The following is a 467,506-nucleotide window of genomic DNA, read 5'->3' on the forward strand; positions in this document are numbered from 1 at the left end:
TCATCAACAGTGAAACCTTGTTCTAGTGTGGAAACCTCCTCAGCAAAGTCTTGAAGATATTGGTTTGGATTGTGTGGTTTGCTGTTTCCACAAAAGACACCTATAACAAATGGATCCTTTTCAAAGGGAAATTTACCTAAAATTGCCCAAAGTTGCTTCTGAGAGCTTTTAAATAATGGCAATCTGTCAGGGTTCTGCCCTGGCAGCCTTGTCTGTTTTGTTGTGGTTTCATGTTTCTGTGTTTGTCTTGTGTTTGAGCACATGGCTCTGTCTTGGTCTGTGTTTGCCATGTGCTCCTGATGTCCCGCCTCCTTGTTTCCTGTTACCGCGCCCCCTTGTTTAGTCCACGTCTTGTCCTCGTTTCGTTAATTGTGCTCACCTGATCCTCATGTGCTCTGGTCCCTTCATATTGTGCCTCTTTCCCTCATGTCTTTGCTGGTTTGTTGTGTGTTGTGAGTATGCACATTGCAGTGTTTTCTGGTTTGTGATCTTGAAATTATCCTAGTGTTTATGCTGGTTTGTTATCATTGTTACTATTTTGTTTTGCTTAAGCTTTAGCACTTGTGCTTGGTAATCTAGTTAGAGTTCTATTTTGTTTAGAATTTTTTTTTTGTTATTTTCTTTAGTTCTTTTCCCTGTCAAGTGGAAGTCTTGCTTCTCTTTAGCTACTCCAGTTTTTTGTCTTATTAGTTTTCATTGGTTTGCTTTTTATATATTTATTTATCTACTTTTTGTTTCTCTTGTCATTGATCATATCAGGTTATTTTTGCTTATCTTAATTGTTGCCTTATCTTGTCTGGAGTCTCGTCTTGAATGTTGTTCTATGTGTTTCTGTCCTGTATCCTGAGTTCCCTGGCCACTGGCTCTCAACTGCCTGGCAGCCTGACTGGTGCAGCTATCCAGTGTGTCGAGCCTCTGGTTCTGTGAGCCTCTACCCGGTGGCAAGACTGGAGCTACATCTGAGATGTACATCAAGCTGCATGTTCCTAGTGTTCCTACCTGGTCTTTCCTTCAGAGCTGCCTCTATTGCACTCAAGTCATCGCCATCTTGCTGACGGTCTCAGTGGTCATCCATCCTGCCTGTCGTTGTCGTCTGCCTTGCCCTACTGTTTTTACTGTGATTCACTCTTCACTCCCTGCTGTCTCAAGTCTTCAGTCCTGTTAATAAATACCTTGTCTGCTCATTTGCGTCTGGGTCCTAAATCTTGCAGAATCCCTAACAGAATGAACCAGCTAGCACAGGACCCATCAATGAACATCTGTATAGTTCCCCCCGCAACTGCCCAAGAGAGGCTGGCAGTCCAGCAGGGGTTGTTATCGCTTTGCCAACAGGGCCGAGATGTGTGGTCTTTTGCCCAGTTCTTCTGGACTATGGCTTAGGGCCTTGAGAACGATGATGCGGCCCTCAAGGTGGCTTTCAACCACTGCCTGGATAGTTCCCTGCAGATCCTGACACCACCAGAGCCTGACTGTAGTGACCACCTCACCCTTCCTCCAAGTCAAGCTCTTTTGAATCCAACTCAAAAACAAAGGTTGAGAAGGAAGAGGGCAGCTTGGACTGCTGCATCAGTTTCTGCAACTGACTTGGTGGAAACAGTCCTTTCATAACACTGTCACCCCAGAGCCTGCAGAGACCGTCACGGTCACCCCAGAGCCTGCAGAGACCGTCACGGTCACCCCGGAGCCTGCAGAGACCGTCACGGTCACCCCGGAGCCTGCAGAGACCGTCACGGTCACCCCGGAGCCTGCAGGGACCGTCACGGTCACCCCGGAGCCTGCAGGGACCGTCACGGTCACCCCGGAGCCTGCAGGGACCGTCACGGTCACCCCGGAGCCTGCAGGGACCGTCACGGTCACCCCGGAGCCTGCAGGGACCGTCACGGTCACCCCGGAGCCTGCAGGGACCGTCACGGTCACCCCGGAGCCTGCAGGGACCGTCACGGTCACCCCGGAGCCTGCAGGGACCGTCACGGTCACCCCGGAGCCTGCAGGGACCGTCACGGTCACCCCGGAGCCTGCAGGGACCGTCACGGTCACCCCGGAGCCTGCAGGGACCGTCACGGTCACCCCGGAGCCTGCAGGGACCGTCACGGTCACCCCGGAGCCTGCAGGGACCGTCACGGTCACCCCAGAGCCTGCAGGGACCGTCACGGTCACCCCAGAGCCTGCAGGGACCGTCACGGTCACCCCAGAGCCTGCAGGGACCGTCACGGTCACCCCAGTCCTTCCAGAGCCTGCTCCAGTCCTTCCAGAGCCTGCTCCAGTCCTTCCAGAGCCTGCTCCAGTCCTTCCAGAGCCTGCTCCAGTCCTTCCAGAGCCCGCCAGGTTAACAGCAGGCAAGTTTAAATCAGTCACGTCAGAGGCAGCTACTGCCGCTGCAGTCACTTTACAAGCGGTCGATCACGCATTGTTGTGCCCCCGTAAGCTGAAACCAAGGACGGCCCATGCCATGCAGTTTTACACTCCTTGTCAGGAGGCCCTAAACCCATTGGTTCTGTGTCAGGAGGCCCGAAGTCCAGTGATCCATGGGGACCAGGATCAAGAGGTTCTAAACTCTATGGTCTTGGAGGACCAGAGTCAGGAGGTCACAAGTCCAGTGGTCCTGGAGGACCCGACTCCAATGGTCCCATATCCAGTGGTCCCAGAAGCACGTAGTCTGGTGGAACCACATCCAAAGCTGCCCACTTCACCAGTAGTCTTTGGCCTAGTGAAGGAATCAGAGACTGTCAATGAAACTTTACCAGAACCACCTTTTATTCCTGTCACCCCAGAGGAGTTCGTTCCAGAGCAGCTCATTTCATCTGTCTTGGACAAAGATGCCAGTCCAGAGGCAGTCGAGCACAAATTGCCATGCCCTCAGAAGTGGAAGAAAAGGACGTCCCATGTTTGCAAGTCAAATGAACTTATTTTAGAGGCCCCTAGTGCTTTGGTCCGGGAGGTCTTAAATCAAGCGGCTCCAGCCCCTGAGCAAGTTCCAGTGTCGGCACCAGCCCCTGAGCAAGTTCCAGTGTCGGCACCAGCCCCTTAGCAAGTTCCAGTGTCGGCACCAGCCCCTGAGCAAGTTCCAGTGTCGGCACCAGCCCCTGAGCAAGTTCCAGTGTCGGCACCAGCCCCTGAGCAAGTTCCAGTGTCGGCACCAGCCCCTGAGCAAGTTCCAGTGTCGGCACCAGCCCCTGAGCAAGTTCCAGTGTCGGCACCAGCCCCTGAGCAAGTTCCAGTGTTGGTCACTGAAGGTGCCTCAGCAGCCCCAGAGGGCATCCCAGAGTCAAGTCCAGTGTCGGTCACTGAAGGCGCCTCAGCAGCCCCAGAGGGCATCCCAGAGTCAAGTCCAGTGTCTGTCACTGAAGGCGTCTCAGCAGCCCCTAGAGGGCGTCCCTGAATCAAGTCCAGTGTCTGTCCTTGAAGCCCTGGAGGGTGCCTCAGCAGCCCCTGAGGACACCCTAGAGTCTAGTCCAGTATATATCCTTCCAGCCATGAAGGACATTTCTGAGTCCATGTCAACGACCCTTCATGAATCTCCTGAATCCATTCCCTTGACACGCACCCTTCCTGCTAGGTCTCTAGTGGCCCCAGAGTTCACCCCCAAGACTGTTTCTGACACTAAGGCCATTTTCAAGCCCCGACCATTTGAGCAAGCTCATCTTCCCAGGAGGACCACTAAGTCTGTCCCTACCCCTCCCATCCCACCCTCTGTATTACCTGGTCATTATGTGTTTTCTAAACCGGTATCTCCCTGGTTTGCCTCAAACTATTCCCCAGGATTATTTACTTCCCTCCCAGTCCCGTTTCTTGGAAGCCCCGGAACTCCAAGTTTTGTTCCTCACTACGCCCCCTTGTTTAGTCCACGTCTTTTCCTCGTTTCGTTAATTGTGCTCACCTGATCCTCATGTGCTCTGTTCCCTTCATATTGTGCCTCTTTCCCTCATGTCTTTGCTGGTTCGTTGTGTGTTGTGAGTAGGCACATTGCAGTGTTTTCTGGTTTGTGATCTTGAAATTATCCTAGTGTTTATGCTGGTTTGTTATCATTGTTACTATTTTGTTTTGCTTAAGCTTTAGCACTTGTGCTTGGTAATCTAGTTAGAGTTCTCTTTTGTTTAGAATTTTTTTTTTGTTATTTTCTTTAGTTCTTTTCCCTGTCAAGTGGAAGTCTTGCTTCTCTTTAGCTACTCCAGTTTTTTGTCTTATTAGTTTTCATTGGTTTGCTTTTTATATATTTATTTCTCTACTTTTTGTTTCTCTTGTCATTGATCTTATCAGGTTAGTTTTGCTTACTTTAATTGTTGACTTATCTTGTCTTGAGTCTCGTGTTGTATGTTGTTCTGTTTCTGTCCTGTATCCTGAGTTCCCTGGCCACTGGCTCTCAACTGCCTGGAAGTCTGACTGGTGCAGCTATCCCCTGTGTTGAGCCTCTAGTTCTGTGAGCCTCTACCCGGTGCCAAGACTGGAGCTACATCTGAGATATACATCAAGCTACATGTTCCTGCCTGGTCTTTCCTACAGAGCTGCCTCTATTGCACTCAAGTCATCGCCATCTTGCTGACGGTCTCAGTGGTCATCCATCCTGCCTTTTGTTGTCGTCTGCCTTGCCCTACTGTTTTTACTGTGATTCACTCTTCACTCCCTGCTGTCTCAAGTCTTCAGTCCTGTTAATAAAGACCTTATCTGCTCATTTGCGTCTGGGTCCTATATCTTGCAGAATCCCTAACAGCAGTCCATCTACATTCACCTGCAATTTGATTGTCAGTTTGTGACCGCAATCCATCTCTCTTTTGGAGCAAGTGTTCCAATATTCCAAAATGGACATATTCCCCACCAACAATTGTTTTCACCTTATGTGAATATTATGTTTTAGAGTTCTTTTACATTTTGGGAGAGAGGGGATGTGTTTTTTTAAAATTAAGTAGGCTGTCAGCTGCATTTTGTGTCACGCCAGACTCTACAACCCATTGACGCAGTTCATCTGGTAAGTCATCAAAGTTGCCAGTGTCAGGTGTGTCACTGAAAAAATCTTCTTTCTCACTGAAGTTGCTATTACAGTCAGTGAATCGGTCATCATCAATGATACTGTCATTGTCAATGTTGTTGTCTGTGTTCTCACAGATCATGTCTTCATCACATGTTGGTTCATTAGGCATAAAAGATTCCGCGGGACTTGCCACTGGAGTGTCAATGTCGTTTATTTGTGGAGAATAGAGCTTGTGAAGGATTTTCTGGACATGCCACCATTTGGTAACAGAACTCACATCTCCCAATTGTGCCATGTTTCTATAAGAATTGAAGCACAATCTTTTACATAAAATGTTTGTTAACAACATTTTATGTAAATGTATATATCCTCATGGGACCCAGGAATAGAATTGACCTATGGCTAAGCCACACCCCCTCCACTCACTCAGACAAACAGTCAACATTCAGTGACAGGCGCTATGGCAGCTGTCACAGTAGGAGGCATTTCACAGGAGGCAATTTATGATTTCATTCAGGGCTTTTCAAAAGATACCAAATGTTTGGAGGTTTCACCATGACAACTCTTTGGTATTAAAAATTACTGACATTTAATTTAGTGAAATTTGGAAATATGATAATATTTTGTGCTTATAATTGTAATATTTTTTTTTCTCTTGAAGACTGACCCTAATTTGTTAAAGTTAGTTACATAAAAAGTTATTCTAAGTTATACTGCAATGCTATATTGACATACATTACTAATATAATATAAAAAATATAATATTTTCTGTTTTTTGTGCGATTGGAAGGCAACTATTTTTTATGCTCAAACTTTTTTATTAAACCAAATGATATTACAACACAATAGATTACAAATTATTGACACTTCTTTTTTACATAAAAACTAAACCAAAGAAAGTACACACACACATATATATATATATATATATATATATATATATATATATATATATATATATATATATATATATATATATATATACATATACATATACATGCGTGCGTACACACACATTTAATAATATATTAACCAGGAGGTAGGGTTTTAAGAGAATTAAAGTAAGCAATAAAGGGATGCCATTTACTGAAGAAGTTAGGCAACTATTTTTTAAACATTTTTTTTGTGTAGGCTAAATGTAATATCTTGATGATAACAAAACTTTTATCTGTCTTTTCTAGACGATACTACAATAATGCATGTCCAAAGGTTTTGTGAACTGTAGGCATTCTAATTTAGTAAATGTCTTAAGTTTGAGTTCAAAAGGGTGTAGGACATGACAGGTTAGTTGTCAACAGATCAAAATTATTGTAAAAATGTAATCTGAAAAAATATCTACTTTATGAAAAACAGTGTACAATAACAGCACTGTACACAAAGTATAGCCTGTAAAAAATAGCCCACAGTATCAGTAAAGTCAGGGCCAGTGTGAGTCAGAAGAGGCAGTTTTATTTAGTTTTTTTCTTTTTTTTATGCATAAAATTGTGCTAAAAACTAAAAATGTGTTGTACGAATCAAATACAGAATGACAGCTCCTTAGTGATACAAAGTTCCAGCAGTCTCATTGGTTAGAATTAATCACGTGATTATAATTTTTCTTTTGCAGTTTCAGAAATATAATATATCAAAAATATATGATTCATCATTGTAACGAGTCACCTCAGAGGGGAAATATTCGTTTTTCAGTCACACATAGGACCTTCATGGTCAAAAGTGACCGGACCCCTGAAATACACAAAAAAAAAATTCCAGTAAAATCAATGAAATGTATTTTTGTTCAATAATATTTGTTCTTTTTTTCTTTGGTGTTTTGAAGAGAATTCTATGATAATGATTAATATTCATGCAATAATTATGATATATTTTTTCCCATTGAATATAATAGAAAATGTATGTATGTATATATATATATATATATATATATATATATATATATATATATATATATATAATTATTATTATTATTATTTAATTAATGCTGTATTTCAGGTTAAATTAGAGACTAGGGCCGTTTCTCAAAACCAAGAATGCAAAGAACGGACTTGTGTTCTTGGGGAGAACGCTCTTGCTAGTTGTTCTTGGAAGAATAAACTTACAAGGTGACGAGCACACAGAACGCTGCTGACAGTTTGAGGCGATGTGTTCTTGCTGGTATTGCGCAATACCCCCGCACAGCTCCGTCTTCAGTACCCAAACATAACAAGAATTATTAATGATAACAGCCAGGTTTTTAGCATGACTGGCCGGTTGGCTCGCTAGCTACACCCGCGTGCGCTTATGGAGATTGTTCACTACCGAAAATGTTTGAGCATATTTTCGATTCGCCATAAATTTTCGTAAAAATGGCAATATTTGAAATCAACACAGTAGATTTCTCGCATCAAATGCTCTCAGAAGTGAATTTAGTGATGAAATAGCATACGAAATTGTAGAAAAACGACTTACTGTTGTTCTGCCTTTCTGCCCCCCGCTCCTTCCTTGAATGCCGAAATGAATGCTGGGATATTTCTGCCGTCAAGTTCACACAAGTTACCAACCGATGCATCCTCGGTAAAATGGGCGTGTCAAGAACACTTCCGGGATTTTTAACCGTTCTTGCCAAAATGCAAACTTGTGTATTGAGACAGTACTTGGGCAGCGACTGATGACGTTTCACAAGTCCACAAGAACACAAGTACAGACAAGAAGGCATATTGAGAAACGGCCAAGGCCTATAGAAAAAAATTTTGAGAGCAGATTGGTGCCATCTGGTGGAAGTATTGAGCATAATTATCATGCAATATTATATATTTTAACAACTAGATGGATTTACAGCTCTCTGTAGAAAGGCTTGTGAATTCTAGTTGTTTTTGCACATATTTGCCTATTTTTTTTCAGGTTATGGATTTTAATATAGAATAAGAGATTGTCAAAGACTATTTTTGTCAAGTTTTTTGTTTCTTTGGCTGGTTTAAAATTATTTTTTGTACAATTCAATGAACAGTAACTCTTATTCAAAATTGGCAACAGCAATTATGAACAAAAAACTAAAATAACAGCAAAAGTATAATAATTATCAAACAGTAAATGGAAAATAGGATGATATTTAAAACAATTTTTTTATTTCTCTATTTTCCATTTACTGTTTGACAAATATTATACTTTTGCTGTTATTTTAGTTTTTTGTTCATAATTGTTGTTGCCTTTTGAATAAGAGTTACTGTTCATTGAGTATGTAAATAATATGGACATAATATGTAAATATAGTTAGGATGATATTTTAAACACTTTTTTATAGACTTTTCAAATCATGTCCCCAATTTATTTGTGTTCATATAACCATAAAAGTCTCCAAGTTTCGTACCATTCCAAAGAAATTACGATCTTTAAAAAATTTTTTTAAAGATAAATTCCTGTCAGAAGTGACCCCAAAGGGTTAATAATCAATAATAACTGGTTATGATTAATTATGAATATTTAGGTCAGTTAATTGGATTAACTTGATGTGGCTAAATTAATATTACAATCAATTAATCAGTTCATCCAACAAACTCTTTTGATTATTCATTTATTCTAAGAAAAGGGTATCTTCCATGGCCATGGAAGAATAATTATTTCTTAGCATGTACAGCGCTTTGAGCATGTAACAAGATCAAAAATCGTATAAGAGACTTTTTTTGCAAGCAGTGAAGTCGAACCAAATATATATTGTGCACAAGTTTTATTAACTAAATCACAAACATAACTAAACAAACATACATCCATAAATACATAAATAGGTGAGTGATAGGATGAAATTTGACTCTGTTCCCATGGCTGGAGTGCAGACTGTGGCCTGCCAGTCCTGATCCGGGGAGGACACGCAGAGTAAAGGGTGTGAGTTGCAAAGTACTTCTTCTGCCTTGGAAGAACATGTTGTGCCAAACTCCTGAGGTTGTCCTCCATTCAGTTGTGGTTGAGAGAGTCCTCTCTCTCCTGCATGAGCACATGGCTGGTTAGGTCAAGGCCTGGGGCCCTGCTGAGGCCACTCTGGACAGCACAGCACATGGAACTACAGAGAAGGCCAAAAAGAGCGAAGGGCTTGTGTGAAAGCCTGTGAAAGGTCCAACCCCTCCTGGTTTGCTGACCAATGAGAAGGTTGGAAATTTCAGAGCGGCAGGTTGCTCTGTGGTTAATTTACGAGTCTTTGTCCTAAATGTGGATTGGTTTCTGATGAAGAAGACTAGGGAAGATTCTTGTAATACTAATATATGTTGGGTAGCTATCGGCATATCATTTACACAAAAATTTCGATCTTCAAAGTACCAATTTATAGAGGTAAATCCCTGCAAGGGGGATGGGGCCCCAAGTCCCAGACTGAGCTTTATTTGTTAGCCATAACAAATAATTGTGTCTGATTGGGCTCAGTCGTTACATCAGTAATCTATTTATTAGTATCAACAATATACAATTTTATTATAATAAATATACATCACTAATGAATACCAAAACAAATCAGTAAACCATTTGCATTGTTTTATTGTGACAAATAAGTTCATTTTATTTAATAAATACGGTAACACTTTCTATGCGGTCCATGCTTATAATGAATTATTTATACTTATTTTTGAGCAATATTACTATTCTATAAATATATTTATAAAGACTCATTAAGACCTACTGCATTACAATATATAGTTACATCTATATTATTTTTTATAATTCCTTATAAGTCACAAATTTGTTATTTTAAATGCACATGCTCATAATCCATTATATGCAGTTTTAGTTAATTATGGACTTTTGAATGAAATAACATGTGAAACATGACATTTCACGGGATCGTTAAATAGTTTGATTAAGCTTCTAATCTTAAACCTTCTAATCTTAACTCTCTGGGGTCTGAGGTGTTTTCTGGGTCCTGGAGGTGTTCTGACATGCTCTGACATTTGTGCTTTTTTCAGTTATTTATAAACATGTTAATGGCAAAGGTGTAAATTCACTCTATATAGCTCACACGGGGCTACCGTAATATGTGAGCAACATGTATGTACATGTTTGTATTTTTAAGAGAATAATGTTTATGCATGGTTTTTGAAAAAACTAAATATTAAAGTGGAAATAAGGCCACAAAAACATACTAAATATGTGTCCACAAGACTTTTGACTAATGGGTGTTGTTGCCTAGAATGTTTGCTTCAAAATGATCTGAAAATCATCCTGCCTTATCATTTACACAAAACAATATATTGATTTAAATTTTATAAGACACCTTTTGTTTGGAAAGGCAATATGCGTGGAGGCGTGTTCACACCTGAGAGGACAAAGGCCGGATAATGTGCCACATACATAATGAGCTTCATATTAATTAGCCTTTCACACAGGTGTGTCACAGGGTCCCAAAGAATGCAAGGACAAAATTATCTATATATACATATTTTACAATTAAAAATTGTAACAAATTACAAATAGGTTACAATTACAACAACAATTACAATTTCAACAATATTTCAAGTGTATTCTTTCTTTATAAAAAGTATACATTTTATCATACGTAAAAAGGTAAGGATTCATTAGTTTGAATATTGGAACAAACACTATAATAACATCTTAGTTGATAATTCAATATACCTACTTTATTTTTTGACAAAACATCCCATACTATAGTATATTTAACATATGAGCAGAAATTGGTGAACAAAAGCGTGCCTATTTAATGTGACAGTAGTCTTTTTTTACAGTCAAAACTTTATAATCTATCCAAAACTAATCACAAAATCTTGTCTAAACATTCATATGTGGTCTGTAACATATTGTGTATTATTAGCATATACATGTTAATTTGCAGTTTGTTGCTTATACAGACATTTTATTTCAACATATTTCAGTCTATTTTTACTCATCTTAGTAGGCTATAGCAATATAGTTTGGATGTGTTCATGTACATGTCTACTAATGTAGGTGCGAGAGTGAATGAACGGCACAGACACGTGCTGCATAACTGTAGTAAACAAAGCGCGCGCGCCTGTGCCATTCATTCATCATTTAGCCTACACACCGCAATTCATATTTAAACAGTCTTTTTGCGGTTTACAGACATTATTCAATATCGCGATTAGAACAAAGCACTTAAGAAGAAAATACTTACTACATCAGCTGGATCCGTTGCTCCTCGAAATGAAACTACCAGCACTTCTGGTACATTTTCCAGGGTTATTAGATAGTATTATTCCTCACAGCGTAGGTATACGCTGTGTACACAGCGGTAGTAAGATACTTACTAAAAACGATGCGTTTTATAAACCAGCTGGTGGGCATGTTTGAATGGCTTGCCTTAGATCATTTGCATTTGAATACCGCGCGCAATCCGTGGGCGTGGCACATTAACGTGCAATCAGGTATAATGAGCTGGAAAGAAAAAGACTGACATCTCTCTCTTTTCATACAGATTACATAAACTGAGAATATTTGTTTTTTTATATAAATTAATTCATTTAAAAGAAGAGATTTCAAGCTTCATTATGGAAAAACAGTCGTGCCTGTATGACAAGTATTTGCGGAATTACTTTTAATTTTCGGACACGTTTCAGAATGGACTCCACTGACGGAGAGAAGGCTGAACGCGCATCATGTTTGTTTTTCTTTATTTGGCGAAAAGCACAACACTTTGTTTTTATTGTGAGTATCCACAAAAAAATAGACACTATCAGGATCTAATGATGTACAACACTTAATATGTAAGATCAAAATCAACAGAGTATTTTGAGTTTCTTTTGCACTGATAACCTCAGAGGGTTAAAACATATGACTGTTGAACAACTTAAAACAATGTACTGTTGTGGTGGGTTGCCCACTGTAAAACCTCATGGGGGCCCAATAGTGAAAAACAGCTATGGGCCTTGCATGGGCTCACTGCCTGGGGGCCCGTGTGGGTTTTCTGTGGGCAAACCCACAGTGGGTTGCCCGCAGTAAACCCTCATGGGGGCCCCATAGTGAAAAACAGCTATGGGCCCCGCATGGGCTAACTGCCTGGGGGCCCGTGTGGGTTTTCTGTGGGCAAACCCACAGTGGGTTGCCCGCAGTAAACCCTCATGGGGGCCCCATAGTGAAAAACAGCTATGGGCCCCACATGGGCTAACCCACTAGGGGCCCTTTAGGGTTTTTTTTGTGGGCAAACCCACAGTGGGTTGCCCACAGTAAACCCTCATGGGGACCCAAATGGGCCCAACTGCTATGGGCCCCACATGGGCTAACCCACTAGGGGCCCTTGAGGGGTTTCTGTGGGCAAGCCCACTCAGAAAGCCCACATGGGGCCCCAAAGGGTTTGCCCTTGCCCACACTTGTTACAGAAAACCCACACTTACCCACAGTGGGTGGCCTGCACTGGCATGTTTGCTGGGACTCGACTCAGAGTCGTAACAGGAAGATTTAAGAACATCAAGAGCGTTGGATGAAGTGGTCGTGGATCTACAGTCTAGTGAAGTCAAATCTGCAAATGCATTATATTTTTGCCAGCGATGAAGATCTTTATTAGTTGAACATCTTCGTAAGTTATGCTGTATGTGAATGAATGATTCCACAGGACGATACATTCGATTTGTAAAAACTTGTACCCTTTATTTATGTTTTTTTTTTCTTTTTGGTGACGGAGTTTTCCTCCACGACTCATGTAACGTCGGCAAATGTAATATTTGGCAAATTCGTTAGTGAAGGTGTGTAGATTCTCTGATCCATTTTCTGTTTTTCTGATGTGTTGATGCTTGACAGGAACTCCGATTCCACAACGATTACGTATTTCCGGTTATTGTGAAAAGGGTCTATTCACCTAACTTAAGTCTAACTTACTTATCTGCACCGGCACCGCACCGGCGCCTCCGTGCCGTGATATCTAGCCTACCTGCCTAACTTCTTATTTATTAAATCCAGGCAATCGGTTGATGAAACATTGATTAAAATTAAGATACAATTAATACAAATCAAAATTCACTTTAAAGAAAGGCTTTGTGCATCTGTTTGATGTCTCTGTGAAAGTTTTAAAGTAGTCTTTTAGTGCCGCTTTAAGAGTGGTCACATCGTTTTTTCCTCATAAATGCGAACAAGAAAAATAAAATAAAATGAATATTTTATGGTCTGTGGAGAGCCAACCCTGTCACAGTGTCTCGTGTTTCCCTGGGGTTCACTAGAGGTCCGCGTTTTCACGGTGTCATTAACAATAGACTACATTTCCCAACATTCTGTTCTGCCACTCATCTGTTCATTGCACACAGCTGTTTCCCATCACCTTGTTAGTTCTGTGTGTATATATACCCTGTCTGTTTTAGTGTTTGTCACGGGGTGCGTAAACCGGCTCTCGGCGGGGAACCGGAAGGTTGACGTGTCGTGTAGGTAGGATCGTTGGTTTGAGCATTTTGTTTGGCGGATTTGCATAAACTGTACTGTGACTGTACATCATGTCAACTAGTTCAGATGGGGAAGAAATGGATTGGACGATACCCAAAACAGCGAGATTGAAAAGGGCTTTAAGAGAGAGGAATAGAGCGAAAAGTTGGTCGGAGCATAGCGAGACTGGTGAAGGGAATACGAGCAAAAAACTGAGAGCGAACATTAATCAGTATGAGAAACAGAAAACTGATAAGAGGGAGAGTGATCAAGAAAACATATGGAAAGTTATTATTGAGTTTAATCAGGATGGTGGACATTACCACCCGATTAAACTTACCAAGGCGATAGAGAAAGAAATTGGTAAAATTAAATTCGCTAGGTTTATGAGAAATAAAAGAATACTGATACATGCAAGCAGCAAACAACAGCAAGAAAAAATACTCAAAATGCCCTCACTTCAAGGGGAAAGGATGAAAGCACATATACCAGGAACAATGGCAAAAGTGAGAGGAGTAATCTCAGGAGTTCCAATGAGTATGTAAATGGAAGATGTCATAAATGAGATACAGGGAGGTAAAGTGACTGGAGCTACGCGTCTTATAAGTAAACGAGATGGATCACTAAAGGATACTCTATCCGTGGTAGTACAATTTGAGAAAACTCTCCCTGAATCAGTACAAATGGGGTACATAAAATACAGAGTGAGAGAGTACATCCCCAAACCAATTCGATGTTACAAATGTCAAAGAATGGGACATACAGCACAGCAATGCAAAGGAAAAATAAGGTGCGCTAGATGTAGTGGTCAACATGAATATGGTAAATGTGAAAAGGATGCTAAAATGAAATGCTGTAACTGTGGAGGGGAGCATAGTGCTGCATTTGGAGGATGTGAAGTTCAAAGAGAAGCCAGAGAAGCCCATAGGGTTAAGATTCTAAGTAAAGTATCCTATGCAAAAGCATTAAAAACAGTGAGAGAAACAGGATCAAATAAAAGCCCCAGTGGAATTGTTCAAAAAACAGTAATATCAGATAATCAAGAACAAAGGACGCCAGTCCAAACTGAAGTTAATGATGATACATTAGTAGTGAAGAAGGTAAACTTTGTAGCCTTCATTTGTCACACTATCAATGTTGCAGTACAGTTAAAAAAGAAAAGTGACAGAATCAAGGCTATTGTGGAGGTAGCAGAAAGATTACTTGATATAAGAGATGTTAAAGCAGATCAGATACATGAAATGCTGACAGTAACTGGAAATGGGGAACATACACAAGCTGAGGGTTAGAACGCTAGTTATGGTAATCCATATACTACAGTGGAATGCCAGAAGCCTCATAGCAAATGGTCAAGAATTGAAAAAATGTATTTATGAATTAGATGTAGTTCCAGATGTGGTATGCGTACAAGAAACATGGTTACGACCCCAACTAGATTATGTCATACCAGGGTTCAGTTCTGTAAGGTATGATAGGCCTAACAATCAAACAGGGGGAGGATGTGCTACCTTTCTAAAGGATGGGTTGGCATATAGAAAACTCCCTTGTCCTGAGGATATGGAGTGTATAATGGTAGAAATCTGTAGTCCAAAAAAGAGGAACATATTAAACTGATTAATTTTTATAACCCATGCAAAAAATTAAGTATTGACAGAATAAATGAAATGGCAGGGAATGTATACAGGAAAGAAATATGGTGTGGAGATTTTAATGCGCACAACAGCCTATGGGGTAGTAAAATTACAGATAATAATGGGGAAATAGTTGAAGAAATTATGGAAGAAAGATTATTGGTATGCCTTAATAACGGAAAAGGTACAAGAATAGATGTGAATAGGGGCAATACATCGTGCTTGGATATTACATTGGTGTCAGAAAGTTTGGTAAATAAATGTGATTGGCATGTTAAGGGTGAATCGACCATAGGAAGTGATCATTTCCCAGTTCTCACGACAGTTAATACGAACATTTGTATTCAAGAAGGGACTACAATTAACAGATGGTGTTTTGAGAAAGCAGAATGGGGAAAATTTAGGACATGTTGTGAGAAGTCAGTCAATCGAGTTACATTAGATGGAAACATAGAAGAATGCACAAAGCAAATTACAGAACACATTATAAATGCAGCAAAGTCCAATATTCCACAAAAAACAACAAAGGGAAGGAACAAAGTGGTACCTTGGTGGAACGAGGAATGTAGTAGAGCTGTAAAAGAACGAAACAAGGCATTAAGAATATTAAAGAGGAATCTGGTACATGAGAATGTTATAGATTATCAAAGGAAAAGGGCTGTGGCACGTAGGATAATTAAAAACAGCAAAAAGAGAAATTGGAGAGAATTCTGTTCCAATATAGGTAGAGGAGTAGAGTTAGGGGATATATGGTCTATGTTCAAGAGAATGAATGGAAAAAGGACGTCGGTTAAAATCCCAGTTTTGATAGATAGAGAGAAGATGGTAGTGACAGATAAAGAAAAGGCAGAAGTGTTAGGTAGGGCATTTGTGGCAGTACACAGTTGTAATCACCTGAGTGAAATCCATAAGCAGCAGAAAGAACTTGCACTTAGAGAGAATAAGGAAGTGAAGATGAAAAGGGAGGATGGGGTGTCATCGCTAGATATGGATTTTACAATGTCGGAACTCAACATAGCTTTGATAGGCAGTGGATATACAGCTCCTGGGCAAGATCAATTGTGTTATGCCATGTTCCGGCAGATACCAGTTGAATCATCCAAATTAGTATTAAGACTTTTTAATAAGATATGGAGGGAAGGAATACTGCCGCATTGTTGGAAAAGTGCAGTAATATTACCATTTAATAAGCCTGGTAAGGATCCAGCTAACCCTGATAACTATAGGCCTATAGCTTTGACATCACATTTATGTAAATGGATGGAGAGGATAATAGTTCGCAGATTATCATATATATTGGAACAGAGAGGATTGCTGACTAATATACAAAGTGGATTTCGGAAAGGACGATCTACAATAGATGCATTAGTTAGAGTAAGTAATGATGTGGAAAAGGCATTGAAAATGAAAGAACTAATGACAATAGTGTATTTTGACATAGAAAAGGCATATGATACCATGTGGAGGGAAGGACTGCTTATTAAATTAAATAGAATGGGTATTGGAGGAAGGTTATATAATTGGATTATGGACTTTTTAACAGGTAGGAAAATTAAAGTTAAGGTTGGATCAGAGATGTCAATGGAATTGGATGTAGATAATGGTATTCCCCAGGGGAGTGCAATTAGTCCAATACTATTTAACATAATGATACATGATATTTTTTCAAACTTTGATGGATGTATCAAATCTGCACTATATGCGGATGATGGTGCCATTTGGATGAGAGGAAGGAATGTGCCATATGTATTAGAAAATATAAGGAAAGCAATTAATAAAGTAGAGATGTGGTCATATAAGTGGGGGTTTAAGATGTCGACGAGCAAATCTTGTTATATGATGATCACAAAGATGCGCAAGCAATATGCTGACAAGTTAACATTATATGAACAACAAATGGTGAAAGTAAATGAATTCAAATATTTGGGTCTATGGTTTGATAATAGGTGTATATGGAAAATACACATTAAGCATTTAGAAACTAAATGCAAAAAAGTTATAAATCTTCTGAGAGCTGTGGCTGGATGTGACTGGGGTGCAGATAGACAGTCTTTAATTAACATCTATAGGGCATGCATGAGGTCAGCAATTGATTATGGTTGTGTAGTTTATGGAGCAGCGGCAAAAACAACATTGGAAAAAATTAAAAGATTACAGTACAGAGCATTACGTGTATGTATCGGTGCTGTTAAGACAACCCCCATTAATGCTATACTAATAGAAACAGGAGAGATACCATTGGAGTTAAGAAGAGAGAAACTTGCGATGACATATTGGATCAGACTTAAAGGAAGTGGGAATGACAACCCAACCAAAGATACAATTCAGGAATTTTGGGAGTATGCAAAATATCTGAGGTTTGGGTATGGATGGACAAGGGAAGAAAGAGTGAGGGAATATGAAATGGAAGCCTTAGATTTCACCACGGCCAATCCAGTAAGTAATATACCACAATGGCTTTTTCCAGAAGTAAAGATTGATATTAATATCATGGAAAAGAAAAGAGAATGGAGAATGGAGGAAGTGGGAATTAATACAAGCAATTACATGAGAAACAGTTATTTTGATTATTTAAAGATTTATACAGACGGAGCCAAGAATAAACAGGAATGTGTGGGAGTTGGTATTCATATTCCAGATTTTAAAATAAATTTATCCAAAAGACTAACTGACCGATTATCTGTATATACAGCAGAAATAGTAGCAGTCATTATTGCATTGCAGTGGGTTGAAGAGGTCAGACCAGACAGGGTGGTAATATGCACAGACTCTTTAGCTATCATAAAAAGTATTCAGTCAATGATATTGGTCAGAGAAGATCTACTAATAGAACTCTATCACAGTTTGTTAAGATTGCATTGGGGTGGTATAGATGTTCAGTTTTGTTGGGTACCAGCACATGAGGGGATAAAAGGGAATGAGATTGCAGATAAACTGGCAAAAGAGGCATTACTAAAGGTAATAACAGTTACAATTCCACTAGGAAAAGGTGAAGGAAAAGCGGTGGTTAAGAGGAAAGGACTTGAAATATGGCAGAAATGGTGGGAAGAAGATAGGAAAGGAAGGAAATATTATAAATTACAAAAATCTGTCAGTATTAAAAATTACATGGAAAAAACCAGGAGAGAGGAAATTATAATGACAAGGCTAAGGGTGGATCACACAGGGCTAAATGGCACTTTATTTTTAATGGGCAAAAGGCAAAGTGAGAAATGTGAGAACTGTGGTGTTAAAGAAGATGCTGAACACATAATATTGTACTGTACATTGAATGAGGTGGTAAGACGGGTATTTAAAGATAAGGTTCAGCAGACAGGGCGGGAGTGGAATCTGGTAGGGATCCTGGGATCAGAAGGAGAGAGAGAGGATATAAGAATTACCAGGGAGGCACTATTTAAATTTTTAAAAGACACAAGGTTGTGGAATAGAATTTAACTAATTATTAAGTGACATGATGATACACACTCCAGTACAGTAGGTGGCGGTATGCACCTAAAAGTTGTTTGCAATCCGCCAGTAAAGAAGAAGAAGAAGAAGAAGAAGAAGTGTTTGTCACGGAGTCCTTGTTATGTCACACTACCTCGGAAGTCTTGCCTGTTCTTGTTTTGTTTCTGTCTTGGATTGCTTTATGGATTTTGACCTTTGCCTGGACTGTTGTGAGTACGGATTCCCCTATATAATAAACTGAAATAAATAAAAGATGAAATAAATAAATAAACTTACCTGTTGTGCGTGTACGTAACGTGACAGAAGGACTCCGTCACTAAAAGATCCAGCAGTACGGGTACGATCTGGTCGGTATGTGGATACCGCGTAGCGAGATTTTCCCTCTAGGAGGGGATGAAGGATCCTCAATTTCTTTGTTTGCATATTTTTCAATGTGTGCTAGAAGGAATGAGGAGACCATAGCCGCCAGGCTCGTACAGCAGACGGTAACTTCCCCAGAGATGGTAAGTTCGATGCCACCGACAAGCCATCAAGGACGGAGGAGGAGACACAGCCCGTCTGCCCAGTCAGAGACTGTTCACGCTCCGTCTGCCCAGTCAGAGACTGTTCACGCTCCGTCTGCCCAGTCAGAGACTGTTCACGCTACGTCTGCCCAGTCAGAGACTGTTCACGTTCCGTCTGCCCAGTCAGAGACTGTTCACGTCCTGTCTGCCCAGTCAGAGACTATTCAGGTCACGTCTGCCCAGACAGAGATGGTTCACGCCACATCTGCCCAGTCGGAGACATATCGGGAGATGCCCATTCTCGTTGCCGGAGGGGCACTGATCAGCTATTTAGAGCGTCTAGCTCGGATCCTGGAGACGCCCTTCCGACCTTTAGTGTCAGCTGTTCCAGAGCCGGAGACGGTGTCTGCTGTTCCAGAGCCGGTGTCGGTGTCTGCTGTTCCAGAGCCGGTGTCGGTGTCTGCTGTTCCAGAGCCGGTGTCTGCTGTTCCTGAGCCGGAGCCGGTGTTTGCTGTTCCTGAGCCGGTGTCTGCTGTTCCTGAGCCGGAGCCGGTGTCTGCTGTTCCTGAGCCGGTGTGTGCTGTTCCTGAGCCGGAGCCGGTGTCTGCTGTTCCTGAGCCGGAGCCGGTGTCTGCTGTTCCTGAGCCGGAGCCGGTGTCTGCTGTTCCTGAGCCGGAGCCGGTGTCTGCTGTTCCTGAGCCGGAGCCGGTGTCTGCTGTTCCTGAGCCGGAGCCGGTGTCTGCTGTTCCTGAGCCGGAGCCAATGTCTGCTGTTCCTGAGCCGGAGCCAGTGTCTGCTGTTCCTGAGCCGGAGCCAGTGTCTGCTGTTCTTGAGCCGGAGCCAGTGTCTGTTCCTGAACCAATGTTTGTTTCTGTGTTTGTGTCTGTCCTTGTGGCTGTTCCTGAGCCGGTGTCTGTTCCTGAGCCGGTGTCTGTTCCTGAGCCGGCGTCTGTGTCTGTTCCTGAGCCGGCGTCTGTGTCTGTTCCTGAGCCGGCGTCTATTTCTGTTCCTGAGCCGGGTTCTGTTCCTGTGCCGGGTTCTGTTCCTGTGCCGTGGCCGCCCGAGGGGTCTTCACCGCCCTGGCCGCGCGAGGGGTCTTCACCGCCCTGTCCGCGCGAGGGGTCTTCACCGCCCTGTCCGCGCGAGGGGTCTTCACCGCCCTGTCCGCGCGAGGGGTCTTCACCGCCCTGTCCGCGCGAGGGGTCTTCACCGCCCTGTCCGCGCGAGGGGTCTTCACCGCCCTGTCCGCGCGAGGGGTCTTCACCGCCCTGTCCGCGCGAGGGGTCTTCACCGCCCTGGCCGCGCGAGGGGTCTTCACCGCCCTGGCCGCGCGAGGGGTCTTCACCGCCCTGGCCGCGCGAGGAGTCTTCACCGCCCTGGCCGCGCGCGAGGTCTGGTACCAGCGTCTGGTAGCCGCTCCGTAGAGGGGAGGTTCTGTCACAGTGTCTGGTTGTGTTTCCCTGGGGTTCACTAGAGGTACTCGTTTTCACAGTGTCATTAACAATAGACTACATTTCCCAGCATTCTGTTCTGCCACTCATCTGTTCATTGCACACAGCTGTTTCCCATCACCTTGTTAGTTCTGTGTGTATATACAGGTCCTTCTCCAAAAATTAGCATATTGTGATAAAGGTCATTATTTTCCATAATGTAATGATAAAAATTGAACTTTCATATATTTTAGATTCATTGTACACCAACTGAAATATTTCAGGTCTTTTATTGTTTTAATACGGATGATTTTGGCATACAGCTCATGAAAACCCAAATTTTCTATCTCAAAAAATTTGCATATTTCATCCGACCAATAAAATAAGTGTTTTTAATACAAAAAAAGTCAACCTTCAAATAATTATGTTCAGTTATGCACTCAATACTTGGTCGGGAATCCTTTTGCAGAAATGACTGCTTCATGCGGCGTGGCATGGAGACAATCAGCCTGTGGCACTGCTGAGGTGTTATGGAGGCCCAGGATGCTTCGATAGCGGCCTTAAGCTCATCCAGAGTGTTGGGTCTTGCGTCTCTCAACTTTCTCTTCACAATATCCCACAGATTCTCTATGGGGTTCAGGTCAGGAGAGTTGGCACGCCAATTGATCACAGTTATACCATGGTCAGTAAACCATTTACCAGTGGTTTTGGCACTGTGAGCAGGTGCCAGGTCGTGCTGAAAAATGAAATCTTCATCTCCATAAAGCTTTTCAGCAGATGGAAGCATGAAGTGCTCCAAAATCTCCTGATAGCTAGCTGCATTGACCCTGCCCTTGATAAAACACAGTGGACCAACACCAGCAGCTGACATGGCACCCCAGACCATCACTGACTGTGGGTAGTTGACACTGGACTTCAGGCATTTTGGCATTTCCTTCTCCCAGTCTTCCTCCAGACTCTGGCACCTTGATTTCCGAATGACATGCAAAATTTGCTTTCATCCGAAAAAAGTACTTTGGACCACTGAGCAACTGTCCAGTGCTGCTTCTCTGTAGCCCAGGTCAGGCGCTTCTGCCGCTGTTTCTGGTTCAAAAGTGGCTTGACCTGGGGAATGCGGCACCTGTAGCCCATTTCCTGCACACGCCTGTGCACGGTGGCTCTGGATGTTTCTACTCCAGACTCAGTCCACTGCTTCCCCAGGTCCCCCAAGGTCTGGTATCGGTCCTTCTCCACAATATTCCTCAGGGTCCGGTCACCTCTTCTCGTTGTGCAGCGTTTTTTGCCACACTTTTTCCTTCCCACAGACTTCCCACTGCGGTGCCTTGATACAGCACTCTGGGAACAGCCTATTTGTTCAGAAATTTCTTTCTGTGTCTTACCCTCTTGCTTGAGGGTGTCAATGATGGCCTTCTGGACAGCAGTCAGGTCGGCAGTCTTACCCATGATTGCGGTTTTGAGTAATGAAACAGACTGGGAGTTTTTAAAAGCCTCAGGAATCTTTTGCAGGTGTTTAGAGTTAATTAGTTGATTCAGATGATTAGTTTAATAGCTCGTTTAGAGTCCCTTTTAATGATATGCTAATTTTTTGAGATAGGAATTTTGGGTTTTCATGAGCTGTATGCCAAAATCATAAGTATTAAAACAATAAAAGACCTGAAATATTTCAGTTGGTGTGCAATGAATCTAAAATATATGAAAGTTTAATTTGTATCATTACATTATGGCAAATAATGAACTTTATCACAATATGCTAATTTTTTGAGAAGGACCTGTATACCCTGTCTGTTTTAGTGTTTGTCACGGAGTACTTGTTATGTCACACTAACTCCGAAGTCTTGCCTGTTCTTGTTTTGTTTCTGTCTTGGATTGCTTTATGGATTTTGACCTTTGCCTGGAATGTTGTGTGTACGGATTTATATAATAAACTGCTTTTGGATCTTACCTGTTGTGCGTGTACGTAACGTGACAAACCCTTCTTCATCCGGTGGGTATTCATTTTGGTTTTCGCAGTGTAGCCTAATTCACAGAAATAGCCTACTAAAAAATAGGCTATTTGTGCTTATAAAACTTAAACCTTTTTATTTATTTTTGAAATGACCGATCGTTTCGCAAGATAAGACCCTTATGCATTGTCTGGTGTCGTTTAAAGCCATTTGAAGCTGCACTGAAACTGTCATTTGGACCGTTTGGTACCTAATGAAGTCCATTATATGGAGAAAAATCCTAGAATGTTTTCATCAAAAACCTTAATTTCTTTTCGACTGAAGAAAGAAAGACATGGACATCTTGGATGACATCGGGGTGAGTAAATTATCAGCAACGTTTTTTTAAAAAGTGAACTACTCCTTTAACTTCCAATAATACTAATAGTAATTTAAAGATGTGGTAGCATTGGATCTGGACGGGAAGGATAACTCTGGGAGTTGGAAGGGGTGTGTCCCGATTCTGCCTTGTCACACGCGACGCAGGTTCGTGGATCTGAGTGTCGCGATTTCAGTTTCATATTGCATATCCTTACAGCCCTGTAGCTAGTAGCCTAACTGATACAACTATAAAAAAGCAAGGTGACCAGTAAAACTACAGCAGACGACTACCCTGGCTAATTAAAAAAAAAAAAAAAACAAGATGCTTCTTCAGGAGGTGGAGTCTTTGGACGCTGAAAGGAGGATGGTTGCTTGCAAGCAGAGGTTGCACTGCACAGTTATATTTATATACATTTTTTCGTTTTCATATTGGGACTTCTGGGAAATGCATGGAGTTGCCTTCATTTATTTAGAGAGTGAATACACTCATGAAACAGAGAAGTATCGTCATGTAATCCATTAATTTCAAAAATGTAACTGTATTCTAAATACCAACTATTTAAATTGTAACTGTAACGGAATACAGTTAGGCTACTCATAATTTGTATTCTGAATACGTAACGCCGGTACATGTATTCCGTTACTCCCCAACACTGGTCATATGAGACACAGACATCTTTTAATCGTATAAATATTGGGAACTATATTCTCAGAAGGCGAAGCACTGCTACTTGGGCGGAGTGATTACCGCAGCACCTGAGACGCACCGTGGTGAGGAGCAGAGAGTTCACTCACAGTTGGAGTAATCGAGTCAGCAATTACTAGATAGTAAAAACATAGTTTACAATCATGGGAGTTCGCTGTATTGTAAAGAGCTGCGACAATGATGTTTCATAGATGTCCAATCAAAAACGCTGACCTGATGAACTACTTGCTCTGGATATCGATCCAAACACACCTAAAGAGAATATCAATAAAGAGCAATAATTTGCTCAGGACATTTCACTGAGGATGACTATTTTGAGAAAATGGAATTTGCCACACGGATCATGAAACGTGTGCTGAAGGATACGGCCATCCCATCGATAGCACAGACAGGACGAAGTGGATCACTGGCTGCTGTAAGTGTTTCGTTATGTGTTTAGATGACTAGCCTACTGTAACAGTGCCATTAGCCAGCTCTAATGTAACGTTAGTGGCCCTATTATATGAATAGGGTGGTAACTACTATTGCAGTTGTTCCCGGGCTCCATGTATCCGCTGTAATGTTAGTATTGTGTTGTCACGAATGCGCTCTATCGCCCCAGTAACAAATGAGCTGAGCTAGTCACTTTGGTTTTGTTCACGGAAGAAACAGTGCGTCTCAGGTGCTGCGGTTATCACTCCGTCCAAGTAGCAGTGCTTCGCCTTCTGAGAATATAGTTCCCAGTATTTATACGATTAAAAGATGTCTGTGTCTCATATGACCTTGTTATTTGTACATTCTGTGACTATACAAATCACAACATGTTAATAGGAAAATGTTTGCTTTATTTTGTCACTTATTGGGATTAGTATGCTAGCTGTAGCCATTTACATCCAGTCTTTGTGCTAAGCTAGGCTAGCGGTGGGTGCGTCAAACAGAGTTACAGCAGGCACGGAGATGAAAAAGGTATGTATGGATTTATCTAACTCTGGGGGATATGGTGAATAAGCTAAAGTCCAAAAAAGTCGGCGTGTTCCTTTAATGTAAATAATGTATAAATGTGATATATATAATGTATAAATGTTTAGTAATTAAACGTCATGATGAGTAGGCTATGAATTTTAAAACTTAGTAAGCATGATTCATAACTTCAAAACAATAGTCTTTGGTTACACTTTCTTTAGATATTCTACTAACTAACTTTGCAAATGTAAGTCAACTAACTTATTGACAAAGAAAACTACAAGGTACTTCAACCATCACTGGACAGGAAACGAGTAAAACACATTACACATACAAAACACCAGGGTACATGTAACAGAAATGAAGCTGTATTTGTGACGTGTTAACGTGATCCACATGCCAAAAGCCACTATTGTGGTGACATGTGGAACACATGTAAAATGTATATGTTTTTTTCTGTAGGGGATCAATGAGACCGATCTGGCTCCATTGTTTTACTGGGATTTTGCCTGGTCTGTCATCAGTTTTTCAATCATTCAACTAAATGCCGCTAGGTGGCGCTCAAAGTATTCCGGTTTGGGTACAGAAATGGATGGGTGTGTTGGAGATGGACAGATGTCCAAGTTCAAGGACTTAGGGAGTAATTTTTGAATGCATGTAGGAATTTGGAGTCTACATTAAACAGACAAAGAGCAAGTATGTTAACATAAACAGTATTACAAACAGTAGAGTAAATAAATATTATATAAGTTATCAGTATGAAGTAGTATTATAGTCAAGTCCCTTATTATTTCTATAGCCTAATGCTTTTACATAGTTCTGGGTAGTAACTCATTACATGTAAGGATTATGTATTCCAAAAATTAAGTTCTTGTTAGTAGAATATATTACGTTTTGAAATACTTGCATTCGTTCTACAGTTATTTTTTTATGGATGACATGATTACATGTTATTTTCACAATGGCAGTAAATTATTCATTGATTCTTATAATTCATTGATTGTCCATACTACTATTTTATCTTTTAAATTTTCCTTTTTAAGAAAACTACTGCTAATATATGTTCATAAGGTTTTCCAGGTTAGTGGAATTTCACACACACATACCAGCCACTAGTCATGAGACGATCACTGAAAACTGAGACCCACACAGCATTTGATTACTGGATTTACAGAAATCATTTTACTTTTAAGAAGTGTTTGCTCAAGATTTCAACATTGCATAACTAATTGGCTCCTGACAAACTACTTGTGCACCTCCAAAAAATTGTAACTATGCATCGAGCCGACACAGACCACAAGGGCTGTGATTGGTCAGATGCACCGCGATGCAACTCAACCTGACGCAGAACCATAAAACGGGCACGACGCCGTAGGAGTGACGGCGTAGCTACGCCGTGGAGTTGACGCAGAAGCATAATGAGGCCTTTAACGTGCTCTGGCCGCTCATTCGCACAACAAAAATGCCTGGTGGCTCAAGAATGCAAACCTTGAAATAGGTTCTAAGGTGCAAGCCTTGAAACATTTTGAGGAAAAAAAGTTATCTCTGCGCAAACTTCAAAAACGCTGATGGCGTGCACATGCGTATTACGTGTTTAGTCTATACTGTAGGAATGCGCGTTTGAATATATTTGTGCGCAGGACTGTAGTTTTTCTTTAGAAATTGATCTCAACAAATTACTTGTCTGGCCTTAAAATAATACAGAATTATTTATCGCTTCCGCTTAGCCATGTGAACTGGAATTATTTTGACAACGTTTTATCTGTACAGAGGTAAAGGGAAGGAGAAGGGGGCCTTCACAGGGGAGAGACTAGTTGACACTTCAGGACTGCGTTGTCACCGTGTCCAGACGCAGTTCCTTTATCAGATATGGATACGGCTTGGATCCGGCGGAATGCGGTAAACCTCGGGATAAACAGAGAGACTTATATTACCATTGATGCCATTATTCTTATGATGTAACGAGTAGATCAGGAGGGAAGTTTTCCCGGTTCCGGCTGACCTAATCTATGCAGCCTAACATTGAATTATAGAAAAAAAGGTTCTCCAAGGCACTTGAAATGTGTTGAAAAATGTTAAAAAGCCTTTATTTATTCATGGCTTTAAAGGAGAACTCCGCACAATTTTTAAGTTAATCTTGATCGTTATACGTTTGTTGTACCGAATGTTGTACCTATACGGATTGGTGCTTGCAACACGGAGCTACGACGGCGAATGCCCAGAGCTCCCACTTAGCTAAAACGTCAGTTATGGGGGCATTCACATAAAGAGAGTCTTTGTGCCTCTTAACAGACACAAAATGCAATTAAAATGTCTCTCCAACACGAACAGGGCCCTAACATGCGAACAAGATGCGTTTAGCAACTTAGCCATTGTTTAAATTCACCTAAATAGTGTTTTAGACGGCAAACTGTAGTCTCGCACTGAAGTCCCGTGGGAACTCAGTTGTAGCCGGAAAAGTGTGCAGGTGGGAGGAACGTAGTGTGTGTGAAGAGTGATGATTGGAGTTGCTTACAAGTGAAAAAGAAATGGTTCGCGTTTGTGCCGTTCCGAATTGTGGCAACACAATGCGAAAATACAAGAACTTAAATTTTCATCGTCTTCCTTTCCATGACCTCGAGATTCTGCAGTTGTGGCTAGTTGTACTTCGAGTAACACTAATTGAGAGATACAACCACAATTGGATAATAAGAGCAAATCATTTGTGACTCTAATGAGAGCTGTCTCAGTACTATGGTACGGTCTAAATCGTGACTGGAAATCCTTGCAGATACCATTTCTTTCTAAAAAGGAACATAGTTGTGAGGATTCTTTCCTTTTCTAGTATCTTTGACAGAAAAGGTAGATTCGAGATTGGCTTGTAATTGACTAATTCTGTAGGATTAAGTTGCGGTTTTTAAACAAGCGCTTTGATCATAGCCAGCTTAAAGGTTTTTGGTATGTATCCTAATGACAAATATGAATTAATGATATTAAAAAGAGGATCTACGACCTCTGAAAGCATCTCTTTCAATAGCTTAGTCGGTATAGGGTCTAACATACATATGATTTGAGCGGTTTAGTCCAAAATTTCTGAAGACTCGATCGCTTTATATGTTGAACAGATTTAATTTATGCTTTTATTCACAAATAAACATTCATCAGCTCACACATCAGATATGGCGAACAGAAGCTCAAGCATGTTCGATTGACGCATTAGAACCAATGTGGTTCATTATCGTGTTACACAGCATGTTTGAGCTTCAGCAAGAACCAATGAGGTTCATTCTCAAGATACGCAGCACGTTTGAGCTTCTGCAAGAACCAATGAGGTTCATTCTCGTGTTACGCAGCATCTTTGAGCTTCATCAAGAACTAATGAGGTTCATTTTTGTGTTACGCAGCATATTTGAGCTTCTGCAAGAACCAATGAGGTTCATTCTCATGTGAGATCTATCTATCAGATCTGCTTAATCTTTATCAGTATTCAGGAACTTGCTCAAGGCGCATTTTTTTATTGACCGCTTATAAATGGTAATCTCAATGTGGTATATGTGGTGTCTGTGGTGTGAGATTTGTTAATAAGTATGTTTCATGTTTTATTCTTTTTATTTTACATGTAAAGCACTTTGGGCAACCTCGGTTGTATTTAGCTGTGCTATAAAAATAAACAAAAGAAAGAAAAGAAAGTGTTACGCAGCAGTTCGAGCTTCAGAAAGAACCAATAAGGTTCATTACGCAGCATGATTACGCAGCATGATTGGGTTTCAGCAAACTCCAATGAGGTTCATTCTCGTGTTATGCTGCACGTTTGAGCTTCTACAAGAACAATGAGGTTAATTCTCGTATTACGCAGCACGATAGAGCTTCTGCAAGAACCGATGAGGTTCATTCTCGTGTTCCGCCGCACGTTTGAGCTTCAGCGAGAACAAATGAGGTTGATTCTTGTGTTACTCAGCACGATTGAGCTTCAGCAATAACCAATGTGGTTCATTCTTGTGTTACACAGCACGTTTGAGCTTCTACAAGAACCAATAAGATTCATTCTTGTTACGCAGCACGTTTGAACTTCCGCAAGAACCACTGAGGTTCATTTTCGTGTTACTCTGCACGGTTGAGCTTCTGCAAGAACCAATGAGGTTCATTCTTATGTTACTCAGCATGTTTGAACTTTATCAAGAACCAATTAGGTTCAATCTTGTGTTACGCAACACATTTGAGCTTCATCAAGAACCAAAATGAGGTTTATTCTAGTTTTACGCAGCACGTTTGAACTTCCGCAAGAACCAATGAGGTCCATTCTCATGTTACGCAGCACGTTTGAGCTTCCACAAGATCCAATGAGATTCATTCTTGTGTTACACAGCACATTTGAGCTTCCACAAGATCCAATGAGGTTCATTCTCATGTTACGCAGCACGTTTGAGCTTCCGCGGGAACCAATGAGGTTCATTCTCGTGTTACGCAGCATGTTTGAGATTCCGCAAGAACCAAAATGAGGTTCATTCTCATGTTACGCAGCACGTTTGAACTTCTGCAAGAAATAATGAGGTTTATTCTCATGTTACGCAGCATGTTTGTGTCACGATGCACACACGGGAAACAGAGAGATCCAATTTGCAGTTATTTATTAGGGTAATCCAAAACATAAATCCAGTCCAGGCAGGGGTCAAAACCAACGTAGCAATCCAAAAATATAAACAATAAACAAACTAGCACAAAGCAGAACAGACCTCAAAAGTGACTTGATGAATAACAAGGACTCCGTAACAAACACTAAACAGGCAAGGTATATATAACACAGAACTAACAATGAAAATGGGGAACAGCTGAGTGCAATGAAGATGGGGAACTGCTGAGTGCAATGATGCAGTGATGGGTACAGACAAGGAATGGGGAAGGAATGTGGGCAGGGGTTCTTAACCTTTTTGATGTCGGGGCCCAAATTTTACAGTACAAAGTGGCCCAGGGCCCATTCAAATATTAGCACTGTATTGGTTTATTGATCTCACCATTGGTTTGATTTGTATTCAATAACTAAATGAAATCCACTTGCAGTTTAACAGGTTATTGTGTATGTAAACCTGCACATAGGCTACAATCTTGTCGTTTCAGTCATAGCATATTTTCAATAGGTTTACAAGAATCCAAACTCCGCAGATAAAGCACACACAGACACACACACAAAACTGCACACTCGGGTTTGATTTGGGTTGTGCTAGCCTATATAGCTGTCTGTGTATTTCATAAACTAAAAGAAAGTTTTCATATAATATTTTCTAGCTATTTTACTTTAGGTTTTTTTTTGTTTTTTATAATACACCATACTTTCACCCAAACTGAATTTGCCTATATTCCTTGCCTTTTTTGCCTACTCTAGTTCTTGTTAAAACTCACTAGACATGCTTATTCTGTGCATTTTGGGCACTTTTTGTGTGAAATCAAATTTATTTTGTCCATCAAAAGTGTGCTTTCACTTTAATGGAGCGTGAGCAGCACAGCAAAAATAGACTCGGCGGCGAATCCCCCGCTTCACTGCTGCTCACGCGACGCGCCTGCTTGACGCTCACGCGCTGCTCCTGCTCGCAGTGTGAATGCACTCATTGATTAACATGCAAGCCGAAAAAAATATGCGCTGCTCACGTGCCGCTGACGCTTGCGGTGTGAAGCGGCCGTAACTGTCTCATGGATAACAGTGGTCATTCTGGTGCCTCCAATTGATAACTAGTTTGGTCCCGCGACCCTCGCGGCCCACAGGTGAAAAACGTAAAGTTTTTTGCGGCCCTCCAGGTGGCGCTCTGGCCCTATGGTTAAGAATAGGTGATCTAGTGGACACCTGGGGAACACAAACCCAACACTGTGACATAACCCCCCCCTCTACGGAGCGACTACCAGACGCTCCAAGACAACAAAGACCACAAAACAAAACAAGAGTCCAGGATGGGAGGCAGAAAAGTAAAGGCTCAGGGGGAGGGATGGGGGGCCAGGTCCATGGAGGGGAACAAGAACAGGGGGTGATGGTTTAGCTGGCGGCCAGGGCAAAGCGGACAGTCCATCGGGCGGCCAGGGCGGAGAAGACAGTCCATCGGGCGGCCAGGGCGGAGAAGACAGTCCATCGGGTGGCCAGGGCTGAGAAGATAGTCCATCGGGCGGCCAGGGCGGAGAAGACAGTCCATCGGGCGGCCAGGGCGGAGAAGAGAGTCCATCGGGCGGCCAGGGCGGAGAAGACAGTCCATCGGGCGGCCAGGGCGGAGAAGACAGTCCATCGGGCTGCCAGGGTGGAGAAGACGACCCATCGGGTGGCCAGGGCAGAGGCTCAGGAACAGACACTGGCACCGGCTCAGGAACAGCAGACACTGGCTCAGGAACAGCATACACCGGCTCAGGAACACCAGACACCGGCTCAGGAACACCAGACACCGGCTCAGGAACACCAGACACCGGCTCAGGAACAGCAGACACCGGCTCAGGAACAGCAGACACCGGCTCAGGAACAGCAGACACCGGCTCAGGAACAGCAGACACCGGCTCAGGAACAGCAGACACCGGCTCAGGAACAGCAGACAACGGCTCAGGAACAGCCACAAGAACTAACAGCCACAAAAACAGACACAAACACAGAAACAAACACTGGCTCTGGTGCTGGAACAGGCACTGGCTCTGGAACAGGCATTGGCTCTGCCTCCAGCTCTGGAACAGGCATTGGCTCAGCCTCCGGCTCTGGAAAAGGCATTGGCTCTGCCTCCGGCTCTGGAAAAGGCATAGGCTCTGCCTCCGGCTCTGGAACAGGCATTGGCTCTGCCTCCGGCTCTGGAACAGGCATTGGCTCTGCCTCCGGCTCTGAAACCGGCAATGGCTCTGCCTCCGGCTCTGGAACCGGCAATGGCTCTGCCTCCGGCTCTGGAACCGGCAATGGCTCTGCCTCCGGCTCTTGAACGGCCATTGGCTCTGCCTCCGGCTCCGGCTCTGGAACAGCAAACACTGGTTCCGGCTCTGGAACAGCAGACACGGGCATGTCCAGGATCCGAGCCAGACGCTCCAGATAGTCCAGGTCCAGGAAGGTGGACGGAACGTGAACAGTCTCTGGCTGGGCAGACGTGACGTGAACAGTGTCTCGCTGGGCAGACGTGACGTGAACAGTCTCTCGCTGGGCAGACGTGACGTGAACAGTCTCTCGCTGGGCAGACGCGACGTGAACAGTCTCTCGCTGGGCAGACGCGGCGTGAACAGTCTCTCGCTGGGCAGACGCGACGTGAACAGTCTCTCGCTGGGCAGACGCGACGTGAACAGTCTCTCGCTGGGCAGGCGCGACGTGAACAGTCTCTCGCTGGGCAGGCGCGACGTGAACAGTCTCTCTCTGGGCAGGCGCGACGTGAACAGTCTCTCTCTGGGCAGGCGCGACGTGAACAGTCTCTCGCTGGGCAGACGCGACGTGAACAGTCTCTCGCTGGGCAGACGCGACGTGAACAGTCTCTCGCTGGGCAGACGCGACGTGAACAGTCTCTCGCTGGGAAGACGCGACGTGAACAGTCTCTCGCTGGGCAGACGCGACGTGAACAGTCTCTCGCTGGGCAGACGCGACGTGAACAGTCTCTGACTTGACAGACGTGACGTGAACAATCTCTGACTGGGCAGACGGGACGTGAACGGTCTCTGACTGGGCAGACGGGACGTGAACGGTCTCTGACTGGGCAGAGGGGACGTGAACGGTCTCTGACTGGGCAGACGGAATGTGAACGGTCTCTGACTGGGCAGACGGAACGTGAACGGTCTCCTACTGGGCAGACGGAACGTGAATGGTCTCTGACTGGTCAGACGGAACGTGAACGGTCTCTGACTGGGCAGACGGGATGTGAACGGTCTCTGACTGGGCAGACGGGACGTGAACGGTCTCTGACTGGGCAGACGGGACGTGAACAGTCTCTGACTGTGGAGACGGGACGTGATACATCTCCCTTTCACCTCCTCTGCGGCGACCTCCACGGGTCCCACGGAACTTTACCAACCGGGTCCCCTTAAACAACTCCCTTCTCTCCCGCTCGGTGGCTGGGGAAGAGATGTTGCAAAACATACCGCTGGATCTCTAATGACGGAGTCCTTCTGTCACGATGCACACACGGGAAACAGAGAGATGCAATTTGCAGTTATTTATTAGGGTAATCCAAAACATAAATCCAGTCCAGGCAGGGGTCAAAACCAACGTAGCAATCCAAAAACATAAAACAATAAACAAACTAGCACAAAGCAGAACAGACCTCAAAAGTGACGTGATGAATGACAAGGACTCCGTACAAACACTAAACAGGCAAGGTATATATAACACAGAACTAACAATGAAAATGGGGAACAGCTGAGTGCAATAAAGATGGGGAACAGCTGAGTGCAATGATGCAGTGATGGGTACAGACAAGGATTGTGGGGAATGCAGTTCATAAAGTGGATAACACCGTGGGGAAGGAGGACATCTAGTGGACACCTAGGGAACACAAACCCAACACTGTGACAGTTTGAGCTTTATCAAGGGGGTTCGTTCTCGTGTTACGCAGCACGTTTGAGCTTCTGCAAGAACCAATGAGGTTCATTCTCGTGTTACGCAGCACGATTGAGCTTCAGCAAGAACCAATGTGGTTCATTCTCGTGTTACGCAGCACGTTTGAGCTTCCACAAGATCCAATGAGGTTTATTCTAATGTTACACAGCACGTTTGAGCTTCTGCAAGAACCAATGAGATTCATTCTAGTTACACAGCACGCTTGAACTTCCGCAAGAAACCAATGAGGTTCATTTTTGTGTTACTCAGCACATTTTTGCTTCCACCAGAACCAATGAGCATTATCCTTATGTTAGGCAGCATGTTTAAACTTTCAAGAACCAATGAGGTTCATTCTCGTGTTACGCAGCACGGTTGAGCTTCTGCAAGAACCAATGAGGTTCATTCTCATGTTACGCAGCACATTTGAGCTTCAAGAAGCAATTAGGTTAATTCTTATGTTACGCAGCATGTTTGAACTTCCACAAGATCCAATGAGGTTTATTCTCATGTTACACATCACGTTTGAGCTTCTGCAAGAACCAATGAGATACATTCTTGTTACGCAGCACGTTTGAACTTCTGCAAGAACAAATGAGGTTCATTTTCGTGTTACTCGGCACATTTTTGCTTCCGCCAGAACCAATGAAGTTTATTCTCATGTTATGCGTGTAGCGTCTGGACCAATCACACAAACACAAATTATTCATTTTATCTAATGAATACTCCGGCAAACTCACTCTCCCAACAAAGATCAGTGTAACTTCCCCTGAAACTAACATCCCAATAAAGCTAACACCACTGGCAGAACTCGGGGTCCTGTTACATAGATAAGGATTTTTACGTCCTCAAAAAGGGAATTCCTGAGAGATGTGACTCTTAATGGAGTCTTTCGAGAAGGAGAAATGAACCCTGTTAATCCTATATATTCTATATATATAATCACTTGATAAATGTCTTCACCCTTTTAAAAATCACTGATCAAGATCAGCTCTGGCTCTCTCTTTTCTCTCTGGACTCTCTCGTCTCCCTGGAAGCTCTTGGCTTTTTGGCTCCCCAAAAACGCTCCTTGAGTCTCTTAGTCCTGACGTGAAGATGCTGCTAAACTAGAAGTTTTCTAAGGACCCCAAGCTTTTGCCAGGCTGTGGCCTTGTCTTTCCATTCACCAAAGATCCTCTGACTTCAACTGGCTCTCTCTCATCAAAACAACATCAGCAAAGATCAACTGGAGCCTCAACAAATTGCATCAGGACAGTTGGGCGAGACATGCAAATGGACGAGACATGCAAGTATCAAACTTAGTCTCATTACTTGATACAGTAAGTATCCTTAAACCTTTTAAAGGACGTGTTAGAACTAAACTGATGGTTTGCTCAAGGCTTTTGATCTGCTGAATTTCAAACAATGCTATAACTTCTTGCATTCCTGTATTCTTCTTCAGCTCTCTTTCCATTGGTATACTGTATGCATGTATGTATGTGTATGTTAGAGTAGTTTAAATGTTTAGTCTAGTTAATAAAGTCTCGTTCATATCACACTTAAAGTTGTCCGTGTCTCAAGCTCATATTCGAAGTCCCTAATCATCGAAGATCTTGACTATTTGCTCTTAGTAGTACTAAGTAAGAAAAACATTTCCCATGCCCCGGAAATGTACATTTCTATTAAATAATTAATAACCAATATTGAGGGTTCACAGAATTAACTGAGTAATTGGTTGTAATGTTAATGTAGCTACATCAAGTTAACCCGATTAACTGACACAAATATTCATAATCAATTATAACAAGTTATGATTGGTTATTAATATTTCATAGAGCTAATTTGCTACACGCGGCACGTTTGAGCTTCCGCAAGATCCAATGAGGTTTATTCTCGTGTTGCGCAGCGCGTTTGAGCTTCATCAAGAACCAATGAGGTTTATTCTTATGTTACGCAGCATGTTTGAACTTTTAAGAACCAATGAGGTTCATTCTCGTGTTACGCAGCACGGTTGAGCCTCTGCAAGAACCAATTAGGTTCATTCTTATGTTACGCAGCATGTTTGAACTTTAGCAAGAACCAATTATTTTCATTCTCTTGTTACACCGCACGTTTGAGCTTCTGCAAGAACCAATGAGATTCATTCTTGTTACGCAGCACGTTTGAACTTCCGCAAGAACCAATGAGGTTTATTCTCATGTTAGGCGGCACGTTTGAGCTTCCGCAAGATCCAATGAGGTTCGTTCTTGTGTTACGCAGCGCGTTTGAGCTTCATCAAGAACCAATGATGTTCATTCTTGTGTTACGCAGCACGGTTAAGCTTCTGCAGGAACCAATGAGGTTCATTCTCATGTTACGCAGCACATTTGAGCTTCATTAAGAACCAATTAGGTTCATTCTTATGTTACGCAGCATGTTTGAACGTTATCAAGAACCAATAATTTTCATTCACTTGTTACACAGCACGTTTGAGCTTCTCTAAGAACCAATGAGATTCATTCTTGTTACACAGCACGTTTGAACTTCCGCAAGAACCAGTGAGGTTTATTCTCATGTTACGCGGCACGTTTGAGCTTCCGCAAGATCCAATGAGGTTCATTCTCGTGTTACTTAGCGCGTTTGAGCTTCATCAAGAACCAATGAGGTTTATTCTTATGTTAAGCAGCATGTTTGAACTTTCAAGAACCAATGAGGTTCATTCTTGTGTTACGCAGCACAGTTGAGCTTCTGCAGGAACCTATGAGGTTCATTCTCATGTTACGTAGCACATTTGAGCTTCATCAAGAACCAATGAGGTTTATTATTGTTACGCAGCATGTTTGAACTTTCAAGAACCAATGAGGTTCATTCTCGTGTTACGCAGCACGGTTGAGCTTCTGCAAGAACCAATGAGGTTCATTCTAGTGTTACGCAGCACGGTTGAGCTTCTGCAAGAACCAATGAGGTTCATTCTCATGTTACGCAGCATGTTTGAGCTTCTGCAAGAACCAATGAGGTTCATTCTCATGTTACTCAGCACATTTGAGCTTCATCAAGAACCAATTAGGTTAATTCTTATGTTACACAGCATGTTTGAACTTTATCAAGAACCAATTAGGTTCAATCTCATGTTACGCAGCACGTTTGATCTTCCGCAAAAACCAATAAAGTTATGTAATAAAGTAGAATACAGTAGAATAATGTAATACAGTAGAAAAAAAAACGTGTATGACAGCAGCTCCGTGTTCATGGTCTGACCTTGGACATTGAATACTATTTGCTCCTCCAGATGAATGGACTCATTGACAGTGATATCAAGGCATTCTTCTGTCAGTCTACAATACTGTCTTTTCTTTATTCCATTACTGTGGTCACACAAATAAATTACTTACTGCTGTGCACTGTGGTCTATTCTCTCTTTTCCCCGATCCCTCACATCTGATATTAATTAGAGCATGCAGTATCTAAATTCCTGTTCAAGTTCCAAGAGAAAAACAATTCCACAAGCCATGAGAGTAAGCAAAACAATTAACATTCCATCCCTTCAGATCAACAACAAATGTGCCAAATCTGAGTCAAATTATTGTAAACAGGATCCTGCCACTTAACTATACATACTCTTTTTTTTTTTTTTTTTTTAGATCTTTTCGGAACTAGATGTATAAAAATGATGAAGGCAATAAGGTAATATTTAATGAATCCAACGGGGAATCCAAACAAACAGAGCAACATACAACACATCCACAATAGACGACACCGGATACTAAACTGAAACAGAACCGAACATACAGGTGATAATGATGGCGATTGAGTGCACAGCTGAACGGAATTAGTGTCTGTGACAACAAATTAATGATTAAGGCAGATGAGGAAACACAAGAAGTCCAAACTAACGTGATTGTGATAGTATCACATTTCAAAGAAAACAAAAGTAATTATGGAATTACATATAAATGAGTACTAAAGGCTTAAATCAAGCCTGCAACTTTAAGCCAAAAAAGCGCAACGGCTAATGCTAACGCTCGGCTGTTGTCGATATGCAGGGAAGGAGATCACAGGCTGTTTCTTTTAATGGATATCAATGGAGAAGAGACTTCACTACACAGAATAAACCGCTTGTGAGGAAATAGCTTAATTGACTGCCTGTTCATTAATCTTCAACATGTTTTACGCTAAACAATACTTTTGTCGGGAACGATATGTAGATTTTACTATGATAAAAAGGTTATTGTATAACAAAAGGCAGAGTAGGGAATGTCGAGACAGGTAAGACTCATTTATGGCATTACCATAGTATTTAATAGTAATATTGAGTGATATTGGATATTGTCTAAAGAAAGTAAAAAATACTGTGGTTTTCTTTCTTTGGCTTTTAGGTTTTACCAGTTATGATTAAGACTTGTAATGACTATTATAACTGCATGTATACATATGACGCTGATATTATGCATTTTATTGAATAAAGAGAAAATACATTTATTTGTAAATATTGTTATATTGTATGTTATTTAAAGGTGCATTGTGTAATATTTAAAGGGTTAGTTCAAATCAGTGCTGTCAACAGATCCTCTTAAAGGGTTAGTTCACCCAGAAATGAAAATGATGTCATTAATGACTCACCCTCATGTCGCTCCAAGCCGTAAGACCTCCGTTCATCTTCAGAACACAGTTTAAGATATTTTAGATTTAGTCCGAGAGCTTTCTGTCCCTCCATTGAAAATGTATGAACTGTATACTGAAGCATATTTTCTCAAAACTCCCTACTGAACTGTTATGTTTTTATTAACTTGGAATGAGCCATTTCTATCTACATACACCACGGGTCCCCTTTCATTGAAATGCGCCGACATGTTTCTAAAGTGGCCCAAAACGGACAAACGCGTTTCGTTTATATGTTGTTCTTCGTGCAAGGAAGCTAGCTAAAGTCAGCGAATAAAACACTGACACGATATAACAATAAGTAACAATAATAATCGCAATAACATATTTTTTTTACTGAATAATAAAGTAAACCTCATTGCTTAACTGGCTACTCTCTTGAATGAAACATCTCTCTTAACTGGCTGTCTCAGACTACGACATAATTTCCTTTCAGCCACCGTAACTTTTGTTGGTTGCAATTCGCAACCCCACCACTAGATACCGCTACAAATCACACACTGCATCTTTAATGAAAATAAAACATGAAGAAGTGTTCTTTCTATCCTGCCAGGCTAATCTTGTATTGTAATGATTTATGACGGCTGTGTGCCTAATGATGACGATATGATGTTTTTCAATGATTGATGGTAAAAAATAGGCTACATCTAATTTTAATGAATTAAATGCGTATTAAATTACAATTAAGTTTTTAGTGTAATCTTAAATGTACTTTTATGCGCCCTGCATTGACTCGTATCTAATTTGCATCTAATAGAGATATTCACGCTCTTTTTTTTCTGCAGTAAAGCACATTCCACAAACAGTGCAGTCCTACTGTACCTTTACTAGCGATATATCACCAAATATAGAACATTATTCACAAGACCAATGCGCTAATCTACAAGAAACTGATTAAAATAAACTGTAACCGACTGTCATAAAACTTAGAACTGTGGGCATTGACGTCACTGCCATTACACGATAGGCTGAGGTGTCTCAGGTGATCCAAGTTATTACGCTTTCTCCAATGGTAAGAGATACAGACCCCCTCATCTCCCTAAAATAAAACAATATCTGATCCAGGAAAGCTTAATGAGCTGGTTCAGGTATTTTGTTTAGGGCTGGAGCTTAACTCTACAGGACAATGCGTCCCCAGGAGCGGAGCTAAAGACCTCTGCCCAATTTTAGCTAATTTAGGTTACACTTTTTTTTTTCATTACAAATAACATTTCCGAAAACATTATATTTGGTTACCTTTTCACAAGGGATGTATTTAACCTAGCCATAATTAAATAGATAAATATTTAGAATTTGATGAAATATGTCTGCATTTTTTTTAAAATCTAAAAATAAAAAAAACACATCCAATGGCAGATTCATAAATCCATTTCCTGTTTTTTCAGGTGTGCAGAGAAGCAGAGGAAAATATCTATATATGGGACATTACTAATCTAATTCTAAGAGACAGGAAGTTCTCTTTGTGTGAACAGATGTATACTATTTGTGCGCCACACATATTGGAGGGTTAGAACTTTCAGGTACGGATGAAAAACCCTGCTGCTACTGCAGAGCCGGAACACAACCAGATTCAACAAAACGTAAGTTGTGCATTTAGCAGTTGCCCTGAGGTTAGGGTTAAGGGTAGTGTCTAGATCAGTGGTTCTCACTGCCAGGCTAGGCATTGGCACCAGCCCCAGTGAAATTAGTCAGTTACGAGAGACATACAAAATTTCCAGAGCGGTGGGTTTCAGGACCGGAATTGAGAACCACTGACTCAAAGAGAAACAAGTTTAGCTCAATAATATTTACCATTTTTATCTCCCAGCATGCTAAAATAACACAACATGAGGAGTCAGATGACTAGTCTGAGAAGTTTCAACCTTCCTAGCTGGCATGTGACTGACCTTCAAAGCTGAAATGTGGTTGAAATAATGAGTTTTTGTTTAAGCATTGAAACTAAATTTAAAGGAGTAGTTCACTTTAAAATTAAAATTAAATTAAAATGAAAAAATAAAATTAAAATGAAAAAAATTTGATTTACTCACCCTCAAGTCATGTATATATGACATTATTCTGCCATTATTAAGCTCGGAAGCATCAGGGTGGTTATTAATATAACTTTGATTGTATTCTTCTGAAAGAAGAAAGTCATACACACCTAGGATGGCTTGAGGGTGAGTAAATCATGGGGTAATTTTCATTTAAAAGTGAACTAGTCCTTTAATGCTGAATGGTTGTTAAAATCAATGTTGAAGTTTTATCAAGATCTGTATGATGAATCAACATAATGTCTTCAACAAAACATATATATAAAGAATAATCTGCCTATAAATCATTAAGTAATTAAAATTATTAAGATCATTATAATTATTACTATTTTTTTTTTTTTTTTTGCATTTATTGCAGTGGTTCTAAATTCCGGCCCTGGTGACCCACCCCTGGTGACCCTCCGAGTGACTGGAATTAAAAAAAACATTTTTTTATTATCACATGTTCCCTGTGGTGTTTAGTTTGCCTTCATTTCCTGTTTTCTGTCTTGCTAGTTTTTTCCTAAATTCCTTTCCACTGTCGCCTCTGGCTTGCTAAGTTGGGGACATGTGTTATTCATAATATTTTAGATCTGCCTGCTTTGACAACACTGTATGAGAACTGAACAGAGCCATAGGCGGATTAACCAAATGGGCAATTGGGCAAGTGCCCAGGGGCACCACGTCCAGGGGGGCACCACGCAAATATTTATAAAAGTGTGGTTGACGTCAGAACCCAACGTCAGACTTACGTCAACATATGACATCGGACAGACGTTAGATTTTGGTGGGAACTTAAAGTTGGGTAACGTCAGAACCCAACGTTATATAGATGTCAGCATCCGACATCCATAAGTGGCAGTGCCCTGGGGCACCAAAGAGTCTTAATCCGCCACTGAACAGACCTGCTGTATCGATAATTGAACTGTAAGTTCAATAAGTTTACAAAAAGTTTACAATAAGTTTATAAGTAAGGGTAAGTTTACACGACAACGATGTACTAAAAACGGAAAAGTTTTTTCCTCTGTACAGATGACAACATAATAAAAATGATTACCCATCACACGGATCCGCGAAAGAGACTAAAACGCTGTATTATGCATGCCAGACAAGTAATTCATTCTAGAACAGTCAGAGGAGATGGCGGTTCAGCATTTAGATGTCGTTCTTCACCATCTGAGGTGCCTGGGGCTGAGACTCAATGTCAAATAGAGAGTTCACTAATTCCTCAACAGAGAACTACATTTCTGGGGGTAGTATGGGACTCAGTTACGATGCGGGCACAGTTGTCTCGTATAAACACCATCTTGATTACAATCTTTTTTTGTTGTTTAGAGGATTTGATTGCGTGTAGAACTTAAACTTTTGTTAAACAAACTCGTTCAGTATTTTGAGCAATACTGAGCAGGTTCTCACTACCGGTAACTAAACACCTCTGATTGGTCATTTTTTTCAAAAGAAATGCTGTGATTGACTAAAATACTCAATGCTGCAAAATCAATTGAGAGGAATCCATGAACTAAGAATCTCTGGACGAACAACCAAAAAACACAAGAGCAGAAAACTGACCCTGTTTTGTGTACCCGATATGTTGTCATGCATCTCATCTGAATGTGTGTGTGCTGTAGGAGATGGCATTTCCTGTGGGTTAGAGAGGTTAAGAGACATCCACAGGGAGGGGGAGGGCCACAACCAAGGTCAAAGGGTACTGTGAGCTGACCATTACTTTCTCTCTGCCAATCAGGCAACATTTATTCACCTTTAGGGCAGCAACAGCAGAAGTTACAGTAAAATACTCAGGAGTCCCACTCCCTCAGTTTGGTTTCTCTAAACTAATTTTTTTTCCCTCAGCTGCATGTGATTTCCATTCAAGATCTTGTGAGGGAAAAGTGTGAGTGAGGAAGAGGGGGGCCGTGGGTGTTCGAGGGAGGAAGTCCAGCTTGGCAGGGCAGGGCGTAAACGAGAGAAGAAGAGAACAGCAGCACAAACTACATAGGCTTGAGAAAGGACAAAAAAATAGCTTGGGAAGAAATAGATGTGAGAAAGACTCTACAGCAGGGAACACAACCACACACACTGCTGGGCTTTTAGAATAGTTGCAGGGGGAATCATGGCCTCTTTGCTGTTGGGATCTATCAGCGTTCTCTACATCTTCTCAGCACTCACGCATACAGCTTCATCGCAACAGTTTAACACAATCTACAGGGTAAGTCCTCTCTTTTGAATTGACATCATGTGATAAAGGTTTCAAAATAAACATACAACTAAAATGATTCACTTTAGTTTCTTTATTACATGTTGTTTGCAGATATTGCACGTATACTTTTATCCAGACCAATTTCCTTAATAGTGTTGCATTCTTTTTAGCTCTGTATGTGCTCAAAATTATCAGATAATAAAGACAGCAATCAAAAGAGATTTAAATATGCTGTAATATTTCTAATCAAATTCAACGTTCAAATTATTTGAGCGAGGCTATGCTAGTTCTTATTGTATGTCATTGAGTACCTCATTTATGTGTTTTTATCTCTGGCGAAGAATTAAAGGGAACATATCAGAGATAAAGTTGCTGCTTTGAAACAATTTGTAGAATGAAAAGCACTAGGCTATATAAATAAATTTGACTTAAATGAAACATCAGAACTTCAAGAGCAACTTTAGAGCAATGGTATTTTTCTATGGGCTGTTCTTACTGGAGATTTTGAGAATCGTCAATAGTTGTTTTTCTGAAGGAAATGTTCGACTTGGCTGTTTGGGTGTGGACTTGTGTTAAATCTAATACTACATTAAACATTAGGTTCAGTGTTAAACATGCTATGAATACAAACCGTTAAAATAGTTTCAATGGAGAGAGGGGTTTATGCGTCTTATGCTCTGTAAGTTTGCTCCCACCCCCACCTACCCAACCAGCAGCTGTTGAGAGTCTAGAAGGTCTAATAGTCACTCCCCACCGGTAATGCAACAGAGAGCGAATGGAGGCCATCTGTTGGGGTTGGGAAATATTGCTCTAGTGGGTACCCAAGAGTGTGGGAAAACTTCCTTACTGGTACATTCCCTTTAGATCAGAACAAATTCAAGTTGTGTTCCAAAGCATAGTAAGCTAGACCATTTTAGAACTAGACCCATTATAGAAATGTCTCCGATACAAATGCTGTTTCTCAAAGTAGGCAGCTATGGATACGTTTACACGACAACAATCTGCTTAAAACGGAGAAGTTCCCTTTCGAGGGAACTCGAACTGCGTCGGTGACGACACTAGGGGAACGCCCTTCAGCGTAGCACGTCTGAATTTATGAATGAAACCGAATCCAATCCTATTGGCGTTGCGTGATGACGTAGCGTGTGACGGCATAAGCGGATGTGTACAAAAGCACGCCGGCACACAGAAAATGTCAGCTTTTTGCTATTCAGCAAGCGCTCTGTGTTGTGGTGAAATCAGTTTGTCCTATTTGGTGTTGTTTGTCTCAGTTCTGATTTATTGTGAGAATGAGTGAGCAGTTTAAAAATTGTGTGTTCCTGTGCCCTCGCTTTATCACGGCTGGGGACACACACGAGATGTGTGTGGCTTGTTTAGGAATGCAGCACGCCCAAGCAGCTCTCGAGGGGGCTGCTTGTGGCCACTGTGATTCTCTTTCTATGAGAGTGCTGCGTTCCCGTCTGGCTTTATTTTCTGAGGATGGCCAGATGCGCGCTCCCCGCGGTTCAGGTCCTGCATCTGCCGAGGCGATGCGGCGGCTTAGATCGTGGGGTTCGCAAAGGGAGCTTTCAGAGGGGATCGGGACTGCCGAGGCACTTTCCCAATCCTCATCTGAAAGCTCAGATTCCCCTATCCCCCGTTCGGGAGCCCGCTCCGCGGCTTCTCCCGTTCGGGATGCAGACCCAGTGCTGCAGCTGTCTGATTCTGAGGAATTAGATGTGCTCAGCGTCGTGGAGGGGGATCTGCATGAAGCACACACACACACACAAATTGCGCCCAGTTATAATGAGCTTTTGGAGGTGGTGACACGGGCTGTGACTAAACTGCATATTAGTTGGCCACAGGAGAGGCAGGAAGAGCGAGTCAGAAGTAAACTCGACGAGCGCTTCCTGCAGCACCGCGCACATCCTCCACGCCGGTCTCTACCGTTCTTCCCGGATTTACACAACGAGTTGTGTAAATCCTGGAACAGGCCCTTTTCAGCGCGCCTGTCTAACCCCCCGATGTTGAACTATAGTGACATTATGGGGGTTAGAGAGAACGGTTATGGGACGATGCCTCGGGTTGAGGAAGCTCTAGCCAGTTACCTTTCACCCGATCTTGCATCGTCCCTTAAGACACCGGCGCTGCCCTCCAAGCCATGTCGCACTACATCTGCATTGGTGGGCAGGGCCTATATGGCGGCAGGTCGGGCTGGTGCGAGCCTGCACACGATGGCCATTCTGCAGGCGTACCAGGCCGACCTCTTAAAAGACATGGACCAGGGCGAGGGTCCTACTATGGAGGATATTGCCGAGCTTCGTAAGGCCACAGACTTGTCTCTCCGGGTTACCAAGGAGACGGCCCGCGCCCATCGGCCGCTCCATGTCAGCTATGGTGACCACGGAGAGGCATCTGTGGCTTAATCTCTCTGGCATCAAGGAGAAGGACAGGGCTTTTCTTCTTGATGCACCCATTTGTACCTCTGGTCTGTTCGGCGAGGCGGTTAATGCTGTCGTCGACAGATTTCAGGACACTAAGAAGCAGAGTGAAGCGTTTAGGCAATATCTCCCTCGCCGGTCGAGGTCTAGGAAGTCGGCTGCTAGAGGGTCAAAACAGCCACAGCCGTCATCCAGCTCCTATCGCCAAGGCCAAAGAGGGAGTGTCGCTTCTAGAGGTCCCCCTCAAGCAGCTTGGGACCCTAGGCAGCGCTCTCACCCACAGCCTTCTGGAAGGACGGATCTGAGGACCGTCATCCAGTCCAGGAAGGCGAAGGGAAAGAGGTCCTAACTCCTGTGGGGCCGCCCCCCCCCGAGAGAGAGCGACCGAGGTACCCTCTCTCGTCGGGCCCTCAGGAAGCTGGCGTCAGTATCCCGCCGTCTCTGACGCATCGGGACGCGCCAGCTTCCAGCGAGCACACGCTGTCTTCTCTGCCCCAAAGGCTTGCAGTCAGACAGCGTTCGCGCTCGCACACTGTGGGTCGTTGTCGGTTTTCCCCTGCCGGTCTTCCGGTTCAGGGTGCCGCCAAGGGCTTACACAAAACACTGGACACCAGCCCCGAGGGTACTTCATAGTTCCAAAGAAGGATGGAGGGTTGCGTCCAATTTTAGATCTGAGGCATCTGAATCGGTCTCTAAGGAGATTCAGGTTCAAAATGCTCACTATTCCCATTATCGTGAGTCAAATCCAATCCGAGGATTGGTTTGTCACGATAGATCTAAAAGACGCCTACTTCCACATCTCCATCCTTCCATCTCACAGGAGGTTCCTAAGGTTTGCTTTCGGGGGCGAAGCTTACCAATATCGGGTTCTTCCGTTCGGCCTAGCACTCTCCCCTCGCACCTTTACCAAGTGTATGGATGCAGCTCTAGCACCCCTGAGGCTCGAGGGCATCAGGGTGCTCAATTACATCGACGACTGGTTAATACTGGCACAGTCGAGAGAGTTGGCGATTCGGCATCGAGATGTCGTCCTCGCCCACATCCAGAGCCTGGGGTTGAGACTCAACACGAAGAAGAGCGTGTTGACACCAGCCCAGAGAACCACGTTCCTGGGAGTGGTGTGGGACTCAGTCACGAGGCAGGCACAATTGTCTCCTGCTCGGATCGAGTCTATCCTGACCTCAGTGTCCAGGATAAAGCTAGGCCAGGCCGTCACTGTCAAACACTTTCAGAGAGTGTTGGGTCTAATGGCAGCAGCGTCCAGCGTGATACCTTCTGGCCTGCTGCACATGAGAGCCCTGCAGTGGTGGTTAAGAGCCAAGGGGTTTTCCCCGAAGGGAAATCCATTCCTCTTGATAAGGGTTACGCGCAGATGCTTTCGTTCCCTATCAATTTGGAAGAAGCCTTGGTTCTTGTCCGAGGGTCCCAGGCTGGGAGCGTTGTGTCACCGGATATCTATTTCGACAGACGCCTCCCTCACGGGCTGGGGCGCGGTCATGGACGGCCGTTTTACGAGAGGTCTCTGGCAGGACCAACATTCCTCTTGGCACATAAATTGCCTAGAAATGTTGGCGGTGTTCCGGGCTCTGAGGAGCTTTCTGCCAGACCTCCATGGTCGCCATGTCCTAGTAAGATCCGACAATATGTCGGTGGTATCTTACTTAAATCATCAGGGGGGTCTGAGGTCGCGCCCTCTGTGCAGACTGGCGCATCAGATCCTCCTGTGGTCCCAGCGGAGACTGTCGTCTCTCAGGGCGATGTATGTCCCGGGGGACCAGAACCAGGGAGCAGACATGCTGTTGAGGCAGGGGCTGAGGCCCGGGGATTGGAGACTCCACCCCGAGGTGGTGGAGTTAATATGCGAGAGGTTTGGCCCAGTGGAAGTGGACCTATTTGCGTCTCGAGAGACGACACACTGTCCACTGTGGTTCTCCCTCACACATCCAGCCCCGCTGGGGTTGGATGCCATTGTGCAGACGTGGCCGAGGCTGCGTCTGTACGCCTTTCCCCCAATCGCTCTGCTCCCAGCAGTTCTGGAGAGGGTCCGTCAGGACGGAGTCAGCCTACTATTAGTAGCCCCTTTTTGGCCGGCCCGAGTATGGTTCTCGGACATCATCTTGCTTCTGGCAGGCCCGCCATGGCAGATCCCTCTGAGGAGGGACCTGTTGTCTCAGGCGGGGGGCTCAGTTCTCCACCCTCGGCCCGAGCTGTGGAAACTGTGGGTCTGGCCCCTGAGGGGGCACAGTACCTAGAAGCCGGCCTGTCAGCAGAGGTGGTTGAAACTATACTCACTTCCAGAGCTCCCTCCACGAGGAAGTTATACGGCCTTAAGTGGAATGTATTTTCCATTTGGTGCAGAGAGCGTGATTTGGACCCAGTTAACTGCCCAGTGGCTTCTGTACTGGAGTTTCTCCAAGACCGCTTTTCTGCCGGGCTTACCCCGTCCACACTCAAGGTTTATGTGGCTGCCATTGCGGCTTTCCACGCTCCTCTGAGTGATGGTCCTCTGGGGAGGCATCACCTGGTCGTACGTTTCCTCCGTGGAGCCTGGAGGATGAGACCTGCGACTCGCACCAGGGTTCCCTCTTGGGACCTGGCAGTGGTGCTCGAAGGGCTGGCCGAGGCCCCTTTCGAACCATTGGAGTCGGCTGAGGCCAAGAACCTTTCATTTAAGGTGGTCTTTTTGTTGGCTATTACTTCTCTGAGGAGGGTAGGAGATCTCCAGGCGCTTTCTATTTCCAATGAGTGCTTGGAGTTTGCTCCCGGCAACATTAAGGCCATCCTTCACCCCAGGCCTGGCTATTTGCCCAAGGTGCCATCTAATGTGGCACGGCCTTTGGTTCTGCAGGCATTTCATCCTCCGCCTCATGTGACGGCGGATGAGGAGAGACTTCATCTGCTCTGCCCTGTCAGAGCACTTCAGTATTACATCCAGAAGTCCTCCTCATGGCGGAAGTCGGACCAGTTGCTGGTGTGTTTTGGGTCTCCCAAGAAGGGGCTTCCCGCCTCTAAGCAGACCATCAGAAACTGGATCGTTCAGACTATTTCCCTGGCCTATCAGGTGCGCAATTTGCCTTCACCTATGGCCGTGAGGGCTCACTCCACCAGAGACATGGCGTCCTCTAGAGCCCTCCTTTCAGGGGTTTCCATACATGACATATGTGAGGCGGCTGGCTGGGCCACTCCGCACACATTCATGAGGTTTTACAGTCTGGACCTTCCCTCTACACCCGGTGCACGAGTGCTTTTGTCCTAAGTTGTGCCTGAAGACAGCTTCACACTAGGATGAGCGGGGTTCGTTGTGGCATAGTGGGTATCTCGTTCCCCTAGTGTCGTCACCGACGCAGTTCGAGTTCCCTCGAAAGGGAACGTCTCGGGTTACGTATGTAACCCTTGTTCCCTGAGAAGGGGAACGAGACACTGCGTCGGTTCGCCACACCTCACCCTGCTTGGAGCACTTGCTTCATAGCAAAAGCTGACATTTTCTGTGTGCCGGCGACTTTTGTACACATCCGCTTATGCCGTCACACGCTACGTCATCACGCGACGCCAATAGGATTGGATTCGGTTTCATTCATAAATTCAGACGTGCTACGCTGAAGGGCGTTCCCCTAGTGTCGTCACCGACGCAGTGTCTCGTTCCCCTTCTCAGGGAACAAGGGTTACATACGTAACCCGAGACGTTTTTCATTTGAGTTTTCCGTGTACAGTCAGTCGACATCATTGTCAAAACGATCGCCTTTCACAGGTGGATCTTTCACAGGGATCCACGAAAACGATTAAAAACTTAGTTTTCTGCTGCCAGGCCATTAGATGACGATGAAACACTATAGACTGAACACGTAATACACATGTGCATGACGTCATCGTTTTCAGGGATTACACTTTTTGTTGTTTATACAGAGACCTTTTTCAAAAACTTGCACTTTGAAACCTGTTTTCAAAAGTTTGCGTTTTCAGGCACACAAAACGGCCAAAACGCATGACGAGTTTTATATTTTCAGTTGAAAACGGTGTCGTGTAAACATACCCTAAATAACCTTGATCAGACAAATTCTAAAATAGCAAATGTTCATTATAGGCCTATTTCATTTTTCATTCAATAACTAATGTTTAATTGCAATTTTAATTACAGTGATCAACTTTTTTTAATATTGGTGGGCTGTACATGTTATGCTTACTAGGTTGCTAGCTTAGTAACATGCTTGAGGTGTCTCTGAGTGAACTAGCTTGGCTGTTCGGTGGATCGCTGATCGATTGCTCCTGTCTGCCTCACTGCCTGCTGTGCTGTGAGTTTTGTCTGCTTCGAGGCTGTAAGCTCCGTCTAAGCCTCGTATTAGCTTCGTATTTCTTTCTGTTTTGGACCATCATTTACTATCATTTCTAATTGTTTATAATACTAATTACAGCTTATTTATCATTCGCTAGCTTCCGTTATTCTTAGCACGACACACTAGTAACTTGTTAGTCTGTTAACGCGCCACCCGTGCGCTCAGTTTATTTATTTATTTTTCTCTCGCACGCCCGCGCCTCTGAGTTAATAAAAGCCCAGGTGAGTAAGGCCACGTCCACACGAAGCCAGAGCTTTCCCTATCCGATCTTTTTTTCCTCGTTCTAAAAAAAAAAATCCGTAAACACGGCGCCTTCTCAAGAAATATCTGCGTACACACGAAACCACTGAAACCGACTCAAACCGATGTAGTATACATGCCAGACCAGTATGAGGCGCTGTATTTCTGACACAGATACACTAAAAACAGAGAAGAAGACTTGCGCATAAACCTTTCGCGCTGTATACAATAATATACAGAATGTAATATTAGACACAGTAGCTTCTTTTCTTTTTTACCAAGAACTTTATTGAACAATATGAAATACCATAAATGGCCTGGTACAAAATAGGGATGAGTCACGATATTCGATTAGTTAGCTAAAGCATAAAGCTTGCCACAAACGGCAAATAGCCTAATCATTATGAATGTGTCAAATATAGCAAGGAGACATTTTAATTGTTTATTAATAAACTAGTGTTTTATGTGACGATGCTGACTCGCCACCTTCGCAGTATTGTGAAGGTGCCTATAGAGAGAAATACGAACTTCATTATTAGAGTTGTCTGTTTCTTTTTGTTTTGAATTGTTTTGTTTAAAAGTAGACATTTCAAGCTTAGATATATTTCTGAGTTTCTGTTCATTTATGAGACAAGCTCCAGTTCACGTGCGATGCAAGTTATATCGCGTCGGCGCCTCCATGTCCTGATTATAGGCTATTGTCTGCTATATTTGCTTCTTATTTATTAAATCCTGTAAATTGGTTGATGAAACATTGATTAAAATTAAGATACAATTTATACAAAACGAAATTCACTTTAAAGAAAGGCTTTATACAAAACAAAACTTAATGAAGTGGTCAAAATGATGTGTCTCGATATTGCGCATCTTATGATTAGGCTACTCACGCTGTTCACTTTTCAAAAAAATAACATAATATTTAAACATAAATATGAAACTAACTTTTCTTTATTGTTTACAAAATGTAGGCCTACAGTACATATTTAATGTCGGAGCGAACGCCGTGTTACCGGTGAGCATGAGGGGGCAGAGGTGCGTTTTTTGAATAATAATACAATAATTCCCAGCGATCGTCGAATATTATTTTTGCTTGAAATGCCTATCCCTACAAAATACGAAATGTCTTAATCAGACAAAATACAAGCATCATAGCATAAGAAAGAAATATAAATAAATAAAGAAGTAAAATAAATAAATAAAATAAAAATACATTAAAGTAGGCCTAAATAATAAATAAATAAATAAAAGAGGCTCAATAGCTTCTGAAGCATGAACTCAAGCAGAAGTCGCAGTTGTTGTTACTGATTTGTCTGACTAGTCGACATGTAGGATGATGACATCATCGTTTCACAAAATATACGGATTGGCCGTACACACGAAAACACAAAAGTGTCGTTTTCAGATTTATCCACCCTGGGACCCGGTTTCAAAAAATAGCGGTTTCAGTCTCTTTTTTTTACGTATACAGCTAAACGCGTCTCCGTGTGGACAGGGCCTAAGAATCAATCAACAAACACGGTGAGTAATGTCTTGTCCTGTTATTGTCACCTGCACTTCATGCCACATGTTTAGTATAGCCTTCCCCGTCGGCAATATAGGATATATATGTGATAAATGCAAGGAAACAGTCAGGCTGTTTGCGAGACACGCATCCAAAATTTTATTGAGGATAGTAAGTGTGCAAGAGCTTTAGATACTACTTTGGATGCGCCAAGCATAGTGAACCCTTTACATGATTCGGTTCCGGCTGAATTATTGCCTGTACAGCAAGGCAAATAGGTGACAGTGAGGGATCGCTCTAGTCGCGGATCAAAAAAACACTCTTCCGTTCCAATTACCACAACATATCGATTTGCCCCACTCAGTGAACCACTGACTGAGAATTCTGTTGATTGCGCCCTGGTAATTGACTATTCTATTACACGGAACGTGAAAACAGAGACACCAGCCAGCATAGTCACATGTTTGCCGGGAGCCAGAGCGCCTGACATCAAAGCAAATTTAAAAGTGCTGGCTAATTCTAATCGTAAATTCTCTACGATTATTTTTCACGTCGGCACTAATGATGTTCGACTTCGCCAGTCGGAGATCACCAAAATTAACATTAAAGAGGTGTTTTGAACTCGCAAGCACGATGTCAGGCACTGTAATTTGCTCTGGCCTCCTTCCTGTCCGAAGGAGTGATGAGTTAGTAGATTGTGTTCACTCAATGGCTGGCTGTCTAAGTGGTGTCCTCAAAATAATATAGAATTCGTAGAAATTGGAAAAGTTTTTGGGGCAAACCTGGCCTGTTGAAAAGAGATGGTATTCATCCCTCCTTGGATGGTGCTGCTCTTTTCTCTAGTAATTTGGCTCATAGTCTTAGAGATAAAACATGACAATCTGGGGCTCAGGTCTGGAAGCAGACAGACTGGGTTGGGTGCTTGGGTTGCTGAATATTCGATCCCTTACTTCAAAAGCACTTATTGTTAATGATATGATTTCAGATTATAACCTAGATGTGCTGTCTTTGACAGAAACCTGGCTAAAACCAAACAATTACATTACTTTAAATGAGTCCACCAAGATTACTGTTATAAACATGAACCTCGTCCGAAAGGCAAAGGGGGAGGTGTTGCTGTAATCTATTTTAATATTTTCAAAACCACTAAGAAATCTAGTTTTAAATATACTTCTTTTAAAGTGTTGGTGCTTAATGTAAAAATATATAGTGTAAACGATAAATCACATTTGAGAATTCTGCTGGCTACTGTATACAGGCCACCAGGGCACCATAAAGACTTCATCAAAGAATTTGCTGACTTTCTATCAGAATTAGTATTGGCTGCAGATAAAGTACCAATTTTGTTGGTGATTTTAATATACATGTAGATAATGAAAATGATGCATTGGGATTGGCATTTAAAGACATTGTAAACTCAGTTGGAGTTAGACAACACGTGTCAGGACCTACTCATTGTCGTAATCATACTCTAGATCTAATATTATCACATGGAATAGATGTTGATGCCGTTGAAATACTGCAGCAGAGCGACGACATCTCAGATCGTTATCTAGTCTCATGTAAATTACATTTAGCCAAGGCTGCAAATATAGCTTAGAAGAACTCGATATTGCAACAGAAACTTTTAACTCTCTCTTTTCCAGCACTTTAGACGCAGTTGCTCCGCTGCGCTTAAAGAAGATTAAAGAAAATAGTCCAACGCCGTGGTACAACAAGCACACTCAGGCCCTTAAGAGAGCAGCCAGAAAAATGGAGCGCAACTGGAAGAAAACAAAACTAGAGGTATTTCGGATTGCATGGAAGGACAGCTCGATTGCTTACAGAGAGGCTTTAAAAGCTGCTAGATCTGGTTATTTTTCAACCCTATTAGAAGAAGATAAACATAATCCTAGGTATTTATTTGAAAAAGTGGCTAAACTAGCGAAAAAGAAACCTTCAAGCCCAGAAGTTTCCAAGAAACACAGCAGTAATGACTTTATGAACTTCTTCACTTGTAAGATCGATAATATCAGGGACAAAATTATAACTATGCAACCGTCTACTACAGTATCGCATCAGGGAGTGCATTGTAGTCTCCCTGAGGAAAATTTGATTCATTTGTTGGTATAGGAGAAGAAGAATTTTGCAAAATCGTTAACTCATCTAAATCGACAACTTGTATGTTAGACCCTATACCGACTAAACTATTGAAAGAGATGCTTCCAGAGGTCATAGATCCTCTTCTCAATATCATTAATTAATCTTTGTCTCTAGGATACGTACCAAAACCCTGTAAGCTGGCTATGATTAAACCGCTTGTTAAAAAAAACGCAACTTGATCCTACGGAATTAGTCAATTACAGGCCGATCTCGAAATTGCCTTTTCTGTCAAAGATATAAGAAAAGACAGTATCCTCACAACTGTGTTCCTTTCTTGAAGGAAATGCTATCTGCGAGGATTTTCAGTCCGGATTTAGACCGTACCATAGTACTGAGACTGCTCTCATTAAAGTCACAAATGATTTGCTCTTATCTTCCGATCGTGGTTGTATCTCTCTATTAGTGTTACTTGATCTTAGTGCTGCATTTTACACCATTGACCACAACATTCTATTAAATAGACTAGAAAACTATGTTGGCATTAGTGGAATTGCACTAGCATGGTTTAAATCATACTTATCTGACCATTATCTGTTTGTAGCAGTAAATGAAGAGATGTCTTATCGGTCAAAAGTTCAGTATGGCGTACCACAAGGCTCAGTACTAGGACCGCTGCATTTCACTCTGTACATGCTACTGTTAGGAGATATCATTAGGAAACATGGAATTAGTTTTCACTGTTATGCTGATGATACTCAGCTCTATATTTCCTCAAAACCTAGGCAAGGCAAGGCAAGGCAAGGCAAGGCAAGTTTATTTATATAGCACATTTCATACACAATGGTAATTAAAAGTGCTTTACATAGAAGAAATTAAAGTAATCAAAATAAATCAGAATAATTAAAACAGTTTAGAATAAAAGATAAAATACAGAAATAATCAAATGAAATCAGAATAATTAAAACATAAAATAAAATATAGTACAAACAGTCGGACGAACAGTTGCACAGTGCTCATTCAGTAAATGCACAGTTAAACAGATGTGTTTTGAGTCTGGATTTGAATGTGACTACTGTAGGAGCACATCTGATCTCTTCTGGAAGCTGGTTCCAGCTGCGGCTGGCATAGTAGCTAAAAGCGGACTCGCCATGCTTAGAGTGAACCCTTGGTATTTCTAGCCGATGTGATCCTAATGATCTGAGTGATCTGTTGGGTTTGTATTCAGTGAGCATATCTGCAATGTATTGAGGTCCTAGGCCATTGAATGATTTATATACCAGTAATAATACTTTAAAATCAATCCTAAATGTAACTGGCAGCCAGTGTAAAGACCTGAGGACTGGTGTGATGTGTTCATATTTTCTGGTTCTGCTCAGAATCCTAGCAGCAGCGTTCTGTATGAGCTGCAACTGTCTTATGGTCTTTTTGGGAAGGCCAGTGAGAAGTCCATTACAATAATCCACCTTACTGGTGATGAAAGCATGCACAAGTTTTTCTAAGTCTTGACTGGAAACAAAGCATCTAATTCTTGCAATATTTTTCAGGTGATAGTATGCTGATTTAGTTATTGCTTTGACATGACTACTGAAACTAAGGTCTGACTCCAGAGACACACCCAGATTCCTGACTTGATTTTTAGTTGTTTGACCCCTAGACTGAAGGTATGCGTTCACCTTGAGAACTTCATCTTTGTTTCCAAACGCAATGACTTCAGTTTTGTCTTTGTTTAACGGAAGAAAGTTTTGGCACATCCAATTGTTTACTTCATCGATGCTTTGGCAAAGGGAGTCAATGGGGCTGTAATCGTTAGGCGATAGGGATAAGTAGAGCTGTGTGTCGTCTGCATAGCTATGGTAAGCGATTTAGTTCTTTCTCATTATTTGGCTCATTGGGAGCATGTACAGGTTGAATAGGAGTGGCGCAAGAATTGAGCCTTGAGGGACTCCGCATGTCATGGATGTCCACTCAGACTTATGGTCTCCTATACTCACATAATAACCTCTGCCTCCTAAGTATGACCTGAACCATTTTAGGACTATCCCAGAAAGCCCGACCCAGTTTTCCAGCCTGTCAAGAAGTATTTTGTGATCGACAGTGTCAAATGCAGCACTGAGGTCGAGTAGTACCAGCACTGATAATTTGCCTGTATCAGTATTTAAGCGAATATCATTTATTATCTTTATGAGCGCGGTCTCTGTACTGTGGTGCGGTCGGAAACCAGATTGAAAATGGTCAAAGTATCCATGCGAGCTTAAGAATTTGTTCAGCTGATTGAAGACAACTTTTTCAATGATCTTGCCTATGAAAGGAAGATTTGAGATCGGTCTATAGTTGTTTAATATGGTCTTATCCAGATTGCTCTTTTTCAGGAGGGGCTTGACAACAGCAGTTTTCAGGGAGGTCTGAAAACTTCCAGAGAGAAGTGTGGCATTTACCACTTCTAGGAGATCTGCTTCTAAGCTGTGTAACACATTTTTGAAAAAAGATGTGGGAAGTGCGTCAAGGGCGCAGGTTGATGTTTTTAGGTGCTGTACGGTTTCTTCCAAAATTTTGCCATCAATTTCTTCGAAATCAGACATAGTGGCTACTTTCTCCTGCTGTTGTCTGATCTGCCTGACCCCAGCGCAACTCAAGGATGAGCTGATCACCTTTCTGATATTATTGATTTTCACAGAGAAGAAGGAAGCAAACTCACTGCACTTTCTCACTGAGAGCATTTCACTGGGAATCTGGCTTGGGGGGTTTGTCAGTCTCTCTACAGTAGCAAAAAGAGTGCGCGTGTTGTTTATATTGCTGTTTATAATATTCGAGAAGAAAGTCTGTCTAGCTTTGCTTAGTTCCTTATTGAAAGCATGGATGCTGTCTTTGTAGATGTTATAATGGACTACAAGTTTTGTCTTCCGCCACATGCGCTCTGCTTTTCTGCATTGTCTTTTCATATTTTGCACTGCTGTTGAGTTTCTCCAAGGTGCTTTTTGTCTGTCACTCTTCTTCCTGACTTTCACAGGAGCAATATCATCAATTACACTCTTAACTTTTGAGTTAAAAGAATCAAGGAGAAAATCAACAGAGTCAGCAGATATGCTTGGTGTTAAAGATATAGCCTTCATAAATAGTACACTAGTGTTCTCATTTAAGCATCTCTTCTTGACAGACACAGATCTAGCTTCAATGGCAGGAGAGATCAATATATCAAAGAAAATACAAAAATGATCAGACAGTGCTACATCCTTAATAACAATTGATAAAATGTTTAGACCCTTACTGATAAGTAAATCTAGAGTGTGTCCACGATTATGTGTGGGTCCATGTACATGCTGAGTCAGATCAAACATTTTTAAAACAGTTTTGATTTCTTTACCCATATTGTTTCCTGCATTATCTATGTGAATGTTAAAATCTCCAGCAATGGCAAAGCAGTCAAACTCTGAGGAAATTGTTGATAACAGTTCTGTTAAGTTCTCAGCAAAAGCTGGAGAGTATTTTGGAGGCCTGTAAACAATGATAAGTAAAATGCGTGGAGCACCTTTTAACACAATACCCAGATATTCGAAAGGCGGGTAATTCCCAAATGATATTTGCTTACATTGATAGACATCTTTATGAAGAGCAGCTAAACCCCAACCTCTTCTGACAGCTCTGCAGACACTCATAAAAGTAAAGTTAGGAGGGGCTGTTTCATTGAGGACTGTTGCACTGCAACTGTCTTCTAGCCAAGTTTCATTTAGCAACATAAAATCCAGGTTGTATGTGGTTATTAAGTCGTTGACTAAAAGTGATTTAATTTTAAGTGAGCGGATGTTTAAAAGTGCTAACTTAACAGTCTTACTTTTTGTCCCCACAGCAATCTTGGTATGTCGTGTAATAGGCACCAGATTAGATGGGTTTGCTGTATGGCTTTTGAAGGCCTTAGACTTTCTATCATGTAATCGAACAGCAATTGAAAAAGATACAGGCACACTGGGTTCCCGCTTGTTCTGTAAACATTTGAGAAAGTTATTGTTATCATAGCGGGGACCCGACGTATATCACTGAGAGCTGGTATCAGTTGTTTTTGGTTCACCTCGAGCCGCTGGAGGTAACCTAACGAAACTTACCAATTTACAAAATTAACGGAATGCATAGCTGATATAAAAAATTGGGTGACTAGTAATTTCCTACTACTAAATTCTGAAAAAACAGAGATTCTAATTATTGGACAAAAAACTTCCACACGCAATAACCTAGAATACTGTTTAACACTTGATGGCTGCTCTGTCAAGTCTTCGTCGTCAGTTAGGAACCTGGGTGTGCTCTTTGATACCAATCTCTCATTTGAAAGTCACGTGTCTAGTATCTGTAAAAGCGCATTTCCCTTTCAAGGGAACTCGAGCTGCGTCAAACGCTGTGGGAACGCCCCTGCGTTGTGCGTCATGAAGCAAGTATGGAATCAGCCCAATGGAGAGATGGAACGTCATAGGCGGGTGACTTCATCGACCAGGAAACTATAAAGCACCCCATAAACACAAGCGCAACAGCTTTCTGTGCCTTCAGTCGCGCTATATGTGAATCTGTCCCTGTGTGAATATTGTCTGTCTTTACATACTCTGCACCACACAAACAATTTATATATATATATATATATATATATATATTAAGAGAGATATGGCGAATGGCGAACGAACAGCAGTTTAGGAAGTGTGTCCCTCCCTGCTCGCGTTATTTTACGAGTGGGGATACACACGTTCTTTGTGTTGTTTGTTTGGGAGTGCAGCATGCCCAGTCAGCTCTCGAGGGAGCTGATTGTGAGCATTGCGAGCGTCTGCCATTAAGGACGCTCCGCTCCCGCCGGGCGCTCTTCGAGGAGAGCGGTTTCGGTGCGCGCTCCCCGCGGTTCGGGTCCCGCTCTTGCCGAGGCAGAGCGACGACGCGTATCTTGGGGATCGCATATGGATCTCTCAGCGGAGTTAGAGACGGGCTCTGACTTATCTCTTCCTTCACCTGTGAGATCCAGTGCCTCAGTCCCGTGTTCAGAAGCACGCGCTGCGGTTTCTTCCGCTCGGGCTGAGGCACCAGTTATAAATGAGGGAGATGTGGAGGATTCGCCACCTTACACTCCCGAAAGTGATGAGCTAGTGGAGGTATTAACAAGAGCAGTAGAAAAACTCAGCATTGTATAGCCAGTGACTAGACAGGAGTCTGTTTCTAAATCAAAATTAGATGAGAGATTTTTGCCGTCACAAGTGCAACCTCCACGCCGGTGCTTGCCGTTTTTTCCTGATCTCCACACTGAGGTGTCGAAATCGTGTCAAAAAACGGTGTCATATAGAGTGTTTAGTCCCCAGACTTCAACATATTCTAATATTGTGGGGGCAAAATCATATGGTTTTTCGGCTATGCCTCGCGTGGAAGAGACGCTTGCGAGTTTTCTCTCCATCGAGGCTGCGTCATCTGTTAAGGCACCGGCATTACCCACCAAGCCTCTTAGAAATATTTCGGTTTTTGTGGGTAAAGCGTATTCGGCGGTGGGTCAGGCTGCGTCATGTCTGCATACTATTTCTATTATGCAGGCATACCAGGCTGACCTGCTGAGGGACGTGAGTGAGAGTGAGGAGGTCAGTGCTGACGTGGTTCGCGAACTGTGTCAGGCTGCTGATTTATCCCTGCGCGCAACCAGAGAGTCGGCCAAGCTAGTGGGTCGATCTATGGCAGCTCTGGTGGCCGCAGAAAGACATCTGTGGTTAAATCAGACAAATATAAAAGGAAAAAGAAAAAGCTTTCCTTTTAGACACTCCTCTCTCCCCCCTGCGTTTATTTGGCGATGCTGTAAATTCTGTCATCGATAAATTCCAGGAGAAGGAAAAGCAAACAACAGCTTTTAAGAAATTTCTCCCTTTAAAAATTCATGTCCCTGGGGCTGCTGGGCGGGAGCAGCCCCGGCCGTCTGCGAGCTCATCATATAGGGCGCTGAAGTAGAGTGTCGCGTCTCGTGCTCCCCCTGCTGGACAGTGGGCTCAGCCGTGGCACTCTCAGCCGAAATCTCCCAGTAATAGAACTGATCTGAGGACAGTTATATTAGCTAAGAAGGCTTCGGCTAAGAAGAAGTCCTGGAGCCACGGCGCGCAGGACACTGAGGGTGGTCCCCACCGAGGCGGAAAGGTGTTCACCTCTTTCTACGGTGCCCATTCTTCCTCGGTGCCCTCAGGGGCCCGTTTTGCCAACCCCGCCTTCATGCCGGGGCGCAGACGGTCCCAGCGAGCGACTTCCCGAGGGACGCTCGCTCCCTCTGAGGAGGGTTTCAGAGCGGTTAGACCAGTTGTTCCCTGCCGGTGTGCCGTTATAGGACGCTGCGTTTGCTGCTCAAGTTACACCAGAGCCCAGTCTCGAGAGACTGGTACCCTTAGTAGAATTTTTGGCAGAGTGGAAAAGCCTGCCAAAAAAATCTCATTGGGTCCTGCAGACAATAGAAAGGGATTATGCTATCCAATTCAGGTGTCGTCCACCAAGATTCAGAGGGGCTCTGCCTACAGTGGTGGGCCCCGAGCAGGCTCTGGTTATGGAACAAGAGGTGAAAGCACTCCTTCAAAAGGAGGCTATAGAACGGGTTCCTCCTCCCAGTGTGGAGTCAGGCTATTACAGCCGATATTTCATCGTTCCAAAATAGGATGGGGGGTTGCGTCCAATTTTAGACCTGCGCCTATTGAATCGCTCGGTAGGGAAGCCAAAATTCAAGATGCTCACTATCAAGCAGATCGTGTCACAAATCAGATCCGAGGACTGGTCTGTCACGATAGATCTAAGGTATGCTTACTTCCACATTTCCAACCTTCCACAACACAGGAAGTTCCTGAGGTTCGCCTTCGGGGGCGAGGTGTACCAGCACAGGGTTCTTCCGTTTGGCCTAGCTTTATCTCCCCGCACTTTCACGAAATGCATAGACGCAGCACTAGTGCCCCTGAGGCTTCAGGGTGTTCGTGTCCTCAATTACATCAACGATTGGTTGATTTTAGCTCAGACAGAGCAGATGGCGGTTCGACATTGAGATGTCGTTCTCGTTCATATCAGGAAGTTGGGGTTGAGGCTGAACTCAAAGAAAAGTGTATGATCTCCTCAGAAGACCACTTTTCTGGGTGTCGTTTGGGTTTCGGTTTCGATGCAGGCGCGAATCGCTCCGACCCGCATCGTTTCGATTCTCTCAGCTGTGAAACAAGTAAAGCTAGGCCAGCTACTTACTGTAAAACAGTTTTAGAGACTGTCGGGTCTGATGGCAGCAGCGTCCGAGGTTATACCTTGCGGCCTGTTGTACATGAGATCGCTACAGTGGTGGCTCAGGACCAAGGGATTCTCCCCGAGGGGAAATCCGCTCCGCACGGTCAAAGTCACGCGGCGCTGCCTTCGTGCTCTGGTCATGTGGAAAGAAACTTGGTTCCTATTCAAAGGGCCTGTGTTGGGGGCTCTTTGTCGTCGCGTAACGCTAACGACGGATGCTTCCCTCACAGGGTGGGGGGCGGTCATGAGTGGTCGTCCAGCCCAAGGGCTGTCGCAGGACCATCATCTATCACGGCTTATAAATTGTCTAGAGATGTTGGCGGTGTTCCAGGCTCTGAAACACTTCCTAGCAGACCTGAGAGGTCATCATGTGTTAGTTCAGTCAGACAACACGTCGGTGGTCTCTTATGTAAATCTTCAGGGGGGCCTGCGGTTTCGCCGACTTTACAAGTTGGCCCGTCAGATCCTCCTGAGGTCCCAAGGGAGGTTACTATTTCTGAGAGCAATGTATCTTCCTGGGTATTTGAATGTGGTAACAGACTCCCTGTCGAGACAGGGGCCGAGGCCGGGGGATTGGAGACTCCATCCCGAGGTGGTGGAGCTCCTTTGGTTGAGTTTCGGTCGCGCCGAGGTGGACCTATTCACTTCCAAGGAGACCACGCATTGTCATCTGTGGTTTTCCATCAGCCATCCAGCCCCTCTGGGGTTGGACACTATGGTGCAGCCGTGGCCGAGTTCACGTCTGTTTGCCTTTCCCCCGATTGCTCTGCTACCTGGAGTTCTGGAGAGGGTTCGCCGGGACGGGGTCAGCCTACTATTAGTAGCCCCGTTCTGGCCGGCCTCTACTGGGTGGTAACTCTCTACTGGGTGGTTGCCCGGCACGCTTAATACAAAAACTACAGCTGGTCCAAAACGCAGCCGCTAGAGTTCTTACCAGAACCAGGAAATATGACCGTATTAGCCCGGTTCTGTAAACACTGCATTGGCTCCCTATTAAACATCGTATACATTTTAAAATATTGCTGATTACTTACAAAGCACTAAATGGTTTAGCTCCGCAGTACTTGAGCGGGCTCTTAATCCATTATAGTCCTTCACGTCTATTGCAATCTCAAAATTCTGGCGAGTTGATAATACCTAGAATATCAAAATCAACTGCTGGAGGTAGATCCTTTTCCTACTTGGCACCAAAACTTTGGAACAATCTTCCTAACATTGTCCGGGAAGCAGACACAGTCTGTCAGTTCAAATCTAGACTAAAAACACATCTCTTTGGCTTAGCATACACATAACACATTATAGATTGCTATAATTCAATGTTAGGCTGCATAGTTTAGATCAGCCGGAACCGGGAACACTTCCCATAAATCCTGATGTACTTTGTACATCATAAGAAGGATGGTGTCTACGCTAATATTAGTCTCTCTGTTTATCCCGAGGTTTACCGCAGTCCGCCGGATCCAGGCCATATCCAGATCTGATGAAGGACCATCACATGGACACAACGACAACGCATCCCTGAAGTGCCAGCCTCATCAACACTGTGAAGGCCTCATGGACACCTCAACAAACTCATCTCCATACCGGCGTGATGACTCCGACCCCTAAGCAGATGAACTGGATAAATATTGTGAAAGTTCTGATCCAATCTGACTTCTGACCTATTATGCCGCCTAAATTATAATCATACACTGTTCGTTTGTTGGCCCCCCAACTGAGCCTGGGTTCTCTCAAGGTTTTTTTCTCCTTTCTGTCACCTGATGGAGTTTTGGTTTCTTGCCACTGTCACCTTTTTTTCGCCTTCATTCGCCTTCATTCGCCATTAGCTTTTGGCTTGCTTAGTTTGGAACATTTAACATTTAATTTTGAATTTAACAATACTATTACAACTTTACTTTCCTGTTATCTCTGTAAAGCTGCTTTGAAACAATTTGTATTGTAAATGCGCTATATAAATAAAGGTGACTTGACTTGACTAACATTGCAACAAAAAAATTGTGGAAACAGGCAAACATATCAATGTAGGAACTTGTTTAGACATTTTTACCACATAAACGTTGATTTTTGAATCTAGACAATGCACTGTAGATGTGATGCTATGAAAACTATGAGGGCTTTCACACTGGCAGTTTAGTTCGAAAATGGAAAATTGGTAATCTGACAGCTATCATGGATGCCATGAAGTGCACTGTGAAGTGCAGTGTTTGGTAGCAATAGAAGTGTAAGCATTGGGTTGCAGCAGGGGTGAAATCAAAAGCTGTATTTAGTTGCAGCAATAATTTTGACTTTTTCTCAAGGCAGAATTGTCAAGTTACCTTTAATTGTATAGCGCTTTTTACAATAGAGATTGTTTCAAAGCAGCTTTATAGTGATAACAGAAAAATAATGCAACCAAGTGTGTTTCTGCTGTACAGCAGATCTAGAAGAAAATAGTGTCGGTGCTCTGGAGAAAACAGTGATATCACCGTCCAGCTCAGTTCAGTTCTCATATAATTGTGTTAATGCAGGCAGATCAATAATATTGATGAATATTAATTGTGAGATATAAAGTCAGAATTGCAAGATATAAACTCATATTTCTGAAAAAAATGCAGTATTATGAGATAAAAAAAAACAATCACAGCTTTGGTTCCATTCTATTTAGGAGGCCTACTATTCATGCATAGTCTGGAATGCCTTGAACACAGACAAGAAGAGTGAAATGTCCCATTGCCGTTATATTGTACAGTATATCAGAAGTCTTAGAACACTGCTTGGCCAATCAAATTTGAGGAACTAACAATTACACTCCTGTACTATAAATGGACCAAGTATAATTAGAATGCAGTATGCAAACAGTGCTGAAATTCAGTTGTCCTCTGGTTACTTGGTGTGTGGTTTCACGGAAGTAATGTAAAAAGTGTGAGAGAAGGAGAAAGAAAATAGTAACAGGCAAGAAGGAAATGGCTTTTGTGAGAGTCTATGGGTCTTTTGTACATTTACATCTACCCATTTATTTACATTTTAACACAAGTAACACATCAAGTTGATATTTTATGAGCCCATTCCCTAGGACTCAAACTCATGACCATGCTCTACTGTTACAGCTACTGCAATGCATAATCATGTATGTGTTGTTGTGGACAGTGGACCCCTACTATTATAGCTAGGGACTGATGACATTTTTGATTAAGTAAAACCATATCCAACATGTTTACAATTACCAATTTAGATTGTAACTTGTGCAAGAGCCAATCCTGACACTGGTAGTCAGTCATGTAACTGATATTTTTGTGTAGCCGTCGACATAAAGTCTGGTCCACTGCTGTTTATTCTGGCCAATAATTGCCAATTTAATCAGAAAGTATATCAGTCCATGATGTCCATGCATACTGTTTGCATGCAGCCCGATATTTGTGTGCAGACATCTGTGGACTCTGTTCATGGCGAAAAATATGTCATGAAGTGAAACGTGGACAGCGGAGGGAACTATACTTTTGGCTTCAGTGATTGAGTGATTTTTGCATGTGCAAGTGTTTTTAGCGCTCAAGCTGACTGGTTTACATTTATTTCATGTCTAAGTAAATTGTACTTTATACAATACAGATTTTTTTAGTCAAGTCAAGTCCCCTTTATTTATATAGCGCTTTTTACAATACAGATTGTTTCAAAGCAGCTTTACAGAGATAACAGGAAAATAATGTTGTAATAGTATTGTTAAATATAAAATTAAATGTCCCCAACTAAGCAAGCCAAAAGCCAATGGCGACAAATGCGAAAAAAGGCGACAGTGGCAAGGAACCAAAACTCCGTCAGTGACAGAATGGAGAAAAAAACCTTGGTAGAACCCAGGCTCAGTCAGAGGGCCAGTCCTCCTTTGGCCAATGAACGAACAGTGTATGATTATGATTTAGGCAGCATTATAGGTCAGAAGTCAGATGGGATCAGAACTTTCACAATATTTATCCAGTTCCATCTGGTTGAGGGTCGGAGTCATCACGCCGGTATCGAGACGAGTTTGTTGAGGTGTCCATGAGGCCTTCACAGTGTTGATGAGGCTGGCACTTCAGGGATGCGTTGTCGTTGTGTCCATGCGATGGTCCTTCATCATCAGATCTGGATATGGCCTGGATCCGGCGGACTGCGGTAAACCTCAGGATAAACAGTGACTAATATTAGCATAGACGCCATCCTTCTTATGATGTACAAAGTACTTGAGGATTGATGGGAAGTGTTCCCGGTTCCAGCTGATCTAAACTATGGAGTAGGGCTGGGATAAACGATTATTTTTTAAATGATTAATCTAGCGATTATTTTTTCGATGCATCAATTAATCTAACAATTCATTTTTCCAGTCCGATTCGATTTTGATTAGATTATCTCCCCATTAATTGACTAATAGCAATTTATACATGTTGATTTACATATCTGAATGAAAAAAAACATGAATTCCTTAACACTGCAATATATGTTTATTGCCCTTAAAATTCCAAAATGAAAGACTATACAAGTGGAAAGTAATTGCACTCTTAGTCAGAGGTAACGTAATCATTCAATAAAACCTTGAAGCCTTGAAAACACATAGGCCTAGTTTACTGAAAAAAAGTGCAATCTGTCACGACACCTTAAAGAACCACAAAATAGTAGGCCTATTTATGATTTAATTTTCTTTGACTGATCAAATTTGAAAGTTGAGACTTTATAAAATGCTACCTTCTTGGTCCTGTCTGTTAGCGCGTTGTCAGTGTCCTCTATGTATTTTCCACGACATTAATAGCTATAAGCGCATACTTGCAGCAGTCTCGCACGCGCATCGAGCTCGTGTGAATTGCACAAAATGAACAACCTCGATCCATCAGGAAACGCCACATAGGTCGCTGCATTTCACTGCGCTTCGTGACATTTTTTCCTTTTGCGCGAAGCCGTTCGCCGGAGATGTGTTAAAAGATAGCGGAGTGCATTCATGGTTATTAGGCTGCCGGCATAATAATCATCCTGGCGCCGGGTCCGAGTGAGTAATTTACTCTTTAAGATAAAATACTTTATTTTACTCATTTAAGACTGCTCTCATGAGGACACTCGACAAAACGGACAGTCTGGCATAATTTGTGTGTATTATGGTCGTTCAAGCCGAAAGAGAACTCGATACTGACGCACATTTTTATGTGTGTGTGTGTGTGTGTGTGTGCACTTTGCGTGCCACTGCCGCCTTGCACTTCTGATAGTCTGAGGAGCCACTGTGTTGCTATTTACTATCCGGCGCCGCCCTCTTTGTTTTGGGTCTGACGAATCGACACGCATATTTTGCGTCGACTTATTTTTTGCGTCGACGTCATTGTCGCAGCCCTACTATGGAGCCTACCATTGAATTATAGAAGTCTACTGTATAATGTGTTATGTGTATGCTAAGCCAAAGAGATGTGTTTTTAGTCTAGATTCAAACTAACAGACTGTGTCTGCTTCCTGGACCATGTTAGGAAGATTGTTCCAAAGTTTTGGTGCTAAATAGGAATAGGATCTACTGCCAGCAGTCGATTTAGATATTCTTGGTATTATCAACTGGCCAGCATTTTGATATCGCAATAGATGTGAAGGACTGTAATGTGTTAAGAGCTCGCTCAAGTACAGGGGAGCTAAACCATTTGGTGCTTTGGATGTAATCAGCAATATTTAAAAATTTATACGATGTTCAATAGTGAGCCAATGCAGTGATGACAGAACCGGGCTAATATGGTCATACTTCCTGGTTCTGGTAAGAACTCTAGCGGCTGCATTTTGGACCAACTGTAGTTTATGTATTAAATGTGCAGGGCAACCACCCAGTAGAGCATTACAATAATCTAGCCTTGATGTCATGAACGCATGAACCAATTGTTCTGCATTTTTCATTGAGAGCATATGACGTAATTTAGATATATTTTTAAGATGAAAAAAATTCAGTTTTACAGATATTATTCACGTGACTTTCAAATGAAAGATTGGTATCAAAGAGAACACCCAGGTTCCTAACCGACGACGAAGACTTGACAGAGCAGCCATCAAGTGTTAGACAGTAATCTAGGTTATTACGTGAGGACGTTTTTTTTCCAATAATTAGAATCTCTGTTTTTTCAGAATTAAGTAGTAGGAAATTACTAGTCATCCTGTTTTTTATATCAGCTATGCATTCCGTTAATTTTGTGGATTGTTAAGTTTCGTCAGGGCGTGAAGAAACATAGAGCTGAGTATCATCAGCATAGCAGCGAAAACTAATGCCATGCTTCCTAATGATATCTCCTAAGGGTAGCATGTACAGAGGGAACAGCAATGGTCCTAGTACTGAGCCTTGTGTTACACCATACTGAACTTTTGACCTATAAGACATCTCTTCATTTACTGCTACAAACTGATAACGATCAGATAATTATGATTTAAACCATGCTAGTGCAATTCCACTAATGCCAACATAATTTTCAAGTCTATTTAAAAGAATGTTGTGGTCGATAGTGTCAAATGCATCACTAAGATCGAGTAGTACTAATAGAGAGATACAACCACAATATCTCATTTCACTGTTATGCTGATGACATGCAGATTTATATGCCTTTGTCTAAAAAAAATAAGAGTGCTCTAGACAGTCTGACTGCATGTCTTGGGGAGGTAAAAGCGTTGCTTGCTGATAACTTCCTATTTTTGAACTCAGGCAAAACAGAAGTTATTGTTTTTAACCCCTCAGAAACTAGGCAAATGTATGATTTTGACCTTAGATCTATAGATCTATCTATTACTCCCCAGGTACGGAACTTAGTTGTGATTTTAGATAATTCCCTCACATTCGATAAGCAAATTAGTGCTGTCATAAGATCTAGTTTGTTCTATCTTCGCGCTATAGCGAAAATTTAATCTTATCTCCCTAAATGCTCGTTGAAGACTGCTATCCATGCTCTTTTTGTAATCCTCTTTCTTTTGGTGTATCAAAGTCCCAAACGACCCGCCTACAGATTGTTCAAAACGCTGCGTCGAGATTCCTAATGGGAAAAAGGAAATTTGACCATGTCACCCCCCTTTTGAGATCCCTTCATTGGCTACCGATAAATTTTAAAATTGAATATAAAATTTTAATGCTGGTGTATAAATCTTTAAATGATTTAGCACCTTCTTATCTATCTTACTGACTCCATTTCTATTCTCCCACTAGAAGTCTTAGATCTGAAACGAAACTTCTTCTTCAGATACCGAAAACCCGGCTAAAATCAAGGGGAGACCGAGCATTTGAAGTGGCTGGTCTCACACTCTGGAACAAGCTCCCACTTTATATTAGATCAACTTCCTCTCTGTCTGAGTTCAAGTCTTGTCTTAAAACCTATTTATTTTCTTACAATGACTATTCTGCTCCGAACTGTTTAACATTATTTATGTCACTAAATTCCATTAGTTTCATTTGCTATGTGTACAGCACTTTGGTCGGCCAGTGACCGTTTTTAAATGTGCTTTATAAATAAACTTAAACTGAAACTGAAGTGACAATAAGAGGAGAAGATGACATGACTCACCGTGTTTGTTTGACTGACTGATACTCACCTCAGATGTTTGATGGATTGGTAAAAGGCGCAAGCAAAATAAATGAATGAGCGCACTGATGGCACGCTAACAGGCTAGTGAATTACTAGCGTGTTGTGCTAGCAACGATTTAGATTGAAGCTAGCGATGTAAAGTTAATATGTGATATTGAATAAGTTATATTTAGCAGTATAAACAACAGGAAATGCTAGTAAATAATTATTTAAAACATACTTGGTTACATACGTAACCTCGGTTCTCTCTAGAAGAGGGAACGAGTATTGTGTAAGTTGCTTACGCTACGGGTAAAGTCACCTTTTCTCGAGATATTGAAGCCAAAAATTATCCTTAATTTTCCATTTATTGTCAAAGCAATGCAGCAGCCAGCAGACCTAGAGCAGACTATCTTGCGTGCTCATTGGCTGCACTGCGGCAACTGCTGCAGCCTACCACTGAACCTTGCGCTGACGTCACGCCCAATACGCGTTCCCTCTTCTATAGAGAACCGAGGTTACGTATGTAACCGAGTACGTTCTCTTAAGAGAGGTTCTCTCGTATTGCGTAAGTTGCTTACACTACGGGAACCCATTGTCAACGCCGTGCGTGCCAGCATCCACTGCATGAGTCCCAGGAATTCCTGGGGAACATAGATAAGTGGGAAATAAGCACATATAGGGTATACAGAGCGGCGTTGCAGGTCCATATAACTATTCACCATACAGTGCAGCTCAACCAGGAGATCTAAAGTCGCGTGAGAGTAGTCTGCGCATAATAAATCTGTGCAGGACATACACACCGCTCATACTGACAGAAGTCTAGCCTGCAAGGGGGGAACTTCCAGGTTATAAAACCTAACAAATGTGGACGGGGAGGCCCAGCCTGCCGCCTTACAAATGTCCTGAATGGAAATCCCGCTGGACCAAGCCCACGACGAGGCCACGCCTCTGGTGAAATGAGCCCTGACGCCCAACGGGCATTGCAGACCTTTAGAAACATAAGCGAATACAATAGCATCCATTATCCATCTGGACAGGCTCTTTTTCGAGGCGGCGAGACCTTTTGTGCGCCCACCAAACGAAACAAAGAGCTGCTCCGAGCGCCTGAAAGGGGCGTAGCACGTAATGTAAGCCCTCAAAGCCCTGACAGGGTAGAGGAGATTAACATCGCTCTCACTATCGGATGCTGGCAGAGCCGATAGAGAAATGACCTGCGCTCTGAAGGGAGTGCCTATCACCTCAGGGACGTAGCCATGCCTTGGTTTAAGGATGACTTTAGAGTCATTTGGTCCAAACTCAAGACACGCAGCACTAACAGACAGCGCGTGTAAATCCCCCACACGTTTAACTGATGACAGAGCTGTCAGAAAAACGGTTTTGAGCGAGAGGTACTTTAGGTCCACAGAGTCTATCGGTTGAAAGAGAAAAGCGCACAGGGCCTCTAGGACCAAGGAAAGATCCCATATGGGAACTGACGGGGGTCGCGGGGGATTCATCCTTCTGGCTCTCCTAAAGAAGCGGATGACCAGCTCGTTCCTTCCTATTGACTGGCCGTACGTTGTTTCAGCGAATGCTGCAACGGCCTTCACATGGAGGGGGACCTGCCCCTGTCCAACAGCTCTTGAAGGAACCTAAGCAACCAGGATACCCCACATGTCCGTGGGTCTAGATTTCTATCGGCACACCATTTGGAGAACACAGACCATTTAGACACGTAGAGCCACCTCGTAGACGGAGCTCTGGATTGCGTAATCGTGTTCATCACTCCCTCTGGCAAGACAACGGGTATCCGTTGATTAACCATACATGCAGAGACCAGCGCTCTGGATGGGGATGCCAGATTGAGCCGCGGGCTTGAGAGAGGAGATCTCTCCTCACCGGAATCGGCCAAGGGGCTGTGTGTGACAGCCGCATCAGCTCTGGGAACCAGAATTGGTTCTCCCATCGCGGGGCTATAAGGAGCACCGAGTGGCGCGTTTCCCTGATCCACTTGATTACCTGTGGTAACGGAGAGACCAGAGGGAAAGTATGGAGTGAGAGGCTGGGCCAGATTTGGGCCAGCGCATCCTTGTTCTTTGAAAAGAACATCGGGCAATGAGCGTTGTCTTTTGATACAAACAGATCAACTTCCGCTTTGCCGAAAAGACGCCACAGTAACTGGACCATTCCCCTGGGGGAACGCTGTTCCTGGACAGCTTGTCTGGGCCGTCGTTCAGATGGCCTGGCACATGCGCGGCTCTCAGCAGGCACAGAAGGTGCTGGGACCATATGAGGAGGCGTTCCGTCAGACTGCAGAGATTCCTGGATCTGACACCGCCCTGACGGTTCACGTATAACACCACAGACATGTTGTCCGATCAAACTAGAACGTAGTGGTCTCGTATGAGCGGGAGAAAGTGCTTCAGCGTGTTCTCAACTGCCATCATCTCTAGACAGTTTATTTGAAGGCATTTCTCTCGGTCTGACCTCAGGCCAAAGACCGGTCTGCCCTCGAAGAGAGCGCCCCAACCTAGGTCGGAGGCGTCCGTCTAGATGACTTTTCGATATGAGACGGCTCCCATCGTCACCCCTCGCTGGTACCAGTCGGCCGCTAACCAGGGCTGCATAGCTGAAACACAGCTCTGAGTTACTCTGATTCGTCTGCAGCCGAGAGCCCAAGCTCGGTGAGGCACTCGAGCATTCAACCAGCGTTGTAGCGGGCGCATGCGCAGTAGGCCCAGCTGAAGCACTGCTGAAACATTCTTGAAACGTTTTCAGAGAAGCGACACTGCCCTTCTGGAAAGACGCCACCAGGTGTCGTACACGGCGCGCGCGCTGTGTCGATAAACGGGCCGTCATAGCCACAGAGTCCAGTTCTATCCCCAGAAGGAAACTGACAAACTGGGCAGTAATGAGCTCTTGGTCCAGTTGACTGTGAGACCCAGGCTTTCCAGATGACTGAGGAGCACTATTCTGAGAGACAACAGTTCTATCTCTGACTGTGCCAGAATCAGCCAATCGTTCAAATAGTTCAGAATCTGCATGCCCGATTTCTCAGGGGAGCGAGAACCATGCACTTCCTAATGTACAGGGTGCTAAAGACGGGCCAAACGGGAGGACGGTGTATTGATATACCTGGTCGTCGAAGGCGAATCTCAAGAATGTGACGGGGTATTATCTGAATCTGAAAGTAAGCAACTTCCAGATCGAGAGATATAAACCAGTCCCTCGGGCGAATTTGCGGGAGGATTTGTCTGGTCGTGAGCATTTTTAACGGTCTTTTAATGAGAGCTTTGTTCAAATATCTCAGATCTAAGATAAGTCTTAGAGCTCCGTCCTTCTTGGGTACGAGAAAATTGAGGCTGTAAAAGCCTCGCTCAAAGAAGGAGGTACTGGTTCTATAGCCCCTTTGCACAGCAGTTTGACCATTTCTGCGCGAAGTAGAAGCGCTACTTCCGCTTTCACTTTCGTCTCGGTCCGTGCTTGAAAGCGACGGGTACGGCGAGCGAACTGTAGTGAACAGCCCTGTCTTATTGTGCTTAGCACCCACTCTGATATCCCTGGAATCACTTACCACGTTTTAACATCTATAGCTAGGGACAGAATGGCCTCCGAGTTCCGATCGCTGCACTTCGTGGGCTCGGGAAACTGAACTGGAGGTCTGGGCACCCGCCCTCTGCGCTCGAATACAGCGGCTCGCCGACAGCGGTAGCTGGCTGTTTCACATGTGACGTCCTGATTGCTTTGAATGGGGAACGTTTTATGATAGGCGAGCGGTGCCCGGGGCAAAAAGTTTGTTAGTAAGCGTGAGCGGGCACGTAACTTACATTCATATGTGACGTCCCGATTGCTTTGAATGGGGAACGTTTTGTGATCACTTTGTGATGCGCGAGCGGCGCCTGGGGCGAGGTGTTTGTTAGTAAGCGTGAGCGCTCGTGAGCGGGCACATAACTTACATTCATAACCTGACCGATATGAGGCTGCTTTGGCCGTGCAACAGAGCGGGCAGATAGTAGGCGTGGGCACATAGTTGTGGGCACGTTTCCTACATCTAACACTCTAGCGGCATTCGCCAGCTTTAGTAGAGTGGGCTCTGTGTGAGCGAGAGACACGGGTATAGTGCTTGTGTGTAGGGATGAACACTGAGATGTGGGCACCTTTTCTACACTTATGACACCATCAGCCTGAGCCGGATAACCAGACATTATACCCTTCTTTGTGATGCGCGAGCAGCGCCGGGTGTTTATTAGTAAGCGCGAGCGCTCGTAAGCAGGCACATAACTTACATTCATAGCCACGGGAAGAACAGCCTCCGGGTTCCGATCGCCACACTTCATGGGCTCGGAAAACTGAACCGGAGGTATGGGCTCGGCACGCATGCCCTCTGTGCTTGAATACGGCAGCTCGCTGACAGCTATGGCTGGCTGTTTCACATGTGACGTCCCGATTGCTTTGAACGGGCGTTTATTAGAAAGCGTGAGCGCTCGTAAGCGGGCACGTAACTTACATTCATAGCCATGGGCAGAATAGCCTCCGGGTTCCGCGAGGTATGGGCACGACGCACGCACCCTCGGTGCATGAATGTGGCGCGCGCACCCTCGGTGTATGAATGCGGCGGCTAGCTGACAGCGAAGGCTGGCTGTTCCACATGTGATCTCCCGGTTGCTTTGAACGGGGAACGTTTTGAGATAACTTTGTGATGCGCGAGCAGCGCCGGGCGTTTACTAGTAAGCTTGAGTGCTCGTAAGCGTTCACGTAACTTACATTCGGTAACCTGACCGATATGAGGCTGTTTTGGCCGTGTGACAGAGCGGGCAGAGAGTAGACGTGAGCACAGCGTTGTGGGCACATTTCCTACATCTAGCACTCGAGCGGCATTTGCCAGCTTTATGAGAGTGGGCTCTGTGAGTGTGAGAGACACGGGGGTATCGTGGTTGCGTGTTGGGGTGAACACTGAGATGTGGGCACATTTTCTACACTTAGAGTACCACGGCATGAGCCGAATAGCCAGACGTTATACTCTTGAGATTTTGCAGGCGAGCGGGTTGCATTACTGGCTCGTTGGCTGCCGCATACATCGCTGCACTAGCCATTCTAAGGGGACTGACAGGGCGAGATGTTTCAATGATGGTCCGGCCGCGGCGGGACTCAACCATCTTTTGAGAGATTTGTCTGGGTCGCCGTAGCAACGGCGGTTGTGTGAAGGTGAGCGGGTTGCATAACTCGGCTCGTTGGCTGCCGAATACACCGCTGCAGTAGCTTTTGTAGCCTTCCCGGATCGAGGAGGAGGCGGAGTGATGAGAACTCGACCACTCCTCGCTGTCCGTTGCCAGGATGGAACAGCTGTCACCTGGGTCCATTCCTTCAGCTGAGGCGGCGGCAGTGAGGGCCAAAGTCGGCAGCTGCGCGTCCGGGAGGGACGGAGAAGGAGAGAGAGAAGCTGGCGGGATGTAATCCGGCGAGCTCTTCAGTGTGACCTCAGGCTGTATCCATAGTGACGGCCTCGAGTCGAGCCCGCAGCCTACCGAATCCAGGGCGAGGGCTGCGTGTTCCGGGCCCAGGCAGAGAGCGCAGATCACATGGCGGTCTCCGGCGCTGGGCGGGGCTCTGCACGAGCCACAGTAAATGCGAGGCATTTTTAGAAAAACACCTTGCGCTCTTTTAGAAAGTGAGTGTCGCAGCGGCGAACACTCACAGAAAGCAATAGCACTAAAAGGATACTCGTCGCCGGATGGCGTAGCAGGCATGGAAGGCTGAAGGCGGCGAAGACGACCAGCTTCCTCAGGCTCTTTCCTCTGCGTGCTGGTCGCTGGTTTCAGCGGCGGCTTCTCTCAGAGTCCAGCGATGCGGAGAGCTTCGCTGAAGATGATGAAATCAGTGATGCAGTCTCCGAGCCTGACTTTTATACGCTAAGCCACCCCCATTTTTGCGGGCTGTGACGCGTAGAGGGTGCGAAGTCACGCGCGAGTCTCAGTGGTAGGCTGCAGCAGTTGCCTGCACTGTGTTGACAATAAATGGAAAATTAAGGATAATTTTAGGCTTCAATATCTCGAGAAAAGATGACTTTACCCGTAGCGTAAGCAACTTACGCAATACGAGAGAACCTCTTGTAAGAGAACAGAGAAATATACAAGGCTTACAGATGCAAAGCAGCAGCAGCTCATATAAAAGCAAATTTCATTAAAAAAATGCACTAAAACTACCAAACTTTAGAGTAGTTTCACTGTAATGAACAGGAAAGAAACGGAACAATTATGTAAAATTCTTCGATCAGGAAACAATAAATTCAGTTTAATTACAACTACAAAGCAGCTCTGCAGAAAATGATACTGTATATCATTATTCAGTTTAACTAATTCAATTCAATTATTCTTTTCTCATTCAATAGTTTCAGTGCAATTAACTGAATATTATTTGTCTTTTTACCACCCATTGATTAAGCCAAAGTGTGACAGTGGCAAGGAACAAAAATATCACAAAGTAGTGGGGGAAAAAGACCTTGAGAGAAACCAGGCTCCGTCACGGAGGATTGTAACAGGAGGCTGTTCTCCTCTGGCCAAATACAACAAATAAGCTGAATCATGACTTCATTCATCTATGTCTATGTCATAGAAGTCTATGTTTTTGTAGACCAACGTTATTATTTATTTTTTTAAAGCTGCTCCTCTTGCTTGTTAGACCGGCATGGGCAAACAGAATTGTGTGACACCATTGAGGTGGAAGTTTTAGTCTGACTGGCAGGTTGAAATCCTGGTGGTAGAGTTGCAGTATCAACAGTCAACTGGCGTATCTATGAGCTTTTGGCTGACAGTCTTACTAGTTTAAGGTCTGTGTTGCGGACCTAGCTGGTTTGGGCATGATGCATTGTGGGGTCCGTCATTTTTATTGACTCTATATCTGTAATTATAAAAGTATGAAATGTAAGAGCTGGGAGCCAGTCCATCTATTGTTCTGCAGAGCAGGAGATTGCTCATATATTTACTCCACTTTTAGACACTGTGCGTTCAGAAGTAGAACAGTCAGAGGGTGTAATGAATGAAGGTCAGCTTTGTTCTGCCTTGCAGTGGGAGCTTATTGAATTAAACACTTCTCACTACACTACTGTATAACCAGGCCACTCAGCAGCATTATATGATGCTTTCCTGGGGTTGGACATTTAGATATTTCGAGGGGACAACTAATGGTTTTGTTCTGTTTTGTTTTTTATACAATTTCTCAATTAATACATAGGCCATTTTTTCAAAACTCTCCACACAGTTCTCCTTACCAACTTCCAGCTTGGCACAGCAGCAAATTTCATATATATATATAAATCACTAAAACTACCAAAATACTTTTAATTTAAACTAATTTTTACATAACAGGTTGTCATGCAACATATGCACTTTGTCCCTCATGCTAACACAAACATATAATAACACAAACACTAACAACAGGTAGCATTATATGGTTTACTTTTGGAAAATTTCTTTACAGAATGAGAATGACATTCTCTGTATAGAATTCACAGCAGTATACTATGTTACATGGCCCAAGTTTACATTTCAGTACACAATTATTGTCCCCTTATGTAGAGATGTAAATTAGATAAAAGGACTAACACGTGTGTAAGTGATAAGTTACATCAAATGTTTTTATAGTATTCTTTTTTTTAGATTTGGAATATATATCAATATGGTATTACTGTAAAAATGTAGCAAATTACTGTTTGTGGCATGCCGGTGGCACGAGTGATAATGAGCGTCACATGTGCGCCACACTGTCTTGAGTCCCAGAGAGGAGCTCCGGGAGGGTAAGAGGAGGAATGACGACAATGAAGGACGAGAGTGGACCAGGCCTAGACTTTATGTTGGTGTTTTGTTTTAGTTTATGCGGCAGTCGTCCGTGAGGGTCTTCCACTTTACTTCCATTTTGTTATTTATGTTTATTTATTTTTTATTTAGTGAAGAAAACTTTACATTGAGGGTTCGCCGGGTCCTGCCAACTTGTTCCCTGAGCCCTTATCATAGTTACACTGTTTATTCAGTTTTGTATTATGTTTGGTTTTGAACTTTTGTTTTGGTTATGTTTTGGTTTTTAACTTTTGAGATTTGAAAAAAGAATGCAAATGTGCAAATTGGCCTGTATATGTAGAGTTTTGGCTGTGGTTGTGCCTGAGAAAAGAATTAATGTAATTGGAAAGATGTAGTCAATGCAAAAGAAATGACAAATGATCCACAGTTCATTTAGAGCTCACATAGACTGTAGGGCTGTCAAAATTGCTCAAAAATGACGTTAGAATATTCCATAAAAAAAACCCCACACACATATATATATATATATATATATATATATATATATATATATATATATATATATATATATATATATATATTCGAACTATTCGAACATCTGGTTGCGCATTTTGTCAATGATGCGCATTACGTCAATAACAGGACAAATTAATACAAAGAGACATAAGTACTTGTATATGTAGTTCATTTAAGTTTAAACATATTTGACAACGTATTACACAAAAACAAGTAATTCAACTAATGGCCAAGACCGCAGACCTTACTCTCGCTCGCACTCGCAGGCACTCTCTCTCTCTCTCTCTCTCTCTCTCTCTCTCTCTCTCTCTCTCTCTCTCTCTCTCTCTCTCTCTCTCTCTCTCGCCCTCACCCTCACGCTCTCTGCGCATAATGGTTTAAATGAACAACAATAAGCAAATTTTGAGTGCTGATCAAGGGTTTTGTGCAAGCAATGTAAGTCCTAAATATAGCAGGCTTCATTCAGGGATTGAAACAAATATTATTAACATTAATTGAGGTTTTACATATAGAACCGACATTGAACGCTCCGAGTGAGCTGTGCTGTGGTAAACTGCTGCTATAATGGCTATTTCGGGGGCGTCTGGCCACACCCCCTTTGCGGGCTTTGACGTGTAGGCTGTAATGCTAGCTCATTGGCGCACACGTTGGAGGCGCCCGCGCCATTGGATGTGCAGTTGCCGCAGCACAGCCAATGAGTGAGCCAGACACTCACTGTGCTAACTGTGCAGCTGGAAAATACGTTTTACATTTTAAGCTTCAGAATTTTGCCACTCGCAAAGCAGACATCCACGCCTCTGCTACCGCGGGCGTGTTTTTCCACATTCGAATATTAATTTTCTCCTTCGAAATTTATATTCGAATTTAGAATATTCGTTGACCGCCCTAATAGAATGTTGTTGTGCTCACTGTGTGAAGAGTTTTGAAGAAGTGACCTAAGCTTTGAGAAATTGGTCCTAGAGATTGTAAAAAAACATACTCCCTGAGAGCAGGGAACGAGTATTTTGTAGCAAATACACAGTGGGGAAACTCAATTTCCTCGAAATATTGAAGCAATAATTTAAAACACAGTGCAGCTGTACAGCAAAACACAGCAGAGCATCTAGCTTGCTCATTGGCTGTGCTGCAGCACCTGCACATCCAATGGCCGAGCGCCTCAGACGCACGAACCCATCAACTGACTTGGCGCTGAGTACGTCAGAGCGCGCCTGAATGGGCTTGGCCTAAGCCTATAAAGATATCTCATTTCGGCCAATATATCAGGATTAAATCGACTGAAGCGACACACTTGACAAATTGCAATTGCAATAGTTGCAAAAAACCCAGAGGCTCGACAGAACAAGTCAAAAATAAGTCTCCCAGCATAGTAACACTAACCAGACAGAGTCAGGTGTCATGAATAAAAACTGGGCTCATAACAGTCCTAGAACTATTTGTGCTTATGGACAGTAACATTCCAGACTGATAAAAAACCAGACACCGTCGGGTTAAATATCATACTGAGAGGAACCTGGCCTGCAGACAAGGTACCTCCAGATTATAAAATCTGACAAACGTGGACGACCAGCCGGCCGCCACACAAATGTCTTGAATTGGTACACCACTAGACCAAGCCCACGAGAAGGCCATGCCTCTCGTGGAATGGGCTTTAGCGCCTATGGGACAATTCTGGCCCACAGAGGCGTATGCCAGCGAGATGGCGTCCACTATCAATCTGGATCAGGGGTTCTCAAACTTTTTGCGACCCCTTAGAGCGGAGAAAAATTTCCAAGGACCCCCTCATAACAATAACTGTCTGTGATTAATATCCTTAAAACTATTTGTACTCTTAAATGCCATTGGAATTAATTGCATTGTAATATTTTTCACCCTAAAAACTTAAGACCTGTTTTATATAACAGAAACACGTCAGTTTAAATCATGTTAATAACATTTATATACTTGTAGACAGTGGGTGTTTTATTCAAATTGCATTTGGACTCAATAGCATTTACATTGTCATTTATCTTAAAACCTTTCATAAAATCAACAGCAAGACAGCAAGCACAGGCTTGTTCTAATAAAACCAAACATTCAAATTCCCTAAAATTAAAACATTAACATTTTACATTAAAATAATAGTTCACCCAAAATTAAAATTCTGTCATAATTTACTCACCCTCAAATTTTTCCAAGCCTGAATGAGTTTCTTTCTCCTGCTGAACACAAAAGAAGATATTTTGAAGAATGTCGGTAACCAAACAGTTGATGGACCCCATTGACTTCCATAAGTTTTTTAAAAAAAGTACCAGAAACTGTTTGGTTACCCACATTCTTCAAAATTCCTTCAAAATCTTCTTTTGTGTTCAGCAGGAGAAAGAAACTCATTCAGGTTTTGAACAACTTGAGGGTGAGCAAATGATGACACACTTTTTATTTGTTTGGCTGAACCATCCATTTAAAATAACATTTAAATTATGTAATGTTACTTTACGTGCATCAACTTTAAAATAATGAACTCATTGCACATTATATCAATGGCAGAACAATCAAAAATCATAACAGAATTAACACTGTTGCAGAAAACATCCTAGTAATTAAGTTAAACTAAACTTTTATTTTGCGGGTTGTAGTGAATAAACGTTTTGTATTGTTATTATTTATGTAGGCCCAGAGGCGGAATGTTTTTAGTAAAGCCCCGAATATTTTGCTACCTTGTCTTTCTCATAGAGCAAAACAATTAATCAGAAAAACAAATGTGAATAAAATTACAGCTGCCTTGATTACCTAATCATGAAAAGTGCATATTACAGTTTTATTATATTTTTCCCTTTGCATTAAAGGTACTTACAACGTGCTTTTGGAGCGTTGAGCATTGTAGCCAATCACAAACATGTCTGTTGCACGCATCGGCCAATCAGAGGTGTTTAAACGAGTCGCTGTGCTGAAGATGTGTTTTGCGCAAGCTCACCAAGTTCTACACTTTTCGCAAACCTGTCATTATTATTGGCAATAACCTTAAGATGCAAATAAGAGATTCACTGCAATGTATTTGATATTCTTGATGCTGCTCTGATGCACTCCATTACGCACCGCTCTGTTTGTTGGATGACTAAAAGTTCAGCGGTCTAGCTCATCAATGTCAAAATTATTAAAGAAGGAGGGGCTTACCATTCACAGAAGGATGGTAACAGTGAACGAACGCCTGGTAAAATGTAAGTAGATAAAGATTTAATAGTTGACAACTGTAATTATTTGACTAATACAATAAGCCTTTCTTTTTCTTTATTCCCTTAAATCGCTTTTATAATCAATTCATTAATTTCAATAAAAATACCCAATTTTAGTTTGGGCTAAGAACCGCCCCTATTTTTGTATCAAATTAAATGCTGAAACGTTCTCAAAGTGACTCATAGCAGCTCTGGAGATGCCTTAACACAAGAGCGTTCTTGTGTTAAGGCAAAAGGCTCATTCATTTTACTAGGCCTATGCCACCTATCAAAGAGAATGAAAGCCTGTGTCCGCCATATAAGACTATAAAAAGGTAGGCTAATTATGACTTTTTAATCTCACAATTCTGACTTTAAAGTCACAATTACCTTTTCTTTTTTGTATTCAGTGGCAGAAACGGGCTTCCATTACAAATGACATAGGCAAGCTACTAAACGTCTTAAACAATTTCAATTTAAAACATTTTAAATAAACTGACGGATAAAAAAAAAGAACTGAAAAATTTAAACCTAGCCTCTTAACTTTGATTTTACAACTAGGCTAGGCTACTGTATATGCACGGATTCACTCTTCTCTCTGTATGCGCGCATGTTTGTGGGGGGAGAGAAAGAGAGAGCAGGTGCGCTCTGCCAAGAATTTCCTCGAAGGTCTGACTGGATTCCGCGATTCCGTTCATAGGGCTCTAAAATTATTTCAGGGGGTCCGCAGACCCAACTTTGAGAACCACTGATCTAGATAGCCTCTGCTTCGTGACAGGGACCCCTTTGGTGCGGCCACTGAAGCAAACAAAAAGCTGTTCTGACTGCCTAAACGGCTCAGAATGCTCTAAGTATACACGGATACCCATACATGGAGGGCCCATAAGTCGGGGTGAGGATGCCAGATCGTCCCGTTCACCTGTGTGAGGAGGTCCTTCCTCATTGGCGCTGGCCAGGGGACAGTGTCCGTCATCTGTACCAGCTCCGGAAGCCACGCTTGGGTTTTACAGAGGGGGGCTACTAGGAGGACTGAGCATCCGCTCTCCCTGATCCGTCTGACTACCTGAGGGATCATAGGAACGCACCGGAGGGAACGCATTCAGCGGGCGTCTGGGCCATGGGCCTGTTCTTCGAAAAGAACATTGCACAGTGAGTGTTGTTCCTCGAGGCGAAGAGGTCGACCTCTGCCCTGCCGAACACACTCCATATCAGACGAACCGCCTGGGGGAGTGTTGTATCGAGACATCATGTCCGCGCCCACATTTTTGGACCCCTGGGACATGCGCAGCTCTCAGGGAGCACAGGTTGACATGCGACCAAAGGAGGAGCTTTCTGGGCATGACATACAGGCTGCCTGATCTGAGGCTGCCCTGGCAATTTATATAGGACACCATCGACATGTTGTCCGTGCGAACAAAGACGTGGTGTCCCCTGAGGTCTGGCAGAAAAATATTCAGGGCTAACCAAACTGCTCTCATCTCCAGACAGTTGATATGTAAGCTCTTCTTCGGGTTCAACCAGAAACCGGAGGAAGGCCTGCCCTCGTGCAGCGCTCCCCAACCTTGCTTGGAGGCGTCTGTGAAAATCACTTTCCTCCTGGAGGCCACACCAATAATTACACCAGAATGGTACCAATTTCTGGGCTTTCCAAGGGACCAGAGCTTCAACACAGCGCTGGTTCACCATGATGTGCATGCGGCCTGACCACCATGCATGGGCTGGCACGCGGCGATTTAGCCAGTTCTGAAGGGGGCGCATATGCAGTAACCCCAGCTGGAGTACTGACGATGCGGCGGCCATGAGACCAAGAAGCCTCTGAAACTTCCTGAGGGTCGCGCGCGCAACTACCCTGAAGGAGGACACCAGCTGTTGTATAGAGAGCACGCGCTCTGGTGTGAGCTGCGCTCTCATTGTTACAGAGTCGATAACTGTGCCCAAAAAAGATTACATTCTGGCTGGTTGACAGTTTGCTCTTGGAATTCACTTCGTGAATGTATGGGGTGCTAGGGACAGACCAAACGGCAGGACCGTGTATTGATAAGCCCACCCCTCGAAGGCGAATCTCAAGAACGGCCTGTGGCTGGGCATTATCTGAATGTGAAAGTAAGCATCTTTCAGGTCTATCGCCTGAAAACGCAGGGGGTCTGCGAGCGAATTCGAAAATTGTCTGACTGCAGTGATAGTTTGTGGTATCAGTGGTGCGTGCTTTATAATGGGCTTGGTAACTGGTTTGAACATTCCCAGCCACCCGTGAGCGGCAGGCTGTAGGGGAAACATTTATGTCTCGCTCTGTTTGACCTGCTGTGAGAACAGCTTTTGTCTGAAGCGGTGCGCTCTTTACAGCGGGCCCATTGACTGCAGCTATAGTTCACTCTGTTTGTTTGTGTTTATCGGCTCTCTGATAAAGCAGTGTTATTCTGCAGGGGGTGCGTGCTAATAACGCGCCCTTGCTGCAGTCAAGCATCAAGACACCTGAGCTAAGAGGGTACTGTGAAGGATGAGCGAGCTCTCTTTGAAGGTGTTGAATAACACTGGAGAAAATACTTTCTCTGGAGAGAGTGAGTCACGGGGGAGACGGGGCCGGCATGGGCTCACCCGTTCTGATGCTCATTGTTCGTCTGAATCATGCTGAGGACGCACAAGAAGAAGGGTGTGTGCAAAGTAGGGGCACGCGCAACAGGGCATGGTAGCTCACTGACGTACAGGAAGCTAGCCGCAAGCGCCGAGAGAATGGTGTGAACAGCCGTGGTGAGAGAGAGCAGTTTCAACGTGGTTTGATTCCGCATGAAAACGCACGTGTTGTGTCTGAGTCACGGAGAGGGCTCTGCGTGACATATAGAATGGAAGGGCGGGAAAGCTCTCTTATGACGTAAATCTGTGTGCACATCAACCGCACAGTTCTTCCGTCGCGGCTCAATGAGGGAAGGAAGCGGGGGAACACGCGAGAGAGAGCAGGTTCAGCGCACGCTTTACAGCGGGCCCTGGTAAAAAAGGTCTCTTTATATAGAATGTGAGTCACGCGGGCGGGGCGGGGCGGGGTGGGGTCAGACAGGCCAATTTAGCTCAAAAGGAATTATTAATTAATTTATGGGGAATCTTAAAAGAATCACTTAAACGGCCGAGCAATGACTCGTCTAGCGTTCATTTGAACGGGCCGTAACTATCAGCTCTAAAACGGATATAAATATCCAAACTATATGTCACAGTGTCTGGTTGTGTTCCCATGTTTGTCACTAGAGGTCCTCGTTATCACGGTGTCCTTCACTATTGACTTCATTTCCCAGCATTCTGTCTGTCACTGTCACTCATCAGTTCATTGCACTCAGCTGTTCCCTGTCATCATTGTTCCCAGCTGTTCATTGTTAGTCTTGTTAGATCTGTGTATATATTCCCTGTCTGTGTTAGTATGTGTACGGATTCGTTGTTAGATGTCACCACTTCCTTGGTCGGTTTTCTTGTTGGTTTGTGTTTTGTTTTCATGTTTATTTGGATTATTTGGATTATTTGGATTTTGACCCCTGCCTGGAAGACTACGATTTGGATTACCCTTATATTAATAAACTGCTGCAAATTGGATCTTCTGTCCCGTGTGTGTCGTGACAGAACGAATCCGTCAACTCAGATCCAGCGGTATGTTTTTTAATATCTCCTCCCCAGCCACCGAGGTGGAGAGAAGGGAGTTTTTTAAGGGGACCCGGTTGGTCAAGATTCGCGGGTCCCGTGGAGGTCACAGTGGAGGATGTAGTCGGGAGATGATCCCTGTTCCGGTGGTCCCGGTTCCAGTGGTCATGAGTTCGGTGGTCCGGAGAAGGAGAAGGAGGAGACACAGCCCGTCTGCCCAGTCAGAGACTGTTCACGTCCCGTCTGCCCAGTCAGAGACTGTTCACGTTGCGTCTGCCCAGTCAGAGACTGTTCATGTTCCGTCTGCCCAGCGAGAGACTGTTCACGTCACGTCTGCCCAGCGAGAGACTGTTCACGTCACGTCTGCCCAGCGAGAGACTGTTCACGTCAGGTCTGCCCAGCGACAGAATGTTCACGTCACGTCTGCCCAGCGAGAGACTGTTCACGTCACGTCTTCCCAACGAGAGACTGTTCACGTCCCGTCTGCCCAGTCAGAGACTGTTCATGTTCCGTCTGCCTTCATGGACCTGGACTATCTGGAGCGTCTGGCTCGGATCCTTTACATGTCTGTGTCTGCTGTTCCAGAGCCTGAGCCGGAGCCAGTGTCTGCTGTCCCAGAGCCGGAGGCAGAGCCAATGCCTGTTCCAGAGCCGGAGGCAGAGCCAATGCCTGTTCCAGAGCCGGAGGCAGAGCCAATGCCTGTTCCAGAGCCGGAGGCAGAGCCAATGCCTGTTCCAGAGCCGGAGGCAGAGCCAATGCCTGTTCCAGAGCCGGAGGCAGAGCCAATGCCTGTTCCAGAGCCGGAGGCAGAGCCAATGCCTGTTCCAGAGCCGGAGGCAGAGCCAATGCCTGTTCCAGAGCCGGAGGCAGAGCCAATGCCTGTTCCAGAGCCGGAGGCAGAGCCAATGCCTGTTCCAGAGCCGGAGGCAGAGCCAGTGCCGTCTGCCTTCCTGGACCTGGACTATCTGGAGCGTCTGGCTCGGATCCTGGACATACCCGTGTCTCCTGTTCCAGAGCCGGAGCCAGTGTCTGCTGTTCCAGAGCCGGAGGCAGAGCCAATGCCTGTTCCAGTGCCGGAGGCAGAGCCAGTGCCTGTTCCAGTGCCGGAGGCAGAGCCAGTGCCTGTTCCAGAGCCGGAGGCAGAGCCAGTGCCTGTTCCAGAGCCGGAGGCAGAGCCAGTGCCTGTTCCAGAGCCGGAGGCAGAGCCAGTGCCTGTTCCAGAGCCGGAGGCAGAGCCAGTGCCTGTTCCAGAGCCGGAGGCAGAGCCAGTGCCTGTTCCAGAGCTGGAGCCAATGTCTGTTCCAGAGCCAGTGCCTGTTCCAGCGCCAGAGCCAGTGTTTGTTTCTGTGTTTGTGTCTGTTCTTGTGGCTGTTACAGTTTTGGTGTCTGTTCCTGAGCCGGAGTCTGTTCCTGAGCTAATGCCTGTTCCTGAGCCAATGCCTGTTCCTGAGCCAGTGCCAGTGTCTGTTCCTGAGCTAATGCCTGTTCCTGAGCCAATGCCTGTTCCTGAGCCAGTGCCAGTGTCTGTTCCTGAGCCAGTGCCAGTGTCTGTTCCAGAGCTGGAGCCAGTGGCTGTTCTAGAGCCAGAGCCGGTGCCGTCTGTTCCAGAGCCAGTGTCTGCTGTTCCTGAGCCGGTGTCTGCTTTTCCTGAGCCGGAGCCAGTGCCAGTGTCTGTTCCAGAGCCTCTGCCATGGCCGCCCGAGGGGTCTTCCCCGCCCTGGCCGCCCGAGGGGTCTTCACCGCCCTGGCCGCCCGAGGGGTCTTCACCGCCCTGGCCGCCAGAAGGGTCTTCACCGCCCTGGCCGCCCGAGGGGTCTTCACCGCCCTGGACACCCGAGGGGTCTTCACCGCCCGGGCCGCCCGAGGGGTCGTCTGCTTCGCCCTGGCCGCCCGATGGGTCGTCTGCTTCGCCCTGGCCGCCCGATGGGTCGTCTGCTTCGCCCTGGCCGCCCGATGGGTCATCTGCTTCGCCCTGGCCGCCCGATGGGTCGTCTGCTTCGCCCTGGCCGCCCGATGGACTGTCTGCTTCGCCCTGGCCGCCCGATGGATTATTTGGATTTTGAACCCTGCCTGGAAGACTACGATTTGGATTACCCTTATATTAATAAACTGCTGCAAATTGTATCTTCTGTCCCGTGTGTGTCGTGACACTATAATGAAACACTATAATCAAGGTAACTTAGATCAGCAGTTTAAGACATTAAATTCGTAAGCACATAACACAAGAATTATCTTTAAAATACAAAGAAGACTTTATTGATTATTCTAACACATAAAGCTAATATCTAACACCATCAGACGCACACACACATTCATACGAGTTGCAGAAAGAAAGAGAGCGAGGAAAGAATGAGTTTTAAGAGTGAGATGATGAAATCCCAAGTTTCTATATGCACTTATAAGACATGACCTGAACGAACCATAAATCATTAATGTAACCCTTCTATCGTTTATCAGGTGGGGTTATTAAATGTTATATCAAAGTACCAGTTCAGTTAAGAGTCTGGAGGCTACTTGCTTTCTTTTCTTTTGCGTTCCTTTGGGGATTCCTTTTGGCGGCGTAAAAGGGTGTTTCCCGGGTCCGTTGATTAGCTGGCGGTCTCCTTGTGCCTGGATATGTGTCTTGGGCGGCCAACCACGTGGTGCGTTGGCGGATGTCTTTGAAGTTGGAAAGCGGGGTTTGCAGTGGAATCGATTAAACGAAACTTTGCAGCAAAACTTAACTTAGAATCGAGACTCTCAATGGAAAATAAAATAAAGCTAAGAAACAGAAAGAAAATTGAGACTAGAGTAGTTATAGATGGCTTGAATGAAGCTGTTTAACCCATGTTCTTCTGATCTTTATTTGGGTTCTTTTGTCTGCTCGTCTACATGGTTACTCATCTGTCTGGTTACCAGTCATGGCTTCCCCATGACTTCTGTAAATCTGCTCTAGCGAACAAATTCAACTCAACCAAACTCTTTCAACCCAACTAAAACTCTGGCTTTGTTCAGGTCCTAAGATTTTAAACTCAGCTGTTTGTCCAGCCTCTTGGATGAGTTCTGACCAATTAGGCACTGTCTTTATTTGGGAGGTGCGATCTCTTCACCTCTCATCGTAAATCATGCGCTATCTGTGATCTCTTTACTCTCCGGCTCTAGCAGAGTACATAAGTATACAGTTTAGACATGATTCCTATTATAAGAACACAAAACATTTTACACAGATTTCAATCAAGCCATCCTCTGAATGAAGGACATATGATTGTATTGATAGGAATCAAGACACACTTTCATTCAAACATCTAATAGTTATAACAATTACATGACTTGTATGTGATCTAAGCATAATAAACACATACAGAGGTTGTAGATCCAATATAGGATTATGTAGTTGAACAATGTTTGATTAGACGTCCGTCAATAATTGTTTTGGGATGATTTTATGTATTTTATATGTAAAGTCTCAGTCTCTGTGGTTTTCAGAGATTTCCATCCTGGGGTCGTACCAAGGTCCTTAAAAAGGAGGAGGTCTGTTTTAAATAATTTGTCATGTGTTCACACAACCTCTGCCGTTATCTTGTTGGGTTCTGAGCCGTGCCATCTCTGAACCAATCAGTCTTTTCCAAACTATCTAACATTGACGACGTTCTCCTTTAGTTGGGCACATCTCTTTGAAGCTTTAGAACTGGCTGGAGCCCACTCCATTTATGGCCCTAGATTAGACTGGTGTTTTGGGGGTCTGGAGTGTTGAGTTCTGTGTGGAATTATGTTTGAACGAATCACTTGGAAGATTCATTTGTGTTTGGTTCGCCCTCAAATATTTCGAGGAAAAGGAGTTTCCCCACTGCGTATTTGCTACGCAATACGAAGTGACCGTTCTCGAAAGGAAACAAAGACTTTTTTATTCTTATTTATTTATATATTTCTTATATATATATATATATTTGGTATGTAATATATTATTCAAGTCAGTAAAATTAAAAAGATTGTACTGTATCTTATAGTACAGTAAATATACCATAATATAATCCTAACAACATAAACATCATGAATCATGACTATCAAAATTGTACACAAACACACACTAAAAGAAAAAAAGTTTGGTTTCTCTCACTGTTCCTCCTAAGCAGTGATGATGACTCAAACAGAAAGCTGCAGCTTCCCACGATCCTTTGACCGAAAGTCCCATGAGTGGAACTGATGTACATGTAAATCAATTCATGTAAATCCAACACACTTTCCCCCCCAGTAATATGGTCTTTATAATAAATAATCCTTTCAATTTGCATTAATGTTTTTCCTTTGAAGAAGAAATATTTTTGACAAATAAATACAAATTTAAGGTTTGAACCAAACCATAAATATATTTTGAGAAAAGTCAAGTGAAGTCAAGTAACCTTTATTAATATAGCACTTTTTACAATACAGATTGTACAAAAGCAGCTTTACAGAGATAACAGGAAAATAATGCAAGAAAGTTTGTTTCTAGAGGACAATAGTGTCACAGTCCAGTTTAAGTAAGTTCAGAAATGGTTCATTTTTGTTGTAAAAAAGTTATTAATTTATTTATAGCTTTTCTGGAGAAAAAAGTGATGTCATCGTCCAGCTCAGTTCAGTTCTCTTATAATGGTGTTAATGCAGGCAGATCAATGTTATTGTTGATTATTAAATTAAATGTTACATTTTATTTCAGGTGAAAGAATGGAGAAAAAAACCTTGGGAGAAAAACTAAAATAAATTTGACTGTAACAGATTAAACTTGTACGGAGCCACTAAAGGGACACGGTGGTGGAAAAAAATCAAAGCTTTTCCGTTTTCTCGCAAATCTTGTAGTGAGTTTGGATAAACACTTTCTGTTTAATGTCCCGCTGTCAGTATTTCAGACATTTCCGTACGCTAACATTAGAGCGGTTCAAAGAGTTTTATCTTGAAATTGGGCGTATGTATAAAGAAATACAGTCAGTGCTTAGTTCAAGGAGTTCTGTAAAGTCAATTTTCTTAAAAACAAGCCTTATAATATAAATTGATCTCTATGAGCAGGCGGTTGAGAGACAAGTCCGAAGCGACCGTTTGCAAAGTGCATAACTCGAAAAGTGTTACTACAAAAATAGTCATTAACTTCAATGTTACACACAGAAAAATTTGCATAATTTCAATGATTAATTATTATGAAAAAAAAACAATAACTACACTCTTATTAGAAACTTTACTTTTATACAGTGTTATGCCATAAAATTCAGTTAGCAAATATAATGCAAAATCTATGGTTGTAACTAGTATGTTAGCTGGGTACCAGCATCATCTGTGTAAAGAATAGGTCAAGTCTACTTATTTTTTTATATGCTATGACTTGCCATACTAAGTGTTGTAGTATAACCAGCAGGAGAACAGTGATGTTCATTTTGTGAACTGAATTTGGTGACAGTACAGTGTGTTACAGTGAATTTATTGAACATTTTTCATAATAAAAAATTATGCTTGAAGCATATTTTATCAAACTAAGTGTTGTAGTACGACCAGTTGGAGACCTTTGATGTGTGAACTGAATTTGGAACATTGAAAATTGACAATTTTTGCAGTAACGCTTTTTGGGGTTTTCATTTTGCCCTTCGGACTTGTCTCTCAGCCGCCTGCTCATAGAGATCGCAAAGTTTCTCGAGGGAACACAAAAGTTTTGCAAGAGAACACAAAAGCTTTGAAAAATATTTTTTCTAACCATCCCATATTCTTTCCACCACCACGTCCATTTGGGCTTCGTAGACTTACTCCAAAGGTAAACTCGCGTTCGATCGGCTCAAAGTCCGGCATCCGAACAGCACGGAAGGTCTTTAGGTGTTACTGTCTTTTCTCGTGGCAAAGTATTTTTGATTAAATTCAATACATTTTCTCATATGTATTAACTTGTTATTTCATCTGACTCCATTAATAAAAAAGGTTTTAATGATATCCGTGTATCATTAAATGTGAGTGAATGTTTAACTATTCCTTTTTAACTCTAATGAAAATAATGTCAAAGTCAGTTAGAATAATCAAATGTAACAATTTCTTATGTCAGGTAAATGTATCATTACAATTTCATAATCAGTTCAAATATAATCAATACAAAACATCAAATGCTCTGGAATAAAGAGGAGAAATGTTAACCCGACATTAGGAAATACATGAAGTTGAGAGTCTCTGCGACTCTCAGCCTCACGGGCTGATCTGAGGTACAGAAAGGCCCCGAACCCTTTGCTGCATTTCTTTGTATACATCTTTTACCTTGACTCCCCCATTCTCCCCCCACTTCTTTTCCCTCATGCTGAAATCATCTGAAATGCCCCGAAAGGCCCCGAACCCTTTGCTGCATTTCTTTATATGGACAGAACCTTCTTTCACATGGAAACATGTGCTAACAATGGAAATTTGCATTAAGAGGTTACACCTTTTGAGAGCAGAGGACCATTTGCCTGAACCCTTCCCTTCTGTATGCAAGATATTTCTAAACTCTTAAGAACTTTATTACCTTCTGGTTTACCTCTTTGAGAATGAGACCTTTGTACCAGTCGCACTGAGACATTTCAAATGACATCAAACATGTGTGATACTGTATGATAATTATTCACATTAAATGGCACATCAAATGCCCCATGGCAGAGGGGGCCTTGGATTGGAAGCAGCAACACCCACATGGCAAAAGGCCACTCTAACCGAACGGCTGCACATGGTGGTGGAGGAGTTGCTCCACCAAGAGGAAGCAGCCAGGTGTGCCAAGGCTGTCTCCCAAGCCCAGCAAGGCCGCTGGATGAAGTGGGATGGCGTGGAGAGGAGAAAAATCACATGGAGTGAGATGTGGGGCATGGAGGCTAATAGGCTAAGTTTCATCATCAGAGCTACTTACGATGTCCTGCCCTCCCCAACCAACTTACATCTCTGGTATGGAGAGGACCCAGCCTGTCCCCTGTGTGCAGCCCCAGCAACCCTTAAACACATCCTGGTGGGTTGCAAGACCAGCCTAACTCAAGGAAGGTACACCTGGCGCCACAACCAAGTGCTGAGGTGCTTGGCTGCCGAACTTGAGAACAAGAGGGTAACCACCAACGCCACGCCTCTAAATGCCCAGACTACCATCCCATGGAGAACAACCTTCATGCGAGAAGGGGAGAAACAGGGGACTAAGCCATCACTCCCAAACTCTGGCCCACTGAACGCAGCCCGGGATTGGGAAATGCGAGTAGACCTTAACCAGAGGCTCAACTACCCACCCGAAATTGCAGCAACCAACCTGCGCCCAGACCTTGTCTTCTGGTCCAAGTCCTGCCGGCGTGTCTTCATTGTTGAAATGACAGTCCCATGGGAGGATGCCATTGATGAGGCATTCGAACGGAAGAGGCTGCGTTATGCCAACTTAGCAGCTGAAGCAGAGGGGCGGGGCTGGAACGTGAAGGTGTGGCCAGTGGAGGTGGGATGCAGGGGTTTTGTAGCCAGCTCTACCACAAGGCTCCTAAATGAAGTAGGGATCAGAGGGCAGCCCCAACGGAGGGCAATCAAAGAACTTGCCACTGCAGCGGAACGGAGCAGTCACTGGCTGTGGCTGAAACGTAGGGACGCAACATGGGCTGCCAAATGATCGCATGGTGTCACCACCGTGTGACACACACCCGGGTCTGATCAACCCGTGGTGGGCCAACCCCGGCGGAGGGTGTCTTGTGATAAGTGGCCGAAACACCCAATGAGGTCGGGCACACAACTGAGGATGTGTCACACTGGTGGCACCGTGAGTTCTGTGCCAAAGTTCACCCCACCCAAGACCACCCAACATCCCCATTCAATTGTTGTGCTGAAAGTTAGGGATCTTTAACAACCAGTCCTAGTAAGAATCAAAACTTTATAGATTCTTGGGTGAATTTCAGATGATTTCAGCATGAGGGAAAAGAAGTGGGGGGAGAATGGGGGGTCAAGGTAAAATATGTAGATTAGGATTTCTGAGGTGAGACTTGCATCTCGAATGGTGCACAAGAGAGAAATTCAAATGTTAATTTGTTTTGTTCTCTCAGAGAGTTGTGCTATCTTCTAGTTCTTCCAGTTTTTCCAGTCTTACAGCTAACTATAAATCATTAGAAAGGTCTAGGCCTACACTTCTCTACACTGGAGAAAATCTTATGGATTTGTATTTACTTTAAATTAATTTAGAGAGAAGTATTATTTATCCTATTTTTACCCAGAATAGGTTGTTTTGAGCATTAGGGAGTACACCTGTATTGCCTGTTTCATACTCGTAGCCACAGGGCACCCTCTTGCAGAAAGTCAACAAGTCATCGAAATCGTATCGCAAAATTATGAAATCTTGAGCACTAAGCACTTATAAAAACAGTAGGCTCACAGTTATTGTACCATGTAAACATTGTAACATGTTGTCACTAACGTGAATGAAATTAAGTTTTATTAGTTACCAAATGTTTTGACAATTACAATACACTTAGTGTGGTGCAAGGTTTTTGTGTTCTTTTTTTTTGGGGGGGGCTTTTTTTTTTTTTACAGCCCTGAGAAAAGTTTACAAGACTTTTTTAGATGACCTTCATATAACAAAATTAAAATATCCTAGTTAAGCTTTTTTAAAAACCAATACCTGGAATATGACGTGACTGTAGTTAGAAAAACATTCATACAGTAGATATGGCACATATCATGACTGTGTGATAGTTCATGTTCATGTTTGGCAATGACTTTATTGCAGGTATGTGCTCGAGGATTCTTCCTGAGTGAACAGGAAACCTGTCTCCCCTGTAACTGTAAAGGCCATGCTGATAGCTGTGAGGATATCACTGGGATATGCATTGTAAGTATTAGTTTCAAAACTCTTTAAAGTAAAAACATTTTAAATTATTTAATGTAAGTGCTTTAACAAAAAAACAAGTCACAAAAAAACTGAAATTCTTGTGGTAACTGTCACACTAGCAAATATGGTGTTGATTTTAACATTTCTGTAACCTTGGCAGTGTAACCAGCATTCGTGTATTTTTTCTTTTTTTCTGGAATGCAATCACCTCTTTTCTGCATCACATGTTTCAGGAATGTCAGGATCACACTGTTGGAGATTTCTGTGAGCACTGTGAAGATGGATTTTTACCTGTTTTTCTTCCTGATGGCACCTTCATGTGTAGACCATGTGCCTGCCCGATATCACTGGAGTCTAACAAGTGAGTCCAGTCTTTAGCTCAGACATTAACACCTAAATCATGCCTACACAATCCCTAACAGCAACAGCAAAAATAGATAAATAAATAAACCTTCTTGCTCTTATTTCAGGATAACTTGAGTCTTTATTTTCCACTTAAAGGTGAAATATGACATGCAGCAAAAAAGTTGTCTTCATTACTAGTATTGTTATCTGTGCATCATGTTTATATTTTTAGCATGAACAAACATCCATAGCCTGGACTTCATAATGTAAAAAGGTTATTTTCACCTTTCACACAGCCTTATTTCTCATTAACGTTGAACTGGGGCTAAAATTTGGCCCCTGAAAAATCCAGTCCATTTGGCCCACATGTTTCTCAGTAAACATCTTGAGAGCCTTTAAATGGAAAAATAAATAAAATAATGGACAGAATCAATAACAAAAGATATTACTGAATCGCAAATGCAGTTGACAATATTAATGTTGCATATTTTGTCAACAGTAAACCATTGATTGTGAGTTAGGATGCAGTTGTCACATATTCTGTGTTTGTGTTTCCCAAACTACTCCTAAGTTGAAGCTTTATTTATTTTATTTCTACAGTTCATTTTGTTTCCATTGTTTCCTTATTTTACTTCAGCTCTGTTTCAGTTCTCTGTTTTCTGATATTGTTGAGATGTTTTTGTTTTGGAATTGCTCATGACACAAATTAAGACAAATCATGAAACTTGAGTCTTATATCTTTTTAATGATGTTTGCCTGATTATTTTTGTGATTCGTTTAACATTTATGACCTAAAAAAAACTGTCAAATAGAAAATGTTTAGACCGACCGTAAACTGAAGCGCGTCAAGTCGCTCCTTTACTGTCTATGAGTCGCTCTGCTAAAATTCGCCCTGCGAACATAAAGCCCGCCTACTTTGATTTGATTGGTCATCTCAAATATTCTGAGATTGACGAGCAGTGACAGACGAATGAGGCTCAGATGAACACACACACACACACACACACATACACACACACACACACACACACACACACACACACACACACACACACACACACACACACACACACACACACATACACATACACACACACACACACACCCTGTCTTCTGTTTGTTTTGACGTACTTTGCGCCGCTGCGGAAGAACGCGCTGATAACAAGACTGAAGCGAACACGAAGGCTTATCACATATTTAAAGATTGAAATGTAGAAAACAGGACAGAGTAACACGGCGGATATCGCTCATATAATTTTTTTGACGACGTAGTTAAGAAGGCAGGCTTGTGTTGCTTAGGCGGCCGCCTTAGTTTCAAAGTGCTGCGGGAAACCCTGTCACTAACCCGGGAGGAATGTGGTGTAGTCCCTAACAGCCGTTTGTTGTAGTCCTTAAAAAGCAATTTCTTTAAAAGAAAATATCTCCCTTTGGTTTGAACTTTGAGCATCGTAACTTTGCAGATGTTGTTTATGCTCAAACAGCAACTTTACACACAAACTAAAGTTAGAAAAGTGAAATCATAATCAACCACCCCTTTAATCTGTTGTACCGTGCAGATATTTAATTGACGTATAATTTGGTACATACATTGGATTTCTATAGAATTCTTTTGAATTCAATTCTTTAAAAGTGGTTAGCGATTTTCTGAAATGGATAACTAAATACAAGGAAATAATTACAGTATAAGTGATTTATTTTACAAGATAACAACAATGTTCAAGTGTGTGTGTGGATTCCCATCTTCCAGAGTTTTGTTTTTATTTAATAAAGAACTGCTTAATAAAGATCAAGTTAATATAAAATCTATAAAAAGTTCACACCAAATTTATACAGGGCTATATTTAATTATGCAAACTTCTTTTCAGGTTTTTTTAATTGCTTTGGTGCAATTTTCACAAACTTTTAAAACTCTTTCAAAAAGTAGGGTACAACAGGGTTAATGGCTCTACAGGGTAAAAGGCTCCTTTGATTTTATTTTCCTCTAAACCACTAGATGGCACAAAAATGTAAAACTTGCCGCAGCATTTTCTAAAACGTCTAGGTTACTACTGTAACGTCTACGGTTACGTATGTAACCCTCGTTCCCTGAGTAGGGAACGGAGACGTTACGTCGGATGACGACGAATGGGGTTTCGCTTAGAACACCTATCGACTTCGAGTATTACAAAACGAGCCAATGGCAAAGAAATGCCATGGGTCTGCGGAATTTGCATAGCGTATCTCCGCCTTACCTCGTGGGTATAAAACGAGGACGCCAGCAACATGCAGATATGTTTCTTCGCTGAGGAGCCAAGACTGAGCTCAGGCGATCCCCGCGGTACAGCGGAAAGTGGCAGGCAGACGTAACGTCTCCGTTCCCTACTCAGGGAACGAGGGTTACATACGTAACCGTAGACGTTCCCTTTCGTTGTCACTCTGAGTTACATCGGATGACGACGAATGGGGTTACCAGTCCAATCACGCCACCTTCTCAGCTGTCTTCCAGTGCCCTGCGTAAATCGAGATCCCTGTCAGCCTGGACAAAGGACTCCATTTATCACAGGAATACCAAAGTACACTGGGAAGCATATCCCAAGCTTAGGGGAAGTATGCAATTAATGCCAACCCAGAGGGGGGGGGGACTTAGAGAATACACATATGACCCGAAGGAAGCATATGGAAAACACTGGGGTGTCCAGCCGCAGGTGGAATATTTCAACCCCAGGGGTGGCAAGGTGGCTTGCCAAGGGAAAGACACATGCTCAGAGAGGCTTACAGTGGAAATACACATGTGGGGGTCGCTCAGAGGAGGGACCGTGCACACGGGAGGCACCTAGCCGACGCACAGGCAATAGACACTGGCGCCGACGTCAGGAGTGCTGGAGGAGCTCAGGGCTTTCAGGAAAACTCACCTGAGGAAAATATCGCACGTATCCAGTCCGTGGAGTGGAATGGCGAGCAAGTGAAGACACCTGAGCGGGTCCGGTACTAGCTGGTTGAAGCGAGTACACGAGAGGACACAGGCTCCACTCGGAGATTATAGAATCTGGCGAATGTGTTAGGTGTCGCCCAGCCTGCAGCTCTGCAGATGTCTGTTAGCGAGGCGCCATGCGCTAGAGCCCAAGAGGACGCCACACTCCAGGGTGGAGTGGGCAGTCACACCAAGGGGGCACGGTCGACCTTGCTGCTGGTATGCCAAAGCAATGGTGTCCACTATCCAGTGAGACAACCTTTGCTTGGAGAGAGCCTTTCCCTTCAGCTTCCCACCATAACAGACAAAGAGCTGGTCAGAGGTCCTGAAACACTGCGTTCTGTCTACATAGGCGCGGAGAGCGTGTACTGGACAGAGCAGTGCCAAGGCTGGGTCTGCCTCCTCCGAGGGCAGCGCTTGCAGGTTCACCACCTGGTCCCGAAAGGGAGTGGTAGGAACCTTGGGCACGTATCCAGGCCGGGGTCTCAGGATCACGTGAGAGGAAGCCGGCCCAAATTCCAGGCACGCTTCGTCAACGGAGAATACGTGCAGGTCCCCAACCCTCTTGATGGAGGCCAGTGCAACCAGGAGCGCTGTCTTCATAGACAGGAACTTAAGCTCGACTGATTGCAGGGGCTCAAAGGGAGCATTCTTCAGGGCAGTTAGAACCACTGAGAGGTCCCAAGAGGGAACGAGAGGAGGCGAGGCGGATTTAGTCTCCTCGCTCCTCTCAGGAACCTGATGACCAGGTCGTGCTTCCCCACCAACTTACCTTCAATGAGGTCATGATGTGCGGCAATGGCGGCAACATAGACCTTCAGGGTGGAGGGAGACAGCCTTCGCTCCAACCCCTGTTGAAGGAAGGAAAGCACAACGCTGATCGAGCATCTCCGGGGGTCTTCTCGGTGAGAAGAGCACCAGTTGACGAAGAGGTTCCACTTCAACGCATAGACGTGTCTCGTGGACGACGCTCTAGCGGAAGTGATGGTAGCCACCACCGCTGGTGGTAGGGTACTCAAACCTGCCTCGTCCCATCCAGGAGCCACACGTGGAGGTTCCAAAGATCGGGACGAGGGTGCCATAGGGTGCCCCGTCCCTGAGAAAGAAGGTTCTTCCTCAGAGGGATCGGCCAGGGAGGTGCTGTCGCGAGGAGTACTAGTTCGGGGAACCAGGTCCGGTTGGGCCAGTAAGGGGCAACCAGAATGACCTGCTCCTCGTCCTCCCTGACCTTGCGCAAGGTGTGCGCAAGAAGGTTCACTGGGGGAAACGCATACTTGCGGCCCTGCGGCCAGCTGTGCGCCAGAGCATCCGTGCCGAGCGTGCCCTCGGTCAGGGAATAAAACTGGGCGCAATGGGTCGAGTCGTGAGAGGCAAACAGATCTATCTGCGCGTCCCCGAACTGGTCCCAAATCAGCTGAACCGACTGGGGATGGAGTCGCCATTCTCCAGGGAGTGGCCGAAGCCGTGAGAGCTCGTCGGCTGCACAGTTCAGGACTCCGGAATGAAAATGGCTCGAAGCGACCTCAGATGCTTCTGACTCCATAAGAGGAGGTGGCGGGCGAGTTGCGACATACGGCGCGAGCGTAGACCACCTTGATTGTTGATGTACGCTACTGTGGCGGTATTGTCTGATCGGACTAGTACGTGTTGACCCCAGAGCAACGCCCGGAAGCGGTGCAGGGCAAGGCGTACTGCCAGCAACTCGAGGCAATAGACATGCCATACTGCTCAACACTACATGCGAGAATCACTGAGCTTCAGGAGCAACCTTGCTCAACACCTGGGTGTGATAAATCTCACAGAATTTTTCAGGAGCATTTCTGCTCAACATGAGAGTGTGACAGCATGTCCATTGCGCATGGCGCCCCAGCCCGTGGAGGCATCTGTTGAGACAACAACATGCCGGGAAGCTCGTTCCAGGGGCACTCGGGCCCGTAGAAAACTGAGGTTCGACCACGGGGTGAGTACTGACGGCAGGTCGGAGAAACTGGTACTCGGAGGGTGCCGTGTTGCCATGCCCACCTCGGGACTCGGTTGCGAAGCCAAAGCTGAAGCGGTCTCATATAAAGCAATCTGAGCGACGTACCGCGGCTGCAGATGCCCCAGGAGCCTCTGAAAAAACTTCAGTGGAACCGCACTCTTGCGCTTGATAGTCTCAGGCAAGTCAGCAATGGCTGAGTGGAGAAGGCGACCAAGTCCATACCGAGAAAAGATATCCTCTGCACGGGGCAAAGTTTACTCCTTCCCCAGTTGACCCGAAGGCCCAGACGAGCTAGGTGCCGGAGCACTGGGTCCCTGTATTAGCAAACCTGGTCTCAGGAGTGAGCTTAAGACAGCCAGTCACCGAGATAGTTCAGGATGCGAACCCCGTGTTCCCATGGAGGAACAAGGGCTGCCTCAACAACCCCTGTGAAGGCGCGAGGAGACAGGGCTAGCCCGAATGGGAGAACAGCGTACTGATATGCGCATGCCCTGACAGCAAACCGTAGGTATGGTCTGAGTCGAAGGAGAACGAAGACATAAAAGTAGGCGTCCTTCAGGTCGATCGCTGCAAACCAATCCTGTGGCCGCACACATCCAGAAATCCGTTTGGCCAGGAGCATCTTGAACGGCAGCCTGTGAAGGGAGCGGTTCAGATGCGTAGGTCCAGGATTGGCCGTGACCCACCAGACTTCTCCGGGACAATGAGGTAGGGGCTGTAAACCTGGACCTCATTTCGGCTGGAGGAACAGTCTCAATCGCACCCATCGCCAGTAGGGTAGCAACCTCCGCTCTCATGATAGGGGCATAGCCACCGACCAAAGTGGAGCAGACTCCCCTGAAGCGGGGAGGAGACCGTGCGATCTGAATCGCAAGCCGAGCCGATGGTTCGCGCTACCCAGCGGAACAGAAGGGAAGCTCTAGGCAGGCTCCCAACTGTACCAGCGGCGTCTAGAACCACAGACGTCCCCCGGGTGGTGCAGCGAAGCGGAATGACCGGCCCAGACGTGGACAGCATAGCGGCCCGGTGTGGGGGCAAGGTCATAACCGCACCCTGACAGAGGAGCCCAGGGAAGGACCAGCGTTCCACGGGGGCCTGCTCTGTCAGGGGTCTGGCGACAGAGGGGGACAGGGGCGAAGCGGTCCGTGGACGGCACGCCGTGTCAACCGCCTCTGGAACAGAGGGGGACGAGGAGAGCACGGCTTGTGGGCGGCGCTCTGTGTCGTCCGAGAACTCTATATGCTCAGAGACGAGAGAGTCAGTTCTTTCTGAATAAGGATTCTTCGCCAGCCCTCCACCGGGGAAAGGAGTGGCCCTGCTACCAACTCCTGGAAGAACTGAGTCTCATCTCTGAGCAGCCCATCTCAAAAGTGCCGCTAACCCGGAGTTTAGCGGGGGGCGGGGCTGGAGAGGATTGTGGCGTCCCAGCTACGGTCTTCCAGAGCCAGGCCCGGGTGAATGGGCGGGGTTGGAACCGTAGGAGGGTGCCTTCGGCGGTGGGCAGACTGAGGGATCTGAGCGGACGGCGGGGCCGTCGGGCAGAATAACCTCAATCTGCTCATGGGCGGTTGAGAACTGTAGGGCAGAAGCACTCAACCGCACCGCCGAAGAGGCCGACTTGGGAGATGGGGGTGTCGAGCAGACGGGTCCACCCGACATCGTGCACCTCAGACCGGTCAGCCCCAGAATGGTGAACATCACCTGACTCCGAGAGCGTACGGCCACTCGGAGAGCAAGGTCAGTGGCGGCGCGCAGCTCACTGAAGAGCCTCGAGTCAGTCCCGCCCTCCTGCATGTCCATGAGCATCTGGGTCAGGTAGACCAGCAGAACGGTCATGGGATGCAGTGAGGCGGCTGCCTGTCCTGTGGCACTATAGGATTTCGCCACAGATTAGTGTAGACGAAAAGAACTACAGGCTTTGGACTTGCGCCGGGAAGCACTCTGAGGACACAGTAGCATGGCAACAGAGCGTTCAACCGGGGGGACCCCAGTGTACCCATGGGCAGCGGCCCCTGAGGGGAGGAAAGGCGGATGAGACCAACGAGCGGACCCGTGATCTCATCATGCACGTCCGGGAGGAAAGATATTGGGGTTTGCCGTGGACGCGGGTCGGCGGCCTCACCCAAAAAACAATCGTCCCGGGAAAGCATGGCCGTCATCTCCGGATCAGACTCAGGCACAACCGTATGCACACCAGAGGGTGGCAGCTGTGACGAGTCGTCATTTCCAGAAGAATCAAGCCCACCTAGTGATGCTGCTACAGACACAGCATCATCCTCTGTAGCTTCAAATGAAAACACCCGGGCCACCCCTTTTTTTTTTTTTTTGGGGGTAGACTCGTGGAATCATCAGTTCGCTAGCGGGCACCGTCATTAAAGAGGGGGGCTGGGGTCGTGGACACAGAGTCGGCGCCTTGTTCCAGACCAACACCCTCAGGTCACCCTGGCCACCAGCCGAAGATCGGGGGGTGGATGAGGGGACTCTCACTCTTGCGAGTTCACCGAGTCTCGACCTATATATGACGCGATGATCACGTTCCCAGAGAGAACATGAGTCATCCACGAGCGCTGTTCAAGCATGATCAAAGCCCAACACACTAGACAGCGCTCGTGCCCATCAGAGTCCGATACCAGTCCGCTGCAACCAGAAATGCACGGGCGAGCCGTCATTAAAAAGACGTGCCGCGTGCGAGCTCTTTTAAGAGAGGAGAAAAAAAACTACGCAATGTTGAAGCACACAGGGAGACACACACACACTGGCAGATCACTGCACAGATCAGCAGGCACTGTGAGCTCGCTGCAGATCGCCGTCACACCAACATCGGAGAGAGAAGCTCGTCTCGTAGAGCGAAGTCAGAGATGACTGTGGAGTGAAGAAATATTCTTGGCTCCGAAGCGAAAACATATCTGCATGTTGCTGGCGTCCTCCTTTTATACCCACGAGGTAAGGCGGAGATACGCTATGCAAATTCCGCAGACCCATGGCATTTCTTTGCCATTGGCTCGTTTTGTAATACTCGAAGTCGATAGGTGTTCTAAGCGAAACCCCATTCGTCGTCATCCGACGTAACTCGGAGTGACAACGAAAGGGAACCCCTGTTCCCTGAAGGCGGAAACGGAGACACTACGTTGATACTGACGTATTGGGTTTTCATCTAGGAACCTCCAAGTGGTAACAAAACAAGCCAATGAACATTGGCCACTGGCCAGTGAGATTTGCATGCCGAGTCGCACCTACCTGGTCATTCGGGTATAAATAGGACTGGCATTACTCACTACATTCATGTTTTGCTGAGGAGCCGAGACAGAATCCCGGCGACAGCTTCCGCTCCAAACCCTCTTGAAGGAAGGAAAGCACAGAGCCGACCAGGCATTTCTGGGGGTCTTCTTATCGAGAAAAACACCACTAGGCAAACAGACTCCACCTCAAAGCATAATGGAGGGGGCTCTAGCTGAAGTGATAGTGTCGACTACCGCTGAAGGTAGGCCAGGGCAAGGGCAGCTTCCGCAACCTTGGTAAAGACGCAGGGAGATAGGGACAACTTAAAGGGTAGGGGGGCGAGGAGCGCTGGGGCCCAACCTGGGAATACCAGAGTACCAGATTATGCACAGCATACCAGAGTAGAGGCGGTGAGTGTAGTGTACTTACCTGGCAGCGCGTTCTCAGAGCCCTCTGCCCGTGGCAAATGAGGGGGTGGCCGAGAGTGAGGAAGCAGTGCGTCGCTCACTGTCAACACCGGCCCAATACAGCCCAGAGGTTTTGGATATTGCTCTTTTATTGAAAAGGTGGGCACAGAACAGAAATAACAAAAACAGGATTCTTCAACCGGCGATCTTTTGGGGGAAGGAGCAGTGCCTTCACTGTCTCTTGTAACAGAGCAGTTCCCTCCATCTCTGGACCACGTCTCATGGCCACTTGGATGTTCGCATCGAGAAAGCGAACTTTGTCAGGGTCCTTCATCTCACCATCCCTTCACCACCTCCAGAGCCCCAACTTTCCTTCCCTTGTCTGCTGTTGTGCCGCGAGGTCGCACCTTTTTCAGAGAGGGCGTAATATTACACTTATGTTCAGTTAGTTTCTGTTTTCAAGGACTTTCAGTTTGTTTTCATTCATAACATATGTTCCTTTGTTTGATTTTCCCGCCACTCATCAGTAACCATGGACATTCATTCATCACAGTTGTTCATCATTTAGTCACCACCAGGGCTGCGTTCTAGTCCACTTTTAGACACGCACTTGCGAACTTCCCTAAGCACTTCCCTTCGGGGGAATCCCTGCCGCCTTTTTGAAGTGCGTTCCACTTCGTGAAGTGGACGAGGGAAGTTTATATGGACAGACCCTCATTCCCTCGATTTTGAACGAGGGAGCGAGTCTACTTCATATGTACACTTAAGGCAGCTCCATATACCACAATGCAACACGATTGTGACGTCACCGCAGATCTTGTCTAATCACTGCCACCAAAAACAACTCTATGATATACTGATTATATTTTTTTAATATAAAACAACCCAAACACACCTATATACATTTGGACGCTGCATTAAACAAATTCCTAAGGGAAAAAAATTGTAAATAGTAAATCAACTCCATAGCTAATTCCAAGGGATCAAGGGCTTAGGACGCTCGAGTGCAGCCCATTGCAGTTTCCGCCAGTAGTGGGCACTCATGCAACTTAAGCAATAACGTACATCCGAGTGAACTAGACGGAGGGAAGTTAGCGAGTGAAGGGCATGACAGTTTGGACTGGAATGCAACCCATGTATTTAGTTCCTTTTTGTTCACTCTGTTTCTATCGGTCAGTGTTCATGTACACTAGTATTTGCATGTTGTGTGTGTTTAACCTTGTTTCACACACACAGGCACTGTTACACCTTACACCTGTTCCTGTGTTTATTGTATTGTTAAAATGACTTGGTATTGGATCCTGTGTATCTTCCTCTTCATCCATCTTCATATTCTTGACACAAACACAGCAGACCAGAATCTATTTCTAGAAATATTCCAATTTATTCTTAAAAAAGTGTAGCCCATGAATTATCTTAAATTGTAGTAAACCATACTTGAATCACATAGATGTTGAATGATTTTGCCTAATTGCTGACTGGCATACATCCTCTATGACTACACTTGCCAAGTCCTCTTCTCACTGTTTCCTTAGAAAATCTAAAGATGGAGTGGCCACACTTTGAATCAGACTGTAAACTCTAGATATCAGACCTCACTCAGATGCACCCCAATCCAACAACTAACTATGAGCATTTTAACTATGAGATGGAGGAGTCAAAAGGGTATTAAAATAATTTTTGACTAGGCTTTGTACCAGCAGATATCTCCCTGTAGCCCAAGACTGGTTGTCCACTGAAGCTTAGCAGGGTTGTGTTGTGAATTTGGCCCTTTTCTTTAATTTGACCTTTTTCCCCCCATATATATATATATATATATATATATATTTTTGTACTACATATCCCACAATTCCAAGCAAACTACACTACTAAATCTAGCATACTACATTACCTATACACCCACTGGTCGAGGTCTATAGTCTATATAGACCTCACTTCTTTCCTTTGTTTCTTTTGCATTGGTGAGGTGTGGGTGTTTGAATGGACACCCAACCATGTCCTTTGAGTCCTTTCCTTACGATGTGTTAAGTAAGTTTGTTTTGCCAATTGTATTGTTGGACTTTATTATTTGAATTGTTTGGATTGAGTATATATATGTTGTTGATATGTTTATTTATGAATTATTTGAGTTTGATTTCCTTTATTGTATTGTTTGTAATGAATTAAGACCATCCTGTACATCCTGTACATCATGTTCATCCTGTTCATCCTGTTCATTCCGTCCATCCGTTAACACCGTCCTGTCCATTTACATTGTATGAATCAGCATGTGAATCTATGAACTTCATGTCATGTGAATTACCCAAGACTTAATCATCCTAAACTTAAAATAAAAAAGAGCAAAGGACTGGTATTTGTCCTTTTTTTTAATCAGCCAAACGCCATCAAGTTTCTGCAACTCCAACGAACTTTGGATATATTTAACATCTGATATCCAACAGGTTGAGCCTGGTCAGTAGGGATGCACCGAATCCAGGATTCGGCTTCGGATTCGGCCGAATAATGGGCTTTTTGACGGGGTTCAGTTTCTGCCAAACCTTAGAATTTTTTTCCACCGAACCCTAGGCTTGCACTACACACGCTACGCTGGTCGACGTCACGCCGCCGTTGATTTCGGGAGGTGAAAGTGTTAATGGAACTCATGAGCAGAAAAAGTGTTGTTTGGCAGTATTTTCAGACAAAAGAAGGCGATTCAAGTCGAGCTAAAATTTGCAATGCTGATTTGTCTCGTGGTGGCAAGGACGCTAAACAATACTCAACATTGCAGCTGTTAATACATTTGCGTATGAAACATCCGAAAGAATACGAGTTGCGTATGAAGGAATCTACAGACAGCAGACTTTGGATATTGATTGGATCTTGAGATAGTAAACATAGGCCTATGGTAATTGTCAAAATAGTTTTTCCCATTTGTCATCCTTGCCTTTTTCATTTTTTTTTTTTTTTTTTTTTACAGTTAAAAAAATACACTGCTGTGGACATTGTTTACTTCATTAATGTGTTTACTGTGTTAATGGACTGAGGATGGGAGTAGGATTTGGTATTCGGTTTTGGCGGAATCTTAACCAGTGGATTTCGGTATTCGGCCGAACCCCAAAAATCTGGATTCGGTGAATCCCTACTGGTCAGTACCTGGATGGGAGACCTCCTAGGAAAACTAAGTTGCTGCTGGAAGAGGTGTTAGTGAGGCAAGTAGGGGCTGCTCACCCTGTGGTCTATGTAGATCTTAACGCCCCAGTAAAGTGATGGGGACACTATACTGTCAAAGAGCACCGTCCTTCAGATGAGACGTTAAACCGAGGTCCTGACTCTCTGTGGTCATTAAAAATCCCAGGACGTCCTTCGGAAAAAGTGTAGGGATTTAACCCCGGCATCCTGGTCAAATTTGCCGCTGTCCATCATGCCCTCCTAATCATCCCCATATATATACTGATTGGCTCTATCACTCTGTCTCCTCTCCACCAATAAGCTGGTGTGTGGTGGGCGTTCTGGCGCAATATGGCGCATTCAGGTGGATGCTGCATATTGGTGGTGGTTGAGGAGATTCCCCCTTCCATATGTAAAAGTGCTTTGAGTGCCTAGAAAAGCGATATATAAATGTAACTTGTTATTATTATTATTATTATTATTATTATTATCTATAAAAATGTGATTTAGGAATATCAAAAAATTTAACCATATGTTCAAACGAAATAAAACTACTGCGCTGACAGAAAACTCATCCCTTTTTAAACCATATCTGAAGGGCATGGCCGATTAACAGTGGGACGGTGCTAAAAGTGCATTTGATGAAATTGGTAGTAAACAAAATGATTGTTTTGGCTTAAAATGTGACCTAAACTGAGCCCATATTTTTAATGAACTGGTCGCCAATGGATTGCTCTTCAGATACTTCCTGTTTAGTGGTAGCAGGGCACAGAGCATTGAAAACAGAGGCTGGCTTGCAAGACGCCTGTTCAATCTTCACCAAAACGGGTTCATTCTCCTGATTCAAATGCTTTGCCCAATAAATAATTGTATCAATATTACAAGATCAATGATAAAACATGATGTCCTGATTCAAATGCTTTGCCCAATAAATAATTGTATCAATATTACAAGATCAATGATAAAACATGATGTTGTGCAGTGCCAGTCCTCTTGTATCTTTCTGCCTTTCTAAAAATGCTTTCCTAATTCTTGGAATGATTTTATTCCATATAAAGTTATTTAGATAACTCCTTATAAAAATATTGTTTTTCTAACTCTTAATAGAAAGATTTGGGTAAAAACAATGATATATCGTTTATCCTTGAGATAATCTGATTGACCTGCTCCATTTTCCCCCTCATGCCCACACTATTTCACTGCTTACTAACATTATGACACTCTGTAAAGACAGTGAAGACTGACTTGGTAACCACAGGTAAAACCATGCAGACTAGTCATTACCACAGTCAAATGATATTATGGATCTATATGCTATATAAAAAGAGAAAAAAAGAAAAGAATATATATATATATATATATATATATATATATATATATATATACACACAAATAATTTATTATATTCTCCTACCCACCTGATAAATCTAATATCTATCAATATAAGTCAATATAAATGAATATATTTATGTACTATATATAACATAGGATTCCAAATCATCCACATTTCTCTGAAAAACACTTCTACAGCCAGTTATTTTACTTTGAAATTTGCGTTCCATGTTGGAATGTCTGTTTTTGTTTTGGTCTGTGTGATCTCGCCCACTGCCAATTCACCTAATAGTATTTCGACACCCCGGGATGCCAGTTGGCAGGAAACACAACGTATTGCAGCCAGCAAACAAACTGGGTCAGAGATTGCAGATTCTACCTAACCTAAAAAGCCTTGATATCCATCTGAAAATCTCTATGAACGAGAGCATATTAAAACGCGGATAAATCAACTCATCAATTTACGTAAGTCTCATCGGCTTTCATTGTCAATTGTGCCTGTTCCTGTTGCTTGTTCTCAAACTGGTAACCCGCAACAAAAAAGGAGAAAAATAATATGATCTTTCACAAAACGTACTCGGTTACTAACGTAACCTCGGTTCTCTCTAGAGAGGGAACGAGTACTGCGTAATATCTTACGCTATGGGGAAAACCTCTTTTCCACGAGATATTGAAGCAAAAATTATCCTTTAATTTTGATTAATGTGAAACGCTGTGCGGCAGCGTGCAGACATAGGCAAGACGGCTCGCGCGTCTATTGGCTGCCCTGCGGCAACAGCAGCAAGCCTATCGAGAGAGGCCCTGCGTGACGTGACATCCAATGGGGGTGCTTCGCGCCCATTTCGTCGCGTCCCGCCAGAATAGGCGTGGCCTTGGCCTATAAATACGCTCGAAAGGCTGATACAAACTGGTTTTCATCGCTGAAGCGAACCAGTGCTGTTGTATGCACGGCAAGATACGCAGTACTCGTTCCCTCTCTAGAGAGAACCGAGGTTACGTTAGTAACCGAGTACGTTCTCTTACGAGAGTATCTCTCGTACTGCGTAATATCTTACGCTATGGGGAACACAATGTAAGACGCCGTGTGTACTGGGATCCGACACCAAAGTCCCAAGGGCAGTAGCCCGGGGCTCATATAGTGCATAATCACCGTAGACTCACAGAGAGTCGGAGAAGAGAGGTTGCCAGCATCATTCCCCATGAAATAGCATCCCATAGGAGCTAGTTATGTAAACAGTATATCCCGCAGACAGGGTGAACGCGTTCAGCCTGAACTGGGCAAAAGTACGGGCTATTCAACACCAATGGAGCTGTTCCATCGATCAGTGAGCGATACTCAATCAAAACTCAGCATTCTGCGCCGGCGCAGCGGGACAGATAGTACTGAATTCTAGACCGACAGCAGCTTGGCCTGTAAGGCGGGAACCTCTAGGTTATAGAACCTTATAAATGTATACGGCGAGGCCCAGCCCGCCGCCATACAGATATCATGCAAGGAAATCCCACTAGACGACGCCCACGAAGAGGCCACGCCTCTCGTGGAGTGTGCTCTGACACCCAAAGGACACTGCAGGCCCTTAGAAGTGTAAGCCAGCGCTATGGCATCGACTATCCATCTGGATAGGCTCTGTTTTGATGCGGCCAGTCCCTTGGAGTGTCCGCCAAACAAAACAAAGAGCTGCTCGGTCCGCCTGAAGACAGACGAGCGGGACACATAAGCTCTCAGCGCCCTGACGGGGCAAAGGAGATTAGCGTCCGCCTCCTCATTGTTCACCGGGAGGGCGCACAGGGAAATAACCTGGGCCCTGAACGGTGTGTTGAGGGATTTTGGCACATACCCGTGCCTTGGTTTGAGTATGACTTTTGAGTCATTAGGACCAAACTCCATACAGGACGCGCTTACTGAAAGCGCTTGTAAGTCCCCCACGCGCTTCATTGAAGCAAGAGCCACAAGAAATACTGTTTTGAAAGACAGGTGCTTCATGTCTGACAAATGGATTGGCTCAAATGGGGCACCTCTCAGGGCTTCCAGAACCGTAGAAAGGTCCCACATAGGGACTGAGGGAGGTCTGGAAGGATTCAGCCTCCAAGCTCCACTGAGGAATCGCACGACGAGGTCGTTTTTCCCCAGTGACTGGCCAGACGTCGGTTTTGCAAACGCCGTTATGGCCGCCACGTATACTTTGAGCGTGGACGGGGTTCTACCCTTATCCAGCAGCTCCTGAAGGAAGGAGAGCACTTCCGTAACCCCGCAGTCTACGGGTGAAAAGCCCTGAGCTTGACACCAGGTAGAGAAAACTGACCATTTCGAGGAGTAGAGCCGTCTAGTGACGGGGCCCTAGCCTGCGTGATCGTGTTTAACACTCCCTCCGGGAGGTTAGCGGGTACCCGTTGATGGCCCACACATGTAGGGACCATAACTCCGGGCGAGGATGTCAAATCGAGCCCTTTGCCTGAGAGAGGAGGTCTCTCCTCACCGGTATCGGCCACGGGGCAGTGCTGGTCAGCTGCATCAGGACTGGGAACCAGGTTTGGTTCGTCCATAGCGGAGCCACGAGCAGCACTGGGCATACATTTTCCCTGATTCGTTCCAGCACTTGAGGCAGGAGCGAGACGGGGGGAAAAGCATAGAGTGGGCGTCGGGGCCGTACGTGGGCCAGCGCATCCCTGCTCTTGGAGAAAAAGTTCGGACAGTGAGCGTTTTCCTGGGACGCGAACAGGTCCACCTGCGCTCTGCCGAATGTCTCCCACAGCAGTTGGATCGCCTGCGAGTGCAGCGACCTTTCCCCTGCTGGGACATTGTTTTTGGACAGTCTGTCTGGTCCCAGATTCAGGTGACCAGGCGCATGCGCTGCTTTCAGTGAAAGCAGGTTGTGCTGAGCCCAGTCCAGGAGGCGTTTCGTCAGCCTGTAAAGGCTTCGGGACCTGACGCCGCCCTGGTGATTTATGTACGCCACCACTGACATGTTGTCCGACCGGACTAAGACGTGGCGGCCTTTTATCTGGGGACAAAAGCGCCTTAGCGCGTTGTCTACTACCAGCATTTCTAGACAGTTTATGTGTAGGAGCTTCTCCAATTCTGAGCACTGGCCAAAGAACGGTCTGCCCTCGAGCAGCGCTCCCCATCCCGAGGTGGAGGCGTCCGTGGACACCACCATCACACTCGAGGGAGTCCCCAGACTCACGCCTGACTGGTACCAGTCGGCTTTTTTCCAAGGTTTCAGAGCCGAGACGCATTACCTGTCGACCCTGAGGCGAAACAGACTAGCGGCCCAAGCCCCGGGCGGAACTCGTGCTTTCAGCCATAACTGCAGTGGGCGCATGCGAAGCAGGCCCAGCTGAAGTACTGAGGATGCTGAGGCCATGAGGCCCAGCATTTTCCGAAACCGTTTGAGCGGGACTATAGAGCCGCGGCGGAAGGATTTCACGGCGCGCTGAATGTTCAGTCCTCGCTCCGGCGACAGACATGCTGTCATAGACAGCAAGTCCATCACTGTTCCCAGAAAAGAGATTTTCTGGCTGGGAGACAGCGAACTCTTCGCCCAATTGACTGTGAGACCCAAATTCTCGAGATGCTCGAATAATGCGGTCTTGTGTTCTATGAGCTCTGATCGTGATCGAGCTAGAATCAACCAGTCGTCCAAGTAGTTCAAAATTCGCATGCCCTGAAGTCTCAGGGGTGCGAGAGCCGCGTCCATGCACTTCGTGAATATACGGGGTGCTGGGGACAGGCCGAACGGTAGGACTGTGTATTGATATGCCTGGCCCTCGAAGGCGAATCTCAAGAATCGCCTGTGACGTGACGCAATCTGTATTTGGAAATAGGCGTCTTTCAGATCTATTGACATGAACCAGTCTCCCTGACGCACGTGCGCGAGGATTTTGCTGGTTGTCAGCATTTTGAACTTGCGTTTCAGAAGCGCTTTGTTCGATTGTCGCAGATCTACAATGGGTCTGAGACCCCCGTCTTTTTTCGGTACCAGAAAATATCTGCTGTATACACCCCCTTCGCTCTGAGCCTGAGATAAAGGTTCTATGGCCCCTTTGCTCAGTAGTTTCGCTATTTCGGTTCGAAGTAGATGAGATACTTCGTTGTCCACCGTGGTTTCGACACGCGCCGTGCAACGGCGGGGACGTCGAGCAAACTGTAGCGAATAGCCTCTCTTTATAGTGTTCAACACCCATTCTGATACCCCGGGAAGCATTGCCCATGCATTCGCGTGGATAGCTAGAGGCATAATGATATCCGGGCTCTGCCCGCGGCACAGCGGCGGCTGCAGAGCTTCGGTGTGCTGAGACATGAACACTGTGTTTAAAGTGTGCTAGGCGGGGGGCGCGCCGTGATCGGCGGGCAGCCTGTTCGCACTCGCTTTCTCTATGACAAATTGTGGAGAGAGAACGAGCGGGACAAACCCCGTAGGGTTCAGCGTGTCTGTGAGTGAATGTGGGCGCGGGACAGCGGGCACAATTACTGCACTGAAAACACCGTCGGCTTGCGCTGACTGAATATGTGTTGGTTTCGTTTTTACAGAAACCGTGGGACACGCACTGTGTAGTGTTTGTGGGCACTGTGCCGTGGGCACATTCACTACGTTTGCACAATCGACATGAGTCGATTTTATTTGTGCTAGCCCTGAACTGTGGCGGGCTGTGTCTGCGTGTGGGAATGGGCACTGTGACGTGGGCATTCTTACAACACTCATAACACCATCGGCTATGGCCGGGACACCAGAAAATACACTCTTTATTGGATTTATCTGGGTCGCCGTAAAAATGCCGTTAATGTGCAGGCAAGCGGGCTGTGGTACCGGCTTGTTTACTGCGAAATACACTGGAACAGTCACATTGTTTGGAACTGAACGAGCGAGAGGTTTCGGTGGAGTCTGGCCGCGGCGAGACTTAAACACCGTGGGTCTTAGCTGACTGTATGTGTGTTGGTTTCGTTTTACAGAAAACGTGGCACATGCAGTGTGTAGTGTTTGTGGGCATTGGGTTGTGGGCACATTCACTACATTTAATGCACAATTGACATGAGTCGATTTCATATGTGCGAGCCCTGCACTGTGGCGGGCTGTGTTTCTGTGTAGAAATGAACATTGGGCTGTGGGCATTTTTATTACACTCATTACACCATGGGCTGTGGCCGGAATACCAGAAAATACATTGCTTATATGATATTTTGTGTGCAGGCAAGCGGGCCATGGTACCGGCTTGTTTACTGCAAAATACACTGGAACAGTCACATTTTCTTGGATCTGAACGAGCGAAAAGTATCAGTGCAAGTCTGGCCTCGGTGAGACTAAATTTTATCTGCTGCAAGAGCTGGGATCGAACACGGGTCTCCCGTGCGATGGCTGTAGGTTTCGCCACTGAGCCACAGGGGGAAACAACAAAAGCCTAAAATAGCTCGAGCACATAATAGAGCGTCATCACAGTTTTGTGTGTGTTGGCGTTTGTTTGCAGGCGTGCGTTTTATACAACAGGCTCATTGCTGCAATATTGACATTTTCAGCCGCTCAAACTAAGAGGAGCTGAGAAATGTTTGAGAAATGGAGATTGGTCCGGCCTCGGCGGGACTAAAAATACACTCTTTCCTCATTTCGCCGGTGACGCATGCCCACGGGGGGCGGGGGCGGGGTAGCTTTCTTATAACGTAAAGAAAGCTAGCCGCGGTTTTGATGCTGGCCCGTTTCCCTGACGACTCGCGGGCAGAAGGGGGAGATCCACAGAGCTCACCCAATCCTCACTGTCCAACGCGGGGATATGGCAGCTGGCCTCCTCTACAGATGCAGCTATCTCGTCGTCATTAATGGCGGAAGCGGCGGCGCGCGGCGGCCGTTGTCCGTCAGTGAGCGACTCGATTGAAGCTGGTGAAGCTGGCGGGCGAACCGGCGAGCTTTCACGGCTGGAGAAAGATCGGGGACCCGCTGAGTACGGCGCTTTGCGGCGCGGCACTACAGCGGGTGGGAGTGCAGACTCGGAGAAAAAATGCCAGGCAAGTCCTCAGAGTCACCATGGCAATAGTTCCACAGGAACGAAGCGTCTTCAAAAAGACGCTGCTCTTTTAGATAAAGAGAGAGAGAGAGAGAGAGTGTGAGTCGCGACGGCGAACACACACTCTAGCAGTGAAAAAGGATATTAACGCCGGAAAGCGTAGCAGGTACGGCGGCTGAAGGCGGCGAGGTGAAGGCCAGCGGCTTCAGGCTCGAAGGCTCGTCCCGCAGAAGGCTTACTATCAGACGGCGCGGCTTCTCACTCCGGATCCAGCGATGCAGTAGTGCTTCGCTGAAGAGATGAAAATCAGTTTGTATCAGCCTGTCGAGCGTATTTATAGGCCAAGGCCACGCCTATTCTGGCGGGACGCGACGAAGTGGGCGCGAAGCACCCCCATTGGATGTCACGTCACGCAGGGCCTCTCTCGATAGGCTTGCTGCTGTTGCCGCAGGGCAGCCAATAGGCGCGCGAGCCGTCTTGCCTGTGTCTACACGCTGCCGCACAGCGTTTTACATTAATCAAAATTAAACGATAATTTTTGGCTTCAATATCTCGTGGAAAAGAGGTTTTCCCCATAGCGTAAGATATTACGCAGTACGAGAGATACTCTCGTAAGAGAACACAACTTTCGTGACATGTTTGGGGCTGCCATGTTTCAGCTATCATGGTACGCAACATCGGGTTGGTGAAGCTTGCTCGCTCTCATTGGTAGTTGTGACAAACCTCAAATAAAGCCATGCCCTGACCCAACATCCCCCTCCCCCATCTTATCATTGGTTTGGGCTTAAAACGTTCAAGTGTGTGGCCAGCCTTAGGGAATTATTTATTTGAACTTTCCTTAAGACAGTCTTATAATTATATAGAAAACAACTTGATCTGGTCGAAATGCATTTTTGTTTAATTAAATATATACAGTTCAATACGGAGTTTAGCCAAACACATCTTGACATGTTGCTGTCAAAGCATGAAGCCTCCCAGGCCTAGAGGATGCAAATTGTTGTCTTATGTGTAGGCATACAGGTGTTTGGCTCAATTACTTACATCTTTAATAACAAATTACTGATCATCCAGTCTTTAATGTCTTAAATATACTGTTAACTTGGAGGAAGTTTTCTTGAACATTCTTGAACCGTTCTTGAAATTTAATTTTATACCTGCAAATAATCACATACTAATGCTGTCTGAATCATAATCATACACTGTTCGTTCGTTGGCCAGAGGAGAACTGGCCCCCTGACTGAGCCTGGGTTCTCCCAAGTTGTTTTCTCCATTCTGTCACTGATGGAGTTTTGGTTCCTTGCCACTGTCGCCTTCTTCGCACATTAGCCATTGGCTTTTGGCTTGCTTAGTTGGGGACATTTAATTTTATATTTAACAATATTATTACCACATTTTTTCCTGTTATCACTGTAAAGCTGCTTTGAAACAATCTGCATTGTAAAAAGTGCTATATAAATAAAGGTGACTTGACTTGTCTTGACATACAAACTACATCTCGGTCTGGTAAAAACACTGGAGCCTCAACTCCTTGCAGTACTGGGGTTCAGTGATTGGTGGGTAAATTACTTTGTGAAGTCCATTTTGATCCGCACTTATGGTTTTTGATCCGCACTTATGGACAGCAGAGGTGTCAATTCCAGGGGTCAGAAAGTAAAAGTCCTGCCATTTGTTTATTCCACCCATTAACTCAGCCAGCTGATTTCACTAATAAGTTCTATCTCCTGGCTGAAAAACTGTGCTAATTAGCAAATCCAGGTGATTGGAACAAAATACTGAGGAGGAATTTTACTTTCTGAACCTGGACTTGACACCTCTGTGTAACAGAGGCCAACTATTGAGAGCTGTGCATGTAAACCTCACTCCCCTGATCTCAAGAGAGTGAGTATCACTAGCGAATTATGCTAGAGACTGTGGTGTTTAGTGTCCTTGGTAGAGCGCCCACCTCCCATGCTGGCGACCTGGGTTTGAGGCCCGCACTGAGTGGGGCGAGTGCGACCTGAGGGGTTATGTATAGGTAGTAATATTATGCCTAATACATTTTTTAAACCATTAGTTTTGAAATGAAAAACAACCGTCTGTGATTTTTGTCATATTTTGTCAATATTTTCAGGCCTTGAAAACTAATAAGATCTTAAAAAGTCCTGGAATGTTCAGTAATGAATTTATGACATTGCTCTTTGTGTTTAATAAGTTGTTCAAAAGGTGTGGAAATCCTGTAATAGTGTCTTGCAGTATGTCTGATGTTTTTTTTTTTCTTCTCTCTTTTTTTTTCTCAGCTTTGCAGATCACTGTGATAAGAGGGGTAATTTTCTGAGATGTGTGTGCCAGGAAGGATATGCTGGACACTACTGCGAGAGGTTGGTTCTTCACCCACAAATGGCTTGATATATACAGTTTTTAAGGTGAATTTTTGTATTTTACTACTAATTTCGTTTTCTTCTCTCACCACCAAGATGCGCTCCAGGTTATTATGGCAATCCCATGGAGGTGGGCAATTCCTGCAAAAAGTGTGATTGTAATGGCAACTCAGATCCAAACCTTATATTCAATGAATGCAATAATATGACAGGCCAGTGCCTGAACTGCTGGGCAAACACAGCTGGTGACAACTGTGAAAGATGTGCTCCGGGTTTCTATGGTGATGCCATCAGTGCTAAGGACTGTCGGGGTAGGTGCTAGAAATGGTCAAATATATTGCTGGCAGTGTAAGAATTATCTGGTACTATCTAGACAAGAGAGCAAATACATACATCAATTTCTAAAGTTGTAAATTTTATGGCAAAGTACATTTGATTGCTCCCATGCCTCGACATATCGTGGCTTAGAGTCAAAATTACCAGCAGTTATATATTATATTATATTTTGTTTATGTGTAACTTTCACGTTTAACTGCTGAATGTTAATAAAGTGAACTTAGAACCTATAATATTAGCATTCAATTCCAGCTGGGATTGTTAGCATTAACAACTATGAGCAGCTTTGCCAGGCTGTGACTTAAAAAAAGCTTTTAGCTATAAAAAAATATATAAAAGACATGCTCTTCATGCTTAACTTCTACACTGACTGCATGTTTCAATATGTGAAAACATTGAGGAAAACGTCTACGGTTACGTATGTAACCCTCGTTCCCTGAGTAGGGAACGGAGACGTTACGTCGGATGATGACGAATGGGGTTTCGCTTAGAACACCTATCGACTTCGAGTATTACAAAACGAGCCAATGGCAAAGAAATGCCATGGGTCTGCGGAATTTGCATAGCGTATCTCCGCCTTACCTCGTGGGTATAAAAGGAGGACGCCAGCAACATGCAGATATGTTTCTTCGCTGAGGAGCCAAGACTGAGCTCAGGCGATCCCCGCGGTACAGCGGAAAGTGGCAGGCAGACGTAACGTCTCCGTTCCCTACTCAGGGAACGAGGGTTACATACATAACCGTAGACGTTCCCTTTCGTTGTCACTCCGAGTTACGTCGGATGACGACGAATGGGGTTACCAGTCTAATCACGCCACCTTCTCAGCTGTCTTCCAGTGCCCTGCGTAAATCGAGATCCCTGTCAGCCTGGACAAAGGACTCCATTTATCACAGGAATACCAAAGTACACTGGGAAGCATATCCCAAGCTTAGGGGAAGTATGCAATTAATGCCAACCCAGAGGGGGGGGGGGACTTAGAGAATACACATATGACCCGAAGGAAGCATATGGAAAACACTGGGGTGTCCAGCCGCAGGTGGAATATTTCAACCCCAGGGGTGGCAAGGTGGCTTGCCAAGGGAAAGACACATGCTCAGAGAGGCTTACAGTGGAAATACACATGTGGGGGTCGCTCAGAGGAGGGACCATGCACACGGGAGGCACCTAGCCAACGCGCAGGCAATAGACACTGGCGCCGACGTCAGGAGTGCTGGGGGAGCTCAGGGCTTTCGGGAAAGCTCACCTGAGGAAAATATCGCACGTATCCAGTCCGTGGAGTGGAATGGCGAGCAAGTGAAGACACCTGAGCGGGTCCGGTACTAGCTGGTTGAAGCGAGTACACGAGAGGACACAGGCTCCACTCGGAGATTATAGAATATGGCGAATGTGTTAGGTGTCGCCCAGCCTGCAGCTCTGCAGATGTCTGTTAGCGAGGCGCCATGCGCTAGAGCCCAAGAGGATGCCACACTCCGGGTGGAGTGGGCAGTCACACCAAGGGGGCACGGTCGACCTTGCTGCTGGTATGCCAAAGCAATGGTGTCCACTATCCAGTGAGACAACCTTTGCTTGGAGAGAGCCTTTCCCTTCAGCTTCCCACCATAACAGACAAAGAGCTGGTCTGAGGTCCTGAAACACTGCGTTCTGTCTACATAGGCGCGGAGAGCGCGTACTGGACAGAGCAGTGCCAAGGCTGGGTCTGCCTCCTCCGAGGGCAGCGCTTGCAGGTTCACCACCTGGTCCCGAAAGGGAGTGGTAGGAACCTTGGGCACGTATCCAGGCCGGGGTCTCAGGATCACGTGAGAGGAAGCCGGCCCAAATTCCAGGCACGCTTCGTCAACGGAGAATGCGTGCAGGTCCCCAACCCTCTTGATGGAGGCCAGTGCAACCAGGAGCGCTGTCTTCATAGACAGGAACTTAAGCTCGACTGATTGCAGGGGCTCAAAGGGAGCACTCTTCAGGGCAGTTAGAACCACTGAGAGGTCCCAAGAGGGAACGAGAGGAGGACGAGGAGGATTTAGTCTCCTCGCTCCTCTCAGGAACCTGATGACCAGGTCGTGCTTCCCCACCGACTTACCTTTGATGAGGTCATGATGTGCGGCAATGGCGGCAACATAGACCTTCAGGGTGGAGTGAGACAGCCTTCGCCCCAGCCCCTGTTGAAGGAAGGAAAGCACAACACTGATCGAGCATCTCCGGGGGTCTTCTCGGTGAGAAGAGCACCAGTTGACGAAGAGGTTCCACTTCAACGCATAGACGTGTCTCGTGGACGACGCTCTAGCGGAAGTGATGGTAGCCACCACCGCTGGTGGTAGGGTACTCAAACCTGCCTCGTCCCATCCAGGAGCCACACGTGGAGGTTCCAAAGATCGGGACGAGGGTGCCATAGGGTGCCCCGTCCCTGAGAAAGAAGGTTCTTCCTCAGAGGGATCGGCCAGGGAGGTGCTGTCGCGAGGAGTACTAGTTCGGGGAACCAGGTCCGGTTGGGCCAGTAAGGGGCAACCAGAATGACCTGCTCCTCGTCCTCCCTGACCTTGCGCAAGGTGTGCGCAAGAAGGCTCACTGGGGGAAACGCATACTTGCGGCCCTGCGGCCAGCTGTGCGCCAGAGCATCCGTGCCGAGCGTGCCCTCGGTCAGGGAATAAAACTGGGCGCAATGGGTCGAGTCGTGAGAGGCAAACAGATCTATCTGCGCGTCCCCGAACTGGTCCCAAATCAGCTGAACCGACTGAGGATGGAGTCGCCATTCTCCAGGGAGTGGCCGCAGCCGTGAGAGCTCGTCGGCTGCACAGTTCAGCGCCTCCGGGAATGAAGATGGCTCGAAGCGACCTCAGATGCTTCTGACTCCATAAGAGGAGGTGGCGGGCGAGTTACGACATACGGCGCGAGCGTAGACCACCTTGATGGTTGATGTACGCTACAGTGGCGGTATTGTCTGATCGGACTAGTACGTGTTGACCCCAGAGCAACGCCCGGAAGCGGTGCAGGGCAAGGCGTACTGCCAGCAACTCGAGGCAATAGACATGCCATACTGCTCAACACTACATGCGAGAATCACTGAGCTTCAGGAGCAACCTTGCTCAACACCTGGGTGTGATAAATCTCACAGAATTTTTCAGGAGCATTTCTGCTCAACATGAGAGTGTGACAGCATGTCCATTGCGCATGGCGCCCCAGCCCGTGGAGGCATCTGTTGAGACAACAACATGCCGGGAAGCTCGTTCCAGGGGCACTCGGGCCCGTAGAAACTGAGGTTCGACCACGGGGTGAGTACTGACGGCAGGTCGGAGTAACTGGTACTCGGAGGGTGCCGTGTTGCCATGCCCACCTCGGGACTCGGTCGCGAAGCCAAAGCTGAAGCGGTCTCATATAAGCAATCTGAGCAGCGTACCGCGGCTGCAGATGCCATATGCCCCAGGAGCCTCTGAAAAAACTTCAGTGGAACCGCACTCTTGCGCTTGATAGTCTCAGGCAAGTCAGCAATGGCTGAGTGGAGAAGGCGACCAAGTCCATACCGAGAAAAGAGATCCTCTGCACGGGGCAAAGTTTACTCCTTCCCCAGTTGACCCGAAGGCCCAGACGAGCTAGGTGCCGGAGCACTGGGTCCCTGTATTCGCAAACCTGGTCTCAGGAGTGAGCTTAAGACAGCCAGTCACCGAGATAGTTCAGGATGCGAACCCCGTGTTCCCATGGAGGAACAAGGTCTGCCTCAACAACCCCTGTGAAGGCGCGAGGAGACAGGGCTAGCCCGAATGGGAGAACAGCGTACTGATATGCGCGTGCCCTGACAGCAAACCGTAGGTATGGTCTGAGTCGAAGGAGAACGAAGACATAAAAGTAGGCGTCCTTCAGGTCGATCGCTGCAAACCAATCCTGTGGCCGCACACATCCAGAAATGCGTTTGGCCAGGAGCATCTTGAACGGCAGCCTGTGAAGGGAGCGGTTCAGATGCGTAGGTCCAGGATTGGCCGTGACCCACCAGACTTCTCCGGGACAATGAGGTAGGGGCTGTAAACCCGGACCTCATTTCGGCTGGAGGAACAGTCTCAATCGCACCCATCGCCAGTAGGGTAGCAACCTCCGCTCTCATGATAGGGGCATAGCCACCGACCAAAGTGGAGCAGACTCCCCTGAAGTGGGGAGGAGACCGTGCGAACTGAATCGCAAGCCGAGCCGATGGTTCGCGCGACCCAGCGGAACAGAAGGGAAGCTCTAGGCAGGCTCCCAACTGTACCAACGGCGTAAGAACCACAGACGTCCCCCCGGTGGTGCAGCGAAGCGGAATGACCGGCCCAGACGTGGACGGCATAGCGGCCCGGTGTGGGGGCAAGGTCATAACCGCACCCTGACAGAGGAGCCCAGGGAAGGACCAGCGTTCCACGGGGGCCTGCTCTGTCAGGGGTCTGGCGACAGAGGGGGACAGGGACGAAGCGGTCCGTGGACGGCACGCCGTGTCAACCGCCTCTGGAACAGAGGGGGACGAGGAGAGCACGGCTTGTGGGCGGCGCTCTGTGTCGTCCGAGAACTCTATATGCTCAGAGACGAGAGAGTCAGTTCTTTCTGAATAAGGATTCTTCGCCAGCCCTCCACCGGGGAAAGGAGTGGCCCTGCTACCAACTCCTGGAAGAACTGAGTCTCATCTCTGAGCAGCCCATCTCAAAAGTGCCGCTAACCCGGCGTTTAGCGGGGGGCGGGGCTGGAGAAGGCTGTGGCGTCCCACGTACGGTCTTCCAGAGCCAGGCCCGGGTGAATGGGCGGGGTTGGAACCGTAGGAGGGTGCCTTCGGCGGTGGGCAGACTGAGGGATCTGAGTGGACGGCGGGGCCGTCGGGCAGAATAACCTCAATCTGCTCATGGGCGGTTGAGAACTGTAGGGCATAAGCACTCAACCGCACCGCCGAAGAGGCCGACTTGGGAGATAGGGGTGTCGAGCAGACGGGTCCACCCGACATCGTGCACATCAGACCGGTCAGCCCCAGAATGGTGAACATCACCTGACTCCGAGAGCGTACGGCCACTTTCGTCGCTCGGAGAGCAAGGTCAGTGGCGGCGCGCAGCTCACTGAAGAGCCTCGGGTCAGTCCCGCCCTCCTGCATGTCCATCAGCATCTGGGTCAGGTAGACCAGCAGAACGGTCATGTGGGGGGGAAAGGCGGATGAGACCAACGAGCGGACCCGTGGTCTCATCATGCACGTCCGGGAGGAAAGATATTGGGGTTTGCCGTGGACGCGGGTCGGCGGCCTGACCCAAAAACCAATCGTCCGGGGAAAGCATGGCCGTCATCTCCGGATCAGACTCAGGCACAACCGTATGCACACCAGAGGGTGGCAGCTGTGACGAGTCGTCATTTCCAGAAGAATCAAGCCCACCTAGTGATGCTGCTACAGACACAGCATCATCCTCTGTAGCTTCAAATGAAAACACACGGGCCACCCCTTTTTTTTTTTTTTTTTTGGGGTAGACTCGTGGAATCATCAGTTCGCTAGCGGGCACCGTCATTAAAGAGGGGGGCTGGGGTCGCGGACACAGAGTCGGCGCCTTGTTCCAGACCAACACCCTCAGGTCACCCTGGCCACCAGCCGAAGATCGGGGGGTGGATGAGGGGACTCTCACTCTTGCGAGTTCACCGAGTCTCGACCTATATATGACGCGATGATCACGTTCCCAGAGAGAACATGAGTCATCCACGAGCGCTGTTCAAGCATGATCAAAGCCCAACACACTAGACAGCGCTCGTGCCCATCAGAGTCCGATACCATTCCGCTGCAACCAGAAATGCACGGGCGAGCCGTCTTTAAAAAGGCGTGCGAGCTCTTTTAAGAGAGGAGAAAAAAACTCTGCGATGTTGAAGCACACAGGGAGACACACACACACTGGCAGATCACTGCACAGATCAGCAGGCACTGTGAGCTCGCTGCAGATCGCCGTCACACCAACATCGGAGAGAGAAGCTCGTCTCGTAGAGCGAAGTCAGAGATGACTGTGGAGTGAAGAAATATTCTTGGCTCCGAAGCGAAAACATATCTGCATGTTGCTGGCGTCCTCCTTTTATACCCACGAGGTAAGGCGGAGATACGCTATGCAAATTCCGCAGACCCATGGCATTTCTTTGCCATTGGCTCGTTTTGTAATACTCGAAGTCGATAGGTGTTCTAAGCGAAACCCCATTCGTCGTCATCCGACGTAACTCGGAGTGACAACGAAAGGGAACTACTCTTATCAAGCCACTTCAAGGAGACTTTAATGTATGGGTCCAAATTAATTTCTAGCCAATCATCAAGGGAAATGGTTCAGCAGTTTGTATTCTCTATTGTTATCAAACTAAAACTTTCAAGTTTTCTTATGTACTAATGGAACTGCACCTCATCCAGCCGAAGCTCCTGGAACATCTTTCAAATGCTAGCAAATACATTTGTGTTCAAGCATTTATCAAGATTAACAAAGTACATTGTAAAATAAAATATCTTAATTTTAATGGTAAAATACTGTCAAAATGCTTTGGTAACAATTTGGTTAAATTCCCATACTCTATACAGTGAAAAATGCAATAGATCTATTGGGAAATTAAATGTAATTTTACAGTAAAATATTGTTAAATGTACAGTTATTGGAAGTTAAAAAGAACATTTATTATAAATGTAAAAAAACAGATTTTAGTAAATTGGTATCTGAATATTATTTAAGTTAATTTTTTTTATGGTAAATTTAAGTTCAATCTGTAAAACTTAATGTTGCTACCATATTTTTTTACTGTAAAGTTCTTGCAACCACAGCTGCCTTTTTCAACTGCAAATTTCACAGATGCACTGCAAGCTAATTTGCAGAAAGACCCTGTCAATTCAGGACTGTACTGTGTAGACGAGGATGTCTGGTCACCCTACAGTATATGGAGTATTGTGGAGATTGTAGTCCTAAGTGATTCTCAATCTATAGTGGCAAGACTTTAAAGATGTGTGTAAGTTATGACTCTTTAGCTGAATCAAACAGAATTGCAAAAATAATTTTCAAACAGGTTTCTCCAAACTCTCCAGCCATCGGCCATAGATAGTCACATCCAAAGTAGCATCAATGGTTTATTCAGTGTTGTCAGTTAGATTTTTCTAAATATGTTACTATATTTCATGTCTGTTTTATGGCTCAAGTGCATTACAGCATTTCTTGTTTAAAGGGTTGTTATGACGTGTCTCTCTCTCTCTCTCTCTCTCTCTCTCTCTCTCTCTCTCTCTCTCTCTCTCTCTCTCTCTCTCTCTGTTTCAGAGTGTCAGTGCGATAAGTGTGGTACTGCATCATGTGATGACCGGACAGGTGTGTGTCACTGTAAGCCCGGGGTCACAGGTCACCTATGTGACAGGTGTGAGGTATGGACATTCAAAGAATTACTACAAATTTCTACCTAACCAAAAAATTGTCACTATATACAGAATATGTATATATTCACACTTCACCTTCAAATAGTCTAGAAACTCTGAAATAAATACATGCTGCTGAATGCTGAAAACTTTGACAAGTTTTTAAATCAATTTAATATTATTCATTCATCACGTTGATGAATATTTTGGTGGGGCTTTACCTCAACTGCCCAAAAACGTCTCGGTTACGTATGTAACCCTAGTTCCCTGATAGGGAACGAGACGCTGCGTCAAACGCTGCGGGAACGCCCCTGCGTTGTGCGTCATGAAGCACGTATGGAATCAGCCCAATGGAGAGATGAAACGTCATAGGCGGGTGACGTCATCGACCAGGAAACTATAAAGCACCCCAAAAACACAAGCGCATTAGCTTCTGATAGGCTTGAAGGAAGCGCTAACGGGAGTGCCGGGAGTATGGCGGAGCGACGCAGCGTCTCGTTCCCTATCAGGGAACTAGGGTTACATACGTAACCGAGACGTTCCCTTTCAAGGGAACTTCGAGCTGCGTCAAACGCTGCGGGAACGCGAATACCCACGTCGCCATAGGACCAAATGACCGTCCTGTGAGACTAGCGCACAGAGGACGAGAGCACCTGTGCCCCAGGGGTAGAGCTTAAGTCTAGGTCATAGAACTTAATAAAAGTATGCGGTGAAGACCATCCAGCCGCATCACAAACATCACTCAGGGAAACCCCCGACAAAAGAGCTTTAGAAGCAGCCATACTCCTGGTAGAGTGAGCTCGGACAACCAAAGGTGAAGGCTGGCCAGCCGACTCATAAGCAAGTGAGATAGCCTCAACCACCCACTTGCTCATTCTCTGTTTAGACGCCGGACACCCTTTCCTGGGTGGCCCGAAACATACAAAAAGTTGTTCTGATTTCCTCCACAGGGCAGCTCTGTGGACATAAGCGTCTAATGCCCTAACAGGGCAGAGTGAATTAAGTTTCTCCTGGTCCGATGACATAAATGGAGGAGGACAGAAAGCCTGCAGAACCGTAGGTCTAACAATATTAGTAGGAACCTTAGGAACGTAACCTGGTCTAGGATGCAGAAAAGCTTTAACCATGCCAGGTGCAAATTCCAGGCACGAGGGTGAAACCGACAGAGCCTGCAAATCTCCGATTCTTTTTAGTGAAGAGATAGCAAGCAAAAAGATAGTCTTAAAAGTGAGAAACTTCTCGGGAACTTCTTCGATAGGTTCAAAAGGAGCTAGGGAAAGCCCTTCTAATACAATGGCCAGATCCCAAGTCGGCACCCTCGTACGAACTGCTGGCCTCAGCCTCAAAGTGCCACGGAGGAAACGAGTTATAAGCGGGTGTCTCCCAAGAGAAACTCCACTGAAAGGGACGTGGTAAGCAGCTAGTGCCGCCACATACACCTTTAGTGTGGAGGGGGATAACCCTGTGGAGAAGCGCTCCTGCAGGAATTCCAGCACTGCACCCACTGGGCAGTTAACTGGGTCCTGCAGGTGTTCTCCACACCAAGAAGTGAAAAGTTTCCACTTCAAGGCATAAAGCTTCCTCGTGGATGGAGCTCTGGAGTTAAGAATGGTCTCAACAACCTCGGTTGAGAGACCGGAGTCTATGAGCTGGGCCCCCTCAGAGGCCAAGCCCACAGTTTCCACAATTCTGGGCGGGGGTGAAGTATCGTGCCCCCCGCCTGGGAGAGTAGATCCCTCCTGACCGGGAGCTCCAAAGGAGAACCGTCCAGGAGAGAAATCAGGTCCGCAAACCATACTCGGGCCGGCCAGAACGGGGCTACTAGTAGTAGACTGACCCCGTCCCGGCGGACCCTCTCCAGAACTCCTGGTAACAGAGCAATCGGGGGAAAGGCGTACAGACGTGACCTCGGCCACGGCTGCACCATAGCATCCAACCCCAGGGGGGCTGGAAGAGTGATGGAGAACCACCGATGACAATGAGTGGTCTCCTTGGAAGCGAATAGGTCCACCTCGGCGCGACCGAAGCTCAACCAAAGGAGCTCCACCACCTCGGGGTGGAGTCTCCATTCCCCTGGCCTCGGCCCCTGCCTCGACAGGGAGTCTGCTACCACATTCAAATGCCCAGGGAGATACATTGCTCTCAGAGATAGTAGCTTCCCTTGGGACCACAGGAGGATCTGACGGGCCAACTTGTAAAGCCGGCGAGACCGCAGGCCCCCCTGATGATTTATATAAGAGACCACCGACGTGTTGTCTGATTGAACTAACACATGATGGCCTCTCAGGTCTGTTAGGAAGTGTTTCAGAGCCTGAAACACAGCCAACATCTCTAGACAATTTATGTGCCACGAAAGATGATGATCCTGCCACAGACCTTGGGCTGGGCGACCACTCATGACCGCCCCCCACCCTGTGAGGGAAGCATCCGTCGTTAGCGTTATGCGACGACAAAGAGCCCCCAGCACAGGACCTTTGGATAGGAACCAAGTTTCTCTCCACATGACCAGAGCACGAAGGCAGCGCCGCGTGACTTTGAACGTGCGGAGCGGATTTCCCCTCGGGGAGAATCCCTTGGTCCTGAGCCACCACTGTAGCGGTCTCATGTACAACAGGCCGCAAGGTATAACGTTGGACGCTGCTGCCATCAGACCCAACAGTCTCTGAAACTGCTTGACAGTGAGTAGCTGGCCTAGCTTCACTTGTTTCACAGCTGAGAGAATCGAAGCGATGCGGGTCGGAGAGAGTCGCGCCCGCATCGATACCGAATCCCAAACGACACCCAGAAAAGTGGTCTTCTGGGAAGGAGATAATACACTTTTCTTTGCGTTCAGCCTCAACCCCAACTTTCTGATATGAGCGAGGACGACATCTCGATGCCGAACCGCCATCTGCTCGGTCTGAGCTAAAATCAACCAATCGTCGATGTAATTGAGAATACGAATGCCCTGAAGCCTCAGAGGCACTAGTGCTGCATCCATGCATTTCGTGAAAGTGCGGGGAGATAAAGCTAGGCCAAACGGAAGAACCCTGTACTGGTACGCCTCGCCCCCGAAGGCGAACCTCAGGAACTTCCTGTGTTGTGGAAGGATGGACACATGGAAGTATGCGTCCTTCAGATCTATCGTGACAAACCAGTCCTCGGACCTGATTTGAGACACGATCTGCTTGATAGTGAGCATCTTGAATTTTAGCTTCCCTACCGAGCGATTCAATATGCGCAGGTCTAAAATTGGACGCAACCCCCCATCTTTGGAACGATGAAATATCGGCTGTAATAACCTGACTCCAAACTGGGAGGAGGAACCCGTTCTATAGCCTCTTTTTGAAGGAGCGTTTTCACCTCTTGTTCCAATACCAGAGCCTGCTCGGGGCCCACCACTGTGTGCAGAACCCCTCTGAATTTTGGTGGACGACACCTGAACTGGATAGCATAACCCTTTTCTACTGTCTGCAGGACCCAATGAGATATTTTTGGAAGGCTTTTCCACTCTGCCAGAAATTCTACTAAGGGTACCAGCCTCTCGAGACTGGCCTCTGGTGTAACTTGAGCAGCAGACGCAGCGCCCTGTAACGGCGCACCGGCAGGGAACAACTGGTCTGACCGCTCTGAGACCCTCCTCAGAGGGAGCGAGCGTCCCTCGGGAAAGCGCTCGCTGGGATCGTCTGTGCCCCGGCATAAAGGCGGGGTTGGCAGAACGAGCCCCTGAGGGCACCGAGGAGGAATGGGCACCGTAAAAAGAGGTGAACACCTTTCCGCCTCGGTGGGGACCACCCTCAGCATCCTGAACGGCTTGGCGTCAGGACTTCTTCTTAGCCGAAGCCTTCTTAGCCAATATAACTGTCCTCAGATCAGTTCTACTGGGAGAAGGCTTCGGCTGAGAGTGTCGCGGCTGAGCCCACTGTCCAGCAGGGGGAGCACGAGACGCGACACTCTGCCTCTGCTGCGCTCTATGTGATGAGCTCGAAGACGGCCGGGGCTGCTCCCGCCCAGCAGCCCCAGGGACATGAACTTTAAGGGGAAGAAACTTTTTAAAAGCTGCAGTTTGTTTCTTTTCTTCTTGGAATTTATCGATAACTGAATTCACAGCATCACCAAACAACCCCATGGGAGAAAGAGGAGCATCTAAAAGAAAAGCTTTTTCTCTCTCTTTAATATTAGTCTGATTTAACCACAAATGTCTTTCTGCGGCCACCAGAGCTGCCATAGAACGACCCATTAATTTGGCCGATTCTCTGGTGGCACGCAGGGATAAATCAGCAGCCTGACGCAGTTCGCGAACTACGTCAGTACTGACCTCCTCACTCTCACTCATGTCCCTTAGCAGATCAGCCTGGTATGCCTGCAAGATTGACATAGTATGCAGACATGACGCAGCCTGACCTGCTGCCGAATATGCTTTACCCACCAAAGCCGAAGTGTTTCTTAAAGGCTTGGTGGGTAATGCCGGTGCCTTAAAAGATGATGCTGCTTCGGGGGAGAGATGGCTCGCAAGCGTCTCTTCCACACGAGGCAAAGCACCATAACCATGAGCCTTGGCTCCCATAATATTAGCGTATGTTGAAGTCTGGGGACTAAACACTCTATATGACACCGGTTTTCTCCATGATTTCGACACCTCGGTGTGGAGATCATGGAAAAACGGCAGGCACCGGCGTGGAGGCTGCACACGTGACGGCAAAAATCTCTCATCCAACTTTGATTTAGAAACAGACTCCTGTCTAGTCACTGGCCATTCAATATTAAGTTTTTCAACAGCTCTTGTTAACACCTCCATAAGCTCATCACTCTCAGGAGTGTGGGGTGGCGAATCCTCCACATCTCCCTCAACACTAACAACATCAAGTTCCTCAGAACTGGATAGCTGCAGCATTGGTGCCTCAGCCCGAGCGGAAGAAACCGCAGCGCGTGCTTCCGAACCCGGGACTGAGGCATTTGATCTCACAGGTGAAGGGAGAGATAAGGCAGAGCCCGTCTCAAACCCCGCTGTGAGATCCATCTGCGATCCCCACGATAAGCGCCGCCGCTCTGCCTCGGCAGAAGCAGGACCCGAACCGCGGGGAGCGCGCACCAAACCGCTCTCCTCAAAGAGCGATCGGCGGGAGAGGAGCGTCCTTAACGGCAAACGCACGCAATGCTCACAGTCTGCTCCCTCGAGAGCAAACTGGGCATGCTGAACTCCCAAACAAACAACACAAAGATCATGTGTATCCCCGCTCGTTAAATAACGCGAGCAGGGAGGAACACACTTTCTAAACTGCTGTTCGTCCGCCATAATCTCTCAATATATATATATATATAGGGATAAATTGTTTGTGTGGTGCAGGGTATGTAAGACAGACAATATCACACAGGGACAGATTCACATGTAGCGCGACTGAAAGCACAGAAGCTAATGCGCTTGTGTTTTTGGGGTGCTTTATAGTTTCCTGGTCGATGACGTCACCCGCCTATGACGTTTCATCTCTCCATTGGGCTGATTCCATACGTGCTTCATGACGCACAACGCAGGGGCGTTCCCGCAGCGTTTGACGCAGCTCGAAGTTCCCTTGAAAGGGAACTACTGAGCTAGGTTTTTTTTTTAAGGGTTGATAAAACACGATTTTACTTTCTAACTTTAGCTAGTGTGTAATGTTGCTGTTTGAGCATAAACAACATCTGCAAAGTTACAACGCTCAAAGTTCAAAGCAAAGGGAGATATTTGCTTTTAAAGTAATCAATTTCTAAGGACTACAGCAAACGGCCGGTAGGGACTACACGACATTCCTCCAGGGTTGCTGACGTCAGTAACCCCAATATTCACATAAACCCTGTCATGGTTCTGCCATCATGTCCGTGTTTTTCTAGTATTGCGGCAGGATCATGACAGACCCATGTTCTGTGTGCAAGCACATGGCCTTGTGTTTTGGTCATGTGCTTGTGTTGTCTCGTCTCTTTACCCCGCCCCCTTGTTATCCTGATTTAATGATTATTGCTTTATCTGTGTCACCTGTCATGTCATGATTAGTCTCCCTATTTTATCCCCTTGTGTTTCGCTGTCTTTTGTCGGTTCATTGCCAAACGTTACTAGTGAGTATCCTGTCAAGCCTAGTCATTATTAGTAGCCTAGTCATTGTTAGTATTGTAAGACGTATTGTTTGTTTCTTGTTCAGTCTTTTTCTAGTACTACCTTGTCAGTCTTATATCCCTTGTTTCGTCTGTTTTGCCCCCTCGTGGGTTTTTGTTTTCTGTTTTTATCCTTAATAAATCCTTTGTGAGTCATCTGCTGTCTGCGCCTGGGTTCTCCTTCCATCCACATGACAAACCCCTCCTCTGTGAATACTAAATAGGGACGAGGCCATTTTTGCTTTGGAGAAGAGATGTTGTGGTATAACGTTAGTAGGCTGTTGTTGCCGCAATGCCGTCGAAACGCTGTTATTTTTATCCGGATTGCAGGTTCACTTTGTTTAGCCTTCCTAGGGTTGGGGGAGTTAGCATAATTATTACCATATGATTTATTTTTCGTCGATGTGTTTTCCTGCAATAGTTCGTATTGTTAATTGTACGTTGCAGCAAGCAAATAAACAAATGACAAGCTGTTTGGCTCTGCAAACCAGCTTGTTGAATGCTCATTCAAACCTAACGTTACAAACTTTTTTAAATCTCAACAGCGAACTTGGAATTAGTGTTAATTATTCTTTGATTAGAGCATTTATGTATTGTTTATCTACAGGCATGCTAAACATTGTTCTGTGTTTGATTTGGCTAACTTACTGTAGTAACGTCAATGCCAATGTTTAGTGTTCGTTTTGGGTTAATAGTTCTGGCGACAGATATTTGGCTACAATCGTTCTAAAAATACAAAAGTATCGGGACCATACAGTCAGTAACGATCACTATAGATCCGCAGTCTTTACTCAAAAAAAAATCCCTTTGAGGACTGTAAAGTTAGTATAATTTGTTAGAACGATTATATGAAATTCTTGTTTATGAATATGAAGCTTATTTTTTGTAATACTATAATAATTAGTACAATTTAATTGCAGCGTATCTCAAAAGAAATGAAACAGAAACATCAACAAAAAACAAACCTTTCTGAAACGTCGTTTAACAGCCATTCTTGAACAGGTTCTGCTCGATGATCTTCACTAACATTCTCTGGGTCCGATTGATGCCATTGTTTATAATACACCAAAGCACAAACTACCGGTAAAGTTAAGGGGCGTGACGTTTCCGAAAAACAAGCACTGGGCGGTTAGCGAATCACAACACACTGGGCCAGCTAACCAATCTGAGCCCATTGCGTATTTTTGAGGGACTGGCTATATAGAACCCGGAAACCATCAGACCGTTTTTACAAGGAGGGACAGAGCAGTGTAGAATAAAGGTAAAATATTGAAAAATAATGGAATTTTTTAAAAACGAAGCATGAACACATGTTACAGTGCATCCCACAAACACAATCAAGCCTTCGAAAAAATTTGTTTTACCACCCCTTTAAATTTTGGTGTGAAATGGTGTGAAACATACAGTGTAAAAAGTGAACATGTGCAGTTGTTGCTGTAAGGAGGTATTTCTACCTGATTCTACCAACAAATTGTAATTTTGTTGTTGTAACCTATACTTCAATCAGGTTTATGTAACATAAAACAAGAGAATCCTATTTTAACTTAATTGAGTTACATTAACCCAACATACAATTCCCAATAAAGCTCAGGATGGATACATTTGACACATGCGCACCTGCTCCTTGCTGATCGGCAGATTTTGCTTTAATGAGAAATTGTGATTTGGATGTGAATTGGATATTATGCACATTAAGTTGCATAAAAGTGAAAATAACAATTGACAGCGCTACTCTTCCCCACAATGGTGACCACAACATCCAATAACAGAAACTCCTCTAAATATCCAACTGAACATTACAGGTCCCCTATTATGCCCCTTTTCACAAGATGTAAAATAAGTCTATGATGTCCCCAGAGTGTGTGTGTGAAGTTCTTGCTCAAAATACCCAACAGATCATTTTTCACTGCATGTTTAAATTGTCATTTTTTGGTGCTCAGAAAAACGCGCGCAAGGAGCAAGGAGCAGGTGCGCATGTGTCGAATGTGTCCATCCTGAGCTTTATTGGGAGTTGTATGTTGGGTCAATGTAACTCAATTAAGTTAAAACAGCATTCCCTTGTTTTATGTTACATAAACCTGATTAAAGTATAGATTGCAAGAACAAAATTAGAATGTGTAGGTAGAATCAGGTAGAAATACCTCCTTAAAGCAACAACTGCACGTTCACATTTTACAGTGTAATAGATATGATTTTCGTATAGTTGTAAAGTCTTTGCTTTTAAATGTGTCAAGTGTCTGTTTTTAATTAATTTACTAACACTGGCAGTTGAAATGGTTCACACACAAAAGTAAAATGATTGTTTTTTGAAACTGCCTTAAAAAGTGGTTGATTATTTTTGTATTGGCCCAGAAACTCCATATTCAGTCTCTGTTTCTTAAAATGCATATACAGTAAACCCAAATACACACATATGCTCACTGAGCAGATTTAATATGCACTATTTCTTTAGAATCTTCACATTTTTATTGTGTAGGAGGGTTACTCTGGCTTTGGCAGCTGTATGGGATGCCGTCGGTGTGAATGTGCCTCTGCTGCCCTGCGTGGCACCTGCCACCCTCTCACACACAGCTGCCAGTGCCACTCGGGGGCTGGAGGCCGATACTGCGAGCGATGCCTGCCAGGATTCTGGGATTACAGCACATCCGGCTGTAAGAGTGAGTCTGTTTAACACCGCATACGGCTTGATTCACGGCTGGAGGAGGTTCAGCACATTTCACTGCCTATTGTCTTTTACAAAAATTGCTTCCATATATGACAGTGCATATACTAAGAGAAGTGAATCAAAGATTCTGTTTCATTACAAACATGCATCACATTATCAATACAATATTGTAGATAAAAAAAAAGCTTTTTCCCCTTTGATGTTTAACTCACGGTACCAGACACCAGTTATTTTCCTAAGAGATCTCTTTTATTTATTTTACACATTCCATGTCTCTAACTCTTCCAGGACACACACTCCTTGTCTCCCACACTCACACATATATTCAAGAACACTATGATTAACAAAATACAATGATTACAAATGATTATGAATACTAATAAAGAATAATAATATTAAATATTAAAAAAATTGTTTTCAATATGTACACGTGGAAGTAGTTATTCTCTTTAAATTACATATATAAGGCTGTGACAGCCTTTTTTTTTTAAAACCATATTTCATTGTTTAAAAAGACTCATCAAACCAAACTCAACACCTCACCAAAGTCCTCTATAATGAAAGTAGTCAACAGTTGACAATCAGCAATAAAATATTCACTTAGCAACAGTTTTAAGTACTTTAAACAGCACCGTCATGGCAGTTTTCCTGTTGACTGCGATACCCCTTCCATCTGGCCTGTGAATCTGGTGGGAGAATGCAAAAGGTCCTTGTCCTGAGCAGAACAGTTGAACAGCTGTTCTCACAACCCGTCGTTCCTGATTTCATTAAGGGATCTGCACACCCACACACACTTGGCCACCTGCACATAAGAACAGGGATTTACATTATTTCCCATGACATCATCTCCTCCATCTCAACATTCCAGCCCCAGTTGTGACCCGTGGAAGCTTTGAGTTCATGTCAGTGTGTTAAAACAGTGTATCAAATAGGAAATGAGAGAGAAATGAGGGCATCTTTGCTTAAGTTTATTTCTAGTAAATGCAGTCAATTTGTTCAGATTCTTTCAAAGATGTTTCAGTTGAACCCCTGCTGTGTATTAATGACCACTGGTGTGTCTCAAATATGTATATAATGTTTTAGTTTGTGTCTCTTTCTTAGAATTAAGAGTGTAAATCAATTTGTAATATGTTGACCCAGTTGTGTAATGTACTTTAGGGCTTTTCACTGCATTATAAACCTTGTCTCTAAACCTCACTTTTTACCTCGAGTAAAGGAATCTTTAATTTATTTTAGGGGTTAGCACCGCTTTTTACCCTGGGTTAAGGCATATCACTTCACAATATGGAAGATCTGTCGCTACTTCCGTTTCATCACAACTTTACCCGTTTCAAGTATGAAAAGGTCTTTTGTTTGTGATCAGGGTTGTGTAGTTGCTTTGGATGTGTGCTATTGTGTTTTTTAATGTATAATAGACTAAATGTGTACTGTGTGTTTGTCTTCCTCAGAATGTAATTGTCCAGAGGAGAATTGTGACATGCACACAGGAGAGTGTCTTCCTGAGGCCTCGCAAATCAGCGAGTGTAATATCAGTGAGTTCAATGACATAAGAGAAAACACTAATTCAAATAGTTCAAACAATATACAGCGAGGGATCCAAAAGTCCAAGTCCACATTTAAAATCTGGCGTTTTATTTCCATTTAAAGGGGTTGTGACATGCTTTTTTAATTTGTTAATATGTTCCTTAAGCTTCACTTATAATGTGAGTAAAAAATAAAATGAATAAAAATTAAATCATATACAGTATTTGAAAAACATGATTATTTTCCAGAGGGACCAAAGCATCATAGAGGAATAGCCTCTTGGGCAGTGAGCCCAGGGTGAAGCCCCAGAACTTATACAAACAAGCACCATTTAGATTTTTATCTTTAAAGCAAGTACAAATCTAGATCAAATTAAAAACTGAGAATTGTTCAGAAAATCTTATAAACATTAAAAAATATTATAAATCAATATGAATAATAACCCTTACCACCTCCCAGACTGCGATGCTTGTATTTGGAATCTGATTGGAGATATTCGTCAGTCCAACAAAACTCTGGACCAAGTGAGGAACAGCGTGCTGAACATTTCTACAGGAGCTGCTGCCAACGACAGATTAAAGTACTACAACTACACTGCACACAGACTACAGGTAACAACACTCAAACTGCACATCGCTTAGAGAAACATATGCCCAGAGGATGTTGTGTTTAAACAAGAGTGTATGTTATTCTCACTGTGTTATAACAGGCTCAGTTTGTAGGCTGGAGAAATAAGTATGCAGTGATGAGAGCAGATACTGGACACCTGGAGGAAGAAACTCAAAAACTGCTTACTGACATGGAACTGCTTGCAGGAGAGGTGCCACTCATTCCAGCTTTTACTGATTTCATTTATTTCAATATTGTTTAAATCTAAAGTTTTTATTTTCAGTGCCACTTGTAGTCTGAAAACAGGACCAAAAACCACAACTACAGTAGTCAACACTTGAAGTGGATCAAAAAAGTTCATCAAAGTTGTCCTAAAACAAGAACAGGTATTGTAAAAAATTAAAACATTGATGAAAGGTTTTGATCCACTTCAAATTTTTACCACTGTATATTTATAAAGTTAATAATTATAAGTCATTTTGAACAATATGATCATTATGAACACAGTAAAGCATGTTTTAAAGTGAGAGATACACAGGGAATTTACAGCATCATTGCGCTCACAGCTGATTGTGTAATTATTGGTAAAATTAGACACGCAGAGTGAGACAGGATGTCATTGCAATATTTCATAAAATAACAACAGTACTGCAAAGATCACAGAGCAACCAAACAACACATCCATGGATGAACAACACCAGACAAGTAACAGGGGAAACACAAACCCTGCATCCAGACATGCTCACTTTCAAACTATATGTATGTTATCATACAGTATGTTAGCCAAGTATGTGATGCCCAAATTCATAGTATTCATATAATAGAAGGTATGACTGAATGACCAACTACTTCCTGCGAGATTCTGTAGTGCAAATCTACTGGACGCTTTACTATCCCATGAGAGAGGAATTGTGAATGGCTGAAGTGACACAACTGATGTGGTAGGTCACATGACAGTGACAAAATGGCGTATGTATTACGTCTAATACTACACACATTCATAGTATATAGAACATACTTTTTTAATGGTCTTAAAGCAAATGTCAAACCAAATTAAGTACAAATGAAGCGGGTAAAAGTTACAGTATGTGATTTTGGATACAAAAGGGCTATAAAAGCGCATGGAATAATGAGACTAACAAGAAACAGGTGAAACGATAAGGGAACAAAACTATAAACTAAAAGTCCACATAAGACAAAGGCACAAGGATAGGCATGCATTATAGATTGGTCCAAAGTCTGTTTGTGATCTACTTATCTTGAATACAGTTTAGTCATGCAATGGTGATACTCTGGGGCAGGGGCGGAGCCAGACGATGTAAACATTCAGGGCTTAGCCCAAACCTAGGGGCGGTCCAGGCAGGGGCATACTCCCTTGGAGATTTTTTCCCCATTTACGTCAGCTAAATGCACTATTTTTCAGGCTGTTTGAGATATTAGAAAGCCTAAAAATCTATACACTACCTGGGAAAATTATGATAGTTAGGCCTACTCAGTAAAAAAAAAAAAAATCACAGAGTAGAGTCTACAACCTATTTTGTATGTAATTGTTCTCCAGCTGTAGTGAATCCAAAACACCAAAAATGTTAAGGATGACTCATTTTCACCCCTGGCAACTAAAAAGAGGCAACCATTATCTGACTATTTTTAAGTTTGCCTAAATAGGTAAAACGTCTCAGGTTACGACTGTAACCTATGTTCCCTGAGAACAGGGAACGAGACAATACGTCAACGACGTTAAGGGGAACGCCTCAGGCGTGACAGGTGTCTGAAATCACTATCAAATCACGTCAATCATATTGACCGGCGACAGCCCGTGAATCATTAGCGTGAATGATTAACGTGCGACCTGGAAGTATAAAAGGGCGCCTTGCAAACAAGACAAATCACCTTATCGTCTGAAGGGACTGTACGGTAGGCAAGCCCCGAGGCATGGCAGGGAGACGTATTGTCTCGTTCCCTGTTCTCAGGGAACATAGGTTACAGTCGTAACCTGAGACGTTCCCTTTCGAAGGGAACTCAACAATACGTCAACGACGTTATGGGGAACGATATACCAACGCCGCCATGCTAAGGGGAGTGCATGCCAAGTGGCAGTGACAACTGTCAGAACCAGCAACTTCAAATGAAGCGCTAGAACCACTCACCCTCAGGTCACACTGGGCTGTCAGTGACAGCATTCCCTACGGTCATAGCCCAAGCTACAGCCTCACAGAAAAACCTCCATAAACATGGTTAAATGAAAGGTCTACCAGGGCCGGCTCCGGGCCTGAAACCTCAGCTTCCAATTAGAAGGGGTCCCTTCTAGGGAATGTGGCTAGGGAACCCAAGGGAACCCCAGCCAGTCACTATTCAGGGGAACGTACTCACCCCGAAATGCCACCAGGACGGCCTGACCTGGCGCCAGTACATAGACACTTAGTCTGGCCAAATCCTGTCTGTCTGAAGACAGAGCCTCTGGACAAATGCCTTAAGTAAGGCAGCCAACCCGAGGGACTGCGAAGCTGGCAGAGAACCACTCGGCCCGGATCTCAGAGACGGGATATCCCGGAGAGTATGACTCAGTATAGTGCTTTTCAACCCTTGCTAGCGAGGGGAGTTCTCTACTCGATCCATGGATCAACCCAGTGTCTGTGTTTCAAAACACTGAGGAGGCCTGTGAAGGCCTAAGGGCTGATCTAACTGGGAGGCCTCACGAGAGGCCTACGACCGTCTGACCAGACTCAGGAAGCCGCATGCTCATAGAGACCCTCGGTGAGGGGAGCACAAGGTCTGCCTGGTAGGCAAACCAGGCTGTAGGCAGAAAAGGTTCCGGGAGGGAACCAATAGCAGAGAATGAACACTTTAGCGAGCCAGGGCGCAAGCTCGCCTTCAGCAGCTGCCTATTAAGGCTAGCTGAAACTGATAGCAAGTGACCACTAGCTTCATAAACCCAGCACCACTAGGGAACGTTACAGGGAGGCCCGGAGAGGCCTACTACCTGATAGCCAACGTAAGTGGGAATTCACCTTCAGGGAGGCCCGTGAGGCCTACTACCTGATAACCACAGTATGTGGGGTGCTCACCTTCAGGGAGGCCCAGAGAGGCCTACTACCTGATAACCACAGTATGTGAGATGCTCACCTTCAGAGAGGCCAAGAGAGGCCTACTACCCTATAACCACAGTACGTGGGAACTCACCTTCAGGGAGGCCCGGTGAGGCCTGCTACCTTACAACCACAGTATGTGGGGAGCTCACCTTCAGGGAGGCCTGGTGAGGCCTACTACCTGGTAACCACTATCTGTGGGAACTCACCTTCAGGGAGGCCTGGTGAGGCCTACTACCTGACCGTTCTCATTCAAGGAGGCCTGGAGGAGCCTACTACCTGATAATCACAGCATGTGGGAACTCTCCTTCAGGGAGGCCTGGTGAGGCCTACTACCTGACAGCCACAATATTTGGGAGCTCACATTCAGGGAGGCCCAGAGAGGCCTACTACCTGATAACCACAGTATGTGAGATGCTCACCTTCAGAGAGGCCAAGAGAGGCCTACTACCTGATAACCACAGTACGTGGGAACTCACCTTAAGGGAGGCCCGGTGAGGCCTGCTACCTTACAACCACAGTATGTGGGGAGCTCACCTTCAGGGAGGCCTGGTGAGGCCTACTACCTGGTAACCACTATCTGTGGGAACTCGCCTTCAGGGAGACCTGGTGAGGCCTACTACCTGACCGTTCTCATTCAAGGAGGCATGGAGGAGCCTACTACCTGATAATCACAGCATGTGGGAACTCACCTTCAGGGAGGCCTGGTGAGGCCTACTACCTGACAGCCACAATATTTGGGAGCTCACATTCAGGGAGGCCCAGAGAGGCCTACTACCTGATAGCCAACGTAAGTGGGAATTCGCCTTCAGGGTGGCCGGGTGGGGCCTACTAACTGATAACCATCTTAAGTGGGAATTCACCTTCAGGGAGGCCTGAGTGGCCTACTACCTGATAACCACTGGTAGCTTTGAGCCCTGAGTCAGGGTGATAGAATAAGGTGGCCTGCTAAGGCCAGTCAGCTGGGGACTCGCCTATCAGGGAGGCCTGGTCGGGCCTACTAGCTAATAGCAAGTCATATTCTGCCATAAAGTACACTGTTGGAAACCATACTACACAGCATAATTTACTAATTGGCTTCCAGTAGCGCTATAAGGTATGTCCCACAATGTTGGGACTCACCTCCGAGGAGGCCTGTTTAAGGCCTACTACCCATCAGTGAGTCAACTGCCCGAACCACCAAGGCCAACCACGTAAAGTGAGCTGGCCTACAGTGCCCTCTGGGGGGCTGTCCAATCAAGGAGGCCTGCTGAGGCCTACTACCTAATGGTGCAGCCTTCCGTGGCAGAAAAACTGTATACCCAGCGCCTACAGCATCCTGGTGCCTAATCACATTGCCCATGGCAGTGTACTCCGCAAGAAAGCTAGCACCCTTTAAACAAGGGGAGTACAACATACGCCACTCTGCCTCAACGGAGGCCCCAGTTAGTCAGGGGCCTACCATCTATGCATGGGCGTCAGCTCAGGGCAATGCTCTGGTTTCAGGGGAGCGTACTTCGACCAAAGAAGAAGTGAAGCTTACTTCATTCTCGACCCGAGCAATAGTGGTGCGAGGTAGGATAAAACAGAACTGGGAGTGAAGTGCTCAGACCTACCCTGTATCACAGGGGAATACTCACACCTCACCCTGAGGTTACCAGGGTGCGGGCCTGCCAGCGGCTCTAGGGGTGACAGAAATGTATCTGTGCCCAACCTAGGGGAGTGGGGCTTGAATGAAAGCCAACCACCTACAACCTAGCGCTCGAGCAGTAGCTCAGCGAGGTGAGTGAAGCCTAAACTGGCGGCCTAAATCCGTAGGCCAGTTCTGCATGGCAGGGTCGGGCAGGAAACCCAGTCTTCCTCGTGAAGCGAAAGACGGCCTAACCCTGCTCAATAAAGACATATATACCACGGAGGCCTGTTTGAGGCCTACCATGTCCTTACAAACCATCCTCTGCACCACGCTGCATTACTCTAGTCACCCCAGAATGCAGAGAAGGGGGCGGGCCTTGGCCTAACGACTCCCACGGGAGGAGGCTGTTTATACAGGGATGCTAGAAACCAACATTCACAAAGTGAAGGGTCAGAGGAAGAAATACTAAATTTTTTAGCAGAGCGCCTCTATTATCCCTGGCACAGCCTAGGCCAGCTACAGAGGTGGCCCTGGTGAGGGCCAGCCTGCAAGCATAGATCAATCTGAGGGCTCGGAGGAGCCACAGCCTTACTAAAGAATATAGTCTGTATTATTCCATACAAAGGGCTGCAGAATCGCTCAGCCTAATGAAACCCAAACAGAGCTCAAGGGGCGAAATACTCAGGAAGAAGTCAACGGACCCGTGGGGCGGACATAAGATCTATCTGAAGCTCTAGCGTCAGTCAACACTCTAAGTAAAAAATTCTAAGAGAGAGACCAACTACTCTACCCTGAGGTGGCTAACAGCCCGAAGGCTAACATAGTTATCGTTCTGGCCACCTAACGGGGAACTTCAGGGCCCTAATGATCCAGGAAACTTCTCTTACCTTATTACCTTGACATGACCCCATAGCTCTATACAGGGAACGAGGTCTGTAGAGAGATACATCTCGGAATTTTAATTCACAAAAAATTACTCTTAAAAGACCAGTCAGCTCACCTGCGGCGTGCGGAGTGAAGACTCGCCAGATAGTTCTTTATGACCCTGGGGTCCACCACTTTACATGCCTGAAAGAGGCGTTTCTACTAGCCAAGCCTAGGCGGGCCATTGGAACATCGTTATTATCATAGGCCCAGCCCCAGGCCTGATGTAATGAACGTCTGGGGAGTCAGAAGAGAGGAGAGGGCTGGATTTCTTTTTAATGAAGCCCTCCAGGGAGATTATCCATCAGCGACACTGTGTGCGCTTGTGCTGGATAACCTCCCTCAGATCCCTCTTCTTGCGGGAGTCACGCCTCTTCTGCGCCCTGTTCCTCCACGGAGGGGGCGCACGAGAGGCGACACTGGCTCTCTGGCCCTGTCTACGGTCCTCGGACCGTGAAGGGCCAGGCCCTCCCGCCTGCCTGGGTGTGGAACCGGATCTCAGCGGTATGCAGGATCCTGCAGCAGGTCGGCCTGGTATGCCTGCAGCACCGCCATAGTGTGCAGGGAAGCACCAGCCTGAACCGCTGTCGTGTATGCTCTGCCATTCAAACGTGCTGTTGACTTTAGCAGTTTGGATGGCAGGGTTGGAGCTCTCAGTGTCGACGCCTGCCCAGACACGAGATAGTTCGCAAACGACTCGTCAAATGGGCGGCATCGACACATACCCATGCTCTGCGATCCCCTCAACATCAGCGAAATTAACCCGCTGATGTCGGTGAATACGGGCAGAGTATGGGCTCTTCCATGCCCTCTCGATCTCCGTGTGAAGATCAGGAAGGAATGGAAGGCTCACCTGAGCTGGTGGTGTATGGCAGGGGAGAAACCGATCGCCAAGCCTACCGCGAGCGGTCTCTCCTCTAGCGCGTCGCCATGGCAGCTACAGCCTGTTGGCGGCGCGCTCCACAACATCCACCAGGTGTGCATACAGGGGGCAGGGTGGCTGAGAGGGTTCAGGATCTACCTGATTATAAACCTCCTCAGCCATCTCCTGCTCGTCCTGAAGAGCAGCAACTGCAGGAAACCATTGGTGCCTGCAGTTCGCCCTCGTCAGCCGTCGAATCATTTGAGAGGTTTACAGGACTCTCAAGATGATCGATGAGCTCTATCTGGAAGCCCATGATACAAGTCGCCGCTCTGCCTCGGCACGAGCGGGACCACGCGGACCAGACGTTGAACCCCCTTCACTCGAGAAGAGGGCCAGACGAGAGCGGAGCATTTTCAGAGAAAAACGCTCACAGTTCACACAGAGGATTCCCTCGTAAACCTCTCGTGCGCGCTCTTCTCCCAGGCAGGAAAAAACACACTCGTGTGCTGTACATTTCATTTTCTTACCGTTTCATTGAGTGGCGTTTTCAAACAGACAGTCCCTGAAGACGATGAGATGGTTTGTCTTGTTTGCAAGGCGCCCTTTTATACTTCCAGGTCGCACGTTAATCATTCACGCTAATGATTCACGGGCTGTCGCCGGTCAATATGATTGACGTGATTTGATAGTGATTTCAGACACCTGTCACGCCTGAGGCGTTCCCCTTAACGTCGTTGACGTATTGTTGAGTTCCCTTCGAAAGGGAACACAGTGGTATCTGGTGGCGTGTAAAACTTATATAGCAGCCCTTTTAGACTGGGGCCAAAACGCCACCATAACTCGCTGAGAATAATTTAAGTCTCATGTGTGCAATAAAAGTTCCAAAGACCTGTGTCTTATTATTAAATACGTATACTTTTTGTTCAGAATTGCTGCATTAAATATTGATGATATTGTGCAATATGTTACAGTAAATTAATGATGCGTTGCCCAAAAAGCTTACATATAAAATTGTGGACAGTGATATTCATTTAATTAGCAATACTCTGCTGCTACCATTTATTCATTATCACTGTTCACCATAACAATTCCTTTAATTATGTAAATACTAATATGTTTATTACATTATTACAGGCGCATCTCAAAAAAATTTAATATTGTGGAAAAGGTCATTGTGCTGCACCACCAGAACAAAACTGACAGATTGAATTCTCAGGAAACCTTTGCAGGTGTTTTGAGTTGATTAGCTGATTAGAGATCTTGTCAGGTCGTTTAAAAAATTCTTTGTTCTAAAATTCTAATACATTTTGAGATAGGCGTACTGGAGTTTTGATTTCCATGAGCTGTAAGCCCATCATCATGATTAAAACAATAAAAGGCTTGAAATATTTAACTTTTTATGTAATGAATCTAGAATATATTAAAGATTTACTTTTTAAATTAAAGTATGGGGGGAAAAATAACTTATTGACAATATTGATGCATCTGTACTTGGAATTGTTGTCATCACTTAACTCAAGTGTTAGGCCTACAACAGCAGATTCACATGTAACACTTGTCCGCGGTTCGTCTGACGCTGCTTCTGAATCTCTCTCCGGCCGGTGAGGTTTACTGTTAGTGTTCCGTATAAAAAAAACTTTATGATGTCCATAATAACTTCAGCCGGTTAGCCAGTAAGCTCGCTACGACGCCGGTTTAAACATACAACAGCCCGCAAGCGGCCAACCCCTGATGACAACGGCGAAGAAGATTAATTTATATTCTTCTTCGTTAGTTTTTATTGGCAGTTGGCAAACAAGCTGAGTGATGCGCAATGCATTACCGTCCGCCACCACGCACATTGTTTAATTTTTTGCCGCTCCATCAGAAATTCTGAGAGGAAATTAAACAAAGTTGAAGTTATTTTAAAAAACCTAAAAGATTCGGGGCTTTTGACAAACCATTCGGGGCTTAAGCCCAATTAGCCACCCCCCCCGCTCCGCCCCTGCTCTGGGGATGGACATCAGAAAAATCCTTTCCACCTTTGTGGTACAGAAAATCCAGGTTTGGCTAAAACCTAAGCCAAACCTAAACTTTGTGGTAAAGGCCTCTTGATTTTGATAGTGCCACAGTTTTGATAGTATCACAAAGCCAACAGTTTCTTTAAAAACTTGCTTTATACTAACTTAGTATCTATCTGTATATGAAGCTGGCATAGGAGAAAGTATTTCAACATCCAGAAAATTAGTGCTTGTCTGCCATTGGACTGAACGGTCTTGAGATTGAAGAGTAACTATGCAGGTGGCATGTACATCAAAACTCGTTTTGATTGTAAATTTTGGCTTGCAGTATTCAGGACAAGAGAACAGTGCTGATGGCAGAATGGTTCTCTTACGAGAGGTTCTCTCGTATTGCGTAAGTTTAGCTTACGCTACGGGAAAGATTCATCTTCTCGAGATACTGAAGCCAAAAAATTATCCTTAATTTTGTATACCTTGTCAACGCAGTGCAGCAGCTAGCAGACCTAGAGCAGGCCATCTCGCGTGCTCATTGGCTGCCCTGCGTGACGTCACGCCCAATGAAGGGCGCCCGCGCCTTTATAGCATCACAGCCCGCCAGATAGGCGTGGCTTAGCGTATAAAATAGGGGCTGTAGGCTGAATTCTCTGATTTTTCGACTCTTCAGCGAGCTCTTCGCATCGCTGGATTTGAGAGAAGCCACCGCCGCCGTCGAACAGCGAACAGCCAGCCTAGGACAGCGCTGAGGAAGCCGGCCGTCTTCGCCACCTTCAGCCATCCGTGCGAGCTACGCTATCCGGCGACGTATCCTTTTTTGCTTATTATTCTAAAAGAGCAGCGAGCGTCTTTTTAAAGATGCCTCGCACTTCCTGTGGCTCGTGTAAAGCCCCGCTCAGCGCCGGAGACCGCCACCTGATCTGCGCTCTCTGCCTGGGCCTGGAACACGCAGAGCTCGCCCTCGCGTCCGGGGGCTGCGAGCTCTGTGAGGAGCTTCCGCTGTCGACCCTGCGGGCTCGACTCGAAGCTTTCAACACCACAGCAGTCACTCCGCCCCCTGTGGTACTGCGCAGAAAGAAGCGCCGTACCCTGAGACAGCCGCAACCTGTGGCCACAGCGACGCGCTCGCCGGAGAACCTCCCTCGAGCCTCGCTCTCGCCTTCCCCACCTCTCCTCACCGACGCGCAGCTGCCGCTTGCGAGCCTCACTGCCGCCGCTTCGGAGGATGAGTCCGAGGGACACGTCACAAGAGACTGCTGCTCTATCCTGGCATCAGACAGCGAGGAATGATCGCTTCACTCCGCCTCCTCGTCAATCCAGGAATCCACTCGTACCCGCGCTGGAGCTGACGCGGAACTTATGCGCCTGCTGACGCAAGCTGTTGACCGTCTCGGGCTCGAGTGGTCGCTGCCTAAGGAACCCGCGCCGAACAGGCTCGACGGCTGCTTCCTTCAAAGTCGCCGCCGCGCAGTTTCAGAAACAAGGCCCGCTCCATTCCTGCCGGAACTTCATGCGGAGCTGACGAAGTCATGGAATACACCGTTTTCTACTAGACTTCAGTCACAGGCCTCCGCGTCGCTCTCCCGAGTGGACGGCGCCGCCGAGAAAGGGTACACAGCGATTCCCCCTGTGGAAGAGGCAGTCACAGCGCAACTTTGCCCGCCCTCCGCGAGATGGCGGTCACGGTCAGCCCTCCCGTCTAAAGCCTGCAGAGCCACTTCCGCCTTGGTCGGCCGCGCTTATGCCGCCTCCGGCCAGGCCGCGTTTGCTCTACACTCGATGGCTGTGCTTCAGATCCTGCAAGCCGACCTCCTCCATGAATGGGATGAGAAGGGCCGGGACCCAGCTGCAGTTACGGATTTGAGAAGCGCGACGGATCTCTCTCTCCGCGCCACCAAAGCCGCAGCCCAAGCCATCGGACGAGCCATGGCCGCGTTGACCGAGAGGCACCTCTGGTTAACGCTTGCGGATATGAGGGAAACTGAGCGAGCCACCTTTCTGAACGCGCCGCTTTCCCCCACTGGTCTCTTCGGCCCAGCGGTGAACGGGATTGTTGACCGCTTCTCTGTGGTACAAAAGACCACGCAGGCCATGAACCTCTTCCTGCCGCGACGCTCGAGTTCTGCCACAGGCCGCTCTCGCGAGAGACAAAGCCAGCCTCCTGTGCGAACCAGCACCCAGCGTCAAGCACAGCCTCAGCCTTCGCAGCGACGTCAGGGCGGCCGCCCTAGATCGCGCTCAGACAGCCGTCACAGACCGCCGCCCCCCAGAGGGCCTCGGCAAAGAATCACGCTGAAGTCCGAGCACGCGAAGTCCTCCTAACAGCGAGAGAGAAAAGACGCGCGTGTCCCGCTGCGGCCGGACCGCCGTCAAAGTTCATTTCCCTGTCAGTCCCCTTTCGAATAGGCTACTGCAGTGGTTCAACTAGCAGCCAACAAGCCGGTTTATCCACCCTCTCGCCTGCACACAAACGCCGTTTTCACGGCGACCCAGAGAAATCTCAAAAAGAGTATAATGTCTGGTCGGGCTCACGCCGTCAGTGTTTTAAGTGTAGTGAATGTGCCCACGCCCCAGTGTTCACCCCTACACATAAGCACCCCAAATCCCGTGTCACTCACAGAGCACACTCTCATAAAGCGCAGAAAAGCCGCTCGAGTGTTGAATGTAAGAAATGTGTCCACAGGTCTGTGCCCACTATCTGCCCGCTCTGTTACACGATCAAAGAAGCAGGTTATGAACTTAAGTCTCGCCCCCCGGGCCCCGCCTGCGCGTTTAAGTGTTATCACAAAACACAGGGCGTTAATAAAGCGCTCCCCATCTATTATGATCGAGGCGTCAGATACAGTTGTAAGTGTCGTGCCCGCGTGCGCGCGCTCACGCTTACAGAGAGCTCTTCCGCCCAGAGCGCTGCTCCCGCGTCAAAGTGTGGTAAAAGTATGTTCCCCATCCCTTATGATCGGGACATCTCACATAAGTCAGCCGGTTTCGGCTGTCAGCGAGCGGCCATTGCCCAGAACCGAGAGCGCGCGCGCCACGCTCTTGGCTCCGGCTCAGTTTCACAAGCCCGCAAATGGCGGCGGTCTGAACCCGGAGGCCATTCGCCCCCTAGCGACTCACATAGCTGCGTGGGAAACTATCCCAGGGATTTCAGAATGGGTGTTGAGCACAATAAAGCAGGGCTATACACTTCAATTCATTCGCCGTCCCCCGCGCTTTCAAGCCCGGACCGCGACGATAGTGAATGCGGAAGTAGCACACCTACTTCACGCAGAAATAGCAAAGCTGCTGTGCAAAGGGGCTATAGAAAAGGTACCGCCTTCTCTGAGCGAGTCAGGCTTTTACAGCCGATATTTTCTCGTACCCAAGAAGGATGGAGCCTTCAGACCTATCCTAGATCTGAGATATTTGAACAAAGTGCTTGCAAAAAGACCGTTCAAAATGCTTACGAGCAGGAAAATCCTCGCGCACATTCGCCCGAGGGACTGGTTTATTTCTCTAGATCTGAAGGATGCCTATTTTCAGATTCAGATAGTACCCCGTCACAGGCAATTTTTGAGATTCGCCTTCGACGGTCAGGCATATCAATACACCGTCCTGCCGTTCGGCCTGTCCCTGGAACCCCGTACATTTACAAAGTGCATGGACGCGGCGCTCGCCCCCCTGAGAAGTCAGGGGCTGCGCATAATGAACTATCTGGACGATTGGCTGATATTGGCACAGTCAGAGACAGAACTACTATCTCACAGAACAGTGCTTCTCAGTCATCTGGAAAGCTTGGGTCTCACGGTCAACTGGACCAAGAGCTCATTACTGCCCAGCCAGTCAATTTCCTTTTTAGGAATAGAACTGGACTCGGTGACCATGACGGCTCGTTTATCGACACAGCGCGCGCGCCGTGTTCGCCACCTAGCCGCATCTTTCCAGAAGGGCAGCTTTCTCCCTTTGAAAACATTTCAAAGGATGTTGGGCTGTATGGCATCAGCTGCAGCGGTGCTCCAGCTGGGCCTACTGCGCATGCGCCCGCTCCAACGCTGGTTGAACGCTCGCGCGCCTCGCCGAGCCTGGGTGTCTGGCGGCCAGAAAATCAGAGTGACTCAGACCTGCATAACAGCTCTGCAGCCCTGGTTAGTGGCCGACTGGTACCAGCAGGGAGTAATGATGGGAACCATCTCTTATCGGAAGGTCATCTCGACAGACGCGTCCAACTCGGGTTGGGGCGCGCTGTTCGTGGGCAGACCGGCCTTTGGCCAGTGGTCAGACCAGTAGAAGGGTTTTCACATAAACTGTCTGGAAATGATAGCGGTCGAGAACGCGCTGAAGTGCTTCCTCCCGTTCATACAGGACCAGCATGTTCTTGTCCGCTCGGACAACACATCTGTGGTATCCTATGTAAACCGTCAGGGCGGTGTCAGATCCAGAAATCTCTGCAATCTGACGAACCTCTCCTTATTTGGTCACAGATGAACCTGCGCTCGCTGAGGGCGGCGCATGTGCCTGGCCATTTGAACGACGGCCCAGACAAACTGTCCAGGGACAATGTTCCCCCAGGGGAATGGTCCCTGCACCCCCAAACGGTCCAGAAACTGTGGCGCCTATTCGGCAGAGCGGAAGTCGACCTGTTTGCGTCAAAAGACAACGCTCAATGCCCGACGTTCTTCTCGAAGGACGAGGACGCGCTGGCCCAGGTTTGGCCCAGCCTCCCGCTATATGCTTTCCCTCCGGATCAAGAGGATCAGGGAAATGTGCCACTCGGTGCTCCTCATAGCCCCGCGTTGGGAGAATCAGACTTGGTTCCCGGAACTGGCACGGCTGTCACATACAGCTCCGTGGCCGATTCCGGTGAGGGCAGATCTCCTCTCTCAGGCTCGCGGCACGATCTGGCTTCCCCATCCAGAGCGCTGGTCTCTGCATGCATGGTTGATCAACGGGTACTCGTTCACCTGCCAGAAGGAGTGATGAACACGATCACGCAGTCTAGAGCCCCTTCCACGAGAAGGCTCTACGCGTCTAAATGGTCGGTGTTCTCTGGATGGTGCACCGACAGAGGTCTGGACCCGCGGACATGCGGGGTGGCGCAGCTGCTCACCTTCCTACAAGAGCTGTTGGATAAGGGAAGATTCCCATCCACGCTCAAAGTATACGTGGCGGCCGTGGCAGCGTTCGCGGAATCGACGCACGGCCAGTCACTGGGAAGACATGAGTTGGTCATCCGCTTCCTTAGAGGAGCTAGAAGGATGAATCCGCCGCGCCCGCCGTCGGTTCCCATGTGGGATCTTTCATTGGTCCTCGAGGCCCTGAAAGCTTTTCCATTTGAACCACTAGACTCCGTGGGGTTGAAATATCTATCACTAAAAAACGTTTTTCTGACTGCATTGTCGTCAGTAAAACGTGTAGGGGATCTGCACGCGCTGTCTGTCAGCGCGTCGTGTCTTGAGTTCGGACCAAATGACTCTAAAGTCATGCTCAGACCTAGACATGGTTATGTCCCTAAAGTGATGGGCACTCCATTCAGAGCGCAAGTTATTTCGCTGTCAGCTCTCCCAGCATCTGACAGCGAAAGTGATGTGAATCTCCTCTGCCCTGTCAGAGCGCTGAGATTTTACATTATGCGCTCCGCCTCCTTCAGGCGTTCGGAACAGCTTTTCGTTTCGTTTGGTGGGCGCGCCAAGGGGCTCGCCTCCTCGAAACAGAGCCTGTCCAGATGGATAGTGGACGCTATAGCGGCAGCTTACGCGTCAAAAGGTCTGCAATGCCCTCTGGGCATCAGGGCTCATTCCACGAGAGGCGTGGCCTCGTCGGGTGCATGGTCCAGTGGAATTTCTATCCATGACATATGTGTAGCGGCGGGCTGGAGCTCCCCGTCTACCTTTGTCAGGTTTTATAACCTAGAAGTTCCTGCCTTGCAGGCTAAACTGTTGTCAGTCTGAAAAAGAGGTGTATTCTGCCCAGATCTCCTGCTCAGATCACTTTCATGACTCAGCTCTCCTGGTTGAGCTGCACTAAGTAGGGTATGTGCCATATGACTATACATACCGGCGCGCTGCTCTGTATTCCCTATGTGTGCTTATGTACAAGTGATGGCCCGCGTGGCTGGCCACCTTATTTTTTCCACTTATGGGGTTCCCCTCAAGCTCGGGGTCTCATGTGGATGCTGGCGCGCACGGTGTTGACAAAGTGTTCCTGTAGCGTAAGCTAAACTTACGCAATACGAGAGAACCTCTCATAAGAGAACGATCCTCGGTTACTAACGTAACCTCGGTTCTCTCTAGAGAGGGAACGAGTATTGCGTAACCGGCCGTGCTCGCGCCACGAGCGACTTCGCTTCAGTCGTCGAAAAACCAGAGAATTCAGCCTACAGCCCCTATTTTATACGCTAAGCCACGCCTATCTGGTGGGCTGTGACGCTATAAAGGCGCGGGCGCCCTTCATTGAGCGTGACGTCACGCCGGGCTCACTGGTAGGCTGCAGCAGTTGCCCGCAGGGCAGCCAATGAGCACGCGAGATGGCCTGCTCTAGGTCTGCTAGCTGCTGCACTGCGTTGACAAGGTATACAAAATTAAGGATAATTTTTTGGCTTCAGTATCTCGAGAAGATGAATCTTTCCCGTAGCGTAAGCTAAACTTACGCAATACTCGTTCCCTCTCTAGAGAGAACCGAGGTTACGTTAGTAACCGAGTATCGTTTTAGTGACATGGCAACTCAGGACTTATCACTTGTCAGTCTAATCCTGATTTTGCAGCACCACAATAGAAAATCAAACCATAATCATGTCAATCAGTACAGAACAGCATAATTTTTTATCAATGTACAGTACCAGTACGGCCTAGTGGGGGAAAGTTGCTAAATGAAACCCTTTACCTGCATCTTTATATTCAATCTGTCATTGTCAGTGTCAGTACATGTTTGGACTTTCATTTTGTGTTTTTATTGGTTCCTGTTTTTCTTTGTTCTTTTCCCGCCACTCCTTGGTTTCTAAGGTCACTATCATTAAGTTCATTTGTCCCAGCTGTGTATGAATAATTATCACGTTTTTGTTTGCTATTTAAGATGCACCCTTTCTATCAGTCCTTGTCCAGTCTATGTTGTGTATAGCTGCTTGATCTGCTATCATTAAACCTTCGTGTTGGTAATATGTCCTCGTCTGCCTTCCTGCAACCTCACGTGACAGTCATCTTGTGACCAAATATCTTATGAATATAATATTTCTGATTTTTTTGTGTTCACATCATGCCGTAATTACTGTAATTGCAAAATGGCAAGCTGAGCTGTTCAAGTAATTACTTCTTTCTATGGCAATGCCATTTAAAACACGACGAAGAACAACAAAATTTTTAAATAGATTTCTTCAATTCCGACAAGTTTACATCCTTTTTGTCATTCTGTCCATATCTCCCTTTCTCCTTCATGCTACACTGTTCACAATAGGGTGAACAGGTGCTTTCTCAAGTTCTTCCTGGTGAAACTGAGGTAGTATTTGTTTTATTTTGTCAGGAAGAATCAATGCAGTCACTGGGAGAGCGGGTGGATCAAGAGACACTTGACAGCTCTACGCTAGCAAATACACTTATTGCTAACCTCTCATCAATCAATGTTCTCATAGAAGGTAACATGAGACCTTGTGCAATCTGTATTTTTTGTTTATGTTGTGCTGGCCAATATCAAGCACTGTATCTCAGTGATACTTGCTTGGCTGGAGCAGATTCCCCTCTGAAAGCTGCCAACTGTCCATTATTAGACAGGACTTTACATGTTTTGACCCAAATTAAGTCACCCTGTATCCAGTATCATTCCAGTTATCAAAGTAGAATCTGGATGCAATGTGCCGCTAAATGGTCTGGTTAACCACTTCATTTATTGTCTATCATACACCAATCAACCACTGAAGTAAATTATCGCACAAAATACATTTTCTCATGCATGCACACTGACTGATGTAAAAATGTTTGAATAACATACTTTTACAGTAAAAAAAGTAGCAATTTGCACAGGTCAGTCAAAAAAAGGAAAGAAAGTATAGCTATAACCAGCAATAGAAAAAATAATCGTCCCGGGTTACGTATGTAACCCTAGTTCCCCGAAGGGACGGACGCTGCGTGAAATCGCAGTGGGAACGCCCTCAGCGTGACGCGTCTGAAGCATGAATGAAATCAGTCAATGCGAGAGAATGAGCGTACGGCGAGTGACGTCATCGACCAGGAAGCTATAAATATCCCCTGAGTACACAACACGCCAGCTTAAAAGTTACTGAAGCAGCGACCCAAGGGGATGCCGAGAGTATGGCAGGACACGCAGCGTCCGTCCCTTCGGGGAACTAGGGTTACATACGTAACCCGGGACGTTCCCCTTCAGGGACTACCGCTGCGTGAAATCGCAGTGGGAACGCAATACCCACATCCCCATACGACCAAATCCCCGTCGTGTGTCATTAGGAGACACAAACCGACGAGAGAACCTGAGCCCCGGGAGTGGAGCTAAGATCGAGGGAATAAAATCTAACGAAAGTGTGCGGTGAGGACCAGCCTGCCGCATCACAAACGTCCTGAAGAGAAGCTCCTGAAAGAAGAGCTGTAGAAGCAGCCATACTCCGGGTGGAATGAGCCCTTACAGCCAAAGTGAAGGCTGATGGGCCGAACCATAAGCAAGTGGGATGGCCTCGACCACCCACTTGCTCATCCTTTTTCTAGATGCAGGACATCCTTTCTTAGGTGACCCAAACAGACGAACATTTGTTCCGATCTCCTCCACAGGGCAGCTCTGTGGACGTAAGCATCAAAACCCAAACTGGGCACAGCAAATTAATTTTCTCCTGGTCTGACGTCAGAAAAGGCGGAGGACAGAAAACCTGCAGAACTATAGGTCTAACTGAAACAGTTGGAACCTTAGGAACATAACCTGGTCTCGGAAAGAGAAAGGCCTTAACCAACCAGGAGAAAATTCCAGGCACGAGGGAGCCACCGAAAGTGCTTGAATATCTCCAATTCTTTTTAGAGATGAGAAAGCGAGAAGAAGGATAGTCTTTAGAGTAAGAAACTTTTCCGAAACTTCCTCGATGGGCTCGAAAGGAGCAAGGGAGAGACCTTCTAAGATGACGGCCAGATCCCAAGCTGGTACCCTTGTGCGAACTGCAGGCCTCAGCCTCAAGGTGACACGAAGGAAGCGAGACATAAGCGGGTGTTTCCCGAGGGAACCTCCACTTGAAGGGTTGTGGTAAGCAGCTAAGGCCGCCACATACACCTTCAGTGTGGAGTGGGATAACCCTGTGGAGAGACGGTCCTGCAGGAAATCCAGGACTGTACCAACCGGGCAGTTAACTGGGTCCTGCTGGCGCTCTCCACACCAAGAGGTGAAAAGTTTCCACCTCGCGGCATATAACTTCCTCGTGGAGGGAGCTCTGGATCGGAGGATGGTCTCAACGACCTCAGCCGAGAGACCAGAATCTATGAGCTGGGCCCCCTCAGAGGCCAAGCCCACAGCCTCCATAGCTCTAGACGGGGGTGAAAGATCGACCCACTCGCCTGAGAGAGCAGATCTCTCCTGATCGGTATCTCTAGGGGAGAGCCGTTGAGGAGAGACACTAGGTCCGCAAACCATACCCGGGCCGACCAGAACGGGGCTATTAGCAGGAGACTGAGCCCGTCCCGGCGAACCCTCTCCAGAACTCCTGGGAGCAGAGCGATCGGGGGAAAAGCGTACAAGCGTGACCTCGGCCACGGATGTACCATCGCATCCAACCCCAGCGGGGCTGGATGGCTGAGAGAGAACCACAGCGGGCAGTGTGATGTTTCTCGAGAAGCAAATAGGTCTACCTCGGCAAGACCGAAATGTTCCATAGGAGTTCCACCACCTCGGGGTGAAGACTCCATTCCCCGGGCCTCGGCCCCTGTCTTAACAGGATACCTGCCCCCTGATTTAAATACCCCGGGAGATAAAAGCTCTCAGAGAAAGAATTTTCCCCTGGGACCATAGAAGGATCTGACGTGCCAGTTTGTAAAGCGGGCGAGAACGCAAACCCCCCTGATGGTTGATATAAGAAACCACCGATGTGTTGTCTGTCTGGACAAGAACATGGTGGCCCCTTAGGTCTGGGAGGAAGTGTTTCAGAGCCTGAAACACCGCCAACATCTCTAGGCAGTTTAAGTGCCACAGACGATGATGGTCCTCCCACAGACCCTGAGCCCACCCGTGAGAGAGGCATCTGTCATTAGCATAACGCGACGACAAGGAGCTCCTAACACAGGGCCTTGGGACAGAAACCAAGGATCTTTCCACATGATCAGGGCGTGATGACACCGTCGCAAACTCACGATCATGCGAAGCGGATTTCCCCTCGGGGAGAATCCCTTGGTCCTGAGCCACCACTGTAACAGTCTCATGTGCAAGAGGCCAAGAGGTATCACGTTGGACGCAGCTGCCATGAGACCTAGCAGTCTCTGGAACTGTTTTACAGTGGATGACTGGCCTAGCTTGACCTGATCTACTGCAGCGAGAATCAAAGCAATACGAGCAGGTGACAATCGTGCCTGCATCGTCGTTGAATCCCACACTACACCTAGAAAAGTGGTTCTCTGTAATGGAGAAAGAACACTCTTTTTGGCGTTGAGCCTCAGCCCCAGTCACTTGATATGAGCAAGAACGACATCTCGGTGCCGAACCGCCTGTTGTTCCGATTGAGCTAGAATCAAGCAATCGTCTATATAGTACAGAAAGCGGATGCCCTATAACCTCAGCGGGGCTATAGCAGCATCCGTACACTTCGTGAATGTTCGGGGTGACAGTGCTAGGCCGAACGGAAGAACCCGATATTGGTACGCTTCGCCCCCGAAAGCGAACCTCAGGAACTTCCTGTGTTGAGGGAGGATAGATACATGGAAGTAAACGTCCTTTAGATCTATCATGACAAACCAGTCCTCGGATCTGATTTGAACATCCCCAGTGACAGACACAGCGCCCTGTAACGTACTGGCAGGGAACAGCTGGTCTGGGCACTCCACAACCCTCCTCGGAGGGGGCGAGCGTCCCTCGGGAAATCGCTCGCCGAGTCTCTCTACGCCCTGTGAAGGCAGGGTTAGAAGAGCAGACCACTGAGGGCATCGGAAAAGACAGGGCACCGTGTTCTTGTGCAGTGAACTCAGGTCTTTCACGATAGGGACCACCCTCAGAAACCTGACGTTCAGCACGTCAGGATTTTTTTTTTTTTTTTCGATGAAGTAGTATCCTAACTGCCTGCTGGGTGGGGGACCCATTCCGCCAGGAACTCTACTAAGGGAACCAGCCTCTCGAGGCTGGCCTCCGGATGAACATCCCGAGTGACAGACACAGCGCCCTGTAACATACTGGCAGGAAACAGCTGGTCTGAGCACTCCACAACCCTCCTTGGAGGGGGCGAGCGTCCCTCGGGAAATCAGGGCGTCCCTCGGGAATTCAGCCCGTCAGGACTTTTTCGACGTGGCCTTTCTGGCGACAATGACTGTCCTCAGATCAGTCCTGCCCCGAGAAGGCCGCGCCGGAGAGCACCCCGCCTCGTCCCTCCAGTTTCTCTGCAGGGGGGCACGAGACGTGACACTCCGCTTCTGCTGTGCTCTTTTTGAAGACGAACTCGACGAAAGACTTTGCTCTGGTTGAACAGTCTGCGTGACAGACACAGTGCCCTGTAACGGCGCACCGGCAGGGAACGACTGGTCTGAACACACTAGAACCCTCCTTAGAGGCGGCGAGCGTCCCTCGGGAAAGCACTCGCCAGACCCTTCTACGCCCTGTTTCGGCAGGGTTAGTAGGACGGGCCCCTGAGGGCGCCGGGAGAGACAGGGCACCCTTAAGGGAGGTGAACGCAAGTCTCTCTCGGCGGGGACCCCCCTCAGATTTCCTTTGAGCAGGTTGGCCTGAAAAGCCTGCATAAAAGTCATCGTATGCAAACATGCAGCCGCCTGCCGAGCCACCGAGTAAGCCTTCCCCACCAGCACAGAGGTATATATATATTTATTTATTTATTTATTTTTTGGTGGAAGAGCCGGTGCTTTAAGTGAAGACGATGAAGCAGGAGAGAGATAGCTCGCAAGCGTCTCCTCCGCCTACAGTATCGTCACATAACCAGCAGATTTAGCACCAACAATGTTACCATAAGCATTGGACTGATTTGTGTAAATTCTGCTTGAAACCGGTCTAACCCAGGTCTTTGAAAACTCAGCATGAAGATCTGGGAAGAACGGTAAGCACCGGCTAGAAGGTTGAGGTCGTGCAGACAGAAATCTATCATCTAGATTGCTTTTAATTCTAGAAACCTGTCTATCAGCTGGCCACTCGATACTGTTATTTTATTATTATTTTTTTTTTAGCTTTTCAACAGCCCGAGATAATACATCCATCAAACCTTCTTCATTTGCAGTATAATGTGATAAACTAGTTTTCTCTGATAATAAACTTTCGACATCCAGCTCCTCAGAACTGGAAAATCTCAATTCAACATCATCATGTGACTCCACCCGGGCAGAAGTAACCGCCGCAGCGCGTGCTTCCAGAGCCGGGTGAGAGGCACTAGATCTCGTCGGAGATAGCTGAGATAGGGCGGAGCCCGTCTCAACGTCGCCAGCGAGATCCATCTGCGAGCCCCAAGACAAGCGCCGCCGCTCTGCCTCAACAGAAGCGGGACCCGAGCCTCGGGGAGCTCGCAGCAAATCACTCTCCTCGAAGAGCGATCGCCGCGAGCGCAGAGTTCTCAAGGGAAAACGCTCGCAATGCTGACAATCGACTCCCTCGAGAGCCGACTGGGCATTGCTGCACTCCCAAACAAGCCACACTTAGCTCGTGTGAATCCCCACCCGTGATGTGCCGAGTACAGGGGGGAACACACTTCTTATACTGCTCGCTCATATTGGTTTTTTTATATAAAATATATATAGTGAAAACTCCTGACAAAACAGACAAACACAATCGACAGATTCAGACACACACAGAGCTGCTGAAGTAACTAAAAGCTGGCGTGTTGTGTACTCAGGGGATATTTATAGCTTCCTGGTCGATGACGTCACTCGCCGTACGCTCATTCTCTCCATTGACTGATTTCATTCATGCTTCAGACGCGTCACGCTGAGGGCGTTCCTCCTGCGATTTCACGCAGCGGTAGTCCCTGAAGGGGAACTGTCATTGCATGCTTCCACTGAGATGCACAAGAGGGCAATGCTTACAAAAGTTGCAAACATTTCTTTGTGAATTGCTTACAAATAAAAATGTCTGGAACTGAAAAACAGAAAGCCTGATTTCTTGAAAACACAGATTGGCTGATGGCACCACAGTAACAACACAATCCCAAACCCTGACAATCCTGAGTTGTGAAGTAATAGGTAACAGTGAAGAATGAGGAAAAATGACTGAGTGCCCCTTCAAATTTCAAATTTAAGAAGCCTTTTATAATTTATTCTGAGCTCAATTGTCTTATCTGCCTTGATTACAGACAATGAGCATAATGCATTTGTATGTGCATCTGTTTCAGATATGATTAAGGATTGGGAATTATACGGCGTCCAGCAGGAGTTAGATCCTCAGGTAAAGCTGCAGAAAATAGCAGAAGCTGAACGGATCTTAGGCTGGATGAGAAATCTGGACCTCTCACCCAAAGAAACGCTTGCTACTGAAGAGTCCTCCGAGGCCCATGAATGTGAGATTGCTTGTGTTTATTTCTAACTGAATTCTGCTTATGATTGTGTCTGTGTGTGCTCTTATTCAACCTGTACCTTTATATATGCGATTGTAGTGCTCCGGCGTGTGCGCCATTTCGAGAAAACTCTGATGACTACGCATGGGCGTCTATTGCCAATGCGGGAAGTGCTGAGTCGATTCACTTCCAGAATCTTTCAAGCTCAGGATCTCCTCAACAAAGCTGAAGATACACTGCAGCAGACACTGAACAAATACAAGACCAACCAGCTCAAACTACAGAGGAGAGAGGTACCTTCTTACACAATTACAGTTTATTATGAGAATAAAAATCATTAAGCTCAAAATATACATCGGTTTTGTTGAGAATGCTTGAGTACAGAGCTCTCCAGGAGTTAGGACCAATAATGTGTCACTGTTCACCTGGTGCAAGTTGCAAGTGTCTTCCCAGCTAACAGATCTTTGTTATAAGAACGTTCTCCAAATATTCAGTGTTGGTTTTGGGAACGTCCAGTTTTCTTGACGTTAGAGGAACGCGTTTTAAAAGATGTGATGCTCCTCTGCTGAGTTCTTGAGAAATTTAATGTCTTCTTTTATCTTCAGTTGATTTCATCTAAGGCTGTGGCTGTAGAAAGTTGTAGTTTGTGTTCTTATTTATCTAAGGACACCGTTCTAACAGAAAACACTTAACCCTTTAGGCGCCAGAGGTTTTTTCCTAAAACGTCCAATTTTGACATCTTAATTTCAAAAGTCTATATATTAAAAGTGATAAAAGATAGAGACTTTCTGCGAATTAGAGAAATATTAAGGATGACCCAAAGTTTATGTAGGGATTACATTTTCCCATCTAATTTGCATATTATGACGTCATATGTAGGCGGCAATCTTGGATTATAGAATTTTCATGAAAAGTCACGTTTAAATGATAAAATGCAGCACTTCTTTGCCCCCAAAATGTCCATCACCTTCCGTATGCTATATTGCACAATACTGAATGCTCAGGTATATATTAAGTATTAAACAAACCTTAAATCATTGCTAATAAATGGTAGAAACAAACCGAATGCATGTAGTGGTTGGACTTTTGCTGTAGAGATTTTCTATTTACTAAATACAGTAGGCACTCTGATTCCATGTATGGGGCACATATATATTATTCATATGACATACAAACACAAGTAAACAAGACCTGTTTAGTTCAAACGCTCACTCGCCACGGCAAGGCACAGATCATGAGTGAGATGATACGAGCAGCGCGGCCAGATCTGCCTCGCGCGCGCGCGCCGAGTATGCACAGCTCGGACTACTGACATTGTCATTGCGACTCCTCACCCTGCCTCCACGTTGCCTCCTAACTGTCCTATGAATACTTCGACCTCGTCTAACATACCCAGTGGTATTAGACAAAGTCTCCACCACAATACTGTCGCCGCGATTGTGATGGTAAGAGGCTCTGATAACATGGCTCACTCGCACACTAGCTCCGCTTTTGATCGCACTGATTCAATGCGCTCTAACTCGAACATTTTGTATAGAAACATTACGTTTTTTTGAGTCGGGGGTGAAGAATGACATGTCTGCCATCCAGTGGAGGGGATGTCGAACGAAATTTGACACCCAATTTGAAAAAAATCGGCCGTTTTATCCAATGTGCGATCTTGTCGAGTAAACTCGACCGTGGCGCCTAGAGGGTTAATGCAATCCGCTAGCCGCTCATTTGCACAAAACAGTGCCTGGTGGCTCGAGAACGCAAACCATGAAATAGGTTCCAAGGTACAAGCCTTGAAAAATATATAATACAGAATTTTTTATCAATTCCGCATAGCCACGTGAACCGTTATTATCCCGACAACGTTTTATCTGTACAGAGGTAAAGGGAAGGGAAGGAGGCCTTCATAGGGGAGAGACTAGTTGACACTTCAGGACTGCGTTGTCATCATGTCCAGGCGCATGTCCTTCATCAGATCCGGATATGGCCTGGATCCGGTGGACTGCGGTAAACCTCGGGATAAACAGAGAGTCTAATAGCAGCGTAGAAGCCATCCTTCTTATGATGTAACATCAAGTACATCAGGATTTATGGGAAGTGTTCCCGGTTCCGGCTGACCTAATCTCTGCAGCCTTACATTAAGTTATACAGTGAAGTCTATAATGTGTTGTGCATGCTAGGTCAAAGAGATGTGTTTTTAGTCTAGATTTGAACTGACAGAGTGTGTCTGCTTCCCGGACAATGTTATGAAGACTGTTCCAAAGTTTTGATGCTAAATAGGAAAAGGATTTACCGCCAGCAGTCGATTTTGATATTCTGGGTATTATCAACTGGCCGGAATTTTGAGATCGCAATAGACGTGAATAGGGCTGGATACCGAGTTCTATACTTTTTAGGTACCGACCGAATTGCCTCGATACTATCGAGTATCGAAAAATGACATGTTGTTCGGTTCCAGATTTCGATACCTAAGGAGTTAACTCGTCAACGTCAGTGCTGAAACAAATACATATGAAATGCACAGACACGCAAACTCTACACACAAAAGACGCGCGGCGCACATACTCATATGAGACGCGCGCGTGCACGCACAAACTCTCCATGCGCATACCTTTATGAGACGCGAGAGCACACACACAAGCGAGAGCACACACACAAACGCGCGCACATAATCAATGAGACGCGAGCACACACACACAAACTCTCTGCACACATATTCATATGAGACGCGAGCAGACACACATAATACCTTAAAGATGTGGAAAAGTTGATCAAAAGTGTAGGTACATTTCTCCAGACTCGATGCTAACAAGTGCGCGATGCAGTATTTGCGGTAAAATAATTGCTGCAAAGACCGGTATACCACGGTAAATATGATGAAGACCTTGACAGTACACGGAGTAAACATAAAAGTTGCTCCGTCTTCGACTGGTAAATAAAGAGATAGCTTGTTGATCACTCTGACAGTGTTTATATTGCAATAAATAATAACCTACTGAATGTACACTGCCGTTCAAAAATGTGTTGGTTAATAGTCAGATTTTTTTTCAGTTAGGAATAGGATGCATTAAAGTTATCAAAGGTGACATTAAAACATGTGTAATGTTACTAAATATTTCGTTTTTAAATAAATGCTGTTCTTTTGAATTTTTTATTCATCAAAGAATCATGAAAAAATGTATCAAAGTTTCCAAAATATTAAGCAGCAAACCTTTTTCATATTTCTGAAGGGTCATGTGACACTGAAGTAATGATTTTGAAAATTCAGCATTGAATTCAATTCATTTCAATAAATTACATTTTTGAAATATATTAAAATAAGATTTTAAATTGTAATACTATTTTACAATATTACAAGTTTTACTGTATTTTTTATTTTAAAAAATTCAGCTTTGGTGAGCATGAGCTCTTCATAAAACATTTTTTGTTCCTTTGTGCTTTTTTTGTTCCTTTTTTCACTGGCTTTTATTTATATATGAGTCAAACTGAAAAAATAAAACCAAAGTTTTTCTGAGGTAATGTGTTATGTAATCTTGTTCAAATGGATTTCATAAAATTGGTATCGAAAAAAGTATCGTTAGGAACCGGTATCGAAACTGAGGTATCAAAATTGGCACTGGATCGGAAGATTTTGAACAATACCTAGCCCTAGACGTGAAGGACTATAATGCGTTAAGAACTCGCTCAAGTACTGGGGAGCTAAACCATTTAGTGCTTTGTAAGTAATCAGCAATAATTTCAAATTTATAGGATGTTTAATAGGGAGCCAGTGTTGACAGAACGGGGCTAATTTGGTCTTACTTCCTAGTTCTGGTAAAAACTCTAGCGGCTGCATTTTGGACCAGCTGTAGTTTGTTTATTAAGCATGTAGGGTAACCACCCATAATAGCATTACAATAATCTAGCCTTGATGTAATAAAAACGCATGAACTAACTGTTCCACATTTGTCATTGAGTGTAACGGTAAAGACCACGGAAGCAAAGATGCAAGTGAAGAGTGTTTATTCTCAGTTCACGGTCAGATGACACACAAGAAACAATACTCAGTCCACGGTCGGATGACACACAAGAAACAATACTCAGTCCACGATCAGATGACACACAACAATGTACTGGTCACGCAGGGACGAGATGGTCAGGAGTCCGGTGAATAGTGAAGAAGTGAAGTGAAGATCCAGGTGAGGTGATGTAATCCACGGCCGGTGATAATCCAAGTGAACATGAACAAGACAAGAGCTGAAACGCCGACAGGAGGGACCAACACACACGAGGGACTTCATACAACGATCTGACAATGAGAGGAGAAAACGGTGAGCAATATATATGGGTCTGAATGAGTTGCAGCTGGTGAGTAGATGATGATCAGCTGGATCGCTGATCAGTGAATGAAGTGGTAACGCCCACTCATACACACCCACACAGATAACAACAGAAACACGAGACAAGAAGGAGTCAATGAATATATAAACCGTGACAGTACCCCCTCTCCTAAGAACGCCTCCTGGCGTTCTCAGACTCCCTTACCTGTCGATTGTAATCATCAATAAGGGAATGATCCAGGATGTCTCTAGCAGGTACCCAACTTCTCTCCTCCGGACCGTAACCTTCCCAGTCCACCAAGTACTGGAATCCGCGTCCCCTCCGCCTTGAGTCCAGAATGCGGTTTACCGAATAGGTAGGTTCCCCTTCTACGAGTCGCGGCGGGGGGGGAACCGGGACTGGCGGATTAATACGAGAATAAAACACGGGCTTGATCTTGGATACATGGAAGGCGGAATGAATCCTCCTGTACACTGGAGGCAATTTGAGGCGGACTGCCACCGGACTAATGATCTTGGTGACAACAAACGGGCCAATGAATTTGGGAGCAAGTTTATTAGAAACGGGGCGGAGAGGAATGTTCTTAGTAGAAAGCCACACTTTTTGACCAACGACGTATACGGGAGGCTTTGACCGGTGGCGATCGGCCTTGGCCTTGGTGCGTTCCCCCACCTGGAGTAGAGTCTCACGAGCTCTAGTCCAAGTGCGGTGACACCTTTGGATGAAGGCGTGAGCGGAGGGAACCGCGACCTCGGATTCCAGACTAGGAAAAATTGGTGGCTGGTATCCTATACTACACTCAAACGGCGATAGACCCGTGGCTGATACTGGTAACGTATTGTGGGCGTACTCCACCATGGACAGTTGCTGGCTCCAAGAGGAAGGATTCTTGGAAACCAAACATCGTAACACCCTTTCCAGATCTTGGTTGGCTCTCTCGGTTTGACCATTGCTCTGGGGATGAAACCCTGAGGACAGACTAACAGTCGCTCCCAGTAATCTACAAAACTCTTGCCAAAATTTGGACACAAACTGGGGTCCTCTGTCGGAAACCACGTCTGTCGGGAGGCCATGAATACGAAAGACGTGATCTACAACTATCAACGCTGTCTCCTTAGCTGAGGGTAATTTGGGTAAGGGGATAAAGTGAGTCGCCTTCGAGAATCGGTCCAGCACGGTTAAAACCACCGTGTTACCCTGAGAGGGTGGGAGGGCGGTGATAAAATCTAGAGCGATATGGGACCAGGGTCTCGATGGGACAGGCAGCGGTTGAAGTAACCCATCTGGGGGTCGATTGGAAGTCTTACCCGTGGCACAAACCGAGCAAGCCAAAACAAAACTGTAAATGTCACGAGCCATACGTGGCCACCAGAATCGTTGCTTGACTAAAAAGCTAGTACGGTTGACTCCTGGATGACAAGCCACGTTGGAACAATGCCCCCACTGAATAACGTCAGACCTTAATTCCTCTGGCACAAACAAGCGATTCGGTGGGCAGCCGGGCGGAGGCATTACCCCTTCTAAGGCCGCCTTGACCTTCGATTTGACCTCCCATACGAGTGTGGAGATAAATAGATTCTCCGGTAAAATGCACTCGGGAGTAGACGGGCGTTCGGATCGATCAAAAATCCGTGACAAAGAATCGGGTTTGATGTTCTTGGAACCCGGGCGGTACGAGAGAGTAAAGTCAAAACGTCCGAAAAAAAGTGCCCTCCGAGCCTGCCTAGAGTTCAATCTTTTAGCCGTTCTGATATATTCCAAATTCTTATGGTCGGTCCAGACGATAAAAGGTACCCCCGACCCCTCCAACCAGTGACGCCATTCCTCCAACGCTAACTTGACAGCCAACAACTCCCTGTTACCAATGTCATAATTGCGTTCGGCAGGGGATAAACGGTGAGAATAAAAACGCGCATGGATGCACTCTGTCGTCTGTGGGAGAATGCTGAGAAATCACCGCTCCTACCCCCACCTCTGACGCGTCGACCTCCACCACGAACTGACGTGATGGATCAGGGGTAATAAGGATAGGGACCGAAACAAAGCGGTCTTTCAGTTTGGCAAACGCTGTCTCAGCAGCGTCTGACCACCTGAACGTAGTTCTGGGGGAGGTCAAGGCGGTCAGGGGCGAGGCTAGTTGGCTGAAATTGCGAATAAAACGTCGGTAAAAATTGGCGAATCCCAGAAACCTCTGTAGGGCCTTACGGGAATCTGGGCTTGGCCAATCTACCACAGCCTTAACCTTCTCTGGATCCATGCGAATACCCTCAGACGACACAATGTATCCTAGAAATGGAACAGACTGTGCATGAAAAACGCATTTCTCCGCCTTGACAGAAAGCCCATTCTCTAGCAACCTCTGAAGCACTCGTCGGACGCGCTGCACGTGTTCCTGAAGAGAAGAGGAAAATATCAATATGTCATCCAGGTAGACATAAATGAACTGATCGACCATATCTCGCAGCACGTCATTGACGAGAGCCTGGAAGACTGCTGGGGAGTTGGACAGCCCGAAAGGCATGACCAAGTATTCAAAGTGCCCCCTGGGGGTGTTAAAAGCAGTCTTCCATTCATCCCCCTTTCTAATGCGGACCAAATGATAAGCATTACGTAGATCCAATTTCGTGAAGATAGACGCTCCCTGTAACCTCTCGAAAGCTGAAGAGATCAACGGCAAAGGATACGTATTCTTTACCGTGATGCTGTTCAGCCCTCGGTAATCAATGCAAGGTCGCAAGGATCCGTCTTTCTTACATTTACATTTACATTACATTTATTCATTTAGCTGACGCTTTTATCCAAAGCGACTTACAATTGCTATATATGTCAGGGGTCGCACGCCTCTGGAACAACTAGGGGTTAAGTGTCTTGCTCAGGGACACATTGGTGTATCACTGTGGATTCGAACCCGGGTCTCTCACACCAAAGGCATGTGTCTTATCAACTGCGCCATCACCACCCCACAAAAAAGAACCCCGCCCCCGCTGGAGAAGAAGAATGGCGGATGAACCCGGATGCTAGAGAATCAGATATATATTTCTCCATAGCCTCCCTCTCTGGGACAGAAAGTGAATATAACTTGCCTTTAGGTGGAGACTTACCTGACATTAAGTTTATAGCACAGTCATAGGGACGATGCGGAGGTAGAGAAGCAGCACGAGACTTACTGAACACTTCCTTCAGGTCCGAGTACTCCGCGGGCACGTTAGATAAATCCACTGCCTCCTCCTGAAACACAGAGACAGCGACAGACGAACAGGCAGACACAAGACAAGACTCATGACATTTACCACTCCATTCTAACACTGATTTCAGTTGCCAGTCAATTCTGGGGTTGTGTTCAATTAGCCAGGGGTGTCCTAGAACAACGGGTGCGAGTGGTGAGTCCATGATGTAGAAAGAACATGTCTCAGCGTGGTTGCCAGATGTGATGAGGGTGATGGGTCCGGTGATGAGTGAGATGGCAGGCAGATTTTGACCGTTGAGTGCTTGCACTGCTATATTACTGGTGAGGGATAGAAGGGGAATGTGAAATCTTTGAGCAAAACCATGGTCCATGAAGTTACCTTCTGCCCCAGAATCCACCAGTGCCTGACAGTCGTGAGTGTGGCCTGACCATCTTAGTCTTACCGGGAGGAGGGTCGATGTATATGAGGTCTTCTCAGCGGAGATCCCACCCGACAGTAGCCTCAATCTTACTGTCGGGCTTGGCCTTTTACTGGACAGCCGTATGCGAAGTGTCCAGCGGTCCCGCAGTAAAGGCATAGTCCTTGGGATCTCCGCCTCTCCTTCTCCTCCCGGGAAAGCCGAGCTCACCTGACCTGCATGGGCTCGTGATCGTAGACGGGGCTGACCGCGTCCCCGCCGCTGGATCGTAGACTCTCAACTCCTCCCCTGGCCCAATTCGGTGGTGTTCTGCGTTCCACTCTCGCTAGTCGTGCGTCTACACGAAGGGCCAGATCTATGAGTCCGTTCAGAGATGTGGGAAGATCCAGGGCGTAGATCTCCCTTTGAACGCGGTCAGCCAACCCATGCAGGAACATGTCCCACTGCGCCTCCTCGTTCCAGTGACACTCTGCTGCCAGGGTTCTAAATTCGATGGAGTAGTCCGATACTGATCTTTCTTCTTGTCTTAACTCCGCAAGCATCCGGGCCGCCTCTCTCCCGGCAACCCCTCTGTCGAACAACCTCTTGATCTCGTCGGAGACTGCCTGGAACGAGGCGCAGCATGGATCCTGGTTCTCCCACACCGCCGTTCCCCAGAGTGCCACTCTCCCAGTCAGTAACGTGAGCACGAATGCTACCTTGGATCTCTCGTGCAGGAAGGTGCGAGGCTGTAGGGCAAAGTGCATCGAACATCGTGTTAAGAAGGCACGACAAAAACTAGGCTCACCATCGTAGGCCTGTGGAATGGGTAGGCGGGGTTCTGACTGAGAGGCTTCCGCAGGTGGTATGAGAGGAACGGCCGGTGTGGGTGGCGCAATGGGAACACATAGCTGTTGTATCTGCTGGGTGAGCTCGGACACCCAGCACTTGAACGGCGCGTCCCGTCTCATTAATGTTCCTCTCCTGAGCGTCCATGCGCTGGATGCTGGAGTTTACAAACTCCTCCAATGGATTCGTGTCACTCGCTGCTTCCATAATGGGTCAGATCTTTCTGTAACGGTAAAGACCACAGAAGCAAAGATGCAAGTGAAGAGTGTTTATTCTCAGTTCACGGTCAGATGTCACACAAGAAACAATACTCAGTCCACGGTCGGATGACACACAAGAAACAATACTCAGTCCACGGTCAGATGACACACAACAATGTAATGGTGACGCAGGGACGAGATGGTCAGGAGTCCGGTGAATAGTGAAGAAGTGAAGTGAAGATCCAGGTGAGGTGATGTAATCCACGGCCGGTGATAATCCAAGTGAACATGAACAGGACAAGAGCTGAAACGCCGACAGGAGGGACCAACACACACGAGGGACTTCATACAACGATCTGACAATGAGAGGAGAAAACGGTGAGCAATATATATGGGTCTGAATGAGCTGCAGCTGGTGAGTAGATGATGATCAGCTGGATCGCTGATCAGTGAATGAAGTGGTAACGCCCACTCATACACACCCACACAGATAACAACAGAAACACGAGACAAGAGACAGGAGTCAATGAATATATAAACCGTGACATTGAGAGCATACGACATAATTTAGATATATTTTTAAGATGAAAAAATGCAGTTTTACAGATAGACACGTGACTTTCAAATGAAAGATTGGTATCAAAGAGCACACCCAGGTTCCTAACTGATGACAAAGAGTTGACAGAGCAGCCATCAACTGTTAAACAGTATGCTATGCATTCCGTAAATTCAGTGAATTGGTAAGTTTTGTCAGGGCGTGAAGAAATATAGAGCCGAGTATCATCAGCATAACAGTGGAAACTAATGCCATGCTTCCTAACCCATTCTAAAGGGTAGAATGTACAGAGTGAAGAGCAACGGTTCTAGTACTGAGCCTTTGTTGCATAGTTATAATTTTCTCACTGATATTATCAATCTTGTAAGTAAAGAAGTTCATAAAGTCATTACTGCTGTGCTACTTGGAAACATCTGGGGTTGAAGCTTTATTTTTCATTAATTTAGCCACTGTTTCAAATAAATACCTAGGGTTTTTCTTCTTTTTTTCTAATAGGGTTGAAAAATAAGCAGATCTAGCAGCTTTTAAGACCTCTCTCCACGCAATCGTGCTTTCTTTTTTGTTTTCTTCCAGTTGCGCTCCATTTTTCTGGTTGCTCTCTTAAGAGCCTTAGTGTGCTCGTTGTACCACGGCGTTGGACTATTCTCTTTAATTTTCTTTAAGCACAAACAGGGCCGGCCCGAGGCATAAGCGAGCTAAGCGGCTGCGAGTTAAAAAAAAAGATGACTTAAACAAGTGACAAATGAATGAATATGAATGAATAAATGAATAATTCAAGACAAGAAAATTCTGATTTCATGATCAATATACCTGCCAACAACTGCTGCTGTGTCTGCCAGCGTTTAAAGGTGCAGTGTGTGATTTTTAGCGACATCTAGCGGTTTGGCTGCAAGTTGCACTGAGGGCTCAGCCCACTGCTCACCCCTCCCTTTCGAAGAAGCTACGGTGTCTAACATGGGACAAACATATCGTCGTCTGAGACAGCAGAGAATATCCAGAGTAAGCCAAGAGTGTGTAACATTGTCACTCTTTCTGTACCACAGTCCATTATAAACCAAATCATGGATAAAGTTTACAAAGCCATAGTCAGGTGAGGATCAAGGGTCTTAATATATAATATAATAATAGTAATCAGCTGATTGTCTCACAAACCTAACCAGCACATTTCCCCCCATATAGCAAACCCATAATACAGCGAGGGAGAAGAATCACATGAAACTATGCAACTATATATTTTTTCTAACAGGGTAGTAAAAGTTTAGCTGGCTAAATATGAGCTGTTACTGTGGCTAAGCTGGTTAAAGCGTAAAGCCTTGTTTAAACTCGACGCGTCCGCATGAGCCCAAAGTGCGTGCGGCAAAAATGGCATGATTGTAACAGCGCGCACGCCTCCGCATCCCCTAGACATCATTTACTACACACAATAGGCTTTTTTTCTCTGATTTTGAAAACTCTTCGCGATCGACTTAAAATGCTTCCAATATCGACTTGTCGACCGCGATTGATGGGTTGGTGATTCCTGTAACGTTACTGTTTTATGGTCAATGACAAGAGTCCTAATCAGCTGTCTCACGAACGTAACCAGCACATTTAGCCCCACATAGCAAAGCCATAACACAGCGAGGGAGGAGAACGTCCTGGTTGCGTATGCAACCCACCGTTCCCTGAAGGAGGGAACGGAGGACGTAGTCGACGGTCGACTGAATTGGGATCTCGCTAGAGAGCCTGTCTTCTTCGAGTACTATTGAACGAGCCAATGTAATTGGCGTGCGTGATTCGCATCACACACTCCGCCCCCGCGGCGCGGGCATAATTACGGAAGTGGATGCACGCACTAGTTACTTTTCGCTGAGGAGCCGAGAGTAACCCGGGGTCAGCGGTGGTCCAGCGGTAGTGGCAAGGGGACTACGTCCTCCGTTCCCTCCTTCAGGGAACGGTGGGTTGCATACGCAACCAGGACGTTCCCTTTCAGTCGAGAACGTCAGACGTAGTCGACGGTCGACTGAATTGGGATCACCCATTGAACACGCCACTAACGCTGCCACCTTCCAGTGCCTAAACCAAAGCCTCCTGATGCCCCCGCAAACTTCAAAACTTCAAACAAGTCACTGCTGTTCCTACAGGACCACTGGGAAAGCGTTCCCCGTACGTTGGAAGGAAGGGACGCTGCGGAAGCCACATCCAACCCAGAGGGAGGTAATGTGGAGAATACACATATGAACTGGGCGGAAACCGGGCAGTCTAACATATGGAATGTCACTGGGGTGGCTCCAGCCTAAGACGGGGGGAGACACACCGGACAGTGACGGCAGAGAGACTCTGCCGAGGGAAGACACGGGCTCACCGCAGGGAGCCGTATCGTGGAAGAACACACATATGGGGTCACCGAAGGGACCGCAACATATGGACCCAGCCTAACACAGGTTCCACACTGCTTACGAGTGGTAGGCCTAACACCAGACGTTCCGCACGTCCGACGTCGGAGGGGTGTGGAGGAACTCAACAGGGTTCAATTTTAAGGGAACTCAACTGGAGTAGAAAGGTGCACGTATCCAGTCCATAGGAGGGGAATGGCGCAGCAAGCCGACACTTGAACCGGGCTCACGGTGAAACTGGCTTCATGAGAAGGGAGCCCACGTGAGGCAGCGGTTCAACTAGGTGTCGTCCAGCCCCCAACTCTAGAATCTGTTTTAGCAAAGCATATCGTCAACGCCCAGGCGGAGCACTTTACACTCATCATAGAGCAGCTCAACACCTAAGTGGACATGTTGCATCTCGGACCTTTGCCGAAATGAAGGCAAGCACTAAGTGCAACTTTGCATGGAAACAGCCTTCCCTCTCTGCTGAATTCCAACAGATATTTGAAGAGCTGGTCTGAGGTCTATGACTTGGATTCTGTACACGTCCAAGCGAACGGACAGAGAAGCCAGGGCTGGATCTGCCTCCTCCAGGGCAGCGCTTGCAGGCTCACCACCTGCTCCTATTACGGGAGAGGTAGGAACCTTGGGCACAATCCGAGCCGGGGTCTCAGCTTGTGAGAGTTAGCCGGCCCAGACTCCAGGCACAATACGTTGACCGAAAGCGAGCAAGTCCCTACCCTCTAGTAGAGACCACGCGAGCAGGAGAACTGATATAACAGAATTTTTAACTCACTGCCTGCAGTGGCTCAGGGGCGGTCTCTGCAGTGCAGTCGCACCAGGGACAAGGCCCAAGAGGATAAAGAGGGACACAAGGATTTACAAGACCTTGCTCCTCAGGAACCTGACGATCAGAACGTGCTTCTGCATACTTCTGCAACACGATGAGCGTCGTTTAAACACCGAGGCAACATCATTTTGAGGGTGAAGGAAAACAGCCTACTGCAACCCATTTTGCAGGAAAGAGAGCACTGAAGTGATCGAAAGCTTTCAGGATCTCCTCTGGAGAGAAGACGCACTCAACGACTAGGTTCCACTTCTAAAGGCGTAAACACGCTACCCAATTCTAGGGGGTGCTCCCAGAAGTGATGGTAACTATCACATGTTCTTGTGATAGCCACCTGAACCTCCGCGTTCAGATGTAAGACCGCCCGGAATCTCCGGGGGAAGAACTCGTGTGCCATCGTGCCCCGTCCCCGAAAGAGTTTTCAGGGGAAGTCAGGAAGGCTGTTGAAGGGAACCAGGTCTAGTTGGGCCAATAAGGGGCAACTATGAAGACCTGTTCCTCTCCTGACTTGGCACGTAGGTGCAAGCGACGGGCGCAAAAGACAGGAGCATTGCTCAACACAACATGTGAAGATCACTGGGCTTCAGGAGCATTTTCTGCTCAGCACTTGGGTGTGACAAGTTCACTGAGCTTCAGGAGCATTCCTGCTCAACACCTGAGTGTGATAAACTCACCGAGCTTCAGGAGCATTTCTGCTCAACACTTGAGTGCGAAGAACTTCACTGAGCGACAGGAGCATTTCTGCTCAGCACTTGAGTGTGACAAGTTCACTGAGCTTCAGGAGCATTACTGCTCAACACCTGAGTGTGATAAACTCACTGAGCTGCAGGAGTATTTCTGCTCAACACTTGAGTGCGAAGAACTTCACTGAGCACCAGGAGCATTTCTGCTCAGCACTGCGTGTGACGAATTCACTGAGCTACCTGTGATGAACTCACAGAGCTACAGGAGCATTGCTGCTCAACACCTGAGTGCGATGAACTTCACTGAGTTTCAGGAGCAATTCTGCTCAACATGAAGAGTGATGATTTCACTGACTTGAGCAGGCGCAAGGCGACCATGAGTCGTAGTCACTTTTAGAAGGCTCACTGGGGTTAAACGCATTTCTGCGGGCCCCTGGGGCAGCTGAGACCCAGTGTTTGTCCAAGGGTAGTCCGCTCGGTTTACCCAAACACTGGCGGAAAAATAAAACCGGGGGGGCAACTGAGCGGCCCCGGAATGGTCATGACCCAGCCGGACCCAGGGGATGGAGTCTCCACTGCCCTGGCTATAACTGTCGTGAGGCTCGATGGCGGCACGATTGAGTAAGCGGGAGGAGTGGAACAAGGCGCCCTCAGAAGCGTCTGACTCCAAGGAGGAGGTGACGGGTGAGTTTGTGACATGCAGGGGAAGCTTGCGCAACGGTCGCAATGTCTAACAACTCGAGGCACGAATGCCCGTGTAGTCGGGGGTCGCCCAGGCCCCCGTTAAAACACGCCCTTTGTACATGGCCCCTCTGTTGAAGAGGGTTTGGCAGCAGACCGGGATGAACTATAGTCACACAGGGTGAGCTGCTCTGCCACGGTCACCTCGGGACTCGATCGTGAAGCTAGCGCTGAAGCGGTCACATATGGAGGAAGCCAAAGGCTGCGACTACCATATACCCCAGGAGCCTCTGAAAGTTCTTTCAGTGGGACCCTTTCTCACTTCAACACCAGCTGAACACATTCTCATTGGAGAGACATGTTGGACCGAGTACCTCTCCAAAACTAAGAAAGAGATACTCAGCCCGTGGGCGAGACTACTCTCTTCCAGTTGACCTGACGACCCAACGGGCTCTGGAGCACTCGAGGGGAAGGACACTGTACTGATACTCTACCCTTAGACGCAACACACAGGATGGCCTGCGGTGCGGGAGGTAGAGATCTGAAGCACATGTCTTTCAGGTCAAAGCTGCAGACCAATCTTGGGCCAAGATGGTCACGACCCACCCCCTAGTAGCACGAAGAACGAGTTTACAACTGGCCTTCGTACCGGCTGGAGGAGCGGCTATATCAAATCCTTCGCCAGCAGGATAAGATAAGCACGCACAAGTCAGGAGCACTGCTCAACACTCGGTGTGATGAATATCACTGAATTTTCAGGAGCACGTCTGCTCAACACCTAATGTGATGACTATCACTGACTTGAGCGGGGTAGCCGAGCCTGAGGTGGGGCAGCAAAGTAGAGAGAGTGGTGTTAGTGTGCTGTGCAACACTTACCTGTCTCCACAAGCGGCAGGGGGCGCGTGAGAAGGCGGATGACCGGGTCCTCGAACGCACCAAGCTGCCTGCTGGCGACCAAGGGGGAGCTGAGGGGTGTAAGGCTATACAGGGTCACACCCGCCAGACTGGCCCTCTTGGGACCCAGGAACAGATGAAATTGCTCTCTCTTTGAAGTGTGGGTACCGCTTGCTCCGCTTTTTGTTTTTTTTTTTTTTAGGGAGCCAGCGGCGGAACAGACACACACACAAACAAAGGCTCCACCCGGCCCTCACCCGGGGGGAGGGAGTGATCGTGCCACTCCAAGAGCATCTCATCCATTCCTGGGCGGCCCGCTCCGGAATGCTTTCGCTGTCGCTTGCCACCTGGCTTGGCAGCGCCTGGAGCGGGCTGGGCGTCTCTACTGCGGCCGGCTCCATGCTGAGGCCTGGGTGGAGGCTGCTGCGGAGGGCCAGCAGGAGCGGCGGAGCACCCACGGCGACGAGCAGGCGGAGGAGCTGCCACCGGCGGTGGGTGGAGGCAGCAGCTGGCCACCGGGGCAGGATGTGCCGGATGACCTCCGTCTGCGCTTGAGCGGCAGAGAACTGTTTGATGCAGTTCTCCACCGCGTCGCTGACCAGCCCAACCTGGGAAATTGGGGTGACCAGGAACCGAACCTTGTCCGCATCCGCCATACCAACCAGGCTGAGCCAACGAAGGCGCTACTGGACCACCAAGGTGGACATCGCCAGACCGATCACGCACGCTACGACACCCGTACCCCGGAGGGTGAGGTCGGATGCAGTGCGGTGCTCACCTATGAGCGCACGGTCTGGATTACCCTCGTGCATGCCATGGGTGCCCTAGCCTGCAGCAACGCCATGGCACGCAAGAGGAAGGGGCTTGCCCACAGGCTTTGTAAGCTCTGCCCGTCGGAACAGACGAAACTCACAGGCCTTAGGGGGGAGACGAGGATCCCCCCAAAAGGCAGCGGCCGCCGGACACAGGTGCACCTGTGTCGACAGACCGCTCCAATGGAGGGACACCTCGCAACCCTTCACCGTTCCTCCATCAAGGGTAATGAGGGGGAAAAGCTATTCAGGCAGTTTCTGGCAGAGAAAGATGCTGTTCACCACCTGATAAGCTCTCCATGCATTTCGGGAAAGAAAGGCACTGGGGCGGCGAGCTGAAAACCAGCGCGGCCCGCCCCAAGATACCAAACTCCAGATTCCAACCGAGACTGAACGGGACACGGTGGAGGTTCCACTCGAGCCCGGCAGCCTCGACGGCCCGTTTCAGCATAGCTGATAATTCTGGATCCGGCTCGGGCAACATTGAACTCCCGGAGGGAGACAATGCAGCCGAGTCATCATCTCTAGAAGTCAGCTCACCCTCCGATGCTGCAATCGGCGTCCTGTCCTCCAGGGGAGCCCCGAGTGAAACCGCTGGCCCACCCATTACAGATGGACCAGCAGACAACACAGGAGGCTCCAGTGGTTGCAGTGGAAGGGAGGAGTGAGGAGCCCACAGGGAATGGTTACCGGGCGGGACATCCAACACTATCCTCCGGTCACCCATCCCACACAGCACCCGAGGGTGGGGCATGGTAATGGGGACTCGCTCTCCGCGAACGAAGGCGAGTCTCGCCCTCAACACTGCGACAGTCATGTTCCCACAGTGAAAACATGAGCTGTCCACAAAAGCTGTCTCAGCGTGCTGTAAGCCAAACACGTGACACAACAGTTGTGACCATCAGAGAGAGACAGGGAACGACCGCACCCAGAAACGCACGGGCGGAATGACATCTTGAAAAAGATACAAACGCACCCGTGTTGCTCTTTCAGAAAATAGGACCGTCACCAGTGCCGGAGCACACAGGGGAATGACCGCGGCAACACTGAACAGAGAACTGAAACAGTGAAGCACTCACTTTTCCGCCCTCTAACTAGCCATCAACACACACAAACATTTAGAAATTTGTTGCTGTTAAAACAGCAGTTGAGAGCTCAAAGCTCGCGATCACCGCTGCACTCGCGCTGTAGAACACCAGCACTGGGAGAGTCTTCCTGAAGAACACCGACACACTCGCTCGTTGTAGACAACAGCACTCTCAGAGACATCAAACGATCGGCTCCGAAGCGAAAGGCAACTAGTGCGTGCATCCACTTCCGTATTTATACCCGCGCCGCGGGGGCGGAGTGTGTGATGCGAATCACGCACGCCAATTACATTGGCTCGTTCAATAGTACTCGAAGAAGACAGGCTCTCTAGCGAGATCCCAATTCAGTCGACCGTCGACTACGTCTGACATTCTCGACTGAAAGGGAACTAAGTTACATGAAACAATCCAACTACATATTTTACACCACTGACAAGGGAAAAGTCACTACTCACGGTGTTTATGGCTAGCTTCTAGCTTTCTGCTGCTTCTCTTTCAAGGTAGTGACGGAATGCGCTCTGTAGCGCTGTTTGTTCGCGTTCGGCTAAGGTAGAAACATGACGTCACAATATGTCGACCTTCATAGAAGGGGGTGCCCGCGGTTATGTAGATATAAATGTCTCATTCTAAGGTAATAAAAACATTACGGTTTATTAAGTAAGTTCTTTATACACCACTGAAAACATAGTTATGGATGTCATATTGCATTTCTGTTAATAGATACTCAAAATTTTTACACATTGCACCTTTAAGTCATGCGCATAATCTAGACACCTTGCGGAGTGCATAGACATTCGTGCGCAACTGCGCATAGTCACGGTATCGGTTTAAGTTGGAGAAAATAACAGCAGGGGAACTTAACCTTCTAGGTGTAAGGGTAGCAGTTTGAATAAATAATAAACATAGGAGTTTGAACTCTTCTCAAATTTATTATACCACACATCAGATCACTAACTCCAAAATCCAGCGACACTCCAGTACCAAGTGCGCACGACCCATTCCTATCTACGGCAAGCCCAGAGGGGAAAAATAGATTCCATACACACATACAACGAGCGCCAGTACATCATTACCGGTATCATAGTAACAGACTTTGTTGGATTCTGTCATGTACAATCCAACAAAGTCTGTTACAATAATAATAATAAAAAAGATTTTGAGGAGAGTTACACTGTATAGAGACAGTTGAGAAATAATAATATTTTTACAGTTTTCAACAATAATTGTCATTGTTGAACCCTTGCTCTTGTTTCTGATGTTTCTGATTTCTCAGTTTTGTCATTATTTTAGCAAATATTTTTTTTTAATATGTTTTGAGACAGTTTGTTTTAAGAAGTTTCAAAGAATTAGTAAAAGAGTAAAGTAAAAGTTCAAACTTTTTTATTTAAGTAGGCATCTATTTTTTTATTAAGTATTTATTTTGTATTAATACATAACCTCACTGTATTCATTTATAATGTATCATTATTGTGTGACATTTGTGTCAATAATCGTCAAGCACAGGTGACTTCGCGTAGTGGGAGGGGGCCCCCAAATCAAATTTTGCTTAGGGCCCCCAAAAGGCTCGGATCGGCTCTGAGCACAAAGGAGCAACTGTGTCTAAAGTGCTGGAACGGGGTCAAAATATTCTGTCCCTATATCTAGTTCTTCTAAGCTAGAGAAGATGAAACTGATCACGAATATTATTAATAAAGCAACCTTTTATGGCAGAAGTGATAGGTCTAACATATTTGTAACACGGAGTCGACTTTGCAGCCTTGGCTGAGATCTGAGATGTCTGAGATGTCATCGCTCTGCTTTAGAATTTCAACGGCATCAACATTGATTCCATGCGATAATATTAGATCTAGAGTATGATTACAACAATGAATAGGTCCTGACACGTGTTGTCTCCAATAGAGTTCAGAATGTCTTTAAATGCCAATCCCAAAGCATGTTTTTCATTATCTACATGTATATTAAAATCACCAAAAATTAGGACTTTATTTGCAGCCAGTACTAACTCTGATAAAAAATTAGCAAATTCTTTGATAAAGTCTGTATGGTACCCTGGTGGCCTGTATACAGTAGCCAGCACAAATCTCAAACGTGATTTATCATTTACACTAGATAGTGTTACATTAAGCACCAACACTTCAAAATAATTATATTTAAAACTAGACTTCTCAGTAATTCTGAAGATATTACTATAAATTACAGCAACACCTCCCCCTTTGCCTTTCAGATGAGGCTCATGTTTATAACAGTAATGTTGCGGGGTGGACTCCTTTAAAGTAATGTAACACAGCACATCTATGTTATAACCTGTAATCATATCATTAACAATAAGTGCTTTTGAAGTAAGGGATCGAATATTCAGCAACCTGAGCTTTATCATTTGTTCATCCGTATTATATCTGCTTTTTATTTGTTGAACATCAGCAGGCCTGATAGCGCTCCGGCGCCACACCGGATTTCCGGCGTACAGACGTGTCTGCGAAAAAAAAAAAAAAAAGCAACAGCAAAAGAAGCGGAGTTCGACCAATCATAGCGCTGGGTTCATTCCCCAAATAGCAAGCGGGTGTGATTAAAAGATGCGTATCATTAAAAAGAGACTGAAAATCGACAGCAATAAAGAATCCCGCTCGATCCCGCTTCCACTCCCGCGGCCGCCTTTGACTGAGTTCATGAGCGAGGACAGTAGGCTACAGTAGTCACGGTACTTCTGACTCCTGAAGGTAAACGGGCTGGGGTGGATGTGGAAAGTTGAAGTATTGTATTGAGTTAACTTAATCTGGATTCTATTATCACACGGAGTGATCGCAATCGCATGGGTTATCTTAAAATACTCCGTCATTCATGTCACTCAGATAAGATGAAGACATCATACAGCCATGCAAATTATAAAAAGCTTAAGTATTGATGAACAATAAATCTAAATAAAATTAAAATCGCTATGGCTTACTGATTATGAAAGTGCTGTGATTTGTGGATTAATTTACTGATAAGCGCGAGTCAGCAAACAGGCGTTTATTTATTCATTCTCAGTGCTGAGAAACGTGCATGTGTTACGTTATTGTGTTATAATAACTAAAGTACCTAATTATGTTACATAATAATTTTGTATGAAAACTAGCGCGTTACTTGTGGATAAGAAACCGTTGTATCAGTGCTGTGCTCTCTCTCTCTCTCACAAACACAGACCGCGCGCACAGAGAGAGATGATAATTGTAAAATGAAAATTGACGAACTGTTTTGTTCTTGGTTGTGGTTTTTTTTCCTGTCAAAATGCCAGAAAGCATTTTTTATTATCCATCCCGTGTTTTTAAAATTCGTTAAATGACGGACGTTTTACTATTAACACAGCCCTATGTCAGATTATTCTAACATATAGGCTACTTGATATTCTTTTTAGAATAAGTGATTCGTTTTGCTATTATTGGTCCTGTGACAGAACTCCTGTCTATTCATTGTCAACTATTTTCTAGTATGTATGTATTGGCTAACGTTTATTGAGCTAATGCGTGTCCTGTTTAAAATGTGCAATGTTCAAATGCAAAGACAGCACGGCACAAATAAAAGATATCTTTTCTTTTTATCAAGTAGGCTATCATATTTGGATATTGGAATAAAAAATTAAGTAGAACTATCTTAAATGTACAAATGTTTTTTACTGTTTTCTAGGGGTTTCTTAATTTTAGACTAGTTGACTAGATTTCGCAGCATCTAGGACTGCTCGAGAAGTCGCTGACCTGCTCATACTTAATGGTCATTGGCAAGAGTGAGAGTGAAAGTTACGTGAAGGCCAAGTATGGTAACCCATACTTTGAATTTTTCCTCTGCATTTAACCCATCAAAGTTAGTGCACACACATTAGGACTGTCGACTGTGAGTAGTAACACGGAGCAAATAGTGGCCACATACACCCGGAGCAGTGAGCAGCCATTTTTGCTATGGTGCCCGGGGACTGGGGGTTCGGTGCCTTCAGAAAAAAACAGAACCAGAACAGAAGAAATTCCATTCACTAGCCTCTAGGATATCTACAGTATTATTGGATATACACGTACCATAACATCTTTTTGCCATGATGTTGAGAAGCCTTATCGTAGCAGTGATTTGATTGGCTATTTGGGCTGTAAGTCAATTTTCAGTGGTAAATGAATTGTTAAATTAATAGGATTAGTCTGAATCTGTGCTGCCATATACAAACTAGCATGTGTTGAGGGCGAATTCCAAACAACGTTTTTGCACCCTGGAGGGCACTTCGGTATGGGGAAGCCAATTGTAGTCATGTTCAAAACGATGTGAACAACTGAATCCCTTCATGGAGGGCCCTTCCACAATTCCCTTAGTGAAGGGAACATGAAATGTCTCTTCAAGGAAGTAATTTAATAATTTATGCTCATGTTCTGCCATTCCGAATGAGTATCCTACTCAGAGTAGGGCATAGGGATGTTCCCTTCCGATTGGAATTTGTCATCGGAGTGCTTAAACAGCTGCTGAGAGGCATTGCAAATTCGACCGCAGAGTAAACTGACTTTTCTTGAAAGGGATTTTGTCCAGACTAAGCAACGCCAAACATGCTGTCCAGTACAGTAGGCCCACAGTAAAAGCACATTTTGTAACAAATAAGTAAAACTTGAGTGAATTGTCTGAAATTGTAAAATATTTTTTGTCATGTAATGTTTATATTGTGAATTGATGTCAGAAATATTTCATGTACTTTAACTCAGGCACAGCAGCAACGACTAAAAGACATCTATGATATTGTCAATCAAACTATTGTTACGGCTGGTGTAATCGTCTCTGAGGCAAACCTGACTGTCCTTAAGGTGGAAGATATGATCACGGTAAATCTGCTTTTATCAACTTCATTTCTGCATGTAGTCTTGCAACAGAAATATTATCCAAGAGGCCATATCTTTTTCAACTCTACGCTTATATTTTATACTTATAAAGTCCATTAACCATTTTCCATTAAATGGGACAAAATGGCTCACTTGACATATTTAGCTTGATTTCTTTTTTCTTTTTCACTGCCGCTTTATGGTAGGCTACCTCCTTGTTAATTAGACTACGTCAAAATATTGTTTTTGTTTTTAGAATTTTTTTACAAATGTTTTATGAAAGATTTCTGTGTTTTAAGATCTATGCACAAGTACGAAAGCTCAAACCAAAGAAATGGTGTGGCGTACCCAAATGGAATTTTAAGAGCCTAAAACGAACATAACAAACAGTTCACTGTCAATAACCCCTGTAAGCCTCAATGAACATATATAGTAATTGTTATTTTATTGAATCTGTGTGTATAGAATGTGAGAGAACAGCATGCAGAAATCGACGGGGCTCGTGTGTCACTGGAGAGAAAGACAGAGAAAATGTCTCAGTCAGACAGAGAACTTGTTCTGAGAGCCGAGGATCACGCTGACGATCTGACGAGACATGCTGAAGAACTTCAGTAGTGAGTTTCAAACCAGAAATGACCAATGTTATTTCTCTGTATGATATTTCAAATGTACTCTCATTCATGACTGTCATGAAATGGTGAAAGCTCATAGGAGCATCACTAACATGGCAATCGCTGCTCTTTTCTCTCCTTTAGTAATCTGAAAGGAAGCAATGCAAATGGACGCGTGCAAAAAGCCCTGAACGCCTTGAATGTGTATGAGAATATCGTCAAAAACGTAGATAACGCTAACATCACTGGCCTGACTGCTCTCAACATCTCCAGCACGACACATGCCGTAAGTCAAGTCATCTTTATTTTAGATAGCGATTTATACAATAGAAAGCAGCTTCACGATATTAAACAGGAACGTAACAAAATGAATGATGCTAAATTCAAGTTCAGATTCTGCTGTAAAGTGGCTGTAGCAAGACAATAGTGTCATTTTTCAGCCAAGTTCAGTACAATAACTTAACTAAAGTTAATTTATTATGAAATAAGTTTGAATCCACTATATGCAGCCCTACTGAAGACTATACTTCGATTCCTATTACTAATTCATTGCAGAATATAGAAAACGTCTCGGGTTACGTATGTAACCCTTGTTCCCTGAGAAAGGGAACGAGACACTGCGTCGGTTACGACACTAGGGGAACGCCCTTCAGCGTAGCGCGTCTGAATCCATGAATGAAATCGAATCTAATCCTGTTGGCTTTGCGAGATGACGTAGCGAGTGACGGCATACACGGATGTGTACAAGAGCACACCAGCACAAGCAAGGTAAGCTCTTTGCTATGAAGCAAGTGCTCCAGGCGGGGTGAGGTGTGGCGAACCGACGCAGTGTCTCGTTCCCTTTCTCAGGGAACAAAGGTTACATACGTAACCCGAGACGTTCCCTTTCGAGGGAACTCGAACTGCGTCGGTTACGACACTAGGGGAACGAGATACCCACTATACCACAACGAACCCCGCTCATCCCAGTGTGAAGCTGTCTTCAGGCACAAACTAGGACGAAAGCACTCGTGCACCGGGTGTAGAGGGAAGGTCCAGACTGTAAAACCTCATGAATGTGTGCGGAGTGGCCCAGCCAGCCGCCTCACATATGTCATGGATAGAAACCCCTGAAAGGAGGGCTCTAGAGGATGCAATGCCTCTGGTGGAGTGAGCCTTCACGGCCATAGGTGAAGGCAAATTGCGCACCTAATAGGCCAGGGAAATAGTCTGAACGATCCAGTTGCTGGTGGTCTGCTTAGAGGCGGGAAGCCCCTTCTTGGGCGACCCGAAACACACCAGCAACTGGTCCGACTTCCGCCATGAGGAGGACCTCTGGATATAACACTGCAGTGCCCTGACAGGGCATAGCAGATGAAGTCTCTCATCTGCCGTCACATGAGGTGGAGGATGAAATGCCTGCAGAACCAAAGGCCGTGCCATATTAGATGGCACCTTGGGCAAATAGCCGGGCCGGGGGTGCAAGATGACCTTAATGTTGCCTGGAGCAAACTCCAAGCACCCATAGGAAATAGAGAGCGCCTGGAGATCTCCTACCCTCCTCAGAGAAGTAATTGCCAACAAAAAGACCACCTTAAACGAAAGGTTCTTGGCCTCAGCCGACTCCAATGGTTCGAAGGGGGCCTCGGCCAGCCCTTCGAGAACCACTGCCAGGTCCCAAGAGGGAACCCTGGTGCGAGTCGCAGGTCTCATCCTCCAGGCTCCACGGAGGAAACGTACGACCAGGTGATGCCTCCCCAGAGGACCATCACTCAGAGGAGCGTGGAATGCCGCAATGGCAGCCACATAAACCTTGAGTGTGGACGGGGTAAGCCCGGCAGAAAAGCGGTCTTGGAGAAACTCCAGCACTGAAGCCACTGGGCAGTGAACTGGGACCCTGGGACAGGAACCAAGGCTTCTTCCAAATTGATAGGGAACGAAGGCATCTGCGCGTAACCCTTATCAAGCGGAATGGATTTCCCCTCGGGGAAAACCCCTTGGCTCTTAACCACCACTGTAGAGCTCTCATGTATAGCAGGCCAGAAGGTATCACGCTGGACGCCGCTGCCATTAGACCCAACACTCTCTGAAAGTGTCTGACAGTGATGGCTTGGCCTAGCTTTATCCTGGACACTGTGGTCAGGATGGACACGATCCGAGCAGGAGACAAATGTGCCTGCATCGTGACTGAATCCCACACCACTCCCAGGAACAAGGTTCTCTGGGCTGGTGCCAACACACTTTTCTTTGTGTTGAGTCTCAACCCCAGGCTTTGGATGTGGGCGAGGACGACATCTCGATGCCGAATCGCCAGCTCTCGTGACTGAGCCAGTATCAGCCAGTCGTCGATATAATTGAGCACTCTGATGCCCTCGAGCCTCAGAGGTGCTAGAGCTGCATCCATACATTTGGTAAAGGTGCGAGGGGAGAGAGCTAGGCCGAACGGAAGAACCCGATATTGGTAGGCTTCGCCCCCGAAAGCGAACCTCAGGAACTTCCTGTGAGACGGAAGGATGGAGATGTGAAAGTAAGCGTCTTTTAGATCTATCGTGACAAACCAATCCTCGGACTGGATTTGACTTACGATGATGGGAATAGTAAGCATCTTGAAGCTGAATCTCCTCAGAGATTGGTTCAGATGCCTCAGATCTAAAATGGGACGCAACCCCCCATCCTTCTTTGGAACTATGAAGTACCGGCTGTAGAACCCGGACTCCCTGACTGGTAGGGGAACATGCTCTCTGGCTCCTTTTTCCAGCAGCGAGTGAACCTCCTGTTCCAACACCAGACCCTGCTCTGGGTGAACTGAAGTCCGGACCACCCCGTTGAATCTTGGTGGGCGGACCCGGAACTGCAGTCTGTACCCAGTTTCTACAGTACGCAGGACCCATGGAGAAATATTCCTCGGGGCTGGTGTCCAGTGTTCTGTGCAGGATGTTGACGGTGCCCTGAAGCGGAGGACCGGCAGGGGAGAACCGACAACGTCCTACATTGTGCGAACCTGAACACTGGCTGCTTGCAAGCCTTTGGGGCAGGCAGACCAGCGTGAGCTCGCTGGGAGCTAGCGTGTCCCGAAGCGTCAGAGACGGCGGGATACTGACGCCAACTCCCTGAGGGCCCGACGAGAGAGGGGACCTCAGTCGTCCTCTCTCGGGGAGGGCGGCCCTCTGAGGCCTTACAGAAGTTAGGACCTCTTTCCCTTAGCCTTCCTAGACTGAATAACGGTCCTCAGCTCCGTCTTCTCAGGAGGCTGAGGGTGTGAGCGTCGACCAGAGTCCCAAGCTCTATGAGGGGGAGCTCTGGCAGCGACACTCGCCTTCTGTGCCTGGCGGTAGGAGGAAGAGGAGGCCTGCTGTGGTTGTTCCCTAGCAGCCGCCCTCCTAGACTTTGAACGGCGAGGGAGATACCGCTTGAAAGCTTCGCCCTGCTTTTTTGCATCCTCAAACCTGTCCACTACAGCATTAACAGCCTCACCAAATAGACCTGAGGCTGAAACGGGTGCATCAAGAAGGAAGGTCCTGTCCTTCTCCTTAATGCCCGACAGGTTGAGCCACAGATGTCTCTCCGTGGTTACCAGGGCTGACATGGAGCGACCGATGGCACGGGCCATCTCCTTGGTAACCCGGAGCGACAAGTCTGTGGCTCTGCGAAGCTCAGCGATATCGTCTGGAGATGGACCCTCGCCTTGGTCTATATCTCTTAAAAGGTTGGCTTGGTACGCCTGCAAGATGGCCATTGTGTGCAGGCTCGCACCAGCTCGACCCGCCGCCATATAAGCCCTGCCCACCAAAGCGGATGTGGTGCGGCAAGGTTTGGAAGGCAACGCCGGTGACTTCAGGGATGATGCAAGGTCAGGTGAAAGGTAGCTGGCTAAAGCTTCCTCAACCCGAGGCATCATCCCATATTCCTTATCTCTAACCCCCACTACATCACTGTAATTCAACATAGGGGGGTTAGACAGGCGAGATGAAAATGGCCTGTTCCAGGATTTACACAACTCATTGTGTAAATCCGGGAAGAAAGGGAGAGACCGGCGTGGAGTTTGCTGGCGGTGCTGCAGGAAGCGCTCATTAAGTTTGCTTTCCGTACGCGCTTCCTGCCGCTCTTGTGGCCAAGAAATATCAAGCTTGGCCACAGCCCGCGTCAAAACCTCCACTAATTCACTATAGTTGGGTGCTGGCTGAACAGGATGGTGTGTGGTAATATGATCCTCATCCCCAATACTCAGCACGTCTAATTCCTCGGAATTAGACAGCTGTAAAACAGGCATGTCATCCCGATCGAGAGAAGCCGCGGAGTGGGCTCCCGAACTGGGAATGGGGGAATCGGACTCATCAGAAGAGGAACGAGAATATGCCTCGGCAGTCTCGCCCTCAACCAGATCTCTTTGCGATCCCCATGATGAAAGCCGCCGCATTGCCTCGGCAGATGCGGGACCCGAACCGCGGGGGGAACGCATTTGGCCATCTTCAGTAAATAAAGCCAGTCGAGAACGCAGCACTCTCACAGAAAGAGACTCACAATGAGCGCAAGCAGCCCCCTCGAGAGCTGCTTGAGCGTGCTGCCTTCCCAAACATGACACACACATTTCATGTGTGTCCCCAGCCGTCAGAAAACGCGGGCATGGGAACACACACTTCTTAAATTGTTCAGACATACTGTTAGCTTCAAAGCAGACAAACAACACCAAATAAGACTCACAGATACACAGAGCGCTTGCTGAATAGCAAAAGCTTACCTTGCTTGTGCCGGTGTGCTCTTGTACACATCCGTGTATGCCGTCACTCGCTACATCATCTCGCAAAGCCAATAGGATTGGATTCGATTTCATTCATGGATTCAGACGCGCTACGCTGAAGGGCGTTCCCCTAGTGTCGTAACCGACGCAGTTCGAGTTCCCTCGAAAGGGAACCAAGATGCTCACAGTTTTCTTTAAAAAAAAATACTACAAAAAGTTGGGAAAGTGATATTAAACAGATAGTAATATATATGTATGTACGTATGTATGTATGCTAATGTATCTCTGTGTACGGTGGTTAATGTGTTTACTTGATGTGTCCCCTGATGTTTCTCTCAGGATATTGATGGATTAAACGCTCAACTGCGCCTCATGATCTCTCAGAGTGACAGTGTGTTTACAGAGGCCTCAACCCTGTTCTTTCAGCAGAGAGGTAAAGCAGAGAGAGTGCGTTTTCTCACTTTTCCTACTTTGTGGATAATACTAAGTCCACTTTATTTTATTTTTGCAGACATTGTATCCACAGTCCTCGACAATAAGAAATACATCGAAGAGACCAATGAGATGATGGATAGCTCCTCTAAAAAAATAGCTAAGATCATCAGTGACATCAATGCAATTCATAAAGGCAAGAATAAATTTACTTTTTTTAGTTGTATCTCTGCCTGTACTATTTGGTGTTTAGAGCTCTGCCAAGTTTGATTTAGATTTTTTTCATGCTTATAATATCTTCTTTTCACTTGATATTGCTTCTCTTCTTAGAAACAAATAAGTTAGAGTCACAACATTTGTGAGGATAACATTAAAGGGGACAATATGAATGCATAATTCACTTTATAAGGTGTTTGAACACTGATGTGTGTCCACAGTGTGTGTAAACAAGCCTAAAATTGTAAAGATCCACCCACTCCTTTTTTAAATTATTCCCATAAATCATAAACAGTGGGTTCCAGATCCTCCCCTACTCTTACGTGATGCACAAATGATTTTACGCCGGACTGCTTCACAAACGGGGGTCAGTTCAATGCTGGATTTGCACAAAAGTTGTTTCTAAAGACTTTTTAGATTCGATGAATTAAATCAATTTAACTCCAAAACAACTATGTAAAGGTATCCACTAACCATTCAGAAAAGCCACGTTGCAGTCTAAAACTTCTTCCTGAGTCTCTCCATCAGTGTCCGACTGGAACATGTAAGGCTGAACACCACTAAAATGTCTGACGTTTTTGTCTGTGACATTCTCCAGTTTTGTTGTTGACGGAGTATCCGAATAAAGTATACCATACTTTATTAACATATATATTTTTAGATACAAGCAAAAATGTTACTTAATTTTGACCAAAAAGGATAAACAATGCAGCTTTATTTTCAAAGCCATTTTTGAACATATTTACCAAGGGAACCAATTCTGACCAGGACTGTATTTGACGATAAAACGAAAAACATTTTGTTAGTCAATGATTAACTTAGCTTGCTTACTATAAATAAAGACAACTCCAAAATACCTTAATGTTTATTATGATGTCTTTTTGGAATATGCTTAATCTTTTCTGTTATTGTTCTAACTTGATTAATTATTTAGTACATAACAGAAAAGATGATGCATATTTAAAAAAATACATCAAAATAAACATTGAGGTCTTTTAATTAATTAATAAATAATAATAATATAAATAATTTCTGCAGTTAGTAAAGCTAGTCAGTGTCTGTTTTGCACATCAATACTCTGGTGTCTAGTGAAAATACTATTTTCTAATTTTTCTTTTCCTTTTTTTTATGGGAGTGTTATTTGCTTTTAGCCACACTGAAAAAAAAACGTGTTTAACGTGGAAACCATAATTTTAAATTAGACCATAAATTTCACTTAGAGTTCTAGTCAAGTTTGAGACTGCTCTTGGAGTTTTATATTCCATTTGTCCACAGGGTTGTATTTCTACACTTGTATTGCATTTACAGTATATGTGTTTGTGCATGTTTGATTGTTTATGTTATAATACACGTTTGCGAATGAGTGTGTTTTTTTTGTGTTTCTAGACCGGACTCCGAGACGTCTGCAGTTCACTCAGGAAGTGGCTGAGGGGACTCTGAACCGCTCTGCTGAAGTGCTGCAGAGAGTGACACCCATCTTGAAGAGAGTGGAGGAGTGGGACGGCAACATGAAAAAGGAGGTGTATTCTGCCGCAGCGTTTGACCGCACTGTTCTGTCTGCCGGCGAGGCGGGTATGGTCAACACAGAAAAGTTCTATATATAGAAACTATACATCCATTTAAAATGTCAGGGCTCGGACCTGAAAAGTTATAGTTGAAGATTGATGCTTGCTTTATGTAAATAACATGCAGCTTTGTTGGTTAATTAATCCAATGTTGCATAATTTAATGACAATGTGTGAGCATATACTGTGCGAGATTTTCATAAAATCGTGTTATGTTATGCCGTGTTATGTTATACCAACTGAATGTATTCAGCACATAACCCCATAACTTACAAGTAAATTTTCTCATAAAAGCAAAAACAGAATACAAAAAGTCAAAAATGGATGGAAATGTTGTTAAAAATAAAATAGAAATGATTAAAAAATTGCTTTAAAATAGTTACAAGTAGTTACAAGTCAAGTCACCTTCATTTATATAGTGCTTATAACAATATAGATGGTTTCAAAGCAGCTTTAAAGTGATCATGGGAAATTAAAGTAACAGAGGTTGTTTTGGCTTTACATCAGCTTATTATTGTCCAGCTAAAGTTAGTTTTGATCGATTCACTGTTGCAACAATCCTTAGTTATTAACTTACATAATATTAACTTTCATTTTTTTATCTCTATGCAAGTTTTAAAAACGCAAGCCTGTGAAAACGCTGACGGTGTGCATATGCGTATTACGTGTTTAGTCTATAGGTATGCAAGTTTGAATATATAAGTGCGCAGGCATGTAGTCTATTTTTACAAATTGACCTCAACAAATTACTTGTTATGCAGCCTAACATTGAATTCTAGAAGTCTATAATGTGTTATGTGTATGCTAAGCCAAAGAGATGTGTTTTAAGTCTAGATTTAAACTGACAAGACTGTGTCTGCTTCCTGGACAATGTTAGGAAAACCAGAAAATTGTTCCAAAGTTTTGGTGCTAAATAGGAAAAGGATATACCGCCAGCAGTCGATTTTGATATTCTAGGTATTATCAACTGGCCGGAATTTTGAGATCACAATAGACGTGAAGGACTATAATGCGTTAAGAGCTCACTCAAGTAATGGGGAGCTAAACCATTTAGTGCTTTGTAAGTAATCAGCAATATTTTAAAATGTATATGATGTCCAATAGGGAGCCAATGCAGTTTTGACAGAACCGGCTAATATGGTCATACTTCCTGGTTCTGGTAAGAACTCTAGCTGCTGTGTTTTGGACCAGCTGTAGCTTGTTTATTAAGCATGGAGGGCAACCACCCATATTAGCATTACAACAATCTAGCCTTGATGTCTTGAAAGCATGAACTAATTGTTCTGCATTTGTCATTGGGAGCATATGACGTAATTTAGATATATTTTAAGATGGATGGAAGAATGTTTTTTTCCAGATACTAGAATTGTGACTTTCAAATAAAAGATTGGTATCAAAGAGCACACTCAGGCTCCTAACTGACGACAAAGACTTGACAGAGCAGCCATCAAGTGTTTGACAGTATTCTAGGTTAGTACGTGAGGAATTTTTTCATCCAATAATTAGAAAAACTGGATGACTAGTAATTTCCTACTACTTAACTCTGAAAAAACAGATATTTATATCAGCTATGCATTCCGTTAATTTTGTGAATTAGTAAGTATCATCAGCATAACAGTGAAAACTAATGCCATGCTTCCTAATGCTATCTCCTAAGGGTAGCATGTACAGAGTGAACAGCAACAACGGTCCTAGTACTGAGCCTTGTGCTACACCATAATGAACTTTTGACTAAGACGTCTCTTCATTTACTGCTACAAACTGATAACGATCAGATAAATATTATTTAAACCATGCTAATGCAATTCCACTAATGCCAACATAATTATCAAATCTATTTAAAAGAATGTTGTGGTGTCAATAGTAAATGCACCACTAAGTTTGAGCAACACTAATACAACCACGATCGGATGATAAGAGCAAATAATTTGTGACTCTAATGAGAGCTGTCTCAGTACTATGGTATGGTCTAAATCCTGACTGGAAATCCTCGTATATACCATTTCTTAAAAAAAAAAAGGAAAATAGTTGTGAAAATACTGCCTTTTCTAGTATCTTTGACAGAAAAGGTGGATTTGAGATCAGACTGTAATTGACTAATTCTGTAGGATCAAGTTGAGTTTTTTAATCAAGCGGTTTAATCATAGCCAGCTTAAAAGTTTTCGGTACGTATTCTAATGACAAAGATCAATTAATGATTTTAATAAGAGGATTTATGACCTCTAGAAGCATCTCTTTCAATAGCTTAGTTGGTATAGGGTCTAGCATACATGTTGTTGATTTAAATAATTTAACAAGTTTAGAAAACTCTTCCTCTCCTATAGCAATGAATTAATCGAATTTTTTCCTCAGGGATGTGATACTGTAGTAGACAGTTGCATAGTTATAATTTTCTCCCTGATATTATCAATCTTGTTAGTAAAGAAGTTCATAAAGTCATTACTGCTGTGCTGCTTGGAAACACCTGGGGTTGAAGCTTTATTTTTCGTTAATGTAGCCACTGTTTCAAATAAATACCTAGGGTTTTGTTTATTTTAACTTGCACATTCACAGGAAATAGTTTACTTCTACTTTGAAAAATAAGATGGATTGAGCATTCCAGATTAATTACTTGTATTTCCATGACCAGAAGGCAACTGTCAACATTGCCACAGCAGTTCTTTGGAACAGAGATACATGAGATTGTGCATGTTGGCTTTTTTTTAAATGAATTTGTGCAGGATTATGAAGATTGTTGCTAATGCTTTCTTACTCACTCTTTCTCTCTCTGTGCGTGTGTGTGTGTGTGTATTTGTATGTGTTTAGTTGAAGACCTGTCAGAGATCGTGCCAGAGCTACTCGACAAGCTGCGTGTGGTTGAAGAGAAAAAACCTGTGAATAATGTCTCCACAAACATCATAAAAATCAGAGAACTCATCGCACAGGCCCGCAGTGTCGCGAAGAAGGTACACCAGGCATTAAACATACACCTAATTTTGACTGACTCACTTTGACTGACCCGCTGACCCGTACAATACATTTAATCACATTTAGAATTTTTCAATTATAAGCCTTTAAACACATACCTACCAAAAGTTGATATTGGATTCTCTGTAATGAACTTTACAAAATTCTCTGTGAAGTACTACCTACAATCCAGACATGAGATGCACCGATCAAAGAAGTTGCTCTGACCATAGAAACAGGAACTGAGGCAAGGGATGTTATGTTAAAAGAGCTAAATTTGGTTTTTATTTCACCTTTCAGTGCTTTAAATATGAGCCACAAATACAAGCCTAAAGAAGCTTATACTAAGTGGAAAAAGCAACACTGCAGGAGAACATTCTATGAAGCAACTTTGCAGCATAAACAAAGCACAGCACCTATTTTAACGGTGGTTTAAATGTATCTTTGGTTGCTAATATTTCTTTAATCAAAAGTATACACCTATTTTGATGTTTAAACTAACATACTAAAGCACATAAAGTGCTTGGTTGTAGTTTTAAAGTCTCACTTTAGTCAATAATTGTATCCCTTAACTCATCTTTGATCACCAAAATTACATATTTTAATAAAAATTCCTTGAAAAAAATGTCTTCATGCCTTAAAGGGATAGTTCACCCAAAAATGAAAATTCTGTCAGTATTTACTCACCCTCATGTTGTTCCAACCCCGTAAGACCTTCGTTCATCTTCTCTCATTAAATCTGAGAGCTGGATCACTCCTCCATAGGCTTCTAAGGGATTGACACTTGCCAGCCCCGAAAAGTTATTAAAGACATCGTTAAAATAGTCCAAGTGAACACAGTGGCTCAATCTTATGTTTATCAAGCGACGAGAGTACTTGTTGTCCTTTATTTCAACTATTCATTTCCTTCTCTGTGGACCTCTAGTCAGTTAACGTAGTGTGATTGCGTAGAGCTACGTCATACATAGGCTCACTATTGGCCGACGCTGGTCATGTGTGTGATGCTTGTGACTTACAACCTATGCGTACAACACATAAGCACTTATGCTATTAGACTAGTGAACTGACTCGAGGCCCACAGAGAAGGAAATGAATAGTTGAAATGAAGTCGTTATTTTTGTTTTTTTTAGCACAAAAAGTATTCTCGTCATTTGATAAATTTAGGATTGAGTCACTGTAGTCACTTGGACAATTTTAACGATAACTTTAATAACTTTTCGGGGCTGGCAAGATTCAATCCCTTAAGAAGCAATGGAGGAGTGATCCAGCTCTCAGATTTAATCAAAAAATATCTTAATTCGTGTTCCGAAGATGAACGAAGGTCTTACGGGCTTGGAACAACATGAGGGTGAGTAATTACTGACAGAATTTTAATTTTTGGGTGAACTATCCCTTTAAAATAGCTTGAATGTAACTCAACTCCCTTGTTTCATTTATTATACACGGAAACATGAATACGCAAAGGATGAGGCCCGCCTCCACTCACAGCAGCTTAGAATAACTGATCCACTCGTTGACGATCACACGTTGAGCTGATTGGTTACAAGGTAGTTTGTGATATCAGAAACAGCGATTTCAAACCGTGTTTTTGAGACTGTCTTTGGTTCACTGCAGTTTTAGGGAGAAAATATGCAGCATTGGTGTTGACATGAATTTGCACATGGTTTGTCTTAAAGCACATTAAAAACACCACATAGACATATAAACAACATTAAAAGCTGGATTTTCACCACAGGGGGACTTTAACTGTAGTGGGATATTTGATATTAATTCATATTTCAAATGTACTAAATTGCACTTTCATCTTTACAAATATGTGTATTTACAAAAAATGTAAGTGCCTGGCATACAAGTTTAATTGGAAATGGCATTAAATTATTATTATACTGCAACAAATTAAATGCCGGGCCATTCTCAGGCTGCTCAACCGCAGCTTGCAAATTCCCCACTGTTTACTGGTTTTACTGTTTACTGCATTATTTGGACTAATATTGTTGAGTTTGCTGTTCCCTTTGACTAAAAATATTGTTGTATTAAATCAAGCTTAAACCGCAATGTTATTGCTAGTTAAATTTTTTGCCTCTAAGTGCAAAAGTTAACTTTTCTTTCCTATAATTGCAGGTGCAAGTGTCCATGAAGTTTAACGGCCAGTCTGCCGTAGAGGTTCATCCCTACTCCAACCTAGACGAGCTGAAGGCGGTCACGTCCATCAGTTTCTACATCAGAGTGGACCCAGACAAAGACCCAATAGAAGATCGCTTTCTACTGTACCTCGGAGACAAACAAGTGAGCACTAGCTAGAAAACTGGGCCCGAAAGGGGGTAGGGGATATATCATTCATTCAAACACTGGTTCATTCAGGAATTAAACACAATAACTGTGTTGTTGTTGGAGACATGAAACAGTTGATCCCATTGCTATTGGAATAGTGAAAAAAGGGAAAAAAGTAACTTGCAATACTGTCTAAAATGTAAGGTACTTAATTTCTTGTTTTTGTTGTTGTATAAAAGAAATATGAGTTAAAGGATTAATTCACTTCAGAATTAAAATTTCCTGATAATTTACTCCCACATCATCCAAGATATTCATGTCTTTCTTTCTTCAGTCGAAAATAAATTAAGGTTTTTGAGGAAAACATTCCAGGATTTTTCTCCATATAGTGGACTTCAATGGGGTCCAACAGGCTCTACGATCTGCATTGAAATTGCAGTTTGGACCTTTAACCTGTTGTACCCCATTGAAGTCCACTATATGGAGAAAAATCCTGGAATGTTTTCCTCAAAAACCTTAATTTATTTTTGCCTGAAGAAAGAAAGACATGAATATCTTGGATGACGTGGGAGTAAATTATCAGGAAATTTTAATTCTGAAGTGAACTAATCATTTAATGCAGGTGCCTGCATTCCAGTGGTGACGTGATTCTGTAGTTTGCCAAATTGTTGTAGTCTTCTGTATTTCCTCAACCTAGCACTCAGAACTGATTGCAAAATGGGAAGTTTTCGCTTTTATACTTTATTTCCCTTTAATGATTCAGATGCTAAAACAACGGACACACCATGTATAAAGCAACACTTGCTGCCAGTGGCGTCCCTGCCTGTATGCAAAGAATGCACACTTCATAAACGGACATCACTAGCATGTTAATACTAATTCTGTAACACCATTTCTAAATCATGTCAGTAATAACATATGCCAATAATGGTTCATATGACATTTCCCTTGCCACAGTTGTGTTTGTGTCTTGTGGAGAATGTAACAAAGTCTCTCGGGACAGTCAATGATGCCATCCGTCTTCTGTGGGCTCTGCGCTGGCTGTACTAGTTTTAGCGTTTATAGTTCATTTGCAATGGAATGCAAATACAAAATGCAATAATGCCGTATCGCCTGCTGTTGACCAGTCCTGTCAGTCTGTTCTCAGGTTTCAACAAACAATCATTGATTTAAAGAGCTGATGAGGTAATAATAAAACTGTTCAGCGAAATTGAGAATTCATTCTATACTTTATACCTTTGGCCAGTTTACAGCGGGTCAATGTTTTAATTAAGATGGCTAATTATAACCTTGCATCAGGCACACCGCACACATGATAAATTCCTTCCTGAATCAGGCTGATTTTACACTTCTTTCGGTTGTTGGCTCAAGCCCAAGTTCTTTTCCATCTCCCTCTCCCTTTGCAATGTTTGGTTCCAAACCACAGGACATCTGCATCATAAATGTAATGGCTCAATAAAAAGAGCTATAAAATACTTAAAAACAATTTTTCTCGCAATGGAATGTCTTGTTAAATGTCGATTCTACTTGTGTGTGTGTGTGTGTGTGTGTGTGTGTGTGTGTGTGTGTGTGTGTGTGTGTGTGTGTGTGTGTGTGTGTGTGTGTGTCTGTGTGTGTGTGTGTGTGTGTGTGTGCAGGGGCGTAAGGACTACATGGGACTGGCCATAAAGAACGATAATCTGGTTTATGTGTACAATCTTGGAGGAGAGGACGTGGAGATTCCACTCAGTTCAAAGCCGGTCAGCTCCTGGCCTCCTGTCTTCAATCTTGTTAAAGTGGAGAGGTAGAATAACTGCTTTCATCATCTGATCTTGAATAATGATTTTCTTTAGGAAACCTAAGAGGACACCTAGGAAAACCACACACGCACACACACACACACGCACGCACACACGCACGCACGCACGCACACACACACACACACACACACACACACACACACACACACACACACACACACACACACACACACACACACACACACACACACACCAAAGCACACTAAAATAAAAAATAAATAAAAAAATTTAAAGCCACTGTCGGTTATTCAAGATTTCACTAATTAACTTGTTGGAACTGTTTATTAATGTTGTGTAAGTTTTAATAAGCCAGAATGACCTGACCACATACTTAATCAATCTATTTTCTCTTAGATATAAGCCTAAATGTTACTTAAAGTAGGTCAAGATCTTTTTTTTACCTCGCTTTTTGTAATTTAATTTAACCATAAACAAAAGCTAAATTAGCTATAATATGAAATATGAATTTTCACTAACAATAAAGCTAAGAACGTTTTATTTGTCAATGTTTAATTTAGTTATTTATTATAAATATTGTGATTTCTTTCTAAAAAAAAACTAGAGAAAAATTATTTTTACCTACATTTAACCTTAATCTAACCTATTTTTATTTGATGTTGAGATGTATGTTGTTCAGGGAAGGAGGAGGCGTGAACCTGTGAACTTTTCACAGACTTTAGCAATCATAAAATAAACAAACACCAAAATGAAAGTAAAAGCGGCAGCCCCTCATGGACCCCTAAAACTGGTTTAACTGGTGGAAACCATGATTTTTTTATTAAACCAATATAAAAATGTACTTTAAATAAATCACACAGTCATTTAACTTTTTTCATTGTGGTTATGGGGGATATTGGTCACTATTGCGAGAATAGAAAAGGGCTTGACTTAAGTTATGTGTTTATACAAAATGTATTCGAGCAGCTACTGTAAGCTGAACAGGACGATCCGAGAGTCGTGCCTCAATCCCAAAACTCTCTGTGTATGTAATGTATAGCCCAAGGAAAGTGAATTTGTGTTGCTTTTCATGCTAGGTTTTATCAAATGCATGTTTAATGTTTAGCCAATGGAAGACGATGCCGATATTTGTATATAGAACTTAGTTTTAGTTTTGCTATGAATAATATATCTATAATCAGTCTTACCCTTCTAACTGATAGGTTGGGTCGCCATGGTAAAGTGTTCCTGACGGTCCCGAGTCAAGACACCACAGCAGAGCAGAAGTTCATCCAGAAAGGAGAGGGGGCTGGGACAGACTCCATGTTTGACCTTGACCCTAAAGACAATATATTCATTGTAGGAGGAGTTCCTCCTGATGTGAAGGTGCAACAATCTATTTTCTGTTATGATAATGTCTCGGTTAGGTCATAAAAATAGGGGAATGGAAAATATGTTTTAAGAATTTTTTCACTGTAACACATTCTTATGCAGAAATGTTCTTTCAGATTCCTCCAGCTTTAAGCTTGGCTCCTTTTGTTGGTTGCATCGAGTTAGAGACTTTGAATAGTGATATCATCAGTCTGTACAACTTTAAGCAACTTCACAAAATGGATGTTGCCGCATCAATGCCTTGTCCCAGGTAAACCTTCCTTACATCCATTCACTTTATGCATTTTGGTTTGACATTTACTATTATCCCGCCACCCCATCCCACAGTTCTCTTAAGGATTGCATTCAAATATTAGCGAAATGTAGTTCTCACTTTATTTCACCAGCCCGTTTGAAATATATATTTACAAATATAATATGTGTGAAATGTTTGTTAGTTTTATTGACATATTTTAATGTTTTTATATTTAAATACATCACAGCACGATTGTGATATATATGGTATTTTACCTACTTCATTTGCAAGCAGAGAATTACAGGAATACAATTTCATGTATCATTAACCTAATAAATATGAAAAGTAGTATGTTAGGTATGATAAGATGTGCTTTATAGCTAAATTACTGTATATTGTTATCGTTTTGTTGCTTTGTGCATTTCTTCCCTTTAAATGTCAGATATTTCTCAGATCTTTCTCTCCAAAGCTCGAATGAGATCAAAGATGGCACTCTGTACTGTACATGGTCTGTTTAAATATTGCAATCTCTCTGTTTTTTCCAGGCATAAGTTGGCTTTCTCTCAGAGTCGTGTGACAAGTTATTTGTTTGATGGCAGTGGCTTTGCTTTAGTCAACAACATTGAGAGAAGAGGCAAAATTGGCATTGTTACTCGGTTTGATATCGAAGTTCGTACTGTTGCCAACAACGGCATTCTATTCCTCATGGTTAATGAGGTAAATATAGTTTCACTATAAATGTTGTTTTTCAATTAGTTTGGATTGATTCTTGGAAAACCAAAAAAGTAAAGTATATGTATGAAGAAATTATTGTGGATGAGCATGTTCAGAGGTATTCAGAGTAAAGTCCCGTTCACACCAAGGATAACAATAAAGATATAGTTTTAAAAATCGTTCTAAATATAAGAGATTAACAGAGTACACAGCACAGCTATAAAGATAACGGCACATAGAAACAACATTGTTTGAATGACTTTCAGAAAAAAAAAAATTCTAGCTGATGAATAATAAAAACATTGACAGCCAATCAGAAACAATTCTGAAACAATTTTCAATTTCAGTTTAATAATGTTAACAAATGGAACCTTATTGCAAAGTGTTACATAAATGATTAGTTCAGTCATGAAATGTTACAGCATGTGCAATCTGATAGCAATTACATTGTTTAGATTGAGTGTAGATTGATGTGACAAAAATTAAGCATTTTTAGCATAAGACAAAATAAAAACAAATACAATACAATCAAAATGCAAAAAGGGTCTGAATTCTTTATACTTTCACATATATGTACATAGAAACAGGGAGACCTGGATAAGGTTGCTTTGACATGCTATGTGAAGAATTTGAAAGCTTCAAAAATTAATCCCTTTTTTCATGTGCATCTTTGAGTCACAGGCTGCTGTATGATATGTGTGATCATATTATAGATTTGTGCATAATTTTCTAGAATTATGAGGCATTTGAACTTACTCACTGACACCTTACCTTACCACCCTACAGCTATGTAAAATAAAATAAAAATTCTGTGCATATATTGATGCATTTATGATGGGTTTCCACAGACAAATTTTTTCGTGCTGGAGCTGAAAAATGGATTTCTCCGTCTGATGTACGACTTTGGTTTCACTAATGGTCCTGTCATCATGGAGAGTAACTTGGCCAAACTCCAGATCAACGATGCTCGATATCATGAGGTAATGCTTTCTTGATACCAATTCCAGGGCATTTATCAAGTCATATCTTTAAACACAATGTATATCTTTTAACACCCTATTGTAAATTTTGTCTCAGGTGTCTGTGATCTATCATCACTCTAAGAAAATCATTCTGCTAGTGGACAGAAGCCATGTAAAGTCCATGGAAAGTGAAAGGAAACCCTTACCGTTCTCTGATATCTATATTGGAGGAGCTCCTTCTAGCATTCTGCTCTCGAGGTGAGAAACTTTGCTACATATTAATGCACAGATCAGGTAGAGAGGCTGATTCAATGACTTAGCAGTACTCATTTCCAACATTGAACCCGGCCATGTGGATGTTCCACAGGCCAGAACTGTCATCCCTGGTGGGATTGAAGGGTTGTGTAAAGGGCTTCCAGTTCCAGAAAAAGGACTTCAATCTCTTGGAGGAGTCAGGAACCATTGGTATCAGCAGTGGCTGTCCTGAGGAATCATTTGTATGTAACACGACCTTTTAAATTCATATGCTGCGTCCCAATTCGCCTACTTATACTACGCCCTAAAAGTATGTACTCTTTTTGTGAAGAAAAAGTATATACTTTTGAGTGTGTAGCAAAATAGGAGGCAAGCTTTGGGACATACTACGTCGTCATCTTTAACAGACAGCTCTATCGCGTGCATCCTGTCACCGTAAACTGCCCTGTCAATCATCTCGTCACAGTTAAAATCCTCCATTGAATCTAATATAATTTCTTACCGTTTCGGAGAGAAATGTTGTTGCACGTTCACCTGCCAGTCGTGGGTCTTTCATGCCTCTCACTCTCCTCATGTGTTTGCAATTTGAATGTAATGATGCATTTAAAAGTTAATGGCTAAACGTATCTTTACAAAAGTCCACAATGCTGCTGCAGATGCAATAAAATGTAGACAACATTGAATAAATACATTTTCGTCAGGTACTGACAATTAATCACTCAAACCCCTTTACTAAACCTCTACATAACCGCCAGACTCGCGCGTCCTCCATGTCTGTAGTTTTTTTTTTAACACTTTTCACTCGTGTTTGTAGTTCTAACCGAATCCTCGTCCAACGCGCGATGGGTTGTGGGCAATATCAGCCGTTAGAGTGTGCATCGATCTGCACTTCGGATTCTGACCGGATATAGTAGACCATCCGGGTCTCTTTGGAACACTCATTTCAACATACTACCATTTGGGACGTACTAATTCTATTTTCGAATACTATTTAGGACGGATAGTATGCGAATTGGGACGCAGCAATAGAGTTGGCAAATTATTTTTGATGGCACAGAAATTATATATATATTTTTTAGCTTTTTGTTGTTTACTTGCAATTTTTATTTGCTTAATATAAATGCTGTAACGTGTGCGATGCAGTTATTCAAAAATGTGTGACGCAGAATGAAATCCAATATAAAGTTTTCAATCAAACAAGGCATTCTCAGACGCAGGAGTAAACATGCACACACTACACACGTCACGTCTACACACGTCTGTTAAAGACGACACCGAACCCTCAACAGAAAGAACTGAGGGCTTAAATACATACAGTGATGATTAACTGAACAAGAACTAGGTGTGCAACTTAATTAGAAACCATGAAAACAAACTAGAAACAAGCACTTATGAAATAAGTACAGTGAAAACCATGAAAACAAAACTAAACAGAACAGAACTGTGACAAGTGCCACCACATAAAACATGGATAAAACAATAAATTAGTCTTTAAAAAAAAAAATATGATAGGAGACTGCTTGCCAGGCTCACATATGTGCATATGTGCTGTATTCACTTTTTCAGCATTTACCGTTATGAAATACCATTACGTCTTTGCACTGTTTAACTATGTATTAAAACATATTATTTTTTAATTAATGTATTAATTTGTTTTGAAAGAACTTGCTCAAATCGGGTTGTCTTTTACCTGCAGATGTCCCGTACGGCCTATTTCACGGGAGAAGGATATCTGGGCTCTACAGCTAAAATCTCACCATTCGAGTCTTTTGAGGGAGGACTAAACTTCAGAACACTACAGTCCAATGGACTCCTATTCTACCACAGAGATGGGGTATATTCTTTTTAGTTACTGTGTTTTACCCAGTCAAGTCTTGTTCTGTCTCTAACGTATAACTGTCGGAGAAGCTAATCCTAAACTAAGAAACAAAAGAAAAAAGAGATCCCAGGCTTTATTGCAAGGCTTTTCCTTCATATCAGACTTGCTATGGGAAGGAGGGAATTGGGTGGATGTGTGTTACATTTTTTCATGATGTCACAGATCAACCCAGTCTTTCTCTCTGTTGTAGTTGGATGAGTTTTCTCTCTCATTGGAGAATGGTGCAGTGGTGCTCCAGTCCAAAGGAACCAGAGTCAGATCACATAAGAAAAATTACAATGATGGACGGACTCATTTCTTAGTTGCCTCAGTGACCGATCAGAAGTAAGTTGGTTACTCAGTGTTAATTATATTACAAATAAAAATATCATAAAATATATGTAGAATATTTTACCATTTTATATTAATTAACTTTAGCTACATTTTAATCCCTTTTACTTACATGCTATATAATTTTAGTTGAAAAAAAAGACAGTTTGTGATAATGTGCAGAATACAGTATCTTTTGAAAACTTTTCAAAACCCTTAATTTTTCCCAATTTTGTTATGCTGCAACCTTTTGCTAAAAGACTTTAAATAGTTTTTTACACATTACTTTACACTCCATACCCCATAATGATAAAGCAAAAACAGATTTGTGACAACTTTGCAAATATATAAAAAATCTGAAACATCACACTGTATTGTATTACATTTTTTTGTTATGACACTTGAAACATATGTTTCTAAAGTAAAAACATGAACTTCTGCAATAATATCATATATTGAATATTCTGAAATTACAAAGAATACAAGGAATAATAAGAAGCACAAGACCTTTGTATTGGGTTATCAGGTCTCTCTACATTTTTAATTTTTCTTCTTAAAAAATGTTTTTAGTGCATCATATCTTATAGGTGTTATTTCTCATCATATGTTAGCAAACAGTAGTTTTAATTAAAATAATTTATTTTCATTATGCATCTTTTTGTCTCATCTTATTGTTGATGAAAAACATTCTGCATTTTGTTGATCTCAAATGAAGTTCTGAAGCTAACAAGGTGTCCTTGTGTATAAACTTGTTACATCAACTATTTATCCATGTTCTCTTGGCAGGTATGAACTTATAATTGATGACAAAGACAAGCAGGAGAAGAAGAAGCAGTCTTCCACGTCTCAGTCAGATAACGCCCCAAAGACCTTCTACTATGGAGGCTCTTCTATGAGTTCCACACAGAATTTCACTGGGTGCATCAGTTATGCTTATATTAGCAGGTAACATATACAGCCGGTTTCAAACTAGACTAAAATAAACATGCTTTTCTCACACAACCACTACTCAGCAGATTACTTGTGTTTTAAATGTACTGTACAGAGATGCTCTGAGGAATCTGATCTGGTGGTTCCCAACCCTATTCCCCAAGCCCTCCAACACTTTTTAAATGTCTCCTTTTTCTGACACACTGACTAAGGCTCTACTGATCTACTAATGCACCTATGACCTGAATCATGTGTGTTTGATTCACGAGAAATATAAAATATGAATGTATAAGGAGCAACAGAAACACAGTTGAGAATCACTAACTGATCTAAGCCCTTCTAGATAGCATTGTCTGTGATTGTGTGATATTATTTTATTCCATAAAGCTCTTCCTCATTTTTTTTTACCGTCACTGAATATTATAGCTACATTTCTTTTTGAACTGTCTGATCCACCATGATGGATTCAGATCTTTCCCCCCCCAAGTTTGTTGTTTAAGTATTGCTGCCTTATATTTGTAAATATGTACAAATATCAGTCATCATCCAAAGTAAAAAGAAATAAATGAATTAAATTTAAATAACTTAAATAAATGAGAGTCTGCTTTATTAGCTATGCTTTAGACCATCACCTTAATAAATTCCACTCTTACTTATACATGTTAAAAACATTTTAATCATGACAACTCTCGGTTTCACTTTATTTTAATGGTCCCTTTAACACATTCTGTTGAGTATAAGTAACATTGTACCTACATGTCCACTACTCTCATTAGTGTGTTAGTGGAGTAATAGTAGACTGGGTGGGTTAGGGTTAGAATAAGTTGACATGTACGGTAGTTGCAAATTTACTTATAGTCAGTATAATGTCTGTTGAGGAAAATCACAATAAAGAGTTAGCAGATATTAAGCAGACAGTCTATTAATACTCTAATGAGAGTTACTTGATACATAGGTGTAATGTTAATTATAGTCAACAGAATGCTCAAAAGGGACCATCAAAATAAAGTGTTACCCAACTCTCTGAATAGTTTTAATAAGTTAATGTATTTGGCCATGTTGGACTACATCGTCTATGCACGCTGCTTGAAAGGATGGATTTGCAACTGCCTATAGATACACAGACAGGCTACTGTGAGATATGTTGCTACTGCTGCATGAATAGACATACACGGTAGCAGATCTAGGCAGGTGGAGCTGGGGAGGTGGAGGGGTTCAGAGGAACTCTGATAGCGCTGCAGGACTAGCCTCAAGTGAACACTGAACCAGACTATTTAAATATTGAGCAAGCAATCTCACTGGCTGTAGGATCAGTAGAGGCCAATCAGCTCGTGCCATGTAGTAAATTACGTGAATTTTAGCAGACTGCAGGTAAAGGATCTATCAGCCTGCACTGATCTGTAAGTCTTGTATTTTCAATGTCTAATATTTTCAAAAATTCACACTCCAATCACAGTAATAACTACAGAAATCCCAATCTCACCCAAATCAGTGCACAAATCCTTCAATATTTGCCATGTCATTTTCATGTACAGTTACTTTTAGTCAATTTTACTCTGCAAAAACACAGGTGGACCTCAAACATAATTTCAGATTCAATACACATTTACATTTTTCTTTATTTCCATAGCAACATAATTGCTTTTAATTTTTCATCATGAGCTCATATCAGTAATAACATACAATTTAAAATGAATCCTTTCCTGATAGTGCTCACGTTTCACCGCACACATAATGACTTTGTTCCCAAACCTACATGGTATTATACAATCAGGACTTAATGACTGGCTTTCTGTTCAGTGTTATCAGAAATGAGTGAGTATTGATGGTACAAAGTGGAATTGCGTTCAGCAGGACTCGACTTAAGACTGTGGTTATTTATGTAAGTGTGATGTGTGTGTGTGATGCAGGCAGGATAGAGATATAGAGCCAGAAGACTTCCAACGTTACAGTGAGAATGTGCAGGCGTCGCTACAGGACTGCCCGGTGGAAAGACCCCCCGCTGCTCTGCTCAACAAAGACAGCAGAGACTCCTCTAGACGAAGTCCAGGACACTCCCGCAAGGTGCAACACACCAGCACACACAGATGCATGGATACCGTGTAATATTACACAGTTATGCACCTAAATATATTGTTGTCTCAGGTGGGCAGGGATGAGTCCAGCCTGCTACACGGCTTGAAGAGCAATCCTTTGGATGTTCCAGAGACAGAAGCTGCTCCCTGTTACCTGTCCTCCCACCCACGAGTGACCCGTCACGTCTATCGCTATGGCGGATCAGCCCACAGCCGACATGAGTACACCGGTGTAGCCAGTGTAATCAGAAATGAGTGAGTATTGATGGTACAAAGTGGAATTAACTCGACTTATTATTTCCAAACATTTATGTTACTTGTGGTATTTTCAACCCAGGCTCATTAAAAAAAAAAAAAAATCCCTGTGGCGACATGTTTTATGACACTTTGAAATTGAAATGTCCAGTGAGGGACACTAAAAACATGTGCAGTTTTATCTGAAACAGATAAACATGAATCTGACCATTGTTTTACATATCGTGGCACTTCAGAAATGAAAGATGAGATATTTTGTTGTGTTTCACTGGGTTTGTACCCTAGTGCAATGCTGTACTAGGTTTAGCTACGAAGCGAATTTACTGTGTAGTAAAAGCCATACATATGGAGCTGGTTATGTGATGCAGATGTCCAAATGTATTAGATTACAAATCATGCACTATGGTAAAAGTGTTTTAAGGTCATAACATGGTATTGTGCATGGAAATGCATGAAAATTAGTCTATTAATCTATAATCTGTCCATGTAATCTTAAATTGTGTTAAAAGGAATTACATTTGTGGGTGTTATACTGTCTCTAGTGTTATTTTTCTTATTCACTCACCACCCACCATCCTGCCAAATCAGTGGATATTGCACAGGGTTGTGCTTACATCTGTTCTGTACTGAATGTACCACTATAGTGTACAACAATCTGAGATGTGTTTTTGGCAACAACAAAAAACCGACTACAAAAAACATTTTATTGTTGGATATCCATAATATTACCTTATTTCTCCACTACAGTCAGCTTTGATAGTGATAGTGTTCTCTGGTGGTGTTTGGAAGAGTATACTAAAACAATACTAATATTTCTACCGTATCTATCTATATATTGCAGAAACAGTAAGAGTAATATGGTAGTATGCCATTCTTAACATAGCTACTGAGTCTGCATGCTGACAATTATCTTCTTACATTAAAGTGGAAGATGATACCACGGCTCCTAGCAGCAGCCATAGCAAACAGTCAGTTAATAACAAGAATATATATGTATCAACTATAGTTACATTATATGGTGATGTGAAATAAAGAATTTGGGGATATAGCCCAAATTCAAAGTCAAGAGCTCCTTACTATACAAATTCATCATATTATAAAATGTGCCTTATTCACAAAACTAAGCACTGTTTGAGTGTACTTTCAGCATTCAGAACCGTAAAGAGCAGTGGTGGAGCAATAACATAAAAGCATGCAAATGACGCAATCATTCTTAGCAAATTTCCCCATCTTTCATAAATGCAGTTTGATCCTGCACAGGAATTGCATTGGTGAATGCAGTGATACATAACAGTGCTTTCTGTTCTTCCATCTCTTTTTTTAGATCTCACTTTTCTCTATCTCTGAAAACTCATTCAGCGTTCGGTCTCATCTTCTACCTGGCTGACAAATCTGAGGAGAACTTCATGGCTCTGTTCCTCACTCATGGAAGGCTGGTATTCACATTTAGTTCAGGGAAAGACCAAGTCAGAGTCCGATCCAAAGAGAAGTACAGTGATGGACAGTGGCATGATGTAAGGATGACTAAAGTCCACTTATAACACATTCTATTTCTGCGGCATTAGCTACACTAAGTGTAATTGCACAGATAATGATCACCTTCCAATGCTGAAATGTTCACTTCAGTTGTTTGATTTGTCAGTCTTGAAAGTAAAATAAGTTGTAATTATTTAATAGTTTGGCTATTATAAGAGTGTCTCTAATACACCTTTTATGTGATTCTGTCTCTCTTTCTGTAGATTATCTTCATCAGAAGTGGAAATATGGGCAGACTGATGATTGACGATCTTGCGGTAGTAGAGGACAGAGCTCCGGGCAGAAACATCTCAATGCTTGTCCAGGATCCTCTCTATGTCGGTGGTGTGCCGTCTGATCAGGCGAAGAAAAACATTCAGGTATTGTGATCCCTCATTAGGGGCTTTTGCACCAGAGGAACCTCTTCATAGTTCCTGGAACTATTGGCGGAAGTACCCCGGATTTTGCCGTGTTCGCACCGCAGGAACTATGAACGATTTCAGTTCTAGGAACTCCTTTTGGAGGAACTAATTTAGCTCCTACTTCAGAATTCCAGCACTATAGGAACTACCAGTGACGTTAGTGTACGCTGATTGGCTGAGAACAACTAAAAAGCACAGGGTTAAATACACAGAGAAATCAATGAAATTAAAGACAGGTGTGACTAGGGATGTGATGGTGAGGATATTTTCCCAGCGTTTAATCGACATGTGACAACACCGGTAATACCGGTATCACCCACGGGGGCTTTTAAATCGCTAATTTAAAAGCGAAAGTAAAATACGCACTTCTGCACAGGCATTCATTATGGTGAGGATTAGAGCGAGCATTTTCAATTAATTCCAATGGAAGTAGGAATAAACTGAAAAACATACACTCTGTTCGGCTTGCTCCTCGCCGCGGACGCTCACCGTTATGAATGCCCTTGCAGCCGTGCGCATTTTAGTTTCACTTTCAAAATAGCGCCAGTTCGGGGGCGGATTGCTTAAATTGTTCAATAGCCTCCTCACTTTCGTGATCAATGAAATCTGACTGCTTCTGCTGATCTGTGCTGTGACTAGGGTGACCACCATCAAACAAACCAAATGTGGGAAAATTATAAATTTGTGTGGGACAATGTGGGACATGTTACCAACACTAAAACATTATGCATTTGCAAAATGCATTTCAGCTGATAAAAATTATTTGTTCTTTAGTCCCTTCCAGAAAACACCATTACATCACAATGTAACATTACATGTCTTTATTTTACATGACGTTTAAATTCAACATCACTGAGCCCAAAGGCAACAGGCATCATGCAGATAACTATTTTTGAAACAGTTTTGACCAATTCCAACTAAAATCCAACAAAATAAATAATGAACAAATAGAATATAAACCAACATGAATTTAATATATTAAATATGAATATATTAAAACAAAAATGTTCATATTTTTTTTAGAAAGGATGTGAATTAAAACAACCAAAGCAGGCAACAAGTTGATAAATTCTGTTAAATTTAAAATTTAATTTACCGAATTATCCATTTGTTTTCTGACAGCAACACATGAACCAATCACCGCTCCACATTTTGATTGACAGCCGTCACAACCTACTAGTGACCGTGTTTACTCCTTTGGTTTCAATCATTGGATATGATTTTAAAAACGGCTGTTTTATTTGTACTTCTGATGAAGCGCTGTTAAATAAAGGTGAAAAACTACGCCGCAAAAAGAATAAATAAAATGCTTAAAAAGGCAAACGAACACATGCACGTTTTCTTAATGATAATTAAAAACCAATAGACTGATGAAAATGCGGGACATTTTCTCAATATGCGACGTGCGGGGCAAGGGGTGAAAATGCTGTGCGGTACAACACAAAGCGGGACGGGTGGTCACCCTAGCTGCGACTCTTGTTCAGCTCATGATTTATTAAGCAGACACGGTCAGTTTTTAATTGTAGTGTCAGTTCTTTAACTGTAACTGAACTAAATGATTTTATAAAAAATAAAAAAAATAATCAAATTGACGGTTGGGGGCGGTGGGCAAGTGATGTAACCGATGTTGCTTCCGACCACCGTTAACACTGACTATCGTTTCAAGCCTAGGTGTAACTAATTCCGGTAACTATAACAACTAATACGATAACAAGGAGAACACGGAAACAATGAGCACAGAGAATACACTTCAACATAAAAGTCCATACAAAACAAAAGACAGAACCGGGATCATTACAGAAACACTGCTGTGTGTTCTGCTGAGGCTTTCGTTGGAACTTTTATATTATTGCAAAATAGAGCAAACAATACTGACAATACTAAGTCTCCCTGTAGTTCATAATTTTATCCCTTAGAACTCATCTTTGATCACCAAAATGACATATTTAAACATTTCTCTTGAGACTCCCCTGCTAGTTCGCTGTTAATGATATTCTAAAGCCCGCCGGTACGTTGACCTGATTGGTTACAAGGTAGTTTGTGACGTCAGAAACACCAGCGATTTCAAACTGTGTTTTTGAGACTGTCTCACTGTTCACTGCAGTTTTAAGGAGAAAATACTCAGCAATAGTGTTGACTTATGAATTTACACATGGTTTGTTTCAAAGAAAATTAAAAACATCACACAGACATATAAATGACATTAAAAACTTGATATTCACCACAGGGGAACTTTAAAATATACGTCACATAATATTACCCTTTTGTTTGTTGAACTGTTGTATAAAATCAATGTCACATTTGCAATCGTGTGGATATTCAGAAAAAATCCATTCTTTCTCGAATATATCATCAACATAAAAAAAAAACTCAGGGTGTGTTTTTGTATCAAAGAAAGTTTGAGTTTAAATCAATCTCTATGTGCCAGTGGCGAGGCTACATAATGGCTTGGGTGGAACTGGCCCACTCATTTTTATTTTTTTTGTGGGAAAGGAGAAAATCATGCATAGGCCTACAGTACATGACAATAATAATCGTTCAAATTCATGAATTTAGCGGATGCCACTCCCAAAACTTTGCAGCTTGTAAGTGGCTGCTGGTCAAGCAAAACATTTATTCAAATTCTAAACTGATACATCACCTAGAAAGCGCAGAAAAGAGCAGCTCTTTAGTGCGCAAACGCAGATATACTGTATCGTTTACCAAATCGCCAATACTCTATTATTATTCTATTATAAAACTGATCCTGGACCAGCAGTTATTAGCAGCTCTCCCAGGAATCAGAAGCAGCAGCAAGCAGTGGTTTGAGTGAGAAAATTTCAAAATGAGATCTTAGAATGATAGTTGACAATAAATACTTTTGAGAGGTTGTCACGTCCTAAATCTTAAACAGAATTTTGCCTAAAAAAAAAACTCAAATCAACATTTCATATCTTTTTATTGATCTATTTGGTTATTATTAGTTGGGTCCTGATCAGCCTCTTTGGCACTAGTTTGTGGTAATGATGACTGTTAAAAAACCTTTTATAAAAGTATAAGGCTCTGAAGTTTTCATTCTTCTCATACTTTTGTAGAAGACTTCTGTGTCTAGCTTCTCTGGCTGTGTGCGGAGACTCCAGCTGAATGGCCGCTGGCTCACCTCGGCCTCCAGCAGTTTTGGGGTCACACCCTGCTATGAGGGCCCCTCTGAACCAGGGACATACTTCACTGAGGAGGGAGGATATGTGCTGCTTGGTAACATACTATGCATCTTTATTACTCTCCCTCAAATTTTCTTTTCTCTTGAAGTATCTTATGACCTTTAGAATTGTTTGATCTGACAATATGTGACATATGCTTGGTTAATTAGTTGGAATTAGTTTTGTAGACACGTATACACAAATCAAATGGAGAAACAGACATGAGATGTCCAGTATACTTACAGTACTATATTAACTTCTTCAGTAGTGTTTTAAAAGCATCCCAGAATGCACCTAATGAAGTTGGTTGACATCATACCCAGAATGTGTAGAGCTGTGTAGGAAAATGGTTGCTGTTTTAAATGATTATTTCACTTCAGATAATTTACTGATAATTTACTCACCCCCATGTCATCCAAGATATTAATGTCTTACTTTCTTCAGTCAAAAAGAAAGTAAGCTAAACAAGTAAGTAAAACATTCCAGGATTTTTCTCTATATAGTGGACTCTATATAAGGTCCAAATAGCAGTTTCAGTGCAGCTTCAAAGACTTTACACGATCTCGAATAAGAGTCTTATCTAGCCAAACCATCTGTCATTTTCTAAAAAAAACACAAACAAACATTTATATACTTTGACCTGAATGATCAGGGGTGATGTAGGCGGAAGTACAGACCTAGTGTTTACAAAGAAAACATGCAAAGACTAAGGCCCTGACCCAAATGGCGCACTTCATGTGGACTTTCTGTCTCGTGGACTTAAATTGCGCGTGCTCGCTGAGTCTACGAGTCCGTAGGCCGTTCCATTCATAATTGTAACGCTCTGAAGTGTGCTCAGCGGCGCCCCCTTAAAGCGGTCTTCCGCGAAGCCCGCATGGATGCAGGCTCCACACACTTTAACTACCCAGAAATCCTTGCGGAAGGCTAATCAGACAACGGATGGGAGGAGATTTCGCTCACTGACAATTTGTTAACATGGCTGAGAAGAAAATATTTAAGTGTAAGTATCATTACGGTTTTTATGACCTAGGTCATACAAGTTTATAGTCAAGTCATCCTCATTTATATAGCGCTTTTAACAATGTAGATTGTTTCAAAGCAGCTTTACAGAGATAAAGATATAATTTAATGTAACAGATATTGGTTTGGTTTTATAGTGGCTCTTGAAAAATGTTTTTTCCAGCTAAAGTTAGTTTTGATTGATTCACTTCCGTCTAAATGATCATTTGTTATTAAATTAGGGGCCGCTAAGACGACACCGTTCTCTCTAAACAGACTTTAAACGTGAACCTGTGATAGACGCTAATGGCGTTCACATGCGCATTAAGAATTGAGTCTATAGTTATTGGCGTTTGAATATATGTGCGCAGGTTTGTAATTCCTTACAAACCATACCTAAACAATTTATTTTATCTTATCACTTTGGGTAGGTACGCAAACCGAAAAATTCCACAACGCTTTATCTGTAGAGTGGTATAGGGATCCTCCATAGGGAGAGGCTAGTTGGCACTTCAGCACTGCATTGTCATCGGGTCCAGGCCAAAGTCCTTCGTCAGATCTGGAAACGGCCTGGATCCAGCAGGCTGCGGGAAAACCTCGGGATAAACAAAGACACTAAAATTAGCGTAGATGCCATTCTTCTTATGATGTAACGAGTCCATCAGGATTGGAGGGAAATGTTCCCAGTTCCGGCTGACCTAATCTAAGCAGCCTAATATTGAATTATAGAAGTCTATAGAGTGTTATGTGAATGCTAGGTCAAAGAGATGTGTTTTTAGTCTAGCTTTGAACTGACAGACTGTGTCTGCTTCCCGGACAATGTTAGGACGATTGTTCCAAAGTTTTGGTGCTAAATAGGAAAAGGATCTACCACTAGCAGTCGATTTATATATTCTAGGTATTATCAACTGGCCGGAGTTTTGAGATCGCAATACACGTGAAGGACTATAATGCGTTAAGAGCTCGCTCAAGTACTGGGGAGCTAAACCATTTAGTGCTTTGTAAGTAATCAGCAATATTTTAAAATGTATACGATGTTTAATAGGGAGCCAATGCAGTGTTGACAGAACCCGGCTAATATGGTCGTACTTCCTGGTTCTGGTAAGAACTCTAGCGGCTGCGTTTTGAACTAGCTGTAGTTTGTTTATTAAGCGTGCAGGGCAACCACCCAGTAGAGCATTACAATAATCTAGCCTTGATGTCATGAACGCATCAACTAGTTGTTCCGCATTTGTCAATGAGAGCATATGACGTAATTTAGATATATTTTTAAGATGGAAAAATGCGGTTTTACAGACACTAGACACGTGACTTTCAAATGAAAGATTGGTATCAAAGAGCACACCCATGTTCCTAACTGACGACGAAGACTTAACAGAGCAGCCATCAAGTGTTAGACGGTATTCTAGGTTATACAGACATTATGGTCATCTACCAGTGGTTGATGTCTCAAACATAGGCTAATAAATGCACTCTGAATAATACGGGCGCATTGATTCATTAATTAAATAGAACTGAATGTCAGGGCTTTACTGAGTCATAAGTAACAACAACAACAAATGGCAGCATATTTCAGCGTGATTATGTAATGCGTGAAGTCGTGGAAGTGCAAAGGTTTTGCAAACGCCGTTATGGCCGCCACGTATACTTTGAGCGTGGACGGGGTTCTACCCTTATCCAGCAGCTCCTGAAGGAAGGAGAGCACTTCCGTAACCCCGCAGTCTACGGGTGAAAAGCCCTGAGCTTGACACCAGGTAGAGAACACTGACCATTTCGAGGAGTAGAGCCGTCTAGAAGAAGACGGGGCCCTAGCCTGCGTGATCGTGTTTAACACTCCCTCCGGGAGGTTAGCGGGTACCCGTTGATGGCCCACACATGTAGGGACCATAACTCCGGGCGAGGATGCCAAATCGAGCCCTTTGCCTGAGAGAGGAGGTCTCTCCTCACCGGTATCGGCCGTGGGGCAGTGCTGGTCAGCTGCATCAGGACTGGGAACCAGGTTTGGTTCGTCCATAGCGGAGCCACGAGCAGCACTGGGCATCCATTTTCCCTGATCCGTTCCAGCACTTGAGGCAGGAGCGAGATGGGGGGAAAAGCATAGAGTGGGCGTCGAGGCCATACGTGGGCCAGCGCATCCCTGCTCTTGGAGAAAAAGTTCGGACAGTGAGCGTTTTCCTGGGACGCGAACAGGTCCACCTGCGCTCTGCCGAATGTCTCCCACAGCAGTTGGATCGCCTGCGGGTGCGACCATTCCCCTGCTGGGACATTGTTTCTGGACAGTCTGTCTGGTCCCAGATTCAGGTGACCAGGCACATGCGCTGCTTTCAGTGAAAGCAGGTTGTGCTGAGCCCAGTCCAGGAGGCGTTTCGTCAGCCTGTAAAGGCTTTGGGACCTGACGCCGCCCTGGTGATTTATGTACGCCACCACTGACATGTTGTCCAACCGGACTAAGACGTGGCGGCCTTTTATCTGGGGACAAAAGCGCCTTAGCGCGTTGTCTACTGCCAGCATTTCTAGACAGTTTATGTGTAGGAGCTTCTCCCATTCTGACCACTGGCCAAATAACGGTCTGCCCTCGAGCAGCGCTCCCCATCCCGAGGTGGAGGCGTCCGTGGACACCACCATCACACTCGAGGGAGTCCCCAGACTCACGCCTGACTGGTACCAGTCGGCTTTTTTCAAGGTTTCAGAGCCGAGACGCATTTCCTGTCGACCCTGAGGAGAAACAGACCAGCGGCCCAAGCCCCGGGCGGAACTCGTGCTTTCAGCCATAACTGCAGTGGGCGCATGCGAAGCAGGCCCAGCTGAAGTACTGAGGATGCTGAGGCCATGAGGCCCAGCATTTTCTGAAACCGTTTGAGCGGGACTATAGAGCCGCAGCGGAAGGATTTCACGGCGCGCTGAATGTTCAGTCCTCGCTCCGCTGACAGACGTGCTGTCATAGACAGCAAGTCCATCACTGTTCCCAGAAAAGAGATTTTCTGGCTGGGAGACAGGGAACTCTTCGCCCAATTGACTGTGAGACCCAAATTCTCGAGATGCTCGAGTAATGCGGTCTTGTGTTCTATGAGCTCTGATCGTGATCGAGCTAGAATCAACCAGTCGTCTAAGTAGTTCAAAATTCGCATGCCCTGAAGTCTCAGGGGTGTGAGAGCCGCGTCCATGCACTTCGTGAATATACGGGGTGCTGGGGACTGGCCGAACGGTAGGACTGTGTATTGATATGCCTGGCCCACGAAGGCGAATCTCAAGAATCGCCTGTGACGTGACGCAATCTGTATTTGGAAATAGGCGTCTTTCAGATCTATTGACATGAACCAGTCTCCCTGGCGCACGTGCACGATGATTTTGCTGGTTGTCAGCATTTTGAACTTGCGTTTCAGAAGCGCTTTGTTCAATTGTCGCAGATCTAGAGTGGGTCTTTTTTCGGTACCAGAAAATATCTGCTGTATACACCCCCTTCGCTCTGAGCCTGAGATAAAGGTTCTTTGGCCCCTTTGCTCAGTAGTTTCGCTATTTCGGTTCGAAGTAGATGAGATACTTCGTTGTCCACCGTGGTTTCGACACGGGCCGTGCAACGGCGGGGACGTCGAGCGAACTGTAGCGAATAGCCTCTCTTTATAGTGTTCAACACCCATTCTGATACCCCGGGAAGCATTGCCCATGCATTCGCGTGGATAGCTAGAGGCAGAATGATATCCGGGCTCTGGCCGCGGCACAGCGGCGGCTGCAGAGCTTCGGTGTGCTGAGACATGAACACTGTGTTTAAAGTGTGCGAGGCGGGGGGCGCGCCGATCACGGCGGGCAGCCTGTTCGCATTCGCTTTCTCTATGACAAATTGTGGAGAGAGAACGAGCGGGACAAACCCCATAGGGTTCAGCGTGTCTGTGGGTGAATGTGGGCGCGGGACAGCGGGCACATTTACTGCACTGAAAATACCGTCGGCTTGCGCTGACTGAATATGTGTTGGTTTCGTTTTTACAGAAACCGTGGGACACGCACTGTGTAGTGTTTGTGGGCACTGTGTCGTGGGCACATTCACTACGTTTGCACAATCGACATGAGTCGATTTTATTTGTGCTAGCCCTGAACTGTGGCGGGCTGTGTCTGCGTGTGGGAATGGGGACTGTGACGTGGGCATTCTTACAACACTCATAACACCATCGGCTATGGCCGGGACACCAGAAAATACACTCTTTATTGGATTTATCTGGGTCGCCGTAAAAATGGCGTTAATGTGCAGGCAAGCGGGCTGTGGTACCGGCTTGTTTACTGCGAAATACACTGAAACAGTCACATTGTTTGGAACTGAACGAGCGAGAGGTTTCGGTGGAGTCTGGCCGCGGCGAGACTTAAACACCGTGGGTCTTAGCTGACTGTATGTGTGTTGGTTTCGTTTTACAGAAAACGTGGCACATGCAGTGTGTAGTGTTTGTGGGCATTGGGTTGTGGGCACATTCACTACATTTAATGCACAATTGACATGAGTCGATTACATATGTGCGAGCCCTGCACTGTGGCGGGCTGTGTTTGTGTGTAGAAATGAACACTGGGCTGTGGGCATTTTTATTACACTCATAACACCATCGGCTGTGGCCGGAATACCAGAAAATACATTGCTTATATGATTTTTCTGGGTCGCCGTGGAAACGGCATTTGTGTGCAGGCAAGCGGGCCATGGTACCGGCTTGTTTACTGCAAAATACACTGGAACAGTCACATTTTCTTGGAACTGAACGAGCGAAAAGTATCAGTGCAAGTCTGGCCGCGGCGAGACTAAATTTTATCTGCTGCGAGAGCTGGGATCGAACACGGGTCTCCCGTGCGATGGCTGTAGGTTTCGCCACTGAGCCACAGGGGGAAACGACAAAAGCTTAAAATAGCTCGATCACATAATAGAGCGTCATCACAGTTTTGTGTGTGCCGGCGTTTGTTTGCAGGCGTGCGTGTTATACAACAGGCTCAATGCTGCAATATTGACATTTTCAGCCGCTCAAACTAAGAGGAGCTGAGAAATGTTTGAGAAATGGAGGTTGGTCCGGCCTCGGCGGGACTAAAAATACACTCTTTCCCCATTTCGCCGGTGACGCATGCCCACGGGGGGCGGGGGCGGGGTAGCTTTCTTATAACGTAAAGAAAGCTAGCCGCGGTTTTGATGCTGGCTCGTTTCCCTGACGTCTCGCGGGCAGAAGGGCGAACCGGCGAGCTTTCACGGCTGGAGAAGGATCGGGGACCCGCTGAGTACGGCGCTTTGTGGCGCGGCACTACAGCGGGCGGGAGTCTCACTCACCATGGCAATAGCTGGCCTCCTCTACCGATGCAGCTATCTTGTCGTCACTAATGGCGGAAGCGGCGGCGCGCGGCGGCCGCTGTCCGTCAGTGAGCGACTCGATTGAAGCTCGTGAAGCTGGCGGGCGAACCGGCGAGATTTCACGGGCTGGAGAAGGCTCGAGGACCTGCTGAATACGGCGCTTTGCGGTGCGGCACTACAGCGGGCGGGAGTGCAGACTCGGAGAAAAAATGCCAGGCAAGTCCTCAGAGTCACCATGGCAATAGTTCCACAGGAACGAAGCGTCTTCAAAAAGACGCTGCTCTTTTAGATAAAGAGAGAGAGAGAGAGTGTGAGTCGTGACGGCGAACACACACTCTAGCAGTGAAAAAGGATATTAACGCCGGAAAGCGTAGCAGGTACAGCGGCTGAAGGCGGCAAGGTGAAGGCCAGCGGCTTCAGGCTCGAATGCTCGTCCCGCAGAAGGCTTACTATCAGACGGCGCGGCTTCTCACTCCGGATCCAGCGATGCAGTAGTGCATCGCTGAAGAGATGAAAATCAGTTTGTATCAGCCTGTCGAGCGTATTTATAGGCTAAGGCCACGCCTATTCTGGAGGGATGCGACGAAATGGGCGCGAAGCACCCCCATTGGATGTCACGTCACGCAGGGCCTCTCTCGATAGGCTTGCTGCTGTTGCCGCAGGGCAGCCAATAGGCGCGCGAGCCGTCTTGCCTATGTCTGCACGCTGCCGCACAGCGTTTTACATTAATCAAAATTAAAGGATAATTTTTGGCTTCAATATCTCGTGGAAAAGAGGTTTTCCCCATAGCGTAAGATATTACGCAGTACGAGAGATACTCTCGTAAGAGAACCCTTATTCCTTGGCTGGGATCATGTAGAGTCTTTGAAGCTGCACTGAAACCTTCAAACCATTGAAGTCCACTATATGGAGAAAAATCCTGGAATGTTTTCCTCAAAAACCTTAATTTATTTTCGACTTAAGAAAGAAGTACATGAACATCTTGGATGACGTGGGAGTGAGTAAATTATCAGGATATTTTAATTCTAAGGTGAACTAATCTATTAAGCTCAAGTATAAGTTAAGTATATACAGATATGGTCAAAGTTTACATACACCTTGTAGAATCGGCTTTTGTAATAGTAGTGTAGGGGTTCTTTATGATCCTAATCAAACAGTCACTGTTTGATAGGGCTCAAATTACAAAAAAAAAAAACTGAAAAAGCAAAGAATATGCAGGAACTGGAAAATTATTTACTCAAGAATCATCAACAGTTTAACTGCTCAGGACAAGCAAGGGACTCATGAACAACTATTACAAAATTAAATGTTATTTCACAGTTTTGTTGATATTGTTACTATTTTAAAATGTGGAAAATACTACTGATAGAGGGGTTAAGTGTGTGCAAACATTTGGCTCATGTTGAAAAGATCTGCTACAATGGCCTTAACTGGTCATCAAGCTATGTCAGAATGACTTAGTGTGTTTTGCTGTTGGTAAGCAACATTAGGGTGAGAACCAAACATCTGAACCAGCTTGGACATTTATGCTGATCATGAACTAGAATACCAAAAAAAAACAAAAAAGAGCCACAGACAGACAGAGGGTCCTGCTAGAGAAGTGGAATGTGAAGTGCCCCTTATTGCCACGCTGCGGCAATCTGATTGGTTGTTGCCGAGGTTGGGGAAGATTTAAGCAGACCTCAAGGTCTTGGGAAACAGTTTCAGCTGTTGAATGTGCGTAGAGAAATTTCACGCCCTGGTGTGGTGTTCAGTGGGTTACAGATGCACATAACTCTGCTAAGCTCAAGAGGATGATTCCAGCATGCAGAGCTAAACAGCTGAATACGGGAATCAGATGTCTCCTTGTCTGAATGTATTAGCCATCTTGCGGTTAGAATTGAATCCAAGGATAATATGCTGACATAAAGTATGTTCTTCTCCTGACATGCAGATGACTCCTTTGATTTTGGCTCAAGATTTAAGCTCGTGATGGAGGTGCGTCCTCGTGTGGCGTCAGGAGTGCTACTGCATGTCTTCACTGGAGAGAAGGAATATCTCACCCTGTACATCTATCAAAGTCAGGTCTGGAGATCCTATCAGAGATTCATTACAAAACATCCTATGCTGTGTGATCACATTTCTGTCCTCGAAATATCATTAACTTATCACTGAGTCAAGCCTTAAAATGATTACTGACTAATCAAGAATAGGATAGGTTGCTGTCAGACAAGTTCGAGAAAAGCAGTATACTTTAGCATTTAATAAGAGTGCTTATTACAGAAATAATACACTTTAAAAGAATGTAATTAACTTTGAAATGTATGTAATGTTTTTGGACACTTCATTGCATGGTTTTTACAATTACATGAAAATGTACTATAGTTTTAAATTAATATTAAATGCAGTTAGTTGAACTTAAGGGTACTTGTTTGACCCACTTAAGTAGGACTTAAGTACATATTAAAAATTTCATTCTACTTGTCTTTGAAATATGGTTAAAGTGTACTGATGAATGTACTTACACGCATTTATGGTCAACTAAAATTTACTTTAGTTTAATTTATATTGAAATTTGTATGTCATTTATTAAATTTTCTAAAGATGAAGTTGCAATCTAGCACATTTCAAATATATTAACTTTAAATGTAATATCAAATAACACTATAATTAAAATCAATGTTAGTCAATCCATCAAAATAAGTGTACTACTTTAAAAACAATTGAAAATGTACATACTTTTTTTTTGACATTATTACAAAGTGCACTTTTTAAAAGTGTTAAGTGCTCTTAAGTGGGCTTTTATTATATTATATTATATTTTATTTTATTATATTATTTAATATTATATTATATTCCAAGTAAAGTTTTTTTTTCTTTTTAAAATATGCTTTTAGGATTAGAAGTACACAGTAAGTGCACATTTAATACAATAAAGTGGACTTATTCTTTACAAGGGTGTCTATAGAAGGGCTGTCCATTTGGATAGCTTTAAAAGAATGATAAAGAAATTATCCAAAAATATGTTAAAACGTTGCCCGCTCTTGGGAGGGTACACATAAATGCTCCAAATCTTTTCCAAAACCTTTTCCAACTCTCAACATGATCAGAAAGGACACCTACATTTGCTCCAATGTTCATTAATTAATAAAAAGTTACTTATTAACATTAACTTGTTATAAAAATGTACTTAGAATAATAAAAAAATAGAATAATTTCATGATGAGCACATTTTACTGAATGTCACACTGCTCACAGAAATCTCAGATTGATTTCTATGGGAAATGTTGTAATACTGTTTGAGCGAAGAACAGTAACTAAAGAAACTGAGATTAGAGGATGATTATATATGCATTACAAGAGATATTTAATAGGAAGTCATGTGATTGATTTGATGGGGTTTTGTAGGTGGTGGTTGTGCTGAATAACGGTATCCGTGAGTTCTCCACCTATGTGTCTCCTCGACAAGAAATCTGTGATGGAAACTGGCACAAGGTCACAGGTACAGACTTAAAGGGATAGTTCACCCAAAAATTAAAATTCTGTCAGTATTTACTCACCCTCATGTTGCTCCAACCCCTTAAGACCTTCGTTCATCTTCAGAAAACGAATTAAGATATTTTTGATTAAATCTGAGAGCTGGATCACTCCACCATAGGCTTCTAAGGGATTGAAACTTGCCAGCCCCGAAAAGTTATTAAAGACATCGTTAAAATAGACCAAGTGACTACAGTGGCTCAATCTTAAGTTTATCAAGCGACAAGAATACTTTTTGTGTGCAAAAACAAACAAAAATAACGACTTTATTTCAACTATTCATTTCCTTCTCTGTGGGCCTCGAGTCAGTTCACGTATTGTAATAATGTAGTGCTACGTCACACTTAGGCTCACTATTGGCCGATGCTGGTCATGTGTGTAATGCGTGTGACGTACAACACATAAGCACTTACGCTATTACACTAGTGAACTGACTCGAGGCCCACAGAGAAGGAAATGAATAGTTGAAATAAAGTCGTTATTTTTGTTTTTTTTGCGCACAAAAAGTATTCTCTTTAACAATGTCTTTAATAACTTTTCGGGGAACAAGTTTCAATCCCTTAGAAGCCTATGGAGGAGTGATCCAGCTCTCAGATTTAATCAAAAATATCTTAATTTGTCTTACGGGGTTGAAAGAACATGAGGGTGAGTAATTACTGACAGAATTTTCCTTTTTGGGTGAACTATCCCTTTAAAATACATTAACTTTATATGGTTAAAATGAATAATTTTTAAAAGTCTCGTACTTTGTGCTTTACTTAAATTCAATACTTTTTAATTAAATACATATTTTTTTTCTTTTCAGCTAAGACTCAATTTCTATAGAGAAATAACCACCCATTAAAGATTTGCTCAGTAGTGTATAAGGCTCAGTTAAATGTGCTGTAGATAACTGTGATGTTATGGTGCCTCAGATTCCTGGCAGGGCAGTGAGGCAGCAGGTGCTTTATTAAGCATGCTAATGTTGTTCTTTCCAGTGATCAGAGAAGGTCCATCGGTGCAGCTGGACGTGGATTCAGAGGTCAGTCACGTTGTGGCGTCTGTCATTGAACCAGCGCAGAGCTCCAGCGCTCCAGTGTTTATTGGAGGAGCTCCAGGTCAGTCCCCACTAATGTTTAGAGACAATGGCCATACAAAATATACATTTCATTGGGGTAGATATAGGATGACTAGATTTGTCATGGTGGAATACGGGACGGGATGGACAGCAACTGGGGGCCCCCTTTTTCACAATTTCATGAGACATTTTATTTCATGATAATGAGAAATAAATATTTTTGTATATATACCTGAAAAACTATATATACTATATATATATATATATTTCTATATATAGAAAGCTACATTAGGTTTATTTAACCTGTATACATTTATTTAACATCTTTTGCTGTTTGATTAACATCAATGACACAGATAGGTATTTTAGGCTGCTGTCACTTTAAGACTGGATACTAGGATCTAATATACTGACCATAATTGTTTGTTTATCATTTGAAACATCAGAAAGTTTTTTGTTTTAAACATTTAGCTTGGAAGTGTGTTTGTGCTATCTTTAAAATGCAATACTTTTTTAATGGAAACACACACAATTTTAAGTGTTCGAGTACTTCAGGTGCCACTTTTTGCAAACCAGCTTAGAACAGTTTCAAAAGTGTTGGTCCCATTTTATATTAGGTGTCTTTAAAGCCAAAGCACAACCAAAACAATGTGCTTCCGCAAAATGCATGCAGTTTTTTTTTTACCCGCTAGTGGGGCAAAAGTTACATACCCCTGGTTTCACAGATAGGGTTTAAGCAAGTCCCAGACTAAAATTTATGTTTGGGCTGTTTGAACTGAAAGAAACTTGCACTGGTATATCTTAAAATATGTTTATACAAGCTACTTCAATGCCCTATTTGAACTACGAGAACTAAGACTTCACCTGGCTTCGTCTAAGCCTTGTCTGTGAAACCAAGCCAAAGTAGTTAAAGACACTTAATATAAAGTGGGTCCAATTTGGCCCATCCAATCAGATTTCAGAGCTTGAACTGTAAAATAAAAACTGTGCTTCTGTAACTCCTGAAAATAATGTTAGCTTAGGCTGTTTCTTTCAAATGCTACTGTAAGAGTGTTCATTCCCACTGCAATGTCAATACTTATCGAGTTTATTCAAATGGTCTTGGCCTTTTTGTCTTGTCCAGCCTCCATGCTGTCTCCCAGTCTCCTCAGCAGGAGAGGCTACACAGGCTGCATGAGGAGCGTGTCTGTGAACGAGTCTCCTGTGAGCTTCAGTAAAGCGCCGCTGGTCAGTGGAGCGGTCGGTGTGGGCTCCTGTCCTGCCGCTTGAGCCACCACAGAAATAAACATGCCTCTTCAGCATCATTTATATTTCATTAAAGACTAATGAGTTGTAAAACAGAGCACTGTAACCTTTGTTAACTTCATATGTAATATCTATAAAAACCTTGTACTTTTTTGCACAGAATATTAACAAAGCCATACAGTAAGAGAGAGAGACTATATAGTTATGTTACTAAATAAAGTCCTTCACTCACTGCTTTATCTGAATACTTTTCTTTAATAAAGCTGGTGTTTTCTGCGTTTGTTTTGTATCTGTATCTGGGTTAGACAATGGGTGTGATGATGATGTTGAACTCCTGTGAAATGTTAGGCAAAAATAGAACATTAGAACAAAAGCACTTTATATGTGATCAGCGACCATAAACATGAATTCATATTCATTTCATATCAGTATAAAAATTGACTTAAATGTCAATATTAAAAGAATATATTAACAACTTATATATCACTTTTGTAGAAGAAGAAGGAGAAATTAATAGTTAATTGTACATAATTGACTGACTTTCTTTTACAATATGAAAGTGAGTTTTTTAGTTCAGAGACATAAAATTTATATTTCTGATTGGGATGTGTCTTAATGTTACAACAAGATTGAGATCAAAAGGCCAGTAAAATCCGATCTAAATGGCCCTACCGGTTCCCATTATAGCTACATATAAAAATGAGAAGTGTAAAATATTATGCTAATAAATGATAAAACAACATTAAAAATATATGCACAGGCTCCAAAGAACAAAAAAATAACCGTCTAAACACAAACACAGCCATGAAAATAAACACAACATTGTTATTAACAATATATATCTATATATCTATATCTATATCTATATATCTATATATATCTATATCTATATATATATATCTATATATATATATATATATATATATATATATATATATATATATATATATATATCAATTAAACACAACAAAATCCCAGCTTTTTAATTCTTATTTAAATTATTCTTGGAAAGTACAAACAGGGGGAGGCCTGAAAAAATGATTAAAGGAAAATGATATGAGGGAAAAACTAGACACCATATAGAGACAATGGGTGCTTCTCAATATCCCTCCTCGTCTCCTCGCTCCTCTGTCCTCCATCCTATGACCAGGAAACCAATCAAGCACAGCCATCTTGAAGGACATCTCAATTCTCTAATTGCACCGTGAGGAGTCAAGGATCGAGGAGTGAGGAGGCTTTTAGAGGAGTCATGAGCGAGGCAGTGACGTGCGGTGATGTCTTAAAGAGGCTAGGCACTGAGTTATGAAAGCCAGATTACCTGATTTATTGTTTAGGCTAATAATAATAATAACAGTATATAACTGTAATAACAGTAAACGTTACGCACAAACGCAGCATAACAAGAAATGTACAAATCAGAATGTATACCGTGTACTCTCTCTCTCTCTCTCTCTCTCTCTCTCTCTCTCTCTCGCACACACACACACACATGCAAGCGTGGCACAGGCACACACCGGTAGTTAAAGGTTGTATCAGTGATTTCAGGCCCAAAAATAAATGTCTAATCTTTCCTAACCATCCGCTAGCTGCCCGCCCCATAAGCATGCCGTCCAAAAACCGCGTCTCTGTAGGTAGCCTAGGCTCTGAGATCTGCACACAAAAACAAATGGGTACAACCACCACTCAAAACCAAAATAAAGTGTTCCAACCAATCACTGACAGGGGCGGGTGTTGTGAGGTTTTGCGCTCGTGCACTGCTGGACGCGAAATCGGAGCAACACCCGCCCCTGTCAGTGATTGGTTGGAACACTTTATTTTGGTTTTGAGTGGTGGTTGTACCCATTTGTTTTTGTGTGCAGATCTCAGAGCCTACGCTGCCAGAGACGCGTTTTTTGGACGGCATGCTTATGGGGTGGGCAGCTAGCGGATCGTTAGGAAAGATTAGACCTTTATTTTTGGGCCAGAAATCACTGATACAACCTTTAATGTCCACTCCAGCATCAATACAACCATTCTTAATCCTTAATTTTTGCACAGCGGCCAATTATGTCTGTCAGCAAAAGTAAAATCACACACTGCTCAATTGAATATGAAGGCAAATGGCTTGCATTAATTCAACCACATTTATCAATTCAATATTAAGCCCAAAATAGTTTTTGACTCACCAATCGGTAGATTATTTGTAGCCTACATAAAATCCATCCGCCGCTCTTTCCTCGTAAAGACGTCGATCACAACTTTGTAAAACTCGTCTTTACGGCCTTCAGTTGCTGCACTAGTCTATCTAAGGCTGGCGTAGACCTCCCTGTTGCTATTAACTCAGATTTTAAATTAAAATCGAGCTTGAAAAAATTTCTTAACTCTGTGATCACGGCAGGTGTTCTGACGATTCATGCTACCCATCGAGATGTGCTACTTACTGGTTATGCGCATGTGCAGACTCATTTTTCTTCTGCTTACCACGCCCATAAATCTATGCATCCTTGCTGTGGAGACTTGTAGGAAACTTTGACAGGTCAAAGATGAATATTTGATGATAATTTTTACTTTTAAAAATAAAAACAGTACAGTATACTGTACTCTTAACTTCGAATTTTATTGTAATTGTATTTCATATAATAATGTCATTTTTACTTGTTATATCAAATGTGATAATTGCTAGTTCATTTAAAATATCAAAATATGCTCCCCATACACTTACCCTGATTTAAATTAAATAACGATGCTATAATATTGTGAGATTTACACAATTATGGAAACAATAGAGAATGAATCATCATTCTCTGTGATCGATTCGCGCTTGGGTAGCATATTTTTGCAAAGGCAGCACAAATCGACAGACTCTGCTATCGATTCGCGCTACGGTAGCATTTTTCGACAAGGCAGCACAAATTGTCAGAACACCGGTGCTGTCATTTTGACTTTGAATTTGATTAGGCATAGGCTAGCTGTGGTGTAATGACGTTAGCTACGCAAATGTGTCCAGTAATATCTCGATTTTAATTGGTCCATGTCTGATATGTAACGTAGATGGGTACGGGCATAGCATATTTACGTCCAAAGGCACAGCAGAGTTGTGCTTTTTGCCGTACATGTTAAAGAATACAGGATCGAAGTGCGCATGCGCAACATGGGTTTTTCGCTTGTCGTCTGCAATGAATGGACCGTAAAAGCACTGCTTATTCTACCATTTTGTTATTTGATTATGCGTAACTGCTACATTTGTCATCGTAACGTCTAGACAATTTGAATAACACCCATATTGCATATATAAATCACAAGAATAAACAGTAAAAATACTAATACAAGTTTATTATTTAATAAACATTTTTATTTTTGAATTTTGGCAGGGTAGGAAGTGCCTAGTTTGCCTACCCAGACCGCACGTCACTGGAGCGAGGATACACAGCTGTATCCTATGCAGAAGTGTTTTATTGACTAAACGTGACGCACGTATACAATCTCCTCCCCCTTCACATCGGTGACAATAATTTGAATTTGTACTTTACCCTTGCTGTTTTTATAAACCACACATCTCACATATTTCAACATGGTATCTTGCTTTATTATTATTCATTATGAATTTCTTAAACAAACACACTTCAACAACATAAGGGCAGATCCTTTTAGCGCTGCTGATGACGCTATGAAGTGACGCTCGAGTGATCAAGTATTCCAATGTATAAAAAAGCTTTCATTCGATTCCTCCGTCCTCATTTTTTTCCTTGCAGCCTTCCCTCGCATCCTACAAGGGGGAGGAGCTGAGGCGCTAGGAAAGGAAGCGAGGATGCACAAATAAGAAATGAGAAGCACCCTATACATCTCTATTGGAAAAACTACAAACAGAACAGAACTTTCTGTCGCGCTGTGAAACGTCATCAACCGACGACGCTTTTGACTCCTGCGCGCAAACAACAACGGCCAAGAACAAGGATTAATTTTTACAGATGGACGTCGTCTACACATCGATACTGTAACAAGTTTCTATTTAGTTTAATGAAATAGCATGAACTAAAAAGATGACACAGTCCATAGTAGTCCAAGGTAAGATAGTTTGTCGTTAATGGTCACACTGCTGCGTGTCAAATGCTTGTTCTGTGAAAACAAACCGCTGATTTGATACAAAATCGAGTTTTTGCGGGTTTGTGGTCTTTTAGAAAATATTAATTTGTCAACTCAAGACCACTGATATGGAGGACTTGGTGTGCCACTTTCCATTTAGTTATCAATGTATTATTAAACAAATAAAAATGTACTTGGATACATAAATCCCTTTTAAAATAGACAAATAAATACAGTTTAAAAGTGTTTCTTGGATTCATGTTTATAAGTATGTAAGGATCCCCTTCCATCTAAAACTAGAAGTGCACCACCAGACCATCATCAATCATGTCTCACCTGGAGAAAAAGATCAAGCTGTCATTGGTGCTCAAAAATGTCTTGATGCCCCTGGGTAAGAATGTGTGTCTTCTAGTTACCTCTTTTTTTCTCCTCCAGTTGGTCAGTGTGGGAATCAGGTGGGTTGCCGCTTCTGGGACCTCGTACTCAGAGAACATGCACATGTCAATCAAGTAAGAAATCATTTTTGACAGTATAAGTAGCTTATATAAACGTTCCTTGTGTGCTTCTTGAGATAAAACAATGGCACTGACACATTTTAAGATATGTCAGTGCAATTTGCTTTCATTTCAAACAGCTTAAACATGCATTTTAGTCTGGGACTTGCGTAAGCCTTGTCTGAAACTGGAGTTGAGTGTCTTGAGATTGGCATTATTTAAAAGCACACTAAAATAATTTTGACATGCAGAGTTTTTTTAGTGATTAGTGGTCGAGCAGCGAATGGTGGAGAGAAAGAAATGATCAACTAGAAGTCTTTAGACTTCTAGTTCCTGTAAATGTAATCATTGAAATGCAAGAGTAATTTGATTTGTAACATTATTCTCTCAACAGACATTTACATTGATGGTCTGGCGTTATAATTATTTGCTTTTGGTGTACTGTGGAGTGGGTAAAACTGTTTTTAATGGCAGGCTAGCAGATAGCGTTGACTCGTGCTAGCCTAGCACCGGCGAACTATGCAACTGGAAGGATTGGATGAAATTTTTTGAAAACTGTCTCCACTGATAAATAACATCCAGGCTAACTTGGAAATGAGGTCCGATGTCAAAAATCCTGAACCACCCCTTTAAGTTACAAAATACATTTTGAGTGTTTAATCTACAAGGGGGAAGAGGGGGACAAAATGTTCATAAATGACCCTGGTTGCATGTGTTAAATCTAGTAGTTTTAGATAATCTTAGTATTGTTTATTTATTTTTATAAAAATCAAAAGTTTTTTTTAGTATTTCAGCTTCTGTTTTTTAGATTCAGATTCTATTTTACAGTAAGATTTACATTTAATGTGTAAATCTCTCTAAAGGCCCATTCACACCAAGGACGATAACTATAGTGATAACGAATATATAACAGATTAGCAGAGTTCACACCACATCTATAACGATAACGGCACAGAGGATATCATTGGAATCACTTCAGAATGATTTGCTGATGTATGCTCATATTTTTCAACTCTTTTTGGCTGAAGGCTGATAGCTGATATATTTATTTTGTTTTTGTTTGGAAACCTCTCCATATCTCTCAGGTCTTCCATCAGCCTGAAGGAGTTTATTCTGTGATAACAACCGGCTGGATGTACATTATCCCGCTTATTACACGGCTACTTGCCACATAAGTAAATAATTAGACATAAAATATTGATCTGAGTCGAAATACTTTATTAGCTCTTTTAACGCAAACCTTCCGCGGATAGAGCAGTTTCAGCGGCAAATTCAAACTAAGACAGACATTAAGGCATACGGTATACAGTCATACCACTTATTACACAGTATTTCACTGCATAAATAATTATCAACCCAAAGCGGACACTATTTAAGCTGGCGCAAAAAAATCCTGAGCCACTTCAAAATGTGGTTTTAAATCATCAAATACACATCAGATATGTGGACATCTAACCTTCATCTAAACAATACAGTTCTGCTCATGTTTACATACCCCCTGTACAATATACATGATATCAAAGATTAGAAAACATCATTAACTGAGTCTTGATTTTGTCTCTGCAGACAGGAGTTTATGATGAGGCGCTGAGCAGCTTCTTTAGAAATGTTGACCAAAGGTAGGCTCTCTCTCTTCTCTTGATCTCTCTTCTACTCTGTTCACGACCCTCTGTTTGTCCACATGTCATCCTCTCTGCTGATCCTCTTCAATTATTATGGGATCTCGTGTGTGTGTGTGTGGTGTTTCAGTAGGAGAGCGGGTGGAGCAGACGCTACAGGGGGCAGGATTACTGCTCTAAAGGCCAGGGTGAGCACCATGTTAGGTGATGTATTGGGATTGGAGCATGGAGACAGGAATGTAGTGTGTGTGTGTGTGTGTGTGTGTGTGTGTGTGTGTGTGTGTGTGTGTGTGTGTGTGCTTCAGATCTGTGCGGTTTGGCTTACAGTGCCTACTGCCTACAGAATGTCACGCTTATGGAGAAAGACAATAAAAAAACAAGACTAGTTATACAGCAGCCAAAGATGTCAGTCTTAAAGGATTAGTTCACTTCAGAATTAAAATTTCCTGATAATTTACTCACCCCCCCGTCATCCAAGATATTCATGATTTTGCTTCTTCAGTCGAAAATAAATTAAGGTTTTTGAGGAAAACATTCCAGGACTTTTCTCCATATAGTGGACTTCCAACGGTTTGAAGGTCCAAATTCAATGCAGCTTCAAAGTGCTCTACACGCTCTCAGCCGAGGAGTAAGAGTCGTATCTAGTGAAACAATCGGTCATATATATATATATATATATATATATATATATATATATATATATATATATATATATATTACTTTTTAACCACAAATGCTTGTCTTGCACGTCCACGACTTTACGTAATCACGTTGGAAAGGTCAAGTTTGACATAGGCGGAAAATGTAGGACGTTGTGTAATGTAAATGTAAATCTCATTTTCTCCTTTGATCTGAATGAGTGTGTCTGTCTGTCTGTCTGTCTGTCTGTCTGTCTGTCTGTCTGTCTGCCTGCAGGCCGTATTAGTGGACATGGAGGAGGGAGTCCTAGGAGAGATTCTGCAAGGACCGTTGCGTTCTCTCTTCAATAGCACACAACTCATAAGTGATGTCTCTGGTTCAGGGAACAACTGGTGAGGGTCTGTCTCAGCAGGGACTCTGTCACACTGTCTACATGCTTCTAAAACGGACACAGTTCTAACTCGGGCTGGATGGTATGGTGTTATATACTCTGCAACGAGAGAAATGTGTCAACTTATTCTGCTATAAGTAAATTAGGAGCACAGTAACCTGTCAAAACCTGCTGGAAATTATTGTCAGCCCGTCAATGACCGCTTACTTTCCGTCCCAAGTTCCTGTAATTCAGACACATGCTACCTGTACTATGGCATACACATGATTCTGTATGGCATTACCTCCTCTCTAACCCCATGGCTAAACCCAAAAGTAATATTTAGTTTTTTGCGCTAATGCTAGGGTATGTACACTTTACACGTCCAGCCTGATTTCTCCAACTAGCTTGCACAAGGTGGCAGCACTAGCCCAGGCCATTATTTCACAGTCAAAAAAGAAATGTAAGACAGAAAAACAACAAGTGATGGAGTTTGTACGTATGTAATCCTAGTTTCCTGAGTAGGGAACGAGACACTGGGTTAGTAGCTGGCGCTATGTACCACCCTCCAGGTACAGTTAGACATATTTTTTTTTTTTCTTTAAGACTATTCATAGCTTTTTTAAATGTTACATATAAACATAGATTAGCCTAATTTGATTTGTACTGAACTGTAGTGTATGCTTGTGTTACTAGTGGTTACTAGTAACTGCTAGTGGGTCATACTTGAATTTAAGACACTGTCTTAACGTAATGGCTATGTTTGTGCAACCGGCGCCAGGTGTGACGATTTTCCGTATAGATTCACACCAATTCATTGGCTGATGGTGCAAGAGCTGGACATACTACTCAGATTTTCCTAAGAAGTATTTGTAACAGTAATGGAGTATGACCAGTGTCTCGTTCCATACTCTTGGAACCAGGGTTACATATTATGTAACCGGGACGTTCCCTTCCATAGGTTCATTTGATGCTACATCAGTAGCTAATGCTGTGGGAACACTATACCGCACATAATTCCTGGAATTTACAAAGTTGGAAACTTTCCATGGGATTAATGGAAATTAACGGGAAATTGCAGCACCAAGGAATACTGCATGAAGCCAGTACAGGAAGCAGCTTACATGGTGGACCCAAAGTATGAGAAAAGCATTCTCTCTGGTGAAGAGATCAACAGAGCTTACACTTTTATTACTGCCATGTCTCTGGGTCTTATGAAGGCAAAGTGCTCGGCAGTGAATTATTATTATTTTTTTTATCTCATTGGTTTTTTTTTACGCCGCCGCTGCTCAAGCTTTCATATTCGCCTCTCGCGGTGTGAACACTGATGATTCTTTTGCATCATTTGAAATGTGTTATTTTAACTGGTTTTGATCAGTTGCCGATCTGTTGAAGTTAGAAAAATACAATACACACTGTTGCATTCTCAATATTTAGTGAGTTAGCCTGATACAGGATATGTTCATTTGCTTTTACATGCAGGTATTGTTTATTACCGTGGCAACCGCTTGCACGTCCACTTTCAACGTATTTCTTGTGTGTAAAAAGTACAAAACAACTTGACGTTTGCCAGTAATTATACTTTTATTTATGGCTAATTTCATTTATATTAATTAATACATTGATATAGGACCTGTTGTTGTGAAGTAAGCATCATTTGTCCCCTGTTGCGAGCATGTGTGCTCTCTAAACTGTCTTGTGCTGCACTGTACTTTTTTCCGTCAACATCACGTTATTAACAGATGATTAGAATATACATTTTTGAAATTTATGAATAGATTCAAATCGTTAGAAGATAGAATTTATATTTTAGTTGATTTTTTTCGCCCACCCCTTATATACGCATCTACACTGTAAAAAGTGGTAGTGTAAAAAGTAGACTTAACTTAAAAAAATTGAGGAAACCCATTGCCTTAAAATTAAGTCATAAACCTAATGAATAATAATTAATGAAATAATTAAGTTATGTGAACTTAATTTAAACAAATTTAGCGTAATTTTACCAGCGTGGCCCAGCACGGCTATACCGCATCATGTTACAGCACATTAGGGCTATAGCAAAGAGAAACAAGTCTACTACTACATAGAAGTTTCATGTCGGCACATTATTTGAATGGACTTTGCTTTTCTGATGAGCATGAGTGGAGCGTTCGCATGGGCCGTGAGCAGCTGAGCTCCGCACACCAATTTTCCACCCCTTTGCAACCCTACTTGCAGCAAAGTTATTTTTTGTTCTTGTGTGAGCTTGCGGGTTGACCTTTAATCGGCTTGTCACAGATCACTGGAGATGGACTTTATAACCAGGTATAAAATAGGCCTATGTTACTAATCTTTATGTGTCGACACACCCATGCGCTTTTATACTTCAGAAGCTCCTGACAGCCTCAAGGCATGTTACTGAACAGTCACACTTTATGGGATTTGAATGTTTAAGGGGTTTTTCATGTTCCAGTACTCAAGGTCGATTGCTCGTCATCCTCTTAGACAGGTATTTAGAAACCTTTGATTTTGATTGAAATGACACCAGTTGAAATGACACCAGTTGTAACCTAAGGCCAAAGATGAGTCAAACCGTGTCAGACCTTGTCATGTTGCCTCACATTTGTAGTGTTAAAACATTTCAGTTCACAAACATCACAAAAAAGTTATTGATGCAAAAGCTGTTCTGAAATTTAAGTGGCATGTTTTTCTACCAGATACCTTGTTATACCAGATATTTATATCTAGTCAGAGACGAAGTGCTAGCATATTCGTCCAAAATAATTATGTATTTTCAGCTTCAGAATCATGAATATTTTTATTCTGGTGTCACCATTGTCCTGTGCTTTGGATCCAAGCCCTTTTCATTTACACCCACAATGTAATATCAAATATAACAATTTAATCAACAGTTAATTTTTTTGTTAACCTTTTACCATATTTCTTGGAGTATCGCAATAATATCGAGGCGTCAGTTCAGTATCTTGATATGTATCAAATCATGCTATGAGGGTATCATTACACCCCTAGTATTTATTTATGCATTGTTGTTTTGACTGTTGGATCGGTGATTGACCGTGTGATTGGTCTATGACCCTTAGGGCAGTCGGGCACCACACATACGGCTTGACCTACAGAGAGCAGATAGTGGATCAGGTCCGTAAGGCTGCAGAACACTGTGACTGTCTTCAGTGCTTCTTCCTCATTCATTCCATGGGAGGAGGTGAGCTTATGATGTCTGTCATGTTACCAGTGTTCAGATTTGGTGGTTGTGAAACATGGGGTTACATAAGCATACATTTGTGTGTTTAGGCACTGGTTCGGGGTTAGGCACATTTGTGTTGAAGCTTCTAGAAGAGGAATTCCCAGAGGTGTGCCGGATAGTGACCTCGGTTTACCCGATGGCAGAAGATGATGTCATCACCTCTCCCTACAACAGCGTCCTAGCCATGAAAGAGCTCACAGAACATGCAGACTGTGTCTTGCCGGTCGATAACCAGGTAGGACTTCGTAAAAATGTAAAGGGTATTAGAACTGAAAATTCTGTCATCCGTTACCTACTCCCATGTTTTTCCCATTTGTTTTTCTTTGTTTTGTGGAGCAGATGTTAGGCAGAATGTTCACACTGCACTTTTAAATACAATGAAATGGGCACAGATCTTTGCAAGCGCCATAAAAATAAACACCATAAAGAACCTCAGAAGTTTCTATCTTAACCACATTATAATTTGTAATTACGTCCTTCCCTCTTCCAGCTCTCAACATTTGACAATAATGTTTAATAACACTAGCCACTAGGGGTGTAATGATACCCTCATGTCACGATTCGATATATATCACTATACTGAACTCACGATACGTTATTATTGTGATACTCCAAGACATATGGTAAAAGGTTAACACAAAATGTTCTGTTGATTAAGGGCCCTTTCTACCTTGTTTGGTCCGGGTCTTCGGACTTTTCAGTTTGATCCGAATCAAAATGACAGGAGTGAAAACACCCCCGGCCACAGTCCGGAACAAACAGACGAAAATTGGTCAGATGAAAAGAGGTAGTCTCGGTCCGCATCAAACTGAACAAAGGTTTGGTTCGTTTCTAGTGTGAAAGCATTTCCTGTATGATTCGGACTTTCAGACCATTTACAGGAAGTTCCGGTGGTTCTCGCAGGATTGCTTGCAGTCTTCTCCTCCTTTCCTGCCGGCGACGATAAGACGTTCGCATAACCAGGACGTTCATCTGGAGAATTTGAACTAGCCTCGAGTATAGTTGGTGCTGCAGGTAGTAATGCCGTAATAATAACAGTATAATGACATAGTGCTGGGCGGTAAACCGGTTCAAACCGAAAACCGGTTTATATTTTCGTCACGATTTTGATTTTGAATAAACCGCCATACCGGTGTATTTAATTACACAACGTTCGGAACGATCGTTACGCTGCGCGACACTGTTTCAGACGGTTTCAACTCTACAATGTTGCACTTCTAAACAGCGACGAGTGAGGGTAAACAAACAGCAGTCCTCTGTTACGTTACATGGACGATGGATGCGGAGGGCATTATTGTAGCGCGAAAGTACATTAATATAATGCGCGAGCGCGAATCTCTCTGCTCGCGCGCGGAATATAATGTGCCGCGCTCTCAGATACACGCTGCTCTTGTTAAAATAGGTCTATTTTCTCTGGGCTCGCTCAGAGAATCCTGCGCTTAAAACGTGTTCAGTGCAATCGCGAATCTCTCCTCTTCCCCAGCTAAAAATGTTTTAGGTTATAAGAATGTTTTCATAACGTTCCCATTAAGTTATAAAAACGTTAGTTATTTCTGAATGTTCTAGGAACATTCAAAATGTCCAGTTTTTTAGACGTTGTATTAACGTTATTTCTTGGTTATAAGAACTCCATTCAAACGTCATTAGAACGTACAATTCTCCCGTTATATAAACGTTGTATTAACGTTACTTCCTGGTTATAAGAACGTTATTAGAACGTTAAGAAATAACAATTTTAGGTTATACTGGGCGCTATTCTATTCTACAATATTCACTAATGACAGTAAAATAGACCATCCTAAGTCAATTTACTGCAGTAATTCCTCTCTCAACCAGTAGAAAATGCTTTGAACACCTGATTATGCATGAAAAAAAACCCCGTCATAAACCGGAAAACCGGCATAATTTTGAAAAAAAACGTGATATAAATTTTTGGTCAAACCGCCCAGCACTATAATGGCAACGATATGCATCTGTTAATTCATTCTTGTCAAAGTTACCCGCCGAATTGACAACACGCTGACATCAGACACAGGTCCGTTTACAAACCGATCAATGTCAAGATGCAGCCCACATAGATGATGACGATAGGACGCAAGTATGACATGTAAAGTTCTTTACTGCACTCGCATAATTGCAATGTGAAACCAAACCAACACTTACCGAATGTATACAATGTATCAAAATATGAACTTTGGTTCGGACCTTGGTGCAGTCTCTCAGGTGTGAAAACGCACTAAAATGCTAAATTTATTATTACATTGGGTGTTAAAGAACAGGCTTGGACTTGGTGCTGGTAAACCATACCATACCAACTTTATTTGTTAAGCACTTTACAACAACCAAAGTTGACCAAAGTGCTGTACAGAAAAATAAACATATGTACAGTTAATAACCATACAATAAAAATATACAAAGTAACAAATAAAATCAAGTAAATGAAGTCGACATCTTACTAGGTGTCAAAAGCCAAAGAGAAAAGATAGGTTTTAAGAGGGGTTTTAAAAACAGATAAAGAAGAGGCCTGCTTAACATGCAAAGGCAGATCATTCCATAGTTTAGGGGCAGACACAGCAAAGGCATGGTCCCCTATGAGCTTACACTTAGTTTTAGGCACAGTCAGGAGCAACTGATCATCTGACCTGAGAGCGCGGACGGGTTTATAAGAGTCTAGAAGCTCAGAGAGGTATGGCGGGGCAAGACCATTTAATGATTTAAAAGCAAATAACAGAATTTTTAAATGGATCCTAAATTGAAAAGGCAGCCAGTGTAATGAAGCTAAAATAGGGGAAATGTGCTCATGTTTACGTGTGCCCGTTAGAAGACGTGCTGCTGCATTTTGTATCATCTGGAGACGGGCGATGGAGTGCTGGTAACCCAAATCACAGGACAATGGTGACACCAGAATAAAAATATTCATGATTATGAAGCTGAAAATACAGAATTATTTTAGACTAAATGTTTCCACTCTGTCACTGACTAGATATATTTAAAATAATACTTTTTACTGGTAACATAAGACATTTGGCATTATCACGACTTACAAATATCCCCCCGTTGCATTATTATATATATTATATTCAACATTATATATTATTTTAATGATACTAAAACTCTGTAAACTATTTTTTTTCCACACAGTAATATTTATTTTGGGTGAACAATACAAAATACAGATTGTAACAATCCACAATACATATTGTTGCATTTTTGTATTGCAATATATTGTGAAACTATATATTGTTACACCCCTACTGGCCACATGTCTCAACCATTTGTTACACACAATTTGAATATGCTGATGTGCCAATGACACTGAATGGAAAGTTTTTCAGTGAATAATGGCTTAAAATATCGGCTTATTCCTCACACAAAGCTATTGTATCGTGTCATCAGGAAACTTGGAATAGACCTTACAAGTCACATGTACTAGTATTATTGTGCTTTATTGTCCTGTTTGAGACAAAAAAGCACAGGCCTAATAACTGCAGCTTTTGCTGTGTTGAAAAGAGCTGTATTGATGTTCTTCACAATTGTTCCTTTTGTGTAAAAACACATGGGGAACTCGTACAGTTTTTGAATGTCATGAGTGTGAACAGATCATACCAATTTTAATTATTATTCTCTACTATTATTCTAGTCTCTGGTGGACATAGTTGGTAAGATACAGCACATGTCCAACACTGGCAAACCAAGCTGTACTATCAAGAAGGACTGTACCATCATCTCTGGACAAGGAGGGTTGATGAAGGTCGAAAAACCTTTTGATGCCATGAACAACATTGTGGCCAATCTACTTCTTAATATTACCAGGTACTAAATCACGTGCTAAAAATGAGAAATGCTTGTGCTTTATGCAGTAGTGAAAGTGTAGTGAAACCTTCATTAGGAATTAAAAGAGAAGTACATTAGTACATAAATAAGAGGAATTCTTTTCACAAAAAAACAACCTTTTAAAGAGGAATCACAGGAATTATTTTGTGCATAATAATTGAGATTAATAGAAATTGGATGCATTTCACAACTGACTTTATTGATTCAATATTTTAATCTTGATTAATCACACACTTATCTTGAAATTAAGCATACACCATTTATCTTGTTTAACACATTAATTTAGTCATTATTTGCTATATCCAGCAAAGTTAATCAAGGTAAATTGTGGTGTATTTCCAAAAAGGCCACTTGGAGACTCCAAAAGGAGACCAAATAACCAAATTATATAAGAAGTCTATATAATTTATAAATTTGTGCACACCAAAGCACCCATGAAACAAAAACATTACAGATTTTCTTACATGTTTTGTTTGTGCATCAATAAAACAGACTTGTGTGCTCACTGCACGACTCCTGTACATCACCTCAATCGTCTTTAATTGCAATCTTGCAATCTTCATCAATCTAAACTTTACTAGCTAGAAGCTGATTTTTATATAAATTTAAAAGTAGTTATAAAAATAAAGTTTATTGAAGGTAATGGAACTGGTAATATGTTATCTTTGATTCTTTTTTTAATCTTTCTGTCTAGAGATTTGATCACCCGTTTAATTTGATTCGATTTCTTCTCTTGCAGTTCAGCACGTTTTGAGGGCTCTCTCAACATGGATCTGAATGAGATAGCCATGAACCTGGTACCGTTCCCGCGTTTACACTACCTCGTGCCCAGTCTAACTCCTCTCTACACACTTGCAGATGTCAACGTACCACCACGCAGGTTTATCATTATACATTTGCTGTCATTTTTACCCAGTTTCACCGAATCTGCTCTTACACCTGCCTTTTTCACCATCAATTCGGTACTTGCGCACTATGATCTGTGTGCTCTTTCGTATCTCCATGCATTTGAATGGACTAGAGATGCGATGATTATAGTCTGAGGAATAATCACAGTTTCACAATTATCACAATTATTATGCATTTGTTATTTTCACTTTGTACACAAATGTAACAAACGATGTATAAAATCACATGAACACTCTTTAGATTTTAAAGTATTATTTATTGTTGTCTTTTGAAACAGAAATCACACAGTTACCAAATAATACAGCACAAAATAATAATAATAATAATAATAAGGAAAAAACATTAATATCCCCTGGATCAGATGGATAATGCGGATCAAACACCTGTGTTGGGGGTGGAGGGTCGTCTTATATTTAGAACAATACGATAATGCATTGAATACATTTTTTTACATTTAGCATGCTTAAACGTGAATACGTCTATGAAAGTCTATATAACTGTAGAATATACAAAGAGAATCACAATGCTGAAAACCCATTTTCATTAACAACTTTTGGATTTTAAATAAAAATAATGAATAAATGTTGTGTTTGTGGTAAACAGTCCCAGATCAGTTGCGCATTGCAAACACATCATATGCTCCTGCACTGCAAACGGAGTATGTGTGGACCTGGCGTAAGTCATTAAAGGTGCAATAGGTGATTCTCTACAGAGATATTTTTTGTTATGTTGGTTGAAAATCTCCTCCTATCCTGATAGCAATCACTATGTTAAGCGTCTATGTGTGTGTGTTTTTATTTATATAAATATATATCGACTGTGGAAGACGTAAGACCATAAAGTAGGGGTGTAACGATATTCAAACCGAACCGAAAAACCGCAATACAGAACCCATGATACGATTTGCGATTCTCTCATGGCGTACCGAACACGCCCCGCTCCGCCCCCCCCTGCTACCCTGGCCCAGCGGAACTTATGTTTTATGTGTACAAAAAGAATTAATTTTTTTAGCCTATTAACACCATATAATAGCTAGCTTCGTGTTTTGTTACTTTCGATGATAAGCACGGTGTAATCTTTCAATTTCTGTCTATTTGATCACGAAATTCAAACAATGAATGCCGTTTTGGCGCTCTTTGATGTGGCGTGACAGATCACTGTACTAGCTCCTCATTTCAAGCGGCAGCGTGGAGCGCAAGTAAACGCGATCATCTCTTCCTCAGTTACAGAATAAACATGAATGGACACATGAATGGACACCTGAAGGTATGTTGAAAGATACAGTATAATTACTGAAAGGCATCACAACTCGTGTAATCGCTCAATCAGTCTTTCAGCAGCGGAAAGACGTCAATAAAACAGCTTAGTTTGTCATAGCATTATATTTACCTCAGCAGGCAAGTCATCCAAATGAACTCTTGCAATAAATAAATGCACTATATTAGCCTACTTTTACTTAACATGTTAATGATATATTGATTATTTAATAATGTATATTTAAAATATCTTTCATGAAAATGACAGCAACTGTGTAAATTATTATATTTCAATAACGAATCAGAGTAAAAACACAAGTTAATGCAAAAACTGCCTTATGTTCAGTTTACATGTTTTCATACAATATGTTGGGTGTTGATTATTATATCTAAAAAATAAATAGCATCTGAATTTAGGCCAAAAGTCTAGGCTCTGTTGTTAACCTTTAACGTTATAGTAATGTGCGGGCTCCTTATATAGTTTACAGCATTAGCAGATCTTTTTTTTTTAATCCTTGCGAAACGTTTCATTGTAATTGAATTAATTTAAAGACAAAGACACAATTTTTTCATTAAACCACTTTAAAAAAAAAAACAATTTTAGCTTTCTAAACCACCCCACCGAACCGAGACGTCAAAACCGCGGGAAGAACCGAACCGTCAGTTTTGTGTATCGTTACACCCCTAACATAAAGTGTTCGTTCCATCATTGAATTTGTTCCGAAGGAAATAATAACGTGTTCCCTGTCAGTCAATGTGTGTGTTCAAACCACTGCGCAGTATACGTCATCATTGACTACGTTTACATGCAGCTAATAACCCGTTCAAAACTGGGATATTAGCAATAACCCGGTCATGCACGGCCATGTAAACACCGGCAAAACCCCGAATATGCTCATATCCAGGATTTTAAAAACCGGGATATGATACCTGGGGTACCCCTTTTCTAACCGAATTTTTGGTCATGTAAACGCGTATCGGAATATCCCCATAATGATTTGTGTTCTGCGCATGTTCTATTCGCAAGGAATCTTGGTCTTCTGAGTAGAGGAACTTCTCAGCGCATACAAAAACCCGCGTGCAGTATACCGGAAGTAAAGGCGATCGCCTATCTGCCCCGAACTATTCATTATCCGTGTGCTGCTGCTGTTGTTGTTGTTGTCTTTGGATACAGGAAGAAGAATCGGAAATGACGCATATTGCGTCTTAAGGTTGTCCGTACGTCCAGACCTGGTCCAGACGCTAACCGTGCGTCGCCGTTTACATCGGGATATTGCAATTCCATGTATACAGGAGTAACTCTCTCTGCTCACGCATGTAAACGGGTTATTCCTAATGTTTCAGAAACCCGAATAGTGACCTTAACCCGACCATAACCCAAATATTGTTACTGTAAATATTATTATTGTCCAAATACGTGTGTTTCACGTACACTGTGTGGACAGAGCGAGAATGGCAGTCAAAAGTTATTGTAGTATTGTTACTCACTGCACTGTAAAGTTTTCTCATCGGTGAATGACACATGATGTAATCCAATAACGTTGTCTCTCTTCTGGTCTGTGTGTGTTCATGTGTAAGGGCGGGATCGTATGCTTTCAATGCTGGGAGGCTAAAGTTAGCATTTCCCAGATCACCTATTGCACCTTTAATGTTATTCAAACAACAAAACTCAGCTTTAACAAACATTAATCTATATTTAATTTAGACAGTGAACACTATAGTGTTATTTTACATTTAGGCCTAATTATGTCCGTATCTGAATACACTACTTTATTCATAACTTTGTTATATACACTCACCTAAAGGATTATTAGGAACACCATACTAATACTGTGTTTGACCCCCTTTCTCCCGTCAGAACTGCTTAATTCTACGTGGCATTGATTCAACAAGGTGCTGAAAGCATTTTTTAGAAATGTTGGCCCATATTGATAGGATGGCATCTAGGGCTGGAGCGGTATGGGTTTTTTCTAACCGCGGTTGAAAAGCAAGATTTTCCCGCGGTATGGCGGTAAACCGCTTTAAATACCACCCCCCCACCCCGACAGACTTTCGCGTACGCACCAGAAAGCGTTTTTCCTAGACAGACTTTGTTAAATATTGTCACCAACATTCGAAAAAAAAAAGGAGCACAATTTGAAATAGTCACATTTTCATCAAGCAGTAATTTGGCATGAACCAATCACTGAATAGATTTCCTTATTTAAGAATATTCTCAGATACATTCGCATTGAATTCATCATTTTCAGTAGAATACATTATGATGTTCACATTGGAAATGAAAGAACACCTATTGCAACATGTCTTAATTACAAATATTATACTCCATATTTATGTTTACATAATATAATGTTATTTTTTATTTAATCTATGTCGATTATATGAAAAGTGAACAGCATGAGTAAGATAGGATCATAATATGGGTCAGACACGATTTTGACCACTTTATTAAGTTTTGTTTTGTAGAAAGCCTTTCTTTAAATTAAATTCCGTTTTGTATAAATTGTACCTTAATTTTAATCACTGTTACATTAACTAATTGCCTGGAATTAATAAATAAGAAGCAAATATAGCAGACATATAATCAGGAGGACCTGGAAGAGCTGGTGCGATCTCTTGCGCGTGAACTGGATGTCCTCTCAAATGAACCGAAACTCGGTGTAGGCTAGGCCTAAATGTCTACTTTTAAACAAAATTCAAAACGAAATGATAAAATTTGAGTCTACAGTAGCCTAATCAGGTAAGGTCAGGTTTGCCGATGTGCGATATAGGCTATTTACTTATTTATATTTATCCCTGTGCGCCGATCGGAGACGGAGCTCACTGCTGATATTCTGGGGATACAACATAGCCAATATACTAGGGACTTTAAATATCTTTGGTGCATTGGATCAGTGTTCTTTCTAGAACAGCCAAGAGCTTTCTAGGCTCGCGGCAGCAGCGCCTCGCATTGCTCATAGACCTGAAAACAGTCAGTGCCACGGATGCGGTTTCTAAAATTTATCAAAAAACGTTGGTGCGGGTGGATGGCGGACAGATGAGTTTTGTGTTGCGGTTGCGGATGAAATAATAATAGCCCAGCCGCGCATCTCTAATACGAATGGAATGTTATTATGTGTCATGGAACATTGCGCTCCTCAACTCGCAAAAGATCGGATTAGCTCCATCTTTTGATGATAAGTTTTCTTTAGAAAACCTTGAATCCATGTAAGCCACTATATCATTATACATAATCCATGTCATGAGACACAACGTGCACACATGTGCAGGCCAATTTTTTTTATGTATTTTTTTGCGGTGATGGCGGTGACGAGCTCAGACCCGCGGTTGGAGTCACGTGACCGCGGTAATGCGGTAACCGACCCAGCCCTAATAGCATCTTGCAGTTGATGGAGATTTGTGGGATGCACATCCAGGGCACGAAGCTCCCGTTCCACCACATCCCAAAGATGCTCTATTGGGTTGAGATCTGGTAACTGTGGGGGCCATTTTAGTACAGTGCACTCATTGTCATGTTCAAGAAACCAATTTGAAATGATTCGAGCTTTGTGACATGGTGGATTATCCTGCTGGAAGTAGCCATCAGAGGATGGGTACATGGTGGCCATAAAGGGATGGACATGGTCAGAAACAATGCCTCAGGTAGGCCGTGGCATTTAAACGATGCCCAATTGGCACTAAGGGGCCAAAATTGTCCCAAGAAAACATCCCCCACACCATTACACCACCACCAGCCTGCACAGTGTTAACAAAGCATGATGGATCCATGTTCTCATTCTGTTTACGCCAAATTCTGACTCTACCATCTGAATGTCTAAACAGAAATCGAGACTCATCAGACCAGGCAACATTTTTCCAGTCTTCAACTGTCCAATTTTGGTGAGCTCTTGCAAATTGTAGACTCTTTTTCCTATTTGTAGTGGAGATGAGTGGTACCCGGTGGGGCCTTCTGCTGTTGTAGCCCATCCGCCTCAAGGTTGTGTGTGTTGTGGCTTCACAAATGCTTTGCTGCATACCTCGGTTGTAACGAGTTGTTATTTCAGTCAAAGTTGTTCTTCTATCAGCTTGAATCAGTCGGCCCATTCTCCTCTGACCTCTAGCATCAACAAGGCATTTTCGCCCACATGACTGCCGCATACTGGATGTTTTTCCCTTTTCACACCATTTTACTCAGACCGGCCCGTCTGGCACCAACAACCATGCCACGCTCAAAATTGCTTAAATCACCTTTCTTTCCCATTCTGACATTCAGTTTGGAGTTCAGGAGATTGTCTTGACCAGGACCACACCCCTAAATGCATTGAAGCAACTGCCATTTGATTGGTTGATTAGATAATTGCATTAATGAGTAATTGAACAGGTGTTCCTAATAATCCTTTAGGTGAGTGTAGTACTTATCTATAATTAAGTGAAAAATTCACATGAGCTTGCGTCTCCTGTTATCCGCATTAGCATGATTGGAAGTCAGTGGAACGAATAGTGTATTGTGACCGCCGCTTTAGAGCTGAACTCTGCAGGACTGAAGTTGAAAAATCCTGCCACAGAAGCTTTAGTGTCTTATGCACTGATCTATATAGAATGACTGGATAGCTCATGACGTCATAAACAGTGAAGCCACCGCGCCGCCATATTGGTATTCCCTAGTGAGCTCACGCGTTCTATTGAATCAATAGGAAATTTTATGATTTGACTGAAAAAACATTGCCTAACGAGACACAGTTTTTAAATCTAAAGTATTCTGTACATTCTCACAACTCAAACATCCTAAGCATTTAAATGGGTATTTGTTTAAAGTCGTAAATTTTTCCAGCTTATTAAAAAATGGCAATTTCTTTGCAAAAGTAATAAAAAGCTGTATGAGAACATTAGTTGGCCTTCACTGAAGAGCCATCTTCACAGGTAAGAAAAACAGTTTGATACTATTAATTATATAGTGAATGCTAAAGACCTATATTTTTCTGAATTGGTGAATATTCAGGTGAATATTGTTTAGTGGCCACAAATAATACCTCAGCACGTTATACTAATTTGTTCCCTCGTTTTACTATATTGTGGCCACGTTGTAATTCATTAGATCAAAACGAGGGAGGGTATTAGTTCAACGTGTCCACGATTTATTAAAACGAGGGAACAAAGTCGTCGTAACAACGAATTATTTAGATCAGTGGACAGGGCGCATAAGAACAAGCAGAGAAAGAGAGCCCCGGCCGCGCGTGCACACTCTCTCACCGCCTTCAACGAGGTCGGAAGACCGATTGTGTTTTATAGATTAGTAGTTTGTTCATATAAAGTGTTTGCTTAGCAAGTACGTGTTCAGGAAATGCATAATACAAATTGTATGGGTTAATGTAACGGTAAACTGACTCTACACAAAGCTCTTTTGAAGCTGTTAAATGGTGTCGCTATTGGACACTTAATTGTGATTATTGCTGCTCTGATGTTTCTTATAAGCTACTGTTGACTGTTTTATCGTTGCTTGTTAAAGAAGCAGCAGCATTACCATTACTCTTGCCTCGGAGAAAACTACACGGGCATAGCGACAATTTTGCATATAAATAACTACTTATAGGGCTTGAATTACAACCTTTGGCAGTTTTTCTACGTCCTTTTGTGAACGTCGTTTTACACTTGAATGCTGCTCAGCGGTTGGTTCATCTTTAAAGTGCCGTCGGGCCTACCAATCTCTGTATAACGTGCTTTTGAGCCCTCTGCTGGTAGGGAATCGTAAGATGCCCGCTCGAACACTTCCGGTGGCTTCACTGCCTGATGGCAGTTTAGAACGTCATGAGCTATCCAGTCATTATATAGATCAGTGGTTTTATGTCATCTTCAAGTGAATGAGTGAATGCTGTGCTGTGTTTTGTAGGCTGGATCAGATGTTCTCAGATGCATTCAGTAAGGATCATCAGCTGATCAGAGCCGACCCCAAACACAGCCTGTATCTCTCCTGTGCTCTTATGCTGCGTGGAAACGTTCAGATGTCAGATCTGCGCCGGAATATTGAGCGGTTTGTCTCTCATAATTCCATTTGTTTAGCCTTTTTCGGTCTATTTTTTTCTATTGGATTTCATCTATATTGTCAATTCAAAACCTAATAATCTGCCTCTCTGTTTCCTGTCCACATGCAGCTGGTTTCTAAGCCAGCATCCTAACCTCTTCATAGGCACTCGCACATGTTCCTCATGTAAACTGATTCCAATACAACCTGTTTACACCTTACACAGAGAGAGAATAGCATAATAAAAAGGACGTCTTCGATGTCAGTTGGGTTACCAAAATGAAGCGAACAAATAGTTAGCAAGAAACACATTATTGCATTTTATAGGGTTAGTTCACACAAACATGAAATAAACCAATGAAATCAATAAATCCTCATGTTGTTCCGAATCCATAAGACTTGTTCATCTACGAAACACAAATTAAGTTTTATTTTTATTTTTTATTTTTATATATACTGAGAGCTATCTGTCCATCTATTCACCTTAAACTTTTAACCTTCAAAGACATTGTAAAAGTAATCATGATGAATCAAGCAGTTTAATCCAAGTCTTTTGAAGAGACGTAACTTTATATAATGAACAGATCTAATATAGGCTTTTATTCACATATAAACATTGTTTAATGAATATAAAACATAAGCTGATGGAACGGAAGCTGAAACGTGCTCGCTTGACACACGAGAACAAATGAGGTACATGCATTAAACAAGTACGGTTGAGCTGTCATTGACCATATTTGATGTGCTTTATGTATGCGAGTTGAAAAATATATTCACTTGTGTTTTGAAGATGAATAAAAGTCTTATGGGTTTGGAATAACATGAGGGTGAGTAAATGATGACAGAATTTTCAGTTTTGGGTGAACTATCCCTTTAATACCAGGTGTAAATGGTAATGCGACTCTCAACTGACCACTTGTGATCGGATCAATGAAAACGCATCTTAATCCCATAGGAGGGCTTGGCAACTCGAGAGCCACTTTCCTGCAGAGTTTAGCTCCAACCCTGATCAAACTCACATGCCTGTAGTTTTATAGTGATTCTAAAGACCTTCTTTAGCATGTTCAGGAGTGTTTGATTAGGGCTAAACTCTGCAGGAAAATAGATCTCGAGGGCCAGAGTTGGCCAGCCCTATAACAAAGTCTTTCTTAAGCCTGTCGACACAATGCTCCTAATAAGCATAAAAATACAAGATGTAAAATTTTGAGTGAAGTAATCATCATTAAAACTATATAGATATTTTTTGTACTTAAAGCTGTTGTATGTTGTATGTACTTTTTTTGTTAAATAAACAAAGAGTTATTGATCAAGCAGATCAGAAATCTACGGTGGCCAAGAAGTCCAAAACAAACCACAATTCCGAAAACAAAACAACATATTTATAAACGCAATGGAAAGACTAAAAACAAAATAACAAATCGGAAATCACAACAAATCTGAAAACAAAATAACAAATCAGAAAACACAACGACAAATCTGGAAACAAATTAACAATTCAGAAAACAAAACAATAAGTCAGACAAAACGGAAAAGGTAGGTATATGTGACGAATGGACAGCTGGCAGCTGATTGGACGAGACATCTGTCAATCAAGACAGAAAATACAGCAGACTGAGGCAGGAGAAAGTCGATTCGCATGTGTAAATATTAGAGCTGTCTTTTTAACCGGCTAATTTAGTGCGATTATTATGGAGAAAAAAAAACACTTTTCATATTAAAATCTTCCTGCCACTATCTGGTTTGGTCAGACAAAAAAGTGGGAGAGTGGCATGTAGCTAGAACAGCAGATTTAGCTTAGTTCGAGTCTCCCTCGAGTGACAAATTGTAATTCACAATATTAACTTCTAGTTTGATTTGATCTGTATAAAATTAATATCACATGTGGAAAAAACGGCACTCTTGATTGTGCACTTAACTATAGGCTACCATATTATATAAGACAAAAGCTCATGTTCATGCATTGCCCCTATATCTGGAATTTTAGGGGCATTATAACTGCATTCTAATAGTGCTTATGTTTGTTTTTTGCAAAGTGAGTGACATACTCGATAATGTCAGCTCGCAGCCTTTGCACGTAATTAAAAAAAAAATTATCATAGACGATACTGCTAATATTTACACATGCACATTTGAATCGACTTTCTCCTTCCACAGTCGGCTGTACTTTCTTCATGTCTTGATTGACAGATATCTCGTCCAATCAGCAGTCAGTATTCCATTGCCGCATATACCTAGCTTTTCCATTTTGTCTGACTTGTGTTTTCTGACTTTTTAATTGTTTTCAGATTTGTCCTTGTGTTTTCTGATTTATTTTGTTTTCAAAATTGTTATTGTGTTTTCTAAATTGTTCATTTATTTTTAGTCTTTCCATTGCGTTTATAAATTTGTTGTTTTGTTTTTAGAATTGTGGTTTGATTTCTACGGTGGCCGAGAAGTGCAAAACAGTGTTCAAAACTGTCTCCCTACCTTACCATGATTCGCAACGATAAGCTTATAAAAATGATTCATAATTTGAGCCACCGGGTCCGATTTCACAGAAAATGTTAGTTTCACTCCATTTGTCTTTGCGTGGTTACGTGGTTTGCGTGGTAAAGACTTGGTTACTCTATGGTGTGTGCTGAGAATGCAGTGCTTATAATTTAAGGGTGCAGTAAGCGATTTCAGAGAATCATTGTTGAACACTGTTGATGTTTAGGGTGTTTTTTTACGCCTAGTTCGTTTGAACCCTCCAAACGCTGTCGGAGCGGTTCAGCGTGTATATGTGAACAAACCAAGTGATCTCAGACCCCACTAAAGGGACTGTTGTAAACTTCTTCCTTCTTCAGTGTAGAAAAACTCAGAAGCGAAAACCAGGAGACTTATTTAAGCAGGATTCTTTATTTGCTGTAGTCTGCTTCGTAGTCGTCAAGTCAAGTCTAACTAAGGGAACTTTACATTGTAGTTTATATACATTTCAAGGGGGAGGGATTACATTGTGATGAACAAAGCATGTAAATGAGCTGAGACATGAGAACAGAACGGTGCAGGACTTCTCGCACTGAGACGAGAACTCCCAAGACAAACGGTCTCAGTAATAAAATAGCAGGTGTTCAAACTTGCTCAGCATGACTCTTCACCCGGTAAACAATGAGAACAGGAAAAGCCTAGCCTTCTCGTACTGAGATGGGACAGTCAGGAATATCCTGCTGGGAACCCCTACCGTTTGCAGAGATTTCCTGGTCTCATCATTTATAAACTTTCTCAATATAAAATACTATTGTATTGGAAATCTAAATTAAACATTTAAATAAAATTAGTAATCCTACATTTCCCCCTTTGAGAGTTCTAAATAACTCTCACAAAATACGAATTTAGACACTTAAAAGTTAATTCTTGTAACTTGTGATCGTTACAGGCACATGCTTCTGTGTTGCTGTTTCTGCAATTGCATGCTGACACAGAAACAAACATGCAATTTTAGGGTCCGTGAAGTTCTTAAGGGTAATAGTCTTTTCTGTTTGGAACTGTCATTTCTTTGTGAGGGGCGTGAGTCATTTGTTGAATGAAACACTTGATACTGTGGACTCATAGATAGTACGCTAGTAGAAGAAACAACAGCAGAATTGCTATTTCCTTTATTCATATCCACAGTTTACCTAACAAATTTCCGAACCATGAAGTATTATCTTCAGTCATCTGGAGTAATTTTGCTGAAAGATCAAGAATGTCTTGTTGGATTTTGTTCAAGTTCTCTGTTGGATCCATTAACCCGGTGCAGCACTCAGGTCCGATGATGGTGCAGGCTCCTCCTTGCGTTGAATCCAAGGCCACTCTGTTCTGTAAGATCATTATCTTGTGCGAAGCGAGAGTGTCTGTGATGTTACTGGTACGACAATCTTGATCATGTTGATGGATGACTGAAGGTTTCGTATGTGTGTCTCTGCGTTGTGTATTTTTTTCTCTTTCGTAATAGTTGGTTCGGCAGTGGGTCTAGTCATTTTCTTGAGGTTTTCTTGTGGCTTCATTCGCAGATGACGAGGTCGGTGCGTATGAGTCCCGGACAGTCATCAAGTGGTTTCTGCACTGAATAAGAAAGAAAACAAAAGACAGGAGAGTAGGGGTGGGCGATATAGCCTAAAAATTATATCATGATATTTCAAGAATATTTGCGATAATGATATTTATGACGATATAGAAAAAAATATATGAAACAACGTTTTATTGGTGATTGCAGCTGGCTGGCAGCAGCATTAGTGCAAAAAAAGTAGAACATAACTCCTTAACATTTTAGTTTAACAATAACTAAAGTAATAACTTAACAATATTAACAATAACTTCAGGAGCCTGCACAATATTGTCACCTAATAAAATTGACCTAAACTTATTTAGGTCAGTGCTAAAATTATTGCATTGCCTTTAATTCTGTGTGTAAACAAAAAATGGATATACAATGAAATGAGTCAAGTAAACTCTTTAGCCATCCATCCAACGTGGCAGACACATCACATTCAGAGATTATTTGTCAAGAACACCAGCATATTCACTGACGTTGGCTTAAGAGCTGATCTTTGACAAGTTACTACATTCCCGCCAGTGCTGAACAGCCTCTCGGAGGCAGCACTGTTGGCAGGGATGCATAGGTATTTCTTGGCTAAACGGCTGATCCGAGGAAAGTTCACCTCATGCATTTTCCACCACATTAGGGGATCACACTCGCTGTCTGCTGGTGGACAGTTCAAGTAGCTGTGTAATTCAGCTGTGATTGTCTCTCTCTCAGACACGGCTGTCTTCTCTGTTGCTGCGCCCTTGAAAAAGCTTCCAAGGGTCTTCTTTGGTCTCTTGGAGGCACCTTGAGTCAGTTGGGTGTCTTCGGCTGTTTCATGAGGGGGTTCAGCTGTATGCTCTGATAGAAGGGATTCCACCTCACGAGCTGCTCTGGCTTGGATAGCTTTGCTCTCACTTTCACTCATGTGTTCAGTGCGGAAACGGGGGTCAAGCAGAGTTGCTAAATTGATCAGTTCCTCGGTCACAGTGTCTCCGTACTTGCTGTTCATGTAGTCCAGTACAGACTTCTTGATTGTCTTTGTGAGGTCTGTGTCATTCTCCTTTGCCTGTAGGATGTTATTAGTGAATAACTTAAGAACAGGCTTTACGCATGAGATGGTGACGTAGTCTTCAGCAGAGAATGCATCAGTAAATTCAAGGAGAGGACCTAGAGCCTTGCTCACAGAATCAAGGACCTCTACATCTTGCCACGTTAGCACCAGGTGTCTGGTGGACCTGTCAGCAGCTAAAACCTGTGTGATGGCCTTTTCTTGTTCCAACAGCCGCTGGATCATCTTTTGTCTTGATCCCCATCGTGTGGGAGATTCTGTGACCAGTTTGTGCTGAGGTAAGCCCATTTCCACTTGAGCATCACGGAGTGCCCGCTGCCGCTTCCAGCTGTGAGCAAATGCAGCCACAATCTTTTTTCCAACTCCCACTGCTCTGTCAATTCTGGAATCTTTCATACTCCTCTCTGAAGATAAAGAAAGACAGTTAGTCTCTCTCTCTCTCTCTCTCTCTCTCTCTCACACTCTCTCACACACACGCAGGCTTACTTGAATATGTGGTTTATGTGGACTCTCCATAGACCGTAAACATATTGCGTATTGTGCACGCTCAAGTTCATTATTTCAAATGTAGGCACGCAGCAAGCGCGCTCATAATAGAAGTGACACGCTCGTTTTTGCCAGGCACAGCGAGATTTTTTTCTTTTCTTTTCTCCGTAAATAAATATTGTAGCAGAGCTACAGCAAGCGTTTTTCGGCAGTGGAAATTGCATTACTGAAACTTCCTCGTCGTTGAGGAGAGCGCAGTTCATGGTTGCATAGCAACGACAGATGCCATGGGAGAGCAAGCGCTTTAGAAAGACGTGATATGTGAACGGACAGCTATAGTGTGTTTTAAGCCATTTGATTTACGAGGGCACAGGCAATGTCCCTCATAAACCATGTTTATGGTGTAATACCCATGTCATCATTATACACATTTGTGCCCTCATAAACCATATATTCAAGGTAAGCAGGCCAAGCACACGCACACTTTTTGTTTGGTAAATGAAACTTACAAATAGCAATGTGCAGACGATGCCCAAAGCATGACAGTCTCGTCCAGTTATTGAGAGCGATGGCTTTAACAACATTGGCCCCGCTGTCTGTTGTCACACACACTTGTTTGTCCTCTTCTAGATGCCATGAGTTAAGAAATTCCCTTAAACCACTCTCAATATTTACACCTGTGTGATCCTCGGGGAAGTAACTTGTCTCAAGGCAGGAGTTGTGTAGCTTCCAGTCGTTGTCGATGTAGTGCACGGTCAGGCTGATAAATGGTTCTGCTGTTCGGCTCGACCACATGTCAGTAGTTGAGGCAAAAAACTCCACCGACGATAGCATAGCTGCTAGTTTGTCGCGGCATGTTTCATACATCGCAGGCAGGGATGTCTGTGAAAAACATTTTCTACCTGGGATGCTGTATCTTGGGTCGAGCTTTTTAACCAGTTGCTTAAATCCCTCCTTATCCACTGTTTGGATTGGCATCATATCCTTGGCCAAACAATATGTAACCGCATCAGTAATTTCCATCCACCGTTTACTCTTCTTGTCATATGGAGTGCAACTAGCGATTGCTCCAGCGATGCTTGGTTGAGTCATTTGTTTACTTTTTGGCCGCACATCACTACCTGCTAGTGTCTCGTCGCGTATCTTCATAGCCTGGTTATACTCGACGGTGTGTTTTTGCTTTAAGTGGTGAAACAAGTTTGTTGTGTTTCCACCTTTAGCATTAACATTTTTCATGCATATTTTACAAAAAATTGTGTTTTGTTGGAGATCTGACCTCTTGTACCCAAACCACTTCCATACTATTGAAGTAGCTCCCTTTTTAGGAACTAAATCTTGATCGGATTCGGAGGCTGACATGCTGCTGTGCTATTACTATCAGAGGTTTTGTTGTTGTGCGCGCGCTAGGTAACGTAAATACGCCATACGTCATCACACCACTATATCATCAATATCGCGTCCTCGCGCCGCTATATCATCAATATCGCGATATGACACTTTTTTATCATGTAAAATTTTATACCGGTATTATCGTGGACGGTATGATATGGCACAGCCCTACAGGAGAGCAGTATTTGTTCACACACTAGGGTTGTAAACTTTTTCAGAGTCTGCTAGACAGTAGAGCAGTATTTGTTCAAACACTAGGGTTGTAAACTTTTCTGAGTCTGCTATTGTTGTTCCCTCTTTTCCCTATTTCTTGAACCCTTTGACACCTAAGGAACAGTGAGGTAAGGATGGACTAGGATAGGGCCTATGAGGGAGTCTTCACCGCAGAGTTTGACCCCCGAAGCCTGTTGCATTCGGTTCTTCTCTGGGCTCCTCACTGGTTCCGTGTCCCAACCTATCCCTGTAGGTGGGGGAACAACTCTACAGTGTGCATTAGTCCAGGTTTCTCCTTCCCTGACACAATACTGCAGCTGCTGCAATCAACATCACCTAATGTGGTCCATGCCACATAGGAATTACTTTCAATTACTTGAGATGAACCATCAACAAACAACTCAAATTCTGAATTCTCTATGGGAGTTTCTTTTACTTCCCTCGAAGGTGTGTATGTAAGCGTAACACAATCAAAAGTCATTTCACCTTCATCCCCTAACACAAATTCAGTCATTGCAGACATCATACATGAGGATGGGTTTGTGACAGGTGCACGTTGTCATTCATCAGTGTGGACACTGCATGAAGGCATTTTACATTTACAGTCTGACCTAACACCATTACTGATGAAGGGCATGTGCTGTAGCATAACATTTAAGGCTGTGAGTCTACTTAACTAGTGTCCCCCAAAGGAAGGGTGAGACCGTCACTTTCCTTTTGTTCTATTAAACAAAAATAAGTATTTTATCTCTGTTGTAAGTTACTGGGGAAATTAAGCACTCACAGCCCAAATGGTTAACACATCAACAAGCTGCCCCATGAGTTTAATGACGAGGGGACGGGCTGCTTCAGAGTAGCAAGCAGACTGAGTAGGAGCTGAGTAACATTGTTAACTTGTTTAAAGTTCTTTTTGTTTTTCCTACACTCTTTTCCCCAATTTCCATGTTTACCACAGTAATAACAACTGCTGCCCTCTCTCTTAGGACATTTGCGTTTCTGTTGATTCTCTGCTTTGACCTTAAAGGATGCTGCTGCAATTTTTACTCTTGCCTTGACATCAGAGTCTCTTTCCCAAGTAGCTAACCTGTCCAAGTTGTTTTGCAGGGTTCTAGCGGACCATGTGACTTCTAAGAAAGGCAATGCTTTTCTATGCTCTGACAACAGACCATCAAACCAAGTGCGAACTAGGGGACCATTATCTTCTAGCACCTTCTCTGAAGTGTCAGCTATACAACTGTATGCTGCTGCTGACTGACAAAATCTTTGAGTGTACTCACTAACATTCTCATCTTTCTTCTGTACACAACTAGTGATCTTTGACCAGTCCATGTTTGGTCCAACAATGTTCTTTAATGCTTTCAGAACTCCCTCTCTCAATTCATCTTTTCTGGCATGTTGTAGTTCAGAAGTAACAGCAGACTCAAAACTGTTGAATTCAGATTCAGTTAGAATTTGTGACATCAGCTGTGTGACTTCTGCCAACGACATGTCGTAAAGACGCATTTTACTGATCAATGCCCTTCTGAATTCAGAAAAATATGTGCGTACTGAAGGTAAGCTTTGGGATAGTCTTTCTATTTCTCTAGGTCCGAGTGCTTTGGCAACAGTTTGGTTTTGGACAACAGAAGAGTTGGGAGAAACACTTTCAGTTCCCTCAATTCCCTGAGATCTTCTTGCGACACATACCTTTACTGAATCTACAGGCTTGTCAGTTTCTGATGGGATGTCTACATCTGTTTCAAAGAATGCTTGTAAGTCAGGATAAGTTTCATCTGACTGTTGGTCTTCTGAGTCACATTTGGTTGAGGCCTCGTTATGGCCCACCTTAGTGTGCAATTGTTTGTTCTGTTCTTTTAATTTAGCTATACACCTAGATTGTTCTTGTGCAATGGATAAGCTAAATTCCATGTGACAGAAAATAATGCCTTTTATGTTTCTCTTCCTGATACATGCACCCAACACCTTCTTGCATTCTTCAATAGACCATACTTTTTCGGGGTGAAAACCAAATTTCTTTCTCAAATCCAATCTGCCGACTCAGTCACTATGGAGTCCATCTGCTCCCCTAACAATGACCTGAACTCACTGTCTGTCCATAAAGGAGTAGCGAGACCACATTTTTCTGTTGTGGGGATTAGTCTAGCATTCCTTCTAAACATTGTTGTGAGTTTTCTTTGTTGCCAACACAAACAGACACTAAAACTTATCTGATCCAAAGAGGGTACACTCGTTAACACAGATTACTGTTGTTAATGCTAACCTTCTCTGCCTAAAGCAAAGGATACACAAATTACTAGCAATTTATGCTAAAATCTTCCCTGCCTGAAAAAAACTTTTGCCAGTTCCCTGGCAAAGCGGAGGATAAAACAAAATTAACATGTACGTTAATCTTCCCTGCCTGAAAACAGACGGTACAATATATTAGCACTTGATGCTAATCTTCCCTAACTTTATAGAGGATAAAACACTTCCCTGGCAAAGCAGAGGGTAAACAGTATTAACATGTACGTTAATCTTCCCTGCCTGAAAACAGACGGTACAATATATTTGCACTTGATGCTAATCTTCCCTAACTTTATAGAAGATAAAACACTTCCCTGGCAAAGCAGAGGGTAAACAGTATTAACATGTATGTTAATCTTCCCTGCCTGGAAAACAGAGGATACATTTCATCTCTAAAAGCAACTTTAGAGGATAACTTTAGTTAACCAAACTCTACAGCTGTTTGTTAACTCTTCTTCTGACGGCGCAGAGGAATAACAGATTTGTACTGGTCTTCAGCGGTTCTTTGAATAGAGTGAAACTCACCAAATCGCTCGTTGCTCGGAAAATTTCCGTCTGGAAAACTCAGTCAGAGATCTTTGTTGAGCTTGGTTCTGGAACTCAGTCAGCTTTGTTGAGATCTTTGTTGAGATTCAGTTCTGGAACTCAGTCAGCTTTGTTGAGATCTTTGTTGAGATTCAGTTCTGGAACTCAGTTAGCTTTGTTGAGATCTTTGTTGAGATTCAGTTCTGGAACTCAGTTAGCTTTGTTGAGATCTTTGTTGAGATTCAGTTCTGGAACTCAGTCAACTTTGTTGAGATCTTTGTTGAGATTCAGTTCTCCATCCGGGTCACAGGGCACCATCTGTTGTAAACTTCTTCCTTCTTCAGTGTAGAAAACTCAGAAGCGAAAACCAGGAGACTTATTTAAGCAGGATTCTTTATTTGCTGTAGTCTGCTTCGTACCCAAGTCAAGTCTAACAAAGGGAACTTTACATTGTAGTTTATATACATTTCAAGGGGGAGGGATTACATTGTGATGAACAAAGCATGTAAATGAGCTGAGACATGAGAACAGAACGGTGCAGGACTTCTCGCACTGAGACGAGAACTCCAAGACAAACGGTCTCAGTAATAAAATAGCAGGTGTTCAAACTTGCTCAGCATGACTCTTCACCCGGTAAAACAATGAGAACAGGAAAAGCCTAGCCTTCTCGTACTGAGATGGGACAGTCAGGAATATCCTGCTGGGAACCCCTACCGTTTGCAGAGATTTCCTGGTCTCATCATTTATAAACTTTCTCAATATAAAATACTATTGTATTGGAAATCTAAATTAAACATTTAAATAAAATTTGTAATCCTACAGGACCAAAAAGCGATCCGTACTCAGACCACACCCTGAGGTTCGTTTGTGGTTCGATTTCTTTGTGAAATGTGAAAGCGATGAAGCCCCGGACAATTTTGCGTTTCGTACTGCCTTTGAAGAAATATCATACTATCGTGCTGCAGTGTATTCTATGCAGTTCTGGTGCCTCCGTCCCAACATACTGTACAGCACGAAATACACTCACTTCACATGTTAACGCAGCGGTAGAGTTACGCTCACGTGACACTGGAGTTCTCTTACGAGAGGTTCTCTCGTTCTTCGTAATATCTTACGCTATGGGGAAAACCTCTTTTCCATGAAATATTGAAACCAAAAAATTTTCCTTAATTTTGAATTAATGTAAAACGCGTTGCAGCAGCATGCAGACATGGGCAGGACGGCTTGCGTGCCTATTGGCTGACCTGCGGCAACAACAGCAGCCTATCGAGAGAGGCCCTGTGTGACGCCATATGCAATGGGGGTGCTTTGCGCCCACTACGTCATGTCCTGCCGAAATAGGTGTGGCCTTGACCTATAAATATAGCTCGACAGGCTGATACAAACTGATTTTTCATCTCTTCAGTGAAGCTCACGCATCGCTGAATCCGGAGTGAAGAAGCCGCGCCGTCTGAGAAAAAGCCTTCTGTGGGACGAGCCTTTGCATCTGAAGCCAGTGGCCTTCATCTCGCGCCTTCATTCGCCGTACCTGCTACGCTTTCCGGCGTATATATCCTTTTACTCTGCCGAGTGTGTGTTTGCCACCAGGACTCACCCTCTCTCTCTCTTATCTAAAAGAGCAAGCGTCTTTTTAAAGATGCCTCATTCCTGTGGCTCGTGCCGAGCTGCACTCAGCGACGGGGACCACCATGTCATCTGCGTTTCCTGCCTGGGTGAGGATCATGCAGCTCTCGCGCTCGCTGACGGCGGCTGCCATCATTGCGAGCTATTGCCATGGTGTCTCTGAGGACTCGCCTGGCATTCTTTCTCCGAGTGTGCACTTCCACCCGCTATAGTGCCACGCCATTTAAAGCGCCGTACTCAACGGGTCCCCGAGCCTTCTCCAGCCTGCGAAAGATCGCTGGTTCGCCCGCCAGCTTTGCCAGCTTTACTCGAGTCGCTCACCGACGGACAGCGGCCAACGTCCGCCGCCGCTTGGTGACGGCGAGATAGCTGCTTCTGTGGAGGAGGACAGCTGCTTTATCCTGGCGTCGGACAGTGAGGATTGGGCGAGCTCTGTGGACCTCCCCCCCTCTGCCTGCGAGTCGTCAGGGAAGCGGGCCAGCATCGAATCCGAGCTGATACATCTGCTCTCGCAGGCCTTGGCGAGCCTTGCCCTTGAGTGGAAGGCCCCCGCGCACAACCGGCTGGACGGGTGTTTCCTGCAAAGGGACCGCGTTCCACTCTCGCGCGCTCTCGCCCTGCCTTGTGAGCCCCGGCCGAAGATTAAGACAAAGCCCGAGGCCTCAAAGTCTTCCTTGCCCTCCTAGGTAAGCAACAGTGTTTAAGTCTCGCCGCGGCCAGACTCGCACCGAAAAGTTTGCTGTCTCCCAGTCAGAAAATTTATTTTCTTGGCACAGAACTGGACTCGCTGTCTATGACAGCGCGTCTGTTGCCGGAGCGCGGACTGAACATTCAGTGCGCCGCGAAATCCTTCTGCCACTATTGTCAAAAGGTTTAAAAAAATGTTGGGCCTCATTGCCTCAGCATCTTCGGTACTCCAGCTGGTTCTGTTCCGCATGCGTCTACTGCAGTTATGGCTGAAAGCACGAGTTCCACCTCGGGCGTGGGCCTCCGGTCTGTTTTGCCTCAAAGTCGATCTGAAATGCGTCTCAGCTCTGGAACCTTGAAAAAAGACGGACTGTTATCAGTCAGGTGTGAGCCTGGGGACTTTCTCGAGTGTGAAGGTGGTGTCCACGGACGCCTCTACCTCTCAATGGGGAGCGCTGCTTGACGGCTGACCATTCTTTGGCCAGTGGTCAGAACGGGAAAAGCTTCTACACATAAACTGTCTGGAAATTATGGCAGTCGACAACGCGCTGAGCCGCTTTTGTCCCCAGATAAAAGGTCACCACGTCTTGGTCCGGTCGGACAACATGTCAGTGGTGGCATATATAAATCACCAGGGTGGCATCGGATCCCCAAACCTTAGAATTAAGGCAGTTCTGAAGGCGAAAGGGGGTCAAACACAATATTAGTATGGTGTTCCTAATAATTCTTTAGGTGAGTGTATACACCTACTGTGGCTGAAAAAATAAAGCACTGTTTAATTCATTTGTATAGTATGTTTTGTATTTGTAATGTGCAGCTTTGTTCTTATATTTAATAACAAATATAAAATAATGAAATAGATTTTTATCTTCGCCCACTATACAAGACTACATGGTCCGTCTTACATTTTTCTGTTATATTTTGTTACCTTGCAAGGCTTAGTTTTTAAATAGGGACATAACTGTGGCTGTACTGCTCAGTCACTTGCAAAATATTAAAAACAACATTGTGATAAAATCATGAATCGTGATTTTCCTGAAAAAGTCGTGATACATGTTTTGCCAAATCGGCCACCCGTAAAAGAGGGTATAACAGAAGAACAGCGTTACAATACCACGTAAAAGTAAAAAAAAAAAAAAAAAAAAATTTACAGAAGTACATGAGCACCTGTACTAAAATGCATTAAAGAAGGGAGTCCGCTGAAATTAAGGATTCCTGTCCCTTCTACAACAACCTCGATGAAATTTTGGGTGCAAGCGCTTGTGCTTGTCTGACAGATGTTGTCGAAGGTGGAAGTGTGCACATGCAAAATGCACAGAAAGCTGGGATCTAAGTTCTTTTGAGGTTGTGGTGTGAACAAGATAGGGTCTGAGATCACTTCAATGCAGAAGAGGATCAAAAAAGAAACTGGGTTCTCTTTTGAGTCCACTATATTATGAACACCAAAAGGACTGAGGTCCATTTCGGCTGGTTCGCTTTCTGGTTCACTTAAAGTGAACTGGGTTTGGTTCTTTTAAAACGAACTATATGTGAAAACACCCTTAAAGTCAACCCAAACAAACACACCCCTCCCTTCATTGCTCCGCCCCCAATAATCCACCAAGAGCGGATGTCTCTATCATAGATGATGCCAAGCATAATAATGCTTAAAAACAATGAAGACTTTACATAGAATAATTTAAGAATAATAATTTACATAAAATACACGAGTAAATCCAAGCAAGAGTTCGATGTTAGTCGCCAGCAGCACACACTCAAAACCAATAGTACTCGTGTTTGGAGCAAAAACAGCCTCCAGCGCTGTAAAGATTTTCCACTATTAACACGGTTTCTAAAGCTCTTGCCCGATCATAACCCTTTTCTTTTTCTCTATTTTTAATGTGTCTCAGCCATCTCTCTTTCTACAGTCAATCTCCCTCTTGCTCACTCTCTCTTCTCCCCCATCATGAGTGGACACGCCCCCTACTGCTGATTGACTCACTCTCTCTCCACCCTCATCATGGGTGGACAGGTCCCCTACTGCTGATTGGCTTACTCTCTCCTCCCCATCATAGGTGGACATGCCCACTGCTGCTGATTGACTCACTCTCCTCCCCCATCATGAGTGGACATACCCCCTACTCCTGATTGATTCACTCTCTCTCCTCCCCCATCTTGAGTGGACACGCGCCCTACTGCTGATTGACTCACTCTCTCTCCTTCCCCATCATGAGTGAACACGCCCCTACTGCTGGGGTGTAGCCTTGCATGACTCATGACATGACAAAGCCTTGACAAAGACATGACAAAGCCTTGCATGACTCACTCTCTCCTCCCCATCATGTGTGGACACGCCCCCTATTGCTGATTGACTCACTCTCCTCCTCCATCATGATTAGAACCACCCCTACTGCTGATTGACTCACTCTCTCCTCCCTATCATGAGTGGACACGCCCTATACTGCTGATTGACTCACTCTCTCCTCCCCATCATGTGTGGACACGCCCCGTACTGCTGATAAATTCACTCTCTCTCCTCCCCCATCATGAGTAGACACGCCCCTACTGCTGATTGACTCACTCTCCTCCTCCATCATGAGTGAACACGCCCCCTACTGCTGACTGGCTCACTCTTTCTCCCCCCCCCATCTTAAGTGGATGCGCCCCCTACTGGTTTGTTGTGGTGCTCAGTCCGATCCACTTTAAACAGTGTTTTTCAGAAATTGCTTACTGCACTTTTAAGCTTTTCATCTAGATGGCTGCTTGTAAAATGTGCTTTTAATTTTAATGTGCATTGTCGATGTCTGGAGAATCCTGAACAGTAAAGGCCTTTCGGTGGATCAATAGCTAGCTAGTTAATTTGCAATGTGTGATCTGATCTGACTGAGCAGTCGTTAGATTTGAACATCAGTCATGTGATTTAATGTAATACATTTATGTTTTCATTTGTTCAGAACAATACCGGCAGATGTGTTACTTGTTCAGATTACATATTTTCGGATACATGCCTAGTACAGGGTTGTCAAACTCAGTTTAGCTCCAACTCTAATTGAACACACCTGAACCAGCTTATCAAGGTCTTCAGGATTACTAAAAACTTCCAGGCAGGTGTTTTGGAGATAAACCTCTGCAGGACAGTGGCCCTCCAGGAGCAGAGTTTAAAACATGTGGCCTAATAGGACATACAATTTATTGTGATGTCGATGTACAATGTTAGATCCATTCTGATTTGTGATCACAGACTCATCCACGCAGAGGAGCAGTGCTGAAGCACTAATAAATAATAACTACTCAATATACTCACAAAAATTACAAAAAATAACAAAAAATAAAAAAAATAAAGTAACTTGCAATTTTATGTTTCAAACAAAGATGGCGATAGAGAGGCAAAAGTTGCATACCGCAACTTTAAAGGTGCCTTGTGTAATATCCGCAAAAAAAAAATGGTATACTCCACATTCAATATCAGATAGGGGCAGTCTACCTCCAGAAAGTGAATTGATCTACTCTAGAGTAACAAACGAGAAACGGCATAGTCTCTATGCTCCGCCCCTACCTTCACAACAACCCTAGAGCCATAGCTGAAGCCGAGCCAACTCCTAATAGAGGACATTTTGAGTCCAGAGGAACGTTGGTTGATGTCAAGTGATTTTTAAATTTACATCTTCAAGCTACTCCCCTTGACCAGTGAATGTTCATATTCGTTTTGTTCAAATTACATTTTTATTGTTAGTTTGAATTACATTAATTTGACAGACAGAATTCGCTGCTGTTGACCAAGCTAGCGCCATTCAGAGCTGCCAACTCTCACGAATTGTCACCGATTCTGTCAATGTTATTACGCAATTCAAACAAAAAATACCGTTTTGGCGCTTGTAAATGTTAACGTAACACGACAGATTCCTAGCGCACGTGAACCGATCATCTCTACTAGCTAATAGTAAAAACACACGAACACTGTTGAAAGATACAGTATGCTACAACTTACAAAAATGTATTCTTCATACATAATTCCGACCAATCATTTTTTTAATCCGCGTGCAGAGGTCAACATAGCTGGAGAACAAATATGTCAGATTTACCTCAGGAAAGCAATTTAGTAAACATAATATAGCTCACGTAGTTCTCATTACACCTTTCAATGTAGCCATCGCTAACTTTAAAACTTATATCGAACAGCCTTCCATACATTTCTATGTTATAACTTCCCGAAAAAACTAAACAAACATATAAAACAAACTTCTAGCGAAATACTAACAGCATCTTTCTTACCAATCTAAAAGAAATGTTGCAAGTTCGGAGTCAAACCTCATTTCTTTCATTTCCATTAGTTTTCTCCAACGATGGAAAGTAGTGCCAATGTTAACTCTGGTTCTGCTCCTTTTTTTATCCGATTTTATTTGTGATTCCAAGCGCGTTTTTTTCCCCTGCAGCGGGTGGTTGTGGTAAGGGTCTCTTGACAAGGGCTTCAGCCATTCTTCTGCTCTCTTCCCTGAACTGAACTGTAGTAGTGGGGTGTACTTTCCACACGAAGGCATGATTGACATAAGGTTCAAATGCGCCAACAAGCCGTGCGACTTGTTTGTGTATTACAGTTTGGCTGGTGTTGCCCACATACCGCCTCCCATGGCCGAAACTGGTATTATACATCTGTCGGGCCGGGGCTAGTAATTTAGCATGCTAATTCAGGTTGATATCTCTGCAACACTATAACTTTTCATTTTTTTTAATGACATCATCACCCTTATTTCTTCTCATTCTTTCGATCCGTGTAACTAATTTTTTGTATATTTTTAACTCAATTCTGACACATGGCACCTTTAATGAAATATGACTATTTATATATTTTTTTAGATTCATCCACTGTATTATCCTTGAAAGTTGCTGTCCTACATTTTGGCCAACTCGCAGCATCTTTTTTGTGGTTGTTGTTGTCTACTATTTGAAAGACTTTGCATTAGAAGCACTCCTGTGATGCTTTAAAATGCTGTCTAAGTAGGAATAGAGCTATTGTATATCTCTCTCTTAATGAAGTGTTCTGTATATAATCCACGATCATTTACATGCATCTCTCTATTTCGAAGTAAAGAATAATCTGTGTTCTTCTTTTCTCTTCTTTTTTAGGCTGAAGCCAACCCTGCCATTTGTCCCATGGAATCAGGAGGGATGGAAGACTAGCCTGTGTTCAGTCCCTCCTGTGTGTCACTCACATTCTCTTTTGGCCTTAGCCAACAACACATGTGTGAAATCTACCTTTTTTGAACTAAGGGAACGTTTTGTGAAACTCTACCGTAGGAAGGTGTGTCCCAAAGCACCACTGTATAGCATATCACACATGTTACATGGATACATTGCCTTCTGTTTTTTTTTTATTTTTTTATTGCACTGCCACTAGTTTTCTCAATGATGACCGTTTAAGGGGAAGTAAATGGTTTCATGTCATGCGTTGGGCTTTAAGACGTAAAGTAAAGGAGAATTGTATTTTTAAGAATGTTTCTTGTTTTGATAGCGCCACATGACTTAAACTTTTCATGGAAATCAAATGGCTTAAAGGGCACCTATTATGCAAAATTCACTTTTACATGGTGTTTGAACATAAATGTATGTTGGCAGTGTGTGAGCAAAACCACCCTAGAATGATAAAAATCCACCCAGTGTTTTTTTTACAATCTCAATAAATCAAAAGCACTGTCTCAGAACGAGCTGTTCTAAGATTCGGCTCAATGTGATGTAGAATTGAGCAAGCCCCACCGACGTGGTTTGATTGACACTGTGGTTTTGGCATAGACCCCGCCCTCTGTGATCTGTACGCCATCCTGCATTGTTTCAACGACAGCCGGTGTTCAGAAATATAAGTGTTCTGTTTTGGGATGTAATAATGTACATAGTAGTTTTCACTTACTTCCGACATCAGAGCCACTGAAAACGCAGTGGATGGATTTTATTTACGAAGGAAAGGCGCCACTTAAACTTCCAAAATACGTTTATGTTTGCGCGAATCATTTTCTGACTGACTGTTTTGTGAACGAGGGTCAATTCAAAGCAGGTCTTGCTTCAAAGTTAATCCTCAAGTGTGGATCGTTGCCTACTGTTCGCGATCCAACGTCACCTCCAGTAGAAGTAAGTGTATTTTATGATTTCTTGAGCAAATAACATTAGTCTTTTGTCAATGTCAGTCGATGTCAGCCAATTCAACAACAAATGCGTCTAAAGTTGTTGTCGTCGTCGTAGGATGTCTGTGTATATAATTCAAACCTTGTTTGTATAGTGTAACCACACGTTTATAAATATATGTTTTAAAGGTATTGTATTAAAAACTGTGCATGTTTTCTGTAAAGGCAAGACATCAAAATTGCTAGGTTTATACAAAGGCCAGCACATCCACACGAAGCTGTAACGTTACAACGAGGGATATTGGCGTGCAGACAGAAACATCACATAAATGTAATTTCGTTTGTACGTAGCAAACGTTATCACAGTATTTGTGCTTGTAGTTTCAAAAAATTGTGCCAACGTTATCACAGTTTGTGTGTGTCTGTGTGCGTGTTGCACATCCATAATTGCAAAGGGGACGCGATTACAACTCTATAAGTACATAAATGTATCAAATAACCATTCCGAGACGTCCTGGTCCATTCTCATTTGTGTTTCTTCTGCCGGAGTCTCTTCATCATCTGGGTCTGATTCCGGTTCAAACATGTACGGCTGAATGCCATACAAAACAGCGCGTCTCTCACTCTCAGCCATTCTGCTTCTACCGACTGTTTATTGCCATAGCAAATGTATGCAAGTAACGCCCTCATCCAAAGGCTGGGCGGGGATATGCAGCTCATTTACATTTAAGGTGGTACACACCAAAACGGCTCTTTTCAAAACAGGCCCCAAAAATGACACTTTCAAATGGTTATAATAAATTAACTGTGGGGTATTTTGTGCTGAAACTTCACAAATACATTCTGGGGACACCCGAGACCAATATTACATAAAAAGGGGCATAATAGGTGCCCTTTAAGTTGTCTGGAAAGTATTTTGACTTAAACAGTTACACATTTCACCTTTGAAAATAGTTGTGTTGTCTCTCAAACTTGTGACCATTTAAAATTGTCATTTAAAATAAAAGCTATATGGTTTGATATTTTGCTTCACATTCCTATATTCTAGTGTCCATATGTACAGTATGTATTAATGGTGTTTTGTTTGTTCTGCCCTCAGGCTCACTTGCACCATTATCTAGCAGTGGATGGCATGGAGTTGGCTGGATTTAATGAGGCACTATCATCTATCTCAGATCTTATTGAAGACTACACACACCTGGAACACCCTCTCATGCCCAACGCGCCCAGACTCACCATTGCCACCTGAACGCTGTGTATACTAGCAAAGATACTTTCAAAGCGAGTCATTTCAGTCGGCTGCCATCTTTGAAACTCCTCTCGGGCAGTTATTTCAGTCCTACAAGTACAGCTTCTATCTCTTTGAATGGGGAAACATCAAATTCTACAAAGCTGTTCACAAAGTTTACGATAATATTTCGTATTTGAAATCACAAATGAAATCTTACAACAACTGTCATAAATATTTTTTCTTATGCTCAAAATGCATTAACAACAGCTGCAGTGACGCGAAGACTTTACTAATCAGCGATTTGCTCTTTTAGTTAGAAGACGGGACTTATTCCGCCATATTGCACTCTACACTTTCTCCCATTCATAGTAATATACCGTCTTTAGCCCTATTCAGACGATTATTGTTTCTCATGTGGACGTCTGTAAAAATAAATTTGCATGGCATCTCAGTGATAAAACTTTATTTATTCACAGTGGAGGAGCGAGTTTTGTGATCATATGAACCCATGAACACGCTGCCCACGTGGTCATTCGCATGATTGTCTGCTGTAAATAAAATGTCATATGCTTGGAATTGGAATAAATGTATATTTTATTTAAAAATAGGAAAACAATATCCCATTTATTATGTGATTATTTATATATCCTGTTTAAAAATAGGAAGGTAGACGGCTAGACATGCTATAGTTAAAATAGTTTTCTGTCCTGTATTTTATCTCAAAATGGTGGATGTCATTTTAAAAATGTGGAAATGAGCAGAAATAAGTTAATACAGCCTCTTTTTGACATGAGGTAAACAAAAAGCGGCTTGGTTTATAATTTTAAATGTATATAGTTGTTTCCATTTCAAATGCTTGCTTGCTTTTCTTCTCTTTCTCCTTTGAGCGGTGATGAGGAGGTGATGATGATATTGTTTTTGTAAATACTTTCCAGCATTTCAGTAATAAAAGTGTAAGTAGGCTAAATCTTTCAAATGTATCCAAATTACAGCAAAGCACAATTGTTATCCTATGGTTCTCGGCAGTGGACAAAAAGGATTTAAGCAGTACATTTTTAATTGATCTCTTCTTCTAAACTTAGTGATGTGGAGCAATTCAAATACCACATGCCCTCGGTGTTTATCAAAATAAGAGTAGGGGAGAGCGGGGCACAACCTAACACATTTTGGTTTTGGCTCAATTATTAAAAAAATAATGAAGTTAGATTCATCTTTCTTTTTACACAAGCAACATGCACATCTCTGCTACAAATGAACACTTAAAGTTTTTTTCTAGGACCTACCATTTTTGTAAAGTTGCACTGAAAGTGACAGAAGTCTAAATGTTACAACTTACCCCATATGCGGGGTTAATTGTAACAGACAGAGGGTTTAGTTGTAACACTTGTGTGAAACACACATCTTTCAGTACTATTGTATCTGTATAGTTTGATATTGTTTGTGCATCTGTATAGATAGATATCCATACATCCATCCCTAATCCAATCATCATTCTGTTATGGATCAATATCATGAGATATAGGAAAGGGCTGCAGTTTTGCAATAAATAAATAAATAAATAAAATCATCAAATATTGTAATTGTAATTGAATTACATTTATGTGTGGCAGCTGCATGTAAAATTATTATTATTTATAATAATAACAGTAAAAATAATAAAAACGAGCTTAAAATAAAAATTTTAATGGTTTATTGCATTAAAAACAGGCTAAACAAGTGATCAATGCATAGTAGACAAAAAAAAATTCCAACATTGTTTGTGAAAGTCCAACAAAGTTAAATATATAAATAAATACTCAAAGCTGAAACGTTGTGTGGTTCCCGTTTACATTTGATTATCATTGTACACTTGGCGGCTTAGTTGTAACACTGTGCAACAACTAACTCCGCTGTGTAAAAAATATTTTAAGCCTAGCTAACAGTTGCTAGGAGTTGCTGACATGTTTCAAAACGGTGCTACGTTTTAGCCAACAAGACAGTGATTTGTGTCAGATAAAGTTAGATTTGGTGACGTAGGCTACACACCACACTCAGAAACCGAAAAAAACCTATGATGAAAAAAATTACTTGCATGGTGTCAAAACACTCTTTGTCCAGTATCTTCACGAAATCTTATTAAAACTTTCCACAAATTCGCGGCAGATCGTCTTCTGGTAGCAGGAAAAAAAGAGCGGAAACACACCCCGCTTGATCCTGACTAATTACGTAAAAGGTCCGCGTTACATTTAACCCCGCGTTAGGTTGTGCCCCGCGCTCCCCTAGGTAATTCGGCCGAGGATTTTTGAGCTTGTGGTGGGAGAAAAACACTGACATTCTGGATTCGAACAGCAATAAAATAACCGGCCAGCCCCTAAAAAGGTTGAGAATACCTTACGGCCCCATGAGAAACAATTACCGCCAGAACAGGCCTTTTGTGTGTATAAAGTCTTTGATACTAGACAAAAATATAAGTAAATAATACTTTCAATACAATGGCAATACAATACAAATTTTTGGACCAATATTTTCTTTATGCAAAATGTCTCTGTTGTAGACATTGGTTCAACCACTGGTGTGAATTTGGAGTGGATCTGTGGATCTATAACAGACAAAGACAGTTTTGTATGGGGTTGGGATTGTTGCATTATTCCAAATAAATAGCTGAGATTCACAAACAAATGTAAAGAGATTCACAAAAAGTTATCAAATTCACAAATAAATAGATTAAGATTCGCAAATAAATGTAAAGAGTTTAACAAAAAAATATAAAACTCACAAATAAATAAAATGAGATTTGCAAATAAAAAAAAATATGTACAAATGTGTTTTATGGCAGAAACACAACTCTATGGCATTTATTTGTGAACCGCTTTCTGTGCGCTTCATTCAAATTGAGCTGTTTGTGCGGTTAAAACACCCCGTTTCCAAAAGATTGTTGGAGGTTATTTATATGTCCATCAGGATAAACTCAGAATTACACAAATTATGATCATCACAGATCCCGAGCATCATATAACAGCCTCTCTACACCGGACTCAAGCGGCGCGTCAAAAACAAATAGCCCATTATCTTCGCTGCTGCCATAGCAGTTTCAATTAATGTAAAACTAACATGTTTGCAATGTTAACACATTTTGCCCATGACATCTGTTTTCTTACCTGCAGAAATATGACACGTCTATAAACTTCTTTATTGACTATGCTGGCTACATGAAAATTCATAATAGTGTCTACACTGGACGCAGCGCGAGACGATGATTCTTGATAGTAAACGGATGCCCGTTCTTCTTCTGAAGTAGCAGCTACCACACGCAACTACACGGAGGACACAACATTTGCACATTTATTTTGTCCAATGTAGACAACCTCGCACGGGGTAGACACAATGTGAGAAATGACAAAACGGATGATTTTGTCTTTTAAAGCACAATCGTAGTGACAAATAGCTAGCTATAGGACATAAATATTATGTAGACTACCAAATATTAGCCCAATTGACCATCATTGAAGCTGTAACAATGTGTAGGCTACTGGGGTTTTGAGTCAAGTCAAGTCATCCTCATTTATATAGCGCTTTTAACAATCTAGATTGTTTCAAAGTAGCTTTACAGAGATAAACATATAATTTAAGGCAACAGAGATTGGTTTAGTTTTATAGTGGTTCTTGAAAAATGTTTTTTCCAGCTAAAGTTAGTTCTGATTGATTCACTTCCGTCTAAATGATAGTTTGTTATTAAATTAGGGGCCGCTAAGACGACACCGTTCTCTCTAAACAGACTTTAAAACGCGAACCTGTGATAGACGCTGATGGCGTTTACCTGCGCATTAAGAATTGATTCTATATAGAATTATTCACAGTCACATATGCTCAAACCTCCTGTGTGGCCACGCCTTAAATGTCAGCATACATTTCTTACTTTGTGATTTGAAAAAAGAAAAGTATTTGTGCACCTCCAATGAAGAATTTGAAAAGCTGTAACAGCAGTGTTTTTTGTGAAAGAGAAAAAAGTTTGAAACTTCTATAAAAAATAAAAAAAACTTTCTCTCTGTGACTTTAAATGTACTGATGTCTGACTACTTTACACCTACAGATTCCACTGACACAGGTGCTCAGTTTTGCTATAATAAAACCTATACAGAACATGGTAGTAATCAGCCATCCATGCATCCATGACATCTGTCCAAGCCAACATCTCACACCTTGATGCCTTCCGCTGTGGATCCCAGAAAACCTGTAATACAAACATAGTACAGTTCAAAATCTATCATACATACATACATCTCATCTGGTATCACAAATTATATTTCCAGGTTCAATTTAAAATTAGGGTTAGGTTAAATGCTCAATATTAGGGCTGCACAATATTGAAAACCTTAAATAAAATATTTTGTTTATCTGCTGCTATATATATTGCGATATAAAAAAAATTTCAAGAGATTATTTATTTAGAGGAGTGAATCTGCATTGAAAATTATAAACAAATTACAAGCATGGATAAATTCAATAGAAGAAAAATACAATTGAAATAAGCAGTGCATGATGTTTTTTTTAGGAAAATCTAACTTATCAGGTACGGAAATTGAATTATCGAATGTAAAAAGTCTTCACTGAGGAACAGCCTCTCCCTACTCTTACAAAATTACAAACAACCAGCCTGAAAAACAACACCCCTCCAAATCCTCACAGAATTTGCAAGACAATGTCTATAATAAATAGTGTGTGTAATTTCTTCAGTACCGGCAGCAGAACCGATAACATCTGAGCTTATCGATACTGCGGTCTTCCTTAATTTGGCCCCAGGGCCCGTTTAATGTTTAATACGGGGTTTCGGTACCCATCCCTACATATGTGTGAGTTCATATGGATGAAGGCCTGTTGTGTTCTGTCTCTTGATTTGTGATAGTGGCAGCTATTGTGAAACTCACCTTCTTCATTTACTGAGTGTGGATGGCATCAAGATCTTGTCCTGAAGAATCACAGGGTCAAATGATATCTCATCTGGTAACAAGAGCATAGCCATAACTTTAAAAACTCTAATGATATCTTTACCCCCTGATATTGTATTGCGGATATACATTCAAACATTTTAAAAGGCTAAGAGTATGAGCCATGAGTAAACTGGACAGATATCTGTGAAAAATAACTTGCATGCCTAAAGTTGTCGACCCCCTGAATTCAGCATTTGAAAGTAAAAAGAATTTCAGCATTTATCAGTAAAAAATACATATAAAATACCTTTGAGTTGGACAGTATGGTGTCTGTCTCATTGGCCAACATAATTAAAAACACACCTAGAGAAAAAAAATAATATATATATATATACCAATGACCATGATATCCTGTTATCATAATAGTTAAATGAATTATTATAACTATGACCATTATAACATTATATTTGCTGCCTATTATTTAGCTGATTATTTAGCCTACAGGCTTCTCAAGGACAATGTCAGTGAAAAAAACTGGGGTTAATGAATTTAAAGTGTGAGACTTCATTCAAAATTATAAATCCTACAGACCCACAACTATTGAACAGTATGTTTGAGGTTTTGCTTACTAGTCGAGTTCATAGCCGTGGAGGTTGTCTTGGACAGGGGGTGCAGCAGGCCATCAGCATGATGATCTTCTAGAAAATAACATGCAATGTGTCACAGAGCCAACAATGTTACATAGAATTTACAATAGAACAAAGGGTTTATTACAAGGAAGCAAGCTAGAGCAGAGATGAAATGCAGAAAAGATAAAGAATATATATAAAAAATCTTAAGGTAATATATTGTGCAATAAATGCATATGAAATTATTATCATGATTAAACAATAATTCCCCCTTTTTTGTGGAGGTTTTTTTTCTGTCCCTCCTGAAATCACTTATTATCAATCTTTGTTAGTGATGTCATTAACAGTAAGTTACGTTACAGTGAATTATTTCAGGTTAAATAAATTAGCGTACTTCCAATCACCCATTGACAAATTACCAGCAAAACAAAACAATCAAAAACTGTTATCAACACAAAAATGTGGTTAAAAACCCAAATTTATTTAAAACAAGAGCTCAATTGTAACGTAAACTTAACTTAGCTCTTCTGAAAACGGTTGAGATGCTAACGGACTTTTTCGAAGACACAAAACCATTTCTATAAACTAAATATTCAACAGAAGTGTACAATTACACGTAAGAAAGATGTCAGGAACGTTTGTATGTATTATTTGTGTGATTTTGGTAACTAAACTTACCTGAAAGCAGTGGAAAACAACAGTGAGAGACGCTAGTTTTGCTGTTTGTCAGTTGATGAGGTTTCCTCGTTTCCATGGTTCCATCTGCTCGCGCGCGCTCGTCTTTCAATCAGATAGCTTTGAATGGGACTCAATGTTTACGCGCACGTACGCATAGAACACGTCAAAAGGCACGCAGCATTAAAATAAACATCTAGAATTATAACATTTAACAATTTAAAATATCATTAATTTTAAATAATGAATTTAAAACTCATTGTGTAGTACTATGACCCATTCACTTGACAATTATGCTTTATTTTTTTATACCATTTTGCTTTTATTTTTATTGTAAAGCAATTTCAAGACATCTGTATTATATATAAGTAGTTATACGATTCACCTTATGTCAAAATGATTTATGACCCTATGATTGACAGGTGGGCGGGGCTAACCTTTGACCTTCCGGAGGGTGTTCCGGAGGTCCTTTGATGTAGGGATTAACCTTTGACCTTCCGGAGGGGGTTGTTCCGGAGGTCGCTTAATGTAGGGATTAACCTTTGACCTATCGATCGATCAAGTTGACAGTACATTCCGGAGGATGTTCCGGAGGTCCTTTAATGTAGGGATTAACCTTTGACCTATCGATCGATCAAGTTGACAGTTGTCTTTACCCTATTGACCTTTGTATGATATATGAAGTTGCCAGTTGTCTTTGCCAGTTGTCTTTGCCCCATTGATTTTGACCTATTGACCCCGGGGGAAATAACTTCTTGGTGTGGGAAATCCCCTCCGTGTCGGGGTGAGAAAATAATTTTTCTAATGTCACATATAGATTAGAATAGATTAGAATTACAAAAGTAAAATCATTTTACCGTTTCACTATGGTGAAGAATTGGATTAAAGTTGACAGTCTCCGCACTGTGTGTGTGTGTGCGTCTGTCTGTGAGTGTGTGCGTGTCATCCGATATCCTGGCATTCCTGAGCACGCTATATAAATGGGGATAGTGAGAAAATATCTCCCAGTAACTAAAGTTGAAACACATTCTGTTCTTTAAAAGTATATAAATGAAATGTACATTTAGTCATTTACAAATACCTTACACTAAAGTAGATTTGAAAAACATTCATTCCTTTAAAATAAATATCTTACTGATCCAAGTATTTAAAAAATAAAATCATCTCACCGTTTCACTATGGTGAAAAAAGCCCCCATGTGCGTTTCTCTCACACCCCTTGCATTTTGACAGTCTTTGAGCTAAATGTGTGTCTGTGTGACACATGATATCCTGGCATTCCTGGGTATGCTATATAAATGGGTATAGTGAGAAAAATATATTTTTTCTAATAATGCCAAATACCTTACACTAAAGTTGAAAAACATGTAGCCTACATTTAGAAATATAATATTTTTCATACTAACTAAAGTTGAAAAATCATACTGTTCTTTAAAAGTATATAAATGAAATGTACATTTAGTCATTCACAAATATCTTACACTAAAGTTGAAACACATTCTATTCTTTAAAAGTATAGAAAATATTTTTTTTTCAAAATAAAAATCATCCACCATGTTTTAGAGATACATACAGGTTATGAATGGGTTTACAAAAATAAAATCATCTTACTGTTTCAGAGAATTGGGTTAAAGTTGAAAAGTTGAAAAGTTCCCCGAGTGATTCCCTCTCACACCCCTTGCATTTTGACAGTCTTTGAGTTAAATGTGTGTCTGTGTGACACCGGATATCCTGGCATTCCTGAGCACGCTATATAAATGGGTATAGTGAGAAAAAGTTTTTTCTAATAATTTCACATATTTTACACTAGAGTTGAAAAACATTGATCTTTAAAATGGTTATAAATTTTTGTCATTTACAAATATCTTACACTAAAGTTGAACACATTCTGTTCTTTAAAAAGTATATAAATGATTATAAAAAATCTTTTAAAAACAAAAATAAAATCATCTTACATTTTAGAGAGTTGAAGAAGTAAATCCCAACACATCATTGTCCATATAACGTATGAATGTATTTACAAAAATATCCTCGAGTGTTTTTCTCCCACACCGGTCATTTTGACACTCTGTGATTCAGAGTGGAGGAGGAATGTGTGTGTGTGTGTGTGTGTGTGTGTGTGTGTGTGTGTGTGTGTGTGTGTGTGTGTGTGTGTGTGTGTGTGTGTGTGTGCGTGCGTGTGCGTGTGCGTGCGTGTGCGTGTGCGTGTGTGTGTGTGTGTGTGTGTGCGTGTGTGTGTGTGTGTGTGTCAGGCCAGCAGCAGTATGAGACGTTGAGGATGTTTTGTTAGTATTAATCTTAAAAGTTAATCTTAAAAGTTTAAAAATAAAAGATAATTTAAATTCAATTCAATTAATTATTTAAAGTCTTAATAAAAACGTTTTAATACAGTCGAATCTTCTATTTATCTTTTAGAAGATTACTGTAATGATTTTGTTTAACGGAGACCTAAAGTATAATGTTTATTAATTTAGTCATAGCCATAATGATTTTTGTACTGTAACAGCATATTCTATCCCGTACACCTAAACACGACCATCACAGAAAAAGGCATTTTTACATTTTCCAAAAAAAATAAATAAAATAAATAAATAATTTAATATAATTTCTAAGCTGTTTTGCACTCATACTAACTCAGTTCCATAAATTAACTAATCTCTATATTTAAATTAAATGATTATAAATAAAGTATATAACTCAATGAATATTAACAAGTATGTTACTAAAATGAATTCAAACTATTTAAACATAGTTTTAGCTAAATTAATTTATATATAAATACAAAAGTATATAAATATAAAAATACCTTACATTTCCACAGTGCTGAAGATGTAGTTCTTTATGCAATGATAAAAACAGTCCAAAGTCATAAACAAAATTTTATTCCTTTTTTATTCCTTCAGTGATAAACTACAGGGTGAAATGAATGCATGACCCCCTCACAGAGACGAGAGGAGTTACAGGACAGATGAGCCTCTGGGATGTGCCAATGTCATAGCATATGTAAAGTTAGTCTGCTTTCCAGAGTTTTATTCATACTAAATTCATTTGAAATATTAAAAGTTTAAATTAGATCTTTTAAAATTAAAAGACTGTTTAAATCAAAGCTTTAACGTTTTTTTAAAGTCGTATCTTCTATTTATTTTCTTAGAAGACTTATGTATGATATAAATGATTTTACATAAATTTAACCTAAGCTATTATTTTTACTAAAGCGTCTGTTCAAAAAATAAAGCAAAAACCGTACTTTGGTATCTTAGACAAAAATATTTCAAACAGTATTTTTTGTCCATGCCGCATGAAACATGTTGTCACAATGTTTTTGTTGTTTTAAAAGAAATCCCAGGACTCTACATTGCTCTTATTTAGATTAAATTGTATCATTTAGAAAATCACCGCACATGTTCAGAGACGCGATGTGCCTCTGTGGTCCATGAGTAATAAGTAAAGTTTGTCTTGAGCGAATATATAATTTTACTCGTCTTAATTCAAAGCATGATCTTACTTTTTCTACGGTAGCTATGATCTATTGTACGTATAAGATCATTTTTACTTTTCTTGTATCTCCCAAACTATCCTTATTCATTGTGGAAACACACAGGGTGAACCCCTTTACTGAGAGTATACTATCGGTTATCTACTCAAAATATATGTAGAATTTTAAAATGTTAGCCTTTGTTGATGCGACAGGCCACATGAACAGACTTTGGAGAGAGCTGATGATACTATAGCGGGAAGCATGCCCCTTTGACCTCCTCCATTTTTGTAGGCTTTTTGTTAAATACCCTATAGCTTAGTCCTTAATGGTACGCTGTGTAGAAATTTCCCCATCTAGCGGTGATATTGTATTTTGCATTCAAACGCATAGTGCTCTCTAGCGCTTCGCTTTTTCAAATGCGTATTGCAACTACGGTAACCGCTATGTGCCAAGAAGCTACGCCCTGTCGTCCAATTGCACTTCATCGAGTTTAACTATACACGTTTTACCGTTATGTTGCCTATGTAATGAATTACACAACCACGGAATGAAAAAGCTTGTAATTTAGACCATAACACTGACTTAACTGTCGAGGAGAAAGCAGGACTTCGGTGTCCCTTTCAAAGTCTTTTCTCCTTCATTAGCTCTATCCACCTGGGAAAAGCCACCCCCATATTTACCCTCGTTTTAAATTTGCCGGTCGCGTTTCCTTTTAGATTACATTTTTAAGCTTTATCATGGCTACGAGGATTGCATTATGAAGTGCCGTGCAATCTTTCAAGCGCCTCTCACTGACCGCTTCAGTGGTTTCAGTCAGCCGGCTCTGAACGAAAAGGTTGGCTAGTTGAGCTAGGCTAGTGCTTTTTGTCCCTCTCTGCTATTATAGTTTTTCAAGATGGCGGAACGACATGGAGGCCTCCATGGACTTACCCGTACCATGTAAATAAAGATAAGAAATTCTTTGCTTACGAGGATAAGTCAGTTCGTTGGCAAAGGTAATTTTACACCAACGAGAAAATATTTATGAATAAAGACATTGATTTTAGCTAATACAATACTTTATAAAAAAACTACCATAAGTTTAATTTCAGATGTGTAAATTACGAAACTCAATTTTTTAACCGAGTGAATCTACGCATGAGAGATCTTCATAAGTCATAACTTCAAACCAAAAGATTAAAAACCAAAGATTAAGCTAAATGACACTAGGTTCCAGCGTACCTAAAAAGTTAAAAAGTTAAAATCATGCATACGTGTTGTGTTCTGACACAAGGCCATTAGCTGATTCTTTTTGTTTTATAAATTTACTTTACTGATTTCTACAAATATCAGCCTGATAATATGTACTTAATACACGATGAAACAAGATAATCATGCTACCAATTACGTCTGACACAATGTTTTTAAGAAAAGTAGAGTTTTAAAATGCAACTAAACCAGATGATTTTTCTTTTGACAAACCTACAGAAATGCATGTCGATTACTAAGTTTCAGGCATAGTGCAAACATGCAATGTTCGAGAAAGTGTAATCTTTGCGAGGTCTCACCCACAAACGCAAAACTTTGTGTTGGGAAAATATTATGGAAGTAATTTTCAAACCGTAATTATATCACATTTATATTTTATTACTATTATGGTTTCATGTTGATTTAAAGTATTTGTTATTAATTAATACCTTTATTTTTATCTAACAATTCAATATCCAGCTCAAAATTTTGTTCAAAAATTGATCTCTGATCCCAAATAATTAGATAATGCAATGCTCACAAGCCACAGATATTCTCCTGCATAGTATGTGTGTAAATAGTAGTGCTTAAATCTTTGGCTGTATTTTGTCACCCTCATGCTGATCCATGCATAGCTTTTTACTAAAAGAAAATGGAAGTCATTATCAAACTTGAATTAAACCATATTTTATTTATTAATATTAGGCTTTCGTGCTGATTTAAAGTTTTTTATTTGTTATTAACTAATACCTTTTTTTTTTTTTTTTTTACATCCACCACAATTTTTTTTTCAAAAATTGTTCTCTGACCCCAAATAAACAGATAATGGAATCTTCACAAGCTACAGTTAGATATTATTCTGCTTAGTATGTGTGTAAATAGTTGTGCTTAAATGTTTCGATGTATTTTTACACGCCAACACATTCTGTCACACCGTAGTGATGTAAAGTTCCACACTCTTGTAAAGACTATGGTCTAACTTTAAAACATAATCTTTTACATTAATTCAAAAGACCAAATCACTAAGAAAAGTACCGTTTAAAATAATAAATACACAAAAGTTCACAAATGATGGTTTTATTACTATTACTATTCAGATAGCAGACGACACTGGTTCACATTTTGAATGTGTGTCTGTTTTAGGTGAAGACTTTTCTTTGAGAGCCGTCGACATTCATTGTTTATAGGAATAAATGACCATTGATAATTTAAGTGATTGTACTCTGAAGTATTTCTGTTTGAGAATGTTTGACTAAATTGCAACTTTCCCTCTATCTACGATGTGGAATCACACAAATTATTAACGCAAAAAGTATGTGCATGCTGTTTTACACGTTACAACAGAATCACATATGACTCTTGCACTGAGAGAGGCGTATTCATTAAGACTGTTAAACAAATCGGTTTAAACCTGCAGATAACATTGCACAAAGTAAATTCTAGTGATCAACTTTCTAAAAAGCAAATACAACATGAGCCATACAGAAAAGCCACTTGTGATCAGTTTTGTATGTTTGTAATTGACATCATGTTTCTTTTTGTACAGTTTGCAAAAACTATAGTCTCCGAGCGTGGTCAAACATATAGGAATTTATGAAAAACATGAACAGATATTTCTACATGAGATATTTATTTTAGAACGTCTTTCAGCTATGTCTACGAAACATCGACATGAAAGATGAGTATTGCTGTTTTTCTGTCACCTATAAAACTATTATACTTCAAACTCGTCTAGCTATTGCCCATTTCACAGCACAGTCGGTTATTTTTTCTACGTGGCTAAACAACGGTTAAGCTAATGAATTACCGTTGAAAGGCGGGATGATTCATTTTTTATTCCGTCTACACCGATACTTTGACACAAGAGTTTTAGTCAGGGGGTCTTTTAGGCCTGATCCAGAAAACAGACATTGTGTTTTATGTCTTAATAATCGTTCTTCTTTTTATGAAAAGTAAGCAGTTTTTGGCCTCATCATCAAAAATGTTTAAACATATTGTAAATATCAATTGTTATATAAATTATATGTGAAACACGCTCAGTCGCATTAGAGTCGGATTCTTGTTTATATTGAAGTTTGTTATTGAACCGCTAGTGTTCTTAAATTGTTTACCACGGTTTCATTTTTAACAACACAATCGTAACACTTTTCGTATTTTGTACGATGTTTTCTTTACACTCTCACCCCATGGATATCGGTTTCCTACAGTTAGCTGTAATGTTGGTGAACTCTAGGCCTTCTCTTTTTCATGTACGACAGTATTTGCATGAATTGGCTTGATTTAATAAAATGATGGTTTAAACCACATTATATTATTATACCATTTTTAAATTGCGCTTAAATGTATATTTTATATTTTAACCCTTTATGCAAATATAGAATAGGCCTACCGCACAAGGATCTCTGAAATATTTTTTTCGTGTAAAACATCTATGTAGATCTATGTTTTTAAAAATACAATATAATAATATAATGTGGTTTAAACCATCATTTTATTAAATCAAGCCAATTCATGCAAATACTGTCGTATATGAAAAAGAGAAGGCCTAGAGTTCACCAACATTACAGCTAACTGTAGGAAACCGATATCCATGGGGTGAGAGTGTAAAGAAAACATCGTACAAAATACGAAAAGTGTTACGATTGTGTTGTTAAAAATGAAACCGTGGTAAACAATTTAAGAACACTAGCGGTTCAATAACAAACTTCAATATAAACAAGAATCCGACTCTAATGCGACTGAGCGTGTTTCACATATAATTTATATAACAATTGATATTTACAATATGTTTAAACATTTTTGATGATGAGGCCAAAAACTGCTTACTTTTCATAAAAAGAAGAACGATTATTAAGACATAAAACACAATGTCTGTTTTCTGGATCAGGCCTAAAAGACCCCCTGACTAAAACTCTTGTGTCAAAGTATCGGTGTAGACGGAATAAAAAATGAATCATCCCGCCTTTCAACGGTAATTCATTAGCTTAACCGTTGTTTAGCCACGTAGAAAAAATAACCGACTGTGCTGTGAAATGGGCAATAGCTAGACGAGTTTGAAGTATAATAGTTTTATAGGTGACAGAAAAACAGCAATACTCATCTTTCATGTCGATGTTTCGTAGACATAGCTGAAAGACGTTCTAAAATAAATATCTCATGTAGAAATATCTGTTCATGTTTTTCATAAATTCCTATATGTTTGACCACGCTCGGAGACTATAGTTTTTGCAAACTGTACAAAAAGAAACATGATGTCAATTACAAACATACAAAACTGATCACAAGTGGCTTTTCTGTATGGCTCATGTTGTATTTGCTTTTTAGAAAGTTGATCACTAGAATTTACTTTGTGCAATGTTATCTGCAGGTTTAAACCGATTTGTTTAACAGTCTTAATGAATACGCCTCTCTCAGTGCAAGAGTCATATGTGATTCTGTTGTAACGTGTAAAACAGCATGCACATACTTTTTGCGTTAATAATTTGTGTGATTCCACATCGTAGATAGAGGGAAAGTTGCAATTTAGTCAAACATTCTCAAACAGAAATACTTCAGAGTACAATCACTTAAATTATCAATGGTCATTTATTCCTATAAACAATGAATGTCGACGGCTCTCAAAGAAAAGTCTTCACCTAAAACAGACACACATTCAAAATGTGAACCAGTGTCGTCTGCTATCTGAATAGTAATAGTAATAAAACCATCATTTGTGAACTTTTGTGTATTTATTATTTTAAACGGTACTTTTCTTAGTGATTTGGTCTTTTGAATTAATGTAAAAGATTATGTTTTAAAGTTAGACCATAGTCTTTACAAGAGTGTGGAACTTTACATCACTACGGTGTGACAGAATGTGTTGGCGTGTAAAAATACATCGAAACATTTAAGCACAACTATTTACACACATACTAAGCAGAATAATATCTAACTGTAGCTTGTGAAGATTCCATTATCTGTTTATTTGGGGTCAGAGAACAATTTTTGAAAAAAAAATTGTGGTGGATGTAAAAAAAAAAAAAAAAAAGGTATTAGTTAATAACAAATAAAAAACTTTAAATCAGCACGAAAGCCTAATATTAATAAATAAAATATGGTTTAATTCAAGTTTGATAATGACTTCCATTTTCTTTTAGTAAAAAGCTATGCATGGATCAGCATGAGGGTGACAAAATACAGCCAAAGATTTAAGCACTACTATTTACACACATACTATGCAGGAGAATATCTGTGGCTTGTGAGCATTGCATTATCTAATTATTTGGGATCAGAGATCAATTTTTGAACAAAATTTTGAGCTGGATATTGAATTGTTAGATAAAAATAAAGGTATTAATTAATAACAAATACTTTAAATCAACATGAAACCATAATAGTAATAAAATATAAATGTGATATAATTACGGTTTGAAAATTACTTCCATAATATTTTCCCAACACAAAGTTTTGCGTTTGTGGGTGAGACCTCGCAAAGATTACACTTTCTCGAACATTGCATGTTTGCACTATGCCTGAAACTTAGTAATCGACATGCATTTCTGTAGGTTTGTCAAAAGAAAAATCATCTGGTTTAGTTGCATTTTAAAACTCTACTTTTCTTAAAAACATTGTGTCAGACGTAATTGGTAGCATGATTATCTTGTTTCATCGTGTATTAAGTACATATTATCAGGCTGATATTTGTAGAAATCAGTAAAGTAAATTTATAAAACAAAAAGAATCAGCTAATGGCCTTGTGTCAGAACACAACACGTATGCATGATTTTAACTTTTTAACTTTTTAGGTACGCTGGAACCTAGTGTCATTTAGCTTAATCTTTGGTTTTTAATCTTTTGGTTTGAAGTTATGACTTATGAAGATCTCTCATGCGTAGATTCACTCGGTTAAAAAATTGAGTTTCGTAATTTACACATCTGAAATTAAACTTATGGTAGTTTTTTTATAAAGTATTGTATTAGCTAAAATCAATGTCTTTATTCATAAATATTTTCTCGTTGGTGTAAAATTACCTTTGCCAACGAACTGACTTATCCTCGTAAGCAAAGAATTTCTTATCTTTATTTACATGGTACGGGTAAGTCCATGGAGGCCTCCATGTCGTTCCGCCATCTTGAAAAACTATAATAGCAGAGAGGGACAAAAAGCACTAGCCTAGCTCAACTAGCCAACCTTTTCGTTCAGAGCCGGCTGACTGAAACCACTGAAGCGGTCAGTGAGAGGCGCTTGAAAGATTGCACGGCACTTCATAATGCAATCCTCGTAGCCATGATAAAGCTTAAAAATGTAATCTAAAAGGAAACGCGACCGGCAAATTTAAAACGAGGGTAAATATGGGGGTGGCTTTTCCCAGGTGGATAGAGCTAATGAAGGAGAAAAGACTTTGAAAGGGACACCGAAGTCCTGCTTTCTCCTCGACAGTTAAGTCAGTGTTATGGTCTAAATTACAAGCTTTTTCATTCCGTGGTTGTGTAATTCATTACATAGGCAACATAACGGTAAAACGTGTATAGTTAAACTCGATGAAGTGCAATTGGACGACAGGGCGTAGCTTCTTGGCACATAGCGGTTACCGTAGTTGCAATACGCATTTGAAAAAGCGAAGCGCTAGAGAGCACTATGCGTTTGAATGCAAAATACAATATCATCGCTAGATGGGGAAATTTCTACACAGCGTACCATTAAGGACTAAGCTATAGGGTATTTAACAAAAAGCCTACAAAAATGGAGGAGGTCAAAGGGGCATGCTTCCCGCTATAGTATCATCAGCTCTCTCCAAAGTCTGTTCATGTGGCCTGTCGCATCAACAAAGGCTAACATTTTAAAATTCTACATATATTTTGAGTAGATAACCGATAGTATACTCTCAGTAAAGGGGTTCACCCTGTGTGTTTCCACAATGAATAAGGATAGTTTGGGAGATACAAGAAAAGTAAAAATGATCTTATACGTACAATAGATCATAGCTACCGTAGAAAAAGTAAGATCATGCTTTGAATTAAGACGAGTAAAATTATATATTCGCTCAAGACAAACTTTACTTATTACTCATGGACCACAGAGGCACATCGCGTCTCTGAACATGTGCGGTGATTTTCTAAATGATACAATTTAATCTAAATAAGAGCAATGTAGAGTCCTGGGATTTCTTTTAAAACAACAAAAACATTGTGACAACATGTTTCATGCGGCATGGACAAAAAATACTGTTTGAAATATTTTTGTCTAAGATACCAAAGTACGGTTTTTGCTTTATTTTTTGAACAGACGCTTTAGTAAAAATAATAGCTTAGGTTAAATTTATGTAAAATCATTTATATCATACATAAGTCATAAGTCTTCTAAGAAAATAAATAGAAGATACGACTTTAAAAAAACGTTAAAGCTTTGATTTAAACAGTCTTTTAATTTTAAAAGATCTAATTTAAACTTTTAATATTTCAGATGAATTTAGTATGAATAAAACTCTGGAAAGCAGACTAACTTTACATATGCTATGACATTGGCACATCCCAGAGGCTCATCTGTCCTGTAACTCCTCTCGTCTCTGTGAGGGGGTCATGCATTCATTTCACCCTGTAGTTTATCACTGAAGGAATAAAAAAGGAATAAAATTTTGTTTATGACTTTGGACTGTTTTTATCATTGCATAAAGAACTACATCTTCAGCACTGTGGAAATGTAAGGTATTTTTATATTTATATACTTTTGTATTTATATATAAATTAATTTAGCTAAAACTATGTTTAAATAGTTTGAATTCATTTTAGTAACATACTTGTTAATATTCATTGAGTTATATACTTTATTTATAATCATTTAATTTAAATATAGAGATTAGTTAATTTATGGAACTGAGTTAGTATGAGTGCAAAACAGCTTAGAAATTATATTAAATTATTTATTTATTTTATTTATTTTTTTTGGAAAATGTAAAAATGCCTTTTTCTGTGATGGTCGTGTTTAGGTGTACGGGATAGAATATGCTGTTACAGTACAAAAATCATTATGGCTATGACTAAATTAATAAACATTATACTTTAGGTCTCCGTTAAACAAAATCATTACAGTAATCTTCTAAAAGATAAATAGAAGATTCGACTGTATTAAAACGTTTTTATTAAGACTTTAAATAATTAATTGAATTGAATTTAAATTATCTTTTATTTTTAAACTTTTAAGATTAACTTTTAAGATTAATACTAACAAAACATCCTCAACGTCTCATACTGCTGCTGGCCTGACACACACACACACACACGCACACACACACACACACACACACGCACACGCACACGCACGCACACACACACACACACACACACACACACACACACACACACACACACACACACACACACACACACACACACACACACACACACACACACACACACACACACACATTCCTCCTCCACTCTGAATCACAGAGTGTCAAAATGACCGGTGTGGGAGAAAAACACTCGAGGATATTTTTGTAAATACATTCATACGTTATATGGACAATGATGTGTTGGGATTTACTTCTTCAACTCTCTAAAATGTAAGATGATTTTATTTTTGTTTTTAAAAGATTTTTTATAATCATTTATATACTTTTTAAAGAACAGAATGTGTTCAACTTTAGTGTAAGATATTTGTAAATGACAAAAATTTATAACCATTTTAAAGATCAATGTTTTTCAACTCTAGTGTAAAATATGTGAAATTATTAGAAAAAACTTTTTCTCACTATACCCATTTATATAGCGTGCTCAGGAATGCCAGGATATCCGGTGTCACACAGACACACATTTAACTCAAAGACTGTCAAAATGCAAGGGGTGTGAGAGGGAATCACTCGGGGAACTTTTCAACTTTTCAACTTTAACCCAATTCTCTGAAACAGTAAGATGATTTTATTTTTGTAAACCCATTCATAACCTGTATGTATCTCTAAAACATGGTGGATGATTTTTATTTTGAAAAAAAAATATTTTCTATACTTTTAAAGAATAGAATGTGTTTCAACTTTAGTGTAAGATATTTGTGAATGACTAAATGTACATTTCATTTATATACTTTTAAAGAACAGTATGATTTTTCAACTTTAGTTAGTATGAAAAATATTATATTTCTAAATGTAGGCTACATGTTTTTCAACTTTAGTGTAAGGTATTTGGCATTATTAGAAAAAATATATTTTTCTCACTATACCCATTTATATAGCATACCCAGGAATGCCAGGATATCATGTGTCACACAGACACACATTTAGCTCAAAGACTGTCAAAATGCAAGGGGTGTGAGAGAAACGCACATGGGGGCTTTTTTCACCATAGTGAAACGGTGAGATGATTTTATTTTTTAAATACTTGGATCAGTAAGATATTTATTTTAAAGGAATGAATGTTTTTCAAATCTACTTTAGTGTAAGGTATTTGTAAATGACTAAATGTACATTTCATTTATATACTTTTAAAGAACAGAATGTGTTTCAACTTTAGTTACTGGGAGATATTTTCTCACTATCCCCATTTATATAGCGTGCTCAGGAATGCCAGGATATCGGATGACACGCACACACTCACAGACAGACGCACACACACACACAGTGCGGAGACTGTCAACTTTAATCCAATTCTTCACCATAGTGAAACGGTAAGATGATTTTACTTTTGTAATTCTAATCTATTCTAATCTATATGCGACATTAGAAAAATTATTTTCTCACCCCGACACGGAGGGGATTTCCCACACCAAGAAGTTATTTCCCCCGGGGTCAATAGGTCAAAATCAATGGGGCAAAGACAACTGGCAAAGACAACTGGCAACTTCATATATCATACAAAGGTCAATAGGGTAAAGACAACTGTCAACTTGATCGATCGATAGGTCAAAGGTTAATCCCTACATTAAAGGACCTCCGGAACATCCTCCGGAATGTACTGTCAACTTGATCGATCGATAGGTCAAAGGTTAATCCCTACATTAAGCGACCTCCGGAACAACCCCCTCCGGAAGGTCAAAGGTTAATCCCTACATCAAAGGACCTCCGGAACACCCTCCGGAAGGTCAAAGGTTAGCCCCGCCCACCTGTCAATCATAGGGTCATAAATCATTTTGACATAAGGTGAATCGTATAACTACTTATATATATATATATATATATATATATATATATATATATATATATATATTACATTAAAAGAGAATATGAATTAAGCACTATCTTTATATAAAGATTGTAATGGGGGCCCGTGACGTTGCAGTTTCGTTGCCAGTAAGTCATACAATTACCAAGTTATTACGATTAGAGTACGTATCGATAAACGACAACGTTGTTGGGTATTTTATAACCTTAGGAGGACGTACTGACGACGTTGTGGTTTGGTCATATGATGGTAATGAAATTACGGGCATGCAACGTTGTAGTTACGTTGCCAGTAAGTCATAAAATTACCAAGTAATTACGATTAGAGTACGTATCTGCAACGTTGTTGGTTATCTTATAACCTTAGGAGGACGTACTGTCGACGTTGTGGGTTGGTAATATGATGGTAATGAAATTACGAGCATGCGACGTTGTAGTTACGTTGTCAATTGGTAAAGTCATGACGTGACCAATAAGTACGAATACATTACGTAACTGTTACGTCGTGTGTTAGCTGGGATAGTTATGTGCGTTTGAATGTGCGCAGGTTTGTAATTCCTTACAAACCATCCCTAAACAAACTACTTGTCTATAAATTTTGATGCAGAATTTTATTTTATCTTATCACTTCGGGTAGGTACGCGAACCAAAAAATGCATTGTCATCGGGTCCAGGCGAAAGTCCTTGTCAGATCTGGAAACGGCCTGGATCCGGCAGGCTGCGGGAAAACCTCGGGATAAACAAAGACACTAAAATTAGCGTAGATGCCATTCTTCTTATGATGTAACGAGTACATCAGGATTTAAGGGAAGTGTTCCCAGTTCCGGCTGACCTAATCTAAGCAGCCTAATATTGAATTATAGAAGTCTATAGTGTTATGTGAATGATAGGTCAAAGAGATGTGTTTTTAGTCTAGCTTTGAACTGACCGGCTGTGTCTGCTTCCCGGACAATGTTCGGAAGATTGTTCCAAAGTTTTGGTGCTGAATAGGAAAAGGATCTACCGCCAGCAGTCGATTTAGATATACTAGGTATTATCAACTGGCCAGAACTTTGAGATCGCAATAGACGTGATGGACTATAATGCGTTAAGAGCTCGCTCAAGTACTGGGGAGCTAAACCATTTAGTGCTTTGTAAGTAATCAGCAATATTGATGTCATGAACGCATGAAATAGTTGTTCCGCATTTGTCAATGAGAGCATATGACGTAATTTAGATATATTTTTAAGATGGAAAAATGCGGTTTTACAGACACTAGACACGTGACTTTCAAATGAAAGATTGGTATCAAAGAGCACACCCAGGTTCCTAACTGACGACGAAGACTTACCAGAGCAGCCATCAAGTGTTAAACAGTATTCAAGGTTATTACGTGTGGAAGTTTTTTGTCCAGTAATTAGAATCTTTGTTTTTTCAGAATTTAGTAGTAGGAAATTACAAGTCATCCAATTTTTTACATCAACTATGCATTCCGATAATTTTGTGAATTGGTGAGTTTCGTTAGGTTTGGAAGAAATATAGAGCTGAGTATCATCAGCATAACAGTGAAAGCTAATTCCATGTTTCCTAATGATATCTCCTAAAGGTAATATGTACAGAGTGAAAAGCAGCGGTCCAAGAACTGAGCCTTGTGGTACGCCATACTGAACTTGTTATCGATAAGACATCTCTTCATTTACTGCTACAAACTGATAGCGGTCAGATAAATATGATTTAAACCAAGCTAATGCAATTCCACTAATGTCAACATAGTTTTTTAGTCTATTTAAGAGAATGTTGTGGTCAATGGTGTCAAATGCAGCACTAAGATCAAGTAACACTAATAGAGAGATACAACCACGATCGGATGATAAGAGCAAATCATTTGTGACTCTAATGAGAGCTGTCTCAGTGCTATGGTGCGGTCTAAATCCTGACTGGAAATCCTCGCAGATATCATTTCCTTCAAGAAAGGAACACAGTTGTGAGGATACTGCTTTTTCTAATATCTTTGATTGAAAAGGTAGATTTGAGATCGGCCTGTAATTGACTAATTCTGTAGGATCAAGTTGCGTTTTTTTATCAAGTGGTTTAATCATAGCCAGCTTAAAGGTTTTTGGTACGTATCCTAGAGACAAAGACGAATTAATGATGTTAAGAAGAGGATCTATGACTTCTGGAAGCATCTCTTTCAATAGTTTAGTTGGTATAGGGTCTAACATACATGTTGTCGATTTAGATGAATTAACGAGTTTGCAAAATTCTTCCTCTCCTATGGCAATGAATGAATCAAATTTTACCTCAGGTAGACTATAATGCACTCCCTGATGCGATGCTGTAGTAGACGGTTGCATAGTTATAATTTTGTCCCTAATATTATCAATCTTACAAGTGAAGAAGTTCATAAAGTCATTACTGCTGTGTTTCTTGGAAACTTCTGGGCTTGAAGCTTTCTTTTTCGTTAGTGTAGCCACTTTTTCAAATAAATACCTAGGATTATGTTTATTGTCTTCTAATAGGGTTGAAAAATAAGCAGATCTAGCATGTTTTAAAGCCTCTCTGTAAGCAATCGAGCTCTCCTTCCATGAAATCCGAAATAACTCTAGTTTTGTTTTCTTCCAGTTGCGCTCCATTTTTCTGGCTGCTCTCTTAAGGGCCCGGGTGTGCTCGTTGTACCACGGCGTTGGATTATTTTCTTTAATCTTCTTTAAGCGCAATGGAGCAACTGTGTCTAAAGTGCTGGAAAGGAGAGAGTTAAAAGTTTCTGCTGCAATATCAAGTTCTTCTAAGCTATCTGGGATGCTGAAATGATGAAACTGATTAGGAAGATTATTGATAAAGCAATCTTTAGTGGCAGAAGTGATAGGTCTAACATACTTGTAAAACGGATTTGGCTTTGCAGCCTTGGCTAAATGTAATTTACATGAGACTAGATAATGATCTGAGATGTCGTCGCTCTGCTGCAGAATTTCAACAGCATCAACATTGATTCCATGTGATAATATTAGATCTAGAGTATGATTACGACAATGAGTAGGTCCTGACACGTGTTGTCTAACTCCAATAGAGTTAAGAATGTATTTAAATGCCAACCCATTGCATCTTTTTCATTATCTACATGTATATTAAAATCACCAACAATTAGGACTTTATCTACAGTCAATACTAATTCTAATAGAAAGTCAGCAAATTCTTTGATAAAATCTTTATGGTGGCCTGTATACAGTTGCCAGCAGAATTCTCAAACTTGATTTATCGTTTACATTATATATTTTTACATTAAGCACCAACACTTCAAAATAAGTATATTTAAAACTAGATTTTTAAGTGGTTTTGAAAATATTACTATAAATTACAGCAACACCTCCCCCTTTGCCTTTCAGACGAGGTTCATGTTTATAACAGTAATCATGGGGGGTGGACTCATTTAAAGTAATGTACTCGTTTGGTTTTAGCCAGGTTTCTGTCATACACAGCACATCTAGGTTATAATCTGAAATCATATCATTAACTATGAGCGCTTTTGAAGTAAGGGAATTGTATATTCAGCAACCCAAGCTTTATCGTTTGTTCATCTATATTATATCTATTTTTTATTTGTTGAATATGAATTACATTTTTAACCTAAGATCGGTTTGGAAGTTTTTTGGATTTCCAAATTCGGGGAAAAGACACAGTCTCTATATGATGATATCTAGGTGAAAGAGGCTCTATGTGATGGGATTTATCTGACCTTGGTGACGCGAGGCCGCTAGCAGACGGTCGGTTTAGCCAGTCTGTCTGCTTCCTGACCTGAGCCCCAGATTGTCATGTTTTGTCTCATTAATTGCCAAATTACTAGAGAGAAGAGCAGCACCAGCCCAGGAGGGATGAATACCATCTCTTTTCAACAGGTCAGGTTTGCCCCAAAAACTTTTCCAATTGTCTATGAATTCTATATTATTTTGCGGACACCACTTAGACAGCCAGCCATTGAGTGATGACAATCTGCTAACTATCTCATCACTCCTTCGAACAGGAAGGGGGCCAGAGCAAATTACAGTGCCTGACATCGTACTTGCGAGTTCAAACACCTCTTTAATATTAATTTTGGTGATCTCCGACTGGCGGAGTCGAACATCATTAGTGCCGACGTGAATAACAATCTTAGAGAATTTACGATTAGCATTAGCCAGCACTTTTAAATTTGCTTTGATGTCAGGCGTTCTGGCTCCCGGCAAACATGTGACTATGTCGGCTGGTGTCCCTATTTTCACGTTCCGTGTGATCGCATCACCAATTACCAGGGCACAATCAAGAGAATTCTCAGTGGGTGTTTCACTGAGTGGGACAAATCGATTTGTTATGGTAATCAAAACGGAAGAGTGGTTTTTTGATCCGCGACTAGAGCGATCCCTCACCGTCACCCATTTGCCTTGCTGCACAGGCAATAATTCAGCCAGACCGAATCATGTAAAGAGTTGACTATGCAAGGCGCATCCAAAATAGTATCTAAAGCACTAGCACACTTACTATCCTCAATTAAAGTTTGGATGCGTGTTTCTAATTCTGAAATCTTCTCCGTCAGCCTGACTGTCTCCTTGCATGTATCACATATAAACCCTATATTGCCGACGGGGAAGGCTATGCTAAACATGTAACATGAAGTGCAGGTGACAATAACAGGACAAGACATTACTCACCGTGTTTGGATAATGCAATGTTTAAAAAATACATAGGCTATGGAAGTAAAATAATGGCAAATGTTTTTGAAACAAAAAATAGGCATTGCATTAACCCTGCTTGCATTTTAATGTTTTGTATTTGTATGGCTTGCATTTTGATGTTCTGAAATTCAACATGGTTGAATAATTAAGCTGTGAAAATTTCAATTCAAAACATTTTAAACACATTTTCATTATTACAAATTAAATAATCCCTATTCACCTTTCACATTTCACTTCCAAAATATTCAAACTGTTTAAAAATACAACCTATAATGTTCAACAGGCAGTTTTCGGTCCATTTTATTTCGCTTTGCAAATTCGCTTCCACAAATTCAGTGGTTCAAATTCGACAGTAAATTCAAAATTGACATCCAGTAACTGCAGGAAAAGCAGTAGATTACCGAGCATAATCTCCATCTGCTGTTAGTCGACCTCACCAGCGGGGGGTGCAAGCGTGTGTTGTTGACGAGCAACTGTTAGAGCAAGCCATTTATTCATAAAAACTCATTTACAGCATCTGAGCATGCATTACGTTTTGTGATGATTTTCTGGGTCAGTATCAGCTTATAAGCATTCTCTACAATGAACGGGATTATAATTGGTTTCCCTAAATTCCTCATCATACTCAAGGATTCCCCTTCCGTCGGGACAAAACGTTTAACGTAGCTTAATGGACTAATACAGTGATATAAAAGACCAAACTCGCACCTTATTGGGAAGTATGCCTACATACATGTACTGCATTAGATTAAACTGGGAAGGGTCATAGCACTTGCATATTGCTGTCCTATATTGTTAGTTTAATCAGTGCAAAAGAGACTCAAAATACTCTGTTGATTTTGATATTACATATAAGTGTTATACATAATTCAAAACTGTTAAATGTCTTCTTTTATTTGTATACACTCATAATAAAAACGAAATGTTGTGTTTTTCGTAAAATAAACAAAATAAACATGATATACGCGTTCTGCCGTTTCTCTCAATGTGAAGTTCATTCTGAAACGCAACAGAAAATGATCTGTAACTCAGCTTATGTTTGTCAGACAGACTTGAAATGTATGTCTTTACAAAGCTTAGAATCTCTATTTTTAAATGATGAAAATTATATCAAAAGCAAATATTCTCTGTTTAAGTAATCAGTATGAAAGCAACCACATGTACAGTTTCTCAAACGGGTCCTAATTAACTCTAATGTGACCACACCCACGCGCGCAAGAGCGATTGACATGCAAATGATCCACGTGAAGGAGCAGACCGGAAAACGCCCTTGCACCTCAAAACAAAGAATCAGCGACTACAGTAGCCTACTCCTCTGCTTTGAGTTTGGTAGATTGTTTGTGCTGTGTTGTGCTGAGCACCTTGGATTTACATCAGCTAGAGGAACGCGGTTTGAAGATGAGAAAGAGTTTTAAGGTAAGACATCCACTCATAATGTTATTGTTATATAAACTTTACATTGCGCAACTAGTCAAACTGGTGCCAGACTAAAATGTACGTTATGAAATGAGATTGGAGTAAAAACATGAAGCCTTATTCTAAATTTATATACATGTACGCCCTGATAGCACACGTACATCACAGAGACGTCTATTTGTGTTTACATCTGGAAGACGTATTTTTTAGAGTGTTGCTCATCTGCAATACGTCTATAGGACATTTCCTGTCAGATGTCAAATAGACGTTTAGAAGATGTCTTTAAGATGTAATGATTTAGAATGTATGTTAAACTGACATCTTAAAGATGCCTATCAGATGTTAGTAAATAGCAGATGCTTTCCAGATGAAGTGATATTTAACAGACATCTTGCAGACGTACGTGTACACGACAGGAGGATAATAAAACACAGCATGATATACAAGTATCTTATGAGTATTTACTCTAATATGGTGAATATTATAATGTTTAGAAAAGTGTTTACTGTTAAATACTGTGTTTGTGGGTATCTGCTCAAACGTAGATATGTATATGTGGTAACAATAATGTTTCATAGTTTGGAGCGGCTCGATCGCTTCAGTAAATGTTCTCTACACGTGCTGTGAGTTTCAGTCAGTCGCGCTGTACGTTTCAAAACCAAAACACGCAAAACAATAGGCTTCATGTATTTACTCCAATCTCATTTCATAACGTCATAACGAAAAACATTTGAGGTAACATATGATCCATATATTTTTCTCTAGTGTAGTGTTTCTGAAGTGTTCATTTTTAACGATTTATAGGCTGCTTGCTATAGGCTATTATTGTTATTTTATGCAGCCCTACACATAAAATGAAAACCAGTTTGGTTGTGACTTATAGGCATATTTATGTTAAGCCTACATGTATGCTACAAGGCACAACCAACCTGGTGTTCGTTATATATATATTAGTGCTGGGCGGTTTGACCAAAAATTATATCACGTTTTTTTTTTTTTTTCAAAATTATGCCGGTTTTCCGGTTTTTGATGTTTTTTTTTTTTTTCATGCATAATCAGGTGTTCAAAGCATTTTCTACTGGTTGAGAGAGGAATTACTGCAGTAAATTGACTTAGTATGGTCTATTTTACTGTCATAAGTGAATACAGCGTGTATCTGAGAGCGTGGCACATTATATTCCGCGCGCGAGCAGAGATTCGCGCTCGCGCATTATGTACTTTCGCGCTACACTACAGTAATACGCTCTCGACATTTGACAGGAAAATAACGCCATAGTTCTGCAGCATCCATCTTCCCTGTAACGTAACACCAGAGCACTGCTGTTTACCACAGGTTTACCATCGCCTCGCAGGCCCTGTCCCAAATGACACACTCCGGACTTGTGGTCTTCCTCAGAGTCCACACTTCGGTGACGCCATGTAGTGCAGACCTATAGGGCCCTTAGCGCGAGTCCGTGAGGGCGCATTGAGAGGTATTTTTGGGAAGACTCGATCGTCACGCCGGAAACAGGAGGAAGGTCTCAGCTCAGGTCGAAGCTGAATAAACTTAAAGGTCATCTCATCAGTCCCTTTATTAGAAAAAATATCACAAATATCATTTGTCAATATTAGAAATTACAGTCTTTAGCATCGAGAACAGGATTTATTTTATTTTCCCAAATCTTATGTCCATGTGAACTACACAGCCTGCTTTTACAGTTCTATAATTGTATATGCCACCTGGGCATTAGAATAGATGTCATGGTTATGTAAATGATCAATACAGTTGTACATAATAATACATAATGTTCAATTTTAACACAAAATTAAAATGTAAATGAGTTTAAGAAAAATTTATAGGTTTCAATATTCATACTACGTTTATATGACTCGGTAAAGCCATGACATACGGTTCTATTTATGTAATGAATCATAATGCGATCATATTATTTAACACGCTATTATTATGTTTGAGATATCAACCACTGGTCGATAATGTTTGTATAAACTAAGTAACAACTGGTAAAATGTATGCCTATATCATAAAGCCATGTTAACAGTCTGTGAGCGAAATCTCCTCCCATCCGTTTTCTGATTGGCATTTCGCAAGGATTCCTGGGTAGTTAAAGTGCGTGGAGCCTGCATCTATGCGGGCTTCGCGGAAGACCGCTTCAACGGTACAAAGGGGGCGCTGCTGAGCACACTTCAGAGCGTTAAAATGCTAAATGGGACGGCCTACGGACTCGTAGACTCGGCGAGCACGCGCAATTTAAGTCCACGAGACCGAAAGTCCACATGAAGTGCGCCATTTGGGACAGGGCCACAGTCGCTGCTTAGAAGTGCAACATTGTAAAGGGTCCGTATGAAACAGTGTCGCACGGCGCAGCGTAACGTTCGTTCCGAACGTTGTGTAATTAAATAAATCGGTATGGCGGTATATTCAAAATTAATATCATAACAAAAATATACACCTGTTTTCGGTATGAACCGGTATACCGCCCAGCACTAATATATATATATATATATATTCACAATTTTAACCAGAAAAAAACTAAAATGTATTCCCAAAATCATGCAGCCTATAGTTTATCTTGATATCAGCATGTTCACAGTTGTTTCTTTTTTTTTTTTTTACAGGGACCAGATGCCACTGATGAGTCCTGCTGACCTCAACATTCACATGAGTCTCTGTACAAGAACATGGTAAAGTCAACAATCAAACACCTTGGAGATGACAGGTATGTATAGCCTACTATGTTTTAGGAATGGCACAAAGGTGTGTGACTGTCCAAGTCTCTGTCTTTAGATCAGTGTGTTTACTAATGTGGTTTTTTTTTGTCATTTGTTGTGTATCTTTGGATTATGTTGTGTTGTAAATAAATCCAAACAATCTAAAAGCCATTCTTTTTTAAATCTCCTCATTCTTTGTGCAAGGCTCCTCATAATGATTGGGCCTGATAGCACCTTATAGGGCCATTAGGGGAGGGTCTTTGTCTTTCTCAGGTGTGAAAAACTATATATTAATGGGTGGTTTACGCCTCCTCGCATAAAGCTTTCTTACAAATTTTAAATCAATACATTGATTTACATCTGAATGAGTAGTCAGGATGATACAATTTTCAAAAGTCTTGTGAAGAAATAATCAGTATGGGTTTCATGACCTTATTTCAGTGACATTTTTTTTTTTCACAAACCACGCATAAACGTCATTATCTCAAAACTAAAAACTTTTACATACATGCTGCTGACATATTACTGTAGCAGAGTTTGTGCTTAATACAGTGTAATCAGACTTTAGCCATGAAAATGTCACAAGTAACAGAAATACGCACAAATGTCAGAGCATGTCAGAACACCTCCAGGACCCAGAAAACACCTCAGACCCCAGAGGGTTAACTGTAAGTCGCTTTGGATAAAATGATTAAATGTAAATGTAAAGTTGGCTTGACATTTGACATTTGCACATTTAGGGACCGTCTCCAAAGTTGCATACGACATTGGTATAGGCCTACATGTTTCTAACTTCAATTTATTTGAATAAATTGCGCATTATGCCTGACACCTACATGAACACTTTACAGTTGGTTTTATGGCTTTAAGTCGTTCTCTTCAAATGCTATTGAAGTTAGAAACGTGTATACCAATGTCGTATGTAACTTTAGAGACGGTCCCTAAATGTGTGATTGTCCAATGTCGAGCCAACTTTATGCCAGTATCACTGGGAAACGCTCAGCATTAAACTTTGTGTGTTAAGTTCATATTCTGAGTCTATCTGCTTACCTGCGAGTTTGTTTTTTATATCACTGTATTAGTCCATTAAGATACGTTCAGCGTTTTATATGTCCAGCAGGGGAATGCTGACTTATTGAGGGAAACCCTAGTAGCCTACTGCATGCAGCACATTGCTGCAATATAAAGTTAAGGCAACTAAACAACCAAGATAAATATATGTCAAACTCAAGTGTAACATTGGATCTGTACATCCCATCGGGGGAATAACATTATAATCTCGTTTACGGTAGAGAAAGATGCATCTAGGCTACACAGGAAAAGTAACCGTGAAGACAATCAATTTCACATAAAACAGACGTAATAATAATCACAAATACACTTACATTGTTGTAAATGAGTTTTAATGAATGAATGGCTTGCTCTAACAGTTGCTCGGTCTTCTCAACAACACGCGCTTGCACCTCCTGCTGGTGAGGTCGACTAACAGCAGATGGAGATTATGCTCGGTAATCTACTGCTTTTCCTGCAGTTACTGGATGTCAACGTTGAATTTACTTTTGAATTTGAACCACTGAATTTGTGGAAGCGAATTTGCAAAGCGAAATAAAATGGACCGAAAACTGCCTGTTGATTATTATAGGTTGTATTTTTAATCAGTTTGAATATTTTGGAAGTGAAATTTGAAAAATGAATATGGATTATTGAAATTTTACTAATGAAAATGTGTTTAAAATGTTTTAAATTGAAATATTCACAGCTTAAATACTCAACCATGCTAAATTTCAGCCCATAAAATTGCAAGCCCCAAAAATACAATGCATGAATACAGCTTGTCTGCTGGGCATTTCACTTTTAAATGCGTGATACATATTTAATCATTATATCCACAAACCTGCTGCGTATTTGAAACTTGACTGAAGAACAGTAATTTCCCTTATATTACACAAACTTGCGTATTTATCACGAGGTTGAATCCAGTCATTCATTAGTCAGCAACTTATTGAAGCTTGTTTTATCATGAATAACGTGACACTTCCGTAATGCGTTGTTCTCATAGACTGGGTAGTTCCCATAATGTAAGTGCTGTTTCTTTGGCATTTTCAAAGGCTCATAAAAATGTGTATTGGGTTGATACACACTCTAATGGTTTAACTCTAACGAAATCCAAATTTATCCTATCTAAATCCTATTTAAAATCAATCCTAACCCCATAGTTTTGTGGACATTTGTGCAATGATGGACAGTTCTGGTACTGCGGAGTTGAGCTCCATCCCTAATCTAACAAACCTATCTGTAATTATCAAGTAATTACATTGGCTTGATTTATTTATTTATTTAAAAAAATTTTTTTTTAGAGGTGTTGGATTAGGGATGGACCTCATCTCTGCAGGACAGTTGCACTCCAGGGCCGGGATTGCCCATCCACGTACTAGTGGCACTTCACCTGTAAAATGTTATTAGTTTTTTTGTTGTTGTTTTTTTTGTATGAAAAAGTTAATAAATAGTCATAATATAAACATTGCCTGAATAATGTAGTTTTAATAGAAGGAAACACAGATTCATTTTTCATTACACTTCAGTAAAACACAAGAAATGCCACTTTATCTGATACTAGATTAACATACACATGTCACGGTAGACACATTCTCTGTTCCTTCTCGTCTCGTGTTTATGTTGTGGTTTGAATGCACGTGGGTAGTGGGCGTGAATGTATGACATCACCTGATCCACTTCAGCTGATCCTCATTCACTTCACCAGCTGCAGTCAATCTCACCACTCTATTTATACTTACCGCTGTTCTATCATCCTTGTCAGATCGTTGTTTGATGTCGTTCGTGTTGGTGTTCCAGTGTCCAGTTCCTGCCTTGTGTTCCAGTTCCTGTTCTCCGTCTTCGTCTTTGGATTTCGTCTGCTGTTTCACCGTCACCGCACCATCGTCTCTTCACCACCGGATCCTGACCACCGAAGTCCCTGTGTCACCCGTTCTACATCTGCCTGTACTGCATCATCATCATCATCATCCTTATTAAATCTACTGTTTACTTGCATTTGCTTCTCGTCTATTATTACATGATGACAGAACGATCTGACCAGGAAAGAGAAGCAGCGAGTGCATCACAGAGATCGATGGAGGAATTCATTCACCATAGCATCAGGAGGATGGATTCGCAGCAGCGAGAGATCGGCGACACGGGACGCGCAGTACAGGCCTTGGTGACACAGGTGTCCGAGCTCACCCAGCAGATCCAACGCCTACAGGGTCCCACTGCGCCGCCCACACCGACCGTTCCTCCCATACCACCAGAAGGACCCTCCCAGCCAGAGCCCCGTCTTCCAGTGCCAGAGCATTATGCCGGTGAGACTACCTTTTGCAGAGCATTTTTGACCCGCTGTACTATGCATTTCGCTTTACAGCCCCGCACGTTCAACACGGAACAAGCGAAGGTGGCGTTCGTTCTCACTCTGCTGACGGGGAAGGCTGCGCTTTGGGGAACGGCGGTGTGGGAGAACCAACACCCATGCTGCGCCTCGTTCCAGACCCTCGCCGCCGAAATGAGGAAAGTTTTCGACAGGGCTGTCTCTGGGAGAGAGGCAGCCCGAAGACTGGCGGAACTACAGCAGGGAGAAAGGTCGGTTTCGGACTACTCTATTGAATTTCGGACCCTGGCGGCGGAGTGCGGCTGGAACGAGGAGGCGCAGTGGGATATGTTCCTGCATGGGTTGGCTGACCACGTCCAGAGGGAGATCTACGCCCTGGATCTACCCACCACTCTCAACGGGTTGGTCGACTTGGCTCTGCGGGTGGACGCTCGGCTGTCTAGGGTCGAGCGCCGAGCCCCGTCCACCCGTACCTTCGCAGGGACCGACCCTCCACGATCCAGCGGCAGGGACGTGGTCAGCCCCGTCTACGATCCCGAGCCCATGCAGGTGGGTCGAGCTCGGCTTTCCCGGGAGGAGAGGGAGAGGCGGAGATCCCAGGGCCTTTGCCTGTATTGTGGAGGAGCGGGACATTACGCATACAACTGTCCGGTAAAAGGCCAAGCCCGATAGTAAAACTGAGGCTACTATCGGGTGGGATCTCCGCTAGGAAGACCTCATCATCGATTACATCTACCTCCACACTCCTTCCGGTAAGACTAAGGTGGTCAGTCCAACAGCACGACTGCCATGCACTTCTGGACTCTGGGGCTGAAGGTAATTTTATGGACCACACTTTTGCACAGAAAATTCAGATTCCCCTCAGACCCCTCACTCACAGAATTGCCGTTCACGCACTCAATGGACAAGAACTCCCCACCATTTCCCTTTGCACTGAAGACATCACCCTCACCACTTCCGGCAACCATTCTGAGACTATTTCATTCTTCATCATGGACTCACCCCTTGCACCCGTCGTCCTCGGACACCCCTGGCTCATCCGTCACAACCCCCGAGTGGACTGGCACCATAGATCAGTACTGGAGTGGAGCAAGGAATGTCATAAGTCTTGTCTCGTGTCTGCCTGTTCGTCTGTGCCTGTTTCTGTGTTTCAGGAGGAAGCAGGGGATCTGTCTAACGTGCCCGCGGAGTACCTGGACCTGAAGGAGGTGTTCAGTAAGTCTCGTGCTGCTTCTCTCCCTCCGCATCGTCCCTATGACTGTGCTATAGATTTACTGCCAGGTAAGTCTCCGCCTAAAGGCAAGTTATATTCACTTTCTATTCCAGAAAGGGAGGCTATGGAGAAATATATTTCTGATTCTCTAGCAACCAAGTTCATTCGCCCTTCCTCTTCTCCAGCGGGGGCGGGGTTCTTTTTTGTGGGGAAGAAGGACGGTTCTCTGCGACCTTGTATTGATTACCGAGGGCTGAATAACATCACGGTAAAGAATACTTATCCTTTGCCGTTGATGTCTTCAGCCTTCGAGAGGTTGCAGGGAGCGTCCATCTTCACAAAACTGGATTTACGTAACGCTTATCATTTGGTTCGCATCAGGGAGGGGGATGAATGGAAAACTGCGTTTAACACCCCCAGGGGGCACTTTGAATATTTGGTCATGCCTTTCGGGCTGTCCAACTCCCCAGCAGTTTTCCAGGCACTGGTCAACGACGTGTTGCGAGATATGATCGATCAGTTCATATATGTCTACCTGGATGACATATTGATTTTTTCTTCTTCTCTCCAGGAACACGTGCAACACGTCAGACGAGTGCTTCAGAGGTTGCTAGAGAATGGGCTTTTTGTCAAGGCGGAGAAATGCGATTTCCATGCACAGTCGGTCCCGTTTTTAGGGTACATCGTCTCGTCTGAGGGAGTGCGGATGGACCCTGAGAAGATCAAGGCTGTGGTAGATTGGCCAAGCCCAGATTCCCGCAAGGCCCTGCAGAGGTTTCTGGGATTCGCCAATTTCTACCGGCGTTTTATTCGCAATTTTAGCCAACTAGTCGCACCTCTGACTGCCTTGACCTCCCCCAGAACTACGTTCAGGTGGTCAGACACAGCCGAAGCTGTGTTCTCCAAACTAAAGGGCCGCTTTGTTTCAGCCCCCATCCTTGTCGCCCCTGATTCTTCACGTCAGTTCGTGGTGGAGGTCGACGCATCAGAGGTGGGAGTAGGCGCAGTGTTGTCCCAACGCTCTTCCACAGACGACAGGATGCATCCCTGCGCGTTTTTGTCTCATCGTTTATCTCCAGCCGAACGCAATTACGACATTGGTAACAGAGAGTTGTTGGCAGTTAAGTTAGCGTTGGAGGAATGGCGCCACTGGTTAGAAGGGTCGGGGGTACCTTTTATTGTCTGGACTGATCACAAGAACCTAGAGTACATCAGAACCGCCAAAAGATTGAACTCCAGGCAGGCTCGATGGGCATTATTTTTCGGTCGCTTCGATTTTACTCTTTCATACCGCCCGGGTTCCAAGAACGTCAAACCCGATTCACTATCCCGTATATTTGATTTTTCCGAACGCCCGTCTACTCCCGAGTGTATTTTGCCCGAAACTCTATTCGTTTCCACACTCACATGGGAGGTCGAATCGAAGGTCAAGAAGGCCTTAGAAGGGGTAACGCCTCCGCCCGGTTGCCCACCGAACCGATTGTTTGTGCCGGAGGGATTACGGTCCGACGTTATTCAGTGGGGTCATAACTCCAACGTGGCTTGCCATCCAGGAGTTAATCGTACTAGCTTTTTGGTCAAGCAACGGTTCTGGTGGCCACTTATGGCTCGCGATATTCACGATTTTGTTTTGGCTTGCTCGGTTTGTGCCACTGGTAAGACTTCCAATCGACCTCCAGATGGGTTACTCCAACCGCTGTCGGTTCCTTCGAGACCCTGGTCCCACATCGCACTAGATTTTATTACCGCCCTCCCGCCCTCTCAGGGGAACACAGTCGTTTTGACTGTAGTGGACCGATTCTCGAAGGCAGCCCATTTTGTCCCCTTACCCAAATTACCCTCAGCTAAGGAGACAGCGGTTACAGTCGTAGATCACGTTTTTCGTTTACATGGCCTTCCGATTGACGTGGTGTCCGACAGGGGACCCCAGTTCGTGTCCAAATTTTGGCGAGAGTTTTGCAGATTACTGGGGGCGACGGTTAGTTTGTCCTCAGGGTTTCATCCCCAGAGCAATGGTCAAACCGAGAGAGCCAACCAGGATTTGGAGAGAGTGTTGCGATGTTTGGTTTCCAAGAATCCTTCCTCTTGGAGTCAACAACTCTCCATGGTGGAGTACGCCCACAACACGTTGCCAGTGTCGGCTACGGGCCTATCTCCGTTTGAGTGTAGTGTAGGTTACCAGCCACCAATTTTTCCCAGTCTGGAATCCGAGGTCGCGGTCCCCTCCGCTCACGCCTTTGTTCAGAGGTGTCACCGTACCTGGACTAGAGCCCGTGAGACTCTACTCCAGGTGGGGGCGCGCACTAAGGCTAAGGCCGATCGCCACAGGTCGAAGCCTCCCGTATACCTCGTTGGTCAAAAGGTGTGGCTTTCAACCAAGAACATTCCTCTTCGCTCCGTATCTAACAAACTTGCTCCCAAATTTATTGGCCCGTTTGCTGTCACCAAGATCATTAGCCCGGTGGCAGTCCGCCTCAAATTGCCTCCCGCGTACAGGAGGATCCATCCCGCCTTCCATGTATCTAAAATTAAACCCGTGTTTCATTCTCATATTAATCCGCCTGTCCCGGTTCCTCCCCCACCGCGACTCGTAGATGGGGAGACCACGTATTCGGTTAATCGTATACTGAACTCCAGGCGGAGAGGACGCGGATTCCAGTACTTGGTGGACTGGGAGGGTTACGGTCCGGAGGAGAGAAGTTGGGTGCCTGCTAGAGACATACTGGATCACTCCCTCATCGATGATTACAATCGACAGGGTAAGGAGTCTGGGAACGCCAGGAGGCGTTCTTAGGAGGAGGGGTACTGTCACGGTAGACACATTCTCTGTTCCTTCTCGTCTCGTGTTTATGTTGTGGTTTGAATGCACGTGGGTAGTGGGCGTGAATGTATGACATCACCTGATCCACTTCAGCTGATCCTCATTCACTTCACCAGCTGCAGTCAATCTCACCACTCTATTTATACTTACCGCTGTTCTATCATCCTTGTCAGATCGTTGTTTGATGTCGTTCGTGTTGGTGTTCCAGTGTCCAGTTCCTGCCTTGTGTTCCAGTTCCTGTTCTCCGTCTTCGTCTTTGGATTTCGTCTGCTGTTTCACCGTCACCGCACCATCGTCTCTTCACCACCGGATCCTGACCACCGAAGTCCCTGTGTCACCCGTTCTACATCTGCCTGTACTGCATCATCATCATCATCATCCTTATTAAATCTACTGTTTACTTGCATTTGCTTCTCGTCTATTATTACATGATGACAACACAGTCAATAATTTAGTCTTGTCATTGGCACAGTCAAACTCTCATCCTCATTTAATATGGCTCTCTCTAGATTGACCTGATGATTTGTTTGCAGATTAGCTGTATTTTTACTTTACACTTATATTCACATCACTATGATCATTCATTTAGAAGGTTTTAATTTAATTTAATCAATTGTTGCAGGTCCCTAAAGTATTATTGTCCTTCTCTAATGACCAGTGATATACTTCATTGATCATGATGTCATGTTTGAAGCTATGTCTCCCTTAAAACATTTTCATGCCTCATAGGCTTTTAATTAAATTAAATCTTAAATTCTTGCATAAAGTTAAACATACAGACAGTGATGAGTATTAACTGATTAAATGTAATATGGATTACGTAATCAGATTCCAAAAATGTAGTACTTGTAATTAGACTATATTACAGTACGTTTTAAAATGCTCATAATCAGATTACAGTTACTTTTTATGGATTATATGATTACGTATTCAGATTCACACAATGGCAGTAAAGTATTCATAATTTATTTATTCTCACTAATTCTTCTTTTTACCCTTATATTTTCTTTTCTTAAAAAATCTGATTGTGTCATACCATTTAGCTTTGCCTATATTCACAATGTAGAACTACTAAACACTTCTGATGCATAGCTGTGAAACACTCTTTATCATATCCTGTGACAAAAATATTTCAAACCCTGAAAGCCTTGAATGTGTAATGTCATTACTGTTTTCATATTTATTATTATTTGTTCATGTAATGCAGGGATTCCCAAACTTTTTTTTGTCAGACAAACCCCTTTGACCTAAAATATTTTCTTTGAGACACCTGAGATTTTAAACAAGTTCGATCAAAAGGAATCTAATAGTAGCAAAACTATTTGTATATATGTACTATACTATATATGTATATATACTATAATGTATAACGAATACATTACTTAAAATGAGTAATATAGATTACATTACTGACTACAATTTTCGTCATGTAATTTGAAATTAGTAAAAGACTACAATTTGTGATTATAATCTGCCCAGCACTGCATACAGAAACCCTATAGGTGGGTCAAATATTTGAGAGCTGTTCCACACATACAGCAATTCCTAGTTTTCAGTCCTATGACTGGCACAGAGAGCTGGAGACCAAAACACACATACAACTGCAGCACAGGCCTGTCAATTACCAATCTGTTACAAGCCATGAATATTGAGATCACCTCTCAAATATATGTGAACAGAAAAGCAAGTTCTGGACACCTGTGATCCATAAACGGCAACCGCCACAGTATTTCAATAACTCCAAACAGCAGGACATCCTAAACACTTGGCTTAAACGTGGCTTAAAGTACTATTTAAAAGATCAAATTCAGTATAGACCTTATTGATGATGCATGCTATATACAGGAAAACACAAGCCCAGAATATGAGCTTGGTGCATTAAGCCATATCAAACATGTTCTCTATAATGATTTTCTATGGAAAAACGTTTAACTTGCAATTGCGTTCAAATTGTGTTCAAGGTTTATCTGTCTTCCCATATGTATTATGCATCATCAATAAGGTTTATGTTAAATTTGGTCTTTTAACAGCACTGTCTAGGTACAAAACTGGTAAGAAATAACAACATGCATTGACTAATGGTCTGGAAGTCAGTCATAATTAATGAGAGTTGATGAATTGTTGCAAAGTTCAAGAGAGTTCAACTCTATGCAAATGCACAGCGCTGCGGCTGCTACCGCTGGGAGTGTGTACTGTGCCGGTTCATCTGACTCTTGACTTCAGTTTGCCCCTGAATATATTATTTATATTAATACTAGCTTTCCCCATATAGTGCACCACATTAATGCTCTATTTTAAATTACTTTTATCTTGTCCTCTGTTCAGACCTTCTACAGCTATGAGAAATTTATTTTTCCTTCATGAATATTTATGCAGTTGAACATGGAAATGCTAAAGGTTGGCTTTCTCTGGGTATTCCATTATAGACATTGCTTTTGGCACGATTTCTTTTTTCAGTGTTACCTCTAGTTGGTTGAGCTTCACTCCAGGATAATGCGTAGTGTAGATGTGTGTTTTTTAAAGAGGTTTAAATTATTCTGACTTGACTTATTCAGAAGCATATTTAAATGTACTTGTGAGCTGAGTTTTTGAAAGCATGTTATCCTACAAATTCACTTGATAATGCAGTGTTATCTCTACAGGTACCTGTGACTGAGAATTTGAGTCAGAGTTAAAGCAAGACGTGTTTTAACATGTTTGACATTGCTTCATTAAAGTGTTTACAAAATGCCTCCCCTTCTTCTTGACTTGCCATATTCCAAACAACAGAGTAAAACACTGATTTTGATTTGTTTACACAGTTGGGCATTTAGACCTGAAATATACTGTACTCAAATATGTGAACGTAGACACAATTTCACTGGTGCTTATGAAAGTCATTTCATAACAGAAGTACACAACTGCAGTTTCTGCGCCGACTCTAGGGACGCTATCCACCTTATTTTACATCGTGGAAAAATATATTTATGTGAATGTGCGAGACTTCTGATTCATTAGCTGCTATAGGTAAATAACTAGAAGAATAACAAAGTGCAGTAAACATTACAACTATTTGTGCTACAACCTAGTTTATAATTATGGCAATACATTAAAATAATATGGTAAGAAATCCCAGTTTGCATTATCAAGCAGCATAACAAGCTAAAAATAACTGTAAGCGGATGACACTGGAAGCCAGACACATTCAATTTACAAATGGCTGCGCTCGCTCTACATTACAAATAAGGTGGATAGTTTCATTAGTGAAAACACATTTGGTCAACTACTGTAAAAAAACAGTTTGAATTAGGTCTTTCTCTAGCATGCCATTACATGTTATAAAAGCGTATAGCTGCCTGCCCTGAACCAACACATTCAGTTCAATGGCAGACGATTGAAAGCAACTCCGAGGTACTGAGGTTTATACACAGCACAAAAGTGCATGAACACATTTACAACAGGAGCGTATTGTGAATTACTTGTGTCTTCGTTTACATACTTGCATAGTGTATTTCTGGCCAAAACTGTGCATATGCTATAGCTTTAGGTAAAACTAATAAGCATTGTGTACTTCCTTTTTTTATGTCTCTGTTTTATATTAAGTGCAGCTCTGAGAACATGTCGTCGTCACCGTTACACTTCCTCTGACACACACAAGACGTGATCCACTGCATCTTCCAGCGTACGTTAGATCCTCCTTTGCAGTGAAAGTCTATGTTCAGCATTGTGGCCTTGTTGGGAAGGCAGCAGCGCTTGTCTGTGCAGATGCCGCAGTACGTCGGCCGGTGCTTCTTAATGCTGCTACAGCCAGACAGCGTGAGCTTCTCCGCTTTACTGGCCTGGAACTTCGCTCTGCAGGTTTTCCCTCTAGGCATCTGTGCATGAAAGGATTACAAGAAAAATCCTTTCATTTCTTATGATTTGGGATTCAAAAATAGAACTTTGGAAAAGTTCTGCTTCATTAGGTAATATACTTGCATATCCTTGAGTACAAGAAGTAATTAATTTCAGCATCCCTTTATGCATTGTCTGCCAATGTTTTGAAGAATGACCTTCCTGTGTGATGGAGTCACTTTGCCCAGAGTCACATTGTCACTTGCCCTTTCAGAGCCTGTGCTTTTTCCCCTGAAAATGTTTCATTCATTGATTCTTGTAGATTCCTTTTTTGTGCCTTGCTAATGTAAATGTTTGGTTTTCATGTATGTATATTGTTTTTGCTGTTTATGTTTACATCGCTTAGAGTTGGCAGTATCCAAATTTTGATATGTCAAACCTCCTCCCTATTTTACCGCGGTATACGGTATTACCGCATGACTAATTAAAAATTATGACAAGGCTCAGAAGGCGGGATGAGTCACGATTTTCGCATATTTGATTAGTTGATTTTATTATAGAATAGGTATTATAGAATATAATATTTATTATAGAATAGAATAGGTTTATATCGAATTGGTTGTGCGATTATAGTCTATAAAAAATCCCCATGTTTCCGGTTCTGATGTGGTGACATGTTCATGTAACCAGAGGGTAGCGATGCCAATAATGCATCTGAAAGCTGTCAATCAACTCTCAGACAACAGAAGAAGATAAACATTGTCTCACACCAGAGCATGTGAGCGGAGTGGTAATATTTCCTCCAGAGCGGAGAGCGCATTTCTGACGATTACACACCGCTCCCTCAGAACGCCCGCAGTGCTGGTTAGAAAATATGTGAAAATAAGTAAAGTTTTTTTTCTTTTTTCTAGTCAACTAGTATTAGTTCATTTAAGCCTTTAGTCTAATCACATATTTATTTGATTTAATTACTTAATTATATATGGGAGAGAATTGTTAAACCATAATGAGCGTTTTCGTAATATATAGCCTATTCCGCATCTCAACGCCGATTCATCATTATTCTTTATAAAGCTTGCATGTTGACTGCAAAGATAAAGTTGACGATGCAGACTCGCCATCTTCGCAGTAGTGAACCATCTATAGAGAGAAATGCACACTTCATACGAATTAGCCTACATAAGCAGAAAGTAGCCAATTTTTGTTCGTTTTTAATTGTTTTGTTTAAAAGTAGACATTTCAAGCTTTCTATATATAAATAAAGCCTACTTCTCAGGTCTGTGAGGCAATCTTATACGCTGAGTTTCGGATGATTTATGAGACGCGCTCCAGTTCACACACCGGCGCCTTCGTGTCTATTCTGTAGCCTACTATATTTGCTTCTTATTTATTAATCCAGGCAATTTGTTGATGAAACATTGATTAAAATAAAGATACAATTTATACAAAACGAAATTCACTTAAAAGAAAGGCTTTCTACAAAACAAAACTTAATAAGTGGTCAAAATCATGTCTGACCCACTCCAAATGTTTTCCGATATAGCCTATTGGTCATCTCCTATCTTACTCATCTCATGCGGTTCCTTTTTCATATAATCAACATAGATGAAATAAAAAAAATAACATTATATTATTAAACATAAATATGAAACGTATGTTTAAGGTTTTTTTAAACTTATATTTAAGCGTCACACCGCTCCGCTGTATAGGTGTGTACTGTGTAGCCTCCTATACATGCATGTGTGCATGCATGTGGTGGAGGGGTGCGATTTTCGAATAATACCAGGCGATCTTCGAATATTATTTTTGCTCGAAATGCCCATCCCTAGTGCCTACACCATCCCTTCTCATTAGGTCGGAACCTGAAATACTGCCAAACTGCAGAAGTCGTGTTCTTCTTCGAGACCAGGTCACTCGGTGCTCAACTTGCCATCTTTCCCACTCTCTCTCTTTCTCCTCCACACCGTCACGTGATGACAACCACACATAAGCTTTTTTGTGCTTTAAATAAATTATATTTAATATTTAATCCTTGTCTCCTATATAAGTGCATTGCATTTTTTTTTTTTGTAATGACGGTATTGAAACTGATACAGACCGTTGCTATTTTAAGATCCCTCGGTATACCTTAATACCATTTTACCGCCCAACCCTAAGCTGTTATTTAGCATAGATTATAATAGACTTGTAATAGTCAAGCATTCATTTTTTAGAATGGATTGAGATTGAAACTTTGTCTGATTTCTCAGAAAGTATTGTCCAAATGTACATTTCCTTTCTATAAAGAATTAGAAATGTAATTTATACAAATATACATGTATACATAACAGATATTAAAATATAACTGATCATTGTTTTGTGGTGGGGCAACTACATACAAAACTATCCTGTCTGGCAGGCAGGGAAAAAAAACTTGTATAGTTTCTTCACAAATGAAATAGGGCCCACACTTCCCTATAGAAAATAAGTTTGTTTCAATCCTATAGCAATATTCCATGAACTGTTACATGTATCATTCAGCAATACTTCAGTTAGCATGTATCCTATCTGTAAAATGGAAATGTGGACCTGAAGTAGCTAAAACCACAAGCCTTTAAAAAAAAAACATTCCTGAAACTGGGTAGAAATTTAGAAATACACAATTGACTTATAATGAAGCAAGGGGTGCTGAAGTTAACTGGTTTTAATAATATGCTTAATATCTCTGTGTAAAACTAAAATAATGATGCTGATTACATTTTGGCCCCACTTTATGGTAAATATTGACCATTTTTATTTAATCATTCGTGTCTATCCTCCTTCCTTAAACAGTCTTAACAAAAGCACAAATTTCAGCTGAGGAAGCTGATTTGCCATGGAGTTACCCTTTGGATGTCAAAGAATTATTATGAGCTTTGTGATTGTTGCAACCCTGTTGCCACCATTTGGAAAATGTATAAATGCATCAGTTTTTCTTACAATGACTTAGTAATATGGTAGTCAACACTACAATGTGTGTATTGGTGGTAAAAAAAAAAAATCAGCTAGTTTAACTTTATAGTAGATTAGTTTATGCACTATATCTAATAGTTCCCAAATAAATAAACTAGTATTTGTGCCTCTATTGCTATTTAAGTCCAATAGTGCCCTGTTCATTAAAAGTGCATATTAAGATCAGGTTATGGTGGTTTTCTTTTCAGTTGAGACTTTTGTGTTTGTGTCAGGCACTAATACACCTGTTCTTGACCGTTTGTTTAAATTAAAACTCACTGCAAGATCCTCATGGATGTAATTTTCCCTTAAGCTCTTTAGTAATGATATCATAGTACTGTGAGTCATCTGACATCAGTACTGACACCTGACACTAAAGGTCATTAACTTTTTTTTTTTTTTTTACTTTCTTGCAAATCCACCTCTATATAAAGCTGACGAGATCATATAGCCCTAAAAGCTTGTCTTATTCAACTACCAACGTAACTGTCGTTTTCAGTACACAGATAAAAGAATAAGTTACATTTCCTTTATTAAAACACTTAATTCACACTTAGAATGTCATTCCATTAGATAATAAAATACAGCAAGTAACACTTGTGGCCGGTTGTATAAACTGCTTAGACTCGTCTTAGTTAGTCATCTAATTTTTTTTGCAGACTGGTCCTAACTTTTTAAAGTCATTTACAGGAAAGTTAGATTTGTCGATAACACTTTATTTTACAGTGTTCTTGTTACATATGTTACATGTAATTACCATAGTAATAACAGTAAATGATGCATTATTACATCCAACTATCCCTCAACCAAATCCTAATCCTACTCTAACCCTATAGTAAGTACATGTAGTTGCTTAATGTTACTCAGTACTTAATTATAGAATTACACTGTAACAATGACACCTTAAAATAAAGTGTAACCGATTTGTCCAATTTGAATCAGAAAAGTAAGACTAACTGCTGGTTGGTCAAACTAGGTCTTAAATGTAGGGTAAGACATTTTTTCATAAACATTTTTTGTTATTCTGGTTGAAACTCTTAACATCCTGATAAGCAATCAGTAATAGAAGTGCTCTAAATAATAAAACATGTACATATATTTTCTGCCTCTTCGGTCTGAATGCAATGATTCGATGTCCTACCTCTCTAAAACCAACTGAAGAAAATTACCACCTGGCTTAATATTTTGGTATACTGTACAGGTGAAACTCGAAAAATTAGAATATCGTGCAAAAGTCATAATTTTGATGATTATGGCTTACAGTTTATGAAAACGTCCTGGTTGCGTATGCAACCCACCGTTCCCTGAAGGAGGGAACGGAGGACGTAGTAGACGTCGACTGAAATGGGATCACGCTAGGGAGCCTATCATCTTCGATTACTATTGAAGGAGCCAATGGAATTTGGCGTGCGTGATTTGCATCACACACTCCGCCCCCGCGGAGTCAACGCTGCCACCTTCCAGTGCCTATACCAAAGCCTCCTGATGCCCCCGCAAACTTAAGGCGGGGAAGGACAGGGCTTAGGCCAGCGAAGTCACTGCTGTTCCTACAGGACCACTGGGAAAGCGTTCCCCATACATTGGAAGGAAGGGACGCTGCGGAAGCCACATCCAACCCAGAGGGAGGTAACGTGGAGAATACACATATGAACTGGGCGGAAAACCGGGGAGTCTAACAAATGGAATGTCACTGGGGTGGCTCCAGCCTAAGACGGGGGAGACACACCGGACAGTGACGGCAGAGAGACTCTGCCGAGGGAAGACCCGGGCTCACCGCAGGGAGCCGTATCGTGGAAGAATACACATATGGGGTCGCCGTAGGGACCGCAACATATGGACCCAGCCTAACACAGGTTCCACACTGCTTACGAGTGGTAGGCCTAACACCAGACGTTCCGCACGTCCGACGTCGGAGGGGTGTGGAGGAACTCAACAGGGTTCAATTTTAAGGGAACTCAACTGGAGTAGAAAGGCGCACGTATCCAGTCCATAGGAAGGAAATGGCGCAGCAAGCCGACACTTGAACCGGGCTCACGGTTAAACTGGCTTCATGAGAAGGGAGCCCACGGGAAGCAGCGGTTCAACTAGGTGTCGTCCAGCCCCCAACTCTAGAATCTGTTTAGCAAAGCATATCGTCAACGCCCAGGCGGAGCACCTTACACTCATCATAGAGGAGCTCAACACCTAAGTGGACATGTTGCAATTCGGATTTTTACCGAAATGAAGGCAAGCACTAAGTGCAATTTTGCATGGAAACAGCCTTCCCTCTCTGCTGAACAGATATTTGTAGAGCTGGTCTGAGGTCTATGGCTTGCGTTCTGTACACGTCCAAGCGAACGGACAGAGAAGCCAGGGCTGGATCTGCCTCCTCCAGGGCAGCGCTTGCAGGCTAACCACCTGCTCCTATTACGGGAGAGGTAGGAACCTTGGGCACAATCCGAGCCGGGGTCTCAGCTTGTGAGAGTTAGCCAGCCCAGACTCCAGGCACAATACGTTGACCGAAAGCGAGCAAGTCCCTACCCTCTAGTAGAGACCACGTGAGCAGGAGAACTGATATAACAGAATTTTTAACTCACTGCCTGCAGTGGCTCAGGGGCGGTCTCTGCAGTGCAGTCGCACCAGGGACAAGCCCCAAAAGAGGATAAAGAGGGACACAAGGATTTACAAGACCTTGCTCCTCAGGAACCTGACGATCAGAACGTGCTTCTGCACACTTCTGCAACACGATGAGCGTCGTTTAAACACCGAGGCAACATCATTTTGAGGGTGAAGGAAAACAGCCTACTGCAACCCATTTTGCAGGAAAGAGAGCACTGAAGTGATCGAAAGCTTTCAGGATCTCCTCTGGAGAGAAGACGCACTCAACGACTAGGTTCCACTTCTAAAGGCGTAAGCACGCTACCCATTTCTAGGGGGTGCTCGCAGAAGTGATGGTAACTATCACATGCCCTGTGATAGCCACCCGGAATCTCCGGGGGAAGAACGCGGGTGCCCTCGTGCCCCGTCCCTGAAAGAGTTTTCAGGGGAAGTCAGGAAGGATGTCGATGGGAACCATGTCTAGTTGGGCCAATAAGGGGCAACTATGAAGACCTGTTCCTCTCCTGACTTAGCACGTAGGTGCAAGCGACAGGCGCAAAAAGACAGGAGCGTTGCTCAACACAACATGTGAAGATCACTGGGCTTCAGGAGCATCTTCTGCTCAGCACTTGAGTGTGACAAGTTCACTGAGCTTCAGGAGCATTCCTGCTCAACACCTGAGTGTGATAAACTCACTGAGCTTCAGGAGCATTTCTGCTCAACACTTGAGTGCGAAGAACTTCACTGAGCACCAGGAGCATTTCTGCTCAGCACTTGAGTGTGACAAGTTCACTGAGCTTCAGGAGCATTCCTGCTCAACACCTGAGTGTGATAAACTCACTGAGCTTCAGGAGCATTTCTGCTCAACACTAAAGTGTGAAGAACTTCACTAAGCACCAGGAGCATTTCTGCTCAGCACTGCGTGTGACGAATTCACTGAGCTACAGGAGCATTTCTGCTCAACACCTGAGTGTGATGAACTCACTGAGCTACAGGAGCATTGCTGCTCAACACCTGAGTGCGATGAACTTCACTGAGTTTCAGGAGCAGTTCTGCTCAACATGAAGTGTGATGATTTCACTGACTTGAGCAGGCTCAAGGCGACCATGAGTCGCAGTCACTTTTAGAAGGCTCACTGGGGTTAAACGCATTTCTGCGGGCCCCTGGGGCAGCTGAGACCCAGTGTTTGTCCAAGGGTAGTCCGCTCGGTTTACACAAACACTGGCGGAAAGATGAAACCGGGGGGGCAACCGATGGCGGCACGATTGAGTAAAGCGGGAGGAGTGGAACAAAGCGTCCTCAGAAGCTTCTGACTCCAAGGAGGAGGTGACGGGTGAGTTGTGACATGCAGGGGAAGCTTCTCTTGCGCAACAGTCGCAATGTCTAACAACTCGAGGCACGAATGCCCGTGTAGTCGGGGGTCGCCCAGGCCCCCGTTAAAACACGCCCTTTGTACATGGCCCCTCTGTTGAAGAGGGTTTGGCAGCAGACCGGGATGAACTATAGTCACACAGGGTGAGCTGCTCTGCCACGGTCACCTCGGGACTCGATCATGAAGCTAGCGCTGAAGCGGTCACATATGGAGGAAGCCAAAGGCTGCGACTACCATATACCCCAGGAGCCTCTGAAAGTTCTTTCAGTGGGACCCTTTCTCACTTCAACACCAGCTGAACACATTCTCATTGGAGAGACGTGTTAGACCGAGTCCCTCTCCAAAACTGAAAAAGAGATACTCAGCCCGTGGGCGAGATTACTCTCTTCCAGTTGACCTGAAGACCCAACGGGCTCTGGAGCACTCGAGGGGAAGGACACTGTACTGATACTCCACCCTTTTTTTCTTACACGACACACACAGGATGGCCTGCGGTGCGGAAGGTAGAGATCTAAAGCACATGTCTTTCAGGTCGGAGCTGCAGACCAATCTTGGGCCAAGATGGTCACGACCCACACCTAGTAGCACGAAGAACAAGTTCACAACCGGCCTTCGTACCGGCTGGAGGAGCGGCTATATCAAATCCTTCGCCAGCAGGATAAGATAAGCACGCACAAGTCAGGAGCACTGCTCCACACTCGGTGCGATGAATATCACTGAATTTTCAGGAGCACTTCTGCTCAACACCTAATGTGATGATTATCACTGACTTGAGCGGGGTAGCCGAGCCTGGGGTGGGGCAGCAAAGTAGAGATAGTGGTGTTAGTGTGCAGTGCAACACTTACCTGTCTCCACTAGCGGCAGGGGGACGTGAGAAGGCGGATGACCGGGTCCTCGAACGCCCTGAGCTGCCTGTTGGCGACCAAGGGAAGCTGGGGGATGTAAGTCTATTACAGGGTCACTCCGCCAGACTGGTCCACTTGGGACTCAGGAACAGAAAATTTGCTCTTTTTCTGAATATGTGGGTACCGCTGACCCCATTTTTATAGGGGCCAGCGGCGGAACAGACACACACATAACAAAAAACTCCAGCCGGCCCTCCAACCAGCCAGAGGGAGTGGATCGGCGACCACTCCACGAGCAACTCCTCCATCCCTGAGAGCCCGTCCAGGTTCAGCGTTTCCTTTTGCGCTGATGCTTACCACCTGGCTTGGCAGCGCCTGGAGCAGGCTGGGCACCCCTTCCGCCGAATAACCCAACCTGGGAAATGGGAGAGTCCAGGAACCGAACCTTGTCCGCTTCTCTCATATCGGCCAGGTTGAGCCAGAGATGGCGCTCCTGGACCACAAGTGTGGACATCGCCAACCGACCGTGCGAGCTGCAACCTTCGCCGCCCGGAGGGCGAGGTCAGTTGCAGTGCGGAGCTCACCCATGAGCTCACGGTCCGAACTACCCTCGTGCATGTTCATGAGTGCCTGGTGGACCTGGAGCAACGCCATGGCATGCAAGGAGGAAGCGGCTTGCCCACAAGCTTTGTAAGCCTTGCCCGTAAAAGCAGACGAGAACTTACAGGCTTTAGAGGGGTGACGAGGATCACCTCTCCAGGAAGCGGCCGCCGTTGGGCATAACTGCATCGCAACGGCCCGCTCCACCGGAGGGATAGCCTCGTAACCCTTCACCGCTCCCCCATCAAGGGTAGTGAGGGGGGAGGAGCTACTCAGGCGGTTTCTGGCAGAGAAAGGTGCCATCCATGCCCTCGTAAGCTCCTCATGCACTTCAGGAAAGAAAGGAACCGGGGCGGCGGACTGAGAACCAGTACGGCCCGCCCCGATATACCAATCATCCAACTGAGACGGCTCGGGACACGGTGGAGGGTTCCACACGAGCCCTACCGCCTCGGCGGCCTTTTTCAGCATAGCTGACATTTCTGGATCTGGCTCGGGCAACACTGGTCTCCCGGAGGGAGGCAGTGCAGCCGAGTCGTCATCTCCAGAGTTCAGCTCCCCCTCCGATGCTGCGATTGACATCGTATCCCCTGGAGGGGTCCCAAATGACACGGCTGGCCTGTCCATTACAGAGGGACCAGCGGGATCAATGGGGAGCTCCACCGATTGCGGTGTGAACTAGGAGTGAGGGACCCACGGGGCCTGGCCGGGCGGATTACCCCTCACTGTGATCCTCAAATCACCCAGCTTGGACGGCACCCCAGTCTTTCTCTGGGAAGGTAACCCAGAGGAAGAACAAGGGCGGGGCCCAGAGGTGGGGACTGCACCAACGCTTTTGACGAAGGCGAGTCTAGATCTCAACACCGAGATGGTCATGTTCCCGCAGTGAGAACATGACTCATCCACGAAAGCTGCCTCGGCATGCTGTAAGCCCAAACATGCGACACAGCTTTCGTGACCGTCAGAGGGGGATAGTGCCAGACCGCACCCAGAAACGCACGGATGGAATGGCATCTTGAAAAAGACGCACTCACACCCGTGTTGCTCTTTTAGGAAATGGGACCGTCACCAGTGCCGGAGCACACAGGGAATGACCGCGGCAAACACTGAATAGTCTTTCAACCAACAGTGAAGCACTCACTTCTCGCCCTCTAACCAACCGTCAACACACAAACAAACAATGGAAATTTGATGCTGTTAAAACAGCAGTTGAGAGCTGAGAAGCTCGCGATCACCGCTGCACCACGCTGTAGAACACCAACACTGGAGAGGTCTTCCCGTAAGAACACCGACACACTCGCTCGTTGAATACAACAGCACTCTTAAGAGACATCAAAGACGAACAGCTCCGAAGCGAAAGGCAACTAGTGCGTGCATCCACTTCCGTATTTATACCCGCGCCGCGGGGGCGGAGTGTGTGATGCAAATCACGCACGCCAAATTCCATTGGCTCGTTCAATAGTAATCGAAGATGATAGGCTCCCTAGCGTGATCCCATTTCAGTCGACGTCGACTACGTCTGACGTTATCGACTGAAAGGGAACCCCAAATTCTAAATCTCAGAAAATTAGAATATTACATGAAATCAATTTAAAAAAAGGATTTTAAATACAGAAATTTCGTCCCTCTGAAAAGTATAATCATGCATATGTATATACTAAATATATTAATTTCACCTTTTAATTTGAATTACTGAAATACATGACCTGTTGGACGATATTCTCATTTTTTGAGTTTCACCTGTACAATGTAAAGACATTTAAAGTATCGCCCAAGTGTCTTAATCCATGTTGATTTTATTTTCTAGTTTAACCTTGCTCAGCATGTGATGTTAGGATAGATCTCTTACCTTTAGTCCCTTTAGAGCATTTTTATCACATGGTCGAAGCAGACAGAGTCGGCGCTCTTTTCTCATTTCACACTTGCCGTTGTTGTTGTTGACTCGTACAGAGATGCCGATGCCGCAGGTGCGTGAACAGGGTGACCAGGGTGTGGTTTGGACCAAACAGTTCTTCCTCCAGGCTAAGGGAGGATCCCTGTAAGCTTTCAGTGTTACAGTCACAAAGCACTATGTCATCCCACAGCACACATTCAAACATCTGACCTAACCCCAGGCTTCACATTCAATCTATGACTACTGTATAGTTATTCTTCAGGCTTCACATTCTAACAGGACAACCCAAAAGCTATTAAAAAAGCTATTTTTATTTTCTCAGGAATTTCAGGAGGATTGATTGGTGGTTCTCTAGGTATGAATAAGGTCAATACAAATGCAATGTCACGCTACATATTACTTTGGCAAGTCTATGTAAATTTGAGTTTATGTGCTTGCCGCATTATATTTACTTCCAATAAGAGAACAACAATTAGTCCTCATGTGGCAACTTACATTTTTAAAGCACACAACAGCTTTAAAATTCAGGTTTGAAGTATGTGTAAGTAAGTAATGAAAGTCTCCTAAAGAAATGTTAACTGCAAATCTAAAAATCCCTAAGAAATTCTGGAGCGAGCCCATGACATTCAATTCTTTAATGGCAGTGCAATATAAATTATCTTCAATGGCAGTAACAAGAACAAATTGAATTATTTATATTATACTGAAATATTATATATATAAACGAATGAAGATTTTAACATTCCAGAGATTTTGGTCTGTAATTATGAAAACTGAAGAAGCACATTTAAAAGATCATTCATAATGTTAGATTATCATTATATAATATTTATAATAGTATACGATTTAGAACACCATTCGGTTTCAGGACTAGACTGACACAGGAGTCACCAAGCTTATCAAGCCAAACCTGTCTGAAAGGGCAATTATCTCACGCGATAATCTCAGCGCTGGAGGTGACAGGCAGAACCACAGAGGACTGAACTAAACTGCTGCCAGATTGGACTCACAGTCTGAGGGTGCCTCCAATCTCTGGACCTTAGTCTGTGCATCTAGAGAAAATTCTCTCCAAGAATATGAAATTAAATTCCTATATAAATATAAAGAATATAATTCCTGGAATATGCACCGTTCTCATGGAACAGAAACTTGTCCTGAACCCAAAGGGTAATGAGTCATGCTAACCTCCACATGTGGCACAAACAAACTCCTTGGGGATTAATGTACGATACTAGTCATATTGTCTGTCCTGACAATGCAGTTTTATTGCACATAAATTGCCTTGAGATGTTGGCAGTGTGTGGCTTTTTCTTCTTTGAAACTGCAATGTTATTGTCCTGAGAACGGTGCATATTTCGGGAATTCTTTGAGAGAATTTTCTCTAGATGCACAGACTAAGGTCCAGAGACCTTAGGAGGAGGCACCCTCAGACTGTGAGTCCAATCTGGCAGCAGTTTACTTCAGTCCTCTGTGGTTCTCCCTGTCGCCTCCAGCGCCTCTTTGACTCCATGCTCAGGCTCACATGTGACTGAGGACATGCATATATGCCTCACTGCCAGTCAAACTGATTCCTGCCCTGGCAAGAGTTTGAGATGATTGAACTCATCAACTGTAAGTGGCACAGCGATGGCCGTCCCGAGTTTAGTTTTTGGATCTAGTATCTCTCCTGGAGGAACCTATTCGGGAGATTCCAATCAGAGCCTGTTGTCTGTTGTCTCAGGTTTGGGCGTAATATGGTATCCTCGACAGAGTATGTGGAAACTCTGGGCATGGCTAGTGAACAAGGCTCTTTAATGAATCTTGTTTTTTCATCTGCAGTCAAAGTGACCATTTTAAATGTGAAGGCTTCCTCTACCAGAAGGTTAAATGATCTCAAGTAGAAACTTTTGTGGATACCTGGTCTAGGGAACTCAATTTGAACCCTGTTACTAGAGCTTTTTTAATTTTATTTCAGGCAAGGCCCCTTCCATGCTTAAGGTGTGAGTAGCGGCGATTTCTGCCGAACACATGGGCGTCGGAACCATTGTATATGGGTGGGACAAAACCCACCCACTTTTAAAGACCAATGATAGTGGACCCACTCACGTTTACCGTCTCTAATTCAGCGCATATATCTGTTTGCTTTTCAGAGCGCTGTCAGTCAAATCTATTCCACTTGAGGAATGCCCTAATAAATTAAACTCCATTTTTGCTGAATCATTATATTTTATATAATGATGGCCGTTGTACTCTTCCAGTCAAATTTTGCGTTGCAAACATCTATAACAGCTTTAAGTTGTCAATGTTGGCAAATGACCATGGTATCAGCAGCAGGATAATCCATGAATAGCTGGCCATTTAAACCGTTGAAGTCCATTATATGGAGAAAAGTCCTGGAATGTTCTCCTCAAAAACGTCTCAGGTTACGACTGTAACCATAGTTCCCTGAGAAAGGGAACGAGACGATGCGTCAACGACGCTTTGGGAACGCTCCCAGCGTGAATGCGTCTGAAGCATCTATGTCAACTAGTCCAATGGAAGGAATGAATGTCACGGGCGGGTGACGTCATGACCAGGAAGTGATAAAAGAGCAGCCGGTGCAAACCGGCATTAGCTTCAAAAATTGCCGAAGCAAGCCGATCACAGGGATGCAGGAAGTATGGCAGGGTGACGCATCGTCTCGTTCCCTTTCTCAGGGAACTATGGTTACAGTCGTAACCTGAGACGTTCCCTTTCGAGGGAACTCGCGATGCGTCAACGACGCTTTGGGAACGAGAATACCCAAAACGCCAGACTTTCAAATGCCTGAGTGTCAGCCTGTTGTCACACTGCACCAAGCACCTGGGATCCTGGGGCAGCATCCAGGTCCAAGCTGTAAAACCTCATGAATGTGAGCGGTGAGGACCAGCCCGCCGCATCACAAACGTCTTGGAGAGAACTCCAGATAATACGCTTAGAAGCCATACTCCTAGTGGAATGAGCCCTGACCACCAAATGGTTGGCCAGAAGACTCACAAGCAAGAAGAATAGTCTCGACTATCTATATGCTCAATAGGTTGGATTTTCTCGACAGAGAAGTCCGATGAACATAAGTGTCCAGTGCTCGCACTGGCACAAGAGGTTCAGCTTTTCCTGGTCCGAAAAATGGGGGAGGACAGAAACCTGCAGCACAATAGGCCTCGGAATAATGGTAGGCACCTTTGGAACATATCCATGTTTCGGGTAAGATTGCCTTGGCCATCCCGGTGCACTCAAGGCAGGTGGGGACCGAAAGGGCCTGAAGGTCTGACTCTTATAGGGACGAAATAGCTAGCAGAAAATAGTCTTAAAAGAAAGGAACTTCTCTGAGACCAAATCTAAGGGCTCGAAGGGAGCCCCAGATAGGCCTTCTAGAACTATTGCAAGGTCCCAAGCCAGCACCTTAGTGCAAGTTGCATGCCTCAGCCTCAAAGTGCCACGAAGGAAACGAGTGATCAGGGGGTCTCGACCCAAAAATGTACTACCCACCAGGGCGTGGAAAGCCGCAATGGCCGCCACACATATTATACCTTAAGCGTGGAAGGACATAGACCTGATACAAAGCGTTCTTGCAGAAACTCGAATACTGTGTTTACTGAACAGTTAACCGGATCCCACTGACGCTGGTAACACCAAGAAGTGAAAAACTCTCGAAATAGTGAATATAGTTTCCTCGTAGCGGGAGCTCTGGAGCTTAGAATGGTCTAAACAACCTCGGTTGAGAGACCACTCTCTATGAGTTGGGCCCCCTCAGAGGCCAAACCCACAGTTCCCAAATCCCCTGCCGGGGGTGCAATATTGCATCCCCTGCCTGAGACAGAAGGTCTCTCCTGATCGGGACCTCCAAGGGAGGTCCGTCGAGGAGAAAAATTAGGTCCGCAAACCAAATTCAGCTCGGCCAGGGTGGTGCTACTAAATAGGCTTATTCCATCCTGGCGGATTCACTCCAGAACTCCTGGGAGCAGAGCAACGGAGGGAAATGCGTACAGACGTAGCCTCGGCCACGTCTGCACCATAGCATCCAGCCCCGAGGGGACTGGTTGAGTGAGGGATAACCAGAGTGGACAGTGCGTCGTATGCTGAGACGAGAACAAATCCACTTCTGCCTGGCCGTAAAACTCCCATATTTGCTCCACCGCCTCGGGGTGGAGTCCCCTGGCCTCAGCCCCTGCCTCGACAGGGTGTCTGCTCCAATATTCTGGCCCCCCCCGGAATATACACTGCCCTCAGACAGCGTAATTTCTTGAGGGACCAAAATAAGAGGCCACCAACGTGTTGTCTGTGGGTCAAGAACCAGAGTTTCCTCCATATAACCAAGGCGCGGGGATACTGCCGCGTGATCTTGATCGTAAGGAGTGGGTTTCCCCTCAGGGAGAACCCTCTGGTCCTGAGCCACCTCTGTAAAGGTCTCACGTACAGCAGGTCAAAGAGTATCACATTGGACGCTGCTGCCCTGAGGCCTAACAGTCACTGTTCCAGAACAACACATGATGGCCCCTCAGGTCTGGGAGGAGATGTCTCAACGCATTGAAGACGACCATCATCTCTAGGCAATTCATGTGCCAAGAGAGATGATGACTCCTCCACAAGCCCTGAGCTGAGCGGCCTTCCAATACCGCTCCCCAGCCGGTGAGGGAAGCATCTGTCGAGATCACAACTCGATGGCAAAGAGCTCCCAACACCGGACCCTGGGTTAAGAACCAGTGTTTCCTCCATATAACCAAGGTGCGGAGACACCGCCGCGTGATCTTGATCATACGAAGTGGGTTTCCCCTCGGGGAGAACCCTCTGGTCCTGAGCCACCACTGTAAAGGTCTCATGTACAGCAGGCCAAAAGTTATCCCGTTGGACGCTGCTGTCACAAGACCCAACAGTCTCTCTAACTGTTTTACAGTGCGTGACTGGCCTAGCCTCAGCTCTTTTGTGGCTGTTAGGATAGCAGCTACACGAACGGGCGACAGAGTGGCCCGCATCGTCACTGAATCCCATACCACACCAAGGAAAGTGGTTCTCTGTACTGGAGAAAGCACACTCTTCTTGGCATTGAGCCTCAACCCCAACATCTGCATAGGAGCGAGAACGACACCTCGGTGCCGAACCGCTAACTGTTCTGATTCCGCTAGAATCAGCCAGTCATCTATGCAATTCAGAATGCATATGCACTGCAGCCTGGCGGGGCCAGAGCTGCGTCTACACGCTTCGTGAATGTGCGGGGTGATAGAGCTAGACCGAAAGGAAGTGCCTGATACTGGTGTTCTTTGCCCCAAAGAAAACCTCAGGAACCTCCTGTGCTGAGGGAGGATGGAGATATGGAAGTATGCGTCTTTTAGATCTATCGTGACAAACCAGTCCTCGGATCTGATTTGAGTCACGATCTGCTTGAGTGTCAGCATTTTGGACTTGAGTTCCAGCACCAAACACTCCAACAGACGAAGATCTAGTATGTGACGCAGCTCTCCATCCTTTTTTGGAACAATGAGATAACGACTGTAAAGACCCGACGCAATGTCGGGTGAGTACACCTGCTCTATAGCTTTCTTTGCTAACAGGGCCTTTACCTCTTGCTCCATTACCAGAGCCTGCTCGGAATGCACTAACGTGAGCAGCACCCCGTTGTAGCCTGGAGGACGAGAACCAAATCTGCCTCTTACTACTAACTGCAGGACCCATAGAGATATATTTGGCAGTAGCTTCCGCGCTGCCAGAAAATCTACCAAGGGAACCAGCCCCTCGAGGCTGGCCTCTGGTGTAATAAAGACAGCCAGTTCGGGGACCTGAAGCATACTGGCAGGAACCACCCGAACTGACTGTTTTCGAACCCCCCTCAGAGGGCGCATTCCGACGCAATGTCGAGTTGACGCTGCGCCAGAAGCTCGCTGGAGACCGCTGCGCCCCGAAGCACCAAGGGTGGCGGGGTTGGCAGAACGGTCCCCTGAGGGCACCGAGATGGAAAGGGCACCGTATAATGAGGTGTACACCATTCCACCCCGGTTGGGGCTGCCCTCACCGGTCTGACGCCGGTGGCGCCAGACCTTTTCTTTTGAGCCGCAGCCTTCTCAGCGTGAAGAACGGTCCTCGGATCCGGCTTCTGCTTTGAAGGCTTTGGCTGCTGTGTTGTGTATGAGAAACTAGACGGCTGGAGCTGCTCACGCCCAGCAGCCCCAGGGGGTTGGACATAGCGAGGGAGAGATTATCTTGTATCTTTCTCTATGATTCCCATCAAATTGAGCCAGAGGTGTCTCTCAGTGACCACAAGGGCTGCCATCCCTGAGAGATAAATCTGTGGCCCGACGGAGTTCTCAAACCCCATCGGGCCAAACTCCCTCACTTCTGTCCAAATACCGCAGCAGGTCAGCCTGATATGCTTGTAGCACTGCTATGGTGTGCAAGCAGGCCCATGCTAGACCCACTGCCATATATGCTTTTCCCACTAGATTAAAAAATAGTTTTCTTTAATGGTTTAGTGAGAGAAGCCGACGCCTTCAGGTACAATACTGAACCGGGAGACAGATAGCTCGCAAGCGTCTGTTCTACCCGGGGTATTGCCCCATAGCCATACCCTCTTACCCCCCAAATATCTGAATATACATGAATGTGGGGGCTAAAAGACAAGAGGAGTAAGGCTTTTTCCATGATCTAGACAGCTCGCTGTGCAGATCGGGAAAAATGGAAGGCCCCGTGATGGAGGTGGAAAAATAGAGGGAAGGAAACTCGTTTAATTTATTTTATTTTTAGGACGAGTGCCCCCTTATTTCTGCTGGTCATAAATATTTAATTTATCTACAGCCTTAGTAAACACTTCCACCAGCTTATTATTTTTTATATATATTTTTTATATATATTCACTTTATTTTATATATAATATATAAACTATCATATATATATATATATACGCTATATATATTTCTCATACGCTGGGGAAAGAGATGGCAAATTCACTTCCCCCATGATTGTGTCACTTTCAATGCCCAGCACATCTACCTCCTCGGAGGTAGAGCACTGAAGCATTGATTTCTCTCTCTCCCCGGGCGGAAGAGACCGCAGCGCGGGCTTCCGAGACCGGCGAGAGAGCACTGGATCCCTCGTGGAAAGGGAGGAGATAAGATCCGCGGACCCGTCTCCAACCCCGTAAAGAGATCCTATTCGCGATCCACAGGAATGCATTCTCCGCGCTGCCTCGGCAGACGCGGGACCTGTCACCCTGAGAATTGCGAGCCCGGCCACTTTCCTCGAAAAGTGACAGGCGGGAGCGGAGCATGCGAAGCGAAAGCTTCTCACAATGTTGGCAATCAGCCCCCTCGGAGGCTGATACCGCATGCTCTACTCCCAAACACATCACACAAAGCTCGTGTGTGTCCCTACTCGTTAAATAGCGCGAGCAGGGAGAACACAGAGTTTGTGCAATTGTTTAGTTTCCATAAATATATATATCAGACAGACAACAGTAAATATAACAGACAGTTTGACACAGATCACTTGCTGAGGCAACAGAAGCTAATGCCGGTTTGCACCGGATGCTCTTTTATCACTTCCTGGTCATGACGTCACCCGCCCGTGACATTCATTCCTTCCATTGGACTAGTTGACATAGATGCTTCAGACGCATTCACGCTGGGAGCGTTCCCAAAGCGTCGTTGACGCATCGCGAGTTCCCTCGAAAGGGAACCTTCATTTCTTTTTGACTGAAGAAAGAAATACATGATCATCTTGGATGATGTGAGGGCGAGTAAATTATAAGGAAATTTTAATTCTGAACTGAACTAATCCTTTATTTGTACCTAGAACATTCCTTGTAAGTCAACATAAAATCAAAATGGAACCTACATTATTTACTTACTAAGATATGTCTTAATATGTCTTAATATCCCGGGTCTTGATGTTGTCATAACCTTTCATCCAAATGTAATAACCCTCTTCACCCCTGTAAAAACTTTTTTTCTGCTCATGTAATATAACTGGGTGGTGAATAATAATATTAACAAATACATTTATTTTCTCAGAATATTCCCTGAGAAGTATGTCAAATTGCATAATGTGTGTCTTGTTGGATTTACTTTATATCTCCACACACAGGGTCACATTTACCTGACATGGTCCTGTAGGTGGTGTCCTGTTGGTGTTTGGGGCTTTGATTACTCTTGAGCCCTGCTGGCAAGTTGCCTTGGAGCACTGCAGGACTCAACATTCCTGCCGGCTTTTGGATGAAGGCAGGGGTACAGCCAATGGCTCCAGCAATGCAAGTGCATTTGTAGAGAGGGTTGGGCTGGAAAGCCTGTCCGTTATCATAGTGAGCCCCATTCAGGTCACAACCAACCCCCATCATGTCTGCAAAAATATACAGGATAGACTATGGAGTACAAAAGGTAAATTTAGGTCTAGTAAAATTAATTATTCTAAATTTAATTCCTTGTTTTAGTGTGTTCCCTCATTTTATTTAAATTGTGGCCAGGATAAATGGGTATGAATTAAAGGATTAGTACACTTTAGAATAAAAACTTCTGGATAATTTATTTACCCCCATGTCATCCAAGATGTTCCTGTCTTTCTTTCTTCAGTCAAAAAGAAATTAAGGTTTTTGAGGAAAACATTCCAGGATTTTTCTCCATATAATAGACTTCAATGGGGTACATAAGTTTGAAGGTCCAAATAGCAGTTTCAGTGCAGCTTCAAAGCTCTACACGATCCCAGCTGAGGATTAGGGTCTAATCTAGCCAAACCATCGGTCAATTTCTACAAAATTAATATATATATACATATTTTTTAACTACAAATGCTCGTCTTCCATGTCTACGACTTCACACATTACATAATCACGTTGGAAAGGTCACGTGTGACATAGGTGGAAAATGTAGGGACGAAAAACTCCATCTCATTTTCTCCTCCAACTTCAAAATCATCCAACATAATTTTTTACCTTTTATTTATTTATTTATTTATTTATTTATTTTGTAAATGGCATTTGACTTTGTCTTTGCATGTTCGCTTTGTAAACATTAGGTCTGTACTTCCGCCTATTTCACGCGTGACCTTTCAACGAGATTACGTAATGTGTGGCACATCACAGCTAGTGCAAGAAGATCATTTGTGGTTAAAAAGTATATATATATATATTTTTTTAGAAAATGACAGATGGTTTGGCTAAATAAGACCCTTATTCCTCGGCTGGGATCGTGTAGAGCAGGGGTGCCCAATCCTGCTCCTGCCGATCGACTGTCCTGCACAGTTCATCTCAAACCCTAATCAAACACACCTGGAGCATCCAATTAAGGTCTTCAGGATCACTTGAAATTAAAGGCAGATGTGTTTGATTAGGGTTGGAGATGAACTGTGCAGGACAGTCGATCGGCAGGAGCAGGATTGGGCACCCATAGTGTAGAGTCTTTGAAGCTACACTGAAACTGCAATTTGGACCTTCAAACCGTTGGTTCCTGTTGGAAGTCCAATTATATGGAGAAAAAGAAAACATTCCTATATCCTGGAATGTTTTCCTCAAAAACCTTAATTTATATTCGACTGAAGAAAGAAAGGCAAAACATCTTGGATGACGTGGGGGTGAGTAAATTATCAGTAAATTTTAATTATGAAGCTAACTAATCCTTTGAGGCAAAGTCGCCACGATTTACAAATCAACGGAATGTGGTTACTCAGTCAGGGTAATTAATTTCTTGATTCAAGGCCACAGTATTTTTTTCCCCGAATATCATGTGCAAAGCTCTGCATCACGCAGCTTTATTCTCTGAAAACAATTCCGCTTCTCAAGTAAATTTATCTTATTTTAAAGATGCTGTAATGTTGTAATAACCACACAGGGTTTTCCATAAAACGTTCACTCACAAGCACAGATGCCAACCTCATAACGCGGCTGGTCTTTGGAAAAGTCACAGTACATGCTCTTGTGAGGGTCACAGACGTCCCTCTCGTTGCATGGTTCCCAAATCTGCCGTGCACAGGTTTTGCAACAGCCGCAGCCGTCCAAGATGGAGCTGACACCAGGGGCGCATGGCTGCCGAACACCACACTTACACGGCCAGCTACAGAACTGCCTCCTCTCCGCCGGGACCATCCCTTCTCGCTGCTTCTGCCTGCTAGCAGAGACCTGCAAGCAAAAAGAAAAGAAAACCATTGAAATAGAAACAAAATGTCCCCATCAGTCGCTCACGTTCGACGTGCTTTACTAGGCAGCTTAGAAGGTCGGGCTTGCGTGGAACCCTCCACCACATACCAAACCTTCCTGGTTGAACGATAGGTTTCCGGTTCCATTCTTTCCGGAAGTGCATGAGGAGCTCACTAGGACGTGGACGGCGCCGTATAGTGCCAGAAGCCGTCCTAGTGGCTCCTCCCTCCTCACCACCCTCGATGGCGGAGCGGCTAAGGGGTATGTGGATGTGCCGCCGGTGGAGCGTGCCGTTGCGATGCAACTGTGTCAAGTGCCGATTCCTCCTGGCGGGGCAATCCACACCTCCGGTCCAAGGCATGTAAGTTTTCGTCCGGTCTTATGGCGAAGGCTTACAGAGCCTGTGGACAGGCTGCTTCCGCCCTCCATGCCATGGCGCTCCTGCAGGTCCACCAGGCCCAGGCGCTCATGAACATGAACAAGGGTGGTTCTGACCCAGAGCTCCTCCGGGAGCTCCGTGTGGCAACTGATGAAAGAAACCGCAAGTTCCATTGGTCAGGCGATGTCCAGCTTGGTGGTCCAGGAGAATCACCTTTGGCTAAACCTGGCCGATATGAGGGACACCGATAAATATTGGTTCCTGGATGCCCCTCTGTCCCAGGTTGGGTAGTTCGGCGACGCGGTCGAGAGCTTTGCCCAGCAGTTCTTGGCCACACAGAAGCAGATGGAAGCGATCCAACACATCCTACCCCGGCGGACTGCTGCTGTTCCCACAGGCCACAGACCCTCCGTCGCCGAGGTCGGCCTCCCGCTAAGCCTCAGCAGCAGCCACCATCCAGGCCTCAGCGTGGCAAGTGGAGGTGCAAACGACCCTGAGACGGGTGACACGGAGGTGGATCAAGTTGCTCTTCAGGAGATGGTGGTCCCACAGGCCAGTGGCACCCACAATTTTTATAAAAGAGCAATTTCTGAAACCTCTGGGTTCCAAGAGGGCGCGATTGGCGGTCGACGACGCTATGCCAGCGAGCCAGCAGTGGCTGTGTCCTGGACGCATTGACATCTCCGCACACTCACCCTGCCCCTCGACGAAAGTGTTGCACCAAATATTCAGACCCCACTTCGGCCCGCTATGCTGTCCGAGTCAGGTCCCTGCATACCGCCACGCTGCACCACCGCGGGAACGTCTGTGGTGCCGTTGGTCCCGCTTGCTCTGTGTCTGGGAGCTTGGCTTACGCTTCCCAGCCCGTCTCGCTGACTCGGCTATGCGATTCAGTCGGCCCGGCGCCCCGGAGTCTTCAGAGGCATTCAGTTCACCCGTGTTCAGGTGGACAATGCCCCTGTGCTCAGGGCAGAGATCGCAGTCCTACTGTCGAAGGACCCGAACGAGCCGGTCCCACCAGCCAATGTGAAGACTGGCTTCTACCGTCATTGCTCCCATGTGCGAGCGTGGTGTTCACATTCTTAACCCCTTGTGCATCCTTATGGACATTTTTGGCTTTTTCTGTGGGTTTTTTTATCACTTTGCCTGTGTTAATGCTAACCTCATAAAATTTGGCATATATTGGAATTCTACTATTTCACCGCTATTTCCTTTAAAAGATCTATTTTGCACTAGGTACTCAAAATACTCCCTCGCAGCACATTTTAACTATAAAATTACTCAATCTTTGTTAAGAGGCTTTCATTCTTTTGGCAAGACTTCATAATTAAAATTTTTACTATTTTTTACCAGATGGTGCCATTTTTCCAGGTTTGGCCTATACTATAAAGCAAATACTCGCTTTATTCCTGTTTTCTGCTTCGGCAAATTATAGAGCCAATTGTATAAATTGTGGTATAGATGTCTGAGTGTGGTTTGTATGTGTGTAATAAAAACAAACATGTGTGTGTGTGTGTTTTTGTGTGCTTGTAATATTTGAGAGAGAAAAACTCAACTGCAAATCTAAAATCCAATTACTGTGTGCACCAGTGGAGTTTTGCTGGCACCCAATGTGGAAAATCTGTTACTGCGCCCAAACAAAATCTTACCAAAAGCTCATTTTTTGAGATATCAACCTCAAATTTGGAACACAACTTATTTAGATTTATGGCTTTGATATTCTAGCCATTTTAGAGTTCAACTTGTTTCATAAAATGTATATTTTATATAAAATAAAGTTCATAAATAATTTTAATAAACTTAAACCTATATAACTTTTTTTGGATTTACTTATTAATTTATTTTTACTTCATTAATAATCTGCCAAGGGTCTTCTTTAAAATTATAACAAACTTAAAGGACATGTTCAGTAATTTTACACTTAAAGCCCTGTTTTAAGATCGTTTCTGATGAAATAGAACGGTTAAGATTGAAATTTGGACAAATGCTGCTGTCCCGAGAATTTTCGATTTCTGACCGTGAAAAAGACGTGGAACTCACCGAGTGGTCTGGGGTGTTCACTGATATGCTCACACAAAAATCGCTGCAAAAGATGCTTTCCAACAGGTTTTATCGTATTTTTTTGTCATGACTTAAGTCAATGGAGTTGGCCAAAAACTATGATAAAACCTGTTGGAAAGCATCTTTTGCAGCGATTTTGGTATTGATATTTTGTATCATAAAGAAACTCAGTTGCACTTTATTTGCAGGTGTCATTATTACAGTGTAATTATTCATTTAAGTACTGAGTAATATTAATTAATATTCACTTATCTACTGTATAGGGTTATTGTAGTATTAGGATTTTGTTGAGGCTTATTTGCATGTAATTATGCATAATTTACTGTTATTACTATGGTAATAACATGAAACATATGTAACAATGACACTGTAAAATAAATTGTTACCAGAAACTCTTATGATTCTGTCACTATTGTAAGCTAATTTGTAGTTATTTGTGAGAGAATCCTGACACCACTCTCCTTGTCTCTTGGTTGTATTATACTCTTATCTCTTTGGTTTTGTTTTCCTTGCCAATCACTCTTGTTTTAGTCTATTGTTTTGTGTTTAGAGCATAGTTTCTTTATTTTGCCATTTCTGTCTATTCCGGATTATTTTCCTCACTTGTTCTGCCCTGTTTAATTTACTTGTGTGATTTCTCTTGTGCCAGTATGTTGTGGAGTGTTCTTTAGCTCATACAGTAGAGCGTGGCGTTAACTATCCCAAGGTCATCATCGATTCCAAGGGAATGTGTTAACCGATAAAATTTAGGCCCATACTGTACCTTGAAATCAGTGTAAGTTGCTTTGGATAAAAGTTTCTATCAAATGCATAAATTAGACCCTGGATCACAAAACCTGTTACAAGTCGCATGGGTATATTTGTGGCAATAGCCATAAAGCAATACCTTGTATGGGTCAAAGTTATTGAATTTTCTTTTAGGCCAAAAATCATTAGGATATTAAGTAAAGATCATGTTCAATGAAGATATTTTGTAAATTTCCAACCATCTATATATTAAAGCAACACCAAGTGACTTTTCCTCTGCGGTCGCCCTACAGGTTGGAAGCGGAATTGTCCATTACCGCTGTCATAAATAATTTAGCCTACCACAGCCTACTGTCGAACGCGCACGCACACGGCAATCTGACATAGCGTGGATATATCAGATAAAGGACCCCAAAGCTGTGGCATAAGTGCATTTCACCATGTCACGACTTGATGAACCACTGAAACAATTTTGGAAACATTATTTTTAGGCAAAAAATCTTACTTCGTGTTGCTTTAAACATTTATTTTTGTGAGTGAATGCAGCATAATCGCAAACATAAATGGACAACTTTAAAGGCGATTTTCTCAATGACTTCTATGCTTCTATAATTTTATTATTATTTATAAGTATGGGTTTTTTGAATTAACAATATCAATGAGGTTGACAACATCAAACTTAAAAATACATTTATACTATATATATATATATATATATATATATATATATATATATATATATATATATATTAGTATAAATGTATGTTTATATGTATGTTTATATGTATTTAAATTATATATAAACTAGATAATTACTCCATTATTTATATAACTGAGTTGAAGACGATAGGCCAACAGAAACTGGTTGATTTAGGATGAAACTAGAAAGGAATCAGACTTTTTGTAAGAGAAAAAATGTTTATAAGAGAGAAAGAAACATTTAGGACGAACTGATTCACTGAAATGAATCAAAGTTTCCAAACGTATGAGAGAAGGAAGACTGAATTAATCTGACTTTCCAGTGCCAGCATACATACGAGACAGAGCTGTCACTTGTTAACCTCCACTCGCAAAGTAACACCAATGTGACATTAAAAACAGTGATCTTTGCGCTACACCACTAATCATTGGAAACAGTAGCTTGTTACCAGAAAAGTTATTTTGAAAGCATCGGAGCTCCTCTTCAAGCTGGTTAAAGGGTCACCGTTGCAGTGCTTTCTTTGTGTTGAATACCACATGCTGAATCTTGCAGAAACTCTTTACCCACAGTTCTTAAGAATAGCTGATCAACAGCTGCCACATGCTGCATAATAACAGTCATGCTACTAATCATAGACCTACTACTTTCAGTGCAGGTTCTACATTTGATAAAGTTCTGCTGATAAAGTATGTTTCATATTGTATGTAAAATGAATATAATCTGGGCATACAACATTGTGTAACCTCTGACATCAGCCGTGCTACTTTTCCCCACCAATTATGTGTCCATTCTCATGGTATCATTGGATTGTAAAGTATCCATTATACTGTTTTCTATTGAAAGGAACGTGCTCCTAATTAGTTAAAAGAAGAATCTAGAGTTAAGGTGTGTACATGGAGAAATACACAACCTCTCTAGACACGATCATAAAGGCACATGGCTTCTATTAACACTGCTATGCCAATGATATTCAGTTCTGTCTGTCGTTTAAACCTGATTACTGCAGCTTTCGTTTCTCTGCCTGCCTTTCAGACATCGCAGCTTGGATGAAGGAGCTCAAAGTGAAGACGGAGCTCCTGTAATCCCTGCAAAACTTCAACAAGCGTCCCTTTTACACAGATCTAGTGCAGATCTACTGACTGCACTAGTGTTATAGCTGCCTATGGAAGAAAAACATCACCGAACCAGCTGGATTTACAGTGTTGACACACTCTGCAGGCAGCAAGTAAACAGCCTATGTATGCAGCCCATGGCATTTTTGCTTTTAAATACCACATAAGCATATCAGTTTACAATCTTTCTTTACATTTATTTAGGTACATTACATCCAAGAGCCCTGCTAGAGAGAAGTAACAGTAGATAGGTAGTATATTCTGTACTGAATATTACAAACAAGGAGCAGAAGAGGAACAAAACCAAATCCAAAAAATCCATGGGGGAGAGGAGGGTGGGATGAGCCAGGGGGAATTCTGGAGCAGGAGAAGCCAGATGGGTACCCATACCACAGTCAGCGTACCATACAGTAGGGAGGAGCCATGGTGGAGATTTGGATGATGTATCCTGGGGAACGATCTTCTGTGATGAAGCCGGCAATGATAGAGACCCACACGGAGCCTGGATGACACTAATGGTCCGGAGGGGCAAGGCGTAGCAGATGGCTCATGGGACCGAAGTGGAGATGGGGATCCGGAAGACCGTTGTTGAGCCAGTGTGACCGAGGACAATGGTGGAGCCGAAGGGAAGGCGTAGCCCGGTTGAGCCGAAGGGATGGAAGGCAGAGGTGCAACCAGCATCGAGTAATCCAGAGGTAGAACCAGGGTGACCAAGGCGACGCCGGAGGGACGAGGGAGCCTGGTGAAGCTGGTGGGATGAGGGAGCCTGCTGGAGGTGGTGGGATGACGGGCCACGGTGGAGTTGAGGGAGCAAGGTAGAGCCAATGGGTCAAAGGACCGAGGTAGTCCAGGACTCTGTGGCTGTATGCGGAGCCAGGAGGTCCTTACGACAAGGTGATGCTGGGAACTGAAAGACCCGAGGCAAATTAGCAGCACTGCAGGGAAACAGCTGTGGAAGAGACAAGGGGAAGACAGGCTGCGTGGTCAATCTGAAGCTACAGGGGGCGCTGTAGATACAGGGACATTGGAACTGGGCAATGTCAATGAAATTGGGAAATTCTCAGGTATAGCCTCCATAAATCAGTCTATTAAGTCCTCGTCAAAGGTGACTAATAACTCAGGGTCCATGTTTCCCTTACACGGAGTGGTGAGAGTGTGGGCGCGGGGCTTCCATCCATGCCCTCAAACACCACCAGTACACCCTAGAGAACGCCCGTTGTTGCCCACTTGCGCACCTGGTCAGACATTATATTGGTCTCAGGCTCCGGGGCGGAACACGGCTCAGCAGGGCTCGCTGGCTTTTTCTCCACGGCAGGCACAGGCTCCGTGTCTGCGGGGGAATGTCTAGCTGGGTGTAGGCTGACTGGGTGCTGGGTTAGTTGTAGGGGTGCTGGTAGGCTAACCGAGGTTCAATGGTGAATGCCGAGTGGTTGTTTACCAGCATCCACTCCACACGTGCTGCGAAATTATTCTTGGGACCGCTCCCTGGCAAACCGCTCGATAAGGCTCGAGATGTAAAACACACGTGGTACCCGTGTAATGCGTCAGATTCCCCAACTGTTTAAAATCCTTGGTGTGAATTTCCAGAGAGCGGTCCTTCTGCTCCAGGCACAATAACTGGACTGAGGGAAGGTCTATTGTGATGGGGGGGGGGAACAAACAAAAGAAAATACAGCAAAAAATAAACACCGTTTCGGTCCTCTCATTAATCCAATAACTCAGGGCCAGTGGCGTAGCGTCTGGGCATGCAAGGTATGCACGTGCAAATGGGCCCGGCTCGACTGGGGAACTTTTAATTAAAACGAGGGAATTCATTTTTAACTTGTGGCAACAATAAATATATTTTTCTATGCATGTCATGTGTAGTAATTTCTTGTTTCTCCGTAATGTCTAATTTCTCCGTCATTTCTTGTGTGCGTTTATTATTTTTTGCACCCCGTGGCTGCCGTAGAACTACGCCGTCATTTTTTATATGACGCTGCATCGCAGCGCCAAATTAAAATAAGAAAACACAGTGTGAGAGAGGTTACTAGTGGCTAGCTAATTGAACATTAAAGGATGGACAAATACAAACATAAAAGTGGGGCTTAAAGAGAAAAGAGAGGGTGGAGAAGTTAGTCGAGATACAAAAACTACCCAAAATAGACAGTTTTTTGTGCCAACCTAGTGCGAATGACAACGATGTCGAGAGAAGTTGCACGTCTTTGGATGAGAACAACAATGGAGCTGACAGCTTGATAAGGGTGCCAAGATTCGGGGACCAAAGCAGCAGTCGCAGACGAGCCAAAAGCTGGATATTCGGCGGGAAATATGTCAGTGGGTTACCCAACAGATAAAGGAAACTATCCAGACACACTAATAGATGGGCAAGTAAAGCATTTTATTGTGTCGCAAGGTTCATGCGGCCCATTTCCTCGAGATCCAATGCAAGGAGACAGGTGCTTTTTGACAAGTTTTTACTCCACCACAACAAAAGCTGGTATTCTGCTACCGAGATCTTGGCTGTGTTACTCGCTTAAGCTTGATGCTGCATATTGTGAACCATGCTGGTTATTTGCAGACCGCAGTCACAAAAGCAAATCCGTCAAGAAAGTTAATTTTTGAGGCAGGTTCTAGACCGGATCATTAATGTTACCTTAACTCTGGCATGAAACAACCATGCATTTCGGTGACACTTTGAAGACACTGAAATTGACAACAAAGGTCATTTTCTCTCCATCATTCACCTATTGGCAAAGTATGCCAAATATGTACACTGTGCTGCCCATAACTTAAATCTGGTCCTCAATGATTCAGTTAAGTCAATAACAGAGCTGACAAAGTTTTACAACACCATGGAAAAATTTTACGTGTTTATTTGCGCACAGTATAAAGAGATGGAATGTATTGGTTGAGATTACTGAAAAAGTGGCACGATGAAAAAACTGTGTGCTACTAGGTGGTCATCGCTCAATGATTCCATGTCTGCAATCAGATACAGATATGTTGACGTGTTGAAGGCCCTGACCAAAATTCAGTTTCAGTCCTATACTCCCGATGTTAATATGCCTAACTTTACAGCAGAACTTCTTTTTTTTTACAGCCTGGTACAAAAAGTGGTTTTGGTCTATATAGATAATTTTGTCCTTCATGACAGCTTTGAGTGGGGTATTTTTTTTTTATAACCAGTCAATTTAAATTATATTAAGCCTTTAAATTCTGCATTAAGGGCGTGGTCACTTGAGTGACAGGTGGATTGCCGCTGATGTCACTACTAGCTGTTTGTCTGCTGTCTGTAAGCCTTCAAGTCACCTCAGCTAATCCCGCCTCTTTGCACATTTGCGGTTATCTGGGATTGACACACGGCTGCCAAGATGGCAACGGCCGACTCTGCCCACTTTGGGCTTCAAAAGTGCTTTTCAGAGACCTACGGGTGACATCACGGACACTACGTCCATATTTTTTCACAGTCTATGGCCATGATCCTTTTATCCTTTTACCTTCATGCTGTGGAAACACAAACCGAAAGACAATGAGCGCAGCGCTGAAAAGGGGCGGGACTACACAAGGTCTAAAGGCTATATTGCAGCAATCACCTTCACTAAACATGCTTTTTTAACACGGTGTCACAATCTGTGTGTTTGATTTCGTTTTCATGGACTTTTAGTTTTTTTTTTTCTTCAGTCACATGTTTCCCTTTGTTCTATTTTCCCGCTACAATTTGTTGCCATGGGCATTCATTAATGATCACACCTGTTTGCATTCTATTCATCATTAACTGTGCATTTAGGTTCCTCTTGAGTTCTCGTTCATTGTCTGGTATTGTTTATGTGTGCGTGTTACACATGCTATTACAGTGCCTATGCTATCTTGTTTAATTTGTTATTAAAACTGAACTTTAATTATTATTATCTACCTTCATCATCCTTAAAATACAAAAATCCCCAGACCACTATTTAGTGCAATTAGTGTGCCTCCTGAATTTTAAAATCCATGAGCCGTCCCTGTAACACTACAGATAATATTTACTCAAAATTATGTATATTATATTTATATTAATTCTTATTTTTTAAATGTATTAATACTATAAATTAAAAATTTAAATTATAAATATAATAATCATGTAAATTATTTAATTTTAGTAATTTTAGTTCATTTTAGTCTGGAGTTTGTCAGTTCAAATCTAGCCTAAAAACACATATTTTTGGCTTAGCATACACATAACACACTATATACTTCTATAATTCAATGTTAGGCTGCATAGTTTAGATCAGCCGGAACCGGGAACACTTCCCATAAATCCTGATGTACATTGTACATCATTAGAAGGATGGCGTCTACGCTAATATTTGTCTCTCTGTTTATCCCAAGGTTTACCGCAGTCCGCCGGATCCAGGCCGTATCCGGATCTGATGAAGGACCTGCGCCTGGACACAACAACAACGCAGTCCTGAAGTGTCAACTAGTCTCTCCCTTGTGAAGGCCTCCTTCCCTTTATCTCTGTAATGATAAAACATTGTCAGGATAATTCCGATTCACGTGGCTACACGGATGAGATTAAAAGATACTAGAAATGGCAATATCTTCACAACTATGTTCCTTTTTTAGAAAGAAATGGTATCTGCGAGAATTTTCAATCAGGATTTAGACCGTATCATAGTACTGAGACAGCTCTCATTAGAGTCACAAATGATTTGCTCTTATCATCCGATCGTGGTTGTCAAATGCAGCACTAAGAGAGCTATTAGTGTTACTCTACCTTAGTGCTGCATTTGACACTATCGACCACAACATTCTTTTAAATAGATTCGAAAATTATGTTAGAATTACACTAGCATGGTTTAAATCATACTCATCTGACGGTTATCAGTTTTTGGCAGTAAATGAAGAGATGTCTTATCGGTCAAAAGTTCAGTATGGTGTACCACAAGGCTCAGTACTAGGACCATTGCTGTCCACTCTGTACATGCTACTCTTAGGAGATATCATTAGGAAGCATGGCATTAGTTTTTACTGTTATGCTGATGATACTCCGCTCTATATTTCTTCACGCTCTGACGAAACTTACCAATCCACAAAATTAACGGAATGCATAGCTGATATAAAAAACTGGATGACAAGTAATTTCCTACTACTTAATTCTGAAAAAACAGAGATTCGAATTATTGGACAAAAAATTTCCTCACATAATAACTTAGAATACCGTCTAACACTTGATTGCTGATCTGTCAAGCCTTCGCAGTCGTTTAGGAACCTGGGTGTGCTCTTTGATACCAATCTTTCATTTAAAGTCACGTGTCTAGTATCTGTAAAACCAAATTTTTCCATCTAAATTACATCAGCTCTCTATGACAAATGCAGAACAATTAGTTCATGTGTTCAAGGCTAGATTATTCTAATGCTCTACTGGGTGGTTGGCCTACACGTTTAATAAATAATCTACAGCTGGTCCAAAATGCCAAAATTCTGGCCAGTTGACAATACCTAGAATATCAAAATCGACTGCTGGCGGTAGATCCTTTTCCTATTTAGCACCAAAACTTTGGAACAATCTTCCTAACATTTTCCGGGAAGCAGACACAGTCTGTCAGTTCAAATCTAGACTAAGAACGCATCTCTTTGGCTTACCATACACATAACACAAATTATAGACTTCTATAATTCAATGTTAGGCTCAACAAACTCATCTCCATACCGGCGTTATGACTCCGACCCCCAACCAGATGGAACTGGATAAATATTGTGAAGTTCTGATCCAATCTGACTTCTGACCTATAATGCTGCCTGAATCATAATCATACACTGGCCAGTGTTCGTTCATTGGCCAGAGGAGAACTGGCCCCCTGACTGAGCCTGGGTTCTCCTATGGTTTTTTTTCTCCATTCTGTCACTGATGGAGTTTTGGTTCCTTGCCACTGTCGCCTTTTTCGCCTTTCTTTGCCTTTGTCACTTTTGGATTGCTTAGTTGGGGACATTTAATTTTTTTTATATTATTATAACATTATTTTCCTGTTATCTCTGTACAGCTGCTTTGAAACAATCTGTATTGTAAAAAGCGCTACATAAATAAAGGTGACTTGACTTAAGTAAAATAATATAGTATCACTTGATTTGAACAAAGGTATGACAACTGAAATCCACATGAGCCCTTAAAATTCCTTAAAAAGAGTTTCTAAATTTAGTTCATTAGTTATATGAGAGGTGTGTTTTATCATTAGAGAAAGTCAGTCATGTTTCTGTACTGTAGGGTTCACTGCAGTCCCTTCCACTGATCTATATAATATATATATATATATATATATATATATATATATATATATATATATATATATATATATATATATATATATATATATATATATAACATAGTTCAGTGGTTCTCTTTCACATACGTGCTTCCAGGGTCACCAGAGGTCAAAAAAAAAATATCTGAAGTCTATCCGTCAAGTTTACAGGATGAGCTCATTCCGTGAGAGCAGAATAACAATAGGAACCTACATGCCAGAGCAAACTCATAAATATCTCATAAACCATCTCTTGGGAAGTTCCACTTTGAGGAGATGCTGTAATAAGTGCCATTTCACAAGCCACACAGAATCTCATGAAGAGAAACAAGTTTTAAATAGAAGCTGACTAGCATTCCATCTCTCTGAACCTGACCTGTCATAAGCCCTTTGACAACTTCTTCATCTTTTAAAACCTTTAGGGCTACACCAGCACAGACCATAAAGACACGGACACCAGCACACACATGAACTTTAAGTAGTTTTACCGGGTCGTTAAGTGCTAATGTTACAAATGCATGGCATCCATGTACTGTACAGTTAACATCCCAAACATTACAGAATCTCAAAGACAAATTCTAAGTTACAGTAGTATATATTTAAGTAATTTATAGCATTACGGGTCATGGACAGACAGTTGGTTAGTCACGTTATGATTGTGAAGAGAGAATGGAATTGGTGGCTCTTACCTGACTCAGACAAAGCAGCAGAACCCAGAACAGTAGTGATAGCATCATCTACGGCTTGCAAACGAGCTCTGCGCACCCAGAATGAAAGAAGGAAGGCTGTGTGTGTGTGAGAGAGAGAGAGAGAGAGAGAGAGAGAGAGCTGATCTGTCAGAGAGAGGTACACAAAGCTCCCCTCTGTCTGTTCTCCAAACACACCTTTCCCCTACAGAACTCACACAGAACTCCATCTGAAATATTTCACCCTCCCTCCATTCTCTCTCTTTCTCGCCCTTGCCTTCTGCTGTTCCTTTCTTTTCTTGCACCCTGTGGCATCTATTTTGCAAAAAAAAAAATCTTTATCAGTATCTATTATTAGATATGCTTAAAACAAGACTTTTTGTTTTTTTGTATTCAGATAATATATATTGAAGTTTATTTTTCATACCCCGTTGGCAAATTTTTATAAATTATTTTAGCATAAACACAAGGACGTTTATAACAATTACATTAATCTCAATGGGATTTGAAATCTGCCTCCTTGGCTTATGGTGGCTCATAGACTCTCATGTGACCAATGTCTGATACTGAAGTCACAGTAAACTTCCATCATGAAAACGCTGTTTGTATATGGTACCAAACACAAGAGATGTCGACTTCACTGAGCAGACTTATTATTGTCAGACTTAAAGCAGGGAATATCGTAAGAAACCCTGTCAGACTTGAGACGGCGCCAATGCCACGGAACTGTGACATATGTCATTGAAGTACCACAAAATCAGTTATGAGATTTTGCAGGCACAGACAATAATTGATACATTGTGCTGCTCTGCTGCACTTCATTACGCAAGTCAAGTAAATTTTATTTGAAAGCGCTTTTCATTATAGACATCTTTTCAAAGGAGAAAGTCATACTGTTATGTCTAAACTGATTTACCATACAGCAAGTTTTAGGGCTGGCCAATATGAAAATATATAATGTTGATACAAGTGATCTTCCAGATTTAGATCTATCTATATTGTATTTATAGTGTTACTTAGTACATATCAGTGCCGCAGTGATTTGGGCACACATCTGATCATTCAAGGCAATTAATATCGGTCAGTATTTTTCCAAGACATTCAAATATTAGTCGGTTTTGTTCTAAGCAAGCATATAACTTTCAAAGAGTATTAATGAAAATATGATCAGTTGTTGCAGGTGGCAATTTTGAAAAAGTCTGATACTCGTGTACACGTCTGAGTGTTCAAAAATAATACACACTGCTCTCTGTGTTAGTAGAATGACAAAATGTTACATTTTTAGGGGTGGTCTGCCTGCATCATTTTCAGGATTCGTGTAATCTAAATTCGTATTTGAATTTGATAAGTTTTCAGCAAATTAGGCATACAATTAAAAGTGATGGTGTGCATATTTGTAAATAATACATTATAATAAAATACATTATTTGCAATGTATTCTAATAGAAAAATAAAACACAGTGTTCTCTTTGGCACAATAAGCAAACTAACATGCAGTACAATCCATATCTGTCATTCCATGTAAATATATATTCACATTTTATTCTATACATTTTAGCGTGTCAACAATCAGCACCATTTTTGAAAAGTGCGAAAGTGCATAAATGCATAAGGAAACCCTGGAGTATGATGGAAGAAAAAATCCATGATGAATCAAACATGGTGTTAACATAGCTAAAAAAAGTAATGGCTTTATGTTGTACGTGTAAATTAACTATAATAATCTGACATTATATGTGCAGAAGTTATTAATTACTCACCTTCATGTCGTTACAAACCTGTAAGACATTCGTTCATCCTCTGAACACAACTTAAGATATTTTTAATGAAATGTGAGAGCTTTCTGTCTCTTGCAAATGCCAGATCTATTGTTCTGCAGGCCTTCTGTTCTCCTCCATTCCAGGATTCCAAACAGAAAATAAATAATCTGCTTTGTCCAGTTAGGGCATTGGATGCCTACATCCACAGAGCTGCACTGTGGCATAGATCAGAACAGTTGTTTGTGTGTTTTGGACCTCCCAAAAAAGGGTCCACAGCATCTAAGCAGAGAATGAGCAAATGAATAGTCGAGGCTATAGCTGCATCCCAGTTCAAGGGCTGCATCCTTTGAAGGTCGCGTCCTTCGAAGTGCGCTGCCGACACGGTCTTCAAAGGACGCACCGAGACTCGTTTAAAGGGGGAAAGTATAGCCGATTGCATCACCGTGGTCCGACAAATGCTGTCCCATTTCGAAGGTCCTTCGAAGGCTCCTTCAAAATGCGGCCTGTAACTGCGTCCTTCCTTTCCCGTGAATGCAGGATACATCAGAAGGATCCATAAAAATTAAAGAAAAATATATAATAAAGGTTAAAATTTTGACTTATTGCCAGCATGTGATTTTTATATAGGCTGGTTTTATACTCTTTGGACTTTATTATGAAGCCTACATAAATTGACCATGGTGAACATTTTAAGTTTTTGTTTTTAGGCAGTTAAAATTTAAAGAAGTCCAGTACAAATGTTACTGCCGCTCATCACAACCACTGTCACCAGTTGCTAGGTGACAAAAACCAGACCATCCCATTGGACAACTCCCGGGACACAGCTAGCAACAATTTGTTAATGTGACAATACATTTTGTTAGTGTCATTTTCCAAATAACCAGTGGTGGAATGTAACGAAATACATTTACTCTGTATTTTAGTTTAAATTTGAAGTAGCCTACTTTAGATTGTTTTCCAACTCCACTTCATCTCAGAGGCTGTACTTTTTGTACAAGTACTGTACAAGTACTTTTTGTACTAGTACTGTACAAGTACTTTTTGTACAAGTATTGTACTTTTTCTTAAAAACTTTTTACACTTGTATATTAGATTTTGATATAAGAATTTATATATGTATATATATATATATATATATATATATATATATATATATATCAATATATATTTTTTTTTTCTGCAAATAAAAAAAAAACCTACAATAACAGAGAGCAGAAGAGAGAAGGAAAAAAAATAATTACACTAACAATAAGAGAGGGGTTACAGACATCAAAATAGAATGCATTAGGTTATACAAAACAATACAATATTACAATTTGTGAAAAATAACATATTAAAGGTTCTTTACAACAGACTCAGGGATATTATTTGTTCTAGAAACCTTAGAGTTTAAAGGTTTTGAAAGACTCTTAAAGGAAGAAAAAAGGGACTTTATATCAGATGAGAAAATTCTAAAATCAGGATTACAATGAATGGTTCTGGCTTTGTGAAGATGAAACTTGCCCAGAAGACAAAGCAAAAATACCGTATAATTCAGGTTAACATCGTTAGAATGAAAATCTGATAAAAAAAATAATACGTTCTGAAATTTTTACCAATTTGTTGCAACAGTAAAAAATTAACAAGGTAACATCTGACCAGAAAGATTTAGAAAATGGGCATTGATAAAATAAATGTAGAATAGATTCTTCTTCAATATTGCAAAAGGAGCATAAAGAAGTTACATTCTCAGAAAACCTGCTCAAAAATAAATTACAAGGGTAATATCTATGAACAATTTTGAAATGGAGTTATTTTATTTTATTAGGAATAAACAGTTTGTAAGAAAAAGCCCATAAGTAATTCAAATCGGAGTTTGGATAACAGATACTCCATTTAGAACGAGTTTTAGGAAGAGATCTTGTAGTTGAAGAAAGAGCATTCCTAATAAACAAGTTGTTGCATTTTTTATCTAATACATTAACACCATTGAATGCAAGTGTAGGAATAAAGTTGTTTAAAAGGTTGTAACTTAAATGCGCATTAAACAAGGTTCTTACACTTACAGGAATACTTTTAGTCACCTTATTAAAATCTCTTACAGAAATCACAACACTTTTCAGGGACATAAAATCATGAAAAGAAAGAAGGTCTCCTTGAGCACTAAACAAATCAGAAACAAAAAGAATATTTTGATCCACCCATTCTTTGAAAAAAAGAGATTTGTTACCACACAGTACATTTTCATTATTCCAAATAATACACGTGTGTGGGGAGAAATTATGTTTGAAAGCAATCTTCCAGGATTCAAGAGCTTGTTTATGAAAATTTGAGAGTTTAATAGGTAATTTGCTGCACTTAAAATTACAAGATAATAAGAATTTAAGGTCACCACAGTGTTTAAAGATTAAATTAGGGATCCAAAACCAGGGTAAACTATTGTTAGAAATACAATACTTAATACAATTAATTTTGAATGTCTGATTAATAGTTTGAAAATCTAAATCATTAAGACCACCCTCCTTGTAACTTCTTATCAAAGATTTCCTTTGAACACATTCTGTTTTATTTTTCCAAATCAGAGGTGGGAGTAAGTCACACATGTGCAAGTCACAAGCAAGTCTCAAGTCTTAACCTTCGAGTCTCAAGCAAGTCCAAGTAAATTTTTTATAAAGGCAAGTCAAGTCAAGTCAAGTCAAGTCAAGTCACTGCCTTATGTCAAGCAAGTCAAGTCAAGTCGTAGCTTGGGTCACAAGTCACTGGCAAGTCATACAAAATTTGACGATTTCACTGAATTTATATATTAAAATAAGTTAAAACTACAGAAGTTGTGGACTATGGTTTTATTTGCAACATTTTTTTTTATATATGCATTTCCACATATAGCTGAGTGGTTACTACAATAAAAATCTAAATGTAACTGAAATTAGGCCAACATTAAAGCATGAAAAAATAAATATGCCTCAAACATTGCAGAAGACCATTAAAAGGTATTAAACAATTCACAATTCAAGTATAATTCCTATGCGACCAAAGGCATTCTTCAAACTGGCATCCCCTTAATACAAGTTATATATTTTTAATTATGAAGTTAAAACCACCAATAGGTGGCGCCAAATTACCGTATTAATGTACGAGTCATAGAAGCATTCATTTAACTTATGTTCAAAACGGCAGATTCGTTCTGGAACTAAGCAACTAGGTCACTGAATCACAAATACGCATAACTCTTTCTGTGGCTTGTTTGGAACTATTGTCATTGGAGAAATCCAGCAAAAACAGAAAATATTTGGAATTAGGCTATGTCTAAATGTCACATGACAATATTCACTCTTACTGAACTGTTTTATAAAATTATCACATTTGCAATCGCGTCAATATTCTGGAAATATTTTGTTTAATATCATATGTTATAATTATGAAAATAACTCATACTAGGGCGTTTTTTCCACTACATTTTGAATTTTGGGTGCAATATTAATTCTGCTGGCATTTTGATAACATCTAATAGATGTAACCCCTGATAACATCTAACCCTGCTTTAAGAGAAACGTCAAACACGACAAAACATTAACAGTTTTCTATGTTGTTTTTTGTAATTGGAAAGAATGACATATTTGGCTTTAAAGCATGATTTAAAAAGAAATGTGGCAAATGTTATACAAAACATATGACATCATTAATTATCATTTGAATATTGACAACATTAAGCTACATTTGAAAACATAATTGTGTATAAAGAGGCATGCTGTTTTGACCAATATTCTCGATTTAAAGATAGTCAAATTAACTATAACAAACAGGTTAAACAAGCCATAGCTTACTTTTAGACGTGGTGAATGAAGTTCGACTGTTCGAGGTTGTGATAGTCGTCCAATATCCCTTGCCAGTTATTATGCGTACAGCAAATCTTCTTGTATGAATATAGTCAATTTCTAGTGTTTATATCCAAAAAGAAACGATGCTGGGAGATTTTTTTGTATTTAGCCCGCTCACCGCGCTGTATGTTTTTTTTGGGCTTGTGCAGTGTCACGCAATCGCGCAGAATCTGATGACTGGCGTCACTGGTCAATACGAGTATTGCGTAACCGGCCGTGCTCAAGCCACGAGCGACTTCGCTTCAGTCGATGAAAAACCAGGGAAGTCAGCCTACAGGCCTTACTTTTATACGATAAGCCACGCCCATTCTGGCAGGCTGTGACGCTATGAAGGCGCGGGCGCGAACATATAAATATATTTATATGTTCAGCACGTTGAGGCAGCTTTTGTGGACGGCTCATTTTCTCATTGCAAGAATATGACTGTCGCGGTGTTGAGATCGAGACTCGTCCGCGAAGCGCGAGTCCCCATTACCATGCCCCACCCCCGGGTGCCGTGTGGGATGAGTGATCGGAGGATAGTGATGGATGTCTCGCCCGGTATCCATTCCCTGTGGTCTCCTCATTCCTCATCACACCGCAGCCTCTGTAATGGACAGATCAGCCGTTTCAATTGGGGTTCCCTCAGAGGATAAGATGTCGATAGGAGCATCTGAGGGTGAGCTGGCCTCTGGAGATGACGACTCGGCTGTGTTATCTCTCTCTGGGAGTGTAACATTGCCCGAGCCAGATCCAGAAATGTCAGCCATGCTGAAACGGGCCGCCGAGGCTGCTGGGGTCGAGTGGAACTCCACCGTATCCCGTTCAGTCTCGGTTGGTGCATTGGTATCTCTGGGCGGGCCGCGCTGGTTCTCAGCTCGCCGCCCCAGTGCTTTTCTTTCTCAAAGTGCATGGAGAGCTTATCAGGTTGTTGACAGCACCTTCCTCTGCCAGAAACTGCCTGAATAGATTTTCCCCTTCACTACCCTCGATGGAGGAGCGGTGAAGGTTTGCGAGGCTACCCCTCCAGTGGAGCGGTCTGTCACGACACTGGTGCACCTGTGTCTGGCGGCCGCTCCTTTTTGGAGTGATCTTCATCCCCCCCAAGGCCTGTGAGTTCTCGTTCATTCTGATGGGCAGAGCTTACAAAGCCTATGGGCAAGCCGCCTCCTCTTGCGTGCCATGGCGCTGCTACAGGTCTGTAAGCCACAGCACCCATGGACATGCACAAGGGTAGCCCAGACCGTGCGCTCATAGGTGAGCACCACACTGCTCCGACCTCACCCTCCGGGGCACGAGTGTCGTGGCGTGCACGATCGGTCTGGCGATGTCCACCTTCGTGGTCCAGGAGCACCATCATTGCCTCAGCCAGGTGGATATGGCGGATGCGGACAAGGTTCGGTTCCTGGTCTCCCCAATTTTCCAGGTTGGGCTGGTCGCCAACACGATGAAGAACTGCGTCCAACAGTTCTCTGCCACCCGAGCGCAGACAGAGGCCATCTGGCACATCCTGCCCCGGTGGCCCGCTGCTGCCTCCACCCCCCCGCCACTGGCAGTTCCTCCACCAAATTCATCTGTTCCTGGGTCCCAAGAGGACCAGTCTGGCGGTGTGTTTAGCCTTACGCCCCTCAGCCCCCCTTGGTCGCCAGCAGTCAGCTTGGTGCGTTTGAAGACCCAGTCATCCGCCTTCTCACGCGGCCACTGCCACTAGTGGAGGCAGGTAAGTCTTGCACTGCACACTAACACCACAGTCTCCACTTTGCTGCCCCACATCAGGCTTGGCTATCCCGCTCAAGTCAGTGATATTCATCACACCTAGTGTTGAGCAGTGCTCCTGACTTGTGCGCGCATATCTTGTCCTGCTGGCGAAGGACTTGATATAGCCACTCCCTCCAGCGGGTATGAAGGCCAGTTGTTGTAAACTTGATCTTCATGCTACTAGGTGGTTGGTTGTGGCTAGCTTCATGATCGAGTCCTGAGGTGACCGTGGCAGAGCAGCATACCCTGTGTGAAAAGAGTTCACCCAGGCCTGCTGCCAAACCCTCACCGACTGAGGAGCCATGTACAAAGGGCATATGTGCCTTGAGTTGTGACAGTTCTCCTCGCTTTGAGCCACCGCAGCTCAGCGAGCTGGTACTGGTTCTGAAAAGGCAAACATTGTGACCGTTGCGTAAGCTTCCCTCGTATGTCGCAACTCACCCGTCACCTCCTCCTTGGAGTCAGAAGCTTCTGAGGACGCTTCATTCCACTATTTTCCCGGCCTACACAATCGCGCCGCCGACGAGCCTCACGACAGTTATGGCCAGGGAGAGTGGAGACTCCATCCCCTGGCGGTCCAGATGGGTCGGGACCACTCCGGGGCCGCACAGTTACTCTGTTGCCTCTCCGGATTCGTCCCCCTGCCAGTTGCGTATATTATATCCGAGCGGACAACCCTTGGACAGACACTGGCTCTCAGCTGCCCCCGGGGGCCCGCAGAAATGCATTCCCCAGTGAGCCTTCTAAAAAAGCGGCTATGCGATTAATTGTCGCTTGGCGCCTGCTCAAGTTTAGTGATTTCATCACACTCACGTGTTGAGCAGAAATGCTCCTGAAGCTCAGTGAATTTCATCACACTCAGGTGTTGAGCAGAAATGCTCTTGAAGCTCAGTGAATTTTATCAAACTCAGGTGTTGAGCAGAAATGCTCCTGAAGCTCAGTGAATTTTATCACACTCAAGTGTTGAGCAGAAAAGCTCCTGAAGCTCAGTGATCTTCACATGTAGTGTTGAGCAGAGCTCCTGTCTTTTGTGCGCCTGTTAGTTGCACCTACTGTGCCAAGTCAGGAGCAGAGCAGGTCTTGATAGTTGCCCGTTATTGGTCCAAACAGACCTAGCTCCCCTCGACAGCCTTCATGCCTCCCCTTGAACACATTTTCAGGGACGGGGCACAATGGCACCCGCGTTCTGACCCTGGAGATTCTGGGCCGGTCCTACACTGGACGCGGAGGTTCAGGTGGCTATCGCAGGAATATGTGGTAGTTATGTTGGTGAGCTAGTCTTAAATGAGTGTGTGCTCCCGCCTAGGCGTTGACAGTGCTTCGCTAACAGATATTCTAGAGTTGGGGGCTCGGTGACACCTATATTGAACCGCTGCTTTTCCCGTGGGCTCCCTTGTCATGAAGCCAGTTTCACCGTGAGCCCGTTTTAAAGTGTCGGCTTGCTGCGCAAGATCAATTGAACTGGCAACTATCAAGATCAACTGGATATGTGCGCCATTTCTACTCCAGTTGAGTTCCCCTTAACTGAACCCTGTTGAGTCCTCCGCACCCCTCCAACGTCGGACGTGGTGGAACGTCCGGTGTTAGGCCTACCACTCGTAAGCAGTGTGGAACCTGTGTTTGGCTGGGTCCATATGTTGAGATCCCTATGGTGATCCCATATACCTGTATGTGTTCTCCCGAAGGCGATACCGTGTCTTCCCTCAGCAGAGTCTCTCTGCCGTCACTGTCAGCTAAGTCTCCTCCCTTCTTAGGCTGGAGCCACCCCAGTGACATTCCATATGTTGTACTGACCGGTCTTTCGCCCAGTTCATTTGTGTATTCTCCATTTTCCCCCCTTCGGTTAGGTTTGGCTTCCGCAGCGTCCCTTCCTTCCATGTACAGGGAACGCTTTCCCATTGGTCCTGTGGGAACAGCAGTGACTTCTCTGGCCTAAGCCCTGTGCTTCCCCGGCTTAAGTGCGGCGGCATCAGGAGGCTTTGCCTAGGCACTGGAAGGTGGCCCTGAAGGAGGGAATAGAGGACATAGTCCCCTTGCCACTACTGCTGGACCACCGCTGACTCGCTGACTCCGGGTTACGCTCGGCTGCTCAGCGAAAAAGCAACTAGTGAATGCATCCACTTCCGTATTTATACCCGCCCCGCAGGAGCGGAGTGTGTGATGTGAATCACGCACGCCAATTTCATTGGCTCGTTCAATAGTACTGAAAGATGACTGGCTCCCTGGCGTGATCCCTTTCAGTCGACGTAGACTACGGGAACGGTGGGTTGCATACGCAACCAGGACGATCTCCTCTCCTCTATCTCTCTCTGAAACTTCATGTCCTCCTCCCTAAATATCTCGATCAGCTCATTCTCTGTCTCGTTTTCTCTTGGCTGCTTCTGTTCCTCGATCAATCCTTTGCAACCCGGGGAAACAAGTATGGTAGTCAGGGTTGCCAGGTCTGTGCAACAAAAGTAGCCCAAAAAGCCCATTGGCTTTCTCCATCGGGCGCTGAATTCTCCAGAGGATTTGTGAGTATGAGGGATGTTTTGGGGATGTTGGAGCGCCAAAATCGTACTTACGGGGATGGAAATCAACCCGCGGAAAAAAAGTTTACCCGCTGCAACAACTTAAAAGTACTTCAATTTCGCGGGAATACCTCGGACTTGGCAGTACTAACGGAAGGCTGCATTCGAAGGATCTTTCGAATTGGGAAAGCTTTCGTCACGCCGCTGTGACGCAATCAGCCTTCAAATGCGGCCTTCGGAGGATGCAGCCCCTGAATTGGCACACATCTAATCTCTCTTGCCTATAAATTGGCCGGACTGCCTACCCCTTTGGCAGTATGAGCCCATTCAACTAGGAGTATAGCTGCCTCTAAGGCCTTATTGTCAGGAGTTTCACTTCAGGATGTTTGTTTGTGATGTTCGTGAGGTTTTACGACCTAGACTTGGGCTCCACACCTGGGGCTCAGGTGCTCTCGTCCTAGTGCTTACTCGATTCACACCAGACAGACTCAGCTGGACTACATGGGGGTAGAGTCTCACACTCTCCCATGGGTGTGAGCTGTCGTGAGAGTGCATCGGCTGCATGATTAAGCTCGCCCGGATTGTGAATGTCACAAAGTGACCTGAGTCGCTACTCCGACTCCAGAGGAGGAGATGGCGGGCGAGTTGCGACATGTGACAGGAGTATAGACCACCTTGATGGTTGATGTATGCAATGGTCGCAGTGTTGTCCGTCCAGACCAGTATATGCTTGCCCTGCAGCAACGACACAGAGCAAGTCTCTTGATAATTGATCTTGCGGGTGGGCCAGTATGATCCAGTTGTCGAGATAGTTGGGGAATGCGTTGAGGGAGAATCGAGACATGAAAGTACACGTCATTCAACTAGATCGCTGCGAACCAATCTTAGGGGTGAGCACATTTGAAAAGGCGTTTCTGTGTTAGCATTTTGAACGGAAGCTTGTGAAGGGTCCGGTTCAAAACACGCAGATCCTAGATCGGTCATAACCCACCGCCTTTCTTGGGTACAATGAAGTAGAAGTGGTAAAACCCTGACCCCATGTTGGCTGGAGGGACTGGCTCTATTGCGTCCTGTGCCAGTAGGACTGCGATTTCTGCACGCAGGACAAGAGCATCCTTGTCCGCCACTGGGATGAACCAGATGCTGCTGAATCTGGGGGGATGAAGGGTGAACTGAATCACATAGCCGAGTCTGATCATCCGTATAAGCCAGTGTGGCGGGCTGGGAATCGCTAACCAGGCTCCAAGATAGAGCGAGCGGGACCAGTGGGACCACAGACGTACCCACGGTAGGGCAGCAAGGTGGAGGACCAGGACCCATACTTAACTGCAATACTTTACTGGCTCCACGGTTCCCGTGAGGGAATGGCAAGATACATGTGAGAAAGCGTTGTGTCCTCGAAGTGCACTCCTGCCTACTGGGGATAAGAGAGGAGGTTGAGAGTGGCAAATCATAGTGTCGCTCACTCTCAACTGGGCCCTCTTGGGACCCAGAGATTGCTCTTTTATTGAAAATGTGGGTACCACTGGTCGCTTGCTGGGCAAATTTGTGACCGGTCACGGAAACTAGGAACACAAGTCGGTTCTGGGGCATTTTGAGTTATTCATAGATTCTGAAAGTGTAATCTCCAAGCTTTCCAACGATGTGAAACATGTGAAAATCTGATAATATTTGGAGAAGTTGTGGCCATTTGAAGCTAGACACTTAAAAAAAGCTCAAAGATGAGAAAACGACCTCTAAAGATTGTGCAGTTCTCACCTGTCTCTGCTGCTGGGGGTGACAATAGGGCTCATTTACATCTCATTTAGATAAGCCATACCCCCTGTAAAGCTCCCCCTGTGCTTTACAGCTTTTTTTGCACTTCGAATGAGTGCACTTCTGCCGCACTAGGCGAAAAACAATTTTGCTGCCCCTCTATTTGCAACGTACCAGCAACATCACACAAAGACCAATATGCCATATAGCCTACATGTAACGCAAAACCAGCAACAACACACAAAGACCAATATGCCATATACATATAACGCAAAACCAGCAACAACACACAAAGACCAATATGCCATATACATATAACACAAAACCAGCAACAACACACAAAGACCAATAAGCCATAGGCATATAACGCAAATAGTGCACAACGCTCGTGTGCCCAAAATGTCAACAATTTTAAAGTTTATGCAGGAGGCAAATGCCTGCTGGCATTTTTCTTTAAGCAGTCATGACAGGAATTTTCCAAATAATCACATTTCACCTCCTCAAATTACTGTTGCAAATCTCTTTACACCACTTTCTTATGTGCGTATACACACACAAATGAAATGTCCGCAAGCATTTATATCATCAGCAGCTTCAGCATCTTAAATAACGACTAAAGAGCAAATGAAGCTTAACTTACATTTCAGAAACGCGCACGGCGGGCCTTCATCGCAGCAAAGGTCTTAACTGCATCCTCTATTTCGATTCTCTGTGCCAGTTCATGTTCTATGGAGATTGTTGCCAGTCCATTAACTCTGTTCCCTGTTCAAAAAATGTTCCCCATTCAAAGCAATCGGGATGTCACATATGAAACAGCCAGCCACCGCTGTCAGCGAGCCGAGCGCCATATTCAAGCACTGAGGGCGTGCGCGCCGCACCCATACATCCGGTTCAGTTTCCCGAGCCCACGAAGTGCGGCGAAAACATTTTCGGTGTAACTGCCACGGTTAATTTCGTCTGCGACAATCTTTGCAGCATCCATCTTCATTGAATTTTGATATCAGATAGAGCCGGCCAGAGCACAGCATAATAAGTAGCCATGCGGTTCACTTGGAGGGCGGGGGCAAAAGCGCCGGGTTATTCAGTATGGATATACACACAGACAATGACACGCCACGCCCCTACTGCATGCTAGAATCTCCGAAAACAAGCCGATTTCAACCTCAAAATTTAAGCTTTTAAATATAGCAATACTGCTATCTCAAACATGGAGAGGCTTCTTCGTGATTTCAATTAAGAGATTCTGCAAAAAATTGAAATTCACCAATTTTGAAAAAAAACCTCTTCTTTCTCATTTTGCTCGAAAGTTGTGCTGCCGACAACATTTTTTGGATCAAAGTGATCCAAATCCTACAAAAAAGTTCTGAAAAACCCAAACCAAAGGTTTGATCCGGATCAAAACCAAGATTGGATTACGTGATCTAATCCGATTATGTAATCCGTTCTTTCTTTTGAAAAACCCATTTTAAAGATTTGATCCAATCCGTTATCCAAAATCCTAGTGGATTACTTTTGAAAAACCGGGCCCTGGGGCCAGTTGCTCAAAGTTTAATCTGGATTTGGAAATTCCATGTTCTGCTATCCAGGATCAGATAATCCATCTTTCTTTTGTGCTAGTTTTTCAATGCAAAATTAGATTGGATCACCCTGTGTCACATGTGCCCTGTGTCTGTCAGTGGACTTTTATGTTGAAGTGGTTGCTTTGTTATTTTTTTAATCAGTTTGTAGTCTTTCTTGTTGATTATTTTCCACAAGGTGTTTCCTATTAGCCACTCCCTCTCATTAACTTGTTAAACTTGTTTTGTCATCTGTATAAATAACCCTTGTGTTTTGTCAGTTGTTGTATCATGCTGTAACTCTCTCCTGCCTTGTGTTTCTTGATTTACCCTAGTTTCCCTGTGTTTTGTTGCTCTTGTGGATTTTAACAATAAATCAACCTGCATGTGGATCCTCTTCCCAGCCTGCTCCTTTTCCTGCCTGACTGTCCCTTTGTTAGACCCTGATCCAGATAAACACTTTTTTAGATTACCAAGCCTAGATTACTAGTGCTCTACAGAGCCCCTAAAGGGACATAGTGATAGAAAAAATATGAGACAATCCCATACAAAAATAGGATTTTTCTCTGCTTTTTCCTTAAAGATACAATATGTATTTTTTTTCACCGCTAGGGTTTGCTAACCTCTTACAATAACAAAGGTGTAGGTTTATGATACAGTGATAAGCTGAATGATGAGACTTGCTGTCAAGCTGATGGATCTAATGTTTATGGATAAGTGAAAACATGCATGTTTTTTAACATTACAGTGGTATGAAGCAGGTCACGATTGCTAATAAGAGACGATATCACTTGCGAGTCCTGCGGATATAAAGGAATAAGGGCATTTAATTCTACTGAACTACCCGCAAGTGCTGGATTACTACTCACACTGGTCAGTTTATTAGACTACTTGGTAACGCAGCGCTGTTTCACTTGGTCTAATGTTACACTATCACACTAAACAGCATTTAAATGTGTGTTGAAAGTTATAATGTTATTATTATGTGTTAGTTCATTTGCTATATGAAACGTCCTGGTTCCGTATGCAACCCACCGTTACCTGAAGGAGGGTACCGAGGACGTAGTCGACTTCAACTGAATGGGGATCGTGTCAGAGAGCCTATCGTCTTCGAGTACTATTGAACGAGCCAATGTAATTGGCGTGCGTGATTCGCATCACACAATCCGTCCCCACAGCACGGGTATAAATACAGAAGTGTATGCACGCACTAGTTGCTTTTTCGCTGAGGAGACGAACGTAACCAGGTGTCAGTGGTGGAACAGCAGTAGTGGCAAGGGGACTACGTCCTCCGTTCCCTCCTTCAGGGAACGGTGGGTTGCATACGCAACCAGGACGATCCCTTTCAGTCGATAACGTCGGACGTAGTTGACTTCGACTGAATGGGGATAACCATTGAAAACGCCACTAAAGCTGCCACCTTCCAGTGCCTAGACAAAAGCTTCCTGATGCCCCAGCGGGGAAGGACAGGGCTTAGGCCAGCGAAGTCACTGCTGTTCCTACAGGACCAGGCAAACGGAGGGAAGTTCTCTGCCGAGTTCATAGCATCTGTCTCGAGTTATACAGAGTTAAATGCTAGCTACCAGCCAATCAGAAATTAGAATTAGTTGTTTCCGGGTAAATTATGTGTTCCCGCTGCAAGCTCGTTCGTTACTAGACACGCGCACACACGGAGTGGAAGTTGAAAGAGCAAGATCTGATGAATGCGGTTTGCGGACATCTTCATTTTTTTTTTTTTTTTTTTTTTTGCATTTTGATTTTACGACTCCTGGACGATAACTCTTGCCTGTGATCAAAGACAGTGAGAGCTGATGTTGAGGAGTATAGCCAAATTCGTGCTAAATTATTTTTGATGCATTCAAAAACTCTCCAACTGCTTTTAAAGGGGTCATCGGATGCAAAATACACTTTTATATGGATTTTGCACATAAATGTGTCTTTCCAGTGTGTGGACACAATCACCATGCAATGAAAAAAATCCATTCACGTTTTTTTTATCCTCAAAAAGCCAAAAAGTTGTTGCTCATTATCATTTAAAGAGACATGCACCGAAACGGGTCACTGTGAACAGAGCTGTTTTATAAGAGGTAAAAAGGGTGTTGTTTTACACAACCATTGAGAAATTTTAACCAAAGTATGTTACAAACTTTACATGAAGACCCAAAAGAATCATACCAACTTGTGGAAAATGGGCATCTGATGACCCCTGTAAAGGTGACCGGTTTGGGTCTTGACATACATGCTCAGGGCAAGTTGTTATGACACAATGTTATGTACATTGAGCACTGATGTTCAGCTGGCTTGTTTGGGGTCAAATTTATTTTTATTTTTCAATACATTTGTATTTTTTAAATATAACTATTTATTTTATTTGGATGAATTTGTCTTTTTATCAGATTTAACAATTGTTATAATTTCCATTTGTGCTGGTCAATTATGAACAATAGGCAAAATTGAACTGCTAGCAAACATTGAAGCGAATTTGGTTGGGTCGAGGGACCGCTGCTGCAAATATTTGGGTGGCTCCTCCCCTAAATCTCACTCTAATCTTTTGGTAAAACTTGAGAGCCCTGTGTTTTTCAGTGGATATAAGGCTGGATATGGTTATTACATCACTTTAAAGCTGCTGTATGTAACCTTTATTTGGTTAGAAAAATTCAGTTATTGACCAAATACATAAAAAAATGAGTGTTCAGAACTGTCTCCCTATCTCACCCAGAGTACCTCATCTTACCTTCGCAACGAGAGTAAATATCGGCATGGCTTTTGAGAAGTGGTGACAATTATGGCTTTTTTCTGCTTACCAGTAAAGGCATTTCAGGGGCTCAATAGCTACTAGCAGAAGATACGTAACTTGTTCAAAGTACATTTTTGTTGGGATATATGCATAATAGGATATACTTCTTATTATCATGTCGATGTATAATGACAGATATGCTCTGAAGTGGTGATCACAGGTTCATCAAAATTTTTTTTAAAAAACTCAGCAAGTAATTTGCAATTTTATGTTTTAAAAAGAGATAGAAAGGCAAAAGTTCCATACTGCAGCTTTAACTTTTATTATTGGTGTTAATTAGGGAAACCATTATTATTGCCTATATGGTTAGCGATTTAAACAAACCTCTGGCTCTAAGAAATAAACTTCTGTACCGAAGTCTTTATGAATGGTACCTCAATTGTGTGAATTCTTGAGGAGAGTGCTCTTACTTTTCTAAACAATTTGGCAAAAAAATAAAAAAAGATGGAGAAAAAAATCCTATATATCTAGAGAGAAATTGCTGTTGGCTCTTTTGACTTGTTCGAGTGAACAACCATCTGGAAACCATCCAGCAATTTCCACGCAACCAGTTTCTTAGATTTTACAATTTGTTTTATTGTATTGTGTTGTTCACATACTGTTATTTTATTTCAATCATCTTATATCACTCCTTGTTGTCAAATGTTATGCTGTTTATTTTGCTTATTATAATGGGTATACTTCATGCTACAGTATATTGAAATATTGAACTGGCAGCAGTGACATGTAATGGTTTTTAAAGAAGGCCCTTCATCTGGGATCTCGTATTTCACATTGCGTGACACAAGATGAAAGGCCCACAGGAAGCCAGTGGCTAAATGAGAAATGGGTCCAAGCAAATGCCTTTTGAGTGACGCTCACGAACATGTGAGCAAAATACGAACATTACACAAACACTTATGCACATACATAATGCTCACTCACGTGCATGTGATGCTGTTACACAAGCAGCAGGTTTGTGTGTAGGACCTTGAGGGACCGAAACGAAACTGTAGGAGAATAACATAATCCCTTTCATCACCTGATCTTTTAACATAAACTCGAACCTACAAATAAATACAAAGCCAAGGTTCCCTCTCAACATTCATTCAGTTGGGCCCACTTTACATTAGGTATCTTAACTATTAAGTGTACTTACCATATATTTTTGCATGTGATTACATATGTAATTACAGTTTACTGTTGGTTGATTGATTGATTAATTGTGTCAGGGGTTTTCACACATGTCCTGGAGGACCCCCAGCACTGCACATTTTGTATGTCTCCCTAATCTGACACACAGATTTCAGTTGAATCAGGTGTGTTAGACATACAAAACGTGCAGTGCTGGGAATGCTCCAGGACCGGTTTGAAAATTCCTGGATTAGGTACAGTATAGTTTACCCAAAAAATGAAAATTCTTTTACTCATTATTTACTTAAGTTGTTCCAAACCTATGCTGTTATATTTTCGTGAGACATAAAATATAAAATTTTGAAGAATCTTCATATAGCTCTTCCATATCTTCCAGTTACATATAATTCACTTATATGTATATAAGTAATATAATACTTGGACTATGGACTACCCTAACAGTGCTTTGTAGGACTAAAAAAAGAAGAAAAAAACACCCTTTCTACTTCACAGAAAGAAAGAAAAAACAGCATGAGGCATGGAAGGCATGAGGGTTTCATTATATAATGCTAAATAATGACAACATTTTAATTTTGGGTTGAATTATTGCTTTAAGTGTCAACAGAAAACCTGATTTGTGTCATTAGGAATGTCTGCTTTCCTTTCTATGGCCAGCCCACATTATTCCGTCTTGAAATATGATCATGTGTATACTGCTTACATACTCATTACTGCTGTTTTGTAACTCTTGCATAAAGATGAATCTTGCCACATGGGGGCAGCTTGAATCTCATTGTGTAATGCAAGGGCTTCCATCAAATGAGAGTATAATATTATTGTTGTATCATTTAGTAATAATATAATATCTGTAGTGTCTGACAACTCAATCAATGTTAAGTCCGTTGAGATGAGCTATGGAACTTGTGACAAATTTCTTATTGGTTTTACTTGTGAACTGTTTTCCATGGAGGTTTTATCCATTCTGACTATAAATGCTGGTGTTTTAAGCATTCTATTAATTGCATGGATTGATATTCCCTTTTTGAGTATTTAATAAGCACAACAACCAATTTGTAACAATATAGATGAAACTGATAGAGATCTATGGGCTCAAGTGCAGTTTATTCTTCAAACAAAATACCAAGCAGGTAAGTATTCAGGCAATATGCTTCAAGTGATTTATCATAGGAATAACCAATCAGAATCATTACAGGCATTAAAGGAATAGTTCACTTAAAAATGAAAATTCTGTTATCATTAACTCACGCTTCAGTTGTTTCAAACCTGTATGATTTTATTTATTCTGCTGAACACCAAAGAAGATATTTTAAAGAATGTCGGAAGCCAGACAGTTGATGGACCCCGTTGACTTCCATGGCAGGAAAAAAAATACTATGGAAGTCAATGGGGTACATCAACTGTCTAGTTCCTGACATTCTTCAAAATATCTTATTTGAAGCAGAAAAAAAGAAATTCATACAGGTTTGAAACAACTTGAGGGTCAGTAAATTATGACAGAAACTATTCCTTTAAGCATATAAAGTGCAGAAACACTATTGAATCCAGTAATAGGCAAATTCTGAGGTATAAATCGGTGAACTGAAACACGGCTTCTGAGAAGCTCAAAAAGAAACATAATGTACTTAAGATATAGGTTTCTTGAGGAAACAGGTAAGTATACAGGTAAGTCTATACAGGTATTCAGTGAACCTGTTGTTATGACCCTGATAACAACAGATAAACAGGCAAAGAATCCAGTAGGTCGCTGAATGAACAGTCCAAGTTAGTAATCGCAAGGAAAACAGGTCTATGATCCTTTACAGAGGCCAGACAAAGACAAACTTTTAAAGAGCTGTTTATATAGAGAGTCTGGAGTGCCTCTGGAACTGACAATCAGGTACTCAGAATATTTTAAACGGGTGAGAGAGTGAGTGAAGGAGTGCATTGGTGAGAGAGGACCCGGTGCACTCTTGACACAATTCTTTCCCAACGTTAGCTGTTTACAGGTACCAGGCAATATAGCAACTTCACAAAATCTGCTTTATAGAGTATCCTATAACACAACCAATCCTTTTATCTATGACTGATGATGAATATTATTATATTAATGCTGCAGGTAAGTGTCATAATATCTGATAACCAGTGTTTGGGGTAACATATTAAAAGTAACGTAAGTTACGTAATCAGATTACTTTTTTCAAGTAACTAGTAAAGTAACGCATTACTTTTAAATTTACATCACTATATCTGAGTTACTTTTTCAAATAAGTAGATGCCTCTCCTGTCCCCATGTTGAGAGAAATCAGGAGTACAGTAAGTGCAAAGGCGTTGTGTGTGCTGTGTGAACATTATGCTATTGTAGTTCTAGACTAAATGTGAGCAGGCATTTACTCATCTCAATTGCAAAAAAAGAGATTCATAATTCTGCTAAATGAATAAAAACAGTGAAAAGCAAACTCAGAATTTTTGCAAACCTGCAATTATTAAATATGTTAGATAGCACAAATATACTTTATGCATTTAATCTCACTTTATTAACGAATGTCTCTGCTGCTGACCTTGGATGATCCAATTCAACCATACTGAAGCAAAAATGAATTTAGCCATTCTTCAGCAATAGAAAAAACAAAAAACAAAAACAAAACAAGCATGGTCAGCCCCCATGGAAAAAGTAATGCAAAAGTGAGGTAATACATTATTTTCCATAAAAAGTAACTAAGCAACGCAATTAGTCACTTTTTAGGAAGTAACACAATATTGTAACATTACTTTTAAAAGTAACTTTCCCCAACACTTCTGATAACTGATTATTGAATTAATTGTTTTATATTATGTCTTTAACAAGTTACATTATAAAATGAAACATTTGACACAATGTTCTTATTTTGTATACCTGTTGCTCTGCAAAACACTTTCCAGATTCACATTTTCTGCTATTGAGGTTTGGATACAAGTTGGTATAAAGGTCAATTGGGCTAATCACATGCATGTACTTTAAATTTAAGTACAATAAAGCAAAATGTATATACTGTAAGTGTATTGTACCGGTATTTTTGATTAAGTACTGGTTACTCGAGTTGGTAAAGGCACATAAAATAATTATTAACTGAATATTGAAAATTGTTTCTACTATGCGGCACCTTTATATTTATGTTCTTGTGTCATCTACACATCTACAGTGTTGTCACAATGTAATTTATCTGTTGCAAAAGAGTGTAATTTTATGGAAAAAATACAAATTGTGTAATGCTCCAGAAATGTTTAAGAAGGCAAGAAAACTTTTTCTCAAGAACATTTTCATGTATCAGGCCCCAGGCCTGAGTCTCCATCAACACAGGTGGCAGAATTACAGTCACTTACTATAATTAATGAAAAAAAAAAACTAATATAAATGGAAATGCTAATACATAGATTCTCCTGCTATTATACAAATTGTTTGAGCGTCCCTTAGTGATCATTGACTTCAGCTTTGAGAAAGTGAACCCTATGGAGAGGTGCCAAATATTATGATGTATATTGCATATTGTGACTTCTCTGATTCTAGTGATGTCCATGAACTTATTCTTTTGAACTGATTATTTTCAGTGAACCTGTTGAACCAGTTCACCAACTTGAACAGGATTGTTTACAATAGTTTGTGTCTGTGAAAATGAGTACAAGATTTGACTGAGGAGGAAACCTGTAATGTTCTAATGTATGCAGTACAACAGCAGATATTAAAACAAGTAAAACATGTTGGAAAAATGTACAGTATGGTATACATACCTAATGGTATGACTGTTATGATGATATGAAAGGTGCGTTTTAAGCCGAAATAAGCAAATAGCCTATGTAAAGGATGCATGTTTAAAGACTGTGCTATGGCTGTGACCTAACATACATACAAAAAAGTATAAAAAAAACAACAAGCGTTTTATTTGTGATGTCTGTTTTTGCAGTGCTAATTTTGAAATTAACTTCTCTGACCAGTTCACAAACGGACTGAATGATTCGATCATGGCAGTTCTCGAGTCAACAGTACTCTGAAAAACTGTTGTAACAGTTCTAACCTGATCGCACGAGAAACCGTAACTGTTCTACAAGGTGGGGTTTCATAATGAAGTCATATGATTTGAACGAAAAAATAAGATTTTTTTAGAAGAAAAAAACAAGAATAATTTTTTTATAGCAGCATATGTAACAAATACAACAATCTGGAAATGTTAGTACTCTGGGTTCGGGCCGAACTCCGAGCTCGAAGCCCTCCCCCCGGACAGCACGCCAAACATGCAATAAACTTAATCCCTCTAATTGTATGTAAGTGTGAACTAGTGAAATATATTTTAGAGAGCTGCATTACATGTTCATGTTATTATAACTCAAAAAGCAAATCAGTTGGAAACACTGACACTGAAAATCTTAATTCTTCTGTCTGTTTGGCGTTCCGTCAAAGAGATTTTACCTGTTAAGAAACACCTCTAAGCTGACATTGTCTAAGCTGCCACTGTGTTACAACTACAAGTCTTAACAACCTCTTGTTCAGTTTAGTAACAGAGGAGGCTTCAAACGTGTCAGTCAAAATTTTAATTAGATAAGCTTTTGCATTTTGGCCTCGGGGGGATTCCTGAACTATACCACCATCCTTTACCTTTAAGCAAGTGCAATAATTTGCAGAAGTTCAAAGCAGAATAAACATCACAAAAATAATAAAGAAATAATAAATTATACTAACCAAATAATAAATGGTCGAAAAGCTTGTCATTTGAGAACTATTTTAAAGTTCTTTAGTAGAAATTAACAGCTATACTACTACAAGAAACCAACAGAATGACCTGTAAAAACCTGTAATATAATACCATTTTTTAAAAACTCTATTTCTTTAACTATTTTGTCAAGGAATGAATCTGAATCTGACATACTACAAGGAACCATTGAAGATTTCTTTTCAAATCATTTCCCCTTCGCGCTCTAAGCTTTCAATAATCACTCCGCTCCAGCTCCGCTCCAGTTTTACCATTTCCCACTCCTCGCTCACTGATACCAGAAACACCGCTCCATCCTCGGTCTCTGGATTTGCGGCTAAAAGTATTCTTTGAAATCTTGAAAAATTTCTTTTCATAATATATAAGCCTATTAAATGAAAAAACAACAACAAGGAGAATAGTTTCAAAGTGGTTTATTGGAACACTAGTGTGAAAATGTATGCAAAAGTTAATTGTCATTGCGGTTTTGTTTTGTTTGGAAAGATGAAAACAACAGTAGTTCCCTTTCGTTGTCACTCCGAGTTACGTCGGATGACGACGAATGGGGTTTCGCTTAAGACACCTATCGACTTCGAGTATTACAAAACGAGCCAATGGCAAGGAAATGCCATGGGTCTGCGGAATTTGCATGGCGTAACTCCGCCCAACCTCGTGGGTATAAAGGAGGACGCCGGCAACAGGCAGATATGTTTTCGCTTCGGAGCCAAGAGCATTTCTTCACTCCACAGTCATCTCTGACTTCGCTCTACGAGACGAGCTTCTCTCTCCGGTGTTGGTGTGACGGCGATCTGCAGCGAGCTCACAGTGCCTGCTGATCTGTGCAGTAATCTGCCAGTGTGTGTGTGTCTCCCTGTGCGCTTCAACATCGCTGAGTTTTTTCTCTCCTCTCATAAAAGAGCTCGCACGCGGCACGTCTTTTTAAAGACGGCTCGCCCGTGCATTTCTGGTTGCAGCGGACTGGTATCGGACTCTGATGGGCACGAGCGCTGTCTAGTGTGTTTGATCATGCTTGAACAGCGCTCGTGGGTGACTCATGTTCTCGAAAGGGAACGTGATCATCGCGTCATAAATAGGTCGAGACTCGGTGAACTCGCAAGAGTGAGAGTCCCCTCATCCACCCCCCGATCTTCGGCGGGTGGCCAGGGTGACCTGAGGGTTACGGTCTGGAACAAGGCGCCGACTATGTGTCCGTGACCCCAGCCCCCCTCTTCAATGACGGTGCTAGTGAACTGCTGATTCCCGCGAGTCTACCCTCTGGTGGCCCGCGTGTTTCAGTTGAAGCTACAGAGGAAGATGCCATGTCTGTTGCAGCATCACTAGGTGGGCTTGAGTCTTCTGGAAGTGAGGGCTCGTCACAGCTGCCACCTTCCGGTGTGCATACGGCTGTGCCTGAGTCTGATCTGGAGATGACGGCCATGCTTTCCTGGGACGATTGGTTTTGGGTAAGGCCGCCGACCCTCGTCCGTGGCAAACCCCAATACCTCTCTTCCCGGACGTGCATGATGAGATCTCGAAGTCCTAGAAGACCCCCTTGTCTTCTCAGGACCGCTCGCTGATCTCATCCGCCTTTCCTCCCCTCGATGGGGCCGCTGCCCTTGGGTACACTGGGGTTCCCCCGGCTGAACGCTCTGTTGCGATGCTATGTGTCCTCAGAGTGCTTCTTCTCGGCGCAATCCTAAGCACCCGCCCATGGCCTGTAGTTTTTCGTCTACGCTTGTGGCGAGATCCTATAGCGCCACGGGACTGGCAGCCGCCTCACTGCATGCCATGGTCATTCTGCTGGTCCACCTGACCCAGATGCTCATGGACCTGCACGAGGGCGGGACTGACCCAGGGCTCTTCACTGAGCTGCGCGCCGCCACTGACCTTGCTCTCTGAGCGACGAAAGTGTCCGTACGCTCCCTGGGTCAGGTGATGCTCACCAGCCGCTACACGCCGGGTTAAGCGGCGCTCTTGAGTTGGGCTCCTCAGAGATGGGACTCAGTTCTTTCCAGGAGTTGGTAGCAGGACCACTCCTTTCCCCGGGGAAGAATCCTTATTCTCCAAAGAGCTGATTCTCCCGTCTCTGAGCACAGAGTTCTCGGACGTCACAGAGCGCCGCCCACAAGCCGTGCTCTCCTCGTCCCCCTCTGTCCCAGAGGTGGTTGACATGGCGTGCCGTCCACGGACCGCTTCGCCCCTGTCCCCCTCTGTCGCCAGACCCCTGGCAGAGCAGGCCCCCGCGGGACGACCAGCCTGGTCCTCCCCCGGCCCCTCTGCCAGGGCGCGGTTGCTAACTGTGCCCCCACATCGGGCCGCTATGCCGTCCACGTCTGGGCCAGTTACTCCGCTTCACGCCCCTCCGGGGGGACGCCTGTGGTCGCATGATCCCGCTGGTTCAGTTCCTGGGAGCCTGGTTAGAGCTTCCCCGTCTGTCCCGCTGGGTCGCGCGGACCATCAGGCTCGGCTATGCGATTCAGTTCGCACGGTCTCCTCCCCACTTGGGGAGTCCGCTCCACTTTTGTCGGTGGCTATGCCCCCATCAGGAGAGCAGAGATTGCCACCCTGCTGGCGAAGGGCGCAATCGAGACTGTCCCTCCAGCCGAGATGAGGTCCAGCCGGCTTCTCAGCCCCTACTTCATTGTCCCCAATAAAACCGGTGGGTTACGGCCAATCCTGGACTTGCGCGTGCTGAACCGCTCCCTTCACAGGATGCCGTTCAAGATGCTCAAACGCGTTTTCGAATGCATATGGCCCAGGATTGGTTTGCAGCGATCGACCTGAAGGACGCCTACTTCATGTCTCTATTCTCCTTGACACAGACCGTTCCTTCGGTTTTCTTTCAGGGGCAGGCATCCAGTACGCGGTTTTCCCTTTTGGGCTAGCCCTGTCTCCTCGCATCTTCACGAAGGTCGTCGAGGCTGCCCTTGTTCCCCTTCGGGAACACGGGGTTCGCATCCTGAGTTATATCGACGACTGGCTGATCATAGCTCACTCTCGAGTTCAGGTTGCGAACACAGGGACCTAGTGCTTCGGCACCTAGCTCGTCTGGGCCTTCGGGTCAACTGGGAGAAGAGCAAACTTTGCCCCGTGCAGAGGATCTCTTTTCTCGGTATGGATATCGACTCGGTCGCCATGTCCGCGCAGCTTACGAGCTAGCGCGCGCGCAGTCACTGCTGACTTGCCTGAGACAGTTCGATGGCAAGAGTGCGGTTCCACTGAAACTTTTTCAGAGGCTCCTGGGCATATGGCTTCTGCAGCCGCGGCAACGCTGCTCGGATTGCTTCATATGAGACCGCTTCAGCTTTGGCTTCGCGACCGAGTCCCGAGGTGGGCCAACACGGCACCCTCCGAGTAACAGTTACTCCGACCTGCCGTCAGACCCTCACCCCGTGGTCGAACCTCAGTTTTCTACGGGCCGGAGTGCCCCTGGAACGAGCTTCGCGGCATGTTGTTGTAACGACAGATGCCTCCTCCACGGGCTGGGGTGCCATGTGCAATGGACGTGCTGCCGTGGGCTCCTGGACAGGACCCCGTCGCCTCTGGCATGTCAATTGCCTCGAGTTGCTGGCCGTACGTCTTGCTTTGCGCCGCTTCCGGGCCGTGCTCAAGAACCAACACGTACTAGTCCGCTCAGACAATACCGCCACTGTAGCGTACATCAACCATCAAGGTGGTCTACGCTCCCGCCGTTTGTCGCAACTCGCTCGCCACCTCCCCATATGGAGTCAGAAGCATCTGAGGTCGCTTCATGCCATTTATTTCCACCGGAGCCCTGAACTGTGCAGCCTACGAGCTCTCACGGCTTCAGCCACTCCCTGGAGAATGGCGACTCCATCCCCAGTCGGTCCAGCTGATTTGGGACCAGTTCGGGGACGCACAGATAGATCTGTTTGCCTCTCACGACTCGACCCATTGCGCCCAGTCTTATTCCCTGACCGATGGCACGCTCGGCACGGATGCTCTGGCGCACAGCTGGCCGCAGGGCCGCAAGTATGCGTTTCCCCCAGTGAGCCTTCTTGCGCAGGCCTTGCGCTCGGTCAGGGAGGACGAGGAGCAGGTCATTCTGGCCGCGCCGTACTGGCCCGCCCGGACCTGGTTCTCCGAACTAGTACTCCTCGCGACAGTACCTCCTTGGCCGATTCCCCTGACGAAGGACCTCCTTTCTCAGGGACGGGGCACCCTATGGCACCCTCGTCCCGATCTTTGGAACCTCCACGTGTGGCTCCTGGACGGGACGAAGCAGGTTTGAGTACCCTTCCACCTACGGTGGCGGCTACCATCACTTCCGCTAGAGCGTCGTCCACGAGACACGTCTACGCGTTGAAGTGGAACCTCTTCGTCAACTGGTGCTCTTCTCACCGAGAAGACCCCCGGAGATGTTCGTTTAGTGTCGTGCTTTCCTTCCTTCAAGATAGGCTGGAGCGAAGGCTGTCTCCCTCCACCCTGAAAGTCTATGTTGCCGCTATTGCCGCACACCATGACCCAGTCGAAGGTAAGTCTGTTGAAAGGTACGACCTGATCATCAGGTTCCTGAGAGGAGCGAGGAGACTGAATCCTCCTCGCCCTCCTCTCGTTCCCTCTTGGGACCTCTCAGTGGTTCTAACTGCCCTGCGGAGTGCTCCCTTTGAGCCTTTGCAATCAGTGGAGCTTAAGTTCCTGTCTATGAAGACAGCGCTCCTGGTTGCATTGGCCTCCATCAAGAGGGTGGGGGACTTGCATGCATTCTCCGTTGACGAAGCGTGCCTGGAATTTGGGCCGGCTTACTCTCACGTGATCCTGAGACCCCGGCCTGGATATGTGCCCAAGGTTCCTACCACTCCCTTCCGGGACCAGGTGGTGAACCTGCAAGCGCTGCCCCCGGAGGAGGCAGACCCAGCCTTGGCACTGCTCTGTCCAGTACGCGCCCTCCGCGCCTATGTAGACAGGACGCAGTGTTTCAGGACCTCAGACCAGCTCTTTGTCTGTTATGGTGGGAAGCTGAAGGGAAAGGCTCTCTCCAAGCAAAGGTTGTCTCACTGGATAGTGGACGCCATTGCCTTGGCATACCAGCAGCAAGGTCGACCGTGCCCCCTTGGTGTGACTGCCCACTCCACCCGGAGTGTGGCATCCTCTTGGGCTCTAGCCTATGGCGCCTCGCTAACAGACATCTGAAGAGCTGCAGGCTGGGCGACACCTAACACATTCGCCAGATTCTACAATCTCCGAGTGGAGCCAGTGTCCTCTCATGTACTCGCTTCAACCAGCTAGTACTGGACCCGCTCAGGTGTCTTCGCTTGCTCGCCATTCCACTCCACGGACTGGATACGTGCGATATTCTCCTCAGGTGAGCTTCCCCGAAAAGCCCTGAGTTCCTCCAGCACTCCTGACGTTGGCGCCAGTGTCTATTGCCTGTGTGTCGGCTAGGTGCCTCCCGTGTGCATGGTCCCTCCCCTGAGCGACCCCCACATGTGTATTCCACTGTAAGCCTCCCGAGCATGTGTCTTTCCCTTGGCAAGCCACCTTGCCACCCCTGGGGTTGAAATATTCCACCTGCGGCTGGACACCCCAGTGTTCTCCATGTCTCCTTCGGGTCACATGTGTATTCTCTAAGTCCCCCCCTCTGGGTTGGCAGTAATTGCATATTTCCCCTGAACTTGGGATATGCTCCCCAGTGTACCTTGGTATTCCTGTGCTAAATAGGAGTCCTTCGTCCGTGCCAGTCTCACGACAGGGATCTCAGATTTACGCAGGGCACTGGAAGACAGCTGAGAAGGTGGCGTGATTAGACTGGTAACCCCATTCGTCGTCATCCGACGTAACTCGGAGTGACAACGAAAGGGAACGTCTCGGTTACGTATGTAACCCTCGTTCCCGGAGTAGGGAACGGAGACGTTACGTCTGCCTGCCACTTCCGCTGTACCGCGGGGATCGCCTGAGCTCAGTCTTGGCTCCTCAGCGAAGAAACATATCTGCCTGTTGCCGGCGTCCTCCTTTATACCCACGAGGTGGGGCGGAGTTACGCCATGCAAATTCCGCAGACCCGTGGCATTTCCTTGCCATTGGCTCGTTTTGTAATACTCGAAGTCGATAGGTGTTCTAAGCGAAACCCCATTCGTCGTCATCCGACGTAACGTCTCCTTTCCCTACTCAGGGAACGAGGGTTACATACGTAACCGAGACGTTTTCGACAGTTATTTTATCTACGGGTCTCTACATTTCTTACAGATTACTGCTCATTTGAAATCAGATACAGACATCACTGTATTAAAGCAACACTATGTCGTTTTTGCGGTTTTTGCTCCCGGGGTCCCCCTACAGTTGGGAAACAGTATTGTCTTCTACTACTGTCGTAAAATCTGTCATGGTTACACCAGGCGATACACGTGTGCATTTGTTGACAAGCCGATACTGTCTTGATTTCTCGCGGGCAGACTGCCAGCGTTGCGTGTGAAATGTCTTCATCCCAGGTACATTGGCATATATTTCAGCATGTTATATGAATATAATTTCATGGGTTTTATTTTTTTCAAACGTCAAAAGATCGCGTAGCTCACGTTTACAAGACAGCGTCATTATAGTAACCTATTGTCTACTGTTTTACATAACGGATATGCTAATTCAATTCAATGTTTGTGTGGTAGGTAATAGCCATATATCGTCAATATTATAATATCAAGCTACCATAGATGAATCTGCAAATTTGATATAATCTGCAGCATTATAGCCAGAGGCAAGACACTTTCACCAGAAAAATAAATACACAAACATATCAGCCTGCAGACATTAGGATAGTTATCCTGAAAGATTATATATTATAACCATCGTAAACTAGCATGTTTGTGTAGCTACCAGATTGATAATTCGCTACTCTACTAGCATTACTTGATTCATGAAGATAAATGGAGGACCAGATAGATTCCGTAACATGGCCAGGCCATGTTATACAGCCTTTTACATTTCGCGCGATAGACAGCTCCCTGACTCCCTGATTTATTTATAAATGTATAAACACTTTACAGATGACTGACTGCTGCGCTTGTGACAGGGTGCATGTTACTGAAAGAACGAGCAGAGAGAGCCGGTCGCGCGCGCGCACACTCTCACCGTCTTCAAACTGTATTGCTCTCCCTCCAATAGTGATCCTCGTCCGGTCTTTTAATTTGTCACTCCCTTTTTCTTCTTTTAGTCTCCTCTGACAAAACCTTTGCCTTCTTCCTTTTAGTTGTTGCTTCGGTCATGACAACAACACACAGACGGGTATCAAACGCTAGTTGGGCTCTCACGTCAGAATCTGAGCAAGTGGGAGAAGTGGCGTATGCCGTAAAGCAGTCAAATTTTGTATTTTTTTTGTGCTCGGGTTCCTACCCGAAACCCGAAGTTACATAGTGCCAGTAAAAGCGATACAGACACTGTCAGGCTATGGCAGACGTGTCATTCAACCAATTGTAAGTCGATGTTCCATCACAAGGATCTTGGAAATATATAATGAAGGTTGAAAAACTACATAGTGTTACTTTAAGATTACATTTGTTTTTAATGCATTAGTGAGAGTGATTGCGTGTGTGAATAACTGCTGCCTGTTTAAAATGTGCTTTTAGTCTAGATGGTACAAACAAATTCCTTGAGAACTATAACCTCCCGCTCATGTCCATCCCCGTCATCCTTATAACCTTCACATTGTTTCTGATTTGAGCGATCAATTTGTAATGTGCTAGCTAAATGTGTTTAACACAAACACAAAAATGCAGTTACAGTATGGGCCGTTGGCATGAATTATACTCGTGATGGAGTGGTAGTGGAACGCTCTCTGGGCAAATGAAAACCACCACACTCCGACTTTTAAAAAATCCGCTACTCACTCCATTCAAAATTACGCTTCCACTTCACTCCGCTCAGATACTCTGGTGTTGACAGAACCAGACTAATATGGTCATACTTACTGTTTCTAGTAGGACACTTTTTTTAGTAAGTGCATTTTGGACCAGCTGGAGTTTGTTTATTAAGCATGCAGGGCAGCCACCCAGTAGAGAATAATCTAGCCTTGAGGTCATAAACGCATGAGCTCCACATTTGGCATTGAAAGCATATGTCATAATTTTAGATATATTTTTAAGATGAAAAAATGCTGTTTTACAGATGTTAGAAATGTGGCTTTCAAATGAAAGATTGGTATCAAAGAGCACACCCAAGTTCCTAACTGACGCAGACTTGAAAGAACATCCATCAAGTGTTGGACAGTATTCTAGGTTAATACGTGCAGAGGTATTTTTTCCATTTTGTTTATATCAGCTATGCATCCCATAAATTTTGTGAATTGGTAAGTTTTGTCAGGGCTTTTTGAGCCCTTATTGAGCTGGGAATCATCAGCATAACAGTGAAAACTAATGCCATGCTTCCTAATGATATCTCCTAAGGGTAGCATGTACAGGGTGAAAAGCAACGGTCCTATTACTGAGCCTTGTGGTAGTCCATATTGAACTTGTGATCGGTATGACATCTCTTCATTTACTGCTAAAACTGATATTGGTCAGATAAATATGATTTTAACCTTGCTAATGCAATTCCACTATTGCCAGCATAATATTCGAGTCTATTCAAAAGAATGCCGTGGTCAATGGTATCAAATGCAGCAATAAGATCCAGTAACATTAAAAGAGAGATACAACCATGATCTGATGATAGGAACAAATAATTTGTAAATCTAATAAAAGCAGTCTCTGTACTATGGTATGGTCTAAATCCTGACTGGAAATCGTTGCAGATACCATTTCTTTATGACCTACGACCACTGGAACCATCTCTTAGGGTCTTAGCTTAGGGTCTAACATACATGTTGTTGATTTAGATGATTTAACGAGTTTAGACAATTCTTCCTCTCCTATTGCAACAAATTAATTAAAATTTTCCTCAGGGAAACTACAATACACTGACTGATGTGATACTGTAGTAGACAGTAGCATAATAATAATTTTCTCTCTAATGTTATTAATCTTGCAAGTAGAGAAATTCATAAAGTCATTACTGCTGTGTTGTTTGAAAACGTCAGAGTTTAAGATACTGTAAAACTTCAAATAATAGCCCGGGCTTTTATTTTCCCAAATCGTCGAACTGCACCGGCTTGTATTTGAGACAGGCATCTATATGAGACAGGCCTTTTAATTTAGTGTTGACATTTTGTTCATTGAGATGTTGTTCCTAGAGTCTCTTATCTCTAGAAATCTCCAAATGCTCCACGTGAAACTGTGGTCTTCCGACCCTTTACTATCGTGTCAATTGATTTTGATTAATATGCGCGAGGGAGAGAGGGCAAGACAGCGCTCGTGTTGTTTGAATACGTGAGAGTGCGCACGTGCGGTCAGAGCACTCTCTCTGCTCAGCAGTCATTCTATTTCTACATCACTCACCGATCAAAAAAGGCTTTGGCGGGACACAAATTTGCTTTGGCGGCCGCCAAAAAGCGGACGATCTGACGGGTTTTAGAAGATTAAATTCAACTCGAAACTAAAAAGCAGACCCGGCCTCTATTTGAGACCGGCCTTACCCAAACCTGTCGCCACACCAGGCATGTAAAAGAGACAGGCGTCTATTTGGGACTCGGCTATTATTTGACGTTTTACGGTATATTTCTTTTTAATTAAGCCACTCCCTTAATTAAGGGTTGTGTTTGTTTTTTTCTAAGAGATTCGAAAAATAAGCAGATCTAGCAGTTTTTAAGGCCTTTCTGTACGCAATCGTGTTCTTTTTCCATGATATGTGAAAACCCTCTAGTTTTGTTTGTTTGTCCAATCCCAAAGATATTTTCGTGACTATGCTCACTTTCAGTTGGTTCAGTCAGATAAGAAATTAACTCAGTTTGTTAATTCACATCGTCAGTTTAGCTTTCACAGAGCTCATTCTGTATTCTGTACTTACCTGATCAAGCAGATAGCTTCTATTTAACAACATCATGGTTAAATTAAAAAGATATTTGAGAATGAAATCTTTTTTTTTTGTGCTTTCAAATTGATTAATCACAATTAATTGCATTTAACATAAACGTTTTTGTTTACATATTATGTGTATACACACACACACACACACACACACACACACACACACACACACACACACACACACACACACACACACACACACACACACACGCGTGTGTGTGTGTGTGTGTGTGTGTGTGTAGGTGTATATGTATAAATATGCACACACACATTGACATTTATATAATATACATAAATATATTAATCAACATACACATATATTATGTAAACATAAACTTTTATGTTGAATGCAATTAATCACAATAATCGATTTGACAGCACTAGTTATTTTTAAATATACCCTTGCTCGTTAATAACTGCACGCTATTTATCATTAGTTAAGCATTAGTTAACAGTTAATTCATAATTTATAAAGCATTAATAGACATTAATAAAGCAGTTTATAAATACAGCTATCAGTGCTTTATTCTTGATTTAAAATAATATCTATAATGTGTTTAATATTTGTATTTTCATACTTTATTAATGATCAATTTATCATTTCTAAATGAAGTATTGCATTATTTATAAACCAGTTATTTAAGAGTTGTCAGTGGTTCTTAAGATTACTTAGAAAGTGTAAGATGAATAAACTATTTAAATGTACTATTTAAACTATTTAAATGTTTATAAATACAGCTATCAGTGCTTTATTCTTGATTTAAAATAATATCTATAATGTGTTTAATATTTGTATTTTCATACTTTATTAATGATCAATTTATCATTTCTAAATGAAGTATTGCATTATTTATAAACCAGTTATTTAAGAGTTGTCAGTGGTTCTTAAGATTACTTAGAAAGTGTAAGATGAATAAACTATTTAAATGTACTATTTAAACTATTTAAATGTTTATAAATACAGCTATCAGTGCTTTATTCTTGATTTAAAATAATATCTATAATGTGTTTAATATTTGTATTTTCATACTTTATTAATGATCAATTTATCATTTCTAAATGAAGTATTGCATTATTTATAAACCAGTTATTTAAGAGTTGTCAGTGGTTCTTAAGATTACTTAGAAAGTAAATGATTAATAAACTATTTAAATGTACATTCATACATAATAATCTTTTATTTAATTTTATTTAATTTTATTTTATATAGTGCCTTTAAAAGTTGCATCTCAAAGCACTTTACATAAAAACAATGAGGTTAAAAGACACACACAACAGTCCAGGCAGTAAACACTAAGCAAGCAATAATTTTAAAAAAAAAAAGCCAATATAATAACAAACAAAATAATCACATGGATCACATAAAAGCTACCCTAAAAAAGTAAGCTTTAAGGGACGATTTAAAAGCACCAAGGGATTCTGCATTCCTAATCTCAGAGGGCAGGGAATTCCACAATTTAGGAGCCAAAGAAGAAAAAGCCCGATCACCCATAGTTTTTAGGCGTGTTGTTTGGACAGTTAAAAGGCCAGCTTCAGAAGAGCGTAGAGCACGTGTAGGGGTGTAAGGGATTAAAAGTTCACACAAATATTGAGGGGCCAAATTATGCAAGGCCTTATAAGTGAGCATGAGAATTTTAAAATCAATATGGAAACTAACAGGAAGCCAGTGCAATTTTTCCAGGATAGGTGTGATGTGCTGCCTTGCACTGGTCCTAGTCAGAACTCTAGCAGGTGAATTTTGTACCAACTGTAATTTACGTAGGGAAGCTTTAGAAACTCCAGCCAGCAAAGCATTACAAATATCAATACGTGAAAAAACAAAAGTATTGATTAACTTTCCAGCCACAGAGAAAGTCAACATAGAACGCAATTTGGCAATGTTTCTGAGATGAAAAAATGATGCTTTGACTGTGTTACGGACATGATGGTCAAGGGCTAAATTGGCGTCAAATATCACCGCCAGATTTTTTAGTTTAGTTTGGAATTGCAACGCAGAGCCATCCACACTTGATGAGGTGAACCAATAAGCATCACTTCAGTCTTGTCACTGTTTAGACAGAGAAAATTTTCAGACAACCATTTCTTAATCTCAGTAAAACATTGAGAAAGAAAAGACACAGGCATATTGACATCAGGTTTTGAATGTATATAGATCTGAGTGTCATCTGCATAAAAGTGAAAATTAAGACCAAGTGTTCCCTTTCAGTCAATAACGTCAGACGTAGTCGACGTCGACTGAATTGGGATCACGCTAGGGAGCCTATCATCTTCGATTACTATTGAACGAGCCAATGGAATTTGGCGTGCGTGATTTGCATCACACACCCCCGCGGCGCGGGTATAAATACGGAAGTGGATGCACGCACTAGTTGCCTTTCGCTTCGGATCCGTTCGTCTTTGATGTCTCTGAAGAGTGCTGTTGTATTCAACGAGCGAGTGTGTCGGTGTTCTTACGGGAAGACCTCTCCAGTGTTGGTGTTCTACAGCGTGGTGCAGCGGTGATCGCGAGCTTCTCAGCTCTCAACTGCTGTTTTAACAGCATCAAATTTCTATTGTTTGTTTGTGTGTTGACGGTTGGTTAGAGGGCGAGAGGTGAGTGCTTCACTGTTGGTTGAAAGACTATTCAGTGTTTGCCGCGGTCATTCCCTGTGTGCTCCGGCACTGGTGACGGTCCCATTTCCTAAAAGAGCAACACGGGTGTGAGTGCGTCTTTTTCAAGATTCCATTCCATCCGTGCGTTTCTGGGTGCGGTCTGGCACTATCCCCCTCTGACGGTCACGAAAGTTGTGTCACATGTTTGGGCTTACAGCATGCCGAGGCAGCTTTCGTGGATGAGTCATGTTCTCACTGCGGGAACATGACCATCTCGGTGTTGAGATCTAGACTCGCCTTCGTCAAAAGCGTTGGTGCAGTCCCCACCTCTGGGCCCCGCCCTTGTTCTTCCTCTGGGTTACCTTCCCAGAGAAAGACTGGGGTGCCGTCCAAGCTGGGTGATCTGAGGATCACAGTGAGGGGTAATCCGCCCAGCCAGGCCCCGTGGGTCCCTCACTCCTCTTTCACACCGCAACCGGTGGAGCTCCCCATTGATCCCGCTGGTCCTTCTGTAATGGACAGGCCAGCCGTGTCATTTGGGGCCCCTCCAGGGGATACGATGTCAATCGCAGCATCGGAGGGGGAGCTGGACTCTGGAGATGACGACTCGGCTGCACTGCCTCCCGCCGGGAGACCAGTGTTGCCCGAGCCAGATCCAGAGATGCCAGCTATGCTGAAAAAGGCCGCCGAGGCGGTAGGGCTCGTGTGGAACCCTCCACCGTGTCCCGAGCCGTCTCGGTTCGATGATTGGTATATCGGGGCGGGCCGTACTGGTTCTCAGTCCGCCGCCCCGGTTCCTTTCTTTCCTGAAGTGCATGAGGAGCTTACGAGGGCATGGATGGCACCTTTCTCTGCCAGAAACCGCCTGAGTAGCTCCTCCCCCCTCACTACCCTTGATGGGGAGCGGTGAAGGGTTACGAGGCTATCCCTCTGGTGGAGCGGGCCGTTGCGATGCAGTTATGCCCAACGGCGGCCGCTTCCTGGAGAGGTGATCCTCGTCACCCCTCTAAAGCCTGTAAGTTCTCGTCCGCTCTTACGGGCAAGGCTTACAAAGCTTGTGGGCAAGCCGCTTCCTCCTTGCATGCCATGGCGTTGCTCCAGGTCCACCAGGCCCAGGCACTCATGAACATGCACGAGGGTAGTTCGGACCGTGAGCTCATGGGTGAGCTCCGCACTGCAACTGACCTCGCCCTCCGGGCGGCGAAGGTTGCAGCTCGCGCGGTCGGTTCGGCGATGTCCACACTTGTGGTCCAGGAGCGCCATCTCTGGCTCAACCTGGCCGATATGACAGAAGCGGACAAGGTTCGGTTCCTGGACTCTCCCATTTCCCAGGTTGGGTTATTCGGCGACGCTGTGGAGAACTTTGCCCAACAGTTCTCTACAGCTCAGAAACAGACGGAGGCCATCCGGCACATCCTGCCTCGGAGGTACGCTGCTGCCTTCACCAGCCCGCCGAGGTCAGATCCTCCGCCTGTTCGTCGCCTAGGGCGTCCGCCTGCAGCCGCCTCAGCTCCCGCCGGACCATCGCAGCAGCCTTCACCCAGGTTCCGGCGTGGAGCCGGCCGCGGAAGGGGCGCCCAGCCTGCTCCAGGTGCTGCCAAGCCAGGTGGTAAGCATCAGCGCAAAAGAAAACGCTGAACCTGGACGGGCTCTCAGGGATGGGGGAGTTGCTCGTGGAGTGGTCGCCGATCCACTCCCTCTGGCTGGTTGGAGGGCCGGCTGGAGTTTTTTGCTTTGTGTGTGTCTGTTCCGCCGCTGGCCCCTATAAAAACGGGGTCAGCGGTACCCACATATTCAGAAAAAGAGCAGATTTTCTATTCCAGAGTCCCAAGTGGACCAGTCTGGCGGGTGTGACCCTGTCATAGCCTTACATCCCCCAGCTTCCCTTGGTCACCAGCAGGCAGCTTGGGGCGTTCGAGGACCCGGTCATCCGCCTTCTCATGTCCCCCTGCCGCTAGTGGAGACAGGTAAGTGTTGCACTGCACACTAACACCACTATCTCTACTTTGCTGCCCCACCTCAGGCTCGGCTACCCCGCTCAAGTCAGTGATAATCATCACACTAGGTGTTGAGCAGACGTGCTCCTGAAAATTCAGTGATATTCATCACACCGAGTGTGGAGCAGTGCTCCTGACTTGTGAGTGCTTATCTTATCCTGCTGGCGAAGGATTTGATATAGCCGCTCCTCCAGCCGGTACGAAGGCCAGTTGCAAACTCGTTCTTCATGCTACTAGGTGGTGAGTCGTGACCATCTTGGCCCAAGATTGGTCTGCAGCTCCGACCTGAAAGACATGTGCTTCAGATCTCTACCTTCCGCACCGCAGGCCATCCTGTGTGTTGCGTCTAAGGGTGGAGTATCAGTACAGTGTCCTTCCCTCGAGTCCTCCAGAGCCCGTTGGGTCTTCAGGTCAACTGGAAGAGAGTAATCTCGCCCACGGGGTGAGTATCTCTTTTTCAGTTTGGGAGAGGGACTCGGTCTAACACGTCTCTCCAATGAGAATGTGTTCAGCTGGTGTTGAAGTGAGAAAGGGTCCCACTGAAAGAAATTTCAGAGGCTCCTGGGGTATATGGTAGTCGCAGCCTTTGGCTTCCTCCATATGTGACCGCTTCAGCGCTAGCTTCATGATCGAGTCCCGAGGTGACCGTGGCAGAGCAGCTCACCCTGTGCGACTATAGTTCATCCCGGTCTGCTGCCAAACCCTCTTCAACAGAGGGGCCATGTACAAAGGGCGTGTTTTAACGGGGGCCTGGGCGACCCCCGACTACACAGGCATTCGTGCCTTGAGTTGTTAGACATTGCGACAGTTGCGCAAGCTTCCCCTGCATGTCACAACTCACCCGTCACCTCCTCCTTGGAGTCGGAAGCTTCTGAGGACGCTTTGTTCCACTCCTCCCGCTTTACTCAATCGTGCCGCCATCGAGCCTCATGACAGTTATAGCCAGGGCAAGTGGAGACTCCATCCCCTGGGTCCAGCTGGGTCATGACCATTCCGGGGCCGCTCAGTTGCCCCCCCGGTTTCATCTTTCCGCCAGTGTTTGTGTAAACCGAGCGGACTACCCTTGGACAAACACTGGGTCTCAGCTGCCCCAGGGGCCCGCAGGAATGCGTTTAACCCCAGTGAGCCTTCTAAAAGTGACTGCGACTCATGGTCGCCTTGCGCCTGCTCAAGTCAGTGAAATCATCACACTTCATGTTGAGCAGAACTGCTCCTGAAACTCAGTGAAGTTCATCGCACTCAGGTGTTGAGCAGCAATGCTCCTGTAGCTCAGTGAGTTCATCACACTCAGGTGTTGAGCAGAAATGCTCCTGTAGCTCAGTGAATTCGTCACACGCAGTGCTGAGCAGATATGCTCCTGGTGCTCAGTGAAGTTCTTCGCACTCAAGTGTTGAGCAAAAATGCTCCTGAAGCTCAGTGAGTTTATCACACTCAGGTGTTGAGCAGGAATGCTCCTGAAGCTCAGTGAACTTGTCACACTCAAGTGCTGAGCAGAAATGCTCCTGGTGCTCAGTGAAGTTCTTCGCACTCAAGTGTTGAGCAGAAATGCTCTTGAAGCTCAGTGAGTTTATCACACTCAGGTGTTGAGCAGGAATGCTCCTGAAGCTCAGTGAACTTGTCACACTCAAGTCCTGAGCAGAAGATACTCCTGAAGCCCAGTGATCTTCACATGTTGTGTTGAGTAACGCTCCTGTCTTTTTGCGCCCGTCGCTTGCACCTACGTGCTAAGTCAGGAGAGGAACAGGTCTTCATAGTTGCCCCTTATTGGCCCAACTAGACCTGGTTCCCATCGACAGCCTTCCTGACTTCCCCTGAAAACTCTTTCAGGGACGGGGCACGAGGGCACCCGCGTTCTTCCCCCGGAGATTCCGGGCGGTCTTACATCTGAACGCGGAGGTTCAGGTGGCTATCACAGGGCATGTGATAGTTACCATCACTTCTGCGAGCACCCCCTAGAAATGGGTAGCGTTCTTACGCCTTTAGAAGTGGAACCTAGTCGTTGAGTGCGTCTTCTCTCCAGAGGAGATCCTGAAAGCTTTCGATCACTTCAGTGCTCTCTTTCCTGCAAAATGGGTTGCAGTAGGCTGTTTTCCTTCACCCTCAAAATGATGTTGCCTCGGTGTTTAAACGACGCTCATCGTGTTGCAGAAGTGTGCAGAAGCACGTTCTGATCGTCAGGTTCCTCTTTATCCTCTTGGGCCTTGTCCCTGGTGCGACTGCACTGCAGAGACCGCCCCTGAGCCACTGCAGGCAGTGAGTTAAAAATTCTGTTATATCAGTTCTCCTGCTCGCGTGGTCTCTACTAGAGGGTAGGGACTTGCTCGCTTTGGGTCAACGTATTGTGCCTGGAGTCTGGGCCGGCTAACTCTCACAAGCTGAGGCCCCGGCTCGGATTGTGCCCAAGGTTCCTACCTCTCCCGTAATAGGAGCAGGTGGTGAGCCTGCAAACGCTGCCCTGGAGGAGGCAGATCCAGCCCTGGCTTCTCTGTCCGTCCGCTTGGACGTGTACAGAATGCAAGCCATAGACCTCAGACCAGCTCTACAAATATCTGTTGGAACTCAGCAGAGAGGGAAGGCTGTTTCCATGCAAAGTTGCACTTAGTGCTTGCCTTCATTTCGGTAAAAATCCGAGATGCAACATGTCCACTTAGGTGTTGAGCTCCTCTATGATGAGTGTAAAGTGCTCCGCCTGGGCGTTGACGATATGCTTTGCTAAACAGATTTTAGAGTTGGGGGCTGGACGACACCTAGTTGAACCGCTGCTTCCCGTGGGCTCCCTTCTCATGAAGCCAGTTTCACCGTGAGCCCGGTTCAAATGTCGGCTTGCTGCGCCATTCCCCTCCTATGGACTGGATATGTGCGCCTTTCTACTCCAGTTGAGTTCCCTTCAAATTGAACCCTGTTGAGTTCCTCCACACCCCTCCGACGTCGGATGTGCGGAACGTCTGGTGTTAGGCCTACCACTCGTAAGCAGTGTGGAACCTGTGTTAGGCTGGGTCCATATGTTGCGGTCCCTACGGCGACCCCATATGTGTATTCTTCCACGATACGGCTCCCTGCGGCGAGCCCGTGTCTTCCCTCGGCAGAGTCTCTCTGCCGTCACTGTCCGGTGTGTCTCCCCCGTCTTAGGCTGGAGCCACCCCAGTGACATTCCATATGTTAGACTCATATGTGTCATATGTGTCAGTTCATATGTGTATTTTCCACGTTACCTCCCTCTGGGTTGGATGTGGCTTCCGCAGCTTCCCTTCCTTCCAATGTACGGGGAACGCTTTCCCAGTGGTCCTGTAGGAACAGCAGTGACTTCCCTGGCCTAAGCCCTGTCCTTCCCCACCTTGAATTTGCGGGGGCATCAGGAGGCTTTGGTTTAGGCACTGGATGGTGGCAGCGTTAGTGGCGTGTTCAAAGGGTGATCCCAATTCAGTCGACGTCGACTACGTCTGACGTTATAGACTGAAAGGGAACGTCCTGGTTGCGTATGCAACCCACCGTTCCCTGAAGGAGGGAACGGAGGACGTAGTCCCCTTGCCACTACCGCTGGACCACCGCTGACCCCGGGTTACTCTCGGCTCCTCAGCGAAAAGCAACTAGTGCGTGAATCCACTTCCGTATTTATACTCGCGCCGCGGGGGCGGAGTGTGTGATGCAAATCACGCACGCCAAATTTCATTGGCTCGTTCAATAGTAATCGAAGATGATAGGCTCCCTAGCGTGATCCCAATTCAGTCGACGTCGACTACATCCTCCGTTCCCTCCTTCAGGGAACAGTGGGTTGCATACGCAACCAGGACGTTCTTAAAAGTTGGCCAAATGCAAAAATGTAAATACTAAAAAGTAAAGGGCCCAAAACTGATCCCTGGGGAACACCAGAGTGTACCACACCAACCTCAGACTTGCAATCACCCATCACAACAAACTGCTTGCGATCAGAGAGGTAGGACTTAAACCATTTTAATGCAGAATCAGAAACTCCAAAGACAGTCTCTAAGCGGGTGATTAAAATAGAGTGATCTATAGTGTCAAAGGCGGCACTAAGATCAAGACGAATCAGTATAGATAGACGGCCAGAATCAAAAGCGATTAGCAAATCATTAGTAACTTTGACTAGCGCTGTTTCAGTGCTGTGGAGTTTACGAAATCCAGACTGAAATGGCTCAAAAAGATCATTAGAGGAAAGATGAGAAAGTAGTCGAGAAGCCACTGTTTGTTCTAAAATTTTGGCGAGGAATGGACGATTAGAGAAAATTATTCAGATTATCAAAGTCAGTGTTGTTAGTTTTTGGTATGGGGGTGACAGCAGCAATTTTAAGTGCTGCTGGCACAACACCAGTGCACAGAGAGTTATTGATAATTTTCAAAAAAACAGGGGAGAGGGAATCAAAACATGATTTAAAAAAGCAAGATGGTATCTGATCAACTCTTGAAGATGAGGCTTTCAGTTTTGAAACCATATTACATAGAGACTGGGAGTCATGATTTGCAAAGTTAGAGAGAGAGATACCAGAAAATGGAAGAATATTTGGGGAGGCAGCAAAAGTATGAGCGGTAACAATGTGGTTACGTATATTATCAATTTTGGTGATAAATAAAATCCAAAAACATATTACACCGGTGAGTTGAAGCAGGAACATTAGAGATGCTGTGATTTTTAAGCAGCTTGTTGATTGAGTGAAACAGTTGTTTAGGGTTTCTCTGATTACTGACAATTATCTAATAAAAATAATAAAAATTAACAGATCTAGCTGACACAATTTCAGCCCTATATTCGAGTAAGCTGTCTTTCCAGGCCTTATTCTTATTACATCCAGGCCTTAAGGTCTTACATCTTATTATTCAGACATATAGTAATAGTTACTTACAGTAGTGTGTTAATAAATGCTTTATTAACATGTATTTATACTGTAATTCAGGGTTAATTCAGGTAGTTATAAAGCATTTAGTAGTGGTCAGTTAACTATTTTTGTGAGCTAATCTAAAGTGAGGACTATTTATGCCTTGTAAAGCATTTACAAAGGGGATTTAAAGGCTGCTAAATATTTTTATGTTCTGTATCACTGTGTTGTGTTTGTTTCATTTTCCTGTTTAGAAGATAACGGAGTCTTTAAATCTCCTTTATAAATGCTTTACAAGGCATGAATAGTCCTCACTTTAGATGAGCTCACAAAAATAGTTAACTGACCACTACTAAATGCTTTATAACTACCTGAATTTACTCCATTTACTTACACTTTCTAAGTGATCTTATGAACCACTGACAACTCTTAAATAACTGGTTTGTAAATAATGCTAAAAATTATTAATTAATCACAGATATGCTTATAAATCAAGAAAAAAGCATGTATAGCTGTATTTATAAACTGCTTAATGTCTATTAATGCTTTATAAATGATGAATTAACTGTTTACTCATGCTTCACTAATGATTAATAGCATGCAGTTATTATAAAGTGTTACCAGTTCAGCTTTACAATAAGTGCAATAGCAATACTTTGTAAATACCCTGTGGCATTAGCTCAAACTGTCTTGGAGTTCCTCTTGCTCCCTAATAAAGCTTTTAACAGTTTTTTTAACAACCAAGAACATGCTAGAGCTGGATAGGGCTCTAATCAATGGGATATTAGGCATTTGACCTCTGTTCACACACACTCATTTCACAAATGAAAAAGACCAGTGCAGAGAACTAACTTTGTAATCCTGCTTATTAAGTGTTTCCCCCCAAAATACAAATTCAGAAACAAGTTGAGAAATTCTGATAAATCGTTCCCCATGAGCACTTTACACTAGCACTTTGTGTATTTTTATTCTCTGTGTAAAAATATGTGTGTTTCAAGGAATGGCAGTAAATTATAATTACTATAGCTTTTAAAACTGAATGCAGGCACTGTTAGTCTTTGCATGCTGTATTCTCATTAGAACCTGCTCTGTAGACCAACCTACGACAGAAGAGGTCTGTTTAAATACCCTGAACATAGAAGTATAGGGAAGCATTTCAACCCTGCTGAGAGGGGCTACAGTGTGGTTCCTGTTGACCAGCATTCCAGTTCTCCTATGTCATTCGAATGTAATTCACATTTTAAAGGGGCCATATAATGAAACATCTGATGTGTTTGATATATTATAAAAACAAACACTAAAATTCACAAATCAAAACTTTGAAAAAAGAATATTCTATGAAACGAACATGTAAAAACAACATGCTCTGAAATTCTTTAACGTTCTGAAGTCAAACTACAAGAATACATGGCTACCAGTATTTACACGTCTACAGTACTTGTTCTTTATTGATACTTGTGCCATCTTTCTAACCAAGTACACTTACAAAACAAAAAAACTTTGTAAGGGCCAGAATTGTTGGTTATGAGAGAAATGATGCCACAACAAGGGGACTGATATTATGTGTTAAAGTTGATAACTGATTGTGTTCCAATTTAAATTGCCATAGTTTTTAAAATGTAATAATATTTGTTTAAACTTTTCTATCTTAAGATTTAAAGTCGTGTTCTGGGACAATCCAAGCAAAAAAGGACATTTGAAATATAGGTAAAATAAATCAAGGCATGGAAAATGCCTTTTAAATGACAATGCATCTTCATATAACAACATGAATGGGTTGAAATCAGCCATGCACTAAAATTCCCTTAATTTAAGAAACACCCTTTTATTGAGTTAGTGTGGATGGGTGTGCGGCTTATCCCATATCCACGCCTCTCTGAAGAATGCTGGAAAACAGCAGCCACATTACTTCCCCTTAATTCATTTCATCTCCCCCTCCAAGCTCCTACTAGCCCTTTGGATTTTTCTCAACATTATCTGTCCAGTTGACCTGTTCCATCCTCAAACTCCTGACTCCAGCCAAAAAGACTTGATGAAAAATAGGCAAAGAAACAGATAGGGAGAGGTAGTTCAAACACAAAAGAGCAGGCTTTCTTTTCAATTTTATCAACTGTTTGCTTGGTCCTGAACTGGCCCCTATCATGCAGAATTTGCCTTTCTTCAGAATAATCTTACATACATGTATGTGCATATCCACTTAAAGGGCACATTTAGCACCAAAATACCTCACTAAAGAGGTAACGTTTGTAGCTCTTTCACAGCTCAGGAGACTTAATTATTGTGTGCAATGTAACAAAATGAAATCACTGATGTTGATTGAAAGAGATGACAAACTAACAATTAAACCTAATTTTTTTCTCTTACACTTCCACCCTTCTCTTTCACACAGACATAAAGTCTGTGAATGAAACAAAAAGAAAGAGGAAGAAACAAGTGGAGGGGGGAGTTTGGCAAGGAGACGAACGAAACAGTGCGTTTGAGTTTGTAATGCAGATAGACAGAGAGGGTGAAAGTAATCCTCCCCTTGTGGAATAGATCATCTCCACCCCTTCACACATTGGTCCCTCCCTCTCATGCTCACTGGTTCATTTCAGATATCTGGGTCACTCCCAGCCCTCCCCTCCTTATATTTCCCTCAAACAACTCAAACAGCCAGAACTCTGCTGCAGCGCTCTCCGCCTCTCTCTTTCCCTCCCTCTCTCCCTCTCTCTCTCTCTGCTACAGGTGTGAGGAGAACTAAACCAGATATTCACAGGTGCCTGTCACTCCTGGCCAAAACCAGACCTCCATCACGTAGCATTAATAATATCATAATACTGACCTGACATTATCTAGAGCATTACACACATATTCGCTTACACACCAACTTCTGTTGTGTCCTAAGACTCGTGGGCCCATTCAGCTTCACCTGAATAGATACAGTGTTAGCTTCTATGAAGTGACATTCAAGACAGGCAGGATGAATTTTGACAAGGTCCTGGACCGGATCGGAGGGTTTGGACGCTTCCAGAAGACGCTTTATGTTTGGATCTGTCTGCCACAGATCTTCTTGGCCTTCCACATGTTGGTGTCTGTCTTCACTGGGGCTGTGCCCCCTCACCTGTGCAGATCTGCCTGGTCAACGGGCAACAGTGGTGGCCCTGGGCCGGGCCTCAACTTCAGCATTGGTCCTGGGGAGTCCTGCACATCCTTTCATCTGTCCCAGCTTAATCATAGTCTACCAATTACAGAATACCCGTCTTCCTCAAACAGCTGCGCAGGATGGGAGTTCAGCAAGGAAGTCTTTCTCAGCACTATTGTCACAGAGGTGAGTACTAATCTTAAAATATTTTGGTTGTATAACAGGATGTGGAAGTTTTGTGATGTTACATTTACAACGTTTCTCGCATGAAGCTTTCTAAGTGTCTCTCTCTCTCTCTGGTGGTGTCAGAGCCAGTCATATATTGTGGTTTAAATGGTTTGGGAGCAGACTACATTGAGAGTTTATGGCCTCATGTAGTGAAGGCATCTAAATCTGCTTAATTAAAGAGGTGTAGCTCACAGGACTGCAAGATGGACCAATGGAACTGCGTTCCTTTTGGGACATGTGACCAGCAAGATGGGTTGCTCACAGCAGGGCCTCTTGGCCAGGACCTCAGAACCTGCTTTGATTTACAAACACTGGATCTGGGCCCAACCTTACAACAGGAAAGGCCTGGGGAAGGGGCACAGAGGACACCGATCTTTCTGTAGTCCAGGTGTTTATAGTGAGAAAAGAAAGCTTCTAAACCAAAGTAATTCTAAGATCCTGCCAAAGACACTGGAAGGGAGATGAGAGTTAATGCCCAAATGTGATTCTGAAATAATTATGTACACTTGGAGGAAAAAACATGCAAAAAATTGTTCCTCTAGGAGTGCAGTAGCTTGTCACTTTGGCAGTACCCTCAAATGGACATCTTTGTACCTTATTATGGTTCATATAATCCTTAAGGATACATATTACTTCTCTTAAGTGTCAGATTTACTAACAGCTTGCGCCAGCACAAACCGTCTTGTGGTGTTAAAATTTGTTTCCCTTTCAGACACAAAATTTATGGGAGGAGATTATTTAAATGATTTATGGTGATTTACTAATGTTTGCGCTAGTCATTTTACTGGTATTTGCAACATTATTTGCCGACCAAAAAAAGCATGTCTTAAACAAAACGCTAATTTGCACTTCTCTTGGTAGATTGTGTTGGTCATTATGGAAATGATCCGGCTGTGTCGGTGTTCATAATTTGCACATCCTCAGTAGATCATTCGCAGAACTTTCTACTCCCATCTGCGCTTTTTTGGAATTGTGGCCTTTAGCTAATTTGCCCTGTTTAGTAAATCTGGCCCTAAATGTCCTAATATGCAACTTTTAGGGGTTGATAATGTACAAAGTTGTGCGTCAAAGACAAGCTGTTGTACCCCTAAAGATACAAGTTTTGTACATGTTTTTTTTTCCAAGAAAGTTGACTCCTCAAATCCCTGCTGATAAAAAACTAAAAAAAAAACTAAAGTAAGTTTCCAGTAATAGCTGATTTATATGGTAATAAGCTTGTCATTAGTTAATCTAAGATGGACAATTAGTGGGTTACTGTACCAAATAGTGGACTGGGCTTTGAGCTAGAAGACCATCTTGGCCAAGTTTGTTAGGACTGATAGTGCCCTTGGACCAACAACAACCAGACACCATAATTTGTATGACCTGGTTATGAAGTTTAACACTGTTTAATTTTCTTTTTTCCTTGTCACCTTATATAACAGTGGGATCTTGTGTGTGAAAATGCCACTTTGAACAACATAGGTTCTTCTATCTATATGTTTGGGCTACTGGTTGGAGCTGTGCTGTTTGGTGCCCTTGCTGATAAGTAAGTAAAAGAACCTCAAGGTAACTTGAATGGCGTAAAAACTTTTGCGTGTCTTGACAAGAGCTTAAATACCAGGAAGGTTTGGATGTTTTACACAAACTGGTCTCTGGAAAACTCTATACACAACACACACATTCATCTCACACAGCAAATCAGCAAGCTAACAAATGTGACTGTTTGTGAGAAACACAGTTCATGCTCGGTCACACTTTTGAGACGTCTGGGCGGGCTTCTGTCCTGTATGTGGAGCTCTATTTAAGTGGTCTTGGTTTTATTTACTGATATTTATAGGGAGAAGAGGTGATTTGACCTGAAATGCCTTCTTGTGCTGTAGCTAAATCAGAAGATTTCTGAGGTATTGGAAAGGCAGTGGTTTTAGAGAGCGGCTCTAATAAGCAGCACATGTTCACATTTCAGAGTTGAAGAGACAATAGCAGCACTGTGGTGTGAAACATTAATTGCTGAATGAACTGAAGGGAGAATATATAATGTAATTCTCTAAAATAGGAGAAAGATGACAGACGTTGATAGATGAGACTGTGAACCCTCTACTGTATAACAGTGGTTGCTTCAAGACCCAGATTTTACATTGGACCCAAAATAGTACCAAAATAGCTTATTGCTCAAAATCAAACTTTGATGGTTTCATGCACTTGGCAGCCAGTAATTAAACACACAAACAATATTTTGGTCAGCATAAAATGCTTATCTCCAATGCAAGTGAAGTGCACATGTAATTAATGTAGTCTGGGTCAGATGATTTTAAGCCAAAATGTTACAAGTACTCCTTGTTACAGACTGTAGAATGATGACATAAAGGATCGAATCCACTGCATAGTGTTTTTACGACGGACTGGATGTTTCAATGCACAGTTGAAAAAAATTTCATTCGCTGTGTGCTCTTCAGTCTGTAGCAATATTTGTCTAAACGAATAGAGTCAAGTGTGCATTTTGTATTGTATTTTTTTGTGTTATTAGAGCCACATTAGAGCCACTAATACTTAAATACCTCAAAGCTGTGCAAATGCAGTCAAGAAGGTTTAAAGTTAAACAAAGTTTAGTGAAGATAACATTAAAATACTAATAATTTGTGAAGCAAAATGCAAACACTATTGTACCATTTACATATAATTCTATGAATAGTTTTAATGAATAAACATTGGTGCATGTGCACATTTAAAATATCCTATACATCTGTAGCAAGGACCCTCTCATGTCGTGTTACTAGAACCATTGTCTACTGTTTGAGCTACAGGAATGCGTGAAATATTATACACAGCCATTTTAGAATAGACTAGTCCAGTCCACCCTTGTGAAAAAGAAGTACACTTTAGCATACTTTTAAAAAGCATTCTTATTATGAAAATAATAAAATAATATAATTAAGTGTGAACGAAATGTAATGTTTTCGGATCCTTAATTGCATATTTCAATCATGTTTTTAAATATATTTGTATTTGCACATATTTAAAAGCTGCAATTTAGAACATTTAAAATATATTAACCTTAATTGTGTTGGCAAATAACACACTACAGTTTATTTAAAGCATGACAAAAGATTATCAAAACATAACGATTTAGTCATTGTGTAATTAAAGTGTACTCTAAGTACACTTAAGTGGCCTTTTATTTCCTAAATATTATATTCTCTGCGATAGGCATTACTTATTAGATCTGATGTGCACTACAAGTGTTCTGAACAATCAATACAATTAAGCATGCTTCTTTTCACAAGAGTAGACACATCAGAACCTATTTTCTAGGGAAATTAATGACAATCTGAGCTTAATTAACTACGCTTCTGTGCTGTTTCAGGTATGGCCGCAGAATTATCATATTGAGTGGTTTAGCAGTACAGGCCATCTTTGGAGTGGGGGTCGCTTTCGCCCCAAATTTCTACATTTATGTCTTGCTTCGCTTCGTGGTGGGCATGACTGTGTCTGCAGTGATTATGAATGCATTTGTGTTGGGTAAGTAAGAGATCCACTAAAGACTCCAAAATCAATCTTGTTATATTTTGCCAAGCTTTCTGGAAATAGAAAAAAAATTGACTGTTAAAAAGAAATTGTAGCTATTCTTATCATTTTAGTAGCGAGAGGATATTCTTGATAATAACAATATATTGTAACACTTTAGAATGCTGTTCCATTTATTAATGAATAACTACACAGGAAAAAACGAGTAACGCAATATTAACACTCTTGTAACTACTATTTACTAATAAGAAACTCTGATAAATTAGTATGTATCCCTCAGTATCCCTCAGTTGAATGCGTAGTTCACTATTAGCTAATTAGTAACTACTAGTAAAGTAGCTTTACAAACTTTCAACCAGTGTCTTCATCTCAATTACTTAAAATAATTTCTCAGATGAAATTCACTTTTCTGTCAATCAGATGTATTGCCTGGACGTCTGTTTAGAGAGGTTTTAGACACACTCTGCCCCAACCTCTTAGCTATAATAAATAGCTCTTTAATGAATGTTTTTTTTTTCCAGAAAGTTTTAAACATGATATTGTACAGCCCCTATTGAAAGTACACCACCTTGACCAGACCGTGCATAATAACTACCGGCCTATCTCTAAACTCCCATTCATTTCAAAGATTTTGGAAAAAGCTGCACTGTTACAGTTTACCTCATACCTGGATACTTTTAATATTCTACACCCATTTCAATCTGGTTTTAGAGTGCTGTATAGCACTGAGTCATCACTGCTGAAGGTTTCAAATGACATTCTATTGTCCAATGATTCTGGGTCTTCTGTTATTCTGATACTTTTAGATTTGAGTGTCGCATTTGACACCATTGATCATAATGTTCTTTTGAAACGGCTGGAGTATGTTGTTGGAGTCAAGGGCCTTGCTTTACAGTGGTTCGCCTCTTGCTTAAAGGGAGGACCTTCTCTCTAAATATGCGGTCATTCACTTCACCCTCTGCGCCGATCCATTGTGGTGTTCCACAGGGATCCATTATTGGCCCTCTTTTGTTTTCTCTCTACATGTTACCTTTAGGCTCAATATTCAAGAAATATAACATCAATTATCACTATTACGCTGACAACCTCCAACTATATCTCCCAATCAAACCAGGAAATGACTTTTCATTAGACAACCTCTTCACATGCCTCAAGGAAGTCAAGACCTGAATGACAAATAACTCACTGCAACCGAATGAAAATAAAACCAAAGTGCTTCTATTGGGTCCTGCTCATAACAACAACTCCATTAAAACAACTTACACAATCATGCAAAAAACCTTGGAGTCTATTTTGATCCTCTTTTCCAATTTGACAAGAATGTAAATTCAGTTGTAAAGAGTAGCTTTTTTCAACTCCGATCTATAGCAAAAGTGAAAAACTTTCTTTCTAGTAAAGACCTTGAAATTGTGATTCATGCACTAATTTCCTCTCGATTAGACTACACTGTAAAAATATTTTAGCAATTTAGTTATTTCAACTTATTTTTTTGAGTAGAGATAACTAGATTGTCCAGACAACAATAAATTTCAAGTTTTTTTGAAATTAGACTGAAAGTTGAATGAACAAGTAAAATTGTTATTTTAACTCAAAAATGTATGTTTAAACAACTGCACTAGATTTTCTGTTGAGTTAACAAGTATACTTGTTATTTTAACTTATAAATGTAAGTTGAAACAACTGCACTACATTTTCTGTAGGTTTTACTTCAATTATACTCTAATGCGTTGATAGTAAACTAAACTTAATTCATCTATCTATCTTGCTGTCTGGTAGACAATATGGTCTTAAAACCTAAACTTCAACCTTTTAAAACCGCTTCAAACATACATTTTCAACTTCAACAATGTTTTTACAATTATGAGCACAGATTTATTAAATTAGACAAAAAAAAAATTCCTTACACGTGTCTTCAGAAGAAATAGACTGATACAGAGTAAGTGTGACATTTTATATTGTGAAAGTGATTGTTGCGAGTTTTTAGTTCGTAATAAGCGTTTTATAGTCTTGTGTTAACAAATAATATAATAATAAATCATACATTAAATTCATAAGTGCAAATGAACATTAGTAAAAGCATTTTTTTTAGAATTATTCACAGCAAAAACTCCAGTGTTAAATGAAATCTCCTGGGAATTTATATAGTGATTCATTGAGTGATGATTGACCATTATTGAAGACACCTGATGTTAACAAGCAGAATCACCAAAGGATAACATCTAATTTTTTAAGCCACCATTATGGTGATTAATATTTGCTTTAGTTGGTCTTGTGACCCTTAAACTGTTAACATTATATTTTGTTTTGGCTGTTGTATTTGAGTTATAACTGCCAGATAATCAAAGATAAATGGTGATCTGACTGTGTTGGTTATGTTTTGACATTATCATCACTTGACTTGCATCACAAAGCTCATTTATAGCCTAATCTCTGAATTTAAATGTATAATGGTGATTACAACATCACAGTGAATATACAGTACAAGATCGAGAAATGTCTAAATAATCCAAAGGATTTCTTAAAAGTTGTTCTGATAAAAAAAAGAATATTCAAATAGGAAAAGGATTTTACTTCAGATCATAATTTATTCATACCGCAATGCATGATGAGAGCCATGAATGAGTTTTGATTGGTGACACCCAGAATGCACTGCAACATGCTTTATAATTGTCACCATTGGGGTCACGAGCCCAACTAAAGCAAACACTGATCACCATAACGGTGGCTTAAAAATTCGATTATCAAAACACCACTTTAGTTGGCTGAACTTATTGGATGTAGTTTAGAAAACGTCTACGGTTACGTATGTAACCCTCGTTCCCTGAGTAGGGAACGGAGACGTTACGTCGGATGACGACGAATGGGGTTTCGCTTAGAAAGCCTATCAACTTCGAGTATTACAAAACGAGCCAATGGCAAAGAAATGCCATGGGTCTGCGGAATTTGCATGGCGTAACTCCGCCCCACCTCGTGGGTATAAAAGGAGGAAGCCGGCAGCAAGCAGATATGTTTCTTCGCTGAGGAGCCAAGACTGAGCTCAGGCGATCCCCGCGGTACAGCGGAAAGTGGCAGGCAGACGTAACGTCTCCGTTCCCTACTCAGGGAACGAGGGTTACATACGTAACCGTAGACGTTCCCTTTCGTTGTCACTCCGAGTTACGTCGGATGACGACGAATGGGGTTACCAGTCTAATCACGCCACCTTCTCAGCTGTCTTCCAGTGCCCTGCGTAAATCGAGATCCCTGTCAGCCTGGACAAAGGACTCCATTTATCACAGGAATACCAAAGTACACTGGGAAGCATATCCCAAGCTTAGGGGAAGTATGCAATTAATGCCAACCCAGAGGGGGGGGGGGACTTAGAGAATACACATATGACCCGAAGGAAGCATATGGAAAACACTGGGGTGTCCAGCCGCAGGTGGAATATTTCAACCCCAGGGGTGGCAAGGTGGCTTGCCAAGGGAAAGACACACGCTCAGAGAGGCTTACAGTGGAAATACACATGTGGGGGTCGCTCAGAGGAGGGACCATGCACACGGGAGGCACCTAGCCGACGCACAGGCAATAGACACTGGCGCCGACATCAGGAGTGCTGGAGGAGCTCAGGGCTTTCGGAGAAGCTCACCTGAGAAAATATATCGCACGTATCCAGTCCGTGGAGTGGAATGGCGAGCAAGCGAAGACACCTGAGCGGGTCCGGTACTAGCTGGTTGAAGCGAGTACACGAGAGGACACAGGCTCCACTCGGAGATTATAGAATCTGGCGAATGTGTTAGGTGTCGCCCAGCCTGCAGCTCTGCAGATGTCTGTTAGCGAGGCGCCATGCGCTAGAGCCCAAGAGGACGCCACACTCCGGGTGGAGTGGGCAGTCACACCAAGGGGGCACGGTCGACCTTGCTGCTGGTAAGCCAAAGCAATGGTGTCCACTATCCAGTGAGACAACCTTTGCTTGGAGAGAGCCTTTCCCTTCAGCTTCCCACCATAACAGACAAAGAGCTGGTCTGAGGTCCTGAAACACTGCGTTCTGTCTACATAGGCGCGGAGAGCGCGTACTGGACAGAGCAGTGCCAAGGCTGGGTCTGCCTCCTCCGAGGGCAGCGCTTGCAGGTTCACCACCTGGTCCCGAAAGGGAGTGGTAGGAACCTTGGGCACATATCCAGGCCGGGGTCTCAGGATCACGTGAGAGGAAGCCGGCCCAAATTCCAGGCACGCTTCGTCAACGGAGAATGCGTGCAGGTCCCCAACCCTCTTGATGGAGGCCAGTGCAACCAGGAGCGCTGTCTTCATAGACAGGAACTTAAGCTCGACTGATTGCAGGGGCTCAAAGGGAGCACTCTTCAGGGCAGTTAGAACCACTGAGAGGTCCCAAGAGGGAACGAGAGGAGGACGAGGAGGATTTAGTCTCCTCGCTCCTCTCAGGAACCTGATGATCAGGTCGTGCTTCCCTACCGACTTACCTTCGATGAGGTCATGATGTGCGGCAATGGCGGCAACATAGACCTTCAGGGTGGAGGGAGACAGCCTTCGCTCCAGCCCCTGTTGAAGGAAGGAAAGCAAAACACTGATCGAGCATCTCCGGGGGTCTTCTCGGTGAGAAGAGCACCAGTTGACGAAGAGGTTCCACTTCAACGCATAGACGTGTCTCGTGGACGACGCTCTAGCGGAAGTGATGGTAGCCACCACCGCTGGTGGTAGGGTACTCAAACCTGCCTCGTCCCATCCAGGAGCCACACGTGGAGGTTCCAAAGATCGGGACGAGGGTGCCATAGGGTGCCCCGTCCCTGAGAAAGAAGGTTCTTCCTCAGAGGGATCGGCCAGGGAGGTGCTGTCGCGAGGAGTACTAGTTCGGGGAACCAGGTCCGGTTGGGCCAGTAAGGGGCAACCAGAATGACCTGCTCCTCGTCCTCCCTGACCTTGCGCAAAGTGTGCGCAAGAAGGCTCACTGGGGGAAACGCATACTTGCGGCCCTGCGGCCAGCTGTGCGCCAGAGCATCCGTGCCGAGCGTGCCCTCGGTCAGGGAATAGAACTGGGCGCAATGGGTCGAGTCGTGAGAGGCAAACAGATCTATCTGCGCGTCCCCGAACTGGTCCCAAATCAGCTGAACCGACTGGGGATGGAGTCGCCATTCTCCAGGGAGGGGCTGAAGCCGTGAGAGCTCGTCGGCTGCACAGTTCAGCGCTCCGGGAATGAAGATGGCTCGAAGCGACCTCAGATGCTTCTGACTCCATAGGAGGAGGTGGCGAGCGAGTTGTGACATACGGCGGGAGCGTAGACCACCTTGATGGTTGATGTACGCTACAGTGGCGGTATTGTCTGAGCGGACTAGTACGTGTTGACCCCTGAGCAACGCCCGGAAGCGGTGCAGGGCAAGGCGTACTGCCAACAACTCGAGGCAATTGACATGCCACAGCCGCTGGGGTCCTGTCCAGGAGCCCGCAGCAGCATGTCCATTGCACATGGCGCCCCAGCCCGTGGTGGAGGCATCTGTTGAGACAACAACATGCCGGGAAGCTCGTGCCAGGGGGACACCGGCCCTGAGAAAATCGAGGTTCGACCACGGGGTGAAGAACTGACGGCAGGTCGGAGTAACTGGTACTCGGAACGTGCCGTGTTGCCATGCCCACCTCGGGACTCGGTCGCGAAGCCAAAGCTGAAGCGGTCTCATATGAAGCAATCCGAGCGGCGTGACCGCGGCTGCAGATGCCATATGCCCCAGGAGCCTCTGAAAAAGTTTCAGTGGAACCGCACTCTTGCCCTCGAATTGTCTTAGGCAAGTCAGCAGTGACTGCGCGCGCTCGCTCGTAAGCTGCGCGGACATGGCGACCGAGTCGATGTCCATACCGAGAAAAGAGATCCTCTGCACGGGGCAAAGTTTGCTCTTCTCCCAGTTGACCCGAAGGCCCAGACGGGCTAGGTGCCGGAGCACTAGGTCCCTGTGTTCGCAAACCTGATCTCGAGAGTGAGCTAGGATCAGCCAGTCGTCGATATAACTCAGGATGCGAACCCCTTGCTCTCGAAGGGGAACAAGGGCCGCCTCGACGACCTTCGTGAAGATGCGAGGAGACAGGGCTAGCCCGAAAGGGAGAACCGCGTACTGGTATGCCTGCCCCTCGAAAGCAAACCGGAGGAACGGTCTGTGTCGAGGAAGAATGGAGACATGAAAGTAGGCGTCCTTCAGGTCGATCGCTGCAAACCAATCCTGGGGCCGTATGCATTCGAAAACGCGTTTGGCGGTGAGCATCTTGAACGGCATCCGGTGAAGGGAGCGGTTCAGCACGCGCAAGTCCAGGATTGGCCGTAACCCACCGGTTTTCTTGGGGACAATGAAGTAGGGGCTGTAGAAGCCGGACCTCATCTCGGCTGGAGGGACAGTCTCGATTGCACCCTTCGCCAGCAGGGTGGCAATCTCTGCTCTCATGATAGGGGCATTGCCACCGACCAAAGTGGAGCGGACTCCCCTGAAGCGGGGAGGAGACCGTGCGAACTGAATCGCATAGCCGAGCCTGACGGTACGCGCGATCCAGTGGGACAGACGGGGAAGCTCTAGCCAGGCTCCCAGGAACTGAACCAACGGGATCATGCGAGCCACAGGCGTCCCCCCGGAGGGGCAGCGAGGCGGAGTAACTGGCCCAGATGTGGACGGCATAGCGGCCCGGAGAGGGGGCACAGTTAGCAACCGCACCCTGGCAGAGGGGGCCAGGGGAGGACCAGGCTGGTCGTCCCGCGGGGGCCTGCTCTGCCAGGGGTCTGGCGACAGAGGGGGACAGGGGCGAAGCGGTCCGTGGACGGCACGCCGTGTCAACCGCCTCTGGGACAGAGGGGGGCGAGGAGAGCACGGCTTGTGGGCGGCGCTCTGTGTCGCCCGAGAACTCTGTGAGCTCAGGGAAGAGGGGATTGTTTCTGTCTTTAACCACATTAGGGTGCTGCCCACCCGTGGGTGAGCAGCGGGGAGTGGAGAACAAAAGATTCTCCCCCGGCCCTCCACCGGGGGAAGGAGTGGTCCTGCTACCACCTCCTGAGAAACAATCATCATCCCTGAGCAGCCCGTCTCAGGAGCGCCGCTTGGCCCGGCGTTTAGCGGGGGGCGGGGCAGGAGAGGGCTGTGGCGCCTTCTTACGGCTTCCTCCGCGACCGGCCCTGGGTGGAGGCTGCTGCGTGGTCCGGGCGGGAGGGGCGGGAGCCGCAGGAGGGCGCCCTCGGCGGGAAACAGGTCGAGGCGTCTGCCCGGCCGGCAAGGTGGAGGCAGCAGCGGGCCGGCGGGGCAGAATGTGTTTGATGGCCTCGGTCTGTTTCTGGGCAGTTGAAAACTGTTGGGCAAAGTCTTCAACTGCACCGCCGAAGAGGCCGGCCTGGGACAAGGGGGCGTTAAGCAGACGGGTCCGCTCAGCGTCCCGCATGTCAGCCAGGTTCAGCCACAGATGTCGCTCCTGGACCACAGCTGTGGACATCACCAAACCCAGGGAGCGCGCGGTAACCTTCGTCGCCCGGAGAGCAAGGTCGGTCGCGGCGCGCAGCTCATCAAAGAGCCCTGGGTTTGTCCTACCCTCGTGCATGTCTCTGAGCATCTGGGCCTGGTAGACCTGCAGAGTGGCCATAGCATGCAGTGAAGCCGCCTGTCCCGCCGCTCTGTAAGATTTCGCCACCAGGGTCGACGAAAATCTACAGGCTTTGGATGGGTGCTTAGGCTCGCCCCGAGAAGAAGCACTCTGAGGACATAGTTGCATGGCAACAGAGCGTTCAACCGGGGGAAGCCCAGTGTACCCACGGGCAGCTGCCTCATCGAGGGGAGGAAAGGCGGATGAGACCAGCGAGCGGTCCCGAGAAGACAGGGGGGTCTTCCAGGACTTCGAGATCTCATCATGCACATCCGGGAAGAAAGGTATTGGGGTTTGCCGAGGACGAGGGTCGGCGGCCTTACCCAAAAACCAATCGTCCAGCCGCGAGCGCTCAGGACAGGGTGGAGGCCTCCACTCAAGTCCGATGCTCGCGGCTGCCCGGGAAAGCATGGCCGTCATCTCCGGATCAGACTCGAGCACAGCCGTATGCACACCGGAAGGTGGCAGCTGTGACGAGCCCTCACTTCCAGAAGAGTCAAACCCGCCTAGTGATGCTGCAACAGACATGGCATCTTCCTCTGTAGCTTCAACTGAAGCCCGCGGGCCACCAGAGGGTAGACCCGCGGGAATCAGCAGTTCACTAGCGGGCACCGTCATTGAAGAGGGGGGCTGGGGTCGCGGACACATAGTCGGCGCCTTGTTCCAGACCGTAACCCTCAGATCACCCTGGCCACCAGCCGCAGGACGGGGGGTGGATGAGGGGACTCTCACTCTTGCGAGTTCACGGAGTCTCGACCGTAATGACGCGATGGTCATGTTCCCACAGAGAGAACATGAGTCATCCACGAGCGCTGCTCTAGCATGATCAATGCCCAAACATACTATGCAACGCTCGTGCCCATCAGAGTCCGATACCAATCTGCCGCAACCAGAAGTACACGGGCGAGACATCTTTAAAAAGACGTGCCACGTGTAAGCTCTTTTAGTGAGAGAAAACTCAAGTGTTGAAGCACCCGGGGAGAAACGCACCGACTGGCAGACCACTGCAACAGATCAGCAGGAAGCACGCTCTCGCCGTAGATCGCCGTCACACCAACACTCGAGGTACTCGTTTGTAAAGCTGACAATTCAGAGATGGCTTGTGGAGAGAAGAATACACTTGGCTCCGAAGCGAAAACATATCTGCTTGCTGCCGGCTTCCTCCTTTTATACCCACGAGGTGGGGCGGAGTTACGCCATGCAAATTCCGCAGACCCATGGCATTTCTTTGCCATTGGCTCGTTTTGTAATACTCGAAGTTGATAGGCTTTCTAAGCGAAACCCCATTCGTCGTCATCCGACGTAACTCGGAGTGACAACGAAAGGGAACTTAACTTTAGTTGACCGAACTTAGATTCAAAGTTTACTTAACTAAATTAAATCAGTTCATTGTACTTTATAATTTGTCAGGTAAACCTTTCCAAATTTGTCAGGTAGAGTACACTTTTCAAAATAAGTTAGTTAAACTAAAAAAAAAACATGCAAAAAGATAACAAAAAATAATGAGTTAAGTCAACAAACATTTTTTTACAGTGTACTGTAATTCTCTGTACGTTGGCCTACCTCAAACTACACTGTCTCGGTTGCAGATGGTACAAAATTCAGCAGCCAGCTTGTTAACAGGAACTAAGAAAAGGGACCATATCTCCCCTGAATTTGCCTCATTGCATTGGCTACCAATAAAATTTAGAGTCGACTTTAAGTTCCTTCTTTTCGCATACAAGGCTCTACATATTTCGGCCCCAGATTATATTTGTGATTTTATTAGCCCATACACAGGCTCTAGGTCACTAAAGATCTTGCGATCAGTCACTTTTATCAGTCCCTCATTCCAGGTGTAAATCAAAGGTGATCAAGCTTTCTCTGTAGTCGCTCCAAAGCTCTGGAACAATTTACCTTTAAACATCAGGACCTCTCCATCTCTGGTTGCTTTTAAATCTAGCTTAAAAACGTCCTGGTTGCGTATGCAACCCACCGTTCCCTGAAGGAGGGAACGGAGGACGTAGTCGACGGTCGACTGAATTGGGAGATCGCTAGAGAGCCTGTCTTCTTCGAGTACTATTGAACGAGCCAATGTAATTGGCGTGCGTGATTCGCATCACACACTCCGCCCCCGCGGCGCGGGTATAAATACGGAAGTGGATGCACGCACTAGTTGCTTTTCGCTGAGGAGCCGAGAGTAACCCGGGGTCAGCGGTGGTCCAGCGGTAGTGGCAAGGGGACTACGTCCTCCGTTCCCTCCTTCAGGGAACGGTGGGTTGCATACGCAACCAGGACGTTCCCTTTCAGTCGAGAACGTCAGACGTAGTCGACGGTCGACTGAATTGGGATCACCCATTGAACACGCCACTAACGCTGCCACCTTCCAGTGCCTAAACCAAAGCCTCCTGATGCCCCCGCAAACTTAAGGCGGGGAAGGACAGGGCTTAGGCCAGGGAAGTCACTGCTGTTCCTACAGGACCACTGGGAAAGCGTTCCCCGTACGTTGGAAGGAAGGGACGCTGCGGAAGCCACATCCAACCCAAGGGAGGTAATGTGGAGAATACACATATGAACTGGGCGGAAACCGGGCAGTCTAACATATGGAATGTCACTGGGGTGGCTCCAGCCTAAGACGGGGGGAGACACACCGGACAGTGACGGCAGAGAGACTCTGCCGAGGGAAGAAATGGGCTCACCGCAGGGAGCCGTATCGTGGAAGAATACACATATGGGGTCACCGAAGGGACCGCAACATATGGACCCAGCCTAACACAGGTTCCACACTGCTTACGAGTGGTAGGCCTAACACCAGACGTTCCGCACGTCCGACGTCGGAGGGGTGTGGAGGAACTCAACAGGGTTCAATTTGAAGGGAACTCAACTGGAGTAGAAAGGCGCACGTATCCAGTCCATAGGAGGGGAATGGCGCAGCAAGCCGACACTTGAACCGGGCTCATGGTGAAACTGGCTTCATGAGAAGGGAGCCCACGGGAAGCAGCGGTTCAACTAGGTGTCGTCCAGCCCCCAACTCTAGGATCTGTTTAGCAAAGTATATCGTCAACGCCCAGGCGGAGCACTTTACACTCATCATAGAGGAGCTCAACACCTAAGTGGACATGTTGCATCGCGGAACTTTGCCGAAATGAAGGCAAGCACTAAGTGCAACTTTGCATGGAAACAGCCTTCCCTCTCTGCTGAATTCCAACAGATATTTGAAGAGCCGGTCTGAGGTCTATGACTTGCATTCTGTACACGTCCAAGCGAACGGACAGAGAAGCCAGGGCTGGATCTGCCTCCTCCAGGGCAGCGCTTGCAGGCTCACCACCTGCTCCCATTACGGGAGAGGTAGGAACCTTGGGCACCATCCGAGCCGGGGTCTCAGCTTGTGAGAGTTAGCCGGCCCAGACTCCAGGCACAATACGTTGACCGAAAGCGAGCAAGTCCCTACCCTCTAGTAGAGACCACGCGAGCAGGCGAACTGATATAACAGAATTTTTAACTCACTGCCTGCAGTGGCTCAGGGGCGGTCTCTGCAGTGCAGTCGCACCAGGGACAAGGCCCAAGAGGATAAAGAGGGACACAAGGATTTACAAGACCTTGCTCCTCAGGAACCTGACGATCAGAACGTGCTTCTGCATACTTCTGCAACACGATGAGCGTCGTAAAAACACAGAGGCAACATCATTTTGAGGGTGAAGGAAAACAGCCTACTGCAACCCATTTTGCAGGAAAGAGAGCACTGAAGTGATCGAAAGCTTTCAGGATCTCCTCTGGAGAGAAGACGCACTCAACGACTAGGTTCCACTTCTAAAGGCGTAAGCACGCTACCCAATTCTAGGGGGTGCTCGCAGAAGTGATGGTAACTATCACATGTTCTTGTGATAGCCACCTGAACCTCCGCGTTCAGATGTAAGACCACCCGGAATCTCCGGGGGAAGAACGCGTGTGCCATCGTTCCCCGTCCCCGAAAGAGTTCTCAGGGGAAGTCAGGAAGGGAACCAGGTCTAGTTGGGCCAATAAGGGGCAACTATGAAGACCTGTTCCTCTCCTGACTTGGCACGTAGGTGCAAGCGACGGGCGCAAAAGACAGGAGCATTGCTCAACACAACATGTGAAGATCACTGGGCTTCAGGAGCATTTTCTGCTCAGCACTTGGGTGTGACAAGTTCACTGAGCTTCAGGAGCATTCCTGCTCAACACCTGAGTGTGATAAACTCACCGAGCTTCAGGAGCATTTCTGCTCAACACTTGAGTACGAAGAACCTCACTGAGCGACAGGAGCATTTCTGCTCAGCACTTGAGTGTGACAAGTTCACTGAACTTCAGGAGCATTCCTGCTCAACACCTGAGTGTGATAAACTCACTGAGTTTCAGGAGCATTTCTGCTCAACACTTGAGTGTGAAGAATTTCACTGAACGACAGGAGCATTTCTGCTCAGCACTTGAGTGTGACAAGTTCACTGAGCTTCAGGAGCATTACTGCTCAACACCTGAGTGTGATAAACTCACTGAGCTTCAGGAGCATTTCTGCTCAACACTTGAGTGCGAGGAACTTCACTGAGCACCAGGAGCATTTCTGCTCAGCACTGCGTGTGATGAATTCACTGAGCTACCTGTGATGGACTCACTGAGCTACAGGAGCATTGCTGCTCAACACCTGAGTGCGATGAACTTCACTGAGTTTCAGGAGCAATTCTGCTCAACATGAAGAGTGATGATTTCACTGACTTGCAGGCGCCAGGCGACCATGAGTCGCAGTCACTTTTAGAAGGCTCACTGGGGTTAAACGCATTTCTGCGGGCCCCTGGGGCAGCTGAGTCCCAGTGTTTGTCCAAGGGTAGTCCGCTCGGTTTACCCAAACACTGGCGGAAAAATAAAACCGGGGGGGCAACTGAGCGGCCCCGGAATGGTCATGACCCAGCCGGACCCAGGGGATGGAGTCTCCACTTGCCCTGGCTATAACTGTCGTGAGGCTCGATGGCGGCACGATTGAGTAAGCGGGAGGAGTGGAACAAGGCGCCCTCAGAAGCATCTGACTCCAAGGAGGAGGTGACGGGTGAGTTTGTGACATGCAGGGGAAGCTTCAACGGTCGCAATGTCTAACAACTCGAGGCACGAATGCCCGTGTAGTCGGGGGTCGCCCAGGCCCCCGTTAAAACACGCCCTTTGTACATGGCCCCTCTGTTGAAGAGGGTTTAGCAGCAGACCGGGATGAACTATAGTCACAGAGGGTGAGCTGCTCTGCCACGGTCACCTCGGGACTCGATCGTGAAGCTAGCGCTGAAGCGGTCACATATGGAGGGAGCCAAAGGCTGCGACTACCATATACCCCAGGAGCCTCTGAAAGTTCTTTCAGTGGGACCCTTTCTCACTTCAACACCAGCTGAACACATTCTCATTGGAGAGACATGTTGGACCGAGTACCTCTCCAAAGCTAGAAAAGAGATACTCAGCCCGTGGGCGAGATTACTCTCTTCCGTTGACCTGAAGACCCAACGGGCTCTGGAGCACTCGAGGGGAAGGACACTGTACTGATACTCCACCCTTAGACGCAACACACAGGATGGCCTGCGGTGCGGGAGGTAGAGATCTGAAGCACCTGTCTTTCAGGTCAAAGCTGCAGACCAATCTTGGGCCAAGATGGTCACGACCCACCCCCTAGTAGCACGAAGAACGAGTTTACAACTGGCCTTCGTACCGGCTGGAGGAGCGGCTATATCAAATCCTTCGCCAGCAGGATAAGATAAGCACGCACAAGTCAGGAGCACTGCTCAACACTCGGTGTGATGAATATCACTGAATTTTCAGGAGCACGTCTGCTCAACACCTAATGTGATGACTATCACTGACTTGAGCGGGGTAGCCGAGCCTGAGGTGGGGCAGCAAAGTAGAGAGAGTGGTGTTAGTGTGCTGTGCAACACTTACCTGTCTCCACAAGCGGCAGGGGGCGCGTGAGAAGGCGGATGACCGGGTCCTCGAACGCACCAAGCTGCCTGCTGGCGACCAAGGGGGAGCTGAGGGGTGTAAGGCTATACAGGGTCACACCCGCCAGACTGGCCCTCTTGGGACCCAGGAACAGATGAAATTGCTCTCTCTTTGAAGTGTGGGTACCGCTTGCTCCGCTTTTTTTTTTTTTTAGGGAGCCAGCGGCGGAACAGACACACACACAAACAAAGGCTCCACCCGGCCCTCACCCGGGGGGAGGGAGTGATCGTGCCACTCCAAGAGCATCTCATCCATTCCTGGGCGGCCCGCTCCGGAATGCTTTCGCTGTCGCTTGCCACCTGGCTTGGCAGCGCCTGGAGCGGGCTGGGCGTCTCTACTGCGGCCGGCTCCATGCTGAGGCCTGGGTGGAGGCTGCTGCGGAGGGCCAGCAGGAGCGGCGGCCGGAGAACGCCCACGGCGACGAGCAGGCGGAGGAGCTGCCACCGGCGGCGGGTGGAGGCAGCAGCTGGCCACCGGGGCAGGATGTGCCGGATGACCTCCGTCTGCGCTTGAGCGGCAGAGAACTGTTTGATGCAGTTCTCCACCGCGTCGCCGACCAGCCCAACCTGGGAAATTGGGGAGACCAGGAACCGAACCTTGTCCGCATCCGCCATACCAACCAGGCTGAGCCAACGAAGGCGCTACTGGACCACCAAGGTGGACATCGCCAGACCGATCACGCACGCTACGACACCCGTACCCCGGAGGGTGAGGTCGGATGCAGTGCGGTGCTCACCTATGAGCGCACGGTCTGGATTACCCTCGTGCATGCCATGGGTGCCCTAGCCTGCAGCAACGCCATGGCACGCAAGAGGAAGGGGCTTGCCCACAGGCTTTGTAAGCTCTGCCCGTCGGAACAGACGAAACTCACAGGCCTTAGGGGGTAGACGAGGATCCCCCCAAAAGGCAGCGGCCGCCGGACACAGGTGCACCTGTGTCGACAGACCGCTCCAATGGAGGGACACCTCGCAACCCTTCACCGTTCCTCCATCAAGGGTAATGAGGGGGAAAAACTAGTCAGGCAGTTTCTGGCAGAGAAAGATGCTGTTCACCACCTGACAAGCTCTCCATGCATTTCGGGAAAGAAAGGCACTGGGGCGGCGAGCTGAGAACCAGCGCGGCCCGCCCCAAGATACCTCCAGAACTCCAGATTCCAACCGAGACTGAACGGGACACGGTGGAGGTTCCACTCGAGCCCGGCAGCCTCGGCGGCCCGTTTCAGCATAGCTGATAATTCTGGATCCGGCTCGGGCAACATTGAACTCCCGGAGGGAGACAATGCAGCCGAGTCATCATCTCTAGAAGTCAGCTCACCCTGCGATGCTGCAATCGGCGTCCTGTCCTCCAGGGGAGCCCCGAGTGAAATCGCTGGCCCACCCATTACAGATGGACCAGCAGACAACACAGGAGGCTCCAGTGGTTGCAGTGGAAGGGAGGAGTGAGGAGCCCACAGGGAATGGTTACCGGGCGGGACATCCTACACTATCCTCCGGTCACCCATCCCACACAGCACCCGAGGGTGGGGCATGGTAATGGGGACTCGCTCTCCGCGAACGAAGGCGAGTCTCGCCCTCAACACTGCGACAGTCATGTTCCCACAGTGAAAACATGAGCTGTCCACAAAAGCTGTCTCAGCGTGCTGTAAGCCCAAACACGTGACACAACAGTTGTGACCATCAGAGAGAGACAGGGAACGACCGCACCCAGAAACGCACGGGCGGAATGACATCTTGAAAAAGACGCAAACGCACCCGTGTTGCTCTTTCAGAAAATAGGACCGTCACCAGTGCCGGAGCACACAGGGGAATGACCGCGGCAACACTGAACAGAGAACTGAAACAGTGAAGCACTCACTTTTCCGCCCTCTAACCAGCCATCAACACACACAAACATTTAGAAATTTGTTGCTGTTAAAACAGCAGTTGAGAGCTCAAAGCTCGCGATCACCGCTGCACTCGCGCTGTAGAACACCAGCACTGGGAGAGTCTTCCTGAAGAACACCGACACACTCGTTCGTTTTGTAGACAACAGCACTCTCAGAGACATCAAACGATCGGCTCCGAAGCGAAAGGCAACTAGTGCGTGCATCCACTTCCGTATTTATACCCACGCCGCGGGGGCGGAGTGTGTGATGCGAATCACGCACGCCAATTACATTGGCTCGTTCAATAGTACTCGAAGAAGACAGGCTCTCTAGCGATCTCCCAATTCAGTCGACCGTCGACTACGTCGGACGTTCTCGACTGAAAGGGAACCAATTTTTTCTCTCTTGCATTCGAGTAATGTTGTGGACGTATTTTAAATTAGTCAGTGTTCTACGTTATGTATGTATGTTTGTATATACACAGAATGATTTTGATACTTGATTTTTATCTCCTTTTTTCTACTACTTTTCTCTTTATTTTATTTGATTGATTTATTTTATTGTACTGTAAAGCACTTTGGATCAACTACGGTTGTGTTAAACTTGTGCACTATAAATAAAACTTGACTTGACTTGACTTGACTATTTCATACTATTAAGGGACTTCTGAGAACTACTATATACAGGTCAGGTTCATAATTCATGTGAATAAGGCATGATGTATAATTAATTCTAAAGTGAAGATCATGGTAACCCACTAGTTATGACACAAGTTTTACCAAATCCTTCAGAAGGAATTACTAATTATTTGTATCAGTATTCTAAAGTGAAAATCATGATGACTGTCTAGTAATGACTGATGTCACTGTAAGCTTTGGAGATTTGTGGAAGGTTCTAGATAGTAATGACTCAAATATTACTACATCCTTCTAAAGGAATTACTAATTATTTGGAACAGTATTCTGCAGTGAGGATCATGGTAGCCAACTAGTAATGCAGCCAAATTCGTCCGATGGAATTACAATCCTGTTTCTTGTTAGTTAATTGTAGATAATAGAATGTTAGTAATGCGTTACTCATTTGTTCCTTTGTAGTTATTTACTAATGACAGAACAGTATTCTAAAGTGTTATCCAATAAATATATCCTTTCAAACTCCTTTGTTCCAGACTCGATCAGAATCTGAGATAATGTTTAGTCTGAGACCAGGCCCAGTCAGTGTCTAACGATTTGGGAATTTTGGGGTACTGATCGTTGGTTAAATGTAGATAAAAAAATCTGTGGGAAAGCTCAACTACCACTCATTTGTTTCTGGGACTGGGACGTTCTGATTTAATGTGAGTGGAGATTATCGTATATTGTCTGCATTTCGTCTCTTAATTTTGCAGGTACTGAGTGGACGGGCCCCAAAAAACGCATGCTGGCAGGTGTCATCACAGATTATTTCTTTGGTTTTGGCTACATCCTCCTTGCAGGGGTGGCCTACCTCGTCCGAGACTGGCGTAAACTGCAGTTGGCCATATCTGCCCCTGGCTTCCTCTTCGTGTTCTACATCTGGTAAGTTGGAGAGGAGCTGAAAACTCTTCTACAGCAAACACAAATAGGCCACATAGGACACATATTGACTTTTCTAATACTGCACAGGAAGAGGGAAGGAGAGAGCGGATGAGGACAATTTGGGATGTTTATAAATGTATCTTATGTAAAGGCATGAGACTTAAGTGTCCATAATTGTCCAGGTACTTTTGAGGCCATGTGTTCTTGTTATGCATGTTTTTTTGTGTGTATTCTCAGGGTGCTTCCTAAGTCTGCCCGTTGGTTAATGGCCAATAAGAAGCATGAAGAGGCATTGGATCTAATTCGCAAGGCGGCACTTATTAATGGCAAACCTCTGGTGGACAACAACTTTGAACTCTGTCAGGTGTGGCATACTCTTAGTCTCACTAGTCAGATTTTTGACTATACTGACATGACTATTTTACGGAGCCCCTAAAGGGACGTGATGGTGGAAAAAATTTGGGATGGGAGAAAAAAATATTTGTAAAATTTTTTGCGTTCCCTCGTGTAGATATTTGGGTTCCCTTACAAAACTTTTGCATTCCCTCGCAAAGATATTTGCTTTCCCTCGCAAAAACTGTTGTGAGCTCGCCTCGGACAGACACGTCCTGTGTAATGTCCCACTTGGCAGTGTTTCAGACAGCTCCGTACGTTAATAGTGTTTGACGGCGTTTCATAGTGTTTGAACTTGGACTCGAATATAAAGAAATGCGGTAAGTGAGTGCTTAAAGAGTTCAGTAAAGTTGGCAATATATTCGCAGATTCGAACTTCCCAGATCAATATATTCGTGAGCTAAACGTTGTTAAAACACAAAAGACACCTATTTACAATCACTGAAACGTAGACAATGAGCTACAACTCAATTTTCCTCAAAACGAGCAGGCAGTTTGTTTTGCCTTCTGTGTTTGTGCACCTTGTGTTTTCTTGTTAATCAGTTTCACTTACGTGTCATCATCCTCATCAGTCATCATCACTCACCGTGTGCACCTGTTGTCAATTAGTCTCATTATTTGTCTGTGTATAGAGTCTCCCTAGTTTCAATTCTCCCAGGTTGGTTCTCGTCAACACTGAGTTGTAGTTTTGGTACATTTCTGTTTATATTAAATTCCTGTTGTAACTTCATCCTGTCGTCTGAGTCTGCTTCGACGTGCCTCACGCAGCCAAAAGCGTGACAGAAGAACCGACCCCAAAAAACCCAGCCCTGCCTCCACCATGGCCCCTCCCTTTGTCTCTGCCCTGACCGCCTGCACAGCCTGCTCCGCCTTGGACTCCCGAACTGCCGGTACCATCCTGGATCAGACCCTGCTGACCCTTCTGCCTGGAACCTCTTCTTCTCCCAGTAATCAACCGACCTTCTCCAGCCCTTCGCCCACACGTGTTGAGTTGTATTAACATGGAACCCTAACTTTTAACAAGCAGAATCACAGAAGGAAAGAGAAATGCAATAACTACAACTGACTTCAGCCACAGCTGAGATTAAATCAACTGAAGAGAAAAGAAGACATTAAATCTCTGAAGATCTCTGCAGAGGAGGATTAAACAACTCAAACAGCATTACCAGCTTCACTTATTACTAACCAGATTTACTTTATTTAATTTCCAATTGGATGAAATCAAGAGTAATGTTTGCTTTAGTTGGGCTCTTGACCCTTGACTCTTTAATATTAGATTTTCTCTGGCTGTTGTAACTGTGTGTTTATAATGCACTGTAGTTGTAGCAAAAAAGCCAAGAGAAAATGAGATCAGGAGATGTTAGCTGTTTATTGATGATGACAATGACATCATCACCCAATAATAGCCTGAATCCCTATCTTAATCAGTGTCTAATGCTTTGATTTTTTAGTTCTTGTGTTTCTAATATTGTTTTATTCATAATATAATCCATTAGATTTTACAGTATGAGATCTATCAGTGTTGTTTATCAAATAATATACTTTGTTTAAAAAAAATATTTAGTGCACAAAAACCTGATGCACACTGACATCAGGTAACAGCATATGAATCTCAACAATGACAATCAAACAAAATATCATGATAATCAGATCAAATCATAAAACAAGTTACAAAAAATCCAGCTACATAATGTATTAATACCGCAATGCATGCTGGGAGATGTGGTTGAGTTTTGATTGGTGGCACCCAGCATGCACTGCAGCATGAAGTATTTCATTTATTGTCACCATTGTCGAGAGTCATACGCTGAGTCTTGATGTCTAAGAAATAATGTAAAGAAAAAGTTTAATGCACTATTTTTTTTAAATCCTTTATATTATTTGATTAACACTGTTGGATCTTACGCTGTCAAGTCACAATGCTACTATATTTAATAAAAATAATCCGCCAAAATATTTGACACTGATTCAGATCAGGGATTCAGGTCACAATTGTTTACCATGATTACAACCTCATCAATAGATCTCATTTTCTCTTGGCTTTTTTGCTACAACTAATGTGCATTATAAACACTCAGTTACAGCAGCCAGAGAAAATCTAATATTAAAGAGTCAAGGGTCAAGAGCCCAACTAAAGCAAACACTAATCACCATCATGGTGACTTAAAATACAACTTGATTTCATTCAAACGGAAATTAAATAGAGTCAATCTGGTTAGTAATATGTGAAGCTGGGATAGCTGTTTGAGTTGTTTAATCCTCCTCTGCTGAGATCTTCAGAGATTTAATGTCTTCTTTTATCTTCAGTTGATTTAATCTCAGTGGTGGCTGAAGTCAGTTGTAGTTATTGCGTTTCTCTTTCCTTCTGTGATTCTGCTTGTTAAAAGTTAGGGTTCCATGTTAATACAACTCAACATGTTTAGTTTCAGCTTGTGTAAAAAGTTAGGGTTCCATGTTAATACAACTCAACATGTTTAGTTTCAGCTTGTGTAAAAACTAAAGTGGTATAGGGAAACGGGTTTCCACGCGATTTGCGAGAAAAGTCAACTAATTTGGGTTAAAACATCAAAGAATAAGTAATGATCACTCGTAAGTTTAATTAGAAACAAATCTGGGTTTACAGTGTAAGGGGGCTTTCCCACTGGCAGTTTAGTTCGGAACGGGGCACGGTTCGCATGAAAAATCGCTAATGTGAACGCTGTCATGTGGACCTGGGTGCGCACTGGATCCCGAACCTGAGACTACCTGGAGGAGGTGGTCTGAGTTCGGTTGCTCCCGAACTGTGCTGCGGTTCGCGTGTATGTGAAAGCAACACGGATTCGAGTGCGCACTTGTTCAGAAAGTAAACGCTTGCGTTTTAGCCGATTATTATGTATTTAGTTAAATAAAACACACGTACGGGATGAAGATTTACCTTGGATACGAGCAAGAGTGAGTCTGCAGTGTATTTGTGCGTAGTGCGTGCAATCAGGGCAACAAATTATTGGAAATCCACTGTCTCCTCAAAAGAGTTCATTTGCAAGCAACGGAAAGACAGCTTATGCGACAAACACACAGTTAGCCTGCGTTGTTTACCCAGCTATGCATAATAGCACCAAATTAATAAAAAATACAATATATTGACCTGCGTCATTTTTTCTATCATGCGCCGTGCACGTTTACAATGACATAAGATACACGCAAACGCACCAGAGTTCGAAAGAATCAAGTTGAGTGTGAAACCAGACCAACGCTGCGAGGGGCGCCGGGAACAATCGCGCCCGGGCTCGGACCGCAGCAAACAAGCCCAGTGTAAAAGCCCCCTTAGTCTCCTCATTTGTCTGTGTATATAGTCTCCCTAGTTTCAGTTCTCCCTGGTCGTTTCTCGTCAACACTGAGTTGTAGTTTTGGTAGGTTTCTGTTTATATTAAATTCCTGTTGTCACTTAATCCTGTCATCTGAGTCTGCTTCGACATGCCTCACGCAGCCAAAAGCGTGACACAGGCGGCTGAAAGACAAGTCCGAGTAAGGTACCGTCTGCAAAGTGTAAAACCCAAAACCCTTTTGCACATTTTATATTATGTAAAATATTCAATAACTTCGCTGTAACACACTGTAGTGCCACCAAATTCAGCTCAAACATCACTACTCTCCTGCTGGTTATACTACAACAGTTAGTTTGATAAAAATGCATAATTGTTGTAATTGTTGTAGTGTAATGCCATCAAATTCAGTGAGCAAATATCATACAAAAGCTATGGTTGTAACTATAATGTTAGCTGCAAACATCATTTGTGTAAAGAATAGGCCTACTTGTTTTTTTTTATGTGCTACTGCTTGCCAGACTAAGTGTTGTATAACCAGCATGAGAGCAGTTATGTGTGAACTGAATTTGGTGTCAAGTCAAGTCACCTTTAATTATATAGCGCTTTTTACAATACAAATTGTTTCAAAGCAGCTATACAGAGATAACAGGAAAGTAAAGTTGTAATAGTATTGTTAAATTCTAAATTAAATGTTAAATGTCCCCAACTAAGCAAGCCAAAAGCCAATGGCGAATAAAGGCGAAAAAAGGCGACAGTGGCAAGGAACCAAAACTCCATCAGGTGACAGGAGAAAAAAACCTTGGGAGAACCCAGGCTCAGTCAGGGCGCCAGTCCTCCTTTGGCCAACAAACGAAAAGTGGATGATTATGATTTAGGCGGCATAATAGGTCAGAAGTCAGATTGGATCAGAACTTTCACAATAATTATCCAGTTCATCTGGTTAGGGGTTGGAGTCATCACGCCGATATGGAGACGAGTTTGTTGAGGTGTCCATGAGGCCTTCACAGTGTTGATGAGGCTGGCACTTCAGGGATGCGTTGTCGTCGTGTCCATGTGATGGTCCTTCCTCAGATCTGGATATGGTCTGGATCCGGCAGTTTGCGGTAAACCTCGGGATAAACAGAGAGACTAATATTAGCGTAGACGCCATCCTTCTTATGATGTACAAAGTACATTAGGATTTATGGGAAGTGTTCCTGGTTCCGGCTGATCTAAACTATGCAGCCTAACATTGAATTATAGCAATCTATAATGTGTTATGTGTATGCTAAGCCAAAGAGATGTGTTTTTAGTCTAGATTTAAATTGACAGACTGTATCTGCTTCCCGGACCACGTTAGGAAGATTGTTCCAAAGTTTTGGTGCCAAGTAGGAAAAGAATCTACCGCCAGCAGTTGATTTAGATATTCTAGGTATTATCAACTGGCCAGAATTTTGAGATCGTAATCGACGTGAAGGACTATAATGGGTTAAGAGCTTGCTCAAGTACTGCAGAGCTAAACCATTTAGTGCTTTGTAAGTAATCAGCAATATTTTAAATTGTATACGATGTTTTAAAGGGAGCCAATGCGGTGTTGACAGAACCGGGCTAAATGGTAAGAACTGCGTTTTGAACTAGCTGTAGTTTGTTTATTAAGCGTTCAGGGCAACCACCCAGCAGAGCATTACAATAATCTAGCCTTGAGGTCATGAACGCATTAACTAATTGTTCTGCATTTGTCAATGAGAGCATATGACGTAATTTAGATATATTTTTAAGATGGAAAAATGCGCTTTTACAGATACTAGACACGTGACTTTCAAATGAGAGATTGGTATCAAAGAGCACACCCAGGTTCCTAACTGACGACGAAGACTTAACAGAGCAGCCATCAAGTATTAAACAGTATTCTAGGTTATTGCGTGTGGAAGTTTTTTGTCCAATAATTAGAATCTCTGTTTTTTCAGAATTTAGTAGTAGGAAATTACTAGTCATCCAATTTTTTATATCAGCTATTTTTTATATCAGCTATTATATCAGTGTGTTACAGTGAAGTTATTGAGTATTTTTCATAATATAAATGCAAAAGCACATTTTATCAAACTAAGTGTTGTAGTATGATCTGGAGGAGACCATTGATGTGTAAACTAAATTTGGTGACACTACAATGTGTAGCATTAAAATTAATGACTATTTAACATTTTTGGGGGGGTTTTGCACTTTGCAGACGGTCCGTTCGTACTTCTCTTTCAGCCGCCTGCTAATAGAGATCAATTTATAATATAAAGCTCGCTTTGAGGAAAATTTGGTTGTAGCTCGTTGTCTACGTTACTATGATTGTAAATCATTTGTGTTTGTCATTTGTGTTTTAACAACGTTAAGCTCACGAGTTATTGTTCCGGTAAGTTTGAATCTGTGAATATATTGCCATCCTTACTGAACTCATAAGCACTAACTGACTGCATTTCTTTATATTTGAGTCCAAGTTCAAACACCATGAACCGCTCAATTGTTAATGGACGGAGCTGTCTGAAACGCTGCCAGCCGATCATTAAATGGGAAGTGTATGTCAGAGCTCACAACAGTTTTTGTTTGGGAATGCAAATGTCTTTGCACTGGAACGCAAAGTTTCTCGAGGGAACGCAAAAGATTTGAAAAATATTTTTTTCACCCATCCCAATTTTTTTCCATCACCATGTCCCTTTAGGGGCCCCGTACTATTTGACTATTACTAACATGTAAAGTGAAAAAACTAAAGTTTCTATCAAAACTTGTTTTCAAAGAAGATTTAAAGCATCACTTAACTCCTCGGCTTCAGGCACTGCAATGATGTGCCCACTGGCACAGACAGTTGGCACAACACAACATGGGGTTAGGTTTAGCTTGGAAATCGAGCTGAAAAAAATCTTAAAGGCATAATAATTTGTCATCATTCATTTACTTATGTCACTTCTAATTCCATGGAGCAACAAATGAAAATGAAATACAATAAATGATAGCTTCAATAAACAGCACAAAAGCATCCTATAGCCAGAGTTTTCAAACCCTTCTAAGACCTTCCCCGGCATTGCTCATTTTAGATCTACCTTATTTGACAAAACTGAATTAATTCAAGAGCTGATTAGTTGGGTACTCCATGACCTGAACTGGGTATGTCCAAGGGAAACATCCCAAATGTTCGGATCTTTTCTTCCATTCTGTGACGAACATACTTCCGTGTGAAACAGATTATTAAAAAAGTTGTTGATTGGATGGAGGCAGATCTGAAGGTAAGCTTGCAGTCGATAGTAAGAAAAGGGCAGGGTTTAAGCAGAGTGATTGGAGAAGTCCGGAAGTTAGGGCAGAGATGACAAATGCCTAACCCACCACAAACCTAACCTTTGACACCACTTAGCTAATTTTTGAAGTGAACTTTTGCCTGTATGACGATTAGATTTACTGTTTTCTACTGCCACTGTGAATTTGAGAATGAGAATATTGAATGACACATCTGGTGTGCAATACCTGTGAGTTCTCGTCTGGTGTGCGATCAGCTGCAAAGGATTCCAAAAATAGTACAATGTTTAGAGGGCTTTAGGAGCTCATTGGAGGGAAAGATTACAAATTAATAACATAAATTTTGTTGTTTCTCACACAAATCATATGGCTTCAGAAGAGTTACAACATAATGAACTAAGAACTGCTTTTATGATACTTTCATAATGCATTTGTGTCCATTTGTGTTTTGTGACACAAAGTCCACATTCATTGTAATTGAATGGAAGAGTGATGAGTAGTTTTTTGTTCTGGGGCAGAATGGCATACAGGTTTTGAACAACATGACAGTGAGTAAAGAATAGAAGAATTTTCGGACCTACTCTATATTAGATGTCTTTAACTACTATGTACTAACATTTAAAGTAAACATTTTATACACTGCACTTATTGTGTACATAAAATTTACGCTGTACTTATATTACTATAATTACCTGCATGTTATTATACCTTTAATTAATTTCAGTAATTGTATCTATATTTACACTGTTAACCCTTCCCTTACACCTTAACCCAGCCTTAAACCCACCCATTCCACTAAACCTGTCCTTAACCTTACCCATATCCCTTTTGCAATAAATCAAAATTACGTACATTGTACTTATTATTTTTTATATAAGTAAATAGAAGTTAAAGACATTACACATGACATATGATACTATTTTATGTAACGTTATACGACAGTGTACTGTTGATATATAGCCAAAAAAAAACATCTGAATTTAAAACAGCAAACCAGTGGACAGCTATACATTAAACTTTATTGTATAGCAGTAAACTGAGGAAAATATTTGCTAATTTGACTCCTTCCTCAATGAAACGAATAACTAAACGCTTAATAGCGTGCAATATTTACACATAATACTGCATATTTCAATTATATGACTTTAAAGTGTCAAAATATCACTTACCTGAATGAACAGTCGTGAGGAAAGCAGAGTAAATGGCACCCGCGTGCGTCTCCGCATCGCAGTCAAATTCGCGCCGTAGTCTCACTCCACCAATAGGAGGGAAGATGCATAGCAACCTGAGGTGTGTAACGTCGGATGTCTGCCGCACTTGTTTTCAGGATTCCTGTGTTTTTCCATGTATACGCCAAATGTTTACCACAAGTCAGTGTTTCTCACTGTGTGACATAGCTCAACCACATATGGTTCTCATGTGTTTATTGTTATCTGGGCCATACCTCAAAATGAGTTGCGAACCAAGAGAGCATTTCCCACAGATTTTAAAGTTATGGCATAACAAATATGGTCACAATTTGGCCCATATCTGTTCAGCCATGCCACATCTAGGCCATATGTGCCAGATAATACCCACATGTGGCCCAAACATGCTTGCTATATGGGCTTATACAAAGTGTGACTGTTGTGAATCAATTCACTGAAGGTAAGCTGGTGAGGACCCAAACGCAAACTTTAATTATAAACACAAAACAAAGGCAGGACAAGGTGTGAAACAAAACAAGAACAACGGCAGGAACATTCAAGACTAAAAACATTCAGGACTAGAAACATTCAATCCACGACAAAGACACAGGGCAAACATGAGGGCTTAAATACACTGACTAATTACAAGACAAGGAACACCTGTGAACAATGATCAGACAATTAACAAATGACAAGACACATGGCAGGATCGCATGACAAACAGGGAATCACATGACAGACAAGAACAAGGAACAAGACACAAAACCACACCATGACAGTGACCAAATTTTCATTTTTGGATGAACTTACCTATTATGGAGCAATGGAGTTGTATTTGCATCTGGCATGTAACAGAGTTACAGTTCTCTTCAGAGATGAATATTCAAAATAGTCTCCAACTTGTAATACTGAGTTATGTAGTTTAAGAATACCTTAAGTTAAAATGGGTTTGTGTTGTTTTGCAGAGCGCAAAAAACTCAGAGAAAATGCAAGACCTGAGGAAGTACTCTGTCATCGATCTGGTCCGAACGCCCAGAATGAGGAAACAGTCCCTCATTCTCTTCTACTTGTGGTAAAAAAATTCTCTACTTGAGAATTAATTATTTAACATTTGGACTTTTAGGAACCTCCTGGTTGCGTATGCAACCCACCGTTCCCTGAAGGAGGGAACGGAGGACATAGTCAACGTCGACTGAATGGGGATTGCGTCAGAGAGCCAATGTTCTTCAAGTACTATTGAACGAGCCAATGTAATTGGCGTGCGTTATTCGCATCACACACTCCGCCCCCGCGGCGCGGATATAAATTTGGAAGTGGATGCACGCACAAGTTGCTTTTTGCTGAGGAGCCAAGCGTAACCCAGAGTCAGCGATGGTTCAGCGATAGTGGCAAGGGGACTACGTCCTCCGTTCCCTCCTTCAGGGAATGGTGGGTTGTATACGCAACCAGGACGCTCCCTTTCAGTCGATTATGTCAGACGTAGTCAACGTCGACTGAATGGGGATAACCTTTGAAAACGCCAATGAAGCTGCCACCTTCCAGTGCCTAGACAAAAGCCTCATGATGCCCCCGCAATTTTAAGGCGGGAAAGGACAGGGCTTAGGCCAGGGAAATCACTGCTGTTCCTACAGGACCACTGGGAAAGCATTCCCTATACATTCGAAGGAAGGGACGCTGTGGAAGCCACATCCTACCCGAAGAAGGTAACGTGGGGAATACACATATGAACTGGACGGATGAACGGGCAGAATGACATATGGAATGTCACTGGGGTGGCTCCAGTCTAAAACGGGGGGAGACTAACCGGACAGTGACGGCAGAGACTCTGCCGAGGGAAGACACAGGCTCGCCGTAGGGAGCCGTATCGTTGAAGAATACACATATGGGATCACCGTAGGGACCGCAACCTATGGACCCAGCCTAACACAGGTTCCACACTGCTTACGAGTGGTAGGCCTAACACCAGATGTTCCGCACGTCCAACGTCAGAGGGGTGTGGAGGAACTCAACAGGGTTCGTATTCAGGGAACTCAACTGGAGTAGAAAGGCACACGTATCCAATCCATAGGAGGGGAATGGCGCAGCAAGCCGACACTTGAACCGGGCTCACGGTAAAACTGGCTTCATGAGAATGGAGCCCACGGGAAGCAGCGGTTCAATCTAGGTGTCGCCCAGCCCCCAACTCTAAAATCTGTCAGCAAAGCACTCTGACAACACCCAGGCGGAGCAAACACTCATTATAGAGGAGCTCAACACCTAAGTGGACATGAGCATCTCGGAATTGTTCACCGAAATGAAGGCAGCCATCATTAGTGGGCCAACTTTGCTTGGAAACAGCCTTTGCCTCTCTGCTGAATTCCTAACAGATAAGAGCTGGTGTGAGGTCTAAGGCTTGCATTCTGTACACGTCTAAACGCTATGAAGCAGACGGACAGAGAAATCCAGGGCTGGGCCTGCCTCCTCCGGGGCAGTGCTTGTAGGCTCACCACCTACTCCTATTACGGGAGAGATAGGAACCTTGGGCACAATCCAGGCCGGGGTCTCAGCTTGTGAGAGTTAGCCAGCCTGAACTCCAGGCACAATTTGTTGACCGAAAGCGAGCAAGTCCCTACCCTCTAGTAGAGACCATGCAAGCAGGACAATTGATTTAACAGAATTTTGAACTCACTGCCTGCAGTGGATCAGGGGCGGCCTCTGCAGTGCAGTTGCACCAGAGATAAGGCCCAAGAGGATAAAGAGGGATGCAAGGATTAACAATACCCTGCTCCCTCAGGAACCTGACAATCAGGGCGTGCTACCCACGCTGTGACCCTGGAGCGGGCTGGGCGTCCCTACTGCAGCCGGCTCCATGCTGAGGCCTGGGTGGAGGCTGCTGCGGAGGCCCAGTGGGATTGGCGGCCGGGGAACGCCCTCGGCGACGAGCAGGCGGAGGAACTGCCACCGGCGGCGGGGTGGGCGACAGAGAACTCTTGGATGCAGTTCTCCGCCGCGTCGCCGACCAGCCCAACCTGGGAAATTGGGGAGACCAGGAACCGAACCTTGTCCGCATCCGCCATATCAACCAGGCTGAGCCAACGATGGCGCTCCTGGACCACTAAGGTGGACATCGCCAGACCGATCGCGCACGCCACGCCACTCGTGCCCCGAAGGGCTAGGTCAGATGGAGTGTGGTGCTCACCTACTGTATAAGCGCACAGACTGGGCTACCCTCGTGCATGTCCACGGGTGCCTTGGCCTGACAGACCTGAAGCAATAGCTTTGCAACCCTTCACCGCTCCTCCATCAAGGGTGGTGAGAGGGAAAAGCTATTCAGGCAGTTTCTGGCAGAGAAAGGTGCCGTCCACAACCTGGTAAGCTCTCCATGCATTTCGGGAAAGAAAGGCACTGGGGCGGCAAGCTGAGAAACAGCGCGGCCCGCTCCAAGATACCAAGCCTCCAATTGAGACTGAACGGGACACGGTGGAGGTTCGACTCGAGCCCGGCAGCCTCGGCGGCCTCGACAGCCCGTTTCAAAATAGCTGACATATCTGGATCTGGCTCGGGCAATGTTACACTCTAACACAGCCGAGTCGTCATCTCCAGAGGCCAGCTCACCCTCCGATGCTGCTTTCGACGTCTTATCCTCTGGATCACCCGATCACCCATCCCACACGGCACCCGGGGGTGGGGCATGGTAATGGGGAATCGCGCTTTGTGGACGAAGGCGAGTCTCGATCTCAACACCGCGACAGTCATATTCCCGCAATGAGAACATGAGCCGTCCACAAAAGCTGCCTCAGCGTGCTGAACATATATATATATATATATATATATATATATATATATATATATATATATATATATACATATATACATATTTATATACACATAAATATATAGCTCAAACACGTGATGCAACAATTGTGACTGTCAGAGAGGAAAAGGGAACAACCCCATCCAGAAACGCACAGGTGGAATGACATCTTGAAAAAGACGCAAACACACCCGTGTTGCTCTTTCAGGAAATAGGACCCGTCACCAGTGCCGGAGCACACAGGGAACTGATTGTGGCAACACTGAACAGTGAACTGAAACAGTGAAGCACTCACTTTGCCACCCTCTAACCAGCCGTCAACACACACAAATATTTAAATATTTGTTGCTGTTAAAACAGCAGTTGAGAGCTCAAAGCTCACGATCACCACTGCACTCGAGCTGTAGAAACCACCAGCACTGGGAGAGTCTTCCTGAAAAACACCGACACACTCGCTCGTTGTAAACAACAGCACTCTTCAGAGACATCAAACGATCGGCTCGGAAAGCGAAAGGCAACTAGTGCGTGCATCCACTTCCATATTTATACCCAAACCGCGGGGCGGAGTGTGTGATGTGAATCACGCACGCCAATTCCATTGGCTCGTTCAATAGTACTTGAAGAACATTGGCTCTCTGACGCGATCCCCATTCAGTCGACATCGACTACATCTGACGTTATCGACTGAAAGGGAACCATTGTTCCCATGTTCAAAATTCAGGTCTAGAATTCTCAGTGTAAAAATTGAACAATACAAAGTATGAATTGGAAGCTAATTTGCAGTTATTGAGTAAAGGGGGTTTGGTAATGCTCTAATTCAGTCGTATATTCCAGAATTTCCTGCTTTGGCTCTCATTTCCCTAAGTTTAGCATGTTTCTCTTTTATTGTTTCAGAAAATGATCATGATAATAATAATAATAATAATAATAATAATAATAATAATAATAATAATAATAATAATAATAATAATAATAATAATAATAATAACTTCTGCCATAGTTCTGAAGTTGGGGTTTTCCCTTATTCATTTTTAGAACTTACAGACTTACTTCATAACAGGAATCACCTACATTCCTGCTTCACAAGATGGTGACATTTGATTATGCTGATTTTGTTTGTTACAGGTTTGTGAACGTCCTGGTGTACTATGGGCTGTCACTCAATATTTCAGACTTTGGTATGAATATCTACTTGACACAGATGATCTTTGGTTTGGTGGAGATGCCAGCACGTACCATTACTCTCTTCACCCTAAACCGCTCACGCAGGATATCCCAGTTAGCATTCTTGGCAGTAGGCGGCCTGGCCTGCCTTCTAACCATATTCATTCCAGATGGTAGGTGAAAAACCAAACCTTTAACTAGAACTCTAAAATCATTTTGACTCTAAAGGTCCCCTTTTTTACTGGTTGTTATAATTGATCTCATTTTGTGCCAGTTATATTTGTTTTATATTAGTACTTCTGAAAACAGTTGGTTCCTGACATTGTCTCTTTGACATTGTGTTTCCTGGTTTGAGATCTGCAGGTTTTAGGGGCCAGTGCAGGGCCTTTTTTCAGCCCAGAACCACCTTTTCTGTTGTAGAAACAGTAACAGGTCGAGCACCAGTTCTGGCACACTGTTGGTAGGAAATAAAATGGGAGCATGGTTATTGTTTCTCTATTGGCCGTTGAGACACTGTATCTAGAAATGTATAACATTTCACATGTAAGGAAACTTTATTTTCCTACAGCTTGTGGTTTCTTGCCGATGCTCTGGAAAAATAAAGATACCCAAAAGATGTTGGCATGCAAAGCAACAGTGTGGATGAGTTACCATTGGTTTTACTTGATACATAATAATTCCCTCCAATAAACAGACCACAGTCTCCATTTGATGTAATGATGTCATAGCTCCTCAGTGATCATGCCATTGTTTACTACTGTTGAAGGAGCAAAGCCTGGAGAATTGTGGGCCACATTTAAAAACTGGGACTTACGCAAACCTTTTATTTAATTTGGAGAAAAAAAAATATACCATAATTGAAATAAGGATTTAAAATAAAGATTAGTGTGGGTAACCTTCCCCTCCAGGCAATCAGTTGTTGTGAAACAAGACCATCTCTTTATTTCATAACAAACCTCACCCATCCTTAATTTCTGTTCTCATAGATCTGTCCATTTTTCGCACTGTACTTGCCATGGTGGGCAAGTTTGGCATCACAGCATCACTGTCCATTGTGTACATTTACTCAGCAGAGGTCTTCCCAACAGTAATAAGGTGAGCAAGGGCAAGTGTTTCAAAAAGTGTAATAACTTTATATTTAAACCTGCTTGGCTTTCTTTAAATATGAAAAATATGAAAAACTTGGACAGTAATACAATTCAGTCATTAATGAAGACTGAATAATCATAAGGTTCTATAATCTGAGCTGATCCAAAAAAAAAATAGTGAGTTACCTCATTGTATACTGCTCACACTCTGCTGAACAAAAAACAAAAACAGCCTAAGGCTGTTTGTTGTTCTCCTATGCAAAGTTAGGTCTGTTCTGAAGGCATTACAAGAGTTTTGGGCGATTTTCACCTGATTAAGCTGAGAGGTAAATAAGATAAACACCAGCTTGGCCAAGATGAAATAAACCATCTAAGATCAGCAAACCCTCTTAAACTGGTTTAAGCTATTTACACTCTATATAGGCAGCATGCACTTCATAATAAAACTAACAGTGTCACGCCACACATGAGACAGACAGTAGATCCAAATGCAGTGAGATATTTATTGGGTAATCCTTGAAACGTAATCCAGTCCAGGCAAGGGTCAAATACCATACAAGCAATCCAAACAAGAACAACGAACACAAGTAACAGGCAGGAACAAACCAAGAAGTGTGAGACATTAACAACGACTCCGTACACATACTAACACAGACAGGGAATATATACACATATGTGACCGGTCACGGAAACTAGGGACACAAGTCGGTTCTGGGGCATTTTGAGTTATTCATAGATTCTGAAAGTGTAATCTCCAAGCTTTCCAACGATGTGTAACATGTGGAAATCTGATAATATTTGGAGAAGTTGTGGCCATTTGAAGCTAGGCACTTAAAAAAGCTTAAAGTTGAGAAAACGACCTCTAAAGATTGTGCAGTTCTCACCTGTCTCTGCTGCTGGGAGTGACAATAGGCCTCATTTACATCTAATTTATATAAGCCATACCCCCTGTAAAGCTCCCCCCTGTGCTTTACAGCTTTTTTTGCACTTCGAATGAGTGCACTTCTGCCGCACTAGGCGAAAAACAATTGTGCTGCCCCTCTATTTGCAACGTACCAGCAACAATACACAAAGACCAATATGCCATATAGCCTACATGTAACGCAAAACCAGCAACAACACACAAAGACCAATATGCCATATACATATAACGCAAAACCAGCAACAACACACAAAGACCAATATGCCATATACATATGACACAAAACCAGCAACAACACACAAAGACCAATAAGCCATAGGCCTACATATAACGCAAATAGTGCGCAACGCTCGTGTGCCCAAAATGTCAATAATATTAAAGTTTATGCAGGAGGCAAATGCCTGCTGGCATTTTTCTTTAAGCAGTCATGACAGGAATTTTCCAAATAATCACATTTCACCTCCTCAAATTACTGCCGCAAATCTCTTTACACCACTTTCTTATGTGCTTATACACACACAAATGAAATGTCCGCAAGCACATTATATCATCAGCAGGTTCAGCATCTTAAATAATGACTAAAGAGCAAATGAAGCTTAACTTACATTTCAGAAACGCGCACGGTGGGCCTTCATCGCAGCAAAGGTCTTAACTGCATCCTCTATTTCGATTCTCTGTGCCAGTTCATGTTCTATGGAGATTGTTGCCAGTCCATTAACTCTGTTCCCTGTTCAAAAAACGTTCCCCATTCAAAGCAATCGGGACGTCACATATGAAACAGCCAGCCACCGCTGTCAGCGAGCCGAGCTGCAGTATTCAAGCACTGAGGGCGCGTGCGCCGCGCCCATACCTCCGGTTCAGTTTCCCGAGCCCACGGAGTGCGGCGAAAACATTTTCGGTGTAACTGCCACGGTTCATTTCGTCTGCGACAATCTTTGCGGCATCCATCTTCATTGAATTTTGATATCAGATAGAGCCGGCCAGAGCACAGCATAATAAGTAGCCATGCGGTTCACTTGGAGGGCGGGGGCAAAAGCGCCGGGTTATTCAGTATGGATATACACACAGACAATGACACGCCACGCCCCTACTGCATGCTAGAATCTCCGAAAACAAGACGATTTCAACCTCAAAATGTAAGCTTTTAAATATAACAATACTGTTATCTCAAACATGGAGAGGCTTCTTCGTGATTTCAATTAACAGATTCTGCAAAAAATTGAAAATCACCAATTTTGAAAAAAAACTCTTCTTTCTCATTTTGCTCGAAACTTGTGCTGCCGACTTGTGTCCCTGGTTTCTGTGACGGGTCACATATCTAACAAGACTAACACAGAAGAGCTGGGAACAATAATTACGGGGAACAGCTGAGTGCAATGAACTGATGAGTGAAAGTGACAGACAGAATGCTGGGAATTGAAGTCAAATGTGAAGGACACCGTGAAAACGAGGACCTCTAGTGATAAACAAGGGAACACAACCAGACACTGTGACATAACCCCCCCTCTACGGAGCGGCTACCAGACACTCCAGGACAACACTAAAACATTACACAAGAGTTCAGGAGGGAGGTGGAACGGTGGAGGATCAGGGGGAGGGATGGAGGGCCAGGTCCGTGAATGGAGACAGGAACAAGGGGTGAGGGCTTAACCGGGGACCAGGGCAAAACAGAGAGTCCATCGGGCATCCAGAGCGAAACACAGAGTCCATTGGGCGGCCAGGGCGAATCACAGAGTCCATCGGGCGGCCAGGGCGAGACAGAGAGTCCATCGGGCGGCCAGGGCAAAACAGAGAATCCTTCAGGGGGCCAGGGCGGTGAAGACCCCTCAGGCGGCCAGGGCGGTGAAGACTATTCGGGCGGCCAGGGCGGTGAAAACCCCTCGGGCGGCCAGGGTGGTGAAAACCCCTCAGGCGGCCAGGGTGGTGAAGAACCTTCGGGCGGCCAGGACGGTGAAGAGCCTTCGGGCGGCCAGGGCGGTGAAGACCCCTCGGGCGGCCAGGGCAGTGAAGACCCTTCGGGCGGCCAGGGCGGTGAAGACCCTTCGGGGTGGCCAGGGCGGTGAAGACCCCTCAGGGGGCCAGCGTGATGAAGACAACTCGGACGACCATGGCAGAGGCTCTGGAACAGACACTGGCACTGGCTCCGGCTCAGGAATAGCAGACATCGGCTCTGGAACAGCAGACACCAGCTCTGGAACAGACGGCACCGGCTCCGGCTCTAGAACAGCCACTGGCTCCAGCTCTGGAACACACACTGGCACTGGCTCCGGCTCAGGAACAGCAGACACCGACTCTGGAACAGCAGTCACTGGCTCCGGCTCTGGAACAGGCATTAGCTCAGGAACAGACACCGGCTCAGGAACAGAAACCGGCTCATGAACAGACACCAAAACTGTAACAGCCACAAGAACAGACACAAACACAGAAACAAACACTGGTTCAGGAACAGGCGCTGGCTCCGGCTCAGGTACAGCAGACACAGGCTCCGGCTCTGGAACAGGCACTGGCTCTGGCTCCGGCTCTGGCACAGCAGACACTGGCTCCGGCTCTGGAACAGCAGACACTGGCTCCGGCTCTGGAACAGCAGACACTGGCTCCGGCTCTGGAACAGCAGACACTTGACTCGGGACCACTGGACTCGGGTCCACCGGCACTGGGACCACCGGAACTACAGCGGGCTGCACTGGGACGTCCTCCAAAATGACCGCATGCTGTACAGGGACGGCCTCTTAAAAAACTGCATGCTGCACAGGGACGGCCTCCAAAACGACCGCACGCTGCACAGGGACGGCCTCTGAAATGACCGCATGCTGCACAGGGACGACCACCGGGGTGTTGGGGAGATAAGAGGCCCTTCTCCTCCTCCTCCGTCCTTGATGGCGAGGTGCAGCCTCAGTACTAGACGGGACCAGCGGCGAGGACTTTGGACTGGACAGGACCAGTGGTGAGGACCTTGGGCTGGACGAAACCAGTGGCAAGGGCTTTATGATGGACGGGACCAGTGGCGAAGATCTTGTGCTGGGCGGAACCAGCGGTGAAGATCTTGTGTTGGACGGGACCAGTGTCGAGGACCTTGTGCTAGATGAGCCCCGCGATGATGACTTTGTTGCCGGGTGGAACCAGCGGCGAGGATCTTGTACTGGACCAGTCCGGCGGCTCCGGATCAGAAGAATGGCAAGGCGGAGGACGGTGTCGTGGAATTTGTCGACCACCTCCTCCCCTGCAACCTCCCCGAATTCCGGAGAACTTCGCCAGACGAGTCCCCAGAAACGACTCACCATTTCTGATGGACGAGTTCGCTGAAGCCTTAGCCGCCGCTGCTTCCTCAGTCTGCTGGGCCCATAAGGCAAAACATTGAAAAATGTTTAGTCGAGGCGCTTCCTCCCCGACCTGCGGACCTCCTCTCTGTGGTCCCCTTCCTTCCCCATACACAGGGGAAGGGTTTATGGAATCCCGAACTGCTGGATCTATTCTTCGGGACGGAGTCGTTCTGTCACGCCACACACGAGAGAGACAGTAGATCCAAGTGCAGTGAGATATTTCTTGGGTAATCCGTGAAACGTAATCCAGTCCAGGCAAGGGTCAAATACCACAACGATCAAGAACAACGAACACAAGGAACAGGCAGGAACAAACCAAGAAGTGTGAGACATTAACAACGACTCTGTACACATACTAACACAGACAGGGAATATATACACATATCTAACAAGACTAACACAGAACAGCTGGGAACAATAATTACGGGGACCAGCTGAGTGCAATGAACTGATGAGTGACAGTGACAGACAGAATGCTGGGAATTGAAGTCAAATGTGAAGGACACAGTGAAAACGAGGACCCTCTAGTGATAAACAAGGGAACACAACCAGACACTGTGACAAACAGTGCAAACAAAAAGATAAGCGCAGGAGATTAGTTGTTAGTTGAGTTAGTCCAAAGTTATTTATAGTTATAAGAATGTCTATAGTAGGCTATCAAAATAAAGTATAACCCAATTTTATAATTTATATCCAAATATCAAAATAAATACTAAATGTCATAACCTACACTGTTTTTAAACGGACACACTCTCCCACACTGAGGATATGCGAGAATGAGGAGTTGACTTGAATGAGGGGTGAAATGAAAGCTTCTCTTTCATTATCTCGTGTTCAAGATTTCAAGAAGGGCATCAGTACCTGACCTCTGACTTGTCAGACAGGAGCGAGTACCCAAGGGCATAAAGCATCTCCACGCGCTACCTTTCCTCAGTTGTCATTAGCTTTTCACGACCTCTGGAATATTTTACACTCAGATTGTGGTTTTATGGACTTCACTTTTTTCTGCAGGAGGACACATCTTTTCGAATAGCCTCTGTCGAACATGTTTGTCCTATCAGCCAGGTTAGCTGAAGTTATTACTGCAAGCCGCACATGCTCGCACTCTATATCAGGCTGCCCACTTCGAGCTCTTCTCTATTTTCCCCTGTTCTACGGCTGCCTGCCTGTCGGATTTTTCTTTTATTTCATCAATGGCTTTCTCTAAACTCACAACAGCTACCCCCAAGGCGTAGCCGTGTGTGGCACCCTCATTAGTGCTAGGGATTCCCATCCTTACTGTGTGGTGTTTATGGGCCTTAATCATGCCGAAGAGGCTATTGATTTACCAGAGAACTGTAGCCATTGCCTGGTGCTCCCCAAGAAACTCCAGTGCCACAGGCTCAAAGTCATCTGTGTCATCTCGTCATCTGTGAAGCCTCAGATGGACGCTCCCGCTGCTTTACCCCAATTGGTCCTCTTCGAGGCTTGTGAGCGACCGGCCGCTCGCCTCAATATCGAATGGCCGTGCCTTCAAAGTGCCTCTGACCAAGTCGGGACGCCTATGACAGGAAACTTCTGGGACCTCCTCCCGGCCCTAGAAAGCAGGTTTTCCTGGTCCTCCCTGCATGTGCTAAACACATGACACATTAATGGGAGACCCACTCGACCTCAAACATGGTCTCGTGGGTCCGGATGTTAAGGAGATGGCCTTTCTCAGTGTGTGACCCCCACCCATCGAGCCCACTATCGCCAGACACCTTTACCCCTCTCAATGTGGGCTGCTCACCCCATCCCAAACCTGTTCTCCTTGGCAAAATGGATCGCTTTTCCGTGTCCTCTTATAAAGCCTCTGCCTTGGCTGTAAGTCGTCTGCCTTGGCCTCAACGTCTCCTCCCTGCTTTCCGCTTACCACCCGAGCTCCTATTTGACATGGGAGAACAACTGGAGAAAGGGACACCCGGTCTCTGGAAGGAGATGATCGCTATTAATGACCATGTAATGATCATGTAATGACCATGTACAGACAATTCTCTGTAATGCCCGTCAAGCTGTCCAAGCTAGCAGGCATTCTATGGCACTAACGGTGGTAGGAAAATGTGCACTGTGGCTTAATCTATCTGGTCTCCCTGATAGTGATAAGCGGAGGGCTGGAGCGCAAGTTGAGCTTGGCCAGGATCTCTTTGGTCCTGCTGTCGTATTAATGCAACAGTACTGCGATGACAAGAATGAGGAAGAGGCTTTCAAACTTTGCCTTCCTAGTAAGCCTGCGCCACGCCAGACGCCCTCTTAGTGGCCATCTAACCTCCTGCTACTGGATGCCATTTCCATAATGTAGGCAGGGCTATAATATCCCGCGGCAAAGCCACCAGCCCAGCTGCGTATTCCCCATTCAAAAGACGGAGGCTATCTGTCAGCAAGGTCAGACCCCCCTTGGCAGTGGGTGGCCAGCTCAAGTGCGTATAGGCTTCAATGTTCCCTGTGTTGCCCAGTGTGCTATACCCATTTCAGAGGGGAAGTTAGTGAGAAGAAGTGCACAAGCAGTGTCATCACACAGCTCTCACAAATTTAATAAAAGCTTCCACCCTAGTGTTCTTCAAAACACAAAAAAAATCGGACAAATCAAATTAATTTGTTAATAAAAGAGAACATCTCTCAGCAATCCCACATGTAACACCTAAGTTGTCCACTAGATGGCCATTGTTTCACAAATGAATGATCCGGCTGAATTAGCAGCCCTAAGCAAGTATACAGTGAGTGTAGGAACCCTCACGAGTCACGTGACAGCCTGGCAGTCTGTGTTGACTCCCGAATGGGTGATTCAAACTATTATGAAGGGGTACAGATGTTTACCAGAAAACCCCTGTGTTTCAGCTGAGTAATCTCTTTTCACACAGAAGAGAGCTCTGCTCACATTCTGAAAAAGGGAGATCGAGAAGGGGGCGGTGCGAGTGGTATCATGGCATCAATGCCATCATAGTTTGTACTCTCATTATTTCCTAATTCCAAAGATGGAAGGTTTTCTTCTTCCTATTCTGGATCTCAGAGTATTTAACAAACATTTGAGGAAATACAATTTCAGAATGTTAACCCAAAGCGTTCTTTCTCGTATGATTTTACAGGTCTTCTGTTCGGGCTCTGTCTCATTCCAAGAGTGTTCTGTCTGTGTGCGGGCGACTCATGTCTCGGGGATACTGAACAGGGGCGCAGGCCTTTTGCGAGGATGAACCAACTCTATGGAGACCGGCGCCTCCATCCTCAGATAATGAGTCTCCTGTGGGAGAGATTTGGCCAGGCTACCGCCGATCACTTCGCCTCGCTTGAAAAACGTCCATTGTCCTATGTTCTTCTCTCTATGGGACGAGGATGCCCCCCCTCGGCATGGATGCACTGGACCATCAGTGGCCCAACGTGCTGCTCTACACATTTCGTCCACTTTGCCTAATTGCACCGACTCTAGCCAGGGTGAGAGATCAGAGCTTGACCCTGATTTTGACCAAAGCACCATGGCTCGCAGAGATTATTCCTCTGCGGTGTGCCCAGCCATGGCCCCTCCCAGTATGCTTGAACCTCTTGTCCCAAAAGAACAGGGAAATTGACCACCCTCATCCAGACAGGCTTGCCCTCTGGGCATTTGACCCATGAGAGTTCAAACTTAAATACACTGAGTTTGAGGATGGGTGTGAAGGGCGCCGGCTGGTATCATATAATTTCTCAGTTTCTGATATTTTTGGTTTTCTGCAAGAACTTATGGATGGTGGAAAATCTTTCTCTACTATTAGGATCTATTTAGCAGCTATTGCTGCATGTCATGTTGGGTTTGATGGCATTACGGTGGGGCAACACCACCTTATTCATAGATTTATGAAGGGTGCTCGCCGTTCTCTTCCAGTCACTAGAAGAGCAGTTCTAGAGTGGAACCTCTCCCTGGTACTGGAGGCTCTGTCTATAGAGCCCTTTTGAGCCCCTTGGAAATATTTCCCTTAAGCTTCTGTCAAGACAGCTCTATTCCTGGTCTTGGCTTTAGCCAAATGTGTCAGTGATTTGCTTTTGCTCTCTGTTTGTTCCTCATGCTCTTAATTCTCTCTCAGCAGAGATAAGGTTTTTTTCTCATGCCCAACCCGGCATTTATGCCAAAATGCTTCCCAGCATTCAAATGCGAAGTGATTGAGCTTTCCACCTTTCACCCACCTCCTTCCCCCTTTTCCGGAGGATCAGAGGTTGAACGCTTTGTGTCCTGTACGTACTTTGCGGGGTTACTTAAACGGACCAGCTCTTTCAGGAGGATAAACCAGCTTTTCATCATCCCCCCCACAAACACACACAAGGAACCCCATTTCTCAGCAATGCCTCTCTCATTGGCTTGTGTAAGCTATATCGTTGTCATACAAATTTAAGGGAGTGCAGCCTCCAGGGGGCCTCAGAGCACACTCCACTAGGGGTATGGCTGCCTCTTGGGCTCTGTTTAAGAGAGTTTCCTTGCTTGTCATATGTGCCGCTGCAAGCTGGGCCTCTCCCCATACGTTTTTAAGATACTAAGGCTCGATGTCACCAGGACCCTAGTGTAGCGGGGCATTGAGGGAGAAAGCAACCTCTAAGATATAGCTTACTACGCCACCCTGTTAATCATGGAAATATAAATACTCATGAATTTAACCACTTACAAAGGACACACAGGAGCGTGGTTTTTTAAAAGGAGGGCCTGAGATGTGGATATCAAAGGTACAAAAGCGTTATTTCAATAATCAAGCAATAATCTTAAAAAAACATTAAAAGACTGTAGTACCAGGTTAACACATACAAACATTGAAGACACAAAAAAACATGAAAAGGAGGCCGAGGCTTACCAATGGCAGGCAAACTAGTTTAATGAGCACAAGGCTCCTATACCACCCTGTGCATAGGTCTCAACAGAACACACGCACACCAATAAGTTCAACCATGAACACACAGGACTCCATGACAGAATCTCACAACCGCACAAGAGGGTCTACTAACAGCCTGCCCTGAAGTCTCAGCTCCTGTAACGAAAGACAAGATTAACGAAATGGTCTTCCAACAAAACAAATAATAACAAGAACAAGCACACTTGAAACTTAAATAAAAGTAAAAAAAAAAAAAAAAAAAAAAAGATAAACACTTAATTAATAACCCAGAGAATCATGAAACAAACTACGATGAGGTTCAGAATTGGGCACCAAACTGGATGGATACTCACCCCACGTTCCTACTAAACAGTAACATTAAGCAGAGGAAAACAAAGAGATAAAGCACCAACACGGGAACAACTTTAGCAAAACAAACCAAATACGAAACTAAGGAATAAATTTGAACAAAACAATATTTATAAACGAATGCACTGAAGAACAAGTAAAATAAATATACAGAAAGCAAGTAAAGCAAATCACAAACAAATTGAAGGACTAGGTGGAAAAAACCCAGCGATCACAGGACCAAATACGTGCTGGAGAGCAGGTGTCACACAAAACGCATGAACCGAGCGCACACGCGCTGATGAACGAGTTTGTCAGAGGAGAACCCAGGATAGACAAAGAGCATCATAAAATAGTGTTGGCCCGCAGGCTTCACTGATGTATCCGAGAACACAGACTATTCCTCCTTCAATTCATAGCCAGTCGCAAATCCAAGTCACGCACACACAGAAGGGTATCACCATGTCAACAAAGCACTGGACTGCGGGAGAGGGGCATGTGAAGGGGAAATAGCAGCCGCCAACAACCCACAGCAACGAACTATCCGCAATAGCGCTCTAGGCGGAAGGAATGAAAAAAAAAACCTGGCAGTGACGCAAAAACAGCACAGATGTTGATCACACACAAGCAGTGCATTAGAATCCCCCTTTTATACGCTCCCTTACGGTATATAATAGGATACTCGATTACCCAAGTGCATTAGGACAATTAGAAACGAAACTCTGTACATCCCACCACACTAGTATCTCATTCTGTCCTGGGTGTGGGCTCTTCTTAGTCTCGTGCTCTTAGACCCTCTACCCCTTTTTAAAATGTCATCATTTTGTGTCTTGTCAGGCTCATTCATAAATGCATGTTACCACATGTCGAACACGAGATGATGAGAGAGAATAATAGGTTTCTGTTCGTAACCCCGGTTCTCTGAAACATAGGGTGGAAATATCCACCAAGCTTGTCCTGCTTGCTGCACTAGAAGCGAATATGCTCACTGAGAAAAGGTAGCACGTGCAGGTGCTTTATGCACTTTGGTATGGGGCAATACCATACCTGGCATTGAGCACACGCTCCTGTCTGTCAAGTCCGAATTGGTGCAATTGGATGCTTCTGCAGAGGTCAGGTATGGATGCCCTTCCCCCATAGGTGGATCTCACCACCACATGTTTCAGACAACCAGTGTTACGAATAGTTTATGTAAAAAGGTGAGTTGATTAAGACTAGTTTATTCATTATATATGCTTTAGACATGTAACACATCCGTGTTTCACGTCATTATTGGGTGCTTTGATAATAGAATTGCGTGTATGTGACATCATTGTGTAATTATGTAAATGATTGAAATTAACTGTCTGAAAGTTGCCGGAGAAGAATCAGACTTTCCATCACAATAAAAAACACAGTGACTCTCAGTTCATTTGTTGCCTCTACTGTGGTTTGGTTAGTAGTGCTTATCATTAACTACTGCACCACCACTCTCAAATTTGTTTAACTGAACTAATGCTAAAAATAATTGTATAATCAAATATGTCATGATTGGCAGTTAGTGTTGCATCTCACAACATTTTCCAACTGGTGAGGACACTGTTTTGCAGTTGAGATGTGATATACAGAAACATGTCTTTCTTTTTCTCAGACAAAACGGCATAGGTATGGGTTCGATGTGTGCACGGGCAGGTGGAGTGATTGCACCCATCATCTACCTCTTGAGAAACATCAGCCATCACGCCCCCATGGTGGTATTCGGCCTGTGCCCGCTCATAGGTGCCGTCCTCACTATGTTTCTGCCTGAGACGGCCCATAATCCCCTGCCAGATACTATAGAGGATGTGGAGTGCCCCAGGGTCAGGTGAGACACTGCAGAGCTATGAGCTCTAATATATGAAATATGTTAATGTTTTCAATCATTAGATTGTAGTTCTGTGAGTTGTTACGACCACTAGGGGTCAGACACAACAGGAAAAAGGAAGAGAGTCACACTACCAGAGAGATGACATAATATGAGCTTTATTTACCATGAAGGGCTTAGCGTCAGGGGCAGACAAGGCCAAAATAACAAACAAAACAATCTTCTTTTTAGAACCTAAATGACCTCAAACAAAAGATAAAGAAAGCAAAAATACAGTTTAACTTACGTAACTCCCTTAAACATAAACAAGGGGAAAAAGAGATTATAAATAAATTGGGATCAAACCCCCTACATCCCTTAATCTGGTAAAAAAAAAAATTAAATCACAGTCTTCCACAGGTTAACAGAGGTAATGGCCATCTGAAACACAAATATGTCTAGAGAGAGAGAGAGAGAGAGAGAGAGAGAGAGAGAGAGAGAGAGAGAGAGAGAGAGAGAGAGAGAGAGAGAGAGAGAGAGAGAGAGAGAGAGAGAGAGAGAGAGAGAGAGAGAGAGAGAGAGAGAGAGAGAGAGAGTTGATATAAACACACAAAATATCTCAGGGTCCTAACAGAGTCATTTTCCAACATTCATTAAATAAGCCCCACACATGACATGACAAAAATATATATCGTATTAGTAAGTTGTGTCGTTCTCTCGTTTTAGTAAGTCGTGTCTACTATTTACTAGGGGGTGATGGTGCAGTGGATAAGACACATGCCTTTGGTGTGAGAGACCTGGGTTCGAATCCACTGTGAGACACCAATGTGTCCCTGAGCAAGACACTTAACCCCTAGTTGCTCCAGAGGCGTGCGACCTCTGACATATCTAGCAATTGTAACTCGCTTTGGATAAAAGCGTCAGCTAAGTGAATAAATGTTAATGTACTAATTTATTAGCGTGGCCTTGATTTAGTAAAACGAGTGAACACATTTTTTATATTTTGCGCATGATTTACTTAAAACGAGGGAACGGACTAGTAAAATGTGGTAATATTTTTTTTTTCCCACTTGTCATGTGCGGGGCTCCTTAGATTAAATATAAGCTGTATAAAAGCTTTGTTCATTTGAGAAATGAAGTAGACAAAGGGTGTTTATTTATTTAGTGATTGACACAATGATTAATCAAATATTTTGGCAACTTTGGCTTATTCTATTCATGTTTTTGGATGTTGTTCTTTTAAATTCAACCTCTACATTGTACTATTGAACACCAGTTCCATCTTTCAAGCATCCCACATGACAAGATTGTTTGTCACTTCACAAATCGAGTAGCCTCATGGGGTAGTAAAGTATCCTTCATATGTGTACTTTAGAATCTTCACTAAAATACATTTCAACTACAATTTTATACTGTGAATTTAAACATACTACTATGTCACATACAGTCTTACAAGTATGGCACATGTCACCTTTATTTATCTATTTATTTATTTAAATGAATACTGTGTCAGCATCATTGCATTAGGTTATGACTATTTGTGAGATGAGACATCAACAATATTTTTTATATTCCACAATAACCATCATTCACCGCACTGTCCTGTTATCAGTATAAAAATGTTTGCTGTCTTCTGCTCGTTTCCATCCAATATGGAGAAGAGAAATCTGCCAGTAAACAATTTCCATAAAGAATTTTGTATAGATCGCAAATTATGTATCTTTTACACCCCAAATGTCCCCAAAACCTTTTTATAAAGGAGAGAGTAATGAGGCAATTGAAACTGGCCAGCTTACTGATTGGTAATTTCACAACAAAGAAACAAAAATTATTGTAATAGTCTATTATTTGCTTATATACAGTGCTGGCCAAAAGTATTTGCCTCCTTGGTAAATATGATCAAAGATGGCTGTAAAAAATAAATCTGCATTATTTATACTTCTGATATTTTATTTAAAAAAATTCAAAAATCTAACCTTTTATTGAAATAAAATAATTGAAATTGGGGGGGAAATGACATTATGAAATAAACGTTTTTCTCCAAAACACGTTGGGAACAATTATTTGCCCCCTTTTATTAAATACTTTTTACAACCTCCTTTTCCAAGATAATAATCCCCTATAATGCCTGATGAGTTTGGAGAACAACTGACAAGAGATCAGAGACCATTCCTTCATACAGAATCTCTCCAGATCCTTCAGATTCACAGATCAATGTTGGCACTTCTATTCAGTTAAGCCCACTCATTTTCTATAAGGTTTTAATTTTGATGTTTGTTTTTGGATCAATGTCCTGTTGGAAGATCCAAACATGGCCCGTTATCAGATTTCTAGCACAGGCTGTCAGGTTGTGATTATTTATCTGTTGGTATTTGATCGAATGATACAATGTATCTGAACAAGATGTTCAAGACCTCTGGCAGAAAAATAGGCCCACAGCATTAAAGATACAGCAGAGTATTTCATTTTACACATGGGGTACTTTTTTATCCCTGTATGAACCAAACCCATATTAAGTGTTTGGAAATATCAGAAGACGATGCCAAGTCCAAGGATCTTGGAGACAATTGGACATCTTATTCTTTTGTAACACATGAAAAGTAAAACATTTTCCAAAACTGCATATAGCAAAAATTTTGAAAACAGCCTTTTAATAGAAGCAACACTATGGATGAGGACAAATGTTCAATTTTGTCAGGAATTTTGTCAAGTGACACCCAACTAATTATTAATTGAATCCATTTTTTCAACAAACAGTATTTCCAAACTCGTTTTTTGTGACATTTTAAGTATTGGAATACAATTTAAGTGCTAAAGTCATTTTAAGTCATAAGCATTTCCCTCAGCTATACTGTTAAACATTTTGACGTGCTAAAACTCATTGAAATGTGGTTACTGCTGATAATGTTGACTAATCGTCAGGCCTAATCCATTCTGTAGATTCTCCCCCCAAATCCACAAAGAAGTGCTGAAAACATCAGCAGAATCCATCTGGGTCTAGTTTTCATTTATCCTTGGAGATTTCACAAATGTGAATTCCTGCAGTTTTTCAAACACCTTTTCGGCGTCTGTTGATTAGTGTCTCTTTGTTTTGAGTAGTTAATATTGACACATGTTGGTTAGTTGTTGACACTTACAGTAGGGACTCTAAATGTTGCCAGACCCTTCAGCAGGGACATTTTAAAAATGTTTTTCTCTGCCTGGATTTGGAAGTGTTTTTTCCCCTCCTTTTTTTTTTTTTTTTTAAAAAAAGGAAGGCTGGATAAAACATAAACCACGAACAAAACAACAAAGCCATTTAAGCGCCTCAAGTAAACCACAATATCTTATATAGAACATATTTTATTCAGAGCAGATCACAGTTAAAGCTGATACACATGAAATGTGGTTCATCTTTACCCTCATTTGCCTTCCAGTGCTACGGCTGAGAAGTCACAACATGCTTTGTATGAAGAGTGTCCAAAACAGAACCCTGCATCATCCTCTGAACAGTGGGCCTAGATTTAACTCTCTCCAAACAACCATTTCGGAAGGAAAGACTTTTCATGTGTTCTTTTCAACTTTTCTTTCCAGGACTACTTGATCATAGTCAAGGCAAGTGCAGTGTGTGTATGAAGGCAAGTGAAATACATTACTGAGCTTGGATTTTGGAAGCATTTATATCATACAGTAATATTACAATAAAGTACAATGATGAGGGCATTTTTATGTTGTTTTTTTTTGTTTTTAATTAAATGGATAAATCTGAAGTCTTGGGTCTAATTTTGCATTTTAAGACTCATTGTAAATAATGTTAATATCATGTAGTTAGCTTTGAAAATCAAACATGGAGATGAAAAATTGCTAAATGCTAATAATTCTTTAGTTGCCTTGAAAATAATGTTCAAAAGACTACCTGTAATCATTAGATTATTTTTTTTTAGATTGCCTTTTACTGGAGTGAATTATTGGAGTTCACTTAAGTTAACTCAACTCTGAAATGCGCACAGACTCAACAACAAAAGCTTTTTTTTTTCTATTACCCATAAGTAGTTTACTAGTTTTCACTGGGTAGAATTAATTTTTAAAATATTTTAAGTGGCAAACACAGGAGCATCTAAACATTTCAAAGTTATGTCTTCCAAGATATTCATCATGATATTTTTTTCTTCATTTGTAAGTAAATTAAGGTTTTTGAGGAAAACATTCCAGGATTTTTCTCCATATAGTGGACTTCAACGGTTATCAACAGTTTGAAGGTCCAAATTGCAGTTTCAATGCAGCTTCAAAGTCTACACGATCCCAGCCGAGGAATAAGGGTCTTATCTAGCCAAACCATCAGTAATTTTCTAAAAAAAAATTAAACATTTATCTTGGATGATATGGAGTGAGTAAATTATCAGGAAATATTAGTTCTGAAGTGAACTAAACCTTTAAGTTGATGCTGCTGCTGATCGATGCTGTAACTATTCTTCCACTAATCTGGATTGTGAAGATATAGTATTCCAGTGGCTTCAGTGTAGTTGGTCACCTGGTATTTACAACTGGCTCAAAAAATGGACTTCATATAAAGAGAAATACCAACCTCAACACAGCCTGCTTTATACTACTACTTTCTTACTACTCCTGTTTCCAAACTTCTTTTCAAAGCATTTTGCTCTAACAAAAGCTCACAGTTGCCATTCATGCAGTTATGTCTTATGTACTATAAGGTCCAGTCATGAAAGCTACACTTTCCAATATTTCTAGTATCTGCACACTCGTCTTCCTTCCGACACTAAGAAGAACAGCTAGTCCATACATAAAATCAACATCAAAAAACATTGATTAATAGTTGCCTGTTGTAAAATTGAGCATAGCACGATTCTGCAGTTTGATTTGTTAAAAGAAGAGAAAGATAACATAAAAGAAAACGACTAAATTGTTCTTTGAAAGGTTTTTTCCCCCACATGGCCTTGCCATCTCTGAATACTAAAAGAGTTTACAGTGCAGTTTCTCACATTAAATGTTTAGTATGTGATTGATTTCTGCACCACTGATAGCATTGCAGAGTTGCAACAGAGTTGCAAAAATAATGAGGTAGTCCCAAACAGGTAGTCCAACCCCAACTCAGACCATTGGCTGAGCCAATGCTGTACCTATGCATAGCAATCAAACAACAGACTGCAATTCTGAAAATTATACTTCACTATCAAAAACTCCTTTTTTTTTTAGCTAACTATTACCACCTTCTGGAGAAAAGTGGTACTTGATTATTTTTTAACTAAAATGACCCCACTGGGATCTCTTTTATTTCCACAATATAGTGTTTGTGTATTTTATAGGGTATTTACTGAATACTTTCATTTTTACAGAGTTTTGTACATTTTAATAAAACTGAAAATGGATATAGATATACCAGTACCGGTAAATTTGATGTTTATTATTTTTGTCTCTGTTCTCTGCTGCCTGATATGTATTAAATATGTTTTACAAAGTTAAACATTTGGAATTATGTTATGTTGTTAAAAGAACATTGTTGGAAATTCTGATTTACAAATGTCACCAAGATGAAGAAGCTGATGAGGTTTCATGGAAATTGTGAGAATGGTTAGTCTTGGAAGCAACATTATCTGTATTGTGTTCTGTAGCCATATAATGTTTTGTGTAGAGCTTCCATTTGCAAGCACACATACATTACGCATCTGTGGTCATGAAACCCTATCCAATGACTTTGAATGGACACACTCGACACACTACAACTGGCATTTTAATTAGAGTGTGATAGCAGCTGCAGCCCTCATGTCCGTGTGACACTAAACCAATGTGTTCTGAGACTGAAAACCTTTATACAGGGCCTGCTGTCTGAAAATCACACGAGAAGGTTATTTATGACACACACACACACACAAAAAACACACACAATTGTGCTCAGTGTGCATAACACAAACACATTACAGTCAGTGCTTGAAGTGGGAAAAGAAAGGTGCCGGTACTCTCTTGCATTGGCAAATCATGACATTTGAGATTTCTACAGTGAAAAACAAAACTTATAACAAAACTTACTGTTATTTATTAACAACATAAATGTATTAAAACAAGTCATGCGTGTGTACGTGCGTACGAAAACGGAACTCCTTCAAGCCTGCAAGTCCAAAAATACATTTACATTACTACATTTTATTTAATTAAATGCATTTATGGTGAGATTATTATATTTTCATGTCAATCTGTGTTTTGACCACGAACCATGAGCTGTCACTTTAATTCGCCGCGTGCAGCACAGCAAAAATAGACTCGGAACGATCTCTGCACTGCTGTATACGCACAGCACCAGGAGTGCATTGACGGACCGCATGCGCGTGCTGTGTGAAAGCTCGAACCTGTTAACATGGGTGCGGAAAAAATACGCACTGCATACGCACTGCAAACGAAGTATATCAACGGGCGTGACACTGGCGCTTTTTCTGTCAGTGGTCGAGTACCGGCTACATGCGAGAAGTAGCAGTACGAAAGAAAAAGTGCAGGTACGCTTAAGAGTAAAATGTAGAAGTGCCGGTACTGCGTACCGGTGAGTACCGCCCCACTTCGAGCACTGATTACAGTAATAATATTACTTTTAGAAGTAACTATATCCAGCTAACAGGGAACGTTCTCAAAACTTTCGCTAAAGTTCTGGCAAGGTTCTCTCAAAGCTATGAACAGACGTTACAGTATTGTCAATGTTATCTGGTCTTTAATAATGTTCTCAAAAGGTTGTGGCGGTTCCTGTGCCCCAGTGACAACAATGGTGAAATAATTTTTACAAAACTGTTTTTTGCTATCGTTTTTTATCGTTGTTATCGTTGTATGCGTATTATTTTTTTATTATTCTATCTTTGTGGATTTGCTTGTTCACGTGACAATTCGCATCACATTCGCGGGAATCGCGGCAGAATAACGTCTGTCTCCTGCACGCAAGAGAAGAGAGAAGAAGAAAGTTGGTAAATGTCAGTTCAGTTGTAAGTTCATTCTTTATGTGCGTAGGGGTGTGCGATGTGAAGAGGTTCCATGCAGAGCTCGCCCTCGCGTCCGGGGGCTGCGAGCTCTGTGAAGCGCTTCCGCTGTCGACCCTGCGGGCCCTTGGAAGAACGCTTTGCCTATACCAGACAGGCGTTCAATTGGATCTGACCCACAGACGGAAGATTGCCATGACAGATGCCTCCATCTCAGGTTGGGGAGCTCTGTGCAAAGGCAGACCAGCATTAGGCTTCTGATCCACTCTGGACCAACGTCTGCATATCAACTGCCTCGAAATGATGCCACTGTTCCTGGCCCTAACAGCCTTCCTGCCAGCCCTAAAAGAGCACCACGTCCTTGTCCGTTTGGACAACATGATGGTGGTGGCCTTCATAAATTGCCAGGGCGGCCTCAGGTCATGGTCTCTTTACAAAATAGCGAGACACATGCTCCTATATGCACAGTGCAACCTGTTGTGCAAACCCTTCATTACTAAGCAAATTGTTATTTAATTTCCAATAGCCTCATATACTATTATTTTTAACATCGGTTCCAGAAAGTGTCAAAACAATCATTTTATGATCCGAAAGAGGTGCATGGCAGCATGTAACATCAATAACATATTGGACAGATCCTGGGATAATTAACCATAGGTTGTAAAGACCTAGAGGAGTTGCTCCAAGAATAACATTTTTCATTAAAATTCAAGAATCTCCAAATATCCACTAAAGAAAAATGGATAGATAAAGCAGTAGTAAATTTAAATTTCGAAGTAGAAAACATATGAGGTGGGAAACGATCTAAAGAATCATCCGGGGCATCATTAAAATCACCACCCATTATCAAAAGGCACCTTGATATTTTCCCATCAGTACTGATATAGAATGAATGACCTCTGTAGACATTTTTGGCTAAAATTTCCTAAAACAAATAGTTATCCAACAACTGTAAGTAACCATCTACCTTCTGTGGAGCTAACTGATTCCAATACGTCACCTTTAAATTTATTTAGAAGAGTAGCGACCCCTGCCGAATGATGAGAACCATGAAAAAGGAGGATTTGATTGCCCCACTGAGAACGGCACCATTTAACATCAGATTCGCACAAATGAGTCCTTCTAAGTCAAAATTATATTTACATTTGTACGCCCAACAAAAATGAACATAGGCTTCCTTTTAGTGCCGTCCCATAAACCCCTCACATTAAGAGAAACAATCTTCAAACAACTAAACTGACTGCTGCCACCGAGACCTGTCACTCCACCCGTCACGGCTATTGGCAGCTGTCACTCGACCTGTCACCGCTATATGCACCTGTCACTGGACCTGTCACCGCTATTGGCAGCTGTCACTCGACCTGTCACCGCTATATGCGCCTGTCACTGGACCTGTCACCGCTATTGGCAGCTGTCACTCGACCTGTCACCGCTATATGCGCCTGTTCCGCGACCTGTCACGGCTATATTTGCCTGAAACTCAACCTGTCACCGCTATATGCGCCTGTCCCGCGACCCGTCAGGTCTATACGAGCCTGTCCCGCGCCCCGTTACGTCTGTACGAGCCTGTCCCGCGCCCCGTCACGGATATATGCGCATGTTCACGAGCTGTCACGGCTATACAAGCCTGTCACGGGCACGGCTATGGTGTCTTTTTGTCATTAAATCTAACAATGTTTTGGCTAGATTTTTTTTAAAACATCAATGTTAATGATAAACAGTTAGGCTATTATATTGCATTAAAGAGGCCTTTTTTGTCTAAAATACACAGTGATGTAGTTGCTTTCCAACCGACTTATAACAGTAACCTAAAATGCTGCAAAAAATGCAATATATGTATAAAAACAAAGAATGTTTATTGGTTTTTCACTTACAATTTCTTGTAATAAAACTTCAAAAAAGTCCCCTATTGAAATTTGCATGCGTATATAAGAAATATTTTATTTACATACATTTTTATAAATATATTACTGTAAATATATATATATATATATACATGTATTTAAATTAATATTTCAATAACAATCTTTACATAAATATGGATCTTTACAAAAACATAATTTGGAAACAGGGCATGAAACAGATTTTGCAGAGGGCCTCCCCTGCTTTTGGACCAAAAGCACAGTTGCTCAGTTGTAGCCGACCTCCCTTATCACACAGGACGATTATGCCTTCAAAACCATGGCGGATTTGATTGTTTCACCGTTTAAAAGAAAAAATTGGTCAGGGGTGTACATTTTTTGTAAATGTTTTAAGGAGTAAAAAACAACAACAACAGTAAAATAAAGACGTACTCCAAAGCAAAGTTTGACTGTAAAGCCATTTCTGCCTGGAACCTGTGAAAGCCCTCAGTCTTGTGCAGAATTAACAGTGTTAGCTTTAAAAGACAAGAAGATACAGTTATGAAAGGTACATGTACAGTTCATTTAATGCTATTGTCATTGTACTGTATCAAAGTGTCTGTATATGTACCTCAGTGGTCAAAACATCAAGACAACAAGCAAAACAATTGTTAAAGTTGTACTTATTAACATTTATATGCTTTAAAAATGTATTACGATTTATAAAGTAACTTTGTAAATGTTTCTGCAGAAAATCTACATTGACAGTATACGGATGTGATGAAATGTGAGATGTTCAAATGGTCCGACATACATTTTCTTATGCATCTCTATACAGTCTTGTATTCTTGGTTCAAAATAAATAAACAAACACATGCTTATTTTTACTATATAAATTGTTAAACAATGCAACAATTTGAAATTGTACCTGTTCTTCATCAAAAAAACAAAACTTTTCACTGAGCTTCATCTTGAGCTTTGGAGAAAATGTTGGATGTTTAAATAAAAACATCCTATTGGATCGGATTGTGTCAGTCCTCAGGCCTTCGTGTAAATTCTGGAATGTTAGATAGTTACAGAAGTTAGACAAGTGTAAGACATATATATATGTGTGTGTGTGTGTGTGTGTGTGTGTGTGTGTGTGTGTGTGTGTGTGTGTGTGTGTGTGTGTGTGTGTGTGTGTGTGTGTGTGTGTGTGTGTGTGTGTGTGTGTGTTTATTAATCTAAATTTATAGTGCCCCTCAACAAGCTCTAACAGATTACATTGCTATACATTTTGTAATCTCATGAACACCATTACAAAAGTGAAATGTAAATGAGAGACCATCTCTTTGTAAATAACAATACTCAAAATGATACAGCTAGGATACAAGTAGTGAAATGGTTCGCTTAGTAATTTTTAATATTTACCAAGATCTCTTGATCCTCTATTACAATGTCAACCAACCAGCCCTGCTTCAAGAGTGCCCATGTTCTGTAAAATCAAAGTAGCATTAAAACATTTATTGTAATTTATTATGCAAAATATATAATTTAAGGTATAACATACTTCTCGAAGGTATGCACATGTTTAGCGTCACATCCACAGCTAAATGATGTTTCTGCTGTGACCACTTCAAGACTGATGCCAGCGCAGTCAGCATGCAGCCATTTTTGGCAAAGGTCACACTGAATCCAGCCCAGTGACTTGATTTGAGGGTGCATCACTCTGCAGACAGAAAAATGATAACGTCTCGGTTACATATGGTAACCCTCGTTCCCTGAGGGAGGGAATGGAGCAAGGTCATGACTGACCAATAGGAATCTCGCTAGAGAGGCCAATCTACTTCGAGTGAAACTAAAACAAGCCAATACACATTTGGCGTGCAATCATTTGCAACAGCTGTGCAGCCTCGCAGCGCGGGTATTTAACAAGCAGCTGGTGCGATTGCACACTAGTTTTTTGCTGAGGAGCCAAGCCTGAAAAAGCTGCACGCAGCAGATGTGGCAGCAGATGTGGCAACGGGACCTACGTCTCCGTCTCCGTTCCCTCCCTCAGGGAACGAGGGTTACCATATATAACCGAGACGTTCCCTATCGGTCAGTCACTACAACATAGGTCATGACTGACCAATAGGAATCCCTACCAAAGCGCCACAGCTGCTGCACCCCATCCAGCGCCCCATGCAAGCCTCTACACCTTCTTGCCTGGAAGGAGGATAGGATGAGGCTTACACAGAGTGAATCTGACACTGTTGTTCAGTGATAACCCATACAGTGAGATATTGGATAACACTGGGAAAGAGTGCCCTTTCTGTTTAGGAAGGAACGCTGCGGAAGCCACTTCTTCAAAGAGTTATGTGGAAATACATATGGACTAGCCCAAAGGCTGTACTGCATATGAAATAATGGGTGACTTAGCCCAAGGGAAAGACACGGGCTTCCGATAGGAGCAGCCGTGGAGAATATACACATATGGGATCCCCGTAGGGTCACACCTATGGAACCCAGCCCAGATCCGGTTCTCAAGGATTCAGCGGATAAGGGCCTGGCGCCGGACGCTCCGCCAAGTTCGGGCCGAGGGGTTTGGAGAACTCGACAGGTTTTACTCTGGAGCAATAAGGGTGCACAGTAGGGTGCAGCAAGCCGACAGAGCCAGACCTCTCAGTGCTTCTACCCGTCTAGGGCGAAAACACGGGAGGAGACCGGCTCTACACGTAGGCTATAGTATCTAGCGAACGCGTTAGGTGTCGCCCAGCCCGCAGCTCTACAGATATCTGTTAGCGAGGAGCCACGTGCCAGCGCCCAGGAGGATGCAACGCCTCTCGTGGAGTGTGCATGCAACCTGAGCGGGCAGGGCACGCCTTGTGCTTGGTAAGCCAAGGCGATGGCATCCACTATCCAGTGGGCCATCCTCTGCTTGGGGACAGCCTTTCCCTTCTGCTGGCCTCCGTAACAGACAAAGAGCTGGTCTGAGGTCCTGACGCTTTGAGTTCTGTCCATGTACATACGCAGAGCGCGAACGGGACAGAGCAAAGCCAGGGCTGGGTCTGCCTCCTCCAAAGGCAGCGCTTGCAGGTTCACTACCTGCTCTTTGAAGGGAGTGGTAGGAACCTTGGGTGAACTCTAGGCACGATTCGTCGACCGAAAATGCGTGCAGGTCTCCTACCCTCTTGACAGAGGCCAGTGCGACCAGCAGCAAAGTCTTCATGGAAAGAAGCTTTAAGTCTACTGACTGCAGAGGCTCAAAGGGAACATCCTGAAGTGCTCGGAGCACCAGGGAAAGATCCCAAGAGGGTATGGAGGGGGGTCGAGGAGGATTTAATCGTCTCGCCCCCGTAAGAAACCTGACGACCAGGTCGTGCTTCCCAACTGTTTTGCCATCTATGTGGTCGTGATAAGCTGAAATAGCGGCAGCATGTACTTTGAGGGTGGAGGGAGACAGTCTATGCTCCAACCCCTGCTGCAAGAAGGAAAGCACAGACCCTATCGAACATCTTCGGGGGTCTTCCCGGCGAGAAGAACACCACTCGACGAACAGGTTCCACTTCAGGGCGTAAGCACGTCTTGTGGAAGGTGCCCGTGCTGAAGTGATGGTATCAAGTACCTCTGGGGGTAAGTCACCTAGAACCTCCGCGTCCCATCCAGGGACCAGACATGGAGTTTCCAGAGGTCTGGGCACGGGTGCCCTAGGGTGCCCCGTCTCTGAGTCAGAAGATCCTTCCTCAGAGGAATGGGCCAGGCAGGGACTGTCACGAGGAGCATGAGTTCTGGGAACCAAGTCCGGGTGGGCCAATAGGGAGCCACCAGAAGGACCTGCTCCTCGTCCTCCCGGACTTTGCACAGTGTCTGCGCAAGTAGGCTCACTGGGGGAAACGCATATTTGCGAAGTGGGAGGTCTCTGAGGAGGCCATCAGGTCTACCTGAGCCTCCCCGAACTCTCTCCCGGATCATCTGAACCACCTGGGGGTGGAGTCGCCATTCTCCCGGAAGCACAGCTCATGATAGCTCGTCGGCCACACGGTTGAGCACGCCGGGGACATACATGGCTCGAAGCGACCTCAGATGCTTCTCACTACAGAGGAGGAGATGGCGGGCGAGTTGCGACATGCGACGGGAGCGTAGACCACCTTGTCGGTTGATGTATGCGACGGTCGCCGTGTTGTCCGTACGGACCAGCACGTCCCTACCCTGTAGTGGCATTTTCAAGCGGCTCAGAGCGAGATGTACTGCTAGCAACTCGAGGCAATTTATGTGCCAATGCAGTTGGGGGTCCGTCCACACCCCTGACACTGCATGCCCGTTGTACGTGGCACCCCAGCCGGTGGCAGAGGCATCTGTGAATACCACAGCATGCCTGGACACCTGTTCCAAGGGGACTCCTGCCTGCAGGAACAAGAGGTCTGACCACGGGCTGAAGGTCTGGCGGCACGCCTGTGTGATTGCCACCCGGTGAGTGCCATGATGCCACGCCCATCTCGGGACTCGGTCGTGAAGCCAGTGCTGAAGCGGTCTCATATGAAGCAGGCCGAGTGGGGTTACCTCTGCTGCTGCTGCCATATGCCCCAGGAGTCTCTGAAAGAATTTCAGTGGGATCGCCGTCCTGCCTTTGAACGTGTTCAAGCAGTTCAGCACTGACTGAGCACGCTGCTCTGTGAGGTGTGCTGTCTGAGCGACCGAATCCAACTCCATACCGAGATAAGAGATCCTCTGCACAGGGGAGAGTTTGCTCTTTTCCCAGTTGACCTGAAGACCCAACTGGCTGAGGTGCCTGAGAACTAGGTCCCTGGGATCGCATAGCTGATCCCGAGAGTGTGCTAGTATGAGCCAGTCGTCGAGATAGTTGAGGATGCGAACGCCTTGTTCTCTCATGGGTGCGGGAGGCGGCTCGGTGGCGTTCTCGGACCGTACACAGCTGCCGGCTGGCGAAAGAAGAGGCGTATGAGAGTGGTGAGGATTCCAACCCCCCACTGCTCTCCGGGTCTTCTTCGGACCCAAAGATGATAGAAACTGCTCTTTTATTGAGAATTTGGGTACCGCTGGTTTTAAGGCCAGCGGCGGAACACAAACAAAATGAAACAAAGGATTTACAGGCCCTCTTCCGGGGGAGGGAGCGATGCAGTCATCGTCTCCTGGAGAGCAGTCCCTTCCATCTCTGGGTCGCCCGTCCTAGGGCCGCTTACCCTTGGCTTTGCCGCCCCTCTTGGCGGGGGCCTGGACGGGCGGGGCGCCCTGCCTGCGACTGGCTCCACGGCGCCGTTTAGATGGAGGCTGCTGCTGCGGCACAGAAGCAGGGGCAGACGCAGGAGGACGCCCACGGCGACGAGCAGACTGAGGAGCCGCGTGCGGTGGGGTGGAGGCAGCAGCTGACCGCCGCGGCAGGATGTGACTGATGGCCTCATTCTGCTTCTGTACAGCCGAGAACTGCTGGGCAAAGTTCTCGACCGCGTCGCCGAAGAGGCCGGTCTGGGACACGGGGGAGTTAAGGAACCTGATCTTGTCGGTCTTGTCGGTCTCCCGCATGTCAGCCAGACACAGCCAGAGATGGCGTTCCTGGACCACAAGTGTGGACATCGCACGACCCACTGACCAGTGACCTTCGTCGCACGAAGCGCGAGGTCAGTTGCGGCACGAAGTTCTTGGAGAACTTGTGGATCATGACCACCCTCGTGCAGGTCCTTCAGTCCCTTGGCCTGATGAACCTGCAACAACGCCATAGCGTGCATGGCAGAGGCAGCTTCCCCACAGGCCTTGTAAGCTTTGCCGGTCAGGTCTGACGAGTACTTACAGGCCCGGGAAGGAAGACACGGTTCTCCACGCCAAGTGGAGTTAGGGCAAAGTTGCATAGCAACGGCCCGTTCCACTGGCGGGACACGCGTGTATCCCTTAGCTGCCCCGCCATCAAGGGTGGTGAGGGAGGAGGGGCCACCGAGTTTCTGGCAGTAGAAGGTGCCGTCCACGTCCCTGTGAGCTCCTCATGCACCTCCGGGAAGAAAGGCACTGGGGTGGGTTGCTGAGAACCAGCGCGCGCCACCCCGAGATACCAATCGTCCAACCTTGAGGGCTCGGGACACGGTGGAGGGTTCCACACGAGTCCGATCCTGTTGGCGGCCCGGGAAAGCATGGCCATCATCTCCGTGTCCGACTCGGGCACTGCTGGCACACCCGAAGGAGGCAGCGGCTCTGAGCCGTCGTCCGCGGAGAGGTCTGACCCACCCTCCGATGCAGTGATCGACATCTGGTCGTCGCAGGGAGCGCAGAACGAAACGACTGGTACATATCTCGAGGATGGTCCAGAACATTCCGTTGGCAGCTCAACTGGTTGCGGAGTATGAGAGGAGTGAGGGTTCCTAGGAGGTTGGTTCCCCGAAGGAAGCGCGCTCACTGTAATCCTCAGGTCACCCGTGTCACTGCCCGTAGCAACCCGCGAAGGGGGGTTGGAACGAGGTGCAGGCACGGGGACTCCGCCCCTTTGCAGGAACGAGAGTCTCGACCTCAGCTCCGAGATGGTCATCTTCCCACAATGGGTACATGACTCATCCACGAACGCTGCCTGTGCGTATTCGAGGCCAAGACACACAAGGCAGCGATCGTGACCATCCCGCGATCCCAGGTAACGACCGCATCCAGAAACACACAGATAGAATGTCATCTTGAAAAAGACGCAAACTATCTGTGTAAGCTCTTTTAGAGACTGCTCTCCTTGGTGCTGAAGCACGCAGGGGAACGGTCACGGCGAACACAGACAGGAATGTGCACCTGTCTGTGCGCGATTCTCTCTCGCTGGTCTTACCAGCCGTGAAAACGGCCTTTGAGCGCTTTAATCGCGCACCTTACCAGCCGTGAAAACGGCCGTTGAGCGCTTTAACCGCGCACCTTACCAGCCGTGAAAACAGCTTTTTTGTTTGCTCAGTTTTAAAACAACAAACAAAGAAGAGAGAGAGAGAGAAGAGAAAAAGACCGCTCGTGCTGCTGTGCCGTCACGCCCGAACCAAAGTGGAGAGATCCAGAAGAGGCTTGCTTTCAAATTCACTCTGTTCAGCATACGAAGTGCTTGGCTCCGAAGCAAAAAGCTAGTGTGCAATCGCACCAGCTGCTTGTTAAATACTGCAAGGCTGCACAGCTGTTGCAAATGATTGCACGCCGATCTGTATTGGCTTGTTTTAGTTTCACTCGAAGTAGATTGGCCTCTCTAGCGAGATTCCTATTGGTCAGTCATGACCTACGTTGTAGTGACTGACCGATAGGGAACAATGAGTAACTGCTTAATCAAAACAGTAGACTACATGGAAATGAAATAGTCATTACATACTTTGATCGATATTTTTGGTAAATGCAGACATCAGCATCCTGGGCCATACACCTGTTTTGTGTTGCACTCTGGACTGCTTTAACCTCAAGTGGAAAGTCCTAGGAAAATGTTTCATGTTAAGCTTTGCAAACCCTGTAAACTGTAAACCTTGTTTTAAATTCCCAGCAATACCTCTGGTTGCAGATTTTTCACCATGCACGAGGCATGGTAAAGACGAAGGTATCCCATCTGCTCATTGTGCAGAATTTCCTGGTACATTTTAATATTTTTAGCTTCCATCTCTGCCATCTACTCCAAAAATGATTTAACAGAATCAGTTAGTTACATAAAAAATATATATATATTATAAAACATATTTAAAAAAAATCAACATAATACGTTTATTTAAAAACAGTTAACTCACTGTGCATACGAAAACACCACAGTTCCTTCCATCACCTCTGTTCCATTGCTTTGGACTGGGCACAGTCCAATCTTCTAAGGATGCAATATTTCTAAAAGCATCTATGAAATTGTTTTAAATATTTTGTTAATTTATTATTTATAAATCATTATGTATTGGGCACAATTTGTAATTACATGAAATAGATGTAAAAAGAATTACAGTATAAATGTCTTACTTCAGAATTTCCATGTCGAGGTCGGATATTGTCAGATATTGACTTGTGTTGTCATAAAGTCTAATGTTTTTTGTAGTCATGTCGTAAACCTGTTAAGTAAAAATAACAGTAACATCTTTTACATATGAAAAAGAAGTGGCTACTGCAATATGAAATGGTGGTCCAGTTTAAAGCAGCCTGAAGCTGGAAAAATGGGGATAGAAAAGGAAAAAAACAACAACTAGTAATATTTTTATAGTATTAGTATATCATTTGTTTTTACCCAAAGAATGAAGTGGCATCCCATCTCTGGGTTATCTCCAGGTGCAACAATCCTTGGAAAAAGAATTTTCTGGACATCTGAAGCATTCTAAAATGAAGCAAACTGGAAACATTAACTTCTGAGACATGTATGACACTGTGTCTTGATGCTTATGCTGAAAAAATATGTGCATTTTGTACTGCACATTTTGTAAATACCCCAAGAACTTTCAAGTGCACGTCTGACACTGTTGCATTACTCTGCCAATCTCTGTGCCAGAGAATGAACGTGTCAGTGTTCAGGGCCACAACCTGAAAGCCAAAATCACAGGTTTTAGTCTTTATATAACAAACTATAAATGTCACAGGTAAGTCATAGGTTCTGTTTGAACAACTTACATCCTTAGTCTCTTCCGCAATTTGAGCAATGCGGCAATTGACAGCCTTTCAACAACAACAAAAACGTTTTTTTTTTTTGTTATATAAACATACAGTATGGGGTGATGCACATACCTAATAAATGTATGGATAAGACAACTTTTATAATGCTTTATAGCATTTCATACTTACATTATCAGGTAGCCACGGCATTGCTATACTGCTTGTGTCACTCAACAGATGAGGGGGGAGAACAGATTTAAGGTCTTTCAGATATAAAATGGCAAAGTCAGAAATCCTGGCAATGACATCATCTTCTTTCCTCTTTACAGCTACAGTTTGGAGATTGTCTCCTAATGATGAAAAAGTACAGCAAATTACTATTAACAGTAAATGTTGATAGTACTGTTTAATTAAGTTGGCTTGGAAAAGCCAACTTACTGATATTGTATTTAAACTTATTATTATTAAGTTGGCTTGGAAAAGCCAACTTACTGATATTGTATTTAAACTTCTTCTTCTTCTTCAAAAAAAACCCCCCAACATTTTCTGACTCTAACTCCTCCTAGAGTTTTAACTCTACAAACTCCAAACTCGGGTCAGACCTTCAGACTGTTCTGAATCGAGTTGCTATATCTTTTCAGACTGATTTGACTTTCAGTTTTCTTAAAAATTAATATTAAAAACCATAAAAATCCCATTGACTTTCATTGCAACAGTTCAAATTGAGCCAAGGCTACGGTGGCCCAGTAGTGTACAAAACAAAAAATCAAATCTAAACTCCCTGAAGCCCTAGATTCAATTAAACAACCATTCTATATGTACTGATGAACTAGATCTATCTATCTATCTATCTATCTATCTATCTATCTATCTATCTATCTATCTATCTATCTATCTATCTATCTAATAATATTTCTTTCTAACTAATCTTTTTTCTTTCTAACTAATCTATCTTTCTTTCTTTCTAACTAATCTTTCTTTCTTTTTTTCTTTCTTTCTACTTAATCTATCTTTCTACTTAATCTATCTTTCTTTCTAACTAATCTATCTATCTTTCTTTCTAACTAATCTATCTTTCTCTTTCTTTCTTTCTTTCTAACTAATCTATCTCTCTTTCTAACTAATCCATCTTTCTTTCTTTCTAACTAATCTATCCTTCTTTCTCTTTCTTTCTAACTAATCTATCTTTCTTTCTCTTTCTAACTTATCTATCTTCCTAACTAATCTATCTTTCTTTCTTTATTTCTTTCTTTCTTTCTTTCTTTCTTTCTACTTAATCAATCTTTCTTTCTAACTAATCTATCTATCTTTCTAACTAATCTATCTTTCTCTTTCTTTCTTTCTTTCTTTCTTTCTAACTAATCTATCTTTCTTTCTAACTAATCCATCTTTCTTTCTTTCTAACTAATCTATCCTTCTTTTTCTTTCTAACTAATCTATCTTTCTTTCTCTTTCTAACTTATCTATCTTCCTTTCTAACTAATCTATCTTTCTTTCTAACTAATCTATCTTTCTCTTTCTTTCTTTCTTTCTAACTAATCCATCTTTCTTTCTTTCTAACTAATCTATCATTCTTTCGCTTTCTTTCTAGCTAATCTATCTTTCTTTCTCTTTCTAACTTATCTATCTTCCTTTCTTTCTAACTAATTTATCTTTCTTTCTAACTAATCCATCTTTCTTTCTAAATAATCCATCTTTCTTTCTTTTTAACTGATCTTTCTTTTTTTCTAACAAATTCATCTTTCTTTCTAACTAATCTTTCTTTCTTTCTAACTAATCTATCTATCTTTGTTTCTAACTAATCTTTCTTTCTTTCTAACTGATCTATCTTTCTTTCTAACTAATCTATCTTTCTTTCTAACTAATCTATCTTTCTTTCTTTCTAACTAATCTATCTTTCTTTCTTTCTAACTAATCCATCTTTCTTTCTTTCTAACTAATCTATCCTTCTTTCTCTTTCTTTCTAGCTAATCTATCTTTCTTTCTCTTTCTAACTTATCTATCTTCCTTTCTTTCTAACTAATCTATCTTTCTTTCTAACTAATCCATCTTTCTTTCTAAATAATCCATCTTTCTTTCTTTCTAACTGATCTTTCTTTTTTCTAACAAATTCATCTTTCTTTCTAACTAATCTTTATTTCTGTCTAACTAATCTTTCTTTCTTTCTAACTAATCTATCTATCTTTGTTTCTAACTAATCTTTCTTTCTTTCTAACTGATCTATCTTTCTTTCTAACTAATCTATCTTTCTTTCAAACTAATCTATCTTTCTTTCTTTGTTTCTAACTAATCTATCTTTCTTTCTTTCTAACTAATCTATCTTTCTTTGTTTCTAACTAATCTATCTATCTTTCTTTGTTTCTAACTAATCTATCTATCTTTCTTTGTTTCTAACTAATCTATCTTTCTTTCTTTCTAACTAATCTATCTTTCTTTCTAACTAATCTATCTTTCTTTCTGACTAATCTATCTTTCTTTCTTTCTAACTAATCTTTCTTTCTTTCTTTCTAACTAATCCATCTTTCTTTCTAACTAATCTTTCTTTCTTTCTAACTAATCATCTTTCTTTATTTCTAACTAATCCATCTTTCTTTCTTTCTAACTAAGCTATCTATCTTTGTTTCTAACTAATCTTTCTTTCTTTCTAACTAATCTATCTTTCTTTCTAACTAATCTATCTTTCTTTCTTTCTAACTAATCTATCTTTCTTTCTTTCTAATCTATCTTTCTTTGTTTCTAACTAATCTTTCTTTCTTTCTAACTAATCTATCTTTCTTTCTTTCTAACTAATCCATCTTTCTTTCTAAATAATCCATCTTTCTTTCTTTCTAACTGATCTTTCTTTTTTTCTAACAAACTTATCTTTCTTTCTAACTAATCTTTATTTCTGTCTAACTAATCTTTCTTTCTTTCTAACTAATCTATCTATCTTTGTTTCTAACTAATCTTTCTTTCTTTCTAACTGATCTATCTTTCTTTCTAACAAATCTATCTTTCTTTCTAACTAATCTATCTTTCTTTGTTTCTAACTAATCTATCTATCTTTCTTTGTTTCTAACTAATCTATCTATCTTTCTTTGTTTCTAACTAATCTATCTATCTTTCTTTGTTTCTAACTAATCTATCTTTCTTTCTTTCTAACTAATCTATCTTTCTTTCTGACTAATCTATCTATCTTTCTTTCTTTCTAACTAATCTTTCTTTCTTTCTTTCTAACTAATCCATCTTTCTTTCTAACTAATCTTTCTTTCTTTCTAACTAATCATCTTTCTTTATTTCTAACTAATCCATCTTTCTTTCTTTCTAACTAAGCTATCTATCTTTGTTTCTAACTAATCTTTCTTTCCTTCTAACTAATCTATCTTTCTTTCTAACTAATCTATCTTTCTTTCTTTCTAACTAATCTATCTTTCTTTCTTTCTAATCTATCTTTCTTTGTTTCTAACTAATCTTTCTTTCTTTCTAACTAATCTATCTTTCTTTCTAACAAATCTATCTTTCTTTCTTTCTTTCTAACTAATCTATCTTTCTTTCTTTCTAACTAATCTATCTTTCTTTCTTTCTAACTAATCTGTCTTTCTTTCTAACTAATCCATCTTTCCTTCTAACTAATCTATCTTTCTTTCTTTCTAACTAATCTATCTATCTTTCTAACTAATCTGTCTTTCTAACTAATCTGTCTTTCTTTCTTTCTAACTAATCCATCTTTCTAACTAATCCATTTTTCTTTCTTTCTAACTAATCTATCTATCTTTCTTTCTAACTAATCTTTCTTTTTTCTAACAAATCCATCTTTCTTTCTAACTAATCTTTCTTTCTTTCTAACTAATCTATCATTATTTCTTTCTAAATAATCTTTCTTTCTTTCTAACTAATCATCTTTCTTTATTTCTAACTAATCTTTTTTTCTTTCTAACTTTTCTTTCTTTCTAACTAATCCATCTTTCTTTCTAACTAACTAATCTTTCTTTCTAACTAATCCATCTTTCTAACAAATCCATCTTTCTTTCTAACTAATCTTTCTTTCTTTCTAACGAATCTATCTTTCTTTCTTTCTAACTAATCTTTCTTTCTTTCTAATCTATGTATCTTTCTTTCTTTCTAAATAATCTTTCTTTCTTTCTAATCTATCTATCTTTCTTTCTAAATAATCTATCTATCTTTCTAACTAATCTATCAATCTTTCTTTCTAACTAATCTATCTATCTATCTTTCTTTCTAACTAATCTATCCATCTTTCTTTCTAACTAATCTATCCATCTTTCTTTCTAACTAATCTATCTATCTATCTTTCTTTCTAACTAATCTATCTTTCTTTCTTTCTAACTAATCTATCTATCTTTCTTTCTAACTAATCTATCTTTTTTCTTTCTAACTAATCTGTCTTTCTTTCATTCTAACAAATCTATCTATCTTTCTTTCTAGCTAATCTATATTTCTTTCATTCTAACAAATCTATCTTTCTTTCTTTCTAACTAATCTTTCTTGCTTTCTAACTAATCTATCTTTTTTCTTTCTAACTAATCTGTCTTTCTTTCATTCTAACAAATCTATCTATCTTTCTTTCTAGCTAATCTATATTTCTTTCTAATTAATATTTCTTTCTTTCTAACTAATCTAGCTTTCTTTTTTTCTAACTAATCTATCTTTCTAACAAATCCATATTTTTAATTCTAACTAATATTTCTTTATTTCTAACTAATCTATCTATCTTTCTTTGTTTCTAACTAATCTTTCTTTCTTTCTAACTAATCTATCTTTCTTTCTTTCTAACTAATCTATCTTTCTTTCTAACTAATCTATCTATCTTTTCTTCTTTCTAACTAATTTTTCTTTCTTTCTAACTAATTTTTTCTTTCTTTCTAACTAAGCTATCTATCTTTCTTTGTTTCTAACTAATCTTTCTTTCTTTCTAACTAATCTATCTTTCTTTCTAACTAATCTATCTTTCTTTTTTTCTAACTAATCTATCTTTCTTTCTTTCTAATCTATGTTTCTTTGTTTCTAACTAATCTTTCTTTCTTTCTAACTAATCTATCTTTCTTTCTTTCTTTCTTTCTAACTAATCTATCTTTCTTTCTTTCTAACTAATCTATCTTTCTTTCTTTCTAACTAATCTATCTGTAGCGACTGACCGAATCCTGTTTTCCTTTCACTACTGAACAAATATGAACACATATATGTTTAATTCACAAAACCTTGAATCATGTGAAATGGTGCCCCAATGTCTGCCAGCAGGTCATTGATTAACTCCATTTATGACGCATTGCGCAATCAAGAAACAGGTCCCCGTTGTTCTCGAAACCCTCACGTGGTGCACACCACGGATGGACAATATGCCCTAAGGATACACACACACACACCACACATACCCGCACACAAACGTCCTTTGTGTGCAACTTAGGATAGGAATGTCCTTATATAACACAGAATTGTATCTAACCTTCCTGTATGCATGCATATCTAATTAGTTTTGTCTTATTCTATAGATGTAATTGGAGACTGGTCTGTAACTTCAAATCTTAAGTGTATTTCTAAAGAAAGATTACCTAACAGTTTCATCTTCTGTAACTCGCCCTCTTGCTAGGTCATAAAACTTTATGACCCCCAAAAGGAATTCCAAGGGAATCACAGCTCCCACTTGAATTCTGATAAAGAAAGAGGAATAGACTCTGCAATTATATATTTTCTATAAGTATAACCACTTAAGAAATGTATAAACATGAATTTGATATTTCCTAGGTCATGGTAGCCGGTATTATGGCTTTATAGTCGTGTGAGTGAACATTAAATGTGTGTAATTCTGCATATGAATGTAACTTTATGTTTCTTCTCTTTCCGGCCATTCTTGGTACCTGTTTGACCGTCTTGTTTTGACTAAACCAGTCATACATAGGATATTACAGTAAAATGTATTGTTCTGTGTGTACAATCTTTCTGGCTAGAAATGACAAAATTTTATAGCATCATCAATTATCCTGACAAGACAAAGAAGAACTTTTCCCGCTTGAGATGCTCTAAGATGATTGGTTCACATACGCGAAGCAGGCATGAACCCCTCCTCTCTATAAGAAACTGACACAGGAGTTTCAAAAAAAAAAAGAGAGCACTTTCCCTGTGAGAGGTGTCCGGTCCCATGGCTCCTTAGGGAGCATTACACCGCGTTTCTTTTCTTTTCCTTTCTTTACTAAGTTTTATTTTCATTCTTCGCCTCTCCCTCCCGAGGGAGATGAACTCTGAACTATTTCCTTGGTAACTTCACGTTCGGTGAACCTTTAAAACTTCCCGCGAGTCTGCTCGCCCCGGAAGACACGAGAGAACAAGCCTATAGCGCCGAAGGACAAACACGCACACGACTCTGCGTTCTTCAGCAACACAAAGAGAACCATATACGCAAGTATAGGTTATTGATTTGATTTGATTTGATTGATGTGATTTCTTGTTGCCTCTCTAAGGGTTATTGTCTGTGATTTTTGCCATGCTGCGATCACCCCGGTGATCTCTCTCATCCTGACCGTTAGTTTCACTTTCTCATCCTCTCTCTCTCTCTCTCTCTCTCTCTCTCTCTATATATATATATATATATATATATATATATATTTCACTCTCTCTCTCTCTCACTCAATCTCTCTCTCTCTCACTCCCGTTGTTATTCGTTTGTCTCGTTAGTTTTACTGTTTATTGTACATACATGTATCCCGGGTTTAAATGTAGAATTCTGTATCCGTAGTTTCATTTTATTAAAACCATTATATTCTTGATTGCTAATTGTCTAAAGTTCTCATTTTTACAAAGTCAATGAAGTGTTCGACCATTTTGCTACAAAGCTTTCCAATTCGTTACTATTTCAGTAACCTAAATTTTATAATAACAAGAAGGTGATTTTTCATGGCCAGAAAATAGCTTTTTTTGGAATTATAAGAAAGAGATACTTTTGTTGAAAATTGATAAGTTAATCTTACGGCCGTTTGCTGGACAAACAGATAGTTCGATAACTAAATTAATTCCATTTAAGGTTATCTCATATAATCGATCTGTAATAAGACTATTGATATATTAATGACGAACCATAACCCATTATGGTGATCATTCATATATACAATCGATCTATTTTCAGCTTCGATAATTTAACTGTAATATGCAATATATTAATCATTCATGATTAATTATTAAATTCCCTATATATAATTTGAGCTAATTTAATGTAAGACTCATTGTCGCTACATTTTGGTGGAGATCGCGAGGCATTTCAAACTTTGTTTTATGAGCAAATTCAGTTTCAATCTATGAGTATATTGTGTATTAATATATATATTTTTTTTTTTATGCGCGCTCCAGTGAAAGTCGCGCAACGCAGTTCATATTATACCTGTCCCTGTAAAGACGAAGCAAACTCTTTGCAGCTGGTACATGTTAATATTATTTAAACGCCTGATTAAGACGAGAATCTCTTTCTCAGAGCAAGACGTAAATCTGATCGAGAGCGAGTTTCCTCTCTTCAGTGGTAAAAGGCCTTACATAATGTCGTTATTGAATTCGTGGTTAACCCAGTGATATTCAACAAAAACGGTAAACTCCTGGTCAAAATTGGTTTAGCTACTCAATTAAAGATCTGATACATTTAAATATAAATCTAATACATAAAAATGTTTATGTGAGTAACAACAGACGGAAATTTCCTGTTGTTTCACATCTGCGTGTTTTCACTGCAAAAAAATCCTGTTTCACGCTCTTGTGCAGTACAGCACCGAAAAATCCACAGAGATCTGCTTGTTTATTTATGATTTATTGCAGGAATTCAGCGCACGACGCGAGCTGAAAGCTCTTAGTTTGAATCACATTAAAGTCGGTTGTAATTCCGCTTGCTAAACACCAGAGGGCGTCCTTTAAGTGTTTTGAAGTCTCGAATTACGCCCCGCCTTCTGACTTCAGCCTGCATGAGCGCAATTACGCCATCTTGTGGCCGTTTCAGATAATGCTCTCTTTAATGCTGAATTCATTTCCCTGTGAATTAAGGGAATTCATTTCCCTGTCTAAATTCTCAATAATTATTTGCATTTAGAGCTTTGCACGTGCGAATATTATTTTGTGTTAGACAAATTTTTCTGCTTTTGACTGGTACATTTACTTTGAGTTCGGTTCAAAACAAGATTTGAATTAAAACTAAAACTAAATCCCAGCACAGCCAGAGAGAGCCCACTTAGAAGTATCCCACCTAGTGGCCACCACTTTAGAAGTCGGCTCACTCAACTCTCCTTGTCTCTCTGTCCAATTCTGTTTGAATTGCCTATTTCTACTTTTCCCTTTTTATAGTTATTGACGATACTTTACTGTTGTTGTTAATTATTATAAAATTTTATCCTGATTTCTCAATCTCCTTTCACGCTTATTTTAATTTGGTTTTAAACCAGTTTAAATTTACATCGTGTTTGCCTGTCAGTCACTGATATCCATGTGTAGGGAACAGCGCCCCCCTGTGGCCTTTCCCCCTAAGTCGGTATCACGTTTTTCCTCCTTTCACTCTGTTTTGAATTGTGCATCTATCTCATCTTCCCCTTTTTGATTATTTTATAGTTATTAATGATACTTTACGGTGTTATTAGCTATTATAGGATATCATTCTGATTTCCCTTTTAATTCTTTCCTGCTTGTTTTAAGTTTTAAATTTAAACAAGTTTTGAATTTTGAATTTGAATCAAGTGTTCTGTTTACCCAGGCAAAGCACAGAGAAGGAATACGCCCCCTCGTGGTGAAAACCCACTACTGCGGCCTGCTTCTTCTATCTACAGTGTTTCAATCCTGTCTCTTTATATTTTGATTTTAATTATTTTTCCTCTCTTTTGGGTTAGGTTATTTTGATAATCACCAACATTATCATAATTCCCCCTTTTTATTATTATTTAGTAAAACCTTCGACTCTTATTGCTACATAAATAATTACTCAATTTGGTTTAAACAAACAAGCCTTAATTCACTTTAAGCTTCCCTTGTTCATCCTTTTGTGTATCTATTGTAGTACTCCCTTGGTGATTTGAAGTCATCTCTGGTGGTGTTCTGGCCAGCAGGGTTGTCCGACCAGCGTTACCAACACCCTACTGTGCGTGAATCTCGGTTTCTTTTATCTCTGTCCGTCGTTGCGGCCCGCAGTGCTGACATCAGCAATTTGGCACTCCAAAGGTAGTCAACCAGTCCAGCCGACACAAAAAGGCAATTTCTGGGACCAGTACCTAAACCGGGGCCTAAAAAGAGGCCACTCCTCCGGGAGGGTTCTGGGGAACAGCCCAATTTTGTAGTGTTGTCTGGCGGTTGACATCTTGGCTTTGCCGAGTTGTGTTTAAAGTCACAAAGGCTGTTTGGGAGGACGCAACGCGACACAGAGTAACGGAGGGCCGAGGACACCGCGGTTGAGTGTTTGGGAAGCGCCAGGGAGGTTGACCATGCCACTGGTTCTCACCGGAGTGGATTCAATTCACCGCAGGTAAACTAAATTTAATAAAAACCCATTCCACCTACTATGAGCCACAAAATACTAGATATCTCCCGGATATTTTAAGTGTTTGGCCCATCTCTTCTCCAAGCCACACTTTCTTAGGTTGCTATCTCGACAACCCCACTCACCCGTAGGCCCTATCTTAAACCCTATCAGCGGTAGTCGGCTTAGGCCTCCTTATTCTCCCTAACACTTCCGGTGTTAGTATTTATTCCAGTTCATTTCAGACCTATTCATTTTCATTGTTTCCTTTCACTCTGATCTCTTCTATCTCTGTGTTCTGTTGTGATGTGTTTCTTTCATTTCACTTAGAGACAGTAACCTGTGAGAGCCACCAAGGAAGCTAAATAATAGAATAGAGTGACAATTACGCAGCCGGTGTCATCACGTGACCCGCTAGGCTACTGCCTGTCAAATCTCTAGTTCGGGTCCTTCGTCCACCCAAATCAATTGGCTTCGCTAACTGTTTACATCAGTTAGCCCCAAAATTCTCATGAACGGCATAGCCCGTATGAGAATAGCTTGTTAAGCTTAGAAGGGACTTGCATTGGTCTCTTTGTTTGTGTATGTTGTGTTCCTCTCGCCCACAGTGAGCCAGTATGTTCCTGTTCTACAGTCATGGTCGAGAGCCATGACGACCCCCTTCCTGCCCAAGGACGCCAGTGACCTGCAGCATCTGAGCCAAACGCAGCTGGACACCGCGCTGGACAAGCTGATAGCCCTGGATCCAACCCTGAGCTACAACTACAAAGACTGGGCCAGAATCGTCGGAGGCATCGCACACAACCTCGTCCCCCATGCAAGGCTCAGCGAACGGAGTAACATCGACCTGGAGCAACAAGCAGCAGCGCTTCTGCTTCAAGCGGAGGAGGCACGGAAGGACCAGGCCCGAACCCAGAGTCGCCTTGATCAGCTCCTCCTCGAGACCCAGAACCAGCGCGAGAAAGAGGACGACACAGATCCAGAGCTACAGAAAGAAGTAGAAAGATTTCAATATGCCCTGCAAGATCTTCGCCTCGACACAGACTACCGAGAACAGTTGGAAAGAGAAGCCAGAGTGGAACTCGAGGCAAAACTCCAACAAAATGACGCCCTCCTAGAGAGAGCAGAGACTGAACTCAAAGAAAGTGGCATTAAAGCCAGTGCCTGCGAAAAACACTTGCAAGCGGCCCGAGCTAAAATCCATGAGCTTACTCAGCAGAGACACGATCTAAAAAAACGAACTTGACATCGTTCACAGAGAACTGAAACACTCTTATAGACTGCAGAATGACCGGGAAGGGGAAACGCACACCACAAAGTTTCCCCTAACCAGCCGGTCCGTACCTTTCAGCCACAAACTCAAAACTGAAAGGGGGGGTTAAAAGCCCATTGCTCAAGATGTCACCAGCCAGCTTCCAGACAACCCCTGCCGCTAACCACGGCATGGCCCCCAAAGAACTCGACAAGCTGGCCAGAAACATCCCTACGTTCAATCCAGACCCTGCAGGAGGTGATGACATTCACTCTTATCTACAGGACATTGACTTTCACTTGCAAACTGTCGCCAACTTGACAGCTTCGGACAATTTGTATCTGTTGGGAATCACATCCAGCGGTGATGTGCGCAGCTTCCTAGACCGTCAAACAAAGACTGTCAAAACTGACTACCAGCAGCTGCGACAAGCTTTGATCCGAGCATTCTCTGATCCAGAATCAGACCAAGCCATAGCCATGGACCTCAAGCAGACAAGACTTGCAACATCACAGCCCTACTACGGCCGATTCCGACAAGCCTACTTCGGAGCACGGAACAAGCCAGGTATGGAAGAGGATTTCAACTTCAGAACTCTGTTTCTCCGAAATCTGCATCCCACAGTGAGTCATCACCTGGCCTGTTCACGGACCATGTCTGCCCAACAGCTACGAGACTTGGCCCACAAAGCTTATGTCAAGCAAAAGACTGTGTCCAACCAGACTGTAAAAAACCACACATCTATGTCTAAGCATAAGAACCGAAACCAACGCCCGGTCTGACTACCAACTGACTGAGCCAAGCACCCCGAACACTGCTCGTCAGCCAAAGACCACAGAGCTAACTGTCACATCACAAGATGACAGCATCACCCAAGCTCCACAGCTGACAGCTGCACACCCTGAATGAGACAGCACACTTCCTCATATCAGGTACCACTATCCCAAGGTACCAGAAAATGCTGTTTTGGCTATCTGCACCCGCAGACAGCCACACAAAACCGGTCCTAACCACCCATTGATCGTCACACCTGCCCCAATGACAACATTCCTGGGCAACCTGGTCGAAAAGGGGGTGGGCCGGTAACTCCTCCTGAACATCACGTTGGAAAAGGAAGTAAGCAGGGAACACACAGCATCACATCTTACGGTGATCTCATCTCACCTTTTCAAAAAGACTCCAATTTCAAGCTAAGAGACAAGATCGAACTCTTACACCTCAAACTTGTGAACTGAACGTGCAGTCCCACAGCCAGAACGACATCCGGCTCAAACAGGTAGCTCCCATCCACCTGACAATTGATTCTATGATACCCCTTTTCCACCAAAAAAGAACGGGTTCGGAACTGGTGCTGGTTCAAAGTTGGTTCGGAGTTGGTTCAACTTGCGAACCTCCTCAGAACCTGTTTGTTTTTCCACTTCTAGAGCGCCCAGCGAACGACGTCGTTACGTCACTGTGTACGTCGCTTTACGTCTCAGCTAGAAACGCTTGCAAGTACAACATTACTTTGGGATTATCTCTAACTCGTGAACCAAGAAGGCTTTAAAAACAATTGAAATATGTAAGTCTTTTAATCTTTTCCTTTGATATGTAATCTTTTCTGATTAGTTATGTACACCTGTCTTGTCTTTTTTTCTCTCCGTTTATTTGTTCTATTTTGTGACTGTTTTCTTCTTTGCTTACATAATGTTTTCAATAAAAAAAATTAAAAAAAAGCTAGAAACGCTTGCGCCAACTTCAAGCATAACAATTACAATGGCGGACTACATCGTGTTTCTGCAAATGTTTCTCCTGGCTTTGTGGTCAGAAAAGATGTTTAGGACACATCTAAACCCGCCCCCAGCCCCCGACGTAAGCATGACACGGTGGTAAAAGAACGGTTCTCTGGTTCTAGTCCAGCAAAGAGTTGGTGCCGCTTTGGAACCAGTTTTCCTGGCCGAGAACCGGTTCTTTGGCTGTCGAAACACAAAGAACTGGTTCGCGCGCAGGCACCGGCTCCGAACCGGCTCTCAAAACGCTTTGGTGGAAAAGGGGTATGAGTCTGATCCACCCAGTGCACACCTAAAAAATGAACACTTACCCACTTCTAATTGGCAAAGACGTGCTAGATCGCTTTGAACCGTTACTGGACTTGAAACAGCTCAAAGTCTGGGCTCAAGTACGAGAACTTGACCCCCTCCAGACACAGCCAGACGGTCGATCACAAAGGTCACGGGAACTCCAGCAAAACCAGACTTTCAAGTCACAGAGTTCACGGAAACTCCCACAGCCAGCCATGAAGACACAGACTCAACACCAACTGTAGGTTAGAATCCGCTACCATGCACCTTACAGCTCACCAAAGACTCTGATTCCTTCTGCCCCAAGGTCACAACTGACCTGCAGTTGAATGATGTAACCACTACTGACTTTGTACTTGCACTATGGGCAGACAACTCAGCCATCAGTGTCTCACTATTCAATGCTCTCATTAAGACACACCAGACCTTCCTTCTGCCAGCAAGCACACCCGTTTTCCTTTAAACACGTACCCATCAACCATGATGACGGCCAAAGGTGTCTTCGCTTTGAACCTGAACTGGAACCACCGGTGTCTGACCCATTACTTCCTGGTCCTTCCGGACCCGCCCCATGATTTATACATTGAGGTAGACATCCTGACTCACCTCAAGGCTCATGTGGACATCATTAATGAGGTAGTGTGGGCCCCATTGACTTTACAGCCCCCTGTTGTTCCAACCAACACTGAGAACCTCCTGTCAGGTCAGACCATTCCTGAGGTTGGCACCCTAATCAACGAACAGGACACTGTGATACCAGCTTACACCAAAGGGGTCGCCGTCCGGCTCAACATGCGTTGTGGTCAAACCCTAAAACCACACGCTGGGCTTCTTTCAACCTTCACCCGAATGTGTTGAACTTGGACTCACGCTGGAAGCCACACCCCTTACTGAAGTGTCATCGCGTGTAGTCTATATCCTTTTCAACAACTGTGTGGCGATGGACACCACCATTCCAAAAGTCTATCGGGTGGGATGGCTAGTGAGCCACGACTTCCATGACTTTGAACTCACACTACCAATCATTGGGCCCATCCCATCTTCAATGATACCCGAAGGGAGCACAAACCACACAGTGTTCACAGCACCCTTCAAACTCATCTCCATCACTTCGGTCATGCCAATGGACAAAGACCAGGTATGCAGAACAGCACTGACAGAGGACCAATACCTTGCAGTATACAAAGTCTCCAGACAGCTTGCTTGCGAGACTGACGACACTGCTGCACCTCTACCTGCCAACACGACAGACGACACACCAACAGAGGAGCCGTACCCAGGATTTGAGTCTCAAGTTCAGCAAATTCTAAAAGACGCTGACGCAATTAAAAATGATGCAGATCTACAAAGACTCAGACAAGTCCTTTACAAGTTCAAAGCATCCTTTGCCAAAGACTCTTTAGATTGTGGTCTCACTGAACCCCACACTGTGCGCATCCCAACGCACCCTAATGCTCCTCCCACTTTTGTCAGGCAGTCAGGCAAGATCCCCATCGCTTCACACGAACCGGTGCGAGAGATCATCGAATCCAGGCTTGACAAAGGTGTCATCCGTCCATGCAACAGCACCCATTCTGCCCCCATCTGGCCCGTCCTCAAACCAAACGGCAAGTGGCGACCCACCATTGACTGCAGGAAACTGAATCAACAGGTGCCACTGTCCCGATGGCCCATGACCCAGCTGGAGCAAGAAATACCCAGAATCAGAAAAGCCACAATCTTCTCAACACTTGATGTGGCCTCTGGATTCTGGACCATACCTGTGCATCCAGAATACCAGCACAAGCTAGCATTCACGTTCGGCAACAGACAATTCACTTTCACCAGGTACCCATTGGGCTATGCCAACTCACCTGCTGAGTTCAACATCTTCCTGAACAAGGCATGCCCAGATGCCAGAATGAGAGGTAACCTTATGTGCGTTGATGATGTTCTCATGAAAAGCACAACAGTGGCTGACCACCTGAAAGAGCTAGACTATGTTTTCAACCAATTATCCACTGCCGGTGCCAAGAACGCCCTCCACAAAGGACAGTGGTGTCGAACCAAAGTCAACTATGTGGCCCCACTCATCGGATCACAAGGCATCGAACCGCAGTCCAGCCGTATTCAAGCTGTTCAAAACATCAAGCCACCCACCAACATCTCAAGCTACAAGCTTTCTATGGGTGCGCAATTACTCACGGCAGTTCAGCGAAAGCTACTCAGACATTGCGAAACCTCTAACTGCCCTTCTGAAAACAGACTGCCCATTTGTATGGACAGAAGTTAAAGATAATGCCTTGAATGAGCTAAAACGACACTTATGCACAGCTCCATGTCTGGCTTACTCTGACCAACAAAAAGAGTTCTATCTAGAAGCTGGGTTCTCCAACCACTGTCTCAGTGCTGGCCTGTACCAAAGGCATGATCAAGACAAAGGAGTCGTTACATATGTCAGCAGGACACTTCTCCCACCAGAGACTAAATTCTCAGACTGTGAAAAAGCCCTGCTCTGCACTGTATGGGCCATCCAGAGATTCTCCAACTACATTGGAGCCAGTGCATCCGAGATGGCGTGGTCACCAATTCACGCATAGCCACATGGTTAATGGCCCTCCAGGGGCGCAATGTTGAGGCACTTATGCTCAAAATCACAAGTGTGCGCTAGGCCACGGCCTGGCAGCCTGCCAAAACTGCTCTGATAACACACCAGCTGCGACGGTGAATGTAGAAGAACCCCAACAACAACAACCAACCTGTCACAGGTACTTTAAAGAGAATGCGTGTCAAGGTATGCCCACACCCTACATCGATATTCCTACCACCATGAGGGCACCCGTCAATCAGGTGCGGGCATGCTGTAGGTAAATGACATACCGTGCCCACCACAATACTTCAAGTTGGGCCCGCAGTCATCACAATATGCTGAGGTAGCAGCCATCCTCATAACGCTGCACATCGCGTTGACGCATAACATCAAAGAACTCCTTATGGGCACAGACTTTAACTATGCCAGACTCAGTTTCCCATACCAACTTCCAGGCTGGAAACAAAATGGCTGTAAGACTTCAAACCACATGCCTGTCACACACCAACACCGGTTCCAGGCATGCGATGACATCACAAGAACAAACAACATGATTGTCTACTGGAAAAAGGTGAAAGGACACTCAAGGCAACCGGGCCTTGACAAAGACTTGAATGACCAAACCCATACCCTCACCAAGCCTGGCGCACTTAACGACTAGCTGTGGTCACTTCAAACCCGCCCACCCACCCTGAAGTTTGAAGTGATTACACACAGCATAAGAACTTTACAACCTAAACTGTCTACCTCACAGCAGCTTACGCTAGCTCCGCTGTTTACAAACACAAACATAACGAACATGCGGGCTTCTGACACAATAAAGACTTTGCTTCACCACCTCTCAGACCCCTCAAACCAACTCTTGACTGCCGTCTACACTCACTGACAACCAGTTACTCAGAACACGACATGACACCAAGCACATGCTGCGTGCACAGAGCTACATTCTATGTGTGCGCCGTCTGACACCACAACGCAAAGACGTGTAATGCAACGGCGCAAAGGGGGGATAAGGCCAATGTACGTCCATGACGCATCATGCGCTGCAAACCACAGCACCAGAGCCACTGACAATACACTGAAGCAAGCGACATGCCAGCAGCAAGATGTGGCAAAACATGGGCCAAGGCAAGCTAAACCTAGTTGCCACCCATGAAATAAAAAGACTGCCCAGTCCAACCAAAGACAACCCTCGCTGGTTTTTTTTTTCCTCCCCTTTCTTTCTCTCTCTCCCTGTTGTCTGTACCAGGTTGCTGCTGTGGTTTGCCATGCCGTGCTGTCAGCCATCCAGAGGACAGCTGCCACCGAGATAACGACTGAGACTCCTGATCACCGACTGCAGGACCTACACCCATCAAGCGCATGTTCGACTCATCCAGTCCCACAAGGCCTACAGAGCACACTACCCCAGCACCGTAGCCAAATACAGCTGGGCAAGTGCCCGATGGACAGAGGACTCCCTCTCTCACGCCAAGGCCAAGGTCGAACACATGTCCAACCAACTTGGGAAAGTGACTGTTACACAATCAGGACTCTAAAGCACCAACTAACACTCAAAACGGTTCCTGGGAGCGTTGCTCGGAGCCGTAGCTGCCGCCAGAACTCTGTTCGACACTGGTATGCCAAGTGTCCAGACAGCAAACAAAGCCACTGTGAAACAGCATGTGGTTGAAATCCAGACTGAACTTTCACAGCTAAAAGAGCAACTCACCACGCAGAGTGCATCTTTCCAAACCATCGGCAAGACATTGAGAAGAACATGGTCATTCTCAACATTCACAGCATCCTGCTGAATCAGACCATGAACTGCATGAAACCGCTGTTTACTGTCTTCCAGAATGACTTTGCCCAAACTCAGCTGGTTACAGCCCTGATAACAGACATTCTTGGGAGGTTAACTCCTCAAATGACAGCCCAACCACGGGTAGAATCCCACCGTACTTGAAACCCTTAAGCCTTGTGTTAACTATGCTGGTTTCCGCCATCACCAGGCCAACTGATCCTCCACAAATACACCTGGCCTACTCTCTGGGTAGCGCCATCCTACTCTACGTCGATCACGAGCAGAGGGAAGTGGATGTGCTCTTGAACCAATCCATCAGCGAGTCAAACCAAGTCTACAGACTTAAAGACATTGCCAATGTCAGGTTTTTGAAAAGCAACACCCACAACAAGGCACACATTCCAGATGTGGTGGCCTACCACGACAGCTGCACCTGGCCCCAAACCTGCACATGTGTACCTCACCAAATTCATTCACTATCTCTGCCCTAGCAAACCCTTCCTCAGAGACAACACTTAAGGAACCTGCGGGTTGCAACCCCTGGTCAGCGACACACGCTGCCCAGCCAAAGCTAAGCCTCGAGCAAAAGTCACAGAGACGCAAGCAGAGATTGTAGGTGACAGGTGGCTCGTTAACACACCTGTGCGTACAGCTACTCTCACTTACGACCAGCATGACACAACCAGCCGTGTCAACATGCTCAACCACAGTACGTGGATTCAAGCCCCGAAAGGTGCCATATTCCACCTGAATGATCTGGCATTGTACCATCTTCCGAGCAAAGAGTACCAGACAGCACTGGAACTCCCATCCTTCAAGAACTACAACTTCACCTTAGATCCAGAACACGAACTCTGTATCGAGGAAAGGGGGTCCCAATTCATTAACATTTCTCCGGTCAACACAGCCATCCAAGCACTGTCTCGACTGCCCGTTCTGAACACTTCATCTGCGGTCCTAGGCTGGACCTCAGCCGACATTGTGCTGTGCATCTCTACAGGTAATCAGCCACACTCTGACACTATGCGTGGCATTCATTCTGTACAGAAGACTCCACCAGATGCCACACAGCCGATCTCACGAAAGCCGTGCCTGAAGGTCTCAGACGGAATCCCCGGAAAGGGGGTGCCAAGTCAGAGACCACGCCAAACCTCATCGAGCTGAATCCTCAGCTTTAAGATCCACCTGCCATCCTACCATCAGGTTCCACCTATTACCCTACTACCATGGTCCACCTGCTACATGACCATCAGGATTCACCTGCCAGTCGGCCATTGTGATGATTGTCGTCGGATGATGTTCACACAGGGACTTCATCAGACGAAAAGGGGGAATATGTAGCGACTGACCGAATCCTGTTTTCCTTTCACTACTGAACAAATATGAACACATATATGTTTAATTCACAAAACCTTGAATCATGTGAAATGGTGCCCCAATGTCTGCCAGCAGGTCATTGATTAACTCCATTTATGACGCATTGCACAATCAAGAAACAGGTCCCCGTTGTTCTCGAAACCCTCACGTGGTTCACACCACGGATGGACAATATGCCCTAAGGATACACACACACACACCACACATACCCGCACACAAACGTCCTTTGTGTGCAACTTAGGATAGGAATGTCCTTAATGTATATAACATAGAATTGTATCTAACCCTCCTGTATGCATGCATATCTAATTAGTTTTGTCTTATTCTATAGATGTAATTGGAGACTGGTCTGTAACTTCAAATCTTAAGTGTATTTCTAAAGAAAGATTACCTAACAGTATCATCTTCTGTAACTCGCCCTCTTGCTAGGTCATAAAACTTTATGACCCCCAAAAGGAATTCCAAGGGAATCACAGCTCCCACTTGAATTCTGATAAAGAAAGAGGAATAGACTCTGCAATTATATATTTTCTATAAGTATAACCACTTAAGAAATGTATAAACATGAATTTGATCTTTCCTAGGTCATGGTAGCCGGTATTATGGCTTTATAGTCGTGTGAGTGAACATTAAATGTGTGTAATTCTGCATATGAATGTAACTTTATGTTTCTTCTCTTTCCGGCCATTCTTGGTACCTGTTTGACCGTCTTGTTTTGACTAAACCAGTCATACATAGGATATTACAGTAAAATGTATTGTTCTGTGTGTACAATCTTTCTGGCTAGAAATGACAAAATTTTATAGCATCATCAATTATCCTGACAAGACAAAGAAGAACTTTTCCCGCTTGAGATGCTCTAAAATGATTGGTTCACATACGCGAAGCAGGCGTGAACCCCTCCTTTCTATAAGAAACTGACACAGGAGTTTCAAAAAAAAAAAGAGAGCACTTTCCCTGTGAGAGGTGTCCGGTCCCATGGCTCCTTAGGGAGCATTACACCGCGTTTCTTTTCTTTTCCTTTCTTTACTAAGTTTTATTTTCATTCTTCGCCTCTCCCTCCCGAGGGAGATGAACTCTGAACTATTTCCTTGGTAACTTCACGTTCGGTGAACCTTTAAAACTTCCCGCGAGTCTGCTCGCCCCGGAAGACACGAGAGAACAAGCCTATAGCGCCGAAGGACAAACACGCACACGACTCTGCGTTCTTCAGCAACACAAAGAGAACCATATACGCAAGTATAGGTTATTGATTTGATTTGATTGATGTGATTTCTTGTTGCCTCTCTAAGGGTTATTGTCTGTGATTTTTGCCATGCTGCGATCACCCCGGTGATCTCTCTCATCCTGACCGTTAGTTTCACTTTCTCATCCTCTCTCTCTCTCTCTCTCTATATATATATATATTTCACTCTCTCTCTCTCACTCAATCTCTCTCTCTCTCACTCCCGTTGTTATTCGTTTGTCTCGTTAGTTTTACTGTTTATTGTACATACATGTATCCCGGGTTTAAATGTAGAATTCTGTATCCGTAGTTTCATTTTATTAAAACCATTATATTCTTGATTGCTAATTGTCTAAAGTTCTCATTTTTACAAAGTCAATGAAGTGTTCGACCATTTTGCTGCAAAGCTTTACAATTCGTTACTATTTCAGTAACCTAAATTTTATAATAACAAGAAGGTGATTTTTCATGGCCAGAAAATAGCTTTTTTTGGAATTATAAGAAAGAGATACTTTTGTTGAAAATTGATAAGTTAATCTTACGGCCGTTTGCTGGACAAACAGATTGTTCGATAACTAAATTAATTCCATTTAAGGCTATCTCATATAATCGATCTGTAATAAGACTATTGATATATTAATGACGAACCATAACCCATTATGGTGATCATTCATATATACAATCGATCTATTTTCAGCTTCGATAATTTAACTGTAATATGCAATATATTAATCATTCATGATTAATTATTAAATTCCCTATATATAATTTGAGCTAATTTAATGTAAGACTCATTGTCGCTACATATCTTTCTTTCTTTCTAACTAATCTATCTATCCTTCTTTCTTTCTAACTAATCTGTCTTTCTTTCTAACTAATCCATCTTTCCTTCTAACTAATCTATCTTTCTTTCTTTCTAACTAATCTATCTATCTTTCTTTCTTTCTAACTAATCTGTTTTTCTTTCTAACTAATCCATCTTTCTTTCTAACTAATCTATCTTTCTTTCTAACTAATCTTTCTTTCTTTCTAACTAATCCATCTTTCTTTCTAGCTAATCCATCTTTCTTTCTTTCTAACTAATCTATCTATCTTTCTTTCTAACTAATCTTTCTTTTTTTCTAACAAATCCATCTTTCTTTGTAACTAATCTTTCTTTCTTTCTAACTAATCTATCATTCTTTCTTTCTAAGTAATCTTTCTTTCTTTCTAACTAATCATCTTTCTTTATTTCTAACTAATCTTTTTTTCTTTCTAACTTTTCTTTCTTTCTAACTAATCCATCTTTCTTTCTTTCTTTCTAACTAATCCATCTTTCTTTCTAACTAACTAATCTTTCTTTCTAACTAATCCATCTTTGTAACAAATCCATCTTTCTTTCTAACTAATCTTTCTTTCTTTCTAACGAATCTATCTTTCTTTCTTTCTAACTAATCTTTCTTTCTTTCTAATCTATGTATCTTTCTTTCTTTCTAAATAATCTTTCTTTCTTTCTAATCTATCTATCTTTCTTTCTAAATAATCTATCTATCTTTCTAACTAATCTATCAATCTTTCTTTCTAACTAATCTATCTATCTATCTTTCTTTCTAACTAATCTATCCATCTTTCTTTCTAACTAATCTATTGTTCTTTCTTTCTAACTAATCTATCAATCTATCTTTCTTTCTAACTAATCTATCTTTCTTTCTTTCTTTCTAACTAATCTATCTATCTTTCTTTCTAACTAATCTTTCTTTTTTCTTTCTAACTAATCTCTTTCTTTCTTTCAACTAATCTGTCTTTCTTTCTTTCTCACTAATCTATCTTTCTTTCATTCTAACAAATCTATCTTTCTTTCTTTCTAACTAATCTTTCTTTCTTTCTAACTAATCTATCTTTTTTCTTTCTAACTAATCTGTCTTTCTTTCATTCTAACAAATCTATCTATCTTTCTTTCTAGCTAATCTATATTTCTTTCTAATTAATCTTTCTTTCTTTCTTTCTAACTAATCTATATTTTTTCTTTCTAACTAATATATATTTTTTCTTTCTAACTAATCTATCCATCTTTCTAACTAATCCATCTTTTTTCTTTCTAACTAATCTTTCTTTCTTTCTAATCTATGCATCTTTCTTTCTTTCTAAATAATCTTTCTTTCTTTCTAATCTATCTATCTTTCTTTCTAAATAATCTATCTATCTTTCTAACTAATCTATCAATCTTTCTTTCTAACTAATCTATCTATCTATCTTTCTTTCTAACTAATCTATCCATCTTTCTTTCTAACTAATCTATTGTTCTTTCTTTCTAACTAATCTATCAATCTATCTTTCTTTCTAACTAATCTATCTTTCTTTCTTTCTAACTAATCTATCTATCTTTCTTTCTAACTAATCTATCTTTTTTCTTTCTAACTAATCTCTTTCTTTCTTTCAACTAATCTGTCTTTCTTTCTTTCTCATTAATCTATCTTTCTTTCATTCTAACAAATCTATCTTTCTTTCTTTCTAACTAATCTTTCTTTCTTTCTAACTAATCTATCTTTTTTCTTTCTAACTAATCTGTCTTTCTTTCATTCTAACAAATCTATCTATCTTTCTTTCTAGCTAATCTATATTTCTTTCTAATTAATCTTTCTTTCTTTCTTTCTAACTAATCTATCTTTTTTCTTTCTAACTAATCTATATTTTTTCTTTCTAACTAATCTATCCATCTTTCTAACTAATCCATCTTTTTTCTTTCTAACTAATCTATCTATCTTTCTTTAACTAATCTATCTATCTTTCTTTCTAACTAATCTATCGTTCTTTCTTTCTAACTAATCTATCTATCTTTCTTTCTAACTAATCTATCTTTCTTTCTTTCTAACTAATCTATCTATCTTTCTTTCTAACTAATCTTTCTTTCTTTCTTTCTAACTAATCTATCTATCTTTCTTTCTAACTAATCTTTCTTTCTTTCTAACTAATCTATCTTTCTTTCTAACTAATCTATCTATCTTTCTTTCTTTCTAACTAATCTATCCATCTTTCTAACTAATCCATCTTTTTTCTTTCTAACTAATCTATCTATCTTTCTTTAACTAATCTATCTATCTTTCTTTCTAACTAATCTATCGTTCTTTCTTTCTAACTAATCTATCTATCTTTCTTTCTAACTAATCTATCTTTCTTTCTTTCTAACTAATCTATCTATCTTTCTTTCTAACTAATCTTTCTTTCTTTCTTTCTAACTAATCTATCTATCTTTCTTTCTAACTAATCTTTCTTTCTTTCTAACTAATCTATCTTTCTTTCTAACTAATCTATCTATCTTTCTTTCTTTCTAACTAATCTATCCATCTTTCTAACTAATCCATCTTTTTTCTTTCTAACTAATCTATCCATCTTTCTAACTAATCCATCTTTTTTCTTTCTAACTAATCTATCTATCTTTCTTTAACTAATCTATCTATCTTTCTTTCTAACTAATCTATCGTTCTTTCTTTCTAACTAATCTATCTATCTTTCTTTCTAACTAATCTATCTTTCTTTCTTTCTAACTAATCTATCTATCTTTCTTTCTAACTAATCTTTCTTTCTTTCTAACTAATCTATCTTTCTTTCTAACTAATCTATCTATCTTTCTTTCTTTCTAACTAATCTATCTTTCTTTCTTTCTTTCTTTCTAACTAATCTATCTTTCTTTCTTTCTAACTAATCTATCTATCTTTCTTTCTTACTAACTAATCTTTCTTTCTTTCTAACTAATCTATCTTTCTTTTTTTCTAACTAATCTATCTTTCTTTCTAACAAATCCATCTTTTTAATTCTAACTAATATTTCTTTATCTCTAACTAATCTATCTATCTTTCTTTGTTTCTAACTAATCTTTCTTTCTTTCTAACTAATCTAGCTATCTTTCTTTCTAACTAATCTATCTTTCTTTCTAACTAATCTATCTTTCTTTCTAACGAATCTATCTATCTTTCTTTCTTTCTAACTAATTTTTCTTTCTTTCTAACTAAGCTATCTATCTTTCTTTGTTTCTAACTAATCTTTCTTTGTTTCTAACTAATCTATCTTTCTTTCTAACTAATCTATCTTTCTTTCTTTCTAACTAATCTATCTTTCTTTCTTTCTTTCTAACTAATCTATCTTTCTTTCTTTCTAACTAATCTATCTATCTTTCTTTCTTACTAACTAATCTTTCTTTCTTTCTAACTAATCTATCTTTCTTTTTTTCTAACTAATCTATCTTTCTTTCTAACAAATCCATCTTTTTAATTCTAACTAATATTTCTTTATCTCTAACTAATCTATCTATCTTTCTTTGTTTCTAACTAATCTTTCTTTCTTTCTAACTAATCTAGCTATCTTTCTTTCTAACTAATCTATCTTTCTTTCTAACTAATCTATCTTTCTTTCTAACGAATCTATCTATCTTTCTTTCTTTCTAACTAATTTTTCTTTCTTTCTAACTAAGCTATCTATCTTTCTTTGTTTCTAACTAATCTTTCTTTGTTTCTAACTAATCTATCTTTCTTTCTAACTAATCTATCTTTCTTTCTTTCTAACTAATCTATCTTTCTTTCTTTCTTTCTAACTAATCTATCTTTCTTTCTAACTAATCTATCTATCTTTCTTTCTTTCTAACTAATCTGTCTTTCTTTCTAACTAATCCATTTTTCCTTCTAACTAATCTATCTTTCTTTCTTTCTAACTAATCTATCTATCTTTCTTTCTAACTAATCTGTTTTTCTTTCTAACTAATCCATCTTTCTTTCTAACTAATCTATCTTTCTTTCTTTCTAACTAATCTTTCTTTCTTTCTTTCTAACTAATCCATCTTACTTTCTAGCTAATCCATCTTTCTTTCTTTCTAACTAATCTATCTATCTTTCTTTCTAACTAATCTTTCTTTTTTTCTAACAAATCCATCTTTCTTTCTAACTAATCTTTCTTTCTTTCTAACTAATCTATCTTTCTTTCTTTCTAACTAATCTAACATTCTTTCTTTCTAACTAATCTTTCTTTCTTTCTAACTAATCATCTTTCTTTATTTCTAACTAATCCATCTTTCTTTCTAACTAATCTATCTTTCGTTCTTTCTAACTAATATATCTTTCTTTCTAACTAATCTTTTTTTCTTTCTAACTTTTCTTTCTTTCTAACTAATCCATCTTTCTTTCTTTCTTTCTAACTAATCCATCTTTCTTTCTTTCTAACTAACTAATCTTTCTTTCTAACTAATCCATCTTTCTAACAAATCCATCTTTCTTTCTAACTAATCCTTCTTTCTTTCTTTCTAACTAATCTTTCTTTCTTTCTAACGAATCTATCTTTCTTTCTTTCTAAATAATCTTTCTTTCTTTCTAATCTATCTATCTTTCTTTCTAAATAATCTATCTATCTTTCTAACTAATCTATCAATCTTTCTTTCTAACTAATCTATCTATCTATCTTTCTTTCTAACTAATCTATCCATCTTTCTTTCTAACTAATCTATCGTTCTTTCTTTCTAACTAATCTATCATTCTTTCTTTCTATCTATCGTTCTTTCTTTCTAACTAATCTATCTATCTATCTATCTTTCTTTCTAACTAATCTATCTTTCGTTCCTTCTAACTAATCTATCTATCTTTCTTTCTAACTAATCTATCTTTTTTCTTTCTAACTAATCTCTTTCTTTCTTTCAACTAATCTGTCTTTCTTTCTTTCTCACTAATCTATCTTTCTTTCATTCTAACTAATCTATCTTTCTTTCTTTCTAACTAATCTATCTTTTTTCTTTCTAACTAATCTGTCTTTCTTTCATTCTAACAAATCTATCTATCTTTCTTTCTAGCTAATCTATATTTCTTTCTAATTAATCTTTCTTTCTTTCTAACTAATCTATCTTTTTTCTTTCTAACTAATCTATATTTTTTCTTTCTAGCTAATCTATCCATCTTTCTAACTAATCCATCTTTTTTCTTTCTAACTAATCTATCTATCTTTCTTTAACTAATCTATCGTTCTTTCTTTCTAACTAATCTATCGTTCTTTCTTTCTAACTAATCTATCTATCTTTCTTTCTAACTAATCTATCTCTCTTTCTTTCTAACTAATCTATCTATCTTTCTTTCTAACTAATCTATCTTTTTTCTTTCTAACTAATCTCTTTCTTTTTAACTAATCTGTCTTTCTTTCTTTCTAACTAATCTATCTATCTATCTTTCTTTCTAACAAATCCATATTTCTACATAATCCTTTCTTTCTTTCTAATTAATCCTTTCTTTCTTTCTTTCTTTCTAACAAATCCATCTTTCTTTCTAACTAAGCCTTTCTTTCTTTCTAACTAATCCTTTCTTTCTTTCTAACTAATCTATTTTTCTTTCTATCTAACTAATCTATCTTCCTTTCTAACTAATCTGCCTTTTTTCTTTCTAACTAATTTTTTCTAACTAATCTATCTTTCTTTCTTAACTACTCTATCTATATTTCTTTCTTTCTGATCTTTCTTTCAAATCGATCTTTCTGTCTTTCTAACTAATCTTTCTTTCTATCTATCTTTCTTTCTAGCTAATCTTTCTTTTTATCTATCTTTCTAACTAATCTTTCTTTCTAACTAATCTTTCTTTCTTTCTAACGAATCTATCTTTCTTTCTTTCTAACTAATCTTTCTTTCTTTCTAATCTATGTATCTTTCTTTCTTTCTAAATAATCTTTCTTTCTTTCTAATCTATCTATCTTTCTTTCTAAATAATCTATCTATCTTTCTAACTAATCTATCAATCTTTCTTTCTAACTAATCTATCTATCTATCTTTCTTTCTAACTAATCTATCCATCTTTCTTTCTAACTAATCTATTGTTCTTTCTTTCTAACTAATCTATCAATCTATCTTTCTTTCTAACTAATCTATCTTTCTTTCTTTCTTTCTAACTAATCTATCTATCTTTCTTTCTAACTAATCTTTCTTTTTTCTTTCTAACTAATCTCTTTCTTTCTTTCAACTAATCTGTCTTTCTTTCTTTCTTTCTCACTAATCTATCTTTCTTTTATTCTAACAAATCTATCTTTCTTTCTTTCTAACTAATCTTTCTTTCTTTCTAACTAATCTATCTTTTTTCTTTCTAACTAATCTGTCTTTCTTTCATTCTAACAAATCTATCTATCTTTCTTTCTAGCTAATCTATATTTCTTTCTAATTAATCTTTCTTTCTTTCTTTCTAACTAATCTATATTTTTTCTTTCTAACTAATCTATCCATCTTTCTAACTAATCCATCTTTTTTCTTTCTAACTAATCTTTCTTTCTTTCTAATCTATGCATCTTTCTTTCTTTCTAAATAATCTTTCTTTCTTTTCTATCTATCTTTCTTTCTAAATAATCGATCTATCTTTCTAACTAATCTATCAATCTTTCTTTCTAACTAATCTATCTATCTATCTTTCTTTCTAACTAATCTATCCATCTTTCTTTCTAACTAATCTATTGTTCTTTCTTTCTAACTAATCTATCAATCTATCTTTCTTTCTAACTAATCTATCTTTCTTTCTTTCTAACTAATCTATCTATCTTTCTTTCTAACTAATCTATCTTTTTTCTTTCTAACTAATCTCTTTCTTTCTTTCAACTAATCTGTCTTTCTTTCTTTCTCATTAATCTATCTTTCTTTCATTCTAACAAATCTATCTTTCTTTCTTTCTAACTAATCTTTCTTTCTTTCTAACTAATCTATCTTTTTTCTTTCTAACTAATCTGTCTTTCTTTCATTCTAACAAATCTATCTATCTTTCTTTCTAGCTAATCTATATTTCTTTCTAATTAATCTTTCTTTCTTTCTTTCTAACTAATCTATCTTTTTTCTTTCTAACTAATCTATATTTTTTCTTTCTAACTAATCTATCCATCTTTCTAACTAATCCATCTTTTTTCTTTCTAACTAATCTATCTATCTTTCTTTAACTAATCTATCGTTCTTTCTTTCTAACTAATCTATCGTTCTTTCTTTCTAACTAATCTATCTATCTTTCTTTCTAACTAATCTATCTTTCTTTCTTTCTAACTAATCTATCTATCTTTCTTTCTAACTAATCTATCTTTTTTCTTTCTAACTAATCTCTTTCTTTTTAACTAATCTATCTTTCTTTCTTTCTTTCTAACTAATTTTTCTTTCTTTCTAACTAATCTATCTATCTATCTTTCTTTCTTTCTAACTAATCTTTCTTTCTTTCTAACTAATCTATCTTTCTTTCTAACTAATCTTTCTTTCTTTCTTTCTAACTAATCTATCTTTCTTTCTTTCTAACTAATCTATCTATCTTTCTTTCTAACTAATCTATCTTTTTTCTTTCTAACTAATCTCTTTCTTTTTAACTAATCTGTCGTTCTTTCTTTCTTTCTAACTAATCTATCTATCTTTCTTTCTAACTAATTTTTCTTTCTTTCTTTCTAACTAATCTATCTATCTTTCTTTCTTTCTAACTAATCTTTCTTTCTTTCTAACTAATCTATCTTTCTTTCTAACTAATCTATCTTTCTTTCTTTCTAACTAATCTATCTTTCTTTCTTTCTTTCTAACTAATCTATCTTTCTTTCTTTCTAACTAATCTATCTATCTTTCTTTCTTACTAACTAATCTTTCTTTCTTTCTAACTAATCTATCTTTCTTTTTTTCTAACTAATCTATCTTTCTTTCTAACAAATCCATCTTTTTAATTCTAACTAATATTTCTTTATCTCTAACTAATCTATCTATCTTTCTTTGTTTCTAACTAATCTTTCTTTCTTTCTAACTAATCTAGCTATCTTTCTTTCTAACTAATCTATCTTTCTTTCTTTCTAACTAATCTATCTTTCTTTCTAACGAATCTATCTATCTTTCTTTCTTTCTAACTAATTTTTCTTTCTTTCTAACTAAGCTATCTATCTTTCTTTGTTTCTAACTAATCTTTCTTTGTTTCTAACTAATCTATCTTTCTTTCTAACTAATCTATCTTTCTTTCTTTCTAACTAATCTATCTTTCTTTCTTTCTTTCTAACTAATCTATCTTTCTTTCTTTCTAACTAATCTGTTTTTCTTTCTAACTAATCCATCTTTCTTTCTAACTAATCTATCTTTCTTTCTTTCTAACTAATCTTTCTTTCTTTCTTTCTAACTAATCCATCTTACTTTCTAGCTAATCCATCTTTCTTTCTTTCTAACTAATCTATCTATCTTTCTTTCTAACTAATCTTTCTTTTTTTCTAACAAATCCATCTTTCTTTCTAACTAATCTTTCTTTCTTTCTAACTAATCTATCTTTCTTTCTTTCTAACTAATCTAACATTCTTTCTTTCTAACTAATCTTTCTTTCTTTCTAACTAATCATCTTTCTTTATTTCTAACTAATCCATCTTTCTTTCTAACTAATCTATCTTTTGTTCTTTCTAACTAATATATCTTTCTTTCTAACTAATCTTTTTTTCTTTCTAACTTTTCTTTCTTTCTAACTAATCCATCTTTCTTTCTTTCTTTCTAACTAATCCATCTTTCTTTCTTTCTAACTAACTAATCTTTCTTTCTAACTAATCCATCTTTCTAACAAATCCATCTTTCTTTCTAACTAATCCTTCTTTCTTTCTTTCTAACTAATCTTTCTTTCTTTCTAACGAATCTATCTTTCTTTCTTTCTAAATAATCTTTCTTTCTTTCTAATCTATCTATCTTTCTTTCTAAATAATCTATCTATCTTTCTAACTAATCTATCAATCTTTCTTTCTAACTAATCTATCTATCTATCTTTCTTTCTAACTAATCTATCCATCTTTCTTTCTAACTAATCTATCGTTCTTTCTTTCTAACTAATCTATCATTCTTTCTTTCTATCTATCGTTCTTTCTTTCTAACTAATCTATCTATCTATCTTTCTTTCT

At 43.0% G+C, this 467,506-nt stretch overlaps 5 protein-coding genes and 2 long non-coding RNA genes across 18 annotated transcripts; 3 read left to right on the plus strand and 4 right to left on the minus strand.

The window, feature by feature from the left end:
• Positions 1 to 38,781: 38,781 nt before the first annotated feature.
• lama4 (laminin, alpha 4) lies at positions 38,782 to 215,985 on the plus strand. 4 transcript variants are annotated; one of them, XM_077220212.1, is made up of 41 exons: positions 41,255 to 41,606; positions 90,729 to 90,830; positions 91,064 to 91,191; positions 112,482 to 112,562; positions 112,659 to 112,692; positions 112,775 to 112,873; positions 120,152 to 120,252; positions 128,825 to 129,005; positions 130,462 to 130,545; positions 130,997 to 131,148; positions 131,247 to 131,357; positions 147,119 to 147,230; positions 153,114 to 153,278; positions 153,375 to 153,568; positions 174,851 to 174,967; positions 175,430 to 175,578; positions 175,720 to 175,861; positions 180,632 to 180,725; positions 180,804 to 180,920; positions 182,327 to 182,512; positions 185,311 to 185,450; positions 187,573 to 187,737; positions 189,360 to 189,505; positions 190,682 to 190,844; positions 190,967 to 191,100; positions 191,631 to 191,802; positions 192,648 to 192,779; positions 192,877 to 193,019; positions 193,129 to 193,258; positions 194,713 to 194,850; positions 195,086 to 195,219; positions 195,991 to 196,149; positions 198,045 to 198,198; positions 198,280 to 198,464; positions 199,789 to 199,978; positions 200,204 to 200,359; positions 203,476 to 203,635; positions 211,824 to 211,954; positions 213,278 to 213,371; positions 214,384 to 214,503; positions 215,587 to 215,985. In XM_077220212.1, the coding sequence occupies exons 4-41, from the start codon at positions 112,521 to 112,523 to the stop codon at positions 215,730 to 215,732; spliced, it is 5,172 nt and encodes a 1,723-aa protein (XP_077076327.1). In that variant the 5' UTR covers positions 41,255 to 41,606; positions 90,729 to 90,830; positions 91,064 to 91,191; positions 112,482 to 112,520; the 3' UTR covers positions 215,733 to 215,985. The 4 variants fall into 4 exon arrangements, with proteins under 4 accessions (XP_077076326.1, XP_077076325.1, XP_077076327.1 ...); XM_077220211.1 differs by lacking the exon at positions 41,255 to 41,606 and adding an exon at positions 38,782 to 38,971 and having other exon boundaries at positions 112,659 to 112,873; XM_077220210.1 differs by having other exon boundaries at positions 41,118 to 41,606; positions 112,659 to 112,873.
• A 3,491-nt stretch (positions 215,986 to 219,476) lies between these two features.
• On the plus strand, positions 219,477 to 259,327 carry tube1 (tubulin, epsilon 1). Of its 6 annotated transcripts, none has more exons than XM_077220240.1 (12): positions 219,485 to 219,752; positions 220,206 to 220,279; positions 221,831 to 221,883; positions 222,014 to 222,071; positions 222,799 to 222,914; positions 225,973 to 226,094; positions 226,184 to 226,371; positions 229,777 to 229,949; positions 230,710 to 230,850; positions 238,002 to 238,142; positions 255,536 to 255,710; positions 257,624 to 259,327. In XM_077220240.1, the coding sequence occupies exons 1-12, from the start codon at positions 219,728 to 219,730 to the stop codon at positions 257,771 to 257,773; spliced, it is 1,416 nt and encodes a 471-aa protein (XP_077076355.1). In that variant the 5' UTR covers positions 219,485 to 219,727; the 3' UTR covers positions 257,774 to 259,327. The 6 variants fall into 6 exon arrangements, with proteins under 6 accessions (XP_077076358.1, XP_077076355.1, XP_077076356.1 ...); XM_077220241.1 differs by having other exon boundaries at positions 222,017 to 222,071; XM_077220243.1 differs by lacking the exon at positions 222,014 to 222,071 and having other exon boundaries at positions 219,477 to 219,752.
• Positions 259,328 to 261,906: 2,579 nt separating this feature from the next.
• LOC143729152 (uncharacterized) lies at positions 261,907 to 263,735 on the minus strand. The gene is made up of 4 exons (XR_013199945.1): positions 263,292 to 263,735; positions 262,970 to 263,025; positions 262,660 to 262,732; positions 261,907 to 261,965 (listed from the first exon to the last, which is right to left on the minus strand). It is a non-coding gene; the product is annotated as an uncharacterized LOC143729152 (long non-coding RNA).
• Positions 263,736 to 295,180: 31,445 nt separating this feature from the next.
• Positions 295,181 to 330,385, minus strand: ccn6 (cellular communication network factor 6). 4 transcript variants are annotated; one of them, XM_077219540.1, is made up of 6 exons: positions 330,161 to 330,243; positions 327,565 to 327,687; positions 317,930 to 318,191; positions 316,181 to 316,420; positions 308,054 to 308,247; positions 295,181 to 297,881 (listed from the first exon to the last, which is right to left on the minus strand). In XM_077219540.1, the coding sequence occupies exons 3-6, from the start codon at positions 318,156 to 318,158 to the stop codon at positions 297,600 to 297,602; spliced, it is 945 nt and encodes a 314-aa protein (XP_077075655.1). In that variant the 5' UTR covers positions 318,159 to 318,191; positions 327,565 to 327,687; positions 330,161 to 330,243; the 3' UTR covers positions 295,181 to 297,599. The 4 variants fall into 4 exon arrangements, with proteins under 4 accessions (XP_077075655.1, XP_077075656.1, XP_077075653.1 ...); XM_077219541.1 differs by having other exon boundaries at positions 308,054 to 308,226; positions 330,161 to 330,232; XM_077219538.1 differs by lacking the exon at positions 327,565 to 327,687 and having other exon boundaries at positions 330,161 to 330,385.
• A 43,566-nt stretch (positions 330,386 to 373,951) lies between these two features.
• Positions 373,952 to 426,039, plus strand: LOC143729142 (organic cation transporter protein). The gene is made up of 10 exons (XM_077220237.1): positions 373,952 to 374,605; positions 376,072 to 376,175; positions 377,991 to 378,145; positions 394,969 to 395,137; positions 395,375 to 395,501; positions 404,243 to 404,349; positions 408,196 to 408,407; positions 409,221 to 409,329; positions 420,387 to 420,599; positions 423,995 to 426,039. Exons 1-10 carry the CDS (start codon positions 374,258 to 374,260, stop codon positions 424,077 to 424,079), a joined length of 1,629 nt encoding a protein of 542 aa, XP_077076352.1. The 5' UTR covers positions 373,952 to 374,257; the 3' UTR covers positions 424,080 to 426,039.
• Positions 426,040 to 430,300: 4,261 nt separating this feature from the next.
• On the minus strand, positions 430,301 to 437,163 carry LOC143729153 (uncharacterized). Its single transcript, XR_013199946.1, has 6 exons — positions 437,067 to 437,163; positions 436,835 to 436,951; positions 436,664 to 436,761; positions 430,922 to 431,080; positions 430,783 to 430,846; positions 430,301 to 430,429 (listed from the first exon to the last, which is right to left on the minus strand). It is a non-coding gene; the product is annotated as an uncharacterized LOC143729153 (long non-coding RNA).
• Positions 437,164 to 437,279: 116 nt separating this feature from the next.
• On the minus strand, positions 437,280 to 438,228 carry LOC143728977 (uncharacterized). Its single transcript, XM_077219958.1, has 5 exons — positions 438,094 to 438,228; positions 437,923 to 437,967; positions 437,743 to 437,835; positions 437,546 to 437,632; positions 437,280 to 437,372 (listed from the first exon to the last, which is right to left on the minus strand). The coding sequence occupies exons 1-5, from the start codon at positions 438,112 to 438,114 to the stop codon at positions 437,280 to 437,282; spliced, it is 339 nt and encodes a 112-aa protein (XP_077076073.1). The 5' UTR covers positions 438,115 to 438,228.
• Between the last annotated feature and the right edge of the window lie 29,278 nt (positions 438,229 to 467,506).

Source organism: Siphateles boraxobius, unplaced genomic scaffold, assembly GCF_051911475.1.
Source record: "Siphateles boraxobius isolate OS27281-9 unplaced genomic scaffold, OSU_SipBor_1 8, whole genome shotgun sequence".
Classification (NCBI taxonomy): domain Eukaryota; kingdom Metazoa; phylum Chordata; class Actinopteri; order Cypriniformes; family Leuciscidae; genus Siphateles; species Siphateles boraxobius.

Bases quoted from the DNA above. Each gene is read 5' to 3' on its own strand.
- lama4 (XM_077220210.1), top strand. From the start codon at position 41,511: ATGGCCTCTTTGCTGTTGGGATCTATCAGCGTTCTCTACATCTTCTCA. The intron at 90,831-91,063 runs GTAAGTATTAGT...CACATGTTTCAG, and splicing joins ATATCACTGGGATATGCATT to GAATGTCAGGATCACACTGT. The intron at 193,259-194,712 runs GTATGTAACACG...TTTTACCTGCAG, and splicing joins GCTGTCCTGAGGAATCATTT to ATGTCCCGTACGGCCTATTT.
- LOC143729142 (XM_077220237.1), top strand. From the start codon at position 374,258: ATGAATTTTGACAAGGTCCTGGACCGGATCGGAGGGTTTGGACGCTTC. The intron at 404,350-408,195 runs GTAAAAAAATTC...TGTTTGTTACAG, and splicing joins CTCATTCTCTTCTACTTGTG to GTTTGTGAACGTCCTGGTGT. The intron at 409,330-420,386 runs GTGAGCAAGGGC...TCTTTTTCTCAG, and splicing joins GTCTTCCCAACAGTAATAAG to ACAAAACGGCATAGGTATGG.
- LOC143728977 (XM_077219958.1), bottom strand. From the start codon at position 438,114: ATGCCGTGGCTACCTGATAAT. The intron at 437,836-437,922 runs GTAAGTTGTTCA...TTTGGCTTTCAG, and splicing joins TTGCGGAAGAGACTAAGGAT to GTTGTGGCCCTGAACACTGA. The intron at 437,633-437,742 runs GTATTTACAAAA...GCTTCATTTTAG, and splicing joins TGCACTTGAAAGTTCTTGGG to AATGCTTCAGATGTCCAGAA.
- tube1 (XM_077220240.1), top strand. From the start codon at position 219,728: ATGACACAGTCCATAGTAGTCCAAG. The intron at 222,072-222,798 runs GTGAGCACCATG...GTCTGCCTGCAG, and splicing joins TTACTGCTCTAAAGGCCAGG to GCCGTATTAGTGGACATGGA. The intron at 226,095-226,183 runs GTGAGCTTATGA...TTGTGTGTTTAG, and splicing joins CATTCATTCCATGGGAGGAG to GCACTGGTTCGGGGTTAGGC.
- ccn6 (XM_077219538.1), bottom strand. From the start codon at position 330,208: ATGATGCTATCACTACTGTTCTGGGTTCTGCTGCTTTGTCTGAGTCAG. The intron at 318,192-330,160 runs GTAAGAGCCACC...TTTTGCTTGCAG, and splicing joins TGCTGCTTTGTCTGAGTCAG to GTCTCTGCTAGCAGGCAGAA. The intron at 308,248-316,180 runs GTAAATGTGACC...TAACACTGAAAG, and splicing joins CACCTACAGGACCATGTCAG to CTTACAGGGATCCTCCCTTA.